Raw genomic sequence first — 576,716 nt, 5'->3', positions numbered from 1 at the left:
GCCAGAATAATATTCAGAGAGTCTAGAACTAAGGTAATAAAATTTCCAAGTAACATTTTAAAAACACAGAAAATTTCTCCACAATAGGAAGTAATATCAGTAAGTATATTGAAACCAATCCTTCTGTGATGACACTAAAAAGCTTAGAAAACTGACAAACCTAATTTTGCGCATTTGGCTGGAATCCGAATCATAAAATCTTCAGGTTCCAGCCCTGCCTTTCCCTATTAAATTGTAAGACCATTTGTACACTACTGATACTATGAATCTGTGGCCACTATTTTCAAAGATTTGAAGCAACTGAAAAAACAGTAAGAAAATTAGCCACTTTTTGTTCTCCATGGCTAAAGCCAAACTAATAACGCACATGCACACATATGATAGAATACTTGCATTATGGACCTCTACTTTTCGGTATTTTCAAAGACAAACTGCGCTGTAGGTGACTTTGCTTCATCCTTTATTCTAAATGTCCTGAACAAGTGGTTAAGTGCACTTTTTAAACCTTCTACCAGAAGGCAGTTTCCACTGCCATTTTAACCCATTAACCTGCCTGCAAGAACAAATAATCTTTCCAAGCTAACCACAGCAGTTATAGAAAGACATCCACAAAGATTTCAAAGATCACTCTGTAAGCAGTTCAATTTAAAAGCTATTGTATTACAATACCAGCTCACTGCACAATGCAATAGTGTACGGTAAAACCTGAAAAACATCAATTTTATTTAAATTTGTCAAAGGCACAATCAGAAGACATCTAAACAAACTGTATACAAATAGCAAATCTGATCCAATATTCTGCATCTGGACTCAATATGCATTAAAACTGAAGTGTGAATTAAGTAGGGGTGGCAGGGCAAGTGCAGTTAACTTGTGAAACGGCAGGCGTTCAGTTAGGCACTTGGGCAAGAAGTACATGAAGCCCTACTTCAGGATCACTCAGCAGTCTTTACAAAATAACATCTTTCAACTCTCCTTTTATAATATAAAATCCTCACCTATCCCATTCAAGATAATATGAAACCCTGTTAGAACAATCCTCAGGTAGTATAAATTTCATTCTGGAAGAATAAAACTGTATTTTATCTATTTCTCCTTGCATTTACCGTAGATTTTTCCTTCACATATTTATTTAGTTGCCATATTTTTTGCACATATAGGTAGGTATATGTTTTTAAATTTCTTTGTAAATTGGCCTTTTTGAATTTTATAATGTCCCATTTTATCCTTAATTAATTTTAAATCTCACATTCTTGTTGATATTCACTTAATTGTCTCTTTCCCTACTTTCCTATTTGCAATGTTTATACAGTGTTTTAACTATAAATGGCCTTTATCTGGCTTTCGTTTTTCATTCCAAAGTCTGTCTTCTAATGAGAGAATGCAGTCCATTCATATTTAGAGTAGGATATATTTGATTTTTACTCTTCCATCTTACTTCTTGATTTTAACTCTTCCATTTTAATTTTTAAACATTTATTATTTACTTTACATTTAGGTTTTCTTTTTTTTTCCTTTTGTGAATTTGGAATTTCCACCATACTTCGTATTCTACTAATGGTTATCTTCTATCTGACAAAAACAGAAAAATAAGCTTTGCTCTAAGATCTGTAAGGAAGTATGTACTTGGCTAATATTCCATCAACTGTTGTAGAGAAAGGTGATGCATTCAAAAATTTTCCTGAACCCCACACGGGGACATAATCAAATACAACAAATTCTTTTCCCAAGAAAGCCTGTTGCTTGCTTGATCCAGGTCTCATGTATAGTCACAGGTTTCGTGTATAAGCCACTGCATTCCCCCGAAAGCCCTAACACTCCTTTGCCTTGCCTCTCCCCTTCTAACAAGACCAGAACAAGACTAATAGCACAAGACTCAACTAACTCTGCACAAGATAACTGGAATACAGAATTCCACGTTCCTATCTCTTTCTCATAACCTGACACACATTTCTCCGCCATTATTTATAAGCAAAAAATTAACTATTTCCCCTACCAAAACCCACTGCTTTCAAAACCCTAAGATAATCTATTTTCACCTTGAAAAGTGAAAGGGAAGTTGCTCAGTAGTGTCCGACTCTTCGCGACTCATGGACTGTAGCCTCCTAGGCTCCGCCGTCCATGGGACTTTCCAGGCAAGAATACTGGAGTGGGTTGCCATTTCCTTCTCCAGATCTTCCCGACCCAAGGATTGAACTCAGGTCTCCCACATTGTAGGCAGATGCTTTACCGTCTAAGCCACCAGGGAAGTCCTTACTACTTTTTAAACACATGAGACTACTAAAATAATCTCACCTCCCTCTACTCTCTTCCTCCCATGACACCGTCAAAACACTTTTATTCTGAACTAATCACACCCTACCCCTAAATTTTCTAAGATTGCTCAATATTTTTAGTATCACATTAGAATTTCCTTTATATTATGGCCCTTCTTTTTCAAGAGTTCTCATTTAGTCTATTTTTATACATTTAATTATGTGTATAAATATATACATGTATTTGTATAAATACTTCTGTTCTTTGATTGCCCTGATTTAGGGTTTCCAGCTTTGGCTCATTAGTTCTTACTTAGAAAAGTGGTTCTTACTAAGCGATGTAACACTTGTCTAAAAGGGATCTAAACACCTGTAGGAGTATTTGTGATTGTTACAAGGACTAAAATACTACTGAAATCTGATGTCTGGTTACACAGAGATGTTGGATATCTATCTCAGTAGACATGAGGAAAAAGTTTTACCCTCCTACTTCCTATCAGTAGATCACTGACAGAAAATGTCAAACACTTGTTCCACATATGGGCAAACAGACCAATTTAATGCCTAATTTGTCAACAATTTGGGTGAATCAAAAGGAAACAATAACAAAGTCCTGGCCAGGTCAGTGAGTGGACAAGTGAATTGGATACAAAAAAGAGAGACTAGAAAAGGAAGACAAATACAGAATAATGTACTGGTTAAGAAAGCAGACCTACTAACTATATGACCTTAATCATGTTATCTAACCTATCTTTGCCTCAGTTTCCTTTTTTAAAAACTATTTTACTAAAAATTTTTTATTGTAACATTTTATATTTTTCTTTTGCCGTTTTGGATTTTCATAAACAACTTTTACTGAAATGAATTAAGTTGCTCTATGTTGCTCTATATTTGTAAGAAAAGTTTAATAATCCTGCTTCCATTTTCTTTTATGTAAAATAGAATAGAGCCTACTTTCCAGAGTTGTAATAATTTAAAACTAATGATTTATATTTTTAGGGTGCTTAGAATAGTGCCTGACATATGATTAACACTACAGGAGTTATGTTAAATAAATGACCAAAACAGAAAGAGCAACAGGATGCTTCTTGAATTCAACAGCCATGATCATAATAAAAGTTTACACTAAGCACTATTCTCAGTGTTTCATTTATGTTGACTCATTTATTCCTCACAACAGATCTATAAAGTCATTAGTACATGTGCTTCAATTTTACAGAAAAGAAAACTGGAGCAAGGAGAAGTCAAGTATTGCTTAAGATCACAAAGCTAGTAAACGGCAGAGACTAAATCTGAACCCAAGTCATGTGATTTTCAAATCCAGTCTCTTAATCTCTCATACACAGTCTTTGTAAGAAGTCCTGACTTTGATTATTAACCAACAATAAGAGCAGATATGAAGAAAAAGAACTATGATAAGAATATAACAAAAGATCTTTCCTTTCCTCTTACTTATTCATTCATTCACCCATCCATTCCAGTTTGGATTCAGAGATTCTTACCCTGTTCTATAGGCTACAATCCTTTTACCAACATTTATTTTGTTGCTCAAATTAGCCAATGGGAACTCTTTTAAATTCTGACATCTCTACCATTCCGTGAGCAGAGCCATGTTTTTATGGCCCAACAAGATGTTCTTTCCGTGGCCCAGGTCTAAAATCAGCCATTTCTCTAAGGAGTCCTGGTTTCTTTAAATGCTAAATGGAATTTAAAAACCAAAGTCTTCCCAAAGGGGGGATGTGGTACTACTTTGTACAATATGCATGAACCTTGAAAACATTCTAAAGTGAAAAAAGCCAGACACAAAAGGCCATGTATCACATGATTCCAACTGTATGAAATGTTCAGAAAAAGCAAATTCACAGAGACAGAAAGTACATTAGTGGTTGTTAGGGGCTGAAGTACGGGGAGGATCAGGAACCTTGGCTTAGGGACTTGATTTTAGGGATGATGAAAAGGTTCTGGAATTGCACAACCTGGTGAATACACCAAAAGTCACTGATTCAAGATTTAAAAGGGTGACTTTTATGCTATGAAATTATATCTCAATTGAAACAAAAGAAAACAAACAGGATCTGGGCACTAGGTGTGCTGTCACTGGGGTTATCATCGCACAGAGGTCCTCTTAAAGGCCACATTAAGAAACATATCTTTGTATACTCATGAATGCATTCATATGTACATACAAATGTGTGCAGACACACACATACCTGCACATATGTACTCCAACACACCTAGCTCTCTACATAAAAACAAATGCAGTTCACACTGACATGTCCAATTCCAATCCAATGTGCAATATTTATTGTAACCTTTCCCTCTTTCAGATTTGTGATTTCCTTCCACAACAGGGCAGAATCTCAGAACAAGAATCCAGACTGTGCAGCTCTCTTATTCATTATACTTCAGTAAGTCTATTTATTTTAACAAAACCATAATTTACTAAATACAATTCAGTTCAACTGGTACTGAAAGCAAAGACCTCTTAACTGGTACTCACAGTGATACTATCCAAGAGTTTGGCCATATGTTTGATAATTTCACCATGTTGTATGGGTTGCATTTGCAGCAATTTCTTAATAACAACCACACTTTCAGCAACAACTATTTCTGGGGGAAAAAAAAATCAGATTATTCGTATTTAAATATGAATTTCAATTCAATTCAAACTCAATTCAAACATAGCATTCTTAGTAAAATGTAAATGTAATTTAGCAAAACATTCTACATTTCTTAAATGATTAGGCAAAAACTAAAACAAGAGAGAATATTCACAACCCGGATCCCTTTCCTGCCAGATCTCCCTGGCAGTGCTAGCACTTCTCCATTGAAGGTTTCAGTTCCTGAGAGTGGCTCTCTCCTTCGGGGTCTGATAACTGCTCCCAATCCTCAAGCCCTTTCCCTTTAGTTCTAGATATGGCAAAGGCTTCCCATCTCTGCCAGCCGGCTAGCCCCAGGGTATTACAGTACATCTTGTTGGTCTCCCTTAATCCCACCCACAATTAATAAACAGTTCCTTCATTAAACTCTTTTCAATCATCTCTTTAAAGTGCACCATCCGTTTCTTGCCAGGGCCTTAACTAAAACAGTAACTGGTACTAGGAGTGGCTCCAGAAAGCAGACCCTCAAATTGGGATTCTGAGATTACATTATTATAGACTAATTAGTGGTCCAGAGTTATGTCTTTGGTGGCACCAGCAGTGAAACACAATAAACCAGTCAGAGCACCTGGCTTTATGGGATGAATCTTATATAAACAATTACTAATGTTACCAACACCAAAGAAAGACACCAACACTGCCTTTCCTTATTATTCTGGCTTTTTTTTTATCAGCTGGGATTCATGGATATTAGAGATTCCCTGGTATACACTATAAAGGTTTATTTTAATATTATCCTGAAAATATGCCATGACTTGGGTTCTGTTACTCATTTTCTCTGAAATATATTTTCTTATCTGCTGCTGCTGCTAAGTCGCTTCAGTCATGTCTGACTCTGTGCGACCCCATAGACAGCAGTGCACCAGGCTCCCCCATCCCTGGGATTCTCGAGGCAAGAACACTGGAGTGGGTTGCTATTTCCTTCTCCAATGCATGAAAATGAAAAGTGAAAGTGAAGTCAATCAGTCATGTCCAACTCTTAGCGACCCCATGGACTGCAGCCTACAGGCTCCTCTGTCCTGTGATTTTCCAGGCAAGAGTACCAGAGTGGGTTGTCACTGCCTTCTCCGATTTTCTTATCTAGCTCCCTTTAAAAATACAAGCAAAATTTTCTATCATTCTAATTATTATTACAGTATGTATTTCATATTATACATATATTTCTTCATGGGAATGATATACTATTACTTCATAAGGTTTTAGTTTGCTGCCGTTGTTGTTTAGTTGCTAAGTCATGTCTGACTCTTTTGCGACCCCATGGACTGTAGCCTGCCAGGCTCCTCTGTCCATGGGACTTCCCAGGCAAGAATACTGGAGTGGGTTGCCATTTCCTTCTCCAGAGATCTAATCTGATTTCCTGCATTGGCAGGCAGGTTCCTTACCACTGAGCCACCAGGGAAGCCCAGTGTTTTAGTTTAAGAAATGATGTATTTCTTTTAATTGTCATAATAACTTATGGTAGGCACCTTATTATCATCATTTTAAAGATGAAGAAAAGATGCACTGGAGAATTCAAACTCAGAACCAGAATCTACCATTTTATCTCTAATGTTCTATGTGACTATGAGCAGGTGTTGCTTTTATGAAGACCACCTCTTGGAGCTATGAGGAAAACAGACAAATCAGAAAGACACTCTGCCCTCATCAAACTTACCCTCTGCTAGGAAACATTAACTGGTTATGTAAGAAATTACTATGCGAAGTAATGGCTTTGAAGAATCAATAGTATAAAAATCTTTATAAAATATATTATTGCAAAATTAGTCCAGGTTTTTTTGTTGTTGTTAAGTTGTATATTTTTAATTATTCACATGTACAGGCAAGGTTGACTAACCCTGACTATAGTTGAAATAAAATTTGGCATTATTTACCCTTTGGTGCCACCTTATTTTCCGATCGTTATTGTTATGGATCACCACAAACTTGGTGGCTGATAGCAACATGAGCTTATCATTTTACACTTCTGAAGCCAGAATTTAACGTAAGTCTTATGAAGCTAAAACCAAGGTGTCAACAGGGCTAAGTTCTCTGTGGAGGTTCTAAGGGGAAATACACTCTTTGTCTTTTCCAAATTTTAGAGGCTGCCCACATTCCTTGGTTCAAGCCCCTTTCCAGCAAAGACATCATTCTAATCTCTGCTTCTGACATTTGGTTACATTAGGTCCCAGATTATTGGATGAAAAATCTCTCCATCTCAAGAATCTTAATCACACCTGTAAAGTTCCTTTTGCCACATTACATAACATATTCACACGTTCCAGGCATCAGGACCTGAGCATCTCGCGGGGTGGTGGTGGTGGTGGGGTGCTATTTACCTAATCTGGGTGCCTCCCATTCCCTTTGGGTAATTCCACCCTACTTTTCCTTTATGCTACGTCCTGGCTTTCAAGGACCTCAGCACTCCACTACAAATACAAAATGAACTTGTGTTCTGGGCCTTTCCAAGCTTTCTCCTTGTCCTCAACAGAACTTAACTGTACTGACTCTAAGAATTACAGCCTACTATTTAAAAAAAAGAATTATTTTAGTAAGAACACTTAACAGGGGATTTACCATCTAACCAATTTTTAAGCATATGATACACTACTGTTGCCTACAGGTACAGTGTTACACAGATCTCCAGAGCTTACTCACCTTGCTAAGTAAAACGTGATGCTCACTGATTAGTAGCTGCCCACTTTCCTTTTCTTCCAGCCCCTGGCAAGTACTTTTCTACTCTTGAATTATATGAATTTGATTATTCTAATACCTCATACAAGTAGAAACATTCAGTATATATCTTTCTGTGACTGGTTTATTTCACTTAAGGTTCTCAAGATTAGTACAGCCTACTATTATCTTCATTTTACAAATGAGGAATCTGAAGCACAAAGAGATCAGGTAATTTATTCAAGACAACATTAGCATTCAAACATAGGTAGTCTAGTTCTGCATGAGAGCAGATAGCTAGCAGCTGAGTAAGTGTTCAATAGATAGGAAGACTATAGTACACTTGTTTTATATTATTGTGTCCCTCTGTTAGAATACGAGCTCCTTAAAGGCAGGAACTTTTTATAGGCTGGTGAATACCTTATTCATCTATTCTACATTTACTAAATACCTCAACTGATTCAAATTTTCAACAAATGCTTATTACATTATATGAACAAAATTTTAAAATAGTCTTTTGCTCTAATTCTTTCAGTTTACAGTAGATGGTAAAAAAGTTTTTCAGACCAGCAAATTTTGTGAAAGAAAATCAACCGGGAGTTATATTATTCTAAGTCAACTGAAAATGCAGATTTCTCCCTAAGGTCTTTAAGAAATCTGTTTATCAGTGAATCTTTTTTTTTTTTTCCACAGTATTTGTTGTTTATTTATTGAGAGACTATTTCTCACCCCAGATAGTCATAGTTTCATAGTTCAGGAACACAGGAAAGTGACAAACTTCCATGGAACTCAACCCAAGAAATTCTTTATAATCCAAATCACTTTGCACTCTGAAAAATACCAGCCTTCCTCATCTCCTCAAAATCTTTCATGGAATCATAATTTCTGTAGAAATCTGCATATGCCTTCTTTCTTCGTTCAGCCACAGCAAACTTATAGAAGGCTGCAAACCCCAGGGAGACCATGAGTGCTCCAACAATATGAAATCGTAGACGTTTGGCCAGGAGGCCATGCATCTGAGGTTTTGCCAAAGCAGTGGACATAGTAGTTTTTCTTCTCGACGGGAAGGTTAAGGAACCATTTTAAGATCACGCAGTCAGGACTAACACCCCGGCGGGACCCCAGCAGGTCCTCCGAGCCCTCGGCAAGCACCACCTGCGCGGGGTGGGAAGGCCGTGTGTGCGCGGGAGGGCTCAGTGAATCTTAAGATAGTGATAATGGGCTATTTTAGGACAACCTTCAAGTCTGCCTAGAAGTCCTGTCCCTGACAAGAAGGAAGAAGTCAACAGCAACAACAAAAAATCCCCAAGCCCCTACAGGTCCAAGAAGAATATATTAAATATATGTAAAAACAATGTAGCCTCAATGCTGTCCCTTAAGTTGCAAGATACAGTATCTAAAGAGATGATGAGGTATTCACAATATAAAATCAAAGAGGCAGAGCTCCTTAGAGGTCCCAAAGGTCTTACAGATTTTAAAGAATCCGAGGCCTCATTCATAGCACTTATTCCTAAAAGCAGACTTTTCAACAGAAAGACAAAGAGGCTCTGTTATAACAACTGGCCATTATAAATAAAAATTTTATTGGTTTCTTTCTTGTTACTGAGCCAGATTTCCAAACTACAGAAGTGCAGCACATACAATAGTTGAAGAACTGGGCTAATGATAACTATGCAATCAGAATCTGAAAAATACAATTTAAGTTTCTTAATATTCACAGCAGAAAAAAAAGTCCATGGTTATAAACAGAGTTTTGATTCACCAAAAACAAAAGTCTAAACATTAAAATATCAGTTTAAATTAGTAGATCTACCTTTAAGAATGATTATAAATTAGTCTCCTCCATTGTCTAATTATAAAATGATCTAGTCTTCCCCTAGAAGTACTACAAGGGTACAGAATATTCATCTTTTTTAAATGAAGTGAATAAAAAATATTTTTTTAGCAATCAATGTGCTAGAAAGCTGAAGTAGAAACATCTGCTTTAATATCCAGCTTGAAAATTTCACATGAGAAAAAATGAGTAAAAATACAAAACTGAAAAACCCTGAATACATTTTATATTTGAAAGAACTAGCCAGTGTTCTGATTTGTGTGCTTTTTATATGCAATCAAAGTGAAGTGTGTCTTGTTTGATCAAATAGGAAGTCATTATTACAGACATAGGAAAATGAAGGCATATTTTTAAACTCACAATTTAAAGTGTGACAGAAATAGACAAAAAGAAGATGCTATTATTAAAAGTAGAAATAGATAAAATGAATGACATTTAGCATCCTATCCTCTGTAATTACCTTCTACAGTCAGTGTTTTAAAAAAATCTATTTCCTTGATAATTTTTTTTTGCCACTTATTTGGAGTTACAATACTACACACAGAAAAATGTTCTCTCCATTATAATATCTTGAATTGACAGGTTAACAGTTATAATTTTATGTTGATTATAAAGATCACTCTTATTGGGGGACAAATTTTGTTTCAGAAAGTTTTTTTTCATTAGAAGTACTTACAACAATGTTACAGCTTTCAAAAGCGATCTACATGTGCGAAAAGATAATTAGGAGTGATATTTGTAGTAAAAAGCTATTTTTCAAATAAAATATAAAAAATAATCAATTTTGCTATCTTTCACCTTATGGCTGCTATGTCATACATGCCTGTGTCTAGATATGACATAATATTTAGAATTCCACAAAAAATTTCAATAATTTTACACAGAAAATTATGTTTCCTAAAAAGAAACCCTTGTTTTAATCTTTTTAATTAAATAAATGAATACTCCTAAAGGTGAGAGTGGAATTCTTTTTTTTTTCTCCAAAAGGTTTCATTTATTTTAAAGCCATATCATAGAAATAACTGATATTTTTCCCATAGAAAGAATGAACTCTAGGCTGTGCATTTTACTGGATATTACCTATCCAGTTCTACATGATGTTTATAGACACTGACTGGCTTAAAATTATGAAGGTGTTCCAAATTGATGACTTTTACATTTAATTAATCTTGACTATAAAATTATTAAGTTAACTTCTGGGGAAAAAACCTTGAAATTACAAGTTTAACATACTTTTTTGATCTAGCCTTTTTAACGACGCATGTTGTAAAGTCATTTGCCTGCTTTTAGCACCCTCTGCAGGTGAACCAATATTATACATGCCTTATAATGCCATTAAAAACCAGTAAAATGGAACCTTTGTGGAAAGGGTGAAATGCAGGTGATTAAACTGTGAAGAAATAAAATAAACAGATTACATTTTCTTAGTTCTGTTCAGGCAAGAAAATTCTATTTGTAAGTTAATTATCTAATTTACTAAAACAACAACAAAAACCCTGTGTGTGTGTATATGTGTATCTCAAAGATAAAATGTTACTCTTCATTGTAATCATGGACATACAGAAAAAACTCAAAGGCAATACTAAAAAATTACAATTTGTAGATCATGCCAAGAATATTCAAACGATAAATTATTTGCCAGTGAAATGAAACTGCCAACTCACCATCCCTGTTGGACAGCAGACACACCAGGCCGTTGAGGCATGTGTCAGAGACTTCTGTGATGCTGGTTGCACATCTGCCTATCGTTTGAATAGTGGCTGCTGCAAACTGTTTATCCTGGCTTTTCACATAGGTCTAAAAAACATTGTCTCAATTAGTTTATACACTGGTACTATCAAGCGAAGAAAAATATCCCTATAATATGAAGCTTTGTCAGAATCAAATTCTAGAATACATAATCTTCTCATCTGTAGGCACAACAGGCAGTCCAACTTTTGACTTAATTCAGTTCTGTTTTTTTACTTAAAGGATGTGACTGCAGTACAGGCACATTTTCAAGTCAGGTTCATTCACCTGTGGCCACAGTAGCTGGTAACTCCAAAACAGATAGTGGGGGAGCAGTCACCCAAAGACAGCAATTAGTTTAAGTGCAAGGCTGAAAGAAATGACGAGACCTCTCTTTTTGGAGGTTTCAGTTCATTTAACCGGCAGCATCTATGAATCTATGAAAAAGGGTTGCCTTTTCAGAGATACTAAACCTAAAAACTGGGAGAAGTGGAGAAAAGGGAGCAATATGCTACTGATAAACATTTTACTTTAAAAAGGTTATATGAATGGTGGTAAAACTACAATAGCCACAGTGAGCAGCATTTTAATAAAGACTTTATAATCTCCAATAAAATAAAACATCACACTTTTGAGAAAGATTTTCTTGAAAAAAAAGTTTTAAAAATACAATGTAAACCACATATTTATACAAACTTTAGAAATTAAGCACTTATTTACTACAGGCCTAAAAAATTTTCATTTTGGTTATTATTTTTCTAATTCAAAAACTAAGCTTTTACTGTGTAGAGACAGAAAGAGATGCACTTTTAATAAATATGCACATTTATGTACAAAACTATAAATGGATTTAAAATCTCATTTTCAAGTGGAATTAAAAAAAAAAGATTCCCAAACTCAAATGACAAACACATAACGTAGAATTAACACCTTGTTCATCTAACATGCAAAAAAGGATATGCATTTAAATGGTGCCTAAATGACAAATGGAGGAGAAAATCCAAAAACTATCTAAAAGACACGTGAAACTGGTGAAAATGGTACCCAAAACACGATTAAATGTTGAAGAAATAAACAAATGTCTTAGTTCCCTGTAGGAAAAATCAACTGTTATTTAAAATCATTTCCCAGTTGATTACCTAATTTCCTCAATCACAAAAAACGAGTCCTTTGAAAAGTTCTCTATTATTTAAAAAAGTTATAAAGAAACTGTAACATCTATGGACATAACACATAAACACAGAAATAAAGTACATGTATAGACAGTGATAAAAACAGATGCATAAAGAAAGAATATATTTAAAAGTCTGACTAAAGAATGGACCTTATTAAATATCCTAATATTAAATGAAATGACTGGATCACCAATATTCTGAAATAGGTAAACAATGCCATAAAATTATCTGAGACTCACTCCCTACAACTCCAGTAACCTGACAGACGCAGAAAGTAGAAAGCGAAAGGACATCCAAACAGATTACACAGATTATACATGACAACAGGATAAGGGAAAACTGCAAACAGAGACAAAAACTTACAAATAAATAAGCAAATCTATAAAAATGAATTACAAGTCACATTTAAGCAATATTCTATAGCCATAGATTACTAGCTAAGAACTTGAGATACTGTATTTTCTACCATGCAAATATAAAATGAGCATATATCCTAATTTTATAAGAACTTTTTCTAAAAAAGTATATAACACAAAAGTATAGTAATCCAGTTACAAAATTATAAAGCATGAATATATTTACTACTCCTGTTAACAGAATAAAATCACATAGTCAAAAAGAAATACAATGTCTATATAGCTAAAAAGAAATTTAGGACAGGCGTAAAGAATGATTATAGCAACAAAATAACTTTAATCTATAAAAGCTGTGTGTGTGTGCTCAATTGCTCAGTCCTGTCCTACTCTTTGGGACCCTATACCCTTAAAAGCTACCATCTATCACACAACCTAAGCAAGAATACTGGAGTGGGTTGCCATGCCCTCCCTCCTCCAGGGGATTTTCCCAACCTAGGGATCGAACCCGTGTCTCCTGCACTGGCAGGCTGGAGTCTTTACCACTGAGCCACCTGGGAAGCCACCTATAAAAGCTGGGGGTAGACAAAAATTCTGGGAATACTGTGTGGCATGTGGTATACTTTAGCTAAGAAAAAACTGCTGATGAAATGTAAAACGCATAATATTGATATAAGGTTTTCTATTACTGTGCTCTACCACTAAGTCTTCAGGACTAACTCTTTCCTCATAAAGAGCCTAGGAAGCATGAGGCAGTTTTTTTATGTTTTTGGAGCATGTCTATCTGGGAAGCATCTCATCCATCCACATATAGGATTTGAAAAATACAACAAAACATTAACAATTACACAAACATGAGGAGGGCAATTTTAAACCAATTTTTTTGAGCTATACATGAAGCTAGTGGACAATGTCTAAACTAGAACCAGACAATCCAATAGGGGCAACCAAGTAAGAAATGAAGTCATTTTCATGAGTACAGAGTGTAACATGAACTATTGATGATGACGACAAAGAGTTATAAACCAGCCTCTCAAATTCTACAATATGAAAATATGAAAGGGACTACATTTTATTTCCCTTAAATTTAAAATTTGTAGATGTTTATTATTGAAAATTTATAAATTAGTTGTCAACCTTCTTCCGAATTATACAGTTTTATTTATACAATTACACATATCTAAATTGAGAAAGACACATATCTAACTTTAAACTGAACAGATGTTTTAGAAGTTATTGCATAATTAGCATTGTACACAAACCTGAAATTCTCGAAGGAGAGTTGATATGTTGGCTTCATTTGCCAAGTTTGTCAAAATTTCAAGCTAAGGTAGAAAAAGAGAAAGTAAACGTTTTTTGATGGTATGGAGACAGCAACATGGAAACTTACAATACCATATGTAAAGCAGACAGCCAACGAGAACTTTCCGTTTGACCAGGGAACTCACACAGGGGCCCTGTGACAACCTAGAGGGGTGGGCGGGGCGGGAGACGGGAGGGAGGCTCAGGACGGAGGGGACATGGGTGTACCCATGGCTGATTCTTGCTGACGCTTGACAGAAAACAGCAGAATTCTGTAACGCAAATATCCTTCAAATAAAAATTAAAAAAAAAAAAGAAAACAAGTAAAGAAAGTGAATTTAATAAAGGTTAGCCATTTAATAGAATTTCTATTTTTAAAAAAATGCCTCACTATTACAAATGTGAGACACTATGCCTTTCAGCTGAACTTTGTCTCCCTACATCTACAAACAGAATAATTACATAGTGCTTAAAAAAATAATTACAAAAAAGAGAATTCTACGCCTGCGTTAATTGTTTGCTCCAACTTTACAATTTATTATCTAATTAACCTGAACAACTTAAGGCAGTTTTCTTTTTCTTTTAATAATAAAGTTAGAAAACAACTTGCCCTCCATGTAATACCTCTATATTCCAGATACCAATTAATTCTTTTGATTAGTTTTCCTCCATCCTACCAAACCAAATATTTAGACATTTTAATTCTTTCTTTTGGATTCAGTTAAAAAGAATGTGCAATTAAAAGTTCATCTCCAACAGGCTTGCTAAAAAATTTCAGTATGTACTCATAAAAAAATGTTCAATTTATCTGAAGGAAAGCTTCAAAAAGGAAAACAGGAACGCAGAATAGATGCGACAAACAGAAAACTAAAATAAAAGATGTAGACATAAACAAATTCATATCAATAATTACATTAAAGGCAAATGATCTAAACACTCTAATTAAAAGGCACAGATTGTATGAGTTCTCCTATATATTCTGGATACTAGTCAATTTTTAGATTATGTACTATAAATATTGTCTCCTAGATTATGAACTAACTTTTCATTTTATTTTGATGAAAACATCTTACTTTGTTGTACTATTTTAAAAAGTAATTCTTAACATATAGAAAAGGTAAAAAGCAGTTTTTATCTGAGCCATTTGCTTCCAGAGTTACCAAAATGATATCACATCATCCCAAACACATCTGTACGTATTTTCTGCAAATAAGGACATTGTCCCACAGGTCACAACACAACCAAGAAAACCAGGAAATCAACATTGATACATCAAACCTATATTTTAATCACTTACATTTAAGTTTCACTAATTATCTCAATAATGTATATTAAAAAAAGATCCAGTTCCATATCATACATTATATTTAGCTGTTTAGTCTCCTTCAGTCTAAAAGTTTCTCAACCTTTCTTTTGACCATCATGACCTGGACGATTTTGCTAACTGCAAACCAATTATTCTGTAAATTTATTCTACAATTTGGGTGTGTCTTAGATTTTTTTTATTAAACTTAAGTTTCCATGTGATTAACCAATCATTTCAATATTTGTTGAACAGTCTACTATTGAATAGCTCTCACTGGTTTATAATGTCTCCCCTCATATATGATACATTTTGATATGCACAGATCTGTTTCCATGCTTCATGCTATTATCACATATTCCAAGTATCACACTGTTTTCATCATTATAACTTTATATTCATAACTACACTCTATACTGTAGTTATCATTCCCTGAATACAACTCCTACTCTAATACCATCTTTTCCATCAGTCTTTTCTAAAAATACCACAAAATTAGCTGCATCTTTCTCTTTTACCACCACACTCAATTCACATCTATAAATCCCTTAAAACAAAGTGCTGAAATCATCTATTTACATGTCTGTCTCTTTCACTTACTGTGAGTTATTCAAGGTATAGGCAGCATGTCTTTGTCTTATTAAAATGTAGTACAGTAATTAGTATATAATAATGTAGTTTTAAAAGCATAAAGAGAATCCCCCAATGTATTATTAAAAAAAAAATAGATCTCCATTTTGCAATGCTAAACTAAAAGTTACAGCAATAGTGTCAAAGTAATTATGCATTGAAGTCTGAAAAATAAGAGCATTCATACCTTCAGTATCTTGATCATAGTTGGATCAGTTGACCTAACGTAAAAACTCTTCAGATAAGGTTCAAACATACCCTAGATTACAAAAATAAACATATAAAATACATTTATGGTACTAGTGTATTCATTTCTCTCTTAAATTTTGTGTTCACAACATACATACCTTTCTTTGAATTGACATAGTTGCTATATTCTGTAGGACAATATATTGCACTTCCCTAGAAATTAAAGTAGAATTTTGACTAGGTATATTTTCCAACAAAATGTATCCTAAAGTAAACAGTATATTAAAGAAAAAAAATCAGCAGTAAGCTTCACATTGAAAGGAACTCTTAAATATAATACTGAAAATTTTCTAGTAAATCTTAAGATATTTATGTCTTTTAAAAATACATTTTCCCTACAGGCTATAACATTAGATTTGATTCATCACATGGAAGAGTTAAAACAAATGTTGTAATACTGTATTCCAAAGAGGCAAAGCCAATACTGTACATGCTCTGAACACATGCAAAGAAGGTGTTCTTAGGGTTAACAGGACAAACATAACCGCAGTTAATACAAATTCTTGACTGGAGGGCTCATCATGTGGGCTCATCATGTGACTCAATTCTGTCCAAAGTGAAAGACAAGTTTCAAAAGAAAAAAAGCCATGTTATTTTAAGTCCAAATATCTAAGAAATGAATGTACAACCGAATCTGGTATAATGCTTCATGTGAAAGATGCATTCCAGATCCTTATTTGAACCAGCTCTGGACAACAGAACTTAATGAACTGACAAAGGGAAAGAATGACTACGCGAAAAGACAGAGGAACGCAAAGGAAATAGTATCTTACTAAGGAAGGGGAAAAGCCAACCTAGGGTGAAAGTCGTGGCACGAATCTCAGCTAAGAGCAAAAACCAATGTTTATCTTCCTCCTCTCAACTCATTAACACAAGTACTCAAAGGAGAAAAATTTAATTTAAAATAACTAATTACTGCAAAATATTCAGGGTAAGCTAAATAGCTTGAAACAACGGTATTTTTATATACAGAAAACAAAACAAATGACAAACATCTGATCTTAAACTTACAAAGGACATGTGACAGGAACTCAAGGTTTCCCGAATTGTTAACTTGAATTGCTGAATTAAAGAGAGGTAAAACTGAAAAGTACACTGCTACCTACCTACCTATCTCCAGAAAATAGCAAGATTATGCATTTCTTTAAAACAAGTAATATTAAGAATATAGCTTCCTCTTAAATAGAACTATTAAATATTGTAACTTTACAAAAAGCAGTCATTCTGTCATAAACTACATAATTCAGCATATGTATTGCTTTATATGAAGTCCTATATAATTACACTAGTCAATACAATAATATATTTAATGTTGTTTTTCAGTGACTCCAGATTTAATGTAAATCCCCCAAATTCTTACTGTCATGCCTAGAAATACCAAAAATACTTGGCTACTGTAATAGCATATACTATATTACAAAAAAAATACTTCCAATTTCTTTGGGCTTAAGGTAAAAAAAAAAAACCATAACTTCAATATTTAACATTAACTTTGAAATCAATAACCTACAGGCTTTTATAATAATCCCCTTAAGTATGAAATCTCAATTGACAAAATACAGTCAGATTCATGTGTTAAATGCCTAATAGACACATTTGATTTGTTCAAACATTACTACTGAAGTAATATAATACAAAAGAAAACACACATGTAAAATGATGTCATACCTATTGCTACGAAGTAAACGCACTAGTGATTTAGAAATAATGCCAGCTTCTGATTTTGGAGCTATATGCCAATACAGTTGAGCAACTGCCATAACCACCTAAAAGATAAAGCATGAAAACAGTAAGAACTATGAGCAGTTCCAAAAAAAAAAAAAGAACTATGAGCAGTTCCATACTACAGTTTCAAAGTATGTTCTAACACATTCTTTCCTTTAACTGCTACAAAATTCCCATGAACCAAGAGGAGTATGTTGTTACCCTGTGTAGCAGGTTGAATAGGGTCCCCCTAGGAAGTCATGCCTACCCTCAGAATGTGACCTTATTTGGAAATATAGTCTTTGAAGACGTTATTAAGGTAATGATCAGATGAGATCATACTTGATTATAGAGTGGGCCCTAAATCCAATTTGAGTGTCCTTATCAGAGACAGAAAAGGACACAGAGAAGAAGGCAATATGAAGATGAAGGCAGAAATTGCAGTGAGGCATGTAAGTCAAGGAATGCCAAAAACTGCTGGCAATCTCCAGAAGCTAATTTCTCCCTGAGAGCTTCCAGGAGGAACCAACCCTGTCGACATCTTGACTTAAGACTTTTGGTCTCCTGAGATGTGAAAGAATAAATTTCTCTTTATTTTTAAATAAATATTTTTCTTTAATAAAAAATTAAAGAAATTTTTATTTCTTTAATCCACACAGTTTTTGGTAAACTGTTACGGCAGCTCTAGGAAAGCAGTACTGTACACCCTCAGAAAAAAAAAAAAAAGGTTCAATGAACTACCCAAGGTCTGCCAGCCAGTACATGGCAAAGCTTGACACACACCCCAAACCCCACAGTCTTCCTAGTATTGCTGCTGCTGGCGCTACCCTGAGACAGGGAATGAAACCAGACCCTTAAAGGTAACAGTAGTAGTAGGTTACAATTTAAAAAAAAAAAACCCAAATTCAGTGTATTTAAGTTCTAATTAAGGGAACTCTATTAAAACAATTCCTCTAAAAGAGCAGCATTTGAAATCCTGTTTTTCAAATGTAGAACCTTAAAAATAGTGTTTGGTTCAAAGCTATTATGGGGGTAGTCAGACTTTTGCTGTCATACAATATAACAAGACTGTGTTTCCCCACATGCCTCTACACTTAGATCCAGAGATCAAAACTCCAGACTTTCCACTTAGTGAAAGTATTCTGTTCGGCATGTGACAACTGCAAAGAGAGAGCTACAGAAATTAATCATCTTGTCTTTGGTTATGAAGATATATTAATATTACTCTACTTTTGCTTGGACCGTAGGTAACAAATATATAGCAGGACTTTTATGTGTGCCATAAAGAGTTTACAGTATTTGAGGGTGCTTAAAGCAAAAACAGTTTCTTCTAGAACAAAGAAACATTTTTTAAAACAAGAGTTAGAGGTTCCTCAACTTACTGCTCTATGGCGTTTTTGTGTACTTTTCTTTTTTGTAACAAGACTGATTTCCAGCTTTCAGACATGACTTGGGAAATTGAGAAGTTTAAGAATATCTAATTTCTTCACTTGTGATCTACAAATACACTTTAATTACAGAACAGCCTCTGCTGAATTTAAAATTTTAGTAAGAAAAAATTAATTACAGTCTACAAATAGGTGACAGTAATTTTTTAAAAATATTAAAGCACACAGATGGCTAGTAAGTATTATATGAAGAAAAGAAAACTGGCGCTTAATAAACTGAGCTTTCTATGTGTGTCAATGAGTTTAAGATTCTAGATTCTACTTAGTATGTCATTTGTTCTGATACATTAATTAGGGCACTCCCTAACCCAAAGGGGCTAAAGGATCTTCTTTTTCCCCAATATTTACAAATCGAAGAGTTTCAATCTCTCTTCAATACCCAAATTTGAATTTTATAGTCTAATTTGTAAAAGCCATGAGGGAAGCTCCCATAACTCCAAAACAACTGAAAATACACAACCTCATAGGCCTTCAACACTTACATTATGTATGTTTATAAGAAAGTACATCTTGTAATAACTTTTCTATTACTAACCATTCATATACTACCACCTTATCCAGACTGCCAGAACAGCCTCCCAACACTGCCTCCAGTATCAGTTATCTCCAATTCAATCTACACAGGACTGACAGATTCCTGAAACAAACTCTCAAAGTCTCTCTTGTAAGTTAAGAATGCTAAAAAAAAAAAAAAATCTATTCACAATCCTTCCAAAGTCAACCTTTACAAATATTTATTGTTGCTCAGTCACTAAGGCATGTCTGACTCTTTGCAACTCCATGTGCAGCACGCCAGGCTTCCCTATTCTTCACCATCTCCCAGAATTTGCTCAAACGCATGTCCACTGAGTCGGTAATGCTATCTAACCTCTGCCCTGCCCTTCTCCTCTTGCCCTCAATCTTTCCCAGCATCAGGGTCTTTTCCAGTGAGTTGGCTCTTCACATCAAGTGGTCAAAGTACTGGAGCATCAGCTTCGGGATCAGTCCTTCCAATGAACAGTCAGGGTTGATTTCCTTTAGGATTGACTGGTTTGATCTCCTTGCAGTCCAAGGGACTCTCAACAGTCTCTTCTAACACCACAGTTCAAAACCGTCGATTCTTCAGCACTCAGCCTTCTTTACTTATGCTCCAACTCTCACATCGGTACATGTCTACTGGAAAAACCATAGCTTTGACTAGATAGACCTTTGTCGGCAAAGTGGCGTCTCTGCTGTCTAGACGTGTCATTGCTTTTCTTCCATGCAGCAAGCGTCTTTTCATTTCATGGCTGCAGTCACTATCTACAGTGATTTTGGTGCCTGAGAAAATAAAATCTGTCACTGTTTCCACTTTTTCCCCATCTATTTGCCATGAAGTGATGGGACCAGACTCCACAATCTTAGTCTTTTGAATGCTGAGTTTCAAGCCAGCTTTTTCACTCTCCTCTTTCACTTTCATCAAGAGGCTCTTAAGTTCCTCTTCACTTTCTGCCATTAAAATGGTATCATCTGCATATCTGAGATTGTTGACGCTTCTCTTGGCAATCTTGATTACACCTGTGATGTACTCTGCATATAAGTTAATAAGCAGGGGGACAGTATACAGCCTTGACGTACTCCTTTCCCAATCTGGAACCAGTCCTTTGTTCCATGTCCAATTCTAACTGTTGCTTCTTGACCTACAAACAGGTTTCTCAGGAAGCAGGTAAGGTAGTCTGGTATTTCCACGTCTTTGAGAATTTTCCACAGTTTGTTGTGATCCACACAGTCAAAGGCTTTAGTGTAGTCAACAAAGCAGATGTTTTTTTTGGAATTCCTTTGCTTTTTCTATGACCCAATGGATTTTGACAATTTGATCTCTGGTTCCTCTGCCTTTTCTAAATCCAGCTGCACCAAATAAGCAGGATACTAAAACATAGTGGAACAAAAAATAAACTACCTCTAGTTGGTATATAATCAAATAAGCAGGGAACCAAAGTCTACTGTTACAGTACAAACTACCTCTATTTGTTTCACTATTCAAAACATTTTTGATCAGTAAGTATTTGGACTATAAGCCAATTTCCAAGACAAAGTTAAATTAAAAATTAGTCAATTATGAAGTAATTTTAGTTGGCAAGTTACAGCTACTTAAGTAACATCAGGTCAAGCGAGGGCACGCTAAAATGCAAGCATATTTTACAATATTAATAAAAAAATATGTGTCATTATTGTGCATAGTTACTTAATCATGATTTAGAAGCTAAATACATAGTATAAGATAAAAACTTCTGCTAATTCCTAAGATACACATACAAAGCTCTAAGGACCAAATTCTCAAGCATCAGAAAACAAAGCAGTTCAAGGGAAACTCTCATTTTCAGTTTTAACTAGTTGCACAGAATGATTCATTAAGAATTTGTTTTTAATTAAAGTAAGTTTAAGAAAACATTTAATTTGAATTCATCAAAACTTACGTTAACTTTCAGTTAACTGGAAACACAAGGTATAGTAAAGAAAATAACCAGACAAACCCAGAGAACATTCTTCAAGACTTGAGAGGTTTATAAGACATAACAATCAGATGTAATGCAGTGTAACTGGTATAGGTGAACCAGTTATAAAAGAATTTAGGGTAAACTGGTATTTCATGAGATGAAATTTTACTGAAGTAGAAACAGGGAACTGACTAGAAAAAATATGTTACAAAATATTATGTGTACCATGACTTTTACCTTGGTTTAAAATGTATTATGTACAGACATATACACATATGAAAGAGGGACATTTATACAGAAAATAAAGATGTGGGGAAAACTGCATTAAGATATTATAACTGATATGTGATGGAAATATAATGTTATATTAGTTGTGCTAGTTTGTATTTTCTAATTTTCTACTGTATTCTTTTAAAATATTTTAAAATATAAAGAGTTATTTAAAATAAAGATATAAAACAAAACAAAAACTTAGGACCCAAGTAAGGACGATTTTTAATTATTCCTACCAGCTAAAATTTACTATGTATGTATGAGGCGTCATGCTAGGTGTTTCTAACTATACATTAGTCTTTTCAAAACTTTTACTAGATAGATACAAATATAATGAGCAGAGGATGAGATGGTTAGATAGAATCACTGATTCAACAGACATGAATTTGAGCAAACTCCAGAAGACAGTGAAGGACAGGGAAGCCTGGAATGCTGCAGTCCACGGGGCCGCAGAGTTGGACATGACTTAGTGACTAAACAACAACCACCTTATTAAGTACTCACAACAATAATCTCATAATAGAGAAATACATACAGTCTTCCAATCAACTGTAAAACATCTTGGGCTCATATCTCAGGAATCCAATTACAAAATCAAAAAGAAAATGAAGAACAGGAGGCACACAGCTACCAAACCAAGTAACCTATAAAAACCTGATTTTTAGTATACAAACAAATAAATAAATGCTCCATTAGTACACTCAAAATTACTTATTGAACTTGCATACTTTTAAGCACTGTTTTTAAAAAGCTGTGAATTTTTTCTTGTAATGGTTTTTACATACCGCTGCATTCCTGCTCTGAAGCAAAGGCTTTGTATTCCGAATTAAAAGTCTATGGTCTGGATCCATAGTATATGGCCTCTTCCTTTTGTCAGCCTTTTCCTTCTGTTCCTCATCAGAATCATAGAAATCCTTTTCATTGTCCTCTAGACCATCACCCTACAGGAAGGAAATCCAATTCCAAGATTAGTTCAGACCTGGAACCACCCAAATACTACACAAAGAAAACTTTTTAAAAAACATCTACAATAATGATAATATTTTACGAATACTACTGTGGAGGCAGTTTGAAACTAGGTTACTTACATGGAAGAAAGGCCTTGCTTTTTCTTGTATTTTATGGCACAGTAAGTGTTCTTTAGTGCAATAGATAATACTTTTATATTATATAGCAAATCTCACATTAAATTACCACAGAAATACCCACAGCCGTCTAAAGGGAAAACCTGACCATTAAACTCTAACAAAGCCTATGATATGAGACTACCCAAAGCTGAAAACTGTTTCCATAAATTATCAGTCACTCTGTAACCGGATCAAAGGGTCAGAGGAAAGAAGAAAATTGTTTGAACTGCAACACACATAAAAGAAATCATTAATAAAGTTTGACAGGTTAAAAATTGGTAATTAAGAAGGTCCCTGTGTTGTCAAGAAAGACTCAGTTTGAGATTTATGAATATCCCTGAGACTTGTACTTTTTATTTATTTGAATTCTTTATTATCTCTGTCAGTAAAATTAGCCTATAGGTGCATGCGTTTGTCCATGCAGTCGCTCTGATTGTTTCCAACCTGCCAGGCTCTCTGTCCATGGGATTTTCCAAGCAAGATTACTGGAGTAGGTTGTCATTTCCTCCTCCAGGGGACCTTTCCAACCTAGGAATCGAACCCGTGTCTCCTGCATTGGCAAGATTCTTTACCAGAGTCACTTGGGAATCCCAGCCTACAGGTAAGGAGTCCTAAAAATAAACAACAACAACAAACACACAGAGGCAGTAATATTTAAGTGGATCCAGTGCAATTACTAGGGCTTCCCATGCGGTCCCAGTGGTAAAGAACCCATCTGCCAATGCAGGAGATACAAGACACACAGGTTTGATCCCTGGGTCGGGAAGATCCCCTGGAGGAGGGCATGGCAACTCACTCCAGTACTCTCGCCTGGAGAATTCCACGGACAGAGGAGCCTGGCGGGCTGCAGTCCATGGGGTCGCACAGAGTCAGACATGGCTGAAGCAACCTAACATACACAGTGCAGTTACTATTTAGAGGTAATTTCTGTTACCAAGTACCTGAAACCTGTTTTCCACTTCCGAAAAGATGGAATAGATATACTTTTTCCTATTCTTCTCACTAAGAACAACTAGAAACCCAAGACATTATATATAAAACAATTTAAGAAAAGAAAGGCAGAGAGAAGAAAGGCTGGATACGGACACCTCAGGACCCAAAGAATGATGCAACAGTGAGTTCCTTGGATTTTCATTTTCCTCATATATCAAAGACTGGGTGGAAGAGAAGTGAATTAGTAAGAAAATCCAGTAAGTACAGATTAAATAAATCCCCCAAAAGCCTGCTCCTTTGTAGCCAAAGAACCAAGAAAGAGAAAGTCGAGCAAGACAGAAAACTTTTTAAGAAAATAACTGCTCTAGTGCAGTCAACTCTAGAGAAAAAACCACAACCCTAGCCTAATCCCACAAGCAAAGAATGACAGGGAGAGCCTAGATTTCCACTCCTCCCCTCAGCCTCCCACTGGGGCGCTATCAGAAAAGGCCAAGATAGAACTGAGATTTTATTCCCCGCCAGGAGGTAACACAGTGTGGGGAGCATGGACATCCAAGTCTGCTGACCAATATGGAGGTGACTCTATCCCTGGCTCCCCTATGCTGGGCGCAGAGGATGCTGAGTGGAAGCTCCACGCAGGACTTGCAGCAGCACCGGCCAGTGGTAACAAGGACACTCCACTCGGTGGTGTCAGTGGAAGACACATCTGGAACAGTCATGAGACACCTCCATCCCTCCCGGCCAGAAAGCTATCAGGGGAGTAACAGTGCGGAGCCAGAGCCCATATTCACCCACGGTAACAATGAGCAGTCCCCCCGAGGTGTCCATGGACGCTGAGGGGGGAACCTGGACTTTTAACGCGACCTGGCAGTAATGAGATGGCAGCACCCCACCTTTCTTTGCTGGAATAGTCTCAAACAAACCCAGCTAAAACTTAAAATTTGAATAAGATCCACAATCTCATAATATCCAAAATGTCCAGGTTTCAACAAAAAAAATCATTCAGCATTTCAAGAGCCAAGCAGGGAAAGCAGATTCCCTGGTTAGGGAACTAAGATCCCACATGCTGCGTGATGTGGCCAAAATAATAATAATAATACAAATGGCCACAAACATGAAAAGATACCCAGTTTCACCAATAAAGAAACAAAATGAAATAATATTAAAAAAAAAAAAAGAAGAGGCAGAAAAAACAATTTATTCACTAGCCAAAAATGCATGCAACTACACTTGAAACTTACTCCTTGGAAGAAAAGCTATGACAAATCTCGACAGCATATTAAAAAGCAGAGATATCATTTTGCTGACAAAGGTCTGTATAATCAAAGCTATGGTTTTTCCAGCAGTCATGTACAGGTGTGAGAGTTGAATCATAAAGAAGGGTGAGTGCTGAAGATTTGATGCTTTTGAACTGTGGTGCTGGAGAAGACTCTTTGAGAGTCCCTTGGACTGTAAGGAGATCCAACCAGTCAATCCTAAAGGAAATCAGTCCTGAATATTCATTGGAAGGACTGATGCTTAAGCTGAAACTCCAACACTTTGGCCACCTGATGCAAAGAACTGACTCATTGGAAAAGACCCTGATGCTGGGAAAAGATTGAAGGCGGGAGGCAAAGGGGATGCAGGACGAGATGGTTGGATAGCATCATCGACTCAATGGACATGAGTTTGAGCAAACTGTGGGAGACAGTGAAGGCAGGGAACCTTGGTGTGCTTCAGTCCGTAGGGTTGCAAAGAGTCGGACAACTACTGAGAACTCTACAACAACAACACATGAAACAAGGGGCTAGTATCTAGCATATATAGACCACTCCTAAAACACAACAGTAAAAAACCAATTCAGTTTAAAAAAGGACAAAAGATATCCTTACAGACTGAATTATGTCTCCCCTAAAATTCATATGCTGAAGCCTCAAGGTGACCATATGCTTAAGCAGGGACTTTTAAATCAGATTGTATCAATGGTATTCTATGCCAAAGCAACTGGTATTCTTATTAGAACAGAGAAAGGCATATTAGAATACAGCAAGAGCACAGCCATCTGTAAGCCAAGGACAGGTGGCTTGGGAGAAACCAAACCTGCTAACACCTTGATCTTCGACTTCTAGCCTCTTGGAAAAACTGTGAGAAAACAATGAGAAATAAATTTCTTTTTATTTAACCAGTCTGTGGTATTTTGTTATAGCCCTAGCAAATTAATACAGACAATTACCTAAGAAGATATCCAAAGGGCAAACAAAGCACAGGAAGCAAAACAAATTAAAACCACTGCAAATCACTTTTGTTATGGCATACATATCAGAATTGCTTTCATCTAAAATTAAATTTAAAAGTACTGACACCACCAAATGACAGTAAGGACAGTGAGGAAATGGGTCATTCATATGCTGGTAGTGAATGTAAAATGTTACAGTCACTTTGGCAGGTTGGCACTATCTTACAGAACTGAACCTATATTTACCATACAACCCAGAAATTACATTCTTGGGCATTCATCATGGGGAAATACACATTAATTCTCACAAAGACTTGTACATCATAGCAGTTTTATCCCTATTAGCCAAAATGGAAACAACACAGATGTCCTTCAATGGATGAATGGTTAAATAATTGGTTAAGCAAATGGTTAAACACCTCTGCTATGGAATACCACCCAGAAATAAAAAGAAACAAACTACTGATACACACAATTCTGATTAATGTCCAGAGAAGTATACTGAACTTGAGTGAGAAAAAGTAATCCTAAAAGGTTAATATTGTATGATTCCATTTACACAGCATTCCTGAAATGACAACATTACAGGCATGGAGAAAAAATCAGTGGCTACCAAGGGTTAAGGGGCAGCAGGGCTAGACAGAGGGAGGGAAGGAGTTTAGCTACAAAATGGTCACATGATGTGATGGAAACTTCTGAATCCTGAGCATCAACGTTAATACCCTGGTTGTAGTACCTTACTACAGTTTTGCAAGATGTTACCACTGGAGGAAAATGAATAAAGGTTACACCAGATCTCTCTATATGATTTCTTACAACTGCGTGTGAATCTACAATTATCTTAAAATAGAAGTTTAATTAAATAAAATTAAGGAGAAAAAAAATCAGCAAATCACTTAAAAGCAATTTGCATATATTTATCCATTGTTATAACAATAAAAGAAATTACCTAAATTGTTCAAGTTTAACATCACCTAATGAATTGTTTTCCTTGTAAGTGCTTTTAAGACACAATCTTTACTTATATATCACTGAAAACACTTTTCATCAAAAACATGACCTTTAGGTTTCTTATAAGTGAGAATAATATTATCTCAGTGTTTCTTAAATCGACAATAAAAAGATCTTAAGAAATTCTCCAAATAAAAGAAACTCACCAAGTTTATACTCTTTGAAAACAAAAGGCATTTTAAAAGTAATACCCATATTTAGACGTAAACTAGAAATTATAACATTATCTTCTTCAAATATACAATTCAAAATAAACCACTTGTCTAAGTGCTTTAAAAAAAGGACTATAACTGAGATAAACTTTTATATCAAGGCCAATACACAAATAACTTATTCTTTAAGCCTAAGCACTCACGTACAATCTTCAGTGTATATTAATCAAACAAATGTTCAAAATCAACCTAAAATTGATATGATGAAACTGCTGTATTTATCATATTCATCATCAATATGAAACACAGCACTATAACTAACAAATAAAATCCTCAAAAGTACATAAAGCTGCCTTTTAAAAAGTTTATTCATTCATTTCATTTTCCTTCACTATTAACTTTATTAAAGCCCAACTATGGACTGAGCGACCTGACTTTCACTTTTCACTTTCATGCATTGGAGAAGGACATGGCAACCCACTCCAGTGTTCTTGCCTGGAGAATCCCAGGGACGGGAGAGCCTGGTGGGCTGCCGTCTCTGGGGTCGCACAGAGTTGGACACGACTGAAGCGACTTAGCAGCAGCAGCATGCTATTTTAATAAATGATATTTGTATTGCTTATTTTAGTGTACAAGAATTTAGGATTATGGCAGTAATTTTAGTAAAAATATTATTAAAGAATATTTTTCTTTCATTAGTATCTTTCCCACATACAAAGATCTTACAAAGCTATTATGTAAAACTTCTATAAATTAATGCTTCATACGTTTTATTAAAGATCTGTAAACTAATTCTCTCTTAACATTTAACATTAGATAAATTAGTGTAATTTACTAAAATGAAAGGGATTCTTTGAAATAGTACAGTTCCAACAACAGGATTATTGGATAACAAACACAAAGAACATGTTGCTTAATACCTAAAATAGTTACTGATATGAACTATTATTTCAAAGTATATTCCCTTCAAAAGAAACTTTCTCTTACACTTTCTGTGAAATTTCAACTTAGTTTTATTGCTATGAGAACATCATGGCATAGCTTTTTAGATGTCTGCTAATGACTAACTATGTATTTTTACCAACAGCATAATTCTAAGTTTGAACTAAAAGGAAAGAAAAATTTAAGAACTGATTAGGTTAATGAAATGAAAGAGATGAGGCTTCCTCACAGGATTGGTGCCAATCTGCAATAACTTAATATCTGAATCTCTCTCACTGCGAGCTGTTTTCTCAGGTTTTCAACCTATGAGTACAGACATGAGCCAAAACAGAACGGAAGAGAGATGCATACAATCAAAATGGGTAATATTAGGTCATGGCAGCTCAGTATCAGGGCTTCCTCTATGGTCGTGTTAATTTCTTGACCTCTCCTTGTCTTCATTTCCTCATTTATAAAATGAAATAAAAGCAGTATCTATATCACGGGTGGGTGTGTGGGTGTGGGTGTGTGTGTACACACGTGTGTGAGCTCCATTGTGTCCAACCATTTGCAATACCAGGGACTACATCCCACCAGGCTCCTGTATCCATGGAGTTTTCTAGGGAAGAATACTGGAGTGGGTTGTCATTTCCTTATCCAGGGCATCTGCCTGACCCAGGGATCGAACCCCAGTCTCTTGTCTCCGGCAATGGCAGGCAGATTCTTTAACACTGGCGCCACCTAGGTAGCCCAAATAATATTATGAAAGTGTTCATGAAGATTGATTTGTTTAGTCAAAGTATATAACCACTTAGTGTCCAGTGAATATTAAACACTCAAATAGTAGCAATTAACACTGCTTTCACTATTAAAATTTTTTCTAGAAATTATTACCTCACTTTAAATCAAATATCCCCAGATGCCAAATATGAAGAAAAGTTTCCCCTAAAACCCTAACCCTAAAATTATCCCTCAGAAAAGAAACTGCCTCATATTTGAGATTTACAAGTATATCATGAGGCTTTTGTACAGGTGCTTCATTTTGAACCAAAATGTACTGTTCAGGGAACTCATTACACTAAAACAACTTTAATCAATGCTAGTTCCAGTTGCTTAAAAGAAGTCACAAACCCCAGGGACAAAATGTCATTAAAAATAAGACTTAAAAGATTACTTTCTAAAAACAGGTAATATAGGATCACAGAGTTCTGCTTCTAATAATAGGCAATTTGGAATAACCCTTATAGTGAGCTAGGAAAGAAAAATGAAACACACTTGTTTCAAGGCACTGAAAAGCTAAAAGAACAGTGATGAATTATGCAGGCAAGACCCAGAAGTAGTGGTAAACCTAGAAATCTAACAGCTGAACACCTGCAGTTGTTTCTCCACCCAAAGCGTGAGTTGTTACATACATGACAAAAATCTGAAAGGCCTAAAGAGCTTTTAGCAGATTCACAAAAATTACAGAAGCAAAAGCTGGTGATCAGGATCCAGCAAAAAGCAAGATCCCTAACTCTCCTTAGTTTCTGGTTTTAAGTCCTGGAAGCCTATATCCTAGGGAGTTAAGGTCATAAAATTGAAGCTCATATTTTAATCATGTCAATCTAGAATTGAAGTGAATGAATGAAGTCAGATTGCTGATACCCTGATCAAGTAATAATCCACAAACAAACCAAAACTAATCATCCAGAGCTTCAAAACCAGTTCAACATTTTTCAGAAAGTAAAGAAAGAGGGCAGAAAAAGGGGAAGAAAAGGGGTCGCAAACAGTAGGACATGACTGCGCGACTTTCACCTGTATTATTATTTTTAAACTAATTCTTTTTGGCCATACTGGAAGATATGTGGCATCTTAGTTCCCTGACTAGGGATCGACTAGTGCTCCCTGCATTGGAAGCGCAGTGTCTTAACCAGCGGACCACCAGGAAAGTCTCTCAACCCCGTATTATTTTTACAGAAAAGTCAGATTCACTTTTTTACATAACTTTGATATAAAGTGCTATAATTGCAGCAACCACCAGGACAGAAAAGACTCAGGAAGATTTATGCTCTCTTAGAGAAAACAGCCCAGATAATCAAAGACAGTAAGTGACGACTCATACTTTGTATCTTAGATAACTTAGAACAACTCCAAAATAATCATTCTTAATTAACATTTTAAATGTATGGTGGAAAGAATTTTATTTTCACCTTGTCCAGAAACATTTTCTGTTGCTGTTTGGTTAAACGAGTAAGGTAAACAAGATACAATCAAAAGGATGCTTAGTCTGCTTAAAAGTAAATATAGATAAAGTAAGTTTCAAAGATGCTGAAATCTATAGAAAGAAACTTCCATTTGCTCAACTTAGTATACTAATTGTACATCATATATGAAAAAAGCATATGAACTAACTTTAATATGTTATTTGTATGTTATTTAATGTCATGTGTATTTGAAAAAAATATTTTAGAAATACTTTGTTTCTAATGGAATTGCTTAATTTTTTTAAACAGTTTAAAAAATACCTTCTACTGTATTTTATCTATTTTTATCTAGATATTAACATTATGCAGTTTCAATTTATGGGCTTCCCAGGTGGTGCTAGAGGTAAAGAACCCAACTGCCAATGCAGGAGATATAAGAGATGTGGGTTCGATCCCTGGGCCGGGAAGATCCCTTGGAGGAGGGCACGTCAACCCACTTCAGAATTCTTGCCTGGAGAATACCAAGGACAGAGGAGACTGGCAGGCCACAGTCCACAGGGTCACAAAGGGTCGGACACAACTGAAGCAACTTAGCATGCATGCACACACGAAGTTTCAATTCATATAAAACATCTATAAATTTAGAACTAAGTAGAAAGGCCTTCCCTACAAAGCTGAAATAGCAGTTATTAGGGATTATGTATTAGTAATAACAGTCTTTAGGTATTATGCTAAGTTCTCATTCAGAGTATACTATGCATATAATCTTAATCATATTATCTCCTGATTCTCGGATAAAATAAGGTACAATTTAGAAAGAAAAAATATTAAGTTGTATCCTTCATTCACTATCAAAGGGCAGGAAAACAGAAAATTGTTTTAGAAGTGCTTGCATCAAAAAGTTTTTAAAAATCAATTATTATATATTGTTTGTATTGAGGCTAGAGAAATGAGGTATTATCACCCATGGGGACTTTAATGGGTATTAATTAAAACATTTTATATAGTGGCTTATGTTGGTAATTTTTCTAAACCTCATGATCATTTAAATAATTTCCCCTTTTACCACAATAAATTACTATTACAGAGAGAACCATTTAACAGAAATCTGATGTAAAAAAACAGTAATGAACCTGTAAAACCTGCTCATTTGCACCTTGAAACACAGCTGGTTAAAACTAAGGCAGTTAAAATAAATCTAGATCATTTTGGCAACAAAATAATGATGTTATCAGTTCATAACCTGAAGAATAAAATAAATATCTATGAATCCATACTTAGGAAAATAAATGACTAATAAATAAATAAATGGGAGAGAAAAGTCAAGTCTTCCTTACAGAAGGATTTCTAACAATAATTATGCTAATAGTGAATGAGTACTTCAGGCTTAAAATACACTTCCATGCCAGTATCCACATTCTTGGAATATCCATATTCCGAGATGATGTGCATTTCAAACAACCTATACAGAAGTAAAGATGGTTCCCTATGGAAAAGTATTAAATGACTCAAAAAGGAACTCTGGTAATAATAAGGACACAAATATATAAAATCAATTATATACAATAGACAACCTTCTCCATCTTTCTAAAAAAGTACACACTCAAGCTGAACCAAAAAAAAAGTTAAATCCCTTACTTGGAAAATGGAGACAGCTTTGTAGTTTCTTTAAAGTAAAGACAGTGTTTTAGAAATACATTCTGAATAGATATGGGTGAAATTATATAATATCTTGAATTGTATATAAAATTTGGGAAAGAAGTGGGAAGAGGCTTGAGTTAAAGTGAGAGTAGTCATGAGCTGATGAATGCTGCAGCTAAGTGAGGTATACGTGAGGATTCATTAGACTGTTAGCCCTATCTTTGTGCATGCTTAAGTTTTTCAATAACTTAACATTTATACAGTAAGTCTGACTCAAGATCAAACTATAAAGCTACAGTAATCAAAACCGAGACACTGTGGTACTAATGAAAGAACAGACAAAGAGATTAGTGGAACAGAACAGGGAATTTCAAAACAGGCCTGCATGAATATATAGTTAACTGACTTGTGACAAAGGAGCAAAGGTAACACAGTAGGAAAGAAGTAGTCTTTTCAACAAATGGTACTGAACATCAGCATGCAAAAATAATCAATCCAGACACAGACTTACAGCACTTATAAAAATTCACTCAAAAAGGATGAGAGACAAATGAGGAACAGCAAGCCGTAACATTCAGGAATGTAACACAGGAGAAAATCTAGATGACCGTGGTATAGTGATGACTTTTAGGTAACACCACCAGAGGCATAATCCACGAAAGAAATAACTGATGGACTGAATTTCATTAAAATGAAAAATGTCTACTCTGTAAAAGCTGTCAAGACAAGTCACAGACCTGGAAAAATATTTGGAAAAGATATATCTGATAAAAGGCTGTTATCCAAAATATACAAACTCAACAATGAGAACGCAAACAACTCAATTAAAAAATGGGCCAAGGATCTGAACAGGTAACTCACCAAAAAAGATACATAGTTTCGGGAAGATATATAGATTCGGAAAGATCTGTTGGAAAAGGGATAGGCTACCCAATTCAGTATTCTTGGGCTTCCCTTGTGGCTCAGCTGGTAAAGAATTTGCCTGCAATGTGGGAGACTTGAGTTCAACCTCTGTGTCGGGAAGATGCCCTGGAGAAGGGAAAGGCTACCCACTCCAGTATTCTGGCCTGGAGAATTCCATGGACTATAGTCCATAGGGTTGCAAAGAGTCAGACACAACTGAGCGACTTTCAGTTTTCACTTTCAAGCTTACGAAAAGATGTTCAACATTACATTACATGTAATTAGGGAAATGCAAATTAAAACGACATACTAGTGCACACTTGTTAGAATGGCCAAAATCCAGGATACTGACAACACTAAAAGTTGGCAAGAATGTAAAGCAAAAGAAATTCTCATTCACTGCTAGTGGGAACACAAAACAGTACCACCACTATTAAAGAAAATTTGGCAGCTTCTTACAAAATTATATATAATGTTATCAAATGGTTGAGTAATCAGGGGCTTTCCCTGGTATCTCAGATGGTAAAGAATATGCCTGCAATGTGGGAGACCTGGGTTCGATCCCCGGGTTGGGAAGATTCCCTGGAGGAGGGCATGGCAACCCACTCCACCATTTTTGCCTGGAGAATCCCCATGGACAGAGGCGCCTGGCAAGCTACAGACCAGGGGGCGGCAGAGTTAGACAGGACTGAGCAACTAAGCACATACACATATGAGTAATCAGAGTCCTTGGTTTATGCCAAAACAAGCTGACACAAAATCTGCACAGCTTTACTTGTAACTGCCAATTTACAGAGGCAAACAAGATATCCTTCAGCAGGTGAATGGATGAATAAACTCCAGGACATCTAGATAATGGAATATTATTTGGTCCTAAAAAGAAATGAGCTAACAGAGACATGAAAAGACATAGAGCACCCTTAAACACATATTACTATTCAAGGAAGTCAATCCAGAAAGGCTACATAGTGGATGATTCTACCCAAATGATACTCTGACAAAGGAAAACTATGGAGACAATTAAAAAAAAAAAAAGTGATCGCCAGGATTTATAGCAGAAAGAGGAATAAATAACAAGAATACAGAGGGTTTTTAGAACAGTGAAATTATTTTGTAAAATATCACAATGGTGGGGTCAGGTCATTATACATTTGTCAAAACCAACAGAAGGGACAACATGAGCAAGACTTAATGTAAATGGTGGACTTCAGGTGATAATAATGTATTAACATACGTTCATCAATTGCAATAAATGTATTACTGTGGTGAAAAATGTCAAGAGGCAGGTAGGGAGGGCATAGGGAGTATAAAGGAACTCTTTGCATTTTTCACCCTATTTTGCTATGAACCTAATACTGGTTTAAAAATAAATTTAAAAACAAATCTTTTAAAAAGAATCAATGAGTTTAATATATCTTAACTTATTTCATATGAAAGTAGGTCTCCCTTCACTCATATGTACTGACCACCCCAAATGCTAATATAAAAATCAAAATAAAATTAACTTTTCATCATGCTCTAGAACATTCACTTTCAGTAAGAGAAATGATGTTACATTAAATACAAGCTTTATGAAGTCCAAAAAAACTACCTTTTATTTCATAAAGCATATTTCTGGAAAGGCACAGTTTATAAACATTATCATTTATCCTGCCATCTCTTTCTTTAATTACCATGGTGTTGGCAGTAGTCAAGAGAGAGACACTGAGTGTACCTACCTGTCTTATGAATTCCAAGCAGCCTGCAGGGCACTAGCACCAACTTAAGATCTGAACCAGAACAATACAATGTCTGCACTCTACTGTGGACACAGACTACTACACAGTCCTTAAAAGCTACAGGGGAATACATCAGGGCATTGTCATGCCATGAGATACTCATAATAGCAAGCCTGAGCTACTTTAACAAAATACCATAGGCTGGGTGGCTTAAACAACAGACATTTAATTTTCAGTTTTGGAGGCTGGTAAGTCCAAGACTGAGGTGTTGGCTGACTTGGTTTCTGGTGAGAATCCACTTCCTCGATGGCAGCTGGTTGCCTTCTCACTATGTCTTCACACAGGCAGAGAAAGAAAGGCGGCACGCTCTCCAGTGTCTCTTCTTAGAAGGGCACTATTCCCACGATGAGAACCCCACACTCACAACGTGGCTGAAATCTAATTCCCTCCCAAAGTCCTCACCGCCAAATGCATCACACCGGGAGTTAAGGATTTCAACATGTGGATTTTGAAGCACGTGAACACTCCATCCACAGGTACCACAGTGGTATACTGGAGGGGCGTCATGCTCACAATGGGGCAGAGTTCCCTGATGAGACCAGAGTGAGCAGGTGACTGGCAGCATCATAAACGCTTCTTTAAACTATTCAGTATCAATGGTACACATTTGCTTTCTTTTGTAAGTCATGTTTAATACATTTTTTATATTTTTCTCAAAAAAGAAGTAGTCTCTTTCCCCTCAAATAAGGTCTATAAAAAACAACAGAAAATATATATACTGGTTTCAAATATTTTTTCCTTCCTTGAGGTAACTGCTATGCTCTTCACTTCACATGTTTTTCTACCACAGCCCAGTGACCACTACACCGCAGGTGGAAGCATGGGTGTGCGGATCATCAAACACTGAATACCCCCCAACACATCACCATTATAGAAACTCCTGTGCCCAGTAACTTTGAATTGAGTCACTATGAAAATCCAGAGCACTCAACTGCCCACCACATTCCTCCTTTTTCATGACGACATGTTCAGCTCTAGTATTTAAAGAGATACGTTTTCAAATGTAGTGGTTTCCATATCTTGTTACTGAAAAATCTAAAGAATCTACATAAGGCATTTTCCTATGTTACTCTGCAGTAAAATGTACTCATGACACAAGCTGATGCTCAATCTGAGTTCTAAGACATGAGAAAGAGTGGCCCCAGTCATTTGAAAACTAACCAATCTCAATCTCATGACCAGATAAAGAAGATAAATAAGTTTTTTGTGCAGAATGCATTTTAGAGTGGATCTCACTCAATCATAAACTACAAAATAAAATTAAACCCAACTTAGGTAAAATTAATCATGACTCCTCACATATTCACTCCCATGTACGCGTGTTTAGTCGGTAAGTCCTAAGTCATATCCAACTCTTTGTGACCCCACGGACTACAGGCCACCAGGTTCCTCTGTCCATGGGATTTTCCAGGCAAGAAAACTGTAGTGGGTTTCCATTTCTTCCTCTAGGTGATCTTCCCAACTCAGGGATCAAACCTGCATCTCCTGTGTTTCCTGCATTGGCAGGCAAATTCTTTACCACTGAGCTACCTGAGCCCAGATAGACAGATGGATGTATACGTATGTATACATCACTGATTATCATTTATCTTCAACCAAAACAACCTCTTGCAGTATCTTTTTACAATACAGTTCTCCTATGTATGAATTTTTCAACTTAGTTCATCTGAAAATGTCTCATTCCATCTTTATTTTTGAAGAATGCTTTTGTTCTATATAGAAATCTTTGTTGATAGATTTTTCTCTCAACAATGTAAAGATATTCCATTGTCTTTTAGACTCCATTCTTTCTTATCAGCAGTCAGTCATAATAATTGTTTCTCTGTATATAACGCATTGTTTAATCTCCATCTGCTTTCAAGGTTTTCTCTTTTCCTTTTGATTTCAGAAGTTTGACTATGATGTACAAAGGTATAACTTTTTATTTATTTTGCCTGGGAATTTGATGTGTTTCCTGGATGTGTACACTCGTTTTTTTCACCCTTAAACATGAAATTTTTTTCGCTTTTATTTCTTCAGGTATTATTTCTATCCCATTCACTCTTTCCTCCTACTTGGGGATTTTAATTACAAAGATTTCATTCCATATTGTTCACACGGCCCTGAGACTATTCACTTTTCTTCATTTGTTTTTCTCTTGGTTCTTGAGAATGAATAATTTCTGTTAATCTATCTTCAGATTTCTTAACATTTTTACAGCCTTTTCCTGGCTGTTATATCTATCTAGCTTCTTTTTCATTTAGCCGCACCAGAATTTCCATTTATTTCTTTCTTATAGGGTCTTTACCCTGTTAAGATTGCTCATTTGTTCACTCAATATAACTATGTTGCTTTTTAATATTTTTGCTATGTGTGTGTGTGTGTCTATATATATATATAAAATAAATGTAGTAACTGCATTATTTGTCTGGTAACGGTCTTTTCTTGATGATTATGTTTCTGTTGCCTACTTTTTCTCTTGTGCATTAGCTATATTTTTGTTTCTCATGTCTGCTGACTTTTTCAAATTGATTCTGAATATTACCAACCACATGCTATAAATTGTTCCTCACGTTGCATTCCTCTGACATGTACTGATATTTGTTATAGCAGGAATTTTACTGGTTTCAAACTCCAAACTCTGTCTATCCTAATGTAGCCAGCAAGTGAAATCTATTTAGTTTTTTTTTTTAATCATCCAGTTGCTTTTTTTTTGCTAGACCCATTGGAGTCTTTCTCACACATGTAGAGTTGGTCAGTCAATGATTTGGATGGTGTTTACATGTATTTCCAAGGGTGCACCCTCCTGTGGTTCCCACACCTTTCTGGAATTTTCTCCAAACCTTTCAGGTATTCTGCCCACCTTGAAGTCTGTTCTCTAATACCTACGTAAGTAAGACTGTGACTTTTCCATTATTATATGGGATTGGGAAGTGCTCTCAGGCAAATCATGCAAACTCACAACCTGAAATTTCAGTCCTTCCCATGTAAAGTCCATTCTAGTTTTGCCTACTTTTGATAATCTGACAGTGCCTTTAGCTGCTGGTTTTCAAAATAATTTCCCAGAGAGTTAATCTGATCAAGGTATTCCATCAGCAGAAATTAAAACCATTAAGTCCATGAAGTTACATCTCAGCCTCAGGTCAGATGTCTTCATACTTTTTCTATTAAAGTAAATGTTTCTCATACACCCCTCCACACCCCACTTTTCTCATATTTTTGATTACTTCACACTGGCCAGAACTGTGTTGTATGCCCATTCCTAAACCCATCACCTACAAAGGGAACGTACTTAACATTAACTAGATTAGCTTGCGCTGGGAAGCAACATGGCTTCTGCAAAGACACAGTGCTAAATCCCTGCAGAAAATCTGTCTGCAAGAAAGATCTTTTTGAATAGGGGTGTCTGCTGGAGACAATCAACAGCATCTGCCACATCCTCCCATCCAAGTAATAACCAGGCCCGACCCTGCTTAGCTTCCGAGATCAGACGAGACCGGGCACGTTCAGGGTGGCATGGCCATAGACTGCCACATTCTCTATACCATCTAGACAACGATGCACTAGCAGAATCTGTCTGACATAACCATTTTGGAACTCTGTAGTCTGCTGAAGGCTTGCAATTTCCAGGAGAGCTGCAGTAATTTTAAGATATATATCAGAAATTTAAAGTTTGTATGTTAAGTGTTAGTTGCTCAGTTGTGTCCAACTCTTTGCGACCTCTTGGACTGTAGCCTGCCGGGCTCCTCTGTCCATGGGATTTCCCAGGCAAGAATACCAGAGTGGGTAGCCATTCCCTTCTCTATGGAATCTTCTCAGTTGAGGAATCAAACCCACGTCTTCTGCACTGAAAGCACACTATCAGCTGAGCCACCAGGGGATATCAGCAAAATAAAAAATAGAATAGAATAAAATGGACTGTTTAAAATTACCACATTATTAGATTACATAAAACCATAATTTTCTATGAGATGAATATGGAGAACTATTAAGCAGCAAAATCACAAAACTGAAAATTAAATAACAGGATTGTTAGAAGATAAATTCAATATTAATCAAGGCTATTCCTTTATGTAGAGTAATAAGACTAACACAGAGAAAATAAATAAGACTAACACAGAAAAATTAAAAAACATAGGAGACAAATGGGGTATAGGGTCAAGAAAAAACGATGATATAAATATCCATGACAGAATGTCAAGGAGAAAAGCACAGTGGAAAAAAGACAGACATCAGAGAAGGGCAGAAGAATGATTCACATTTCTTAACATTTCAAGCTTTGCATCTCTCTTCCTAAAATTCATTTATTAATAGTACACGTTCCAAGTCATAAAATACTTTTAATACTGTGAACATTTTGGAGCTCCGAGGTAAATATGGTGAGAGAAAGACAGAAAATAGACTTTTCCCAAATATAAATAATATGAGGGAAAAAAATTAGAACTAGAAAAAAATCAGTCAGTAGAAAGAAACAAGAAGAAGGTCACAATCTACTGGCATAAATTTTCTAAAAAGTTGTTTAAAAAGACAAGACCCTACAAAAACATAATCTTCACATCGTGAGACTGCATTAACAATCCTTGCCTCCCAATCTGGACAGAAGAAAACTGAGGGGTTATTCTTATCTTTTCATCCTACTGGGGGTGAGGTAAGCTCATGAGGGAGGTTCGTAGTGGAAGTAAGTGGTAAGGAGAAGGCGGGAAAGTAAACAGTAAACCCGGCACTCTCTGAAAAGAACTAACACTCTGGGGCAACACTGTCCAGTAGAAACTTCTGTGATAAAGGAAACATTTTATATTACACTACGGAATACAGTAGGCACCAGCCTCACATGACTACTGAACACTTTATGTGAGGCCAGTGCAACTGAGGACGTGATTTTCAATTTCAGTCAAACAGCCACATATAGCTAGTAGTGACTCTACTGGACAGCAGAATTCTTGGGTTAAACAATAAATAAACAAGAACAACTTACAAGTCAAGAGCATTTCTTCAAAGGAATATACTAGGTGGTATCAATGATAGTATAAGTCATTTAAGAAAGTTCTAAAGTACGTGCTCAAGTTTCCTAAAAATGACATTAATCTCTGTTGAGACTGAATTTACTATCTCACAAGTTATTCCTTTCCCAAAATGCCCTAAGGCTATGAAAACAAAAAAGAATAAGGCAAATCCTTTATGCTAGAGTAATAAACACACAGTAAAATAACCCACAATCAGACTGAACCTGAGAGGAAGAAACAAATGGTCTTTGGATATGGTGGGACAGAATGAAGAAGTCACACTATAGCAGAATGAACAAGATGTCTGTACCAGCACTTCCCAAGTAGCTGCAACAGGAAAAGAGCATAATTACTGTGCAATACATTCATGGCCCAAAAGGAAAAAAGTGCAAAAGACAAATTATTCGGTAAAAAACTTCTCCATATATCAAAAGGAATTCTCTAGCAAGTTAGTAAGAATGTGAACTCAAAAAAAAACAAAAAAAACCCTCACATAGTCAAATCACAGAATAAAGGAAAGAGTGAAACCTGAGTAAACTTAAAAATGAAAGCAATATCATTACCAAATTAAGTAAAAATTATAAGTAACAGACTTTCAGGTCACTGAAAATCAAATTACTAACACGCACACAAAAGACTGGAGATATATGAATGCAATAAGAAGGCAAACATTACACAGCAGACAAAAGATTATAAAACAGAAAAATCTGTATTCCTCAAGCATATAATTCACATGGAGTAGGAAAAGAAGTTTGACAATCAAATTAAAAAACTGAAACATAAAAAGACAATTCCCTAAAATATAGGAAGAAGTGAATATACAGAACATATAGAATGATCCACACCGAAGATGCAACCATGCTAATCCTCTAAATATTTTAAGAAAAAATAAACAAGCAAAAAACCATCTTTTTGAGGATTCAGACAAACAAAAACAATCAAGTTACCTGCAGAAAAACCTGTGACTACAGAGCTCTCAGAACGTGTGACCCAACAGTATTACATCTGGCTGAGAAGTCAAGTGTAAAAGTAGCAAGACATTTCAAACATAGAAGACCTAAGAGAAGACTGACCCAAGAGTCCAGTCAAAATATCAAGCACAATATTGTGACAGCAATACTGCAAAATCCTGAAATTTTCTCTCTCATCTACCCATTCTTAAGAAGGTACTGGAGGATGTGCTCCATTCAGGAAGACCAAAAAAGAAGAGAGTACAGACAGGAAGGCCTAAGAAATAAAGGATTTAACACAGAAGAGAGAAGAAATTAAGTTCCAGAACAACAGCTGTGTAGCAAGCCCAGAAAGCAATCAGATTAGAACAGGAGGGTACAGAACCTCCAGGACAACGTCTCCTGGAAGAGTATGAAGTTATTGGGACACTGGATATACGACCACAGTACTGACTAGAATGTGTTCAGCTATATGTAACAGAAATACTAAGTTACCCATATGGAAAACGTGGCTTCATCTTCATGCCTGCCAAATGGTGCTGTACCTGTAATCATCGTACATACATTCCAAGAAGAAACAATGAACAAAAGGCAAAGGGCAAAATAAATGCATCAAGGAAGTCTGCCAGGGAAACAATGGCTTTCCTAGAATCTCAGCCAGAATATCTCCACAACTATTTCAATTTCTACAACTGGTTCATACAGCCATTTCTTGACTCCAACGGAGTATGAGGAAGTTGGTTATTTTTAACCAAATATGTTGCTACTCTGAACAAAAATCAGGATTCTTTTATTTAAAAAGTGAAGCTGGAGACTTGATATTTGGTAGTCAACTAGCAGAATCTCAACAACTGCATATGAAATAATATTTGGAGACAATTTAATTTTCTGATGGAGAATGTGGTGTGCTTTGTAATAGTGACATGATAAACTAGGCAATTTCAATTCCAAAGAAGGGCGCGCCAAAGAACATTCAAACTACCAGAAATTGCGCTCATTTTGCATGCTAGCACCATATATATATAGTGTGTTTTATACACACACACACACATATATGTATTATATGTAAAGATATATTATAGATATTATGTGTGTACACACGTGTGTATATGTGCATATACATACACATATGTATGTACACATATATGTATATACACACACATATGTATATACACATAATATCTATAATATATCTTTACATATAATATATATATCTAGTGCTATATAACACCATATAGATATAGTACTTAGAAATGGAGAAAGTTAAATGCACACAAATATGAAAAGGCCTAAAAGAATTTGAAGTAGCTGATCCAGGCATGGGAAAAAGTGGGATAGGAAAATGTTTCTTATAAACCTTGCAGTATTCTTTTAACCATACACATGTTACTTGAATAAAATTTTAAATGTTTCTTTAGAAAAGAAACTATGTAAGTTTAAAAAACCCAAACAAAAATAAACTATAAACAACAAGAAAAAAATAATCTTTAAGATAAATGCTCCATAACCAATGAAGGGAGCAGAGACAGAGACCTCATTTTAATATCAGCACGTGGTCCATAGTTTCCCATTAAATTGCACACTGAACCTTTCCTTCCTCAATAGTTGTCTGAAAGAGTGAGCAAAAAACTTTTAAATGTGCATTGTAAAGCACGGATTCTACCCCAAGTCTTCAAGCTTTTGTTTTTTAAAAAATCCACAGGACACCAAGTAAGATTCAAAAACAGCCCACTAGTACGACAAAATACAAAATTTATTTTGTAAAGAAAGTTTAAAGCATAATCTCTAACACTCAGGTCCTCTAAAACAGGACCTAGATGTGGAGTTTTGAATCTTTTCCCCACTACCTTTATACTTGCAGAAAACTGCTAATCAAGAAGTATGTACATGAACTTTGTGTTCTGATGAGTTCTTATTTTATAGCTACCCTTGAAAAATGTAAGAAACTTATCTTAAAAATACTTTAAACAAAACTGTAAACTTGGAACTTTCTTACACCTATATAAGGTTTTACAATTGCAGTACAGATAAAATGGGGTGAAGAAAAGTAAAATTATCACTTTGAATTTCAAAATGGAATATGCATTTCCACCAGAATTTATTATCTGGAATCATATATTAAAAAGTAACTGTGAACAACAGAATTTTAAGTTCTAAACTAGTGAAGTAAAATATTTTTATAATTATTGCAAAGCCATCATCATCTCCTAGAGAAAGTTCAACGTTAAATTCATAAAATTAAAGACATTCCTATCAGGCCCAGTGACATGAGTTCCACTTCAGTCTATAACTGAACATTATTAAATCACTCTTAAAATTTACTTGGTGCTTTATAACATTTATTTTAAAAAATCTATTACTTCTACAAAAGCAACTTTAGTCTTAAGAGACTTACATCATTTATACTTCCAGTATTCTCCTACAATAAGCTTGAATGATACAAAGAAAACATTTAAGTAATTTTATATCCTTGACAATTATACAAAGTTGACCTAGAATAAAAAAAAAAGCAGCCACTTGGACTGCAAGAGTAAAGTAAATTTAAGAAAATAAAAATGCAAATATGCATTTTAGGAGTCCCTTGAATTTATTAACCTAAAAGGTTTAATTTCCATTTTCCTGCATCAGCTGTATTTATAAAATGTCGTGCCCTATAAATATGCTGTTATTTTCTATAGTCAAGCACCCTCTTAACAAATCTTCTCATTAATATGTAAATTTAAAGTCAATCGGTCTTCTTCCTGACAGCCCCATGAATTCCTAGTGCACTGTATAATCGGCTTTGACTTGGCATCCACTATTTATCATCAAAGATGTCAGTTAGAAAAATTATGGAAAATGCACTGCAATTGATATGACTGCAATCTACTTTGTCAACACTTAATTGTTCCGCAAATCATACATTTACATATAAACAGCCTAAATACTGATCTATAATGATGCAAATAAACTAAATTAAAAATCGCTTCTGCCCCTGAAGAAGCTTGTTTGTATATGATGTGTTCATTTGAGGACTTACTGACAAAGCATGTACATTAGTCCATCTCAGAAAGTACTTTTAATTTTCAATTCCTTTAAAAAAAATAATTTTTTTTTGCTACCCTTGAAGCATATGAACATAAACAAATAAAGAATTCAATGAGAAACATAATTTTTCTCTTTGAAAAGCAAATTTAATCATGGCCGTTAGCTAATCGTAATGTTTGCACACTAAGGATTGGGGAGGAGGCTTCAAAATTAGCTTTGACTAGAATAGGGCTTCCCTGGTGGCTTAGACAGTAAAGAATCCGCCTCCAATTCAGGAGACCTGGATTCGATGACTCGGTCAGGAAGATCCCCTGGAGAACGAACGGCAACCGACTTCAGAGTTCTGGCTTGGAGAATTCTATGGACAGAGGAGCCTGGTGGGTTACAGTTCATGGACTTTCAAACAGTCAGAAACTTATTAAAGCGAGCAAAAAATATATATTTTAATTTAAAAGTCATGAGCGAATATATATAAAGGAATGAACTATGAGAAGACTGATTTTTATTTCACCATGTGCTCAATTGCTTCTATAATTTTAAAAAATACATATGATTATAGTTAGCTACACCCTTCCAAATGTTCTGTTTAAGTGGTTTTCTTTCTTTCCATATCTTAAGCCAAGGAGCCTTTCTCAAAGGAAGTCACACACATAGCTGCCTATGAAAGGCAAGCAAACGTGAAGCTGCTCCACTCGGAATGGTGGCAAGATTCCCAGGAGTAGCACTGCCCACCCTCCCCGACGACCCCCATGGTTGCTCCCGAAGCAGTGCTAGCTTCCTGAGGACAGAGCTGCATGGCTGGCAACTACAGAATCTGTCTTCTAACCTACTGAATTTAGAATAACGCCAACATCAGACTGCAAAGAAGTGGCAAGGAAATGAAGTAGTCCAATTCCAGTGCACCCATAACAACGATCAGACTTCTTCATCTCATGTTTGTAAAAATTAATGTTCACAGAGTAACACATGAAAAGACAGAGAACGCACTACAGTATCAATTTTTAAAATAATCTGTCAAAAGAGTAAATATATATGGCAGTGTAGATTTTAACTGTTGGGCTTTGTAAATAGCTTTAACAACTAATTTTACCTAAAATAAAATAAAATTCAAGGAATAGAGACACAGACAATTACAAAAACAGATATTTGAAAACCTATTTTTAGAAGGTAAGAAAAATACATTTTTTAAACTCTAGATTCTACATAATGATAAAGCATGGATCACTTGCATACAGTTACTGAAAATGATTTGATGATGACAGGAAAGTAAAATTTTAAAAATTTAAATAGTGTCAATATCTAGATAAGGTGAAACAACCTATAATCTTATACAACAGGAAAAAAAATATGAATAGCATTCTGGAAAGTGACTGGCTGAAATCAGACAGACAGCTGTAGCTATTAGCCACAAAAAATTTCTCTTCCAAGTTACCACTGACAGGAAAGGGTCAAGACACTTGCTGCAGGGACATGTTGCTTAATCCAGCACATCTGCCTTCAAAATTTTAGTTTGTTCAAAGCTAAAATTTCATCAATCTAAGAGCTCTATGTGGCATTAGATGTTTACATATGAATAGTTTAAAATCTCCTTTGAATTTTAAGTAGAATAACCCAATCACCTTTAAATATCAAAATTAAGGTGAAGTCAATATTACAAATAGCCTTTTGGTTAAAGATATGTTTTTTAAAATTTTAAATACTTTTTTAACATACTTAGTAAATGTCGTAAATGTTTTAAATACTTAGTAAATGCAGAAAACACTGATAAATACTTTAAACATTTAAACTTCTTAAATATCTGAAAGCTGGATACATCACCTGAAGCAAGAATTATAAACATTTTTCCCTTTTATATGTCTTTCTCTCACTGCAATATTATTTCTAATTAACAAAAGCAATTAGTACTGAACATTCGATCAAAGCCTATTCATAAGCTTGTATAAAAACCACTATGACATAATTGGGTGGTATCTGGTCTTTTACTTTCCATTCTGTTTTTATTTTTTATTTTTTTTTTTCCATTCTGTTTTTAAAATCTATAATACTGCTTTTTATTTTTTTAATTTTTTTTTTTTAATTTTTTTAAATCTATAATACTGTTTTTTAAAAAGACAGAGAAATATCATTAAGTACAGAATGAATGCAAGTGCTATTTTATAATATTTAGTGATTTCTTTAAACAAAGTTTACCCTTAAATCTTACATATACACTTAGAGATCTCCAATGCAAACTATGTAACAAGGCTTTCTAACTTGTTCATGTAATGAAAAAAGTAAGGTATGCTGCTAAAGTTCATCAGCACAAAGGAAACAACTTCACTGTAAGGTATACGTAATTATTAACTTTACTAACGTTCTACCAGCTTAAGTGAAAAAAAGTAAAACAAACATTCTAGAAACATAAAACTAGGAAAAAGTAGTTGAGTTCAAAAACGATTTACCTGTAAAGGTGCAAAATCATCTTTGGTATAAATTCACATATGTTAGAATCACATTATCTACTTTTACAAGTGAGTACAACAGTTGGGAATCAAAGGTGTGAAACTAACGAATAACCAAAAAAATCCATGATTTAGCAATGTCACTGCCAACACTTTATCGAGCTGCTGTTCCCAACAAGGGCCTCTTGCCAGGCCTCATACCAAAAGTTTATTCACTATGCCATTAAACATGCATCAATCAGTGCCAAAACAATGAACAATTATCCATGCATTTATACTGGTTTTCTGCTTTCCAAAAGAACATGAAAAAAATTAGTCCTCCTTAAACATGCAGATTTTTATATTTTCCTACTCTTACATCTTTGCACACATTTTAGAAACCTCATCCATTTTCTTAGTATACTGTGTAAGTAAAAGATTATTCAACACTTACCTCTTTCCAAGGACTGACAAACTGTGTACGAGCATATCGAGTTAGCATGTGGATTATGACAACCTGTCCCCATTCTTCTACATCAACTAGTAAATTACATAGTTTGCGGTAATTCTTGTGAATGAGATCTATTCTATCCGGGCAAACTTCTTCAAAAGCCATGACAACACTGCCAGCCACCAGCTAGAAAAGAAAGAAATAGTAACTCATTAAAAAATGTTTTCCTCCCATCAAAGATTCTACTCGGGCATTACAGAGATGCAATCTGTGTTATGGCAATCAGTATTTAAAGTGTTCAGTCATTTGACTAATAAAATATTCATGTTTGAATAACAAATTTTGAAGAGTCACTGCCTGAAAGAATAATATTGATAGCTGAAACAAATCTGAAAAGCTAACACTTCGAATCAGAAGTATTAGTATTAGAAATTATATTTCTTATTTCATCAGGTTAAATTTCAATGGACTGCTCATACATGGATTAGACATATTAATTATGGGCAGTTTTCATTTTTAAACCTTACCAAAACTCTAAAGATTCATTACTCAGTACAATAACAAAGACCATATCATGTCAGTTTAAAATGAGAATGACAATTTCACCATGTTGTTCAGTTACTAAGTCATGTCTGACTCTTTCCAACCCCATGGACTGCATGCAGCATGCCGGGCTTCCCTGTCCTTCACTGTCTCCAGGAGTTTGCTCTGATTCATGTCCATTGAGTCAGAGCTGCTATCTACAATGAATCTATCTTAAAATGTATGTTCAACTCATAAATGTCTCTAGAACAGAAACACTTTCAAATCTTACACATTTTAACCAACCTGTTAATTTCTATCAACATAATTTATTTCCAAGAAAATACTGGCTACAATTTTAAAACATTATTATTATTTATATAATAATGTATTTAAGTTGAAATAAGATAGTACCAATAAAAGGAAGCTTTTCTCCAAGACCAGTTAATGAAACATAAATGCTGTTTTGGAATTGTCATGCTCTTGCAAAGTGATGAAATTAAGATTTCTTTAGTATAAAGATACAAGCTAAGCAGAATATATAATAGACAAATACTTCTATATATGTACCACTAATATGTCTAGAGTTAGCCAACAATATAATATGGTTTTGAAAAAATAAATTAATATCATATTCTTTCTGAACACTAGGGATCTTCACTTTAGTATCTAAAAAAATTTCCCCAATGTCTTAAAATAAACAATTAAATAGAAATAAAACTTACTGAAATGGTACTTTTTGAAAAATATTAGATACAGTGATATTCATATTTTTATTGTTTGTCCCTCTACTTGGCTGACATTTAGTTTATTAATATGCAACCAACAATACAATTGAAAGAAAACAGCTCAGAATATAGACTTGCTATTATGCTAAACAAGTTTCCAGTCCTGTGGGGATTTTATGAATTACCAATCAGTATAAACGTGAAGCTGCATTTATTGACTCCAGCCCTGCCCAAGTACTGGTGCCTGCTGGTCCCAGCATGTATGCACCTCAATCGAAAAAGCAAAGAATTGATTATTTGTGTGAACTAAATAAAAATGCATTATACGTATAATTTTCTATTTGCTACTGATATGGGAAGGAAGTTATGTTTGTGTTTTCAACTCCACATTTTTGTCGTCTGTACAAATCACTCTTCAGCAATAATATTTCTAAAAGATGAGAACTATTATCATTTAAAAATCTCTCAATACAACTAAGTTTATGACATCAAACTACAAAATAACATGGTATTTGTGAAACATTTATATTTACATATATTTTATATATGTCAATCATATTAATTAAGCTATATTTTTTTAACTGGTTAGGGTTTTAAAGTACAAAAATGAGTAATATCACTTAGAATAAAGTAATATATGAAACCGAAATGGGAATTCAACAAAGTTTGAATTTAAGGACTACTATGTAAAATCAAGTTATTTTGGCTAAACCTAGAGATTATTTTTTTCAATTATGTTTAGACACCAAACAATTAAATGGAAAATCAGCTCCCACATAGTACTAAATTTATCAAAACAAGACCTACAGGTATAAAATAGTTCTAAGGAATTAACAAACTTGAAAATTGAAAAAAAAAATTGTTTAAGTTCAGGTAAAGTTTATGGAAACACAAAAGTAACTAGGAAAAATATTAAAAACTCATCTTTTTTCTGATGATTTTAGATATTTCATTCATCATATGGTTTTAACAGTTGACCCCAGCCTAAACACTGCCAGAAGAATTGATAATTCTGGTATAGTAAATGTTCAATATTCTATAAAAACTTACAGAATTAAAATAAAATGATCTACTGAGATTTAAAAACCAAAAATATTGGTTTCCCAAAAACAGACAGTTAATTTCCATCTCACTGTGTCAATAGTAGCTTTTTATATAAGGGGAAAAATAAATCACTCCAACAAAACTAGCAATGAGCTCATCAAATTCAAATGCAGTTTTCCATTTATGTATTTTTTATATTAAAGCAATAAACATGGTTCATTTATCTTCCCTTGGTTGCCACGTTTTTCTGTGCTGTTGCTATGAACTTCAGCCATTAGCTGTGCTCCAAGGTAAACTACATGAACCATCAACAAAAGTGACACTCCATCTATGGAGTTCATATTTTCTCCAGATTATCTATGCTAGTTGACAAGCTGGTAATGAAAAAAATCACACTAAGCAAATGGTTCCTCTAATAACAATAAATTTTCTATAAAATTATGAAGGGTACAAAACGTTTCCTTGCATCTATTTTGTCATGAATTCTAATTAACGCTGGAAAAACCTGAGAGTGCTGGGTCATCACAAGAAGTGCATCAAGGTTTGATTGATAATATGGTATAAGTTGGCCAGTGCTGCCAAGATTTTCTTCTCTTAAATTAATGGCCATCCAACCTGCCCTAATCATACAGCCCAAATGATATTCCCCTTCTTATTTCAATTTTCTTGAGGCATGGAAAATGGGAAAGATCAGTCATTTATCTTCTAATAGCTGGATAATAGATCTATCACAATAAAACATGTGCACAAACTCAGAGGTGTGTTTTTGCGCACAACATTGAAGCTTTTACCAACATTAAATCAATAACTTATAAAATGGTGTCTTACCCCCACAGCTTAGCTATGAACTACCAATATATTCATTAAACATCATTTTGTAGCTAAATTAAGGAGAAGAAACTTTGTCACCAAAAAAATATAAATAAACAACTCAAATTTTCAGTAGGCACTGATCTAATTTGTTTTCCTAAGAAGCCATTTTCTATTAGAAAGTTAAATGCTACAAAAGGATTTCTTTAAAATTAACCTGAAAGGAAAAGGAAATAAATACCACTTTGCTTTTGAGGTGTTCTAAATAAAAGAAAGAAGGTTCACTACAAAGCTTAAATTGCTCAATAAATATAAATTTCTACATTTTAAAGAAAAATGAGAAAGTGTTATAAATTTTTAAAAGGAATTTACACATCCGAACATTTGGTAAGGTTTTCAGTAAAGAAAAGAAGTGTTCAGGATATGTTAAACAGAGAAAATATGATGAAACTGGTAAATCTAGGAAAATACAATAAAGAAATTATATTAAAAAATATAACAGTTGACTGTATGATCAAGTATAAATAAAAAAGTTCCCTTAACTGCACTGACATGGTAAGCTCTTATTACATCTTTTAAAATTTACAGACACAGACCCCATGGACTTAGCCTACCGGGCTCCTCCGTCCATAGGATTTTCCAGGCAAGGGTGCTGGAGTGGGTTGCCATTTCCTTCTCCAGGGGATCTTCCTGACCCAGGGATCAAACCTGGGTCTTCTGTGTTGCAGGCAGACACTTTACCATCTGAGCAACCAGGGAAGCCCAACAGATACCTTTAGACAATAGTTATCTAAGTAATTCTAAATGTTTTTTTGGGGAAAGGACTTTTCATATGACAAATACATGTATTTCTCTAGTAAAAGGGAAAAACAATTCTATTTTAATAGGCTTTTTATTTCTACCTTTTCTTAAAATCAGAATGACACAACTAATTTTGAAAAAATCAATTTCAAGAAAATCTTCCTTTAGACTAAAAGAAGCAACAGAAGGTAGATCTCAAAATCAACAGAAATTAAATAAAGTTCTTAAACATATTAACACCTTTCAAAATTATATTTATCAGCAGCAACAGCAATGTCATCCTCATTATCATCATGATCCCAAACAGCTCCTGCTGACAGCAAATAAACTCCTTTTAAAATGTGGAAATAAAATAAATTTGGATCATTTAATGAGGAAATTTTAAACAAAAATGATTTAGGTTTTTTATTTTAAATATTAACGCTAACACTATTAACTAGTGGGGAATAAATATAGCTATATCACTTCAATATATTCTATCTGGCAAGAAAAAGTAATAATAAAGATAAGATCCATAAATATCTATATAGATATCATAACGTTTTCAATCTTTTTACATCAAATTATAAGCATACAAATGAAAAAATAATCAGAAAACATTCACAAAATATAAATACTTAAATACTGGGGAGACAACTTAAATACTGGATAGAAAGTTAATGCTACCTGGGGAAACGTGAATCTCTCAACGCAAAGTCAGAGAAAGCAAAAAGATTAAAATCAAAGCTCTAGACAACACTAAAAATACTTTGCAATGTCCAAACTTTAATTACATGTGAGTAGAAAATTAAGTTCTAAAATCAGAGGTATCTGTCATGTATGCACCACACACCTTACAAAGATCTACGATAGTATGAAGTACCTGCCCAGAAGAGAAGCAGACGAGAGTCAGATATGGGCGTAAGAGAGAACTGAAAGCAACAGCGGAGAGAAAGAAAGGCGCCTACTACAAAAAGATTCCTGGTAGCTAAGAGCAGAAGATGAAAATCAAAACAATTGATGAAAATTATCCACAAAAAAAATCCATGATGAAGCAAACAAATAGCTGTCACACAACACTTCAAAATGAATTAACTTGCCAGAAAGAAGCATTTCAAGATCACATAAATGAAGTGAAACTGAAAATCATAAAACAGAAATGAACAAAAGACAACAGGAAGAAACAGAAGTTGATTGAAACCAGAAAAGAAATAACCAGACTTCTTGATTAAACTGCAAAATGCCCCTGGCAGAAAAGAGCTGAATAAAAATTTAGGAAGGGGCATTTAAGAAAAGTACAAAAAGAACCAAGAGAAAGAAAGCGAGATAAAGAAGTAAAGGCAGCAAAGAAGATCCAACTTAGAGAAAACTGAAATCTCTGAAGAAAAGGTAAGAGTTGAACAGAATTAATATTTAAAACTTAATCTTAACAACCACAACACTACTTTGCCAGAAATAACATAAACTCTAAATCTATACTGTAACAAGCCTCACTGGGTACCAGGAAAAAACTGACCTTGACATACCAGACAAAACTAAAAGAGAAAATCCTCAGAGTCAGCATCTCGCTTAATGCACACACATTACAGGGATTTCCTTTAAACTGAAACAAGGCAAGGATGCTTACCATCTCCGCCACTACTGAGCCCTGTACTAAAGTTATACACCAATATAATTAATTATGACAAGAAAAATTAGAGTCACAGGTATCAGAAAAGAGAAAGTAAAGTTATCTCTATTTGCAAATGATATGATTTGTTTTCTGGAATGAAACAATGACGGTTGAAAGATAAAACTAAATCAAACAATAAAAGAATTCAGCAAAGAAGCAAAATATAAAATCACCATACAGAAAATCAATAGCTTTCTTCTATACCAATATAACAAGTTCAACCATACAATGTTAATGCAATTTCGATTTATAACAGCATTCAAAGAAGTAAGGCTAATGATAAACATAATTCTAAACCAACATTTAACTCAATTAGTAGTCCCCATCTCACTACTCTTCACAGAGTATACTCCAGCAATTCTGAAACAATACTTTATCTACATTCCAGGACTGAGTAAGTGAATGTGTAGTGGATAATGTAAGTCACATTTCTTAATGTTGGAAAAGGAAGTTACAAATATTGACATGAAAAGGTAGGACACTGGAAAACTGTGTGCTTCTGCTCTGGAATTAGAGAATTCAGGATAAACTACTCCTGTTTCATATGGATAGAAAATAGACATAGGTTCTTTTCTAATTTTTTAAGAATAAACATATCCTATATATACTTTAGGACAGGTAGTACCTCACAAATGACAAGACCGTCAAAGCTCCCCAAGGACCTATCTACCTCTGAACAGAGCATGACACACACCATTTGGGAAGTAAAATACTGAAAATAATAGTAAATACCTAATTACCTTCACCAAGAATATAGCCAATTAATTCTCACAATTATTCAACAAATATTAAATACCTACTATTAACAAGTACAATACTTTTTCTATTGTATTTTGGAAATGAGTGGTCAGAACCCAAGAGCAGACATTATAAATTTACAAAGAAAGTGTATTCTTTATACCCCTTTTTGAGTCATTTGTTTCTTATTATTCTCCTTTCATGGTGTCAGGCACTGTGCTGAGGATTTTATATACAATAACTTTCTCAACACAAACAAAAACTTTATAGATTGCAAATTATAAGGTCTAAAAATTTGGAAGCTGAAATTTATGAAGGCTTAATACTGAGCTATTGCTCAGTCACTTAAGTCGTGTCCAGCTCTTTTGGGACTTCATGGACTGCAGTCTGCCAGGCTCCTCTATCCATGAGACTGCCCAGGCAACAATACTGCACTGGGTTGTTATTCCTTCTCCAGGGAGAAGGGGATGCTCTCTGCTCCTCTAGGGGAACTTCCCGACCCAGGGATCAAACCGCCTCTCCCGCACTGCAGGTGGGTTCATTACCTCTAAGCCACCAGGGAAACCCCTAACACATAGCTAATAGGTGGTAAAACTTCAGGCTCAAATACAATTCTGTTTAATTCCAAAGAATGCAGTTGTTACCTGTGACATGCTACATCTTGTTTGAGAAGACAGGCACATATTATATACAGAGATTTCATTTCTAGGCCAAGAAACTAATTTCTTTAGCTTATTATGTAGCAGAAATCATGGCAAACTACCTTAAAACAAATGATCTCTTTCTTACAGATCTTAGTATTCTTCACAGTACTTGGCAAACGTCTTCAAGACAGAAGAAACTAAATGTTTTTTTATTATTACTGAAATCAAGTTATCCACAATATCAATAATATTGATTTCGTATTTGGGTCTAGAAGGATATAACAAGTATGCCATACAAAAGACAAAAAGGAATCAAATTTATTTTCTCTGTCTTCATTACACCAACCACTACAGAAGAAATAAAGATTCCTGCTACATTATTGACTAAAAGAAATCTGCTGTCTAGTCTCCAGTACAGTCTCAGGTAAATACAGTATTTTCAAAAATACATAGTGAAAAAGATCACTAAAAGAGCTATCATACACATCATATACACTGGATATTAAAAAAAAGTAGTGAAGGGGGAATAACAAACAAAAAAAGACATGAGACACAGAAAAACATAATGGCAGCTATAAATCAACTATATTATAGTAAGAATTAATATCAATGGATTAAACCATCTAATCAAAAAGCATATGTAGTCAGACCAGAGTAAATATCAAGATCCAACTTTACATAAACCTCAGGAGACACACATTAGATTAAAAAATACCAACAGGTTGAGAGTAAAAAGAAGGAAAAAGATATATCACATAAACAGCAATTGTAAGAAAGTTGTACTTAAACAGGACAAAGTAGAATTTAAAAACTGTTACGAGAGATTGAGACATTTTATAATGCCAAAAGGAAGGTAAAAACAATTATAAGTACACTCTGTTTATTTAACTTATTTGCCAAGTACATCATGAGAAAAGCTGGGCTGGAGGAAGCACAAGTTGGAATCAAGATTGCCGGGAGAAATATCAATAACCTTAGATATGCAGATGACACCACCCTTATGGCAGAAAGTGAAGAAGAACTAAAGCGCCTCTTGATGAAAGTGAAAGAGGAGAGTGAAAAAGTTGGCTTAAAGCTCAACAAAGAAAACTAAGATCATGGCATCCGGTCCCATCACCTCATGGGAAATAGATGGGGAAACAGTGGAAACAGTGGCTGACTTTATTTTTGGGGGCTCCAAAATCACTGCAGATGGTGATTGCAGCCATGAAATGAAAAGACGCTTACTCCTTGGAAGGAAGGTTATGACCAACCTAGACAGCATGTTAAAAAGCAGAGACATTACTTTGCCAACAAAGGTTCTTCTAGTCAAGGCTATAGTTTTTCCAGTGGTCATGTATGGATGTGAGAGTTGGACTGTGAAGAAAGCTGAGTGCTGAAAAATTGATGCTTTTGAACTGTGGTGTTGGAGAAGACTCTTGAGAGTCCCTTGGACTGCAAGGAGATTCAACCAGTCTATCCTAAAGGAGATCAGTCCTGGGTGTTCATTGGAAGGACTGATGCTGAAGCTGAAACTTCAATACTTTGGCCACCTGATGCGAAGAGCTGACTCACTTGAAAAGACCCTGACGCTGGGAAAGATTAGGGGCAGGAGGAGAAGGGGACGACAGAGGATGAGATGGTTGGATGGCATCACCGACTCAATGGACATGGGTTTGGGTGGACTCCAGCAGTTGGTGGTAGACAGGGAGGCTTGGCGTGCTGTGATTCATGGGGTCACAAAGAGTCAGACACGACTGAGCGACTGAACTGAACTGATGCACCAAATATCAGAGCTCCCAAATATATAAAGTAAGAGGGACAAAACTGACAGCTCTATAGTTAACAGCAGACTTCAATATTCCACTTTTAATGAGACACAAGAAGGAAGGTAAACAAAGAACAAAAGACTTGAACAATACTATAAACCAATTAGACCCAAAAGACATCTACAGAACACGCCACCCAAAAGCCAGCAGAATATACATTCCTCTCAAATACACACTGAGCATTCTCCAGGACAGACTGTATACTAAGCCATATATTAACAGCTATTGTCTGGCTTCGCTGGTGGCTCAGATGGTAAAGAATCTGCCTGCAATGCAGGAGACTTGGGTTCAATCCCTGGGTCGGGAAGATCCCCTGGAGAAGGTCATGGCAACCCACTCCAGTATTCTTGCCTGGAGAACTCCATGAGCAGAGGAGCCTGGCAGGCTCCAGTCCACGGGGTCACAAAGAGTCAGGCATGACCAAGCGACTGAGCACAATACAAGGCTGCTCCTGCTGCTGCTGCTAAGTCGCTTCAGTCGTGTCCAACTCTGTGCGACCCCACAGACGGCAGCCCACCAGGCTCCCCCGTCCTTGGGATTCTCCAGGCAAGAACATTGGAGTAGGTTGCCATTTCCTTCTCCAATGCGTGAAAGTGAAGTCGCTCAGTCGTGCCCGACTGTTAGTGACGAGGCTGGTGGTTGCTATATTGGCTTCTATAAACAGATATGCATGCACCTGGGTGATATCTTCCTAAAATGAGCTGGAATCCTTTTTTTGAATAGTTTTAAGCCATACAGGTGGGTGTAGAGGACTCCATCAAAGATACCATTACACCAACTCCTCCAGAGGTCTACTCATAGATCCCATGCATCGCCATTATTTCTAGATCTCATTATCATATACATAAAGAATAGGAGTGGAATAGGAAGGAGGAAGAGACATGCACATTCCCCAAAGATGGGGAATTTGCTCAGTAAGATCATTCTAACGAGCCAATAAAACAGTGTTATACATATGAAAACATTTTAGTATCTAAGAAAAAAAAATAACATTTATAATACTAAAACGCACTCCTCTATTTTTCATTATCTCTTTAATACTGAATACATTTTAAAACAATTATTTGCTTTCAACTGATTCGGCCTTTAAAAATCCTAGTAAATCATTGTTTAAAATAAAAAAAAGTTGGCCTCAAAAGCAGTCAACAAGTTAGCCACAGGTTAAAGAAAGAATAGTCTTTCCCCAACTTGCTCTTCTTCAGACTCTCATGAAGAAATATGTAACAAACTAAAATTCTAAATGGAACTTTTCTCTTTACCTGGACATTTTTATTTTTCAAGATTTTAATGAGCTCCATTAATATTTATATAATTTCAAAATCTATTTGTTGTTCTGTTGCTAAGTCATGTCTGCCTCTTTGCAACCCCATGGACTACAGCATACCAGGCTTCCCTGTCCTCCACCATCTCCCAGAGCGTGCTCAGATTCATGCCCACTGAGTCAGTGATGCTATCTAACCATCTCATCCTCTGCCGCCCTCTTCTCCTTTAGCCCTCAATCTTTCCCAGCATCAGGGTCTTTTCCAATGAGTTGGCTCTTTGCATCAGGTGGTCCAAGTATCAGAGCTTCAGTTTTAGCATTAGTTCTTTCAATGAATACTCAACATTGATTTTCTTTAGTATTGATTGGTTTGATCTCCATGCAGTCCAGAGGACTCTCAAGAGTTCTCCAGCCCCACAGTTTCAAAGCATCAATTCTCTGGCACTCAGCCTTTTTTATGGTCCAACTCTCACATCTATAAGGACTACTGGAAAAAAAACATAGCTTTGACAACACAAACTTTTGTTGGCAAAGTGATTTTTCTGCTTTTTAATACATTATCTAGGTTTGCCATAGCTTTCCTTCCAAGGAGCAAGCGCCTTTTTATTCTATAATAATTATTATATCATATATATGATAGTAAAATAATATTATGTAAATAAAGCACAATTTTATTGGACATGAAAAGATATTACTTACTGTGCTTTTATCCTTCAGAAGTTTTTCAATTATTTCAATTAACATTTCTTTCTGCTCTGGATCAAGGCTAAAATATAAAAAGAAAAAAATTTACATTAATTTTTTTCCTTTATTTCTAACTTTAAATGAGGCTAATCATTTCAAGAATATGAAAAATTTCTTAAGTTGGGGGGAGAAAAAGACTATAGATAGAAATAAACAGAAAACAAATTTAAAGTGGAATAAGTTGATTTTCCCTATTCTATCTAAAGTTGCTCATATTAATTAAACCCAGATATCAAAACCATTAAGAAAATAGTTAAAGAACAAAACCACTTCTTAATGAAGTTGAAAACCTTAAGAAAGTAATTAGTTAAACCACAAAATCTTTTTTTAACTAGGGGAAAACAACAAAATAGGAATCATTTTTGACCATGGATACCTAACTGTCAAAAAGAAATACATGGAAATTTCCAAATAAGAATTTTGTATCATTCTAGTTTACTGATGGGAGACATGCATAATAAAACCCACCATCTAAAACCAAAAAATATAAACAAAGGCTCACATATGTATAGAAATGACACATGCATCTTAATACCAGCTTTACACACCGAAATATTGATAATTTCTTCCTAGCACAGAACTCAATGGTTCATTTACTGAGAAACTAAATGGGTCTACAAAGAGAAGTAAGACAATCTAGTACAAATAATCCCAAACATAATCATAAGTCACAATGGTGATATGGATAAGGGATTATGGGGATAAAGAACACTGATGGAGGCAGGAAGGTTGCGGAGGGTTTCTTTTGGGATGTGATATCTCAGATGAATCTTAACTTGACTTTAGAGCTGGAAAAGTAGGAAATATTCTATGTAGAGACTAAAAAAGGAACAAGAGATGATTAATGATAAGAAACATTTTATGGAGAGGACTAATAGGCAGTACTGAGCTACAAGACTGTAAATTCAAGACAGAGAGAGGTAACATGGAGCCCAGCGATGGGCCTTTGAACTGTCATAGTGAGCTTTGATCTTATTTTGTAAGTTAATAAACAGAAAGGATAAAAACTACGAAGCATGAGGTGACTTTGACAATTAGGAAAGAGTTTCACTTTTCATAAACATTATATAAGTTTATTATTGATCATTATAATTATCTGATTTATAATTACCTTGGAGGAGGGCATGGCAACCCACTCCAGTATTCTAGCCAGGAGAATCCTATGGACAGAGGAGCTTGGTGGGCTACAGTCCATAGGGTCACAAAGAGTCTCACTACTGAAGTGACTAAGCACATAATTATCAGAACACTCAAACCTTTAAATTCTTTCAAATTCCAGCTCCATTCTCCCTTCTCTAATCTTCCCCAACTAACCCCATTTCTATTTTACTTTAAGAAACCCTATATGACAGTCTCTGAGCTCTACCCTGTCAAAGGCACTGTCATTGTGCCTTTGTATATACATATTCATTATATAGCAATACCTTACTCAATTATAGATTGCTTTAATTATTTGGCATATGTTTGATTTTTTTCCCTCAAAATGTGATACTACATCCTCTAATGTTTTCATACATCTTATGCATATAGCACCACACCAAAAACACAAAATGATTTTGATAAAAGCTTGTGAAATAAATGGTAACCGAAAATAATACCAAATTATGAAAGATAATAATTCTTTAAGCAATATATTTTATACAGAGATCAAGGTACCATATATATGTGCATATATATCTATCAATATATATAAGTATACCATATACAATAAATATATCACATAAATATAGTATGGTGCTATATTTAAAAATCAGTATTTAAACAGTATTTAATAAAACAGCTCTGGAAAAGAAGAAAGCAAGGAAAGAAATAGCAGGACCAAAGATGGATGAAGGGGTAACATGAAGGGGTAACAAAGTGAGCTGAGAAGATAACAAGCTTTAGACTCTACCCTACAATAAATAAGAGGAAAACAACCTTAATTTTCTAATAACATACATGTATGTGTAATGAGACTGTATAAATGATAATTCAATATCTGATTATTTTTAAGTTATAAAATCCATAAAATATCACTGTCCCTAACAGGCTCACAAGTATAAACCCTGCAAAGGCTCTCAAAATAACCAAAATAAAACAGAAGATGCATAAAGAATGTTTGTGGGCAAGGGGAAAGAAACATGGTCACTGAGTTTACTTACTTAGTTTAAGGTCAGACTACTATATGAGTGAATAAAATATGCCTCCATGGGTTTTAACATTCCATGCAATATTAGGGATCTTTGGTGTTGTTTATAAAGTACCAACCTGTACAGTTTTTGTATTGCATGGGCTGCATTCTTCCTAACGTATGGTGATAAATCAGCAGACGCTTCCTTAATGGCAAGCATCATAATAGGTACAATAATTGGCACTCTAATACTTGACAGAACTCTCAAAGCACTTGCACGAATTAGTTGATTTGGGTCCTAAAAACAGTACAAAAATATTCATCAAAATTTCAAGTTTGCAATATTTCAAACACATCATTATGACACAGTTAACAGGTGCTTATAGGATATAACACAATGATAGCCCCCCCCCCCAAAAAAAGGTAATTTAAAATAAATAACCAGTATATGGAAATGGCTAAGGAAAAAGAGAAACAAAATGTTTCTTTCTCTGAATAATGTTTTAACAAGCAAAGTAATGTTTATAATTCTACTTGATCATATATTACCAAACATGGGGGGTTTTTAAGAGTTTCATAATAATAAAATGCTGCAGGTCGTTAATTTTATCTTTAAAAAAAATTCATGCCCCCTCTTTGTATACTTTCAACAAGTTAGTGTAATGATGAAGAATTCTTTGATGCACAATAATGATTACATTGAACTTAAAGGAACCTACAAGGCAAAGCCCAGTTGATTATATAAATTATTTTCCAAGGGTACTGAATAGGCACAGTGAGAGGCCTTTTAACTCTTTCAAACATGGCTGCACCATGGAGAGGATTATTGCACTTCTTTAAACGACACACCGTCAGCTGTGCAGAAATGCTGCGGCTATCTGCCTGCTCACTCTGTCGTTTACCTTCAGAGCTCGCTGGAAAGTGCTGATGGACAAGAGGGCCAGATCCTGCTGCTCTTCAGCATATCGCACCAGGTAAACATACACTAACTTCTTGATCTGTGCAAAAGAAAAAACCATTTAATCCTAGCCAGAGTGAAAACTAAGCATTCAATATTGTCTATACAAAAATCCATTCTCAACTTTCCTGAACTAAGTAACGGAACCTGCTCATAGCCTACGCTATAAAATAAAGATAATATAAGATAATCAATAGAAACAGAAAAAGTTTGTGAAGTAAGGATTTTACTAATCTAATCTGTAACAGCAACATCCTATCAAGGTGTCCTTCCTCTTGAAGGGAAAAAAAGTTCCTGAGCAAAACTCATACAAGAGTATTAAACCATTAACTAAACTGCAAAAGTATTTTCAAAATGAGGCATACAAATAATATATGGAACTTGGGTTCTGTCCACTAACCAACTACACGGTATGGAAATTTACATTTCCTCATCTGTCAAAAGGTGCTGAAATGCAACTCTGATTCTATGATAAGATTCAGATTCCAACAGACCTTACATGATATTTTCAGATCCAAAAGAATGTGTGACAACAGCATCAATTTAATGTAATAAAAATTCCAGACAGATGGAAGTGTGTTCTGAAAACTGTTTTCAAAGGGAATTAAATCACTAAATTTATAACAAAATTATGATGAGACGAAAAATTAACCGAAAATTGAAATCTGAGTTGAAATTCATCAACTGCTTCCTTACGACACTGCTTTCAGCTTGTCTCTCCCTTTTCAAATATCTTCAGATACCACTGCCTGATTAATTTTCTGATATATTTCCATAGTACATATCTAAAGGTCTATGGAATGTTCAAAGAGCATGGGAAAGAAGGGGAAGTAGCTAGAAACAGCTGGAATCGATGCTGAAAAGGACAACAGTGCTATATTGGGCCATATTTTACATCATAGGAACCAACGTGGATTTCTTCAGGGACAACTGCCAGGGCTTGCCTGGTGGCTCAGATGGTAAAGAACCCACCTGCAACGCGGGAGACCTGAGTTTGATCCCTGGGTTGGGAAGATCCCCTGGAGGAGGGCATGGCACCCCACTCCAGTACTCTTGCCTGGAAAATCCCATGGACAGAGGAGCCTGGTGGGCTGCAGTCCATGGGGTCGCTAAGGGTCGGACACGACTGAGCAACTTCACTTTCACTTTTCACTTTCATGCACTGGAGAAGGAAATGGCAGCCCGCTCCAGCGTTCTTGCCTGGAGAATTCCAAGGACGGCGGAGCCTGGCGGGCCGTACAGTCCATGGGTTCACAGCAGGACATGACTGAGCAACCAAGCGCAGCACAGCCATAGCCTTCTTCCCTTACGCGTCAGCTGCTCTTGACACAGACAGCAGTGTCCTGAGTTCCTCCACCATCCTGCTTGTTCCCTTCTGAATTCACCCCAATTTGTCTATATTCTGTTCAGCGTGGCACTCCAAGCTACAAATGAAGTCTAAGCAAGACAAACTAGCTAAGAGTTTGTTCCAGATGAGGTGCTTCTACTGAGACAACTAATTCTTGATTAAAACCATATACTTTTTCCAAATGTACTACTGACTAAATCAATCCACACTTGAATAATTGTCCTAGTGAGGTCTTTTAAAAGGACAGTACCTTACACATGCCTACAGAAATTTTCAACTTAAATTCAATACATCATGGCACCTTCCTCAGATAATTTTAGTTCTATAATCTATAATCCAACCTATTTTGCTGTTCTTCACAATTTCAGGAACAAGAGTGAAAACTTAACAAACATACTTTCTACAACTTTATCATTACTAATAAAAATGCTAAACACACCATTTCAAGATAATATCAATTTGTCTGTAGTATATTGACAGGGTTATAGGTGAAATTAACAAAAAATATTTCCAGTTACTCTTCATTGTTGAATAGACCCACAAAATCTTAAAAACTAAACCTAATATATAATACAGCCCATAGCGTATGTACAACCTACTCAATACAGCCCATAATCTTCCCTTTCCAGTCAACCAGAAACAATCCTCAAATATAACTTGATTTTCTGTCTCAATCTCCACTTAGTTTATCATTCTTTTTTCTCTCAAGTTCTACTAATCAAAATGTTCCATAAAAATCAAACATTAAACAATAAAATTCCCACTAGGAGGGGAACAGTAAAACAAATTACAGTATATCCATATAACATTGTATTATGTGGCCATTATATATAATTAAGTGAATCGATATTTGACATTGAAAATATGTCCTTATAAAAATTTTTGAGGATGCAAAACAGCATGCATTTTATGATCTCACTTCCGTATTAATAGAAAATAAACACACATATGCCGCATTTTATCAGTCTTAGGGTGCACCATCAATTTGTAAGATGCACCATAATTTCATGGACCACAAGAAAGGTACAAAAACCTCTGCCAATTTTAAGTCATCCTCAATTGTAAAGATAAGTCCTGACTGCATAAACTTTAAAATAGAAAACACATGTCCTAGACTGGACATAACATGGTAATAATAGCAAATAGTTATATACTTAACTATGTGTCAGGCACAGTTCTAAATGTTTTATTTAGATTAATTAATTTTATATTCACAACTCAATGAATAGATATTATCATTTCTACTTTACAGGTGAAGAAACTGAAGCAGAGAGAGGTTGAATAACTTGAGCAATATGGAAATCTATTAAATGAAGAGTCAAGACTCAAATCAGTTAAGCATAAAAGTTAAAAAAAATATACAGCAAATGTTAACAGTAACTATGGTTGGGTAACGGTATTAACCAGTGACCTTCAGTCATTACATCTTTCTATGTTAATTTTTTTACAATGAAAATTAAGTTTATACTAGTAAAATAATAAAGACATTTTCATTTCAGGGGTGAATCTCATCTTTCCAGACAACCTCCAACCCAAAAATAATAGTACTTTCTCTGATTTTAAAAGTATTTGAAGTTTTCATTATAAACAATCAGAAACAAAGTATTTTTAAGTTCCCACACTCCTCTAAGATGGTTTTTTCTATAACATTGGCAACGCGTAGCCACCAAAACTATTTTAAATGAGTTCAACAGACAAAAACTCAGCTAAATCAACAAGATTTTGCAAGTCAACCAAACTGTGACAGCCCCTTGCTTCTGAACGCTAGCCAATCAGGAACAAATTCACTCCAAAAAAAACCACCCTGGCGTGTCAATCAGTCAAAAGCATATCTCACCCAAGTGCCCACTCATCCATAGATGATACCAACCCTCAGGCCCCTTCAAGTCCATGAAAGCTTCAAATGATCATTGAATCAAGTGATCTCACATAAGAATGCAAAAATGGGTTCCAAAATTAAGTGATACTAGTATATAAGATGGTAACCAAATGATCCAAATATACCCAATGCTTTAGATTATATTTAAATGGATATAAAAATCTTTAAATTCTTAAATCCCAGTTTAAGAAGCACTTATCATTTTCTCCCCAACCAGATCTTAAAGTTCCTAAGATTACAATAGCACCAAAAAGGAGCCAACATTTGCTGGTTGACTGATCTGCACCTATTTAAACATATCAAATCAACACAAGATTTTAAATAAGATATTTTTTGAATCCACCTTGGAATGAACGTGAGGTTATTTAGTAAAGGCACCATTCCTTACTCATCTGTATACTCACATAGCCTGGCACACAGTAAGAGCCCAATAATAATCAGCTGAATGAAACATCACAGCCCAATAAGAGGCGGGGCGGGGCGGGGGGGGGGGTGTAGATTGCTATATCTAACTTAGCACCAACAGTTATAATTCATGAAACAGATGTTTAAAAGGACATCAACACACTTGTTAGAAAACAACAGGTATTAAGAAGATTGCCTCCAAAGTCTTTAACTTGTGGGTTTTTTGAAGAAAATTAATCATTTAAAATACTCTCTCTCTTCACCAATTACATTCAGGTCTCAGTCTACAGTTCTCAGGGGAGTGTGGAAACCAGAATGGGTTGGGTCCACACCCACCTCCTCATCTTCTTGGGATTTATTTCTCAGCATCATCTTTATTTTCCTAACTGTAAGCCAGCTCTTAAAGCTGAATTATGAACTCCAAAATATATCTAGTACATATACTGGCAACACCAAAACGTTCAAACCACAGCTGAGCTAGCAGGCGTTGCTGTAATTACTCACCATTGGAGAAGGATTTTTATGACTGTTATAGCAAAAAGCATAACAATATTAAATCACAGAAGGTTGCAAAACACTAAATTTGTTCAAGTTCTGTTCTAAGAATCAATCAATATTGACCACAAGAGGCCTATGCAGTGACTGGCTGCAGGTGTGCAGAGAGCGCCTACTTTCCCTGAAACCATTCTGTGACCAGAAATGGGAGGACTTAACGCTTCGTGACTACACCATTCTCTGATCAGTTACTTTCATTCAATGTTAGAATACTCCTTGCTGTAAAGCTAATCACAGCAGAGCCCCAGTAGGCTGGGAGAACACAGACAGATCTGTTTAATTAGCTTATCAATACCAGTGCATCAAACTTCATGAGTTATTGACTACACCTTTGATTATTTTTGTACTATAACCACTGATTGCTTACTAGGTCACTTTTGGTATCATTTGACATCGAATGGCAGATGACGTACAGCTCAACTGTGTGTCTAAGGCAGCATGTACTTGTAAAAATGAAATTTTGTACTTGATAGCAATGAAACATCCATTTTCTGAACATAAATTTTAAGCAGCTTAGGTCAGTTTTTCCACAACATTAGAGGATTAAGCCTGTTTCCAAAAACTAACAGTATTTTAAGAGCAAAACAAACCTAGAACAAACAGATCAATACAGTAGTCCCCCTCTACCTGTGGGGGATATGTTCCAAGACCCCCAGTAGATGCCTGAAACTACAGATAGTACTAAATTCCATATATACTATGTTTTTTCCTACATACACATACTTATAATAAAGCTTAATTTATAAATTAGGCACAGTATGAGGCTAACAATAACTAATAATAAAGGGAACAGCCGTAACAATACACTATAATAAAAGTTGTGTGAATCTGATCCCTCTCACTTACTGGCCTGAACCTACCCTTCTCCTTTCTGTGGTGATGGGAGATGATGAAATATGTATGTGTAAGATGAAGTCAGGTGAATGAAGCTGTCATTGTGATACAGGGTTAGGCTGCTACTGACCTTCTGATGTTACATCAGAAAGAGGATCACCCAGCACAAAATGTTGATGGTTAGATGTCAGGAGCAGACGTCATCAATGGTTGGGGATCCCAGAGAGAATGGCACAAAATTTCATCACACTATGTGTTATAGTGAGCAATTTAAAACTTATGAACTATTTCTAGAATTTTCCATTTAATATGTTTGGACTGCAGTTAACTGAAATCATGGAAAGTGAAACCATGGGGGAGAGGGAGACTACTGTAATTATATTTACAGGGACATTTCTGTTACAAATATTAGACAGCATGTCAGAATCTGATTGTAAAGGATAAAAATGAATAGAAAAGTTCTACTATTGATAATTGAACATTACAAATAGCTTTGAATAAACAACAGTACAGAATTCTCTATTTAAAACAAGAATACTGGAAGTCCAGAAGGAACTAGTTACAGCATAACTTATTACCAATATCTAAGGACTTGGTCATTTCTAGCCATATCTAAAACATAAAAATTTATATACCCAAATAGGCAGAAGACCTAAACAGACATGTCTCCAAAGAAGACATACAGATGGTCAACAGGCACACGAAAGAGTGTTCAACATCGCTAAATATTAGAGAAATGAAAATGAAAACTACAATGAGGTATCACCTCACTCTGGTCAGAATCAGTTCAGTTCACTCGCTCAGTCGTGTCCGACTCTTTGCGACCCCATGAATCGCAGCACGCCAGGCCTCCCTGTCCATCACCAACTCCCAGAGTTTACTCAAACTCATGTCCATCGAGTCAGTGATGCCATCCAGCCATCTCATCCTCTGTCCTCCCCTTCTCCTCCTGCCCCCAATCCCTCCCAGCATCAGGGTCTTTTCCAATGAGTCAACTCTTCACATGAGGTGGCCAAAGTACTGGAGTTTCAGCTTCAGCATTAGTCCTTCCAATGAACACCCAGGACTGATCTCCTTTAGGATGGATTGGTTGGATCTCCTTGCAGTCCAAGAGACTCTCAAGACTCTTCTCCAGCACCACAGTTCAAAAGCATCAATTTTTCAGCACTCAGCTTTCCTTATAGTCCAACTCTCACATCCATACATGACCACTGGAAAAACCATAGCCTTGACTAGACGTACCTTTGTTGGTCAGAAGAGCCATCATTTAAAAAAAAAAAAATCTACAAATAACAAGTGCTGGAAAGTGTATGGAGGAAAGGGAACCCTCTTACATTGCTGGTGGGAATGTAAATTGGTGCAACCACTATGGAAAACAGTAAAAAGGTTCCTCAAAACACTAAAAAAACAGTTGCCATATTACCCAGAAATCACACTCCTGGGCCTATACCCTGACAAAACTGTAATTTGAAAAGATACACGCATCCCTATGTTTTCAGTAGCACTATTCCCAGTAGCCAAAACATGTAAACAACCTAAATGGCCATCAACAAACGAATGAACAAACAAGACGTGGTACAATGGAATATTATACAATGGAATATTCAGTTCAGTTCAGTTCAGTCACTCAGCCGTGTCCGACTCTTTGTGACCCCATGTACTGCAGCACTCCAGGCCTCCCTGTCCTTCACTGTCTCCAGAGTGTGCTCAGATTCATGTCCACTGAGCCAGTGATGCTCTCTAACCATCTCATCCTCTGCCGCCCTCTTCTTTTGACTTCAATCTTTCCCAGCATCAGGGTCTTCTCCAATGAGTCGGCTCTGTGCATCAGGTGGCCAAAGTTTTGGAGCTTCAGCTTCAGCATCAGTCCTTCCAATGAATATTCAGGGTTGATTTACTTTAGGATTGACTGGTTTGATCTTCTTCCTGTCCAAGGGACTCTCAAGAGTCTTCTCCAGCACCACAGTTCAAAAACATCAATTATTTGGCACTCCATCTTCCTTATGGTCAAACTCTCACATCCATACATAACTACCGGATAAACAATAGCTATGACTACATGGACCTTTGTCAGCAAAGTGATGTCTCTGCTTTTTAATATGCTGTCTAGGTTTATCATAGCTTTTTCTTCCAAGGAGCAAGCGTCTTTTGATTTTGTCCCTGCATTCACCATCCACAGTAATTCTGGAGCCCAAGAAAATAAAATCTGTCACTGCTTCCACAATGGAATACTACTCCTTAAGTATGAGATAATACTTAAGAATGAGATAATACCATTTACTGATTCAATGGACATGAACTCTGAGTGAACTCCAGCAGATGGTGAAGGACAGGGAGGCCTGACTTGCTGTAGTTCATGGACTTGCAGAGAGTAGGACACAACTTAGCAACGGAACAATGGTAACAATAGCACTTACAGCAACATGGATGGACCTGGCAATCATCACACTAAGTACGTCAGAAAAAGACAAATATCATACAGTATCACTTACATGTGGAATCTAAAGTGTGACACAAATGAACTTATCCATGGAACAGAGACTCACAGACACAGAGAACGGACCTGTGGTTGCCAAGGGGGCGAGGGGGCTGGGGAAAGGATCAGAGACACAACCTGTCATACAGAATGGATAAATAACAGGGTCCTGCTGTAGAGCATAGAGAACTGCATTCAGCATCCTGTGAAAAACCACAATGGAGAAGAGTATGAAATAGAATGCATATATATAACTGAATCATTTTGCTGTGTAGTAGAAACTGATACAACAGTGTAAATCAACTCTCCTTCAATACAATAAAGTTAAAACAAGTTTATACCAATGTCATATACCTCCCAAAGGACAGATGATGAGAAAACACCAGATGATGAGAAAAGGTCAAAGGAACTGAAGAAAAAGGAGGAAGGATTCAAACAGGAAGGATGGCTTTAAAAGGGGAATGACCTAAAACGGTTTCTGAAGCCAAGCTACCTGGCTTTGGATTCTGACTGCCACACACGAGTATGTGACCTTGCTCACATAACCTAACCTCACTGCTACTTTGTCCTCATAATAAAAATATGGAAAATGAAAGAACCAACTTCACAGGGTTATTTGTGAGGATAAAATGACTTGTTATAAGTAAGGCACTAAAACAAGCTTTACCCACGGCTCACTAATTTTCTAAGTGAAATCTTGATTTTTTTCCCCCAGCTACTTGAACTTTCTTATATCAGAGATCATAAAACTAATGTACATATCAAATTAGGAGCTCAGACAGCTCAGATGGCATTGTCATACCACAAAGACAGTTTAACTGAATTACCAATTCAGAATTATACATCATAACAAGCTCATAAATAGTACTTAATAAGTATCTACTAAAGTAATCATAAGTAAACTTTGCAAATACTGTAAGATTACATGCTCAGTCTAGATTTATCCCATTAATTAGAATCTGAGAAAGAACAGTTAACAACTTAAGTCCAATATTAATTTATCCTAGTTCTTAAGTTGGCAACAAGTATACAAGTGTTTTGATTTTAATTTACTCGTTAGTCAAGTTCATTTTATGATGTCTATTCATTTGCACACAAAATTCATCTGAAATATGTATTGTACTTAATATAAAATGAAATTACTTCAAAATGTATCTAAAAAGTAGATTTTAAATTTTCATAGAATCTTTAAAATTCTATAATATAAATTATTCTATTAAAAAATTTAAGATGGCAGGAAAACACTTTATATACTGAAATGTATACTCTAGAAATTGTGTAACATATACTTCACCATGCTTTTCCAGATTTTGAACATGCAAATGCAAATTATTTAAACTATTAGTATTTCTTACATGAGAGATACAATAATGCCAATCTATTGCATAGGGTTCAAATAATAACTAAGAGTCTACATCATATCAACATTGTGTTTGCATAACACAAATGAAATGTGACCTGGCTGATCTGTCTGTTTCACTTAAACAAAAAATTCTAATCATCATTCTCAGGTCATGAGTATTTTATGCACTCTATTTTTCTTGTACCAAATGCAATCTTTTCATTAGAAAATGCCTTGTTTTCTAAACTAGAAGTAATTAACTTTCCTTATATTATAGGGTTTTAAAAATATTTCCAGATTATGATATAATGCTATAACTTAGAAATAATAACTGAGAGATCTTATTTACCTCCCTACCTTACCCACACAGAAAATCAGGGGGAAAAAAATGAAACAAAAGTTTTCATATGTTGGACACCAGGCAGTACATTACTGTGAACACTGAGAAAGAGGAAAAAAATTAATGGAGCAACTCAAACAAAATCCGGAAGACTCACTGTGCTGATGAGACAGTGATCAAAGTTCACACAGGCCAAGGGTGCCTGAGTTTGCAAAGCAGGACACCAAAGCGGAGGGAACTTTAGAGAGAGAGAAAGAATGCACTCTGGAGAGGAACATCATCAAACTGTGGGCTAGCATGATCTTGCACATAAGATGAAACTACCTGAAGCCAGACCAGAGAAACACAGGGAAGAAGCAGGCAGAACAGACACCAAAGATCACAAAAACCAAGGAAAAGCTCATGTTCTCACCAACCAGAGAGAAAATATCTCATAAATACACGTATGAGTGAGCAGAATCCTAAGGTACCGCTTCAGTAGTGGGGTTACATTAGTCTAGACTACAGGTGTTTCTGTATCTCCTAGTAAACATTCAAAGTATGCTCTGACAAGTATCCTTCAATCAAAAATTTAAAAATACAAAAAAAAGAAGAAAAAAAAAGAAAGGATAAGGTGGTAAGAAATTCGTATTTAGTGGACTAGCTTGGAGATCTGATACAGCTACTGACTGTTTCTCAGAGTTTCTAAGCACTTAAAATAAAACAGTATAAAATATCCAAAACAAGTATGCTTTGAAAGAATCAAATGATCCACATAAACTTAACTGTGCATCACAAGAAAACTCAACACAACTTAAACAAAAATCAGGACAGTATGAATCATAACAGTGAGAAAAATCAGTCTCCGGAGAAAGACTTAAAATGACAGAAATGATAGAACTAGCAGAGGGATGTTGCAACTATTACAGATATGCTCCATACGTCCAACAAGGTAGACAAAAATGTGAATATGCTGAAGAGAAAAGTGGAGGATATAAAAATGATCTCATTAAACATGTAGAAATGAAAATATACAGTAGCTGGCAAGATAACTATACGACAGGGGAGTCACAATAGCTAGACACTACGAAAGGAAAGACGGGTTAACCTGAGCGTTTCTCAAGTGCAGTACAGGGAGAAGAGACTGAAAAAGTGACCTGAGCAACAATATCAATTAGTGTACTGTATGTCTGCTTAAAACCCCAGAAGGAACGAAGACAGAAAAGACATATTTTTGAAAAACTAATGTCTGAAATGTTTATAAATTTTAAGAAAATTATAAACCCACATGAGTAAGAAGCTCAACAAAACCCAAGCAGAATAAGCATGAAGAAAAATATGTCAAGGTATACAATAAAACTGAAAACCAGTGATAAAGGAAAAAGTCTCAAAATCAACAGAGGAAAGAAATGATAGGTTATGCAGAGAGAGATAAGAATGACAAGACATTTGTCATAAGAAGCCGTGTAGGTCAGAAAACAATGAAATATGTTTTAAATATTAAAAGAAAAAGACAGTAAAGAACATAGGAATATACATTTTACTCAGCAAAAATGTTTTCAAATTGTATACAAAGAAAGAGAAAGACTTTTTTAAACAAAAGCTGAGAAAATTCATCACCAGCAAAACAAGAAACATTAAAGAAATTCCTCTAGTCATTCAGGGAAAAAAATTCAGTCTTTCATGGACTTACATGAAGGAATCAAAAGGGACATGAATGGTAAACACTAAAGGACAAATAAAAGACTTTGGGGGGTGATGGGAAGGGGAGCTCATTTTTAAATCTCTTTAATAGATATGTGGACTTGTGGTAATTTTGGAATAAAACCCCAGTAGCACAATCTCCCACACACACTTAAAAAACCTAGACATAATACAAAAAGCTCTAAAGTCCCTGGCAATGAAGCAGAAACAAACAGATTCTTCTGGTACAGACAGCAGGTGCAAAGATGGCCACTCCCATGGCCTTCTGCTGAGGCTGTGTGAACAGCAAATGAAGTGCAGTTAGAGGCACTGATGGACCAACCAGTCTCTCTGACAGAACCCAAAAGGGAACACAGCAACCCATGGCCACTGAAGGAAACGGGAATGCCATAAAGGACAGCTGGAGATGGGCTCTTCAAGCAGTCTCTGTCCACATCTCTGACTAACTTCTCAACCATGCAAGCTCAGAACAGACTCAAAGTAGCTCAGCAAAAGACAAAAAATATGAGATTAAGTTGCTGCCTGTGCAACAGAATTTGCAACCTGAATTTAGGCAAAATAACTGCCATCTAAAACAAAAACATCACCTACAGAATATAAAAGGATGCAGAATCTACATAATTTAATATTCATTATGTAAAAAGAAACCAACCAAATTATCCAACATATGAAAAAGTAAAAAAACAGAACATATGCACACAAGAAAAGGAAATCAACAAATACAAGCCTGAAGAAATAAGGATACTGGAACTAGCAGACAAGGATTTTAGAGCTGGTATTACACTTATTCTTAAGAAAAAGAAAATGTGTTCTCCATTAATATAGGATATAGGAAATCTCAGCAAGGAAACAAAGGATACAAAGGGACAAACTGAAATTCTAAAATGAAAAAATAGTTTTAATACTTTTAATATCTTAATTTCTAAAGTAAAAATGAATGTACTTAATTAAATGGAGTGAACAGAAGAATGAGTCAGCAAACTCAAAAATAGATGAGTAAGAATTATATAATATAAAGAATAAGTAAAAAATCTAAAAAAACCAACAAAGTTTCATACATTCGCAGATAAAAATTAAACAGCATAACATATACGCAATTTCAATACCAGAAAGAGAAAAAAGAAAAGGGCAAGTATTACCTGAAGAAATAATCACCCCAAAATTTCCACTTTTGATCAAAGATAGGAACTTACAGGACTAATATGCTCAACACACACCAAACCAAATGAACACGAATAAGATCACACCAAGGTACAGTATAGTCAGATTACTCAAAGCCAAAGATAAAGAGTAAAACATGAAAGCATCAAGTGAAAAATTACAAATTATATAGGAAGATCAATGATCCAGTCATCAGAAACTTTACATAAGAAATATGGATGGCAAAAGAATCTTCAAAGCATCTTTAAGTGTTGAAACAAAAAGAAACTATTAACCCAGAAGTCTACAACCAGTGAAACAATTTTTTAGTAATGGAGGCAAAATGCAAACATTTTCAGATAAAAGTAAAAGAATTCATTGCTAGCAGACCTCCACTACAGAAAAAGCTAACAGAAACTCTTTAGACAGAAATCTGAATCCTTAGAACTCAAAGAGAACACTGGATATGATAAATATCTGAATAAATGATAAATACTTTTTTCTGTTTTTTCTTTTAATTCCTTTATATCACATAAGTATTTAAAGGAAAAACTGCACTGTCTTATGATGTTTTTAACTTATATAAATCTGGTAAGTTAATAATTAAAACATAAAAGACAATACAGATATGAATATATACAGTTGCAAGATTTCTATACTTTATGTGAAGGAGTGCAACATTAAACATAACTGGACTGTGAAAAGTTGAGTGGATACAAGCAACACTAAGGAAAAAAAAAATACAAAGTACGGGTTAAAAATAAAAACAAGAAAAATTTAAGTGTGATTTCTTCCATTAAAAAAGAGGAAAAGAAGAAGAGAGGAACAAAAAAACAAAGGAAACCAAAAAAAAAAGAAATGGTATAATAGTACACTCAAATTCAGCAACATCAATAAATACATCAAGTGTTAACAAAATAAACACTCCAATTACAAAGCAGAGATGGAGCTCCCCTGGTGGACCTGCCAGTGCAGGGGACACGGTTCAATCTCTGGTCTGGGAAGACTCCACATGCCGCAGGGCAACTAAACCTGTGCACCGCATCTGTAACACTGAAGCCCGTGCGCCCTACAGCCCGTGCTCTGCACCAAGAAAAGCCACTGCAACGAGAAGCCCACACACCTCAACTAGAGAGCAGCCCATCTAACACAACCAGAGAAAGCCCACACACAGCAGCAAAGAACAGCCAAAAATAAATAAATTAATGAATTTTTTTAAAAAACAGAAAAAACCCCACACCATTTGCTCAGATCAATCTCTAATTCTCTTCATTGAACTTTTCAATCCTACTCATCTTTCTCAACAGTTTCTACATGGGCTCATTTCTATTTTTCTTCACACTCTATCAGAAGTCATTAATTAGTCCATCTCATATTAGTCCATCTGACCTAATATTAATTACCTTGGCCTCAAAGTTCTGTGAATCTCTCAACTTCAAATTCCAGGTACAGTTATACAGAGAGACCAATAATTGAAGGTTCCCACTACATCCTGCCTTCTGCTCACCTCCTGCTACACTGAGAAAGGGTCTTCAGAACTAAGATGCTCCAGGAGAAGCACTAGATTTGGAGTCCTAACACCTGGATTCAGTCTCTGCCCCGATAGTGTAGAAAGGTAGGCCTGTTTCACTGGACATACAGTATTTTAAAATCAAGTCCCAAGAGCAAAACTTCAACAAAACTGGCTTCTAAGAATACTTAGAGAGTTACCATCCTTAACCAAGGTGAAGTAATCTCAATTTTACTTTTCACATTCTCCAGCAAAATTCCAAGCTAAGATTATGTCTACTTTGAATTCAATTCCACCTATTAAGATTATGGATATTTTATTTGTATCAAAAATCAAGTGACACTTAAGTATCTTATGTTGTATTTCAAAGTAACTGAAAAGTATATGATTCTATCACACCAAAAGGAATCATGAAAATTATGAATCAAAACAGTACCTCAATATTTTTACTGGCCACATTCTTCACAACAGCAGGAAACAGTTCAGAAGCATTTTTCCCTTTTGCAATCATCTGAGGAATAAAAGTAGAATATGAGAGCTCAAACTTTTAAAAAATTAGTCATTTGAAAACAAAACATAAATTCTACATACATATAATATTTAGAAGATAAACTACAGAAACAAGTAAGCTATAGAATTAACAAGCTTAACTCTTTTTAAATCATCTTACTTAGCCCAACTATCTGCAGCAAAGAACAATCTCTTGTGAATCGATATAAATACACAAATACACAGACATATTAGGGAAGAAACACAGTAATTTAAGACATACAATATTTATAATAGATTTCTATGGCTAATGGCATTATAAACATTTTCAAATATTTGTACTCTTTATTTAACAAGTTCTTACATTAAAGATGTAATACATTTGCAGTGGGGTGGGGATGGAGAATAAATGTTATTCTAAACAAACTACAGTCATTCCCTCTCCCCTGTTTTGTTTTTTTTTTTAGATTCCCCTACTTCTCCAACGTTTTTCTTCCCAGCTCCCTTCACAAGGTCCTCTTCCTCTCCTCACAAAAGTTAGCTGCACCACCATATTTTCCAAGAGAAAAAACAAGATTTAATTCACTCTCCTGTGTTAACTTCTAATTTTTTAGAAAGATCTTTATTATATACCATATCTAAGAAACTATCTTAAAAAGATATAAGGTGTTTAGTTTTATAAATTTACAAAAACATTTTACAAATACTATGTGACATTTTAAATAATAATAATCTCAGTTAATAATAATCGCTCAGAAGATTTTCTACATGACAGCTTTAGAAAACTCTGATAAAAGCTAATCTTTATTTTCTATTTCTTTACCTGTGAAATTTTTTGTTTTGTGAAACCTTCTGAGGATTAAAGAAGGTTCATAAAGTGGTACAGCTAAACTATTTTTATGTGATTTTTACAATTTTCTCATCTATAAAATGAGCAGAGAGGGATTCATGTTCTCTAGGGTCCCTTCTTTCAGTCAATCAATAATTACCTAAGTCAGATATCCTGTGTTACGATACCCTATCCCAAGGCTTCCCCAACTTTAGTCTACAGAATGCTATTCAAAAAGATGTTACTACATGAAGGAGAAAAGAAACCCTAGAGTCAAATTCATTCAACAAATATTCACCAAGAGGACACGACATACCAGGAACTACCCCAGGCCTTGGGGATAAAACCATGAACAATACAAAGTCTTTACCCGCTGGATTGTTCATGCGTGCTCAGTCGCGTCTGTCTCTGTGCGACCCCATGGACTGTAGCCCCCAGGCTCCTCTGTCCATGGGACTTTGCAGGCAAGAGTACTGGAGTGGGGAGCCATTTCCTCTTCCAGGGGATCTCCCTGATCCAGGGATCGACCCTGCATCTCCTGCATGGCAGGAGGATTCTTTACCTCTCAGTCAGCAGGGAAGCCCCTTACCCATCTGAGCTTACCTCTAATGGGGGCGGGGGACAAAAAACAATGTGAGGATAATGACTACTATGGAGAAACTTAAAGCACTGCAGGAGAAATGGGAAGTGCTAGGGTTAGGAGTGGGAATTGTTCTTTTATGTTTTGGTTGGTTTTTGCATGGTATATATTTTTCCATCTTTATATTATCTTTATCTTTACATTAAAAGTGGATTTTTCCTAGAGACCACATAGTTGCTTCTTGACATTTTCATCCAATATGATGCTCTCTTTTACTTAGTGACATTAGATCAGTTACATTTAATATATTTACTGATGCAGTTAGATTCAGCTCTATCACTTTATTAATCAGTTTCCTTATTCCCTGTGCTTTTTTTGTTCTGACTGCCATTACTCTCATGATTTAGAAATTTTTTTAGTATTCAATAACTTATATTTTTATATTGACTATTCAGCTATAATTTTTTGTGTAATTTTTATTGGTTCTTCTTCTAGAAATTATCAGATAATTACAAAGATGCACAAACACAGTTTACAGATACATAGATAAGTAAGTCAAGATATGTCAAACCTTCTACGGTCATTTTAGAGTTTGTATTTTACAAGTTATTAGGTTATATGAGTTCTTTACATATTCTGCAAAGTCTACATCAGATATGATTAAAAATATTTTCTCCAGTGGGTTGCCCTCTCATGTGGCTGATGGTGTCATCTGATGCACAAAGTTTTACATTTTGATATAGTCTAAATTATCAATTTTTTCCTTTTTTTGCTCACCTTTTGATGGCATATTCAAGAATCCTCCAACAAATCTACCCTATTGAGGTCTTTGACCCATTTTTTAACTTATTCTATATATGGTATTCAGTAAGGGGTCTAAATTCACTCTCTTGCATGTGGGTTTTCAGTTTCCAAACACTATCTGGGGAAATTCTACCCCCACTGAATGGTCTTGCACCCTTGTTGAAAATAATGTGGCCACATACGTGAAGTTTTTCTTTTAAGGCACTCTCTATATGTGTGTGTATATATATAAATATACACACATTTTTATGTATGTCTGTCTTTAAGCTGGTACCACACATTTTTTAAACAATATATTTTATTTAACCTTATATATCCAAAATATTAGAATTTCTTTAAAAATGTTTCACTGACTTCCAGCTCCCATGTTTTTGATGAGATATATGGAGTTGTTCAAATTGCTGTTCCCTTGTATGCAATGTATTTTTTTTCCCAAGTACTTTCTAAACTTTTTCTTTATTGTTTTCTAGTTTAACTGCTATATGTTTATGAATGATTTTCATTCAGTTTTATCCTGTTTGGGGTTCAAGGAGTTTCTTTCATTTACAAACTTAAGTCATACATCAAGTTTGGGGAGTTTTCAACAAGTACGTCTTCCAATTATTTTTCCTGCCCTAAAAAAATGTTAGCTGGACATATATGTTAGATGTTTTGATAACATCCAACAAGACCCCAAGCTTTTGTTCCCTTCTTTTTAATCTCTATTTAACAAATTGACTAGTTTCTAGTGATTTCAACTTCTGACATATCGATTCTGCTATTCAATCCAAGACATTTTTGATTCCAGATATGACACTATATACGTCAGAAATTTCAACAAATTACACGATGTAATTAACTTGAGATATTTTGGAAAACAACTATTTACCTATTTACCTAGGGAATAAGTAAACACAGGCTATCCCTTTTCCTAGAGTAACTTATGGGAGGAGAAGGGGATGACAGAGGATGAGATGGTTGGATGGTATTACCGACTCCATGGACATGAGTTTGAGTAAGCTCCAGGAGTTGGTGATGGACAGGGAAGCCTGGAGTGCTGCAGTCCATGGGGTCACAAAGAATCAGACACGACTGAGCAAGTGAACTGAACTGAGAGTAACTTACCATCCAATCATTAAGTGGCTTTAATATTACTCACTACTGAGGTATAAAACAAGAGAAATATTTAGGTATTTACCCATCTTTTTGTTATTGATTTCTTTTTATTTAAAAAATTCCAGATTTATTGAGATACTGATACAACTAAGATCAAGGTGTACAATGTGATGATTTGACTCAAGTATACACTGCAAACTGATACCACAGTAAGGTTAGTTAGCACATCAATCCCCATAAAAAAATTACATATTTTTTTGTGGTGATAGATCTACTCTCTTAACAACTTTCAACTTCTATAAATGAGAGTATTCAGGAGCTTGCCTTTTTATATAGTATGTTACAGTTCACAAAAAACAGCACTTTTTGTTTTTGTTTTGTTTTTACTTCTTACATTTTCTTTCTTACACTTTAACTAAAAAGGACAATAACAGGATCAAAACATCATTTAAAAGCCTCTCAGACTCTATGGTAGGCAGCTTCAGACAGTTTCCAGTCATCCCTACCCACAGTATACACACTCTCATTAACTACTCTTATTGAATACGGGCTAGACCTAGTGACTTTTTAAAAAAAAAAACTTTTTATTTTACATTGGAGTACAGCTGATTAACAATGTGGTGACAGTCTCAGGTGGACAGCAAAGGGACTCAGCCACACATGTATCCACTCTTGCCCACACTCCCCTCCCATCCAGGCTGCCATATAGCACTGAGCAGAGCTCCCTGGGCTATGCATAGGACCTTGTTGGTTATTCATTGTAAACACAGCAATGTTGGTACCACACACTTTGATTACTGCAGCTCTGCAGTAAGTTTTGAAATCAGAAAGTGTGAGACTTCTAAACTTTGTTTTTCTTCAAGACTGTTTTGGCCAAGGACTTCCCTGGTGGTCCAGTGGTTAAGAATCCGCTGTGCAGTGAAGGGGACATGAGTTCATCCCTGGCCAGGGAATTAAGGTGCCACATACTGAGAAGCAACTAAACTGCAAACCACAAAAGAGAGTCCATGTGTCGCAATGGAAGATCCCACATGACATAACTAAGACCCAATGCAGTCAAATAAATATGTGTGTGTGTGCACAGACTTTTTTTTTTTTCCAAAACACATTCCTGGGATTTTGATACGAACTGCACTGAATATGTAGATAACTTTGGGAATACTGGTATCTCAATAAGTCTTCCAATCAATGAACATGGGATATCTTTCCATTTATTTGTGTCTTAATTTCTTTTAGCAACATTTTAGTTCTCAAGGTACAAATATTTAGTTTCCTTGGATAAGTCTATTACTAAGTATTTTATTCATTTTGATACTACCATATATAGACTGCCTTCATAATTTCTTTTTAGGACTGGTGATTGTTACCATATGGAAACACAACTAATTTTTATGTGTTAATTTTCTATCCTGCAACTTTGCTGAATTTGCTTATTAGTTCTAAAAGATTTTTTGTGGAATCTTTAGGTTTTCTAAATATAAAATCATGTTGTCTACAAACAAAGATAATTTTGCTTCTTTTCCAATTTGGATATCTTTTATTTCTTTTTCATGCCTAATTGTTATGGTTAAAACTTCCATTACTACCTTGAACGGAAGTGGGGAAAGCAGGCATCCTTGTTTTGTTCCTGATCTTAGAGGGAAAGCTTTCAGTCTTTTACCACTGAGTATGAAGTTAGCTGTGAATTTTTCTTTAAAACACTTATTTAAAAGGTAGTTTTTTTATTCCTAGTCTGTTGAGTGATTTATCATGAAAGGGTGCTGAATTCTGTCAAGTGCTTTTTCTGTATCAATTAAAATAATCTTTTTTTTTCCCCCTTTGTTCTGTTAAAGTCCAAACAAATACCATGTAACATGTATGGCTAAAAAATAATTTATATCAATAACTCTGATTAGAAATTTTAAGAATTTTATCCATCAAAAGGTTCAGATTTGCTCATTATCCCAAAAAGACAAGCAAACTAATCTGAGAAAGACCTTTAACATCCAACACTTACTAAAAGAAAATACATCAAAGATTTCGATACACTGAAATATTCCATTCCTTCAAGGACTTGGAATAACCAACTCATCAGTATTTTAGCTAAAAAACTTATTACAAGCTCACTACATGAAGCAATACATTTCAAATTCTTAGTTCACATTTCATCAAACCAAGATAAAATATGAATATGTGCTTTAAACATTAGACATACATTTTTCAGAAATATCAAGAAAAATAACATATGTATGTTTTTCAACTTGAGTCCTGCAGTGTAATAAGTGACCACAAGATTTTGAAGTAGGTAGCTTTTCTTCCCAAAGCATGCTTTGGCATACGTGAGACTTTATTCAACATATGAACCACTGGAAACATTTCCCCACGATTCTAAATAAGCCTCAGGTATTACCAAAGAAAGATAATAAAATGAACTGAGACTATCATTATGGTTTCTCACTGGTAGATCCTGCTCACGAGATTCTCTGTTGAACTGCAGGGCTACCGACTGTGAAAGATAGTCAGCTGTGCACTGCCAGCATTTTGATACATATTAGAAAGTAATGTAAAACAAATACATAACATTTAAAATTTTGGCAAATTAAAATTTAGAAATGTTCAAAGGTTTTTAACTATAAAGCTAAGGTCTTAAAACTACCCTGTATACAATTATATGAGGTGATAAAACCCCATATTCAGGGCTCATGAAATCCAAATTATGTAGAGAAATGTAAATATTGAAAACTACATTTTAAAAAATAAAGAAATTTTGAAGCCAATATAATACTCTACTAATTGGTCTCTAGCAAACTACTTCCACCCAACAGATATTTTGAAATGATGCATAAATGTGCATGCATGAACATAACATTTTAAAATAATTTTTAAAGCTTCCACATAGAAACATGGTGCTTATTAGAAATCATACTAAAAACTGGACAAAAGTAAACAAATGATTGTTATAATACACGATGGAAAAAATTTCAATAAAAACAATTACTAGTTATATAATAAAAGAAAAAATTAGTAACCAATAATTGCTACTTTAAGAGTAAAATACAAGGGGAAATATTTGACAGAGCTACTGCACTATGGCTTTGATTTTCTATTTTCTTCTCCAAAAGTTAAGTTAGAAAAGATCTGTGGTGATGAACAATTTCTCCTGAAAGGAAGCTAGGCGAATTAGTTTTGGAAGCACTTCTTGAATCAGACCAACCCATGCTCTTATTGAAGTTTTAAGTTTCTGTTAGTTTGATATTAAAACAAAATTAAAAGATGTCTTAGTTTTCCCCATAGAATTTTAATATGTCAAAAGCCATATTGTCCAAATGTGTTTCTTAAGCTAGGACGCACCACGACGACGACTACTACTACTACTACCAGTGTTTTAAATCCGGACAGGGAGTTTCTACTATGAACATATAAGAATAATTACTATTCTTTTTAAGGGCTTTTTTCTTTTAACCAAACACTCAGGAAATATTTTAATTTCACGGTTAAAGAACGGCAATAGGTAATGCCTGTCATTTTCTTGTTTTCTAATAACTAAGAGGAGATAACTTACTTTATTTGTTGTTAGTCATTCAGTTGTGTCTGACTCTGTGACCCCATGGACTATAACTCGCCAGGCTCCTGTGTTCAGTAATTCTCCAAGCAAGAATACTAGAGTGAGTGAAAAGTGAAAGTGAAGTCGCTTAGTCGTGTCCGACTCTTCGCAACCCCATGGACTGCAGCCTACCAGGCTCCTCTCTCCATGGGATTCTCCAGGCAAGAGTACTGGAGTGGGTTGCCATTTCCTTCTCCAGGGGATCTTCCTGACCCAGGGATTGAACCCAGGTCTCCTGCATTGCGGGCAGACGCTTTAACCTCTGAGCCACAAGGGAAGTCCTTTTATTTGTTTTAGCAAATTCCTAAATGAAAACTGGGCAAATACCATATCTGGCCAGTTGCAACCTACTACCTTGACCTTCATTCCCAGGGTTTCTTTGTTGCTATAACTCTTGATTAAGTGGCCTTGGGTTCACTTTGTAATTTTCTTAGTCATCAGCAAATTCACTTGTATGACATTACTGCCAAATGAGAACAGTTAAATTACTGTAAATGAACATGGATCATCAAAAAAGTGAGAGCTCCAGAAAAACATCTACTTCTGCTTTAGTGAGTATGCCAAGCCTTTGAATGTGGATCACAACAAACTGTGTTAAATTCTTCAAGAGATGGAAATACCAGACCACCTAACCTGTCTCCTGATAAATCTGTATGCAGGTCAAGAAGCAACAGTTAGAAATGGACATGGAACAGACTGCCAAATACGGAAAGCAGTACATCAAGGTTGTGTATTGTCACCCTGCTTATTTAACTTACATGCAGAGTACATCATGAGGAATGCTGGGCTGGATGAAGCACAAGCTAGAATCAAGACTGCCAGGAGAAATATCAATAATCTCAGATATGCAGAGAGTTCCAGAAAGAAAACTACTTCTGCTTTATATCTACTTCTGACACCAGACTTATGGCAGAAAGCAAATAAGAACTAAAGAGTCTCTTGATGAAAGTGAGAGAGGGAGTAAAAATGTTGGCTTAAAGCTCAACATTCAGAAAACTAAGATCGTGGCATCTGGTCTCATCACTTCATGGCAAACAGATATGGAAACAGTGACAGACTAATTCTGGGGGCTCCAAAATCATTGCAGATAGTGACTGCAGCCATGAAATTAAAAGACGTTTGCTCCTTGGAAAAAAAGTTATGACCAACCTAGACAGCATATTAAAAAGCAGAGACATTACTTTGCCAACAAAGGTCCATCTAGTCAAAGCTTTGGTTTTTCCAGTAGTCATGAATGGATGTGAGAGTTGGACCATAAAGAAAGCTGAGCACCAAAGAATTGATGCTTTTGAACTGTGGTGTCGGAGAAGACTCTTGAGAGTCCCTTGGACTGCAAGGAGACCCAACCAGTCCATCCTAAAGGAAATCAGTCCTGGGTGTTCATTGGAAGGACTGATGTTGAAACTGAAACTTCAATATTTTGGCCACCTGATGCGAAGAGCTGACTCATTTGAAAAGACCCTGATGCTGGAAAGACTGAAGGCAGGAGGAGAAGGGGATGACAGAGGATGAGATGGTTGGATGGCATCACTGACTCAATGGAGATGAGTTTGAGTAAGCTCCGGGAGTTGGTGACAAACAAGGAAGCCTGGCGTGCTGCAGTCCATGGGATTGCAAAGAGTTGAGCACAACTGAGCAAATGAACTGAACTGAACTGAAGTGAATGTGATGTGGGGTTGTGCCATGAAGAAAACCTTATATTTATAGACATTTAATTATGTTCATTGAATTTATCTTATTAAATATCATTACAATTTTAAAAAACTGAAATAACAGTATTTAATAGCATTCAAAGACACAAAATATTTGGAATAACTATTAGCAAAAAAAAAAAGAACTTAAAATTTTACACTAAAAACTATACTATAGTGTTGAAAGAAATTGAAAAGAACAGAAACAAGAGAGAGAATTGTGATCATGGGTCGTAAGACAAAATGATGTCAAAAGTCAACTGATCTATAGACTTAATGCAGTCGTGTCTGACTCTATGCCGTCTCACAGACCGTACAGTCCATGGATTCTCTAGGCCAGAATACTGGAGCAGGTGGCCTTTCCCTTCTTCAGGGGATTTTCCCAACCCAGGGATTGAACCCAGGTCTTCTGCGTTCCAGGCAGATTTTTTACCAGCTGAGCTACTAGGAAAGCCCAGATTTAATCAATTCCATTATAAACCCCAGTGAGCTTTTTTTTGGTAGAAACTGACAACCTTTCAAAATTTACATGGAAATGCAAAGGATACAGCATAAACAAAGTTTTGTTTTCTTTAAAGGAAGACTTACGAGACTTTATTTTAAAGCTACAGAAATCAAGGGTGAGGTATTGGTAAACTGAGGGCCACAAAGACCCACGAATCAGAAGAGTTCAGAAGTGGGTCCACAAACACACAGTAAACTGATTTTCAGTTGAGGCTGAAATTTGGTTGGGAAAGGATAGCTTTTTAATAACAAACAGTGGAGTATTTAATAAAAATAGAGGAAAATTAGATATACATGTGTTAAAAAACATTCGCCTCTTATCTCACATAATACATAAGAAATAATGCAAACTGGATCTCAGACTTATACACAGAGGCTAAAAATGAGAGGTGAAATCTTTGCAATAATGGAGCAGGCCAAGATGGTGTAAATTAGAACTCATGCTCTGAATCTAATAAAAAACCTCAACACAAGACAAAATGAAAACTATAATACAACTTCACTTAAATATATAGATATATATTTACTTGAATTCCTTGAAGTTACTTGAAGAGTAAAATATTGCAAATATTTCCATTAAAATCAGAAACAATATAGTGTTGTCTTCTACCAGGCCTACTACTCAACATGATAGTGTAACTAAATCCAAGCAAAGAGAGAAGAAAACAAGAGATAAAAATATTTGAAAATAAAATATAAATCTGTTATAACTTCTGGATAATGCAATTAACTATCCAAAAATCAAGCAAAGAAACCAAAAAACTACCAGATTTAAGAAGTTTGCTGAGAAGGTCAAATACAAGAACAGAAAAGTCATTTGTTCTTCTATACACTAGTAATAACTAATTTTGAAAATATAAATAAAAGGACCATTCATAATGGCAAGCAAAACTGAAAAGTACACAGGAATGAATCTAGCAAGGAATGTTGAAGATTCCTTATGATTAAAAACTATAAAATATGAATATAATGCTACTGAAAGACAGGAAAAGAGTGGAGGTGGAAATATACAAATTCCGTATTACCTTAATCAAAATCCAAAAACAATTTTTAATAGAACTTAACAATTTAATGCTAACGTATACCTGGAAGGTGAAACTTTCACTTTTTATATCTCAATATTATTTGAAAATCTACAAATACATATTTGTGTCACTTGTATAATAATTTTTTCCAGATCTATGGAGATATAATTGATGTAGAATACTATGTAAATTAAAGGTGCCAACAGGTACATGAAAAAGATGTTGTTCAACATTAGTCATTATCAAGGAAATGTACATCAAATCTACAATGAGGTTATCACCTCAAACCTCTTAGAACTGCTATGAACAAAAAGACAGGACATAACAAGTGTTCGTGAGGATGTGGATAAAGGGAAACAGTGCACTGATGGTAAATTGGTAATGTAGATATACCTTACATCTTTCTTATATATATATACACACACACATATATGTGTGCGTCTGTGTTGTATATAAAATGGGATATTATTCAGCCATGAGAAAGGAAGAAATTCTGACATTTTTAACAATATGGATAAATCCTGAGGATCTTATACAAAGTGAAGGAATAATTTTTAATTAATAATAATTTTCCTATAGTTTAATGATCAAGTTCCAAATTTACATTTATACAAACTTCCTAATGAGAGAAAGTCTGTAACTACCAGACCACTACCATAGCTATATTTACACTTCTTTATGATGTCTATTTACATGTAAATTACATTTATAACACTCAAGTAGTCTAGATTGTGAGAATATCCATTTTTATTTCTTTATAAGTTTGAAAGAGGAATAAAGAAAAAACTACCAAATATCTCATTTCCATATTTAGGAATTTCAATAGCATCCTCAGAGAGTGAAATAATTTACCTTAGTGGGATGTAAAACCAAAATTCAGTGAAACAATTAGGAGTACTGCCTGCTTTATATGGCACTGCAGGACTGTATCCTGCAGGTCTGCAAGCGGAAACCAATGTAAAGCCATCTTGACAACTGGATCTGTAACTTACAAGAATTTTATAAAAAACATTTAATATTCCCTTATTACTGTCAGAAATATACAGGTAGGAAAATGAAAAATGATAAAATTAACGTTTATTTAATATACTGTACCTTAAAACATTAGAATCATTGAGAATCAACTGATCAGGAGTAGTTTGAATGGACCTGCCTTATTCTCATCATTTGAAGTATCAAGCAAGCATCTTTAGGGCTTCCCACATAGCCCTAGTGGTAAAGAACCCGCCCTTCAATGAAAGAGACATAAGAGACTTGGATTCAATCCCTGGGTTGGGAAAATTCCCTGGAGGAGGGCATGGCAACCCACTCCAGTATTCTTGCCTGGAGGATGCCATGGTCAGAGGAGCCTGGTGGGCTACAGTCCATGGGGTTGCAAAGAGTTGGACACAGCTGAAGTGACTGAGCATGCATGCATGCATGCAAGCATCTTGTATATTCCTTGATAAATTAATTCTAAGTTTGGATCAGCTTCCAAGATTGTATCCTTTGTACTTCTAATGTTGTGACTTATCTCCTAGAGCTCCTCCAATGTGAAGATTTTGGCATCATCACTTCCTCTGGCATATCTTGAGCCTTTTCATCACAACCATTTTCCTCATTTATGTTGAAAAGCCTACCTGTCTGACGTACCTCTAGCTACATGTTTGTGCATGCTCAGTCATCTCTGATTCTTTGCAATCCTATGGACTCTAACAGTCCACCAGGCTCCTCTGTCCATGGGATTTCCCAGACAGGATTTAGAGTCTCTCAAAAAGTGGCGGCATCAACATTCCCACAGTCAGCAATTTCTCCATAACTCCAGTACATTCTTTCTGAATTTCATTTCTAGTGTTACCACTTTTCATTTCCTCCTGCATTTTTATCTTTGTTGATCAAATTCTGTTTTTAATCATCCATTTTCATAAAATGTCAAGTGGGCTTCTCACTGGTAAACGAGGGATCACTACTTCATGCTTTGCAGTCTGTACATGAGCTAAGTAACACACACAGTGACCAACTGCTAAAAATAACTTTGAAAGAAGTGACATGACATACACATATTTGTTATATATATAGTGAGTTGAGGACTGAAGAGTTAAGTGATGAAACTTGTACAGTATGCAAGTAACTAAGTCGATATACCATGATAACTGAAATATAAACCTACTGTGAGGAGACTGGTACTGTTTAACTAAACTGTGGAGACTGAAATTCAAATGCCAAAGCCATGTAAAGCAAAGAACTACCTCTCCGTAAACGCTGCTATTTATATGGTATGACACTGCGTGAGTGCTCAGTCTCAGTCACGCCCAACTGTTTGTGGCCCCACAGGCTGATGCCTGCCAAGTTCCTCTGTCCACGGGATTTTTCAGGCAAGAATACTGGAGTGGGTTGCCATTACCAATTTCAGGGGATTTTCCTTACCCAAGGACCAAACCTGTGTCTCCTGTGTCTTCTGCATTGCAGGTGGATTCTTTACCTGCCAAGCCACTAGGGAAGCCTTGGTTTAACATAAACAAATGAAAAATTTACCAAAAAATCTTCAACATTTGCCTTCATTACCAAATGACATAAATCTAAATAAAAGAATCAAGCAAGTTCTACAGGTATAATTAGTCTTTGACTTTGACACATTGGGTTTTCACAACAGCAAACTTTTGAACACAGTAAATTCATATCTATAATCATCTTTCATAAATGGGATTTGGATTTTAGAATGGAGATCTCAAACTCTCATATAGTGGCCCTGCTGGAAAACAGTACTGTTTCAGTTGTGTTTAAATCCTTCTACAGTAGAGTTAATTTGTGCACTTACATGAATTTACTACATTTTGACCTGATACAAAAAGTTCTGGAAAACAAAATCAGCAATGGTGGTGAAAAAAAGCAAAGTAGTAGTAAGAAAGACAAGGTCTGACAAATTTAATTCCACTGAGACAAGCAGACTCTTTAGTATCAGAGAGTCACTGAATTAAGCCAGTTTTTTTCACTGTCAATATAAACAATCCAAAAAAAAAAAAAAAAATAGAGCAAGACCCACACAAATTGCAAATATTTTTAAACCTAATATATAATCAGAAATTGCATTATATTTTTAATTCTGACAGTAGAAGCCTTCAAATAATAATATATTAGACCACTGTCTGAATTTTGCATTACAATAGAAAAGTACAGGATGTTTTTATATCTATTAATATTCATTAGAAGTTCTATGCTGATAAACTGAATAAACCATTTGTATTGGTAGAAAAGAAATTTGAAGGTCAGAAGAAAGCATGCTCACAATTTTTAGGTCATAGAAGGACCAAAAAAATATCCTTTAGCACATTAGTATCCCTCTTTGTAGGAAGTCAAAATATTGTGGTATATAATCTTATTTTCTCTTCAAACTGATTAGCACTCTCTATTTGACAAAAGAAATACTTGAGAAACAGAAGAGACAGAATTAGAACTCAAGTTTCTGAATTTTGTCACTTCATTACTTCTTCCAAAACATTTTAGACAGGGAATTTTAAGTTAATAATAAAGGGTAGATGGGAATGCTTGATTTGGTATTTAACATATTCTATAACATATATTTTTAGCATATCACTACTTGTCATTTATTCAAAAGTCAAAATGATCTAATTACTTTACCTACCCCAACAATCCGTTTCATAGCATCCAATTTAGCAGAATCTTTGTTGCTCTCTAACATTTGCTTTAGATCTTCATTTCTACACAGAAAAAAGAAAAATTGCATATTTAGACTTTATATTACATAGGCATTAAAACATGTAATTTTAATAGCATGCTGTACATAGTTACCAAATTATTTTCTTATTTATAGTTAAATACATGTTTCTCTTCTAACCCTACAAAATAATATCAAAGTGGTTAAATGGAATAGAACACCACCCTAACAAAAACATCTACAAGTTAAGTACAAATAAAAGTAGGAAAATCAGAACAAGACTCAAGAAGTTATGTCAATGTCAACATCTTGGTTGTGATATTGTACTATAGTTAATCATTGAAGGAAACTGGATAAAGGGTACACAGACTCTGCATTACTTTTTATACTTGTGTATGAATCTACAATTATTTCAAAATCAAAAGTTTAATTATAAAAAAGTTATGTAACAATTACAACAGATTTATAGATGACACACCAATTTTTTTAAATTGGTCAAAAAACCTGAACAGGCATTTCACACACAAAAAAAGATGAGGAATACTGTTAAATACCTAAGGTCATTAACTATCAACAATGCAAATTTAATGAGAAACTATTACACATCCATGAGAACAAATGAAATTAACACAATGACAATAACAAATGTTGCCAAGGCTATAGAGCAACTAGAACTCTGATACACTACTGGTAGGAACATAAAAGAGTACAATCACTTTGGAAAAAATTGGGAGTTCCTTCCAAATTTAAACATAAACCTACTATGTGATCCAGTCATTCCACTTTCAGAGAAAGAAAAACGTAATTCTACAGAATAACTTAGAGAATATACATAGCAGCTTTATCGATAGCAAAAAACCAGAAACAATCTAAATGTCCATCAGCAAAATGGGATTTAGCCATACACTGGAATATTACTCAGGAAGGGAAAAGAACCAACCACTGATACATGCAATAATATGGATGAAGTCTCAAAATTATTATGTGACTGAAAGACACCAGACACAAAAGACCATAATTGAATTAATTTAAAGTTCTAGAAAATGCAATCTGTAGGGACAGAACCAAGGTAGTGGAATCATAGGTAGAAGAAGTGGACAAAGGGACATTAGAAATTTCTTCCATAAGAAGATGGAAATGTTGTCTATCTTAATTGTGATAGTGATTTCACAGGTGTATACATCTGTCAAAAACTCATCTAATTATAATCCAAAGTTGGGTAATTCGGTGTATGAGAATTATACCTCCATTAAAATGATATTAAAAAGTTTTTGTAGTGTTTTATTCACATGTGTGAATAAGACAGAAATACTCCAAAAGATTAAAAGAGATTTAATCTGTTTCTGAGAAATACATTATTAAGGATCTGATAGCCACTATTATATATACTCTGAAATTAAGAGTATCACATTTAAGTCTCAAGCTTACTCAAGAATTTAAATCACTGAACCTTATTTTAGGACAGCATTGAAAAATCCTCTTAAATGACTATAAAGATTATAGATTACAAACTATAACTAACCACTTTGTACTCATTATCAGTTTATGATTAGCAACTTTTAATAGTTTCTACAACAAACTCTCCAGAAAACAGATTTTAAAAATTTACTTCACATAGCTTCATGCAGTATGGTTCAAGGTGCTCACATGCATGTGCGCACCCAAACAAAGTATCAGAAGCTCTCTGATCTCAGCTTAAGCTTAAAAGTAGGTGAGAAGAGCTTCCTTAACTACTCTAAATAGACAGCCTTGACAAAAGTACTTTACTTTTTACATTTCACAAATTTAGGCCTAATATAGGCAGTAAACACTTATCAAGAACAAATGATCGATCATGTGTTATTATGGGCTGAGTTGTGTCCCTTCCAAAATTCCTATGTTAAAATCCTAATCCTCAATACCACAGAATATGAGTGTATTTGAAGAATCATTAAAGAGGTTAATTAAATTAAAATAGGTCAACATGGGTGGGCCCTCATCCAATATGAGTGATTTTTCATAAGAAGAGCAGGTTAGGACTGATTCACAACGACCAAAAGATGACCATGTGAGGGGACAGCAAGCAGGTGGCCATCCGCAAGCCAGGGAGAGCGGCTCCAGAGGAAACCAAATCTGCCAAAACTCTGATCTGCAGCTTCCAGCCGCCAGGATCCGAGGAAATAAATTTTTTATTAGGCCACTGAGTCTGTAGTATTTTGTTATGGCAGTCCTAGCAACCTAATATTGGAGTTAAATGTTACAAACTGTTACTGCAGGAAAAATAAATAAAGGCAATGAGATTTATTATGAAAAAGTTACTCTTCCTTTCCAAGCAGCTCATAAAATTAAATACAATGATGACCACTAGCAAGACACAATAAATAATCACAATAACTACTTTTCTCTAATTAAAAATATAGCTAGAAAACATACAAATAGTAAGACAGCAACATATAAGAACTACATCTGAGGATATATAACTACCAAATATAAAATACTCCAATTGCTCACTCCAATGAATTCAGAATTCCTTCTTAAAACTCCCTGTTCTTTCACACTGCACTGTTAACTGAAAAGGAACAAAAATTCCTTTTGTTGACATTTTTTGTGGCAGGAACCACAAATAAGGTTTTTTTCCCCTACTTTTTGCTATTTTCCTATTTTACCTACTGACCATGTAGGCTTTTATATTAAAAAAAAAAAAAAAACACCTAAAAGAAACCTTTAAAAACTTTTTGGAAATAGAACTTGAAAAAAGGTAAAGTAATTAGATAAGTAAACAGAAAGAAAATGTGACCACACATGTACATGTCAAAAAAAAAAAATTCATTTTCTTATGTCTGATCCCTTTTTTCCCCCCAAGAGTATACTACCAATCTTCTCTACAAGTGTTATCTGCAGAGAAAAGTGAGCAATGAAGAATAATGAAGTGTCAATTTTCAGGACATTCCAACCTCCAAATCCAGGTGTAATCTTATTCACAGCCTAATGAAAACTTGGTTTGTTCCTAATGCTACAGTTCCCTTCCCAAACACCTTCATGTCCTGACCCGTTCTCTTAAACTAAAAATAAGAGAACAGGAATCCTACATTAAAGTCAAAGGTTTTGCTCTTCATGGTTAACAGAAAAGATGGTCTTCAATAACAAATATAAGTATCTTCAGTGTTATCATGGGTAGAAAGCTAATAACTTTGAGGTTCTGAGAAAAGAAACAAGAAAACTTCTAGGCACTGCTTCAACCTGATGTAATATTCAACTTCTCAGATATGTCATAAAGACCTATTGAAAATTCTGAAATAAATTACATATCTCTACCCAAATTGCTCTTTGCTTGTCACCAAAACAGTAAAGATGTGGGAAAGTTAATACCATAACACCTCGTTTAACTCTCAAAATATGTTCACTTGTATTGAGCCATTTTAGGTCTACCTCCTTCATTACACAAATTCAAATATGGTCAATTAACATGTATTACTATATTAATCTTAAGAATTTAGAAATTAGTTTTATAATTTTGAAAAATCTAAATAAGGAACAAAAAGAAATTCTTTGTGTGAAACATCAAGAGTTGATTCAAAACAATACTGAATTAGTAACATTTTCATTGATTCTACCAAAAACCAATCCAAATATTGCTTTTTTAATTTACCTAGTTCTTAATTTATCTACTTACCTGTAGCTTTTCAGCTTTTGAGTATTAAAATACAACTTTATTTTTACATAAGTGACATCTTGTGGTGTTAAGTGGTATAACTTTTCCTTTCATGTTCAAAATAAGCTTGTTCTTACTTTTCAGAACCCAAGAAAAATAAATAACTGGAAAGTTAAAGAAAATCTTACTGTTACCAAGAAGTCACTTTTACTTCAGCACTGTGTAAAGCAGCAACTATTCAAAAAGCAAAGTTTTAACAGTTACCCTTTCAGAACTTAAGAAGCAGTAAAGCTTTTACATTGTATAAATAACCTCTTTTTTAAAAATCTGCAGTCCATAACTCATTAAAACCTCCTACTCCTTCGCAAGACTGTGTAGATCAAGGGGAAACACACGGCAGCGCTGAGCACTGTCTCACTGCTTCTCCAAGTGTGATCTGAGAAGACTGGCCCAAGGACCACTCCCAGCGCACAAAGTCTTGCCACTAATCCATAGGAGACAGAAACTGAGAGCAAATACTTTGGCACTTCAACAGTGTAGTTTTATATTTTTGAATCTAACAGAAAACTAGGGCTAGCATTTTGCATGCTTTTTCCAGCAATTCATTTTTTATTGTATTTTACAGAAGTATCTATCCATGACGGATTGGAAATTTAAAAGAAGAAAAGGGCCCTTCACCAGTTTGAGAGCACTGTACTACACAATGACTTCCTTTTCTCTCAAAAGAATTACCAAAATTTGGGTACTATAGAAAGTAACACTTGAATTTTAAATCCTGGAATGACAGATTGGGAAAAGTGATGAATAGTGATTTCCAATCGGCAGTAAAGTACATCCTCAAAAAGGACGCATCAAAAATCTTTGAGGAGGAGAGGACTGAAACATTCTCAAGCCCCACCAAAAAATTTTAAATCATGGGCACCTCTTCATGCTTTGACAACTACTCAAATGAAAGATGCTTCCACCCCAAAAGGTCTACTGTATAAACCAATGCTGCCGCTCAATCGCGCAAGTGTGTCCGGCTCTTGGTGACTCCAGGCTCCTCTGTCCATGGGACTCTCCAGGCAAGAACACTGGAGTGGGCTGGCAATTCCTTCTCCAGTGTACATGAAGAGGTATGTAGAAAAAAAAGGCTGGGAACAAGAGTCAAAATTTACTTTTTTCTAGCACCGTGCAGCATTAAGGTTCTGCACTTCATAACGAGTTTCCGTGCACAAGGTGAAACCTCAGTAACTTTGCCTTGGATGACACTCAAAACTTTATGTAGTTTTGGGCACAAAGTATTAATTAATAAACACAAAAGTGAGTAAAACCAGAAATTCCAACAGCCAATCATCCATTTATTAACTCTCTAAAGGGAGAAACCAAAAATTATCCAAGTAGATATGAACTTTTTCTACTATACTCTCACAAAACTAAAAAAGAATAGTCTACAATTGCTATCACAACATCCTCAGTCCCTGGTCATCTTCGTTTTCTCTTTGCTCTTCTATAAAAATGTCTTTCAGAAAAGCAACAAATAACCTCCTTATTTAAAAATCCAATGCAGAAATCTCATTAATACTTTTAGATTATTTGATATTTGATATAACTGACTACTTCTCTTCTATCTCTGAATTCCTTCTTCCCTTAGATTTTGTAATTCTCCATCTCATCTGGTTCTAATTTGCATTTGTGACATACCAATGAACAAAAATGATGAAAATCCCTGCCCTTGTAGAGTTATCATTTTAACAAGTAAAAGAGACAACAAACATAATAAAAGAATAAGTTTTAAAATCACAAGATGATATGAGGGAAAAACAGAGCAAAGGGAGGGGGAATGCAGAAGGGAAAGGAGGAGGTAATTTTAAGTAGGGTGGTCAGCACAGGCTGAGTAAGGAAACATCTGAACAAACATTTGCAAGTGAGGGAGTCAGTCACGCCAGCACTGGAGGGGAGGGACAGAGTCTCTAGGCAGAGCAGATGAAGGAAGGTAAATAATACTAGAGACTCTGGTGTCCACCCTGAATGAAGTAAGGAACCATAGGAGGGTGATGAATAGAGAAGTCATAGTCTAACACACAGACAGAAGCATTCTGGCTGTTGTGTTTAGAATACACTGTAGGGACTTCCAGATGTGCCCACGGTGCTCTTCTTGTAAGACACTAAACCTACCACAGAAAACGACTATAAAACCTGGAAAAAACAAATAAGGAAACTTTCTCAAGTCATCCAGGCAGAACTTAAGGGGCCAAGATCATGGAAGGAATGGAGGCACATAAAGTGGGCTTTTATTCACATCAGCTTTTGTCCCGACTGCATTTCTCAAATCGCTATCTGGGAGAATAGAATCCAAGGATAAAAATGACAGTTTTAAAAGACTAAAGAGACAAACGTTAATGTTTGTGGCTACCGAAGGAAATGGAACTTAAAGGGTGAAACTACAGAGTAGGGAACAAGTGAAAAGGTACACAAAAATCTGTGTACAAACTCCCTTCAAGTAGTTGACTACGTTTTCACAGAGTAAGAATGTGGGAAATCCAGTAGAAAACAACAGTGGCTGGGAGGTTAAATATAAACACCTGAGCAGAGATTTCAGCAACCACACACTGCAGGGAACAGAAGCTGGAAACCAAGTCTCCCAAGGAGATGTGGTGGTCTGGTTCCTCAGTCATGTCTGACTCTCTTGCAATCCCATGAACTGTATGGCCCACCAGGCTCCTCTGTCCATGGAATTTCCCAGGCAAAAATACTGGAATGGGGTGCCATTTCCTTCTCTAGGGAGGTGTTGGTAAATACCCTGGCCTTTCCGTTAAGACCACAGGAGGGGCACAATTGAAAAGTAAGGATACTTCTTAAGAGTAGAAGAAAAATTGAAATAGATAAAACCTTTAAAAGCCTAAAACTGAACTTAAACAAGACCAAAGTGCTCCGCTAACACTGTACTATCAGAAAGAAAAACAAAACAAAACACACAGTCCTCTTTGGAAGACATCATTCAGAGACTCATCTACGTTCCTGATTACCTAGCAGCTGATCAAAACTTAAGAGACACACTAAAAGCAGGAACAAATGACAGGAGAGAGAGAGTGAGGGTGGGAGGAAAGAGGGAAGGAGAGAAGGGAGAGAAAGGACAAAAAGGAACAGAAAGAGATCCAGGGTACTCACAAACTAGAGTTATCAAATAGGGACTTTTAAACAACTACAATTAACATGGCCAGGAAAATACAGGAAAAGATGGACAAAAGAGACAAAACAATAGAGAATGTCAATAATGTAGTAAAATCTATACAAAATAATCAAATGAACATTCAGAAATTAAAAGTGTAGTTTATGAAATGAAGAACTCCCTAGATAGGTTTAAGAGCAGACTGGAAATAGCAGAAGATAGGACTACTGAAAGCAAAGGCAGGTCAAGAGAAAATACACAATCTGAAGCACCAAGAAATACAAGAATGGAAAACATTGAATAGCACATCAGAGACATGTATAATATAATCAGAATATCTAACATACCTAAAAAGAGGCAGAAGAGACAAGTGAAGTGAAATGAAAGTCACTCAGTCGTGTCCGACTCCTTGTGACCCCATGGACTATCCAGTCCATGGATTTCTCCAGGCCAGAACACTGGAGTGGGCAGCCTTTCCCTTCTCCAAGGGATCTTCCCAACCCAGGGATCGAACCCAGGTGTCCCTCATTGCAGGCAGATTCTTTACCAGCTGAGCCACCAGGGAAGCCCAAGAATACTAAAGTGGGTGACCTATCCTTTCTCCAGCAGATCTTCCAGACCCAGGAATCGAACTGAGGTCTCCTGCATTGCATGCAGATTCTTTATCAACTGAGCTATGAGGGAAGCCCCAAAAAGAATGGGACAAGAGCAAATTTCAAAAGCTAATGGCTAAGAATTTTTCTAAACTGATGAAAAGTGTAAACTTACTATATATTTTAAAATCTTTAAAAAACAGGAAAAACATAAAGAAAGCCACACACACAGAGACAGACACACAGACACACAGACACCACGAGGTCTAGAAGAGTCAAACAGCTAAAAATCAAAAGATAATGAGAAAAACTTTAATGTATGCAAAAAAAAAGACATTTCCTTAAGAAAAGGGTCAACAAAACTTTTCAATAAAGGGTCAAATATTTTAGGCATTACATGCCATACCATCTCTGATGACTGTAAAGTAAGATCAGCTAATACAATACATACATAAATGGGCTGGCTGTGTTCTAATAAAACTTTATACATATGAGGATTTCTGGATGGCACAGTGGTAAAGAATCCACTTGCTAATGCAGGAGACCCAAGAGACATGGGTTTGATCCCTGGGTTGGGAAGATCTCCTGAAGCAGGAAATGGCAACCCATTCCTGTATTCTTGCCTGGAAAATTCCACAGACAGAGGAGTCTGGCAGGCTATAGTCCATGTGTTTACATAGAATTATATACTACTAAGCAACTGAGCATGCATGCACGAATGCGCAGGCCATAGTCTATTAATCCTTAATCCAATAATACCAACAGCCAACTTTTCAAAAGAATTTACAGAGGTCAGAAGAAAATCAAATGACATCTTTAAAAAGCTGAAAGAAAAAAGGCCAACAAACAACAAACCCACTGAAAGAAAATACGCTTCAAAGCTGATGGTGAAAAAAAGTGATTTTCAGACCAATAACTGCTGAGGATCTGCTGCCAGGATATAAAAGGATATCATTTCAAAAGGAAGACAACTCTAAATTTACATGAGATTTATTCTAAATTTATACCTTTCATCTACAAAGGAAAACTTCCATCTATAAAGCAGAACTAATAGAAGAAAAAGACATATATCCACGAGCATGACTGGCACTTTTAACACACCTCTTAGAACAAGCAGATAAAAAAATTCAATAAAGATGTAGAAAATATGAACACAAATAACCAGCTTAACCTGACATGCATAGAACAGTATATCCAACTGCAGAAAAACATTCTTTTCAAGTGCACATGGAACATTACTTATCAAAATAAAATTATATGCTGGATAAGATCTTAACAGATTTCAAAGGTCTAAAATCATTTAGGGTACATGGAATCTAACTAAAAACCCATAACAGAAAAAAAAACTAGAAAATGCTCAGATGTTGGGCAAGATAAGCAACACACTTTAAATAACCTACGGGTCAAAGAAAAAATCATCAGGGATATTAGAAAATATTCTGAACTGACCAACAAAATTACAACATCTCACAACTCATGATATATAGTAAAAGCAGCACTTATAAGTAAATTTATATTTCTAATTGGAAGGACTGATGCAGAAGCTGAAACTCCAATACTTTGGCCACCTGATGTGAAGAACTGACTCACTGGAAAAGACCCTGACGCCGGGAAAGATTGAAGGCAGGAGGAGAAGGGGACAACAGAGGATGAGATGCTTGGATGGCATCACCGACTCGATGGACACGAGTTTGAGAAAGCTCCGGGAGTTGGTGCTGGACAGGGAGGCCCGGTGTGCTGCAGCCCATGGGGTCACAGAGTCAGACACAACTGAGCAACCGAACTGAACTGAAATGCAATATAAAAGAAGAAAGATTGAACATCAATATTCTAGGCTTCCATTTCAGGAAACTAGAAGAATAATAGCAAATTAAACTCAAAGAACAAGTAAAGAAATAAAGTATAAGGGGAGAATTCAATACAACAGAAAGAAACTACAATAGATAAAAATCAACAAAACTAAAGGATGGTATCTTTCACAAAAGTTAAGAAAACTTAATGAGATCATTGTAAAGCATTTACCACTGGGCCTAGAACATTCATTTATTTGGTATATACTAGGTTTCAGGAACTATTCTAAGTACTGGACTTACATTCTAAGTGAGAATGCAGGTGAGGGGGAATGACAGAAATGACAGAAGCGGGAGGGAGGGAGGGAGGGAAGGAGAGAGGGAAAGGGAAGGGAAAAATAAATATAAACAGAATAAGTACTATTCGAATAATTAAAATAAGGTAATACAATTAAAGTAAGACTGGGCAATCACAAAAGATCTCTATAGGTAGAAGTGATCAGTTAAGCTGAGATCTCAGAAGACAAGGAGCCAACCATAGGAATTTTGCAAAGATACATGGCAGGAACAAACACAGATGATAAAGACCAAAAGAAGGTCTACAAAGGGTCTGTAAATGTACACAATGGTTGTTTCCTCAAGTACACTAAAAACACAATACAAACGAGTTGAAAGAATAAATGAACATAAGCTATATATTAACCATGTTCCTCAGAGGAATACAGGAAAACTCTAAGCTTTCACTGGATTCTCAAAATGGTCCACGACCCCAGTAAAAGTTAAAAACTACGCATACATCTTCCATGTATACATTCTACGTGTGCATGTTTTAAAAACCATGATGTCATATATATACCAAAAAGTCTCCATATTTGCCAAACCCGTTACCAAAGTCCTCAGCTACTATTCTGTTGGCAGGCAGCAGGAAATAGATTTTAGTTTTGCTCAGGATATAAGGAATACTTTCTAGAATGCGACTACTCATCCTTAAAGTTTTAAAAGGAAATATCACATAGCTACTTAGGAACAAGCTAAAATTCTTTTTTCTGTTTAACAGCACCATAAACCAAAGTTGCCACTTTCGATAAAAGATTAAGAAGACTCATGGAGTCTCAAAAGTCATTTAAATTTGATAAATATAAACACAGAAAGTTTTAAAATTTTTGCACTAAGAATAAGTGCCATAAACTTAAGTCAAAAAACAAATAAAATGAATTTGGAATTTAACTCAGAGCTAATTTCCTTAGAATACAAAAGACCCTTAACTAATCAACAAGAGCTGATCCAACAGGGAAATGGACAAAGGACATATAAGGTATTTCATTGAGAAAATAAACCAATAAATATGAGGGAGAAGATGTAATGCACTAACAATTATAAAGATTCAGTGTAGTAACATTTTAAAATGTTACTATATATTATCATTTGGTAATATTATACATATATATGATCATTTGGTTTACAAATTTTTTTCTAGAAGGATACACAAGAACTTTTCCATTGTGATTATCTCAGGGGGGTACAAGAATGGGGAAGTGATGCATTTTCTCTATTACTAACATGCCTTACATTGATAACATATGATTAACTTATTTAGTCACCTAAAAGCATTTTCTAGAACTTAAAACATTATTTATTTATTTTAGTATCAGAGTCTCTAGGAAGCATGCAGAGTTCTTCACTATTCAATTAATAAGGAAGCCGAAGCTCAGAGAATGTAAGGATAACATGCAAGTAAAAAATTACACATGTAAGAAATTCTAAACATAATTTTCAAGTATACCAACACAGAATTAGGGAACAGCAGAGCAAAGAATTAAACCTGAGTCTTGTTTTGAAATCCAACATTCTTCCCATTTACCACGTTACTATGAACTTCTAAAGTTGAGTATATTAAGAAAACATTTCAGGAATTATAGAATAAGTATAAAATCCATAACCTATGGTGCCACAATACTTCCCTAATTTTTATAATCGACCACAAGAAAACTGTTGCATTCTTTTTTCTCTTGAATTCAAAGTTTTGTGAAAAGAAAGCTGATCACTGGAACCATAATAAACACTAACTATTCTCAGCAGTAGACTAAAGCACCTGTGATACACTTCTGTCTAAGTCAAAATAAATTTTATTTTCACTGACACTACTTTGACTATATTTGGTTAACATTATCTCATGTAGATTCATCAGCTCAAAATTAATCAGTATTACAGAATAGTGTATTCCATCCAAACAATTCATCTTTGTTGGCTCACATGCCCCACTGACACTGGCATGCCACTGGAATAATGGGCATGGTGCCACAGGAGCAGATGGGCATAAACACAGACATGCCAAAGAGGCAGTGTGTGCATCAAGTATGGGTATTAGTATTAGATTTTCCTCCAAGAAATCCATAAACTACAGTAAAATAAATATAAGTTTTCTACTATGTTCATAAGATATGCCAACTCAAAGCCAGATTAATTTTTAAATCCTTAAAAAGAAAAAAATCAACTTTCCAAGGCCACAGAAGGCAAGTTTTCCATCTGATGAGTTTGGATTAGCCTTCTGTTTAGGGAATTGAGGAAACCAATATTCAATCTCTACCTTAGATAAGCTTTGTCCCTGAAGCACTTGAAAATCTCAGTAAAAAATTCAGTTTTGAAAAAATCACTTGGCACTGTTACAAAACGAAACAGTTCTGTGATCTGTTGAACAACAATGTGAGTATACTTAACACTAACGGACTGTATACTTAAAAATGGTTAAGATGGTAAATTTTATGTTATATATTTTTTAATCACAATTTTTAAAAAAGTCACACAGCCCTGTCAAGTTTCCTGATGAAGGCCATGTAGGCCTAGAAACCAAAAAAAATCCTACAATTTCCTATATGACAGGAAAAAAAATCTGAAAATGTAAAGCACTGAGCTTTACACGTTTATTTTAAATTCTGCATTCTGTTGAAAAAACTATTGTAATTTTCAAAAGATTAAATTATTTCCACATATATTTTTAAATTTTTGAAACATAAAACATATGATATTGACCAAATAATACTGAAATTTTTTATAATTTTTACCATATTAATGAAAAGTTTTAAAATACTAAAAATGCTAAAAAAAAAAAAAGGCGGGTGGGAATCATTTGTAATCACTATTATCCAAAATCATTTGTTAAGCACTATATAAGGTACCAAGAAAGATGGCTCTGTGTGTTTGTGTCTGTGTGTTTGTGTGTGTAAACAAAATCTATCTCTGACTTCCAGGAACTTAACTACATTTTCTTTTTAAAGAAATGTTCAAGGATCCAATCACCTTGGGAAATCCAATCTGTCAGACAGGCAGAAAATTTAAGAACTGTGTATTTTTAACTTTACTTACTATTTTTTGAGATTTTTTTTTTATGTGGACCATTTTAAAAGTTTTTATTGTATTTGTTACAATAGTATATGTCCTATGTTTTGGTTTTTTGGCCACGAGTCATGTGGGATCATAACTCCCTGACCTGGGATCGCGCTTGCACCCCCTGCACTGGAAGGTGAAGTCTTAACCACCAGACTGCCAGGGAAGTCTCCAATTTACTTTTAACTGGCCACAGCGTTCCTATCATCTTATGGCTCCCAAACTTCTGTCTCTAGCCTACCTCTTCCCTAAGCTGGACTCGTGTATCCAACTGTCTACTTAGCATCTCCACCCGGATGCCTAATAGGTGTCTCACACTGAACGTGCTCAAGCTCCTGAACATCTCCCCTCTTTAAAAAGTTCCTCTATATACAGTCATCTTCATTTCAGTTGATACCAGTCCCAAACTTCCAGCTGTTTAGGCAAAAAGCTTGTGTCCATCCTTGATATCTTTTTCTCTCACACACCACCATTCAAACCATCAGCAAATCTCACTGAATCTACTTTCAAAATATATGCAGAATCCAATCACTGCTCCCCTCTACCACCAATTGGACTGAGGCGTCACCTTATCTTGCCAGGGTTACTGTAGGGTCTCCTTGCTGGTCTCCCTGCCTCAGATCTGCAGTCTATTCCTAGTTCAGGAGACAAAGCAATATATTAAAAACATAAGTTGGGTCATCTCACTCTTCAGTTCAAAACCCTCCAATGGCTTCTTTCTCACACAGAGTAAAATCCAAGTCCTTACAAGGATGGACAAAAAGCCCTACACAATCTGGTCCTTACCTCTCTGCTCTCATCTACTACTCCCTTCTCTGCCTTCATTCACTCTGTGCAGACATACTGGCCTCTTTGCTACGCTCTCAGATCAGAAATTCTTCTGCCTCAGAGCCTGAGCACACACAATTCCTCTGACTGAAGACTTCTTTCTCCCCAGACTTCTGCAAGTCACTCCCTCACCTACTTCAGGTATTTGCAAGCATCTTTTCTTCACCCCGCTATTTCAAACTCAACCCAACCTCCATCTTAATTCTCTATCCTCTTTCCCTGCCTTATTTTTCTCTCTAGAGCTCCCTGTTATCAAATGACTGACCATATATTGACTTATTTTATTGCTTATCTTCTTCAGATTGGAATACACTCCATGAAAGCAGGCATTTTGTCCACTGATTGATTAATCCCCAGCATTAAGAAGAGTACCAAGCAAAAGAAGGCACTCATATTTGTTAAATCCATAAGTTACTTCTATATTTTTAGGTTATAGAAAGAAACATTAGAAATGAATAAGGTCAATAAAAAATAAATAAATAAAAGAAAAAAAAAAGAAATGAATAAGGTCTCAAGTATCCTGCAGACCATAACCTCTTTGAAAATACAAATACATCTGGCACACAGTAGTCACTTAATAATGACTGACTGACTTCTAAATGCCCATTCTGCTCAAAACCTTCCAATGGCTTCTCTTCACACTCAAGAGTAAAATCCAAAGTCCTTACAGGGCCCTACACAATCTGGCCCCCAACCTTCAACTCTCCCCCCTACCCTTCCGCCCCCATAGTACTAAATTTCCCCCTTATTCTTTATGACTACATCCTTAACCAAGGCTTTAAGAAATTTTAGGTAACCTACTCCTAGAGTAAAGCTCTGCCAACCCATGATCTTGGGACCAGCATTTTTCATAAGCCTCTCGCTTATCCAGCTGGCATGCCACCTCACTCAGCTGCCAGATTAAAGACACTGGCCTTCTAATTAGGTCAGTCCCTATCAGCAATACAAGTAATCAGCCCATCAATAAGCAGACATTGACTATAAATTGTTCACTTTTGTAGATCTATGAACTCTTTCCAGCTGACATGTTAAATAAGTCTTCCCTAAGTACATAAACCAAAGAATGTTATTCATAATAATGTGAAATATAGGAAAATCATTTCCTTCTTGATTATTCTACTTTGGGCTCTTCACTTTAAATTTTGAATTTGGACTGCAGGCAATTTGTTTTCGTCGGTAGTTCATTTATATTCACAATTGCAATACTGTCAAATTATTTCACTATAAAACATTTGTCATTCCATGAGCATTTGTAACTTTTCTGCAGTAAAAAAGAACATTTCAACCCACCATCTGTCTGATCTTTTCGGTTTTCCTCATTCAGTTCTAGCAATGTTACCTCAAATTCTAAATATTTTTAGAAATAATATATCACATCCTGGGATTTAGTAGTAAGGCTTGATTTTAAATATTCTAGATTTTCTCCTTGGATTTCACAAAATCAGTGATCTTAAAATAACATACCTATGTTTTCTGGTTGAATAGTTAAGATAAACTGTAAAAGTCAGAACTGAACCTGCTCCAAGAAGAAATGCAAGCTAAGCAAATAAAATAGAACACTGTTATAATCTGTTGCAAAGCAGGGCTCTGCAGTATTTCATCACTTTTTTTGTTCAATGTGGTAAACTTTTATTTGATTTGAAGAACATTTCAAGAATTAAATTATAGGAATCCTACTGCACCACTAAAAGTGACAATCCTTAACCTGAATAGCTGGCCCTTTGTAGAACTAACAGTCTTACTTACATGAAGACAAAAACAACTAATTCATCTACCTAGGAATGTACTGCAGATATCATTGTATAGCTTCTTCTTTTGTTAACAGCCACCTTAGAACACATGACATTTACTTAGTAAAAGAGCAATAAAAACACTGAAATTGGGAGTCTCCTAGTGGTCCAGTAGTTAAGACTCGCTGCTTTCACTGTCGTGGCCAGGATTCAATCCCTGGGCAGGGAGCTAGTATTCCACAAGCCACGCATTGTGGCCAAAATATAATAAAGCCCTGAAACTGCCTTATATTTCATATGTTCCTTGTAAATAAAAACATTAGGGCCCAATTTACATATACAGCATGGCAACTATGCTGTTAACATTGCCATAACTAGATTAAGTGGCCACAAATTCCAACAAGTTAAGCAGAATTAACAAGATGAGCAGTTACCAAAACTGGAGTTATCAAACTCGAAGGAATTAAATCTTCAGAAATCGAAGATGATGACAAGGACAAAAATATGCTATGGAAATCATTAGTGGAGTATATTTTCATACCAGCAACACCAAATTCCTAAACACAAGAGAAAGGAATTCACAATGAAGAGCCCGTGCCTCTTCATAATATGCTAACAACTCAGAGCTCCAACATTTTCAGCATCTCAAACTAAAATGTTTGACATTTCAAAATTCCAGCATGTCCACTTTCTTCAGTAAATCACTGTTTACAAAAATAAAGGCTTATAGACACACGTATATGTACGGCTGAGTCCCTTTGCTGTTCCCCTGAAATTATCACAACACTGTTTGTTAATCCACTATCAAAGTGAGAGTGGCTCAGCGTGTCCAATTCTTTGTGACCCCATGGACTATACAGTCCATGGAATGCTCCAGGCTAGAATACTGGAGTGGGAGCCTTTCCCTTCTCCAGGGGATCTTCCCAACCCCGGGATCGAACCTAGGTCTCCTGCATTGCAGGCGGATTCTTTACCAGCTGAGCCACAAGGGAAGCCCAAGAATACTGGAGTGGGTAGCTTCTCCCTTCTCCAGGGGATCTTCCCAACCCAGGAATCGAACCCAGGTCTCCCGCATTGCAGGCAGATTCTTTACCAGCTGAGCCACAAGGGAAGCCCAAGAATACTGGAGTGGGTAGCCTATCCCTGCTCCAGCAGATCTTCCCGACCCAGGAATTGAACTGGGATCTCCTGAATTGCAGGCGGATTCTTTACCAACTGAGCTATCAGGGAAGCCCTGTTAATCGACTATACCCTAATACAAAATAAAGACCAAAAAAAAACAAAACTCAAGTTCACATTAAAATGCACTATTCATTCTGGAAAAAAATAAATAAAGGCTTATAATAAGTCATTTTTTGTTAGGTATATCACACTGAAATCTTGAGAATTATTACACAATTTGTACTATTCGTATTAGTTCACATTAGCCTTATCTCACCAAATAAAAATAAGATAAAAATCTTATCAGCTGAAAACACAGAAGAATTAATTATACTTACAGTATAACCCCACATTTGAAAATAAAAATGCTATCTGAAGAATGGTATAGACTTCAAAACCTTGATTATAAAATTCATTCAATACCTACATGACAATTCTAAGTCAATTAAACCTAACCACAACAAAACCTCAAGCAATGACATAAAGAAAATGGCTGTTTGGGGCCTTCACGGTGATGCAATAATACATTAACAGGGATAGGAGGTTAGGTTTTTCCTTCTGTTATAAGGTCCACAGAATCTGGTCATGTTTATTTTTTAACTACACTGGCTGAAGTGACAGTAAATATTAGTAGAATCTGAATCATTCAATGATCAGTCATTAAGTAAAAGATCTAAAATATTTATTATGCAAAATTATGAGCCAAACACTTTGCTAGGCATCTTCACATAAACTACACTATCTAATTAATGGATTCCCTGGTGGCTCAGATGGTCAAGAGTCTGCCTGCAATGCGGGAGACAGGAGTTCGATCCCTGGGTCTGGAACATCCCCTGGAGAAGGAAATGGCAACCCACTCCAGTATTCTTGCCTGGAAAATCCCATGGCTGGAGGAGCCTGGTGGGCTACAGTTCATGGGGTCGCAAAGAGTCAGGAATCAGACATGACTGAGCACGCATGCCATGCACGCATACCACTCTTAGTAACATACATACAAAATCTCACATGCTCCAGGTTCCAAGGCAGAAGCAGTATTCTGAGAGGAACCTAGGTCAGACCAAGTTGCTGATCTTGGAAAGACTCCCAAAGAGGCAAGAGGCAACTGGGAAGTATCCTGGAGACACAAACGCTGGTGGCAGCCACTTGGGGGAGCTCATTTCACAAGGATACGGGTGCTGGCAAGTGTCATTCAGGAATTCTCTTCTAGTTTACTAGTGTCAAGACCCAGCCCACCCACCAGCCCACAGGCACCAGTCCTGGAACACTCTAGACCAAAGAGCAGCTGAGGGTACCCAGTCCTGCCCACCAACAGGCCAGCTGCCAGAGGACCCCGAGCCCTCAGCTACCCCAGGACCCGCCCTGTCTACCAGAAGACTTAGGATGCAGCCCACCCACCAAGGCGTGAGCAAGAGCCCCGGGTCCAGCAGCCCGTCGATCCCCCCCTCCCCACCTGCCAGCAGGCCAGCACCATCCTGGGCCCAGCCCCATCCACCCAGAGGAGGGGACCAGACCTGGGACAAACAAGGCCCCACAGCCAGCTGGTAGGACCTGCCCACTCACCAGCAGTCTGGCACCAGCTCCATGACCCCCTGGGCCTGGTCCCCCTACCTAGAGGCCGACACCAACCAAGAGTCTAAGGTACAATAAAGTTTAAGGTACAATAAAGACAGTCTCTTCGACAAGCTAGGTGTACAAGTTGAGGTTAGAACATTACCTCACAGCATATATAAAAACAAATTCAAAATGGATTGAAGATCTGAAACCCTAAAACGTCTAGAAAAAGACAGAGGCGGAATATTGACAAAAATCATGACTATTTTTTTTGGACCTGTCTCCTAAGACAAAAGAGAAAAAAGCAAAAATAAATAAGTGGATCTAATTAAAAGTGTTTGCACAGCAAAGGAAACGATCAACAAAGGAAAGAGACAATCTATGGAATGGGAGAAAATATCCACAACTGATATTAGTGACAAGGGATTAATGTCCAAAATATATAAACAGCTCATACAAGTCAGTATGAGAAAAACCAAACAACTCAATACAAAATGGCAAAGATGTGGGAAAAAAGGGACTATTGTACACTGTTGATGGCACTGTAAATTGCCGCAGCCATAAGGGTATGGAGGTTCCTCAAAAACTTGAAAGCAGCTATCATATGATTTAGCGATTCCACTCCTGGGTATTTATTCAAAGAAAACAAAAACAGTAATTTGAAAAGATATATGCACCAGAAGTTCACTGCGGCATTATTTAAATAGCCAAGGTACGAAAACAATCTAAGTGTCCACTGACAGGTGAATGACCAAAGAATACATGGTGTATATATATACAGACAACACACAAAACTCAGTGGGATATTACTCACCCATAAAAAAGAATGAAATCTTGCCATTTTCTACAACATGTAATGACCAAAGGGTATCATGCTAAGGGCAACAAGTCAGACAGGGAAAGATATACATGGAATCGAGAAAACCAAATGAACAAACATAACTAAACAGAAGTAGAATCACAGATACAAAGAACAAACAGATGATTTTGGGGAAAGAGGGTATCGGTGTACAAAATTCAGTTACAAAATAAATGAATCATGGGTAATGAAATGTACAGTCTGGAGAATACAGTCAATAAATATGAAGTATCTTTGTATGGCAAGAGACACCAGCTAGACTTATCACAGTGATCATTTAGAAATGTATAGAAATATTGAACTACTGTGCTATGTACCAAGAACTAACGTAGCGTGTGACAGGTCAATTACTCACCAAAAACAAACACACAAACTTACAGAAAAAGAGATCAGATTTGTGGTTACCAGAAGTAGGGAGATTGGGGAGTGGGGGAATTGGATAAAGACAGTCAAAAGGTACAGACTTCCAGTTTTAAGTACTTTATCTCACAACTGGGAATGTGCTATACAACATGATAATATAACACTGCTATATGTTATAAGTGAAAATTGTTAAGTAAATCCTGAGTTCCCATCACAAGGGAAAAAATTACTTTCTATTTCTTTAATGTTACATTTACAGGAGATGATGGATGTTCATTAAATTTACTGTGGTAATAATTTCATGGTGTATATAAGCCAAATCATTATGTTGTATACCTTAAACTCATGCAGTGCTGTATATCAATTATATCTCAACAAAACTGGAAGAAATACAAAAACAAAAATATACAAACTAGTGTGTTACTATCAACAAGGCATTGACATCTGGGGCTGCAAAAGGAAAATAAAACAAAGTCAGCAGTGGCTGGAGAGCTCTCTAAAACAGAGCCGGGAGGCCGCTGATGAAGTGTGACTTAAGGACAACAGCCCAGATGGAATCTGAACTTCGACCACTTACTATCTTAACGGAGGTATCCAGAATATGTGCCCAATGTTCCAGAAACTCAGAATATTTATCCAACCTTTACTCTAAAGTAACTCGTGACAGTCTATTCATTAAGAGCAAATACTTCCTTGCATCGTGGTCCACCATGAAAGTGAAGTCACTCAGTTGTGTCTGACTCTTTGTGACTCTTTGGACTACAGCCTGCCAGGATCCTCTGTCCATGGGATTTTCCAGGCAAGAATACTGGAGTGGGTTGCCATTTCCTTCTCCGGGAGATCTTCCCAACCCAGGGATTGAACCCAGGTCTCCTGCACTATAGGCAGACGCTTTACCATCTTGCCACCAGAGAAGTCTTGGTCAACCATAGTTCTTGCCAGATAACAACGACCTTGTGGCTTTCATCTTTATAAGACCCTGAACTGTTTTTTTTTTTTTAATTTTTTTTATTAGTTGGAAGACCCTGAACTCTTTTCCACTGTACAATCTTGAGCTACAATTCTTAAGATCCCAAATAAATTATTTTATTTGTAGCCCTCTGCATTTTCTTGGTCGATAAGACTGGTTCATCTTTACTTTCAATAAAGTTAACTCGAGAACATCCCTATAAAAAGGTTACTCTCATTCAGATACATGTCTATATGCCCCTTGAAAGTGAGAAAAAGCAGCGTGGATTGAGCTAGATGTGTTGTCTGTCGTGTGCCCAGTCACTCAGCCATATCCAACTCTTTGCGGCCCTTAGGATTGTACCCTACCATAATGTACACACACCAGAGACCCACGTAAAATTCCTAGTGGCCTCCACTGAGAAACACTGATATTAAAGGTTAAAGAGTTATAAGTAATGTAATTTTCATGGATAATACAAAGCTGACAATGAATAAAATTTAAGTTAAAAAAGGAAGCTAGGCTTTATCATTTGCAATGCAAAAACACTGACATTGATTACATCAGACTACACGATATAGTAAGACAACAGAAAAGCATGCAGTCCTTTGGGGCTAAATCAGCTCTGCAAATCAAACAAATGAAAAGACCACCCCAATTTCAGCAAGGACTGAAAAAATGCTACCTTGGTTACCTTTTAATTGTTAAATCCAATGGCCACTTTTCAGCCTTCATTCCATCTGCCTTCTCTCAGCAACTCCTAACATAGTTAACCACGTCCTTGCTCCTCTCAGCTTGCTTTTTTTTTTAAACTTTCCTCTGGTTTCCTAGCCCTCTGAGCACTGTCTCCTTCCCTAGTTGTTCATTCATTCACACCTTAAATGTTGATGCTCCCTACAGTTTTGTCTAAACTGCCTCTTCTCCTAAAAAGAAAAGTTCTCCCTGGGCGATTTCATCCATTCCCATACTTTAATTACTACCCACAATTCTAAATGCTGATGCTTGAATCTATATTTCATCTAAACGTGCATTTTCTTTTGCAACTCTCCTGGTTTCTATTTACTTTGCCTGAAGAACTCCCCCTGTTCTCCACCTGGCAAAAGTCTTCTTAGGCTTTATGACCTAATACATTACCACCTCAGTGAAGCTTTCAACAACTTTTCCAAATAGTGTTAGTTACTATTCTAGTTCAGAAGTCATTTCAACTATACCATCTTGTGAAAAACTCACAAAATAGGCAAGTATTATCATACTCTCCCTAGAAATAAAGGCACTAAAGTTTGAAGAGATCAAGAAACTTGAACAAAGAAGCGTTACTACAAGCAGAAAACATCAACTTAAATCCAGGTCTTTTCACTCTAGGTTCAATACTTTCTATTACACTGTGATGTTCTCAAAAAAAAAAAAAAAGAGAGAGAGATTCAGAAACTTAGTAGTTTTACCATTGTTAAGAAAAACTAATTAGTAATTTCTATAAATTAATTTATAATTAAATGCTTAATCCAAAAATAAATTATTAATAATTACTATTTTAAATTATACACACACACCCAAACTGGTTAAAATAAGCGTTTAAGACAAAAGAAAACACCTCATACCAAGCAGAACAGCCATCATAAAAAAGAAAACTACAAATAATAAATGCTGGAGAGAATGTGGAGAAAAGGGGACTCTACTGCACTGCTGGAGGGAATGTAAACTGGTATAGCCACTATGGAGAACAGTATGGACTCCTTAACAAACCAGGAATAAAACTACCATATGACCCAGCAATCCCACTAGTGGGCATATACCCTGAGAAAACCACAATTCTAAAAGGCACACATACCCCAATGTTCACTGCAGCACTATTTACCATAGCCACGACATAGAAGCAACCTAGACGTCAATATAAAAGGTGTGTGTGTGGTGGGGGGGAGGTGTATTTTATATATATATATATATATATATATATATATATATATATATATGAATATTATTCAGCCATAAAAAGAAACAAATATGAGTCAGTTGTAGTGAGGTGGATGAACCTAGAATCTGTTATACTGAATGAAATAAGTCAAAAAGAGAAAAACAATTATCATACATTAACACCTAGTGGCTCAGTTGGTAAAGAATCTGCCTGCAATGCAGGAGACCCGGGTTCAATCCCTGGATCAGGAAGATCCCCTGGAGAAAGGAATGGCAACCCACTCCAGTATTCTTGCCTCGAGAGAATCCCATGGACAGAGGAGCCTGGCAGACTTGCAAAGAGTCGGATGTGACTGAGTGACTAACACCTGCACTTTTCTTTCAACACATATATATGGAATCTAGGAAAACAGTGAACCTATTTACAGAGAAGACATGGAGACACAGAGGTGGAGAACAGACTTCTGGACACTGCGGAAAGAGAGGCTAGGAGAAACTGAGAAAGTAGCATTGACATATATATATATACTATCATGTGTAAAATAGGTCAACTATCAGGAAGCTGCTATACAACACAGGGAGCCCCGCCTGGTGCTCTGTGATGACCTAGAGGGACAGAACTGGGGGTTGGGGGACGCTCCAGAGGGAGGGACTGTATATATACACACACATAATTACGACTGATTCGTGCTGACGTGTGGCAGAGACCACCTCAAAACTGCAAAGCAATTATCCTCTAGTAAAAACATCACCACTGCAGACACTATGGTAAAGACTGGTTCAGGAGATTCACACACAGCGGCTAAGTACAGGGGATGGTGAATCTAATGAAGAGCAGAACACCTGTATGATCTCAAAGTGTCCCCCCACAGGTAACTAGAAAAAAAACCCTATAACTGGGAAAATTAACATCATAAAGACGGGCATCCTATGCCTCCTGACACAAAAGTCTACGAAGGTAGTACTGCAGCCTGGGATATTTAACATGAATCAAAATGTGAGGAAACACCAGCAAAGGCAAACTGATTAACGTGCTATAAAGTAACTGGCTTGTGTTCTTGAAAAATATCAAGGCAGTGAAAGACAAAGGCAAAGTAACTATTCCAAATTAAAGGAGATTAAAGAGATACGAGAACTAAGTAAAATACATAATCCTGGACTGGATTCTACACTAGAGAAAAAAAATGCTAAAAAAATAAAATTATTTATTGGGACAAATGACAACACAGGATTATAGACTGTAAATTATACTAATGATAAACTTCCTAACTGTAACAGTGCTGCAGTTGTGAATGAGAATATCCTTGTTCTTAAAAAATACACGCTAAGGTATGAGGATAAAGGGACATGGTGTATACAACCTATTCTCCAAAGGGTCAGAAGAGATAATAATACGAATGTGTGTATGTCTGCGTGTGGATGGAGAAAGAAAGAGAAATAAAGCAATGTAGTAATTTTTTAAAAACTGAGCCTGCATCAAGAGTAGTTCTCTGTATTACTCTTGCAACTTTTTTGCAAACTCAAAATCATTCAAAGTAAATCATCAAAAAGGAGACCAGAGGGTGTGGGAGAAATGGGTGAAGCAAGTCCAAGGCACAAAGTTCCAGTTATAAAATAAATAAGTCAGGGGGATATAATGTTAACTACAGTTAATAATACTGTACTGCATATTTGAAAGTTGCTAAAAGTGAATCTTTAAAGTCCTCATCCGAGGCGGTGGGGGGGGGGGGGGGAGGGACGACCCAAACTGTAAGTACGGTGATAGATGTTAACCAGACTTGCTGTGGTAATAATTTCTCAATATATAAAAAACCTACTGAACATTATGGTGTATACCTGAAATTAACATGTCGATGTCAAATATACTTAGATTAAAAAAAAAAATCACAGTACAGGATCAGGGTAAACTTGAAGTTTTTTACATAAGTTTTGTCATTTGGGTTTTTTTAAAAAGGCAAGAAATATCACATGTTTATAAATCAGAAAATAAAAGAGAGGTTAAGTGACCACTTCCAAACTCAGGTCCCTGTTTCTGTACAACCCCATTGGTTTGCAATTCAATGGCCAAAATGTTTCTAATTCCTGAAAGCCTCAAGGTCAAACACTGTCTACGACTACTAAAGTTTTAAACTTTCAATGATTTGTATGCATTCTCTAATAAGGTACAATTATTTCCTTCTCCAGGGGATGTTCCCCACCCAGGAATCAAACCCGGGTCTCCTGCATTGCAGGCAGATTCTTTACCAACTGCAATACAAGGGAAGACCACGGTACAATAAACTTCCTCAAGTGCTACTTCGTCTAAATGCTCAAGAGAATGGGCTCTGAGATGAAATTGTCTGAGTTCAAATTCAGGCAGGGCAGTGTTCTAGTTCGGCTATTTTAGGCAAATTAACCATTTGTGCACCAATTTCCTCATCTGCAAAGTGGAATCAAAGAAGTATTTTTGGGTTCCTCCTATATCCTCTGGGGCACCTGAAAGTCACAGAACAGTTTCCCGTAAGTCACACTCACTCAGACAGTTGTCAGGAGGACCAAATGAGATAATCAATGTAAAGTAGTGTGCACAAGTACTCAAAGTCAGCTATTTTTATTTCAACTCCAACATGCTCAGTCACCTCAGTAACACTGGTCACAGTCAAACCCACACATTTTTTTCAAAATCAGACCCAAATCTGACAAAATAGGAAACGAAAGGCTCTAAGAGGAAAACATCTTAGAAGTTCACAATCCATAAAAGTAAATCAATTGTAAGCATATCACATGCAAAACAGACTCTACAGACTTAAACATTAATTTAACAGTTGAAATATCTGCTAATAGAACAGTAGAGCTGCAACAGATTTCTTGTTGGAATAATTCATCATCTAAATGCACAGAAGGAAAAATGAAAAATTATTGAAGTTACATTACTTATAAACTTTGCTAACCTAAGAATAAGGAAATAAACAAAAAACTCTGTTCCGCACACTCCATACAGATTTCAGTTAGCTTAATGCAGTCAAAATGTAATCTCAACTTCAACTACTAGCAATTTCCAGAATGCCTTTTTAAATAAATTTAATTTAATTTTAATCAAATAAATTATTTAAGTTCAGCATAAATCTAGTGTCAGCCTATTATGTTCAGTGAGTACTGAGAGATTTTCTGATAAAATTGAGATTGAAAGAGCAATAAAAAAATGCTATGTTCTCTAGAAAAAAAATAAGAAAAAATGTAAAAATGATTACAAAAAAATGCAAAGTTACCAGATTTCTGTAAGTTTAAAACCACTCCCTCTCCCCCACCACAAAAAAAAAACAACAAAAACATCAATGAGTGGGGTGTTTTCTTTCCCTTTTTCAGTGGTACTTAAAATACTCGTAATAAAAAGAAAAACCACGTATACATTGTTTAGTGTTCATTTTTAAAATCCACATTATTTGCAAAATTTTACCACTTGCCCACACTCTAAATATTCTCTCCTCATATGCTTATTACTGTGTTTCCGAGCTTTGTTTTTTGGTTTGGGGGTTGTCTTTTACCTTTGGTGGGGGGGTTTTGTTTTTTCTTTTTTGGTCTGTTATGCAAAAGACACTTTCCGGAAACGCTGGTGTCTGAATAAACCAGCTTGTTCATTCATAAAGCGCCTAAAACACCACCTTGCTTCTACACTTAAGGGTCACAGAACAGGTTCCCGTAACACACAATCTAATTTTCCCTCTCAGCTCCCCAAACGCGAATCCTTCCACCCTAGCGAGAGAATTTCTCCAGGTGTCATCAAGCAAACGTTAAACTAGCTTGAAGTGTTTGTTCAAAACTCAGACTCCTGGGCCCCAGACCAACTCAATCGCGGTCCTTGGGGGGTGGCACCTAAGCGGTCTCAAAGGTTCTTTTTCACTAAAGTCTGAAAACTCCTAGAGATCCCCTCCACACACTCAACCCAAACTCCCAACAACTCCCACCACTGCCAAGCGCTCCCGCGGCAGGAAAGGCCCGCTCCGCTCCCGGACGGTCTCAGGGCGACCCCGCCCCTGTCCCGGGAGCCCCCAGCCCCTCAGTCCCGTCCCCACCCCAAACCTCTCTCCTCACTTCTTCATATCGCTGCTAAAGAGGCCGAAGGCGCCGGAGGGGGAAATGGTTGAGGTCGCCTCCTGACCCAGCTCCGTCGCCTCCCCTCCTCCCGACTGCTCATTGTAAGCGAAGCTGTTGCTGGACATCGCTGCGGGGTCGCCGGCTGTCGAGCGGGTCCGGCCCGGGGTTCTCTCTGACGGGCTCCGGTCCCAGCGACTGGAAACAAAACTAGTTCTCGTGCAGAGGGGCGCGCGCAGGCGCTTCCGGACTCGTCACCGCTCCCACAGCCGACCCGGCGGGCCACCCCCTGCGCATGCCCAGTGTGCGGGCGGCCAGAGCCCACCCCCCGGCCACTCCCGGGCCGGACTGGAGTTCCCGCCTCCGGGCTTTTGAGGTCGCCGAGCGGATTGAACCCAGCCTCTGCGCTGGGCACGCCCTCAGCGTGCTAGGGACTAAGCTCTTTTTAGAGTTTTCTTTTTTTTTTTTTGGAGACAGGTACCCACGTATCCATTTTGAGCCCTTAGGAGATCCCCCGGGCCCGGACACCTCTTTTTTGGATTTATGTTGTAAACCAGAAGCTTTCAGATTTCTCCTGAAACACCGTTTAACACACCAGGTCAACTTTGCTAAACTTACCAGGATTGCTTTTCTTGTTTAGGCTGGTTTCTAAAGCTTTCGCTCCAGCCTGCTTAGTCTTGCTGTTACATCTGCCCCAGGCAGTCTTTATGCAGAGCTCTGCGTTTTAAGGAAATTTCTAAAACCCTGTCTTTCTGGGATCTGCCACCGCCAAGATGGGATCATTGTAGCTTCAAAGGAAAATCCTGGGGTCATTGGTTCCGAGGAGCTAAAGGAGGCGTGCTTCCTACTGGCGTCTGGCTACCAAAAGTAGAATAAAAGAAAATAGAGCTGTCCCAAACACCAGAAGTAGCTCATTATCTGGGCACCTCTTTTTGTTCTTCTTGTGGTAGCACTTACTAAAGTCTAAAGAGGAGTCAAGGAAGAAAGTTGCCTGGCTCCAGAGTAGCTCTTGAGAAACTTTCTTTTCAGGAGTAACTTGCCCCAGCCTGATATTTCAGGTGGATTTCAGAGCATACTGCGCGCTATTTCCACTGCTTCCCTTTTAGTCAGGCTCCGAAACCTAGAAACTGTAAGGGGACTAGTGAAACACAGGGTTTCCCTGGTAGTTTAGAAGGTAAAGAATCCCCTTGCAACGCAGGAGACCTGGGTTCCATCCCTGGGTGCAGAAGTTCGCCTGGAGAAGGGAATGTCTATGTGCACTCCAGTATTCTTGCCTAGAAAATTCCATAGACAGAAGAGCCTGGTGGGCTACAGTCCATGAGGTCGCAAAGAGTCAAACAACTAGAACACACTGAAACAGCCCAGAAGGCCAGTGCGTGGGGCGGGTCTGAAGTGTACAAGGATCAGAATGTGGTCTTCACGTCCTCTAATGGCCACACTGAAAACAATAATCAGATATCACTACATATCTTCCCCAGGGCTCAGCAGTAAAGCCTACAAGGCAGGAAACACAGGTTCAATCCCTGGGCGGGGAAGATCACCCTGGAGAAGGAAAGAGCAACCCATTCCAATATTCTTGCCTGGAAAATCCCATGGACAGAGGAGCCTGGCGGGCTACAGGCCTTGGGATCTCAAAAAAGAGTAGGACAATCCACTGACTAAACAACACCACATACCTACTACTACTAAAATCCCCCAAATCCACAACACTAACAACACCAAATGCTGGCGGGGATATAGAGCCCAAGAAACTCTCATTTATTGCTGATGGGAATGCAAAATGGTACAGCTGCTTTGGAAGATAGTTTGGCAGTTTCTTACAAAATTAAACATACTTTTATCATATAATCCACCAATTGTGCTCCTTGGTATTTATCCAAAGGAGTTGAAAACATGTCCATGAAAAAACATGCACATGCACAGATGTGTTTAGCATCTGTATTAATAATCACCAAAATGGAAAGCAATCAGGATGTATCTCCAGAGAGTGAATGTGTAACTAAAATGTGGCACATCCAGACAGTGGAATATTATTCAGCACTAAAAAGAGAGAAGCTATCGAGCCATGAAAAGACGTGGAGGAATCTTAAATGCACATTACTAAGTGAAAGAGGGCCTTCCCAGGTGGCTCAGTGGTGAAGAATCTGCCTGTCAATACAAGAAGTTGCTGGAGATACAGGTTCAATCCCTGGATCGAGAAGATCCCCTGGAGAAAGAAATGACAACCTACTCCAGTATTCTTGCCTGGGAAAACCTATAGACAGAGGAGCCTGGCGGGCTACAATCCATAGACTACGAAGAGCTGGACATGACTTACCAACTGAGCATGTATGCCAGTGAAAGAAGTCAATCTGAAAAGCTTACATATTCTGTGATTCCAACTATATGGCATCTGGAAAACGCCAAACTATAAGACAGTAAAAGCATCAGTGGGTGCCAGGGATTCATTTGGGGAGAGGAGAGATGAATAGGCAGAGAAAAGAGGATTTTTAGGGCATTGAGAATACACTGTATACCATGATGATGAATACGTATCAGAATACATTTCTCTAAACCCATAGAATGAATGACACCTTAGAATAGAATGAATAACATAGAATAGAATAACATCATAGAATGAATGAACCTTAACTGACACCATGAACTTTGGGTGATAATGATGGGTCAGGAAAGGTTCATCAGTTGTAACAAATGACCACGCTAATGAAGATGCGATAAGGAGGAGGCAGTGCATGTATAAGGGCAGGACACATACTTTCCTCTCAATTTTGCTGTGAACCTAAAACTTCTAAGAAATAAAGTTTTAACAAAAAATAAGAGTTTATTTTTAAAAAGAAAAGCCACACTGTTACATTGGAAACAAGCATGACTGCAATTCTAGGTCCTCTAATGGAGAGAGAAGAATGCCCTCCATACTTCATATTCTGATCAAAACTTGGCAGGTTTTTTATTCATGTTTGAATACCCCTCCAGGGATGAGACAATGAAGCACTTAAAATGCGTTGTTGTCAATAATGATGATATTGATCGATCTATGGAATTTAATCTATAGCTGATTATTAATGATGATGATGGTGGTGATGATGATATATGCTTAATAGATGGCTTAGGGCTTCCCTGGTGGTTCCGTGGTAGAGAATCCGCCCGCCAATACAGGAAACACGGGTTCAGTCTCTAATCTGGATAGATCCCACATGCTGCAGAGAAACCAAGCCCGTGGGCCATAACCACCCTGGGCTCTAGAGCCTGGGAGTCACAGCTACTGAGCCGCATGCCACAGCGACTGAAGCCTGCGCACTCTGGAGGACCCTGCTCCACAACAAGAGAAACCACTGAAATAAGAAACCCATGCACTGCAACTAGAAAATGGTCCCCATCTACCACAACTAGAGAAAAGCCTGTGCAGCAACAAAGAGCCAGCACAGCCAAAAATAAATAAATAAATAAAATTATTTTTTAAAACTAAATGGCTTAATATGTACCAGGCATATAAATATTAGTTCATTTAATAGTAAAAGAAGCTAAGCGTTCACTTCACTTATCTGTGAAATGGGGACATTGATACACACATACCCTAGAGAATCTTTGGCATATATTTCTTGGCATAGAATGTCTTGGTTGTACATTATATATACCTTTGCTGAATATCCTAAATTGTTCTCCAATATAATTTTACTGAAGCTATCCTTGGTAGCTCAGACTGTAAAGAATCTGCCTGCAATGCAGGAGACCCAGGTTCAATCCCTGGGTTGGGAAGATTCCCTGGAGAAGGGAATGGAAGCCCACTCTAGTATTCTTGACTGGGAAATCCCATGGACAGACCATGGGGTCACAAAGAGTCGGACACGACTGAGCAACTAACATATAAGTTTAACAGTTTACATTCCCACAGCAATGCATGAGAGATCTTTCCTCACATTTTCACTAACACTTTGTTTTCTTAAAAGTTTTCATCATCATCAATATGATAGGCATGAATATTGTTTTATTATACTTCATTTTCATTTTCACATTCATAATGAATCTGAGTACCTTTTAAAATTATTGTTCCATTTGCATTTTGTTTTCTGAGAACTGCACATGAACATACTTATTTGATTTTACATTGAGTAGTCTGCTTTTCTTATACATTTTAAGTTCTTTATTCTTGAGTCTGTTATGTTTAATTCACTGCTTGATTTTATTTGGTAATATTTTAATTTTTTCATGCAGACTACTATAGGAAATTGAGCTACAATTTTTTTACATTGTCCTTAAATAGTGTGAGTATTATGATTATATATTCCTCAAAATACTTGTTGGGTAATTTTTCTCTGGATTCTTATGTATAGGATGCAAAATAAATACTCCTTGGAAAAACAGATGAAACTTTATCACTGAAAAGATACTAGAGAATTGACAAGAGAAGACTTGAATTCCTTTACGCCTTAAGATTATAAGACTGTTACAGAAGTATTCTTACAGAAATGTACAAAAATACATAAAAATAGTAACTACATAGGTTGAAGTCAAGCTCTCACATTCATTCAGAATTCAAGAATCTTACATATAGTTCGGATGTTTTCTGACAGGAGAAAGGTCATGCTTCTAACCAGAAGAAACTTCAGCTCTAATAGAACCAAATTATTCTTTGATCTCTGTTACCAAGCCCAAACCAATTTTTTCTGTCTCCTATTGACATATATAGAATCTCAGGATCATTGTTAAACATGCTGTTTTTTCAAAATTTTTTTTTTCCTAACATTTTGATCAAATCTTTATTGAATTTTCCAATTTCAGTTTCTGTTCATTTGAACCCCCATGATAACAGGTGTTAAATTTGGTATATACATATTTTTCAACTTATTTTCTAAGCATAGAAAAACTAATTATACATGTGTATATTTTACCAAATGTCAGTTAAAGCTGTATTATCACTCTGCATCTTTTTTTTTTTTTTTTTTAGTCTATTGTGGAAATCTTTCAGTGCCAATTTATATGGCTGACTCATTTTTAAAACATATATGTAATCTTTCATTCTATGGATACACTTTTAATTATTTAGTCAGTAGCTTATACAATAATATTGCCCATATGTGTGTTTGTACACTAGCATCAGTTTTTCCATTAAGTAAGATCCCAGAAGTCCAATAGCTAGGTCCAGTGATGTACACACTTAAAAATTTTGATAGTGCCAAATTTATAAGCCAAAAGGAGGATTCCAATTATCTCTTCTACAAATATTCCTCTGTTTCATCATACCCCTTCCAGCAATGAATACTGTAAATCTTTTTAACATTTGTTAATCTCACTGGCAAAGTATAAATAATAAGATCCTCATTATTGTTTAAATTTTAATCTCATTTGTTTTAATTGTTGTTCTTCAGTCGCTAAGTCATGTCTGACTCTGCGAGACTCAGCTCTCCTCCACCATGTCCTGAAGTTTTACTCAAATTCATGTCCATTGAGTTGGTGATGTCCGTATAATAACGCATTGTCCAAATTTCAAACTTTTAAGACTTTATGAACTAGTCATAATTTTACTGAAAGAGCACATATAAACCAGGCCTTTCCCAGGGAAGCAAGACTCCAAATGTGATGGAGTTAAAGCATACATTAAATGAATTTTTTTCTTTTAATTATGCAGAGTTGACGTTTGCTTATTTTCAAATGAGTTATAGGTCTTTTTTATTTGTAGGCACATTTATATAGTAAATGTTAACCTTTTCTCTTTATTTTCTGGAAGAATGTAAGCTATAAAACATCATTCAAAAAGTAGTAGGAAACATGAATAGACTAAATAATTACAGAAGAAAATTTTAAAAGTTGTCAAAAATCTACCACTAGAAAGACACTAAACCAATATAGTTCTATTAGGCCTAAAACGATTTCCAATTTCTGTTACGTTAAACTATCACTGAGTTTTTAAAAAGAAAAAGACAAAGCACTTCCAAATTCATTTTGTAAGACTAGTATTATTAATATCAAAACCTAATTTTTTAATACCAAATAAGGAGATGTACAGACTTTCTAAGTAATATGCTAAACTAATATTAAAGAAAAACAAAACTACCCAGTAGGTTTTATGTATAATAAAAGAACCTTAAACATTAAAAAACTGATTATACTTAGTATATGCAGTATATATATTAATAGATATTAGAAATGGATTTAATAATACTGAATCAGTTTTTCTGACAAAGAAATGCTTGATAGCCCAGGAAATGGAAAGTAGTGTTACCATTATTGTGCATATACAGTAGTCCCCATTTGTCCAGTTTTGCTTTCCATGGTTTCAGTTACTTGCAGTCAACCACAATTCAAAAGTATTAAATGAAGAATTCCAGAAATAAACAGTCATACATTGTAAATTGCATACTAGTCTGAGTGACATGATGAAATCTTGTGCTGTCCCATTCTGCTTTGTCCAGGACATGAATTATCTGTTTGTCCAGCATGTCCACGCTATATACACTACCTGCTCATTGGTCGCTTAGTAGCAATCCTGGTTATCAGTATCACAGGGCTTGTTTTTAAGGAAACCTTATTGTCCTTAATAATGGATACACAGTACAAGAGTAATGTTTCTGGCAATTTGAATATTCTCTTACTGTTCCTAAATTAAATGTTATCATTATTATGTATGCATAGAAAAAAACATAATATAGATAGGGTTTAGTACTACTCATGGTTTTAGGCATCCACTGGGTTGTTTTTTTTTTTAACATATCCATGGTGGATAAGGGAGTGCGTACTAAGTCACTTCAGTTGTGACCAACTCTTTGCAACCCTATTGACTGTAGCCCACCAGGGTCCTCTGTCCATGGGATTCTTCAGGCAAGAATACTGGAGTGGGTTGCCATGCCCTCCTCCAGGGCATCCTCCCGACCCAGGGATGGAACCATCATCTCTTACATCTCCTGCATTGACAGGAGGGTTCTTTACCACCAGCGCCATCTGGGAAGCCCAGATAAGGGAGTACTACTACATAAATGTTGTATGTACAGATTATGCTAAAATATTTCCATAAACATACAGAGTACAACACATTATTACTTAATAGTGAAACACAAAAGTATTCCAACTACAGTCAGAAAAAGAATAGATATACCTAGTAACAGCATTACCATTTAATACTATCAATTCTAGCTAATACAATAAGAAAGATAAAGAAAAAATAAATCATGGAAAAGAAAAATTATAATACTTATAGATAATATGATTATCTTGCTGGAAAATCTAAGAGAAAAGTAATAGACCTTTATGTTGATTCAGCAGAGTGGCCAGATTCAAAATCCAATAGCAGTCCTACACACCAATTATCCACTTATAAAATGTAGTTTTAAAAGACCCTATTCCACAGTAGCAACAAATAAGCCTTAGAAGTTTACAAGACATAAGTGAAAAAAAACTATAACATTTTACCAAAGGGTGGACAGTGGGGAAAACACCTGAGAAGAGAGTCTATGTCTCTGGATAGGAAAGTGGATCTATAATATTTAACACAATTACCATCAAAATTCAAACTTCTTTACTAGACAAGCTAAATCTAGAGTTTAAGTGGAAGAATAAACGCAGCTTGAAGAAAGAAACTGGAGGTGAGGGTTAGGAGGAATACAGCATGATGAAGGAATTACCCTTCTACTCCCATAAATGTACTATAAAATTGTTGCAATTTAAAAGTTTGGTAGTGTCTCAAGAATCAATAGACTGATTGATAGAATAGAAATAGGCTAACTCTGAGTGAGTATTGACATTATGATAAAGGTAACATTTCAGAACACTTATGAAATAATGTATCATTCAATAAATGGTACTGGGACAATTAATTAGTTAGCTAGAGGGTGAAAAATTAAGTTAGATTTCTGTATTCATTTCTGATGACTGCTGTAACAAATTACCACAAATCTAGCAGCTTAAACCAACATAAGTTTAATCTCTTGCAGTTCTGGAGCTTAGAAGATTGAAGTCAAGGTAGCAGTAGTAGAGTTAGTTGCTCAGTCGTGTCCGGCTCTTTGCAATCCCATGGACTGTAGTCCTTGTGATTTCATGGACTGTAGCCCGCCAGGCTCCTCTGTCCATGGGACTTTCCAACCGAGAATACTGGAGTGGGTTACCATTTCCTCCTCCAGGGGATCTTCCCAACCCAGGGATCGAATGCATTTCTCTTACATCTCCTGCTTTGGCAGGCAGGTTCTTTACCACTAGTGCCATCAGAAGTGAAGGGATACATTCTAAAGTATGGGCAGGGCCACTCCTCCCAGAGCTCCAGGGATAAGACCTAAGACCTTCCTTGCCTTTTCTAGCAGCTAGATTGCATTCCTTTCATTCCTTGGCTCTTGGCCCCTTCTTTAATCTTCAAGGCCAGAAGCATAACATCTTCAAAACTCTCTGCCCTGACAAACTCCCTCGGCCTGACTCCAGCATGGACATTTGTGATTATATTCGGTTGGCCGAAAATTCGTTCAAGTTATATTGGTTCAAGTTTTTCCATAACAACTTATAGAAAACCCAAACGACCTTTTAGCCAACCTAATGTTTAGGACCTACCTAGGTAATTTACCGGCTTCCCTGGTGGCTCAGTGGTAAAGAATCCACCTGCCAACGCAGGAGACATGGGTTCAATCCTTGGGTCAGGAAGATCCCCTGGAGAAGAAATGGCTATTCTAGCATCGTTGCCTGGGAAATCCCATGGAAATAGGATCCTGGAGGGTTACAGTCCATGGGGTTGCAAAAGAGTCAGACATGATTTAGCAACTAAATTAGATGAGGCTAATCTCTTCACATCAAAAACTTTAATAATCATGTCTGCAAAGTCATTATTGCTTTGTAAGGTAACATTCCTAGTTTCTAGAAATTAGGATTTGAATATATTTAGGGGTTATCACTCACCCTACCACAATCTCTGACTCACACGATCTAAAAATAAATTCCAGATTGCTGAAAAATAAACCACAAAACTTGAGCAAATTTTAGGAAAATATTTTCAGGATTGAAGATGGTTAAGAATTGGGGTAAAAAAGACTCTTGGTATAAATCTAGACTAGAAACAGTAGGTAAATTTACATAAATAGTTTTAGCAGCCTTTACAGTTAGAAAGTGACTCTTTTCTGGTTTTTAGCAGAATTTACATTTTACAGGGTTAGTGAAGACTCAAATTTCACAAGCATTTTTCTAAATGCTCCCACTTCAAAAAATATTTAAATTTGAATTATGAAGGAAACAATAATTTGTTCTCTAATAGCAAAGATTTTTCCACTTGTTGAGCTCTTTAGAAATTTCAGAATCCTGGAGAAGGAAATGGCAACCCACTCAAGTATTGTTGCCTGGGAAATCCCATGGACAGAGGAGCCTGGTGGGCTACAGACCTTGGGGTCTCAAGAGTTGGACACAACTTAGTGAATGAACAACAACAACAACAAAATAAATACCTGAGTAATAGCATTTTGAATACTGCACAGCCCTGTTATTCTCAATCAGCCTGTTACCACTAGCGTCCAAAAATAGCTTTGTGATTATGCTATTTATCCATTGCCTTCCATGGTTTCTTTTACTTTGCCCTAAACCAGTTCCAAGATGGTAATCTGAAATGCCACTCCAATATCAGAAAAAAGAGGTTAGATGGGAATATATTTCCTGTGGTTTTAGAGTGCAAAGGGTCATCCTACTCTCTGGTCAGTGTACATGTCTGTGGTGTGTAATAAAAATTAAAATGAACTTGCAAAAAAAAAAATGCAAGATCCAAATCAGCTCCATGTGCTTCCTGTGGTCCTGCATGATCCTCACTCATATCTAAAGACTTCATTGGGAGCCCGTCCCCCTAGTTTACTGTACTCCAGACAGTCTGGTGTTTTGTCTCTTGATCCAGCATGTTCGTTCTGACCCGGGAGACCTTACTAACTCAGTGAAATAAAGAACATTGTTTCACTGGGTCTTCAAAAGCCTGATTCCGTCAGCTTTATTCAGGCTTCATTCTATTCAGCTGTTCGCTCGAATATCACCCAAGCAGAGGTCTTCCCTGTCCACCCATCCTAACAGTGCTCTTGCTTCCTATTCTCACTCCCATTAGTAACAGAACTGTTTGGGACAGCTGAGTCTTTTAGTTATCTGTGTCTCTCTCTGCAACACAAACCCCTCTGAAGGCTTTGCATTGAGTTAAAGAGGACAATTTTTCCAATAGAGTACAAAGTTTCTTTTGCCATGTGAATATGAGATATAATGCCCTCCTATTTAAAGACACCCCATGATCAATTATTTGGAAACATGAAGAATCCTTCTGTAATTGAATTTATGCAGTCCTCTAATGTACCAAGCATTTGGGGATTTTCACATTTCAGGTTTTCTAAAATGGTACACACTTGTAAATTTATGCTTTGAAAATGCCATGACTTAATTATTATATTTTATAATGAAATTGCTCTGGAAAATGAAATGTGATAAGCCTGACTCTAGACAATGACTAATATTTATTTGAAATGATGTTAGAAGACTAGAGAGAAACTATTATCACTAAATATCACAAGGGGAACCTTTAGGCCTCTTATCATTCTCTTATTTAAGAATCTCAGAGGGGGGAAAAAAAAAAAGAATCTCAGAGGGACTTAATCTCAGAGGCAAATAGTTAAGTTATACAAAATGATTTTGTTGTTGCGTTTTTCCTCCTATTCTTAATATATTGAGTGTTTTTATTTAGTCCTACGTTTTGAAAGAAGTTTAGATACCTAGAGCATGTGCTCAGCAAAGTGAAGCTCTGTTGAGTAAAAATCTAGTGAAAACCTCTTCCTAATTTCCTTTCTCTGAGGTTTACTTCCAAAGTCAGTGAATGTAGCTTTCCATTTTGCCTCCCTCTTATGGCAAAAAGAACAATTAACCAGATCCGGGTTTGAACCCTGACTCCGTCACCAGCTAGCTGTACAAAGTCAGGCAAGTTCTTGATCTTTCTCAAACCCAAAGTTCCTAAAAAGTATTATCTCTTTTCCTCATTTAAAAATTAAAAAAAAAAATTTTTTTAAGGAAAAGAAAATACTTTCAGAATACTGCTCCTCCAGGTATAAATAAACTTTCTAACTTCTTTGTTAACAAAATCTCTGGGCTTGTTCCTAAATGTTGAAATTATAGAATCAGCTCCCTTAGACATCTTCTTAAACTCCTTAAAGTGTGAAAGCTCTGAAGTTTTTATATGCAGAGAGCAATCTGAATGTTTTACTAATGTAGGCAATATATACATATGGAACTTGCCTTGCATATGGCAAGTGCTGGAGACCATGTTTGGCCCAAAACTGAGGAAAAGCCAAGCCTTCTCCTCAAAGACATCTTAATAAGAAGAAATAACCCTCTACATGAATATGTGTAATACTACAGCACGAGGTGGTCGTGGTGAAAATATGTGATATACTAAAAAAGGATGAATATATTCAAATTACTGCAGTATGTTAAGAAGATTAATTTTTACTTTATTAGTTATATTAAATCATTCAAAACCATTCATTCACACCCCATTGTAATAGTTCTACTGTTTTACTATAAGCCAGACACTCTCTGGGCTTCCCTGTTGGCTAGGCAGTAAAGAATCCACCTGCTAATGCAGGAGACGTGGGTTCAATCCCTCGGTTGGGAAGATCCCTTGGAGAAGGAAATGGCAACCCACTCCAGTATTCTTGCCTGGGAAATCCCATGGACAGAGGAGCCTGGTGGGCTACAGTTCATGGGGCCACAAAAGAGTTAGACACGCCTTAGCAACTAAACAGCAACAATGACAGACATTCTTCTAAGTGCTTGGCATTTATTAACTCATTTGATCCTCACACAGTCCTGCGACACAGTTATCGTTCAGTTCAGTTCAGCTCAGTCGCTCAGTCTGACTGTTTGAGACCCCATGGACTGCAGCATGCCAGGCCTCCCTGTCCATCACCAACTCCTGGAGCTTGTTCAAACTCATGTCCATCATGTCGGTGATGCCATCCAACCATCTCATCCTCTGTCGTCCCCTTCTCCTCCTGCCCTCGATCTTCCCCAGCATCAGGGTCTTTTTCAATGAGTCAGTTCTTCACATCAGGTGGCCAGAGTATTGGAGTTTCAGCTTCAACATCAGTCCTTCCAAGGAATATTCAGGACTGACTTCTTTTAGGATTGACTGGTTGGATCTCCTTGCTGTCCAAGGAACTCTCAAGAGTCTTCTCCAACACCACAGTTCAAAAGCATCAATTCTTCAGCACTCAGCTTTCTTTATAGTCCACCTCTCACATCCATATGTGACTCTTGGAAAAACCATAGCTACCATTAGCATCCTCATTTCATAGGTGAAAAAACTGAGGAACTAGGCTTAAGAAATTTGTCCAAGTTTGCACAACTAATAAATAGCAGAGCCGATCTTTGAACATAGACCAGACTTCAGGTCCACAATTTTTTCCCTATTATACTATCTCTTCAGATACTTAATAATATATCTTGGAAATGTATCAGTGTTTATAAAACTTACTTGTTCTTTTTTTCCAACTCCATAGTATTCCATTTATGGCTATATCATACTTAATTAAATCAGCCCCTAATATTGAACATTGATTTGCTCCTAAATTTTTAGCATTGTAAATTATGCATCCATAAATTTGATGGTAATATATTTTGTAGTGTAGTATATTGCTACCTATTATTCTCTGAAAGGCAAGTCCATGACTGTTACAGTCAAGGTATACTTGACTGCCTAAATTGGCACTACCCCCATTATTGCATCAACTCTCATAGGTAAAAGGTAAATTTACTAATGAGAGGTAGAAACAATTTGGAGAAAGTGGTAAAAGAAATCACATAGAAGGCACTAACATTTGTGCTAGACTTTAAGATGTGGAAAAGCTAATTTATGTGGGTAAAGCAGGTATGTATAGACTTCACAGCAATGAAACAGTAAGAGACATTTTTCACAGACATTAGGATAATAGAGCAGTATTGTACCATAAGTGACTGTAAAAGTTTGAAAACTTAAAATTGAACAATATTAGCCTTGCAGTTAATAGTTAAAAGAAATCATAAAGCAGGTCCTACAAGAGTCAGAAATAAATCTTCACAGTACCATAAAAAATTTCCTAAACCACTGATGTAGCACACTACTGCCTTCAAACGTGCCTATACGGCTGGAGCAGATACTGCCACAACAGTTGGTATAACCACAGATGGAATGATTGTAATAGAAGTGCAAAAGCAAAAGAGAATAAAGCAAAACCAAATGGCCTTAAACTGGATGGTAAATCATTCAATTTTAAATCTTGTAGTTCAGAATTCAAACCAAGGGCCCATGTTTGAGTGAAACTAATGGAAAATTTACTAGAAGTCATTCAAAAGGCACTGAAAAAGAACACTATTTATAATGGAAAAATACCTCAAATCACTTTAAAGTTCAATGTTAGCAGAACAGTTAGGGAAATCATGGCGCCACAACTTGAATACTATTTTCTTAATCAGCACTTTTTGTTGTGGTTGTTGCAAGTGAAAGAATCCCTGTCAAACCATCTTAGCAAAAGAATGAAAAAAAAAAGGGGGAGATTGGCGGGGGAGAGATTTATTGACAAGGATTCACTGCCCTTAGATGTGAATGAATATAGAGACTCAAATGATACCATCAGGATTTTCTCTCCCATCTTTCAACCCTGCTTTCTGTGTTGGCTTTATTCTCTTGAACTGCAGATAAGCTGATGACATAGCTGCAGGCAGCTTCCATTACAAAACTGTTACAAAGTCACAGTTTTGGTAACCCAGATGAAATAGAGTCTTCTAGCAAATTCCCAGGAAAGGGCTTTGACTGGCCCAGTTTGGGTGAGATGCCTGACACTGAGACTGACCATGTGGCTTTGGAAAAGAATTGTTATGACTGGTCAAGCTTGAGTCACTTGTGCCTGGGGAAAGGACCCTAGAATCAAATGACGAGACTAAAGGAGATGCAATTCCTCAGCAGACAAAGGGGTGCTGTTGCTGGAAGAGGGAGCAGGGTAGATAAAAACAACAGATGTCTGTGGCATACAGCAACAGTGAAAATACTTACTACAAATCAAGTGGAAAAAATAGAATAAACATTGCATCTATGCTATGATTACAACTCCATAACATTTTGGACTCATATTGACCTGTAGTAAAAGCAGAGTTGATAAATAAAACAAGAACCGCTGCCAAAGTAAGAAGCACTTGGCAATAGTTCTCAATCAGGGATAATTTTATCCCCACAACCCCATCCCCCAAACCCTCGAATATTGGACGTTTTTGATTGTCACAAAGAAAGGAGAGCTACTCGCCCCAACGGATAGACCCCAGGGATGCTGCTAAATATCTTACAGTGCGCTGGACAGTGCTCCGTCACAAAGAAACACCCGGCCCAAAATGTCAATGGGGCTGCTATTGAGAAAATCTGCCAGAAGTGTAACAAAAGTGAATTGGGTTTTTGTTTGTTTGTTTTTTATTTGACTGAGCCAAGTCTTAACTGTGGTATGTGGGATCCTCACTGAGGCATGGGGGATCTACTTCCCTGACCAGGGATGGAACCTGGGCTCCCTGCAGGGAGGGGAGCAGGAATCTTAGCCTCTAGACCACCAGGAAAGTCCCAGAAGTGATTTGGTTTTTTTAGTTTGTTTTTTAAAAAAAGATCTGTTGTTGTTTGCTCGATAGAAGAATGGAAAAAGAGGAAAGGAAGAATTAGAAAAGAAAGGAGATAAAAGGGATGGAAGATAATGGCAGAGAAGATGAGAGAATCAGGGACATGAGGATATTGGAAATCAAGACATCTTATTTCTAGTTCCACTTCCACAATTAACTGGTGGTATAACCTTGACAAATTACAGACTTTTTGAGATTCACTTCCTTTACTGCTAAATAAGGAATTTAGCTACTTAATTTGCCTCTGAGTTTCTTCCAGCTCAAATATTCTAACATTATCTTTAATAGTTAAGCAGATTCAGGGAAATCTTAATGATCTATGCGCTCATGGCTAGTTTTAAATCCCAGCATTCCTTGTTATTACAGAAACATTATAGGATTTCTCCTTTTTATCAACATTTCTGATATAAAATAAGTCAAGTTGCCAAGCTAAAGAAGTTAGGCCCAGTAGTTAGGCTTCTTCTCAGGCACTGGCAAGAGAAAAAGTAACATGTGGTCCATTTATCTTTACTCTTTTCTCCAAAATTATTTTTATTAAGACAGAAGACATAGACCTGTACACTTAAAAAATTCTGTTATGCGTATCGAAAGGCAGGAGAACTACTTTAGGATAAAAAATATTAGAGACGTGAAAACCAAATGCAAAGTGCAAAACACCATTGGATCCTGCATTCAAAAAGCAACCACAGAAGAAATATCTTGTGGACAATTAGTGGAATGAAGATATGGACTCTGTTCACTAGATGATGTTATTGAACTAATGTCACCCTTTTAGGTATCTTAACAGTATTTTGGATAGGGGGGATAAAGTCCTACTTTTTCCCAGAGATGTATGCTGAAACACCTATGGGTAAAATGTCATGATATCTGCAACTTATTTTTCAAGTGGACTGGGTGAAAAAAGTCTTTTCAAAAGTATGTTTGTATCTGGACTAATGTTTGAATATTGAATGAGCCTAGCATCCTTGGTTGATTATGATATATAATGGTTTTTATGCATTGCTAAATTCTGTTTGTATATTTTTCAACAAGGCTTTTGTATTAACATTCATGAAGGTCTTTTCTCAATGTTGATTTATTTGGCTATGGCGGGTCTTAGTTGCAGCAGGTGGGATCTAGTTCCTTGACCGGGAATTGAACCCAATTCCCTGAGCTGGGAGTGCAGAGTCTTGCTGCATGTCAAGTATCTCTCAATAAAACGGAAGGAAAAAATAAAAATAAAAACTTTTTCTTAAAAAACAGTATATATGTATCAAGAGAAAAATGTGACAAAATGTAAATATTTGGTGAACTAGGTGAAGAGTACTTATGTATATTCATTGTTTTCTTCTTTCAACTTTCCTATGAAAGCAAAAAGAATAAAGAGAAAGCACAGATATCTAGGATGTCAAGGTTGTAAAAGTTCTTAAAGTTATATACAACCTCTTCAAAATGCCTAATTGAGGATAGACTACAGCGTGAATTGGAAAGCCTCCGTGACCTGCTTCACCCACAGAAACTCCCGCTCTGTGTGACTGTTATGTTGGGAGAGACATCCACCAATACCACTGATAAAGGAAATGGATCATTAACCTACAATTAAATGTGATCACAAAGGAAATTTGACAATCATGTAGGGCCTGATTACCCAGCAAACGAAATAAACCAGAAAGATACACTTAGAACATTTTTCCAGGAAATATACTTACCCAATTATCCCCATTACTTATTTCCATATGTCCAATTTGCAAAGGAAAAAAATTCTGTTGCCTCACCTTTCTCAAACTCATGTTGAAAATCAGTGTAAAACATCTCATGATACTAAAAACTTTTCTTTATATTAACATGTGATGATTACTACTGTGTTCTGTATTAGAAAACTTGATCTCTTTTGACACATGATGTCTATTTCATGGAAATGTTAAGTAAGTTTTCATACAGGAAGCTGTTTTAATCAGGCAGAGAGTGCACTGCAATTTCAGCATTATTTGTTGGCTAGGTTCTTTAAGATGGAGAAGGAAGTGGCAACCCACTCCAGTGTTCTTGCCTGGAGAATCCCAGGGATGAGGGAGCCTGGCGGGCTGCCGTCTATGGGGTCGCACAGAGTCGGACATGACTGAAGGGACTTAGCAGCAGCAGCAGGTTCTTTAAGAAGAGAGGGAGGTGAGACTACGGTTTACTGTTGCAAGTATGCCATTGTATTCAATGATAAAGGATTTCTTTCAAGTCGCAGACTTGGAAAGCCCCTCCCTTAGCTCAGCAGCTGGAGTAAGAAGGCGCTGCAAGCCACAGTCACACAGCTAATTAGTTGCAGAGATGGGAATTGAACTGTTTTTCCAAGTCACCCAAATAAAATGCTCAGAGGTTTAGTATTCTAGCTTCTTGTGATCAATGGACTTCATTCTCTCTGAAAATAAAAACAAAACAAAAACAAAAGTTAACTAGCGACATCTGCAGTATCTTTCAAAACAAATTTTTATATCTCAGCAAAGGTAGGAGGTAGAATTTATCTTAAGATAACTTTAAGGTGGGAGTCCAATATTACCCATATGTCTCCCTGATGAATGACTATTGGTCTAAAATACTTTATATAATAAATCATAGGATTAAACAAATTGTTCTGGGCCAACTTTAACCAACCTAAACAGCTCCATTTAGGCTATAAATTTCTCAAGGGCAGGGACCACATCTTATATATCTTGGTGTCTCTGTCTACCTAGCAGAGTGCCCTACAGATTCAGTAAATGCTGTTAGTGATCATGCTTGCAATGAAAATAAAGAAACATGTAAATCCATGGCTGATTCATATCAATGTATGACAAACCCACTGGAAAAAAAAAAAATAATAAAGAAAAAAAAAAAGAAAGAAAATAAAGAAACATGCTAAATCTATCAACCCAGCAGAATTTTTGGATGATAATGAAGTTCTTAACCATCATTTGCTATTGCTTTGGTAAGATTCTATTGTGTGAAGAGTTTAGCAAAGGTTATAAAATTTAATTAACTCAGAGAGAGTGAAGAATACTTGAGAAGATTTTATTTTCCCTTCATAATTGCAATCGATATAATAAAATTGTCCTCAAGCAGTCATTCCTGTCACATTAGCATATACAGTTACTTTGAAGTCCCAGCTGATATATTCTCCCATTGTTTCATGTTTCTTGACTGTTGAGGTTAATAGAAAGGGCCCACATTCATTAGAATAAAATTGCACTAAAAATATAATCTGACCCAATTAGTAAAAGAAGCTCTTGTCGGAGATAAGTGGCAATTCCAGTTGTAGGCAGCAGAGGTAGTTGTTTTCACAGAAAACACGAGATACTAATTGCTCACACTTAAGTTTCTCTTCTAATTATAATTTCAAATATTAAAATCTTATAGTTATTGATCTTAAGCCTTATAATTCCCCCTCTCTCTCCTTTTGCCCTTTCTTTAGAAAGTATGTTTTGCTCTAGGTCAACACTATCAATTCTTTTTTGTTTACTCAGTGTTTAACTTTCTAATTGGGTCCTCAATTACTCTGACAAGCATAAATATCCCAGGGTGGACACTACTGTAATTATATCACTATTATAAAATGACTGTTTCCTGTTGCTCCTGTAAGAAGATTTTAAATCAAATTTAACAAATATTTACTAAATAATCATGATGTACATGGGAAGGTGGCATAGGAAAAATAAAAATGAACAGATGTCTCCTCTAGTATAAGAGGTTTAAAGCAAGAGCCTGGGGATAATGAACACAAGACATTCACGTCTGGAAACCATCTGATTTCAGATCCTCTCATGTTACCGTCTTAGGGCTGTCGAGTCCTGAGATGAGACTCTACTGTCAATATTTAAAAGGACAAGACTAAATCCCTGTTGACTTATTTGGTTCCTTCTTTCTTCCTAACTAATGTTGCTGCCAGAGCAATTAGTTTTATGTACTGCACGATGAGTGGAACTCTGGGTGAGTTATTTAATTACTCTCATCTTCAATATCTCCAACAGTAAAATGAGGATAATCACACCAACTTTAGTGGATCATTGAAGTGATCAAGTGAGGTATGGAATGTGAAAGTACCCATGCAGTGCCTGTCACCTATAGGTGCTCAATAAATATTAGTTCTTTTTCTCCTTTTGAGTGTCTCCCAGCAGCACACCTACCCAGTTGGAATATCTAAGCATTCTGGACCACAGGGAAGTATGTGTAAGATAAATGATAATACTAGGCTGATGCCAGTGATAATTCCAGATGCTGCTATTAAGATTTTGACTTTAAGCTTCTTTACTGAATAATTTTTTTCTAATTAATTGTTTTCTTTTCCCTCTGCGGCCCTTACTCCTCAACCCCTATTACCACACCAAGACTCCCAACCACCCAAGGCTCATTTCTCACTGAGTACCCTGCTTCCATAAAGTTCACTTGTTAAAAAAATTTGGAGCTATAAACCCAGAAAAGTACACAAATGTTGATAAAAGAATAATTTAGATGATACTTTGAGAGTAAAGACAGAAATAGGATGAATAGCAATTTAACATATTTCGTTTTTCTGACATGTGGAAAATTGGGCAAATTCGTAAGAGAGAACAAGTAAATTTGATCATTTTAAGTATGGTAAAAATCATTTTAAGACACTGCCAAAGAATCAAGAGATGGTGATAATGCCCTGTTCTACTAGGTTGTATTTGTTTTTATTATATTCATGATGAACTGTAGCATTTTTACTGCATTCAGGTAGATATGAGTATGTGCTATCTTCACATGTTTGAAACCCCAGTCAAATCAGTAAGAAAAACCCATTGTTTTAACCTCTTTTAATAGAGGAGACAAATAAATAATTCAGCCAAAAACTGGTGTCTGTTTCACTGACCATGCATTCACTTAAAAACAAAAGGAGAAAAACCCCTGATACATACAACATGAGATCTATATTGGGCTGTACTGGAGAAAACTTAGTTTTGTCTTGATTAAAGTAAATGAATTGCAGAAAATTGAGGTAGCAAGTGCTAACATAACTATGACATTTGGTAATATGTTTATGAAAAACATATTCTCAGATGTATTTTTATTCAGTGAATTTTTTCCTAACAAGATAATATTTTACAGTAAAAATGTATGACTCCATTTTATTTTTTTCTGCTGAACTCAAAGGAAAACAATTAAACCTATCAATTACTAGAGTTCAGCAATACTAAAATAGCTAAACAGCTGCAGTGATATTGATTAATTAGTCATGAAAATGTAATTTGATGATTTAACATTATTTAGTAAAGGGCTTAATTTTCTATCTAAAAATTATCTCCAATGAGAAAGTCTTTCTCCAAATAATTTTGTATTTTGCTGTGTAGTAGCAAAATATTACTTGAAATGGCTGGAGGCAAAAGTGGAATAACTCGCTGAACCCAGAAGTCATAACATTTCAATATAATCTAATGAGTAGAGTGAATCAGTAATGCAGAATCATTGTCGACTATCTCTGCTCCTCTCCCTGGCACCACAGTGAAGCACTGAGATTGGAATATTGAGCATTTCAGGCAAGAGCCAAAGTAATTTAAATTTTTATTGCTACATTTAGTCCTCGGCTTTAAACAAACCTAAAGAGAAGAACCCTCAAAAAAGTAATTTACTGAATCACGGTATCAATCAAATCATGAAAAATTAAATGGCAGTATTTGGCTTTCCTTGGGTTCTTTCTGTGTTGCTAAGACATTAGACGGGTCTGAATGACAAGCACTATTTTGTTGCCTTGACAAGGCTGAGAATAGGCGCATGGAGGCTGAGGTTATCTCCTTTTTTTGTAAGTAAGATGCCTTTACTGCACGTTCCTCTTGCTTTAATTGCCCATGGAATGATTAACATTGGTTCCAAACTCCCCGTCCGCAAGCAAATCAATTCGGTGAGGCTCTGGTAAACTTGCTAGGCAGCTTAGGCCAATGACCATCAAAAATTCTGATTCCTTGGAGAAGCCATTGAAGAATAAAGATTTAGGTCATCAGAGTAACGCACCACACACACACACACACACACACTCATCTTGCAACAGTGGTTTTTAAACATAGCATAACCTTTTTTTTTTCAATTGAAAACTTAAAAAAAATTATTTAAAGGAACTAGGTATGTTTGGTCTACAGGAGATAAGGCATTGGGTGACGTAATAACTGTATGCCTCTAAACAATTTAAAAGGCTTCCAGGAAGAAAAAGGATTAAGCTTTTTCTGCATGACTACAGTAGAGAATTCAGATTAGTGTGTGCAAGTTTGAGAGTGGAAGAGACCTATCTGATAGATACAGTTTTCTGGTTGTCATAGCAGGACTGGCTTGTCTTGATAAAGAGTGAATGTCCTGGCACTTGAAGTCAGTGGTCATGGGCCAGGGATGAGGGAGGTGGAAAGATGGGAGGGGGTAAGCATGTAAAGATGATTTCAAGCATTGGAAAGACAGTTAGACCCTATAACATTCGAGTCTACTCTAGTTTGGAAAACCTAAGAGTAATTCTTACTTTAATAAAAATAACCACGCTAGTCATCACTGTCTCAGAAGAGAAAATTAAATCTGGCTTATGATAAGTTAAAATCCAATGAAAATACCGAAATTTTGTCATTACTTTAACTTTCACTTTTTCTTCTGTCCGCTTTCATTTTCAGAAATGAATTCATATGAAGCAAATCTATAAAGGAGAGCGGTAGAGGTGAAAATATCACGGAAAAGAAAAGTCATTTGACTGGTAAACTCATTGAGTTGAGACGAGTGTGAAAACTCATTATGACCTGAATTTATCACACATCTCAGTTTTTCCTCCTTTTTAAACTTCCTAATAGAAAAAGTTGAATTCACATTATTGGCAACTCTGCTATTTGCCCTCACTTCCATCCAAAAAATTAGAAATCCCCCCTTTCCCACATTTATTTTAATCTAAAGTGTTGTGATCCCTCAAGATTTACTTTATGGCTTCTCAAAAGACCAAATCTTAGAAATTTCACTCTTAAACCTATGGGGAATATGTCCATTTCTACTTTATTTGGGCAGGTGAATTGAGAGGGAATGGGGTTTGATTTAACACCTGTTAAATTCTGCAGTCCACGTATCAAAGGTGTTGCAGAAAAAGTAAATACTATAACACAGCTCTATTTAATTTCACATTTGAAAACAATATAACTGACCATTGCATTCCTTGTATATTAACGAAACTGAAAAATACATTTATAATCTCATGAACTTTTATCAGTGACATATTTTTTCTTTCTCCGATACATCTTGCTAACTAACAGCAGGAAAAAAATCTTTTTTTAAAATTACTAAATCTCTAACAAATCACAGGTAAAATGACAGTGATTCATTGAGCCCCTCTTTTGTGTCAGGTGTTTTATAAACATTATTTTCTGTCATTAACTGCTTTTTATTTACAGATGAGAGATCGGATGCTTAGGGAATTTTAGTTTCCAAGGTCACATAACCAGTAAGCTGTTGGGCCTGGATTCAAAGTGTGACTTCTGTTACCCCATCCAGCACTCTTGCCAACTATGCTACCCTCCCTATAAAGCTTGTGGCAGGAAGCCACAAATCCTACCAAATATCCATTCTCTCCCTCTCCCTTACTGGAAAAGAACTTGCTTCTGGATTGGTCATTTGGAGACACCCCAAATGGTGACTCTCATCACTGCATGTTCTACAAAATTTCTTTTAAAAGTCTATTTTGAGTAGATAATATGTTCTGGTTTAAAACTGAAAGCAATATTAAAAGGTATACATGCTAAGTTGCTTCAGTCGTGTCCGATTTTTGTGACCCTGTGGACTGTAGCCCGCCGGGCTCCTCTGTCCGTGGGGTTCTCCAGGCAAAAATACAGGAGTGGGTTGCCATTCCCTTCTCCAGGAGATCTCCCTGACCCAGGGATCGAACTCGCGTCTCCTGAGGCTCCTGCATTGCAGGCAGATTTTTTTACTGCTGAGCCACTAGGGAAGTCATTAAAAAGTGTATTAGAAGTAATGCACTCACTCCTTGCCCTTAATTCTCTCAGGTTTTTGTGCACCTTTTCAAAGTTCCTTTATGTTTGCCTTACACCAAAGCTAAAGCTAGACTAGCATAAACTCTTTGGAACCATGTTTTATTCAAGTTAACATGTCTTAAAAATCCTTCCATGTTAGAGCATAGAGACTGTTCTCTTATTTTTAAAAATGCACAGCATTCTGCTGTGTCGATGTGACTTGGTTTGTTTAACCAGTCCTCTATCCATGAGCACATTGGTTGTTCCAACATGTTTTTGCTATTACAAATAACACTGTAAGAAGTAACCACTGAGGGAGGTGGGAGGGGGGATCGGGATGGGGAATACGTGTAAATCTATGGCTGATTCATATCAGTGTATGACAAAACCCACTGAAAAAAAAAATAAAGGAAATCAGTTCTGAAAAAAAAAAATTAAAAAAAAAAAAAAAGAAGTAACCATTTAGCTAAACATAAGAGAAGACATGTGATCTAGCAATTCTACTCCCAGGCATACACTCAATACTATGCATTCACATGAAAACTTGTACTTAAATGTTAAGAGCGACATTATTCATAACAGTAAAAAACTGGAAACAACCCAAATATCATCAATGATGAATGGATAAACAAAATGTGGCATACCCATATAATGGAATACTGTTCAGCCATAAAAATAATATTATAACATGGATGAATCTTGCAAACATTATGCTAAATCAAAGAAGCCAGACATAAAAGGCCACATATTGTATGATTCCATTTCTGTGAAATGTCCAGAGTAGGAAAACCCGTAAAGACAGGAAGTGCGTTAGTGATTGCTGGGGGCTGCGGGTCGGGGAATGGAAAGTGGCTGCTAATGGCGCAAGGATATTTTAGGACCAATGAGAATGTTCTGGAAATAGACAATGGCACTGATTGTGTAAATTTGGGAATATACTAGAAATCGCTGAATTATACATTTTAAAATAGTGAATTTTGGGGTATGTGAACTATATTTCAATTTGAAATGTAACTTTGCACTTATCATTTTATATGAGTGTAGGTTTTCCTGTAGGATAAAGTCCCAGAAGTAGAATTGGTGGGTCAAATGTCATATGCACTTTTGATTTGTAATTTTCATAGGTGTTGCTGAATTTTTCTCCCAGTGTGTATATGACAGTTTATTCTCTCATCATCGTGACAGTTTATTCCCCATAGCCTTGCCAATGGAATACATTGTCAAATATTTAGAGTTTTATCACTCTAATAGATTATTTATTTATCTTATTTTATTAATTTTTGGTAATTATTTATTTAATTATTTTTGGTTGTCCTGGGTCTTTGCTGCTGCTTGGGGGCTTTCTCTAATTGAAGTGAGTAGGGGCTACTCTTCGTTGCAGTTCTTGGGCTTCTCACTGTGGTGGCGTCTCTTGTGAAGCACAGGCTCTAGGTGTGTGGATGAAATAGTTGTGGTTCCTAGGCTCGGGAGCGTGGGCTCAGTAGTTGTGGAGCACAGGTTTAATTGCTCTGCAGCACGTGGAATCTTCCTGCACCAGGGATCGAACCTGTGTCCCCTGCACTAGCAGGAGGATTCTTATCCACTGTACCACCAGGGAAGTCCTGATAGATTTTTTAAAACAGTATCTTGGTGTAGTTTTTGTTTGCTACCCTCAATTATAAGTGAAGATGAGTTGTTGTTGGAGTTGTTTTTTTTTTTTTCCTGTTTCTTACAAAACAGATTAAATTCATTGAAAATGCTTGCTTGTACCAAGCAGTGTTTTGCTACGTAGGAATCTGTAATTTCTATGGCAGGAAAAAGTTTGCTCTGTTTCCAACCCTCTCAATCAACCCCAGTTTCAGTTCTACCCTACAGTTCAGTAGGGTAGATGCTCTGGTAACAAATTAAATTTTTGTTGTGATGATGCTCTGGCAACAAATTTGTGATGATGCTCTGGCAACAAATTAAACCTCTACAGAAAATGAACCAACTCCAATAAAAGGAAAATAAAAGCTGAATTTATAACCTTGCAATATGAACTATTGAAAACCAAACAAAAGGCTGCAGCCTTTCCAAACTACTGATTATACAAAAAATTTTTGAGTCCTGATATCTGATTTTTCCCAAGGTTAAATAAATGAATTGTAGCTCTTCTAACTAGAAAAATAAACATACAAACACTGTTCATTCCTTAAATACATTTATTTATATAGTTCTTCCATCACTGAAGACTCAATCTTCTCTGTAGTAACTTGCATTGCAAAATGTGCCCATTTTCTGGGTAGAAAAACAGGTTCTGATGAGAATTCCCTTATTAAGGCCAATGGCAAGTTTGCATGCCAGTAAAGTATAACCTGGGCTTCCCTGAGAGCTCAGTTGGTAAAAAAAAAAATCTGCCTGTAATACGGGAGCCCCAGTTCGATTCCTAGGTTGGAAAGATCTGCTGGAGAAGGGATAGGCTACCCACTCCAGTATTCTTGGGCTTCCCTTGTGGCTCAGCTGGTAAAGACTCTACCTGCAATGCAGGAGACCTAGGTTCAATCCCTGGGTTGGGAAGATCCCTGGAAAAGGGAATGGCACAGCACTGTTTATAATAGCCAGGACATGGAAGCAACCTAGATGCCCATCAGCAGACGAATGGATAAGGAAGCTGTGGTACATATACACCGTGGAATATTACTCAGCTGTTAAAAAGAATTCATTTGAATCAGTTCTAATGAGATGGATGAAACTGGAGCCCATTATACAGAGTGAAGTAAGCCAGAAAGATAAAGACCATTACAGCATACTAACACACATATATATGGAATTTAGAAAGATGGTAATGATAACCCTATATGCAAAACAGAAAAAGAGACACAGAAGTACAGAACAGACTTTTGAACTCTGTGGGAGAAGGCGAGGGTGGGATGTTTCGAGAGAACAGCATCAAAACATGTATATCATCTATGGTGAAACAGATCACCAGCCCAGATTGGATGCAGGAGACAAGTGCTCGGGCCTGGTGCACTGGGAAGACCCAGAGGAATCGGGTGGAGAGGGAGGTGGGAGGGGGGATCGGGATGGGGAATACATGTGACTCCATGGCTGATTCATGTCAATGTATGACAAAACCCACAATATTGTAAGGTAATTGGCCTCCAACTAATAAAGATAAATGAAAAATAAATAAATAAAAATAAATAAAAAAATAAAATTCATTATTAAAAAATAAAAAGGTGGGGGGGAATGGCTACCCATGCCAGTATTCTGGCCTGGACAGTTCTACAGACTGTATAGTCCATGGAGTCCCAAAGAGTCCCTCACAACTGAGCGACTTTGAAGAAAAAGAGTATCAATTTTCAGTAGCTTACTTTAGAATCTATAATTTCAAAACAAATACTTTTAATGTAATCTTAAATGCTATTAGTAAATTCATTTCTAAGCAAATATGTAATTTAAAAGTTATTTCATACCCAGTGTTCCCCTAGGTAGCATTTTTCCCTAACCAGATCTGATGTTGTAAAGTCTCTGAGTCTTGGGATGCTTGTTAAAGATTGAAGAGACAATGAAAGCCGGAGCTGGAATAGCAGTGGGAGGTAACATTTATGGAGCACTTCCTATGTGTCAAACTTAAAGTTCTAGGAACTTTAAGTATGTTAACTGATTTAATTGTCACAGCAGCCTAAGAGATATGGGTTTTAATTATTTCCCCTTCTTACAGATGGAGAAATCATAGCACCTGGCGGTTAAGCAACTTTCTAAAGCTCACCCTGCTAGTAACCCTGTTGATTCCCGTCTAGAATGTCTGATTCTCTTGCACCTGCTGTAATCTCTGTGCTGGGCTATACTCAGTCACTCAGTCTTGTCTGACTCTTTGTGGCCCCACAGACTGCAGCCCGCCAGGTTCCTCTGTCCTTGGGATTCTCCAGGCAAGAATACTGGAGTGGGTTGCCATTTCCTCCTCCAGGGGATCTTCCCAACCCAGGGATTGAACTCACATCTTCTGCATTGGCAGGCAGATTCTTTACCACTGAGCCACTTCTATATTATTTTAAACCTCCAGGGCAACCTGTTGGATCAAGACAACCATTTTAGAAGCAAACCGTATGAGGCCCAGAGAGGTGAAATGCCTTGCACTTGAACTCCAACCCTTTATTCTTGGTACAATACCCATAAGAGAGTGAGACAATAATCTCTCTGTCAAATCTTACATGGATTATAAATTAACCCAGCCTGGCTGAGTTCAGAGAAATGACAGTATAATTAGTTTAGGAAGCTGTATATATAAGCTTGGCAAATTTAGCAAATAAAAATACAGACATGGGATTAAAATTGAATTTCAGATCATAAATGAACAACTTTTTAGTACATTTCATGCAATATTTGTGACATATTTATATGAAAAGGTTATTCATTGTTTATCTGAAATTCAAATTTAATGGGACAACCTGTATTTTATCTAGCACCCTAACACATAAAGTAAAGTGTTAATTGTGTGTTTTGGAGAGCTTTTACTTCTTACTCTATCAAATTCTATATCATTTGATTTATTTACAACTACCTATCATTTACATTTATTTACAACTACCTATTTATCTACAACTACTCTTTTAAATTCTATATAATTTGATATATTTACCAACTATAATTTATTTATTTACAACTACCTTTCCCCAAACACCAAGCAGACCTCAGCTTACAGCCAGCGCTGAACCGGTCTTAGCCGAGGGTAATAGGATGACTGTGATTTATTGGATTTGCTCTAGGTTAGGAAATACTTTGGCCACATTCTTGAAGAGGTGATTCATTGGCAAAGATCCTAACGCTGGGAAAGATTGAAGGCAAAAGGAGAAGGGGGCAGCAGAAAATGAGATGTTCAGATAACATCACTGACTCAATGAACATGAATTTGAGCAAACTGCAGGAGATAGTGGAGGACAGAGGAGCCTGGTATGCTCAGTTTACGGGGTTGCAAAGATTCGGACATGACTTAGGGACTGGACAAGGAAACACTTTGAAAGATATATTCGATTAAGTTAATAATAGTAAATATTGTTTAAGCTAATAGTTATTACATGCCACATGCTTTTGTAAGAGCTCTAGATAAATTAGCTTACTTAATTCTCAAAATAAACCTGGGAGGTAGGTAATATTATTATATCAATTTTATAGGAGACAAAACTTAAATAGCAGTGGGATTAAGTAATTTTCCCCAAATAATTTATAATCTATTAGGTGTTGTGCTGTCAAACATGATACCCATGAGACACATGTGGTCATTTAAGCTACAGCTAATTAAAGTTTTAAAAATTCAGCTCCACAGCTGCATTAGCAATATTACATGATAAAGGCCACATATGGCCTGTGGCTACCATATTCAATGGTTCCATCGTGACAGATGGGACCAGCTTCATGGCCTTGCACAGGGCCCCAAGCTTCGAAGGGCCCATGTTTGGTTTAAAGCTTTGCTGTTGCTGTTTTGAAATTCTTTTTTTTTTTTTTTTGTTTTGAAATTCTTAATAATTTTAAAGCACAGTGAAAGTCGCACACTAGTGTCCAACTCTTTGTGAGGTCAACTCTTCTCCAGGTCAGAGTACTGGTGTGGGTAGCCTTTCCCTTCTCCAGAGGATCTTCCCAACCCAGAGATCAAACCCAGGTCTCCCGCATCGCAGGTGGATTCTTTACCAGCTGAGCCACAAGGGAAGCCCAAGAATACTGGAGTGGGTAGCCTATCGCTTCTCCAGTGGATCTTCCTGAGCCAGGAATTGAACAGGTATATCCTGCCTTGCAGGCAGATTCTTTACCAACTTGGTTATCAGGGGAGCCCTTCTAAAGCAAAGGGCCCTACATTTTCATTTTCCAGTGCGAAATTATGAAGCAAGTCCTAATGGCAGAACATTGCATTAGACAACACTGGTTTGCATTGAAGAAGTAAAGAGAAAAAAAAAAAAAAAAGAAGTAAAGAGGACTTCCCTGATGGCACAGTAGATAAGAATCTGCCTGCCAATGCAGGGGCCATGGGTTTAATCCCTGATCCGGGAGGATTCCACATGCCGCAGCACAACTAAGCCCATGCACCATCACTGCTTAGCCTGTGCTCTGGAGCCCACACACCGCAACTACTGCAGTCTGTACGCCTAGAGCCTGTGCTGCCCAGCAAGACACGCCATGTAAAGCATGGAAGAGTAGAACCCGCCCACTGGAGCCAGAGAACGCGCTTGTGCAGCAACAAAGACCCAGTGGCCAGGAGAATAACGTAAATAACCAAAAAATTTAAGAAAAAAGAAGTAAAGAAGACAGCCTATAACTAGAATAGCCCTTGTTGAAGAAGGGAGACTAGAGCTGCTCATTGTTGCCATGCCAAGAGTTAGTCTCTCCAGCCTGGAGTAAAAACTCTTTTTCCCATCTCCTTTTGCCCCAAAGGGACAATCAGATAAGACTCTTCCCAGGGGATTTGTATTCACACACAGTAGCGTTGGGTCCTGTGCCCCCTTCAGAACTGCCTAGAGCTGACCGGCTGCCCGCATTCCTCTCGATCCTATGTCTGTCCTGGAACTGACCCTACAGGAAATTTCCCAAAGGTAATTCCTAAAAAAAATAAAATAAAAAGAATCTAAATTCAAGATCAGTGAACAAGCTTTCAAGAGAAATGATTCTCGTGTGGACACAAATATCATTTGAATCCTGTCTTCCCAGTGCCTGAATACTCCTGAATAAATTGCCAAGATGAGAGGCCAGGCCATACCTAGATTCTCAGTTGCCCCATAAACCGCAGTAACCCAAACCCATAACGCAGGCTGACTTATCTCGCCTACAACACCCAACCTTAACAGTTCAGATTCTGTGCCTGTGTTTGCCTGTATTCTATGCCTATATTTAGTATTGAATAGCGTACTAAATAAACTTGCCCCATCATGGTGACAAGAGCTTTTAGAGAAGCAGGGAGTAATAGAGAGAGCGTACCAGCAAATAAAGATCTTTCTGAGGTGGTTTCTTTGAGGTTTAGCGGTTAGGAAACCATCGTTTGTCAAAGAGAACATTAGGATTTCTAGATGTAAATCATTGGTTATTTTATTTCCAGGGGTATTGAGAAATGAATAATGAAATTAGCAAAAGTCACGCCCCTGGGAGGAAAACTTTAGGACAACAATTAACCAGATTATAATGCAAATCAAGTGGTGATTAGCTCCATTAGTTAAACTAATTGAGTGAGCAATAAATACTTTAAGAAAATAAAACTTCAGATGTTCAATAGTAAGCTATTTTTATCACAATTTCGGAATAGCTCTGAGAACGTATAAGTGTAATTTAGAGGATTTGTTGTTGTTTAGTCACTCAGTCATGTCTGACTCTTTGCGACCCCATGGGCAGTCACCCACCAGTGGACTACAGTCCAGGAACTCTCCAGGCAAGAATACTGGAGTGGGTTGCCATTTCCTTCTCCAGGGGATCTTCCCCACCCAGGGATTGAACCCGCGTCTCTTGCATTGCAGGCAGATTCTTTACCGCTGAGCCACCAGGGAAGGCCAGTTTAGAGGAGGTGTGCTCAGTCGCTCAGTTGTGTCCGACCCTTTGTAGGCTCCGTCGACTGTAGTTGGAATCACACCACATGCAGCCCTTTCAAATTGGTTTCTTTCACTTAGTGATATGCATTTAAGGTTCCTCCATTTCTTTTGATGACTTGAAAGCGCATTTCTTTTTAGTGCTGAATAATTTCCCATTGTCTAGATGTCTGTTTTCTTATTACTGAGTTCAAGTGTTCTTTGTGGTTTGACTGTGACTGACATGCATATATATAGTTTTTTAGGCATTTATCCAGCTTGGTATTCTCTGAGGTTTTCAGATGTGTGGTTTGTTGTCTGGTATTAATTTGGGGGAAATTCTCAGTCCTTATTGCTTCTAATATTTCTTCTACCTCTTTCTTCTTCTCCTTCTGGTGTTCTTGTTAAGTGTGAGTTACGTCTTCTGTCCCACAGTCCTTAGATGTTCTCTTCTACTTTTTCAGTCTCTTGTCTGCTTTTCAGTTTTGGAGGTTTCTGTTGAAGATATCCTCAAACTCAGAGATTCTTTCCTCAACCATGTCCAGTCTACAAATAAACTCATCAAAGGCAGTCTTCATTTCTTGTTGCAGTGTTTTTCATCTTTAACAATTCTGTTTGGTTCTTTCTTAGGAGTTTCATTTCTCTGCTTACTTTGCTAATCTGTTCTTACATGTTAAAATCAAGGACTCTTAACGTACAGTTTTTCTAAATTCCTGTTCTAATATCCCCAACATACTTGCCATGTCTCACTGTGATGTTTGTTCTAATGTCTTTAAATTGTGTTTGTTGCCTTTTGATTTGCCTTGAATTTTTTTTTTTCCCTGATAACTGAGCCTGACGTGTAAGGAGGCCTTTAGTGATGTGGTGGTGAAATGCAGGAGAGGAGGAGCGCTCTGTATTCCTATGATTGTGTGTGTGCTCACTAGCTTCAGTTGTGTCGGACTCTTTGCGACCCTGTAAACTGTAGCCCACCAGGCTACTCTGCCCATGGAATTCTCCAGGCAAGAATACTGGAGTGGTAATCATTCCCTTTTCCAGGAGATCCTCCTGATCCTGGGATCGAACCTGCATTCCTTATGTCTCCTGCATTGGCAGGAGCGTTCTTTATCACTAGCCTCAACTGGGAAGCTCAGTCTTTTATTAAGCAGATATCTCTGGACTGTGAGCTTCACAAGTGTTTCTCAGTTTTTTTCTTCCCTTTTAAATGGAACAAAATGGTGAAAGTGGGTTGGTGTTGGTGATATCCCTTTTTCCAGGTCAGTTGGGCTCTGATGATATCATCAGGTTTTTGTTGTTCAGTGATATGACTCTTTGTGACCCCATTAGGATAGGCTCTAGTTAGTTTCTCCTGAAGACAGACCTTGTCAAGAACAGAGTGCTCTGGCTTTACAAACTGATTCCTTTCCCTCTCCTCTGCCAAAAGCACAAGGGTATTTTCCTCTGATAATCATTGTGAGAATCTACCCGATCGAACTCTTAGAGGCAAAAGTATGGAGGCTCCCCAATGCCTGGGTCATCCTGGAGTTTTTAACTCTCAGACGTCCTCTTTGTGTCTTCAGCAATTTGTCAGTTAAATTCAGATTTTCCTACACTGGCACTGTTCATGGAGTTCTCAAGGCAAGAATACCGAATACTGAAAGAGGAACTCCCCAGGTCAGTAGGTGCCCAATTGCTACTGGAGATCAGTGGAGAAATAACTCCAGAAAGAATGAAGAGACAGATCCAAAGCAAAAACAACACCCAGTTGTGGATGTGACTGGTGACGGAAGTAAAGTCCAAAAGAAAAATATTGCATAGGAACCTGGAATGTTAGGTCCATGAATCAAGGCAAATTGGAAGTGGTCAAAGAGGAGATGGCAAGAGTGAACATCGACATTTTCGGAATCAGTGAACAAAAATGGACTGGAATGGGTGAATGTAACTCAGATGACCATTGTATCTACTACTGTGGGCAAGAATCCCCTAGAATAAATGGAGTAGCCATCACAGTCAACAAAAGAATCTGAAATGCAGTACTTGGATGCAATCTCAAAAATGACAGAATGATCTCTGTTGGTTTCCAAGGCAAGCCATTCAATATCCCAGTAATCCAAGTCTATGCCTCAACCAGTAATGCTGAAGAAGCTGAAGTTGAACGGTTCTATGAAGACCTACAAGACCTTCTAGAACTAACACCCAAAAAAGATGTCCTTTTCATTATGGGGGACTGGAATGCAAAAGTAGGAAGGCAAGAAATACCTGGAGTAATTGGCAAATTTGACCTTAGAGTACAGAATGAAACAGGGCAAAGGTTAGCAGAGTTTTGCCAAGAGAACGCATTGGTCATAGCAAAAACCTTCTTCCAATAACACAAGAGAAGACTCTACACATGAACATCACCAGATGGTCAATACCGAAATCAGATTGATTATATTCTTTACAGACAAAGATGGAGAATCTCTATACAGTCAGCAAAAACAAGACTGGGAGCTGACTGTGCCTCAGATCATGAACTTCATATTGACAATTTCAGGCTTAAATTGAAGAAAGTAGAGAAAACCACTAGACCATCCAGTTATGACCTAAATCAGATCTCTTACGATTATACAGTGGAAGTGAGAAATAGATTCAAGGGATTAGATCTGATAGACAGAGTGCCTGAAGACCTATGGACACTGTAGTCCAAGCTGTCTACTGAGTGTTCGTGACATTGTACAGGAGGCAGGGATCAAGACCATCCCAAGAAAAAGAAACACAAAAAGGCAAATGGTTGTCTGAGGAGGCCTTACAAACAGCTGAGAAAAGAAGAGAAGTGAAAGGCAAAGGAGAAAAGGAAAGATATTCCCATCTGAACGCAGAGTTCCAAAGAATAGCAAGGAGAGATAAGAAAGCCTTCCTCAGTGATCAGTGCAAAGAAATAGAGGAAAACAACAGAATGGGAAAGACCAGAGCTCTCTTCAAGAAAATTAGAGATACCAAAGGAACATTTCAAGCAAAGTGAAAGTGCAGTCGCTCAGTCATGTCCGACTCTTTGCGACCCCATTGACGGTAGCCTACCAGGCTCCATGGTCCATGGGATTTTCCAGGCAAGAATACTGGAATGGGCTGCCATTTCCTTCTCCAGGGGATCTATCCCAACCCAGGGATCGAACCTGGGTCTCCTGCATTGCAGACAGATGCTTTACCGTCTGAGCCACTAGGGAAGCCCTAGTGCAAAGATGGGCATAATAAAGGATAGAAATAGTATGGACCTAACAGAAAGCAGAAGATATTAAGAAGAGGTGGCAAGGACACACAGAAGAACTTCATGACCCAGATAGTCATGATGGTGTGATCACTCACCTGGAGCCAGACATCCCGGAATGTGAAGTTAAGCAGGCCTTAGGAAGCATTACTATGAACAAAGCTAGCGGAGGTGATGGCATTCCAGTTGAGCCATTTGAAATCCTAAAAGATGATGCTGTGAAAGTGCTGCACTCAACATGCCAGCAAATTTGGAAAACTCAGCAGTGGCCACAGGACTGGAAAAGATCAGTTTTCATTCAAATCCCAAAGAAAGTCAATGCCAAAGAATGTTCAAACTATTGCACAATTGTACTCATCTCATGCACTAGCAAAGTAATGCTCAAAATTTTCCAAGCTAGGCTTCAACAATACGTGAACTGTGAACTTCCAGATGTTCAAGTTGGATTTAGAAAAGGCAGAGGAACCAGAGATCAAATTGCCAACATCCATTGGATCATTGAAAAAGCAAGAGAGTTCCAGAAAAACATCTACTTCTGCTTTACTGACTACGCTAAAGCCTTTGACTGTGTGGATCACAACAAACCGTGGAAAACTCTTCAAGAGATGGGAATACCAGACCAGCTTACCTGCCTCCTGAGAAATCCGTATGCAGGTCAAGAAGCAAGTTAGAACTGGAGGTGGAGCAACAGACTGGTTCCAAATCGGGTAAGGAGTACATCAAGGCTGTATATTGTCACCCTGTTATTTAACTTCTGTGCAGAATACATCATGTGAAATGCAGGCTGGAGGAAACACAAGCTGGAATCAAGATTACTGGGAGAAATATCAACAACCTCAGATAAACAAATGACACCACCTTTATGGCAGAAAGTGAAGACCTAAAGAGCCTCTTGATGAAAGTGAAAGAGGAAAGTGAAAAAGTTGGCTTAAAACTCAATATTCGGAAAACTAAGATCATGGCATCCAGTGCCATCACTTCATGGCAAATAGATGGGGAAACAATGGAAACGGTGACAGACTTTATTTTTGGGGGCTCCAAAATCACTGCAGATGGTGACTGCAGCCATAAAACTAAAGGACACTTGCTCTTTGGAAGAAAAGCTGTGACAAACCTTGACAACATATTAAAAAGCAGAGACATTACTTTGCCAACAAAGGTCCATCTAATCAAAGCTATGGTTTTACCAGTAGTCATGTATATGTGAGAGTTGGACCATAAAGAAAGCTGAGCGCCGTAGAATTGATGCTTTTGAACTGTAGTGTGGGAGAAGACTTGGGAGTCCCTTGGATTGCAAGGAGATCCAACCAGTCCATCCTAAAGGAAATCAGTCCTGAATAATCATTGGAAGGACTGATACTGAAGCTAAAGCTCCAATAGTTTGGCCACCTGATGCAAAGAACTGACTCATTGGAAAAGACTCTGATGCTGGGAAAGATTGAAGGTGGGAGGAGAAGGGGACAACAGAGGATGAGATGGTTGGATGGCATCACTGACTCGATGGACATGAGTATGGTAAGCTCCGGGAGTTAGCGAATGGACAGGGAAGCCTGGCATGCTGTAGTCCATGGAGTCACAGAGTTGGACATGACTGAGAGACTGAACTGAACTGAACTGACGCTGGCACTGGTTCCCCTGGCAGTTTCTGCTTATGAGTCTCTACTCTGGTAAGCCGCCACTTGCTGTATTTTCTGTCTGTCTCGCCAATCTTGGGGCCTCTGATGTTCTCTGTGTCCTGTTCTTTCACAGATCCAAAGAGGACTGTGGAGTTTTCAGCCAGTTCAGATTTTTCATTTGTTCTTAGGATGGAGCAGCAACTTCCAAGCTCCTTTCATACAGGGCTGGTAACCAGAAGTAGAATATTTAAAATCTTATAGTATTGATTGTCAAATAAGGGAAAAACTTATTTTTTAAAAATTTCAGAGACTTCCTGGGTGGTTCAGGGTGGGACTCCTGAGTTTCCACTGCAGAGGGTGCAGATTGGATCCCTGGTAGGGGAACAAATATTCTGCATGCTAGGTGGTGCAGGCAAAAAATAAAGTTTTCACTTTCCCAACTTTAGTGAGATTAAATGTTTTTAAAATATATTCCTTTGAACTTAATCTTAAAAGATGAATGAGTGTCCAGCAGAGGGCAAAGTGTGAGCAAAGGCATACATCTATTAATTGCACAGTATCAGGGTGTTTCAGAGGGGCTGACATTGCTTCCTATAGGGGATCAGACCATGACTTCAAAAAAAAACGAGGCGTAGAGAAGGTTAGCTATTTGAACTTCAACCTATTACACAATGGAGAGCTACTGAAGTGCCGTCGGCAGAGCTGCGAAGGGCCATAGCTTTCAGCTGTGAGAAGAATGGAAGGAAGTGAAATCAGAGAGACTGAGAGCAAAGCTGGGCGAACTAGAGCGGCTCCGGAGAGAGCAGCGTGTGGGGCTGGAGGTGGAGGGCAGGACGGGCAGACCGGAGGCACTGAGTCTGCAGAGGGCCAAGGAGCAGGAGCCATGGTTCCATCTGGACGGCATCTGTGAGGACGGGGAGCGGGGAGGCCAACACCAGAGCCAGTTTTCCATCGACAGTATTGATGTCAGTGATTTTCCAGGAAACGTCTGCTGTAGCAAAAAAAAAAAAGTTACAGAGTGGTTCCATTTAAACTAGTTCAGTATAATTTCAGTATAGTTTTCTACAAAGATGAATAATTAAAAGAAAATCAGAAAAAAAAAAATGTGCACCCTTACTTAAGAGAGGGAGAAGAAACTGGTTGAGAAGAGTCAGGAATAAATGAGTCTACAAGGAAAGAAAAAATGGAAGAATAAGAGAAAACCTTTTTTTTTTTAAAGGAAGAGGGAAAGAAAAAGTAAAAGGTGGGTGGAAGAGGATATGAAAGAAAAAACTAAGCTGGTTAATTTTTTATATTTTTTACATTTCCTTTTATATTCATTAACATTATGTCTTGAAAATAATATATTGAAAATTTAGACCATTAATTCATGGAAGAGAGTAGGTTCTGAACCACATTAGATACAAATCTCAAAGTGATGGTGCCACTAACCTCCACCCCCAACCCACCCCTGCATTGTTGAGTTCTCTTTGAGAACCATAATATCACCAGGCAGCACTCTCTTTACCTCCTGATGTTATTTAGCCAAAAAAAAGTCTCTATCTCTAGTTTATACAGTGGAGTCCTGAGGCATGAAAAATTTGCTTGTATATGTTATTAGTTAGATATTTGATTCTGTTATTTACTACCAGTCATTTATTTGATTGCTGGGGTATTTTTCATAGGAGTTCTGAAATCCCTTGACATTTCAATTGCCTTTATCCTGGACTGAGGTTGCACTCCTCAGAGTCTATTTCTTAGATACAACAATTATTGCTGCTCTATCTTTATATCTGTATATGCCAGTTTTTACATGAATAGTGATTTATTTTGGAATCAGTGACACTTTTTAAATGTATGTCTGTAAAAACCATCTTTGATTGAAGAATTCTGTGTCAAAACATAATGCTTTGCTATTACCATCGTCATAAAAGTGCCATGGAATAAGTAAAGCATTAACAGAGAAGGAATGTATAATAGCAATGTTGGTTATTCCTGTCATTTTGATTGATTAATTTAATTTTTGGAAAATATATAGAAGCAATGGTATGGCCTGAATGTTTGTGTCCTCGCCCAAAATTCATATGTTGAAATCCTGATGCTTGAGCGAGGTGTTAGGAGGTAGGGCCTTTGGGTGATGTTTAAACCATGATAGCGTAGATTCCAAGAAGAGGATTAGTATCTGTGCAACTAGAGATTACCATACTAAGTGAACCAAATCGGAAAGATAAAGACAAATATCACATGTTATTACTTATATGTAGAATCTAAAATATGACACAAATGAACCTGTCTACAAACGACTCACAAACATAGAGAACAGATTTATGGTCGCCAAAGCAGAGTGGGTTGCGGGTGGGGTGGAGTGGGAGTTTGGGGTTAGTGGATGTAAGCAGATGTTAGCTATCATGTATGGAATGGATAAATAGCAAGGTCCTACTGTACAGCCCAGGGAACTGTGTTCAGTATCCTGTGACAAACCATAATGGAAAAGAATACTTTTTTAAAACGGAGAGAGTGTGTGTGTGTGTGTGTGTATATATATATATATATATATATATATATGTACATATATATATAACTGAACTACTTTGCTATACAGCAGAAATTAACATAACATTGTAAATCAATTACACTTCAGTTAAAAAAAAAGGAATAAGATTAGTGCCCTTATAAAAGAGACACCGGAGAGATCCCTAGCTTCTTTCACCAAGTGAGGACCCGGCCAGAAGATGTTGGTTATGAACCAGAAAGAGTGTTCCTATCAGAAGGTGACCATGCTAATGCCTTGATCTTGGACTTGCTAGAGCCCAGGACTGCAAAAAATAAGTATCTGTTGTTTATAAGCTACCAATCTGTGGTGTCCTGTGATAGCAGCCCAAATGGGTTGAGACAAGCACAAAGACAAAATAATAATCCTCCATATTCCTGCCTTCCAGAACTAAACATTATCATATTGACATTTTTCTCACATTTTAAAAGAAAAGTTAGTTTATCTTCACACTTACTGTAGGAATTCACGTAACAGTATTGCACAGAGATTAAAGTTCAAAATCACTCATATTAAACTTAATTTTAACTTATTAAACTTAATCTAACTCAAATCTAACAGAAGAAAAAGAGAAATTGAAGGAATTGTTGAACTTCCAATAAATATTTCTCTACCACAAGATATATTATTTTCTGTGCTGTGGTATGAGTAGTCGCTCAGTCGTGTCCAACTCTTTGTGACCCCGTGATCTGTAGCCCGTCAGGCTCCTCTGTCCATGGGGATTCTCCAGGCAAGAATACTGGAGTGGGTTGCCATGCCCTCCTCCAGGGATATGATTTTCTAAAGGATTCTAAATATTCTAAAATACTTAGAATAGATTCAGTGTGCTTTAAGAAAGAAAAACAGATACACATTTCAATTGGATGGATCTTCAATGACTCTCTGCTCTGAAAGATGAGAACATTTTCAAGCTCCCATTCATCTCTGTCCTGCCCCAGTTCAAGACATTTGCCTTCTATCATATAACCATAATTCTCAGCTTTGAGCAGGCACAGCCAGTGTACTGAAAAAATCCTTTATATATACCTCTGCCATTCTCAAGCAGCTATCCCAGAAAACTCTGTCCCCCGCAATGCCAACTCCCAACCAAGACCTTCCACCACGACCCCATGTCAGCAGCTCTGAATGTCCTTCCCCGCCTCCATCTCTCTAGTAGGCCTGAAAGAAAGTTAAGTGGAAAAATGCCTAGAGAATGAACAGCTCCAGAATTCTATTTAGCTTGTGGAGGGAAAGGAGCTGTGGACACTCGTACTTTAATGAGTTTAACACTCTGTGATTTAAAAGTTTTTTGATGTATAGTTGATTTACAGCGCTGTTGTTTCTGCTGCATAGCTGTGTGATTCAGTTATATATGTGAATACAGTCTTTTAAGTATTCTTTTCCATTATGGTTTATCACAGGATATTGAATATGGCTCCCTGTGCAACAGAGTAGGACCTTGTTGCTCATCCATTCAATATATAATAGTTTCGTATCTGCTAATTCCAAACTCTAATCCTTCCCTCCCCCACCCCTACCTCCCTTGGAAAGCACAAGTCTGTTCTCTATGTCTGGAAGTCTGTTTCTGTTTTACAGATGAGGTCATTTGTGTCTCTATGACTATTTGTAACACCGATTTCTCTGGAACGACAGGTGTGAACCGTTGAACTCAGATAATACAACTGGCTTCTGAGAACTTCCTGAGGGAGTGAGGGCAGGAGGGCCAGGGAGAATAGGGTCAAAAGGCAAAGAGTGAGGGGAAGAGTACCCTATCTCCAGGGTTAGCAAGCCTGGCAGAGGGGCTGCACCTCCATCTCAGAGGAGAGCGGCCAGTCTCAGCTCCAGAAAGCTCAGCATTTAGAGCTAAACATCTGGCTTGACAGCAGGGAACATTCTGTTAATGGCAGTTCAGAGGAATTGCTATGTTTGCAGCTGCTTCTTCCTGATAAAATAATTGTTGTTTCGAATAAGAAATTATTACGTAGAATTGGAATCAAATGAAAAGTGCTGTCTTATCACAGCTTGATTTAGTGGTATATAAATAGGTTTTGGAAAGGGAAGGTATAACATTAAAAAGTGAGAGCATTATAAATGGTAAATAAGCACTTTCATAAACAGCAAAAGGGAACAATGCCAGGGAAATGTGACATGTGACTGAAGAGACACAGATCATATGTCAAATTGATGACTACACACATTTTCTAACCCCTTTTCACGGAATACACATGCCCTTAAGATTGATATTTGGTAATCTGTTTGCCCAGAATAAAAGCTCAGTTGTTTCTAGAAGACACAAGAAAGCTGGTAGGAATAGCTTTGTATATGGCTTTAGCATATTCAACGGTCTTGTGTCAATGGTCAAGCTGTAACTGGCTTGCAATAACTATTAGTTGAAGAAAATTAATAAATGAATGGTGCATCTATTTTTTGCTTGTTTCCACAAAGAACAATTGAGGGAGTACAGAATGATTTAGGCCCTAAGGTAAGAAGGGAGCCCTGGAGACCTAAAAAGAAGAGCAGTTAAATGAAAGAAACAGAGGCTGGGAAAGAGATTTCAGAACACGCTGCATGCCCTGAGTTTCTCTTCCAGTTAAACATGGCCCTGGTAAAGAGCCTAAGTGGGCTATACATTGAAAATTCATAGGTCCTGTGTTAAAGAGCAGAACAGGGAAGGGCTTGGTAAATACGGAGCAGCAAGAATCTCAGAACCTGGGGAGTTCAGACATGGAGTCTGGGTGAACTGTAACCTGTTTCCGGGTACTGATGGGAAGGAGCAGAGAACTCTCCCTAGGGTTCCTTATCAGGGAAGCAGAGAGGTCCTCACCCTGTGTCTTCCCCTTGGCCCATCCCAAAGAGGATCTGAAAGAAGTCACCAGAAGGTCTTGCTCACTCAGTTGCATCTTTTATTTGTGCTGTTCACATTTCCTTTTGGCTTTTTTTGCTTGTTAGCTTTTATTGAAGTACAGTTGATGTACAATACTATCTAAGTTACAGGTGTACAATATTGTGATTTGCCATTTTAGATGTTATACTCCATTTATAGTTATTATAAAATATTGGCTACATTCTTCGTGTTGTACAACATCCCTGTAGCTTATTTGAAACCTAATAGTTTGCACCTCTTAACCTTCTACCCTATATTGTTCCTCCCCATTCATTTTGATTTTTGGCAAAATTTATGACAGATCATATCACAGTCCACTGATTTCCTTTTGTTCTTTCTATTTCCAAACCCAATCTTCTCAGACTTGGCCCTGAGACACCTAAAACCCCTTTCATGCTTTTAGCTTCTGATCAGTGTAGCTTCAAAATAGTATACACTCCTTGTTTCATTTGTTAATAATCCTATTTTGCCCTGTTCTCTCCATATTGTTTTGGGCTTCTTGAGATTTCCTTTTTCTCCTCAGTGCCAGTTAGTGGAATCCTAGGTGTTGCCTTTAAAAACCTGGAGGCATTTGTAACTGCTCCCTGTTTCTGTAGCTGAAGAGAAGAGCAGATAATATCTTGCCTGTAAAATCATCCTTTTAGAAGTTATTTCCATCAAAATAATATTTTCTCTCTTAGAGGTCCAGATAGTTAATATTTGAAGTTTCCAGGTCACATGGTCATTGTTGTGACTACTCAATTCTGCTGGTGAAAACAGCCAAATGAATGGGTGTAACTGTGTTCCAATAAAACTTTATTTACAAAAACAGGAAGATGGACTGGGCAGTGGTTTTCCGACTTCCTTAGCTGCCAATTCCTGTTAGATATCTGGAGTCAAGATTGTTTCTATGGCCTGTGAAAGCAGTCCTTAATAGGTTATAAACTAGTTGTCTTATTAATAATGTGTTGCCTAGTAATAAATACTTAAATTGACATCCCTGGTTTCAAGAAGACATAAATGCTTGTGCATTTTCTTTGTTGAACAGAGGATTTAGGGCCTTCTCTCTTTTTTCTCATGCACCAATGTAAAACAAAACGACTCTATCATAAGAAAGGTTCTCTAGGAGCAAATAGTGAGGCAGAACTTTGGAAGCAATTTGTTTTACTAGGTGCAATATTTGTGAAAAGCAGGAAAGGACACAAGACAGGAGAGAGAGAGTAGAACTGCATTACACAGGTCCAAAAACTTCATCCAACCTGGGAGGGAACTCTGGGAGACGAGGACCCCAGATGGTGAAGATTTTATATTCCCTACTTCAGTCAGTCATCACATGCAGGCTGCCCTAGGAAGCCGGGGGCTTCTGGGTAAGCAGCCCGCAGGAAAAGCTCCTGGCTGGAGGCCACCTGCTAGTTATACTCCTCACTGCCAGGTAAAAAGTCCTTTCCTGACGGGCGATCTGGACAGAGAATCTTCATATCTGCCATAGTCGAGAGTGTATCTCATATAAGTTAACACCAGTAATGGAATAAGAACAGCTGTAGAGCTATTGAGCATGTCAGTTTCATCCTTTTTATTCTGTTTCCACTTTTCATATGTAGAAATATCTCTTAGGGGAGGGGAAAAAAGACTGTGGGACACTGATACCATGATATCATGATAAAGAAACATCTGAGAATCTTTTTCTTTTCTCCTCTATTTCTGCATTTACCTCCCCTCTAGTGATCATTCATCTTCTATTCTGCTTTCTTCCATTCTACCTCTTACCTTCTGGTTTCTGCATCTTCCATTCACTAACTCCTTATTCTACACAAGGTCATTAAATAGCTTCATATACAAGCGATACCTAGAGTTTGTGATGGAGGAAAATTTTACAAACTGCATTCAATTTTATTTTCTTGTTTCTGTTGTTGTTCAATTGCTAAGTCATGTCTGACTCTGTGACCCCATGGACTGCAGCATGCCAGGCTGCTATGAACATTCATGTACAAGTTTTTGCATGCATATATGTTTTCAATAATCATGCTTATATACCTATGAGTGAAATTGCTGGCTTTTATAGTTAACTCCAGGTTTAGTCCTTTGAAGAACTGCCAAAATTTTTTCTAAGGAAGCTGTACCATTTTACAGTCCCACCAGCAAGATGTGAAGGTTCCAATTTCTCCACATCCTCATCATTACTGATAAAATCACTGCAGATGGTGACTGCAGCCATGAAATTAAAAGATGCTTGCTCCTTGGAAGGAAAGTTATGACCAACCTAGATAGCATATTAAAAAGCAGAGACATTACTTGGCCAACAAAGGTCTGTCTAGTCAAGGCTATGGTTTTTCCATTGGTCATGTATGGATGTGAGAGTTGGACTGTGAAGAAAGCTGAGTGCGAAAATATTGATGCTTTTGAACTGTGGTGCTGGAGAAGACTCTTGAGAGTCCCTTGGACTGCAAGGAGATCCAACCAGTCCATCCTAAAGGAGATCAGTCCTGGGTGTTCATTGGAAGGACTGATGCTGAAGCTGAAACTCCAACACTTTGGCCACCTGATGCGAAGAGTTGACTCATTGGAAAAGACCCTGATGCTGGGAGGGATTGGGGGCAGGAGGAGAAGGGGGTGACAGAGGATGAGATGGCTGAATGGCATCACCGACTCGATGGACATGAGTTTGAGTAGGCTCTGTTAGTTGGTGATGGACAGGGAGGCCAGGCGTGCTGTGATTCATGGGGTCGCAAAGAGTCGGACACGACTGAGCGACAGAACTAACTAACTAACTAACTAACTTTAAATTATAGCCATTCTAGTGGGTCTGGAGTGGGATCTCATTGTGGTTTTGATTTGCATTTCCCTAATGACTAAAGAGCCAAGGCTATGGTTTTTCCAGTAGTCATGTATTGATGTGAGAGTTGGACTATTAAGAAAGCTGAGTGCTGAAGAATTGATGCTTTTGAACTGTGGTGTTGGAGGAGACTCTTGAGGGTCCCTTGGACTGCAAGGAGATCCAACCAGTCAATCCTAAAGGAAATCGGTCTTGGGTGTTCATTGGAAGGACTGATGCTGAAGCTGAAACTCCAACACTTTGGCCACCTGATGCGAAGAGCTGACTCATTTGAAAAGACCCTGATGTTGGAAAGATTGAAGGCAGGAGGAGAAAGGGATGACAGAGTTTAAGATGGTTAGATGGCATCACTGACTCAATGGATATGAGTTTGGGTAAACTCCAGGAGTTGGTGATGGACAGGGAGGCCTGGCATGCTGTGGTTCATGGGGTCGCAAAGAGTCAGACACAATTGAGCGACTGAACTGAACTGAACTGAATGACTAAAGATGAGCATCATTTCATGTCTTCGTCTTACTGTTTCTCTTACTATATCTTTTTTTGAGTTACTTTCTTAGTGTTTGCCCAGGAAATTACAATTAGTATACTAACTTGCACCAATTAAGTTTAGATCAATAGCAACTTAATTTTAGTAATATACAAAAACTTTGCTTCAGTATAGCTCCTTTATGCTGTTATTGTTTTACATATATGTGTGTGTATACATATTTATACATTACAAGCCTATGAATACAATTTTATAATTATTGCTTTATGCAACTGTCTTTTAATAAAGGATAGAAAAAGAGCTATAAACAAAAACAATATATATAATCTTTAATATTTACTTATGTAATAACTATTATTAGTGCTCTTGATTTTTTGGAGTAAATTTGTGTTACCATCCAGTGTCCTTGGGCTTCTCAGGTGGTGTAGTGGTAAAGGATCTGCCTGCCAATGCAGGAGATGCAGGTTCGATCCCTGGGTTGGGAAGATCCCCCGGAGGAGGAAATGGCAACCTACTCCAGGATTCTTTGCTTGGAAAATTCCATGGACAGAAGAGCCCAGTGGGCTACAGTCCATGGAGCAGCAAAGAGTCAGACACTACTGAGCACACACACACACACACACACACACACACACACACACGCCTGTCAGTATCCTTTCATTTCAGCATACATCCCCCTGTAGTTTCATTTGTAGGGCAGGTTTGCTAATAAGAAATTTGCTATTTTGCATTTTTTTAATTGGCAATGTTTGAACTTCTCTTTATTTTTAAATTTCTCCTTGGATATGGAATTCTTGGTTGACAATTTTTCTTTCAGCACTTAAACCGTTATTCTGCTGCCTTCTGGCCTCCATAGTTTCTGATGAGAAGTCAGCTATAAATTTTATTGTGTATCCCTTGTACTTGTGAGTCATTTTTCTCTTGCTGTTTTCAGGATTCTCTCTTTGTCTTTTGACAGTTTGCCTATGATGTATCTAGGTTTAGATCTCTTTTAATTTATCCTACATGGAATCCATTGCACATCTTGGAAGTGTGGATTAATGCTTTCATTACATTTGGGTTGTTTTTGGCTGTTATTTCATTCTCTCTACCTCTTCTTTCTTCTCCTTCTGAGACTTTCCTTACGCATATGGTGGTATGCTTTATGAAGTGCTAAAGATCTTTTATGATCTGTTCATTTTTCTTTTAATAAAGTAGGACCTACTTACAAAATTATATTAGTTTCAAGCGTACAACACAGTGATTCAATATTTTTATATATTACAAAATGATCACCATGATAAGTCTAGTTACCATCTGTTATCATACAAAGTTATAAAAATATTATTGATTATATTTGCTGTTGGCATACATTAGTTCTTCCAATGCATGTGCAAGGGATATCTAGGAAACTACAGATCATTTGGATATTAATGATAATGACAATAATACACTTGAAACACATCAGAGTGGTTCATACATTTAGAGGCCACTTTGTAGATATAAATGCCTTTATCATTAAAAGTTTTTCTAAAGATAAATAGGCATTCATCCCAAGAATCTAGGAAAAAGTTGAAAGGTAAATGTAAAAAATAGAATTAATAAAAAACATAGACAGTGAATTAGAAAAAAGAAAAACAATACGTAAACTCTTTACAAAAATCATATGTTTTTGGTCTTTAAGCTTGTTCTTTATAAACACTAGTAAAATAGACATATTTTGGTAAAAGTCACTCTTTCGTAGATAAACTAGGCCATGTCTAGAGCTTTACATAGGCCACACTACTATAATAGCTCTCCTAACATAATAATGCTTATACTTCACAACATTTCTGTTTCATTCACACACATGTTGTTGGAATAAGCCATACAATATCAATACCTGTATTTTCATCCATCTCTATGGTGGAGGTATGTTCATGAACATTTCTATGGCAGAATAAATTATTAATAGATAATACATTGTTAGAAAAGAAGTACTGTTTGAAATCAAAGAACATATACATGTTTTTCACTATAACTGGGGTTTCTGGGCTTTGGACTCTGTATAACTAAGTGATCTTATGGACAACTAAACCATCAGAGAATTCAGCCAGTCAAACCTGAGCCAGAGTATAATCACATACCAGTGTGAGTGGTGCCTTAGGGAAATTGTTGAAACTGGAAAACCATTTGTGATAGTGGTGAGCAGCCTCTACATTCTTGAACACTGGAATTTGTCCTTGAACCTGGAACCTCTCTCTTCTTTGTCCTGGTTGTGGCTACTTTGATGAATTTTTAAAATAACTTTACTGTAGACAAGTGCCTAGCCATGTTCTTAAGCACACTGAATCAAATGCAGATATTTCTGATTTTAGATACTAATTTTTAGTTAGCAATCTAAATTGCGTTATGTCTTTCTAGGATGAGGCTACTACAGAGTTAAGGGGGAAACTCTTTCTACTCATTCAAAAAGAATTGTTTCTGAGAGATGAGCGCCTTTTTATTCAATATTTCCTCACAGGAAATCATGAGACTAGGACCACGCCAGAGGGGATGCATAGATCTAATTTCTTTCTTTCTGCGTACTGAAAGACTATGAAGTGAAACTGCACTGGATTGTTGCAGCTTGCCGTGAACTGAATAATCAATGTCTCACAGGAGGTACCATTTACAGCTGAATGAGTCAGAGTTTGGGATCCATACTGTAAACTTCTGTACTTGTTTACTTTGCATAGTTTATGGGACCCACAGGATCTGAGGTGAGGGTGGGGATATCTCTCCTGAAGAAAATGGTGGAACCATTGCTAGCTTCCTAGAGAAAAATAGTCTTGGATTAGGGAAGGGAGGACTTTATCCTCTCCCCTTGTTGGTGGCATTTTGGGATGTGACTCTGGTTAAGAAGGACATGATAGAAATAAATGACTGTAGAAGATAAGATGGCATTGGCTACTTGTTGTTGGGAAGGTCCCCTGGAGAAGGAAATAGCAACCCACTCCAGTATTCTTGCCTGGAAAATCCCATGGACGGAGGAGCCTGGTGGGCTATACCCCACTGGGTCGCAAAAAGTTGGACCCAACTGAGCGACTAACACACACGTGTTAGTCAAACCCAGGGAATCGGTTGCCATTCCCTTCTCCAGGGAAACTTGTTTCATGCTAAGGGCTAAAGAGAGAAATGGCTCAGGGGGCACTCAGTGCAAAGCAATGACTGATTGACTCCAGCACTAATATCAAAATTTCCATTTTATAATTTTTCTTTTGTATGTTCTGAGTCTCCTTTATTATTTTTCAACCTTCACCAAAATTTCAAGTGATACGGTTCAAGTTATTCATGTTGTGAGATATTAGGAACAAGCCTGTGTTCACTATTGAAACAGGTGGAGAAATGTATCTTCCCCCATGGTGTCCTCTTCTCTGAAGTCAGCTTGGTGGTAGTTGTCAGAAAATTGAATGGACCTCTTGGCTGGGTAGAGGGTATTTGTCATACACCAGACAAGAGCTGAGTGCAAATGGACACTATATTGCCAATGTGAGACATCTTCCCTGCCAAAATTCCAAAAGGATGAAATTGGTCAGTGTTGGGAGATATTTTGACATCATACAGATGAGACTGATTATCTAGCCAGTAGACATTTTAGTTATAGTAGGTACATCTCGTAGAGTCAGTCAAGCCAGTAGGATATCTCGGCAATTAAATCGTACTAGTTTGGTACTAAATACTAACCACAGAAAATTCAATGAAAAACTGATTTTTGTTGCTGTTGTGGTTCAGTCACTAAGTTGTGTCCAACTCTTTATGACCCCATGGACTTTGGCACCCCAGTCTCCTCTGTCCTCTACTATCTCCCGGAGTTTGTAGAGGACAAATTCATGTCCATTGAATTGGTGATGCTATCTAACCATTTCATCCTCTGCCACCCCCTTCTCCTTTTGCCTTCAGTCTTTCCCAGCATCAGGGTCTTTTCCAATTATTCATGGTTAATTATTAATAATAAAATAATGAGTTTATTACCTTTTCAAAAATGTCTAATATTGAGAAAGAATATGACAAGAACAGATAGTTGAATTATGCTAAAGGAAGTGAAAGTCACTGTGACTCTTTGCAACTTCTATAGGCCAGAATACTGGAATGGGTGGCCTTTCCCTTATCCAGGGGATCTTCCCAGCCCAGCGATTAACCCAGGTCTCCTGCATTACAGGCAAATTCTTTACCAGCTGAGCCACAAGGGAAGCCCAAGAATATTGGAGTGGGTACCTATGCCTTCTCCAGGGGATCTTCCTGACCCAGGAATTGAACCCAGGTCCCCTGCATTGCAGGCAGATTCTTTACCAAATGAGCTCTCAGGGAAGCCCCATGCCAAAAGAAAACCACATTTAAAAATGAATGTGGCCTGTTTCCCATAGGATTTTTTTCCCTTTAATCTCCTTGACTAGAATGAAGGGACATGTTGACCAAGGCATGTAGACAAATGTTTGTATGTTACAAACAGATGTTGTTTGGCATCTCTTTGTTTATGGAACAAAGGTACAAATTCTTCCTGTTTCCCAGGAAAATTCTAGAACAGTGAAGACTGTTACTAATCCAGTGTTTTCTGTGCTTTATTTTTTTGCACGTCAGGATTCCTATTGTGCTCTTCTAAACACATGCTGAGGGGATTATTTCCTTACTACAATAGCACTGTGGGAAACTTAGTTTGATTTACAAAGCATTATAATTCTTCAAAAGCACAAACATTAGAAAATTCTAATTGGAGATGGGCAGGAAAGAGGGAAACACACATACTGAGATATATATATACATATATATATGATTTTGTTTTCAGCATGAGATCTGTCACAAAAATGTTGCAGTTTAGTTACTCTGGTATATATAAAATATCTAGCAAATTTTGACAACTACAGATTTTACTTTGCTTGGTAGAAGATTGTACTTGTTTGGACACAATTATACATTATACATAGAGAAGGATACGGCAACCCACTCCAGGACTCTTGCCTGGAGAATCCCACGGACAGGGAGACCTGGTGGGATGCAGTGCATGGGGTTACGGGGAGTCGGACACGACTGAGTGACTTCACACACACACATACATTATACATGCCTTACAGCAAAACACATGTGCAGAACTTATGTTGTACAGATATTTTAATGGGGGTTGGCAAACCCGAGGGCCAAGATCAGTCACACCCATTTGTTTACATATTACCTACATGCCTCGAGTTACCCAACTGTAAAGTCTCCTGTCCCCTGGAGTGATGACTCATTAACCTCCCAGCACTGATGTCTGACAATATGCAGGGGATACTGCCCGGGAAGATTGCTTGCGTTTTGGTGTCCAGAGTTTTATTGGAACTTTATTCCATAGGCATAATTGATTGATTTCTTGCTTCTGTGGTTGAACTCAGTCACCAGGTCAATGGATACTGTGTGACTCAAATCACATGGCTGATCTCTCTGATATGGCCAGCTTGCACCCTAAACAAAGACAGTCCTATTGGTTATGACATAGGTCACTTTCCAGAAGCCTTTTTGTATCTACTGATAAAAAATTAACTAAAAATTTAAAATGAATGTCAGTATCAATGTCTGGTCCTAAGATATTCACAGGCAAATAATACTGTTAAGAAAAAGGATGACACATAGGGAGTCTCCTTGCTAAGACTGATTTAAACCTCTGAGGCAAAACCATTGTTTTGCTTCACACAGAGCAGAGTGATTAAGTTTTGGGAAAGAGTAGGTAGTAGGGACTTCCCATGCCATCAATAAACGTTGATTGAGGGCCTCCTTTCAACAAGGTAACTGCAAGGCACACATGTTCTCCAGTTTTTCACATATTTGTTCCAGACTGTTCAGGGGGGGGAAAAAGCGATTTTCAAACTAAGGCAGAGAATTATTTTATTCAAAACAGTTCATTCTAGATCTGTAAAGTAAGTTTTTCAAATCTAGGCCCTGTGAAGATTTGGGATTTTTTACACACTTAACTAAAGCTAAAAATAAGTCATGTTCTTTCTCCTGAACCTATTTTCAAGTTAGTAACATAACGGATAGTTACTGAATAAATAGAAAGTAAAGTAAAGGAAGAAATGGTCCATGTCTCATCTATCTTTCAATTTTAGGTTTTAAAAATAAAGTTGTGTCTCTACACTTTATATTCAATAATATCTCACTTTCTCCCATTCATTATTATACTTGTTTTTTCACATTATTTTTTCACACATTTAAAGAAAACATTTTGATGGTTATATAATAGTCCTTGAAAGGATTTAACATTGTTGATTTAACCATTTGACTTTAGTTTTATATGCATGCCTGCTAAATCACTTCATTTCTATGTTCTAAAATAATATTTTTATTTCTTGGTGGGATAATGAACAGTAACATCACTTCAAATTTCTTTTTTCTGAAATCTATGCAAGCAGATAGGGTAATTCAGAACCTTTCTTCTAATAGATACCAATTGTTTATATAATTAAACATATGTATTTACATATGAGGGCTTCCCATGTGGTGCTAGCGGTAAAGAACTCGCCTCCCAGTGCAGGAGACATAAGAGACACAGGTTCAATCCCTGGGTCAGGAAAATCCCCTGGAGGAGAGCATGGCAACCTACTCCAGTATTCTTGCCTGGAGAATCCCAGGGACAGGGGAGCCTGGCAGGCTACAGTCCTTGGAGTTGCAAAGAGTCAGACACAACTGAAGTGACTTAACACACACACATTTACATATGAATTAAATTTAATAATCAAGTGAAGTAAGCTTTCTTGCTTAAATTTTTCTTTACTTTGACAATTACTAAGAAATATTTAATACTATGTCTTATTTGTATGTTTAACCAAAGTGAGTTTCCAGAAGATTTCCACATAAGGAAAAAAAAATCAAAGCTGTCTAGTAAGGAGTGATGGTCTTGGGCAGTGTGGTTTGGCCCGAGGTTAGTAGTCACAGGGATAGAGGATGGGAAGATCTCCTTAATGATTCTGCCACCCAGAAGTCAGAAAGTGTGGTTTTAATCTCAGCTCTGCCTCCTAGCTGATGGCCTGAAGGCTTCCACCCTCTCGTTTTGATGTTACTACTTTTCTCTGTAGTTCATTCCATCCCTCTGCTTCCGCTTAGAAGGATGTGATGTTGCCCTCGTGTTGCTCAGCCTGATCCCTTCTCTCCATCCCTCCAATATTGGCAAGGTTCTTGGTTCTGAAGTGAGCTTCTTTCTTCCCTCCTGTGACACAGAGCTATCGCTTCTCAGTATCTTGCTGCATTTCTAGTGACAATAGCTCTTTATTTAGTCTCCTCTCCATTACAGATTTTCTTTCCCTAGGAATCGGGCATGCGTTTCTGAGGGCTGCATGGGAAGGCAGTCAAGTGCTGTATGTCCTGCTGAGTCCAGATTTGTCCTCCTTCCCAGACCTCAGCCGTGGGTTCTCCCATCCCCTCCTCTGGGCAGAACACTTTCCCCACCAAGTACATTGCCTGTCAGAGGATAAAGGAAGACTTTCTGCTCCCCAGTGGGCTCAGGGCCTCAGGCCCAGAGGCTGGCTGTCAACATCTCCCACTGTTCTCCTGATGTTCCTTCAGTCCTTTTAAAGCTGTGCTCTGGTGAGCCCATCTACAGACCACCCTGACATGTTGAGACCTGTCTGAGTTCTCAACTTCTCAACTCGAGCTAATGCTCTGGGACCCTCACTCCACTGGTTTAGAAATTAATGGACTTGATTACAATCTCACATCATTAAATCTCCATTGAGTTTACCTTTCAAATTCATTTGTGTACCAAACTACAGTTTAATCAGGAAACTGGTCTAATACCCTTGTGAAAACGTGATTAATTTCTTTGGAATCTTGCCTAACCGAGTAGATGTTTTCTGTTCTTATTTTATGATCACTCTTTTTCCTGTTGCCCTTTACAGTGAAAAGTAGGTAACAAAGCAGGCAATAGGAAGGGAAATAATTTTTTAAAAATTTTATCTAGAAATTTCATTGTTCTTAAAAAAATCTCTTTATAAATTTTCCCTACAGCTTTTATGTACTATGATAAAATGTAGCAAAGCTACTTATGGCAAAGCTTCAGAAGGTATGGTAAAAACTGTTATTAACAAGGCAAGTGATAGATACAAAGAGATCAGAAAAGCTGTTAGGTGAGTGCCAACCTCAAGTGAACGAGATTTCTTTTTTAACCTTATTTATACATCTATCCATCCAATCATTTAGATTTCAGATTATACCAGATACTGTTCCGGGTATCAAGGCTGTGAATGATCAAGACATGGTGTGTGCCCCAGAGGGATATATAATCTAAAAAAAGACAAAGGTGTGTCAAGAGATCTTATAGAGATGGTTGATGCCCAGGTCATATTCCTTTGGCCACCTCTGACTTGAGCTGTGGAAGACAGTAACCAAGTATGTTAAAGGCTCCTCACTACTGGTGTCCACTAAGTTTCTCAGTTTTAAGCTACTTGAATGCATATGGGGTGTGTGTATGTGTGTGTTGAATGCCCCACAGAAAATCCCAACCAATTCCCACTGGGATTCAGCCCCAGTTACCCACAGTTGTAAACTGCTTAATAATTCTTCCTTTACTGACTTTCTCTCTTTGTCGGTCTCATTCTTCCTCTCTCTCAATCTGGCTTCCTGGGAATACCACCTAAATAGACTAGGTGTACTCAAGCTCCTTGTCACTTTCACCACAGATCCCAATTTTGATAGAAACCAATTCTGGTAGTACCAATACAAAGTAATATTTTTGTTACTGTCCAGTTGCTAAGTCATGTGTGATTCTTTGAGATCCCATGGACTGCAGCATGCCAGGCTTCTGTGTCCTTCATCATCTCCTGGAGTTTGCTCAAACTCATGTCCATTGAGTCAGTAATATTGAGTTGGCCAAAAAGCTCATTGGGTTTTTCTTTAGCATCTTAAAGCATTTAATATCTGTAGATGATGAAGATATACACAGAGTTCTCTTGTCCTACAGAGGATGGAATAATTAATATCCTGGGTAGAAGTTTCCAAGAAAGACTATTGCAGGAGCCAAGGAAAGGGAGAAATTAGAAATTGATAGTTAAAAGATAAGTATCTCCAATGTCTTTATTTATTTATTTATTTTTTTATTTTTATTTTTCCCAATGTCTTTAACTAGAGCTCAATACGAGATAGCTCTGGGATGACATAACAGAGGTACTTTGCATATCTCCTGTTATGTGCATGACTTATACTTGTCTGAGCCTTTTTGGGCTTTCTAGAGGAGTGAATGATGAGAAGTCGGAGCTAATACTCAGCTCTCAGACTAAGAAGATTTCAGAACTAAAAATAGGAAGAGTTCTATGCTTTGACCTTTGAAACCAACCCTGGATCACGGAGGATACTTCAAGGTAGGGGAAGGTCAAGATACCCCAGGCTTGGTCCAGAGATAATAGTTGTGGTCATGGATAAAAGGGCAGTTTGCTTGCAACACTGTGTGTGGCTTTCTTTTTTTTTTATTTTGTGTGTGTGGCTTTCTATTGTCTTGTAACCAAGCTCCTAGGAGAAAGTATGCCAGGTTCCATGAGAGAAGGACTATGAAAATTTAAAGAGAGGGTCAGAAGAAAAAGCCGTGATTTGTCAAATCATTGTAAAAAGAAAAACAAAACTCTAAGATTATGAGAGATTTCCTGTGGAAGGCCCATTCCCCAGGAAAACCCAGTGCTTTGACTAAGGGGTCTGGAGAATATTAGAGGCCTGTGTTAATGGGAGGAACAACATTAACTGCTGTATTTTCTCAGCTCTAGAGGCTAAAACCATGCCAAGAGGCAGGCAGAGCATCAAGATTCCTGAGGCCACAAATGGGAGACGCCAGCCATGGCAGGTGGCCCATCAACTGGGCAGATGAAGGACGTTATACAGTGGGGGTTGGGTGAAAAGCGCAGGTTCTCAGACTCAGACACTATGACTATGGTTATCTATATCCCTGCCGTTGTTTCCCCCCTGGTCATCTGGTATTTGGATACTGGAAAGCATGTGAGTTACAAAAGCCTGCTTAATGAGCCAACAAGATTATGCCACTTCTTCAAAAAAAATAAAAAACCAACACGGACTTCTGCATTTGGGCAATACAATAAAGCTTAATGCAGCGTGTGAGGACAAACAAGACAAACTCCCTGTAGGAAGCCTCTAGTTCTCAACATAATTCTTCAAATCACTTTCAGATCCACTCACCTCTCTGAGTTTCCATTTTCTCATTTGCAAAATGGAAATAATAGCACTTACCTCCCAAAGACATGTTGCATATGAGAAAATGTCTATTCAGCTTCCAGTGTCTCAGTGCCTGACATAGACCAGGCATTTAAAAAATTTTAGCTGTCTCTACCCTCTCTTCTCATGAGACAAGGAAGAAAATAGCCATTTCAAATAAATCTGATTTCTTGAAATTCTCAGCATTAGATATAAGGAGAACCTGAAAGCAACTTTTCTTGCCTTAAAGGCCTAATAATCAGATTGGGGTATTTCTTTCAGGAGGTCAGAAAATGTGTTAGATTGCTCTGATTATTTCCTCTTTTAAGAGTCTCCTGAAAATTTATGCTTAATGTGCAATCTAAGAATTATAAACTGTCCTTACTTGGAAGACTTTTATGTAATTGCATAGACTTTAGGTCATATCAAGTACGATTATACAATTCATGGTTCTTGGAAAAAAAATCAGTTTTCGGAAAAATGTACCTAGATAAAAGTACTAGTGTTCTTTCTGTCTGTTCACACAAGAACAAATCAAATGTCCAAAGAAGTCACAGGACTGTAATACTTCTTTTACTATTTTACTATATTTATATGTTACTATATACATTACTATATATTATTATACATAAGTATATATTGCTATATATTTCTTGAGAAACTTGTATGCAGGTCAGGAAGCAACAGTTAGAACTGGACATGGAAAAACAGACTGGTTCTAAATAGGGAAAGGAGTATGTCAAGGCTGTATATTGTCACCCTGCTTATTTAACTTATATGCAGAGTACATCATGAGAAACACTGGGCTGGATGAAGCACAAGCTGGAATCAAGATTGCTGGGAGAAATATCAATAACCTCAGATATGCAGCTGACACCACCCTTATGGCAGAAAGCAAAGAGGAACTAAAAAGCCTCTTGATGAAAGTGAAAGAGGAGAGTGAAAAGTTGGCTTAAATCTCAGCATTCAGAAAACTAAGATCATGGCATCTGATCCCATCACTTCATGGGAAATAGATGGGGAAACAGTGGCTGACTTTATTTTTTTGGGCTCCAAAATCACTGCAGATAGTGATTGCAGCCATGAAATTAAAAGACGCTTACCCCTTGGAAGGAAAGTTATGACCAACCTAGATAGCATATTAAAAAGCAGAGACATTACTTTGCCAACAAAGGTCCGTCTACTCAAGGCTATGGTTTTTCCAGTAGTCATGTATGGATGTGAGAGTTGGACTGTGAAGAAAGCTGAGTGCTGAAAAATTGATGCTTTTGAACTGTGGTGTTGGAGAAGACTCTTGAGAGTCCCTTGGACTGCAAGGAGATCCAACCAGTCCATCCTAAAGGAGATCAGTCCTGGGTGTTCATTGGAAGGCTGATGCTGAAGCTGAAACTCCAATACTCTGGCCACCTCATGAGAAGTGTTGACTCATTGGAAAAGACCCTGATGCTGGGAGGGATTGGGGGCAGGAGGAGAAGGGGACGACAGAGGATGAGATGGCTGAATGGCATCACCGACTCGATGGACATGAGTTTGAGTAAACTCTGGGAGTTGGTAATGTACAGCGAGGCCTGGCGTGCTGCGATTCCTGGGGTCGCAAAGAGTTGGACATGACTGAGCGACTGAACTGAACTGAACTGATATATTGCTATACATGCATATATTTTACTATTACTATATAATTTACTATATATATTATAGTATACACTATATAGCATATAATTTACTATATAATTTATGTATTTCACTATAAGACTATTTTTCTTTTTAAAAATAGTATTTTAAACATGATTATTGGTAAATGCATCCTTACTATTTAGTTATACAAATATGTGCTCTTTGGGCTTCCCAGATGGTACTAACAGTAAAGATCCTGCCTGCCAATGCAGGAGATGCAAGAGGTATGGGTTTGATCTGTGGTTGGGGAAGATCCCCTGGAGTAGGAAATGGCAACCCACTCCAATTTTCTTGTCTGGAGACTCCCATGGACAGAGGAACCTGGTGGGCTTCTGTTTATAGGGTTGTGAAGAGTCAGACATGAATGCGCACAGGTGCACACACACACATACATTTTGTGTGTTACATAATGTATACATATATGCAATACTGTCTTTCTGTCTTGCAAAATGAGGATAATTTTCACCATACTGTTCTTATTCGGACTATTTTAGCTAATAAGATGAGCACCACAGTTAGTTCTTGCATCTCATTGGTCCATACCATTTGAAATGATTCCACAGTCTTTCTATGAAGTCATTGTTTAGAAATCAGATTTTCAGTCCAGAAGACTTTATCACAGTAGCTGCACAATTCTGTTTGTATTGACTATTAAAATGCTTACTCTTAATTTTACATTTGGACTTACTCTGACCAAAGATATTAAGTGGCAATCTCCTTTATAAACTAAGACATTTTAGCTTATCTCTTTATCACAATTATCTCTTGAGTATCTTCTTTGAACAAGATGCTGTGCTTGGCTCTGTAAATAATATAAAGACAGAATTTCTCCCTGCATTCAGAAGCTCACATCATGGAGAGAGACAGATATATTCATCTGATCCAAATATCAATAGCTACCATATGTGCTGGGCATGTATCAATACTAACTTTATACCCATGGTATATTGGTATATTGTGAGTTCTGAAATAGAGATACAGAATTGTTTAGATACTATGGGAAGGTAGAAACAAGTCTGGATTAGGGATCACCAGTAAGGATTTGTTTAGGGCATGTTATTTGAAATTGACCATGAAGGATTGGTTGGACTTTGACAGGTGAGAACTGAGTGGGAAATGGACATTCTTGGTACCCAGGACTGTATGTGCATGTAGTCATAGGTAAATGGAGACTCAAAACATACATTTATTTTTGCTGAGTTTATTGTGTTCCCATACTGTACAATACTTTATGCAATAAATCATAAGAGAATGCCACTATGATATAATTATCTGAAGGATACTCAGACCATTCAGCCTCTTGAATCACATGGGAAAAGGTGATGAGAGAGAGCTGGTTGGGATGAATTTAGCTTAGGTGGTGAGCTTAGAAGGCTGTAAGCTGGAAAATGGGTGGTGGTGTGAATGAATACACCTATGGGTCTCATGAGGCTATCATCAAGGTGTCATTGAGGCTGAATCCCTTTTTGAACACTCTCAGGAAGAATCGTCTCCTTGCTCACTAAGGTTGTTGACAGAATTTATCCTCCTGGTTTTAGGATGGATATCTCCATTTACTTGGCTGTTAGCTGAGAGCTGTCCCCAGCTCCTAGAGGCCACTCACATGCCTTGGCTCATGACCTCCTTTCTCCATCTGCAAAACCGACAATTTCTCTGCTTTCCTTTTCCACTTTTAAGGACTCATGTGATTCCACTGGGTCTACCTGCATAATGCAGTATAATCTCCCCATCTCAAGTCCTTAACCTTAATTGTATTTGTAAAGTCTCTTTTGCCATGGAAAGTGACATATTCACAAGTACCAATGAGTAGAATGTTAACATCTTTGAGGGACTATCAGGCCTACCACACAGCGCCTTCAACTCCTTTGATACCTTCTTGAAGTATAGCTGGTGGCTGAACAGAGGCCACATATGCTCCTGTGGGTGCGTGGTTGGTATCAGTAGCAGGGGACACGGCAGCACAGCTGGAGACTGAGTCTTCTGCAAGAGATGATGGGTTTCAGTTTTAACCCATTTGTGAACCCATAGTCCAGTGAAACTTTTGAGGTTGGAAATACAAATTTCCAACTTGTCTTCTCAATACTCACCAGCTGTCAGTACAGGAAACACGGAATTCAGACTAAGCCCTTGCCCAGAGGATTCACAGGTTAAATGTGTCAGGCTGAGGGAGAAGCAGTATGATGATGGAGTATGAAAGAAACTAAAAGAATGGACAGAAATTAAAAGAATGCTGATTAGCAGAATGTTGTATGTGTGCTCAGTCATGTCCGATGCTTTGCAACCCTATGGACTACAGCCCACCAGGCTCCTTTGTCTACGGGATTTCCCAGGCAAGAATACTGGAGTGGGTTTCCATTTCCTTCTCCAGGGGACGTTCCAGACCCAGGGACTGAACCCGCATCTCCTGTCTCCTGCACCAGCAGGCAGATTCTTTACCATTGAGCCCCTGGGAAGCCCTCTAATAGAATGTTAGAGCTGTTTAAAGGACACGAGGGACTTTTCTGGTAGTCCACTGGTTGACTCTGTGCTTCCAACGCTGGGGGCACAGGTTTGGGGGGGGGCGGAAAAGGACCTGAGATATCATTTAGCCCTGTTCTGGGTCTTCTAGGTTTACAAAGTTTCTTGGGAATAGACCCTACCCTTACAACTTGTTCACTGCTTTATCCCCACTATCTAATACAATATTCACCACTCAGTAGTTGCTCAGTAAGTACTTGTTGACTAGCATGGAAACTCAGGTCAGAGAGGTGAACTGATATGATCAAGGTCACAGAGCTGATTTATGCCAGAGCAACTAGTCTGACTCTTCATTTGCTCGATCAGGTGGGGCAGTGGTATAAAGAATCTTCTTGCAGTGCAGGAGGCGCAAGAGAGGTGGATTCGATCCCGGGGCTGGGAAGATCCCCTGGAGAAGGAAATGGCAACCCAGTATTCTTGCCTGGAGAATTCTATGGGCAGAGAAGCCTGGTGGGGCCCCAGTGTCAAACACAACTGAGCGTGTGTAAGCACCTGTCCATCCTTCCTAGAAAATGAACTACTCCAACAAATAAAGCCTCCTGTATGCTTTCTCTCTACCTTGCACATAGCATTCTTCTTCCTCCATGAGACAGTACCAACTAAATCTATCTATTTAATGTCTGAAATGTGATTTGATAGATTTGACCTCTGTTTCTAGTTCCTCCATTCACTTCCTTTGTAACTGAGGCAAATGACTTAAATGTTCAAACTGAGTTTCTTCTTCGGTCGTGAGAGGGGCTAAAGGTTCTTTCAGTTCTCATAGCCTGTGATTCTAAATTTCATGAAAGGTACTAACACACTCACCTGTGGACCATATGTCTGAATATCCTTTGTCCTTGAAGTATGGTCGTTATATCACCTCTAACAGAATCACCTGGGGTCCTTTATACTGATTTTGTAACTGTTGTAAAGAATAAATAGATGTATACTTGTTGATTTGGAGGTATTTCCATTAAGCTATGTTTCCCAGCACTTTTCACCTTTATAGTAATGGTACATATAAAAAGAGATAAATATTTATGTGGTGTACTGGGGTAAGAAACCATAGGTTGTCTCTTTGTCAATGCCCATCTCACTGAAAAACTACTATTGAGTGAGAAAAACAATTTGCAAAAAAAAAAATCCTTTTTTTCAAGACAATAGCAAAATTCTGTATGCTATGTATAAGCATATCTGCATGAGCATGTATTATGTTTGCATATGATTATGTGAGTTACATTATGTGCTTGTAGATATTCAGTATTATAAGAATAGAGAGGAAGGAAAACAAAAAAGAAAAAAAATTTAAGAAGGTTAAAAACATTAGTGAGTATGCTATGAACTCATTTAGGTATTTATGTAAAAGAATATAGCCATATGTAAAGGCACTTAAAAATAGAAAAAATACGTAAGAGTGGGATGAATGGAAAAAGTAGCATCGACATATATACACTGCCATGTGTAAAACGGCTGCCGAGAAGTTGCTATATAACACAGGGAGGCCCAGTCTGGTGCTCTGTGATGACTGAGAGGGGTAGCATAGGTGGAAGGGAGGGAAGGTTAAGAGGGAGGTGCTGTGCTGTTTTTAGTCACTCAGTTGTGTCTGACTCTTTGCAAACCGATCAACTGTAGCCCACCAGGCTCCTCTGGCCATGGGGATTCTCCAGGCAAGAATACTGGCCTAGGTTACCATGCCCTCCTCCAGGGGCTCTTCCCAACCCGGGGATGGAACCCAGATGTCCCGCATTGCAGGCAGATTCTTTACAGTCTGAGCCACCAGGGAAGCCCAAGAGGGAGGTGATATATGTATAACTATGGCTGATTTGCATTGTTGTAAGGCAGAAAGCAATGCAACACTGTAGAGCAATTTTCCCTACAGTTAAATTTTTAAAAAAATGCAAATCCATGGCCCCTATTGTAAAGCCAATCTCAGGGGTAGGTGATACAGGGAGGTGGGGGTCTGCATCATTAACAAATATTCCAAGTGATTCTGTAACAACGAAATCTGTCAAATTTTGCATTAAGTGCTAATATCATTAGGTGTGAACACAGCATAGTTGGAAATTTCCATCCAGAAATGCAGACTCAGCTGATCTCTGTTGTCTGGGAACATAGTAGATGCATAATAAACAGCTGCTGATTATCTGAGTCAATTGAAGGACAGGTGAAGGGAGTGAGGGCCAGCGTGGTGAAAGAAGTCAATCCATGCTCAGGCATGAGGAGGAAAAATATTTAAGAAAGATGGACTGGGCCCCCTTAGCATTTTCAAACATTCAACAGTATTTGTTAGGCACTAAATACCTGCAGGCAACTTTTCTCTATCTTATTTCAAATAAGTCTTAAATAACCCTTTACAAACTCAAGAGAGGTGAAGTGTGTAGCACAAGTAGTATTAAAATTGGGGTTTGAACTCCACACATGTTTTGAGCACTCAGCTATAAACTAGACTCCTGGGAGCTGCTGAAGATAGGGGTGCAAGTGCATTAGATTTTTGCCATGATCATTCTGGTCTGTCGCCACTTAACAGTTGACAGTCCGAGTCTGCTACCTAGAAGCTTGTCATATATCACAACCTGGATCCCACCAGAGAGAGATGACAGCAAATGCGTTTTTGGTTTATTGTCACTAGCCAGTATTTTTCACAGTGGGGAGAAACCATTTCCTAGGTGACTTTGAACAGTGCAGGAAGACCAAGAAAACCAACTCTAGTTCCTTTCAAGTGAAAATAATTCTGGCTTTTGCTAGCTTTGTCTGCTAAGTGTTTTGCTGTTAAGAGCAAAAGGAAGGTGAGAAGGGAATAATGCAGAGATGCCCTTTCATTAAGTTCAGGGGTGAGACAACACATGAATACAAACAAATTTCATATCATACTAATTTTTGGTAATCTTTGGCGTTGGGTGCGTGCGTGCTAAGCCGCTCCAGACCCGGTGGACTCTAGCCCACCAGGCTCCTCTGTCCATGGGATTCTTCAGGTAAGAATACTGGAGCGGGTTGCCATGCCCTTCTCCACTGGTGTTGGGTGGTGACTAGGAAATCAGAGGTGTATATTTTGCCCCCAAAGGCCTGAATGAAAATAAAGACAGCATCTGTTTGTCATCTAGTAGATGATTACTTGAAGGCCTTGATCTCTGGACCTGTGCCACCCCGCGATCATTTCCGGAGACGTAGCCATTTTGCAGATTCTGGAGGATGGTAGAAAGGGCCAGACCCTGGTATTGACTCGTTCTCAAACCTCCGCGGAGCCAGTCCAGATCGGTGGCATCGAGTCTGGTCTCCGTGACTTGGCAGCGACCCAGGGGCGGAAAAACCGGAAGGCTGGGATTCCCAGGTGGGGTCAAGGGTGTGCGAAATTCCTCAGCGACGACTGGGCGCCTCGGGGAGTCGTCTTTGGAGACAGGTTCCCCGCTCCTCTGTGCCCATGAAGTAGCCACTCCTTCCCGAGGTGTGTAGCCTGCGTCCCAGCTGCCTTCCCGTCCTGGAGACGTGGGTTCAGTGTATCTTTTTCTTAACCCGCAAAGCGCGATCTCTCCCCTAAATTACGCTCGGCCTCAGGGGGCCGATTTTAAACCAGTAATACAACCATGTCCAGAGAGACGCCCCGCTCATTCAAACGCCGAGCATCAGTAGGGCGCTTGGCCGGGAGCACCTTGGCTCGCGGCCTCCCCCGCCTCTCGTTCCTTCTCGGTCGCGGCGAAAGCCCGGATCGCGGGACGCCGCCGCGAGGACCGGGGCCGCGAACGCGGCGCGGCGCCGGCGGCCCGCCGCACCGGGCATGCTCAGTGGCGCGGCCTGCCGGGCGGCCTCGCGAGCCGCCCCCGGATCTGCGCGGCGGCGGCGGCGGCGGCGGCGACGTGAGCGCGCAGGGGGCGGTGGCCTCGCCCCGTCTCTCTCACGGCGCCTGGGTCGGGTGGGTGACGCCGAGCGCGAGATGTCGGACTTCGACAGTAACCCGTTTGCCGACCCGGACCTCAACAACCCTTTCAAGGTGAGCGTCGTCCCCAGCATCTCCCGCCGCCGTGACGCGTCGTTGTTTGTGTAAACCGACAAGTTTCCTTCGCGCCCACGGCGCCCGCTACTCAGACCCTGAGACCGAGGCGCGGGGCCGATGCGGCCCCCGTGTCACTCGTGTGGGGGTCAGAGTGGGACCTCCTGAGCTCCCCATGCGGCCGGGCTACCCCCGTCCCCGACCGGAGAGGGTCGTGCCCTGGCCCGGGAGTGGGGGCTCCCGAGGCTGCGGGGTTCCCGGCCCGCCTCCCGGGAGCAGGGCGGGCGAGTGCCCGGAGCAGGTGGACTCGTCACCTGCGAGGCCGGCGCGGCCGGGCCGGGCCGGACCGAGCCGGGCCGAGGGCCACCACGCCGCGGCAGAAGGGGGCTCGCCCTCCGGCGGGGTTGTCATGGGGACCCGCGGCGGCGGCTGCGGGGAGCTGCCGTGGGGTGATGGCCGCGATGTGAAGGAGAGGTGAGGGCGCCGAGTACATTGTGATTTTAAAAAGGGTTTTGTTTTTATTTTATGAACTTGTGTTGCGCCCGGATACCGCACGCGGCGCTGCCATTCCTACTCCCCACCGTTTGCCTGAGGTTGGAGGTACTGATGGCAAAGCCTAAGTTCCATATAAATAAACACACCTGGAAAACAATAGTGCACGTGGACGAGCGTCTTCCTTTCCAAGCGCTCTTAGTAAGGTAAACGCGGTATTTCCCAAGCTCCTGGGGCGTCAGCTGTTCTCTGGGCTCTGAGAGGATAGCCTTTCCACCGTGAGCTGCTTTCCTTCTTGGAGTCTGCCTTGTAGATTTCCAGCTTCCGAAGGGCTTGGCTTAGAAACGGGTAAAGGAAGGCGGCTACGACGTTCATTATCTGCGCCAAAATGAATGCAATGGCAAAGGAACTATCTTTCTAAAAAGTACCACTCCAGGTTTCTCAGTGATCGCATTTGTTTAGCACGTGTAGTTTATTTCTGACTATTGCTTGAAGTTGGTTCTTTAATTTCCCCTGCATATGTATCAGTACAATAGCAACAATTTGTGGTCGCACAAGGATCGCTTTTCTGGCTTGTTGAGTTTACATCTTTTCTTTTTACTCGTGGTTTTATTAATAATTCTAGAAAAGGAGAAACACCCCTTCCCTGTTGATCGCCTGATAATTTCATGGAGGATTTATCTTAAGTAAATGATTCTGGTTGTCACCGACAGTTTGACTCACCCTGTAGAAATGTAGAATGGACTCAGTCAGCTATTCTTTGCCTTTAATATCACCTAAGAAAAATACACCTGGCCTGAAACTTTCAGGTTTTAGAGATAATATGGTTGTACTTTGAGGAGAATTTTTTTTCCCCCTAGAAATTAGTATTTAGTATTCCATCATTCCATGTTGTGGAAAATTAGGTTATTGTTTAATCATAGGCATTCTGAAGCGACATCTCATAACTTGCTAGATGGGTGTTATTTTAGAATATTTTGAGGTATAACACAGAGAACCTGTCAGCTCTTCCTAATTCAAACAATTCATTGATGCTATTTATTTAGCATCTGACCGTTTTGCTATTTTCTATTATACCGTACCATTTCCTGGCTTTTATTAGGTAGCTAGTTCTCTTGTTAGGGCAAGACAATGTTGCCTTTTTAGCCCGGACTGCTTTTTTTAAATTACTAGTTTTAATTGGACTATAGTTGCTTTACAGTGTCATGTTTCTGCTGTCCAGCGGAGTAAATCAGCTCTATGCATACATATATTCTTTTTTCTATTTCCTTCTCATTTAGGTCACCACAGGGCAGTGAGTACAGACTGCTTTTTCATCACATATAGTGTTTCCATAACACTTTCCTCTTCTGCAGTACTTAAGGTTGCTGTAGTAATTCTAAATCCAAAAGTAGCTTTAAATACTCATTCATTGTGGCATAAAATTATAAACCATTCTTGTTCTTTATAAGTGGATGCATTCAAAGGACAGTGATTATTTAGGTTCATAAAATTCTTCAAAGATAGATCAATTCAGGCCTAAAGAGGACTTGGTTGTACACCTTTACCTATTTTCGGTGACTGTTTTATCATTGTGTACCTGACCTTTTATCTTTCCATTTAAGTTCAGCTGCCTTTTTCTTCTCACAGTAAAAGTTTACATTTATAGCATATTCTTTTTTCTTGCTACTATTGGTTTCCTTTCATGTAAATGTTGATTTTTGAAATAGCATTTGTGGTCATCTCTACTTAAATATAAAACATTCCCAGATTCGTCTTTGTGTTAACCTTATCATCAACTTTCCTTACAAACCTGTTCTTATTTTCAATATTTGAAATATTTTAGTATTCAAAAATAAAGTTCATGTTTGAAAAATAGATGTATTTCACATTTGTCAGCCATCCTAATTTCTTCTTGATTTAAAACTACTTGATTTCCACTGCTAAATTGCTAACTTGCCCATTGTCTTACATCCAGGTGTAGGTAGTGCGGAATTGGCATTAGAATTTAGATCACCTGATTCTTGCTCTGTTGCTGATGGCACTGTATAATCTTGCCTGTTTGCATTTCTGGCATCAAAATTCTTGTGTGTGTTTGGTGCTGGAACTTGAGGGTCTCATATTATATTTAAAAGCTTTGGCTCGAGAGTTTAAAACAAAAACACTGCGTTTAATTCTGGCTTTGTCTCTGACAGGCCAGCTGCAAAACCTTGGAAAGTTTTCTATATCTTAGTTTACTATTATGTAGAATATAGTAATAGTACCTTCTTTATAGGATTGTTAATCGGATTAGGTGAATATACATTTAGTGTGTTATAACTACTCAAAGCAAGGTGGCTTTAATTAATAATAATTAGTATTAATAGTAATTCAAGGAACTATATAGTTAACCATTTTATTTTTGCTTATTAATTTCATGAAATTCATATTCCCTTTGAGTCTTCTAGAGTGGTATTAGAAGCTGTTTAGTGGGTCATGACTGAGGAATCAAGGCCAAAAATAAGTGGTTTGCTTTTGTTTGTTCTACTAGATCAGACGCAGGTTGTCTGAAGTCTAGTGCTTTGTCACTACACGTGCTTCCTCCCCCCCCCCCAAAAAAAATCTCTGTATTAAAATTGAGCAACTGTCCACTTTATTTTAACCTCAAAAATTAATTCTACTCTATTGAAATAATCTATTTAAAACGGCCTATAATTCAGTGTTCTTATTTAAGTTGTCTTTTTAGTTTCAGTAATACCAGTGATATCCTAAGAGTTTATTTGAAGTCGAAAATCGAAAACCTTGTCTTAAAAAGAGGTCCATAATTCAAGGATGTTACCCATTTTGTTTTCATTTACAGCAAGTGGATAGCACTCTTATCCATTTAAAATATTAAGACGGGAGATTGGATAGCACTAGGAAAGGACTTTAAGGAATTTTTCTGTGGTAGTCTAACTTTGGAAACTTTTATCTTTCAGCATTAATCTGGAACATATTGGTAGTAATTTATGGTTTATGGTATTTTATGTTCATGTCAACTGCATGAGTTCCCACTGTTTTCCTCAGGTCGGTATTTTGAAAATGCTTCCACTGAACTGCTGATTATATTTCATCAAATAAAGATGCATCATTATTTTATTTACCTTTCTCAGTTATCTCTGGAGAAGGCAATGGCACCCCACTCCAGTACTCTTGCCTGGAAAATCCCATGGATGGAGGAGCCTGGTGGGCTGCAGTCCATGGGGTTGCTAAGAGTCGGACATGATCAAGTGACTTCACTTTCACTTTTCACTTTCATGCATTGGAGAAGGAAATGGCAACCCACTCCAGTGTTCTTGCCTGGAGAATCCCAGGGACGGCGGAGCCTGGTGGGCTGCCGTCTGTGGGGTCGCACAGGGTCGGACACGACTGAAGCGACTTAGCAGCAGCAGAAGTTATTTATTGCTGTGTAACAAATATTCAGTACATGCAGAATCCTCGGATTTGGAGGCCGACTGCATAACACTAGTTTATATAAGGGACTTGAGCATCTGTGGTTTGGTATCCAAAGGGGCTCCTGAAACCAATCTCTGCTTATACACTAACGGATGATTGCCTGTAATCCCAAAATGTAGTGGCTTAAAACAACATTTATTCAGTATTTTGTTATTTGATTTAGATTTAGCTGGGCAGTTTGTTTTTAAATGTTATTGTCTAGAGTCACTCATGTGCCTTCAGTTATCCAGCAGCTTGACCAGGGTGGGGTAGTATAAGATGTCCTGGCGGTTACCTGGGGCTATCTGTGGGCACAAAATAGGTTCTCTTTCATGTGGCCTCTCCTAGGAGTAGTCTGGACTTTTTTCATGGTAGCAGCAGTGTTTCAAGAGGAAAAGAGTGAAAGCCACAAGGCTTCTTGAGTCATTTCACTTCTGCTACTATTCTGTTAGTTGAAACAAGCCACAAAACAGTCCAGATTAAAAAAAGGAGTTGGGAGGATGAGACTTGACTTCTTGACGGAAGGAACTGTGCCCCTCTTGGTACAGACCTGGGAAATGAAAAGATAAACTTAGTGTAAAATGGTGAGACATGTACAGGATAACATCAGTAGAACTCCCACCATGTGGAGGAGGAGTGGGAGGCACATCGCAGTCACTGGTAAGATGTGTGTGCATGCTCAGTCATGTCTGACTCTCTGTGACCCCATGGACTGTAGCCTGCCAGGCTCCTCTGTCCACGGGATTTCCCAGGCAAGAAAACTGGAGTGGATTGCCATTGCCTTCTCCAGGTGATCTTCCCGATCAGGGATCGAACCAGCGTCTCCTGCATTAGCAGGCAGATTCTTTACCACTGAACCACCTTCGAAGCTCACTGGTGTGAATAACAAGTATGAAATCGAGCTAGGCTCATTAGTTGGGGTCCCCTGTTTTGGGGGTAATGCATGTTCTTTGATTAGGGCCCATTTCTGTTACCTTGGAAACATTTCCTAATCTTTCATCTTCTGCTTTTGGCTCTACCTTTTAAGAAGCCTTTCTTTTCCATAAATTATCCATTTGTGACTGAGTAGAATTTTTCAATCTGCTTCCTTCTCATTGACAATTAGGAGTCCAAAAAAACTCTCTTCAATTTGAAATTGTTTCTTTTAGTCCAGACTGGTACAACTCTCTCCACAATTTGTTCATCTTGTTGTTGTTCAGTTGCTCAGTTGTGTCCAACTCTTTGCGACCCCATGGACTGCAACATGCCATGCCTCCGTGTCCTTCACCGTCTTCTGGGGCCTGATCAAACTAATGTCCATTGAGTCGGTGATGCCATCCAACCATCTCATTCTCTGTTGTTCCCTTCTCCTCCTGCCTTCACTTTTTCCCAGCATCAGGGTCTTTTGTAATGAGTTGGCCCTTTGCATCAGGTGGCCGAAAATATTGGATCTTCAGCTTCATCATCAGTCCTTCTGATGAATATTCAGGATTGATTTCCATTAGAATGGACTGGTTTGATCTCCTTGTAGTCCAAGGGACTCTCAAGAGTGTTCCACAGTTCAAAGAGTGCACCACAGTTCAAAAGAATCAATTCTTCAGTGCTCTGCCTTCTTTATGGTTCAACTCTCACATCCATACATGACTACTGAAAAAATCATAACTTTGACTATATGGACCTTTGTTGGCAAAGTAATGTACCTGCTTTTTAATATGCTGGCAAGATTTGTCATAGCCTTTCTTCAAGGAGCAAGCGTCTTTTAATTTCATGGCTGCAGTCACTAACTGAAGTGATTTTGGGGCCCAAGAAAATAAAATCTGTCTCTGTTTCCATTGTTTGCTCATCTATTTGCCATGAAGTGATGGGACTGGATGCCATGATCTTAGTTTTTTGACTGTTGAGTTTTAAGTCAGCTTTTTCACTCTCCCCTTTCACTTCCATCAAGAGGCTCTTTAGTTCCTCTTTGCTTTCTGCCATAAGGGTGGTGTCATCTGCATATCTGACGTTATTGATATTTCTTCCAGCAATCTTGATTCCAGCTTGTGCTTCATCCAGTAGAGCATTTTTCATGATGTACTCTGCATATAAATTAAATAAGCAGGGTGACAATATACAGCCTTGACGTACTCCTTTCCCAATTTGGAACCAGTTAGTTGTTCCATGTCCGATTTTAGCTGTTGCTTCTTGACCTGCATACAGATTTCTCAGGAGGCAGGTAAGGTGGTCTGGTATTCCTATCTCTTGAAGAATTTTCCACAGTTTGTTGTGATCCACACAGTCAAAGTATAAGTCAGTGAAGCAGAATTAGATGTTTTTCTGGAATTCTCTTGCTTTTTCGATGATCCTGTGGATGTTGGCAATTTGATCTCTGGTTCCCCTGCCTTTTCTAAATCCAGCTTGAAAATCTGGAAGTTCTTGGTTCATGTACTGTTGAAGTCTGGCATGGAGAATTTTGAGCATTACTTTGCTAGTGTGTGAAATGAGTGCAATTGTGTGGTAGTTTGAACATTCTTTGACACTACCTTTCTTTGGGATTGGAATGAAAACTGACCTTTTTCAGTCCTGTGGCCACTGCTGAATTTTCCAGATTTGCTGGCATATTGAGTGCAGCACTTTCACAGCATCATCTTTGAGGATATGAAATAGCTCAGTTGGAATTCTATCACCTCCACTAGCTTTGTTGGTAGTAATGCTTCCTAAGGCCCCCTTAACTTCACACTCCAGGATGTCTGGCTCTAGGTGAGTGATCACACCATTGTGGTTATCTGGGTCATGAAGATCTTTTTTATATAGTTCTTCTGTGTATTCTTGTCACGTCTTCTTTTTTTCTTGTTCTTGTCACCTCTTCTTAATGTCTTCTGCTTCTGTTAGGTCCCTACTGTTTCTGTCCTTTATTGTGCACATATTTACATGAAATGTTCCCTTGGTATCTCTAATTTTCTTGAAGAGATTGCTTGTCTTTCCCATTCTATTATTTTCCTTTATTTCTTTGTATTGTTGACTTAGGAAGGCTTTCTTATCTCTCCTTGCTGTTCTTTGGAACTCTGCATTCAGATAGGTATATCTTTCCTTTTCTCCTTTGCCTCTAACTTCTTTTCTCAACCATTTGTAAGTCCTCCTCAGACAACCAGTTTGCCTTTTTCATTTGTTTTTCTTGGGAATGGTTTTGATCACTGTCTGCTGTACAGTTTTACCAACCTTTGTCCATAGTTCTTCAGGCACTCTGTCTATCAGATCTAATCTCTTATTCATCTTACACAGATTCAAACTATCCTTTAAAACACATCCATAATTCTTTCTGAGACAGTCTTATTTATTTAGGGTAGATTGTCAGGGTGCTATGGATCAACACTCTAAAGATATGTAGAAACCTTTTGTCTAGATTGAGTGTCTCCTACGGCCAGTGAAAGCTTTCAGGGTGCTAGGTGGGTGGGGTATCTCTCACAATAACGAAATGACAAAACTAGTGTTTGAATATGTTTTGTAATATTTTGGTCCTTGGTTTTAACAACAGTTGTAACAGAAAATGTGTTTGTGAGAATTTTAAAATATAAACTGTTCTTTTGCTGATGTTGCCTCCCACCAAAAGGTCTTTTGGAGCGTATTTAATATTTTAGTAGTGTTGAATGAAGATCCAGGAAGTTTACTGGATGTTTTCTTAATATGAATCACAGTGTTAGGTGGTTCTTGAAAAATATATATTGGATTAATGAAGTTAGTTACCAGTTCTTAAAAGTGAGTCTACAATGTCCTGTTTTTGTCCATCCAATGAGCATTGCCTTCAGTTTCAAGTACATATTTAAAGAGTGGTTTGAGCAAGATAGGTTGTGCCCAGAAAGAAGTCAGAATGACCATGCGTCTGGAATCAAGTCCTCGGAAGAATAATGTAAGTTTGTTCAGTGGGTTTAGTCTCCAGAAGGCTAAAGGGAAGTTTGAGATACATAGATACTTGAAGGGTTCTTAGTTGGTTGAGAAAATAAATTTGTTCTTGCTTCAGAAAAAAGGCCAAATGACAGAGTTTATGTGAAAATAGATTTAGTCCTAAACTAAAGATGTAAAAAAAAAAATATATATATATATATATTTTAAAATAGTCTGACAATGCTGTTTAGGTATGGAGTTCCTCAGCACTTGAAGGAATTCATGCAGAATTTGAATGACTTATCACAGCTGCTAAGGCAGAGATTTTTGTTTCAAGTTTTTTTTTTCCCCTTACTTTAAAATTCTCTTACATTTTTATACACTTATGGACCATTTGTGAATGCATAAATTCTCTCATGTTTTAATAGATCAGATATCAGAATTGAGTCTGGTCATCTCAGAGAAGAGGGTTTATGTTCTAGGATCCTATTATGCTCTGTATCCCAGCATCTACTTAGGGAGCAGCCTGAAGTGACTGCTTCCCCACAGGCGGTCATCTCCTGTATTGTGTGATGCTTGCCGTGCTGGCCGTAGCTGACTGATCTTATCAAAGGTACCTGGCTCAATGGAAGCAGGTCTTTGGGCTGATGAGGAACAGATAAGAGCTCTTGGTCCAAAGCTTTTGCCCCAGCAAGAGCAGTGATAGTTAACTGAACTTTGTCTCCAGGAACATGAACTGAGAGCACAGAGAAAGTTACAGCAAAAAAGTAGTGGGGATAACTGTGGAGAGACATGAGGAGAGAGCCAAATCATCTTAGTCATGAAGCGCCGGAGTAGGGATCATATGACCAGGGCTTCTGGGGTAATTTTCTAGAACCCCAGTCCTTATTAGAGCTGCTCTTGAACTACAAAAGATATTGTCATGTTTTGAAGAATTCCAGCCTTTGTGAAACATGGAATCTTTCTTTCTTTGTATGCAGAGTCCGTTTCTTTCAACCAGAATTGCTTACAGGTAAATGCAAATTAACATCTTCTAAACAAAATCATGATTGAATCAAGCCTGTATCTAGACTGAATACAGATATAAATGATAGAATACAGGTTGTCATGATACAGTTAAAGTTGTAGTTAGTTTTTGGTGGTAATGAAAATTCAAACACTATGGGGTGTTTTTAAATCACAAGGAGGAAATTTCCCAATGTTTCATAGGTGTGGAATGTAAAAGACAATGTGGAGGTTGGTTGGAATTGACTTTGTACCAAATCCCCTTCCCTGTGCAAGAAATGCCACAAGAAGTCCTTGTAAACGTGTGCAGAGAGCAATCCAATAACCTCCTCTCTGGCATTTGGCTTTGGGTGCTTGTAAGAATTAGTAATGCCAGTTCATCAGTTGATGGATATTTGAGTTGTTTCTACCTTTTGAGTTTTATGAATAATGCTGCTCTAAACACCCGTGTACAAGTTTTTGTTTGAACATTTGCTTTAATTTTCTTGGGTGTATACCTGAGAGTAGAATCGCTGAGGCTTGTGGTAACTATGTTGAATCATTTGAGGAATAGCCAGACAGTTTTTCAAAGTGGCTGCACCATTCCGTATATATTCCTGCCTGCAGTGTATGAGGGTTCCACATTCTCTACATCCTAATCAACACTTGTTACCTGTTAATAATTCTAGTCATCCTAGTGAATGTGAAGTATCTCATTTTGGTGGTTTTTTTTTTTTTCTTTTTGGTTTTGACTTGCATATTGTCATATGATGTTGAATTTATTTTTATGTGCTTATTGGCCATTTGTATATCATCTTTGGAGAAATGTCTATTCATATCCTTTGCCTCTTTTAAAATTTGGTTGTCTTTCATTGAATTGTAAGAGACTTTAAAAAAATATGTTCTGGATTTAAGATCTTTATGCAGATAAAGGATTTACAAGTGTTTTCTCCCATTTTATTGGTTACTTTTTTACTTTCTTGTTAATGTTCTTTGAAGCACAAAAGTTCTAAATTCTGATTAAGTCCAAATTATCTATATTTAGATTCTGTGTTTTGATATTTTATCTAAGAGTCCTTTGCCAGACCTCAGGTTGTGAACATTTATCCCAGTTTTCTTCAGGAAGTTTTATAGTTTTAGCTCTTATGTTTAGCTTTATGATTAATTTTGCATTAATTTTTGTGTAGGGTGTGAAGTAAGGTGCAACTTCATTGTTTTGAATATGGATATCCAGTTGTTCCAACACCATTTGTTGAACAGACTGTTCTTTCCCCTTTGAATGATCTTGGCACCCTTGTTGTAAAACTTTATTCTTAATCTATGTTTTTGCAAAAGAAATGAAGAATTTTTGTTAAAAAGCCCTTCATATTTCATGTAAAATGGTTCCCAAGAACCTGCTGAAGTCCCTAGACTGTGTGTGTGTGTGTGTGTGTGTGTGTATACAAGCTTGCTAATCTTCCCAAATCCATAGAGCTAGTGTAGCAACTGTTTCTAATCTCTGCTTGTTTCAAAACTTTAAAAAAGTGTAATAATGAGTTTTACACTTGCTTTTAGAATGTAATTATGAATACATCAATATTACCAACTTGATATTTTTTTTTTCTTTATAAGAGTCTTCTATTTATTTTACAGAGTATAAATGAATTATTGAAATTTTTTTATATCAGCAAAGCTGTTAGAACCTCTTAAAAGAAGAAAACAAGGAACAAGTGTAAATTATAAACGTGTTGTGCATTTTGAGTATTGCTGAGATCAAACACTGACTTTTGGTGAGATCAAACTAGGAAGAAAGGATTTGTGATAGGTATACATTGATAATTTTAACTTGATTGTTAATAGAAGAAAAATAAATTAGACATTTGAATGCAACGATTTAGTATATGTAGCTGTTAGAGTTTTGCTTATCAAACAGAACAGTGCATATAATATGAACAGTATATACTCAACAAGTAATGGATGTTTCTTCTCAGTTCAAGAGAAATGAGCAAAGGTAGAGTTGTGTATGTGCTGTTGGCAGTCGTTTCTGCGAGAATCCTCCAGTGGTGGTTAGAATTCTCATCCAGTCATGTGGGGTATATGTGGGAGGTGGAGGTGATAGGAAAAGAGGAGCAAGAATATGGGCCAGTCATGGCTGGGGCTAGCATACTAGCGTAAATTTACTAGTGGAATTTTACTATTTTCCCAAAGTGGTTTATGCTTGTTTTAACTTGATTTAGCCAGTCTTGTGGTTTTATTTATGGCCTACCATGCCTAATTTTTGGCATCTCAAGTAGTCATAAATTTTAGTGAATTGCTCACAAGTAAGTGGCATATTATAAAACTGTAATTAATGTATTCCCTAAACTTCAAAGAAGTGTTACATGCTTTTTCTACTTGATTTAAAAAAAAAAAATGTATGGGGGACTTCCCTGCTGGCCCAGTGGTTAAGACTCTGAGCTCCCAATGCAGGGGGCCCAGGTTCAATCCCTGGTCAGGGAACTAGATCCCACATGCTGCAACTAAGACCTGGTGCAGCCAAATAAATGAATAAATTAAAAAAAAAAATGTATGGAAATGTTTATATTTGAATCTCAGGGGAGCTTAACCACCATTTAGAGTTGAGTTCATAAGAAAGTGTTCCGTGAGCTATATGTATTGCAACAAACATTTACGTGTCTTACCGCAGTGCTGGGGGCTTAGAGGAAGGAGTTAGTGAAATCTACAGAGGTGGTCCAGGGGAGTAGGTAAAAGCGTGGCGTTGGAGCCAGGAGCCTGATTTGCTTGTCCACCTCCCGGCTAGGTGACCTTACGCAAATTGCTTCATTTTTCTGCTTTCCATATTTATTTGATTTTTTTTTTTTACACTTCTTGTGGTTATAGGAGTTTAGCTTTTGAATTAAGACAAAGATAAGAAGCTCTTAAAATAACAGATAAAGGAAATAAATAATGGTGCAAGTTTCCCTTTGGTTGCAACATGTGATTATTTATTCTTCTCCTTTATTTTATCCCTAAATTGCCTATATTTTCTAAGGCAGACTCTAATTTTTATTAACTTTTAAACTTTTGGTATTAACAGAAATAGCAACAAAAACAAAACATAGAAATTACTGGTTGTCTTACAAAGCATGGGGATTTTAGAAGCTATTATATATCACAACTTGAGCTGAGGATAATAATGAGAGTTCATTTTATTTTTATGACAGATTACCTTGTGGTGCAAACTTTGTTTAAATGGTGAAAAGTTGTAAACTTGGTTGTTTAATGTTTATTTTTAAAAAGGATATCTAATGTTCTTTTTATTATATTTGAGGCTAAATAGTTTTTAAAGTTGTGATTATGATTACATTTGAAGTCATGGGAAGCTGGCAGGATGAATCCCTGGTGTCACAGTTGGAATGCCGAATGCTTTCTCCCTGTGGATATATTGTAGATTTGGATTTGCTGGTTGAAGAGCTTAACCACTAAGTTAGCAAGAGTAGGTTATTTATTTAGCCAGAACTTGTTTCTTTTTTTTTTTTTTAACTTGCCTTCTTAATGGTTTTTTAATTTTTTATTTTTTTTCATTTATTTTTATTAGTTGGAGGCTAATTACTTTACAATATTGTAGTGGTTTTTGCCATACATTGACATGAATCAGCCATGGGTTTACATGTGTTCCCCATCCCGATCCCCCCTCCCACCTCCCTCCCCACCCGATCCCTTTGGGTCTTCCCAGTGCACCAGCCCTGAGCACTTGTCTCATTCATCCAACCTGGGCTGGTGATCTGTTTTACCCTTGATAGTATACTTGTTTCAGTGCTATTCTCTCTGAACATCCCACCCTCGCCTTCTCCCACAGAGTCCTAAAGTCTGTTCTGTACATCTGTGTCTCTTTTTCTGTTTTCCATATAGGGTTATCGTTACCATCTTTTTAAATTCCATATATATGTGTTAGTATACTGTATTGGTCTTTATCTTTCTGGCTTACTTCACTCTGTATAATGGGCTCCAGGACTTGTTTCTTAAGAAAATGTTCCTTATGACATATATTTGAGGTGGAAAGGCTACATTTGAAAGTTGACTGCCTATGTGTGTGTGCTCAGTCGCTAAGTCATGTCTGACTCTTTGTGACCCCATGAATCCCATGGACTGTAGCCCACCAGGCTCCTCTGTCCATGGGAATCTCCAGGCAAGAATACTGGAGTGGGTTGCCATTTCCTTCTCAATGACTGCCTGTAATATGACCAAACTACTAAGACATTTAAAAATTTGTTCATGGGTATTTGCTGGCCACATTTAGTGGTAATTGTTTTGCTATTTCAGTGTTTAATATGAATGACAGAAAACTCATTAATCTTGGTGCAGAACCAGTATATATGACAAAACAAATTTTTTGGTGCAAAAATCTCTTGAGAGTTTATTGAAAATAAGGGATGTCATCCCATCCTTAGGATATCAGTTCAGTGACTCATTCATTGGTGGTCATTTGAGCCCACCAGTCAGTTAAACAAATATGAACAAATATTTCCCTGGTTTTTTTTTTTTCCACTGCTTAAAATATCTTTTTATTGTTATTTCCCTGTTTTTTTGCCATCATCCTTTTTCTTTTTATGTCTGTATACTTCAGTGCATTTTTGATGGGCATCTAGCTCTTTTAGCTACCCAGTTTCTCAAATTTCAGAAGAAATTTTCATGACTCCATATAGTGGGATGCTAAAATAAAGTATCCAGTTTGTAAGTATGCAAACTCTGGTATCATTGTAGTCTCTGAGAGCCAGATCTCCTGCCCAGTCTCTTTTTTACTTCTTTCCTAATGAGTGTTTCTCTGTTTAATAAGGGCACTGAGTGATTTGGTATTTAGATTTTGAAGACGTGGATTTTTTTAAAAGGCTTGTTTCTTATTTATGACTGTGCTGGGTCTTCTTTGCCATGCGTGCTTTCTCTGGTGGCAGTGGTCTGGGGCTTCTCTTCGTTGTGGAGCATGGCCTCTTATTTCAGCGGCTCCTCTCGTTGCAGAGAATGGGCTCTAGGACGTAGTTGCAGTGTGTGGACTCAGCAGTTGTGCAGGGCTTGGGTGCCCCGCAGCATGTGGGATCTTCCCGGACCGGGGATTGAACCCAAGTCCCCTGCATTGCGAGGTGGATTTTTAACCATTAGACCACCAGGAAGGCCCTGCATATGGATTTATAGCTGGTTGGCAAGATTTCTTCCAAGAAATGTTACAACTGATTATCTTCTTAAAAAGCAACTCTGAGATATAATTAATGTATCATACCATTAACCAATTTAATGGGTACAGTTTAGTGATTTTTATTATATTTACAGTTGTGTGTCAATACTGTCAATTTTAGGACATTTTCATCACTCTGAAAAGAAATCTCATGACCTTTAGCAGTTATTACCCATTTCCCTCCCAAATTCTCCAGCACTAGGCAGCCACTAATAGTCTCTCTGGACATTACATATAAATGGAATTGTAAAAAATGTAGTCTTTTATGACTGGCAGTACCATGTGTTTAAGTTTCATTCATATTGTAGCATGTATCAGAACTTCATTTCTTTTTATTGTCAAATTATAGTTCCATTGCATGGATATACTACATTTTATTTGTACATTCATCAGTTGATATAAGTTTGGGTTGTTTCCACTTTTGGCTGGTAGGAATCATGCTGCTGTGAAAAATTGTACAAGTTTTTATGTGGACACATGGATATGTGTTCTGAAGAATAGCAAGGAGAGATAAGAAAGCCTTCCTAAGTCAACAGTGCAAAGAAATAGAGGAAAGCAATAGAATGAGAAAGACAAATGATCTCTTCAAGAAAATTAGAGATACCAAGGGAACATTTCATTCAGAGATGGGCACAATAAAGGACAGAAATGGTATGGACCTAACAGAAGCAGAGATATTAAGAAGAGGTGATAAGAATACACAGAAGAACTATACAAAAAAGATCTTCATGACCCAGATAACCACAGTGGTGTGGTCACTCACCTAGAGCCAGACGTCCTGGAGTGTGAAGTCAAATGGGCGTTAGGAAGCATCCCTGTGAACAAAGCTGGAATAGATGGAATTCCAGTTGAGCTATTTCAAATCCTCAAAGATGGGGCTGTGAAAATGCTGCACTCAATATGCCAGCAAATTTGGAAAACTCAGCAGTGGCCACAGGACTGGAAAAGGTCAGTTTTCATTCCAATCCCAAAGAAAGATAATGTCAAAGAATGTTCAAACGACTGCACTATTGCACTCATTTCACACACTAGCAAAGTAATGCTCAAAATTCTCCAAGTTAGGCTTCAATAGTATGTGAACTGAGAAACTTGCAGACATTCAAGCTGGATTTAGAAAAGGCAGAGGAACCAGAGATCAAATTGCCAACATCCACTGGATCATAGAAAAAGTAAGAGAATTCCAGAAAAACATCTGCTTCATTGACTACGCTACAGCCTTTGACTGGGTGGATTACAACAAACTGTGGAAAATTCTGAAAGAGATGGGAATACCAGACCAGCTTACCTGCTTCCTGAGAAATCTCTATGCAGGATAGGAAACAACAGTTAGAACTGGACATGGAATAACAGACTGGTTCCAAATCGGGAAAGGAGTACGGCAAGGCTGTATATTGTCATCCTGCTTATTTAACTTACATGCAAAGTACATCATGCGAAATGCCGGGCTGGATGAAGCACAAGCTGGAATCAAGATTGCTGGGAGAAATATCAATAATCTCAGATATGCAGATGACACCTCTCTTATGGCAGAAAGCAAAGAGGAACTAGCCAGTCTCTTGATGAAAGTGAAAGAGGAGAGTGAAAAAGCTGACTTAAAACTCAACATTCAAAAAATTAAGATCATGGCATCCAGTCCCATCACTTCATGGCAAATAGATGGGGAAACAATGGAAATAGTGACAGACTTTATTTCCTTGGGCTCCAAAATCACTTCAGATGGTTGACTGTAGCCATGACATTAAAAGATAACTGTTCCTTGGAAGAAAAGTTATGACCAACCTAGACAGCATATTAAAAAGCAGAGATGTTACTTTGCCAACAAAGGTCCATGTAGTCAAAGCTATGGTTTTCAGGTAGTCATGTATGGATGTGAGAGTTGGACTTTTTGTGACATAATTGAATTTTCCCAAATGAATGAAAGTGAAATTTTGGTCATTCTTGAATAAATTATAATGACTAGATCAGCACTGTTCAGTGGGAATATTATTTGTGCCACATGTGTAATTTAAAATTTTGTAGAAGGTGTATGAAAAGAAATCTGGTGAAATTAATTTTAGTAATACATTTTATTTAACTTCATATGTACAAAATCTCTTTCAACATATAATCGACCTAACAGTTGTTAATGATATTTTACATTGTTTTGTGCTTCAAAATCAGAAACATGATGTGTTTTATACTTTGAGCACATTTCAGTTTGGATTAGATACATTTCAAGAGTTACATGTGGCTAGTGGCCACTACATTATATGACATAGGTCTAGGTAGATAAAATAGAATATCACAACAGCAGTGGGTTTTAGCTGTGTGTGATAGAAGAATGTCAGTAGTTACCGCTGGTTTAAAGCTTGTCTTCATGCTCTAGCAGTCACTTATGTGGATGGTGAGAATATACCCATCTTTGCAATCTCTATCCCCTGATGATTTCACCAGTTGTTCATTTTTCATTCCTAAAGACTGGTAAGTTTTCATAGGCCTAAAATATGCCCTTAGATGATTGAGACAATAAACCAAATTTAGTATACATTTGTTCTCTTCACATTCATCAAATCTGTAGGTGTGACATGAACAAGTTTGTATTTTGAGAAGCTCCTCTTGGTTCATTGTGAAGAATAGATTGGGGAAGGTGTCACACGGCAGAGAAACAGTGGGAAGGCTAGTGCAGTTTACACTGAAAATATAGCCCCTGATGGGAGGGTGTGTGGGTGGGAGATGAGAAGTGCATAGAAAGAAGGGGGCTTATAGTACTAGCTTGAGGTTGATTGAAGGAATGGTTTTGAATTTCTTTGCTTGTGTGCATTTTAAAGATAATTGAGACTTAAAGTGTAGGTGTGAGGCGTCCTGTTGAGAAGATGAACATATGAGAGAAAGGGATAACTGATAGGGTAATCCAGAGAAAAGATGGGAAGAGATGAAACTTGTATATAAAGAGGTTTTTTTTTTTTTTTTTTGCATAGGTTTTGTTAAGTTGCCTTAAACTTCACAACTGTGGGAAATATCTATCACTAAGAAAATCAAAGGATAAATTAAAGACTAGAGTTGTATCCTCCTCCATCTCCTTAAAATTAGAAGGGAGAGAAAAGGTGAAATTAGAATTAAATTAAGGAGTGATAGAGAGCTGACTTTTGATTGCCAAGGGGGTGCGGGTTGGGAGAGGGATGGCGTGGGGGGTTGGGGTTAGCTGATGTAAGCTGTTACATTTGTTGTTTGGTTGCTGAGTTGTGTCCAGCTCTTTATGACTCTGTGGGTTGCAGCACAGCCAGGCTCCCTGTCCTTCAGTATCTGCCAGAGTTTGCTCAAATTCACGTCTGTTGAGTCGGTGATGCTATCTAACCATCTCATCCTCTGCCACCCCTTCTCGTTTTGCCTCCAGTCTTTTCCAGCATTGGGGTCTTTTCTGTTAAATATGGAATGGATGAACGACAAGGTTCTACTGTATAGCGCTGGGAACTAAATCCTATGTTAAACCATAGTGGAAAAGAATATATATATGTGTGTGTGTAACTAGATCACTTTGCTGTACAGAAGTTGACAAAACATTGTAAATGAACTTCAATTAAAAAAAAGTGATTTAGCAGCAGTTTGGATCAGTAAGTATGTTTCAGACCAGAATGTATACTTGGCACCAGTAAATGGTAATACTTATTAAAATCTTTCTCACCCAGAAGATTTTATTTAAATATAAAATCTTAATGAAAGTAAACTGTTTTTATGTAAAGTTTTAATAGAACACAAAATGGTCAAGAGCATTGGTTCCACTTGTGCTGGTTTTAAGGCATGGAGATATGCTCAGGTTACCTCAGGTGATGGAGGTTTTTTGTTTGGATTTTGGGGAGGGAAGGAAGCCCAACGCGCTCAGTCTCTGCTGTTGGGATGAAACTGTTTCTGGGAGCTCATGTGGTGTTTCCTCAGTCCACAGTCCCTGCCCTTTACCTCCCTCCTGCCAAGCTGTGGAAACCGTTTTCACACGAAATCAATAGTTAAAAGACACATAAGAATTGGGCTTCACTGATTTGAGTGAAGGGTAGGGGTTTTTTCCCTCTTCTGCTCCTCTGACGTATCCTTCTTTTCTCTTCTTCCTGTGGTCTCCCTGGGGGTCTGTAGGAATGTGTGAAAACTTCTCTAACACCAGTCACTCCTCATCAGCTAGAAGAACAGCAACTCTGTTGGCCATATTTTTGCTTGAGTAACTCATTGGCAGCTCTGGTAAATGCCATTCCTCATAGGTGCTGAACCTACTGCCCCCTTTCCTGGTCACCTTCTTATGACTTCGCTTCTGTCTGTGTGTACACTGTGACTGGTGTCAGCTTCTGCTGCTCTTTACAGTACCGTCTCTGTGTCTCATTCAAGTGCCTCAGCAAACAAGCCCGAACTGAATGGAGTAGTTAGTGTCCAATGCAGAATCACCTTTGTAGGGGTCTGCCAGGCTCCCTCACGTCCAGTCCTAAACATGGCTGCCACTGGCACAGAGGCCAGTTCCTCACCCTTTGGCACGCCGCTGGCTGTCGGGGCACATGACGCGATCACTGGGTGGAGGGCTCCGGTCGCCGCTTTCCTTGGAAGGGGGCTGTGGATGTTTTTTGGCCTGTTCATTACATAGGATGCTCTATACTTTCTTGATACCTCAGTTAATAAAAAATGGACGGCTTTTTTGTTTGACTCTTTTCTTTTTGGTAATAATGATAACAGCCTAAAAGCTGTCATTCAAGTGTTGTCCACGTGCAGGAACTGTATCAGTCATTTTACAGTAGTTCATGAACTATGTGATACATCTTACTGATGAAAAAACGGAGTCACATTGAAATATGAAGTGCCTTGTTCAGTGTTTACATCTTTTCACTAGTAGGGTGGGGTAGGGTAGGGTTAAATACAGGCAGTTAGCTTTCCAAACAATGAAGACTTAAAGTCTATAGCATAACATTTCAGAGCTTCAACTGACCAGGGCGATCATATATCATATTTGTCCTATTTTACATATGAGACAAGAGTTTAGGTGACTTGCTTAAGGTTGCAGAGGCTAGTCATTTCCAGTGAGCTGAGTTTCCAATTCCTAGATGAGTCCTCTTTCTGCTTTTGAACAAGTACCGAAGATACAGAGACTTTTGAGTGTTAATCAGGAAACCCAAACCTATTAAGAGTTAGCAGATATACTAAGTAAATACATAATGTATGTTCTCCAGAATCATCCATGGAGTCTTTTGCGTTTTTAGACTATTATTTAGCTTGAGGATGACATATATACTGAGAAGACACTGAGGTTGATTATTTACAAGAAATGTTTATTGAAGAAATTATTGCCATTATTTTTGGTCACACCCTGTGGCATGTGGGATCTTACTTCCACAACCAGGGATTGAAGCTGTACCCCCTGTGGTGAAAGTGTGGAGTCTTACCACCAGGGAGGTCCAAAGAAACTGTTACTGAGTTGATGTCCCTATGTCTAGCTGAAGGTGAAAGTACTTGCTTGTCAGGTTTTAATCTTCCTGTGAGGTTATATGTGGCAGTGATTGAGAAGGTCCAACATGAAGCATGATGGAGGAAATCAGTTGAAATTCAGTGAAGGTACACTACCCCGTCAGTTCAGTCACTCAGTTGTGTCCGACTCTTTGCGACCCCATGGACTGTAGCACGCCAGGCTTCCCTGTCCATCACCAACTAACAGAGCCTACTCAAACTCATGTCTATCACGTCGGTGATGCCATCGAACCATCTCATCCTCTGCCATCCCCTTCTTCCGCCTTCAGTCTTTCCCAGCATCAGGGTCTTTTCAAATGAGTCAGTTCTTTGCATCAGGTGGCCAATGCATTAGAGCTTCAGCTTCAGCATCAGTCCTTCCAATGAATATTCAGGACTGATTTCCTTTAGGATGGACTGGTTGGATCTCCTTGCAGTCCAAGGGACTCAAGAGTCTTCTCCAACACCACAGTTCAAAAGCATCAATTCTTTGGTGCTCAGCTTTCTTTATAATCCAACTCTCACATCCATACATGACTACTGGAAAAACCATAGCTTTGACTAGACAGACCTTTGTTGGCAAAGTAATGTCTCTACTTCCTAATATGCTGTCTAGGTTGGTCATAGCTTGTCTTCCAAGGAGCAAGTGTCTTTTAATTTAATGGCTGCAATCACCATCTGCAGTGATTTTGGAGCCCCCAGAAATAAAGTCTGTCACTGCTTCCATTGTTTCCCCATCTATTTGCCATGAAGTGACGGATTGGATGCCATGATCTTAGTTTCCTGAATGTTGAATTTTAAGCCAACTTTTTACTGTCCTCTTTCACTTTCATCAAGAGGCTCTTTAGCACGACCCCAGAGGGTTTGGTAAATAAACTTGGTTTAAGATATAAAAAAGTATAATGTAAAATATTTATTTATTCTCTTCTTAAAAAAATTTATTTTTGTAATGCATCTTGGTTTTTAATGAAACATGACCATGACGTTAAGTTGCTTACTAAAGGGCTAGCAGAATAGCCCTGATTTGACTAAATGGTGTAACTTTATTGATAATCAGAGCCAAAAAGGATATTTAACATCTAAAGAATGTCTTGCTTCTTGAAAGTTAGTAAAATACAGAAATCTAGTATATTCCTCTAAGTAAGTAAAATGAGACTAGCTCAGAATGTTTTCCTTGGTACAAGTGCAAATTCTCAGCCACCGTTCCAGACCTGACGGTACGCTGGAATGGGGCTCAGCGGTTTGGATTTTGATAAGCCTTCCAAATGATTCCAGTGCTTGCTGAGTGTGAGAACCACTGTTATAGAAGCAACCAGCTTACCAGTTGAAACAGTTTAATTTTGATTGTGTTGAAGAGGAAGCAAGATATTTTCCTTTTTAAGTTTTGGAATTGATAAACAACCACTCAACCAATGTCTTCTCTTGATAAAGTTATGGTTGTGGTAAACTATTTTTAGTATATCTGATGGAAAGAGTATATATAGGCATTGGGAAGTCCTGACTTCATGTTTTATTTCGGACGTATGCTAATTAACCTTGAGGAAGTTTCTTTTTTAAGGCCATAGCTTTTTTTTTCCTGAAAAACAGAACAATATGGTCCATCAGGGAGGATCACAGCAAGGATTGGAAATAATGTAAATAAGTGCTCAATACTTAATAGGCATTGAAAAATAATTCATTATTAATTAAATCATCAACTTTGCTGATTTTCTCTCAGTTTAGAGACTGTAGCTTCCTCAGCACTGTTTGCATTTATTAAAAACTAATTTGAAATGTTGATTATGTTATAAGTCAGAGATATCAGTTCTTTATCTTCCTAAATCACTCTTGGTATATCCTATAGTCTAGTGCTTGGTCACCTAATACTACGTTGAGGTAGATTCTAGATCAACTAGAATTTGAGACAGTGATTTTGGCAAGCTGCCAGTTAACTTTCATCCTGGATTAACCTCAAATCTGGAAGGAAAAAAGGTCATTTTAATTATTGTAGTCAAAGGTAGAAAATTGAAGAATGATTTCATTCTGGGCCTTTTTAAAATAAAGTTACACTTTATGTGGGATTAAAAAATTTTAATGTGAACTTGAATTTTAGGACACTTGATAATTGGTTATACATATTTGTTGAATGAAAGCTAGAACTCATTGTACTTAAGTAGCATTGAGAAAATGACATTGATGGCATGAATGTTGGCTAAGCAGGATTCATCTTTCTGGGACTATTTTGCCTCCCCTCTATTTCTTTTCTTTTTTTAAAAAAATTATTCCATTTCTTATTCCACATTTTCATTTTTCTTTACCATTATGGGCTTCCCTGGTGGCTCAGTGGTGAAGAATCCACCTGCCAAAGCAGGAGTTGCAGGTTTGATCCCTGGGTTGGGAAGAATCCCTGCAGAGGGAAATGACAACCCGATTCAGTATTCTTTGGGGTTTCCCTGGTGCTCAGACAGGTAAAGAATCTGCCTGCAATGCAGGAGACCAAGGTTCAATCCCTGGGTCAGGAAGATCCCCTGGGGAAGGGGATGGCAACCCACTCCAATGTTCTTGCCTGAGGAATTCCATGGACAGAGGAGCCTGGTGGGCTGTAGTCCATGGGGTTGCAAAGAGTCAGACATGACTGAGTGACTAACCCTTTCACTTTCAGTATATTTGCTTAATATTTGCATGTCTTCTTTTCCAAATTGTCTTCTATTATTTTTAAAAATTTAAATACAGATAATTATTTTTTAGCCTATTAATAATATTGTGATAGTTTCAGGTGGACAGCAAAGGGATTCAGCCATACAAATACACATATCCATTCTCCATTTCCCCCCAAACTCCCCTCCCATCCAAGCTGCCACATGGCATTGAGCAGAGTTCCTTGTGCTATACAGTAGGTCTTTGTTGATTATCTATATTTAATATAGCACTGTGTACGTTCCCATCCTAAACTCTCTATCCATTCTTCCCATCTCCCCCCACCCCGGCAACCATAAGGTGGTTTTCTAAGTCTGTGAGTCTCTTTCTGTTTTGTAAACAAACTCATTTGTATCATGTTTTTTTAGATTCTCATATAAGAGATATCATGCAATGTTTCTCCTTTTCTGTTTGGTTTTCATCGCCCAGTATGACAGTCTCTACGTCCATCCATGTTGCTGCAAATGTCATTATTTCATACTTTTATTTGGCTGAGTAATATTGCATCGTATATATGCACCACTTCTTTATCCATTCCTCTGTTGATAGACATTTGTGTTGCTTCCATATCTTGACTGTTGTAAACAGTGCTGTGATGAACATTGGGGTGCGTGTATGCTTTTGGAAACCATATTTTTCTCTGAATATATGCCCAGGAGTGGAATTACAGTGTCATATGGTTGCTCTATTTTTAGTCTTTTAAGGACCCTCCAGATTGTTCTACGTAGTGGCTGTCCCAATTTACATTCCCACCAAGAGTGTGGGAGGGTTCCCTTCTCTCCACACCCTCTCTAGCATTTGTTGCTTTTGGATTTTTTGTTGACAGCCATTTTGACTGGTGTGACGTGATATCTCATTGTAGTTTTGATTTGAATTTCTTTAACAATTAGCAATGTTGAACATTTTTCATGTGCCTCCTGGCCATCCATATGCCTTCTTTGGAGAAATGTCTGTTTAGGTCTTCTGCCCATTTTTTAATTTGGGTTGTTGATTTTAATGATGTAGAGCTTCATGAATTGTTAGTGAATTTTGTGACCTTGTCAGTCACATCATTTGCAAATATTTTCTCCCAGTCTGTGGGTTTTCTTTTTGTTTATTGTTTCCTTTGCTTTGCAAAAGCATTTGGGTTTAAGTAGGTCCCATTTATATATTTTTGTTTTTATGTCCATTATTCTGGGAGATGGATTGCAAAAGATATTGCTGTGATTTATATCAGAAAGTGTTTTTCTCTAGGAGTTTTATAGTGTCTGGTCTCATATTTAGATCTTCAATCCATTTTGAGCTTATTTTTGTGTATAATGTTACAGAAGGATCTAATTTCATTGTTTAAGATGTAAACTGTCCAGTTTTCCCAGCACCGTTTGTTGAAGAGACTGTCTTTCCAGCATTGTCTAGTCTTGCCTCCTTTGTCATAAGTTGGTTGACTGTAGGTGCATGGTTTTATTTCTGGACTTTCTATTTTACTCCATTGATTTGTATTTTTATTTTTGTGAGTTTTATACTGTTTTGATGACTATAGCTTTGTAATATAGTCTGAAGCCAGGGAGCCTGATTACTCCAGCTCTGTTTTTCTTTCTCAAGATTGCTTTGGCTATTTGGGGTCTTTGCATCTCCATACAAATTTTAAGATTTTTTATTCTAGTTCTGTGAAAAATGCCATTGGTAATTTGATAGGAATTGCATTGAATCTGTAGATTGCCTTGGATAGTATTGTCCTTTTGGCAGTTTTGATTCTTCCAGTCCAAGAACATCTTTCCATCTACTTGTGTCGTCTTCAGCTTCTTTCATCTGTCTTATAATTTTCAGAGTACAGGTCTTTTGTCTCTTTAGGTAGGCTTATTCCTAGATATTTTATTGTTTTTGATGTGATGGTAAATGGAATTGTTTCTTGAATTTTTCTTTCTGATCTTTCATTGTTAGTGTATAGAAATGCAGCAGATTTATTTGTGTTAATTTTGTAACCTGCAGTGTTACCAAATTGATTGATGAGCTCTAGTAGTTTTATGGTAGCATCTTATTGGATCTTCTATGTATAGTATCATATCATTTGCAAACAGTGAGAATTTGACTTCTTTTCCAATTTGGATTCACTGTATTTCTTTTTCTTCTCTGATTACTGTAGCTAGGACTTCCAAAACTATGTTGAATAAAAGTGGCAAGAGAGAACATCTATGTCTTGTTCCTGATCTTAGAGGAACTGCTTTCAGCTTCTCACCATTAAGAATGATGTTAGCTATAGATTGGATATATATGGCCTTTATTATGTTGAGTTATGTTCCCTCTATGCCCACTTTCTGAAGAGTTTTTTTTTTATTTGTCATAATTGGGTGCTGAATTTTGTCAAAAGCTTTTTCTGTGTCTGTTGAAATAAGTATGTTTCTTATTCATTTTATGGTTCATGTTCCTCAATTTGTTACTGTGGTTGTATCACATGGATTTGCAAATATTGAGAAATCCTTGCTTCCCTGGGATAAACTCCACTTGATCGTGGTGTATGTTTCTTTTAATGTATTGTTGGATTCAGATTGCTAGTATTGAGAATTTTTGCATCTATGTTCATCAGTGATATTGGCCAGTAATTTTCTTTTTCTTTTGTGATATCTTCGTCTGTTTCTGGTATCAGGGTGATGATGGTGGCCTCATAGAATGAGTTGGAGAGTATTCCTTTCTCTGCAATTTTTTGGTCTAATATTTTAAGATTATTTCTTGTTCAGGATGTAGTTATTTTATTTATATTTTGGCTGCACTGGATCTTTGTTGCTGTGTGTGGGCTTTCTCTAGTTGTGGAGATCTTCTTATGAGTGAGATTAAACATTTTTTTACTTTTTGAGTTAACTTCATTTGTAAATTTTTCTTAGGAAGTATTTCTTGGTTATTACTGCTGCTGCAATCCCAGATACTTATTGTAGATTTTTTCCCCTAGAGCTGGTGATAATCACTCAAGAAAACAGTGTTACTTTGCATGTATAATTAAATTTAAAAAGACCTATTTACTGATTTCTTGTATTCAAAGATGTCACAATCTAATTTGGGGGAAAAAGACTTGCATGAAGCTCATCATGGTTCAGTGAAATAAATGCTAATGGAGGTAAATACCAAGTTCTGTGGGAACATTGAGATTGGGATGGAGTGACTGGGTTATCAGGCAGGAATCAGGAAGATTACTGGTTAGCATATGAGGTAGTCTTCGGGCTGAGTCTTCAAGGAAGAGGAGGAGATTGCCAGGCTGACTCTGCCTGGAAGAGTATTACTGCCTGAGGAAGCAATGCTGAGGAAGCACATGGTATCTGAGGACTCAGGTCTCCTGGTTTTGTGGTGGATGGTGGTGGGCTGGGCGTCATGTCTGCAGCTGGACCATCCAGATTCACTAGGTCTCCACGTTTTGACCCTGGACCCACTTCTAAATTTTATGCACAACAATGTCAACTTGATAAAAAATTTTATCAAAATATTCATGTTTCTTTTTTTTCTTAATTTTCCCCCCAAAGCATGCATCCACTCTTGATAATCTTTCTAGTCATTTTTTAATAAACTTGGGAGGGAAACCCTGAGAAGTAGAGTGATTTCATTCCCTCCTTCCCATTTTATTGTGGAGCAAACTTAAAGCCTTTATTTTTCGTCTGTGCTGTACTTTTAATTTATCTTTACCACTTGCTTATTGCCAAGTGTGAGGCTTTTTATGTAGTAGCTTGTTTTGTTTGGCTAAGGGAGAAGGGTTGGTGAGGTGAGGATGGTTATAGAGTTGAGAAAGCTGGAAGGTAGGCAGGGGCTAGTTCAGATAGTCAGAAGCTTTGTGTCTTGTTTTGAGGAAGCTGTATTTTATAGTTGAGAGTTTCTAAAAATCTGAAATGGATAAAGGGGCAGAGGGGAGGGATTGGAGGGGGGGAATGAGAAGATCAGCTTTATATTTTTGGCTTTGTTAAGGAAGACGGATTAGAGAAGGGACAGTGTAGACAAGGGAGCAGTGGTCCCCAGCAGCAGCATCACCTGGGAATTTGTTAGAACTGCAGATTCTCAGGTCCCACCCCAGACCTGTTGAATCAGAACCTCTGGGAGTAGGGTGCAGCAGTGTGTGTTTTATTTGATTCTGATGAATGTGAAAGTGTGTGACTAATGTGATGTAAAGGCTGATGAGGCTGTACATTATGGTTTGCATATCCCTTTCATATTAGTTATGTAGTTGATTTTGTTGAGATGTTCATTATGTTAGTATCTTACGTTTTACAATCAAGAGAAATAGAATAACTAGGATTTTGTGATTCAGTTATTTATATGAAAGCCTAATATTAAGATTTGAAAAGCTGGGATAATGTGGTGATAATACTTGGAAAAGGGAGACAGTCTAGGATCATGTGGAACAATATAAACTACAGTCATAGAGAAACACTTTGTAGAATAAAACAAGCAAGAGAGGCTTGATCTTGAATACTCTAGATGTTGCCTGTATGTGACACTGATTTGTACGGTGGTACTTAAATATGCAGTAGGGAAAACTGAAGATATTATTTTCAAGAAAAGGGGGACATGAACTCTTCGAGCAGCCCAAAGGAAAGGATGGATTGACTCAAGATTTGCTAAGATGCAGTTGGTTCCACACAACTGTTAAGAGGTGGTCTATTTTCATTCTTTAAATAATAGCTAGCCGCTGATTTGCATCTAACCTAGTTTTCATTTCTTTTTCTTTGAGGGTGTGAGGGCTGTGGGTTTAAATTTCAACTTTGTGGAAATGGGACTGAGTAAATCTGATAATCTTCTTTATTTTCCTCTGTTAGCTGGGTGACCAAACGTACAGATAAAGCAGATGCTTTGTAAATATAAATATATCTTAAAGGATAAGTAACCTTTTTTTCTCCTTTGAATTTTATTCCAGGATCCATCAGTTACACAAGTGACAAGAAATGTCCCACCAGGACTTGATGAATACAATCCATTCTCAGATTCTAGAACAGTAAGATTATTCTTAATTGGACTACTTTTAAATATTAAGTTGGAAATTAAATGGGATTTATATCTCAGTTATGTTTTCTTTTAAGTTGATTATTAAAATTATATCAAACAAGCTGTTAGTGTTTTATTTAGAATTTAGCAAGTTCTTTTTTAAAAAAAGAAGGACTATTCCAAGTAATTGAAAATACCATAATGGTTCTACAGATTGCTAATATCCCCTCTAATATGTTAATATTACTACAGTTTTTTAAATGGGGGATTTTTTGCTATACATGTTGTTTTCATGGTGATACAGGGTGATGTTTTCTTATAAAGAGATGTTTGTACAGAACTGTACCATTAATATTTGTATGATTGTCATCTGAATTAGGTGATTCTCAATAAGACTAGCCTTCTCCTCTGGTAGACTAGAATCTCTGGAACTTTAACTGGCCTAGAAACATAATCTCAAAATGTAGTCTTGGTTTATAAAATGAAGGAGTATGGAAAAAACCCTTTGGACAGGGTTCTCTACCTTGAATGCATGTTAGAATCAGCTGGGCAACTTCATTACAGTGTCTGAAAGAAAGAAAGTGCTCAGTTATAGTATCTGACTCTTTGCAACTCCATGGACTGTAGCCCACCAGGCTCCTCAGTTCATGGAATTTTCTGGGCAAGAGTACTGGAGTGGATTGCCATTTCCTTCTCCATATTACAGTGTCTGTTAGGGCCCTAATCCCTCATAAGGCAGTTTTTTGTTTTTCTTTTCATCCTTTAGATAATTTTATTGTGAGCCAGTTTTGAGGACTACTGAAGATAGGTTGAGAATTCTCTCTCAAAAATTCTCTGGCGAATAATTTTGTCTCCTGTATTTAAGCCTTTAGCTTAAATATCATACTCATGAGGCCCTTAGTTTTAAACGTTGTTAGCTCCTGAAATTTTAGTCATCCTGTTAAAAATATTTAAGTTCTTCAGTTCCGTGCTTGCATTTACTTGTCAGCATAAGGATCCTTACTTGATCATCTCTTCCTGAAAATCATATTTTTCATAATCTAGAAAATAATTCTGGAAGATCATATAGGGTTTTGCTTGGAAATATCTTCATGGTGTATTAACTTTTTAGTTTGAAGAAGAACTTTGTGCAAGATAAAAGCCCTAAAATAAGGGTGAACTTTTAAATTTCACTTTATTTCAAAGTCCTCATTTATTTTAACAGCCTCTGTTTTTGTGTAGCAACTGCAACCCAGGCTGAGATGACTAAGTTTTCACTGAGCATGTCAGTTTCACATTGAACCCTGTGAAATGACCAATAAGTTGACCAGTGTTGACATGTAAAGATAGCAGTGTCGTATGGCACAACCTTATAGAAAACTGTTTAAAAGTACGCGATTGTAACTTGGTAGGAGTTGAAAGGAAGAAAAAGAGCCTGGTGTATTTTATTCCACTATATGTAATTCTTCTAACATGATTTCTGGAGGGTAGAGATTTGAATGACTGTTAAAATTTGCTGGTGATGAGAGAGATTTTTATATAATTTTTGGGAAGATTTTACTAGCAAAAAATATGTTTAACCTTTTTACAGTCGCAGTTTTAGATGATTATTTGTGGTAATGTTAATAGTAGTGTTCTTCAACAAGTTGTCTACTTTGTACCATGTGCTTTTACAAACTATATTATCGAATTCTAATGACAACATTGAACATGGATATTTTCTGTTCCCTTTCACTATTGATAAAGAAAAGAAACTGAAACACAAGTCATCTAGCTAGTAAGTGGCAGAACTGGTTTACATAACTCACCATTTTTTTTTTTGTAAAGCTTTTGCTTTTTCCATTTTGCTAGTGCTGTCTTTAGAGACAGATGCCTAAGAAATAGCAGGTACAGTCTTGGTCATGGAAATTTTCTCACCTAATTGGGATTTAAAAAAATTACACAAAGAAGATACATCCAGGAAAAAAAATGTAAATTGTAGTTTTAAATGTTTGAGACTTTACAATCAAGGAAAGATTTTCTGAAAGAATAGCTAGGCAATAATGAACAGCCAGCTTACAATGAAACTTCTCTTAGATTTGGTGAGCAATGATACAGTGTCAGAACCAGGAAAATCACTGATGTAAGAGCATTGATGCACTTTGCATTGAACTTTTTACATTGTGGAAAACATGGGTGAAGTAATTTAAAATTTCAGAATTCTTTTGTTTCATAATGTATGATTTTAGAAATTTGTTTCCCTTCCCTTTCTGCAGCTGTGACTATTTTCTAAGACAGAGCAGGTGTACTTGGATAATTGATTTAAGTGATATCTTAGAACTCCAAATACTATTTTAGTGGATTGTTGTTATCCATATTTGTCATAGAAAAATATTTTGAAAGTGAAGCAATCTTCTAGATTGTTGCATAAGGGTGTGGTGAACTACTTGAGGTCAAGTAGGAAGATCCTTTAGCAGAATAGTATATGCTTTGTTGAGACTTTAGAAAGTTACTGTCTGTCCTATTTTTCTTTTTAGGTTTCCTTTTATATTTAGTTTTCTGTTTGAATGGAAACTGTAAGGAAAGTAACAAATATTTAAATAATTTTAATAATTTGTATATTAATTCATGCTATACTATAAATTCAGAGAAAGGAGTCCTCATAAAAGACCATGTAGTTTTTAGTCTGAGGGTTGGCAGTATACTGTAAATGTGGTAGTCTGAATTGAGATATACTATGAAGTGGAGGGTAGTCTTTGGTTATGAAATAATTTTTTTTGTTTGAACTCAAAATGCAGTTTACTTCTGGTATTATGTTGAGCATAATGGGTAGGTTCCCTGGCTTACCCTCTAAAACTTAGTATATGAATTACTAGAAAAATTAGCTCATCCTTGAGAATTGTTACATATTTAGGGGGAATGTTTTCCTTTTAAATTAGGCAACAGTTTAAAATGCCTGTTGCAACTTGATTCTCAACTAGCTTCAGCCATTGGTGATGGCATTCATGGCTTCAGACAGGATTTTTTTCTGGCCAAGTGTTGAAGCATAGGGGTATGGAGACAGCCCTATCTGTGTGTATGGAGGAAGTGTGGTACTGTTGATAAAATCCTTAGTGAGGTTTCTCACGGCCTCGTTTATTGTCATACTGTTTTCCTTCAGGAATAGGCCGTTTGGTTTCTTTCCTGTTCTGCTAGTTGTTGGTATTTATGATTTCTGTCACATAAAGCAGCAAGATCTGCAGAAGAACCAAGAGAAGAAAATTCCAAGTACTGGCATGCTCAGGTGGTCATTTCTGACCATAAAGGACATAGATAATTGATTTATGTAAGTAGGAACTGCCTCTGACTAAGTTAATTCGGGACATGGAGTAGACTGAGAATCATAAGACCTGGATTCTAATCTAGTCCCTGCCTTTAATTAGTTGCTACCTTTAGGAAGCCATCTAACCTCTTCGGGCATTTTTAAAATTTATTTTTAATTGGATGATAATTGCTTTACAGTGTTGTGTTCGTTTCTGCCATACATCTACATGGCTCGGCCATAGATATCCACGTGTCCCCTCCCTCCTGTGCCTCGAACCTCCCTCCTGCCTCCCACCAGATCCCACCGCTCTCGCTTGTCACAGAGCACCAGGCTGAGCTCCCTGCTCTATACACAACTTCCCTTTAGCTATCTGTGCTTTTTTTTCCCAAATGTGTAACAGTGGAACTAGAGAGGAAGATTTGCGTTAAATAATTTCTAATGTCAACTTTTTTTCCGATAATGGATTAAAATTTTAGCTCCAGGAACTGACTGGATAGTACATAGTAGTTTACCTATTTTTAATGCTGCAAAAGCAATTTCTGTACTGTAATAACTTTTAATTTTCTTTTGGGATACATTTCTATAACATTTTTTTTCTTTCTCCTTTGCTTCTTGTCTTTCTTGGAGCTCATAATCTGTCCCTTCTGGAACCTTCTTTGTTTCTAGTCTCATTTAATGATAACTATTGCCTTCTAGTGTCATTGGCTGGAAGCACCTGAGTCGTCTTTGTCTCAAAGAGCTTCTTATCCTACATCTAATCAGTAGCCATATCCTGTCATTTATACCTCCGGGAGAGATTATGTGTCTTTCCTTTTCATTGCTACTAAACTGCCCTAATTCAGGTACTCATGTGAGATAATACAGTGCTTGTCTACTTACCTGTCTCTAGTTTCTCTTCTTCAAATCTTTTTTTTTTTGGCTGTGACTAGAATTATTTAAGGCCGAGTTCAAATTAGGTCTTCACTCCTTAGAAATGTGTACATTGATTATGTATTGCCTACATAGTAGTATGCCATGTCGGGGCCTCCATTATATGACTTCAGACTATCTTTTTTTGGGCTTCCCTGGTAGCTCAGTCAGTGAAGACTCTACCTGTCATGCGGGAGACCCAGGTTTGATCCCTGGGTTGGGAAGATCCCCTGGAGAATGGAACGGTTACCCACTCCTGTATTCTTCCCTGGAGGATTACATGGACAGAGGAGCCTGGCAGGCTGCAGTTCATGGGGTTAAGAATAATGAATGCCAAGTACATTTTTTTGCTTCCCTGGTAGCTCAGCTGGTAAAGAATCTGCTTATAATGCAGGAGACCCTGGTTCAATTCCTAGGTTGGGAAGATTCCCTGGAGAAGGGATAGGCTACCAATTCCAGTATTCTTGGGCTTCCCTGGTGGCTCAGATGGTAAAGAATCTGCCTGCAATGTGGGAGATCTGGGTTTGATCCCTGGGTTGTGAAGAAGAGGAGGGCATGGCAACCCACTCCAGTATTCTTGCCTGGAGAATTCCCATGGACAGAGGAGCCTGGTGGTCTGCAGTCCATGGGATCTCAAAGAGTTCGAAACCACTGGAGCGACTAAGCACAGTATCTTTAAAAAAAATTTTTTTTATTACTTTATTTTTTAGAGCAGTTTTAGGTTTATAGAAAAATTGAGCAGAAAGTAGAAAGTCTCATCAGACTTCTCCCCTTGACTTTCTTTTTAATCTTATCTTGTAATGTGTTGTTTGCTCCAGCTAAAGTCATCTACTTTCTAACTCACAACCCCATTGAGTCTACCTCCCCTAGACCTAATACTGGTCATTGAATGGAGTAAAGAGATACTGTGTGGTCATAAGCCTGGCTCCCCTAGACAATCCTCACCTCCTTTAATGGGTCAAGATGAATCTCTCATAGTAGATATATTCATATTCTACTGCTATGTAACAAATTACTACAGACTTAGCAGCTTGAAAAAGCACAATTATTATTTTATCGTTTCTATAGGTCAGGAGTTTGGACACAGCTTAACTGGATCATTTGTTCAGGGTTTCACAAGGTTGTGATCAAGGTGTTGTCTGGGCTGCATTCTCATCCAAAGGCGTGACGGGAAAGATCGTTTCCAAGCTCATTCAGGTTGTTGGCAGAATTAATACCCTTGTTGTTATATGACTAGGGGCCCCGGCTTTTGGCTGGCTGTCAGCTGGAGACCACCCTCAGGTCATTGGTGCTGTCCACAGTTCCTAGAAGCTGCATGATTTCTTGCCACAGGGGCTTCCCCATCACGGCCACTCATTTCAGAGAGTCTGCAGAGTTTCTCACACTGTTGTACTAAGATAGAGTACCTCTGTTATATAATGTAATCAAGGGAATGATGTCCTGTCATTGTTACCATATTCTGTTGACTAGAAGCATATCACAGGTCATGCATACACTCAAGGAGAGGGTGTTATATTAAGACATGAACACGAGGGGAGAATCATGAGGTTCATCTTAGCTTTTATATGCCACACTGGGGCTAAGATGGCACATTAGGGTTAAGACTGTATTACTTCATATCTCTTCATGCCCATTTAGAAGGAGCCTCCATAACACTTATCCCTCCCTGCCACTTGACTACTGTTTATCAGGACCAATCGCACTATGTCCTTGATTCCCATTTATGTCATTCTCTATAGGAGGCCCTAGACTCTTCCTTATTTCTTGGATTGTAATCCTCATGATGCTTTGCACATTACTGATTCTGAACCCTTAGGTTTCCTTAATTCCTGAAACTTTCCTTGTGCTCTCTGGAAGTCAGAGTCCAATTTCACCCAAATCCCCTATATCTTTATGTTTTTCTCTGAATGTTTTATCCTTTGCCCTAGTCTTTCTATGAGGACACTGCTTCTGCTGTAACCTTCTCAAAAACTATCTGCTTTTTCTCTCACTATTCTCAGACAACTGGCATAAAATTTGGGTATATGTTGTCTTGATTTCTAGTTGCTACTTCTAGAAAGTCTTCTTCCTTTCTGTCAAAAACTTTGCATGTGATCATTTGAATCTCATGTCATCAGATTATAATTGGGTCCCAGGACTTGTTGTGGGTGTCATCTACTGAACCCTGAATTATTGCCTCTTATTTCTCTCTCTCTCTTTTTCTTCATTTTCTTAAGTTTCCTTCTTGGTTCATTATTATTCTTTCTAATGCTGTTTGTATTTTGTAATTTTTAAAATTTTTTATTTTTAATTGATGGATAATTGCTTTACAATATTGTGTTGGTTTCTGCCATACATCAACGTGAATTAGTCATAGGTATGCATATGTCCCCTCCCTTTGGGACCTGCCTCCCGCCTCCCACCCATCTCACCCCTCTGCGTTGTCACAGAGCACTGGCTTGAGCTCCCTAGTCATACACCAGATTCCCACTGGCTGTCTGTTTTACCTATGGTAGTGTATATGTTTCCATGCTACTCTCTCCATTTGTCCCACCCTCTCTTTCCCCAACTCTGTGTTTGAAAGTCTGTTTTCTGTGTCTCCATTGCTACCCTGCAGATAGGTGCATCCAGCTTATTAGAACTGACTCAGATGTGTTCCTTTTTTACGGCTCAGTAATATTCCATTGTCTATATGTACCACAGCTTCTTTATCCATTCATCTGTTGATGGGCCGTTAGGTTGCTTCCATGTCCTTGCTCTTGTAAATAGTGCTGCAGTGAACATTGGGATAATGTGACTTTTTCAGTTACGGTTTTCTCAGGGTGTATGCCCAGTAGTGGGATTGTTGGGTTATATGGTAGTTTTATTTCTAGTTTATTAAGAATCTCCATACTGTCCTCCATAGTGGTTTACATTTACTTACATTTTACATTCAATTTGCATTCCCACAAGCAGTGCAAGAGAGTTCTCTCTTTTCCACACCCTCTCCCAGCATTTATTGTTTGTAGATTTTTTGATAATGGCTATTCTAAGCAGTGTGAGATGATATCTCATTGTAGTTTTGATTTGCATTTCTCTAATCCTGGGCAATTTTGAACATCTTTTCATGTGTTTATTAGCCATCTGTATGTCTTCTTTGGAGAAATGTATGCTTAGATCTTCTGTCCACTCATTAATTGAGTTTTTTTTTTTTTTATATTGAGCTGCCTAAGCTGCTTGTGTATTTTGGAGATTAATTTTTTGTCAGTTGTTTCATTTGCTATTATTTTCTCCCATTCTCAGGATTGTCTTTTCACCTTGTTTATACTTTCCTTTGCTGTGTAAAAACTTTAAGGTTTAATTAGGTCCCACTTGTTTTGTTTTTTTTCCCATTAGTCTTGGAGGTGGTTCATAGAGGATCTTGCTGTGATTTATGTCATAGAATGTTCTGCTTATGTTTTCCTCTAAGAGTTTTTTAGTTTCTGATTTTACACTTATTTTTGAGCTTATCTTTTTGTATGGTGTTATGAAGTGTTCTAATTTCTTTCTTTTACATATAGCTGTCCAGTTTTACCAGCACTACTTATTGAAGAGACTGTCTTTTCTCCATTGTATATTCTTGCCTCCTGTGTCAAGGATAAGGTGCCCGTTGGTGTGTGGGTTTATCTCAGGGCTTTCTATGTTGTTGCATTGGTGTATATTTCTGTTTTTGTGCCTGTACTGTACTGTCTTGATGACTGTAGCTTTGTAGTGTATTCTGAAGTCAGGAAGGTGGATTCCTTCAGCTCCATTCTGCTTTCTCAAGATTGCTTCGGTTATTCAGAGTCTCTTGTCTTTCCATATAAATTGTGAAATTTTTTGTTCTAGTTCTGTGACAGATGTCATTGGTAATTTGATAGGGATTATATTGAGTCTGTAGATTGCTTTTGGTAGTCTAGTAATTTTCACTATATTGATCCTTCCAACCCAGGAACACAGAATAAACTCTCTATCTGTTTATGTCATCTTTGATTTCTTTCATTAGTGTCCTATAGTTTTCTGTATACAGTTCGTTTGTCTCCTTAGGTAGGTTTACTCCTAGGTATTTTATTCTTTTTGTTGCAGTGGCAAAAGGGATTAATTCCTTAATTTCTCTTTATGATTTTTGTTTGTTATAGAAATGTGATTTCTATATATTCTATATAAAAGTGATTTCTGTGTATTGATTTTGTTGATATTTATCATGCAAATCATTTACTAAATTTACTGATTATCTCTAGTAATTTTCTGATAGTATATTTAGGGTTTTCTATGTATCATAGAAAAACAAAAATTTATTTATTTATTTTGCCAGATCTTCCAGAAACGTTTTAATAAAAATTGGCCATTTCCAAGAATACCCACTGCATGCCCACCAGTAAAAGGGAACCATAACAAAACAGAAAATTTACCATATGGCTATGATTAAAAAAAAAAAAAAACTAGCACACACTCAAGCACACCATCAAAGTCCAATATTAATGTCACATTCTTTCTTATGGGCTATGATTAGGATTCTGAATAGACACTGAAATAAAACTTAATACAAATGCTGAACTATTCAGGTCAAAGGACTCTACAGAAGCATCTGTACTCAAAGGCATTCCAGTTTGAGACTCAATTTCAGGATAAGGCATAACAAATGAACCCAAGACATACAGGGTAAAAAAGGAAGTCATAATTCCCAACATATTCTGAACCTGACAGAACAAATCTAGGGGTCTTTCTTTTATTATTTTCTTGAAACAATTGCCAAGACTGGAATCAAAGATAAATAGAAGGCACAACAGTTTTGCTCTGGTTTTGTGTTACTTAGATTTGGAAATTTTTTTTGTTCTTTTTTCTTTTTTTACAAATACAAATTAAACATGAAAAAAACTCTACTTTCAAAAAAAATCTAACAGTTCAAGAAAAGCTTATCAGTTACATTCTAGACATTTAAACCTATCTCACAATTTAAATTCCAATGTCAAAAACAGTAGATTTTGAAACTGTTTTGTAATCATATTTTAAAAGAAAACTCTACTAACACCTTTTATTCAGTTTTTAACCACATCAATGAGAATCAAAATTGTCAATTTTTCCAATGGCAATTTCTCCACACCAGAAGATAGTCATGACTCTCAAAGAAGAAAACAATTTGGATTTCTCTGGTCTTCAAAATGTTTATCAAATCCTGTAATTCTCACAGGCTTTTGAAACACATAGAAAGTAAGTAAGAAATAGTCCAATGAATGAAACATACCAAATGTCAGTAAGAAGCAAGACACATTCCTTTAGGGAAACTGTTAAAAAAAAAATCCAGTCTGTATATGCAAATAAAGCAAAGAAATTCAGTCAGTCTTTTTTTTCTTCTTTAAAAATCCATTTTTCCTAAAATATCATTCCACAAAATTGGAAGTGAAGGACTAAAAGGTGGGAGGCAGGGGAGAGAAGGAGCACACACCATTAACACAAAAAGTAAAATTGTACAAACTTAAGCAGTTTATAATAGACTAGGATCATATTCCAAGATACCAAGGTTGGTTGAAGAAATTCATCATTCTGTGGGAGCTAGTTTGTACTGCTGCCTGAAGACTGGTGAAGAGCAATTCACTGCCTTGGAGCAGTGCACCTGCCCACTCCAAATCCTGGTTTCTGCACCATGCCTCCACGGGGTGGGCCTCTCATACCACCACCCAGCCCACCTCGAGGACCTCCAGGTCTGTCCCCTTCACGGGCGGCTCGAGTCTTCTTTTCTTCCACATTCAGACGGACCTCTCCTCTGAACATGATGGGCCTGTTGCTAAGCACCTTCTGAACAGCCTCAGAATCATCAAACACAACGAACCCAAAATTGGGTAATTTCCCACCACTGTTAATACGCAGTTCCACCACATTCCCATAATTTTGAAAAAAGTGAGGACTTGGTGTGGAAGTGGTGCAGCTGCTTGGATTCCTGTGACTCTGGCAGCACCAGGTATGCATGGGAGCTGGTGCCCACAGGTGCAGGACATATGGAGCTTGTTGTTGTTCATTTGCTCAGTTGTGTCTGGCTCTTTGCAACCTCATGGACTTTAGCATGCCAGGCTTTCCTATCAATCACCATCTCCCAGAGTTTGCTCAGACTTAATGTTCATCGAGTTGGTGATGCCGTCCAACCATCTTGGCCTCTGTTGTCCCCTTCTCCTCCTGCCTTCAATATTTCCTAGCATCAGGGTCTTTTCCAGTGAGTTGGCTCTTCACATCAGGTGGCCAAAGTATTGGAGCTTCAACTTCAGCATCAGTTTTTCTAGTGGATATTCAGGGTTAATTTCCTTTAGGATTGACTGATTTGGTTTCTTGCAGCCCAAGGGACTCTCAAGAGTCTTCTTCAGTACCGCAGTTTGAAAGCATCAATTCTTCAGCATTCAGCCTTCTTATGGTCCAGCTCTCACATCCATACATGACCATTGGAAAAACCATAGCTTTGACTATACGGGCTTTTGTTCTCAAAGTAATGTCTCTGCTTTTTAATGCGCTGTCTAGGTTTGTTTATAGGGGGATGGAACCCACACCCCCTGCTTTGCAATTAGAGTGTTAACCACTGGACAGCCAGGGAAGTCCCTCTTCATTATCTTGATAGTGTTCTTTGACACATAGAAGTTTTAAATTTTGATGTCAAATTTGTCTATTTTCCATTTCGTTGCTTCTGTTTTTGTTGTCATGTATAAGAAGCCATTGCCTAACTGAAGGTCATGAAGGTTTACTCTGAGATTTCTTCTAAGAGCTGTATAGTTTTAGTGCTTAGATTTAGGTTTATGATCCATTTTGAATTAATTTTCATGGATGGTATGAGGTAGAGCTCCAGCTTCTTTCTTTTGCATGTCACTCTCCACTTGTTCTGGCACCGTTTGTTGAAAAGTCTTTTCTTCCCCATTGGATTATTTTGACCCTCTTGATGAAAATCAATTGATTGTCAATATAAGGGCATATTTGGGGACTTTAAATTCAATTTAATTTTCTGTGTCTATCCTTATGCGGGTCTCATACTATCTTGATTGCTGTAACTTTGTAACAAGACTTTACCTTGATCTCCTTTCCCTTTCTAGTCTAATTTTCACATCTCTGTTCCTGAAGAACTTTCTCTGCTCCCATTTGCTGCAGAACTCCTCTAAAAAGTTGTCTGCTTTTTTTTTTTTCCACCCTGCAAGCCTATCTCCTAAGAATATTTCAGTAAGGCTTTTGCTCCCTGCACTCCACCAAAACACATTTGTCAAGGTAGCCAGTGACTTCCACGTTGCTAAATCCGGTGGTGAATTTTCAACCTTACTGCCCATCTATCAACAGCTCTGACAACTGATCATTGCCTCATTCTTAGTAAACTTTCTTCCTGTGGCTTTCAGAGCACTTGTTTTTCATTCTCTGTCTGCTTTGCTAATCTCTCCTTTCCCTGTTCCTTCACCCCCAGTATTGAAGTGTGCCAGGAGATAGACTGCTTCTCTTCTATTTGATCGTTCAGATGGTTATTTCGTCAAATCTTATAGCTTTAAATACCATCTTTGTGTTGATGACTCCCAAATTTACATCTCTAGCACAGACCTCTGTTCTGAACCTCACAGTCATGTATTCAGCTGCGTACTAGATACATCTGTCGTGGCTGTCTTAGAAATTGCAAATTCAACTTATCCAGTACTGAACTGAGTCCCCTCACTGGAAACCTGCTCATTTTCAATCTTTCTTATTTCTATCCTGTTAGTTACTTAGGTGAATACCTTGGTGGTATTTCATTATTTCCATTTCCTTACACATCACATTTCTGCCCAGGAATCCTGTTGGCTCTCTTTTACAGATACATACAGATCTGATGCCTGGTTTCCATAGCCACTACTTCACTTGAGCTGCCATCTTCCCTTGCCTGGATTGCTACAATGGTGGTTTCTTGACTACTCTCCCTCCTTCCACCTTTAATCTATTTCTAGTTCAGTAGCCAGTGTGATCCCTTGGGGAAAAGTTGATCATTTCAGACTCCTGCTTAGAGTTCTTCACTAGCTTTTGATTTTCTTCAAAGTAAAACCAAATATCCTTAATATAGTGTTTAATCTAGTCTGTAATATCTCTCACTCCTATCTCCTCACTCCTTCCCTATGTATTCTTTCCCAGCACATTGGCCTTCTTTAGTCATTCTCCTGACTTTGTATTGGCTGTTCATTCTGCCTTAAATGGTCTTCCCCCAGATATCTGCAGAGTTGACTTCTTCACTTCCGGAAAGTCTTTGCTTGAATATTGGCTTCCCCAGCCACCTTTGTAAAATCATTCCTACTCAACTTTTCATGACCTCTTTATCCTATTCATTTTTTGCTGTTTTGTAAAATTTACTGCCTCCTAAAATACTCTATATATGAACCAGATAACCACGGTGGTGTGATCACACACCTAGAGCCAGACATCCTGGAATGTGAAGTCAAGTGGGCCTTAGGAAACATCACTATGAACAAAGCTAGTGGAGGTGATGGAATTCCAGTTGAGCTATTTCAGATCCTCAAAGATGATGCTCTGAAAGTGTTGCACTCAATATGCCCACAAACCTGGAAAACTCAGCAGTGGCCACAGGACTGGAAAAGGTCAGTTTTCATTCCAATCCCAAAGAAAGGAAATGCCAACGAATGCTCAAACTATTGCACAATTGCATTCATCTCACATGCTAGCCAAGTAATGGTCAAAATTCTCCAAGCCAGGCTTCAGCAATATGTGATCTGTGAACTTCCAGATGTTCAAGCTGATTTTAGAAAAGGCAGAGGAACCAGAGATCAAATTGCCAACATCTGCTGGATCATCAAAAAAGCAAGAGAGTTCCAGAAAAACATCTATTTCTGCTTTATTGACTGTGCCAGAGCCTTTTACTGTGTGGATCACAACAAACTGTGGAAAATTCTTGAAGAGATGGGAATACCAGACCATCTGACCTGCCTCCTGAGAAATCTGTATGCAGGTCAGGAAGCAACAGTTAGAACTAGACATGGAACAACAGACTGGTTCCAAATAGGAAAAGGAGTACGTCAAGGCTGTATATTTTCACCCTGCTTATTTAACTTCTATGCAGAGTTCATCATGAGAAACGCTGGTCTGGAGGAAGCACAAGCTGGAATCAAGATTGCTGGGAGAAATATCAATAACCTCAGATATGCAGATGACACCACCCTTATGGCAGAACATGAAGAAGAACTAAAGAGCCTCTTGATGAAAGTGAAAGGGGAGAGTGAAAAAGTTGGCTTAAATCTCAATATTCAGAAAACTAAGATCATGGCATCAGTCCCATCACTTCATGGCAAATAGATGGGGAAACAGTGCAAACAGTGGCTGACTATTTTTTGGGGCTCCAAAATCATGGCAGATGGTGATTGCAGCCATGAGATTCAAAGATGCTTACTCCTTGGAAGGAAAGTTATGACCAACCTAGATAGCATATTAAAAAGCAGAGACATTACTTTGTCAACAAAGGTCCGTCTACTCAAGGCTATGGATTTTCCAGTAGTCATGTATGGATGTGAGAGTTGGACTATAAAGAAAGCTGAGCGCCGAAGAATGATGCTTTTGAACTGTGGTGTTGCGGAAGACTCTTGAGAGTCCCTTGGACTGCAAGGAGATCCAACCAGTCCATCCTAAAGGAGATCAGTCCTGGGTGTTCATTGGAAGGACTGATTCTGAAGCTGAAACTCCAATACTTTGGGCACCTGATGCAAAGAGCTGACTCACTGTAAAAGACCCTGATGCTGGGAAAGATTGAGGGCAGGAGGAGAAGGGGAGGTCAGAGGATAAGATGGTTGGCTGGGATCATCAACTGAATGGACTTGAGTTTGGGTAAACTCCAGGAGTTGGTGGTGGATAGGGAGGCCTGGCGTGCTGGGGTTCATAGGGTTCCAAAGAGTCGGACATGACTGAGCGACTGAACTGAACTGAAAATACTCTATCTCTATAATGTATTTAATTGTATGTATACATATTTATATGTATTGTTTATCTTTCATTGCTAGAGTGTAAGTTCCTGATGGTAGGGATGTTTGCCTGTTGTGTTCATTAATGTCTCCCAAGTGTTTATAATTATTTGTGGCACATTGTAATTGATCAATGAATGTTTGATGAATGAATGAATATGTCTCACCACACCTCTCTTCCTTTATGTGCCTTTCTCTCTTTGAAAGCTCTCATTCTTGTATATCCCTTCTTTTCTCCTATTATAATATCACCTCCCTCAGTTACTCTAATCTTTAAAAGCCTTGTTTTATTTATTTATTTATTTTTGTATTTAAATATATTTTATAGACCATTACTTTCTTTTTTTTTTTCATTTATTAGTTGGAGGCTAATTGCTTCACAACATTGCAGTGGGTTTTGTCATACATTGAAATGAATCAGCCATGGAGTTACATGTATTCCCCATCCCGATCCCCCCTCCCACCTCCCTCTCCACCCGATTCCTCTGGGTCTTCCCAGTGCACCAGGCCCGAGCACTTGTCTCATGCATCCCACCTGGGCTAAAAGCCTTGTTTTAAAATGTTCATATGTTGTGATAAAATGATTTCTGCTTATTCTGATTGTGACATTGGTATGTTTAATTTTCACCTCCCTTAATAACAAGGAAATCTGTGTTGGGCATAGCCTCAGTCAGTTCTTTCTGCTCAATCAGAGACTGATAAAGTCAGTGGAGGCTGCTCAGTTTTAGGTTTCTTTTGGCATTCTTTCCATTAGGTGAAAGAATAGACAGTGGTTTACAGAACCGGTAAACTTTGTTCCCTCAGAGAGGAGTCCTCAAATTTCAGGGTGTATAAGAATCATTCTGGAGAGCTCACCTTAAATGTGAGCACCTTGAAAACACAAACCCCATCTCTGCAACCCCTGAGTTTTTTAATCAAGATATCTCTAGTGGGGCCTAGAGTTTGCATTTTCAGTAAGCACTGGGGATTTCTGATGCAGAAGATCTATGAACGTGTAAAGAAACATTGCTTTAGATCTGAGTATACTTAGAAATGTTATTGGCTCACGGATGGAAGAGAAAGAGCCGGAAAAAGCAAGGAGAAATTTTCTTGAGTAAATGTTCAAACACTGGAAAGAAACCAAGAAAATGAGCATTATTTGTTTTATGCATTGATAAGGACAGCTTGTAGACCTCCAATGCCTTAAAGGGATCTTATATACTCATTTATTTAATAATGAAACACCTTTGGAATTTCTGATGCAAAGAGCTCACTGTATAACAGAAAAGTCTCTCCACAATTGTATTTCTGTGATCATCATAATGTTCTTAATTCTATTGACTGAAAATATGTCTTCCTATAATTTTTATTTGCTGGTCCTGGTTGTGTTCTCCAAAGCCACATGAATAGGCAAATGTAGTTGTGTAATTTGTGTTAAAATACAAAATAAGAACCATATAAATTATAAGAGAATTATAACTTTTACAAAGATGTAAGAAATGTAGTTTATTCTTAACATGTGGAATTTCATCCTTCATGGGAGAAGGGTATATGGCCTTGCTCTGGCCAGAGCGCTGCACCCAACATCACTCTCCTATTCTCCTGACTTCTCTAAAGTTTTTTCTTTCTCTCCGTCTTTGGACCTACTGCACTTTTCTCAATACTTCAGGTTTTCCTAGAGGCTTGCTGCAGCAGTGATACAGTTTCAGGATAGTCAGGAGAAGAGGCTAGCATGTCCAGGTGCACTAGAGTATTTTTTTTTTTTTCTATAGATAGGTTGACTTTCCTTCTGTATCTTCAGTTTTTTTTGTTTTTTGTTTTTGTATCTTCCGTTTTGATGAGTGCAAAAGGAAGATGATGTGCTCAGAAGTGTCCAGTGAGGCAGAAAGATGCTACTTTCTGCATCTCAAATATTCCTTCTGGTACTAGTTTTCCTGTTCCTAAAAATAGGAGTTTGTTTAGTGAGGGTCTATTGGTAGTGTCAGGTTGGTTTATTTCTCTCCTTTGGTTCTTGTCTCATTGCAACAAAAATTTGGAAGGACAGACTAAAAGGTTTTAAAACAACAGACAAGTTACAGCTCAGTTAGCTCAAAGCAGACAGATCTTTTATTAAACAGACACTGCCAAGACATGGAAGGAGGCATTTGGCTTCCCTTTTTTCATACTTCCTGCCTCCTTTTGGTTGTGCTCTGTGCAAAATAGGACTTGTATGCACCACCAATCAAGAAAGGGAATGCAAATGGGCATGCACTCAAGGCCGATTGACAGTTCCAAGTTATATAACAATAGGCTGTGTTGTGCATGTCTTCTTCTAATTCAGTCTGTTATAAGCAGATGTATATATGTATAGAATATTTATGAACCTTAACAGGCTCCTAGTTGCCTAAGGTCACTTAGGGAAGCCACATGTGGTTAGTTTGTATCCACTGTGTGCTGTCCTGGGCAGAGTCTGGGTTTAGAGATCAGCTTGCCCCCTTTTCTGCTAGGCCATCCCTCATTCTCATGCCAAACTTCCTACATAACAGTAGAAGGTCTTTTAATATTTCTAACTATTTGTTATTTCACCTTGGTTCTCAAAAGCTAATTTCAGTGGATTTAGAGGTTGACATTGACAGTTCCTTTCTCTCATCAATTTGGCACCTTCTCCCTAGGCTGTTGAGAAATAGCTCAGTCTTACTGGAATTCCTTTGTGCAGGTATTGTGTCTTTCTTGCCTTTTTTCCCCTCCTTCTTCCAGGTTTATTGAGATACAATTGACATATGGCTTCCCTGGTGGCTCAGTCGATAAAGAGTCTGCCTGCAATGCGAGAGACCCGAGTTCAGTCCCAGGGTGGGAAGATCCCTTGGAGGAGGAAATGGCAACCCACTCCAGTGTTCTTGCCTGGAGAATCCCATGGACAGAGGAGCCTGGTGGGCTACATTCCATGGGATCACAAAGACTTGGACACGACTGCGTGACTGTTTGTTTCGTTTTGACATATGACCCTGTACAGCATAATTTGACTTATAGGAGTTCCCTGGTGGCCCAGTGGTTAGGACTCTGCACTTCCAACGCAGGGTTCGGTCCCTAGTTGGGGAACTAAGATCCTGCATGTGGTGCGGCCAAAAAAAAAAAAGAAAAAAAGATATATCATGCAGTGATTAACGCATCAAATTTAGTAAGCATTCATCTCATATAGATACCAAATGAAAGAAATAGAAAAAAAATTTTTTTTCCTTATGATGAGAAGTCTTGGGATTTACTCTCCTAACGACTTTCAGCTATAGCCTGTAGCAGTGTTAATTATGTTTATCATGTTGTACATAACATCCCTTGAACTTATAACTGGAAGTTTGTACCTTTAAACTACTTTTATCTAGTTCCTCACCACTCCCCATTACTGGCAACCACAAATCTGATCTCTTTTTCTATGAGTTTGTCTGTTTTTGAAATATAATGGACCTACACTACTTTAGTTCCTGTTATACAGTGTAATGGTTCAGTGTTAAATGTTCACCACAGTAGGTCTAGTTAACATCTGTCACCACACGAAGTTATTGCATAGTTCTTGACTGACTGCCCCACCCTCTACGTTTTATACCCTGGCCCCTATTCTTTGTACCTGGAAGGCCATGCCTGTTAGTCTCCCTGACCTGTTTCTGTCTTCCCCCCTCCTCTCCTGTTCCTCATGTTTATGAGTGTTTCGATTTTATTCTGTGTGTTCATTTGTTTTGTTCCTGAGATCCCACATGCAGGTGAGCGCACACAGTATTCATCTTTCTCTGCTGACTTGTTTCACTTAGCACGACAGCCTGTCCATGTCACAGATGGCAAGATTCATTCCTTTTTATGACCGAGTAATAGTCCGTGGTTTTTATGTACCACGTCTTCTTTATCCATTCATCTGTTGATGTTTCTGGGCCTCATGGTGAACTTGTCTGTGTCCCATGGCAGCTGGGCCTGAGGGGGCCCTAGGGCAGCTGGCCGGCAGGTCCAGGTGCTGACACTGATCAGCCGGAGAGAGGATTCTAAAATGGAGCCTGTCAGCACCAGTGTCCTCGTGATAGGATGATGCAGTGGGCTCCCCCAGATGGCTGCCACCAGCATCTGTATCCCCAGAGTGAGTCCCAGTTGCCTCTCCTTTTGATAGCTTGTGGTGCACGATGTTGGATTCGTGATCTCTGAAGAAGATTTAGCCTCGGGACCAGGGACCAGGCTTGAATCCTCAGAGCTCTTGTGTGGTAGAAGTTTTATTACAGTGAGAAAGGACAGAGAAACTTCTGACTTAGACATCAGAATGGGGACAGAGAATGCCCCCACTCCAGTCTTTATCACGGCCTTGTATACTTTTACCAGAGCCACTCCCACAACATGCATCTTAAATTAACAAGATTAGAACTAGCAATAGAGAGGTCTTACCAGACCCACTCCCACAACATACTGTCTTAAGATAAGATTAGTCAGAAGGTTCTTGTTAAGAAGGAGAAACATGTCTTTGAACAAGATACATTGTTGTTACACAGTCATTGGTACAGAGCTTAAGGGAAAACATACCCTTGCAAGATGAGTTGTTTTGTTGTAATCATTAGCTCTGGGCTTAAAGAAAAGTAACAAAGCATTTTAGAGAAAAAAAGTTTGTCTTTTTCTCCTCCTCAAGAGCCCCAGAGCCATTTCTCCTTCTCAGGGGCCCCGGACTTCCTATCAACCAGCCTAAGAATTAACTGTCTGCTTTCAGATTACTGCTTCTGCCCTGGGTCTTGGAGCAGGTGACATTTTGTGCGAGTCCTGTGAGAGAGGAGTCTCTGCTGCAGCCCTCTGCCTCTCCTGCAGTCAGCCCTGCTGGCCCCTAACGTTCTTGGGGCTTGTCCTCCCAGTGCAGGACCCCCGAGGTGTGGCACCAGAAGTGGGGCTTGGTCACCTCACTCCTTGGGAAGAGGCTCTGCAGTTGTGCTTGTCCTGTCTGTGGGTTGCCTACACAGGGCTGTGGGTCTTGACTATACCACAACTCCGCCCCTTCTCCATGTTTTCTTGTGATTCCATCTTTGTGTCTCTAGCTGCAGAAGATCTTCTCTGCTAGCCTTCAGGGCATTTCTTAAAGAGCTGGTTTGTAAATAGTTGTCATTTTGGTGATGCTCATAGGAGGAGGTGAGCTGAAGATTTCCTCCTCTCATCTTGGTCACACCCCCTTTCTTTTTGTGGTTTTAAGGTCTCTTGGGATTTGCTCTTGGGCTCTAGTGTGTCTTGCTCCTAACTTTTAAGAAATCGGGTGTAGGATTTGGAGTCTGGAGTCCAGGCATTAGTGTCCTCACGTTTCCTTTGAACACTAATCCTCTCTCATTCTCTCTGTTTGCTTCCAGTGGACCTCTCCATCACACCTTCCCACTCTCTTCTTATTTCTCCTAATGTCTCACATTTTCCTTTTTTCCCATCTTTCTGCTACATTCTGTGCAGTTTCTTTAGACCCAGTTCCATTTCCCTAATTATCACTTCAGCTTTGTCTACTCTGCTGTTTCATTTTTGTCTATCAAACTTATAATTCTAATTATTATAGTTTTCATTTCTGTAAGTTCCATTTGTGTTATTCCAGTATTTCTGGTCTTTTTAGTTTGTGGATCTGTGGATCTTTGCTTATGATGACTTGCTTCCTTCTGTATTTAAATCAGGAGTCAAAGTTACTTGGAGGTTGAGCTGTGAAAATTCTTTGAAGCTTAGTTCTACAGTATGTTCCTCTACTTTCGCCAGATACTTGCAACCTGGGTTATCTTGAAATGAAAATTTCAACTTGGAATATTTTGTCTGTAGTGTGAAGCCTGGCCCCAAGTCTTCAGTGTGGTAGGTTTAGGATTACTAGTTCTTGAGGAAAATTTTTATTTTTATTTTTTCCTTTCCTGTCCAGAGTCAAGGGCAAGAGAGGCAAGTATTCATACTGTTTCTTTTTGTGAAGCTGCTCTTTTGCTTATCCACTGAGAATGTTGGTTTTTTAGGAGTCCTGGCTTTATGCAGTGATCTCAGATTGATTTTTACCTTGTATGGACTCCCAAGCTTTGCCTCTAGTTTATTGAATTCTGGTGATTTTGTTGATGAGATGACATCAAGGCTCTTCTTTGTTTGGATTCACAGCTTTACTTACTTTCTGGCCTCTCAGGATTTCCTGTTAGCTTAGTCATGTATTTACAATATTATTTAAGTGAAATTTGATTCAGAATTTTTGTTGTTCCTGTTCAGTCACTCAGTCGTGTCCAGCTCTCTGCAACCGCATGGACTGCAGCACGCCAGTCTTCCCTGTCCTTCGCTATCTCCTGAAGTTGGCTCAGATTCATGTCCATTGAGTTGATGATACCATCCAAGCATCTCATTTCTGTCACCCCCTTCCCTTGGTCTCAGTCTTTCCCAGCTTCAGGGTCTTTTCCAATTAGTCGGTTCTTCACATCAGGTGGCCAAATTATTGGAGCTTCAGCTTTAGTATCAGTCCTTCATCAGTTGAATATTCAGGGTTGATTTCCTTTAAGATTGACTGGTTTGATGTCCTTGCAGCCCAAGAAACTCCCACATCTTCTCCAGCACCACAATGGTGCTCAGTTTTCTTTATGGTCCAGCTTTCACATCTGTACATCACTACTGGAAAAACCGTAGTTTTGACTATATAGATGTTTGTTGGCAAAATGATCAATCTGCTTTTTAATATGCTGTCTAGGTTTGTCATAGCTTTTCTTCCAAGGAGCAAGCATCTTTTAATTTCATGGCTGTGATCACCATCCTCAGTGATTTTAGAGCCCTGTTTCCATTTTTTTCCCCATCTGTTTGCCATGAAGTGATAGGACTGGATGCCATCTTAGTTTTTGGAATGTTGAGGTTTTTTTTAAAAAATTTATTTTAGTTGGAGGCTAATTACTTTACAATATTGTGGTTGTTTTTGCCATACATTCACATGAATCAGCTGTGGGTGTATATGTGTTCCCCATCCTGACCCGCCCTCCCACCTCCCTCCCCATCCATCCCTCAAGGTCAACCCAGTGCACCAGCCCTGAGCACCCTGCCTCATGCATTGAACCTGGACTGGTGATCTGTTTCACATATGATAATATACATGTTTCAGTGCTATTCTCTCAAATCATCCCACCCTCACCTTCTCCCACAGAGTCCGAAAGTCTGTTCTTTATATCTGTGTCTCTTTTGCTGTCTCACATATAGGGTCATCGTTACCATCTTTCTAAATTCCATATATATGTGTCAATATACTGTATTGGTATTTTTCTTTCTGACTTAATTTGCTCTGTATAATAGGCTTCAGTTTCATTCACCTCATTAGAACTGATTCAAATGCATTCTTTTTAATAGCTGAGTAATATTCCATTGTGTATATGTACCACAGCTTTCTTATCCATTCATCTGCTGATGGACATCTAAGTTGCTTCCATGTCCTGGCTATTGTAAACAGTGCTGCGATGACATTGGAGTACACGTGTCTCTTTCAATTCTGGTATCCTCGGTGTGTATGCCTAGGAGTGGTATTGCTGGGTCATATGGCAGTTCTATTTCCAGTTTTTTAAGGAATCTCCACACTGTTCTCCATAGTGACTGTACTAGTTTGCATTCCCACCAACAGTGTAAGAGGGTTCCCTTTTCTCTACACCCTCTCCTGCATTTATTGCTTGTAGACTTTTGGATAGCAGCCATCCTGACTGGCGTGTAACGGTACCTTGTTGTGGTTTTGATTTGCATTTCTCTTGATAGTGAGTGATGTTGAGCATCTTTTCATGTGTTTGTTAGCCATCTGTATGTCTTCTTTGGAGAAATGTCTAGTTCTTTGGCCCATTTTTTGATTGGGCCACTTGTTTTTCTGTAATTGAGCTGCAGGAGTTGCTTGTATGTTTTTGAGATTAAATCTTGGTCAGTTGCTTCGTTTGCTATTATTTTCTCCCATTCTGAAGGCTGTCTTTTCACCTTGATTATAGTTTCCTTTGTTGTGCAAAAGCTTTTAAGTTTAATTAGGTCCCATTTATTTTTGCTTTTATTTCCATTACTCTGGGAGGTAGGTCATAGAGGACCCTGCTGTGATTTACGTCAGAGAGTGTTTTGCCTATGTTTTCCTCTAGGAGTTTTATAGTATAGTTTCTCGTCTTACATTTAGATCTTTAATCCATTTTGAGTTTATTTTTGTGTATGGTGTTAGAAAGTGTTCTAGTTTCATTCTTTTACAAGTGGTTGGCCAGTTTTCCCAGCACCACTTGTTAAAGAGGTTGTCTTTTCTCCATTGTATATTCTTGCCTCCTTTGTCAAGGATAAGGTGTCCATAGGTGCGTGAATTTATCTCTGAGCTTTCTATTCTGTTCCATTGATCTATATTTCTGTCTTTGTGCCAGTACCATACTGTCTTGATGACTGTTGCTTTGTAGTATAGCTGGAATTTTGAGTTTTAAGCCAGGTTTTTCACTCTCCTCTTTCACCTTCATCAAGAGGCTTTTTAGTTCCTCTTTGCTTTCTGTCATAAGGGTGTTGTTATCTGCATATATGAGGTTATTGATATTTCTTCTAGGAATCTTGATTCCAGCTTGTGATTCATTCAGCCTGGCATTTCTCATGATGTACTCTGCATATAAGTTAAGCAAGCAGGGTGGCAATATGCAGTCCTGATGCACTCCTTTCTCAATTTTGAACAGTATTTTTAGGTAGTGCAAATCAGAGGTGTCTCTACAAATGTGTGATCTGCTGTGTTGCTGTAAATGAAAGTGTTGAGTGGATTGTTTTATTTTTCTTTTTATTCGTATGTGCAGATGTGAAAAGTTGGAAAAGAATGTGGAGCCATTATCAGAGCATGTTGTTAATAATGACAAGGGCTATACTCGGCTTGAGGTGGCTAATCATGCATATTGTGGCTGATGGAAATACTGGTTCCAGAGCTGGGCAGAGATTTAGCTAGCATTGACAAATTTGAAGAAATTATTGGGATACTAACTATCATGTTAATGTCAGTGTTATTAGAGATTTGTGCTTCTCCACCATTTCTCATCATTGCTGTAACCTCAGCAACTATTACCTCAGATATATAAAATACTAGCTCTAAACTAGCCTTCATTCTTACCTACTAATTCATTATACTTAATACTTCATTTGTTACTTAAAGCAGTAAAGAATTTGTACTGTAGTTTCATGAGATATCACCTCACACCTGTCAGAATGGCACTCGTCAAAAAGTCTACAAACAATAAATGCTGGAGAGGATGTGGAGAAAAGGGAACACTCTTGCATTGCTGGTGGGAATGTAAATAGATACAGCCACTATGGAAGACGGTATGGAGATTCCTTAAGAAACTGGGAATAAAACCACCATATGACTCAGCAATTCCACTCCTAGGCATATACCCTGAGGAAACCAAAATTGAAAGAGACACATGTATCCCATTGCTCATTGCAGCACTATTTACAATGGCTAGAACATGGAAGCAACCTATATGTCCATTGACAAATGAATGGATGAAGAAATTGTGATATATATACACAATGGAATATTACTCAGCCATAAAAGGGACACATTTGAGTCAGTTCTAATGAGGTGGATGAACCTAGAACCTATTATACAGAGTGAAGTGAGTCAGAAAGAGAAAGATAAAGAGCGTATTCTAATGCATATATATGGAATCTAGAAAAATGGCACTGAAGAATTTATTTACAGGGCCGCAATGGAGAAACAGACACAGAGAATAGACTTATGGACATGGGGAGAGGGGAGGAGAGGATGAGATGTATGGAAAGAGTAACGTGGAAGCTTACATTACCATATGTGAAATAGACAGCCAACGGGAATTTGCTGTATGGCTCAGGAAAGTCAAACAGGGGCTCTGCATCAACCTGGGAGAGTGGGGTGGGGAGGAGATGGGAGGGAGGTTTGAAAGGGAGGGGACATGTGTGTACCTGTGGCTGATTCATGTTGAGGTTTGACAGAAAACAGCAACATTCTGTAAAGCAATTATTCTTCAATAAAAAATAAATTTTAAAAAAGAATTTATACTGTAGTTTCACCAGGGTGAATTCTTGAATTATTTCTTGTGTGATTTTTCTGAATTGTACTGCAAAACTAACTTTGCCAGGCATTTTACTTGGTCACTGTTTTGTTCTTGATACTCATTAAACCAAGAGGGTGATACTTCAGGGGTCTGATTTTCCAGTTGGAGAACAGTTAGGATTGATCAGGGTCAGTTTTTCTGCCTATTAATATGAAATATTGGAGTCAGGGAATAGGCAATTGGAATAGAGAGTACAGTTCTTTTGACAATAAAAATTATAATGGAGATAAAAAATTACAAGAAAAAATCTTTAAATCCCACTAGCCAGAAATAATCACTGTTAACATACTGATGCATTTTAAAATAAGAAATTGAGATTATATACAGTTTTGTTTTATAACTTCTGTGTAGAAGCTTTTCTCATTTCATTTTTCTTTCAGAATTTTTAAATAGCTTCATAATATACTCTCCTATGAATGGATCATAATTTATCAATTTATCTGTATTTTATCTATTATTGGACATTTGGGTATATTTCTGACTTCTTTGCTTTTATAAATAATGCTGTAGGGAACATTTTGACATACACATATTTGTGCATATCTTGTGTTATTTCTGTATGCTGTTTTTCAGGAGTAGCTGTTTATGGGTCATAGGATATAAATACTTCAGTGGCTCTTAAACATAATGTCAAATTGTCTCCAGGATTATTTTATGAGCTATTTTATATTCCCAATATCAGTGTGTGAGAAATATCCATTTTATCACATCTTTTCCAAAACATTTTGATAGTCTTATGGTAATGATCGTGTGAAAAATGTTAGGTGAAATTTGCATTTCTTTGATTACTGATGAGGTTGACGTTTTGAATATATTTATTTTCTCTTTGTATTTCTTTTCTGTAAGCTGCCTGGTTAAGGGTTTTTAAAATGCATTTCCCCCCATAACATGGTCTTCTATTTCTTACTGATTTGTACATAATGAAAAATATAAACTAATTGTCTATATTTGTTTATTATTTAGAACTTGTCTTAAACTCATCTGTGAAATGCTTTATATCATCGGAGCTCTAAATTTTTATGTTGTCAGGTGTATTTTCTTTTCATTGTGATTTCTCATGAATCTTTACCCTATGGCTTTTCTCCAGGCCAAGATCAGGTAGTCATCTATATTCTATGTACTTGTACTATTTCTAGTACCTTTATAGTTTCTTTTTTTCCTTTTTTCATTGAACTTTAATCCATTTGGAATTTATTCTGGTAGGATATGGATCTGATTTTTTTTCTTCCAAACATTTAAATAATGATCCTAGCACCATTTATCAGTATCTTTTCTTTTCCCAATGATTTGAAAAGCTTCTCGATCATATGCTTTAATTTTTATAACATCACTGTGTATACACTGTAATTACAAAGTTTGGTACTTCAGGCTTTACATTTTCCTATCTCATAGTTTTGGAATGGTATGTCATTGTTTTTATATTTCTTGATTACTAGTGAGGTTAAACCGTTGGTTCATAGTTTTATTGGCCATTCCTGTTTTCTTTTCTTTGTATTGTCTGTTTGTCTGTTTTGCCTATTTTTCTGTTAGTAGTTTGTATCTTTATGGATTTGTAGCAGTTCTTCTGGTATTCTGAGCAGCAGGTTTTTTTGGTGAAGTCTGTTGTAACCAGTTTTTCCCAGTTTGTGATTGACTTTTCACCTTGTTACTGTATTTCAGTATAGTTGAATTTTATTAATATTAACTTTATGGTTTATGTATTTGCTAACCTTATTCTTTGTCTAAAAGCTGAAGAATTGATGCTTTTGAACTGTGGTGTTGGAGAAGACTCTTGAGAGTCCCTTGGACTGCAAGGGTAATCAAACCAGTTAATCCTAAAGGAACTCAGTCCTGAATGTTCATTGGAAGGACTGATGCTGAAACTCCAATACTTTGGCCACTGATTTGAAGAGCCAATTCGTTAGAAAAGACCTGATGTGAAAGATTGGAGGCAGGAGGAGAAGGGGATGACAGAGAACGAGATGGTTGGATGGCATCACTGGCTCAATGGACATGAGTTTGAGCAAGCTCTGGGAGATAGTGAAGGACAAGGAAGCCTGGCGTGCTGCAGTCCACGGGGTTGCAAAGAGTTGGACATGATTGAGCTACTGAACAACTACCACCTTAATTTATAAATACTTACTGATCATTTACTGTGTTCCAGGCTGCTTTACTCACTTTCAATACATCATAGACAGGATACACCAAGATTTCTATAGCTTAAATATTTGAGAAGCTCTTATGTGCTTTGAATTCATGAAAATATTCAGGTATATTTTTTTGCTTGTTGTTGTTCATTTGCTAAGTCTTGTCTGACTCTTTGTGACCCCATGGACTGCAGCATTCCAGGATTCCTTGTCCCTTACCATCTCCCAGAGCTTGCCCAAGTTCATGTCGATTGTATTGGTGATGCCATCCAACCATCTCAACCTTTGTTGTCCCCTTCTCCTTCTGCCCTCAGTCTTCTCCAGCATCAGGGTCTTTTCCAGTGAGTCGGCTGTTCGCATCAGGTGGCCAAAGTATTAGAGCTTCAGCTTCAGCATCAGTCCTTCCAATGAGTATTCAGGGTTGATTACCTTTAGGATTTACTGGTTGGATCTCCTTGCAGTCCAAGGGACTCTCAAGAGTCTTCTTCAGCACCACAGTTCAAAAGCATCAGTTCTTTGGCTCTCTGCCTTCTTTATGGTACAGCTCTCACAACTATATGTGACTACTGGAAAGACCATATAGCCTTGACTATACGGACCTTTGTTGGAAAAGTGATGTCTTTAACACAGTGTTCAGCTTTTCATAGCTTTCCTGCCAAGAAGCAATTGTCTTCTAATTTCATGGCAGTCACCATCTGCAGTGCTTTTAGAACCCAAGAAGAGGAAATCTGTCACTGCTTCCACCTTTTCCCCTTCTGTTTTCCATGAAGTCAAGGGACCGGATGCCATGATCTTAGTTTTTTTAATATTGAGTTTTAAGCCAGCCTTTTCACTCTCCTCCCTCTATCTCATTGAGAGGTTCTTTAGTTCCTCTTCACTTTCTCCCATTAGAGTGGTATCATCTGCATGTCTGAGGTTGTTGGTATTTCTCCCGGCAGTCTTGATTCCAGCTTGGAACTCATCTGTCCTGGCACTTCTTATGATATGCTTTGCCTGTAAGTTCAATAAGCAGGGTGACCATAAGCAACCTTGTTGTACTCCTTTCTCAATCCTGAACCAGTCAGTTGTTCCATACAGGGTTCTAACTGTTTCATCTTGACCCAAATGCAGGTTTATCAGAAGACAGGTAAGATGGCCTGGTATTCCCATCTCTCTTAACTACAGTTTGTTATGATCCACATATTAAAAGGCTTTAGCGAAGTCAATGAAACAGAGGTAGATGTTTTTCTGGAATTCCCTTGCTTTGTCTGTGATCCAGCAAATGTTGGCAATTTGATCTGTTTCCTCTGCCTTTTCAATGCCCAGCTTGGACGTCTGGAAGTTCTCGGTTCAAATAATGCTGAAGCCCAGCGTGCAGAATTTTGAGCATAACCTTACTAGTGTGGGACATGGGTGCAGTTGTCCTGTGGTTTGAACAGTCTTTCATACTGCCCTTCTTGGGAACTGGGATGAGGATTGACCTTTTTCAGTCCTGTGGCCACTGCTAGGTGTTCCAAATTTGCTGGCACTTTGGATATTGAGTGTAGCACTTGAATGTATCATCTTTTAAAATTTTAAATAGCTCTGCTGGAATTCCATCGCAGCCTCCACTAACTTTATTGACAGCAGTGCTTCCTAAGGCCCACTTGACTTCATTAATGTCTGGCTCTGGGTAAGTGACCACACCAGTGTTGTTATCTGGGTCATTAAGATATTTTTTGTACTGTTCTTCTGTGTATTCTTTCCATCTCTTGATCTCTTCTGTTAGGTCTTTACCGTTTCTGTCCTTTATTATGTCCATCTTTGAATGAAATGTTCCTTTGATATTTCCAGTTTTCTTGAAGAGATCTTTGGTCTTTTTCCCTTCTGTGGTTTTCATCTATTTCTTTGCATTGTTTATTGAAGAAGGCCTTCTTGTCTGTCCTTGCTATTCTCTGGAACTTAGTTGGGTCTACCTTTACCTTTCTGCCTTGCTTTTCACTTCTCTCTTCAGCTATTTGTAAAGCCTCCTCAGACAACAATTTTGCCTTCTTGCTTTTGTTTTTCTTTGGGATGGTTTTGTTCACTGCCTCCTGTACAATATTACGGATCTCTGTCCATAGTTCTTCAGGCATTCTGTTTATGAGATCTAGTCCCTTGAATCTCTCTGTCACCTCTACTGTATATTCATAGGGGATTTGATTTAAGTTGTGCCTGGCTGGCCTTGTGGCTTTCCCCACTCTCTTTAAGCCTGAATTTTGCCATGAGAAGCTGATGGTCTGAGCCGCAGTCAGCTCCAGCCCTGTTTTTGCTGTCTGTAGAACAGCTTCTCCATCTTTGGCTACAAAGAACGTAGTCAGTCTGATTTTGGTGTTAACCATTTGATGATGTTCATATGTAAAGGCATTTCTTTTTTTTAAAATTTTATTTATTTATTTATTTATTATTATTATTATTTTTTTTTTCCAGTGGGTTTTGTCATACATTGATATGAATCAGCCATGGATTTACATGTATTCCCAATCCCGATCCCCACTCCCACCTCCCTCTCCACCCGATTCCTCTGGGTTTTCCCAGTGCACCAGGTCGGAGCACTTGTCTCATGCATCCCACCTGGGCTGGTGATCTGTTTCACCATAGATAGTATACATGCTGTTCTTGTGAAATATCCCACCCTCACATTCTCCCACAAAGTTCAAAAGTCTGTTCTGTATTTCTGTGTCTCTTTTTCTGTTTTGCATATAGGGTTATCGTTATCACCTTTCTAAATTCCATATATATGTGTTAGTATGCTGTAATGTTCTTTATCTTTCTGGCTTACTTCACTCTGTATAATGGGCTCCAGCTTCATCCATCTCATTAGGACTGGTTCAAATGAATTCTTTTTAATGGCTGAGTAATATTCCATGGTGTATATGTACCACAGCACAGCAAGATCCTCTATGACCCACCTCCCAGAATATTGGAAATAAAAGCAAAACTAAACAAATGGGACCTAATGAAACTTAAAAGCTTTTGCACTACAAAGGAAACTATAAGTAAGGTAAAAAGACAGCCCTCAGATTGGGAGAAAATAATAGCAAATGAAGAAACAGACAAAGGATTAATCTCAAAAATATACAAGCAACTCCTACAGCTCAATTCCAGAAAAATAAATGACCCAATCAAAAAATGGGCCAAAGAACTAAACAGACATTTCTCCAAAGAAGACTTACAGATGGCTAACAAACACATGAAAAGATGCTCAACATCACTCATTATTAGAGAAATGCAAATCAAAACCACAATGAGGTACCATTACACGCCAGTCAGGATGGCTGCTATCCAAAAGTCTACAAGCAATAAATGCTGGAGAGGGTGTGGAGAAAAGGGAACCCTCTTACACTGTTGGTGGGAATGCAAACTAGTACAGCCACTATGGAAAACAGTGTGGAGATTCCTTAAAAAACTGGAAATAGAACTGCCATATGTAAAGGCGTTTCTTTTGTTGAAAAAGGGTGTTTGCTATGACCAGTGCATTCTCTTGGCAGAATTCTGTTAGCTTTTGTGCTGCTTCATTTTGTACCCCAAGGCCAAACTTGCCTGTTACTCCAGGTATCTTTTGACTTCCTGCTTTGGCATTCCAGTCCCCTGTAATGAAAAGGACATATTTTTCTTTTGGTGTTAGCTCTAGGAGGTCTTTGAGGTCTTCATAGAACTGATCAACTTCAGCTTCTTCAGCATCAGTGGTTGGGGCATAGGCTTGAATTACTGTGATATTGAATGGTTTGCCTTGGAAATGAACCGAGATCATTCTGTTGTTTTTGAGACTGCATCCAAGTACTGCATTTCGAACTCTTATTGACTGTGATGGCTACTCCATTTCTTCTAAGGGATTCTTGCCCACAGTAGTAGATATAATGGTCATCTGATTTAAATTCACCCATTCCCATCCATTTTGGATCACTGATTCCTAGGATGTCAATGTTTACTCTTGCCATCTCCTGCTTGACCATGTCCAGTTTGCTTTTATTCTTGGACCTAACATTCCACGTTCCTATGCAACACTGGATTTTACTTTCATCACCAGACACATCTGCAGCTGACCATCATCTTCACTTTGGCCCAGCTGCTTCATTCTGGAGCTGTTAGTAGTTGTCCTCCCCTCTTACCCAGTAGCATATTGGACACATTCCGACCTGGGGGATTCATTTTTCGGTGTCACATCTTTTTGCCTTTTATACAGCTCATCGGGTTCTCATGGCAAGTATACTGGGGTGGTTTGCCATTCCCTCAAAGTGTTTAAATTTTGTTTTTTCACCTTTATGTAATTGATCCACATGGAATTTATTTTTGTATGTGATTGTTGTTCAGTTGCTCAGTCATGTCTGACTCTTGGTGACCCCATGGACTGCAGCATGCCAGACTTCCCTGTCTTTCACCATCTCGCAGAGCTTGCTCAAACTCATGACCATTGACTCACTGATGCCATCCAACCATCTTGTCCTCTGTCATCCCCTTCTCCTCATGCCTTCAGTTTTTCCCAGTATCAGGGTCTTTTCTAATGAGTCGGCTCTTCTCATCAGGTGGCCAGAGTATTGGAGCTTCAGCATCAGTCCTTCCAATGAATATTCAGGATTGATTTCCTTTAGGACTGACTGGTTTGATCTCCTTGCAGTCCAAGGGACTCTCAAGAGTCTTCTCCAACACCACAGTTCAAAAGCATCAGTTCTTCCGTGCTCAGCCTTCTTCATGGTCCAACTCTCACATCCTTACCTGACTGTGGAAAAAATCATGGCTTTGACTAGATGAACCTTTGTCAGCAAAGTCTCTGCTTTTTATGTATTTGTATGTGATATCAAGTAGGAAATCTAGTTTAATTATTCCATCTGGTTATCTCAGCTTCAGTTATTGACTAATACATTATTTCTGCACTGTTTTGTGGTATGACTTCTATTAGGTATCAAATTTTACAGGGTTTATCTCTGTTTCCCTGCTGTATATTGGTGTTTTCTATATCTTTGGCATCTGTACCACACTGTTTATTACCATATTGAGTCTTTTTCTTAAAAAAAAATTATTATTTTTGTTGCACTGACTCTTCATTGCTGCTCATGGACTTTCTCTAGTTGGCGAGTGGCAGCTGTTCTGGATTTTCATTTTGGAGGCTCTTTTGTTGAGGAGCCCAGGCTCTAGGGCACACAGGCTTCAGTGGTTACGGTGCACAGGCTTAGTTGCCATGTGACATGTGGGATCCTCCTGGACCTGGAATTGAGCCCGTGTCCCTCAAAACAGCAGGAGGATTCTCAGCCATTGGATTACCAGGGATGTCTCTACGTTAAGTTTTTTTAAAACATTTATTTATTTTTAATTGAAGGATAGTTGCTTTATAAGATTGTGTTGGTTTCTGCTGTACATCAACATGAATCAGCCACAGGTACACATATTTGAACCTCCCTCTCAGCTCCCACCCCATCCCACCCTCTAGATTGTCACAGAGCACTGGTTTGAGTTCCCTGAACATACAGCAAATTCTCAGTGGCCGTCTATTTTACATATGGTAGTGTATATGTTTTCATGATACTCTTCATTCGTCCCACTCCCTCCTTCCACCCTGCCCCCTGCCCGTGTCCACAAGTCTGTTCTCTGTGTCTGCATCTCCATTGCTGCCGTACAAATGAGTTCATCAGCACCATCTTTCTAGATTCCATATATATGCATTAATATATGATGTTTGTTTTTTTGACTTACTTCACTCTGTATAATAGGCTCTAGGTTCATCCACCTCATTAGAACTGACTCAGATGCATTCCTTCTTTTGGTTGAATAGTAGTCCTTTGTATATCTGTTCCACAGCTTCCTTATCCATTCATCTGTGGTGGACATCGGATTGCTTCCATGTCCTAGCTGTTGTGAATAGTGTTGTTGTAAACATTGGGATACATGTGTCTTTGTCAGTTATGGGTTTCTCAGGATATGTGCCTGGTAGTAGGATTGTTGGGTCATATGGTAGTTTTAGTCTTACTTTTTTTAAGGACTCTCCATAGTGGCTGTATCAGTTACATTCCCACAAGTGCAAGAGGGTTCCCTTTTCTCCACATGCTCTCCAGCATTTATTGTTCATAGATTTTTTTTTTTTTTTGATGATGGCCATTCTGACTGATGTGAGGTGATATCGCATTGTAGTTTTGATTTGCATTTCACTAATGATGAGTGATTTGAGCATCTTTTCATGTGTTTATTAGCCATCTGTTTGTCTTCTCTGGAGAAATGTTTGTTTAGGTCTTCTGCCCACTTTTCCATTGGGCTGTTTGTTTCTGGTATTGAGCTGCATGAGCCTCTTGTATATTTTGGAGATCAATCCTTTGTCAATTATTTCATTTGCTATTATTTTCTTCCATTCTGAGGGTTGTCTTTTCACTTTGTTTGTAGTTTCCTTTCCCATGCAAAAACTTTCAAGTTGAATTAGGTCTCGCTTGTTAATTTTTTTTTCCATTATGTAGTAATTTTTCCATTGCATAGTAGAGGATCTTGCTGTGATTTATGTCATAGAGTGTTCTGCCTATGTTTTCCTCTAAGAGTTTATAGTTTGTGGTCTTAGATTTAAATCTTTAATCCATTTTGAGTTTGTCTGTGTATGTTGTTAGGAAATAGTCTAATTTCATTCTTTTACACATAGCTGACCAATTTTCCCAGTACTAATTATTGAAGAAACGGTCTCCTTGCCTCTTTTGTCAAGAATAAGGTGCCCATAAGTGTGTGGGTTTATCTTTGGGCTTTCTATCTTGTTGCATAGGTGTATATTTCTGTTTTTTGTGCCTGTACTATACTGTCTTGATGACTGTAGCTTTGTAGTATAGTCTAAAGTCAGGAAGATTGATTCCTCCAGCTCCATTCTTCTTTCTCAAGATTGCTTTGGCTATTCGGGGGTCTCTTGTGTTTCCATACAAACTGTGAAGTTTTTTGTTCTAGCTCTGTGAAAAATGCCATTGTTAATTTGATAGCAATTGCATTGAGTTTGTAGATTGCTTTTGGTAGTCTGTTCATTTTCACAATATTGATTCTTCCAACCCAGGAACATGGAATATCTCTCCATCTGTTTATGTTGTCTTTGATTTCTTTCATCAGTGTCTTACCATTTTTTTGTATACAGCTCTTTTGTCTCCTTAAGTAGGTTTATTCCCAAGTACTTTGTTCTTTTTGTTGCAATGATAAATGGGATGGACTCCTTAATTTTTGATGCTTTGAAACTGTGGTGCTGAAGAAGACTCTTGAGAGTCCCTTGGACAGCAAGGAGATTAAACCAGTCATTCCTAAAGGAAACCAACACTGAAGCTCATTGGAAGGACTGATGCTGACCCTGAAGCTCCAAGGAATACTTTGGTTATGTCATGTGAAGAGCCAACTCATTGGAAAAGACCCTAATGCTGGGAAAGACTGAGTGCTGGAGGAGAATGGGGCTACAGAGGATGACATAGGTGGATGGCATCATTGACTCAATGAACATGAGTTTGAGCAAACCTTGGGGGTAGTGAAGGCATGCTGTTCTTGATGGGGTTGCAAAGAGTCAGATACAACTTAGCATCTGAACAACAACAGCTGCATACGGGTCATCCACAGGAGTTTGCCCCTGTGGCTGCCCTGGAGGACTTGGGTCTGCCCTGGTAAGTACCAGGTATGGAGGTGGCCCGACTGCTTGGATAGCAGGGACCCTATTAGTGCCAAGTACAGAGGGCATCTGGCAGCCACAGGCCCAGGAGATGTGGGACTCTTAGGACTTTTTCTAGCCTCTGGAGACTCTGGCCCAGTAAGGGTTGAGCATGGAGGCGGCACAGCTGCTTGGATTGTGGAGAGTCTGGCAGTGCCAAGTGTGTGGGGACACCAGCAGACCTAGGTGCAGGAACTATGGCACTAGTAGAGTCTTTTTCTAGCCTCTGGTGTTCAGAGGTCCTTCTCTATTGCTTACTGCGTCAGGCACTTGAAGGGCCACCCTCTCTGGGGTCTTTATTGGTCAGCTGCTTGTGCTGGAATATGGGGAGAGAGAAGCTATAGTGATGGCTTCACCCCCTGTGCATGACTCAGAAGTATTGCCTTGACTCTATCATTGCCTAACTTTCTTCCAAAGGCATTCACCACAGCAGTCTTCTCCCTCATGTCCCCTTGGGCCATGTCCTTGCAATCAACAGTAGACTTTGCCCTGAGATTGCTCTCTAACCCATAAGCTCCTGCTCTCAGCCACCGTGCATCCCAGGGGACTTCTGTCCCTTTCCAGGGTATGTAGGGCTGTGGCGCGGATTGGCTTTGTGGATCTCACTCGCTTCAGACTGTCACAGGATAGCTGCTGTACTCCCCAACGGCCTCAAATTCTACCCCTCTGTCCCAAGCAGTTGCTCCAATGTGTCAATCTCACCCCTGCTCCAGTTCCCCCACCCCTTGGGTGTAGGTCCAGTCCTGCTCACTCTCCTCTTTTTCCCTACCTTCCTTCATTCTACTGAGTTTTGCTTGGATTTAAATTCCTTTCTGGTAGTCAGGGGCTCCTGCCAGCTCTCAGCTGGTGTTCTGCAAGATCTTTTGTATCTGAATGTGTTTTCTTGATGCATCTATGGAGAAAGATGTACTCCATGTCCACCTATCCTGCTGCTATCTTGTCTCCTCTCTATATTAAGTCTTGCTATTGTAGGTTTGCCTACCTTCATCATCTTCAGAATTGTTTGACCTATTCTTAGCTCTTGACATTTCCGTAGGAATTTTAGAGTCAGATGTACTCCATTTATATCTTTGGTTGTGTCTGGCTTCCTTTTCAGGGCTGCTGTTTGCTGTGTCAGAGTAAAATCAAGCTGCATGGGTAGTGTCTTTGAGTTTAATAGTTCTTCTGATTATTGAACTTCTTTCTGCAGCTGCTTGCTGGTATGTTTTCTTTTCTTTTTTTTTCTTCTTCTCTTTCTCTTTCTTCTTGTCCTCTTTTTCTTGTGGCTATTTTAAAGAATATCTACAGTTGTTTTTTGACTGAAGAAAAAGTAGTATAGTGAGAAGAGAAGGCAAATAATAGAGAATGTATAAAGCAAAAGGTACAAATCTCTTTGATAGGTTGCTGGGACATTCTAGATATTTTTCTGGACATATATAACTGTGTGTTCAAAAAATTAGACATATACAACCGTTTTCATAAAAGAAAAAATTTAGTCATATGCAAGCTGGTCTGCAGTTGGTTTTATTTCATTTAGTATTTAAAGGGCGTCCTGTAGAGCTAACGCATTCCTTTTGATGACTGCATTGTATGTACATATAGTAATTTAACCAATTCCCTACTTGTAGACATCTACCTACTTTTTGAAGTTGCAGCTACTTTCACATACTGTTGATCCTCATTGGCAGAGTGGAGCTGTGCAGTTTGTTTTCCATCTCCCTAATGTCTTCCCTTTTATTCTTTTCAAGAAGTATTACTGGTGTCCTGCCAAGACTGTTCCTATTTACTTTTTAGGGTCACTGGCACATAACTTTGTTAGATGGAAAGAGTGGACAGTTAACCTAGTGAACCGCTAACCTTGGTATAAATTCTTCAGTTTGGTGCTATCTGTATTTTACTAAAAAGACATACTTGCAGGTTTTTTTGTTTTCACTTTGTTTTTAATGAACAGTGTTCTGGAGGAGAGTGCCAATGGTGTAGTGCTGGAAGTAGCAGCCGAACTGAAGAGTTAAGAAATGAACAAGTTTGAGAAAATGGAGATGAAACTCTTTAAGTAGAGCTCACTGCAACACACTTGGTTATGAGAAGTTAGGAGAGGAAGTGAGGCAGTTCTTGGCATTTTGGTTTTTATTGATATACTTTTTGAAAGAAGTTGAAGTTAGGTTTCTATGTTATGTAATTTGCTCTTTTCTTAATCTTCCTAGCCTCCACCAGGTAATGTGAAAATGCCTAACGTACCCAGTACACAGCCAGCAATAATGAAACCAACAGAGGAACATCCAGCTTATACACAGATTGCAAAGGTTAGTTCATGTTACATGTGTAGATTCATATGGAAAATTGCAATATCAATAACATTTGCTTTCAGAGCAAACTACTTCTTTATATAGTATTCCTTATTACTTAATTTTATTGGAGTATAGTTGATTTATCCTTCTTGTTTAATTTTTAACTCACTTTTGAAGCTGGGTTAGTAGTTTCTCAGCCCTATAAAACTCATACCTCATTTTCAAAGTATTGATTTGCTTTGCTCCACTATTAGCAGTTATTGAATTCCTGTCATCTTGGTGTATAACTTGTGTAGTGAAATTTTTATTGCTTTTGGTCTCACTTTTTAATACACAATTCTATTATAGTAACAATGATAAGATCAGATAGATATTATTGGAAGAGAGTTAGGATGGCTAAGCAAAGTATATTGGTAGGAAATAGAAGGTGGCAAAAAATACCAAGAAAAAAGGAGATGAATAAGACGCCTGGTATTACATAAAGGCAGATGGAGTTATAAACCTGAATTTCTTAACCATATCTTTCTTTTACCTTATTATCTTGTAAAATGTAAGGTATTATACAGTATTCTTGCACTGGGAACCTTAGGTACCATTTAATCCAATTCGTAAGAGCTAATTCAATTGCCCTTTTCTCCATTTGTCTCTTTTCCTCAACTGTTCTCGTCTCTGTCCCTCATTCTAATTTAGCCACGGTTCCCCTTAATTTCATTTTCCCAATTACCTTAGGATTTTAACTATTCTTACTGAGAGAATTTTTTCTTGTCCTAGTGGGCCCAACATTCCTATTGAGGCTTTTCATAACCAGAAGGCCAAAATGGGCCAAATAGTTCCATAATATTCTCTGAAACTGTAATCTTCAGTGAATTCCTATACTGTGGAATAGTAGTTGAATTAAGTTTCTAGCGTAGTAGAGAAGTAGGAGTATAGTAGAAGCAGGAATATTACTGTACTTTCTACTTCTGACAACCTGTTCCCTTATTTTCTGTGTAGGAACATGCCTTGGCCCAAGCTGAACTTCTTAAGCGCCAGGAAGAATTAGAAAGAAAAGCAGCAGAGTTAGATCGTCGAGAACGAGAAATGCAAAACCTCAGTCAACATGGTAGTATCCAAAGATGTTTGAAATAAAAATAACTTAACCTCTTAAAACAGGCCAGCACCAGCTCTAGGTCATTAGGTTTATAGATAAAACTCGACCCTGTTATTCTATCAAGGAGATCAGACATGGCAGATTTCCTGCTTGATAACTCTGTAGTTCTCTGATCTTGGCTGATTTGCAGTGTTTTAATAGATTAGAACAGTGTTTGACTCTTCACAAGTGAATGAAAATATGGTTTTACTTTATTGTAAATCAGGAGCCTTTCATTCTGCACTTGGACCTTCAGCTGGGTCTGCTGAAGCTTTGTGAGTACATGGGAGTATACCCTATGTTTGACTGCATTTAGCTGTTAACTTCTGGTTTATTCAGACCAATTTCAAGTTAATCTGCCCCTATCCTCACAAGTATATCTATATGTGTCAAACCAAGTTTAAAAAAATAACACCTATGGTAACTCTAGGAAGCCTGGGTATTTTGATGGTGCCAAATAAGTAACTTCCTGGTGGTTCAGTGGTAAAGAATCCGTGGGCCAATGCAGGAGATGTGGATTTGATTCCTGGGTCAGGAAGATCCCCTGGAGAAGAAAATGGCAACCCACTCCAGTATTATTGCCTGGAAAATCCCATGGACCAGAGGAGCCTGGTGGGCTACAGTTCATCAGGTCTCAAATGAGTCAGACACAACTTAGCAGACACAACAACAGCAAAGAAATAAGTAAGAGGTGAATTAACTGTTTGATGTGAAATCCATTCAGGCTGTGACTGCCAAAGATCATTCAGTTCAAAGGAATAGCTTAGGGAGAGATGGAAATTCTCTGGATACGAAGGGATGAGAGAGCTAGGCAAAGTACTGTGAATGTGTCTGGATAGTTAAATGTTAGGAGAGTGGTGATATACTACCTGTTTTTTCTTTATCTTAGAATATATAAGTCTAGGGCCTCATGTCATATCTCTTTGCCTTTTCATACTAAAAAAGCTATGACAATTAAAAAGCAGAGACATTACTTTGCCAACAAAGGTCTGTCTAGTCAAAGCTATGGTTTTTCCAGTAGTCGTGCATGGATGTGAGAGTTGGACTATAAAGAAGGCTGAGCACCGAAGAATTGATGCTTTTAAACTGTGGAGACTCTTGAGAATCCCTTGGACTGCAAGGAGATCCAACCAGTTAATCCTAAAGAAATCAACCCTGAATATTCCTTGGAAGGACTGATGCTAACGCTCGAAACACCTGATGTGAAGAGCTGTCTCTTTAGAAAAGACCCTGATGCTGGGAAAGATGGAAGGCAGCAGAAGGGGATGACAGAGGACGAGATGGTTGGATGGCATCACTGACTCAATGGACATGAGTTTGAGCAAGGTCTGGGAGATGGCGAAGGACAGTGAAGCCTGGCATGCCACAGCCCATGGAGTTGCAGAGTTGGACATGACTGAGCGACTGATCAACAACAAGGGCGTCATGAGGACACATTTATCCTGGGCCATTTCTCGCTTGCAGCATCAGAGACAGCATCTGTGAAAGGAGGAACTAAAAGTTTAATTGAGATCAGTGTTTCTGAAATTCATGTAACAAAAATCTGTCCTGTTCCCTTAACTTTGACTAATACAAATTGCTTCTATGAGAGATGTTTTAGTAAATGAAATAGTAATGAAGTGTGAGAAGTTAAGGGACTTGCTGTATGTTATACATTTAAGTACTTTTCATGTGTCAACTCATTTCATCCTCAGTACAGTTATGGGAAGGGTGGTAAGTTGTTCTCACTTTACAAGTGTAGAAGCAGTGTCTTCAGGAAGGTGAATAATTTGTTCAAGGTCTCCTAGACAGTGGATGTGTAGCTGCTTCTAGTTTCAGAGCCTCTGTTCTTTACTACTGTTCTCAGCTTCTCAAGTAGTATGAGACTTGTATGAGAGAGGTGTGAACTATATAAAGTTTGAAAGGAGTGATGAAACAGTGGAGACATGTTGGGAAGAATCAGAAATAGAGGATGCTTTTTTCCCACTATGAAAATTTTCCTGATCTGTGAAAAACATGATGATGTGAAAGTGCTGCACTCAAATATGCCAGCAAATTTGGAAAACTGAGCAGTGGCTATAAGACTGGAAAAGGTCAGTTTTCATTCCAATCCCAAAGAAAGGCAATGCCAAAGAATGTTCAATTGCACTCATCTCATAAGCTAGTAAAGTAATGCTCAAAATTCTCTAAGCCAGGCTTTAGCAATACATGAACTGTGAACTTCCAGATGTTCAAGCTGGTTTTAGAAAAGGCAGAGGAACCAGAGATCAAATTGCCTACATCTGCTGGATCATCGAAAAAGCAAGTTAGTTAAGTCGCTCAGTCGTGTCCGACTCTTTGCCACCCCGTGGACTGTAGCCCACCAGACTCCTCCACCCATGGGATTCTCCAGGCAAGAAAAAGCAAGAGAGTTCCAGAAAAACATCTATTTCTGCTTTATTGACTATGCCAAAGCCTTTGACTGTGTGGATCACAATAAACTGTGGAAAATTCTGAAAGAGATGGGAATACCAGACCATCTGACCTGTCTCTTGAGAAACCTCTATGCAGGTCAGGAAGCAACAGTTAGAACTAGACATGGAACAACAGACTGGTTCCAAATAGGAAAAGGAGTATGTCAAGGCTGTACATTGTCACCCTGCTTATTTAACTTAGCAGAGTACATCATGAGAAATGCTGGGCTGGATGAAGCACAAGCTGGAATCAAGATTGCTGGGAGAACCTCAGATACGCAGATGACACCACCCTTATGGCAGAAAGTGAAGAGGAACTAAAGAGCCTCTTGATGAAGGTGAAAGAGGAGAATGAAAAAGTTGGCTTAAAGCTCAGCATTCAGAAAACTAAGATCATGGCATCTGGTCCCATCACTTCATGGGAAATAGATGGGAAAACAGTGGAAAGTGTCAGACTATTTTTTTGGGCTCCAAAATCACTGCAGATGGTGATTGCAGTCATGAAATTAAAAGATGCTTACTCCTTGGAAGGAAAGTTATGACCAACCTAGGCAGCATATTAAAAAGCAGAGACATTACTTTGCCAACAAAGGTCCATCTAGTCAAGGCTATGGATTTTCCAGTAGTCATGTATGGATGCGAGAGTTAGACTGTGAAGAAAGCTGAGCGCCGAAGAATTGATGCTTTTGAACTGTGGTGTTGAAGACTCTCGGGAGTCCCTTGGACTGCAAGGAGATCCAACCAGTCCATCCTAAAGGAGATCAGTCCTGGGTGTTCATTGGGAGGACTGATGCTGAATCTGAAACTCCAGTACTTTGGCCACATCATGAGAAGAGTTGACTCATTGGAAAAGACCCTGATGCTGGGAAGTATTGGAGGCAGGAGGAGAAGGGGACGACAGAGGATGAGATGACTGGATGGCATCACCAACTCGATGGACATTGGTTTGGGTAGACTCCGGGAGGTGGTGATGGACAGGGAGGCCTGGTGTGCTGTGATTCTTGGGGTCGCAAAGAGTCATACACGACTGAGCGACTGAGCTATGAAAAAGTATGTAAAGTCTAATTTATGAAAGTGTGGGATATGATATGTAAAATGAGAAAGCAGAAGAAAACTCAAAAGTTTAAAAGCAGATTTTGCCTCTCTGTGGGTTAGGAATTATATTTAAAGATCGTAGATACTGAGGAGGAAATGGTAGAGACTTAAAATCTGCATGGGTTTCATGTGAGAGCCAGAGTCTTGGGACTTTGAAATAAATCTCTTTTTAGGGAAGAGCCACAGCATATGTCCCTATGCCCTTTTTTTCTTTTCTTGTTTCAACTTACATAAGTGGTATGACACTGGAAAACTATTTTACCATCTAATTGATATTCTGGAAAAAATTTTAAAAATAGAAAGCTTGGTTTTCAGAGTTGTAGGAATGTAGATTTTACAGTGTTATATTTTTAAACTCCTACTAAAAGAATAGATAATATTCTTTATTATGAAACAAATAATTACATGCAAAAAGAATAGCAATATTTGTACTTATATTTGTACTTATATAAATAACTTCTTTTTTTTTTTTATTTGCAGGCAGAAAAAACAATTGGCCACCTCTTCCTGACAATTTCCCTGTGGGCCCTTGTTTTTATCAGGATTTTTCTGTAGATATCCCTGTAGAATTCCAAAAAACAGTAAAGATTATGTACTACTTATGGATGTGTGAGTATAGAATAAATATAAATTATATATTTGTTTGAAAGTGTTTATATTTTATTGTCAAAAATCTATTAAAAAACTCACATATTAAGGTAACATCATTAATTGGTCCTTTCCTATAGATACTTTAAATTTGAGTGACACATACATTTAGTTACTTCAAAATTGTGCACTGTGTGGTGGTCTAAGTTCTTATCTGAGGAAGGTCTGTATACTGAGAACTGGCATTCTTTTGAGGAAGGGACTTCCCTATCATATGGTGGAATTTTGCAATGATCCTTTTTCTCTGAAAAATCTTATCTAGGTAATAATCCTTTAAAATAATTATTCATAGTATTTTATGCAAATGAAAGCTGTAAAGCATTGTGACTGTCTTATAAAAGGGCATAAAATTTTGAAATATTATAAATTATTTCACTTTGAGCACTGTTTACTGTTCACTTTCAGGTGGAGAGGAACACTTTTATTATTGAAAGTGCTGAATTAATACAGGATATTTCATTAAATAGCACATTAGGACATACATTTTAGGCTGTGATGTTCACAATACTTTGGATATAATTACAGCACATGGAATATTAAAACTAAATGTCAAGCTGTTACCAGTTTTTGTATGTACACAGAATCCCCACTTACTGTTTGCTTTTTTTTCCAAACGGCAGTCTCAGCCCCATTTAACCTCACTGAGTTGGTAGGAGAGGTAGCTGTCGTGGCTTCTTGCCTGCACCACTGCTGAGTTAATGAATGCGTTGTGGAGTCCATTCTTGTTGAAGAACATCTGTGTGTTCTTCCTGTGTGATTAAGGAGCCTCTCCCCCCTCCCCAAAAAAAGGAGCCTCTCTCCATCAAATACATGAGATCATTGTCTTAAAAATCTTTCAACAGCATTGCGAGGTTGCTTTGGAATGTGAGAAGTGATTCCTTATGGATAGTACATGTTTAACTCTTATTTTTAGTTTGAGATTATGTTATCAATCTGACTTCTTTGGTTCATCCTGAGTGTCAGTAGTATTGCATATTTTTATTAAAGGTTTTGATTCCCCATGGCTGATTCATGTCAAGGTATGACAAAACCCACTGAAATGTTGTGAAGTAATTAGCCTCCAACTAATAAAAAAAAAAAAAGGTTTTGATTCCATATCTGTCCATACTAACAACTCTTATTTAATCAATATATCATTAAATAAATGCAAATTAAAATAATTGGGCTTCCTTGGTGGCTCAGATGGTAAAGAATCCGTTTGCAATGTGGGAGACCTGGGCTTGATCCCTGGGTTGGGAAGGTCTCCTGGAGGAGGGCATGGCAACCCACTCCAGTATTCTGGCCTGGAGAATATTATCACACTCTAATAATATAGTGTGAAAGTTATCACACTGTAATAATAATTCTAACAAGAGATAACATTTATCCAGGATTTACTTTGTGTGAAGCACAGAGCTAATCACTGTATATATATTACATTATTAAATCTTAACCACACTATGAAGCAGGTACTATATTATCTAGCTTTATAGTTTGAGAAACTAAAGCTTAGAGAATCTGAGCTAACTTGTTCAAGATTACTCAGCAAGTAAGGTTGGAGTTGGATGGCTTGATTCTAGATCCCAGAGTTTAGATTTCCATGTTATGCCACCTACAAGATACCAAAATAAAGAAGTAATTTACATTTTAAACTCAAATATGATGAAGATATGCTTTCAGTGGTACTTTTCTTGAGGCAAGTAATCTCTATAAAGGAACTGAAGCAATTAGAAATACCAATATGAAATGAATCTCAACATCTTTTTGACTATACTCTTGAATTTAAAGAAGGAAAGAAAAAGAAAATTTAAAAATATCAGCTACATTAAAGACCATTTATTGAAGAAGATAATATACTGTCCTAAAATTATTTATTTTAGGTATCTATATTGTAATGCAGGACTTAGCAAGAAGAATATTCCAATGATGGTTGCAAATTTAGGTCCACTAATACCAGATTTGAGTGCTTAATAAAGCAAATTGAAATTTTATAAGAAGGAGGATCATTCAACTTGAGAATCATATAAACAAAATGGCCTATAATTTTAAGTATTTTACCCACAATCGGAATCCATCAAGTGGACTGAAGTTGGATTGAAATTATCAACATAGAATTGCGCATTTCACTTTACCTAGACCTTCTGTTTTTTTGGTCTCTGTGTATGAGGACTGATTGTTTAGTAAGTAAACCTACATATTTTACTCTTCATTGGGATACAAGTGAATGACTTACTGATCATAGTTGCTGGTTACTATGAAAACATATAGAAAAAATTTTAATAGATTACACAAAATTTAATTGATATTTTAATCTATTCTTGAAAGAATTTTTGTGAGCTTTAAAATACATATACCTGTATATTCTGTCTCTTTTTCTTAAACAGATTAGGGGATAAACCTTAAATAGTTACTTCTTTAGAGGTTGAAATTTGACTTAATGTTCTGAACATTTATTATGGTTTTAGGCAGTTGGATTCCATTTACTATTACAGAATAATATCATACAATATCTCAAATTCTGTTTTTAAGCCCTTAACAGAACTACTTTTATTTTGAGGCCAAGGATTTTGAGTAAATTTATTATATGCTAGCTTTCATGACTTAGGAATCCTAGTGGGAATAAGTAAGAGTCTTTCCTGTGTGGTAGAATGGGATGGGATTTTAAAGCTGCAAGGCCTTGTGCCCTTCTCTAGTTGAAAACCTGAAATGCACCGAGTTTGCTTAGCTCAGTGTATGTCACTCGAACCCACGTATTTTCATTCTTCCTCTGGGGCTTGCTCTCCTTTCCTAGCATTTGTGTATTTATCTGGTTGTTAGATAAAGGCAGATTTAGAGGCACCCTGGAATGTGTTTATATCTTACTTCATTAACTATCAATTTTTTGATTAATAATTTAAAGAAATTTTAAAGTTTTTTTTAATGTTTGTTGAAAATGTATTTTTAAAATTTATACTCTCTAGGTTTTCCACTTGTTTTTAATGTAGTAGTTTGTTGACATTTTTACTGTACTGATAATTTACATTAAACAGTACTTTAACTTTTGAAATGATTTATTTCTTATAACAAATTCAGCCTGTGAATAAATTTTTTAAAAAATCCTTTAAAAAAGTTACTAATTATAATGGGTCAGTGTTCTTTAGGATAATAGTGTTCTTAGATGTTACTCAGATTTTTGGATTTTGGTCCGCAGGCAAAGTAATTATTAGATCATAGGAAGAGTTTGCCAAGATCTAGTTGCATTAACAAAAAGAAAAATCTGCTAAAGTAGGTAAAGTGCATCATGGTAAACTTTACTTTTTTTTAAATAAATGTAATTCCCTACCAAAACACTGTTTTTAATGCCAGGACTTTTAAAAACGGGCAACTTTCTGAAAATGAGTTAATAATCCTTATAGCTTGACTGTTTAGTCATTGGAAGTTTCTGCAGTTTTAGTAGTTTCAGTCCAGTCATTCTGATTAATTTTATTGCTTAAAAATGTTACAATGGGATTGCACGGGGCACTTCTCTAGTATTCTCTTGTGTAATTAATTTATGTTGGGAGGAGCCTGCAGCCCTGTTCTATGAAAATTATAGTTCTAAGTGTAGGATCTTTTCCCTCTCAAGTCCTGGTTCTTTTCCTGGAAGCCACTACTTTTCTGCTTGGGCCTTGGATCAAGAGACACATCACATGTTTCCTTCTTAGGGAGGAAGCCGTTAAGGTTCTGCTTCTTTGGTTTAACTGTGTAACTGCCCATTAGGAGAGGGCCAAAAGAATTTTTGCCAAACAGTGCATGTATTAGAACTCCTTTTCCTGTGAATACTCTGTTTTCAAATCAAACATGTAAAAAACAGCAGTGTTTTGAAAAATACTAAATGGAAATGGGCTAGACTGTATGTGCTTTTAAGGAAGTGTTTTTTTGATTATAATTTCTGTTGAATGAGCACATACATTGAGCGTAAATATTTCTTTTCTGTTTTGTTTTTTAATTCCACAGTCCATGCTGTAACACTGTTTCTAAATATCTTCGGATGCTTGGCTTGGTTTTGTGTTGATCCTCCAAGAGGCGTTGATTTTGGATTGAGTATCCTGTGGTTCTTACTTTTTACTCCTTGTTCATTTGTCTGTTGGTACAGACCACTTTACGGAGCTTTCAGGTAAAATGTGTGTACTTTAAAATATGCTCTTTAAACCTGTGAAGTAAATAATTTGTAGTACACCTTAAAGGTAAAGGTGACATATGTTCATGTTTTAAGCTTTTTATTATTATACAGTATACCTTCAGAAAAGTCTGTATGTAACATCTCTGTTTATTAAGTCCATCTCTAACTTGCTGTATATTCATTCGACCTTGTAACTAACAATATCCCATTCTTTTCTCCCACTTGAGAAAAAAGACCAAACATGAAAATGAATGTGGGGAAAAATGAGAACAAACTTAAGTCTTAATATTTGTAAAAGATTCTTTTCCATAAGAACATTTTACTCCTATTTTCGCCTTCAAAAAAAAAAAGTCAAAAGTGGTGATTAATCCTAATTTTTTAAATGGATCTGGGTCACCTAGCTAAGGTAAATATACATGTAATATTTAAAGTGAGTTGCTTCACCTAGCAACTTGGTAATTATTTTCTGTGTAAATTTATTTTTGGTTTTTCAAAAGGCAATGACATTTTAAAACCATTTAGACTGTAAGATTAAGTATACTATTTTGCATGATGTATTTTAATGAATGGTTTAGGATAAACATTTCCTAAATGCGTGTCCTGTGAGATATTACTAAGTGCTGTAGAAAAAGTGCTCATTAGCTTCAGTTTGGGAAGTTAAATGGGATAATAAAACTAAACAAGTCTCTTCATTTCCAAATCTCTTAGGTTTTGTTAAGAGCTTCGTGTGATTTGTGGTATAACTGTGAAACCATGTGTCGGCATGTGGAGTGTCTTGTTGGGTTATTACTTTAGAAAACAAACACTGGGAAATGCTGATTTAGAGGCTAGCCTTAGATGAGTCCATGCATTCAGTTGTTGATCAGCTTTCTTTTATTTGAGTAAACTCATTTATGAATGACAAACCTTTTTCAGCTCTCATGCACGTGGAGCTTGTATTGTGCAGCCGATGTATTAGAGAAATTAGAGGGCCACATTCAGTTGTTTAACTTCTCATTTTCCTTTTCAACCAAAAATGTCTTTGATTATCCAGAATGTGTATTACCGTCCCACCCCCCCCCCCCCCCCCCCCCCCCGCCTCTACTCCTCCCAGTCTTGCCAAATGGGATCAGAAATGAAAACATAGAAACCGAAAATGAAAAGGAAGGAAATGGGGAAGATTAGGGAGTTTGGAGAGAAAAGTGTCGTTCAACAGAAAACTAAATTGGTTAGAAATTGAATGAAGGGAAAAAAATATGTGGGGGGAAGGAAGGAAGGAAGGAAGAAATCTTTGGATCTAGTGGAAAATGACAGGTTGGTTGTCAAGGAATGAGAGAGGCTCCCTATAAGATGTAGGTTGGAGAGGAATAAAAGGGTCCCAGCATGAACAGAAGAGTTCCTGCTGCTCTTTTCCTTGTTAACCTTTTCATGTGTTGTTGAATTTGGTTTGCTAATGTTTTATTGGTTTTTGCCTCTGTTCACTAGGAACAGTGGCCATTAATTTTCCTTTTTTGTAGTGCACTTATCTGGCGTTGGTATCAGGGTAATGCTGGCCTCATAAAATGAGTTTGGAAGTGTTCCCTCCTCTTCTGTGTTTTGGAAGAGTTTGAGAAAGATTGTTATTAATTCTTCTTTAAATGTTTGGTGATTTTACCAATGAGGCCATGAGGTCCTGGACTTTTGTTTTGGGGAAGTTTTTGATTACTAATTCACTCTCCTTACTAGTAAACGATATGTTCAGATTTTCTATTTCCTTATGATTCATACTTGGCAGGTTGTATGTTTCCAGGAATTTATCCAAGTATAAAATCATGTATTCTTAGTTTCAGTAGTTTCTTTCACTTTTGCCATGTGTACTAGAAGTTTTTTAAAGATTTCATTCTCTTACGAAATTTTGTTAACGTCTCTGTGTGCATACTTCAGTATCTAGAATGCTCTGTGAACCTGTTTTGTATTGTTCATATTTTCTCTTTGTTTTTAATCATATAGTGCAGCTATTGGTATACTTAACATGACTTGACTGAATCTGGTTGTGGTGAATAAACAATTGTGGAGGCTTCTGATGTTGGCCAGTTGTTTCAGAAGAAGTTCACGTTTGCCCTGCTTGTCAGAGGATAAGTCAGGGGCTGAGCTGAGCTATAGTCTATTAAGCCTGACATTAAAGAGGTTTGCAAAAAATATAAAGTAATGCTACTCTTTTTGCTTCTTCCACTCCTCCAGTTTTCATGAAAGTGTTATTTTATTGTAAGAAATTTATCTAAAAATTAGTTAAATGTTTTAACTATTTCTCAATTTTAGTTTCTCATTTGGTAAAGCAAGAGCTACAACCCACATAATCAAAAGTTCCTTGTGATGCTCAGTAATAAAGAAGTGCTGAGGCCAAAAGCTTGAGAATTGTCGTTCTAATCCTTTTCCCATTGGGGAACACTGCGGGAAAGCCTGTTCTGCTTTCAGAGGCTCTTCTATCTTTCTAGCGTCTGTATTTGGTACATGCCTTGAGAGAAGAGTTGGCTGCATGTTTGGGCCAGTATTATGCCTCTCACTTCTCATTACTCAACATGTGAATCTGCTAAAAGCCCTGTTGGTTTGTCTCTTCCCTCACAGCAGCGATCTGTGCAGGCAGAATCTGAATTTTCAGCTTATTGTCTTGTATTCAGCAAAAATGAATTGAAGCTATAGAATGTCAGCTTACATTTCTGTAGTTCTCTTCCACTCCAGAACCATGGACGCTATTCCTGGATGTTTCAGGAGCTCTTCAGTGGATTTAAGCAGATTTTTTCCCCATTTTATCCTGCTATTCTAGTTGCTCTTCTTGGAGATACACACACTAGCCTTTTCTCTCATATTTGGAACCATAAAACTAAAATTAATTTGTTTGGTTCTAAGAATTTACATCTTTGTTTACATTGCTAATCTGTTCTTGCATACTGTCTAGTTTATCCATTAGAACCCATAGCATATTACGTTCCTGATGGTAATTCCAACATCCTAATCTTATCTGACTGTGATTCTGATGCTTGCTGTATATTTTCAAGCTGTGTGTTTTTGCATTTTTGTTATGTCTTGTGATTTTTACTTGATTGCTGGACATAGTGTACTAGGTAAAAGGAACTGCTGCAAATAGGCCTTTAGTAATGTGATGGTAAGGTAGCGGAGAGGGGAAGCATTCTGTGGACTTACGAGTAGATCTCAGTCTCTTGTTTAATAGTTAACCAGTGCCTCTGGACTGTGAACCGCACCAGTTGCTTCTCAGTCCTTCCCTCTCCTCAGGTGGGACAGGGTGTCATAGAGTGGGCTGGAATTGGGTATTTTCGGTTTCCCCGTATAGGATCTCTGAAAATTTTCCCTGTAGCTCAAATGGTAAAGAATCTACCTGCAATGCAGGAGACCCAGGTTCAGTCCCTGGGTTGGGAAGATCCCCTGGAGAAGGGAATGGCCACCCACTCCAGTGTTCTTGCCTGGAGAATCTCATGGACAGAGGAGCCTGGTGGGCTAGAGTCGGTGGGGTCGCAGAGAGTCAGACACGACTGAGCCACTAACACTGCCACTACACTATGTAGGTCAGGCTGCCGTAAGACTAACCTCCAGAGTGAGCTGGGTTCTGGTTTCTCCTGAGACCATACCTTGATAAGAACAGAGTGCTGTAGGCAGGGGTCCCCAACCTCTGGGCTCTAATGCCTGATGATCTGAGGTGGAGCTGATGTAATAATAATAGAGATAAAATGCACAGTAAATGTAATGCACTTGAATCCCAAAACTCCTCCCCGCTCCCACCCGCCCTGCGATCCGTGGAAAACTTGTCTTCCACGAAACTGGGCCCTGGTGCCAGAAAGGCTGGGGGCCGCTGCTCTTGTGTTCCCAGAAGATTCCTTTCCCCGTCTCCTTCCCGAAGCACAAAGGGGTTTTCTCTAAAGAGATCACCCAGAGCCAGGGTGAGCTGTTGCTGGAAAAACTCACAAATGTGTGGACTCCCTGAATGACTAGGTCTCCCTGGAGTTTTAACTCTGAGTTGTCCACTCCGAGCCTCCAGCATTTTGTCAGTTACAGTTCAGATATTCCTACCCTGGCAGTGGTTGCTGCAGAGGTTTCTGCTTATGGGTTTCTGCTCTAATAACTTTTGATTCTCTGTATCCATCTATCTGTCTTTCGAGTTTGGGGTTGCAGTTTGCCCTCTGGCTTCTCTTCTCTTTCAGATTTAAGAAGAGTTGTTGATTTTTCAGTTTGTCCAGCTTTTTACTTGTAGTTAGGATGATATACTACTTCTAAGCTTCTTCCAGGTATACTTTTTAAAAGCAAGCTACCTCTGGGCAATAGACAGTATTTTTTTGGTCCTATTCCTTTATAACATAATATCTGTGGCAATTTCATACCTTTTATGTTAGAATATTTTGCTAATTGAAATTAGAAATTAAATATAATTGAAATATAAAATCATTTTAGCATCCTGAAAAATGTTATATTAGTGTATGAGCCAGGAAGTCAATTTAATTTTTTCTATAGAAATATACTTGATATTTGATTTTAAGTGTAAAAACATATTCAAGTCCTAGTCCATTTTCATGTTGTTTAGTCTTCCAAGTGAGTTTAATGTAGGTTAAAATACTGCCTTTTGTAATTAACTTTTTTATCCTGTTTGTATAACCAGAAAAAGAGAATTTTTCTTTTTTTATTCCAAAGTGAAGTATCAAATTACATTAATCCCAAGGGAAGATAATATTCTTTCTATACCTGCAAGAAGAAACTACTGTTTAGTCTCCTTTATGTGTATATGAATATATAGTGCTTACAGTCTGCAAGTCTTGTTTAGTACTTCATATTGTTTAATATTTATAATCTCTCCAGTGGATCATGAGTTGCTGAGATTTTCACCCAGGCCTTTGGCCTGGAAATTTAGGGCCCTTGTGCTCTTCTCTGCTGTATTATATTTACATTATTATTTAATTTGCAGAAGTCTGGCTAACTCAGTGATCTCCATTCAGTGGCCTAATTAATTTTAGATTATAGCTGCACCTTGGACAACATAGGTTTGAACTGCTTGAGTCCACTTACATGTGGATTTTTTTCAGTGAATGCTACTGTAGTACTGCTTGGTCCATAGTTGGTTGGACCTGCTCATTGGAACGCTGGATACAAGGGCCTGACTGTAAAGTTATACGCAGATTGGTTAGAGGTCAGTGCCTTTAACCCTTTGTTCAAAGGTCAGCTACATTTACTGGCAGTTTTTATTTCTTGGTTAGTTCTTTAGCCAAAGTAGTTAAGAGCTTACTATTTGTTACAAAGTTCTGTACCAGTTGAGTGTTGAGAATGAGAAGGAAAATGGCTTGTTTATTTTTATATGGCTTATTTTTTTTTTATATGGCTTATTTTATAATAGTTTTTATAGTGTGATGAAAGAACCCTTGGTATTCTCTTTTCAGAGAGTTTAAGGTTCTCCCTTTTCTAACTATATATCTGTGTGAAGCTGATTTTCTTAATTTTCAACTATAATAACATATGATAGATTGAAGACAGACCTGATATGAAAATCTATATAGAATATAGCATTGTTAAGGATTTAAAAACTCTGAAACTAATACCTCCTTCTGTATGCCCTTGAAAGAATATATATTCTGTTTTGATTGGGTGAAATGTTCTGTAAATATCAGTGTGGTCAAAATGTTGATAGAGTTGTTCAGATCTTCTGTATTCATTCTGATATTTTGCCTGCTTGTTTTGTCAATGCATGGGAATTGACAAAATGTTGAAATTTTCAACTTTAATTATGAATTTTTCTCTGTTTTAGTTCTATCTTTCATGTAGTTGGACAGTGTTGTTAAGTAGATATATATTTATATGTTTTCTTTGTGCTTTGAATTCTTTATCATTATGTAGTGTCCCTCATTATCCCTGGTAATAATCCTTTTTTTGTCATCTATTTTATCTGATATCACTACAACTGTTCTAGCTTTCTTTTAATTTATATTTGCATATTATATCTTTTTTATTTACTTTTAACCTATAAATATTTTCATATTTATAGTAGCCTTTTTCTTTTTTTTTGTGGACTGCCTTTATTTGAGTCTTGCATCTACATTGGCAGTCTATATTAATGATGTATTTCTTAGGTTCTCTTTTATTCTAATGCCTTTACATCATCTGCATCATCAGGAATTTCATGTATTACTTGATTCTGGTAGTAATGAAGTTACCAATCTGTGCCAAAAATTTTCAAGATTTTATCAGAAGCCAGATGTCACTTCTGTAAGTAGAATCTGTGAGCAAAACTGTTTGCACTGCAGTATTGTGTAATAGAGGTACCAGCAACTAACATTTAGATCATTTCCCATGTGCCTGTACATCCCCTGCTTAGCACTTACAGGTATTATTTCATCCATATAAAAGTAAATTCCATTGTTATTCCTATTTTGCAAATAGAAAATCTCAGATTTAGGTCTAAATTTTCCTTGAAGTTACATAATTTTAGCTGTGAGAGTCTGGATTCAAACTCAATCCTATTTCTAAAGCTACATGCTCTTAATGACTACTCTTGAGTTACTAAAGGTAAAACGTTTAGTACTTTAGTTAAGTTGTACCCATTTATTGTAGTTAAATGAATTGCTCTTCCTTTAAAAATAATGAAATACTTTGTCTTCCCTGTTTTGCCAAATTGTAGTTGTAATTAATACCTCTGATATTGATATGTAATTTGAAATAAGCTGTATAAAGTTCATATAAATCTGTGTGCTGAGATTTTTAATAATTTAGGGAGAAACATTTTCTCTGAAAGTTGTACTATACTTGGCAGTGTGTTATTTGAAGACATTAAGCAAAAACAAGTGGCTTATTTGAGATTGTTTTCCAGTAGGCTTTGATGTGGAAGAGTCAGGATGGCAGGCAGTAGGAAGCTTCTTTGATTTAGTTATTTAGTCTGATGAAGAATTGGGTTACTTAGTTGGATTTATTATGAATAAATATTCAAAATACCACAAATACTTTGTTGTAAACTTAGGCCGATTACAATTGAGAACTACTTAGTTTAAATCAATTGATCATGTTTTTCTAACTATAGTTCTACTCATTCTTTGGCTTAAAATGGCTGTGTACAAGCTGGGTTGTTTAAACAGTCTGCTTCCTAACCTCTTTCTATGAACAAGACCCATCGCCTTTGGTTTTGGATAATGTTGTTGTTGTTCAGTTGCCAAGCTGTATCCCACTCTTTGTGACCCCATGGACTCCTCAGCATGCCAGGCTTCCTTTTCCCTCACCATCTCTTGGAGTTTGCCCAAGTTCATGTCCTTTGAATCAGTGATGCCATCCAACCATCTCATTCTCTCTCACCCTCTTTTTCTTCTGCCTTCACTTTTACCCAGCATCAGGGTCTTTTCAGTAAGTCAGCTGTTTGCATCAGGTAGCCAAAGTTTTGGAGTTTCAGGGTCAGCATCAGTCCTTCCAATGAGTATTCAGAGTTGATTTCCTTTAAGATTGACTGGTTTGATCTCCTTGCTGTCCAGGGGACTCTCAAGAGTCTTCTCCAGCACCACAGTTCGAGAACATCAATTCTTTGGTGCTCAGCCTTCTTTATGGTCCAGCTCTCACATCCTTACATGACTACTGGAAAGACCATTCAGTTCAGTTCAGTCACTCAGTCATGTCCGACTCTTTGTGACTCCATGGACTGCAGCATGCCAGGCCTCCCTTTCCATCGCCAACTCCCAGAGTTTACTCAAACTCATGTCCATTGAGTTGGTGATGCCATCCAGCCATCTCATCCTCTGTCGTCTCCTTCTCCTCCTGCCTTCCATCTTTCCCAGCATCAGGGTCTTTTCAAATGAGTCAGTTCTTTGCATCAGGTGGCCAAAGTGTTGGAGTTTCAGCTTTAGCATCAGTCCTTCCAATGATATTGAGGACTGATTTCCTTTAGGATGGACTGGTTGGATCTCCTTGCAGTCCAAGGGACTCTCAAGAGTCTTCTCCAACACCACAGTTCAAAAGCATCAATTCTTTAGCACTCAGCTTTCTTTATAGTCCAACTCTCACATCCCTGCATGACTACTGGAAAGACCATAGCCTGACTAAATGGACCTTTGTCAGCAAAGTGAGTCTTTGCTTCTTAACACACTGTTTAGGTTTTTCATAGCTTCCCTGCCAAGAAGTAGTTGTCTTCTAATTTCATGGCTGCAGTCACCATCTGCAGTGCTTTTAGAGCCAAAGAAGAGGAAATCTGTCACTGCTTCCACCTTTCCCCCTTCTATTTTGCATGAAGTGATGGGACTGGATGCCATGATCTAGTTTTTTTAATACTGAGTTTTAAGCTGGCTTTTTCACTCTCCTCCTTCACCCTCATCAAGAGGCTCTTTAGTTCTTCTTAGCTTTCTGCGATTAGAGTGGTATCATCTGTGTATCTGAGGTTGTTGACATTTCTCCCAGCAGTATTGATTCCAGCTTGTAATTCATCCATTCTGGCATTTCACATGATGTGCTCTGCATATAAGTTAAATATACAGGATGACAATAAACAGCCGTGTCATACTCCTTTCTCAATCCTGAACTATTGTTGTCCTATACAAGGTTCTGTCTGTTGCGTCTTGACCCGCATGCAGGTTTCTCAGGAGACAGGTTGGATGGTCTTGTATTCCCATCTCTTTAAGAGTTTTCCAGTTTATGATCCACACAGTCAAAGGCTTTAGCACTGTCAATGAAACAGAGGTAAATGTTTTTCTGGAATTCCCTTGCTTTCTCTATGATCCAGCAATGCTGTTACACATCATGTATACCTGCAATGGTGTTTTTTCCTCCTGGACCTTTTTAAAAAAAAATTATTATTTTTATAATTTATTTATTTTTTAATTGAAGGATAATTGCTTTACAGAATTTTGTTTTCTGTCAAACATCAGCACGAATCAGCCATAGATGTACATGTGTGCCCTCCCTTTTGAACCTCCCTCTCATCTCTCTCACCATCCCACCCTGTTGGTTGTTACAGAGCTCCTGTTTGAGTTCCCTGAGACATACAGCAAATTCCCATTGGCTATCTATTTTACGTATGGCAGTGTAAGTTTCCCTTTTCCTGTCTCCATACATCTCACCCTCACCTCCCTTCTCCTCCCCATGTCCCTAAGTCTGTTCTCTATGACTGTTTCTCCATTGCTGCCTTGCAGATAAGTTCATCAGTACTATCTTTCTAGATTCCATATTTATGCTTTAGCATATGATATTTATCTTTTTCTTTCTGACTTACTTCACTCTGTATAATAGGCTCTAGATTCATCCACCTCATTAGAACTGACTCAGAGGTGTTCCTTTTTATGGCTGAGTAATACTCCATTGTGTATATGTACCACAACTTCTTTATCCATTCATCTGTCAGTGGACATCTAGGTTGCTTCCATGTTCTAGCTGTTGTAAATAGTGCTGTGATGAACTTTGGTGTACTTGTGTCTTTTTCAATTTTGGTTTCCTCAGGGTATATGCCTAGGAGTGGGATTGCTGAATCATATGGTTTTATTCCTAGTTTTTTTTTTTTTAAACGTTTTATTTCCTTCATGCCTCTTTTTTTTTTTTTCCCATTTATTTTTATTAGTTGGAGGCTAATTACTTTACAATATTGTAGTGGGTTTTGTCATACATTGACATGAATCAGCCATGGAATTACATGTACTCCCCATCCCGATCCCCCCTCCCACCTCCCTCTCTACCCAATCCCTCTGTCTTCCCAGTACACCAGGCCCGAGCACTTGTCTCATGCATCCAACCTGGGCTGGTGACCTGTTTCACCGTAGATAATACACATGTTTCGATGCTGTTCTCTCAGAACATCCCACCCTCGCCTTCTCCCACAGAGTCCAAAAGTCTGTTCTGTACATCTGTGTCTCTTTTTCTGTTTTGCATATAGGGTTATCATTACCATCTTTCTAAATTCCATATATATGTGTTAGTATGCTGTAATGGTCTTTACCTTTCTGGCTTACTTCAGTCTGTATAATAGGCTCCAGTTTCATCCATCTCATTAGAACTGATTCAAATGAATTCTTTTTAATGGCTGAGTGATATTCCATGGTGTATATGTACCACAGCTTCCTTATCCATTCGTCTGCTGATGGGCATCTAGGTTGCTTCCATGTCCTGGCAATTATAAACAGTGCTGCGATGAACATTGAGGTGCACGTGTCTCTTTCAGATCTGGTTTGCTTGGTGTGTATGCCCAGAAGTGGGATTGCTGGGTCATATGGCAGTTCTATTTCCAGTTTTTTAAGAAATCTCCACACTGTTCTCCATAGCGGCTGTGCTAGTTTGCATTCCCACCAACAGTGTAAGAGGGTTCCCTTTTGTCCACACCTTCTCCAGCATTTATTGCTTGTAGACTTTTGGATAGCAGCCATCCTGACTGGCGTGTAATGGTACCTCATTGTGGTTTTGATTTGCATTTCTCTAATAATGAGTGATGTTGAGCATCTTTTCATGTGTTTGTTAGCCATCTGTATGGCTTCTTTGGAGAAATGTCTGTTTAGTTCTTTGGCCCATTTTTTGATTGGGTCATTTATTTTTCTGGAATTGAGCTGTAGGAGTTGCTTGTATATTTTTGAGATTAATCCTTTGTCTGTTGCTTTGTTTGCTATTATTTTCTCCCAATCTGAGGGCTGCCTTTTCACCTTGCTTATAGTTTCCTTTGTTGTGCAAAAGCTTTTAAATTTCATTAGGTCCCATTTGTTTATTTTTGCTTTTATTTCCAATATTCTGGGAGGTGGGTCATAGAGGATCCTGCTGTGATTCATGTCGGAGAGGGTTTTGCCTATGTTCTCCTCTAGGAGTTTTATAGTTTCTGGTCTTACATTTAGATCTTTAATCCATTTTGAGTTTATTTTTGTGTATGGTGTTAGAAAGTGTTCTAGTTTCATTCTTTTACAAGTGGTTGACCAGTTTTCCCAGCACTAGTTAAAGAGGTTGTCTTTTTTCCATTGTATATCCTTGCCTCCTTTGTCGAAGATGAGGTGTCCATAGGTTCGTGGATTTATCTCTGGGCTTTCTATTCTGTTTCATTGATCTATATTTCTGTCTTTGTGCCAGTACCATACTGTCTTGATGACTGTGGCTTTGTAGTAGAGCCTGAAGTCAGGCAGGTTGATTCCTCCAGTTCCATTCTTCTTTCTCAAGACTACTTTGGCTATTCAAGGTTTTTTGTATTTCCATACAAATTGAGAAATTATTTGTTCTAGTTCTGTGAAAAATACTGTTGGTAGCTTGATAGGGATTTCATTGAATCTATAGATTGCTTTGGGTAGAATAGCCATTTTGACAATATTGATTCTTCCAATCCATGAACACGGTGTGTTTCTCCATCTGTTTGTGTCCTCTTTGATTTCTTTCATGAGTGTTTTATAGTTTTCTATGTATAGGTCTTTTGTTTCTTTAGGTAGATATACTCCTAAGTATTTTATTCTTTTTGTTGCAATGGTGAATGGTATTGTTTCCTTAATTTCTCTTTCTGTTTTCTCATTGTTAGTGTATAGGAATGCAAGGGATTTCTGTGTGTTAATTTTATATCCTGCAACTTTACTATATTCGTTGATTAGCTCTAGTAATTTTCTGGTAGAGTCTTTAGGGTTTTCTATGTAGAGGATCATGTCATCTGCAAACAGTGAGAGTTTCACTTCTTCTTTTCCTATCTGGATTCCTTTTACTTCTTTTTCTGCTCTGATTGCTGTGGCCAAAACTTCCAACACTATGTTGAATAGTAGTGGTGAGAGTGGGCACCCTTGTCTTGTTCCTGATTTCAGGGGAAATGCTTTCAATTTTTCACCATTGAGGGTGATGCTTGCTGTGGGTTTGTCATATATAGCTTCTATTATGTTGAGGTATGTTCCTTCTATTCCTGCTTTCTGGAGAGTTTTAATCATAAATGGGTGTTGAATTTTGTCAAAGGCTTTCTCTGCATCTATTGAGATAATCATATGGTTTTTATCTTTCAATTTGTTAATGTGGTGCTGCATTACATTGATTGATTTGCAGATATTAAAGAATCCTTGCATTCCTGGGATAAAGCCCACTTGGTCATGGTGTACGATTTTTTTTAATATGTTGTTGGATTCTGTTTGCTAGAATTTTGTTAAGGATTTTTGCATCTATGTTCTTCAGTGATACTGGTCTGTAGTTTTCTTGTTTTGTGGCATCTTTGTCTGGTTTTGGAATTAGGGTGATGGTGGCCTCATAGAATGAGTTTGGAAGTTTACCACCTTCTGCAATTTTCTGGAAGAGTTTGAGTAAGATAGGTGTTAGCTCTTCTCTAAATTTTTGGTAGAATTCAGCTGTTAAGCCATCTTGTCCTGGGCTTTTGTTTGCTGGAAGATTTCTGATTACAGTTTCGATTTCCTTGCTTGTGATGGGTCTGTTAAGATCTTCTATTTCTTCCTGGTTCAGTTTTGGAAAGTTATACTTTTCTAAGAATTTGTCCATTTCTTCCAAGTTGTCCATTTTATTGGCATAGAGCTGCTGGTAGTAGTCTCTTATGATCCTTTGTATTTCAGTGTTGTCTGTCGTGATCCCTCCATTTTCATTTCTAATTTTGTTAATTTGGTTCTTCTGTCTTTGTTTCTTAATGAGTCTTGCTAATGGTTTGTCAATTTTGTTTATTTTTTCAAAAAACCAGCTTTTAGCTTTGTTGATTTTTGCTATGGTCTCTTTAGTTTCTTTTGCATTTATTTCTGCCCTAATTTTTAAGATTTCTTTCCTTCTACTAACCCTGGGGTTCTTCATTTCTTCCTTTTCTAGTTGCTTTAGGTGTAGGGTTAGGTTATTTATTTGACTTTTTTCTTGTTTCTTGAGGTAAGCTTGTAATGCTATGAACCTTCCCCTTAGCACTGCTTTTACAGTGTCCCATAGGTTTTGGGTTGTTGTGTTTTCATTTTCATTCATTTCTGTGCATATTTTGATTTCTTTTTTGATTTCTTCTATGATTTGTTGGTTATTCAGAAGCGTGTTATTTAGCCTCCATATATTTGAATTTTTTTTTTTTTTTTATGTTTGAATTTTTAACAATTTTTTTCCTGTAATTGAGATCTAATCTTACTGCACTGTGGTCAGAAAAGATGACTGGAATGATTTCAATTTTTTTGAATTTTCCAAGACCAGATTTATGGCCCAGGATGTGATCTATTATGGAGAAGGTTCTGTGTGCACTTGAGAAAAAGGTGAAGTTGATTGTTCTGGGGTGAAATGTCCTATAGATATCAATTAGGTCTAGCTGGTCCATTGTGTCATTTAAAGTTTGTGTTTCCTTGGTGATTTTCTGTTTAGTTGATCTATCCATAGTTGTGAGTGGGGTATTAAAGTCTCCCACTATTATTATGTTGCTGTTAATTTCCTCTTTCATACTTGTTAGCGTTTGCCTTACATATTGTGGCGCTTCTATGTTGGGTGCATACATATTTATAATTGTTATATCTTCTTCTTGGATTGATCCTTTGGTCAGTATGTAGTGTCCTTCTTTGTCTCTTTTCACAGCCTTTATTTGAAAGTCTATTTTATCTGATATGAGTATTGCGACTCCTGCTTTCTTTTGTTCTCCGTTTGCGTGAAATATTTTTTTCCAGCCCTTCACTTTTAGTCTGTATGTGTCTCTTGTTTTGAGATGGGTCTCTTGTAGACAGCATATATAGGGGTCTTGTTTTTGTATCCATTCAGCCAGTCTTTGTCTTTTGTTTGGGGCATTCAACCTATTTACATTTAAGGTAATTATTGCTAGGTATGGTCCCGTTGCCATTTACTTTGTTGTTTTGGGTTCACGTTTATACAACCTTTCTGTGTTTCCTGTCTAGAGAAGATACTTTAGCATTAGAGCTGGTTTGGTGGTGCTGAATTCTCTGAGCTTTTGCTTGTCTGTAAAGCTTTTGAGTTCTCCTTCATATCTGAATGAGATCCTTGCTGGATACAGTAATCTAGGTTGTAGGTTATTCTCTTCCATTACTTTAAGTATGTCCTGCCATTCCCTTCTGGCCTGGAGGGTTTCTATTGATAGATCAGCTGTTATCCTTATGGGAATCCCTTTGTGTGTTATTTGTTGTTTCTCCCTTGCTGCTTTTAATATTTGTTCTTTGTGTTTGATCTTTGTTAATTTGATTAATATGTGTCTTGGGGTGTTTTGCCTTGGGTTTATCCTGTTTGGAACTCTCTGGGTTTCTTGGACTTGGGTGGCTATTTCCTTCCCCATTTTAGGGAAGTTTTCAGCTATTATCTCCTTGAGTATTTTCTCATGGCCTTTCTTTTTGTCTTCTTCTTCTGGGACTCCTATGATTCGAATGTTGGGGCGTTTCACATTGTCCCAGAGGTTGTCCTCATTTCTTTTGATTCTTTTTTCTTTTTTCCTCTCTACTTCATTTATTTCCATCATTTTATCTTCTACCTCACTTATCCTATCTTCTGTCTCTGTTATTCTACTATTGGTTCCCTCCAGAGTGTTTTTGATCTCATTTATTGCATTATTCATTTTTAATTGACTCTTTTATTTCTTCTAGGTCTTTATTAAACATTTCTTGCATCTTCTCAATCTTTGTCTCCAGGCTATTTATCTGTAACTCCATTTTGTTTTCAAGATTTTGGATCATTTTTATTATCATTATTCTAAATTCTTTTTCAGGTAGATTCCCTATCTCCTCCTCTTTTGTTTGACTTGGTGGGCATTTTTCATGTTCCTTTACCTGTTGGGTATTTCTCTGCCTTTTCAGCTTGTTTAGATTGCTGTGTCTGGAGTGGGCTTTCTGTATTCTGGTGGTCTGTGGTTCCTTTTTATTGTGGAGGTTTCTCCCAGTGGGTGGGGTTGGACGATTGGCTTGTCAAGGTTTCCTGGTTAGGGAAGCTTGTGTCAGTGTTCTGGTGCATGGAACTAGATTTCTTCTCTCTGGAGTGCAATGGAGTGTCCAGTAATGAGTTTTGAGATGGGTCTATGTGTTAGGTGTGACTTTGGGCAGCCTGTATGTTGGCGTTCAGGGCTATGTTCCTGCGTTGCTGGAGAATTTGCGTGGTGTGTCTTGCTCTGAAACTTACTGGCTCTTGGGTGGTGGTTGGTTTCAGTGTAGGTATGGAGGCTTTTGGACGGTCTCTTATTACTTAATGTTCCCTGTAGTCAGGAGTTTTCTGGTGTTCTCAGGTTTTGGGCTTAAGTCTCCTGCCTCTGGATTTCAGTTTTATTCTTCCAGTAGTCTCAAGACTTCTTCAACTATACAGCACTGACAATAAAACTTCTAGGTTAATGGTGAAAAGATTCTCCCCTGTGAGGGAAACCCAGAGAGGTTCACAGAGTTACATGAAGAAGAGGAGAGGGAGGAGGGAGATAGAGATGAGCAGGAGGAGAAAAAGGGGGACTCAAGAGGAGAGAGACAGATCTACGAGTGTTGTCTGTTGTCTGTTCCCAGAGTGTTCTCCGTAGCCCAGACACCCACAGAGATTCACAGAATTGGATTGGGAAGAGAAGGGGAAAGGAGGAAACAGAGGTGTTCTGAGGTAGAAAACGGAGAGTCAAAATTGGGAGAGAGTAATCAACACACTCCTGAATAAAAATGGGAACTGAATATTGGATTCTTAAATGTCCAAAATTTATATCACATACTGAAAAACAAAGATTAAAAATCTAGAGTAGAGGTTATACTCTTAAAAATACAATATTAAGAACAAAAAGAAAAAATTTTAGAAATATATATGAAGTTTGGTTTAAAAATAGGGCTTCTCTTTTTTTTTTTGCAAGGTTATAGTGAAATGAAAATGAAAATTAAGGAGTAGTAGAGGAGTAATAGAGAACTTTAAAAGGAAATAAGAGAAAAAGAAAAAAGAAAAAATTTTTTTCCTAATTAAAAAAATTGTAAAAATCTATGAAAATGAAAGTTAAGGAGTAATGGGGGAGTAATAGGGAATTTTAAAAGAAAATAAAAGAGAAAAAATAAAAAAAGAAAAAAATTTTTTTAATTAAAAAAAAAAAAATATATCTAGGAATTTCTCTGGAGCTGTTGCAGTCAGTTTGGGTTCCGTTCAGTTTCAGACAGCTCCTCGTTCCAGCTTACACTTCTCGATATCTACAGGCCCCTTCTGGTGTAGTCGGTGTTATCTACAGGGATTTTAATCTGTTGCACCCGTCTCTTCTGAAGCTGTTCCCTTTGTTTATTTGGCTTCTGTTTGCCGGTCTCTTCAGTGCCTAATTTCTGCCCTGACACAGGCGGGCGGAGGTGGTCTCTTGTTCAGGTTGCTAGTTCCGACGCGCTGCCGGGAGGGGCTGGTGCTGCTTTCCCCGTCTATGCTGCTCAGGCTCCCGGCTGCTCTATATGGAGCGTGCCCTGCACTGCGCGTGGTTCCAGCCCTCCGGTGTTCCACAAAAGTGCGGACTCGGCTGCGCCTGCGTTTTGTGCCTTCCCCGGCCCAAGCAGCTCAGGCAGCCAGGAGCTTGACGGGCACACTCTTCCCGGTCTGGCGCGCCTTCTCCCCTCCTCCGTCCCAGCCTCAGTTTCCGCCCGCGCCAGTCGGGTGCGTGCGCCTTCTCCCCTCCGCGTCCCCAGCCCCAGTCCCTGCCTGCGCCGGTCGGGTGCGTGCGCCCTGTGTCTAGCCGCGACCCTCCCGGCGGATGTCGACCATCCAGAATCTCAGGAAGTCTTTGGTTAGAAACTGGAGGCCTGTTTGCAGTGGGGTAGGGGATGCCGCCTCTGGGGCCGAGTTTGCCCCTTTGCCCTCCCCCCTGCCTCCCGCCTCCCGCCTCCGGCGGGGCTGGGCCGGTCTGCAGCTGGCTAGCTCCTCTGGACTTGCTCGGTCCCTTTGTTCTGTGAATGGCCGGCAGTGTGTTCGGGCTGGTTAATTTCCTCTCTCTCTTTTGCTGTCCCACAGTTTAAGTTGGTAACTCACAAAAGCTCCCTCCGATTGCCCTCAGGGCACTCAGGCCTGCTCTTCTCCGTTCCGCCCCCATTTGCTGGTGGCTGATGCAGGTGTCTGGGGTACTTTTCCGCTGGGAGTTGCTTTTAGGCATGTAATATGTGGGTTTTATTTATTTTTCCCCTCCCAGTTAGGTTGCCCTCCGAGATTTAAAAACTTCCCCCAGACCCGCCAGTGCGAGGGTTTCCTGGTGTTCGGAAACTTCCTCTATTAAGACTCCCTTCCCTGGACGCATCTCCGTCCCTAGCTCTTTTGTCTCTCTTTTTATCTTTTATATTTTGTCCTACCTCCTTTCGAAGACAATGGGCTACTTTTCTGGGCGCCTGATGACCTCAGCTAGCGATCAGAAGTTGTTTTGTGAAGTTTGCTCTGCATTCAGTTGTTCTTTCCATGAATTTGTAGGGGAGAAAGTGGTCTCCCCCTCCTACTCCTCCGCCATCTTGGCTCCTCCCTCTATTCCTAGTTTTTAAAGAAATCTCCATACTGTCTTCCATAGTGGCTATATCAATTTGCATTCCCACCAGTAGTGCAAGAGCGTTCCCTTTTCTCCACACCCTCTCCAGCATTTATTGTTTGTAGACTTTTTGATGATGGCCATTCTGACTGGTGTGAGGTGATATCTCATTGTAGTTTTGATTTGCATTTCTCTAGTAATGAGTGATGTTGAGTATCTTTTCATGTGTTCGTTAGCCATCTGTATGTCTTCTTTGGAGAAATGTCTGTTTAGTCCTTCTGCCCATTTTTTGATTGGGCTGTTTGTTTTCCTGATATTGAGCTGTGTGAGCTGCTTATATATTCTGGAGATTAATGCTTTGTCCATTGTTTCATTTGCTATTATGTTCTCCCATTCTGAGGGTTGTCTTTTCACCTTGTTATAGGTTCCTTTGGCAACCCACTCCAGTGTTCTTGCCTGGAGAATCCCATGGATGGAGGAGCCTGGTGGGCTACAGTCCATGGGGTCACAAAGAGTTGGACACGACTGAGCAACTTTTTTAAAGTTTTTTTAAAGTTTTTAAGTAGGTCCCATTTGTTTACTCCCGTTTGTGTTTCCACTACTCTAGGAGGTGTGTCATAGAGGATCTTGCTTTGATATATGTCATCAAGTGTTCTGCCTATGTTTTCCTCTAAGAGTTTTATAGTTTCTGGTCTTACATTTAGGTCTTTAATCCATTTTGAGTTTATCTTTGTGTATGGTGTTAGCATTCTAATTTCATTCTTTTACATGTAGGTGTCCAGTTTTCCCTGCACCACTTATTGAAGAGGCTCTCTTTTCCTCATTGTATATTCAAAAATATACAATACAATTCAAAAATATACAATATATTCAAAAATATACAATATACAATATTCAAAAATAAGGTACCCATAGGTGCATGGGTTTATTTCTGGGCTTTCTATCTTGTTCCATTGGTCTGTACTTCTGTTTCTGTGCCAGAACCATACTGTCTGGATGACCGTAGCTTTGTAGTATAACCTGAAGTCAGGAAGGCTGATTCCTCCAGCTCCATTCTTCTTTCTCAAGACTGCTTTGGCTATTCAGGATCTTTTGTGTTTCCATATGAATTGTGAGATTTTTTGTTCTAGTTCTGTGAAAAATGCCATTGGTAATTTCATAGGGATTACATTGAATCTGTAGATTGCATTTGGTAGTATAGTCATTTTCACAATTTTGAATCTTCCTACCCAGGAACATGATATGTATCTGTATCTGTTTATGTCATGTTTGATTTCTTTCATCAGTGTCTTATAATTTTCTGTATACAGTTCTTTTGTCTCTTCAGATAGGTTTATTTTAGATATTTTGTTCTTTTTGTTGCAATGGTGAATGGGATGATTCCTTAATTTCTCTATTTTTTCATTGTTAGTATATAGGAATGCAAGTCATTTCTGTGTATTGATTTTTTATCCTGTGACTTTGCTAAATTCACTGATTAGCTCTAGTAATTTTCTGATAGTATCTTTAGGGTTTTCTATGTATAGTATCATGTCATCGCAAACAGTGAGAGCTTTACATCTTCTTTTCTGATCTGGATTCCTTTTATTTCTTTTCTTCTCTGATTGCTGTAGCTAGGACTTCAAAAACTATGTTGAATAATAGTGGTGAGAGTGGATCTCCTGGACCCTTACTGATTCTGGCTGTGGTATAGCCTTGCCCTTGAGGTGGCCAGAGGAGTCGGGGAGTGGAGTGGCAGAAGTGGTTATCTGGCCCTGTAAGAGCTTCACAGTTTTACCAGGCTTTTAAAGCAGTTTGGATGAACTTGAAATTCATGTGATTGTTATATCATTTAAGCTTACACTTTAGAGAATGTTCTACTATTCAGTATATGGGAAATTATCTATACTTAATGTGCTTTTTGCTCCATAACTACCTCAGTTTTTTTTTTTGCATACAAGTCTTTAATAAATTTTAGGCTTTTGGCAGGGAATTGCAACTGGTATTGTAAAATTGTTTTCACAGGGAAGTCAGATTCACTTTTTTAATATTGTTTTGAAGAGAGGAAGTATATTTTAAGTAACTCTTTGTATAGTTAAAAACAGAGCAACTGTTTGAAAACTGGAATTTGACTGATTTTACATTTGTAATAATTTGGATAGATTAGAGGAAGATTTGTGCACTCTTGGAAGTTAAAGTCTAGATAGTTCAGTATGTGCTGGTATGTGGAATTTATAGCTTAGAGAAATTTGTAGTGTTTTTAAAATAATCATTTATATTAGTGTGGTAAGTGTATATGAGATTAATTTTACCGTCTTATTGTCCAGAAACAGAAAGATGGGTTGATCAAATGAAGCAAACAAAGTCTGTTAAAAAATATGTTTAGCTTCCTTAAATAGTAAAAGTAGAAAAAAATGAGAAACTCTGAGGTTTCTGTTTCATCAATTTAGTATACTAGCTGTGCATCTTTCTACTTTTACTATTTAAGGAGGCTAAACATATTTCTCTATAGACTTTGTCTGCCTCATTTGATCAACCAACTTTTTTCTTTCTGGACAAGAAGACAGTAAAATTCATTTCATAGCTGTGCTTTTATATGAACTAATTATACATGTAGGAGCTTCCGTGGTGGCTCAGCGGTGAAGACTCCACCTGCAGTGCAGGAGACGCAGGTTCAATCCCTCGGTCGGTAGTATCCCCTGGAGGAGGGAATCCAACCGACCCCACTACTCTTGCTTGGGAAATCCCATGAACAGAGAAGCCTGGCGGGCTACAGTTCATGGGGTCGTAAAAAGGGTTGGACAGGATTAGTGACTAAACAGCGACAACAACAGCTGTACATACAAAGGAGGAAGATGAACCAGTCTTTACATTCCTTCATTACTATTTGAGAGCAATATTTTAGAAATACTTTCCTTTTATTAGGACAGCTTAATTTTTGTATTTTTTAAAATTTATTTTTAATTGAAGGATAACTGCTTTAGAGTTTTGTGTTAGTTTCTGCCGTACATCAACATGAATCAGCCACAGGTATACATATGTCCCCTCCCTCTTGAATCTCCTTCCCTCCTCCCACCCTGTCCCACCCCTCTAAGTTGTCACAGAGTACAGGTTTGAGCTCCTGCATCATAACAGCAAATTCCTGCTGGCTATCTATTTTACGTATGGTCCTGTATATGTCCCTGTGTTACTCTCGCCATTTGTCCCACCCTCTCCTTCCCCCTGCTGTGTCCACAAGCCTGTTCTCTCTGTCTGTGTCTCCACTGTTGCCCTGCAGATAGGTTCATCAGTACCATCTTTCTGGATTTAATGTGTATGTGCATTAAAATATGATACTTGTTTTTCTGACTTCACTTGTATGATAGGCACTAGGTTCATCCACCTCATTAGAACTGACTCAGATGCATTCCTTTTATGGCTGAGCAATATTCCATTGTATAAATATGCCACAGCTTCTCTATCCATTCTTTTGTCAGTGGACATCAGGTTGCTTCTGTGTCTTTGCTGTTGTAAGTAGTGCTGTGTTTTACATTGGGATACATATGTCTTTTCTGGTTAGTGGTTTCCTCAGGGTATATGCCCAGGAGTAGGATTGTTGCGTCATATGGTGGTTTTATTCCTAGTTTTTTAAGGAATCTCCATACTGCCCGCCATAGTGGCTGTATCAATTTACATTCCCACCAGTGGTGCAAGAGGGTTCCCTTTTCTCCATGCCCTCTTCAGAATTTATTGTTTGTAGATTTTTTTGATGATGGCCATTTTTGACTGGTGTGAGGTGATTCTTCAGTGTAGTTTTGATTAGCGTTTCTCTAACACTGGACAATGTTGAACATCTTTTTGTGTGCTTATTAGCCATCTGTATTTCTTTGGAGAAATGTCTGTTTGGGTCTTCTGCCCATTTTTTGATTGGGCTGTTTGTTTTCCTGATGTGATCTGTATGAGCTGCTTATATATTCTGGAGATTAATCCTTTGCCAGTTGTTTTGTTTGCTATTGTTTTCTCCCACTCTGAGGGTTGTCTTTTAATCTTGTTTATAGTTTGCTTTGCTGTGTGAAACTTTTCGCTTAATTAAGTCACATTTGTTTATTTTTATTTCAAAGAGGATCTTGTTGTGATGCATGTCAAAGAGTGTACTTCCTTTATTTTCCTCTAAGAGAGCTTTATAGTTTCTGGCCTTACATTTAAGTCTTTAATCCATTTTGAGTTTATTTTTGTGTATGATGTTAGGAAGTGCTCTCGTTTCATTCTTTCACATGTAGCTTTTTCACAGTTTTCCCAGCACCCCCTATTGAAGAGGCTATAAGAAGCTTACTTTTTAAGACATATTCTGTACCTTGTAATAGATTTCTTAGACGTTTTGTTAGGTAGATTCAGTTTCTAGAATTTATCTGTGAGTTTGGAACCTGGAAAGATCCCTGTTAGGTAACTGAAATAGCTGTTGTGATGCCTTTAGACATTATTCTATTTATGAAACTCTCTTCAGAGTATATGTTACATATACTCTGGTTTCTTGGTATACAGGTAATAAAGCAAAAACATTAATAAGAAAAAAGAACATATATATGTATGAGCCATGCTCATATTAATATAAACAAATGACTGTTAAATAAATGAGCAGAAGGGACAAATCTTCCCTAATGAAGACTTCCAAAAATGTGTTTTGGGGTTGGAATAGTCACTGGGATGAGCAGAAATGGAGTAAACTTTGGACAGTTGAAAATCTTGCCGAAGAATCAAATTCAACAGTATGTTTAAAGATACTGTGTCACAATCAAGTGAGTGTAGCTTATTTTAGGAATTCAAGATTGGTTTAAGATTAGAAAATTAGTTATTGTAATTCACCATATGATCATCTTAGTTGATGCAAAAGAAACATTTGACAGAATCCAAAAACCTTCACTTTCATGATAAAAACACTCAAAGTTGGAATAAAAGGTAACTTTCTCAACTTGATAAAGGGCATCTATGAAAAACTGTAACATTTAACATCATACTTAATGGTGAAGGACTAAAAGCTTTCTGTTTAAGATCCAAGAACAAGATAAAGATGTTTATTCTCACCACTTATTTTAAACTTTGTAGTAGAGGTTCTCACCAGTATAAACAGGTCAGAAAGCCAAGTAAGAAGCCTCACATTAGAAAGGAAGGAGTAAAACTGGCTTTTCCCCACAGATTACATAGTCATCTATGTAGAAAATATAAATGGAGACATACATCTTGTTAATGGGTTGGAAGACTCAATGTTATATGATATGAATTCTCTCCAAATGGATCTATAGACGCAATGTAATCCCTATAAAAATCCCTTTAGGTTGTTTTATGGAAATGAACTAGGTGATTCTAAAAGATATATAGAAATGTAATAGCCTAGAATAGCCAAAACAACTTTGAGGAAAGACAGCAAAATTGGAAGATTAACATACCTAATTTAAAGACATACTAGAAAACTTAAGCAGTCAAAATGGTGTGATACTGATACTGACATAAAGGTTGACAAATAGAATGAGGAGACAGAGTTCAGAAATAAACCCACCCACATATAGATAAGTAATTTTTTTTTTAGAAGGGTACAAAGGTAATGTAGTGCAGAAAGAATAATCTTTTTAAGAAATGATGCTGGAAAAAACCTCGAATAGCCAAAGTAATCTTGAGAAAGAAGAATGGAACTGGAGGAATCAACCTGCCTGACTTCAGGCTCTACTACAAAGCCACAGTCATCAAGACAGTATGGTACTGGCACAAAGACAGAAATATAGATCAATGAAACAGAATAGAAAGCCCAGAGATAAATCCACGAACCTATGGACACCTCATCTTCGACAAAGGAGGCAAGGATATACAATGGAAAAAAGACAACCTCTTTAACTAGTGCTGGGAAAACTGGTCAACCACTTGTAAAAGAATGAAACTAGAACACTTTCTAACACCATACACAAAAATAAACTCAAAATGGATTAAAGATCTAAATGTAAGACCAGAAACTATAAAACTCCTAGAGGAGAACATAGGCAAAACCCTCTCTGACATGAATCACAGCAGGATCCTCTATGACCCACCTCCCAGAATATTGGAAATAAAAGCAAAAATAAACAAATGGGACCTAATGAAATTTAAAAGCTTTTGCACAACAAAGGAAACTATAAGCAAGGTGAAAAGACAGCCCTCAGACTGGGAGAAAATAATAGCAAACGAAGCAACAAAGGATTAATTTCAAAAATATATAAGCAACTCCTGCAGCTCAATTCCAGAAAAATAAATGACCCAATAAAAAAATGGGCCAAAGAACTAAACAGACATTTCTCCAAAGAAGACATACAGATGGCTAACAAACACATGAAAAGATGCTCAACATCACTCATCATCAGAGAAATGCAAATCAAAACCACAATGAGGTACCATTACACGCCAGTCAGGATGGCTGCTATCCAAAAGTCTACAAGCAACAAATGTGGGAGAGGGTGTGGAGAAAAGGGAACCCTCTTACACTGTTGGTGGGAATGCAAACTAGCACAGCCGCTATGGAGAACAGTGTGGAGATTTCTTAAAAAACTGGAAATAGAACTGCCATATGACCCAGCAATCCCACTTCTGGGCATACACACCGAGGAAACCAGATCTGAAAGAGACACATGCACCCCAGTGTTCATCGCAGCACTGTTTATAATAGCCAGGACATGGAAGCAACCTAGATGCCCATCAGCAGACGAATGGATAAGGAAGCTGTGGTACATATACACTATGGAATATTACTCAGCCGTTAAAAAGAATTCATTTGAATCAGTTCTAATGAGATGGATGAAACTGGAGCCTATTATACAGACTGAAGTAAGCCAGAAAGGTAAAGGCCATTACAGCATACTAACACATATATATGGAATTTAGAAAGATGGTAATGATAACCCAGTATGCAAAACTAAGAGACACAGATGTACAGAACAGACTTTTGGACTCTGTGGGAGAAGGCGAGGGTGGGATGTTTCGAGAGAACAGCATCGAAACTTGTGTAGTATCTATGGTGAAACAGGTCACCAGCCCAGGTTGGATGCATGAGACAAGAGCTCGGGCCTGGTGCACTGGGAAGACCCAGAGGAATCGGGTGGAGAGGGAGGTGGGAGGGGGGATCGGGATGGGGAATACATGTAATTCCATGGCTGATTCATGTCAATATATGACAAAACCCACTACAATATTGTAAAGTAATTAGCCTCCAACTAATAAAAATAAATGAAAAGAAAAAACGATACTGGAAATAATTGCATTTATATGTTCAATAAAAGAGCTTAAATCCATCCCTCGTATCTTAAAACTTAACCAAAAAAGGGGACATAAACTTAAATGTTAAACCAATAAATATAAAACTTCTTGAGAAAACAAGAAAAAAGTCTTTGTATCTTGTCTTTGGCACAGATTTCTTAGATAAAACAATAAAATCAAGGTTCATATAAAGGCCAATTGATAAATTTGAGTCCATAAAAAGACAAAACTTTGTTCTTTAAAAAACATTCTTAAGAGAATAAAAAGATAAGCCACAATATGGGAGAAAATTCTGCAAAGCATTTATCTGATAAAAAGACCTATATATTCAAACTCAGAAAACTCAACAGTAAGGGGAAAAAGCACATTAAAACCTTGGAAAAATATTTTGATAGTTCACCACAGGAGATGTATGGATGACAAAAATGTGGATAAAAATGTGCTCAACAGTAGTTATTAGGGAAATGCAAATTTAAATTGAGTTACCGCTATACAACTCTTAGAATGGCTAAAATTTAAGGAATTGATTTTGTCAAGTCTTAATGAGATGTGGAGGTACTGGAATTCTCATATACTGCCATTGAGAATATGAAGTAGAACAACTCCTTTGGAAAACAATTTTACAGTTTCTTTAAAAATTAAACTTATATCTAACATGGGTTCTAGCCATTCCACTTCTTGGTAATTATTTACCAGGAGAAAAATAAATGGATGTTCATATGTGTATATATACATGAATGTACATGGCAGCTTTATTTGTAGAAGGAGAAACCATAAACAACCTAACTGTCCATCAACAGATGAATGAACAGGTAAACTGTAGCATACTATGCAATGCAATACTACTCAGCAGTGAAGAGGAATGGACTTTTGTTACATGGCAACAACATGAGTGAACTGGAAAATAACTGCTGAATGAAAGCAGGCAGACAAGGAAAAAATATATACTGTATGATCCCATTTAAATAAAACTCTTAAAATATGTAACTATTGTGACAGAAAGCAGTGGGTGGGGAGGGAGGAATTAACCAGGTACACAAAATTTTTGACTGTGTTCACTATTTTGATTAGAAAAGTTTCATGGTTATATACTTAAGTCAAACCTTTCAGAATTGTATATTTTAAATACTTTCAGTTTATTATATATTAATCATAATTCAGTGAAGCTATTTAATAAAAAATAAAAGGAAAGCAAAGTAACTTTTCTTTTGCCAAGATGTTTTGTGGTGCAGTTGGAAATCAGTGAGAGTAATAATAATAACATTGTCTAAGCATTTGGATAGACAGTTCAGGTAGTTGTCACTGATATTTTTAAAAATATTTTTAAATTTTGTATGTCAGTCTACATGTGAATGTAAAAGTATTGATAAAAATGATGACATTTCACTTTCTTTTTCTCCCTACTCCCCCTCTTTCCCCCTTTCTTTTTAAAAACAGGAGTGACAGTTCATTCAGATTCTTTGTATTCTTTTTCGTCTATATTTGTCAGTTTGCTGTACATGTCCTCCAGGCTGCAGGATTTCATAATTGGGGTAACTGGTAAGTAATTTACCTTAATTACTCTAGTTATAATCTCTTCTTCTAATATCTTAATATGATTTTTGAATTCCTAAAAAATATTTGACATAGAAAAACCAGATTGGCAAAAGTAAACAAATATTAAAAAAGGCAATTAAAAAATTTCCTAAGGACTAACCTTTGAAGGAATTTAAGAAAAGAGTACTTGTTATGTGTAAAGTGCTATTTTAGGTACGTAAACATGTAGACACATAACTGCAAACACACATGCACATGTCTGAAAAGTAGAGTCACTGCATGCTTGTTAAGGATCTATCTTTAAACAATAGAATCATTCTTAATATGGCAAAAGGCTCACTCAGTGGGGTACCCTCGGGAACTGAGACTATTTAGACCCTGGTTAGAAGGTAATAGATTTTATATCTCTCCTCAGATACTCTAGAGCAAACGTTCTTTGAGTGAAGTGGTACATAGAAGAATACATATTTATAAAATCACCCCTCTCTGTCTTGTAACTGTTGCATACAGTTGAATTTTTGTAAGGTAAAAGCATATACAAAGCAACTTTGCTGCATTATGTATGTAAACAAAACTGATCATGTAACTAGAGTGTATTTGAAGACGTGAATGTAGTATGTGACTGCTGAATTAGAGCAGACACTGAAAGTGATAGCTTTGCAGGTCTAACGAGCACATGTACATGCATACAATTTATTAGGGTATTTTAAATCAGTTCTAGGAAAAAGTAGTGTTTGTTATCATTTAAAAATTTTAGTCTTTAGCATTTGACAGAAAGGAGATGTTTTAAATATTTAATTAAAAAAATACACTGTTTATGTTAACAGTACTTTCTTATTTATAATGAAGCCAAAATAATTTCTTTTGCTTTTTAGTACAGACTTAGGAAAAAGTGTTAAAACTAAGCATAGAAGCATGTGAGGTGACTAAATAGCACAGGAATCTGCTAGTGAGGGTGCATACAAGGTGACCTGTTATAAGCTAGATCTCATGTAATTCAGCAGACTTTAAAAAATCAAGCTGTTTATTCTGAGATAATTGTTGAGTCACAGACTTGATAAGAAGTAATGAGAGCAACCTAGATGCCCATCAGCAGATGAATGGATAAGGAGGCTGTGGTACATATACACCATGGAATATTACTCAGCCGTTAAAAAGAATTCATTTGAACCAGTCCTAATGAGATGGATGAAACTGGAGCCCCTTATACAGAGTGAAGTAAGCCAGAAAGATAAAGAACATTACAGCATACTAACACATATATATGGAATTTAGAAAGATGGTAATGATAACCCTATATGCAAAACAGAAAAAGAGACACAGAAATACAGAACAGACTTTTGAACTCTGTGGGAGAATGTGAGGGTGGGATATTTCAAAAGAACAGCATGTATACTATCTATGGTGAAACAGATCACCAGCCCAGGTGGGATGCATGAGACAAGTGCTCCGGCCTGGTGCACTGGGAAGACCCAGAGGAATCGGGTGGAGAGGGAGGTGGGAGGGGGGATCGGGATGGGGAATACGTGTAAATCTATGGCTGATTCATATCAATGTATGACAAAACCCACTGAAATGTTGTGAAGTAATTAGCCTCCAACTAATAAAAAAAAAAAAAAAAGAAGTAATGAGAGATCCCCAAGTATCCTTTGTTTAGTTTTCCCCAGTGGTAACATACTGTAAAACTATGGTATAGTATCAAAATCAAGATCTTGACATTGATACAGTAAAGACAAGATACTTTCATCACCAAAAGATCCTTTATTCTGCTGTTTATTGCCATACTCACTTCCGTCCTTAACCCTAGCAGTTCTGATCTGCTTGTCCCCTCAGTTATGTTATATAAATGGAGTCATACAGTCCGTAGCCTTTAGCTTTTTTCACTAAACATGATACTCTGGAGATTCACCCCGGTCGTCGTGTCTGTGAGTAGTTATCCCTCTTCATTGCTGAGCAGCTTATGGTGTGGATAGACCACAGTTTGTTTAACCACTCACCAGTTGAAGGACCTCGGGTTGTTCCCAGTTTGGGGCTATTCTGCTATAAACATTCATGAACAAGTTTTTGTGTGAACATAAATTTTCATTTTTCTGTGATAAGCACCCAAGAAGAGTGTAATTGCTGGTTCATATGGAAGTTGCATGTTTTTTATTTTTATTTATTTATTTTAAAATGATTTCCCCCCACCTGGGGCTGTCCTCTAACAAGGGATTGAACCCGTCAGAGTGCAGAGTCCTAACCACTGGACTGCCAGGGAGTTCCCTGTTTGGTGTTTTTAAAAAACTATTTTCCAGACAGTGTTCACCAGAAAAGCTGCACCATTTTACAGTTCCAACAACAGTGTATGAGTGCTTCAGCTCCACATCTTCACCAGACTCTGGTGTTGTCACTGATTTTTTTTTCAAGCCATTCTGATGGCTGTGTAGTGATGTCACACTGTGGTTTTAGTATTTACTTCTCTAATGTTCTAAGGTGTTTTATCTTTTTTTGTGCTTGTTTGCCATCTTTATATCCTCTTGGTGAACTGTCTCTTCATGTCTTTGTCCACTTTCTAATGGAAGTTTTTTTAATTTTAAAGATTTACTTTTAAGGTTGAGATATGAAGGTTCTTTATATATTTTGGATACTAGCTCTTTGTTGAATATGTGGTTCTCAAATATTTTCTTATATAATTAAACAAAATTTAAAATAAACTTTAAAAAAATAATACTGAACTCATAGGTTTAAAAAATGTAAAATCTTGTGTTCATATTTAAGGCTCTGGATTTTGGTGCTTAGGTTTGAATTCAGACTGTGCTGTTTTTATTAGCTGTGTGACCTTGGGCAAGTCATTGAATAATCTTGGAGACTCAGTTTCTCATCTGTGAAATAGGGATTAAATATAACATATATCATAGGGGGCTATTGTGAGAATTAAATGAGTTAGTGCATACAAAAAACTAAAATGTTGCCTGGCTCATAAGTGCTGAATATATGTTAGTTATTATGTGATTGTTTTTAAAATTGTGTGTGAACTTATTTGCCTAATTATGCTTTTTAAAAATTTCATAGTGGTTGGATTTCATCCCTTACTGGTCTCAACAAAAGTATTCCTGTTGGAATCATGATGATAATTATAGCAGCACTTTTCACAGCATCAGCAGTCATCTCACTAGTTATGTTTAAAAAGGTAAGTGAAATTTTGTGTCTTTAAATTTTTTTAGTGAACCTGATATTCAGTTCTCATTTTCCGATCTTGTTGATTTAGTATAACCTCAAGTCATTTTATTGTTGTTCTTATGCAAGTTTGCTCTCTGAAGATTACTTTTCACAATTAAAAGCTCTGTATAGAATGGGCTTCCCTGGTGGTCCAGTGGTTAAGACTCTGTGCTCCCAGTGCAGGGGGCATGGGTTCAATCCCTGGCTGAGGAAGATCCTATATGCTGAATGGTGAGGCCAAAAAAAAAAAGGTTATGCATAGATAAATTTTAGAAAATTGTGTCACATTTTAAACTTCCTGTAAAAAAGGAGTATTTTAAAATTTTATTAACTGAAGCCTTCTTTTATTGAAGAATCAACCTCATTCTTAAAACTTGTTATCCTTCTGTATATTCTGATTTCTTTTTTTGAATATGGCATAGTAGCTCAATTAATAAATAGAAGTAACCATTCTGTGTGTAGTGCATACGTTTTATTTGTATTTAAAATTTGAAAACACTAAATTATTTTATCTAAGAGTATAAAGTGAGCTGGTAACAGATTCAGGCTGTAATACAGATTGAATTTTGGTTTTAGTAAAAATCCCAATTAGCTATACAGTTGGCCTTCTATATCCACAGGTTCCACATCCTCTAATTTGAGTACTGTGAATTGAAAATAATAGAGAAAAAAATTCCAGGAAGTTCCAAAAAGCAAAACTTGAGTTTGCTCCACATCGTCAACTATTTAGAAACTACCTAATTGATTTAATAACTATTTACATTGTATTATATTGTATAAGTAATCTAGAGATGATTTCGAGTATACATACAGGGAGGATGTGCATAGGTTATATGCAAATGCTGCCCCACTTCATATAGGAGACTCGAGAACATCCTCAGATTTTGGTACCCTTGGGTGTGAGGGTAAGGGGTATCATGGAACCAATACCCTACAAATACTGAAGGATGACTGTTTCTTCCTATAGAATTCCCATGGCTGTTTTCATTGCCTTTAAAAATGATTACATAGGGTAGGGGAAAAAATAAATATTTTTATTTTATATGAAGTTTTACTGTGTTTTAGGTATGTAATTCAGTTCAGTTCAGTCGCTTAGTCGTGTACGACTCTCTGCGACCCCATGGACTGCAGCTCGCCAGGCTTCCGTGTCAGTCACGAACTCCTGGAGTTCGCTCAAACTCATGTCCATTGAGTCGGTGATGCCATCCAACCATATCATCCTCTGTCATCCCCTTCTCCTCCTACCTTCCATCTTTCCCAGCGTGAGGGTCTTTTCCAGTGAGTCAGTTCTTCACATCAGGTGGCCAAAGTATTGGAGTTTCAGCTTTAGCATCAGTCCTTCCAATGAATATTCAGGACTGATTTCTGTTAGGATGGACTGGTTGGATCTCCTTGCTGTATTATTATATTATCTAATACATTAGATATATACTAATGTATATTTTAATTTTTTATTGGTGTATAGTTGCTTTGCAGTGTGTGTTAGTTTCTGGTGTACAGCGACGTGAATCAGCTCTGTGTATACATAGATCCCCTCACTCCTGGACCTTCCTCCCACCCCTCTAGGTCATCACAGAGTGCCAGGCTGAGCTCCCTGTGCGATACACCAGCTTCCCACTAGCTATGTGTTTTACACCTGGTAGTGTATGCATGTCAATCCCAGTTTCCCAATTTGTCCCACCCTCCCCTTCCCTCGCTGTGTCCACATGTCCCTTCTCTATGTCTGCATCTCTGTTCCCACCCTGGAAATTGGCTCATCTGTACCATTTTCCTAGATTCCACATGTTCTAACATGATATAGAAACCTTGTGAATGACACCTATGTTTTAAAATGATACTTTTTGATGTGTCTCACATTAAAATAACATTTTTTCCCTTTAATTTGCTGTCTAGTAATTTGGAATATGTACAAGGATTGCATAGAAATAACTGTAGCTTATATTTAGGAAAACTGCATTCTTGAAATATTTGGCTTGTATGTTTTCCTTTAATCCTTCTCAAAACTGTGAAACTTAGGCTATATTCTTCCTGTCCATATTTTCCTACATTTTTTCTCTCTTAAAAGCTTTTACTTCCTTTTAGACATACATATGCATAACTATTGAAACTGTTTTCTGAAGTTACTCATTCCATTTTCCTCCTCCTTGGACTCGGAAGCCTTCTGTGTTGCAGGTGGCCTTCTTCCTCAGCCTTCTTAATGATGTCCTGATTCTCCTGCCTCTGAGACTAGTCTTCCTCCTTCATTTCTTTCTTCAGCTCACAGTAAAAGTCATCTTCAGTGCGCTCAGTTCCCTGCTCTGTGCTTTTGCTGTGCAGTCTTTTTTCCCTTGGGGATTTCAGCCTTCCACATCGTTTCAGGCTCTTCCCCACCTGAATGGATTAGAATCTTGGAGTTGAAAGACAGTACTTTACCCAGCCGTTTAGTGGCATCTTCAGGTGACTATTGACCTGCTCTGGTTGATTGGTGTCATTGTCTCACAGTTCAGTTCAGTTCAGTCACTCAGTTGTGTCCCACTCTTTGCGACCCCATGAATCGTAGCACGCGAGGCCTCCCTGTCCATCACCAACTCCCGGAGTTTCCTCAAACTCATGTCCATCAAGTCGGTGATGCCATCCAGCCATCTCATCTTCTGTCGTCCCCTTCTCCTCCTGCCCCCAATCCCTCCCAGCATCAGGGTCTTTTCCAATGAGTCAGCTCTTCACATCAGGTGGCCAAAGTACTGGAGTTTCAGCTTCAACATCAGTCCTTCCAATGAACACCCAGGACTGATCTCCTTTAGGATGGACTGGTTGGATCTCCTTGCAATCCAAGGGACTCTCAGGAGTCTTCTCCAACACCACAGTTCAAAAGCATCAATTTTTTGGTGCTCAGCTTTCTTCACAGTCCAACTCTCACATCCGTACATGACCACTGGAAAAGTCATAGCCTTGACTAGATGGACCTTTGTTGGCAAAGTATTGTCTCTGCTTTTTAATATGCTGTCTAGGTTGGTCATAGCTTTCCTTCCAAGGAGTAGGAGTCTTTTCATTTCATGGCTGCAGTCACCATCTGAGGTGATTTTGGAGCCCCCCAAAATAAAGTCTGACACTTTTTCCACTGTTTCCCCATCTATTTCCTATGAAGTGATGGGACTGGATGCCATGATCTTAGTTTTCTGAATGTTGAGCTTTAAGCCAACTTTTTCGCTCTCCTCTTTCACTTTCATCAAGAGGCTCTTTAGTTCTTCACTTTCTGCCACAAGGGTGGTGTCGTCTGCATTTCTGAGGTTATTGATATTTCTCCTGGCAATCTTGATTCCAGCTTATGCTTCTTCCAGCCCAGCGTTTCTCATGATGTACTCTGCATATAAGTTAAATAAGCAGGGTGACAATGTACAGCCTTGATGTACTACTTTTCTGCTCATTATACTTACCATGTTGTACATTACATCTCTAGTACTTACATATGTTATAAGTTGAAATTGGTACCTTTTGAAGGGGGAATTGAATCATCCAGTTCCCCTTCGCCTCCCCCCCCCCCCCCCAACCCGTGTAACCTCAAATTTGGTATCTTTTTCTATGAGTGAGTTTGTTTTTGAAGTATACTTGTCCTGCAACACTGTGTTCGTTTCTGGTGCACAACATGGTGATATCCAGTATTTCTGTATGTGTCAAAATGATCACTGCAAGAAGTCTACCATCTGTCATGATACAAAGCAGTATATTATTGACTGCATTCCCCACACTGTATCTTTTAAAAGAAAAAAGTCCTTTGAGGGGGTCTGTGGCCATAGTTTATAACCACTAGGGGTCAGGCTTTTCATAAGCAGTTAATGCCCTCTAAAAGTTATCTATGCACAGTTTTGGCTCTAGAAGAGTTAATTTCTTTTTATTAGGCTATTCTGTGTCTCCAGCATCAGCTGAACCATGATCTGTGGTATATTTTCATTTCATTGACAATGAATACAATTTTGATAACTTTTGTTGGCATTCTGAAGTCTCACATAATTTGGAGTTAGCTAATCACTGGTGTCTCAAGTGCCAAATATGAGCACTGTGGTATCTTTGTTTTCCCTTAGTGTCATCTTTTAATCTAATATAAAATAATTGAAATGCAAGAATATCTTCTCTTGTACCTCTTTATAGATAAGGGAACAGTTTCTTTTAGGTTATTCCCAAGCAGTATTTTTTTATAGGCTCATGTTTTTAGAGTAGACTAGTCAAAGAATTAAATACTAGTTATGGGTCAGATAACAAATGGATGAGTCATAGGAGATTGTATATTAAGGGAATACAAAATTTCCCCTGTCCTTTAATTGATAGAAAAGCTAGAATAACTTAGTGTGGAAGAGATAAATACATAAAACATAATTTGTATTTCCTTTGGGCCCTAGTTTTGAATGGTTATTTCTTCAATTGTTAATATACCTCATCCATGTTAATAAAATGATTGTTAATAATGACTTTTTGAACTTCAAAAGAATTTTAGAAAAGGTTATTTTCATTTCTTTAAAAAATAAATTTTTTAAAGCATTTAATTTTTTTCTATACAAAAATGTCTGTTTTGCAAGTACTCTTTTATTTTCTGTTTTTTATTGTTACTAAGTTGTGCCAGCTCTTTGCGACCCCATTGACTGCAGCACACCAGTCTCCTCTGTCCTCCACTATCTCCTGGAGTATGCTCAAATTCATGTCCATTGAGTCAGTGGTGTGATCTAACCATCTCATCCTCTGCCACCCCCTTTTCCTTCTGCCTTCAGCTTTTCCCAGCATCAGGGTCTTTTTCAATGAGTCAGCTCTGCATCAGGTGGCTGAAGTATCAGAGCTTTAGCTTCAGCATCCGTCCTTCCAATGAATATTCAGGGTTGATTTCCTTTACGGTTGACTGGTTTGATCTCCTTTTAGTCCAAGGGAATCTCAAGAGCCTTCTCCAGCAACACAGTTTGAAAGCATCAATTCTCCGGTGCCCAGCCTTCTTTATGGTCGAACTCACATCTGTATCTGACTACTGAAAAAACCATAGCTTTGACTATAGGGACCTTTGTCAGCAAAGAGGTGTTTCTGCTTTCTAATAAGCTGTCTAGGTTTGCCATAGCAGTCACCATCTGCAGTGATTTTAGAGTCCAAGAAAATAAAATCTGTCACTGCTTCCACTTTCCCCCCCGTCTGTTTGCCACGAAGTGTTGGTTCTGGATGCCATGATCTTAGTTTTTTGAATGTTAAGTTTCAAGCCAGGTTTTTCACTTGCCTCTTTTCACTATCATCAAGAGGCTCTTTTGTTCCTCTTCACTTTCTGCCATTAGAGTGGTAATATCTGCATATCCGAGGTTGTTGATATTTCTCCCGGCAACCTTGATTTTATCTTATGAATCGTCTAGCCTTGTATTTTGCATGATGTACTGTGCATATATGAGCACTGAAGAACTGATGCTTTGAACTGTGGTGTTGGAGAAGGCTCTCGAGAGTCCCTTGGACTGCAAGGAGATCCAACCAGTCCATCCTAAAGGAGATCAGTCCTGAATATTCATTGGAAAGTATGATGCTGAAGCTGAAGCTCCAATACTTTGGTCACCTGACGCAAAGAATTGACTCATTGGAAAAGACCCTGATGCTGGGAAAGATTGAAGGGAGGAGGAGAAGGGGACGACAAAGGATGAGTTGGCTGGGTGGCATCACCGACTTGATGGACATGAGTTTGAGCAAGCTCCGGGGACTGGTGATGGACAGGGAAACCATGGGGTTGCAAAGAGTCAGACACGACTGAGCAACTGAACTTAACTCTGCATATAAGTTAAATGAACAGGGTGAAATATATATCTTTGTGATATTCCTTTCCCAGTTTGGAACCATGACCTGTTCTAACTGTTGCTTCTTGAGCCACTTACAGGTTTCTCAGGAGACAAGGTGGTCTGGTATTCCCATTTCTTAAAGAATTTTCCAGTTTATTGTGACCCACACACTCAAAGGCTTTAGTGTTGTCAATAACGTAGAAGTAGATGTTTTTCTGGAATTCTCTTGCTTTTTCTATGATCCAACGAATGTTGGCAACTTGATCTTTGGGTCCTCTGCTTTTTCTAAATCCAGCTTGAACATCTGGAAGTTCTCAATTCACATTCTGCTGAAGCCTAGCTTGAAGGATTTTGAAGGATTTTGAGCATGACCTTGCTAGCATGTGAAATGAGAGCAACTGTATGGTAGTTTATACATTCTCTGGCATTGCCCTTCTTTGGGATTGGAATGAAAACTGACCATTTCCAGTCCTGTGGCCACTGCTGAGTTTTCCAAATTTACTGGCATATTGAGTGCAGCACTTTCACAGCATCGTCTTTTAGGATTTGAAATAGCTCAACTGGAATTCCATTACCTCCACCAGCTTTGTTCGTGGTAATGCTTCCTAAGGCCCTCTTGACTTCGCATTCCAGGATGTCTGGCTCTAGGTGAGTGACCACACCACTGTGATTATCTGTGTCAATAAGACCTTTTTTGTACGGTTTTGTACAGTTCTTTTGTGTATTCTTGCCACCCCTTCTTATTCTCTTCTGCTTCTGTTAGGTCCTTACTCTTTCTGCCCTTTATTGTGCCATCCTTGCATGAAATATTCCCTTGATATTGCCAGTTTTCTTATCTTATAAGACTTATATCACTATAAACTTCACTCTTCAAAACTTCTTTTGCTGCTTCCTATAAATTTTGAATCATAGTGGTTTCCTATTTCTTCAAGTGTTTTTTTAATTTCCTCTTTGATTTCTTTGGTGACCCATTGTTTGTTTAGGAGCATATTATTTAGTCTCCATGTGTTTGTGATTTTTTGCATTTTATCCTTGTAGTTCTAGTCTTACAGCATTGTGGTCAGAAAAGATGCTTGATATGATTCCAGCTTTCTTAAGTTTATTGTGACTTGCTTTATAGCCTAACATGTGAACTATCCTGGGGAATGTTCCTAGTGCATTTGAAAAGAATGTAATTCTGCTACTTTGGATAGAATCCTTTCTATATTTATTAACTTCATTTGGTCTATTGTGTTAAGGCCAGTGTTACCTTACTGATTTTCTGTCCATTGCTGTTAAGTAGGGTGTTAAAGTTTGCTCCTAGTATTGGGTTGATGTCAAATTTCTCTTTATGTGTGTTAGTGCTATATGTACTTTTGCATATTTAGGCTCCTGTGTTGGGTGCATATATATTTACAACTGTTATATCTGTTTTTGGATTGAACTCTTGATCATTATGTAATGTCCTTTTTTGTCTTTTGTTACTGTTTGTTTTAACATCTGTTCTGTCTGATACAAGTATTGCTCCTCCATCTTTTCCACTTTTCTTTGCAGGGAATACCTTTATCCATCTCCTCACTTTCAGTCCATGTGTGTTACTTTAGGTCTAAAGTGAATCTCTTGTAGACGGAATATATATGAGTCTTACTTTTTATTCAGTCAGCTGCTCTGTCTTTCGATTGGACCATTTAGTCTATTTATGTTTAAAATAATTACTGATAGGTGTGTTCTTATTGGCATTGTGTTCATTGTTTTTCTGAATAATTTTTGTAGTTTACTTTTATTTCTTTCCTTTGCTCTCTTCCTTTGTGATTTGACGACTCTCTTTAGTTTATGTTTGAATTCCTTTCTCTCTTGCATGTGTGTATCAATTACACACTTGGTTTGTTGTTACTATGAAGTTTGTATATAGCAATCTATGTAAGTTTGAACACATTTTAACAACTCTGAAATTTTACTCTCCCAGTCCATCACATTTACATCATATTTTACATCTTCTTTCGTGTATTCCTTAGCTAATGATTGTGGATATAGATAATTTTTCTGCTTTTGTCTTTTAAGCTTTACTGGCTGTGTAAGTGGTTAATTTACTACCTTTATGCTTGTCTTTGCCAGTGAGATTTTTCCTTTTGTAATTTTCATATTTCTAGTAGTGGCCTTTTCTGCTTTGACAAGTCTCTAACATTTCTTATAAATTTGGTTTTGTGGTGTTGCATTCTTTTAGCTTTTGCGTGCCTGTAAGACTTTTGGTCTCTCCTTCAAACGGGGAGGAGAACCTTGGGGAGCAGTCCTCGTTGCATGTTTGTCCCATTCATCACTGTAAATATGTTGTGCTACTCCCTACAGCCTGTAGTTTCTCTTAAAAGTAAGTTGATGGCCATGAGGGAGTTTCCTTGTGTGTAACTTGTTTCTTTTCCCTTGCTGCTTTTAGTACTCTGTTTTATCTTGACTTTTGCTATTTTAATTGCAGTGTGTCTTCCTAGTCCTCTTTAGGTTGGTCCTCTTTGGGGCTCTCTGTACTTCCTTGACCTAGATGTCTGTTTCCTTCCCCAGAGAAGGGAAGTTTTCAGCTATTATGTCTTCACATAAGTTCTCTGCCCCCTTTTTCTTTTTTCCTTCTGTGAAAGGGACCTCTATGAAGTGAATGTTAGTACGTTTGGTGTTGATTTCAAGGTCTTTTAACTGTCCTCATTTTTTAAAATTCTTTTTTTTTTTTCTGTTCAGTTTGAGTGATTCCACTGCTCTCTCTTCATGTTCTCTGATTTGCTACCCTTATCATCTAACCTACTATTGAGTCCTTGTAGTGTAGTTTTCATTTCAGTTACTGTGTCTCCAGCTCTGCTTGATTATCTTTGTATTTTCTAACCCTTTGTTAATCTTATCACTGCCCTGCATTCTTTATTATGATCATTACCTTAAATTATTTTTTGTGCAGATTGCCTTTCTCCACTTTACTTACTTCTTCCTTTGCGGTTTTATGATATTGTTGAAACGTATTCCTCCATTACCTCATTTTGGCTAATGTACTGTCTTCGTTTCTCTGTATTTGGTAGGTTTGTTACATTTCCTGATCTTAGAGAGGTGGTGCTATGAGGAACCATCCTACATGTCCCAGCAGTGCAGTCCCCTCTGACCACCAGAGCTATATGATCTGGGGTTGCCCTCTGTGTAGGTGGGCCCAGCAGTTGTATACCGGCTGCTGTGGGCGGTCTGGTAGACGTGCCGGCCCCAGGCTGGTTGGTGCTCTGCCTTGCCTTGTGTGGACACTGTCAGCCACTGGTGGGCCAGGCTGTGTCCCGTGGTGGCTGATTACAAAGCCCCGAGGGTCCCGGGGCTCATGCTGGCCCTCTGTTGGGTAGGTTGTGCGTCATGGTGGCTGGTTTGTATGCTGGGTGTCCGAGATCCCATGGCCTTCTGGTGGGTGGGGCCGGTTTCTGACATAACTGTTTGCCAGGTGCATCGTATTTGGAAGCTGGTGTTGGCCCTCTTTTGGGTAGGATTGGGGCCCAAGGAGTCCCAGGCCTGGTGACTGCCCTTTGCTGCATGAGTCTGAGTCTTGGGGCTGCTGCCGGCCCCCTGGTGAATGTAGGTGGGTCCTAGGTCTTTGATTGCAGAACAAGGGCATCCGAAGCCTAGAGCCAGCCTGTTTGTGGATGGGGCCAGATACAGGGGGTCTCAGAGCTAGCGGTGTGTCAGTGGAGGATGGACTCAAGTTCTGGGGTCTTTGACTGCATGGCTGTGGAGATCTGGGGATTGATGTCAACCAGTGGTTTGCAGGGCTGGGTCCTGAGTTAGCTGGGGGCTCAGAGGAGTCTATGGCTTCTGGCCTGGTGTTGCCTTAGGCTGTGTCCACCTTTTAGAAGCTTGGCCTGAGATGCCCTCGTTCTGGTGCTGACAGGTTGTGGGTGGGGTCAGGTCCCAGCCCTGATAAGCAAGAAGGAGGATTCCAAACTGGCATTTCCTATTACCAGTGTCCTTGTGGTGGCACAAGTTCCCCAAATTGGCTGCCACCAGAATCTGTGTCCCCAAGGTGAGTTCTAGTTGCCTCCTGTGTCTCCAGGAGGCTCTCCAAGTGGGTCCCACCCAGGCTTTTGTCAAATTACTGCTTCTGCCTTGGGTCTCAAACCAGGTGGCATTTTGTGTGAGCCCTTTAAGAGCGAAGTCTCTTTGCTGGGAGAGCTATCAACAACCTCAGATACGCAGATGATACTACTCTAAAGGCAGAAAGTGAATGGGAACTAAAGAGCCTCTTAATGAGGATGATAGAGGAGAGTGAAAAGGCTGGCTTAAAATTCAACATTCAGAAAACTAAGATCATGGCATCCAGTCCCATCACTTCATGGCAAATAGAAGGGGGAAAAGTGAAAGGTGTAACAGATTTTGTTTTCTTAAACTCCCAAATCACTGCAGATGGTGACTTCAGCTGTGAAATTTAGACGCTTACTCCTTCGAAGAAAATCTATGACCAACCTAGACAGCTTATTAAAAAGCAGAGACATTACTTTGCTGACAAAGGTCCGTTTAGTCAAAGTTTTTCCAGTAGTCATGTATACATGTGAGAGTTGGGCCATAAAGAAGGCTACGCACCGAAGAATTGATGCTTTCAAATTGTGGTGCTGGAGAAGACTCTTGAGAGTCCCTTGGACAGCCAGGAGAGGAAACCAATCAATCCTAAAGGAAATCAACCCTGCATATTCATTGGAATGACTGATCCTGAAGCTGAAGCTCCAGTACCTTGGCCACCTGATGCAAAGAGCTGACTCATTTGAAAAGACCCTGATGCTTGGAAAGATTGAAGGCAAAAGAAGAAGGGAGTGGCAGAGGATGAGATAGTTAGATAACATCAGTGATTTGGTGGACCTGAATTTGAGCAAATTCCAGAAGATAGGATAGTGAAGGACAGGGAAGTCTGGTGTGCTGCAGTCCATGGGGGTGCAAAGAGTCGGACACGACTTAATGACTGAAAACAACAACAACAACTCTGTTTCCTCCAGCCCTCTGGCCCTTCAGAAAGCACGGCTTACTGGCCCCCAAAGCCACATGTTCTGGGGGCTTACCTTCCCTGTTCAGGAACCCAGTGTGGGACTTGACCACCTCACTTCTCAGGGAGAATCTCTGTGATTCTAATTATCCTCCCATTTACAGGTCACCCACCCAGGGTTTTAGGTCTTGACCGTATTGCATCTGTGCCTCTATTACCCATCTTCATTTGCTTCCTTCTTTATATCTTTAGTTTTAGTAGATCTTTTCTGCTAGTCTTCAGGTATTTCTCATTAATAGTTGGTCTGTAAGTAGCTCTAAGTTGGGTTCGCCTGTGGGAGAAGACGAGCTCAGCATTTTCCTTCTCTGCCACCTAAGAAGATAGTTTCTTGACATGGTGTTCCAGAAGCTTTAATGGAAATAATACATGTGGATTGTTTTGTTTAAATAAAGTACTATGATTTTTAAAATTTGCACAGTATATAATAGTTTGTGTGTCATTCAACCACATTGTACACTAAGATATTTTTGAAGATAAATGAAGGATGCAGAATTCTTTCTGGAGTTGTGTCTCACATGCTGGACTTCCCAGGCGGCACTAGTGGTAAAGAACACACCTGCCAATGCAGGAGACGTAAGAGACACGAGTTTGATCCCTGGGTCGGGAAGATCCCCTGGAGGAGGGCATGGCAACCCACTCCAGAGAATCCCATGAACAGAGAGAGGAGCTTGGCAGGCTACAGTCCATAGGGTCAAAAAGAGTCGGACACGACTGAAGTGACTTAGCATGAATGTGACACTTTGGCAGACATTTTAAAGTTTATTTTGAGTTTTACTAGTCTACCATGTTCTCCTTTGATCCTCAGGAAAACTCTGAGAGATAGGAAGTATTCTTTGTTGTAATAGAAGTAAACTTGAGGTTTTGAGTGGTGTCCAGCCCTGTAGAAAGAAGTGGAATCAGTAGATATAAAATCTAGTGTCTTTTCTGTGGTACTCCTAGGACTAAATATGTAGGTTAGTGCAGTTCTCAAGCAGGAGAAATAGCAAGTATTTCAGGTGTTCAGTTTTTGTTTTTAATTACATTGCCTTATCTTAAAACTGTATTCCTGATTTCTTAAGGAGTATATTATTAATAGGTATCACTGAACCATAACAGGGAAATGGTAAGCTTTTTGAGATGTTGAACCGTGTAAGTAGCCCATCACCTTGATGGGACACTGAAATGAAGAATCACTGCTTTCACATGGATATCGTGGACTTAATGCAGTGCTTGAGCATTGTGCACTGATACATAGGTACTGCTTTCCCTCTAGGTGGCTCTCTGGGTCTGTACAGATAGAGATCATTGAGACATGTGTTATTCCTACCTCTGTTTTCCCTCTCTGCTCTGTGGGGCTTTAGTTACATTTTAAGTAATTAAACCATAAAGTCCACTAGGATATAATATCAGCCGCTCAATTTAATATAAATTTGAAAAAGGAATAAACAAGTTAGAGCAAATGTTTGTTAATTACATGCCCATAAATTGAGGGGGGGTGGGCAAGGGAAAGTGGAAAGACAGATAAGTAAAAAAGGTTTATTAGATTTCTGTAATACATTTAATTTATAGTATGTAATTATATGTACTCATGAGATAAATTTCTTGAACATAGGTGTAGTAATTTAGCTGTACATTTATTTTTTATAAAAAAACTTGGTTTGGAAAGGAATAAAAATAGTGCCATATTTATGATACTGCCTTGGTACTAAAAGAATTTTAAGATTCAACCATGTAGGTATTTGTCAGTGCTTTTTATCCCTGACCTTTTAGTAATTTGATCCATAGTAATATGGCATTTGCTTCCACTACTGTATCAGAAGAACTGGGGGCTTTTACCCCTTTATTCTCCTAACAGCTCTTCATTCCCTGACTGCTTTCTTCCCTTGGCATCTGTGAAAAGATCCCTGGTTTTTCTCATTCCTCTGTTAATCATTTCTTCTTGTTATGAGTATGTCTTAAATATAGGTGCCTTAACAGGCTTTGGTACTTGATTTTCTTTTGTTTCTGCTTTATGTGTTCTCATCATGCACAGTTAGATGATGTCAGAGTTGTGGGTACCATTTATGTGCCATTGGTTTCCAAGTCCCTGTCTCCAGTCCATTTCTGTCTAGCTTCCAACCAACTTTTCACCTGTCTGCCATGGCAGTCTTATGGTAGGTATTCAATAAACATTTGTGCAATGGATGAATGCTTAGAACTCAGTGTCTGCTCCCCCTACTAAAACAACCTATCCTCTCTATTCTGTTGAAATGATTTCTCAGTATCTAAGCTTAACTTGAAAGTATTTGACTCCTTCTTTCCCTCACTCTGCACTTATCCACAATTACCAGTTCCTGTGTATTTGAGCTTGGAGAAGGGGCTGACTTGGGTGCATTGCCCCCATCCTCCAAACCTGCTTTGATGACATTCTAGTCAGGCTTCTAATTTAGGTCTTAATTACAAGGCATTGTAATTACAAGTTCACTTTTCTGTCTCATCTTTCTTCCCCCCAACTTTGTAGGCATGTCATAAATAAATATTTGTCTTAATATGTTGTTATTTCCTTTCTCAAATTTGTATTAGATTGAGTGGCTGATGTTATGAATTGATGTGCTTCATAGTTTATGCATCTTAGAAAGAGATGCTAATAGAGTATTTTTGAACCCTGCTTGTAAGAATGTAAGATTTGAGTGATGAATCAGTATGGACAGATAGTTCTCAGTATTTCTTCTTAAATCCTTTAAGACCTGACTATACACAAAATGTTAAATAGTGTACAGAGTGAATAGCAGAAGTATCTTTAAGGATATACACATTGCGTGGTACATTAAATGATAAAATGATACAATTTGATATATAGGGTCAGTGGTGTATATGTAGCCAACATAGAAATAGGTAAGGTATTATTTTCTTGGCATTGTCTAGGGTAGTAAGTTAATGTATTTAAGTCAGAATGTCTCTTGTTATATTTTTTGTTGTTCAGTTGCTCAGTCCTATCTGACTCTTTGTGACCTCATGGACCGCAGCATGCCAGACTTCCTTGTCCTTCCCTATCTCCTGGAGTTAGCTCAAACTCATGTCCATTGAGTCAGTGATGCCGTCCAACCATCTCATCCTCTGTTGTCCCCTTCTCCTCCCACCTTCAGTCTTTCCCAGCATCAGGGTCTTTTTCAGTGAGTCAGTTCTTTGCATCATGTGGCCAAAGTATTGAAGCTTCAGCTTCAGCATTAGTCTTTCCAGTGAATATTCAGGACTGATCTCCTTTAGGATGGACTGGTTGGATCTCCTTGCTGTCCAGGGGACTCTCAAGAGTCTTCTCCAACACCACAGTTCAAAAGCATCAATTCTTCTGTGCTTAGCCTTCTTTATGGTCCAACTTGCACATATGTACATGACTACTGGAAAAACCATAGCTTTGACTGTATATACCTTTGCTGGAGAAGTAATGTCTCTGCTTTTTATCTAGGTTTGTCTTAACTTTGCTTCCAAGGAGCAAGCATCTTTGAATTTTATGACTACAGTCACAGTCCACAGGGATTTTGGAGCCCAAGAAAGTATAGTCTGTCACTGTTTCCATTGTTTCCCCATCTATTTGCCATGAAGTGATGGAACTGGATGCCATGATCTTAGTTTTTTGAATGTTGAATTTTAAGCCAGCATTTTCACTCTCCTCTTTCATTCTCATTAAGAGACTCTTTAGTTCCTCTTCAGTTTCTGCCATAAGAGTGGTGTCATCCGCATGTCTGAGGTTATTGATATTTCTCCTGACAATCTTGATTTCAGCTTGTGATTCATCCAGCCCGGCATTTTGCATGATGTACTCTGCATATAAGTTAAATAAATGGGCTTACAATATACAGCCTTGACACACTTATTTCCTAATTTTGAACCAGTCTGTTGTTCCATGTTTGGTTTTAACTGTTGCTTCTTGATCTGCATTTAGTTTTCTCAGGAGGCAGGTAAGGTCATCTGGTATTCCAATCTCTCAAAGAATTTTTCACAGTTTGTTGCATTCCATACAGTCAAAGGCTTTACTGTAGTCAATAAAGCAGAAGTAGATGTTTTTCTGGAATTCTCTTGCTTTTTCTATTATCCAACAAATGTTGGCAATTTGATCTCTGGTTCCTCTGCCTTTTCTAAATCCAGCTTGTACATCTGGAAGTTTTCAGTTCATGTACTGTTGAAGCCTAACTTGAAGGATTGATTAGTTTTCTGTGATTGTGGTTTTCAGTCTGTCTGCCCTCTGATGGAGAAGGATCAGAGGCTTATGGAAGCTTCCTGATGGGAGTGACTGACTGAGAGGGAAACTGGGTCTTGTTCTGATGGGTGGGGCCATGCTCAATAAATCTTTAATCAGTTTTCTGTTGAAGGGAGGGGCTGTGTTCCTTCCCTGTTACTTGACCTGAGGCCAAACTATGGTGGAGGTAATGAAGATAACCTCCTTCAAAAGGCCCCAGGCACACACTGCTACCCTCAGTGCCGCCAACCCCGCAGCAGGCCACCACCAACCCACGCCTCTGCCGGAGACTCCTGGACCCTCACGGGAAAGTCTGGGTCAGTCTCTCGTGGGGTCACTGCTCCTTCCTCCTGGGTCCTGGTGCACACAGGGTTGTGTTTGTGCCCTCCAAGAGTCTGTTTCCCCAGTTCTCTGTAAATTCCGGTGGCTCCATGGTGGGTTAATGGCGACCTTCTCCAAGAGGGCTTATGCCATACCCAGGTCTACTGCACCCAGAGCCCCTGCCCCCGCAGCAGTCCGCTGCTAACTTATACCTCCTCAGGAGACACCCAGACACAGTTCTGTCTCAGTCTCTGTGGGGTCTCTGGGTCCTGGTGCACACAAGGTATGTTTGAGCCTTCTGAGCCTTCAGCCTCTGGCGAGTATGGGGTTTGGTTCTAAATGCAATTTCATAGCAGACAGACTGAAAAACACAGTCATGGAAAACTAACCAGTCTGATCACATGGACAACAGCCTTGTCTAACTCAATGAAACTATGAGCCATGCCATTTAGGGCCACCCAAGATGGACAGGTCATGGTGGAGAGTTCTGACAAAACGTGGTCCACTGGAGAAGGGAATGGCAAACCACTTCAGTATTCTTGCCTTCAGAACCCCATGAACAGTATAAAAAGGCAAAAAGATAGGATACTTAAAGGTGAACTCCACAGGTTGGTAGGTGCCCAATATGCAACTGGAGATCAGTGGAGAAATCACTCCAAAAAGAATGAAGAGACAGAGCCAAAGCAAAAACAACACAACCCAGTTGTGGATGTGTGGTGATGGAAGTAAAGTCCAGTGCTGTGAAGAGCAATATCGCATAGGCACCTGGAATGTTAGGTCCATGAATCAAGGCAAATTGGAAGTGGTCAAACAGGAGATGGCAAGAGTGAACGTAGACATTTTAGGAATCAGCAAACTAAAGTGGACTGGAATGGGTAAATTTAACTCAGATGACCAGTATATTTACTACTGTGGGCAAGAATCCCTTAGAAGAAGTGGAGAAACCATCATAGTCAACAAAAGAGTCTGAAATGCAGTACTTGGATGCGGTCTCAAAAATGACAGAATGATCTCGATTCGTTTCCAAGGCAAACCATTCAGATTCAAAGTAATCCAAGTCTATGCCCCGACCAGTAATGCCGAAGAAGCTGAAGTTGAACGGTTCTATGAAGATCTACAAGATCTTCTAGAACTAACACCCCAAAAAGATGTCCTTTTCATTATAGGGGACTGGAATGCAAAAGTAGGAAGTCAAGAAATGCCTGGAGTAATTGGCAAATTTGGCCTTAGAGTACAGAAGGAAACAGGGCAGAGGCTAGCAGAGTTTTGCCAAGATCACAGTGATCATAACAAATACCCTGTTCCAACAACACAAGAGAAGACTCTACACGTGGACATCACCAGATGGTTAATACCAAAATCAGATTGATTATTATTCTTTGCAGCCAAAGATGGAGAAGCTCTATACAGTGAGCAGAAACAATCCGGGAGCTGACTTGGCTCAGATCATGAACTCCTTATTGTCAAAATTAGACTTAAATTGAAGAAAGTAGGGAAAACCACTAGACCATTCAGGTATGACCTAAATAAAATCCCTTACAACTTTACAGTGAATTGATAAATAGATTCAAGGGATTAGATCTGATAGTCAGAGCGCCTGAAGAACTATGGACAGAAGTTTGTGACATTGTTCAGGAGGCAGTGATCAAGACCATTCCCAAGAAAAAGAAATGTAAAAAGGCAAATGGTTGTCTGAGGAGGCCTTACAAATAGCTGTGAAAAGAAGAGAAGCGAAAGGCAAAGGAGAAAAAGAAAGATATACCACATTGAATGCAGAGTTCCAAAGAACAGCAAGGAGATATAAGAAAGCCTTCCTCAGTGATCAGTGTGAAGAAATAGAGGAAAACAACAGAATGGGAAAGACTAGAGATCTCTTCAAGAAAATTAGAGATACCAAGGGAACTTTTCATGCAAAGATGGGCACAATAAAGGACAGAAATGATACTAACAAAAGCAGAAGATATTAAGAAGAGGTGGAAAGAATACACAGAAGAACTATATGAAAAAGATCTTAATGACCCAGATAACCATGATGGTGTGATCACTGACCTAGAGCCAGACATCTTGGAATGTGAAGTCAGGTGGGCCTGAGGAAGCATTACTACGAACTAAGCTAGTGGAGGTGACAGAATTCCAGTTGAGCTATTTCAAATCCTAAAAGATGATGCTGTGAAGGTGTTGCACTCAAGATGCCAGTAAATTTGGAAAACTCAGCAGTGGCCACAGGACTGGAAAAGGTCAGTTTTCATTCCAGTCCCTAAGAAAGGCAGTCCCAAAGAATGCTCAAATGATGAGTGCACAATTGCACTCTTCTCACACGCTAGCAAAGTAATGCTCAAAATTCTCCAAGCCAGGCTTCAACAGTTCATGAACCATGAACTTCCAGATGTTCAAGCTGGATTTAGAAAAGGCAGAGGAACCAGAGATCAAATTGCCAGCATCTGTTGGATCACTGAAAAAGCTAGAATTCCAGAAAAACATCTACTTCTCCTTTATAACTATGCCAAAGCCTTTGACCGTGTGGATCACAACAAACTGTGGAAAACTCTTCAGGAGATGGGAATACCGGACCACCTGAGGTGCCTCCTGTGAAATCTGTATGCTGGTCAGGAAGCAACAGTTAGAACTGGACATGGAACAACAGACTGGTTCCAAATCTGGAAAGGAGTACGTCAAGTCTGTATATTGTCATCCTGCTTATTTAGCTTATATGCAGAATATATTATGAGAAATACCAGACTGGATGAAGCACAAGCTGGAATCAAGATTGCTGGGAGAAATATCAATAACCTTAGATATGCAGATGACACTACCCTTATGGCAGGAAGAGAGGAACTAAAGAGCCTCTTGATGAAAGTGAAAGAGGAGAGCGAGAAAGCTGGCTTAAATCTCAACATTCAGAAAACTAAGATCATGGCACCTGGTCCCATCACTTTATGGCAAATAGATGGGGAAACAGTGAAAACAGTGAGAGACTTTATTTTTTGGGGCTCCAAACTCACTGCAGATGGTGACTGCAGCCATGAAATTAAAAGATCCTTGCTCCTTGCAAGAAAAGTTATGACCAACCTTGACAGCTTATTAAAAAGCAGAGATGGTGTGATCACTCTGCTTTTTGCCAACAAAGGTCTGTCTAGTCAAAGCTGTGATTTTTCCAGTAGTCATATATGGAAGTGAGAGTTGGACTATAAAGAAAGTTGAGTGCCGAAGAATTGAGGCTTTTGAACTGTGGTGTTGGAGAAGACTCTTGAGAGTCCCTTGGACAGCAAGGAGATCCGACCAGTCCATCCTAAAGGAGATCAGTCCTGAATATTCATCGGAAGAACTGATGCTGAAGCTGAAACTCCAATATTTTGGCCACGTGATGCGAAGAACTGACTCATTGGAAAAGACCCTGATGCTGGGAAGGATTGAAGGCGGGAGGAGAATGAGATGACAGAGGATGAAATGGTTGAATGGTATCACTGACTCAGTGGACATGAGTTTGAGTAAACTCTGGGAGTTGGTGATGGACAGGGAGGCCTGGTATGCTGCAGTCCGTGGGGTTGCAAAGAGTCGGACACGACTGAGCAACTGAACTGAACTTGAAGGATTTTGAACATGACCTTACTAGCATGTGAAATGAGTGCAATGGTGCAGTAGTTTGAACATTCTTTGACATTGCCCTTCTTTGGTATTGAAATAAAAACTGACCTTTTCCAGTCTTGTGGCCACTGCTGAGTTTTCCAAATTTACTGGCATCTTGAGTGCAACACCTTCACAGCATCATCTTTTAGGATTTGAAATAGCTCAACTGGAATTCTGTCACCTCCACTAGCTTAGTTCGTAGTAATGCTTCCTCAGGCCCACCTGACTTCACATTCCAAGATGTCTGGCTCTAGGTCAGTGATCACACCATCATGGTTATCTGGGTCATTAAGATCTTTTTCATATAGTTCTTCTGTGTATTCTTTCCACCTCTTCTTAATATCTTCTGCTTTTGTTAGTATCATTTCTGTCCTTTATTGTGCCCATCTTTGCATGAAAAGTTCCCTTGGTATCTCTAATTTTCTTGAAGAGATCTCTAGTCTTTCCCATTCTGTTGTTTTCCTCTATTTCTTCACACTGATCACTGAGGAAGGCTTTCTTATCTCTCCTTGCTGTTCTTTGGAACTTTGCATTCGGAAGTGTATACCTTTCCTTTTGTCTTTTGCGTTTCGCTTCTCTTCTTTTCATAGCTGTTTGTAAGGCCTTCTCAGACAACCACTTGCCTTTTTAATTTCTTTTTCTTGGGGATGGTTTTCATCATTGCCTGCCGTACAATGTTACGAACCTCCATCTATAGTTCTTCAGGTACTCTATCAGATCTAATCCCTTGAATCTATTTGCTATTTCTACTGTATATCCTAAGGGATTTGTTATGTTTAAACCAGTCGTTGTAAGGCTGTAAATATCTTAACTTGGTACAGTGGAAAGCATAGCTTTTTGCTTTTGGTTAAGCTGCTTTTTAAATTATTCTTGGTTTGGCATAGGCATAATTATCTCTTCTGCATTGCAGATGAAAAGGAAAAGTCTGTTTTAAGAAAATATTTATATGCAGTGTTGTGTTCCAGTGTGGGGGCTGATGTCCTTGATCTTAGGAATCCTGCCTGCCTCACATCTAGTCTTTGTATCTCTGAGTCATGTTGAGACTAGCTGGAGAGCTGTTGATAATGAACATGTAAGATTACCACTCATCTTCTCCCACTTTTCTGTGCCTCCCTAGGTACATGGACTGTATCGCACAACAGGTGCTAGTTTTGAGAAGGCCCAACAAGAGTTTGCAACAGGTGTGATGTCCAACAAAACTGTCCAGACTGCAGCCGCAAATGCAGCTTCTACTGCAGCAAGCAGTGCAGCTCAGAATGCGTTCAAGGGTAACCAAATTTAGAGAGTCTTCCGACAATGCACTGTTACCTTTTGATTGTACCTTTTTCTCTAGTTACTATATTCTATAAAATTTTTTTTTCCCAAACACACAGTACACACAGCACGTATATTTCCTAATATCTTGTGCATGGGCTAAAACCAGAAAAACTTCCTCGTCTTATTATTTACCTGACAGTTTCTCAATAGTTCAGTGCCCCTTGCAGAAAAAATAGTACATACAAAGTAAATATTCTCCATGTTTTTTGGGGGATGAATATTCAGCGGATGATTTCAGTGGTGCCACACTGACATTAACATGGCACTTACTGAAAAATGCACTTAGTACTTGCTGCAGTCCTCCTTTCAAGAATCTTAGACATAAAAATTACACATTTGAGCAGGAAAGCAATGCTTCATTCCTTTTCCTTATTTATATTGAAAGAAATAGGACATCAGAGACTTAGGGACTTTTAAATTGGCTTGCTTTTTAGCAATTTCAGTCACCAGTGAAGAGCCTGTGTGCATTTCAAAGCAGATAATGTAAATTTTATCTTTTTATTTTCTTTTTTTAGAGTAGTTGATATTTTGATAATCAATCTCTGATCTTGCATGGATACCATGTTTCTTAAAAGAATTAGTATTTTGGGTTATGCACTGCTTATGGTTGTAGGATTGGGGAGTTGTTTATAGAATCATAGAAATGATTTTCTGTAATACTTTCTTTTAAATAAAAATGTACTGGGATGTAATATGAGGATATAATATAATATGCAGTGCATTATCCAAAAAAAAGTAGATAATTGGTGGAATAGGATGTAGTGATGATAATACCTTTTTGTTTTTAATTTTCAGTATTCATGCCATAGTAAAATATTACTGTTTGGAAACTTTGGTATATTCGTGTGGCTACTCTTTTTAATTGAACTGAGATTGTGTTTGGCAGCTCTCTTTTGGGGTATGCTTGTGTAATTTTTAACAGAGGTGTTAAAGTCTAGCCTAACTCCATGTCCTAAAAGAACATAACAGTATTTAAGATATTTTTCTTTTAGCCTCTCATGTCCAGTTGGAATTAAAAATAAAAAGACCCTGGTACTTCACTATACTTGAATCCCTAATGCACCTCAGTCTTTGAATTTTTGAGACTCACTGAACACACTAAAATCTGTAGCAATAGAAAAAATAAAACATTTAACTTGAACCAAGTGAGAAAATACAGATATAATTGAATGCATTAATTACGGACATAATCATGTTAAATTGTTACCATGCAGCACAGGACTTCATTCTTATAGTATACTTGGATTGAAACTTTGAATCATTTTAAATAACTGATTAAATGCCTCAAAGACACTTGTAAAGTCATGATACTGTTGTTTTGGAAGTCGTTAGCAAACCTCAGATTGCAGAATAATGAGTATGTTTTATTCAATTTGATTTTAAGGAAGGGTAGTCTGTTGGATTATATTAATTGATACTTAAAAATCAGTTGGGTGTAAATGGTTAAATCATTTTTATTCTTCCTCCCAAATTTGGAGTTAAAATGAGTTTCATCCTAGGGGTAGGATGGTAAATTCTCCTATTTATGAAAGAAGCTTTGTGTGATGCTAGATATAACTCAGATTCATCCAGATGGTGTTTACGTTGATTTATTTGGGACTTTGTTGAAGTAATATACTTGGAAGATATTTCTTTTATTCTGATGAAAATAGGATTCAGAGTATGAATTTAAAGCTGTTTTTATGAATATTTCTGATCAGTGATAATCTCTACCTACTTTCTCAACCAAATAAGCCCATTCAAGTTTTTTAGAGCCTATAATCTTACTGAAAAATGTTTCATCAGTATGCTTTGTTGAGTGTGGATTTTACAAATATTCAAAACATTAACCACAAAATACAACAAAAGCACTTATGTCTGTCATTATCTTTCAAGTTCCTTTTGTTTCTCCTTAAACTACAGATGAAAACTTTATCATAGAGACTTTTGAAGAATACTGAGATATCAGTACTTTTCTTCAAGAATTATGAATGCTTCTCTCTGTTCTGTAGAAATCCTCTATTGCTAAGTAGCAAAGAATAATTACAACCAACAGTACCTTTTTTTGTTTGGATGGCAGAAGTGTTGTTTTAAATTCCAGTTATTTGGGTTAATACAAGCTTAATAAAGAGAAAAATGTTTTTTAAAAACATAAATGTGCATTAAAATGATGGCATTGCTTAACAGTTTGATAAAGTAGAGGGGTTTTTAATTCTTATAATCTCTATTCTCTTAACAATTATTAGTAAATAGTCACATTTGCACTCAGTAAAAGATTGGCATTTGTTAGTGTTTTATATTTAATATTAGCATTACCCAGTATCACAATCATGAAATGGTCTTCACATTGTAAGGAACCACGTCAGTTTTCAGTTTGTAGTATTGTTTTGGCTATTTTATTTCAAACAAAAGTTTGAACACTGGAAAATCATTGCTCAGTGGTTTTTAATTTGGAACTTGGATTATTTATCTAAGGATGTTTGTATATTTTGTCAACGAGTAATATTGCGCTGCCATTATGGTGATTGTCATGGTTCTATATAAATGCCCTCCATCTGTCCCTCTAATGTTGCATGTTTTCAGTGGTTTGGAAGTTTTGTATATTTATTGTATTAACACAGAGTGTCATAAAATAAAATGCTGTTTACTGGATGTTTGTTTGTGTAATTTTAAATACTGTATTAGTACTTCAGAGGCAGTAATTATACAGAGGGTCAATGTATATAGAAATACCACATTTGATTTTTAAAAACGACATGACAGTTTTTCTGTTGCTTTAGACTTTTGTAGGTAGTGGAACATGAGATTCACTAGTTAAATAGTTTGACTGCTTTAAGGTCAAAATACACAGACTAGAAGCTAAATTCAAAAACAGAAAACCTGTTTTGTGGTCCAGACCTTGCTTGTGGGTTAACATGGATGCCTCTATACTAGTGTTGTATCGATTCGATTGAACCTGTTTTCTGTTTCCTAACCTCACTACCTGCTGCTGTTTTATGTACTGATGAAAGTACCAGTTTGTGTATTGCTAGATTTTTCATTTGGTTATCTAAAGAGGACATAAAAAACATAGTCTAAAAAAGTGCTCATGGTGAATCTTATTTGAGAAATTCATGTTAAATTAAAATAGGAACAGCATTTTGAGTTTTCTGGGTGTTAACCTAAAAGTGACTTTGGATTTTCATTGGATATAGGCCTTTTGTAAATCATGTTGATATAATGTATGGTTTGCATTTTAGAGGGAGTTTATGTTTAATTATATTTTAGTTGTTTCTGTAAATCATTTGTAGTACATAATGCTTTTTATAGTTATTGCTTTATCTTTTTCTGAAAACACTGCATTAGCACCTAATTTTGCATTTTTATTGGTAAAAATCTACATTAACTGTTTACATACAGAATCTGTTACATTTTTTGTGCAATTTTCCCTTATTAGAATTACTGTGCTGTCACTCACCATTTCACTGTATCTTCTTCCATTTTTTCCTTAAGTTAAATGTTTAAAGGAATTTACTGATTCCTTGTGATTAAGAATTTTATAGGTGAAATAAAAGCGGTTAATGTAAAAATAATTGAGGATATTTAAAAATCTGTACTTTGATAGATTTTTCAAGTACCATAGTATAAATTTATTTAGAATAGAATTGTATGTTTTAAAACACTAGAATTGTTTCTAATTCTTGTTTATTAAACTAAAAGGTTGTAACTCAGTGGTTAAATATGGAAAGTGAAATATTTCTACTAGAGTTTTAGGGTACATTTTATACAACAGTATGCTTTTTGTAAGGATGGGTATTTTTAAACTTTAAGATTTATCACAGTCTATAGAAAGGTAGAAAGGAATCTGTAGAAAATTTCCAAGCCAGCCAGATGTTGCCACTAATCTATCCTAGATGAATACAGTAGATATCCTTGATTAGAAGCAAAATAGGGGAAGGCTCCCCTCTCGTGTTCTTACCCTTCTTGTGGGCTTCATATTTACAGTTTAACTGTGGTTTTGATAAGACAAAGCCTTCAACTTAGAGAATTTTCATCACCACTGTTTATGTTTTCAAATGGCAAGGGACATAGGAGCCAGCATGTAACAGTGCAGTGAGTGTTAAATTTCAAGATTATCCAGTAATAAAGCTTGATTTATTTTTCAGCTCATAACTTTCTGGAGTTGGCATGGCTGATGGTGTAGTTAAAATTCTTCTGCCACTGAAACCCATTTTATCTTTACTGGAGAGAGAAAGTCATTAATCCTCTTCTGCCTTATAGTGTTTCATATGTTGACTGTTACCTTCTGTACATTTAAACAGTTGAATTTGTAGAACCATAGCATGCACATTTTATTTAACTCTTTGTTTTATAGTACTTAGCTTTAATCTTAGAATTCCTGTCCTAGAATTCCTGCAGAACTCTAAAAATTTTGTGGGCCAGTAATTCTCGAGATAAATCATGGTCATGAGATGTTGTTACCATGACAGTTTATAATATTATTCAGGTGTTTGAGAGCTAGGAAGAAAATGCCCTGAATAACTTTTTTTTCTGGTGGTTACAGAAGTTCCTACAACATTATTGTCTCCTATACAAAAACTGAGCCCACTGGGCATACGCCTCCCTCCAACTGATGTTTTTCTAGTATGAAGGAAATAGGTATCTGTTGGAGGACTACTGAGAATATGGAAAATAAGTGAGAAAAACAATATGTAATTTTTATCATCTAGAGATACCACTGTTAATGTTTATTGTATTTTTTCCATTCTTTTTGTATACATACATATTTTATACAGTTAAGGGATATAAATAATGGGAATTTTTGTCCTGTTTTTCCCTCACTTGGTATTATATCATAATGACCTGCTAGTTAAGCTTTTAAAATTAACTTATTTATAAAATTAAGATTACATTTCATATGAATTTAAAAAAATATTTACAGCAAAAGGAGTTACAGTGGCTCATGATTTTATACCCACAAATAGCTACTGTTAATATTTGGTTCATTTCTTTCCGTTAATTTTCTAGGAAGACCACTTTTCTCTCTAATATTAAGAACTCTACAGCCTTGTAATTGGTCTCTTAAGGATGTCTGTCTAGCTCTCACAAACCCCGTTTCTTTGGACCCCTGAAGACCACAGTGGCACTGGATGTCACCTGGCCATAGTGGACTCATACATGGCTCATTAAATTTTTACTCTGAAAGTAGATTTGTCTAGAATTATACTGTTTCAGAGTTGGGCCATGTGGATAACCATATTCTGCCAAGACTTCAAAAGAGTAACTAGAAAACTGACGTGTGATGGAAGTGGAGAATAAAGCAGACATGCAAAAGAGGTAGGGTGAGGGACACAGCCAAGGTCTTCCCAGCTTTCTGTTGCCTCTGTGAGGCCTGACTGCGCACCCCTATTCTGCTGGCTGGGTATTACATTCTCCAAGTAATACTCTTATCCTTTTCTCCCTGAGCTATCTTGAGTCGATTTCCTATGACTTTTTTACTAGAGAATTTTAACTTACACGATGGTTTGTAATCTTTTTTTCCAATTCTGATATAAATATGTTGAATTTTTCGTATGATGAATTACTTCTGTAACAGCGGCTGTATAGATACCTTTATATGTATGTGTCACATGTTATCTTTCAAATCCTGTTACTCTTTTAGGTTCTGAATTTCAGTTTTTTTTTTTAATTATAAATAACTTACCAAGGAATATATTATTGCTAAATTGGGGACCCAAGCTTGTGTTCTTGCCTTAGGACAATATGCTTGGTCAAAGCTAAGTGTAGATTTTTATGATCTTTGATGTGCATTGCCAAATTGCTCTCCAGAAAATTGTATCAATTTATGCCTCCATCTCCGTCTTCATTTACACTGTGCCATGATTGGATGTTCCTTTTCTAAGAAGGCTTTTCCATCAATAGGATTTAACAAATAATTGGAAGGTTTTCTGAGCATTCTGGTTTCCCACAGATGATGGGCTCAGCTGATACTCCTTGTTTATAAATAGGAGTGATCATGTATCTTGTATCTACAGAGGAATCTTCCACTTGCTGAAAGCCCTAAGCCAAAGATGACTAGGACAGGATGGAAAAAAATTGCTGGCCAAGGTAGCCAAGCCATTGAGCCTCTCTAGGTAAAAACTAGATTGGGTTTAACAACAGGTCATGTTTATTCTTCACAATTTTTAGGACAACACTTCGTTTTTAAGATCGACTCTAAATGATATTAGTCTGCACAGAAGATTCTTTTAACTTTTTTCTAAAAACAACATACTACTGGGGACTTTCTATATATCAGAAACTATCCTAAATGCTTCACATAAGTCGGTTACTTAACCCTCACACCAAGCCTATGCTGGAATTTCTGTTTCTGGGCCCTGTTTTATAGAGGAATAGGAAACTACCCCAGTCACTCAGTGAGTGGTGGTGGTGGGCAGGGGAGAGGCAGCCAGGCGCAGGGCCCCTGACTCTTGCCAAGCGTGGGGTTGCTTCCATCACCCAGTGCCACCTTTTTCCAGTTTTCTCTTTTCCATTTTCCACATTTCCAGTAATTCATATCCATCCTTTAGGGACAATGGACTCTAGAAAACAATTCAGTAATCAAGAAAAAAAGTACAGCGTGTATTTTTGAAAATCTCCAGACCAAGGCCTACCTCCACAACATGTGGGTAAGTACCTGCTGCCTGCTTTTCACAGCGGTGCTGACTTCTTCAGTGGTCTTTGGCATTTGTGTGTGTGTGTGTGTGTGTGTTTGGAGAAACTTAGGTTGAAAACAAATCCTTATTTAATTGTCATATTAGCTATGAAGAAAATAGGCCCCTTATGTAATCATAATGGCTGCTTATTCTGGATGAGAGATTATTTATAATTTTTTTTATGGAAGCATAGTTGAAAAGTACAATTTTGTGTTTATGCTATGCAGCAAAGTGACTCAGTTATACACATATATACATTTAAAAAAAATACTCCTTTTCCATATGGTTTATCCCAGGATATTGAATATAGTTGCCTGTGCTATATACAATAGAACCCTGTTGTTCAGAGATTGTTATAATAAAACTATCATTTTTTACCACTGTCATATACTTGGTGAATTTTTAATGCTGTTCTCAGGATTGAGCAAATTGAGATATATGTTGTCATCTTGGAAAGTATGAAAAATTACCAGGTTTTTCTCTGAAAGGGAGCAGTGTTTTCATCAGTTGTCATCTTATGATGTGGCTTTTTTGGAGTTAAATTTGGAAGTTATTCTGAGAGTTTAGTATGCAGATGTTGGTGTCTCCTTGGGGTTTGTATTTGTTTTCTCACTCTGTTATGGGGAGAAGGAAACTACAGCTGTTGGAGAATGTAGTCTTTGGTGTCAAACCTGTATTTGAACTTTGGCTTTGCCACTTACCAGCTTTTTCATGTGGGATAAACTGCTTAACCTCAGTTAAGTTACTTGGGTGACAGTTAATACATCTATAAAATGAGGATATTAGTTTCTACTCATAGGGTTTTGATGAATAAGTGAATTGAAAAGAAGTGCTTAGCATAGTACCTGCCCATGAAACATGTATAAAGGTTAAAAATGCTTACTGCTGTCCATGTTGAAGAGTCCCAAGTCTCTGTCACCCCGCTGGTCTTCTCTCCACCGTGTATTTCTAGCTGCACATGGGACTTCACGTTGGCGGCCTGGGCTGAAACTTCATGCCTTCAGTCTCAGTCCCTGCTGGGTTCCTGATCTAGGTGAAGGCACCGCTTTCTGCCCAGGGCCCAAACCATCTTAGACTTGCCCCCCCAATCCCCAGACTGCTTCTGATCAGTCCCCAAGCTGTCCCTTCTTTCTCCCTAACGTCTCTTCGTCTCATTGTCTTCACCATCTCCTGCCTTCATTCGGGCCTCCTTGTCTTAAGGATAGTTTAGTGGTTTCTCCCAAACATATGCCCTTGGTGGACTGCTTGTACAGATACTAGATTTTTCAGGATATTTGACTATAAAAAGTCAAAGAGCTACAAGTTATTTGATTGATTTTTCTTTTCCATGTGGTTTTACTACTTCCTCTTATTCATTTATGCTTTTATTTACATCCTGTGTATCTAAGCAAAGTGAGCAGGTCGTGTCTTAAAGACTTATCTTGCAGAACTCTCCAGGGTGAGGAGGAAGCTGCAGTGAAGAAGATAGCAGGAGCACCCGCAGATGGCCACAATTGTGTGACTAGGCAACCGATGGGGTCCTGAAATGAAGACAGTTACTGGCTGCTTTAGAGAGGAGGCTAGAAATCTGCTTTGAGGCTCTTACCCTTTAGTGTTTGGGAGTAAAAGAAAGGTACTGAATGATTGGAAACTACTGAAATAACTCCCTTAAAGGAAATGTCCAGGATAGGTGTCAAGACTGTTACTATGTTAAGCCGAGATTTCTAAGGAGAGCTAGGAGTGAGTTGAATGCAGTGTGTTCTGGGAAGATCAAGCTGGTAGCAAAAGTAAGTAAAAGCTCGGTGTGAGATGTGAAGCACAGGGTGGGCTGCCCAGCCGTGTGCGGAAATTTAAAGTCAGGGTCCTTTCTCTTGTGGACTGACTTTTGAGAAAGATGTAATAACAGCTGAGAAAGCAACTGAAAATGTCCAGTTTCACTTGGATTATTTAGATTGTAATTTGTTTGGAAAAAACTTGCCTTTATTGATTTGGGTAATTTTGTCAGCTTTTAATGTTGATTCCTATTAGAAATCTGGCACATGTCAGGAATGTTAAAATGTCTCAAATGCTTAGATGCCAAAGCATACAGTAGTGTCAGCTGTCACAGGCCCTAGATCAAGAAAATAAAGCTATTTTTGTATGTTCTAAGTTCTTCACGTGATATGGAGCATTGAATAAGAGTTTATGAAAAGGGTTGTTCGTGTCTTAGTTTATAAAGTGGAGTTCTGTTTCTAGATGAAGCTTTTTATGGGCAGGATTACCTTCAGGAAATGTGGATGTGTATTGCTCCATGATTGGCTTTTAATTGTGGTATTCTTGTTGGAAGAGGAGAACGTGCCCTTCAGTTGACTTTTCCCTTGTTGTACACATTTCTTTACATTATATTCATAATACTTTGAAGTATTTCCATATTTCTTCAAAACTTAGATAACTGTATAGCATATGAGAGGGTTTTTATTTTTATTTTTTCCTATTTATAATTACATCATTGCTTCTCAGGGGAAGAAATATATACTTCAAGTTAAAGCTAACCTCAGGTAGGTGTATATATATTAGTGAATGGCAGAGTTAAAACACTTGAATATCTTATCACCAGTATTACATATGTTAATGTTAGAAATTTGGTAGATATTTTCTTGATCAGATTATACACATTATTGAAATAATGAGACTTGAAAGAATCAGAATAAGTTTGCAACATCTGGTTTAATTCATATCTGGGGAGGGTAGGGAGCATGTGGTGAAAATACATATGCACAGGAACCTAATCAATGCTAGACAAATAATGCATTAGTTTACAATAGGATGACCAGAAATTCGAAGGCTCTGATTGAGTCCGTCAGCGGTAATACAGTTTTACATTTGGCTCAAGTGGTTGTTGAATAATATCAAGTGGTGCCAAGTTCCTCCAGAGCACCTCATGACCCCCCAGCCTTGGAAGGCGTTTCACCACAGTCTCAGAAGAAATCCCAGTCGTGCCTTTCTTGTGCTGCCCCGGTGCAAACGCAGGCCTGGGGTTTCCAGGGGCCACATGTTATTGCACAGGGAGGTCTGTTCTAGGCAGACCCTCGTGGCTGAGGAGGTGTGAGACTGGCCCTTAAATAGTGGTCTAGCATTAACGTGGTCTATCAAAGCAGGTTAAGAAAGAGCTCCTTAGTGATTATGTACCAGCTACTAGTTATCACACTAACAGAAAAGGCAACATGGCAGCTTCACATTTCACATGAAAGACTAGCATTAACTGGGCCTGGCTTGCTGGCTTAACTTTTCACATAAATCTAGTGATTATTTTAATTTAGACCCAGGGAAAGATGATTTCATACCAGTCTTTTCTTCACATAGGTCTGTGTAGCATTAGAATTGTTCTGGGTTAATGACTAGGCCATGAAGGCAAAATGTTTTAACTCTCCTTTGCCAAAACAGAAACAGTCTCTGTTCTGATTCCTGTCCAGTTCCCCAAAAAACAGAACATACATACACCTTTGTTATTGCACATCTCTCACACAGACTCGTGTATGTATAATATATATATTTTTTAAATATGCTACACACATTAAAAAAAAGGACTATGGCACTTTACAGAATACATGCTTAACAAAGATCATTACACCACAGATGTTTGATAAGTATACAAAAACCCTTACACAATTCATGTAAATTGTTGAATTAGCACACAGGTTTAAAGAATCCACAGAATCCAAAGCAAACGTTTCTGCCTTCTTGGAGTTCATTGAGGAAGCCCAGCCCCATCACAAAACTTGAAGCACAAATGCAGGCAAAAAATAAATAAGACTTTTTCTGGTAGTAGTGATGGTCCAGGTATATTAGATTTTTAGACTGAGGCAATTATGTGATTGATAGAAATTTATTAGAAAAATAGATGTAGGTCAACGATTGTCTAATTGTTTTCAATCTGTTTCTTTCTAACACAGTCCTCCCATTCAGTGGTTTTTAAACAGCCATGCAGTTTTCATCTAGGCTAGCATGATTTTTATATTCCATTTATCCTAACTGAAGCCTGGCTAAATGGACTTGCAGGTTCAAAAGGCCCACGTTTATCTTTTTACTCTTTCTCTGCTAGAGAGATTTCATCTGTGCTCTGCCTGACAAATCAGTGTTTTAAGTAGTTTTTAATGGTTTGGGGTTTTGTGTGTGTGCACATGTACCTTTTCTGGTCTTCTGTGACATTCAGACTGATGAAGTAAACACTGTCAAGTGACTTTCTTCTGACCAAGAGAGGGCACATTTTCACTTATGACTTGTTATTAGAGTGATCTAGGGATGTACCTCCACCCCGCCTTAGTGGAAAAGCAGTCGGGCAGTAAAGATGATGGACATGCTCAGAGGCTCCTCCAGGCTTATGACTTGTCTGGGAGGAGAGTGAGAGTGTAAAATCAGAGTTATAACATAGGTTCTCTATGTTGTATAGAAGGAAAAGTGAATCTTGTGATAAATTTAAGAAAAAAATGTGTATTTTTAATCAAAATTATTTGCCTGGTGGAGGGAACTTTATTTTTTTTATTAATGAAAATAATTTCCTAGTGTTAAAAAGGGATAAGTATGACGGCATCAGGACTTGTGCGTCCCTATCCGGCAGGGACAGGAGCCCTGTTCGGTGGCCACCATCACCTACACAGGTCTTGTTTCCCGAGTCCGGATGGCAGGCTGCCGTGAGCACACATATTTACCCCTTTGCTTTTTTGAAAAGAGTCACAGATGTACACTTTACTTATTCTCAGTTTTGGTCTAAGAATGGTGAACTCATTAAAGGCTGGTTCCCCCCCAACCCCATACCTCTCTTGCCCTTTAGGTCATAATCTGTGAGATAAAATGGTTTCTGGCATAGGCCAATGGCCAGACTGGAATAAAACTTTAGTTCTCCATCCCATCTATGTATTAATACAAAGCAATTACTTATTCTGCAGCAAGGCATGGTTTTCAGACTCACATAGCTTTAAGATGATTAACTCAGGGCAGGGTTGTAAGATCTGAATCCAGGATTCTTATATGCCTGGTGGTGCTTAGCACACAATACCTTGCCCAAACAAGGTTCATTAGTTATTTGTTAAATTTTTCAAAACAAAGCAAGCCCTCAAGTAAGCAGATTCGTAAGCCTAAAGAGACCCATACTTTTAATCCTTCCAGAAATTTGGTGGATCCATCCCATTTGTTTAAGTTGTAAGGAAGTGTTGCTGTAGCATCCTGTAATTCTGAAGTTCAGGGTAATATCAGACTAGGTTCCTTTTGGTCCCTTTGATCATTCCAGGGTAAGGTTGAAGTGATGGCTAATAACATTTTCCTGAATCAGTTATTGGTGACTTACAGAAACTAGATTAAAAGCCCCTGGATCCTTTTTAATAGTGGTGTTTCATTCTTTCTGTAAACAGTTGTAGGCAGGTGCTAGGAGCTTGGTTGCTCTCATTTTTGCATGAACCTTCTACTCTATGCTTTCCTGAGAATGAAGCCTTTGCTGTAAACTCACTGGGTAGAGCAGTTTAATGTTACTTGAGTCTGCGTCCAGGACCAACAGCAGCAGCTAGAGAAACGTAGCTCCTGTGCCCAGCTCCTTGTCATCTGCTGCCGCTGGGGGCGGGAACACGGCCGGGTGCTGCCTGGTTCCCGCACAGCGGGGAAAGGTCTCCCCGCAAGGGCTGAGATTCGGGCACGCTCTCTGAGTGAGCCACAGCAGCCTGGAGACCTGGGTCCCTGGAAGGAGGAGACAGGTTTCCTCCGGCAGTCGAAACGCAGGTCTAGCCCTCAGGGAACAACAAGGGATTTCTGGTGGCAGAGGAGACTGGGCCAGTACTGGTGCTACGCCTGGGAAGTGGAGTGACTCTGTCTCTACTAATAGGATTCTGTCTGTGCCTTTATTCTCATGGTGGGACAGGTCCTCATCCTTTCTCTCCTCAAATTTCTAGACTCTCAGAGTGACAGTTCAGTGGACCCACCTGACTCTGGAGTTCAGCCTAGAGTAAGTCCCACAGTAGAATTCCACACTGTCCCTGCTCAGGTCAGCTAAGTGAGAGGCAGTGTCTTGGTGTCCCCGGGAAATGTGCGGTCTTCACTGTGGACCCCAGAGGAGACAGTGTGAAAGAACGCGAGGAAATGAAGGACCCCTACACCAACCTCACCCTGAGGCAGAGATGCACGCAGCCTAAAACCGCCTGCAGCTCCGGCCTGTGGTCTCGTCTGTTACCAGAGAACCTGTTGCTTTCATGGTTCAGGTCATCATCCTTCATTGAGCCTTGGGGGGAGATGGGGTCCAACAGAACGAAACTCCACGTCAGGGCTTGTGTGCTGTTTTCTCGTTCCATCTCTTACGATGTGCACCGTGACCCTCACGTGCAGTGCTCGGCGTGGCTGGACGCGGCCTGCCGTCAGTCCTGGGAGGCTGTGGAATGTGGCTTCGGTAGGTAAAGGCTAGTGCTTCACTTGACCCAAGTGACGGAACCAGAAGTGAAGTGTTTCACAAGGTTACGGCGAGCAAGAAGACGGCGCTGATGTCTCTTCCAAGCTAAAGGAGGCAGATGAGGTTTTTCCCCTCTTCGATTTCTTCCTGTACTTTGTCACTGGAGGTGGCGATCTCCGCTTGGGCGGAGAAGACAGCACAGATGAAGGTGAGCACCGTGCCCCCGATGGCGGTATAGAAGGCCCAGCCCAGTGAGCAGTCTCCGGGTTTGTAGGCCGACGCGTAGTGTCCGCAGTAGCCTATGGCCTTCTGACAGCCCCAGCCAGCGGGGTAGAGTATCAAGCCCAGGATGAGGAAGAGGCCTGCAGGGCAGAAGAGAGAACAGATGAAGACCCAGTGGCGAGTGAGTGTGTGATGTTGTGTTTGATGCGCCTGCTCTGGGCTGTGGGATCCGGGGTGCAGTAGCGGAACGATACTGAGTCTGCTTCCAGGACCAGACTCAGAGCGTGTCAGTACTGTTCTGTGCAACCACCCTGGCCTGATCCAGACAGTCTCTTTATTAGGAATACTTTTAGCCTCGGGGCTTCCTTTGTGGCTCAGCTGGTAAAGAATCCACCCTCAAGGCGGGAGACCTGGGTTCGATCCCTGGGTTGGGAAGATCCCCAGGAGAAGGGAACGGCTACCCACTCCAGTGTTCTGGCCTGGAGAATTCCATGGACTGTGCAGTCCATGGGGTCGCAAAGAGAGTCAGACACGACTGAGTGACTTTCACTTTAGCCTTGTATGTACATGTCAGAATGTGAACCCACTAGTAATTTCTCTTCTGGGAAAGCGGGTGACTCTCTTACTGCTTCCTCCCCTTCCTTACTGTCTTGCAGTAAGGCAGAGGTTGGCAGACTTAAGGTCAAGCGGGGCCTTGTTTTTATAAGTAAAGATTTACTGGCACACAGCTATGCCTATTCATTTATGGACTGCCCATGGCAGTGCAGAACAGCACAGTGAGGGAGGTGGTGCAGGGCCTGCGGCCTGCAAAAATCTAAAATATTTACTATCTGGCTTTTGGCAGAAGTTTGCCAACCCCTGCTCTAAGAGAATTCACAGAGAACAAGAGTTAAATGCAAGAGACCAGATCTTAACTTGGGTGTCATGCTTTAAAGATAAGCCCACGAGGGGTCAGTTTGCTGGCATTCACCAGCAACCAACCTCATACCTAGGACAGTGATTTCTATATTTACATAGACACTCTGAAACCACATGCAAACTTCATGAGAATTTTTTGTCTGACTGCTTTTAAGTAAGTGCAGCTTTGAGTAGACACTAAGTAGCCCTGTTTCCATTCTGCTGATCCCACCACACCGACACACGAAAGGTCCACTATTTTTCTATTCCTGCAGCTTTACTGCTCGCTGTGTAATCAAGGGTTACCTTTGCGGCCAGCCCGGGCGGTGAGGCAGGGCGCTTTGCCTGCTTCCCCCTCACACAGCAGAAGCTTCTTATAAGGAAGTCCAGATCCCAAGATGACAAAGAAAACTGAGGGACCCCAAATCTTACCCAACAAAACTTTCTTGGTAGAAAGGATGCTGTAAGAAGATGATGGCTTTATTCTGTTGGGTTGGCCAAAAAGCTCATTCATGTTTTCCCATTCAATGGTATGAAAACCCAAACGAACTTTTTGGCCAATGCTATACACAGCAAGAAAAGACAGTTTTCTTTGAAAAATGCTATCTATATAACCAAGGTTATTAATTCATAGACAAAAAGACCTGTGTTTTAGATACACTGGAATAGCAGTTCTATCCTCCTAATTTAAGCTTGACTTTTAATTCTCTTTCCCTACCTTTACTGACCTGGAGAAGGAAATGGCAACCCATTCCAGTATGCCTGCCTGGAGAACCCCATGGACACAGGAACCTGGTGGGCTACAGTCCATGGGGTCGCAAAAGAGTTGGACGCAACTGAGCAACTAACTTAATAATCAGGGGAAAGGCCAGGCTACAAAATAGTACCCTTGAAAGAATAAACGACTCTCCATCTGAACAGTCATAGTCAGCTGGGGGGATCTAGGATGACTGAGCTAATTCTTTTGTATCTTTAAGGCCTGTGATAAATCCTGATTAATCCCCACCTTGTTCCCTAGGAAACCTCACCCCAGGCACATGGAAGCTGGGAGGTCTCCTCCCTGAGGTCCTGAGTTACTGCCTTGGGGACAGGAGTCCCCCCTCACTGGGACCTGTCTCAGGATGCAGAGGCATGCAACCTGGGGGCAAGGGAGCATTACCTCCTCTTTCTTTTAAAAGGCCAGAGTGTGTGAATTGTGGCTCCAGTTATTAATTGTACACATCATTTCTATTATGTGGCTTAAGTCCAGTTAGTAAACGAATGCATGTTAACATGATTGGGGCTAGGGTGACAAGGATTTGCCGTCACCTAGCAGAAGGAAATGGCAACCCGCTCCAGTATTCCTGCCTGGAGAGTCCCATGGACAGAGGAGCCTGGTGGGCTACAGCCCACCGGGTCACAGTGAGTCGGACACGACTGGGCAACTTCACTCTTACTTAGCAGCTCCGATACCCTGTGCCGGGCTCTGGCTTGTCGTCGTTCAGTTGCTCAGTTGTGTCCGGCTCTCTGTAGGATGCACAAAGCCATGTGGCGATTGCAGATCCTTCTGGGAAGTTTTAAAATAAATAATTCTTCTTCTAATATCATTGGACCCTTTTTTCTCAGCACAGTCAGGAGCATTTACCCCTGCACTTCTCCTGAGCTGTTGCCTTACTGGTAGCTCAGGTGAGGTTCCTCAAGTGCTTCAGGCCTGCTTAAAATCCTGTGGTTGCTATTGGCCAGTCGATCTGTGAACAGCAGGGAGACTGTCAAAAGGGTGCCATGCTTAAGAGTCTTTTGAAAGCCTCAGCTTGATTATAAGCCCACAGGGCCGTCCCCACAGGTGGGTGACAGGAGGTGGCTCTGGTCCATTTGTGAGCCCCCAGTGCACATGACATGAGTCCGCAGCCGGGCGGCCTGGTGGGGATTCTGCTCCTTGCACACGGCAGAGCCGAACCGAGCATGGTCAGTGCCGTGAACGCACACAACTGAGTGCGAGAGAAAACTGCCAGCCTTCCGGTGCGCGGGAAGAGACGTTTGTCACCTCGCTAGGCATTTCGAAAAGCCTCCTCCACCAGAGGAATTCCAGAAAGCTTCGTGACGCAGGTGGTCACACAGGCTCCTCACTTCCCGCGGTCCTGACTCCCCACTACTCCTGGGGCACCGGTCCCCAGGCGCTTACAAGCGTCCCCTAGTCACAACCCTCATCCCAGCAGGTTCCTTTTGCCTCCGAGTAAAGTTCTTGAGAAGCCCATAAAGGCTCCCCAGCCCTAAGGCCCTCTGTGTGTGGCGCGCTCGCCCCTGCTCTCTGCTCCAGCCTCATGCTCCTCTCAGATGAGGCCTGCTTGTCTTCAGGTCCCACCTACTCCCAGTTTCAACCGCCTCCCTTCCCCTGACTTGCTACCCCTGTTTCCTGCTTCAGTATTTTTCCTTAGCATTTCTTAGTAACAATCTATTACCTTGAGTCATATGAAACTATTTGTCCATTTTTTTTAACCTACAAAAATGGTGGTTTCATGTGGCTCAACCTGATATTTCACTTATTTTGACTGTTAATCCATCTCCGTTCTAAACTAAGCTCCACAAAGGCAGGGATTTCTGTACATCTGATTTACTACTAGAAAGCCAGTGTTCAGAACAGTGCCTGGCACAGGGTCGACTCTTAATAAAACATTACTAATGTCAGGGCAGCTTGTTCTGCAATAGAGTTTTTCTGAACCACAGTGCTCTGGAGGAGAAAGAGTAATGTAACCCTGGCAGATGGCAGTCAACAAGAATGAACCACCCCGGCAGCAAAAGAGATGCAGACTCTTGGTTGGTTGGCTTCCCCTGTCACACTGCCCGTCTGAGGCCTGTGAACCCCAGGGGCTAGAGGCAGACATGTGTCTCAGAGTCCAAACAGGCTTGATGACACCAGCTGCGGGGACAGAATGGGCACATCGGACCACTGGCAAGAGAACGCAGGGAGACACGCACCAAGTCTGCGGCAGATGTGGCGGGCTCCCCGTTCCTCGGTTTGGAGTGCCCCAGGGACCACCAGCGATGTGTGGCTGGACTGAGTTTCACAGAAGAGCCACGCCAGACACTGGTCTCTCTCCCTTGGAAGTATTAAAAAGCAGCAGCCCCTGCAGTGAGGCCAGCCCGTCTCTGGGGCCTTTCCGTCTCCTTGTTTTTTACTGCGTCACACCTTCAGGTGTGTGCCTGTGTTTGGAGGGTGACAAAGAAAACGGGACTAGGCCAGTGGGCATCTGCTTTTCTTCTGACGGGCCTCTCTTCCTGGGGCCTGGCTGAGCTGCAACAGGCCCAGCTGGGAGGAGGAGGAAAGGCATAGAGGATGATGCTGGACAACTGCTCAAGACAACCGCCACGGCTACAGGAAACCTAGCAGTTCAGAGAGCTGGGAACCCCCGCAGCAGCTTCACTCAATGGGATGGTACCCAAGTAGGTACGACTCTCCCCAGCCTTAAGAGAGACCCTCCCCCTTGCAGCCCGTCTTTTCTCTCACTAACAGCCTGTCAGTTCCTTGTACCAAGAAGACTAGAAAGTGCCAGCATATGCTCACATGGGGTCACTGGGGTGTGATTCAGCCTCATCTGGGGAAGAAAGACATTAACGGAGGTGATGGTCAGTCACTTGGACTACACCTTACAGATGCTGCCCCAGCCCAGGTAAGAGACAGCCCTGACAGTTTAGTGAAGCCCACCATAAGATGCTGGCTGCCATGGGTACCAGCAGTCACAATGCATCATCCACCGTGTCCCTGTGCCGTTTTAGTGGTAGTTTCCCTGGCCTGGAAGGAGCTTTCAGACTCAACCTGGATCCCCAGCCGTTCTAGCCTGCTCCAGAGAAATTTTTAAGAGTCTGTGGGCAACATATACACATGGCTCTGGTTTAACTCAAATAATTAGACTTCATGAGCTCTAAAAGGGAGAGGGTAGGAGCTGGGTCTCCTGGCTGAGTTTCCAGTGCCTAAAACAAAGAAGGTGCTAAAAAAGAAAATAAATGAAACACGCTGGGAAAAGTAAAGCCATAGTCTTCCTGATCAACAGTCAGCACTGACTATGATTAGACCAGCCACAAAATTATACATCTTAGGGAATTTTCTTGCTGCTGCCCTGAAATCAAATAATATGTTATCAAATATAAGTTTTAATCAAATCTCTTAGGTTGGGGTGGGAAACCTCCATAATCCTGCCAAGCCCCCAATTTTGGAAAGACCAGGAGCTGCTGAATACAATAATGTGTTACTCGGTCTGAAAACGGCCACCTCCAGCTTTAAGAGCAGGGGATGCTGTTGGAACGGGGGAGCCGAGTCTGCACCGCCGCTCACAGCCCGTGAGGGAGGCGTGGGGAAGGAGGCGTGGGGAAGGCTGTGCGGTGACCTCCCAGTCTCCCTGCTGTGTCAGTGCCAGCCCTCCTGCGGCGGTCACGGGACCACCACCCCCTGTCACTACCTGCTGGCCGAGGGGACGGACTCCAGGCGGCCTGCCTTTTGTGGGTCACGCACTGCCTGTCCAGAAGGAGGCCCTTCTCCCTGGCCTGACAAGGGAGAACTAGCACTAACGCACTTGCTTATTGTACAGAATAGCACGTGCGTCTTTGGCCATCATATTCCTGTTTCCTCCTCAGACAGGCTTCCAGACTAAATAGTAAAGACTGACTGGACCTCAGTTCACAAAGAAAAATTTCTAAGGACAGGAAGGAAAGACGGCCATCTGTTATTGCTGCTGGCAGTCTGTGGAGAAGCCCCCAGGAAAGGATGCCCACTCAGCCACCACTAGGTCATAACACGCTCATTCTAAACCTCTGAAATATCCTAGAATCTCTGGAGAGCTCACAGCAGACAGGGACTAGCAGACATAGCATCATTCAATAGATTTGGGCTCCAACTAGGTCATCCTGGGGAGTGCCCACTCCCCAAACAAGGGGTGTCTGACCCCTTGGGCACTCATCCACCTGGAAATACCCGCCACCCCACATCCTGGCTCACACGTTATCTGTGTGACATCTGTCACCACTTCCTGCCAGAATGTTATTCTCTGTTCCCACTGCCCCGTGTACACCCCTCTTCAGCTCTTCCGTGTGTTACTTTTGTGTATTTATTCAACTCAATTTACTGAGCTGCAGGCTTTATTCTCAGCCTTGGGACGGAGCAATACCCTAGCAGGACTCTGAGCCCCTTGAGGGTAGAAAGGCTGGCTCCTTCTGGATTTCTGCCACAATTTTATCTCCGCATTTACCATAAACCTCTGATGGGTGTGTCACAGTTAACCTTGGGTAACAGAGGTCAAGAGTTCAACTTATTTCTGGCTTTCAAACAGCCACTGACTCATTTAAGAACCTAGCAGGAAACCATCTAACTATCATTCATTTCCCATTCAACACAGCTCAAAAAAAAAAAAAGAAAAACTCTACCTGGTGATTTTTATCCCTACCAGGTCTACCCTGTGACTCAAACTGAATGCCAGTCTGTTGAGCGAGCTTCTCTCACTGGGCACATTGCCAGGAGGCAGCCCCTGCCCCTTCACCTCGTGCCCAGGTGGGCATCTATAACAAGAAGCAAGACGAATCAGACAGGAGAATGACTGACTCCCGGCGCCCCAGCCCCATTCTGGGACCCAGCTCAGAGAGCATTCCGGGCTTACTGGGGGTGACAGCTTCGGTCCACAAGTTCTGACAACACTGGATTAAAGGAAAACCAAGGTGGGAAGCCTGCTGACTCTCTCTTCTCTGTATCCTCTCCTGTTCCTCCTCACCTTCCCAGTCTCTGTCCTCTACATTGTCCTTGTTGATCACACTCGACCCACAGCTTTAGGTACTGCCTCAAGGCTGACATCTCCTGAATCCTGATCTTAATTTTAGCTCCGGAGTTGCATATCCGACTGCCCGCTTGATCTGCACTTGGATGTCTAACAAGGTACTTGAAAACTATATCCAAACCTAACTCTTGATTCCTACTCCCCACTTCAAAACCCGGTCTTTGTCCCGTGGGCTTCATCTCATAAATGGGAGTCCAGTTCTAGAGCTGCTCAGGTCAAAAACCTTAGAACCCTCTCTGACACCTGCCCGCCTCCTCAAGGCCACTTTCCTCCACTGGCAGAGCCTACTGGCCTGCCTTCTAGCTGTTCCTTGGCCAGGAGAGTGCTGCTTCTTGACTGCCCCTATGGCTAACTCCTGCGTCTCCTTAAAGGTCTTGGGGTGAATCTCTTCTCACTGACTCCTGCCCTGAGACCCTATTTAACACTGCCGTTTACCCCCGCCTCCATCACCCCAGCACACCCAGCCTCTCTTGCCCTGGCTTTTTGTTCATTCCTGCCATAGCACCCATCACTTTTTAACATACTATATAATTATTTGGTTTGTTGTCTGTCGCCACCAGCTTGAATGTAAAGCCCATGAGGACAGAGAACTTTGTGCAGTTTATTCTTTCTGTGTCCCAATTGCCTGGAGCAATGTCTGACATGTAATAGGCATTCAGTAAATATTTGTTGGATGAATGAAAAGATAGAGTGCTGTGGTGTAGATTTGTTACATTTTAAAATGAAGCCATTTTAAGTTCTTGCCAATTTTTTAAAATGGTTTCAGGAAAAGCTTCATTCAATAACATGAATCCTAGGGGTTGGCAATTCTGGCTAACAGCACACCAGCCACATTTACTAATGAAACACGTGCAGGGACCAAATCATGAGACTGGCCTTTGACGTGACTGCAAGTGCTGAAAATCTCCTTTCTGGCTACAAAAAATAGATCTCTATTGGGAGATCACATTTTAAAAAAAGCAGTAAGTCAATTAAGTGTGATAAGTCTTCAGTAATCTAGAGATCATTTAGCCTCAAAACTCTGAAACTGTTTCCAACCATGCCTGGCTGCAGCCTCGATGCCTGTAAAGATACACTGAGGCTGACTGGGCACTGCCCAGGTGCCAGCAGGAAGCAGAGGAGCAGTGCAGGGGTGAACCTGGAGAAGTTCAGCAAGACGGCAGGTGGCGGTGGGGGACAAGGGGAGACGAGGAGGGAGGTGGACCGCGCAGCTTGCAGAAGCAGTAAGGCACATGTCCGGCGGCACGAGCCCGGAGAGTGGAGGGACCAACAGAAAGTGCTGGCGCTGAAGGCAGGAAGGCAGAGCTGCTGACGGCCCAGGGAACACCCTCTCTGGCCCTGAGGGCAGAGTCACAGAGCAACCTCGATGGGGCGGGGGGGGGGGGGGTAGTTGGGGAAGGGAGAAGAGATGGTTCCCTGCTCCTGAGAGGAATAAGATGTGCTTACGTAACTCTAAGTCTGGGACCATCACGGGGTCCAGCAGTTGATGTAGAGTGACACACCACAGCCTGAGGCCTGCTAGTTAACACTTAACATTGGTCTGTACACTTCCCTCTCCTTTCTGTCTAAAGCTTCATTTTCTCCAAGCTCATCTTTCATGCTGAGAGCTGGAAGTCGTTTTGGCAGTCCCTAATAGCTATTTGAAAGTCACCCACTGTTGTTAGGTAGGGATCTTTTCACTTTCATAACACCCCAAGGCACACTCAGGTACTAAGATTGTGCTTGGAGGAAGGCACTCTGTCAGACCATCCGGTTCCCCACCTAACAAGTCTGCCATCTAGCTCTTCTCTTCCCAGACATGACCGCGTGTAACGGCCTGCTCCTCGTGTGCAGGGACTCTGCAGACACCTTGTAGTCATGTCTCCACAGTCGCCAACGCAAGGCTGAACTAGGTCCCTTAACACTCTGTTTTAAGAGAGGCAGCTCAATTTCGTGGGTAAAATGTTTAAATAAAAACAAGTAAATGGTTAACCAACTACCTGGACAATGAAAGTAAAAAACGGGAATCTTTCTGTGACATAACACGCATTTGTCCCATAAAAGAAGAGCCCTGGTTCCAAGGTCCCTTAGATGCCTCTGAGTACAGACTCTGGCTCAGATGAGCTCCCGCTGGGTTATAAACCGGACAGCAGGGAGGAGCCTATTCTGTTCCCGGGCTTCTGCCTCCACGCCCACTTCAAGCACACACCCAGTGCCTGTGACACGGCCCCTTCACATACTGTGTTGCTGACCAACTTCACATGTCATTTGTGATTCCCATTTCCTTTTTAGTCTTCTCATATTTGGAAGAACCTTTTGGAAAGATCCACTATGGTAAAAATGGTAGATTCCAAACAAAGATGACATGGAGTTTAAGCTATAAACACCCTCCCTCTATTTTCTGCATTTGCAACTAATACTTTAAAGGTGGAGGTTTATACAGCTGATTAGAACCCTTTAATGATCTGAATGATAACTGTTACAGTAACTATGAAAGAAAGTGAAGTGAAAGTGAAGTCGCTTGGTCATGTCCGACTCTTTGCGACCCCATGGACTATAGCCCGCCAGGCTTCTCTGTCTATGGGATTTTCAGGTAAGGATACTGGGGTGGGTTGCCATTTCCTTCTCCAGGGGATCTTCCTGAGCCAGGGGTTGAACCCGGGTCTCCCGCATTGCAGGCAGAGGCTTTACCCTCTGAACCACTAGGGAAGCTGTGCAACTCTGTTACCACCATGGTGACTATGGCAGCAGTTAATACTCACTGACCCCTACCCAGCGCCAGCACCAGCTGAGCCCTTTACATACAGCTCCTTTAGTCCTTGAGGGAATCTTCTGAGGTTGGTACTGTTAATCTCATCATTAGACAGATGAGGACACCAAGGCGCTGAGGGATGAAGTAAGGGTACACTGCTAATCGATGGTGGAGCTGGGACTCAGATCCAGGCGGCAATGCTCCACGGTCCACTCCAGAGCCATCACCCTGGGCTGCTGCTTGACTGTGAACCAAAGACTAGTTTCCAAAACAAAAGCGTCTGTCCAGCTGAGGAGGGGAGGTTGCTGAATCCTCCAAAGCCGGCTTGCTTACACCTATGAGACATTCAGGAGCACATGACAAGCGGCTGTCAAGTGGAAACACCAGAGGCCTGCTGTCCAGGGATGACGGGGACGGGAAGGCTCGCCTACTGTCAGGCAGGCTGACCTGACAACCCTGCAGCAAGACGGCAACCAGATAAAGGGTGTCCATCCCCTCCTTGTCTCACACTGCAGTCTCAGTGTCGTCAGCCTGCTACTGCAGTATAGGTGCCCCTTGGAACAGCTGTCACTGGCCAAAAAAAACCAGAAAGAAAACCTGTCAAAAGGTCGAAGCAGCACAGTGTTCGCTATGATGCCCTCTCCTGCAGAATCTGTGTGAGCAGAAAACTGGAAATAAAGCACAAAACCCATCAGACAAGAGGCAGAAAATTTAAGCTGCATAACCGTAAGCTGTATAACCTGTTTACATTTCAATCTTTGCTCTTAGAGTCTGTGTGCTCGGGAGCCATCTGAAACTGCACATCCACCTAGAATACTAATGCCATCCACAAAATGATCCACAAAAAACCATATCCTATGAACCTCCCAGGAGAGACACTTATAGAGCTGATTAGACAAAGTTGAGCACCAAGAGCATGCTCAGACAGCCTCCAAATTACATCCTTGCTCGTGCAGGCTGGGCCATGGTTTAACCATCTCCCCTCCTCCAAGTAGCCCTTCTTAATCACGAACAGAGCTGAGGAGCCCATCTTGACCCCCTAACCCTGAACCCTCGCACACTACCTATTCGCAGCAGGTTCAGTTAGTCCTGTGTTAACAAGAGACTGGCTTTGTCCCCGTGTCTGCATCCAGGAAGTGCTGCTCTCAGTCTAACGCATCAGGCTCTCAGGAAATCTTGCTTACGATAACTACAGACACCAGGTCGGGGGCCCCCCAGGCTCTTCCACCCAAGGAGAACTCAGGTCCTTGCCGCCCAAGCCCCAACACTCAGTTAGCAACGCTACCCCGGCCTGCATGACTTCTGCAGGTGCCCGGACACTGTCCTCCGCACCAAAATGCCCCTTAGCCATTCAGAGCCAGGGCTGTCCAAGCAGCATTCACACACCAGTGTAATACAACAAAGTGTTAGTCATCCCACAAATCAAGGGCTTCTGCCCATGAATGCCCCCTTGGGTGAATCTCTACTTTTGAAATCACGTTGCCCACTAAGGTCTTTCAATTTTTCAATGACAATTTATTCTGTAAAGCCCAAACAGAACTTGGTTTTAGTGACAGCCAGCTCTGAAATGATTCTTACTGGTTCTTTGGATGATGACTGCATTAATTACTATTTCTGCTCTAGCTGTCTAGGAGGGCAGAGTCCATGTTAGGATTGAGCCTTAGCAGCATTCACCACAACCTTTTCTCTTTCAAAATCCCAAGAAACTCATAGTTTCTAGCACAGGTTAGTGAACACAGAACAGACTCTGTTTTTGTCAGTGAACAACAGTTATCGAGCATCTAGTGTGTATGCAGCAGGCGGCATTCCTTGCTCATATTCTAGAAGAGTGGTTCCCACACTTTAGGACTTTAGACCGTAACACAGGAGCCATAAAACTTACTGGGAGTCAATATTTCTTCTGTTGCTAACACAAGGACACTAAAAATACCATTATCTCCTCTCATCATCATTTCATGAAAAAGGGTATTTTAACAAAAAAGGGTAAAGGAGGCAACCTAAGAATAAAGGACAGGTCTTTAAGTTGAACACATACAGCACTATGAAATCTTACAACACTGTCCTTAGTTTCCTCGTTTTTGTTGATGACTAGTAGAAACTAAAAACTGTCACTTGCCATCTGCCTCTACAAGGATGAAGTCACTAGCCACTGCAGCTGCTGACCTTCAGCACCCTCTGACAAGAGCTCAGGGTGGAGACTGGGAATGAAGCCCTCTGTGATATTTTCAGGAGATTTTATGGGCCCCAATTCTTGTATCTCTTCTTATCTAGAAAAGCAGTAAATTCATTAACAGAGAAATCTGCTCCTCATGACTAGCAGTAACCTTCACCAGGCTAGCAGCAAACTTGTGCAAAAATGTGTGCTGGCCCGCATATCCCACTTCACCAAAATCACTAATGCTGACCTCCCCCCACTGCTGTGGAGCAGCTCCTCAGAGCTGTCTGAGGTGCTGTCTCCCAGGCTGTAGTCCTCATTTTACCACAAATAAACTTAACTCACAGCTCTCACATTGTGCAGTTTTTTTTTTAATTGACAAAACCTTAGCAGAGTGGACCGGCATTTGTTCTAAGGCAGTGAGAGGCTGCTGGGGCGTGTGTGTGTGTGTGTAGATGTGTGTGTTTGAGAGAGAGAGAGGCAGATCTGAGTTAGGATGGGGACACGTCTCTGAAAAGCCCACTTGTTGACTGTACAAATAAAAAGGTAGAAGAGTAAAGAGGCTCTGAATTCCATCTCTTTGGAATGCTGAATCTAAACCTGTTTTCACTGCATCTCATTTTAAAGTTTCAAGGGTTTATGGATAAACTAGACTGGACCCAACTTTGACATTTAAAAACTCTGCTCTGAAGGCCAGATCAGAAATGAGAGGTCAGAAGGTTCACTGGTAATGAAAAGGGTTTTCAGCTGATAACCACAGTGTCTTAGAGCAGATGATACCTACATGTTATTTTAGTATATGATCAATAACATTAGAGGCTTTTAACCAACAAGATTTTCTGATGGGAAAGAGAGAACAAGTGAAGGATCGGGTGTCAGTAGTTTTTTACATAAAGCTTCTGTCAATGCTTACACCATCTCCCTGGAGGAGTCTAGTAGGGCACTTGTTTTCTACTAAAAACACTTCTGTGGAATTATAATTGGCAAGAAAAATACTCTTCTAGGGTGGGGGGTGGAGAAGATGACACAGCAATAAAGAGAATTCTTTGGAAGACAATCAGAGCATAGTTGTCATAAAAAGACCTTGCAGCCAAGCCCCCCAGAGGAAGTTTCTTTCTATAATTACTCAAAATTAATGACTATCAATTAAGAGTTGTCAGACGCCCCTAGAATATGTGGTGAAACAATCCATGAGAAAGATGCAGTTTCTCCCACACTGAAGCCTCCCTAAGCCTTCCTCAGCAATGATTCATGCTTATATGCAAATTACCTCATTGGTAGTTTCTAAAGCCTTAACTCTTACTGTTAAAATGCAGCCCAGCAAAGTAATTTAGTGAGATTATTCCTTCCCATGAGTTAGTGATAATATTTTACTTTGCATTCCAAATGAGAAGGTGTTTCCTAAACTGTGTCTATGCAACTGGAAGAACTTAATAAAATATTTCTTGATAAATTATTCATCCAACATGTAGGATTAGAAAGAGCTACTATTTGACTATAACCAAAATACACTTATAACTTAAAATAAGCTGCCGCAAAAAATAAAATACAGTTTATAGCAAAATACAAGAGACTGTAAGAATGTAGTTATTGAGCTCTGAAATTTTCAGGGCAGTAAGTAAATTTCTTGTCTACTAAAGATTTTGGGGATCCAGATAATGTTAAGTAATTCCTGCAACAAAGCAGGTGCCATCTTTTCAACACTAGGGCCCTGATGTTGGCTTCTAAACTCTGAACACATAGCCACTAAGTATTTTGGTTTGAAGTTTTTAATATTGATTTTGTTTTCTCAATATGTGTAGTTTAGGTTTCATCTGTACTAGGGGCTATCTTAAAAAAAAGAGAGAGATTGTGGATTGTAGGCCAATTAGTAAAACCACTGGGAAGCCTCTATACAACATCCGAACTCATAACTGTGCTGTGCTTGAGCACACAGAAGTCTTCAGAGGAGATGCAGGTTACTTCTGAAGTGACATCAAAACTTAGACCACCACCACTGTGGCATCAAGCTTTTAGAAAAGTCCCTGAACCACTTGTGTAAATACTGAGTCATACTTAAGTGATGATTTGTTACTGGAACACAGATCATCCATGGCTCACAAGATTATTTGTCTACAATTAAGTGGTTACCATAGCAAAATACTTCATTTGCGTATCAACTGCATGTTCTATCTGAATTTTAAGAGAGTTTGCGATTTTCTTCTAGAGTTTCCAACCGATTCTTCAAATTAATATGTTTGGTCCACTTGCTCTTAGGCAGTAGTTTTTCCTCTAATGATACAGCTGAACTCTTTTGTTCCCTTTATATGTGATGACACTTTTTGTTTGCTTTTCTAGGGTACAAGCTTCTGAAGCAGTGACTCTCTAATATGGCTTGGGAGCAAAGAAACTCAAGAAATTGTAGACCTGAGTCTAGAGGTCTTTGTATTTAGTGGGCATTTAATAAAAGAGCCTTGAATTGAAATTTAATTCTGGCCTTTTGACATTTTAACATTTCCTCAAGGTGGATGAATCGTTACATGTGGTCCTATTAAAGTGACTCAGATATAGAAGGGTTAGACCCCACTTCTGGTGGAGGCATTCTGACTGGAGAGCTAGCAATTCAGAGCCTCCTTTTGACAGCCAGATCTTCTGGGGCCTCTTCTAAGGAGGAGAAGCAGGGGATGCTCCCTTGACTTCCCTCATGCCTTTTCTGTGAAGGTGTCTTGAAGTCAGGCAATCAAGGTCACACTACCTTCTCGGAGAAAAGCGGGTGAAAAGGGGCTCTGAGAGAGTCAGGAATCTCTTCCCCTCCTCCCCATGCTTCCCAAGCCCTTGTTCTTCTCTCTCCTCGCAAGTGACTGACTTGGTGACTGGGCGTGAGCAGGTAGGGCAGGGCATATGTCAGAATGGATGCTGCCATCAGGTTGAGTCCTGGTTATCGTCCTGATGCTATGGTTAGCTCTCACCCTGTGAAAAACCGCAGTGAGAATGCCAAGCCCCACACGGCAATCACGGCGCATCTCACATGACAACCCCGACCTCCTCACGCGGGCCGGACCACACCAAAGCCACTCTCCAGTCAGCACAGACAAAACACTCTGCTTGTCTTCTAAGATTCTTCTTTCACCCCTTTCCCATCTTTTCTCATGTTGTCCTCCTTCCCCTCAGTCATGGCTCACCTCCAAGGAAACTGAACCGGCGCGGCCGGCCCGGAGCTCCCACGGAGGGAGCGATGCCCGCGTGCACGCCCCACAGCCAGCCAGCCAGCCGGACGGGTGGGCAGCTTGCTGGGGCCGTCCTGCTGGGCTGAAATGGGTGCAGACAGAGGGCTACAGGGACGGGAAAGCGGGAGAGCCGACAAGACACGAGGAGCACAGAGCCTGTGGGGGAAACCGAAGCCCGCAGGCAGCCAGGCCGGCAGCTCCCGCGGAGTCTCGCCTTGTGGCCACCCCGGGGGACGGCCCAGGCTGGGGCCAGCGGGCCCGCTCCTGAGCTCACTCTCGTGGCTCCGTCCCAAACCTGGGTCACTGGGGATTCCATGGGCTGCTAAGAGGGCCCTACGTGTATTTCCAAACCCACACTGCTTGATGCGGTCATGGAAAACTTGGATCTTTGCATTCTACACTTTTGCTGTGGACCACATCCAGGTCACAGCCTAAGGAAGGCAGCTGGCGAAAACGACCCTGCTGGCCGATTCCCCAGCTTTTGTAATGAATCCCAGAGGGCTATGAACTGACGTGTGCTGGTGGCTCTGCCAAGTTCCAGGCGAGCCCTCACCCAGTGAAGACCAAGCAGCCTATGGTTTATCCTGCAAGTGGAGCCTGAGAAGCCTCCTGCAACCAGGACTCAATGGCCAGAAGCTACCTCCAGAAAGGAAAGGATGGAGGAGAATGTACGTGTCAGGGGAAGAGGAGTGAGAGGAGGAAGTTCTGTGTTGTCCTATCAACTCAGCCTCCAGAAACCGGCCCGAGGACACCCGAGGCACGTGAGGGTCCCAGGGCTGCCCTGAAGATCAGTCCCCATACAGGCAGGCTATGAAGGGAGACGATGCGGTCACACTGGGTTTCAACAGAACAAGGCCAATTCTAAACACACCCCTATTTCTTAGAATGCAGCAGTTGTTAAGGAACACAAAAAAACATGCTAAAAACCTGCCAAGAAAGCATAAATACTTTTATAATCATCATGTAGCCACCACTTACTATTTACCATGTGCCAAACACCGTGCTTAAGAGCCCTTCTCACATATTATCTCATTTAATCCTCAAAACAACCCTGAGATAGGTCCTCCTATTAAACCCATTTTCCAAGTGAGAAAACTGGCCAACGTTTCACAGACACTTCACGGTGAGGTCAGGGCTGATCCAGGGCCAGGTGAGGCTTGAGCTCCACCTGCTGCGGACAGAAAGCTCTGAACAGCCAGGGCATTTGTGCGTGAGCGTTTTGGAAGTGTCGGCTGGGTGCCACCACGAGGTGAGGCCGTAAGGGCAAATCCTGCCATCTGGATTCGCTTAACAGTCAATAGCTTTTTTTTTTTTTTTTTTTAAGTAACAGATTTTGAGATTTTTCAGTGAGGTATATTCTTTTACACCCAACTTCTAAAATCAAAATACTAAGATTTTGATGACTTGTGTTATACTATGAACAGTGACAGCTATACAAGCCTGTGGCCTTTAAGATTAGACATAGTACATGAGACAAGTGCTCGGGCCTGGTGCACTGGGAAGACCCAGAGGAATCGGGTGGAGAGGGAGGTGGGAGGGGGGATCGGGATGGGGAATACATGTAACTCCATGGCTGATTCATGTCAATGTATGACAAAACCCACTTCAATATTGTAAAGTAATTAGCCTCCAACTAATAAAAATACATGAAAAAAAAAAAGATTAGGCATAGTAAAGGAATATATTGTTCTTGTTCAGTCGCTCAGTCATGTCTGACTCTTTGTGACCCCATGGACTGCAGCACGCTAGGCTTCCCTGTCCTTCACTATCTCTTGGAGCTTGCTCAAACTTATGTCCATTGAGTTGCTGATGCCATCCAACCATCTCATCCTCTGTCGTTCCCTTTCTCCTCCTGCCTTCAATCCTTCCCAGCATCAGGGTCTTTTCCAAAGAGTCAGCTCTTTGCATCAGGTGGCCAAAGTATTGGAGCTTCAGCATCAGTCCTCCCACTGAGGACTGACTGGTTTGATCTCCCAATATATGATAGCTTGTAATTTTTCACCCAGTTATATTTTACAAAAAAAAATGTCCTTTTTGCCAAAATGCAAGTTGTGAGAACAAACACAGTCTGAGGATATTTCTAGAGAATCCTTTGGTTGCTCTAGAATCCTTGAGAGGTTGCTCAGCCTCCTCTCTCACCATTGGTTTCAATGTTGAATAGATGCCGGGTTGAGAGAGGGCGTGGAGGGAGAGGCGAGACTGATGCTCACAGCTGCAGCAAGTCCTTAGCTGAGGCTGGGGCCTGTCCAGATTCCCTTACAGACTGGCCAAGAGGGCAGAAAGCCAGTGGTCTGCTCTGGACACTCGGGGGCAAACTCTCTGCGCCACAGACTCAAGGGCCACATGTCCCATTGACGCTGGCTTGCACTGCCTGGTGGGGCCCTGTTATCAGAGGAGAAAGAGCCCACTGGAAATCTAACAGATGTGGCCCCCGCCCACCATGAGGGAGCTGTCTGACCAGAAAACGTTCGGTTCATCTTTCCCTTGATTTCTTCTCAGAGGGGTGCTGCTGGGCTGGGCGGTGAAGAGAAACCCCTTTTCGTAGCCTTAGATCAGTGGTCCCTAGAGAGGCAGGACCTAACTGTACAGGAATCTTTGCTTTCGGTCAATTTTTAGTAATTTCAGGCATTCTGAGATTACATATGTGTGCATGGGGAAGATGAGTGAAAGAAATGAGGAGCAAGCTTTTAGAAAATCAAGACTTCTGGAGACAGGTGACCAATAGACCAGTATCTTGGGTTGGTACTCCCTTCTCCCCAGCCCTTCTTCCTAGAGGCCTGGTACGGAGAGAAAGAGAAACGTCAAGAATAACTCATTGGAGTGTATGAATAATACCTAAAATATGTACTCATCTCTGTGCCAAAATGAACACTCTTGCCATTTATGTGAAATAGCAAACAAGAGCACCAAAAGACTTGGTGGACTAATCCACATTCTTAGAGACTAAAGTTCACTGGAATAACACCTTATTAAAAACTATGGGTAAACAGTCTTTGAGACCGAAGGATATCTATAATCTGCAAAGTGATTGCAAAAGACTGATTGTGATGGTACGTCCCAAGATGTCCCATCCTACTATAAATGGCTATCCCTTGGCTGAAAGGCACTGTTTCTCAGGATGAAAAACATTCCTAGGGATGACAAACCAGAAGTCTTATCTGCATACCAGCATATTGATAAAACTCATAATGAAGTCATGAAATCACAGGAGATGAGCAAATACATCATAGTCATGGCAAACTGAGCAGAAATAACTGCTCTCTGGTCAACCAGGGCTCTTCAACAGGACTAATAATTTGTGTAAATTGGCTTCCCTTCATCTACATGTTTATTTTGACTTTTCAAAAAGCTTTGGTAGCACTTTGGTAACACTCCTCAGCAAAAGTTTTAAGACACACACACACACACACACACACACACACACACACACACACACACACACACACACACACACTCGTGCACCCCTGAGGCACTGTGTGCCTCGGGGAATAAAGTAGGGACTTTTCTCTGAGAAGAAAAAGATAATCCAGTATGGAAACCTAGCTTACTGAACATTTTTGGAGGTGAAAGGCCAAGCCGAAGGGGATGAGTGTCAGATTTGAGGAGTCAATCAAAAGAAGGACAATGAGTTTCACAGAAGCAAAGCTCTAAGATCAGATCATATTTTCCAATCTCTTGATCTTTAAGAAGAGGAATGCCAACATCCAGAGAACTGGGTGCATTTATCTCGAGTGAAAGTGCAAGTCAGTAGCAAAGCTGAAAATCAGAATCCTGGCCTCCCAAATTCCCTGAGTGCCTTAGTGCCTGGGTCTCTCATGGTACGCCTGGTCCTGGCAGAGAAAGAGATGGGGGTCCTGAGATCGTCATGAGTGTACCCCCCACACAGAAGCAGCAGGAGTGTGGCGCAGGTCCTCTGTCATTCCTTCGGGCCCACTACCCTCTCCCCAACACGCACACATGGGGCCCCCTAAGGTCTGAGCAAGGAAAACACCTTATCAGCTGGGTTTGGGAAAGAACTGTTGTTGGACCTGTGTGTTTGGAAGCCGGCCCTGCTGAGCTCAAGAGCTCGCCATAAAGCAGGGGAGAGCTGCTTCATTCGGGGTCTGCTGCTTCACAGGCCTCGCGCCAGGCTCAGAGCTTATCTTCACCGTCCGCAGCCCGGCTCACAGCTGCGGGATGTGCCCTTCAATGACAGGTGGGGGTGGCCTGCTGTCTCTCTCGTCAGAGTTCAGATTAAGAAATACTTTGGTTGCAGTTGTTTAAGAAGTGGATTTTCCCCTTGAGAATCAAAGCAAGAGTCTATTTCTCTGCTTCCTGAGGATGTCTGCAAACTCTGCTGTGTGGGGGTGTGTGTGTATCTGCCACCCAGAACAAGTCCCTTGAGTGTGGACAGACTGATAACCCTCTTGGTTCCAGATCCACTGTTTAACCCCACATGGCACAGCCTGTGAAAATGCTGGTGGAAGTCTTCTTGGCGCTCACAGCCTCCCCTCTGGGATCTCTGTAAGGCGCTCATACTTCTCTTTCCACCCACTACTAACAAGCTCATTAGTGAGAAACTCCCAGAAAGTGGGAGAGTTAGTTTGTAATTTCTGATCCGAGTGCACAGAACATTCTGTCAGGCTCCAGGAGACAGTCAGTTTAAACCAGAATAGTTATTAAACACAGCAGCGGGATACTCATTCCCTCCCAGCCCCGCGTCCTCCCCGCCCAAAGCTGAAGTCATCCCGCAGCGGGGATGGGGCGGTGGGGGCGGGGTGGGCGGCAGCAGCCGGCTCACTGCCTGGGAACGGCGGCCCCTCCCTTACAGTGGTCCCAGGACACAGTTCACTGCAGGGGGCCTCCTCACCGCAATTCCTCCCTGGACGCCCGAGGGCGGAAAGCATGCTTTTAATTTAGTGGGAAAAGCAAAAAGTAGGAGCTCATTTGTTTGCCGAGCTTATTGCCTTCTTGCGCGCAGAATGGCTGATCAGGAAAGCCAAGCCCCGTGGCAGCTTTCTCAAACAAAACCCAGCAACTTAGAACCCGGGGCTACAGGCTAAGAAGATGAGCAGGGGAGAGCGGAGAACAGCCTTGCCTTTGCTTCAGGGGACTAGGGAAAAGCCTAGCCCGGAGAGAAGAGCGCTCCTAAAGACGCACACGCAGCGAAGGAGTGGGCCGTGGGCGTGCCGCGCACACGCAGCGGCACGCACGTGGCTCCGGGCCCCCTCCCCTCCGCGCACGCTTACCTGCGATGCCTTGCAGCAGCCCACAGACGTTGAAGATGCTTTTCTTCATGATGCTCTGCACACACATGGTGAAGACAGACACCAGGGCCACAGTGCACAGAATGAAGATGCCCACGGCTAAGAAGATAGCGGTGGCCTGCCAGAAGCCGCTGGCGATCTCGCCGAAGCTCTCAGCGTAGGGCCCGCACAGCGTCTCGCGCGGGAGGTGCTGCACGCCGGGGTTCCGGATGCAGCGGGCGTAGATGCCCAGCGTGGGGTGGTAGGGCTCCGGGGGGCCCGCGCCCTGCTCGCCCGGCTCGGCGCTGCCGCGGGGCTTGGCTTTCCCGATCAGCCAGTCTGCGCTCATGAAGGCGATGAGCTCGGCGAACGCCACCACAATACTCAGGAGGGTCCAGAGCATCGAGCGACAGGTGACAATGACATGACACATATTGATGCTGAAGGCGGAGGGAGTCGGGAGTCCAAGGGGTCGGCAAGCGCCGCGAGCTGGGCGGCGCAGCGGGAAAGGCGCGGGAAGGCGGCTCAGGCGGGGGCTCCCTCGTCCCGGCGTCGTCGGGCAGCGCGCTCCGGGGCTGTCATGCTGCCATGTCGCAGCTCCGCGGCCGCAGCCTCACCTGCGGAGAGACGAGAGGAGGGCGGTGAGCGGCGCCGGCCCCGCCCCGCCCCGGCCGCCCGCCCACTGGCGGGTCGGGACCCCGGTGCGCGCCCGCGCCCTGGCGAGCCCCGCGCCGCGCCAACACGCCGCCCCCTCCGCGAGCTGGCCGGTTTCTTTGTTTCCAGGGCGCTCCCAGAAGCGTCTGTGGTGCCCCTTATCTCTAAGCTGCACTGCTCACCCCCCGGGTCATCCTGCGCGCCGGGCTCCGGCCCGGCTGTGCGCTCTTGGGACACAGCTCCTGCTCCGTTACATCTTTCTAGAAAAAGTCCAGCTGCACAGGCTGCATTCGGACAGATCAAGACAGGCTGCTAGGGTACTGTGTCCACGGACGAGCCGCGATTTACAAGTTTGCAGGACTTGGTACCAGATGAGCTAAGTCTGCCAAATTTGTATCAAAAGCTTTTGTTTCTTAGCAGCTTTTGCAACTCCCAATTTTACTGTCTGGGAATCAACGTACCAGCAGAGACACAAGAGAAAATGTTTGCTTCAGAGGTAATGGAGAATTTAAAAGGAAAATAATGCCATGATAAATAATAAAACTTTGCCACCCAAACTTATTTTTCATGCATTTCTCACCGGGTGATTTTTAGACAAAATAAGCTACAGAAGTTAAAATGCGAAGAAGGAGGAGGAAAAAAAAAACCTCCAAGAACTGTTGACTTACTTGTGGGAATTATTCGAAACAGGGGCATTAATGACCGCTGACTAAGTAGGGGACGTGTTGACAACAGAGCCCTGCATCCTTGAACTGTCCCGATCCATCACAGGGCCTCTGCCTGAGCTTCGGTTCACACCAGGTCTGAAACTCAACACGCCCATTGTTTCTGGTCTCACAAGGCCTCATTCTGTTCCCAAGGACAAACGGCTGGCTTCATTACCAGAGGGCCCTGCTCTAACGGCCCAAACCTCCTTCAGGGAGGCCTGAACCCTGAAATGGGCCACAGGGCTCCTCACAGCCCCGTCTTCCTGCCTCTCCCTGTGCCCTCCCTCCCCCGAGGTCAGGAAAATCCCACAGCTCGCAATGGACGTCGGGCGCATGGCTCTGTTCTGAGTGATTACTTATTAACCCAGGTCACATCAACTCCCTAAGAACTGCAGGGAGCCTGGTGGCATGTGGGCCATGGCTGAGCAGGGAGTTATGCGGGAGGGAGGAAGTGGGAGAAGGGAGTGGGTGTCAAAGCTTCAGCACCATGCTGGCTCACAGTCTAGTAAGCGGTGATGACTTATAAAACAGTGGGTTTAACACTTACACAAGATGATGTTTTGAGAAATTAGCTAGTGCAAAGCTAGGAACAGAGGAACTTAACTGGCGTACATACGCATATGTGCGTGTGTGTGCGTGTGTGTGTGTATGTGTGTGTGTGTGTAGCACTGGGGAAGGGAGAGATGGTGTGTTGCACCGCAAAGGTTCCCGGACACACAGCACCTAGCTTCTCGGAGCCTTAGCTGTCAGCTCCCTCATGGACCACGTGGAGAAAGAGAGGGGCCCCTGCCTCACGACACTGTTGTAAGAATTAAGCAAGAAGCCGTGAAAGCGCCTGGCACAGTAAGTGCTCAGTAAACACCAACTCCTTTGCCTCAACAGTTTTTCCCCAACAGGGCTGAGACTGGTCAGACAATGGTTTAGCCAGTGAAAGTGCTCAGTGGTAACTGAAGCTTGGCCCTAACACATAGAGGAGGATCAAGCCCAGGCTATTTAGAGATGGATGAGGTCACTCCTGGTGTCCAAGCTTCCCTGGTGGGCTTTGAGGGTGAGGTCCTGGGTCTTACTTCCTGTTTCCCTACTGCTTAACACAGCTGACAAACTCAGCTGGGGAAAATAAATTAGCATGAGGCCAGAAGTATAATTGATTCTCTCTCAGTCATTCTTACCCTCTCACCCCGTATTACCAAATAGAAATGGCTTTTGAGTAAGAAGTTACCAATGCGAAAGAGCTCTGGAGGAGGTCTGTGTATAATGAAAGTGATCATTTCAAAAGAGAACAAGAAAACAAGCTAGGATGACTCCCACGAGGAACCCCCGCTTCATCCGAACAGTTCCCACCCACCAGGCTTACAAACACTTCTAATTCTCAGGTGGAGAGTCTGCTTGTTAGAAAAAGAAGCTCTATCCAACCTTCCCACTTGGTTCTCTGGTCTGCACAGTCATGTCCAACCCTTTTGCGACCCCATGGACTGTAGCCCCTTGTGGGATTCTCCAGGCAAGGATACTGGAGGGGTTGCTATGCTCTCCTCCAGGGGATCCTCCAGAGATCCTCCAGGGATCCAACCCACATCTCTTGTGTCTCCCGCATCGGCAGGCGGGTTCTTTACCACTAGAACCACCTGGGAAGCTCCCCATTTGATTAGAAAGCCAGTTTACCGGTGCCCCCAGTTGCTGTCAATCCCTGCCCTTCTACTGTTCAGCGGCACTTTTTCAATGTGAATATAAAACCTTTACATATTTGTCCTCTTGCAGAACCTCAGGCTCTGCTACAGCCTCTCAAGTGACTGGGATCTTAATGAAGACGCCAAATGTACAATGTCCTGCTCAACAAGCTCAGCTTCGAGCCAGGGGTGGGATTAGGCTGCGACTTCTAAAGAGAAAGGATGTGAAACTTCAGAAGGGAAGAAGGCGCATTTAGGCTTAGCACGGTTCTTAGCAATGGTTCTTGCCAAATTTAAGGCAGAATTATTCAAGGACCCCTGTGTGTAAAATCAGAAAATTCAGTTCCCTGTCCATCTGTGCTAAAACAAGTCCCCCCTCCACTACACCAGATCATTGTAGCCAAACCAGAGTGGCTGGAATGAGACCTTCACTTTTCTGTTTGGAAAAGGGAGATAAGATGCTTTGGTCTCCTCAGCAAGTCTGCTAATGACTACTTTAGAGGAATAGCCATGATATGCAAGGCTGACAAAAACTGGCTTTCCTGAGGATCCAAGAAAAGTCCTTGGGTCAGGGAAAGGCAGCAAGGGGCTTCTCCAGCGCTCTGCACTCTGTAAAACGCGCCAGCGGGGAAAGTGTGCCCTGAGATAAGAGCCACTTCAAAGGGAACAAGATCCGGGGTACAGATCTCGTTAACCCGGGATTCGGCACAGAGCTCCTTCGCAGCCCTCCCTGCTGTTCACTGCGATTCCCACTCCTCCAAAGATCACATAACAAGACCAGACCCTTGCTGAGCTTCCATGTAAACATCTTCTCTCTACCGGCCACTAAACACATGTGCCCTCCAGGATGCTTGGCTTTACTACCACATCCCTGGTGTTTGTGGATAATGTGGACAGCCCTCTGACTTTCAGAAAATTATGCTAGTCCACAGAGGAAAGCCTCTTAGCAAGGGATAAACAAAAAACAAACAAACAAAAAAACAACAACCCTAAACAAATGAGACTTTGGCAGAAACCTAGAGTAATATACCACAGTCAGAATACAGAACCAAGATAAGTGACGAGTGGGTGGTCCATGGGCGTCAGCACACCCCTCCACAGATCCCTACTATTTAAAAGAAGGGGGTGGTGTTAGCAGAGCTGAACGGGGTCCTTTCCTTGGCAGTTTCCTGCTGTCAGTGAGAAGGGACGAGAGTGCATTCGGGTGGAACTGCCCTAAGAGATTACAGTCTGGAAGCTGGGGAGCAAAGCCACAGCCTCTGGAAAGGCGGGGCAGGCCGAGGGGCCTTGCGTCAATGCTGCCTCGGTGGGGCGCTGGGAGCGGAGCTGCCTGGCATGCCCACCTCTCCACCCTCACGCCAGCAGCGGTGCCCGAGAAGGCGGCCATGCAAACCACGGTTTGGAGAACAGCATGGCCTCACTTACCTGGGTGCTGTGTTTCAACTTCATTAAGACAACCCTGCCAGCACAGACAGAAGGTGAAGAAAATGGACAGTGAGCACTGGGGACTGAATGCTGGCTTGCACGCTGCCCTGTTGGTTCCATCCACAGCCCACACACTCACACACAAACAGTTTTTCCCTGGACCGTTTGAAAATGAGTTACAGATGTCTTGACGCTTCACCCCTAAACACTTCTGCCTATACCTCCTAAAAGTGAGGACATTCTCCTACATAACCACAATAAAATTAACACACCCAAGAAAACTGACAATAATTTCCTTATATCCTAAAGCCTGGTCCACACTCAAATTTCACTACCCTGCCCCAATTTTTATAGCTGTTTTCATAAAACCATGACTCAACAGAGGCTCATGCATTGCTTTTAATTATGTTTTTAATCTTTTTTAGTCAGAAAATAGTCAGTCCTTCCGTCCCTAACCTACCTTGCTCTGCCTTTATTTTTTCCCCTTGACACTGACTTATTTGAAGATACCAGGCCAGTTGTCTTTCAGGTTACCCAGCAATCTGATTTGTCTATTTCCTCATGATGCCATTTAAACGTGTCCTCTATCCTTTATCATAGAGAAAATGGAAATTAAATCTAAAGGCTCGTTTAGATTCAGCTTAAACATTTTTGGTAAGAATCCTTCATAGGTGATGCTGTGTAATTCCCACTGGATCACATTTGGGAGGAATATGACTGAGGCTACACCTCAGAATCAGAGGAACTTGACACATACATCTATGTATACACATGTGTAAGTGTTATACGTGTGTGTACAGAAAGAGACAAAAAAAGATCAGTCTGTATGGTCCTCTCCAGTCCTAATAAAATCATATTTTGGTGAGGAAGTGAGCAGAAAGCTGCTCTGGGTAGGACTCTCCTTTGTTGTTGTTTATGGCTGGGCCGGGTCTCCGATGCTGCTTTCTCTAGCTGCGGTGGGCGGGCTTCTCATCGCAGTGGTTCGTCTTGTTGCAGAGCACAGGCTCTAGGGCCCAGGCTTCAGTAGTTGAGGCTCACAGGCTCATTAGTTGTGCCTTACGGGCTCTAGGGCCCAGGCTTCAGTAGCTGTGGTGCATGGGCTTAGCTGCTCTGAGGCGGGTGGAATCTTCTCGGACCAGGGGTCGAGCTGTGGCCCCTGGGTTGGCAGGTGGCTTCTTAGCCCCCTGCCCACCAAGGAAGTCCAGAACTCTAGTTTCTCTTCTTTTTTTTTGGAGTTTTGAATATTCATCACTTTGGTTTTTTAAAATTTTAATTGGAGGATGATTGTTTTAAAACATTATGCTGGTTTCTGCCATATAACAACATGAGTCAGCCATAAGTGTGCACATGTCCCCGCTCTCTTGAACCTTCCTCACACCCCCACCCCATTCCACTCCTTTAGGTTTCAGGACCCTCTTTTTTAAAGAGCTCCTGGGACGGTGTGTGGGGGGAGGTGGGTCTGGTGTCACAGTTAAGAAGCTCTGTTTTGAGGGATGCCACCCTGGAAGCTAAACAAATTCCTTACCAAAGGAACTTTACACAGTATCTGTGGTTCAGTAAGTACTAAAAAATATGAACTCCTGTGATTAATAATAAATTTACTACACTGACCCATGTGGCCCAAATAATCGATACCCTTCGGAGCAGGCTGCATTTTACTCCCACATCACTGGTAGTTTCCTGGCCAATGTCCACGTTCATTATTACCACCTCCCTCAGATATACAAGTCCCACAGAGGCTCAGCACCGTGGCCTCCCGCCCAGTGTCTTCTGGAAGGATAAGAGGATTAGGAAAGTAGAATTTATGTGCTGCTGCCTTCCAAAAGTTAGAAAGACCCTCTAGAGCGCTGATTCAAGCAGTGTGGTCCCTGGGCCCCCCCAGCTCCTAGAGGGGGATATGGGCCACCTGTTTCAAAGAGCACAAGTTCTCAGCTCCCACACACTGAACCAAACTTTCTGGAGGGGCTGCCAGAACTGCGTCTCTAACAAGCCCCCAGGAGATTCTTTACACAGTGAATTCTGAGTCAGTCAGCCGGAAGAGGGTCTCAGACTCAGTGAGGTCCGCCCGCACGAGAGGCTGCGTGGTGCTGGGTCGGGGGTGCGGGTGGGTCAGATGGGGATGGGGCAGGGCTGCTGGGGCTTAGAGGAGGGTGAGGATGTGTGTGGCCCAGCGCATCAGCAGAGCCAGACGCGTCCCCGCACAGCTCATGAAGCCACACAAGGGCAGGAACGAGCGATTCTGCAGGGCAGCCAGCTGTCCCCCCGACCTTGCTCCCATGCTGTCCAGGAACCCTCCTATGGCAAGGGGCCCCCATCCACCAGCACCTCCTCTTCAGAGCACAAAGCAGAGTGAGACCCGGTGGGACAGTCCATGTGTGAATAGTTCACACATGCAGGTGTGAGCCCTGCATGGACTTTTTTTTTTAAAAATCAGTTACCGAAGGAAGTCTGCAAACTCTCACTTGCCCTGGTTACCCCCCTAAAATACACTGACTATGGAAATGCAGACACCTTGACTCTATTGAAGAAGAGGGTCCAAATACCCTAGAAATTACAGTTTCTTAAGTTACGGTCTCAATAGGCTCAGACCTCCTCCTGGCTGCCAACACGCTTTCCTCAGGGATAACTAGCCCCCACATCCCACCTCTGACTCTGTGGGCAATCTCTCAATTGGGGGCAACTGTGCCCTCCCTGCCTTGCAGGGAGCATCTGGCAATGTCTAGAGACATCGTTGGTTATCACAACTTGGGGCGGGGAGGCGTGCTACGGGTGTCTAGTGGGCAGAGGTCAAGGCGGCCAATATCACAGGCCGCTCCCGACACAGCAAGTCGGTGGCGTGGGTGGCGAGAGCCCACGCTGGGCGCTTCCTGCAGTTTTCATATGTCTAGGTGCAACTTCAGAACAGAGCTCTAAACCCTCATATTTTAGAAACACCTGCTCTAAAGAGTAAGTCAAGCTCTATCATCTGGACGGACATGCATAGCATTCACTAAATTAAGTACACCTTCACTTGTTTTTCTGAAATTTGTTAAAGGTCCAAGCTAATCTGCATCAGGCTGTCCAAGATGTCAGGCTGATCTGTCCAAGATGTCAGGCTGAAAGGACATGGACTCCAACTGGCCAGCATCGACAGAATCTTGACCCTGCCTCTCGTGGGGTCCTGGGAGTTTCTCTGGACCACACATGGAAGTCAGTTTTTGTTTTCAGTAATCTCTCCAAATGGCAAAATGGGGCTTCTTGAAACTTCCCTTGGCCACACGGCTTTTATTTCTCTCGAATTCTCCTCCTCCAGACTTGGGCTGGCCACTCAGGACGTGCTCAGGTGGCCGTGGCCGCTGCAAATGTCAGGGAATCCCAAGGAACTTACCAAGTAGACCTAAGTAATCTTAGGCATTCCAGGTCTTACTGACCCCAGCTCAGCTCCCCTCTGAAGGGTGGTTCTCTCTCCTGCTGAACCCAGCGGTGGTTTCAGCTGCCTGGTGCCCCACCCCGGCCCCCCGGAGAAGCAGAGGCTCCACGCTCCAGAACACCTCAGCAAGCCTCTTTTTGTCTGGGTCTGGAGCACTTGGTGAGGAGTTGCTCACTGTCAAGTTTGTTTTTTAATTCCCCAGTCCTGGTTAGTCAGATATTTCTTCCTTGATGCCCACTTCAACTCCTCTGTACCCAGTCAATCTGCTTTCTGAGCACGCATTTCTGGAGGAGTCATTTTTATACTCAGTCCCGAGGCATCAGCAACCAAGGTCAACAGGTCCACCTTCTAAATGATCCATTCTTTAAGATTTTTCAGGCCCACTTACACATTTCATAACCTTTTTTTCTTTCTACAAATGTCATCATCTAAAAACCTCTAGGAGGTTGAGGAAACAATTCGGAAAATGTCACCGTCTTCCTTTACATCTCTTTCTGTTTCTGCCCAACAGGAGTGACTGGAGAACCAACTTCCACAGCAGACACTAGGGTGTGATTCAGTCAAGATCCCATTAGCCAGGGGCTTACACCCTGCACTCACTGTGGGATGTCAAAGGCTTCAGGTTTAAGTGGAATCAGAACTTGAGCTTCAGGAGCTGCCTTTCAATGTCTCTGTTATATATATGTTTAAACAGAAAGTGTTTTTCATATTCATAATGAATTCTGGAAAAATATAAGCCCCTAAGTGGGCCTCACCAGCATTTTCAGGGTCAATAAGAAAGCACAGAGTTTTGGGACTTCCCTGGTGGTCTAGTGGTTAAGAACCCACCTTTCAATGCAGGGGATGGAGGTTCGATCCCTGATCAGGGAACTAAGATCCCACGTGCTGCAGGGCAACTAAGCCCGTGTGCCACAATTACTGAAGCTGGTGTGTTGTGACCACTGAAGCCTGCACACTCGAGAGCTCACGCTCTGCAACAAGAGAAGCCGGCACACTGCACCTAGGGAGCAGTCCCCACATGCTGCAACCAGAGAAAGCCTGCATGCTGCAATGGAGACTCCACTGCCCCATTTTTTTAATTTAAATACAAAAATAAAAGAAAGCAGAGAGTTTTAATGGACAAAGCAACAAAGGGTGAAAACCAAAAAGCTTATAAGAACTTACATATAAAATCAAGATACTTGGTGCTTCATGAACTCCCTGGTGTCAATAGAGGACACCAATAGAGAGGAGATTGCCATGTCCTCTGCTTCAGTGACCCAACCCTGAGAATCAATAACCCTTAGAGGAAGGGCTTCTGGCTCATCTAAGTGACAGCTGGGCAGTGCCCCCAGCATCAGGGAGTTTGGATGTTCATTCTGCCAGCAACTGCAGGCTTTCCCGTCCCCTCAGCACAGAGGCAGAAAGAATCGCTGCTTGTTCACAAGACACACGGCCATCAGCCAGGTTCCCTTCCAGCAGCTTAAGAAAACCCAAACACGATCAGTGAAGAGGATTATGCCGTCCGTTACTTCTGAGCCTCTCACACAAACCCATGAAACATCAAGTAAACTCAAGAATCAAGTAGAAGAAGAGTCGTCTCCTGACTGGAAGCTTCTGGGAAAGCTCTTGTGAAAGGATGTATTATTCTTTCAAATATCGTGTCCCTTCTTGGAGGAAGATGATACTTCCCGACCCCACTGACATGAGACCAGATCATGGGACTCGTTCAGCCAATTCAGCCTGGGTAGAAGTGACACATGCCACTTCTGGGCAGAAGAGCTTGGGGGGTGGGGTGCTTTGTTGTCCAGCTCACTTCTCTCTCCCATGAAATATGAAAAATCCCAGAGGAGACCTCTCTGACAGCCTGAGTCCCTGTTGAAGCAGCGGCACAGCTGACCCTTGACGGACAAGTGGTGTGGGTAAAAAAACAAAAACAAAAAAACACTCAAACCTCCGTGGTTGCCAATGCTGAGACTTTAAGGTCACACACAACCCAACTCCCTCCGAGGGCCGAGCTCCTGGCAGAGCCAGGACCCGTCCATTCTGTCTTTGGTGTCATGATACATTCAACTCCACCATCCTCTATGATAGCCACGGGAAAGAAGTTTGCAGCTGGACAACAATAAGTCCCCTAGTGACCTACACTGTGTGTGTGTGAGTCACTCGGTCGTGTCTGACTCTGCGACCCCATGGACTGGAGCCCGCCAGGCTCCTCTGTCCATGGGATTCTCCAGACAAGAATACTGGAGTGGGTTGTCATGCCCTCCTCCAGGGGATCTTCCTGGCCCAGGGATCCAACCTGCACCTCCTGCATTGGCAGGCGGATTCCTTACCACTGAGGCACCAGGGAAGCCCCACTAAAGACTGGCAACTATCTCAGAAGCATTCACTGTACAATTCAACAAGGTAGACTGCTTCAGTAAAAAGTTTACTTTCTTCATATACTTATCTTACGGTTAATGCGTGGAAGTACCAAGAAAGAAGAAAAAACCCCTTCTGAGCAAATCAGGACAATGAGAAGTGACCCTGAGCGCCGCAGCTGCAAGAACCACTTTCCACATCAGGCGCTTCTCCGAGCCTCTTACCAGAGTCCTGACTCACTCACGCTGCCTCCCTTTCCTTCTCTGCTCCTATTTCTTCCACCCTGCGGTGGCTCCAGTCAGCCGCCAGCTAGGACGGCAGCTCGGAGGTGTGCCTCTAACAAGCACAAGAAGAGAGCTCTGAGCTCCGCCTGCAGGCGGCTTGGCCAGGCCGGCAGCTCAGGAGACACCTCCAGGGCCCGCTGGTAGCTGGTGTCAGCCCAGGACAGAGGTCTTTCCTGGGAATGGAGCGCAGTGGGCCGGAGTGAGGTATCCATGAACTGAGGGGGCAAGAGACCAGAGCAGAGCAGTGGGGATGACCGACGCCCTGGGCCTCTGGCTGGGATCAGGAAGGAATGGCGGCCGGGCAGGCAGCGAGTGAAAAGCTCAGCCCACGGGGCGCGAGGCAGAAGGAGCGGCTCGCAGGCAGAGAAGTGGCCTTGACCACACTTTTAACTGCTTTCAGGCCATCTCCATCATGAGAACCCAAATAGTCCCTCTAGGAATACAGTTGTTCCAGAGATGGAGGAAAAGACTGTGGAGCATTAGGGTTAAAAAACTGGTAGCTTCTATGAGGAGGGTGAACATCAGCTAACGGTGAGAACACCCGTCCCTTTAAAAATACAGTTGTTTTAAGTTAGGTATCACCTCTTTTTGAGCCATGTCTGTATATGTAGAGATACACACACACATACATATGTGGTATCATCTTACAAGCTCAATAACTAGTAGTAGACAAAAATGTTAATCTGGAAATAGTCACAGGTGGTTAAAGAATGGCAGAAATGGTTTTCTTTCCTTGCATCTCCACTGGCCCTGAAAACCTGACCCGAAAGTGCTACTGACAGAAGCAAGGGCGGTGGTTAATGTTCAAGCTGGGCCTTAGTGCCAGGGTTCCAGCAGCCGTTAAGGAGGTGATGGGAGCCTCATCCCGGCGTGGCCCGGGGACAGCCCAGCTGCATGACCCACAGGCGGGGCTGCCAGCCCAAAGCCCAAAGCCCAGGAACTTCTCAGAGGGCGCAGGGCAGAAGCAGCTCACAACGGCAGCGACCTTCACCCAGAAGCCCATCAAAACCAACACCGCCAACCTTGCAGCTGTCATTGGGTTTATTGGCAAAGCTCTCAGCAGAATGACACATTTCTAATTACCCAATGAAGGATATTATCAGTGAACTGGGCCTAATCATGTAAAATAACCTGTATCCTTAAAAACCAAGATCTAATTTGGGATTTACCCAGGGACTAAGACAATGCTAGCCACTACTTGCCTTAAAAACAAACAGAAACAAATCTTTTATATTCTCACTGAGGTCACTTCTGTTTCTAACCAACATTGTTAATGAAGTTTAGAAAGTTTCTGAGTGACTTAGAGTCAAAGTCTATTGTAGGCTATGTTGATATTTCTAAGAATATCACTGAAATGTTCAAACTCACTGTTTTTATTATTTCACTCACACTGATGCTGGCTTTTCACAACCAAAGGTACAACCTGCAGCATTAAGGTCTAAACTGCCCCGTGAGTCCATAACACACCCTTCTGGAAAGACAGCAAGCTCATAGAAGGATATGGAAATAGCCTAAGGCTTTATGTGTTAAATGCATCTGCAATAAAAAAAAAAAAAAAAAAAAAAAACACAAGTGGATATTCACAAACGTGGCTCTTTACTTATGTTTCAAAAATCTCCCCTCTCTAGTGCCTTACTTCTTTCAAACGTTTAAGACCCATGAAATACTGTGTGATGAGGAATGCACACATACACATTCACACACATTTGTAAGGTCAGATTTTTTTAACATTTAAAAGGTCAGCAAGATAGATTTGTACATTGCATCCACACCCAGTTCATCCCACACTGTCCGTCTCAGTGATTTCACAGCCAGAGATCAAGCCACACAGCATTTTTCAACTTCCCCTGAGAATGTCAAATTCAAAACTGGAGACCAGTTTAAGCGTCCTTCATTTATTAACTAGAGGAATTCCCCAGACATTTAGGATTCAGACGGTGTTTTGGAAACAGATGAGCTTAAGTGTAGCTCCCAAAGGGATGCAACACTTCGAGAAAAAGCAAGTTCAACATCCTCTACATTCAGAACCACCCTCAAAGGCAGGCAGGACCTTGGCCGGCATAACTGAACTGGCCTGAGGCCACAGGAACGTGCCAGGCGGGAGGCGGCGGCCCAGTGAGCTCTGCTCAAAGCGGCCCAGATGAAGTCAGTGCAGATCAAAGTTCAAGCTGGTCACAGAAAACCCCGTTCTGCCAGTCTGAACCCTTGTCCTTGTTCATGAGATGCAGTACTCTTTCTGGGAACAGGGACTTATTGTCACAGCTTCTAACAGCAGTGCAGCCTCATAAACAGAGATGAACTCAGAAGAAGAGAGAACAGGTCAGAGGACCAAGCCACTTCGGAACAAAAATGAAACTACTGGAGAGGCTGGGAACACAAAGGGCTTTAGCTTCATTTCCCAGAGACACCCCGATCCCTTGTTCCCAGATGCTCACCTGGAAGGGCTGCTAAGGAAGGTGGGCAGAGAGGAAGCCGGTCCCGGATGATGCACGTGGCCAGAGCCCTGGACTCCGGAGGTTGCCAGGGGCTCCTGCCCCAGCCTCCCCGGAGTGCCAGGCTGGAGTGGGTGCCTCCGCTTTGAACCCACGTGGCTCAGAAACAGAAAGGTGCTTGGCAAGGGAGTGCCAGGCAATCAGAGGAGGGAAAAAGAAGCCCGTGTTCTGGTTAGGTAAGAAAAAGGAGCACCCCTGGGTGCTGACACATACTTCTCTGGCGTGTTTGGAGCTAACAGGCTTCCTCACAGCAAACGTTTCCCACGGCTCTGATGACCTCTGGCCTTGTGAGCAGATACCCACACGGGGCAGAGAAAGTCCCTTTCTCCGCGTCCCACGTGCACGCGCAGGGTGGCTGACCACTCTGGGTCCTGGCAGAAAATGCGGGCAGGACTTCGGGGGAGGTCTCTCAGGCTCACGAACAGGATGAGTGTGGACTCAACAGTCACTCTCCCAAGACTGCTACCAAACCCACTGCCCCACCCTTCCAGCCAATGAGCTCATCCAGAAAGGCACCTCGGGGAGCGCTCCCGTCTGGAGCCAGACTGTCTGGACTTGAATCCCCGTTCTAGCACTTGCTAGGCGGTGACCTTGGGCCCAGAGGTGGCGCTGTACCTCAGTTCCTGGGTCTGCAAACAGAGGGTACTAACAGAACCTACCACATAGGCTTGTTGTGAAGGTCAACTCAGTCAGTCATAAGCTTAAAATGTGCTTGGCAAAAGCAAAGTACGCCAGGCAGGTGGAGTAGAATCCCTGGAGCGGGACCCAGCCTCCCCACCCGCAAACCCCACATCAGCATGGCCACCTATGAAGTCACGCCTTTCCCCATTTAGATCTTCTAGGGCCCACCTGGCCTGGGGTAAGTAGTTTCACCATCAAACACCGATTTTCTCCCTGTAAGAAGAGTTTTATAGCATAAAGGATACAAATGGATACAAAAAGGATACAGAAGATCTATTTCAATAATATCACCCTGCCTGTACCTGTAGCTCTGTGTCTTTCAGCAATGAAGTGTGGGTGTTCAAAGGATCTACCTCAAAGGGTATTATAAGGATTAAAAATACATGCATGTAAAGCCAGGTATAATTTTAAATATTCAATAGGTGGTAGGAATTATTACTATTATCATATTTGCTCAACATTTATTTTTCTGCTCTCGGAGGGCTGTCTCCACACAGTCACACACAAAAGTCACCTTTTAATATCAATGACTGTAGACTGAAGCTTGTCAAATGGTAAAGTCATACGTGGGGACAAAAACACTAGACAGGAAGCAGGGGACCACGGACTCTGGTCTAGGCTCTTGGCTAATGGTGTGTGACCACACTCGGCATCCTTAGCTGCTCTAGCTTCAGAGATTCAGGTACAGAGGTGGGGAGGGGTGGTGGTGAGGGTCTGTAGATGATCATGGTCACTGTCAGTTCCCAGAGTTCTAGACAAGTAAAATGATGGGTTATAAAGAATTTCATAGCCATATGCCAAAGGACATGATAGAACACAAAGCTGTGGTCACTGTGTAAAGTGTTTATATTTTGGCTTCTTATTTATTGCAAGAAGGGTGCCAACTGATTAACAAATGCATCTGAGAACAAGTTCTCCAGTCGGAGATGCCAACAACATGAGAGAGTCCTTTATAAGTGCTTTGGTTTCAGGCAGGAGTCAAGTCATATCCCTTTTATTTCAAAACATAAACCGTATGAAACTGTCCAATAAAATTAATGTTCGCTGCTGTTTATTCTCTGTTCCTGGGTGAATTATTAAAGTCAAGCAGTGCAATTCTCTCATCGGTTATAAATGGCCCCAGAAGGCTGATTTGCATCCATCCAGGGGCACTTACTTCTGGTAAGTATTCTTATTAATGATCTAATAAAATGTCTTGTTTTGTTACGATCATTTGAAATGATTCAAATGATATTTAAAAATTCAGCACTCCAACCCAACAGCCTGGAGATGAAGCTGCTGAGCTGACATTAATTTAAAGTGATTTTCAATTTTACTTGGTACTGTCAATGAGATCATGGATGGATTAAATTTTCTTTTTTAAATTTTGGTCTCAGTGCTGTCAAAGGCAATGTCTTACCAAGACTTGGTAAAACTGGTCTGATTACAATGATAACTGCAGATAGTAAAGGCTGGGGTGGGAGGTTCTGGTAAGAAATTATTTGGCGGTCAACCACACACATCCTAAATTGCAGAGGTAGACTGTGAGAATAAAGCTATGTCAACAAGAATAACACTCATAAACATGTCCAGTTTCACTCCTCCTAACTTCCTGACCTTTCTTCCAAACTGCCCTTTAGCGGAGGTGGCCATTCCCAAAAGCGAGCGCTGAGCTCCATGGATTTGGCCTCTGTGATAAGTGCAGGGAGAAAAGCGCAGCCTGTCTAAGGCCACTCTGTGTAGGTGGGTGATGAGCTGATGACTGAAGTGTACACGCTCAGACACACCACCCACCCCATCACCCTAACCCACCTGCCAAGAAGCCAAGGGCCCAGAGGCTTCAAAGAACAGAAGCAATGAATGGCTGAGGTACTCGGTGAAACTGCACCCAGCACTGCAAAAATAGCTCTTATTTTTCCCAGGTCCCAGAATATTTGATTTCTGGATTTTTCCTCTGTTCTTATCTCATTACACCCCACCCTTTTTTAAAAATAATGCTCATTAAACATCTGCTGAAACGAAAGCACTTAAAAAGGAGTCGCATGTTGTGGGCTTCCCAAACTGGAGAACTCGTGTTACTGTACATTGTTGATCATGGTGATGAGCGACTGCTAACTTTTATTGAACGAAGCACTGAAGCTGCTAAAGAGGTAAGACCAGGCAGGTGCCCTTGTCCAAGATCTGACAGCCCAAGGTGTGCAGGGAGCACGCAGGGAAAGGAGGGCGGGAGGGTGGGCCGGGAAGAGACACAAAGATACTCCTACTGGCCTCATGGAAATGTCATTAAAGTTGGAATCAGGAAACACAGAGACATTAAGAAAGACCAAGGCCAAGAGGAATGGGACTGCAGAGAAGAGTGCTCTAGTGGGTGGGGCAGCACCAGATCAAGGAGAACCCTGAGGAAACCGCGATAAGGCTTTTATCAGGACTATAATAACTGCAAAGTAAATCCATCATTAGTTCAGAAGGGAGGGTCACAGTTGGGGTGGAGAAAGGCTAGAATTTTTCTGCTTCTGTTGGATAACCCTGGATGCTGGCATTAAAAACTCTTCTTAAAAGAAAACTAAAGGGCTAGATCATGCTGATACTGCTTATGTCCTGAGCGAAACAGAAGCATGCTGATGAGCCTCAATTTTTTTTTTTTTTTTTGGTATATTTAAGTAGAAATGATGGCTGAAAGGGTGAATGCTTGTTAATCCAGGCATATCTGCTAGCTATTTAGTACGATGAATTTTAAACAGAAGAATGAAAATTAACTTTATGCTCTAACAGCCCCCTTACCCATTCAAATTCACTTTATAACTTACAGGGTTATTCATAAACTTTTATAATGATTTCAAGGAACTAGGATGACTGTTAAGTGAGTGTGGCTTTCTGATCCAAATTCGATCAAGAAAGAAACCCCTAGGACACATGGAGTTTTGGCGGTTTTAAGAGATAAACATGTCAGAGATAAACACTGACATCAAGCCAGGACGGTTTTAGGAGGCTAGTGGGGTGATACCCGCGTGTCTGCTTTGCCCCTTGCCACTTCCAGAGCATGATATTCTCTGATGCATTAAAAAAGACAAAAAAGAAAAACCCACTGTTGATGGAAGTCTTTACCACTCAGAGAAATAGTCTGTACTGCATAGAGTAAATATGTATCAATTTGGCTCAGGAAAAAATTAAATGACCACACCAGAGGAAGAATCTGCCTGTACAAAGTGTGGTCCCAAAAGGAATTTGCAACCTGTTTTTTCAAGCTGTCCCCTCCCACTAAATTCTCTCTCCACTCCTGACCACATCGGACCTTTTTAGGAGAGGGAGGAAGGGGCTCCAACGGATGTGGTTAAGAAGTGTGACTGATCCTCATTGATGTGAGGCAGAGACCACAACATTGCCAAGCAACTGTCCTCCAGTTAAAACAAAAGACAAGTTTTTCATCTTAAGTAAGACATTCGGTGTCTATCGGTACCCTAACTGCCTCAGCAGAAAGAAGGCAAAGGTGAAGTAGCCTGGCTGGCCGTGTTCGTTTCTTAGAAACCGCATGCTCTCATGTCTGAAAGACAGACACCATTCACATACCAATGACAGTGGCTTCTGAAGTGTGTCCATGTGCCTGGTTTGGGACCAGTGCTCGGACACCAAAATGATGGCTCTCCAGCCTCAGAGGGGTCCCAGGCCAGCAGGGCAACAGGGAAGTCGGCAGGTGGGCCCAGCACAGAGCCCTTGGTGCCAGTGAAGCAGCAAAGAGGGGCCCCTTGTTCTGCCTGGAGGGGAGAAGGCCACGGGGGCAAGTGCCAGGCACAGGGCCGGCCAGGGTCAAGGTCGTCCCTTGAAGCCAAAGCCGGGGGTGGGGGTGGGGAGGACGGGCAGGAACGCGGCAGGAGGAGGGACTGGATGAGTCTCGCCTGGGATTCTGCACTCTGTGCTGTCCGCTACAAGGAGGGGCCCCTACAGTGTTTTCAGCCAAAAACGTAACAAAATCTGGCTTGCATTTTAGAGAACTCATCTTTAGGACCTCTGTGAGGAAGAAATGTTCACATACTGGGTATGGGGAAGTCATTCTGGCTTATCCATGATTTCACATAAATTCTATGCTAACTAAAACAGCCTGCTGGTGGCCTGTCAAACACACATCGTGCATCTGCTTTAATTATTAAAGAAAAGGATCCCACGACCAAAAGAAAAGCATGTCCTGTTAAAAATAAAGATGAAATGCCTCTCTTCCTAGGACACCAGTGCTGGTTCTCCGTCAATGATAAGACTCCCTTTCCAGGTGCCAAGGCCATACTGACTTGCTGTGTACATGATGACCTGTTCTTTTTTTTTTTTTTTTAAAAAAACCTTGAAGGATTGCATCTCTGAGTTGTTTGATGTTCTTTGCTATGAAAAGTTATGACCCTGTGCTGAAAACCATGCTTCTCTGGGGCAGCTCCTTAGTTATCTGAGCAACTGCGGGGCTGTTATCCTCAGTGTGGCTCAAGTAAAACTCGTCCCCATTTCTTTTTTTTTTTTTTCTTTTTTAAAATTTTTTTTTCCCCCATTTCTATTATAGGCGACTTACGGATGATTTCCGTGGACACCTGTGAGGCGCAGGCTAGTAAAGGCAGGGATAAGCCCGCACCAAGCGTGCCCACGTGCCCCTTGCACGCGTGCACCCAGACCTGCACACAGGCTCAGTGGAAGCCAAGGATCCACAGGTCTGTGCAATGGGGGCCACTGCCCCTCACCCCATCGAGTGGACTGCAGCCAGCGATTGGAAGGGGCACACCTGCAGAGCCAGGACGGCCAGCGGGAAGCCCTGGCAGGGATCCAAGCAAGAAGAGAAAGGCCCCAGAACTACTGCAGCGGAGGGGGTGGTTTTGAGAAATGTTTAAAAAGACAGTAATACTCGAGAGTCTAACTGGCCCTGGAGGTTGTTGGGAAGAGGAATCAAGGAGCACTCCCAGATATCTGTACAACTACTCAAACATTTTGATTCCCTGGAGCCAGAATATGGCAGGAGGGCATGCTGGGCAAGATCACAAGTCTAGTCTGGGTAGAGGAGAACGAGTGGTCTCTGCGGACCTCATCAGGACATGAGCAGGCACTGGGGCACCTGGGGAAGCAAGGATGTCAGGGGTACGGATGAGACCTCCTGGCGGACGGTGTGGGGGAAGGAGACGGGAGGACCAGGGTGTATCCTGGGGACATGAGAAAACTGCCAACGGGATGGAGGGCCAGTCCAAGGGAGAAGAACGAGGTGACCATGTGTCCCGGAGGGCAAGGTGGACGGAACCGGTCATGGGTGGCCGTCATCTGCAGGGACCAACACCCAAAGGGGTGTTCACGACCCAGGAAGCAAACACACAAACTAGAAAAGAGGTGAAGAGACAGCTGAGCGGGCTCTGGTCCCTTTCACTGTGGTCTGAGATACACTTCAAAATGCCGTGCACTGCATTTTAGCTAGATCCTCAATTTCCTGGCCCTAAGCATTTACTAAAAAAAAGTCCCAAGGAGTACCTTATCTGAGGAGTCATTACAATAAATAGGCAGTTAGCACAAGGTCAAGATGAGGAAGAATGGGAACAATATAGTACTTCGAGGCTGCTGGGGGCGTGCAGAGGGGAGCTAGGGGAAGGAAACGGGCGGACAATGCACAGATGTGGACTTTTTCTCTGCCAGGAGTATCAGACAAACAGGAAGACCTTAAACTTCTCCAACTGGGAACTCTCGGATTTGCCTGCTGAGCAGAGGGGCCAAGCACGTGACTGGAACACAGAGGAGACAGGAGGCCGTGATTGAGGCTGGGAGGACCGCTCCATACGGAAGGTGCAGGCAGCCCGCGGACCCTGCCTCACCAGCCGGTGCCCTCCCTGCCTGCTCTGTGGGGCTTTGTGCATGTGGCCTGTGGGACCACAGGAGCCTCACCCATTCCTGAGACCCAAACGAGGCAACCCACTCCAGTATTCTTGCCTGGAGAATCCCACAGTCAGAGGAGCCTGGCCGACTACAGTCCACGGGGTTGCAAAGGGTCGGACAGGACTGAGTAACTGAGTACCCACGCATTAACCTCTTCCCGCTATATGCCAGTAGCATCCTCCCGGTTGGAACAATATAAACTGTCTTTAGACACTAACATATGCCCTGGAAGACAATTCGGTCCTGGAAGGTGGTTAAGGCATAGGATCTAGACTGAGATGAGATTCAAGTCCTGGCAAATGGCACATACTAGCAGCATGATGCTGGGCAAATAACCAACTTCCCTGTGCCTCAATTTCTCCAGCTGCAAAATGCAGACAATACTACTGTCAACTACAAATTGGCACTTGCCCTGGGTGCTTGCTTGCCATCCACCTCCACAAGGATTAAATCGTGCTGCTGTAGCAGCTGACCTCAACACCCCCTGAAGGAGTTCAGGGTGGAGAGCAGAAATGAGGCATCTGTGCTCTGGGAAAACTGGCAGGACAGGTCTTCAGAGAGTTGCATATTCTCAGGAGCTGATTTTATGAGCCCAATTTTTGTATCTCCTCGTATCTAGACAAGCACTAAAATCCTTCATGGTGACGACTGTTTCTTGTGACTAACAGAAGCTTCACAAGACTGGTAGAAACTCCTAAAAATAAATGTGCTTGATTGCATGTACTCCTCTCACTTTACCAAAGTCATGTATATACGGACCTTTCCCTCTGCCTCTTTGGAGCAGTCTCTCAGCTATCTGAGGTGCTGTCTCCCAGACTGCAGTCCTCATTTTGCCCCAAATAAAATTTAACTTGAAACTTTCACATTGTGCATTTTTTAAAAGTTGACGCTATCTACTTCATAAGATTGATATGAAGATTAAATGGGAAAATAAATGTTAAATACTCGGCACAGAGCCTGATACACAGTAAACTTTTGGGAAATGGCATCAATGAAATTGTTAACAACTAGAGTTGAAAAAAACCCAAAAACGAGAGTTGTACTCCCTTGATCTTGGAAGACAAAACTGAGCAGGTCATTTGACAATCGGGTAAGAACAAATGGCCCACATGGCTCACATCTAAACAGTCTTTCCAAGGGCACTTAGGGCTAGAACGTTAGGAACACAACCACCATGATACTAACCTTGATGGAAATCCAGTTGCTTGAATCCCTGTGGGGACGAAAAGGGGGTAGGTATCAAGGGAAAATAAAAGAAATGAAAAATAGCTACAGAGCAAAAGGAAACATCCTGACACAAAGAGGGAGAGGTAAAAATTCACACTTTAAAACCCAACTCAGGCCACTGAACCTAGGGGGGTGGGGTTCCCAAGGTAAGAGCTGGTGAGCACCTACATAGTGACAGCTGGTCACTGGGAGGGGAGAGAGGGCCCTAAGTTGAAGCAGCAAGGAAAAGTAACAGGAGCAGATGCTGAAGAAGTGGGGAGAGGCGAGCCCTGGAGCCTTGCTCTCTGCCGGGCGCTGTTGTCCAGCTCATTCTGGAGACACCCCCGAGCCTGCTGAGAAAGGCTGCAGCGCCCCAGGGCTGCCCCGAGGCCCCTGCCTTTGAGAGCAGGGATTAGGAGCTTCAGACCAGGACGTCTCCCACCAACTGAGCCCTGGGCCCCGTGGTGGGACGGGCAGACCTCACACTGCAGGGCGGGGACAGCAGCCCCCCCGCTCAGCCCCAGCCCCTGCCTCCCCGCTGCAGCCAGGAACAGACCCTTGCCTCTCCAACCCAGCTCGTGTCATCAGCGCTTCCCACGCGGCCTGGGTTTGATGGAACAGTCAGAACACAAACACAGTGACTCAATCAGCGTTCAAACCGTCTTGGGTTTGGAAATCGCCAGTGACTGTATCCGGTAGCTGCAGCCTGAAATAATCTGTTTCCAATGGTCATCTGACTCACAGAGAAGGCAGCACGAAACTGGATCTATCTCCTAATTAGCCACTCCAAAATACCACCAAGCCTTTGTGAGATAGAGCCTGGAAATATTTAGTGAAACACCCTCTTCACTGTCTTTTTCTGACCATGATTTACTTATAACTCAAGAACATGCTGTTGCCTATTATTATGTCATTCAAGTGCACCATATTTCTCTTTGCTCATTAAAGTAAAATAAATAACCCAGAATAGTAGTAGGCTTGTGCCCAGCGTTGAAGGCTGCACACATTAACATGAAACCACGCACCCACACATCTATAATCTTCTGATCCCAAGTCTTGTCCACCCAAAAACCCCACGGAGGCAAGTGATTTCTACCCCTAACACTACTGTGTTGTTGCTGGTTGAAAGCACGCTGAGAACCAAATGAGCAAAGCAAAACAAGCGTCCATTCTTTCCTGAAGGAAGGTCACACAGCGGCCTGCATTTGACCCCAACATCAAACCAAAGACATCATAGGGCATTTACATTCCAGGGAAATTTTTACACGATAAAAACTCCCACAGCATAGCTTAGAAAGTAAAGTATTTGACATAAATGAAGCTCCCAACAGGTAGTAGGGGTTAGACACTGGAAAAACAGCCAACAAAGAGTTGACTTAAAATACCCTCAATCATTTTGAGAAACTCCAGAAAGTTGACTCTAAACTCACTTTGTCAGAATTAATTTGGGAAACATTTAGTCCTGCTTGAGGGAGAACTGGGCTTCCCCAGCCAACATTTGGACAAGTTTCCAGAGCTCGTTCCTGTCAGTGAGTAACTGTGTTTCTCTCCCGGTCAGGCTGGGAGGACGAATGTGGGGCCAAACACCTTGGAGACAGAAAAACAAACGGACTCAGTTACTATGTTTTTAACTCAATTCTGTCGGGAAATCAGGATGCAAGATGCTCAAGATCCAGCTTCAGGGAAGGTCTTAATGCTGAGGAGATTTTTCAAAAGTTCAAATGAGAAGTCCAGGAGAGCTCAGCCATGAGGAAGGCTGATAAACGGCAACATGACTGTCTGACTGCCTTCCAGGAGGTATAGTCCACTCTCGGTGCTGAGGACAATTTTTAATTCAAAAAGGACCAAAATTTGGATCAGCTTCCCATCACATGATTTTTACCTGACCCTTTTTGTGTTCCCAAATTTGATACAAAAAGTCCTCTGCCTAAAAATCAGTAAAGATGGCCAGCCTCACTGTACTAGTAGAGCTGAGGAATGAAGGATTTTAGATTTTACTTCAGTCACATAGAAAGGAAAGAAGAAAGGTGGTAAAATTTTTGAATTTCATTATTGTAACAGTTTTTAGTCTCATCAAAAGAGAAACTGACCAAAGTCATTCAACTGGAAAAATCATCTATACCACTCCACCTACCACCCCCTCTCCCTGCCAGCTTTATTTATTCAGATCCATGATGTTGGTTGAACTGCGTGGAAGAGAATGTGAAGTGTCACCAATATTTCCCATCCCAAGTCCTGAAGACAGGAAGCATGGATAGGAACTGCAACACCCAATATCATCAATCTCTGCTTTCCATTTCTCTTGTTTTTCAGTTCTGATAAGCCTCTTTATTTTTTGAACCTGACAGCTGCCAGGACCTTTTATGATTACCACTGATCTCTGAAACACTACCATCTGTCTACAGTTGGCTGGCTCAGTGTAACTGTGCTCCCAGAAACAGAGAATCCTGACATGTTTAACCCCACACATTTTTTCATGTAGGCATTTAGCCTCAGAACTGTATCTGGTGTGGCTCTCTGAGTACAAAATAGATACAATGGTCCTAACTCAACCGTTTGCATGCTCCCTACTTTATGCTCTCACCGTCCTTTACCACATTCTTTGCAACTCACTGCCGTGTTTGTGTATTTGGTGCAGAACATGTTCAGGCAGCAGTAACTCAAAGTCATGGTGCCATTCATGGGCTTTATAAAGCAGCAGTTGCTGGGCTAATCAAGGACCATGCATGCATTGCAGCTCAACTTCCTCCCTCAGCTTTTAGGTAAGCACTAGGATCCTGCTTCAAGGAAGGGGAAACTGAGGCATGGGCCATTTAATTGAATCAATAAATACAGAGCATCCCCTCCAAGATCCAAGACACAGTGTCCACATTCAAAAGAGCTAATAAATACAACCAAGATACTTCTAAATTAACCAGTCTAATGCTAACAAACTTTGAAAAACTGTGTTTTAGAAATTCATTCTTTGACTGGACACAGACAACCAAATGTTAATTGGCAGAGTCCTGTCAAAGACAACCCCTTCATACCTTAAAATGAACAGTTTGCCTTTGCCAACACCTGGAATCCTACAGCAGGTGTCTTCTTAAGAACTGAAAAGTACTTTTCCTGATGTCTTCATTTCACTGTCATAGCATTCCTGTGAAAGGTTGAAAAGAACTGACAAAGTACTTTCCCTGAAGCGTGAAGCCACAGAGCGCCTCTGAAAAGTGTTTTACAGTCTGCGGGCAACAGGGCTTAGTGTAGGATGGAGCCAGGCCATGCAGCAAGGCTGGCGTGGGGCTGGGTGATAAAATGCTCACAGCTTTAAAAACAGAAAGCATTACACAAGGAGGCAGATGAAAGGATTTGTGAAACAAATTGCCGAATTTTCGCAATACTACAGTCTCAAGAAGGGAAATCATCTGACAGACTGAATCACAAATTTCTGCAATGCAAGAATTTATAAGAGCATCAGGGTATGAATCATAGCCACAAAATGTTTTTTTAATATCCCTGTAAAAATCAGTCCTGTGAATGCAGCAACACTTCCAAAAGCACTTGTCTGTTTTAGGTACTGATTCATTTAACAATTTGCAAAAATAATTTTTAAAAATCTACCTGAAGTTTCTGGAAACTAGAAGAAGAAAGGGGGAAAGAAATAAAGTAGTCTCAACCCCCATACAGTAGATTGTTTGCATGCCATTTTGTCTATAGCAGAAGCATTACCAAAAAGGGAGATTTTCACGGTATTTTTCCTGACTATATCACATTAAGCCATAAGATCCACTTATGCACCAGCCCAGGTTGGATGCATCAAACAAGTGCTCAGGGCTGGTGAACTGGGAAGACCCAGAGGGAGGGGATGGGGAGGGAGGTGGGAGGGGGGATCGGGATGGGGAACACATGTAAATCCATGGCTGATTCATGTCAATGTATGGCAAAAACCACTACAATATTGTAAAGTAATTAGCCTCCAACTAATAAAAATGAAAAAAAAATCCACTTATGGCTTTTATTTTTATTAGACATTTTATTTTTGATATAATTATTCAAGGGCACTTCAATTCATAACTAAATACCATCAGCAGAACTCTTCTAAAACTACAAATGATTTTGTCATGAAATTTAAAATGAGTTTCTCTGAAATTCTAGATGATTGTTCAAAATTATTTTTAAAATTCTAAACTAATAATCAAATTACAGTTTACACTTCAACAACACAGGAGGTTTTCCTCTGCACAGTCAGAAAATCCAAGTATAACTTGTAGCTGAACTTCCATGACCTCAGTTCCTCTGTATCCAGGGTTCCACATCGTGGAGTCAACTTACTGCCAATTGTAACATTTATTATTGGAAAAATATCCCTAAGTAGACCAGCACGGTTCAACCTTGTGTTGTGCAAGAATCAACTGTTCATCGTTAGGATTTTAAAACAGCAAATTAATTATTTTTAGTTTCAAAACACATATGACCTTAGGCTAGTAGTAGCAGTTTAGTGTTAGTCACTCAGTTGTGTCCAACTCTTGGCGATCCCATGGACTGTAGCCCACCAGGCTCCTCTGTACATAGGATTTTCCAGGCCAGAATACTGGAGTGGGTTGCCATTTCTTCCTCCAGGGTATCTTCCCCACCCGAGGATCGAACCCAGCTCTCCCACATTGCAGATGGATTCTTTACCAGCTGAGCCACAAGGGAGGCTACTCTTTTCCAATACTCCTTGTAGAAGGCATAAAATCAACATGAAATCAACTTGAACCAGATTCATTCATTCTGAGAGGTGTGACCACACACGCAGTGAGGAGCTGGACAGTTCTCCCCTGACGTGATGTCTTCATTAATTTCTCTCCCAGTGAGTGCCCATCCTTTATGAGGTCATTTTTGCCACCTGGACCCCAAAGTGACCCCTCTGATCACACACACTCATTCTTAGTCACCAAAGGCATCTATACTCATCTGAGAATTCTACCTATGTATATACAGGAGCTGCTATAAGTCTACTCCCAAAAGACTGGGGTTGTTTGTGAGCAGTTCTTCGGTTGTACGAACATCACTCCCTGTTGCCCTGCCTGCCAACAGTGCTCCCCCAACCTGAGTTTACTCGCCCAGTCAGCAGTGGGTAAGGAGGTAAGGATATGGGTGAGCAATGGGATCTCTCCTTGGCAAGGACTGGTTCCTACCCAGTATCCTCTTCTTCTTCACTAAGAAAACCACTGGCTGGGACTGGGGTGAGGAGAGTAAGGCACTTGCCTTGAGCACAAAATTAAAGGGGATGCCAAAAAAACTCATTAATCTTGATGAATATTTTAATAAGCAATAATGTAAAACATTGTATGGATGTGAGAGTTGGACCATAAAGAAGGCTGAGAGCCAAAGAATTGATGTTTGTGAACTGAGGTGTTGGAGAAGACTCTTGAGAGTCCCTCGGACTGCAAAGAGGTCAAACCAGTCCATCCTAAAGGAAATCAATCCTGAATATTCATTGGAAGGGCTGAAGCTGAAGCTCCAATACTTTGGCCACTTGATGCGAAGAGCCAACTCATTAGAAAAGACCCTGATACTGGGAAAGATTGAAGGCAGGAGGAGAAGGGGATGACAGAAGATGAGAGGGTTGGATGACATCACCGATTCAATGGACATGAGTTTGAGCACACTCTGGGAGTTGGTGACAGACAGGGAGGCCTGGCGTGCTGCAGTCCATGGGGTCACAACGAGTTGGTCACAAAGAGTGACTGAACAGCAACAAATGAAAAAGCATAAAAATTTTAAATAAAGATTGGATCAACACAACCAATTTTTTCTTTTGCCTCAGGCTCTAATATGGTACTGTAACATTGCATTAAGACATCATTTACCTCGATTACTGAGGTTTTTGGTACTTCCTTGCCACTGACAGAGAGTGCTTAATTTGCCTCACCTCATTCCTGACCCTGAAAGAAACACTATGGGGTGGGGTGGGAGTTGGCAATGTGCCTAATTAAAAAAATTCACATTTCTCAGCCTCTTTTGCAGATGGAATGGCCAATGAGATTTAAGTGGACAAAATGGGGAACATTTTCTGGAAAAGATACTAAAAAGGATCTGGCTCTCTTATCAAAAACATTTTTAACCCCCCTCCCAAAAAGTATTAAAAAAAAATTTGTGTTAATAGTGAGATTGTGTTAATAGTGAGAATCCTTTCACAATGAAAAATATATATGAAATCACACTGCAACCTTAAATATATTATTAGAACTTCACTTGTTAATTATACCTAAAAAAAAAAAACAAAAACCTGAAGAAACCAAAACCAAAAAAAACCTGAAAAAAAACAAAGGGCCTGACTCAGCTTTGGCACAGGTTCTTCTCCGGCCGGGGAACGTGACCAGAAAGGCTCTGATGGGAACTTCAAGAATGAACAGTGCTGCGCTAGAGAAAGCAGAGCAGAAGGTCAGAAGGAGCCTGGGTCCCAGAGAGCATTATGAAGCTAACATCTGATGGCTTAGCAGGTAAAGAATCCTCCTGCAACGCAGGAGACAGAGAAGTGGGTTTAATCCCTGGGTTGGGAAGATTCCCTGGAGGAGGAAATGGCAACCTAACTCCAGTCTTCTTGCCTGGAGCATCCCATGGACAGAGGAGCCTGGTTATAGTTCAGTGGGTCGCAAAAGACTCAGACACAACTGGACACAGAGCGCGCACACACACACACAACATCTGACCCACCTATCTCAGGACCTGCTTATTAACCAAAAACAACAAAGCTCTTAGATTAAAGCATGCAGTGCGTCTCAGCTAACTGACGAATGCAGTTCTCAACCCTTGAACAACACAGGGGTGAATCTGTGTCAACTTAAAGTCAGCCCTTTGTATCATGGTCCCTCCACATCTGAGGAGTCAACCTACTGGGGACTCTGCAATACTATAGTATTTACTACTGAAAAATATCCACACCCAGTTCAAGTGGACCCACGCAGTTCAAGCCCATGTTGTTACAAGTTCAATTACATTAGGAATACATAGAAAAAATAAAAAAAAACCTAAACAAAACAACTAAACCCAATGAGAAAACCAGTTAGATGAAGTTTTTTGGGGAGGTACCACCACCACCTCAGTCAGATCTCTCTCTTTGCATCTTTTTAACCAAAACACCAGAGTTTCCATCCGAATGAGTCAGTTTACTATGATGAGGTCCATTTCAGTGGTTTTCCAAGTAATTACAGAGGCAAAAATTCAGTGAAAGACGTGGACTAGCAGTATTTCCCCTGACAGTGAGTGAGCAGGACGGCAGCACACTTGCTTGTTGCGTGCTGACGAGCAGACACGCTGAGCTAGGCCAAGGGTGCCAAATGAGCTCTGCTTCGGTGTAGACCCAGTGCTGTGTAGACTGGGCCACATCTCAGCTGACTTCAGAGGCTCATCACCTGTTCTCTCCTTCATGAGGCCATATACACCCTTACCAGTGGTCCAGGAGACAAATTCTGTGCTTCCTTGGATGTTCAGGCATTCACCAGTCAACTGCAGGGAAAATTAACTTAGGTCTAACTCAGTGCAGTTCATCCTTTCAGAAACCAAGGTTTGAGAAGACTTCTTTCACATTCCCCCACAAGAGGCACATTTGTAAGTGAAGATACCCTGGGGCGCACTGACCATTAATTGGCTTCCCTGGTGGCTCAGTGGTAAAGAATTCTCCTGCCAATGCAAGAGATGCAGGTTCGATTCCTGGGTTGGGAAGGTCCCCTGGAGAAGGAAATGGCAAGCTGCCCAGTATCCTTGCCTGAAAAGCGTCATGGACAGAGGAGCCTGGCAAGCTATAGTCCACGGGGTCGCAGAGAGTCGAACATGACTGAGTGATTGGACACACACATTCACACTGACCATTAAATCTTAACTACTGAATCATTTTTAAACACATGAAGCTTTGTCCCATTAGGTACAACAGTAATTCAAACCAAATGAACAAAGTATTGGCCTATGACATTCCTTAGAAGACATGTGAAAAATGTACATGAGAATAAATCAGAATGAACAATACAAGTATTAGTTTGTAAATGTACTGTTAACATTATGAGAGGGTGGGAGCTGGGAGGTGTGGGATACCCTGGGAAAGGTAAGTAAAAGTGTTAACTTTTCAATCTCCTCCAACAAAGGAAATAAGAGGAAAAAGCCCACTCCAGCTGGAAAGATGTCAGTGCTTAAACTAAAGGCTCGTATTCCAAGGTCAGAGCCCCCTTTTCAGCAGAAGAAAAGAAAAAAAAAAAAAACAGCATCATTTACATTTCTCTCTGCTTGTATGGGTTGTTAAGTAATAAGCCATGTGCCAAAACCCTAATCTGCAGGATCAGCTCTGAAAAGAGGAAAAGAACTCTGCCAAGCATTTATCAACACCTTAAATTGTTTCTTTTCATTCCCAGGACTAAGGCTGTTTTATTAAATTTTTTAAGCCCCAGGTCCACCATTCCCTTCCAAACCTGCAGTCACTGCCTTAGATTTTAAGCCATTGTTCTAAGAAAGAAAGAGAGGGGAAAAAAAGGCCAAAGAGGCTCTTAGAGCAAGAAAAGCGTGGAGGCCGCGAGACGGGCGCAGCCTGGCGGGGGTGCAGGCCCCACGGCTCCCACTGTGAGCCTTGGTGGGGCTGCTCCTCACCAGCCTCCGTGTGGGGGAGCAGTACCCCAGATGGCATCCTAGGAGGCAGGAGCTGGGCGGCTGCAGCCGAACCACCGCCTGATGCTGGATGCTGCTGCAGGGAGAGGAGGGGCAGGATGAGGACGCTGGCCAGTCTGCCCCAGAGGGTCCCGGTGGGGCCTCTCCAGGAACCAGAGCCCCGTCGTTAGGTTACCCTGCAGACCCTCCTGGAGGGAAAGCAGAGAGGCTCTCTGGGGGTCAGAGGCTGGGAGAACAGACTAGGGCAGCTGCCCGGGTCTGGACCCAGCAGCTTGCCCGGGGACCCGGCCAGATGGGCGAGTGAGCAGATCCAGATGGGCACGCTGGAGCACTGGACTGTGAGTCCAGGAATCTGCTCCTCTTCCAGCACCTGTCCCTGGTCAGGTGTGTCCCTGGGTGGGTCCTCTGTTCTTCCAGGGCCTCCATGGCGCCTCCATAAGTGAGGCGGTGATGAAGGAGCTCTTGGGGGGGGACTCTGGCGGCTGCAGGGCCCATGACTCAGTGATTCCCCGTCCCACTCCTCACCCATCCCCCCGGTACTGACTCACACACGGTGTGACTGCTAGCTGTTCTTTCCCGGCCATCCTTCAGACTCAAAGAAAAATAGGAACACAAAGGCAGAGCCAGATGTAGGGTCTGTCTTCTCTACTTCCCATGTTACTAAAACGGGTGCAGATCTGGAGGGCCTAAGCTTGGGCCCCAGGGCCCCCTCTGCCCAAGTAGGCCTTGGCCATGCCCCTCCACTCCAGCAAAACTCACCGTTTCTGCCAACCCGTGACAGGCGAGGTAGGGGCTGAGACGAGGTGCAGGGAGTTCACGGAAGGAAACACTGCCAAAATCACACAGCCGCCTCAACTGAAGCTTTTCAAATCTCAGAATTTTATTTTTCACCCTGTACTGTAAGTTCATGGCAAAAACTTAAAAGCTTTCATGGCATTTTGTTTCAGGTTGAACAAGAGTGCTGGAATGTAGGAAGAAAAGTCATCAACTTCATAGGAGTGAAAGGGAAAGAAAAACAACACATTTTCTAGTGCCCCCCCCCCCCCGCCCCCCGTCTCATTACATGATAGTTCTTCACATCCCACAAAGGGAAACGAGGCTTCTTCTGAGTCCTGGGACATGGCACAGAGTCAGACATAAAAGAATGGGGTCCCAGAGAAGGCAGTTCTGCCAAGGAATCACAGAGACGGTCCTGAGCTGGAGCGGGACCCTTGGCGCCCACATGCACGGAGCCTGGCCTCCCACTTAACTCACACCCTGAGCACATCACAGTGTGGGGAACTGAGGTGAAGATGACCCTCAGAAAGCCCGCTCTGCACCCGTCTGGTGCTGAGACCCCCTTCCCACCTCAGTCCTTGCTCCTGCGAGTCTCATGTTCCCAAAAGCATGGACGGGACTGTATATAGCAGCTGGCAGGACTGGTGGGGAAGGGTGGAGACGCACAAAGGCCTGGGGTCCCCACCAGAGCTGCCCAGAGCCACGGGAAGCTGATGGGGTCAGGACAGGAAATCCACGCACAGAGCTCGTGCCCATTCACCCCGCTGCCAGCTCACAGCCCCGCCTGCCCAGGCCGTCCAGCCTGGGGCCCCCACGCAGGAAGCAGGGAGGCTGAGCCCTCGCTCCCCTGCCCAGCCTGGCTGGGGGTGTCTGTGGGTCACCACAGACACATCGTGGCTACTGCCCCCTGGACTCCATTCCCAGGGGCAGGCAGCTATCGGCTCCTCCGGTGGGCCTGATCACAGCAGTTCCCCAAGACAACGGGCTCTGGATCCTGACACAGAGAGATAACCATCTCTGGAACACAATCAGGATCAAAGCTGGAGCCCTGCAGTCTCAGAGTTGTAATAATCAGACAGACGGTTGATACCCTGGGGAGGGACTTCAGCATCCTCCCACGAGGGAAGTGGGAGTGGATCAAAAGACCCATGAAGAGGGCTGGGCTTCCTTCTATGAAAGTCACCCCGTCACGGCTTCCATAGCCAGACTTTGCTACAGTTTGTGAGGAGCCCATGCCAACAACAGACTCATGTCATAGCCTGAAAACAGGCAAGGGGAGCAAACTGGATCACTTGAAGACTGAGAAGATATGGGACCAACACACCCAGGGTTTGGGGAAGGATGCTACTTATTATTCAGGCACAAGTTGGCTACGGTCTTGCTAACAGATAGTGCTGCCACTTCCAGACACAACCAACCAGCAGGTCACGCTCATTCTCCGAGAGATGGGATAGGGACCCCAGCCTCTCAAGGAATGGCTCTGTTCCCCTGCACAGGGCAAGTGACCTACATTCTCATCAAAGTTTTTAAATGATCAAAATGACTTTCATCTCCCAGATCTAATGCCTGAGCTCTTTTTTGGCTCTTAAAAATGTTGCTAAAATCTGCTCCATTATTTCAGAAGAGCCTCAGTTATACATCAACTATCACAGGCTGCATTTTACTGAATTGTTACATAGACAATAGAGTCTGCCTAACCATATGCATTTCAACCAGCAAAATTATAATACACAACACTCAATTTTGCTGTTACTCTAAAGTGTCACCACCATCACCAGGCAAGGAAAACATCTCAGTATGATGAGAAACAGCTGTCAAAGCACTTGCCATTTTTTTTTTTTAGCTCAGGCCAAACACAAGATGATACAAATGGCGTGGGGTAACGCGCCTGCCTGGTGCCTTCGCCCTGCCTCGGAGCCCTGAAGTCCACGGTGGACTTGAACCCTCTGCCCCTCAAAGTGTGCTCCCCGGACCAGCATCCTCGGCAGCCCCTGGGAGCGTGTGAGACCTAAGGAATCTCAGACCCCAGCCAGAAGCCTTGAATCAGAATCCACATTAACATTCACAGGCACGTAAAGTCCAAGCAGCACTGGCCCAGCCCTCTCCCCTCCCACTCTCCCATCCTACATGCACATACACTTTGGCTTCAGATCTGAGATCGGCCTCCACTCCCTGGAGGCCCCTGAAGCTTTCTCCAGGGGCCCTGTTGTCATGGCAACCCCATTCTGGCTGGCATTCCACCCACCTGGCTGCACCTTGGCCCTCTCGGCCTCCTTGGCTGACCTGTCTGGGATGGCTAGAAATGTGCATGGCATTTTGCCCCCCAAACATGTTTATTCATGAGGAAAAAGATCTATTTTTAGGTGTCAACTGCCAGCCCATCCTGGCTCACCCAGACCCTCTCCTCCCACTTGCCCAATTAGAAAGAGCATCTTGTTTCCTGGCATGCAACTCCAAGGGCAGTGAACACAGGCAGGGGACCTGAGGAGGGCTCCAAGAGCAGCTCTAAGTGAATGGAAACAAGATGATTTCTGCTCAAAGCAATTTCCTCGGCACCCACCCTTTCCTCCCACCATGGACCCCATGCTGAAGGGACGCCAAGGCCATGTGGAAGTAACAGAACACCAACATATGCAAGACATAGCTTTTATCCTCAGAATACAGCACAAGGAAGGGAGGGCCAATCAGTTAAGTCTCTTTTTATCCCACCCAAGTTGAAAGTCTGATAGTCTTATCCCAGTTTCCCAGAAGACAGAGAGATGAATCCAAGTTCTTATATGGAGGAGAGTGTGTATAAGTAAGGAAGGGTGTAAAATTCAAAAGCTGACCAAGCTGTGTTCTCAAATTCTGCCTTTTTAGGGGAACCCTGGAAATGACCAGAAACATACAACTGACTTTATCACCTTGCTGTACTACAGAGACGGAAAATGTGTCAAGTCATTTCCCTTTCCTTTGCTCATAGTAGAAGGCATTAATTTATCACAGCTCCTTTGCCCACTAAGCCTAGAATCTTTCTCAACAGACACCCCTCACCCCCACCCCTGAACTCCTGGGCCAGGATGCACACGTGAACAGGGCCCTAGGGACTTGCACACACACTGAAGGGTGAGGAACACTGGTGCAAGGTGGGCCTGATGTGAGATGTGCTTGCTACTCCTGATCTTCTGACTTGGGGTCCCCCACCTCCACACCGCCACGTCTATTCCTATTCTTTCAGAGAGCTCAAAAACTGGAGGCTTACATACAACAGCTGATCCATTAAACTTTTAAAAATTAGCAGCAAACATTCCAAATTGAAAGACAATGTAAAAATTCAAATTTTTGGCTTTTCTTTAAGGGGGAAAAGATGAGTACACTGACTTACATTTCCACATGGCAACTGATCACTGGCATTGGGTAGTGGCTGTTCTCCTTAGACAGGGCACAGATTCTCCAGTTTCCCCCAGTCTCTACCAGTCCGTATTGCCTCACGCTACAGCAGCCTGCTTCACTCCTTCAGCTGCCTACCCGCCGTTGTGGCTACACCACAGAGACTGTGTTTCCAAAATCAACAAGAACCACTGCCCATGGCACCCACCTTCACATTCAACTCTTTGCACTAATTCTGAAGGTAAGCCGCCGCACCTGCATTGGCAGTTCGCCCTTTTCCATATTTCCCTTTCTTCATATGATCCCTGTGTGGACACAGTTTCCCCTTCTCCATAGGCCTGGGCGGAGGGGCATGTGCAGCGTGAGCTGCCTCTTCACATGGTCCCTGTTGAAGATCCAGAGACTGCTGAGGTCTGCGACCACACGCCACGAATCCTGTGTTGTTGGGAGCCCGGCACCATCTCACCAGGAGACACAATCCTGTCTGCAACCTCGTCCGAAGGCTAGCTCTGCCATCCAGCGGCAGTGTGATGACCCTAGGCAAGCCACTCTCTCCCCCGAGCTGAGAAGCACTTAGCTCAGCACTGCACTGAGTTATTGTGGGAAGTTACCATTTGTATGCACAAGGCTTCCTACAGGACGCCGCATACCCAAGCACTTAATAAAAGTGGCTATTCTTATTCATTATACACAGTTGGTGCTCAAGAAAGATTTGCTGACCCATCACCACTCAGCAGTAAAGAACCCGCCTGCAGCGCAGGAGACTCGCAGGAGACAGGAGACTTGGGTTCCAGCCCTGGGTTGGGAAGATCCCCTGAAGTAAGAAATGGCAACCCACTCCAGTATTCTTCTCTGAGAAATCCCATGGACAGAGGAGCCCGGCAGGCTGCAGCACCTGGGGTCGCAGAGAGTCGGGCACAGCTGAGCGACTAAACACCACCGCCTCCGCCTCTGACCATCCCACTCCCCAGAGAAAGGTCAGCTTTTGCACCCTCTGCACGGACAGCTCGGGGAGGAAATGAGGGGCTGCAGCCCTGGGGGTGGCGTTGGGTCAGGCGGCCCCCAGGGGCAGAGGGTGTGGGCCTGTGGGATGGAGCCCCCAAACCACGCAGCCACGCCCGGCACTTTCCGCAGCCCCACTCACAGCTTCTACACAAACTGGCCAAACATTTTGCTTTTTAAAAAAGTTATTAGCATTTCCATATGTCTGTCTTTGAAGTTAATAAGGTATATTTTAAAATTCCATTCCAACCCACACAAAGCTCTCCCTTCTCTGATCTCACACTGCACTTGGTGAGGACCACACAGTTCAGTATTTAAGGCTCTCTCCATGTTTCATATAGAAAAACTCTAGGTGGCCTCGAAAGGTGATTAGCACACTGTGTGGCAAACAGAAGGTGCTTTTAAAAGTACATATACCTACACATATACCCATACACAACAATTCCCTTGTTTCAGGAAAAACAGACCTTTCTCGGCATTTGTTTTGCACCAGCAAAGTGCTAAGCACACAGCAGACATGATACACACACCATGCCCATCCGGAGCCATCCCCCTGTGTGCTGAGAGACATGTTTCATGTTAACTGAAATATGAAAGGGAACCCATCCAGTTTTCTTCGGTAATGTTTGAGCCATACACTGTAAAATAAATGGAAAGAGACTGAATTGGGTCATGGTCTTGTTTGTTTCCTTAAAAAGGGACTGGTGATGATCTCTTGAGTTTGCAACATTTTGTCTGCCAACGCAGCAAAACTGATGGAAGAAACATGTGTCTTTCCAAAAGCAACGCAAGCTCCCATGCAAGTTCCTCTTTTCAGTTCTAAAATATCAGTCACAACAGGCCAAAGACCTTGGCCTCAGCCATTCTTTTCAGGAACCACAGTGGCCTCCGTCTCACAGCCTGAAGGAGGCAGAGGGCCTGGTGGTCACCAGTGGGAACTGGCTGGGAAGAGAACCACCCTGGCCATTTTTAGTCTCCTTAGGATGGGGAGGAAACAGAGGTGCCTGGGATCATTCCTGGCACCTGTGGTCATGGCACTTATTCAAACATCCACTGCTGCTGCTGCTGCTACATGACCAGCCTTGACTCATAAGTGGCACATTAAAGCAGCTACCAAATTCACTGTTTTAACCACAGCCCTTGACAACAAGCTCCTCCTCCATGGGGCAGACGGTGGTCTTTTTGAAGCGGCTCTCTGGGACTGATTCGGAATAGTCTGCTTGTCTGAACAAACCACGCAGGCCTGGAAGGCAGCCGCTACCTTGCTATGGGGACCAGGGAGGATGTCCCACACTGTTGGCCTTCAGTAACAAAGAAAACCCAAGGAGTGTGACTTCCCTGTGTCTCTGGTGAGGGAACCACGGAAGCCTTTCTGAGCCCAGCCTGAGGTGACCATGAGGGAAAATGGCCTGAATGCTAGCATTAAAAACAAAGGGACATGGATGGACCCAGAGACTGTCACAGAGAGTGAAGTAAGTCAGACAGAGAAAAACAAACACGGTATCAGTTCAGTTCAGTCACTCAGTTTTGTGTCCGACTCTGAGACTGCATGGACTGCAGCATGCCAGGCTTCCCTGTCCATCACCAACTCCTGGAGGTTGCTCAAACTCATGTCCATCGAGTCAGTGATGCCATCCAACTGTCGTCCCCTTCTCTTTCTGCCTTCCATCTTTCCCAGCATCAGGGTCTTCTCCACTGAGTCAATTCTTTGCATCAGGTGGCCAAAGGACTGGAGCTTCAGTTTAAGCATCGAGTCCTTCCAATGAATATTCAGGACTGATTTCCTTTAGAATTGACTGGTTTGATCTCCTTGTAGATCAAACATGGTATCGTAATGCACACATGCAGAATCTAGCAAAATTGTATAGGTGAACCTGCATGCAAAGCAGAGACACGGACGTAGAGAATAAACAGGGAAACCAAGGGAAGAAAGGACGGGTGGGGTAAATCGGGAGCTTGGAATTGACATATACACATTACTACGTATTAAGTGGATAACTAATGAGAAGCTACTGTATACACAGGGGGAAGAAAAGAAGGTACAATCTGTTTGTAGGACATGTACTGAGTTAGCATTAAAAATGCATTACAATATACATTAGGTGCAGACAGATATTGTTTGAGTCCATTTACAGGAGGTACCTAGAATAAAATTCACGGAGACAGAAGGTAAACAGTAGGTGCCAGGGGTGGGGGAGGGAGAGTGCGGAACTTAGTGTCCAGTGGGGACAGAGTTTCTGCTTAGGAAGATAAAAAACCCCAGGAGATGGACGATGGTGAGAGCTGCATGACAGTGTGAATGCGCTCAGTGCCACTGAGATGTACCGGCAGACACGGCGAGAATACCATGTTGTATATTATTAACTTTTACCAAATTAAAAAAACATTAAAGAAGAAAAAAGAACAAAGGAACAGAAAATCCCTGGCCTCCCACTGAGAGGAAGTGTGTCTCTTGATTAACTGCTTGAGGTATCGCCAGGGAGTCTGGGCTCCCAGGTCCCAGCCATCCACCACCCCCACTTCTCCAGGGAGTCGCGGCCCCCACCTCCCGGCCATCCACCACCCCCACTTCTCCAGGGAGTCGCGGCCCCCACCTCCCAGCCATCCACCACCCCCACTTCTCCAGGGAGTCGCGGCCCCCACCTCCCAGCCATCCACCACCCCCACTTCTCCAGGGAGTCGCAGCCCCCACCTCCCAGCCATCCACCACCCCCACTTCTCCAGGGAGTCGCGGCCCCCACCTCCCGGCCATCCACCACCCCCACTTCAGCCCAGATCAGTCCCGGTGGCGGTGGTTCACAGGACAGCCTCTAAATCAGCTGCTTTGAAAGAAGTCATCTAAAGGGACTTCTCCACTGGCCAGCAGTGAAGGTGGGAGACAGAAAACTTTGGGGGAACTAGAGAAAGGGGAGCGAGCACCTCTCAAGTATTTATTGATGGCAAACTATGAACGCTCTGACCAGAGGCCCAAGGCTGTTTTCTTTGACATTTCCCACTCCTCCCGAATGGCCCCTGAGTGCAGGCCTGAGACGCAAGAGCCACTAGCGGAGGTTCCAGATGCCCCACAGACAAGCCCCCTTTACCGCCGTGTGGAGAACTCTCTGTCGCGCTCACGGCTGGGCCAGTCACAAAGTCCCTGGGAAAGGAGGCAGGGGTCCTGTCCATAAACTCCCGCAGGGTCACCAGCCTAGCACCTGATAAATCAGTTACTAAAACAGGTCCTGGCCTTCTGGGGACTGGGGATCGAGTAACACTCAAAAGGGGGAAAAACATAAAAAGTAAACCCGTGCTGCAAACCCCAGAGAAAAGATAACTTACAGTTCAGACGTGCATGGCAGGAAAATGGAAATAATTAAAGAGAGCTGCTAAGTACATGCAAACTTCCTGAAGTGAGGGCAGTCACTGCCTTGTGTCCACCGAGCCGACCGATGGCAAGAACTAACTGGAACCACCAAGCTTAAGTTTAACTTAAGAAAACAGAAAAATAGCAGCTCCCCCGCATTAAAAACTGTATTTCTGTAGAAGAAACGACATTAGAATGCTCTGAGTTTGAATTATGACAAAGGTCCACTTTAGGAGGCAAGCCATTTGTAATTCTAGAATCCTTAAGTTACAGAAATTTAATAGCTGTGAACTTGGATGTTAAAAAAAAAAAAAACAACCCATTGTAGTTAGGCTTTTGTCCAACTACCTCCATATCCTTTGGAAATAAATCCTCCAGCATTGTGTGATGGCTCTGACTGGCCGTCAGGGAAAGAAAAGCTAACAATCTCGTCGGGGCCTCACGTTAACCCAGAGCACACTTCCTCCAGCATGGTCCCTTGAGAGGCTTGGGTTTCTGAATGGGGAACACACACACCCACTTTTTCCGAGCTGCCGACCCCCTGGCCCTCGTCCCTTTGTGGAGTGTGCAGTCTACTGGCAGAGGCCACTTGTAAATTGTAAACTGTTTTCCGGGACCTTCCAGGAATCGCCCCTTGGGGCGGGGTTCCCGCCTGCGCCCCCTGGGTGCTGTCGCCTCCTGACCCCGTCATCTCCGAGCATCCCCCTCCCAGCTGTGGTTCAAGGTCCACCTCGAACGCCCTCTCCTCCAGAAAGCCTTTCTCTTTAGGCCTGACTGGAGTCCTCTGGACGCACTGCGCTTTCCAGGGCAGGCTGGTTGAAGAGCAGTTTTTCTCCCTTACTGGACCGTCCGCACATGAGTTCTGCGTCCTCACCTGACTCGGCGTCACACCCCACGGGCCGCGCACGCAGGGTCTGCTCAGCCCACGCCCGAGCGCCGCCCCGCAGCGCTGTCCCACCTGCAGGCGGGCGGGCAGGCGCCGGGACCCTGGTCTCCAGTCCTCCCGCCCGCGCGCTGCGGGCATCCCACCCGTCTCGCTGCCCCTCTGAGAAAGCAGAGTGTGGCGGGATGGCCCTGCCCTCGGCCCTGTCCACGAGAGACTCTCCCGGCCTCCAGGCCTGGCCTCCTGGGCGCGGGGGGACAGGCTGGGAGCGGGTGCAGCTCTTTCTGCAGCCCTACCCTGGCCTTGCGATGCGGCAGGGAGGCTACCCAGAGCGAGCCCTTCCTCAGCCGTCAGGTCACCTCGGGGCCTCACAGATGGAAGAGGGGGCGGCAGGGAGAGCTGCTCGTGACAACCAGGGCAAGACGCAGGAGGACGCGGCACGCCCCGGCCTGGTCGTCGGAGAACGGAGGGTGGAGGAGGTGACTCTGCAGGTGGACTTTGTAGCCGGAGGAGGCCCAGGCCATGGGAGGGGTGGGTGGCGAGTCCTCCCATCCCTGGTGGTCCTGAGGGGCTGACACCACTGCCCACTGACCTGGGAGCCGGCAGGGCCTGAGGAGGGGGGCTTCGGAAAATCACTGACCACCCACCAGCACCAGGGGAGACATGAGGAGGCGACACCTGACTTGCCAAAGAAGGGTCTCCGGGTCCTCAGCCCTGCCCAGTTCCCTGGGTGCACGGTTTCCTTTATGCCCAGACCCCAGGCTGTGAGAGGCTGCAGACCGTGACCTCCAGGAAGGCAGGGACCGCGCGCGTCTCCCCTGCTCACCAGTCCATCCGTGCACGGCATTTGGCACACACAGCTCGAATCTCATAACCACCTGTCGGATGACTCCTCAGCGGGCAAAACAGAACTCAGCTCTTTGGTTAGGAATCATCGGAAGCTGCATGTCGTGAACACAACTCACAGAGTAAATCAGTGCCTCCAGTCCACGGTTTATACAGAGCGGACAGAGGAGACAAAGAAAATCTCTAAATCAGAATCAACAGACATTTCCTGACAGTTAACTCAGGAAAATCTCAGTTGTGATTTCTGTCAATGGGATGAATACATATGTAGTAGTCCCTCTTATCCATGCTTTCATTTTCTGTGGTTTGCTACCCAAAGTCAACCAAGGACTGAAAATATTAGACGAAAAATTGCAGAAATAAACAGCTCACAAGCTTTAAATTCCGCGCCTGGGTAGCATGACGAAATCTGGCAAAGTCCTCCTCCATCCCTCCCGGGACATACACATTGTCGTGTCCAGCCTGTCCCGCGCATCGGTCACTTAGTGGCCTTGCTGTGACCGTCAGACGTATCTCAGTGCTTGTTCTCCAGTCACCCTCCTATTACTAAACTGTGGCCCCAAAGGGAAGAACAGGGATTCTGCCAATTCGGACCCACCAAAGAAAAGCTGGGAAAGACTTCTGTAAGTGAAAAGATGAAAGTTCTCAACGAGAAAAAAATTCATATGCTGGGATTGCTAATATTAAGTAAGAATGAACCTTCTATTCACGCAATCATGAAGGAAAAAGAAGTTTGTGCTAGTTTTGCTGCCGCGCCTCAAAGTGCAGAAGTTGTAGACACAGTGCGTGATGAGTGCTGAGTTAGGATGGAAAAATCATTAACTCTGTACCAGAAGGTATTCTGACCGAAAGAAACCATGTTCACATAACTTTTATTACAGTGTATTATTAATAAGTGCTCTATTTTATTATTAATTATTGCTGTTAATCTCTTACCATGCCTAATTTGTGAATTAAACTTTATCATGCATGTTTGTGTGTAGGAAAAACATAGGACACATCAGGCCTGGTACAACCCAAGGTTTCAGGCATCCACAGGCAGTCTTGGAATGTGTCCCCCGTGCATAAGGGGGCTACTGCATTTGTTTGAATCTTCAAGTCACTGATTGTGTAGAAGCAGCGAGGATCCACAGCTCTGCTGACTACAGCAGTTTTAAAACTGCTCGTGTGGGTGAGGTCAGGCCACCTTGGTGGCGATGTAGGGCCAAGGGCAGAAAAAGCATGCCAGGAAGTCCTGGGCCATTTTCTTGCAAACATGCACATGCACACACCCCAGAACATACACACACACACCCAGAACACAAGAACAGCAAACTGAAGTGGCTGTTTCAGCCAACGTTAAATTTCATCTCCGTCTGCTTTTTAGTAACCTGGTCAGACTCTAAGCTTTTTTCTCTTGTCTTCCCTTTCCTAAAAGAAAACATTCCCTAACCAAAATATGGAATTCATCTGCATTGTAATCCCAAGTGGAGCACAGACTCATTTCCTCTTGATCTGTGTTTCAATTACTCCCACTCACTCTCGTTTCTCATGGACAATGACTGGAAACACTCCCCAGTAGGAATTTCAACCGCCCTCTTTGAGACAGATGTTTTGGAAACCACTGACAAGCTGCCCGTCACTGTGAGGGACTCTCACAACCACTCAGGTCCAAGCTGTGCAGGCTTCCCCACGCCCAGCTCTACCACCATCTGCAAGACCTTAGGTTCTGTTAGATCAGCCAGATACCTGTTCTGTAGCAATTTTTTCTCCACATCCCCTTTAACCAACACATTCCCCATCAGGAGGCCACATCTGAGGCCCTATTTCAGCAAAGACATCCTCATCTGCTTGGGACTTCTCAGGTGTGTCTCTGTAACGATCCAGTACAGCAAATCTTTCGATGAAAAAATTTCAGAAAGTGCATGAGGCACTTGGGAAAGAAAAACGAACTTGTGTGAGCCACTAGGACCTGTTCATAAATTTCTGCTAGGCAAATGGGGCCCTGGTGGCTTGAGAGAGTTATTGCTCAATACTTCCTAGCACCCACACAAGTTCATGTTTCTCCCGAAGGGGGGACGCCTCACTGGCTCTATGAGAGAAACGCAGTACAAGCTTCAGTCTTGTTCTGGTGTGATGCATGGAGGCCGAGTGTGCAAGCCACCTGGATGTGCTGTGAAATAGTTTCTCAAACAGTTCCAGCTTTCCCAAATGCACCTATAAAAATAAAACTAAATGCCTGTTAAATTCACTCTTTAGGGGACCTACCTTGCTCCAACAGAGTCAATGGATGGGAGAGAAGTTTCAGCAGAACCTAGCCCTCTCACTGGAAACATCTGGTTACTGGGAGGAATAAGGAATAGGTTTGTGCACGTTTGGAAGGTCACCAAGTAAGAGAACATACGCTCCCTAAGTCTATCCTTACCCAGCCTTTGCTAAGGCCACGATACAGAAGAGGAACTGGAGAAGCCGCACTGCCATTCGAGAAAAACATCCAACATTTAAGAACTTAAAACTTGTGCAAAAGCTTCCCATCTGCCTTAGCAACGCTACCTGCTGCTGTGGCTGCAAGAATTCTAATTTCTCCTGCATCAGTAAAACTGTGGGTGACTGTGAGCCATCAAATTCAGGCACACACACACACACTTCCAGGCCTGCACATGCCTGCTTAGTTTAGTACACACAGGGAAGGTTAGACCTTTGGCTCCTTTTCTCTACCTTCTTTTATTTTTCCCAGTGAGGATGATGTATATGCAATACCACATGTCAACTTTATATGAAGCAAACTTGGACAGGGTTGATCATGAAGTTGTATAGTAACTATGACAAGAAAGACATTTTTTGAACTAGGTTTCCTTAGGTACTCTACTTAGCAAAACCATTCGGGTGGAAAACCCACACAAACATAAAAATTTAAAAAGCGACTAACAGAAACAATGAAGCAGAACACTGAAGGACATAAACTCTAGCCAAAGGGACCTGTCCCCAGCTCCATCACTTTATCAGCTATGTGACCTTGGGCAAATGATTCGGTCTCCAAGCCTCAGTTTACCCATATGTGAAATGGGGAGAATAGAACTTACATGTATTAGCACCAACATGTATCCAAGGCACAGCGCTCAGCCAGCAGAAAGCTCTCAGTAAAGGTAGCTTTTATCACATGACTCTTACAAAGCTTCTGCCCTGGACTCACTGGGGTTTACTGAAGAATGACACACCCTGGCAGAGTCACCTGCACTGATGCCTAGACTTGGCCTCATGTTCCCCTTGCCATTTAGAGGTCAGAGTCTGCACGCTCTGTTTATACTAAGTTTCCTGGTGACATAGTAGTTACCCAGAAACATGTATTTGTTTAGTTCTTTGCTTTCTCGCTGCTTCCAAATGTCTGTGGATTGATCTACGCAGATACCAGAAATGTAATCATTACTTGCTTGGCTAAAGAGGCTTCTCTCTGTGTTTGTTTTTACTAGAAGTCAGTCCTCTGAACCTGCGGTTTGCAAACTTTCTTCTGAGCACAGAACACGATTTATCAAATGGAATCTGACAAGCAACCCTAGTTCTGTGTATGAGACAGGTCAAAGCAGAGCATGCTGATTAAAAAGTAAGAGGCTGACAAGGGCCACCTTGCTCCCATCACGACCATTACCTCCAGGGAGCCCCTAAAATGCTCCCAGAAACTGCTGCACTCTGGCACATGCTCAGAAAAACTCGGATCTAAATCGTTCTGGCAACTCAGTCCTCACGGCCCTCAAACGCCACATGGACTGACCTTGAAGAATCTCAAGGCGGAGCTCCAGCTTTTCTCCTCCCAGCCTTATCAGTGACAGCAAAGTCAGAGACCCACACAACCACGATCCTTCGCTTACCCACCATCCCTAATGCGGCAACGGTCTGCGAGGCACATGGGTCTGATTTTCTGGTTTTACTGACTTAGACCTGAGACACATCAATCCCTGAAGGAAAGGCACTAGGACCTCCACGTTCACACAGAAACCAGGGTACTGGCTTCCGGGGGAGCCAAGTTCCACTTGGAGTTTTTTGTACCCATTAGGCCGTGACGGGCTTCCCTGGTGGCTCAGATGGTAAAGAATCTGCCTGCAATGCAGCAGACCCGGGTTCGGTCCTTGGGTCGGGAAGATCTCCTGGAGGAGGGCATGGCAACCCACTCCAGTATTCTTGCCTGGAGGATCCCACGAACAGAGGAGCCTGGAGGGCTACAGTCCATGGGGTCGCAAAGAGTCAGACACGACTGAACGACTAACCACACACACAGGGCATGACATGTAAACCAGGGTCAATCTAACAAAACAAAACTCCACAGAACTATCAGTGAAAATGACATGGCCAAGGTGGAATATAAACTCCTCACAGTGCCTGTGAATTCCCAGCACAATGCTCACACATATGACATGTAACGGGGACAAGAGATGAGACAGAGTCTGAGCAGGGGATGAGAATACTGAAGCTGCTGGAGAAAGTCACGGCTTTAGGAACTCAAGACTGGGAGGCAGTCCCCCCGCCTCCCCCTCCGCTGCACGGCTGCTCAGCGGAAGCCAGCGGACACGTAACTGTGGGAAGGCAGGGGGGAGAGGGGACTAGGCCAGGGTGGTCCGAGGGGGGCCGCCGGAGGGATGAGGCTGCAGCCAACCAACGAGAGGTCCCAGCCAATCGTGAGGCATGACCTTCCTTCACCGAAGAAGCCGGCCCTTCTCCCCAGGGAGAGGCTGCAAGACTCCCAGCCTGAGTCACTCGGAAACAGATTTTACAAAGCGCTGCGGAGTTTCCCGGGGAGCCATCTGGCCATGACGAAGGAAGAGGCTTCTCCAGCTCCAGCCTCCCGTGGTTCTCGCGTCCTTCTGCTTCTCCCCAGCTCACTGCGGCCAGCATGGCTTTGGAGTGACTGTCACGATCCTCCAGCTTGAGCATCTTCAGATGGACATGGCTCTGCCTGAGGCCTCCTGCTGCAATGTGTGAGGCCTGCAGCCCCAGATCACCCTGTCCACGGCTCAACCTGGCCTTGGGGTGCTGGGAGGACGGTGGGGATGATGGCCCAGGACTGGGCGCCGTCAGGCCACGGCAGGCGGCAGCACCCAGGCCGCATCCACTTCCACACCTTACCAGGGCCTGCCAAAAACGGGCCCCTTCGACATCTGCTAATCACATTTGCTCCACGGAGCCAGGAATAATTACACCCGCTCTATGACGGGAACGCTGGCAAGGTCTCACATCCCCGCAGCTGGTCGGCGGGTGGAGCAGATGTCTGCTGGCATCTAATCACTAAGCTGGGAGAACCAGCCCTCGGTGACCCCGGTCACCTTCAGAGCGAGCTGTCGGCCCAGCCGTCGGCAGAGCGTTGGTGGGCGGGCTCCACCGGCCCCCTCAGCCCCTCTGGCCTTCCTGAGGCCGTGCCTTCTCTGATTAGGGGCCGTTTCCTGGAGCCGTGACTCACATGCCACACACATTAGGTTCTTGTTAACTGTTCACGTGACTCGGGTTTCTGGAAAATCCCTGTCCAGAAATTTAGTTTTAAGCCGTAAAAGTTTCATAGGAAGTATCTGATTAGATAAACAACCGTTCTTTTTCGGTCTTATTTCAAAGTTTTTGTTGTGTGCTACTGCTTATGCTGGTGTGTCTGTTGACCGTGGGAGTGTAACAAAGCGCCTCAAAACTCAGTGGCTTAAAACAACAGTGACGTAACACTTCTCACGACTCCGTGAGCTGCCGAGGCTCACTCACGCGCTGTTCTCAGTCGGGTCAGCTGTTCCAAAGGTCTCAGAGGCTTCAGTCAGACAGCTGGCAGGCAATGGGGCACCTCAGCTCTCCCCTCACTGGCCTCTTATCCTCTTGCAGGTCAGACCGGCTTCCTCATGTGGACGTTTCAGGGCGAAGCCCCAAGAGGGCACACGTGAGGCGGCAGGACTTCTAGAGATCTGGACTCTGGAACTCACACCCCACTTGGGCTGCGTCTGTCACCCCTGGCAAGTCAGAGGCCACCTCAGACTCAAGGGGTAGGGAAACGGCTCCAGTTCTGGATGCGAGAGCTAGAAAAATCTGAGCCCATCTATCGCACGTCAGCATCTCCCGCACCGTGTCAGAGTGATGAGTTCTGGAGATGGTCTGCAAGTGATTTTAGATCAGAGGGGCCCCAGGACAAATGCTGAATGCTGTGAGCCACCCTTAAGATGTCACAGTACCCATTAACCCGGTAAAGTCTCTGAGAAGTCCCACAATAAGAATAAATCTTGCTTAACTTTGACTGATGATGAACAAACACATTTATAGAAGCAAAGGAACCTAGAACACCATTTTGGAAAGTGTGGTCACGAATCTTGGATTTGGGGAACGATTTTAGTTGAGCACAACTAGCCTTTTCAAAAAAATTTTCTTTATTTACTTGACCGTGCTGGGTCTTCACTGCTGCGCGGGCTCTCTCTCGTCACAGAATGTGGACCTCTCACTGCAGCGGCTCCTTCCGGAGACGAGCACAGGCTCCGGGAGCTGCAGCTCAAGGGCTCGGTACCCGTGGCTCGCGGGCTCTGGAGGACAGGCTCAGTAATGTGGCACACAGACCCCGCTGCTCCACGGCACAAGGGATCTTCCCGGCTCAGGGATCGAACCCATGCAGGGAAGCCCAACACGCTCTGTCTTGATGTCTTTTGAAACATCCCAGAAATGGCGTGTGTCCAAAATACTCTCTAATGTATGGAAGGGGCATGTACTACCTCAAGCCCTGAGTTGAAGTCATAAAACTAAAGGTCACCACAGTTATCTTTCAGGTCATTAACCATGGAGAAACTTCTACTCAAAATCATTTTGATTAACCCTAAACAGTTTTTCTCGAAGTTGATGCACAAAGGTTTGGGGTCTTTACCTTCAGATATAATATTTTTGAGCATTGACAAAAGCCCTGATTTCTACAGAATGGATGTTGGGGTTCATGCTGCTTAACTTTCACAACCCTAAAACTCAGTGAAAACAGCATAACCAATATTCTTCCACAACAAACTAATGAACCACTCAAGAACTACTCTACTTATCTATGGCCCCTGATCTGTACCCTCCCATACAATTTTCTGCTCAGGCAGAAAGAAAAGCTCATCCATCCTCAAAACTTGGCAGCTTTCGGTTGTTATGGTATGGAAACAATGAATTTAACGCTGGTCATTAGACTATGATGATCTCAACAGTGGGTGAGATTTATACAGACAAGGCCAGGGCGAATCAAGATTTAGGGCTGTTAGGTTGACAGCACTTACCAGATTGGAAATGACAAGAGCAATCCCCCCAGATTCAATGACTGGACCCCCATCCCAGTCCCTGCACAAAGAGAAGCGTGCCAGGGCACAGGGAAGGCATGCTGCAAACTGGATGCTACGTACAAGACTGAACACACATCCTATTTACTTTTGTTTTTCTCTTGTGCTGGGGATATTGATGGACAAGGGGTAGAGAGAAGGATTTGTGTGTCTGGCTGCTAGATCCATTTCTTACATTTGATTATTCTAACATTCATTCACTAAAGGACAATGATTCACCCCAAGATACACAGCAGCCGGGAGCCAATTTACTAAATCAGACTCAAGAGGTCCTAACATTTCTCTCTTTGGCATCAGACACTTTTAGGTCTTCATCTTATGCTATGAAATCATCAGGGAAACATCTCCTGGAAGCCTGAAGGCAGTTTCAAAGGATGGAATAAAAGTGAATCTACAGAGGAATGGGGAATTCCATGGGAAAAAACATTCCATGAATGATAAAAGAGGAAGCAGAAATTCCTAAGGGAAAAAGAATCATGAGTACACTGATCAGTTTAAGAAATAAACAAGGTGACTGTTTAGGGGAATTCTATAGAAAAGCCACTTACAGAGCCTTTTTGAGAGTGGCTGAACTACATGTAATTTTTAACTTGAGCAGCCAGAGGCCAGACAGTCTAGAATTGGTGGGATGGTTATTCAGTAGACTTTCCCTGAGGCTTCTAGTGAGGTGTTTGGGAATCACTTTCAGCTCCTGCTCCTAATTCACCCTGAGAAATGTCCCCAGAGCCTGGACACCACATTGAGTTCTTTTCCCCTCAACCAGATAGCTACTCCATTGGAAATGAGACAAAAATGACAATAATTGGATTAAACTGTTAAATATGAGAGGGACAACCTGAGGCCAACTTACTGTTTTGTTTCTTTCCTCAATCCACATACTAAAGGATTCTAAGAGCAAGTGCGTCCCTCGAGCATACCCCAAAGCACCAACATGCTAATGCCTGTGAGATAACCTGTATAGAAAAGGGAAGAAATGAGGAGAAAAATAAGCACCACTAATTCCATATACTGCTAAGTATAGCTAGATGTTTAGAACACAGAAATGTGGAACACTTGGGGCTGGATGGACTGATAGAGAAGACATGGCAAAGAAAGGATAAACAGTATATTTTATGCATAATATTGACCGCCTGCATGAAGCATGTCAATTTCCCCTTCAACAAGGCATTCACAGGCCTTACAAGGATCACTAACCAGCCACTTAGCACAAAATGTAGGTTTCACTGCCAGAAGGCTGCACTGATGGCATTTTGACCCTCGCATAGGTTCTATAAGTTCCATCCATCATCCTGCACCTAAGTTGCTTCCACAACAGCAGGATGTTTGACGGGAACATGGGCATGAGCCAACAGAAATGGTGTGACTGTGTGGGGGACACCTGTTGATACTGGTGAGGGGAAGGATGCTCACAGGCCTACTTCTGCCTGCCTGCACGTCACTCACACCAACCACTCCCGGCTGCCTGACCACGTTCTGCACCGTCAGGCTCCGTGCCTTTGCCCTCACTGGTCTCCACCTGGGCTGTAATCCTCCTCCTACATCCCTGGGTGAAACTGAGTCATCTTTAAGTCCAACATCACGGCTCTGGGAGGCCTTCCTAAGCAGCAGGATTAGTGCTCTTTCTTTTATCCCCAGAATAATCAGTATATCACAGCGGCAGCTACTCCTCTGCTGGTTTCATGGCTGCACTGGTGGGGGGTGGGGGGGTGGTCTTTCAGGGCAGGAATACTCTGTTACTCCACCATCAGAAAACAGGTCTAAATAATCAGGTACCTCAAGATCTTGTGCCTTCATCCCCTAGATGACATCAACAGAACAGCCAAGAGGACGCTAGGATATATGTTCCATGTGAAGATGTATCATCAAGACTGTTGTAGAAAAGAACAGACAAACCCGTAGCAGAGAAGCATTCTTTTTAAGGTCCACTAAGCGCTGGATTCCACCTTTTTTTCTTCCCCAGGAATTTCCCCAAGTAATGAAGGTGGCCTCGTTCACACTTGGCTGGCTACAGATTTCCGTCAGATTTTTGTTTTCTTCCAGATCTGAGTGCATGGAAAAAATACCGTAATTTCCTTGTGGGCCTAACTATAATTCTGTGGGCTGATTAGCAGTGAGGAAACCACGACCCTCTGAGGAGCCTGGACAATCCATCTGTTCCATCTGTTCCCGTAATGGCTTATCGCAACCTTTGTGACTAAGGCATGACGTGTTATGTTAGGAACAACATCTAGATACCTCTCAGACATTCCCTCCACATCTTCCCTTCCCCATTTCAAAAACAGTTGCTAATTTCCAGTATTTTTAAAATCCACCCTGACATGGATCAGGCACTGACATGACTTAAGTACTTTCTACTAACAGTCTCCGCCTGTGCTTCTCTGACCACCTCAAGCGACCTCGTCCACCCATGAAACAATGTTGCCCAATAATAACCTGGAATTTTACTTTGCTGAGTTGTTCTAACAACAACAAAAAGAAGGTTAAAGCGGCACACGCTGCTGGTGCCCTAGTCGTGCCCGCCTCAGCCCCCTCTCCCACACATGCACACGGCAAGGACTCTGGACCTTCGCCTGATGGTTTTCCTCTGACCCCTGCAAGAAACGGACCTCAACTCTGGCCTCGGAGCAGCTCTCAAGGACACATGTGGGCGGGAGGAGACATATCCCAGTGTCCCGGCCCCTCAGATGGGATGTTTCTGAAGACTGCTTCTTAGAATTCACCAGGGATTGAGCAACCTGCTCAAGAGCACCCTCTTCTAGGCTTTCTTCTCCCCACCTCACGTGCCTAGTCCCCCAAAAATGCTTTTCAGGATAAGCTCCCAGGTAGCCTACTTGCGTTTAAATCTTTGTCACAGGATCTGTACTGGGGGAACCAGATCTAAGGAAAGTACCAACAAGGAAGTAACCTGATATCGATAAGGGAAGGCAGAACCCCGAGACATCCCATATTCATGTACAGTCAATATTCATAGTAAATAAAATATCATCACGGCATATTCGTGCTGAAGAATCTTTCCGTGTCTTGGTCATAAGGAGCCTGACAGCCTCAGGAAGCAAATGGAGCTGTCTTAAATCTTGGGGAATTAGTGTATCATATGTGTTCAAAAGATTGGATTTCAGTGGTTGTTTCCAGATTCCATGGTATTAAGTTTCCTTTTATTCTTCCCAGCACCATATTTTCAATAAGCCCTGAAAAAGAAACTACCCCTGGGTAAGGATATTTTGCTATTGTAACAGTCTTTCAATCTTTGGGAGATAACTCACCATTATTTTCATTCCCCAAAATATTAATTTTACTCCCTCAAAGAATCTTATTAAAATAACTGCATTTCTTGCCTGGGAGGTGAAGTTGAAAAGCTAGCTAAAAAGGATAATTCCAATATTACAGGAAAATAATACACATGGAATATGGAAATAATTAAGAACCAAAGAAAAAATGTCAAACCCTCAAGTCAAAAACACTTTAATTAGAGAATAATGCCCAGGGCCACTTACTTGACTAATATGTGTTAGACATTATTCAAGGTGTAGTTTGCTTTAAGCCAAGCAGGTAGGTGAAGAACTCACATTCCTATAAAAGATAAATTAATGGAGGACAATTTGCTTCACACAAGGAATAAATATTCCATTACAATGCTATGCCCTGAAAAACATCAATTTTATTTTTTAAAAAACCTGACTTACTTATTTTTAAAGACTGTCTCTAACTGAGAAAGCATATATCATTCATTCACAGCATGAAATCTCATCTAGGGCAGGGTGAGAGGGATGCAGAAGAAGGATAGGGAGGAGGCAGCAGCAATTAGAACCTCACGTAACCCATGGAGTGTTGTCAGGGAAAAGCAGGGTCTCAAGATGCTCCCCAGGTATCTGGCATGGAGGAGGCAGTGGGGGTCTCTGTACCCGAAGAGAGAATCCAGGAACAGGGCCAGCCAGGGGAAGGGAACAGGTCTACTTGGGGCCACACTGCATCAGAAGCGCCAGGGAAGCAGCAGGGTTCCTAAAATGGTCCTGATGCAGGAAAGGGAGAGAGATGCAGATGGAGAGGATGAACCTGTGGACGCAGTGGGGGAAGGACAGGGTAGGATGACTTGACCGTAGCATGGACATATACAGGAGCTTCTTCCCTGATAGCTCAGTGGGTAGAGAATCTGCCTGCAATGCAGGAGACGACCCCGGTTCGATTCCTGGGTCGGGAAGAGCCGCTGAAGAAAGGATAGGCTACCCACTCCAGTATTCGTGGGCTTCCCTTGTGGCTCAGCTGGTAAAGAATCTGCCCGCAATGCGGGAGACCTGGGTTCAATCCCTGGGTTGGGAAGATCCCCTGGAGAAGGGAAAGGCTACCCACTCCAGTATTCTGGCCTGGGGACGCAAATAGTCAGACACGACTGAGTGATTTTCAGTGGAAATATAGAGACTATTCTGTATAAAACAGACAGCTAATCGGAACCTGCTGTCTAACACAGGGAGCTTGGCCTGGTGCTCTGCGATGACCTAGAAGGGTAGGGTAGGATAGGAGAGGGTGGGAGGAGGCTCCAAGGGTGGTGGGTATATGCATACTTGTAGCTGATTCATACTGTTGTACGACAGAAACTTACACAGAATTGTAAAGCAATTATCCTTCAATTGAAAAAGGAAACACATACCGGGGGGAGACCCCCCACAGGCAGGAGGCTACAAGGGTCTGCAGCCTGAAAGAGGGGTTTAGACTGGGGAGGTGTGGCCTGTGGACTGTGGCTAAAGGCAGGGAGCAGGCTAGAGAATTTGGAGACTGCAGGAAGATGCAGGAAGATGCAGGGTCAAAGACCGCCTGCAAACAATACTAAGAGGCAAGCAAGACAAGTCAGTCAAACACCCTGAGAAGAAACATGAGCAGAAAAGGAGCAGGTAAGCATCACTTCAAGGGGTCAATGAACACTTCATTATGAGCCAACATACTGTGTACTTATTATTCCTCTGTCAACAAGTATTATACCAGGCCTGCCTGGACAGGGTGCAGTGTGACGGCCACAAGGTCTGGGGGGTGGGGGGGACAAGGGCTCAGTAGGTAGAGCTGACTGTCCAGATGCCGACTGTCGCAACTGACAAGCCACGTCACGACCCCCGAGTGTACTCTCTTCGACACTGCCACGCCTGATTTTCCCTCAAATATGGCCAATTTGGCATGCAATTAACAGGCTTCCCTGGTGTCTCAGAGGGGGAAGAGTCTACCTGCAATGCAAGAGACCTGGGTTTGATCCCTGGGTTGGGAAGATCCCCTGGAGAAGGGAATGGCTACTCATTCCAGTATTCTGGCCTGGGAAATCCCATGGGCAGAGAAACCTGGCGGGCTACAGTCCACGGGATCTCAGAGGTGGGCACGACTTAAGCAGCTAACACTAACTATGAGTGAGAAGACACTAGGCTCAAAGTTACACATTCCAATATATCCTTCTAGGAAAATGGAAAAAAATGACAAATGTCCCAACTGTCATAAATGACAACTTAACCTGAAAAGGACCATAAACGAACAGTCACAAAAGCGAAAAAAATGACTCTTCTACTTACAAAAAACAATCAATTTTATTGGTAGTAAAAACAGTAAAAATTTGAAATGAAATGCCATTCTCACTTCCCAAAGCGGCAACATTTAAAGATCTGATCATCTCTAGGGTGTGCCAAGGCAATTACTTTCTTATAATGCCAATGAGAGCCCAACTTTCCTGGATAGATTTTAAAAACTGAACTTATATCGCTAAAAGGATATTCAAAGTTTATATTTAACACCTTAAAAAAACAGAAAACACCTTGATTGTCAAAAACAAAAGATTAAAGTGATTTAAATATATACCGTAAGACAGGATATTCAACCATTGAAATTTTAGACAAACTTTTTATGATATAGGGAAATGCTCATAATATTAAACAAAAAAGCAACTGAATATAAAGTTGTGTGCAGAATAAGTGCTCAGTTATGTGAAGAAAAGAATGCGCAAAAAGAAAACTTGGCCATTACACTGGCAATGGTGACACCCAAAGGAACTGGCTTTTTTCCCTTCTTGCTTATACTTTTCTGTATGAATGTGGATTATTCTGATAATCAGGAGAAAAACACATATAAACATTCTCTGGCAATTCTAATCCAGCCACAAGTACATAAAATGACTGAGTCCCTTGGCTGTCCAACTGAAACTATTACTATCCCAATAAATAGTGTTAATTGGCTATACTCCAATATGAAATACAAAGTTTTCCTTTTTTTGAAAAAAAGAGTTAGGTATATTAAGGCTATTGCTTGGCTTCAAGAGTATACCAGTGTTCCAAGGCGCAAGAAGGACTGAGGTGTGACCTTTAAGCAAATAAAAAACCATCTTTGCTTTGAGATGTGCAAATGATATAGATATATTAATACAAGCATAAAACACAGACTATCAGAGCAGCTAGGTAAAAATGTAACTCTTGGTGTTTTGCCCAAGTGACTTTCTCTGTACCAAGTACCAAGTGTTAGTTGCTTGTGTCTGACTCTGTGAGACCCCATGGACTATACAGTCCATGGAGTTCTCCAGGCCACCATACTGGAGTGGGCAGCTGTTCCCTTCACCGGGGAACCTACCCAACCCAGGGGTCGAGCACAGGTCTCCCGCATTGCAGGCGGATTCTTTGCCAACTGAGCCGCCAGGGAAGCCCTGTTGGGTGCTCAGTTGTGTTCACCTCTTTGCAACCCCATGGACTGTAGCCTGCCAGGCTCCTCTGTCCAGATTTCCCAGGCGAGAATACTGGAGTGGGTTTGCTTCTCCAGAGGATCGAACCTACATCTCTTACATCTCCTGCACTGGCAGACAGATTCTTTACAACTGAGCCACTGGCGAAGCCCGATGTGGGGTATAAGCGGCCACTGAATGGGCTGCGCTGACCTTGAACAGTGACGAGGAGTCCATGACCGCAGTTGGTCACCACACCAGTGGTCTGCGTCTTTCCAATCCACAGTCACTCCATGAATAGTAGGAGAAAAGTGGACTGAACGTCAGCTGCATAAGAAATGTAGCTTGAGAAAGAAGGACAGAGAAGTGAGGCACTGCACCAACAAGAGAGAAGTCCGCTCTTCCAGATTAGCCACATAGAATTCCAAAGCAGATTTGCAGCCATATTGGTCTTCATGACCTGTGAGTTGACGACAGGAAGTGCCCATTTCCTAACACAACTTGGCTGTGATATAGTATAATTTGGACCCAAATCAGGTACATTTCCAAGTCCACCTGAGGTTGCCAATTAAGACTTTTTCACAGGCTGCCCTGGGCTGGTAACATGACTTACAGAGACCGGGGGCCAGTCCCGCCTTTACGGATTGCCTGTTCCCCCGGCCCTATGATATCTGGTGAGATGCTGTCTGCGGCTCAGGAGATGCTGGTGTCTGTAAGGACAGGTCCACTGGATGACTAGCGGTCCCCCACAGCACGCGAGCACAAGAGAGAGAAAAGAGTGTTTGTGCTGTTGTTACTGAATCAATCCAAAATGGAACATAGATTAAATCGATATTTAATTCAGAAGAAGTCAGCTTCCACGAGAAAATCATGACAAAATTTCAGAGAGTGGAGGGGGTGTTTATGGGAGCAGCATCTTGGAACTTCAAAGCTGTTTTACTGCCTTCTTTAGTGGGAAGAATGGATTGCTGTGGCTTAACATGGGAAATTATAAAAATAAATAAATAAAATGCATGTGGCTACTATTTACCTGTATTAACAAGCTGCATATAAAAGCACAAATAGAGTTTTACAGCACAATTTTACAGTGACAGATACTTCTGCACGATCCCAGTGTATGTTCATTCACCTGAGGTCAGTTCATCTCCTTCCTTTGAAGGAACAATTTAAAGAGTGGATCATTAAAGTAGAAAAGCTTTCTGCATGAGGATGGGATATTTCTTCTTGGATAGAACAGACAAGAGAGATACCAGTTGGAACCAAAACAACTTGCGAGAGGATTTGCAAATAGCCTTTTTCATAGACTTAGACATTTGAGTACAACAAAACTACATGTTTATATTGTATGACCAAGTTCCATTCCTGTCTGCCTGAAACTATCACATTATTAACCAACTATACTCCAGTATAAAATAAAAAGTTAAAAAAAAACTGTATGTTTACTAACATGAGACCGGATTGTCCTTGTGGACCAGTTCCATCAGATGGAGAACCAGAATTCCCCGTAGAATAATCCATCAGACAAAGAACCAGAATTCACAGGAAGATGGCCACATCGGCACGGAGAAGAGCTCCTTTCCACATACAGAAGCATGGATTCTTCCTTTTAACCTCTGGCTTCACCTCCTCCCCCCAGTGCAGATGAACCTCCTACTTCTCAGAAGAACTGGAGCCACCCTGTGGGAATTGTCTTAACATCTATTCTGTGTAAATACTTCCGTCCTACCAGTGGCAGCTCCACCCTCTGCCTCAGAGCTGCCCAGTCTCTGCCCAGAGCTAATCCCATTCCCCTTCCCTTCACCCCCGAAACCCTGCAGACTGTGCTTCATCACTCAGCTACAGCTACGCGTTGGCTTAGCTGCTCCTCAGCATGTGAGATCTTAGTTCTCCCATCAGGGATCCAACCTCTGTCCCTGCATTGCAAGGGGGATTCTTAACCAGTGGGCCAGCAAGGAAGTCCCTCATGGTGCCTTCTCAATGTTCAACTTCACCTCTCTGCTTAAAAGAACCTTCCTGGCTCCCCAAGTCATACATGGGTTATATTCAGATGGTTACTAAACTGATCACGGTGAACATTTCATAATGTAATTAAAACGCGGTCCATTATGTTGTTTACAGGAAACTAACAAGATACTGCACCTCAACTTTTTTTCAGTTAAAAAAAAAAAGAGAGAACAGTAAAAGTCAAACAACAAAGTGGGTGAATCTGGTTTGATTCTCACCACTGGTATCTCCGAGTTCATGGTGTCCCACACTCTGGTCAGGACTTGCCATTATCAGACTTAAAATGTTTTGCTTGTCAGGCAGAAGTGAGTTTGTATCTCACGGAGGGGTTTGTATTCTCATTACTCATAAGGTTGAGCAGATTTTCATTTTACGGGTTCCTCGTGGTTCCTCTTCATGAAGTGCCTGTTCAAGTATTTCACCACCCTTCTCTACCCCTGGATTTTTGTTTCATTTGTCAGTCTATCCTCCTTATTAATTCACAGGCATTCCTCACATATTCTCCTTTGTAAATTTATGAGTGTTTTAAATAGTTTATCTTTTCACTCTCTATATAGCCTTTTGACAAAGTTCAGAATTTTTAATGTAATCAAGTTGTTGTTTCCTATGTGATTTATGCTCTCTCAGTTTCTTGAGTAAGGATTATTCCCTACTTTGTGTAATGAGGATATTATTAAACAAACATATTTAAAAACACAGGTCATACTCCCAGAAGTCCTTTATAGATTAGAAGCTATACTTAAACCCACAATTATGCCTCCATTTCACCAACATTTACTGTGCATGTAACATGTGTCAGGCACTGTGCTGGGCCATCTATAATGTACTGAAGTAGAGCTGTCTTCAGAGAATGTTCCAGAACCAGCACTACAGTCTAACCATCATTCATCCTCCACCCATCCCACAGACGCTCACCCAGCACCTGGCACGCATCAGACATTGTACCCAGCACAGAGCGTATAATAAAAGACTCAGACTAGCCCTCGGGAGGTTCCCGGTCTACCCGGGGAAGCCGCTTTTCGTGGAAAGGGAAGAATTCTTTCCTGCTGGGAAGAAGGCTCAGGACTCTCCTTCAGACACACACACTGTCTGCAGCCAGACTTCTTACCAGAAAAAAAGACAATCTGTCAACATGTGAGTAACAGAAGCAGAGAAAGCTCTGCACTCCGTTTAAGTCTTCCATGCATTTAATTACTTTGATTTGCTTTTGTTAAATCTTGCAAACCAGTGCCTATTTATACTTTATCACTTCCTATTCAGAAAGCATATATTTTGTCCCATCTACCCTCAGTAGAAAGAGAAGGCTTAACATAACCTCTCTCACTAAGTCTTCTCCTTGCAAGCTGCTGGCAGAAATGAATTCTCTTGATATATTCTAATAATGGAATTCAAAAACCTCAATGTCATAACAGTTAAATTCTGCAAGGAAAAGCTACGTTTCTTTAGCTGAAGATTCTTCATGAAATTTGACAATGGTTCCTATCTAATATATAAATATCAATCCTGCTTAATTCTTGGAGAGAGTTTACAGTACTGGACAGTAAACTCTCATTCACTTCTTCAGTCTGGCAAAGTATGAGGACAGCAAGGCACTCGTCATATTTATTAACCAAAGGGGTGCGGGTATCACAGATCAAGTAGATACAACGGAAAGATTTTAACAAGGAAAGTGGCTGGTGTCGTTGGCCCCGACTCCACAGGGACACGATCAGAGAAGTTAGGAAACCCCAGTACTGTCATTGTGACACAGCCAGACTGAAACCCGGACCAGTGCGGTTCTGAATCTAACACCCCCCACCCCCACCTCTTAGAATACACTCCAGTGTCACCAAGGGCATAAACGTGAGACAGAATACTGACCACTCTAATTGGAACATCTTCTCATGTTTCATGCAAAACTAGTACCACTAAACTTCAAGCCGGCACTTATTCCCTTTCTATTTCTGGTAGTACAGTACCGGTACAGTTAACAGTTTCTAATATAGTTCCTGGTTAAATATTTGTTAAAACTATCTAACATTTGTGTTAGAAATGCTTTTCTTTCTTTCTTTCAAATTCCTATGTATGTTTATTACCTTACTGAATAAGTGAGAAAAATGGCTTTTAGAAATGTCTTAAACTGGTACAGGAATAAAATTAAACATTCAGGTCTAGATATGTCCAGTAAGTTAGACAATCAGTTTATCTGCTTGTTTAGAATATATCAGGGCTTCCCAGGGGGCTCAGTGGTAAAGAATCTGCCTGCCAAGCAGGAGACTCAGGTTCCATCCATGGATCAGAAAGATCCCCTGGAGAAGGAAATGGATACCCACTCCAGTATTCTTGCCTAGAGAATCCCACGGACAGAGGAGCCTGGTGGGCTACAGTCCACGGGGTCGCAAAGAGCTGGACACGACTGAGCAACTAAACAACAACAACAGTAAGAAGAGAGTGCTATTCGCTATAGGTGGTTAAAAGTCATAGATTTCTCCCGGATGACAGCTCCTAAACTATCTCCTGGGGCACGGCAAAACGTGACCCATTTGGGGAACAAGGTATCAGCATCATATGGCAGAGCCAACGATCATCAAAGAAGGAGAATATTTAGCTGAAAAACAGTGTTTGGGTTCATATTCTAGTGGGTGGCTGTGACTGTCTCCCTACCTCATTTCATAAGAAGGCGGAGGGGAAAGACCACAGCCAAGATGTCTAAACAGAGCCTCAGTTTGTATCACGTAAGGTACAGATAACACATCTGCTAGGTGTCTTTTTTTTCTTTCCAATTTTAAGTATTTTAAAAAAAATTCCTCTAAGCTTGTTACTTGGTAGACTATAAACAAAACCTTAGAAGAAGAAGAAGAAGAACACTTTCATAATCTGCAGTCTATTGGAAAACCTTGTACTTCACTTAATAAATGAGAAATTATCCAATTCTTTCAAGGATCATCTAGAACAGCATTGTCCAATGGAATTATGAGCTTGTAGTACATTATTTTGAAATTTTAGGTGCAACATTAAAAAATAAATAAATCAATTGCAATAATGTTAACTCAAGATATACAAAATATTATCATTTCTATATTGAATCAATATAAAAAGTATTAAAATACTGACATATTTTTTCTAACACTTCAAAATGTATATTTTGCACTTACAGTACATCTTAACTCAGGCACTAAATTTTCCTCAGAAGCACTTAATCTAGATTTACAAAATTCACAGTTGAAAAGCAGACACCCAAGTTGTTCCCACAAATACATAAATGCTTACCAGTAATTGAATATCAGTTCTAAATTGTAAAAGACCTAAAATGAAATAAAATGAAAAATTCAGTGCCTGAGTCACACTAGCCATACTTCAAATTGTTCAACAGCCAGATGCAGTCACTATATTGGACAATACAGATCTAGAGCTTTCACTTTTGCTTATCTTGTCAATTCTAGTAAGAATTCCTCCAGACGAGGAAAGGTCTGTTTACTTGTGAAGAAAATCCAGGGAGACCAAATTGCAATGCTCCCCCTTTCTAAATGAGTGAGTATCACATGGCAGGATATAGTCACTCTCAGTTTATTTATGACAAAGATGATCTTCCCTGATCTAGACTAACATAACATGATAGAAAAGGCAGTTCAAGATGTTGAGGTTCAAACTGGAGACATTTTAAAACCATGGATATTCTTTTGAGCTGGCCTCTCTGCCTCCCTTCTAAAAGGATCTGGACAGATTTATTGGCATATTTCTTGAGATTCACTAGATACTCGTTCCGTATGCCCTGCTCTACACACAATCATATAATCTCACAGCAGTCCTATGAGATGGGGAGAGAGCTGGAGAGGGTGTTAACGATTTATTTAAGGTCAGATACCTAATGATAAAGTGCAGATCTGGGATTCAAGCTCAGAAATTCTGACTAGATTAAAAAAAAAAAAATGCCTGCCTTTAGAAACGCCCTAATTCCAACCATACCCGATGTTCCTACTTCTCAAAGGCTCCGCATAATCGTCCTGGGGTAGGCAGGGCAGAACAGAGTGAGAATCAGCTTTCACTTCACCAGTGAGGCACGGGAGCTGTCTGGCTGAGCTGATCTCCCCACCCTCCATCCAAGACATCCGGTATCAGGAGCCAGGCACGGGGAACTTGCCGTCTACTGTGTACCCACACACATTGCCATCTTTGCTGCGTTCAATCTTCCAAACCACTTTGGAAGGAAGTCATATCCACACTTGAAGAGATCAGAGTTCCATCAGGTAAGGAAGCCTGTCTTCAGTCACATGGCCAGCAAGCACCACAGTTGGAATTCTAGGCCAGACCTGTGTCTAGCTGAGGTAAAGTCTCAGCCTAAGACCTCCTGATGTCAAGGCTCTCCCCAAACCACAAAGACTCTCTCTGCTTCAGAGAAACCTTCCACCAAGCTGATATAACATGAGTGATTATATGTAACAGAAGGCAGGATCAGATTTCTTTGTAATTCAGATGCTGTTAATCAGAGTGGTTGTTCTTATGTCCCTGATTTGGTAATGTTTTATATATTTATACAGGATGAATCTACAATTCAAAAAAGAAAGAGAGAGATACACAGCAGGTTGTATATATTTATACAGGATGAATCTACAATTCAAAAAAGAAAGAGAGAGATACACAGCAGGTTGGTTTTATCTGGTTAAATCTGCAGAGACAGGGATTTCAAGGGCACACACAACTTAGCTGTTGAAGGCACTGGCAGGATGGAACTGGCTCTTCCCCGGAGCTGAGCTGGACAGGCCAGCCTGGCGCTGATCCAGGGACAACTCACAGAGCGGCATTAAATCATCACTGGAGTACCTCGGAAACACGGGGCCACTTAAGTTGGGGGTACACTCGACTCCTTACATAACGGGCAAAATGGCAACCAGACCTGTTTTCACTCAAGGAGACAGTGCCTCTGAGTGGAAAGAAACACTCCTCAGCAGCACAGGCCTGTCTCTGTTGAGAATATTCCCCTCGTAGAGCCAAATGAGGAAAAGCAGGCCCCACACCAACCCCATGTCGCCCGGCTGGCAGGCCTCTGCAAACCTGGATCTGAGCAGTGCATGGCAGACTGTTATCATCACCCAACTTTTAAACAGGTTTCTGAACACCTGCTCAGAACATCACAGGTAATAAATCCCTTATTTTCAACATGCAGGGAGAGGTATGTATTTTTCATTAGTAGTCTTTGTAAATAGACAGTTTCTCCCACCCCCACTAAATAAATACAGAGCAGATATTTAAAGATTATCAGATTGATAAAATGCCAACAGGACACCCACCTGTCTTGGCTCAGCCCTGGCTTTCCCATGAGCAGGAACTTTTCTCAAATAATTCCATAACTCATCAGAGCTTACAGTTTCCATTAAAGAAACAAAGAACCAGAAAAACAAGCCAAGCTTCCCCAGCTAACCCAACCAGCAGTCCTTAAAACAGTTTTAAGAACATTTGAGAAATCAGTCCTTCATGGTATTAACAGCAATTTCTCCTTCTCCAGAATCTAGAAAACTAAAAAGATAACCTTTCCACAAATGAGGTGATATCTGTGAAAATACCTCGCAAATCCCCTGCACACAGAGGACCGTCCTGGGCAGGGTGTCAGTCAGGCCCGAATACATCCCAAGCACTGGCTCCTTGGCCTGGGCCCCACCCAGAAGTTCAGAACAAGAGCAAGGACCCTAGAGCAGCAGTCTGCAACCTTCTTGGCACCAGGGACCGGTTTCACAGAAGACAATTTTTCCATGGACCGGGGTGGGGGTGGGAATAGTTTCAGGATGATTCAAGTGCATTACATTTACTGTGCATTTTATTTCTATTATTATGACATCAGCTCCACCTCAGATCATCGGGCATTAGATCCTAGAGGTCAGGGACCTGCCCTGTAGGCGAGGTTGAATAGGCCTCTGCCCTCTGAGAACCAGACTCGAGCAAGGTCTTTGAGGATGGTTATTATTCCACTGCCTTGATTTCCTTGAATGCATATTGGTTACTCAGCCTCAGTATTGTTACTAATATTCTCTCAAAATGATGTTTATAAATTAAAATCTATAGAGTTAATCATAAATCACTTATTGTTAGTCAACTGTTTTCAACTTTTATTTAAGCAAATCTTCTACCTGAGCTGTCTTCAAGTGATACAATTGGGTAATTTGAACTAGCCATCTCATCTTCCCCTTTCAGAGAGAAATGATAACAAAGGGCGAATGGTCCACAGAGAAGCTCAAAAAGAAAGACAACTTAAAGCCAGCTTTGCCCATTATAAAGAGCCCTGAGACTTGTTTATAAATGGTGACAGAACAAACCACGTCAGATTGAAGTAAGGAATTTACAGCATTAAGCTTAATAGCATTTATGAAACTTTACAGGGTCCTTTACAACATTTACATATGTTCATCAAAGTGGTGTATCTAGAAAAAAACAAAAATTAAAAAAAACTAGTGCTTATCATTCAGGGTCCAAAAGTTTGAAACACTGTACCTCTTTCAAGAAGTAAGTTGCTACCCACATGGAAAGGGCATCTGATTTCATTGACTCACCTATGATATCTGTAGGAATGCTGAGAAGTCTCAATGAGCAACTTCAGAAAAATGCCACCTGGAGAAACAAATTGAACAAAGAAATTACTTTTTTTTTTTAAACACAAAAGGAAGACTTACCATGCAATTTTATATCTCATTAAAATATGTGATGTTTCAAATATCGGTCCCCAGGATGCATATAAAGTTTGGCTTGTATTACAAAGGAGCCACCCCTTCCTAAGAACTCTGATGCACTAACACAAGATCCAAACCACTGAAGAACTAGAAAAACCAAGAGGACAGTGAGGAAGGTCCATGAACACGCACTTTACGGCATCTGTTGAGGGTACTTTATAAACAAACATAAGAGGTCCAAATAATCCAGAAATGAATCATAGACACAGAAAATTATAAATGAGGGCTCTATCCTGGCATCACTTTATATCCTTTTCACTTACTCTGCTAACTTCTTTTAAAGCTAAATTCACTAGGATGTCAATGACTGGAGAAATGGAAAAATGGTCATTAAAACTCTAACACAGTAAATAGAAGAAGAATTTTTAATGATTAGTTTATCTCAAAATCAAGTATTCCTTTTGGTGTTCTCAAAGTCTTTTAGGTAAACTTAGAAAATTATAAGCCCATTAAAACAATCATAAAATAGACCAAAATGTCTTTCAGCATTGCTTTGAAATATTAAACATAAATGAAACAAATTTCTAATATAAAATGTCACAGTTGCCATTTGTTGGGAATGCATTGTACACCCAGGACTGTGTGGCACCAGATTATAACCTTTGCAGACAGGGAGCATGTCCATTAACATATGAAAGAAGCAGAGAAATTTCCCCAGTATCATAGAGAAGCAGGGTTTCCAAATCATGCTCTTTTCACTCTGCCATGTGTTCCCTTGAAAGTACCCCTTTCTCTCTATGTAGTCTATTCATCACCTCCCCAAACAGAAATCTGACACACCTTAATGTAAAAGCCTGGAAAAGAAACTGACTAGCAGATAAAATTAACCTGTACTTTATGTATGTTTAAAAATGTTTAGCCTAATCATGCCGTGTAGGACTGTAACATAATACAGTCCATGAGTAGAAGCTTATATCCAGATAACTAGGTTAACATATGCAGCATCAACACTAACCCAGACTGGACCTGAGGTTGCAAAGCCAGAATGGGACTCAAAGGCTCCTCAGTCTAAAGAAATCACTTTAGTTCAGTTATAAACTTGAAGATACTTAATAATACTCATTGGGTTTCAGTTAAGAAAAATACACACATAAAAGAATTTTGAACTCATAAGGTCTTTTGTTATACAATAGCTTAGGGGAGTTATGATTTCTTTAAAAGGTTCTTTATAAGTTAGTTACTAGTTAAATTCCAAGCATTTCCCACAGTTTAACTTTACCCCTTCAGGGAACATCATGGGAGGTCATGATCAGTATTTTTATCTGGAAATAGCTTCTGTGAAATAAGCCACTAGGATTATTATGAATGGGTCTTTTGGAAATGAAGTTCTTGATCAATGTTTCATTATCTCTAAAAGCAAAATGGGTTACAAAAATACTTGAATTAGGACACTTTCAAATCAAAGATGACATTTAAAAATCTCTTTTGTTACTATAACACAAGCAAAGCTCTGGCCAGTTAAGACAGAACTCTGGAGACCCTAACAATAACAGAGAAGGCAGAGTTGAATCTTGAGCACGCGTGTTCAGTCGTGTCTGACTCTTTGTGACACCATGGAAGGTAGCCCACCAGGCTCCTCTGTCCATGGGGATTCTCCAGGCAAGAATACTGGACTGGGTTGCCATGCCCTCCTCAAGGCGCTCTTCCCCACCCAGAGATCGAACCTGAGTCTCTTAAGTCTCCTGCATTGGTAGGAGGGTTCTTTACTACTAGTGCCCCTGGAAAAACCATCCTGATCCCCACTTAAAGTTTTCCAAACTCACACTGCAAAGAAAAAACACCTCCGGTAATACATCAGTTCAGTTCAGTTGCTCAGTCGTGTCCAACTCTTTGCGATCCCATGGACTGCAGCACACCAGGCCTCCCTGTCCATCACCAACTCCCAGAGTTTACTCAAACTCATGTCCATCTAGTCGGTGATGCCATCCAACCATCTCGTCCTCTGTCGTCCCCTTCTCCTCCCGCCTTCAATCTTTCCCAGCATCAGGGCTTTTTCAGTAATACATAAATTTGGCCTGAGGTCCAGAGAAGTAAGATATTTGGGAGTAAGCTTTCAGTATCATGATAAAGCTTTTCTGACAACCAAGTCACATCTTGTGAAATTACCAAAGTGATCAGAAAGATAAATGATGCCACGTTACTAGATTCGCTTGGCAAATAAGATGTTAGAGTTTATTTTTATTTTTTGATGTTATTTAAAAAAATACAGTAGACTAAAAAATGTTATATCACAGAGCCCTCAAAAGTTCATAAAAAATATTTAATGTGTTAGACATTAGCTGTCAGGCACCGCTCTATTGTACTTCATGAAAATTAACTCATTTATTTCTCACAAAAACTCTAAAGTAGGTACTAACCAATGCTCTTTTAAAAGATGAAGCAGACAAAGAGAAGTTTAAAGAATTTTCCAAGAGTTACATGGTGTATAAGAAGTGAATATTTGAATCCACATACATTATCATATCTAACAGCTATATAATATAGTCAGGGTAGAAAATTTTAGTCCCATTTTAAACCTGAGGGAAACTAATTCTGAAGAGTAATGAATGACTGACTTCCTCAAAGTCACACTGCTCACCAGTAAGTCCACTTGTAGATTAATAGTCCACTGAGCTATTTAAATTATTCCTAGCCCAATAAATGCAGGTATTATTTCTTCTAGCAATAATTCTAAAAAAAAAAAAAAAATGAAACCACTATATTTTTGCACATTAAGGAGTTAAAAGTTCTTGCTTCCCATTCATCCCCATTTGGTCCCCTGCCCTTTGGTTCCACTTCCGGAGATCAGGGGGAGAAACAATAGCCGCCTTCAGAGCTGGAGCCAGCACCCACGTGACAGGCCCCAGCTCTTATTTATTGAATTGAATTGCCAAAAACAGGAAGCTGAGTTTAAGACCCCTTCTCAGTTATAAATTTCTACAACTTGACACATGCACTGATTTGAATTGTTTCGTGTTACTCTGTAAAACTAGAACCAAGAAGTGTAAATTATCTCGGAAGTTAGGAGGCTGGGTTTCAGCTTAACTGAAGAAAGAATGTCATCAGAAACAGCTGTCCCACAGAGGTCCAGGCTGCCCCTGGGTGGGTGAAGAGGCAGCTGCTTGTGAGCACAGACACCTGTAGAAGGGAAAGCCTCAATAACTGTCCTTAGCAGAAAGAGGCATTTCATGGAAAAACCCATCCTTGGCGGGAATGGGGGCTCCCAGAGCAGAGCACCGTGTAAGTTACAGGACACTCTGCAATTCATTTCTCACTTGATTCACAGTAGAAGAAGAAGGTAGCTGGAGCTGGGGTGGGAGCAGACCTTATTTATTGTTCCCGCTTTACAGAGTAGGAATCTGAACAACTTAAGTTGAATCACACAGTAAATGCTAGAATCTGGGCTCCAACCTAGGGCCTGTGACTCCCAAGTCCAGTGTATTTCCAACCAAGAAACATTGCAACAACCAAGACACGATGCTTTTAAACCATCATACTCAATTTATCAAGGACAGGGGCGATGATGGCCCCCAATGATGTGAAGCATGGAGGTGAATACCAAAGGAGATGAGCTGAAAGCAAAACGTGCTAAGACCCCTACTATTTCACAAAGCATCCCTTCTAGCTCACTAAAGAAGTCCTCTGTATTTTTGGTAGACACACTCCTCTAAGGCTCTGCTTCCATGTGTCAGCTAAAGGAATTGTCCAAATCCTACTTTACTGTGCTATGTTGACATAACACATGCTTGGGGAACTCGGTTCACAGTTTGAGGGAAGTTGCTGGCAGCATATTAAGCACAAAGAGCCGTGTCCGGTTTCTGCATTCAAAGTACAAACTGTCACTCAAAGACTAGGCTGATAGTTTAAAAAAGTCAATGAAATGGACTGACTATTCTGACAACAGGTCTGAGATAACCTCACACTTGGGTCTGACAACAGGAATCTAACAGAAATGGGTCAGCCATTGAAGGACTGCTGAACTTACAAGGTTTTCCAAGAAAGATGTAAGAGTGTCAAATTTCATAACCTGTCTACCAAGTAGAGAGGGTGGCAGATTGCCAAAGGCTGGACTGTGTTAAATCATGTGAAATGCTGGGAACCTGAACCTCTGCAATGCCTGCCCCATCACTCAGCCACACAGGGAATGACTGAAGTTCAAGTTTTCAAAGACCTCACAGACTATAAGCCAAATGTTCATCACAGAAGCTTCCTTTTACTCCTAAGGAAAGAGAAATGACTGAATTCAAAAATCTTGACATCAACATGAAGCTCTTAAAGGGTAAGGTTTAAAATATCTGGGTACCACAGACTAGCCTACCAATGAGCTGGCAACCAGTCAGGCTCAATTAGACTGTCTCTGAACACAACAGGTTTGTGCACCCAATCTGCTATTGCTACGCACACAGAGCCAGACTATGTCCATTCACGTAACTGTCGGTCATTCCCCAGCATTATAGATCTACCAGACCAGGGGCTCCTTGTGAAGAAAATTAACTCTAGCTTGCTAGGATTTTATCTCCCACACTGAGCATAGCAGAAGGCGCAGGGCACATTTCAGGAATGTTTACTGTGTAAACCAATGGATGATTGCATTAGGAAGACGTCCCATAGATCATCAGAAAAAGCAGGATACGGAGAAGACAGAACACTGGGTTTACAGGATGGAGAAGATGATCAAGCAGAGGTGACAGCAGGATTCCAGAATGAGGAGAAATCCCCAGAGGCACCAGAGGACATAGAGGACATGGAAGGAACACGGGGCGATGGCCACATGGGCCTCACAGGGGAGTCCTCAAGTGGGCACATTTTCAACATACCAGTTGTCTACATCGCAGCGCTATTTACCATAGCTAGGACAAGGAAGCAGCCTAGAGGTCCATCGACAGATGAATGGATAAAGAAGTCGTGGTACATGTACACAATGGAATATTACTCATCCATTAAAAGGAATGCATTTGACTCAGTTCTAACAAGGTGGATGAACTTAGAGCTTACTATACAGAGTGAGGTAAGAAAGAGAAAGACAAATATCATATATTAATGCATATATATGGAGATATATATATATATATTCCAGGACTGACATATATATATATATATATATATATATATATATATTTGCAGGGCAGCAATGGATACGCAGATATAGAGTGCAGACATGTGGACACAGGAAGGGGAGAGAGTGGGATGAGCTGAGAGAGCAGCACTGAAGCACATATACCACCATATGTAAAATTAGATAGCCAGTGGAAATTTGCTGCATGACGCAGGGAGCTCAATCTGGAGCTCTGTGACAACCTAGAGGGGTGGGATGGGGTGGGAGATGGGAGAGAGGTTCAAGAGGGAGGGGACATAAATGCGCCTACGGCTGATCTGGGCAATGTATGGTAGAAAGCAACACGATATTGTAAAGCAATTATCCTCCAATTAAACACACAAAAAATCAATGTCTGGACCAACCTCCATGAATGTCTTCTGTCCTGGAATATCCTTATAAAACAGGTGGTGGAGGAGTGTGTGCATACTTAAAGTGTTCTTTAATTCTGAGAAACTTTCCTCTGAGTGACAACTACTCTTAATATTCTTGTTTATTTTTTAAACTTGAATATAGGTATATGAACATTTTGCAAAAGAGAAGCAGTTGTGAATATCGTCAGGCACTGGCGATGAGCAAACCTCATCAAGTACCCCAACAATCACTTGTTCAAGAACAGATCACTTCAGACTGGCAGATCCAGGTCATCACAGGTGGGCAGGTGAGCACTGCACGCCCAGGGCACACGCCCGGCCAAAAGGCAGCCCCACGACGAACTTGGGCTATAAATGCTGACGAGCCCTTTCTGTTTGACATTTCTTAGCAGCCTGTATTCCAAATCTGGGCATAAGCCTTAAGTAATAACAGACTAGTGTTCTGAAAAATGGATGCCAAGATTTAAACTCAAAATAAAGAAAGTCTACTCATTCAAAAGCTTTCCAAAGAGGGTAACATGGACTCACACAGGCCAAGGTGTATGTACAGCAAGTAAAGACACCTCTCCAAGGCTGGCCATCCATGATAAACTCTGTGAAGTCCAGGAGTGAGCTTGTTTAACCTGAGGAATGCTTCTTGAAGATCCTCACACGGCATCGCCATCACAGAAGTGAAGCTCATTGAGGGGTAGGGCTGTTACACCATCAGAACAGGCCAGCTCACCATTCTGGAAATGCCTTTCCTTTAAAGGATTTGCGATTGCCCAAAAACACAGGAAAGAAATCAGAGAAAAGGAGACTCTGTCTCTAAGCAAGACAGCTCTACTAATAGGATAGTTTGTTTTTGAAAGCCCAGCTTAAATACTTACCCTTTCCATTATCCTACATGTGCATGGAAGCATTTACCTGTCCATTATTTTATCCACTCTCCACCCAGAAATACTGGGCACCTGGGAGGGGGCACCTGCCAGGTACTGAGGAACCCAAAACAAGGCTTTATTTTCTACTTTCCAGGAAAGGACTCCTCTCCTGTGCTGTGAGCAACCGTCTGCCTAGATGCCCTGGCGCTGCACCCCCAAGACCCTGCAGGAAGGGCTGGTGCGCCCCCAAGACCCTGACCGCAGGCAGGGCTGTGAACTGCGGCTTACACCACAATGTACGTGGGTCACTGCTGAAGCTTCCGTCTTCAGGATCAAAGGCTTTGAGCTTTGCTAAATCTTGGACCTTAGTGAGCAGGTAACAGGAGTTTGGTGGCGCAGAGACAATGAAAAGGATCTTCCTTTGCACCACAGACAGGGTCACCAGGGCACGAGTGAGGATACCCTCTGCATGAAGGCTGGAGGACAAAGTCACTTCAAACATTAACTGTATGAAAACCGTACGACACAGCTTTCATCACTTTCAGGGACAAACATTTCGAGAAATTTGTAAAAATCCATATAACAACAAAGCAAAGGGTACATGAACCTTTGATAAAATATTCTTAGGACGCTTATGATGGCACTAAATCTCACATAGTAATATATAGTATAGCTTATCAATAAAAGTCAATCCTAACACTGCTCGGCAGAGGAATTGTGTAACTAGGCTTGCTTACTACAACCACCAGCCCACAAGGAAGAAGGAAGCGCAGCAGCCGCGCTCCAGGGAAAGACAGAAGGAGGCCGCTGAGGACCTGACACTTGTCAACCTGCTCTGCTTACCCGGGCAGGCGAGCCTGCGCGCCACAAAGAAACACAAAGATTTGGTATTAAAGAATAAAAACAATTATATACAACAGAATTCTTGTCATGGGATCACTGTACAAAGTCTTCCAAACAAAACTTAAAGTGGGAGGTGGTGGAAACCTGCCCTGACAAATTAGAGAAAAGGAAGGCAAACACGGTAAAACCAAAATAATGCCAAAGCTGCATATGGAAGATGCCAGATCTTTCCAGCAGGGTCCCCCCTGCACATTCGTCCCACTCCCAGTGAGTGTCCAGAACTAGGTGACCCCAGAGCCCATGTCCCTTCACTTACGAGAGCCACAACCTGTCTTTCCTCCCAGACAGCTTCACCCTGGGTCAGAAGCAAAGGTCAGCCCCGCCTCCCCTCCCCGAGCTTCCAGGCATCACCAGGTCCCTTCCTGGGGGCACAGCACAGCAGAGTTTATTCTTAAAACACATAATGACTGATCTTCCAGTGAAGATGTCAGAGGCTTCTGCAATAGCCTCAGATAAGGAATCCTTGCTGAAGCTGTCTTTAAAAATCAGAAAAGGACACGGGATGAGGGGGATGTGGGGAAGGAACATTCTTGGTGTGGGGTTGAGGGTTGGGGTTACCTGGGAAAGGGATAAACTGGGAAACCCAACAGTCTTTCTCCCTTTTGTTCTCTCCCAAGGACAGCATTCATGGTCAGATTAATGAATTTATCCTCTTAGAACACACACTATTTCCAGGTCACCTGTCTTAAGTTTGCTGACCACTCCCCATCACAAGTCACTGTGCTGTGCTCCCCTTCTTGGTGGGCTGGTTTGACCCCAAATCTGATGCCATGTCTTCCGAATCAGTCCCTGTTTATCTCTATATGCCCCCAACTCCATACGTGGAACTCCGCTCAAGACCGCCCTCAAGTGTCATCTTCTGCGAGACCAACTCTAAACATACTCTTGCCTTTGCCTTCTTCCCATCTGCTCCTTCTCAGAGTCCATGCAGACTTCTGGGCATGACTCTGCCACACCCAGCGCACTGGGCAATAATTATTTCCTTATCTGATTCCCAGGTCCAAGTACATCCATCGGCTGGCTAACAGTTACAAGCTATGGCTTGGGCAACATTAAATAAACGGTCATGACTCAGTCCTTGAGTAGTAAGAATTAACGGAGGGTGAGTCAGGCCTGTCTCCAGATCACAGACATTCATACGGCTTATCCCCTCACTTCATTCAAGTCTCTGTGCAAATGCCACCTCCTTCCCTGAGCGTGCTAGGTGAAGGGTACAATACACATCCTCGTGGTCTCCAGAATCCTCACCCTGTTGTGTTTTTCTCCAGATCTCTCACCACTGCCTGATGACCACCCATACAAAAGGATGAATGGGTAGATACAGACATGTCTAGATATATAGGTATCGTTGTTCAGTCACCCAGTCGTGTCCAACCCCTTGCGACCCCGTGGACTGAAGTACACCAGGTCTCTCTGGCCCTCACCATCTTCTGAAGTTTGCCCAAGTTCATGTCCGTTATTGATGATGCCATCCAGCCATCTCATCCTTTGGTTGCCCTCTTCTTCTGCCCACAATCTTTCCCAGCATGAGGGACTTTTCCAATGAGTCATCTGTTCACATCAGATGACCAAAATACTGGATTTTGAGCTTCATTGTCAGTCCTTCCAATGAGTATTCAGGGTTGATTTCCCTTAAGATTGACTGGTTTGATCTCCTTGCTGTCCAAGGGACTTTCAGGAGTCTTCTCCAGCACCACAGTTCAAAGGCATCAATTCTTTGGTCCTCTGCCTTCTTTATGGCCCAGCTCTCACAACTGTACGTGACCAGTGGGAAGACCGCTGCCTTGACTATACAGACCTTTGTCGGCAGAGAAATGTCTCTGATTCTTAAAACACTGTCTAGGTTTGTCATAGATTTCCTGCCAAGAAGCAATTGTCTTCTGGTTTCATGGCTGCAATCACCATCCACAGTGAGTTTACAGCCCAAGAAGAGGAAATCTGTCACTACTTCCACATTTTCCCCCTCTATTTGCCATGAAGTAATGGGGCTGGTCGGACTATTTTGGGGGGCTCCAAAATCACTGCAGATGGTGATTGCAGCCATGAAATTGAAAGACGCTTACTCCTTGGAAGGAAAGTTATGACCAACCTAGACAGCACATTAAAAAGCAGAGACATCACTTTGCCAACAAAGGTCCATCTGGTCAAGGCTATGGTTTCTCCAGTGGTCATGTATGGATTTAAGACTTGGACTGTGAAGAAAGCTGAGCGCCGAAAAATTGATGCTTTTGAACTATGGTGTTGGAGAAGAGTCTTGAGAGTCCCTTGGACTGCAAGGAGATCCAACCAGTCCATCCTAAAGGAAATCAGTCCTGGGTGTTCATTGGAAGGACTGATGCTGAAGCTGAAACTCCAATACTTTGGCCACCTCATGCGAAGAGTTGACTCACTGGAAAAGACCCTGATGCTGGGAGGGATTGGGGGCAGGAGGAGAAGGGGACGGCAGAGGATGAGATGGCTGGATGGCATCACCGACTCGATGGGCATGAGTTTGAGTGGACTCCAGGAATTGGTGATGGACAGGGAGGCCTGGCGTGCTGCGATTCATGGGGTTAAAAAGAGTCGGACTCAACTGAACTGAACTGAACCTTACAGGGATGCATACTAAAGGAGTGACTGCAAGTGAAATAGCTGGTCTGCCTCCTCCAGGCTTAGACAAATTACTCTAGACAGAAAGTGCTCAAAAAATGCTTTGCAATATACAAACAACTTGTCAGACTAAGACCGAGACTCCTTAGTGCCACCCTCCTCTCAAAGCACTGGTTCAAGAATCGCATGTTTACAGGAGGCTCTTTTCCTTGTGTAGCATTCTGCGTTACTCCAGTCTAATCAGTCTGATTAAGAGATACTCCAGCATTGGAGTATATCTCACCCACCGTGTGAAATAATGCTGTATTATTATGTGTTATTATCCAACGGTGGAAAGCAGGCAGTCAGGAACACAGTTACTCAGAATGCCGCATACAAGGAAAAAGCTCATTCCTACCAGGATGGGGAACATGAGCATCTAACGTGCCGTAAGCACCACTATTACAGATTTGAACGTAAATTCACCGGGAGAAAAACTTCCTGGAACAGACTAAAAAGTAGTGACAAATGTGGCATTGGAGCCAAACTCAGAAGATGAGTCAAGTGGAAAGGTCCGATTTCAGGACAGGAAAAAAAAAAAGAAAAATCACTGGTTTGGTTTAGGTGGTTTGCTTTTAAGTTTGTGACTAACTGTTGCTTAACTAAAAATAACCATCCAGGGTCAGTGATGGGGAAACAGAAATCACCAGGAGTGCTCCACTCAGAAGAGTTAGTCAAGGAGGTGAGGGAAGGCCCAACACCGACACACACCCGCTGAAGCAACGGGGTGACGCGCCTGCCCCAGGGGCGGCTGCAGAGGGGCCTTCGGCACGGGGCCTGGGTCGTCGCTGGCGGGGCGGAGGAGAAAGGAGAATGGCCAGGACTTCAGTGTCTCTGCCTTATCTTTTTTTTTCAGTGTTAAAATTCCACTGAGAATTTTGTTTGTTGAAAGCACTCACTATTAAAACAAACACTTTGGAAGCCACTGGCCTGAAGCAAATTAATTCTGGGGATAAAAACCGACAGATGTCTTAAAATTCTAACTTTTATACCCATTTTCACCACTGGCTCAAGAGCAGGACCATTTACTGTGAGGATTGGTTGGTGCAGAGATTAAGGGCTACGTAAGGTTTATGCTTCTGTAATTTTTACAAAAATGAACATGTCTCTTCTCAAAAAAGTGTTAGAGATACTTCAGCTCAGAGGACTTGTTTTTTCTATCTTTCATAGAAAACAAATGACAGTTGAAGCTAACGGCTTCCCTGGGCAAAGATGAAATCCTACGTAGGCTTCATACATGACTGTGTTTATGCTAAAAAAAACAAGAGAAACTGTTCCGTGTTTAATTAGTAGTAAAATCTATTTATACAGAACCATTCTCTGGGGGAACTGTGAGCACTGGAATCATATTTTTAAAAACAACTTTCACAAGATTCCTGTACGCTATTCTTTTACAGATGAAAACCACGTGTTTTCCATTTTAATTACAAAGTGGTGTTTCAATGAAGAAATGAGAACAGCTACAGAGAACAATGGGCTTCAAGGGGTTAAAATACAAACAGATCTCTTCTCTAATGCCAGCCCTTCTCCCAATTCCCAAAAGAGGAGGAGGCCGGCATTCACAAGAACTATAGAGCATTATTTCAGTAATCTCTACTGTAACTTAGCCTTGAAAGTTCTGTCTTCAAACTGGAAAGACCCACAGTCAGAATTCACTGACACCCTGGCTCACAAAGAGTATTTTAGATTTTCCTCAAGGCTGTTCAAGATGGAGACTTGTCTGCTCCCCAATCCCCATCCCCTATCCCACAAGATAAGACACCAGGCCCTCCCTGACCAGGGCCTGCCTGCAAGCTGAGTTCAGATATCCTTCCAGGCTCTCTGACTCTCCCTGTGACCCCTAGCACACATGTGAGGAGCAGCTGGCCAGTGTTAAAAGTACAGTCTGGCTCCAGAGCCCTGCCCAGTTAACTGGCCCTCTGAGCGACTGACTGAACCCTGACCTTGGCCTCACCATCCCCATTCTCTAACCAAACGTGCTAACTGGCTGCAGATTTTTTAACTAGGCCTCAGTGCATTTTCTAACACACACACACACACACACACACAGTGACAGGACAGAATTTTCTCTGGTGAGGGAACATCATTTTATTTGCCAGTAGCCCAGTGTGCATGCATCTGTGCTTAGTCACAGTTGTGTCTGACTCTTTGCGGCCCCGTGGCCCGTAGCCCGGAGGGCCCCTCTGCCCATGGGATTTCCCAGGCAAGAACACTGGAGTGGGTCACCATTTCCCCTTCTAGGGGATCCTCCAGATGCAGGAATTGAACCTGCATCTCCTGCATTTGCAGGCGGATTCTTAACCACTGAGTCACCTGGGAAGCTCTAACAGCCAAGGACTTACCAGCAAATTCGACTGCAGTCAGCGGTTAAACAGCAACCCCCAACTGGTTCAAACCCCGCCCCCTGCTCCCACTCCTGTGTGTCAGAGGGTGCCTCACTGAAATCTCCAGAAAACACTCTCTTCAGAGACATTTCTTCTGCCGCATGACTTCCGGTTCCCGTGCTCTCGTTTACAGGAGCCCTTCACGCTAACACAGGACAATTCTTCCGTGAGCCAGGTCTCCCGTTCCCGGTGTCTGCATCCCTCAGTCACTGAACTTCTCACTGCCTCAGAGCTCTGTGTACACTTCAGAACTGCTGACTGTGAGGAGGGAAGAAAGACCCTCAGGGATGCTCTGATACAAAGCCATTATTTTTTCACACAGGGAACTTAAGTCCAGGGAAGTGAGGTGAGGAAAAGATGTCTGGGTGGCAAAGCTGGGGGACAGCAAACTGCATGCTCTCTCCTCATCGTGTGTTCATGCCACGGGATTAAAAATCGGGTTCCTCAGGCCCTCGGGTGCCCAGCTGTGCCTCAGGCGCCGGGAGATGGGAGGAGGCTGAGGGGAGACCCCAAGAACAGCTGTATTTTCTCTGCTTCATATATTAAAGTTAAACACAAGATTTCATTTGAAAGAAAGGGTTTCACTGTAAATAAACAAACATCTTGAAAACCACTGCATGGCAGAGCCAACTTCAAATAAATGGAAAGTTAAAAGAGAGAAACAACTGAAAACATAGGGTCTTACTTTAATGGATGTGTTCTTTTCAAAATGGAACAAGAAAACAGCACTGAAACCAAATGTTATAACTTAGCGTTCTCTCCTTTATTTTTGCCTATCCAAGAAAATAAGACAAACAAAAAAGCCAAAGAGAAGAAAAACAAAAGGGAAGGTAGTATATTTTCATTTCTAGGTCCCTAGGAATGTACTACATCCATGCTACACTGACTGGACAATTTCAAGAAACAGGGTCACACAGGACATTAGCCTACCTAAAACTGTTAAGATAAATCTTCACTAAAAAGAACGGAAGAAAGGTTTTCACAAGTTACTGGTATACACACACACACACAATCCTCCCAATTTTACCTTTTGTTTTCCTGTCTGCTCAGCACCTTTAATGGCTTGTAACTTCTTCCATTTTTAAAGAGACTAATTCTTTTTTTACAGATGCTCACAAGCCAATGAAGTGTCTCTTTAAGGTGAGTAGGTGGGAGGGAGGCTGGTTCGTCACCATGTGGTAGGCTAGCGCTGGATGCAGTCTGCGGAAAGCAGAGGGCCCCGGGGACACTGGGAATTCATCAAGTCATCAAGAACTACGTTCACTGTGATTTGGCATGCCACAAAACAACTTTCTGACTTTCTCATTTTTGTCATTACAGACTCACAGTGGAGCTAGATGATTGAAAAATCTTGTTTCAGACTATCTTCTTAACTTTGTAAAGTTAACAGCTTCCAGTGATATTGAACCAACCAACCTCTTCTCATTTTATAGACTGTTAAAAGCCAGCAAGCTTGATCATTTAGTAAAGCAACAGTTCCTCACAGGAAGTGCCCTCAAGCTAAATGCTGCTCCTTGGGGAGTTTGTTAATATGCTCAGTCAAGCCAGCTCTGTCCAAGCCAAGTGACCTCCCAGTGCCATCCTCTGAAAAGATCGAATGTCATCTTCTAAAAGGACTTCCTCCTTCCTCCCTCCTACTCACTCCCAAATTTCCACAAGCAACATTAGCATTACAACATAAATGAGAGACACAGTCATTTCAGGGCATGGAAAAGTCAACACATTTTTAAAAAGCCAGAAGATAATGGAACAGAAGGATAAACTGGAAGACTGGAACTGACACATACACACTACTATATAATAAAATAGACAACTGCTAAGAACCTGCTCTTATAGCACACGGAACTCTACTCAATACTCTATAATGGCCTTTACAGGAAAAGACTCCAAAAGAAAAAAGAGAGCAGATATACATACATGCATAACTGAGTCACTATCCTGTACGCCTGAAACTAACACAACGTTGTTAAATCAACTGTATTACAATTAAAATTTTTTTAAATAAGTTTTTAAAAAGATAATGGAACAAAGTACTGATTTTCCTTATGTCCTAAGGATATATGAATATTAACATGAGTTGTTTTATGAACTTGGAACTCAGCGAAGTGTCATCTTGGTTAGCCCCCAAACAGACTTATTCAAGTGAGCTAACTTTCATGCTCTGCTTTTGAAGATCTCTGGGACAGAAATTCCACAATCTCCACTGGTAATCTGACTTGTGGTTTAATTTCCTTCAGAGTCAAAGGGGACTGTTGCTTTCAACTTTATAAAAAAAGTTAAGCAAGAGCTTAGCTCTTGTTAAAGATGTCATCTGAACCCTGAAACTAGTAACTGGAACAACACAAAAGTGAACCACGAAGAACTATGCTATAGGCTAAACCACACTCATTGGACGTGTGCCTGAGTTACAAGAATGGTTTTGTTCTTTGTTGTTTTGTTGTTCTCTTTGCCCAGATGACACTATATGCACCATGGGTGTCTGCATTCATGACTCAGATTCACAAGTTTAATTCATTTAGTGCAAGGCTTCTGACATCATTACTCTCCATCTCAGCACGCTTTCTCTTAGCTATATGTCCTATAACAAGGCAAAACTAGCACCCGATCCATTGATAACATACATGAATACTGTGCGGGCTCTGGAAAGAAACTCATGTGCAATGAAGAGGTCTCTCCTATTCACTCTGGAAAATCATTCCCAGGCCTTCCACACTTTTCAAATGAGAAGAAATTTGGGGTTTTGGTGTCCTTTTCCTTTTCTGTTTTTCTAAATGTCCCCTAAGCAATGTCATACTCAGGTTTCCCAAATTTCCTAATTATTTTAAATTCCACTGAGCTACACTCCTTGAAACAAGTCCTCTTGAGATTTTGCCCTTGGCCTCCTGGAATTTTTCAATGAAACTCGAAAGAGATGTTTACCTGACCTCAAATGCTATCCTAATGAAAGCTCTGTTTTTAATTCCTTGAACTTTTCTGTCTTTTCTTGTTGTGCCCTCTGGGAAAGAAAGACAAGTAGAGTTGTTGGCTTGACCTCAACTGGCAAACACCAAGATAATCCAGTTCTAATAGTCTCTCAAGAACTTGGACAGCATCACAAAGACATTAATTATGTTCCTCCTCTGGCATGGTCGTTTGCACTTCACCTTTTTACAGGATCAATGTAAAGATAGGAATGCTAGCACATAACCTTTGTGACAAAGACAAGACATCAATTACAGAAAGAATAAAAGGAATATCACGGAGTTTTTCAAAAGCAATGAGAGAGTAGTAAAAATCTATGACCTAAGGGGCAGAAAGGAGGAGCAAGACCTCCTTTTTTTTTTTCTCTTTTGCCAACTAGTCCAAATGAGGCTGAGTTCAGACTCTCTCGAGCAGGGTTTGGAATTGATCGCCCACAACCAGGGTATAGTTGATAATTCCAATTTCTTGTAAGAAAGAAGATTCCTGGTATGGAGCTTTTGGCAGCTCCATTTCCAATAGAAACATTTATGCCCATTTGGGAATGGCTTGAGCCATATATATTTCAGAGGCTTCTTCCTCCACCTGGGGTATCTTCTTCCACTAAGAGATGAAGGGGTGATATGAACAGCTTCACTTCATTGTCAGTTTCCTCTGGGAACCACCTTCCAGGAATCATTTAGTACAAGGCTTCCGACACCATTACTCTGGGTTTCCTGTATCATGCTTTTTCTTAGTTACAGGTCCTCTAACAAGGCAAAATTATCATGAGATCCATCAATAACATACATGAACACTGTGAGGGCTCAGAGAGTCCAGGTCCAGCTCTCTGCTATCTAGATGCTATGATTTGGGAGAGTGCTTACTCCTGAAAGCTGTGTTTTGAGCAGACTGTTCTGAGAAGGTACACTTGGTATAATACTAAAGATTAACTCAAACCTCAGTACCAAAGTGTAATTTATTTCCTCCACCTTTTTGCATCTGAGTCACTCAGATGGTAAAGAATCTGCCCGCAAAGCAAGAGACCTGGGTTTGATCCCTGGGTCGGGAAGATCCCCTGGAGAAGGGAATGGCTACCCACCCCAGTATCCTTGTCTGAAAAATTCCATGGATAGAGAAGCCTGGCAGGCTACAGTCCATGACGTTGCAAAGAGTTGGACACAATTGAGTTAATAATGCTAAAAAAAAAAAAAAAAGATGAAAACTGGCCTCAAACAAAGCAAAAAGGCTTATGAAGGGTCCCAACTTCAGTGATTTTGCCATTTTTATACTCTCTGGCCATTTCCCTGTACCATGGGTCAAAACAGAGAAACTACTAGAGCCACAGTTGGAATAATTTCAGATTTCAGGACTGAGCCAAGTTGAAATGCCTACCATAATGCGTAATTTATACTGGCTAACTGAGTGGATTGACTGATTTGTAGGATTCCTAAAAAATTGCTCTTGGAATCTCATTTAACACTTTATTCATGTTCCAGCTTAGCATATCTAACCAAGGACTGTGACAGAGATCTTCAGGTGAAGTAAAAGATCAGGCAAGTCCCTGAAGCTTCCTCATCTGTAATAATCAGAAGGAAGATGCTGGTTGAGATACCCACTCCATTACCAATAACAGGAAACGAGAAGGCAAATAACTCAATGGTTTTCAACTTTTTTGTTCATCTTTATCCAGCTCAACTCAAACTGGCTACTTCTTTATCCCTGGGTCACCTTGCATGAACAGAAGCCCTACAATTAAAAATAAGGAAACTTATTTTGTCCCCATTCCATTCAAATTTTCATTTATTCAGTCATATCAATGGCTTAGTTTTTCATTCTTTTTTTTCTGAAAGGAATGACAGTTTTAAAAATGGCTTTTCTTTTAGATGATAAATAAGAGATCTTTAGTCTTAGTTTATGTTGAAATGATCCAGCCCAAGTGATTCTGAACCCTTGGCAAGCAGTTAAGAAGGGTGACTTTGAAAGGAGAGATGACATTTTAAGCTCAAGGAGATTTCAGTTGGGGAGGGGCAGAGCTGATCAGTTTAGGATTTTCATAAGATTTAGATTAATACTGAAAAAGTAGGAATAGAGCCTCCTATATTCTTTCCGTTTCCCATACGTAAATGAGAAAGACAAGACAACCAGGATGAAAAATGTCTTGAGAAAGGTAGAAAGAACAGCAGCATTTGTCAGGAAGTACTTCTCGTTGACAATGCAGATGAGGGAAGGAGTGTGACCTCAGCTTCTAGTCCTCCTGTGGGCCTGTCTCTACCTGTTCCTAGGAAAAGAGACAAGATGATAATGTGTTCACTCCCGGCTAAGAGACACACGGGGATATACAGCATTTGGTCCTGCTTGGGACAAAAGTTTTCCATAAATCTTTCAAGGATGAATTAAAAGCTAAGCTCTGGACAGAGACTACAAGTACCACTGGCCTTAGAAAGGCATGAGGTTGAGCAAGAACCAGAGGCCCAGCTGTCTCCGCGGTTTGATGAGGTAGAAGAATCTTCAGAGTTTGAACTTGGGGGTATGTGGAATGAATAGGAAACGGACGATGAAAGAGGTTCTAAAGCTGTTACCCCTGGAGACTAGCTCCCAGGAAACTACTGTGGGGGTGTGTAGCATCAGAGGGTCAGGAGTAAATAAGCGTTCAGCGTAGAAACATTCCAAGCATGCATCAAGGGAGTCAGAATCTTCCAGAATGCAAACCTCAAGCGCACTGAGGACCTTGGCAGTAACACGAACCTCCTGCTCCTCATCGCGGACGAACTGAGCCCTTGCATTCACCTCCCTGGATCACTTACAACAATCACACTGAGGCAGGCTATTGACTCCATGTTACAGGTGGGGCCTGAGGTCAGACCCTTCTCACACGACCTCCCGGTGTCAGAGCTTCAAGTGGACGGGATGGCAAGACCATTTTTATCCGATGCTGTACCTCTCTAAAAGACCTAAGGAGGAGGAAGTGCATCAGCTCTGGAGTGTAGACTCCTGGGTCTAAGTACCAGCTTCACTATTTGCAGTGTGGGGACAGAATTACCACGTGTGGTCAAAAGCTGTCCTTTCAGTCTCCTTTCCCTGGGGCAAGTGACTCAAACCTCTAAGAGCTCTGCTATTCCTAACACGGCTCATCAACATGCCACCTCACTGGGCAGTTGTGAGGATTAAGTGAGACGGTTTCGTAACAATGAAGCAGTAGGCAAGCACTGGTGGTGGTTATTCCACGTTACCCGCTTGAGTCTCAGGTTGCCTCATTTGCAGAAGAGGGCTACCCCATCTGGTTTTGCAGAAGCCCTGAGCGTACAGAGGAACCGCAGTGTCTGATCGCAGGAACTACAGCCCAGGGCAGGGAGCCTTCCCAGAGCTCGTGTGCTTCCAGCTCCTCAGCCTGCTCCTGCTTCCTCTCGGTCACCACAAAACAGTGAGACACTGGGGCAGCCGAGTCTGCGAAGAGACTCCCACTTGGCGTGTGTAAGTGTTCCCGGAGTGAGCCTGTGCAAGGCCCCCCTCCTCCCCGGCTCCTCTCCCCAACAGAGCAGGCACACACATTCAGTAAAGCAATGGCAGAAATGTCCAGATTTTATAGGAAGAAAAAAAAAAAACCAAGTTGATTCCTTAAATTCTATTCCACCACTCAATTTAGGGTTCTCCACTTATTAATCTAGGATAGACTATGTTTTCTAGCAATTATTATTTGAAAAGTTCTAGAAAAGGGTGTTTCAATATAACAAGAATGAGAATATCCTTTTTATGTACTAAGACTTAGAATATTCTTTTTAATTGTTTTTGTTGCCTAATGAACACTTCAAATTTTTTAACTCAGTAAGCTTACCTCTTTATTGGAGATAAGGAGCAACCTAGTGGCTTTTGCTTCAAAAAGAACAACTGCTAGTTTATTATAATTACACCTTCTTTTGATCTTGAACTTCATTATTAATAATAAAATAAAGGTGTTTCTGACAGTCATTAAAGTCCTTGCCATTTGAACTGTGGAAAAGAAGTATTAAACAAGGCAAGGCTGAATACTTCGAACTTCACTAACAATGGGACAATGTCTGTTGCACAGCCAATTTAAGTTGGCCATAGAGACTCATGGCAGAAAGTGAGGAGGAGCTGAGGAGCCTCCTGATGAAAGCGAAAGAGGAGAGCAAAACAGCTGGCTTAAAACTCAACATTCAGAAAACGAATATCATGGCATCTGGTCCCATCACTTCATGGCAAATAGATGGGGCAACAATGGAAACAGTGATAGACTTTCTTTCTTGGGCTCCAAAATTACTGCAGATGGTAACTGCAGCCATGCAATTAAAAGATGCTTGCCTCTTGGAAGAAAAGCTATGACCAACCTAGACAGCATATTAAAAAGCAGAGACATTACTTTGCCAACAAAGGTCCGTCTAGTGAAAGCTATGTGTTTTCCAGTAGTCATGTTATGGATGTGAGAGTTGGACCATAAAGAAAGCTGAGCACCAAAGAATTGACGCTTTTGAACTATGGTGTTGGAGAAGACTCTTGAGAGTCCCTTGGACTGAAAGGAGATCCAACCAGTCCATCCTAAAGGAGATCAGTCCTGGGTGTTCATTGGAGGGACTGATGCTGAAGCTGAAACTCCAAATACTTTGGCCACCTGATGTGAAGAACTGACTCATTAGAAAAGACCCTGATGCTGGGAAAGACTGAAGGCAGGAGGAGAAGGGGACGACAGAGGATGAGATGGCTGGATGGCATCACTGACCCAATGGACATCAGGCTCCGGGAGTTTGTGATGGATAGGAAAGCCTGGCATGCTGCAGTCCATGGGGTCGCAAAGAGTTGGACATGACTGGGCGACTGAACTGAACTGATAGAGACTCGGGTGGCACTAGTGGTAAAGAATCCACCTGCCAATCTGTAGGTTTGATCCCTGGGTTGGGAAGATCCCCTGGAGTGGGAAATGGCTCCCCACTCCAGTATCCTTGCCTGGGAAATTCCATGGGCAGAGAAGCCTGGCAGGCTACAGTCCTTGGAGTTGCAAAGAGTTGGACACGACTGAGCACATAGAGACTCACACTTTCCACAGTCTATCTGCTGGCATGGTTGATGCCTATTGACAAAGAAGTCACATGGAGTCTTCTTATTAAACAGGACAATGGGATGACAATGTTAGGTGTGGTGAGCTAGCTGTTATGGAAGAGTTCTCCCACTGGTAAGGGCCCGGGGGCCGAGGCTAAGCGACACAACAGGAAAAGACCACCAGAAAATGCTGACACCTCTGGTCTCAGCATCCCACACCTCCTGGTCGCAGGGACTCGGGCCTGAATCCTGAACACTCCAGGTCCACATGTAAGCCATTATGAGTAACTGCACTCGAAATTTAATGCCACATCTGCTCTTCTGCAGCCTTTGGAAGTCTTACGAATTTCTCTGACAACTCTTTGCAAAGGCCATAATCACAGGCATCTGAAACTGGATCTCCAGCTACAGGGTAGAACACCACATAATTCCAAAAGGCTCCTGGCCCAACCATATTTGGTTTCTTGTCTCTCTTGCTTTCTTTAAAATTGCGCTGAGCCTTCAATTTGCAGACAGCGTGATTAGCATGGGAAGAAGGCGGCCCGTACCATCCTCACCGCATAAGGCCCCTTATCATCTCCCTTCTGGTTGCAGCAGGAGGCAACCGGGGCTCACAGCAAGTGCTCACAGCAACCTGCTCCAGGGCTGCTCCTCCACAACAGCTTTGGAATCCAGGAGGCGGCCTGAGGAGGCACCCCAGCCAGGGGACTTCTCAGAAGACAGATTGCACCGGTCCTTCCCAACCCTTCCACTTGGCTTGCTCAGAAGCGGTGCAGTTCTGAGGCTGACGTGCCCTTTCTGATCATGCTGGCCACTGACGATGTGACAGTGACATGTGACACTTTGAACAACGCATGCAACCTCCCTGAGTCTGTTCCGTATTTGAAACATTTAACAGCGTTCACTTATTAAAAGGATTTCTGCACTGATCTTCCTTCATCCTGTAAACACAAGATTATCAAGTAGGAAGCGTTCTTGCACCAATTCAGCCACAGACGGATTCAGTAACACTGAGCAAGTCACCTCCCATCACTCTTCTAACCCCACTTCTAGCCATCTCCTATTTTTCCTTAAGAGAAACAAACATGACAAGGTACGCAGAAGTGTGCCTTAAAGGATGAGGTGCTGTTATTAGCATCTCATTGTCCTCTTGGGAGGAGAAGGCAATGGCCTTCCACTCCAGTACTCTTGCCTGGAAAATCCCATGGACGGAGGAGCCTGGTGGGCTACAGCGACTTCACTTTCACTTTTCACTTTTATGCATTGGAGAAGGAAATGGCAACCCACTCCAGTGTTCTTGCCTGGAGAGTCCCAGGGATGGGGTCTCACAGAGTCGGACATGATTGAAATAACTTAGCAGTAGCAGCAGTCCTCTTGGGAAGCTCTGTTCTGACAGTTAAGAGCTCTGGAGCCAGGCTGGCAGGGTTAATTCAAGTTATGGAACTGCTCTCACCTCACTTTTCTCATCTGTAAAGTGGGAATGAAGCAGCCCCTAATGCTGAATTACTTAATTAGATGGGGAAATGTAAAGAAAGCACTTAGTCCAGAAACAGTAAATGGTGCCTAAGCTGAGTCACTCTCGTTATCCTGTCATTAGCCTTGCCTTCTTTCTTGATTTCATCAGGCACCTTTCAAAATATAATACCTTTTTTAAGGTATTCAATTTTGGTGCGCTAAGGGAAGAGGAGGGACTAATAATGATCATTACATAGGCCACCTCACTTCATGCCCTGAACCAACACACAGCGCATATTTCAGTATCTCTTTTCATCTTTGGTCCAGAAAGGTCAAGTGGCCATTAGGTGGCAACCAGGATGCAGTCAGGCCCGAGGGGCCCTGAGTATGCTTTCCATTGCACTGTTTCTATGTGGATACAAAGTGGGAGTGTAATAAAGGTTTCCCTAAAAGATGATCAAGTCACCTAATTCATACGGGCAGTGCGGTTCAAAGGCTATAGTGAAAAACAGCATCCGATTTGGACTTCAGCAGGCAAGGCCCAGCTCAGCGGACACCTCCTCTTGGCCTGCCTCCCAGCCCCTCCTTGACTGCAGGGAGTGGTGAGCGCCGAGCAGAGGCCTCCGGGGCACACTCCGCCCAGCCTGTGTGGACTCGGTGGTAGCACCCCTGCTGGTTCCTGCCTGTCTTCTCCAAGAGACCGTATACTGGATCACCTCACGTGCCCAAGGCCCCAGCTGAAACCCAGCCTGGGGCAGGACACAAAGTTGTCAGCTGAATGGGTGCATGAATCCTGGCCATCTGTGTAGCCCCTGTCATACCAAAGACGTGTTTATTTGACAATCATGAGAAGTTAAAAGGGTCCAGAATTAAACCCGGCCCATGCAGGGTATCATGGTGGAATATAACCTGTGTAGTTTGCAAGATCACACCTCACAAAGAGCACTTCATAATTCTATGTGGTTAGAAATACAGCTAACCAAAATATATTTATAGAGTGATCAAATTTGACTTGTCGTGTCTGCTATGAAATGCTCTTGCAGTGCTATATTAGGTTGGTGCAAAAGTAATCTGCAGTTTTGCATTGTTGAAGTTTGCCATTTAATATTGGAATATATTCTTAAATAAATATGGTTATGTTATACATCATTTTAAAGCTCATTTCTTGCTTTATGTTTTTTGCTAATGACTTATCACTTGCTATTTATTTTATATGTATTTTAGACTATGGAAACAATGCTAGGCAAAAAGCAAATTTGAGTGATTTTCTTATTGGAGTTCAAAATAGGTTGTAAAGCAGCAGAGACAACTTGCAACATCAACACCACCTTTGGCCCAGGAACTGCTAATGAATGTACAGTGCAGTGGTGGTTCAAGAAGTTTTGCACAGGAGATGAGAGCCTTGAAGATGCGTGTAATGGCCGGCCATCGGAAGTTGACAACAACCAAGAGCCATCATCGAAGCTGATTCTCTTACAACTACACAAGAAGTTGCCAAAAAACTCAGTGTTGACTATGATGGTCATTCAGGCTTTGAAGCAAATTAGAAAGATGAAAAAGTTTGATAAGTGGGTGCCTCATGAACTGACCAAAAATCAAAAAAATCATCGTTTTGAAGTGTTGTCTTCTCTTACTAGATGCAACAACAGCGAACCATTTCTTGACTGGATTATGACATGGGACAAAAACAGGATTTTATACAATAACCAGCTCAGTGGTTGAACCAAGAAACTCCAAAGCATTTCTCAAAGCCAAACTTGCACCAAAAAAAGGTCACAGTCACTGTTTGGTCATCTGCTGCTGGTCTGATCCATGAAAGCTTTCTGAATCCCAGTGAAACCATTACATCTTAGAAGTATGCTCAGCAAATTGATGAGATACACAGAGAAGGGAATGGCTACCCACTCTAATATTCCTGCCTGGGGAATTCTATGGACAGAGGAGTCTGGCGGGCTACAGTCCACGGGGTCGCAAAGAGCAGATACAACTGAGCAACTTCTACTCATCCTTTCACAGAAAACGGCAACGCCTGCAGCCAGCAGTGGTCAACAGAAAGGGGCCGATTTTTCTCCACAACCCCTAACCACATGTCACACAACCGGTGCTTCAAAAATTGAATGAATTGGGCTATGAAGTTTTGTCTCATCTGCCATATTCACCTGACCTCTTGCCAACCGACTACTGCTTCTTCAAGCATCTCAAGAACTTTTTGAAGGGAAAACTCTTCTGCAACCAGCAGGAGGCAGAAAATGCTTTCCAAAATTTCACTGAATCCTGAAACACGAATTTTTAAGCTATAGGAATGAACTTATTTCTCGTTGGCAAAAATGTGTTGATTGTAATCGTTCTTATTTTGATTTAAAAAGATGTGTTTCAGCCTATCTATAAGGCTGAACTGATTTAGAAGGCTGAATTTAAATTGATTTAAAATTTAAAATTCAGCGTCCGAAACCACAATTACATTTGCACCAACCTAAGACAAATGCACAAACTTCACACAGATGGTGTATTATACCTAGTACCACATTGTTTTTGGCAGGGGGCAGAAGGATAGTCCAGGAAGACCCAGTCAATGATAACAAAACATTGGGCAATACTTTTAAAGGTATGTTGTAATGAAAGGTTATCTTTGGATCATCATGTTTCCTTTTGACAAGTACCTGTCAAGAGAGCAAATACAAACTTACATAAAGGTATTAACTGATTATATAAGTAAAACAAAATCCAAGTTCTTTCTAATGTACTTAGCCCCTCAATTTACTGTGCCTCTTGATTTTCATTTTTACTAACTATATAGAGTTCATTTTTCCCTTCTCACTTTATACATTTTTACAACTATGAATACTGCAAGCAAACTTTCTATCAAAGAAAGTTTCGAGTGTGTTATTTTTTCTTCTCCAGTCTTCAATCGGGTCTTCCTCCAGAAAGACTGAGAATCACAGGGACAGACAACTGCTTCTTGACATTTAAATGAAGCATTGCTGGACAATTGCTTTTTAAACATCTATAATGCTTACCCTTGGATTTAATAAAGATCAATATACTTCTGTCAAAAAAAAAAATACATGAAATAAGTTTATACTTCACAAAACATTCAAATAAAACTGAGAAATAGTTATATCCATGTTGGAACACTGAGTCTTACCAAAATTATGAAGAATGTAAGGTCATGATAATCCCAGAAAAATTTCATACAAATGAAGAATGCAGATTCTGCCTTATGTTGTCACAGGTTCATAGCCAAGAAGGCTTCCTAGTCTTTTTAGCCTTTGATCTATTTTAGGATCTCTGACCCTTTATTCCTGGGAGTTAATGATGTTTCTGAGTACTAGTAAAAACTAAGCAATTATGTCTCGATGCCAACCTAGTGACACATTTAATGTGCTGGCTTGTGGTGGAAGAGGGAAATCTCACTGACTTTTTCATAAAGGGGATTCCCTGCTGGCTCAGCACTAAGAATCCGCCTGCCAAAGCAGGTGACGTGGGTTTGATCCCTGGGTCAGGAAGGTCCCCTTGAAAAGGAAATGGCAATCCACTCCAGTATTCTTGCCTGGGAAATTCCATGAACAGAGGAGCTTTGCAGGCTACAGTCCATGGGATCAGAAAGAGTCAGACACAACTTAGCAACTCAACAACAATTTTTCAAAACAACCACCTCATATGCAGCCCCTGTCCATAAAGAGACTCTGCAGAAGTCAGACATCCACACTTGGTATGTATGTCCAAGTTCTTCGTGGAAGGGAATTCAGATGAGGACATAAACCCCAAATGACCACTCTGTCTGTTCCCACGACCAAGCAACAGACAAAATGCAAGGAACAAGAGGAAGCAGTTGACCTACAAGGGCCTGAACATTTTTCCCTCTGCAGCTTTTGAAACAGTTTACAGTTTCTTTATCTTTATTAGGACATTTTCCTCATCAAATTAATGACTCACTAAACAAAAGGCTTACTAAAATGTTTACAGTTAGGAAAAAAACTATCTGTTAACTCTTCAGCAGAAAAGACAAGTCATAATTCGTCATTGCTTTTCAATGAAATCAACTGGGAAAGGCAAAGCTGAAGAGCTGGGATAGAAACACAGGATGACGACTTGCAATTCAAAGGAAATTCTGAGACCAATGCAAAGAAAATGCCTGCAAATCCTTTTGGCCCTATAATCCTTCCCATCATCATCTCCACCCCCTCACCTATACAGAGCTCTTTCTGACAAGTGTCAAACACAGACATTCTTTTGGAATAATTGGTATTGTTAAAACCAAGTCCTTTGGAAGGTAAATGAAGGGCGTATAAGGTAGTGAAGACTTGGTCTTGTGAGTATATAAAGGAACAAATAGTGGAGGTGAGAAATAGATTCAAGGGATTAGATCTGGTAGACAGAGTCCTCAAGAACTATGGATGGAGGTTCCTAACACTGTATAGGAGGTGGTGACCAAAACTGTCCCCAAGAAAAAGAAATCCAAGAAGGGAGGGTGGTTGTGTGAGGCCTTACAAATAGCTGAGAAAAGAAGAGAAGCCAAAGGCAAAGGAGAAAGAAAAAAATATACCCAACTGAATGCAAAATTTCAAAGAATAAGCAAGGAGAGATAAGGAAGCCTTCTTAAGGGATCAATGCAAAAAAAAGAGGAAAACAACAGAATGGGAAAGACTAGAGATCTCTTCAAGAAAATTAGAGATAGCAAGGGAACATTTCATGCAAAGATGGGCACAAAAAGGACAGAAATGGCCAGGATCTAACAGAAGCAGACAATATTAAGAAGAGGTGGCAAGAATACACAGAAGAACTATACAAAAAAGGTCTTAATGACTCGGATAACCACGATGGTGTGATCACTCACCTTGAGCCAGTCATCCCGGAGTATGAAGTCAAGTGGGCTTCAGGAAGCATTAGCATGAACAAAGCTATTGGAGGTGATGGAATTCCAGCTGAGCAGGTATTTAAAATCCTAAAAGATGATGCATTTAAAGTGTTGCACTCAATATGCCAGCAAATTTGGAAAACTCAGCTGTGGCCACAGGACTGGAAAAGCTCAGTTTTCATCAATCCCAAAGAAGGACAATGCCAAAGAATGTTCAAACTACCATACAATTGTGCTAATTTCACATGCTAGCAAAGTAATGGTCAAAATCCTTCAACCTAGGCTTCAACGGTACATGAACCGAGAACTTCCAGATGTACAAGCTGGATTTAGAAAAGTCAGAGGAACCAGAGATCAAATTGCCAACATCCACTGGATCACAGAGAAAGCAAGGGAATTCAAGAAAAATGTACTTCTGCTTAATTGACTATACTGAAGTCTTTGACTGTGTGGATCACAGCAAACTGTGGAAAATACTTAAGAGAGGGGATTCCAGACCACCTTACTCGTCTCCGAAGAAACCTGTACGCAGGTCAAGAAGTAACAGTTAGAACCAGACATGGAACAATGGACTGGTTGAAAATTGAGAAAGGAGTATGTCAAGGCTGTATATTATCACCCTGCTTATTTAACTGCTATGCAGAATTCATCATGCAAAGTGCCAGGCTGGATGAAACCGAACCTGGAATCAAGACTGCCAGGAGAAATATCAACAACCTCAGACATGCAGATGACACCACTCTTACGGCAGAAAGTGAAGAAGAACTAAAGAACCTCTCAATGAAGCTGAAAGAAGAGAGTGAAAAAGGTGGCTTAAAACTCAGCATTCAAAAAACTAAGATTATGGCATCTGGCCCCATCACTTTATGGCAAATAGATGGGGGAAAAGTGAAAACAGTGAAATAAATAAAAATACTTTATTTTCTTGGGCTCTAAAACACCACAGACAGTGACTGCAGCCACGAAATTAAGACACTTGCTCCTTAGAAGAAAAGCTATGACAAACCTAGACAGCATATTAAAAAGCAGAGACATCACTTTGCCAACAAAGGTCTGTCTAGTCATAGCTATTGTTTTTCAAATAGTCACGTACTCATGTGAGAACTGGATGATAAAGGAGGCTGAATGCTGAAGAATTTTTAATTTTGAACTGTGGTGCTGGAGAAGACTCTTGAGCGTCCCTTGGACAGTAAGGAGATCAAACCAGTCAATCCTAAAGGAAGTCAACTCTGAATACTTGGAAAAGAAAATATAAAGGTAATCAACACTGGAAGGACTGAAGCTGAAGCTCCAAAACTGACTATCTGATGTGAAGAGTTGACTCACTGGAAAAGACACTGATGCTGGGAAAGACTGAGGGAAGGAGGAGAAGAGGGTAACAGAGGATGAGATCGTTGGATGACCATCAACTTAACGGGCATGAGCTTGAGCAAACTCGGGGAGATAATGAAGGACAGGGAAATCTGGTGTGCTGCAGTCCATAGGGTCACAAAGAGGTCACGACTTAGTGATTGAATAACAACAACAAAGGAACAAAAGGGAAGCTGGTTAGTTGAAGCAACTAAAGACAAAAATTTGGCATAGTTTAGCATATGCATGCAAAAAAAAAAAAAATAGGCATGACATCAGTTCAGTTCAGTTGCTCAGTCGTGTCCGACTCTTTGTGACCCCATGGACTGCAGCAGGCCAGGCTGCCCTGTTCATCACCAACTCCTGGAGCTTGCTCAAACTCACATCCATGCAGTCGGTGATGCCATCCAACCATCCTCTGTTGTCCCCTTCTCCTCCTGCTTTCAATCTTTCCCAGCATCAGGGTCTTTTCCAATGAGTCAGTTCTTTGCATCAGGTGGCCAAAGTTCTGGAGTTTCAGCTTCAGCATCAGTCCTTCCAATGAATATTCAGGACTGATTTCCTTCAGGATGGACTGGTTGGATCTCCTTGCAGCCCAAGGGACTCTCACGAGTCTTCTCCAACACCACAGTTCAAAAGCATCAATTCTGCAGCACTCAGCTCAGCCTTCAATGCTCAGTGCTCAGCTTTCAGGGTCCAGCTCTCACATCCATATAGGACCACTGGAAACGACATTACATTCATAAATTTTCTGTGCTTCTACCTGGGTACACATAACTGGCACAAACATGATGGCTGATGGAGTTGAGACTGACTCCTATCTGAATTTAAGACTGAGAGCGAGCAGAGGGGGTGTTGGGAAGGATGTGCCAAGTACTCCATCTGGAAAGTTTTTCTGCAAAGAAATGGTTCCCTTCAAACAATTTCCATTTGGTGATCGTTTCAATGGTCAAGAACATATATTAATGAATTAGCAAATAGTACAAGGTTGGTTTGTTTGTTTTAACATGCAATACAGACCTATAGTTAGAGGCCAAAGGGAAGATGCTGGTGTGGTGGTAGCATTCCAGCCAGGGAACTCTGGAAGAAACCAGAAGAACCAGAGATGGTGAAGCATTCGGTCCCAGTAGTTCAAGAAGGATGGGGTGCACCTCCAGCACGGAGGAGGAGGCTGAACACCTCACGTGGCAGAAGGAAGCCTCCACAAGCTGCAGCCAGTTGTGTGCAGGGGAGTCCTCTCACTAAAAGAGACACGATAATTCTGTAAAGGAAGAGCTAACCTGGGTCTCTCCTGGCTTATAGTTCTCCAAGTAAATGGCATAAATTCTCTGCTCTGGGGGGGAGTCATTTCCCCCCCTTTTTCTCTACCAAAGTTTCACAGTTGTGTGGCAAAGAGACTCCTTCCTCTCTTTCTTAACATCTTTCACTTCTTCCCTTCTAATTTCATCTACATTAAATCCTCAACTTCATGAAAAATCCAAGTACACAGAAACACACACTGAGCCGAATTACTCCTGACAACTGGGGGGCTATTCTTTCTGAATTTCAAAAAAGATTCAAAGCTGCATAAACAGAGGTTCCTTTACACAATCAGTCAGAACAGAATCTACTTCTGGGTCCTCGCTGTTCATCAGAACAAGAACCAATATTCACAGCAAGATTAATTGCAATAGCCAAAAGGTGCAGGCAACCCAACAGTCCACTGAAAGATGGATGAATAAATAAAATGTGGTCCATACACACAACACACACAATGGAATATTGTTCAGCCTTAAAGAGGAGGGAAATTCTGACATATGCTACAACATGGATGAACTATGGGGACATGAACCGTGAATTTCCAGATGTTCAAGCTGGATTTAGAAGAGCCAGAGGAACCAGATCAAATTGCCAACATCCATTGGATCATCAAAAAAGCAAGAGAATACCAGAAAAACATCTACTTCTGCTTTATTGACTAGGCCAAAGCCTTTGACTGTGTGGATCACAACAAACTGTGGAAAATTCTTGAAGAGATGGGAATACCAGACCACCCGACCTGCCTCCTGAGAAATCTGTATGCAGGTCAAGAAGCAACAGTTAGAACTGGACATGGAACAACAGACTGGTTCCAAATCAGGAAAGGAGTACGTCAAGGCTGTATATTGTCACCGCCGTTATTTAAGTTACACGAAGAGTACATCATGAGAAACGCTGGGCTGGATGAAGCACAAGCTGGAGTCAAGATTGCCAGGAGAAATATCAATAACCTCAGATATGCAGATGACACCACCCTTATGGCAGAAAGTGAAGAAGAATTAAAGAGCCTCTTGATGAAAGTGAGAGGAGAGTGAAAAAGGTGGCTTAAAACTCAACATTCAGAAAACTAAGATTATGGTATCTGGTCCCATCACTTCATGGCAAATAGAAGGGGAAATAATGGAAACGGTGAGGAACTATTTTTGGGGGCTCCAAAATCACTGCAGACGGTGACTGCGGCCATGAAATTAAAAGACGCTTGCTCCTTGGAAGAAAAGCTATGACAAACCTAGACAGCATATTAAAAAGCAGAGACATTACTTTGCCAACAAAGGTCTAGTCAACACTATGGTTTTTACAGTAGTCATGTATGTATGTGAGAGTTGGACTATAAAGAAAGCTAAATGCTGAAGAATTGATTCTTTTGAACTGCGGTGTTTGAGAAGACTCTTAGGAGTCCCTTGGACTGCAGGAAGATCCAACCAGTCAATCCTAAAGGAAATCAGTACTGAATATTCATTGGAAGGACTGATGCTGAAGCTAAAAGTCCAATTACTTTGGCCAAAGTAAGTTCCGGGAGTTGGTGATGGACAGGGAAACCTGGCACGCTGCAGTCCACGGGGTCGCAAAGAGTTGGACACAACTGAGCGACTGAACTGAACTGATGAGGACATTATAAAGTGAAATAAGCAAGTCTCAAAGGGACACCATAAGATTCCTCTTATACAAGGTCTCTAGAGTAGTCCAATCACAGAGACAGAAAGCAGAAGGGTGGTTGGCTTGGGCTGGGAAAACAAGGAATGGGGGCGGGCCCTCCTGTTTAAGGGTACAGGGTATCAGTTTCACAAGATGAAGGAGTTCTGGAGATTGGTGGTGATGACTATTGAACCAAAAAAAAAAAAAAAAAAAACAACAACAACCATGAATGGACGTGATGCCACTGAACTATGCACTTAAAAATGTTAAGGTGGTTAATTTTATGTTACATTTTTTATTTATTTTTTTACCACAATTAAAAGCAAAACAAACACCAACACAACCAGGTTTCCACAGCTGGTTTTGGCATTTGCGGCATAACCTTGCATCACTGAAGGTTTCTGGCTGGGAGGGTGATTCCTCAGAAGGGCCAGGTCCCCACCAGCCTCTGGCAGTTACGTGGGGCTGAAGGAGCTGCCCAAGGAGCTGGGCCACTGCTCCTCCCAGGGAGTCCCTTCCCAGAAACCAGTTTCTGCAGCAGGAATGCCTGACTCACTTCCCTTCCTCGTGGAAATCAGAAGAGAAATGTTTCACTGCCCTGAACAGGGTGGGTGATAAGATCTCAGGTTCCCTGAATAAGGGAGGGGAAGAGCTGAAGTCAAGAGCCCAAGGCCCTAGGGTCCCTGGTGATGTGACCCTACCTGGTAGCGTCCTGGCTGAGGAAGACGGGGCCTGGGGACTTGAAGGACACATGTCGCCTCCCCCAGCTGCCTCCCCCTCCACCTCGAGGCCCCATAACAACAGCACTTTCATGATTAAATGCTATAAAAATTTGCTCTATCAGGTTCTCCCAGACTTGGTCCTCACCTCACGGAGGTCATAGCTTATGACACACCACTGTGTCCACACGAGCTGAAACGTCCAGATGACAGGCTGGGACACTCAGCGTTTGACGCGCCACGATGTGCTGAGAACACGTGTGGTGGAGGCTGAGGACACACACATTTCAGGGGAGAACAGGCAACCGAGCCAGGGACCAGACAGACCAAGGATGAGAGGAAGAACGTGGGAGCAACACATGGTCCAGGGGGTCAAGGCTGGTCCAGGAGGTCAAGGCCGGACTGGAGTCGAGGAGGCGTCCATCAGCAACTGGCCATTCACGACCCTCCCTGCTCTGAAGCAGTCTCATGAACTGACCCAAGGCCCCATGTTTGATGAGGCAAGAAGAGAGAGACGGAAATGATCTCTCATTCTAACGGAACCTCAGGATAATATACAAGAAGAGCAAACACTCTCATGCTGCTTACTATGAGCTGTTAACACTTTATAGATATTAATTTATTTGAGGCTCAGAACCACAGGCACTGTCTAGCCACTGAAGGAGACAGGAAGACATAAAAAGGCTAAGGAGCTTGCCAAGATTTAAGAGCTAGAGAGCATGAGACTCAGGCACTGTCCTTGCTCTTAACCATTATGCTATCCTGCTCCTCTGCAAGAAGACAAGGAGAGAGGCTGGTGGGCGGTCAACACGAAGGGGTGTGGTAGCTCCGCCCCCTTTCTTTAAGGGGAGAAGCAATGGAGCTTTTGGTTAAGACACACTCCCAGCCACATCAGTGTGGTTGAAATGTTAACTCTTACAGTTCTTACTTACTAGCATGTGGCCTTGGGCATAATTCAGATCTCTGAGAAGAAGCTATTTACTGTACCTATAATTTATGCTGTCTAGTGTATCTGTGAGGATTAAATGAAGCTCCTGGCATATACCCAATAGATAGAAGCTATTATTTGACCAGCTGAAGGCTCTCAAAACAAGCATCTGACACACAGTCACCAACTAATAAATTAATCAAAATAGTGTAACAAAGTAATAAAGGCTATAAGTCTACAATGGGGTGCAATAGTGAGTTCATAGCCACAGTGCTACAAATCTTCAGTGGCTCCTATACCACACTGTCTGGGGGAGAGATTTGATCATTTCTCTGAAGTGTTCCCCTGGGACAGTTAAAAACCAAGACAAGCAAAAGAGACAAATTTATAAGTTAGCAGAATGTTTTATTTAAAAACATAATGCAAGGGTTGAAGATAACTTTTAAAGCCACACTTTACAAAAGTCTTAGTTTGATTCTGACATCCCACAATTACTAAATCACCTATAGAAAATGGACAGCCTCCAATAACCAAAGAAAGAAGGTAATTGCACATCGCATCCCAAAGTGCAGAGAGAAACCATCTGATGAGGTTAACCTCTGCAACCGGAATGAGCGCTGTGCTCCCCCTTAGAATGGAGCCTGATCACAGGCACCTGGCTGGCCTATCCTCAGAGTGAATGGCTTTTTCTCAGTCACCAGATAGCCACCTTTGTACCCAGCACGTTCTGAACTCACAATCAGGAATGCAAGCATAGGACTTCACTGGTGGTCCAGTGGTTAAGAATCTGCCTGCAGCTTCAGGGGACAAGAGTCTGACCCCCGGTCCAGAAGGATTCCACGTGCCCCTGGGCAGCTAAGCCCGCGTGCCGCAGTCACTGAAGTCCATGCACCTCGAGCCTGGGAGCCACGACGAGAAGCCCTGCAACCAGGAAAACGCCCGCGTGCAGCAACAAAGACTCGGCACAGCCAAAAATAAAAATAAAGGAATAAAAGTATTTTTTTAAAAAGAATGTAACCACAGCCGGCAGTGCCACCAACACACTCACTGACGGACAGCTGCCAGGACCACTTCAAACCGGGATCTAAGGTAAAACAACAAGCCAGACAAGTCCCGAGGGGACACCCCACCCCTGGTCAGGACGCAGGGATTCTCCTTCCTGGAGACAGGCCTTATTTTTACAACGGGCTTTTCTGTTTTCCTTGCAGGCTGCTTCAACTGTAAGAACACAAACCAAACATCTGAAATAATGAGTCACCTACTGGCTTGAATCCGAAGCACCAGGTCAAATGCAGTTGAAGCCACGTCAGTGCCTGAAGCAAGTCGAGTGCGGCGAGTGGACAGATTTCTGCCGTCTGGAATCTGCACACTCTTTCCATCGTGATGGATGATGTCTCAGTAATGAGAGGCATGCCGAGCAGTCCTGGCCGTTCAGGATGGCATCAGGACAATCTATGGCATTCCTTCTCTCTGAAATTGCCTCTCTTGCCTTAGAGGAGATTCCAGACAACGGAAAAGAAACTCAAAATCAAATAACATTTTTTCCTTAAAAGCACCTCTGGGAAAGGGTAGTCTGAAGGAAAGGTGGGTTTAAAATACCAGTCATGGTATTAATTAGTAGCACTCTGGATTTGTGAATTTAAGTTAAATTTATTCTTAATTATATTAGATAATAAATGTGAAACACTCCTTTATCACCCTTTTTTTTTTTTTTTTTAAAGTGGCATTCTCAATTCTCCAGCTATTCTGGGATGAAGAAACAGGTCATGAGTATTATAATAAATTACAAGCAACTTCACATGACATCCAAATTATACACTGCTTTTCCTTCACTATCATTATAACGTCTACATTTAAAGGCATTTGAAGTTGAATTGAAAAGATGCGCAGCTACAAGATTACTTCCCAAGAGAGAAGGCTGGCCTTCCAGGACTCACAGGCCAGCTTAAGATAACCTGTGTCTGTGCATTAGATGCCCAGTATGTCCAACTCTTTGTGACCCCATGGACCGTAGTGCACCAGACTCCTTTGTCCATGGGATTCTCCAGGCAAGAATACTGGAGTGGTTGCCAGGCCCTCCTCCAGGGGATCTTCCCAACCCAGGGATTGAACCCAGGTCTCCCGCATTGCAGGCAGATTCTTTACCATCTGAGCCATCAGGCAAGCCCTAGCTGGCATCATCTCACAGGAGGTGAGAAGCACTCAGAAAACGACCTCTCAGATTTAAACGCTGCTGAGTAACAGAGTGAGGCATGCAGGCACCAAGGAATGAGTGATTAACATTTGAATGAAGTAATCCTGGAAATGAAAAGTTTGAAGACTCTTTTTCCTGAGTTTCACAGTGCCAGGTTTTCCTTTACACATGAGTTGGTCTCATCTCTTCTAAAATATACCAGAAATGTAACCAAGAGAAACACAGTAAAATCACTGATCTTCCTTGGGCAATCCTTGACAGTCTTACCTAATCACACCAATTCTGCCTAGGGGAGAAGGTGTCACTCAGTACATAAAAATGTCCAGCATGGCCATGTCTCAACTGTCCAGGAGTCAGGCCCTCAGAGCCTGACTCTTCAGACCTCAGCTAGGAATCCAAAGGATAAAGAGCCTCTGGGCAGGAAAACACTAAGCTGGTCAACAAACCATATTTGGATGCTCAAGTGAAGTGAGGTGAAGTGAAGTGAAAGTGGCTCAGTCGTGTCTGACTCTTTGTGACCCCATGGACTATACAGTCCATGGAATTCTCCAGGCCAGAATACAGGAGTGAGTAGCCCTTCCCTTCTCCAGGGGATCTTCCCAACCCAGGGATCGAACCCAGGTCTCCCATATTGCAGGCAGACTCTTTACCAGCTAAGCCACCAGGGAAGCCCATATTCGGAGACTGCTAGGATATAATTTATAAATTAAGCATCCAGAAAAGACAAAGACCTCTTTTTCTGACAGGGCGGATAGTTTCTTCTGCTCAAGTTTCTGCCTTCTTCCTATTAAAACACAAAAATTGACTCCAAGTTGTCCATACTCCACAGTCTGTAAAACTCATATGAAATCAAAATTCAAACATTTAAAAGGAAACTCAATTTGTAAGTACTGAAATAAATAAATCACAAGGTATTATTTAACATACTAAACATGATAACTGAGCAAAACAAACTCCCAAGCCTGGTTCTCAGAATTACCGGTGGGACTTGGAAAACGCCCAAATGCTCCTGCAGCACCCTGGAAATAAGGCGGGCCTGCAGTGGAGACGGAGACGCCCTTCCATGCGTGGCTTTTCACTCCGTGAGTAACCTTGGGTACCTCACATCTCTCCCCTGTGCTTCCTCAATTCTGAAATGGAAGCACTTTTGCTTCCAAATTATAATCTAATTCTCTTCCAGCCCAAAAGATGTAATATTTTTCAATTTTCTCCCAAACTCAAGAGTTTTCCCCACTTTATGAAATGTACATCTCTTGGGGTGGGACAGAAGTGTTAGTTGCTCAGTCGTGTCTGACTCTTTGTGACTCCACGGGCTGTAGCCCACCAGGCTCCTCTGTCCATGGGATTCTCCAGGCAAGAGTACTGGAGTGGGTTGCCATGTCCTTCTTCAGAGGATCTTCCCGACCCAGGGATGGATCCCGGGTCTCCTGCATTGGCAGGCGGATTCTTTACCATCTGAGCCACCAGGGAAGGAAGGAAGGATAGAGACAAATGCACCAAGTGTATATCTCAGGGGATATAGGTGACTGATCCAACAGGATGAAAGGATGCGTGTGGGAGAGTGAGGAACTGGCAAGGGAGACAAGGAAAGCTGAGGACCGGAGTCTTGGAAAGTCACAAAACTCTTAGACCCAATCTTTGCTCCCCCTTCCCCCTCTTTGGAGGGATGGAACAAAAGAAGTCGGGAAGGAGAGAGAGCTGAAGTAGTGGACAAAAAATAAGTTCAACATGTCCTACGAACTTCTGTCAAAGGTGCATTATGCTCTGTTGTAGGCATAAGAAGGGGTTTAAGTGAAAAGCAAAACGGTCCCTGAACTTAAGGGGTTTGTAATAGAATTCTGTGGTTACCAAATATCATGTGCATCAGTATCGCCAGGCAAGCTTGTTGAAACTATAGATACCTGGGTTCTACCCACTCATCCCAAACATACTGATTCAGAATTTCTAGGAGGCAAAGTCTCAAAATGTTTTTGTTGCTCACCAAAAATGGACAACAAAACACAATGGAAAGCAACTTTTGGATAAGGCAGTTAAATACACAGGCTCTTTCACGCAACTCCAACTTAGTTCTAGAGAACAAACACAGGTTAAAATCAGGTTTCCCACAGTATGTCCCAAGGTGCCCTGGTGAGCCAGAGTGAATTCACTGGAGGGTGGAGGGGTATTTCAATTTTTCAAAGAAAACACAGTAAGATGTTGGACACTGTAGAAATGACCAGCTCAAGTTAATTTACAGATTGTACTGTATTCCTTTTGATGATATTCAATCTTTGTGAAATTGGCTTTTTTTTTTTTTTAACAATTGCTTTGCTTTGATATCAAGTATATCTGAAAATCAGTGGGCATAAAAAATGAGAGTAGGAGTGTCCATTTAATTCCAAGGTTTAGTGCCCAATGGGTGATACATCCCACTAATGAATAACGGTGGGTATTTAAGAAAGAATAAATTTTAAAAATTTATGAAGAGAAAAATATATGTTTTTTCTGATTTATATGTATTATTTTCTTAAATGGCAACTAAGTTGTTAGGATATAAATACTTACTAGGTTGTTTGTACTTATCCACTAAATAAACAAAACTGCTAGGTATTTCTTTTGAAAACATTAATAAGACACTTGCGGCGCCATGAGGAGAGACAATTTGGGAACTTCTGGGTGAAGGCAGCCTCACAATGCTCACAATGAGTTTATTTTCACAGCACAACAATTTAATCACTTGATCAAAACAGATCTATCTAATGTCGCGTTCTGGTAGAGAAAGATTTCTAGTGGAGTTCCACTAGAATAGTGCTCTCCTGAGTACTCTCAAGTGAGAACAAAAGATAGTCATGAATGTCTATCCACCATTTAACCAGTAATCTCATGAGGTATTTTATATTTCAAATAATATTTCAAAGTAAAACAAAAAAAAAATCTTATTTTCATGGTTAGCATAATTACATTTGTGCAAAGCCCTCAAACATGAAAAAATCTCTTTTATTTCACAAAATTGGAACATACAGTCATTTCAGTAACAAGCTTGTTACATAATCCAAGTCCAGTTATCCCCAGTTTTTCAAGCAACAGGTCACAGGAAATGCCACACTGGAATGGTTGGTTCGTCTGTTAGCCTGGCATCCTCATCTGTGGCTCTTTTCTGACACGGCCATGCTCTTGTCCTCCCCCAAGGGTTACAGATACAGTTTTATTTTCTCAACTGCTTTGAGAAATTGATTTTATTTGAAACTTCCATGATTCCTACAGATAAAAAAAGTGAAAGTGAAGTCGCTCAGCCATGTCTGACTCTTTGTGACCCCATGGATTGCAGCCTACGATGCTCCTCCATCCATGAAATTTTCCAGGCAAGAGTACTGGAGTGGGCTGCCATTTCCTTCTCCAGGGGATCTTCCCGACCCAGAGACCGAACCTGGGTCTCCGAATTGCAAGCAGACAATTCTACCGTCTGGTAAGCTACCAGGGTCACCAGGGAAGCTAAAAAACTTCCCAAGATTAAATGTTAAGGAAAAACCCTCTTCATAGCAGGGAGAACTTAAGAAGAAGCCATAGGTCTACACACAGGCTCTGCCTGCCAACCCAACAGTTAACTAAATAAGAAACATCAAGGCTTACTGCCCAGCTCTGGCATCTTGACTGCGTGTTAGCTGGCACAGGAAATGAGATGTCTTTCTGCATGTGTGACCACCTCAGCCTTTCTAATGCTTCTTACTCCTTAAACGTGGGATTTTTCAAATTGTCTCCCAAATTATTGGCAGTTTCTGGAGTTCTATTTAGAAAATGCCTGAAATGACAGAATTTTTGAAGTGACTACTCAAAAGTCAAATCTCTGCCTAAAAGAAAACTTTAAGTGACCAAGCAAATCTTAATAGTGACTTTAAGCAATCAATTAGATTAATAATGAACAAGCAATATACTCGTCAGAAAGAGATGCTTCCTAGGGAAACAGAGGAGATAAAAAATACAGGCAGCTTTTTCCACATGTGAAAATTATTCTGAAAGACTGAAGTTGAAAGCATTGCACTTACTAAATTTCCAAAGAGTTTGGAAAACTTCAAGGTGAGGTTTTTCACTTAAAAGTGATCCTTTCAAATAAAATTAGATATATTCTTGTCAAGTAAGCAAACTAGATACTAACTGTAACAGAAGCACTGTTATTTCACGTTTTTCTCCCAATATACGATCACATCCAAGTTCAGAGTAAGAGTTCATCAGGAAGCTCTTCAGTTTGGGGTGATGGGTTAGGAAAAGAGAAGCTAAAATTATAACCAAAGTCAACCAGTAACTTCTCTGAGTTTCAAAAATCAAACCATAAAGCTTTCATAGAGAGAGATGACTAATGAACGCAAGCAGACAATACACTTACTCCCTCGGAGAGCAATTACTAACAAAATACTAGGAACTTGGTAACTAAAGTCAATGTTCTGAGGAAATACTTCCCACAATGGAATATAAACTTAGCAGATGGCCAGGACCACATTCTATTTTGGCCAGTGTCTGAACTTAAATTAGCTATTAAAAAAAGAAGAAAAAATTAACTGAAACTCACCAGACACTAAAAAGTAAAAGGGAATCCCAGCGAAATCTGCTGAACACTTGACCAGCATGTTTGCCATCTGCCTGACCCCGAAGGCCTGGAGGGCACTCATGTCTGAGAGATCAAGAAACAGCAGCAGGGAAGCCTCGGAGGAAAAACTGTGAAAACACAATTAAGTAGAACGGCTCCTACCATTTGGTCTGGTGATGAAAGGAGAGGCGAGGTGTCAGTGAGGATGATAGATATTCGGACCCTTGACTTCTTTGTGAGGGTGAGGTAACAACAAATGCCTTCTCTTGAGCGGGTGATTTGTTTTACCCTGAGATGTCCTAGGCTGGGACGATTCTATCATGGCTACAAAACCACCACTGAGAAGGCAGATCCCACAGCACACGGTCCCGAGAGTGCAGAGTCGGGGATCGCTCACTGAATTCCTCCGCTCAGGTCTGTATAGGAATTAAGACTCACCGTGAAGGGCCCTAGAGAGGGAGGCAGAACCCCAATAGAAGGGTGTTAATTCCTTAAGAACCGGCAGAGAGTGGCTTCCCTGGTGGCTCAGTGGTAAAAAATCTGCCTGCCAATGCAGGAGCGGTGGGTTCGACCCCTGGTCTGGGAAGATCCCATATGCCAAGAAGCAACTAGGCCTGTGCACCACGTCTATTGAGCCTGTGTTCCAGAGCCTGGGAACCATGACTGCTGGAGCCTGGAAAACTTCTGTGTGCCCTAGAGCCTGTGCTCAGCGACAAGAGAAGCCACTGCAATGAGAAGCCCATGCACCGCAACTAGAGAAAAACCCACGCAGCAACAAAGACCCAGCATGGCCAAAAAAAACTGAAAAAAAACCAACAGAGAATGACTAAATCTAATGAGAGTATCCCCATCTCTGCAGCAAACATACACCACCGAAGAATTCAACAGGATTGTTGTTGTTGAGTCCCTAAGTCGTGTCTGACTCTCTGCAACCCCTCGGACTGCAGTGCGCCAGGCTTCCCTGTCCTTCACCATCTTCTGGAGGTTGCTCAAACTCACGGCCATTGAGTCAGGGACGCCATCCAACCATCTCATTCTCTGTATTAGAAGAAAACAATACAAAAGCCTTCCGACCCCTCACACATATTCCTCAGGGCTAGGACCAACCCAGGATGAAATCCCCCGGTTGGCTGCGCTCTCCTCATGGCACTTGCTAACTTGCTGGAGAAAGAAGAGAAGCCGTCATGGAGAAGGGGACAGAGGTCACTTTCCCAGCCTTTCAGCCTCCTCATGCTAAAGCCGTTTTCCTCAGAGCTCCTGTTTCTCCATCGGGGGAAACGCAGGTGTGGAGAGGCACACATCCCTAGTTAAACACCTCTGAGCGAATCTAAATGTTGAGGCTGGACCCTCAGTATGAAGGAGGAAATGGGTGGGGAGGTTTAACCCTCCTCAAACCAAAAAGCTGAAAACTGCTTCTGAAGAATTTATTTATGCAGAAAACACATTAGTTTAGACTCCTCCCCTCAAAACATTAATGAAATAAGGTACCATATTTAAAAGACATGCCACTGAAATCCAGAAAAGGAAGGCGTATCTGATATGCAGAAAGACAGACAAATCATTGATCCAAAAATACACCCATGGTTGGAGGGGATGTTGAAGGCAATGAACAAGGGAAATGGGGGGGGGTGTGATAAATTAAGGCCCAAATGACACTGACACTTGTTAAAATTAGGTGGTTTTAAGGTATAAAGAATCCTATCAATGTCATAAGACAGAGAAAGGTGCAACGTTTTCTTACAACTTAAAATTCTTATCTGCAAGCTTCTCTAAAGACATTTTATTCAAGCTAAGAAAATACAGGATTAAAAGGAACTCAGCCTTCTCAAATTCCCCATTTTTTTCACCAAACAACAAAGAATGGTACCAAAAAAGAGTGGTTAAAAAGTTGGCTACATAGAGATGTTGATACTCCTATTAGATTTAGTCCTGTGGGGGAGTCAAAGCCACAAAGACTGTTCACCGCCCGTGTTCATTCATGCACAAACCTGAGAATGGGTCTCACCGTAAGGACTTAGCCCAGGTGGCTGACCTGGAGTTTGGTGAACACCTCCAAGAAGAATCCGAGAGCCCAAGGACTCGGGGACCAACCTGCCCATGCTCCATCAGCCCCACCCCAGGGGTCTGCTGCCCCAGGCCCATGGTCAGACACACCACAGCGGCTCTCACTCGCTGAGCCCTGGGATGAGCCAGACCTCTGCCAGCGAGTCACTTCACAGCACATCACTTCATCTAAACCTCACCACCACCCACAAGGAGGCGGGTGTTAATACACGCATCTTATGGAATGGAAACCCGAGGCTCAGAGGGTGAGATAACAGGTGAACCCACAGCTGGTTAAGCCCACAGCCTGTGCTAATTCATCTGTCAGTCGGCAGCAGGCAAAGTCTCCATTTAGAGATCTGAAAACTCTCCTCTTACTGATACGAAGGTTTCAAACCTCAGAGACAACTCCTTTCACTCCAGTCATCTTTTTCTTTCTCGTTACATCTCCTCAGAGGGTGCTTGAAGCAAATGAGAAGCAGCAAGAGAGAGCTACACGAGTCCACACCCTTCACCATGAGGCACTTCTTTTGGGGAAATATCCCTAAGAACAGACTCCAATGGGAAAGGCAATCTGCTTAAAAATGTTTGCAGCAGAGTTATTTATGCCAGCCTCAAACTGAAAAGAACTCCAATGTCCTAATATGGGCTGGTGGAGCAGACTATGACACACAAAAGGATGAAATACGGTTGAACCCTGAACAACTAGGGTTTGAATTGCATGGGTCCACTTGCATGTGGATGTTTTTCAGTAGTAAATACCACAGTACTACATGATCCCTGATAGGTTGAATCTGCAGATATGGAGGAACCAGAGGGCCGACAATCAACCCTACTCAAATTCCCAATTGCATGGAGGACTGATGCCCCTACCTCCCTCATTGTTCAAGGGTCAGTTTCTTATGTGGGCTATTCCAAGTGAGCTGAATGTGGTCCATGCATCTATACAGAATGTCATTACAGTAATGCTACATATTTAAAATACAATAGTACCTGCTCATTACTTCCAACCACAGAATAATCTCACATGAATAGAAAGTGCTCACTGTAGAAAGTCAAAGCAGAGACCAATAATAGATTGCTATGTGATCAAAGAAACCTGTACTCACGCCAACATCACATGTACACTCTGACCAATAAAATTAATTTTTAAATCTGTTTTATAAAAATAAATCTCTGCTCTGTGGCTTCTTGAAGGTTGGCTTCATAATAAGGCCAACAGGATCCCTGGGGAGAGTCATGAGGAATGAGGTTCTACATTAGTGCTGCTCAGGACACATTCCTTGAATCCTTTTTGTTTATTCTATTCCCTGCACTTATGAACTCCCTAAATCCCTCTACTTAAACCATAGCACTAAGCCACTAGGATTAAAGACACGGTGAATTTTCTCAAGAATGTACTTAACTTTACATCTGATCAATGTGTTTACAGTTTCATACACTAGTAATTTGCTGAACAAACCTGTACAAAATAATGCCTCTGAAAACTCATCTCTTAAAATGTCTTATCAGAAAATGTGATGGGAGGTTCCATTATCTTTGGGGTAAGAAAAGCCTTTCCAGCTCCACTGCAGACTTTGCCTATGTTCATAGGCTTCTGCAGCCAGGTGACAGACGCATTGGTTTGCCTAGGGTTTAAATTATGTTTTAAACATTATTAGAGAGAGGAGTTTAATGAAAAGTGTTTCATTGAACTGTTGATTAGCTGACAAAATGAGACATTCTACAGGACATCCAGGCAATTGATGCAACTTCAAAAGCGGGTGGCCATTAGGAGCGAGACATGCACTGATCTATCACTCGGTATCCAAACAGGATGACATCTATCTGGGAAACAGATGGCACCAACCTGGGCGTCAGCCATTGTGGGAACCTGTTTTATGGACCACTTCTCTACGTCGCTAGCTGTCAATCATTCCTTCCACCATCCTTCAAAGTACTCACCAGGATTTGCAGGATCTTTTATGTCACCATTATCACCACCATGACCGTAATACCATGTAAACTGAAAAGAATTCAAATGGGTCATTTTATGACATATCTGGCTTCTACAATGGGCAAATTCACTAGAAAAGGCAACCATTGTGCTCCTTTTTTTTTTTCCCTTTTTTTTTTTTGGTGCTCCTTTTTTAAAGCATCAATTAAATCAATTTCAAGACTTTCTCCTTTGATCTGTCATAAATTTCACCCAGGAATCAAGATGCAACAACCTGCAGATGGGTTATCTTTAATCAGCTCTACAATTTAGAATTCCTCAGAACTTCAAATAATCCAAGATCAATCATTTCTACGTAGTATTGTCAGTGGACAATATTAATTACCTTACATTTACGGTCTGGTTTGAGGCCCTTCCAAAGCTTTCACATTTGCTATATAACCCTCACCATCACCACATAAAGAGAAATTTCTCTAGTTAATGACATTCAAGAACACATTTCACAAAATTACCATCTTCAGTATGAGCTCTCATGAAAGAGGGGAAAAAAACATAAACAGCAAAAAGTCATCAGCAAAAATCTGTCTTAAAATGCATGACTCCATTTAACTCAACAGGTATTTACCAAGTGTCCACAATGCCCTAGGCAACAAGCTCTCAAGTTGGCTTCTTTAGCAGAAAAAGAAAAAATTTTTTGACAAAACCAAAAATTTAACAACCTTAAGTATATCTCTAAACACTGAAAATCAACCAACAACAACAGAAACAGTTTCAAAGAAGAATACCTAGTCTATGAAAACCAAAAGTACAAATAGCACCAACTGAAAGATTTTATTGCACATTTACTTGCTTTACACCGAAGTGACCGGCTGGTTTCAGATGCACATTCCTAGAAGAGGCATTGACTTTTTCCCACCACTAGGGACTAGGCCATGAATTACCGCACAGAGCTACTTCATGCGCAAGACAGACATTTATTAAATAGCAATGAAGTAGTAATTAGCAAATGGTTCCCCAATGGATCAAAGACTCGGTAATTAACTACCACTTACTGCACCAAGAATGTGAGTTATTAAACAGCACTAGAGGAACGGCTCGGTAGTACCTTGGTGTCCTGAAAGATTCATTTTCATACAACTCACCACGAGCAGGCTTAGACACCAGGGCAATCCAGCTGCTTGCTGGAAAACAATCTGAGCTGTCACAGAGTAATCAATTTCAGCCCAGACCCCTGTCATTTAGTTAGATGGACGAGCAAGCACTTTATACGGTGTGCCTCACTGCAAGTTCCCTGCATCCTGATCTGCCTGGCAGCCTGAGGACTGGGTATGTAAAGACAGCAGCCGCACTGAGTCTATCACAGACCCACAGCTTATATAAACCTACTCCAAAGCTGCTGGGCATCTCCTTCCATAGGTCCATATCTTGCCACTCTGATGATAAGGACCGTTAAAAATAAGTGATCATCTAATTACAAACTTGCCATATTTGCTCCAATGATCTTCTCCAAAATGTCTTTTTTGTACATCCAAGTTTCTCCCTTCCTCTGCTTTCCCACCTCTCATTCCCACTTTATTCTAGACTAGCCTCTTCACTAGCCATCCCTGCCTTCCAGTTAGTGATTCCAGTCTTTTATATCAAAATTCAACGTGAAAAGTCTAGCTCCTTTGAAAGGCTTTACCTAATGAGGAGACAAGACATTAAGGAAAAAACTCTCTCAAACTACTTTAAAACTCATCCCTTCAAATTCCAAATAAGGAGCCAACCAAACAAAGTTGGTGTTGTTTTTCCCCTTAAGCTAAAGGTGCCTACACCTTGGTATTGCAATAATCTCAACGGCCAAAGTCTGTGGTTTGTGGACCTGTGTAAGGCCCAGATGAAGGGAGCACGTAATGAACTTCAAATGTTAAATCACTCCGGGCAGTAAAAGAACATACACCAAAAAGGCTTTTTAAGAAGATACATGATATCCCTATCATTAGACAAACTCAAGAAAGTGTAAAAGAAAGATAAGCAATTAATCAGTGAACTGGTAAGAAGTTTCAGGTGACACCAGGGGATGGACAAATGAGATCAAGGAGATAAAGTTCAAAGAGGCAGAGCAACAGGTCATGAATCACATGAATCTGGGAAAATTCTCACAGGCGGAAAGGAAGGGAGAAAGCATTCTAGAAGAAACCAGAGCCAATCATGAGTGCAGTGCTTCCTTAGCAGAAATGCTAGAATACTCATCTGAAGATTATACCTCCAAATAAGGACTCAAGAGTTCTTTTTTAAAATCCCTACCAAATTACAAAATAATATTTATTATTTCTATTGTCAGTCCTTTTTGGCAAAACTTTGGCAGTAACATGAAAATATGGAGCATGACAGGTTGTCCAAAATAAAGACTGGAAAAGGGCACTGTTTTAACTGCATAACCTCCAATGTAGAGACTATTTAATACACAAGCCAAAGACATAACTGCATACTAAAATAATGTGAGGGAAAATGTACACTGGATATTCATTTTTGGTTTCTAACCACTGAGGCTACAAAATTAATCAGTTTTCATCATACAAATCTCTCCTTAAATGGTTATCCCAAATAAATTTGCCAAGAAAAAAAAAGCAGCTAAAAAGTTTGGGAAATGATATAGTCATTTAATAAAATACATTAATGTACAACATTAAAGTCAGCAAGGACTTTCCTTCATTATGGGATAATAAAGGATGGTTCAACCTTTCTGACGGTAGTCAATCAACTCACATGAAAACCCCAAATCCTCTGACTCAGTAGTTTTAATCCATTTACCCTATGAGACAGAGAAGGACAGTATAAGGATGCTTAATGGAGTACTATTCATAACAGGGAAAACATTCCATCTATAAGAGACTTAAATAAACCAGAGCACATTCATTACACGGAATATTCTCCAGATATTAAAAAGAAGGTGCCTAAATTTATTGACGTGGCAAGACTACCACAATTTATTGTGAAGCAAAGAATGAAACAATGCCTTATGATTTCATATGCCTGAGGTTGTATGTATCTATGTGTAACAATCAGAAAAAATACGGGCAATAATTATCTTGAGAAGGTAAGTACTTGGCATGGTTTGCCCTTTTCCTATGCTTTTATGTACTGTTTGAACTTTCTGCATTAAGCTTAAAAAAAGAAAAAAAAGAATCTTTTCTCCTAGAGAGGGTGACAGTCATCCTATTTTACAGGATGAAATTCACTGCCACACATCAGAAGTTCCTGAATGGATGGACACAGCCTGACCTGCAGGCACGGGCGCGTCTCCCTGACTTAGCAGCTGCAGCACTACTGGGGTCTTCATCCCAGACTGGCCTGGACCCCAGACTGAGCAGACCGACCACCGGTCAGCCCCACCCACGTGCACCAGACCCGCCTCCTGGGCAGCACACGCCCACCTTCCTGTCCCAGTTCAGGAAATGCCAGCCGGGTTCTCTGCACTCAGCATGCGCCCTGTCCAAGCAGGGGACGGCGCTAAAATAAAGCTTTACCAAGAGGTAACAGAAGAAGAGAGCAGAGAGGAGGCAGTCTAAGCACACCCACCAAACACAGTTAGCCCTTGAACAACACAGGAGTCTGAACGGCATGGGTTCAGTTACACACAGATTTTTTTTCAATGAACATACTGGAAACTTTTTTGGAGGTTTGAGACAATTTAAAAAACTCACAGATGAATGATGTAGCCTACAAATATCAAGAAAATTCAGAAAAAGTAAAGTAGGTCATGAATGCATATTAAGTGAATTCTAGTCTATACTTACATAGGTATACGATGAGTAATATTTAATATAAAACTAATAATGTGTTTATTTTCTTACCAATTTATAACTTTGCTTTCAAAGAATTATATTACAGTACAGCATGACTCTCTTGTAATTAGAGAAACTGCATATCAGCCTATCATCGCAGATGTTTTTAAGTAACAATGCTTCCAATACTATATTGTGAATATGAATGTAATACTGTATGCCATAAAAGCTGTATAAAGATTCACTCATTAGTGTATAGGCTAGGCTAGCATGAAGCCATCATATTGATGATTACACTAGGCTGCCATAAAGCCATCACATTGCTGCCTCATGTATCACCACAAGGAATTTGGACTTCATCCTGTGTGTAGTAGGAAAGGGCTGGAAGATTCTAAGCCGGGAATGAATACACTCTAAGGTTCACTTTTTACAATCCTAACAGCCGCTGTGTGCATCACGGATCATGTGGGAGCTCAAACTTTGAGGTTTACAAAAATCTGTTGTTCACAAAGAGAAGCCTTTTTCTAATTCCATTCTCCCCACACGTGGTACAGACAAACCCTTACACACACACACACACACACACACACACACACACAATAGGTGCTTAATTCTTTAAAATCCCGCAGTACGAAAGAACAACACATTTTATATTTTGCTGTCTTTCCTGACAAAAGGCAAAAGAGAACAGCAAGAAAAAACATATTCTTTTAAAATAATGGACACTGCACACTGCTTTTCACTAGACATTCTGTTACAAACTAATGCAAAGTTGGCGGTTCGTTGACATGGAGCATTTCCAACTATCTACTTACAATTCAAACTTTTATACTTTGAAAACATTTCCTCTTAAACAGATTTTTTTAAAACCAGTTGAATATAGTTATGGAAATATAAAAATCACCCCAGTCTTTTGCACAGGAGGCTCTTTAGAAATTAAGAATCGGAAAATAGTCACTAAAGCAAATGAGGAGAGGGAGATCTGCATCTTTTGGGATTGGAATGCCACTGGAGATCCATTCCTCCAAAACTCTGAAAGTATGACCACTATTTATCCAGAGCCTTCTGGTAAGCAGTTAAAGTGCTTTACAAATATCATCCTCATAATAACCCCATAATGAGAGGAGAGTTTGCTATAAAAGTTCATTGGGCATGAAAACTTGGCTCAGTTATTCAACAGCTTGATCCAAAAGCAATTATTAAAATTAATTTTTAACAGCAACAAAAATAATTTGGCTGAAAGAGTAAACTAATAAGCAGTCAGCTACCTACCCATGGTACATTTCCCCGACACAAAGGCTGCCATTTCATTCCTTGCCCCAGGACCCAGAATTACTTCTATGAAACCAGCTCCTGTAATGATGGCTCAGAGGCCCGGTGCCAGGGGCTGAATCAAAAGCACTGGACTCCATTTTATAGCAGCACTTGGTCCTCTATCTACACTACCCTCAAGTCTGGCACCAAACGAGCTGGGGAGACAGTGGTTTCCTAATGAATTAGACTAAGCAAAGAGCCATCCTTTACGATGCTCCGATGGCCCACTAATTGCTCGAGGACAGACAGACGCATCCCAGCTCCTCCTCCCCAGTGAGCTCCACCACATGCACGCCTGGCAATCCTCAGGTCCTCTGGGCAGATGGATGGGGTGGACCAGAAGGATGGGGTGGTCAGTGGACAGGCAGCTGTGCACGGAAGCTGATGCATTTGCTGTGCAAAGAATGCCATGCTCACTGGCTCTTCTCCAGGTTCTTCAGAGGAACAAGGCCAAGTTCCTGGAATCGACAACTTAGAGGTCATGCCTCCTTTGCCAGCCTTCTCCCTCCCCCTTGTGGACTATTTCTTTCTTTGTGCTCAGACGCTCAGTTGTGTCCAACTCTTTGCAACCCCATGCACTATGGTCAGCCGGGCTCCTCTGTCCATGGGATTTCTCAGGCAAGAATACTGCAGAGGGTTGCCATTTCCCTCTTCAGGGGATCTTCCTGACCCAAGGATCGAACCTGAGTCTCTTACGTCTCCTGCATTGGTAGGTGGGTTCTTTACCACTAGCATCATCTGGGAAGCCACATTTCTCTCTCTAGCCATGGGTAAGTTTCACCAACGGAAAATGAATTCAAAATAAAGGCTGTTGATTCCATATGACAGTGAGAAGCCTGGAACAGACACTGGGTTTTCCTGGGAATGAATTCCAGGATTTTCCCATGTATCCTAGGAGTGGAAGTGATGAGACAATGAGATCTTCCCAGCCTTTTCACAGTATCATGTGATGAGAATAGAATTTATATCCCTTCTTTTCACCTACAGGTTGTGTTATTTACACAGGCTACTTAGACTCGCTGAGCTTCTATTGCCTCATCTATAAAATGGGTCTAATACTCCATAGGGAAGTTGTAGCATCTGGCACAAAACAGATGTTAATCATTACTGTCTTCTGTTTACATAAAATCAACCTTCTCCTATCTTGAGTAATTTCCATTTGTCTTTGCTTGCTGGTTATTCTCAGATTTCAAATTTTAAAATCCATTTGAAACTGGACTATCTGTGTCTATTTCCTACTAAGAGAAAGACCAAAGTAGTGATTTTAAATAGGATTTGGATCAAGCAGAGATGTGGTCCAAAACCCAGTTCTCCTACCTATTGGTTGTACAGTCTTGGGAAAGTTGTCAAACTTTTTGGGCATGGAACTGTCTGGGGTGAGGAGAAACTGTTAGGCATAAGAAGTTTCTAGGAAGCTTGTGGGGGAGAATTGTCAAACCTGTGATTCAGTTTCACCAGGTACAAAATGGGGCTAAATATCACATGCACTAAATATCACAGTTAAAGGGTTACTGGGGAAATAATTGGGAGGAGTCAGCAGCTATCTTTGCAAGAGAGGCCTGGGGTCAGTACCCTCCCCAGAGCCTATGAAGCAAATGCCACTTAATAATAACATCTTCTTTCTTGGGTGGCCAGAGAGCACTCTACAATAGCTGAAAAACAGAACTTAGCAACAATGCTTGCTGACTGATGATTGGGGTGCTAATGATATGTTAGAAACATGAGTGGATGACGGGGTTTAGCTCTACGTTTTAAAGCCCTTCATGGGTAAAGAGGCCTGAACAATCCTGGCCTGAACCTTGTCTCATCTCCCTCCCTCAAGGCCGTGGGCCGATCGGCCTGATGTGCTGGCGCCATTTCTAGCTGGACCCCCAAGGAAGCAGCCCCAATAGACAAATGCTGTCCTTTAGGACAGCTCTACCCATCTTTGTGCTCAGCTGGTAAAGAAGCCGCCTGCAATGCAGGAGACCCCGGTTCGATTCCTGGGTCAGGAAGATCCGCTGGAGAAGGGATAGGCTACTCACTCTAGTATTCCTGGGCTTCCGTTGTGGCTCAGCTGGTAAAGAATCCACCTGCAATGCAGGAGACCTGGGTTCGATCCCTGGGTTGGGAAGATCCCCTGGAGAAGGGAAAGGCTACCCGCTCCAGTATTCTGGCCTAAAGAATTCCAGGGACTGTATAGTCCATGGGGTCCCAAAGAGTCGGACACGACTGAGAGACTTTCACAGCCACCCATCTTCTCTGGCTAGGGTTCTCACCTCCAATAGGTATCAGGAGGGTGGGAAAGTCAAGAAAGCTCATTATTACACACCCATACTCTGAACATCTGAGGCTCTGGGTAAACCCACTTATTTCAAGAAGAAAGAGAGTACTTTCTAGTGCCACCTCTAGAATTAGAAAAGCAATCCTAAATCTAGTACAAGTTCTTCTCATGGTATCTGGCATACAAATTTTGTTTCTATTGTAAGACTCTACCCATTTCATTAAAAGTCTTCAAGAAATACTATTAAATCATTTTGTTATATTTGAACTTAAAATTGTGGTAAAATTCACATCAGTTCTGCAAATATAATTATGTGAACACCCATACAGCTCATATTTAGAAAAAGGAAACAAGAGACTAAAAGATTTAAGAATAGGGGGAAGGCCTTGAGATGATTTAGAATGGTTTTCTATCAGAAAGAAGTAACTTGTCGTTGTTGTTCAGTTGCTAAGTCATGTCTGACTATTTGCAACCTCATGGACTACAGCACACCAGGCTTCCCCGTCCTTCACTGTCTCCTGGAGTTTGCTCAAACTCATGTCCATCGAATCAGTGATGCCATCCAACCATCTCATCCTCTGTTGCCCCCTTCTCCTCTTGCCCTCAATCTTTCCCAGCATCAGGGTCTTTTCCAATGAGTTGGCTCTTCGCATCAGGTAGCCAAGTATTGGAGCTTCAGCTTCAGCATCAATCCTTCTAATGAATATTCAGGGTTGATTTCCTTTACGATTAACTGTTTTGATCTCTTTGCAGTCCACAGGACTCTCAAGAGTCTTTAGCACCACAATTTGAAAGCATCAATTCTTCGGTGCTCAGCCTTCTTTATGGCCCAACTCTTACATCTGTACCTGACTATAGAAAAAACCATAGCTTTGACTATACAGACCTTTGTTGGTGAAGTGATATCTCTGCTTTTTAATATGCTGTCTAGGTTTGTCATAGCTTTTCTTCCAAGGAGCAGCATCTTTTAATTTTGTGGCTGCAATCACTGTCCAGAGTGATTTTGGAGCCCAAGAAAATAAAATCTGTCACTGTTTTCAATTTTCTTCATCTATTTGCCATGAAGTGATGGGACTGGATGCCATGATCTTCATGTTTTGAATGCTGAGTTTTAAGAAGTAACTATTGAATACTTAAAATATGCTAAGTATTGTTCTAACCTGTTTGATTGTCCCAAAAACCTAAGAAGTATTATTAACCCCTAATTACAGATGAGGGGATTGAAGCAGAGACTTTAATTAATGTCTCAAAGATCACCCAGCTGGGAAACATTAGAGCTGGTTAACTTCCCAAAGATCACCCAGCTGGGAAATGTTAGAGCCAGTTAACTTCCCAAAGACCATCCAGCTGGTAAATGTTAGAGCTAGTTTCAAATCTAGGCAGTTTGGTTCCAAAGCCTTGCCTTTTAACCACTCAAACCCCACTAGCTTATTTTATCTTAGCTAGTCAGTTAATAAATCAAGGTTCAAGATTCTTTCTCTACCATAAACTGTGGATGAGCCTTTGACTTGCATGCACAATGCGGGCAGTATTAATCAACATTTCTGGAGGGATTCCAGCAATAGATATATAGGGTTCCTGGTCCCTGCTTCCTAAAAGTAGGGATCTTAAAATCCCCATTCCAGATCCAAACACCCCTGGTATGTAGAGAGGGCGGGGAGAGCATTCAGGTTTGACTCACTCGAGAACCATTACAGTAAACAGAAAAGCACATCAAGAAAATTTAAACCAAAAAATACCTGTCAGAAAGCAAAGGCAGAAGAAGAAAGGAAGGAGAGACAAGAAGACTACATGCACCAGACTTCCTCCCTTTCCTGCCTCGATGCTGCACTGTTACCCTGGCCGTTAGACTAAAACCAATCCAAATGTTTGAAAAGTCATCAGGACTCAGCGGCTAATAGAACACTGTTTTCTAAAAACAAATCCATATACGGTAGGCATTCTTAATCTGTTCTTCCATAAACTCTAAACACAAGATTTCAAATTAACTTAAGACCTGCCAGACAATCTCCAATCAACAGAAGTCCTTTCCTTTGTTCATCCTTATGCAAAAAAACTCAGATTGTCCCAAAATAAAAAAATCCAATTTGGATTCAAAACCTGGTGCTACACTTAATAAGAACCTATATTCTGACACATAGGGAACCACTCACTTGGTTCCCAAAATGCAAATAACCGAGAAGTCGTAACGATGGATAAGCAAGAAATAGAACCAGCAAACTCCTTCCTCAGCCTGCCCCCTCTTCTCTGCCACTCTGTGGGGGGACACGCCAGCAACACCACCTGAAGGTAGCTCCCCTAGATGACGACAGAGAGCACTCCCCTTGGTGAAGCTGGTGTCGGGATGTGGGTTCCCAGGACCAACAGACACACGCTGTCCTCCAGCCTCTCACCTCTCCGCCTCTCCTGTCCTCCTCCTCCGTGCTTCCCTCCATTCCTCTCGCCCCCACCTGCCATTCCCTTGGCAAATGCCAATCTCCCTTCTCAGGTTTTCTTTGCAGCCAGCCTGACTACGGGTTGGTTCTCGGGATATTTTGCATAAAAATCACAAAGCCAGGAGGGGATGGTGGCAAGACTTCCCAGGTAGTCACCTCCAGGTAGAGTCTTCACTGCTGAGCCACAGGGGAGCCCAATTTAATTTTTTAGGGGTCATTTAAACAACTTTGATGGTGTCTCACATTTTGTGTACCAGGAATCTGGGAAAGGAGCTGCTGATGTGATGCTTCTGTTCCACAGGGCAACGGGGTCCTTAGGCAGCAGCGGATGGATGTGCTAGTCTGGGGGGTCCAATATGGCTTCATTCACACATCGATGGGGGTGGCTGGAAGGCTGGGTTTAGCTGGGACTGTCCCCTGGGGCGCCTGCCATTCTGCACAGGGCAGACCCCTTACACACCAGCTCAGGACTTGAACAGCAGTGTTCCCACCAACAAGGCAGAACTTGTATAAAAAAGTAATTCAAAGATTCTGACAAAGGTGGTTTGCAGTGAGCCTCAACATATCCTTTCAGAACTGCCTGTTTTGAGATGTTGAGCCTGAGAAAAGGGAACCAGGATGACTGCTTTTCAGAAAATTGGTCAAAAACAGCAGGGAAACAGTCCAGTGACACTATCCAGATGCAATCGACAGACTTGGGGTTAGAAATTGGCCACGAGCCCCACTATTACCAAGAAATAGTGTCAGTTCTGAACTGACAAGGCAGGATTTCTTTAAAAGGACCAATCGCTTTTCTTTATAAGGTTTTGGCCTTCAGATACCTCTAGGAGATTTCAGTGAGGTCGCTCTCCCTTGAGACGTAATCCCTAATGCTGTAAACTCAGTTTCTCCAAGTTACGCTTTGCAATTTACACTCATTAGGGCTCACTTTTTATTTCCTTTTAACCCAGTCATACCCAGTAAGGCAAGATGATTCATCAGAAGATCTGGAACCCAGATCACTTCGGTAACAAGAGAGAAAAGAATCTCTAACACTCGCACTGCAAGGCATTGGTTGTCAGCCAAAAGGATCTTGCCTTTGCCCACTTCCTGTCCCCAGCTCACAGAAGACAAGGGGCCGTGTCTGGAGATGCTTTGGATCTTTACAACCAGGGGAAGTGAGTTCTGATAGCCTCTAGTCAGCAGAGACCAGGGGTGGTGCTAAACAGCCTGCAACACACAGGACAGCCTCACAGCCAAGAAATGATTCAGCACAAAGGTGCCCGTGGCAGCAAGGCTGAGAAATCCTGCTATATGTAAAGCAGCAACCCCCAATCTTTTCGGCATGAGGGACCAATTTCGTGGAAGACAATTTTTCCCATGGACTGGCGGTGGGCAGGGGTGACGGTCTGGGGATGACTCAAGTGCACTGCATTTATCGTGCAGTTCATCTCTATCATTATTAAATCAGCTCCACCTCAGATCATCAGGCCTTAGATCCCGGAGGTTGGGGACCGCTGCTCTAAAGCCCCGATCTAACAGAGCAGACTGTTAGCAGCTCCACAGCATTTTCATTGTCACTTCTCTCTCCCCTATTTTTGCACTGTGCATGGAAAGCTGACTTTCTATGAGCTAAATGCACAGATGCCATGCTCCACCGGAAAGTGTCATTTTAAGGAAAGAGTTCTCTTCAAAGTCGGAAAATCATACTTCTCATCTTGAAATCATTCTTTCACTTAATTTTTAAGAGTCACTTTCAATTTAGATGACCCAGTTACATCAGCAATCCTACAGACAAACCAACCAAAAAACAAACTTTAAATGAATCAGAACCAAAGGGCTCCCATATGCTCTGGTCTTTTGTTTCTGAAAATAATGAGCTGAAATGTTTATGCATGGGTACAAGCAAACCCCCAGTTATAGATTAACAGCCGCCCTTTGAGGACAGCCTCTCCCATCTGCCATCTCCCAGCAGGGGAACAATAGCGGCAGTGACACAGACACGGCCTAATCTGACCAAACACAGCCGGGCCTCGGCCAGCTGTCCCTAAGCCAACACAGATGCCTGCCTGCCTGCCTGCCCGGCCCACAGCCCGGACCGACTCTCTTCCCTGCAGGAACATTCGCACGTGCCCTGCTGTTTGGGGGAGGCCTACCTTGGTTCATACTTACAAAGCAAGAGCTGTCAGCTTACCAGGGAGAGAACACTATCTATAAATGCTGATGCTCACCTTTGGGGAACTTCTGATCGTCATTTTTATTGGGTCTCTTCCACCACAAATTTGTAAGGCTAGTAGTTCTTGTTTCTAACATTAATTGCTATTTTCCTCTTGAAACAAGGTTCCAGTGACACCTATCCAGGGCATGAAAAACCACAATTCCCTCAGTGAAATAAATTACATCGCTGGGTTGGTGCACACTGGGGTGTGAGCCAGGCCTGTTAATGGCCTGTGACGTGTTACCCTTCTCCCAGGACAAACATAAACACTTTTTATAAACTTCTGCATTCTGGAACCCCCTTTCCAATGAAGATTTCCCCTCCTGGAGGGAGATCCTTAGCTGTCCCACACATTGCCACTGAGCAAGGGCCTCACGCCCGAGGAACACACACCCAATAACAAATCTGACCACAGGACTAACTTAACTTTTAAACGACTATTAATTTTACCTCATGTCAAAATACTCTAGAACTCCTTTGATCCTTAAAGCAAAGGAGGCCCTGGGAGAGGCCAGTTTACAGAAGCAGGACAAGCAAGACAAGGAGCGCCAGGAAGCTCAGAGGTGAGAAGAAAAGGCCTTAAAACGCCAGCTACACAAGTGCTTTGAGCACCAACACAGGAGGCCAACCATCTGGGAGAAACTTCCAGAGTTTAAAGTCAAACTTGTTCCTGTTGTATTAGCAACAGTGGCGATAACCGCTGCTTACTGGGTTCCAGATCTGCCTACAGAAAGCTACCTCCTTTATTATCATAACAATTCTACCCAGGGAGTATATGATTATCTCCATTTCACAGATAAGCAAACTAAGGCCTGGAGAGATCAGTAACTCCTGGGGTCATGGATCCTGGCTGTGGGAGGTGGGGTCTGGAGCCCAGGCCTGCCTGCCTCTAGGCTGATTCCGCCCCACCAAGGGTCCTGTCCAAACACAGAGCCCGTTCCTCCTGGGGCTCAGAAGGGCTGTCTCCCAAGCACTCCATTCCTCCAAAGAGTCTGATATATAGTTCTCCTGTGCTTGTTAACTGGCAAAAATCCTCAAACGGGCTGCACACTCACCAAACAATATCTAATCCTGTGTGTTTAATCATTAACATGTTTAGGCGACAGAAAATGCATGCCCTTGTGATTCAAGGTGAGCCGGGCTGCTTGTTGGGTACAACTGGGATCCAGAAAGGACCCAAAGACATGGACCCAGGCATCCCTGGAACCCAGCCCAACTTCAGGAAGTACCCAGTCCTCTTGTGAAGACCCTATGGCTGAGGCCTCATAAACAGGGGCTAATGAAACTGCAGTGATGATCAGGATTTAATCTTGGTTCTGAGGAAGCAGCAAGGCAGAGGAGGAAATAACCTATAGAAAATCAGAGGTATACATGGAAGAGGGCATCAGAGGATGAGATGGCTGGTTGGCATCACCAATGCAATGAACATAAACTTGGGCAAACTCCAGGAGATGGTGAGGGACAGGGAGGCCTGGCTTGCTGCAGTCCACGGGGCCACAAAGAATCAAACATGACTAGGAGACTGAACACACATGGAAGAGAGAGAAACGAGCCCATGAAAGACCTATCTGATTTGTGTTACAGAAACATAAGCAAGATGCTTACAAAAGAACTACAAACTTTGATTCTTACACCCTTACTCCCTATAAAACTGCACTTAACATGATTTATACCTTAGTTGGGGAGTGACTAATGAATGTATACATACTATGGTTTCATTTTACAATAAGAACATCACAAATATGAATCAATCTTCTAACTTATTAAATGTTTACAGCAAGCTGGAACCCTATGAATACAGAATTCCATCACATTTCAGCATTTAATTTTGTAAACATGAACACTACTATATAAACTTCCATTAATCCTTTTCTTGTCATTGTGGTTACAGATCCCCATAGAACTGCTTACTAAGAAAAAGGAAAAAAGAAAGATAAAGAGAACTACTGAATTGAAACAATGTCACATGCAATAAAATAATAAATAAACAAAAAGTACACCTTCACCAATAGGCAATACCAAAACACCTTTCTACAAAAAGGTTTGCTTTCTAAATTACCCTTCATAAAAGCTCAAGGCTCATAGCCAGGAAGTCATGCACTCTCATCTCATTCCTCCCTGCAGAAGATAATCAAACTTCCCCACATGTAACTGAATTCAAGAAACCAGATGTCCCAAACACACTGTTTTTATCAACCTATATGTGTTCTTAAAAATTGAATTTGTTTTTAATTTGCATGGTTTTTCACATAGAATGTTTCAGGTTCGAGTGTAATATTTACTGTTCACTGCCAAAGCGCTATGCTAACATTGGACAACACAGGACAAGATCACAAAGAACCATGTCAGTGCCAAGGAACAGCCTCCAGGAGAAGTTCAAACACTAGGTCATGACAGCACTACCATAAAATCACTTCCTCAAGCCTGACTTTCACCAAAAAACAAAGTAATGATTGATGCCACTGTGCAAGATTATCTGCTCTTTTTACTCAAGACCACATAACTTATCCAGTCGTCATCATTCTTCTTGGGGCCATGGAGACCCAGTCAGACCCACCTCTGGCCTGCCGAATGCGCGCCAGCTTTAGATCAATAAGCCCTATGATCTATAATACAGAGCAGAAGCTGATTACTCAGCAGATTTTTCCTGTAGGCATCAATCAGGGTTAGACTACAGCTTGTCTTCTGACCCACCAGGAGACTGGATGTCTGCTGCCCACTTCCTAAACAGAAGCAAAGAGGTGTCACATGAAGCCAGCATTCATACCCGTCTCACGAGCCTGTGAAGGAACTTTTGGGTGAAACAGGTTTTCAGAGGGAGCTGTGCTCTCTCCCTCTGAGGCAGCAAAGAAATTCCACAAGGAACTGGTCAGGTGCCAAGGGTTTCAGAGGAAGCACACTTGCCCCTGGTATTAAAGTCACATGAGGAAGCTAAGAGGTCAATTTAAAAAGATGTAAACACACCCAGCCAAACCGGGAGGCTTTGTCAGAAGGTGTGGATGAAACTTACCAAGCAGTGAACAACAGCATCACTCCAGTGTTTGTGAATTCAAACAAAATATCTTGACCTTAAAAATTCTCTTTGGCAGCTTTTTATCTTCAATTAATCTCCTATAACCAAAACACTGCAGATGGTGACTGCAGCCAGGAATTTAAAAGACACTTGCTCCTTGAAAGGAAAACTGTGACAAACCAAGACAAAATATTAAAAAGCAGAAACATCACTTGGCCAACAAAGGTGCATATAGACAAAGCTATGGTTTTTCCAGTAGTCATGTATGGGTGTGAGAGTTGGGCCACAAAGAAGGCTGAGTGTTGAAGAATTGATGCTTTTGAACAGTGGAGCTGGAGAAGACTCTTGAGAGTCCCTTGGACAGCAAGGAGATCAAACCAGCCAATTCTAAAGGAAATCAACACTGAATATTCTTTGGAAGGACTGATGTTGAAGCTCCAATACTTTGGCCAACAGATGCGAAGAGACCCTGGAAAGGATCCTGACGCTGGAAAAGACTGAGGGCAGGAGGAGAAGGTGGTGGCAGAAGGGGAGATGGTTAGGCAGCATCACCAATTCAATGGATATGAGTTTGAGCAAACTCTGGGAGATGCTGAAGGACAGGGGAGCCCAGCATGCTACAGTCCGTGGGATTGCAAAGAGTTGGACACGACTTAGTGACTGATCAACAATAAACTATTCTAAATTTTAAAATTCGCTTGCAATGGTAACTGTGTGACTTAACTGGGATGTTAGACAAGGGAGATGAATCATGATGCTTTGAATTACAAGCCTAAAAGCGGCTGCGTGCTTGCCACCGTGGGTCTCTAGGCACGTGACACCGCACAACTTGGTTTACTTGGCTGGGGCCACTGGACGGCAGGGCTGCAATTTTCAAACTAAGGCTGGGAGTGGTGGACAGCCTGACTTACTGGCCAGCGGTGTCAGTCAGCGTGGAGGACAGTCCTTCTCCTACGGCTGCAGCGCTTGAAAGTATCTGGACCTTCCGTTCACATGCATAGTGCCACGTATACAGACAGACAGACAGACACACACACACACAACCACAAAAGGAGAGTGGGCTCTGGCCATTGGGCGCTGTTCTTGGGTAGAGGGGCGATTTCAAGCCCAACTTCCACCACTGTTCTGACTCTGCCAGGGAGGCAGAGCGATTGGGGCCACGCCCTCTACAGGGCACCTCACCCAGGCGACCACGTGGCATCCTGCCTCCCAGCCACCCGAGCCTAAGAAAGCCTGTCTTCCCCTCAGCTGCACTGCCGATTGTAAGGAATCAGTTTAATCTAGCTACGTCTCACTTTTCTAATCTACATGTAATCTCAAGAAAGTCTCAACTACGTACAAGCTACTCGACACCATTTTTTACAGACCTCTCAGCCTATAAACGTATCTCAAGGAGCACTAGACTAGGAGTTGGGAGTCGCAGCTTCACGTGTATCATTCACTCAAGTGCACGTGAAGCACCTAATACATGCTGGGGATCAAAGCTACGAAGCTGTCCAACAAGACGCACAGGGACAGAGGTTTAGCCAAGTCATTCAGCGTCTTGAGCTGAAATTAAAAGGCTTGAACAAGAAGCTCTTTCAAGTCCCTCTCTGCTCCCCTATTCTCCACTCTCTCCTTTGGTGCCAAGAGGGGACCGAAGCATTCTGGAATGTTCTGCTTCCCCGAACAGATGCTATTTTTACTCCATATTCATATAGCTCAGGCTGCAGACGTGTGACTTCTCTGCACTCTGCCAAGCATAAATGGCGCGTTTTCATCCCAGAGTTGAGAAGCCTAAGCACAGCCCTAATCTAGAAGACCCATGGGCAGACGTGGCTCAGGCTCCTTGGCACAGGGGCGATTAAGGCCGCGTTCCTTCTACGTGGAGGAAATCTGGTTCCTTGAGATCAAAACGACAGAAAAACAGGAGCAGGACTGCCAAGGCTTCTTCACGTGTTGCCTGGGTTTATTTCTTCTTCATCAACTCATATCATTTCTGACACTGCACTTCAACTTCCTGGACACGGCCAGAGAGAAAGGATTTTAAGAGACACTGAAGTCTGGCCAACTTCTGATTAGCCACAGTAATGAAAGAAAGGAAGAGCACGTGGCCAAAGAAAGGGGGCTCCTGCCTCCGAGGACTGCGGCGCAAAGATAATCTGTATAGGATACGGGGAAGCATTAGGGAAACAAGTGGAAACCTTCCGTCCCCACCCCCTCCACCCCCCGAATTCCCCTCAGATAACATTTCAGGAACACACTGGCTGGAGTTCCCAAGGGCACCGCATCCAGAAAGGGAGGCATCTACAGTCTCCACGATCAACTTGCAAATATCAGCTCTTCAATCAACGGGGGGATAGATTTTTATAGCAATTAAACAATCTGAGGCTGTGTGGTTAAAGGTACTTACTAGCGGTTAAGGTTTTTATTAGCACATCTTTTCTTTTTAGAAGTTTTCTTTTTATTCCAAGCTAAGTTCAGTACTAAGCAGAAATGTCTACAGTAGAGAAGGGGAAGCTGGAGACCGGAAAGTGAGCGGATTGGAGATAGTGTGAGTGTAAACTGCTGTGCCGTTCTTAGTCGCTCAGTCCTGCCTGACTCTCTGCGACCCCGCGGACTGCAGCCCGCCAGGCTCTTCTGTCCATGAGGATTCTCCAGGCCAGAATACTGGAGCGCGTTGACCATTCTCTTCTCCAGGGGATCTTCCCAACCCAGGGATAGAACCTAGGTGGATTCTTTACCATCCAAGCCACCAGGCAAGTCCAAGAATACTGGAGTGAGTAGCCTATCCCTTCTCCAGGGGAACTTCCCAACCCAGGAATCAAACCGAGGTGCCCTGCATTGCAGGCAGATTCTTTACCAGCTGAGCTACCTGGGGAGAAGCCCTCAGAAAAGGCTGTGCCCCAGAAATAAATTAGCCCGAATCAGTGATGCTAACAATGGGTGTCGTGGCCTCTCTGATCACACGCACAGGCTCTCCAAATGTTACTGCACACTTTACTTAGGACTGTTTCACACAAAAAGCCTTCCCATCCCACCCCCTCCAGCATCCCTGCCCTGCCCACCTGTGCTCACCCTCAGAAAGAAGCCAGGCTGCCTTGGGGAACGGTGCCTGCTGGTGGCTGATGCAGAGAACAATCTACTGATCCTCACACTTTTCTCTCCCCTCTGTTGGAATCAAAGTTGCATAATTCATCCCCAGCTCCTCCGTTTCTTCTCATTACTGTCAGGGAGGGCTTAATCTGAACATCCGAGGTCCAGGGCTAGAATCCCAGATCCTGCACTTCCCTGCCAGAGATGGAGGTAAATCACACATCCCCTCCCTGCCGCGCTCCTATCTCTGGAAACATGGACAGAAATCCCTGCCTGCCCAGCAAGGCCTTTACGAAGCAGCAGAAATGCAAGGACGCCATGAACAGAATTTGTTGCTGTTCAGTCACTCAGTCGTGTCCAACTCTTTGCGCCCCCATGGACTGCAGCATGCCAGGCTTCCCTGACCCTTACCATCTCCTGGAGTTTGTCCAAGCTTATGTCCATCGAGTCGGTGATGCTATCCAACCATCTCATCCTCTGTCGTCCCCTTCTCCTCAGTCCTTCCCAGCATCAGGGTCTTTCCCAGTGACTTGGCAGCTCACATCAGCTGGCCAGCGTACTGGAGCCTCAGCCTGTGGGGCCCATCAAACAGAAGGCACACCCTGCTCTGCTGCCCGCCCCCCAGCACCTGAGCACGGCTCGGCTCACGGGGACCCCAGCACTGTCGTGCTCCAAAGCAGTGGCCTCGACAACAGATAACTGACGAGCCTTCCTCAGAGTTAAAGATACCATCCCAGCTCTGAACAAGCTCTCTTGCTGGGCAGATGTCTGTATTTTCAGTGTGAATACCACACACCTCAGTGATGGGTCAAGTGTCCACTGGGCCCTGTATCGCTGAAGTCAGTAACACTCACTTGCAGCAGGAAACACTGCTCCTGATCACGGTGCCCTAAACGGTCACTGGGCTTCCCCAAGGCCCCCGGTGCTATGGAGATTGGGCTCTGGGTTTACCAGGAGGGGACTGGCCAGCCCCTGTGAGGCTCAACTCCATCCCCAAGTGCCATTGCCCCGTGATAAAGATCTCAAAGGGGCTAATGAAATTATCTCCTCTGCCTTTTATCCCTCAGTAACAACCACAAAATTAGATAAAAATGACCCCCTGCTCCTCTAATTTAAGGCCTATTTTATTACCTTCAACCCTGATTCTCTCTCTTTCAAACGGATATGAGACCCTGAAGACCCCACCGGGCAACGGGATTAGTAATTGAGCTTCCTCCTCCCAGCCAGTTCTCCAGAGGGCGCGTCTGCTCCCCCGTCCGGTGGGGTCACAATCAGTTCAATCTTCATGCTTCAGAGACATCCCCTTTGAAGAGGATCAAATGTTTCCCCAACCCTGCATGGTGCTCCACTCAAAGGGGCAGCAGCCGCTTCTCACTAGACCAGGAAGGGCAACCTGGCCAGAAAGGGTAAAATGAGGGAGGTCAGTGCAGTTAATGGTCCACCAGGCTCAAAGGCAGGCCCACTCAAACAAGCGCTGTGGGAGGGCCGATCGCCCCCATAAAATGCGAAGTGCACTTTGAACCCAGGAACAAGGAGGATGAGAACGGTTTCCACCGGCCTGCTGGGACTCGTGGCGCTCTGGCTGTTTGTTTTCTTTTTCAGATTGTAGCCATAAAGGGCAGAAGCACTTCTCTGCAGCAACCCCAGGCAGGCAGATAAAACACAGGCAAGGTGAGCAGCAGGGCTTGCCCACCTGGCAAGAAAGGAGAGGAAAAGCAGCACCCATGTCTCTGGTGTAAAGGGAGCCAATCAAGGCTTCCTTTAGCTTTGAAGAAGGAAGCTGAGAGAAGAAAATTCTGAAAGCCTCGGAAACCACTCCATCTAAAACCGCTCTGTAGCAGGGGTCCCCAACCTCCGGGATCTAATGCCTGATGATCTGCGATGGAGCGGATGTAAGAAGAGAGATAAAGCGCACAGTAAATATAACGTGCCTGTATCATCCTGAAACCCGCCCCACCCCCAGCCCCCAGCCCATGGAGAAAGTGTCCTCTGTGAAACTGGTCCCTGCGGCCAAAAAAGCTGGGGACTGCTGCAGCGAAGAAGAATCATTTAAAATGCTGAGAACTTTTTCACTCTCTTTTGCCTATCTGGAAAAGTTACTTTTATTACCCAGTTATGTGAAAGCTTTGTTTGTGGTGATGTTTCCTAAGGCCCACTTGACTTTGCATTCCAGGATATCTGGCTCCAGGTGAGTGATCCCTGCAACATGGTCATCTGGGTCATGAAGATCTTTTTTGTATAGTTCTGTGTATTCTTGCCACCTCTTCTTAATATCTTCTGCTTCTGTTAGGTCCATACCATCTCTGCCTTTATTGTGCCCATCTTTGCATGAAATCTTCCCTTGGTATCTCTAATTTTCTTGAAAAGATCTCTAGTCTTTCCCATTCTATTGTTTTCCTCTGTTTCTTTGCACTGATCACTGAGGAAGGCTTTCTTATCTCTCCTTGCTATTCTTTGGAAGTTTGGAAAAGGTCAGTTTTCATTCCAACCCCAAAGAAAGGCAATGCCAAAGAATGCTCAAACTACCACACAATTGTACTCATCTCACACTCTGGCAAAGTAATGCTCAAAATTCTCTAAGCCAGGCTTCAACAGTACATGAACCATGAACTTCCAGATGTCCAAGCTGGATTTAGAAAAGGCAGAGGAACCAGAGATCAAATTGCCAACATCCACTGGATCATCGAGAAAGTAAGAGAGTTCCAGAAAAAAACATCTACTTCTGCTTTATTGACTATGCCAAAGCCTTTGCCTGTGTGGATCACAACAAACTGTGGAGAAATTCTGAAAGAGATGGGAATACCAGACCACCTGACCTGCCTCCTGAGAAACCTATATGCAGGTCAGGAAGCAACAGTTAGAACTGGACATGGAACAACAGACTGGTTCCAAATCAGGAAAAGGAGTACATCAAGGCTGTATTTTGTCACCCTGCTTATTTAACTTATATGCAGAGTACATCATGAGAAACGCTAGGCTGGAAGAAGCATAAGCTGGAATCAAGATTGCCAGGAGAAATATCAATGCCTTCAGATATGCAGATGACACCATCCTTATGGCAGAAAGCAAAGAACTAAAGAGCCTCTTGATGAAAGTGAAAGAGGAGAGTGAAAAAGCTGGCTGAAAACTCAACATTCAGAAAACTAAGATCATGGCATCCAGTCCCATCACTTCATGGCAAATAGATGGGGAAACAATGGAAACAGTGACAGACTTTATTTTTTGGGGCTCCAAAATCACTGCAGATAGTGACTGCAGCCATGAAATTAAAAGATGCTCGCTCCTTGGAAGAAAAGCTATGACCGACCTAGACAGCATATTAAAAAGCAGAGACATTACTTTACCAACAAAAGTCCGTCTACATAAGGCTATGGTTTTTCCAGTAGTCATGTATGGATGTGAGAGTTGAACTATAAAGAAAGCTGAGCACAGAAGAATTGATGCTTTCAAACTGTAGTATTGGAGAAGATGCTTGAGAATCCCTTGAATAGCAAGATGATCCAACCAGTCCATCCTAAAGGAAATCAGACCTGAATATTCACTGGAAGGACTGATGTTGAATCTGAAACTCCAATACTTTGGCCACGTTATGCAAAGAACTGACTTACTAGTAAAGACCCTGATGCTGGGAAAGATTGAAGGTGGGAGGAGAAGGGGATGACCAAGGATGAGATGGTTGGATGGCATCACTGATTCAACAGACATGAGTTTGAGCAAGCTTTGGGAGCTGGAGATCGACAGGAAGCCTGGTGTGCTACAATCCACGGGGTCGCAAAGAGTCGGACTCGACTAACTGACTGAACTGAACTGATGGGAAGGCCTCCTTCCAACTCAGATCCATAGTTGTAAAAAGTCTCTAAGAAAGAGAAAGCAGTCATTTCACAACTGAGGAGGACATGAGAGTGATCGAAACATCATCTCCAGCCCTTTTAAAACCCAGGTTTCCTGGGAAACACGTATTATAAGTTTCCTTTCACATCAGTAACAGAACTCCCATGGTAGATAAAACGGGTCACCAACTCGCAGCTGACAAGCCACCTGATCACAGTAAGAAGTGGTTCCCAAATTATGCAGCGATTATATACTTTGAGTGGGAAAAAACCAAACTCTTTCCCAGAGATGTCAAAACTTGGCTGTAGATTTATAATGAAACTTAAAAGTAATCTTAGAGATTTTTGCTGCTTAAGAAAAAGATAAGAAAGGCTCACCTGAAGCTCCAGGCTTCACCTGGAAACACCAGACACCCAAGGGAGGACGTGCCGTTGTGTGAGTGGGTCTGTCAGCAGCAGCCTGGGTTCACACTTACTTCAGCAATAAAGGAACTCCCTGGTCACAGGTAACAGCAGTGGAGTCCGGGGCCAGCGGATCAGTTGCTGTGTCCGCTACTTGCCTTTGCTCTGACTGCTCCCAAATGTCTGCTCTGGATACAAGGGGCGCACTCTGGACAGTGTCTTTGGATCAAGGCCAAGCTCTAAGACAGCTATAGCAAGCACACAAGCACGCACGTGTCTGATACAGAACTGCTCCTGCTGCTGGGGCACGAGCAGTCCTCAGCAAAACTTGACCAACAGTAAACATTGAACTGAAAGAAACATAAAGTTCAGACACTCTAAGGAAATTGAGGCACTCGATCACTTCTTGGACTTTCAAATTACGATGATGTGGAGTTGTCAAGATTCAGTGAGAGGGACTTCTCTGGTGGTCCAGCGGTTAAGACCCTGCGTGTCCACTGCAGGGCGGCACGGGGTCAACCCCTGGCTGGGGAACTAGGATCCCACATGCGACACAGCCCCCACCCCCCAAGAAAAAGATTCAATGAGAGAGCTCTGTGAAGCATGTCTGAACACACACCAGCGTGTGGAAGGGGACCAGCTCAGTAATCTGACGACTTGACCCGCCTCACTTGTGTTTCTAGCCAAATTAGAATTGTTACCGGAAAACAGGGAGCACTCTGAGAATCAGAGACCTCCATGAAACTCAGTGCGTGGCTATTAATGTAAATTGACAAGCACTCCCCATGCGTTTGGCAGCATGAAGCCCAGACACACACACCACCTTGCACTCAGCTTCTGCAGGGATAGTGCAACGCAAAACAGTTGATAATATCTCAAATTCGAGAACCTACTAAAAAGCTAACACTCACTCACATTTTAACACTTGGCTTTTATTTTTAACATCTCGGCTTTTAAATTGTAATTATTTTCTTCACTTATCTTTCAAGTTGCGATAGACAAGCTGGAGTCCATGGAGATGAGAGATCCTTGGGCAAAGCTGAACCCCTCCCTCTATTCAAGCCCTAGGAACCTCGAAGATGAACAGATTCAGGTGAGAGTCAAATTCCCTGCACTGCTTTGCCTTTCGCTCATCTCTTCCGCAGGCAGCTGCATATGGATGGGTCTCAGCACAAGGGAGGAGAACAGTGGTGTGGTCACTGCTTTTCTACATGGGACTAGCTGGCCCGCACCTCTCCTAGGCTGTGGAAAGCACACACAGGAACCAGAAGACAACTGCTTTCTCTTTGTGTTCATGCTGTACACACCCAGACAAAGCAACTGCAAAGACTGGACAACGAGCAGTGTTCATGCAACGGCAGGATAAGAAGGCAGGAGCCAACGCTTGAGACATGCGTGAAAGTGGTCTTTGGTCAGATTTAAGTTCCCCCTGCCCCAGCTCCACCCTCGCTTCTCTGAACCCAGCCGCTGGTCAGTTCCTGAAAGGACCCAGGCCCCATTCCGGCTCCAGATGCAAGTGAACCACTGCCCGGCGGGCTGTGACTCCCAACCAACATGATGAAGCAAAATCCCCTCCCGGCAATCGGTGTCTCTCTCAAAGGTCCCAGCGTACTAAGGGGGATGTGGAAATGCAGGATTTAAAACTTTTTATCAAAATTATTTAAACTGTGCTTTAGAAATATTTTTATTTCCTCTGAGTTGTAAACTGGTCAAATCTACTGTTTGCTCCATTACTGCCCATAAAGTCAGTTACACGTTCAGTCCCGAGGCTGCCCAGGGCTCCCAGGGGCTGATGGACAGGACGGGTGTCTCTTCCCGGGCAGCCGAGGGGGTTGGTGGCTCAGGGCCCCAGCCTGTCAGCTAACATCTTACTGACACAAAAACACCTGACTTCTTATCCTTTTCAACGGGGGTAAGAATCTAAACTCCCGCCGACTTAACATATTATGACAAATTCTCAATTACCCGTGGTAATGTGAGCAAACAGCCGTGTAATGAATCCAAAAAGGCACTCTACACCTCAGTTCACTGGCTTAGGAATACAGTATCATTTTTGGTGCTGGTGCCTCAGGTTTGTTTACTGGGGCAATTTTTTCTTCTCAGACAAACACTCACTCATTCACCGGAAGTCTGTTCCAGGCCAGGAACCACGGGAAATGGTAGCAAGAAGAACTCACAGACCAGAGGAAAAGATGTGTTCAAACAAGCAAAGCAGAGCTCCCCACAGGCTCATGCTGTGGGTTGTGTGAGGGAGGCCGCGAGGCGTTCGCTGGAAACGACTGTGCCCCGAATACCCTCTCCTTCAGACAGTTCGTAATAACAAGCGGAATGTGGGCTGAGTTTTAAGCGAGGAAAAGGAATTCTAAACCACCAACTCAAATGGAGAGGAGAAGGGTGCCCAGCAAAGAGTACTGGGTGGCCAGCAACACCCAGGAGAAAGTCAGGCAGGCCAGTAAACATCGTCACCGGATAACTCAATGCGGCAGGTGACCACTTCATACCTTTCTTAGAGGAGCTGCTTTAAATATTTAAGGGTTTTCTTTTTAATGCGTGGGGTGGTTATCAGAGTGCATGGCATGGCTCAAGTTTTCCCGCAGGCAGCCTGAAAAATGAAACAACCCCTTACCTGTATGGGGAGGAATGAGGATACGGGTGTGATGAGAGTGGTCCCTGATGAGATGTAAAACCACAGGCCAGCTGTGAACTCAAGCGCGCTTCCCAGGTTCCCTGGAAAACAAGAGAGGGTCTTTCTGTTACCTCAGAGTAGCCAGTCCTTGAACAGTCTCAGGAAAGACCCACAGACCCTGCCTAAGGCTCCTTGGTCTCAGAGCAGAAAACCTGACCAATGTCACTCGGCCAAGGGGCTGGGTCAGAGAAGTGGGTGAGAAGCCTGGTGTTTAACTCAGCGGGAGGGTAACGGTCAGCCAGGCGCTAACCCACTCGTGTCTGTTTCCTCCACTGCCAGGGCTATCTCACAGAAAGATCTAGAAGGTCTTCAGCGCCTGGGCACCATGCCAAGCCTGGAGTCTCATGAATGACAGGTTTCCTGCCCTCAGGGAGCTGACAGGCCACAGAGACAGGGAAGTAAATGGACAGTAATCAGGACCTTGATGCAGCTGAGAGGAGCTGAAGTGAGGAAAATAGGAGGTGACGTGGAGCCTTTGCAGAGGCAGCTGCTGAACCCAGAGAGGTCAGAGGGCACTCCCCAGAGCAGGAGATGGCTAAGCTGGGGTCTGATAAGCAAGAGCTGACCAGGCTGCAGCATGCCAGGCAGAGCAAACAGCAGAAGCAGCGCCCAGGAAGCAGGAGAACCTGGTGAGTTCACAGGCACAAGGAGGATTTCAGAGCCCAAGAGGGAGGTGGAGGTCATTTTAGGAGAGTTTGGACTTGCTCTTAAGGCCAATGGGCAGCCCATGAAGGGTCTCCTGTAGGAGAGTGGCATGGTCCAGAAAGCCTTCTGCAACATCAGAGAGAAGAAACTGGAGGGAGGCAAGGAATGCCACATCCCTGGTCTGCTGCGGAGCCGACTAGGAGAGAAGGCCTCGGGGTAGGAGGACAGGGCTAGGGCTCCCTCCATGAACCACTGCTTCCGAGTTATAGCCGCCTCCAGCATTAGGTGACTCCACCCCGGCAGGCGCCCGGCCAGGCGCAGGCTGCCTGTCCCAACACACCCTCCAGGAATGGAAGAACGCCTGGTGTCACAGTGGTTCTTGAATGTGCCCTTAGACTAGTGGCTCCGGTATCACCTGGGGACATGTCGGAAAAGCCAACTCTCAGCCGACCCCAGGCCTAGAGACTCCGCATCTCAGGGAGCAGGGCCCAGTCCCTGAGGGTTAACCAGGCTCCAGGTGATTCTGACGCTCTGCCCAAGGCAGCAAGCACTAAGAGGGGGACAGTGCCAGTGCCGGGGGCCAGAGCCCAGGGCACAGAGCTGGCCCGGCCTGGTACCTCACAGCACCACCAAGGGCAAGGCCTTGTGCATGTCCTTGTGCAGGGCTGGTGATGTCCATTTATGCTTAAAGGGAAATACACAAGCGGGTTTTACTGATGCTTAGAACTGTTCCTAACCCTGTGGACCACGGGGAGGAGTGCACAGGCCCACCTCCCGGTGGGAACACGGTGTTTTGGGGAGAATTCCATTTCCCTAAGAAATGCCCCACCCTCTCCTGCTGCCCTTGTTTGCTTCAGGCAAAGGAAACTCCAGCTACAAGTTTCTCCTCCAGCCTCCAGACACAGAATCTGATCACTCCAGAAAAGCAACAGTGAAGCCATCCAGAAAGCTCCCATGGTTTTATTGAAGGGTTGAGTTTCTTTCTGGAGTATGGAACAAACTCTGTGGTTACAGAGCTCCCAGGCCCAGAAGCCATAATGTAATTCGAGGCTGAAAAGGGATCCATTCGTTGCCTTTCTCTTTGAATATCTATCTTCTCTGTAAGAAAGAAAAAAATTAACCCCACCCCACCAAAAAAAAAAAAAAAGTTTCTGTAAAGAGCAAGCAGATCTTACATGCTTCCTTATGTTTCTATAGCCCTTACTTTTCTTCATAAAAGGCCAAAAAATGGGGTTCAAGACATAAAACAATGTTCATGCCTACCCAGACTATGGCGATGTGCTGCCCACTTCAGTTACACTCAGCTGCTGGGGAGGGGGGCCTCTGGCCAAGGCCACAGACAGCGGGCTAAGCCTCAGGGCCTTGTAACAGGTCAAGGAATCCAGTGTGGCCCAGGGGCCAGTGAAGACCCCACACGCCCAGCACACAAGGAACGCTGCAGAAGTCCCCACTGCCTTCCCTGGGGACTGCACCCCACATCTGCACACTCCAGCTCTCCAGGTTCACTTGGAGAGCAGAAATCTTCCTGCCCCACTGAGGGCTGTTTCCCATCAGTTTGGAGGAGGGCTTGACTCTTCAGAGACCCCACGCCACCTGGAACGTGCTTTAGGGTATAGTCTTTCTCTTTCTCTCTCTCTCATATCTGCAAACAGTATTTACAGCTCCTGGCTGGCTGAAAGAAACACTGAACTCAGCCCTTCTGAAGCTTGTCTGAGTGGTTCAGATTTTCAGAACAGCGTGGAGAGGGCGGGGAGAGGCAACCTCCTCACTTGCCCCTGCCCACCAGGTGCCCACACCTGGCAGGACCTTTTACACCTCCCACGGGCCTATTCATTCTGTCCTCTACATGCTGCCAGCCACGCTGAAGACAGCGGCTGTTTCACCATCTCCCCACCAAGACTGTAAAGCTCTGTAAGTAGCCAATTAAGTGCACATTAAATAAATGACTAAAGACGTGAACACACAGACTCACTAGAATAAGACTCTCAGACCTGGATTCATCCCCTCACCTCCTCTTGACCAAACAAGTGAAATGACCTTCCCAAGGCCACAGAGCAACTAGCAGCTGCACACGGTTCCCGGGGCTCTCTCACCCCCACAGGCTGTGCTCCCATCTTTCCTGGGTACCTGTAAACCACCATCCCTTGCAGACCAAGGCATTTTGTTTGTGATAGGAAAAACTTCGTTTTTGTGTCTTTTTGAGATTCTGCCCAAGAACACAGAGGACCATCTTGTGAATCCTAAAATTGAGGGCACTACACCCAAACTGGGGACATGAACAGGACTCCAGCGGAAGCAGGGTCAGGAAACGGCTGTGGGTGGGGGAGCGGGTCTGTCTTCGTAAATGTTCCCAGAATTCTGGTCCCTGGGATGTAACAACACTTGTAGTGTTGGTCAAGCAGTGTGGCAGAAAGACTCTCCCCACCATCTCCACACTGTTCTGAAGAATCTGAACCACTCAGACAAGTTTCAGCTGGGCACCAGAAGGGCTGGGTTCACAGTTTCTTTTAGCCAGCCAGGAGCTGTAAAGATTGTTTGCAGATATGAGAGACAGAGATTATACCGTAAAGCACTTTCCAGGTGGCATGGGGTCTCTGAAGAGTCAAGCCCTCCTCAAAACTGACTGGGAAACGGCCCTGGGAGGAGCAGGCAGGTTTCTGCTGCTGGCCAAGTTCTCCTGATAAGCAGGTACAGGGCCTGGATCTTTCCTGAACCTCTCTCTCAAAATTTAATAGACTGGGGGAAAATGCAACAAAATCTCAAGCTCGATTGCAGTGTTTAATCATAACTTTCCTGTCTGGATCATCTGGTTCTCATTACAACTGGTCAGGAATGTGAAATGGCCACGTTAGATAGAAAGGAGGGTGCCAGGTGCAGAGACAGTGAAGCCCCTACTATACCCAGAGTAAGTGAGAATGACCTCCGCCGAGCGCCCTCCCAGGAATCCGGGGCTCCTCCGGACACCTGAGCTGCTCTGCAGGGCGCCTCCAGCCGCCCTGATGGCCCTGCCCCACTCACACAGTGCCCACAGTTCAGCCCATCAGTCCACTCTCTTCACACCCTTGTCTTCACTGGCATTTTATCAAACTATTCCTGTTAAGGGCTTCCCTGGTGGCTCAGCTGGTAAAGACTCTGCCTGCAGTGTGGGAGACCCAGGTTCGATTCCTGAGTCAGGAAGAGCCCCTGGAGGAGGGAACAGCTACCCACTCCAGTATTCTGGCCTGGAGAATTCCAAGGGGTTGCAAAGAGTTGGACACAACTGAGCGACTTTCAATTCACATCACTTCCTGTTAAGGCCTAAGTAATCAATGTAGTACCTGTTCGATGGATGCTTACATGTTGAATAGGATGTTTAAAGAGACCCTATTCCTCCTATTCCTTTGGTTTAAAGGAACCAAATTCCTCTAATGGTAAAATTCTAGGTATGACAGTAAGTGAACTCCAGCTTTTGGATATAGAGCCCCTTCCACACTCCTCCAATCCCATCACAGTGACCATTTCCCACTTCATGTGTTTCAAAAGCTGACCCTGCCCCTACGGTGGAGGTAAGACAGACCCTGCTTTGGTAGAAATGGAGGTTAACATTGACACAATAATGTGCAAAGTCCAACTCCTCAGTCTGTCAGTTCACCTGGGTCAGAACCAAACTCTGTGGAGGATGACGGACCCTACTCCATTCATTTCTGGTCAGCGCTTACTTAGGAAGGGAATACACTATCTCCAGAGTCTGAACCCAAGCAGGGGAGAGTGTGGGAGAAGTCAGCCTCGGGACATTCCTTTCTCTGTAGAAGCCCAAAGTGCATATCCCAGTATCTCCAAGAATGTCCCAAAGCATTTAATAATCAGTGTCTGTAACACCTTCCTAAAAATAACGGCTTCAGAACTGACTCTTACACCGTTGACAAAGGACTCTCTGACTTGGTCTCATCCAAGATTAGAAAGAGCCTTGCTGTAAGAATGAAAACATGTGTCAAGATAAAAACTGAAGTGGGTCCAATGGGACAAAAGCCAGCCCTTCACAACCAAGTATGTGAGAGGCCAAGAAAAGAACAGGTAAGGGAGGCCCTCAGACATGGCTGATAACACAGGCTCAGACAGACAGGCTTCCAAATTGATGTTCCTCAACACTGGGATTTCAAGAACCTGCCCAATTATAAAAACCATCTAGAGAGTCTGTTTAAAAAATTCAGATTCCCAGGACCCGTACCAAACCAACCAACTCAAAGCTCCAGGGTGGGGTCTGAAACACTTTCAGGGAGTACTCAGCGGAGTATCACAAGAAACATTCCACAGCAAACAATATGTAACTTTTTACAACACTGTAGTCATATAAAGTCAAAGTGATAAGGTCTGTGAGAAAAGGCAGGCTTAATTGGAGGAAGTTAGAGCCTTCTTAGTTAAAATTATGGAACATAATCATCAAGTAATGAGGAAATCAATTTAATTAAAATGTAGCAAAAACAAAACCTCTCCCTTTAGCTTATTCCACCTGGAAGACCATCCCCGACCTCCCCCTCCACCCTGAGGGGGGAAGGCAATCCCCGCACAGCTGCTCGGGGCTGTTGGAGACCCCGCTGGCAGTGACAGGGCTGAGGGTCCTGTGTGCAGTCCCAGTAAAGAGGCAGACATCAGGCTCTCAGTCAGGACCCACCGTGCCCTCCTGCCCTCGCCTTCAGAGGGCTCAGCCTCCTGCTGAGCGCGCCGCAGCCTTCGTCGTGGTCCAGCCTCACGTGAGGCCTTGCTCCCCCAAACCTGCTCCGCAGAGCCAGCAGCACGGAATCCCGGGCCCCACCGGCACCTGCTTACTCAGAATCTGCGACTTAATAAAGATTCCAGGCTCCTCCTGTGTCCATTCAGGTCTGAGAAGCCCTGCTTTAAGCCTGTAGAGGGCCTCCATGGGGACTCTCACCCACCTGGGGAATACCCAGCTCGCCAGCCCACCCACTTGGGCTCCAGCCCTTAAGAGGCCTTCTTCCCTCATGAGCCTTACTCAAGTCTTCTCAGACCCGCTTTGTCTCAGGGCCAGATCACTCACTGTCAGCAGAGCCCAGTGACAGCTGACAACCCAAAGGCCAACCTTAAGCAGGTGGTAAGTACTGACCATCTCCTACGTCCTCATCTGGCTCCTCCATCTGTCTGCCTCCCTGGAGAGACAGGACTACGGACCCCATGACCCAAGCCAGTAGAGACCAGCTAAAGTCAAACAAAACGGTGGAACACGGGCTCTCGGTCCCAGCACGATGTTAATGAGGCTGAGGTCACAAGCAGATTAGCTTCCTCTGTATCTTGGCACGGACTCCAGCCCTCTGCCCTCGGGCCGCCTACAAAGGCTGCCGCGCCCCTGGTTACTAAGAGGAGAAGGACTAGGAGAGGCTGAACAGAGCAGGGGCAGAAAAGGACGCAAAGACCTTAGACAGCTGGGGAGCAGAATGAATTGAGGAACGACACTCAGCTCAGAGGGGTGGCTGACGTGACAGATGACCCGTGAGAGCTCAGAACCATTGAGCAGGCTGAACAATACACTTCGGGATGAGAAAGCTGAAAGCTGACAAGAAGAAACAGGAAGTCCTATGGTCAAGATTTTAAAAATCAAATACCCGAATGGAAGCTAGGGGAAATCTAACTTAATGACAGTTCTTATTTTAAAAGGTTTAAATTGTTTTAAAAAAATGCAAGTGTTGGGGACTTCCCTGGTGTCCAGTGGCTAAGACTCCACGTTTCCAATGCAGGAGGCCCAGGTTTGATCCCCAGTCAGGGAGCGTGGGCTCTCTTGGTCCCACCGACATGCTGCAGCGAAGACCCAATGCAGCTCAATAAATACAAGATTGGTTCTTTTCAATGCAAGTTTTGTTGACTACTGTAGTAGCTAAGAAAGCTTACATACTTAGGGCCCATAGATCAAGGGGAGCAGTGGTCCCTGTGCATCATAGCGACCGGACGATCCTCAACTGACCGCCGGCCACCTGTCCACACAGGTGTATACACAACCTGTCACACTTCTTCACGGCTGCCACCTCGTGGGTTCTTACTTCTCAACGAGGTTGGCCTCTGTACCTGACTACCGCTCTTTATGGCTTCGGCTTATAGTTTAAACGTCCCTCATATCAGCAGATCCAAGCACAAACTGGGAAAAGCACATTTTTTTAAAAAAAATAAGACAACCTAAGCAACCTGTTTATCAAAAGGATTTGACTCCAAAAAGACCTACAGTTACCTGTGTAAGCAGGCACACCAGAGTACATATTACAGCGTGGATCTGTGCAGAATCAGTAATTAGGTCGGTAAATTACGAGCTTCCAGTACAGAAAAGCCCTGAAAATGGCTACTGTGTGGAAGAGCAAATGACAGAGTAAATATCTGTTTAGACATACTGCCCTATGTAGAATCGTCTTCTAGGAATGGTGTGATGGTTTCATTGCTCAGTAAGTGTCCAACTCTTGCAACCCCATGGACTGTAGCCCGCCAGGCTCCTCTGTCTGTGGGATTCTCCAGGCAAGAATACTGGAGTGGGTTACCATTCCCTTCTCCAGGGGATCCTCCCGACCCAGGGATCGAACCCAGGTCTCCTGCACTGCACGTGGTCTCTTAAACTGCCAGCAGATTCTTTACTGACTGAGCCACCAGGGAAGCCCCAGGAATACACAGGTAGCTGTTTAAAATAAAATAAAAAAAAAACGGATGTGATTTTAGATTGTTTCTCAAGTTGTGAGCAGTGTTTTCACACCAACAACTGTTTTGTTCTGATTTTTTTAGGTAGCACGCTATTTTTTAAAAATCTGAAAAACAGAAAAATAAAGAAAAGAGCGGTGTCTATTTCATACACAAATGGTAGTCATTTATACACACAAAAACACTGCTTACTGGGAAGTTTGTAGCTGCCAGATTGGCCAGCATATTCTTTCTAGTTCCAGAAAATGTGATTCCTAGGGCTGAGAAAAAAAAGTTATAAAATTTTCAAAGGTAAATTTGTCTGGAGTAATAAAGTGCATGGTGCCTGGCTTACCTGAAGATTAAGAGAGACTACTGTCTATGCAGTTATGGGCATCTTTAAACAACTGGCTAACTGCCTCCAAACTGGAAAACGACATGTGAAATTCAGCCCAACAGCAGCCCACCTCGGGAGAAAGGAAGCTTGAACTTCAGGTGCCCTTGACAACACAGCGCGGTGTGGAAACAAAATGCTGAACAACAGAATCAGCAGAGGAAGGACAATCCCTTTAATTTTCCGGGAATGTGAGGAGGTGGATGCTGGAGGGGTATTTAAGATCTCACTGCTGGCTGGAGTTCTGCTAAACAACTGAAAACAAGAAAAAACAAAAAACAAAAAGACACCAAAACTCACACATCAGTGTAGTATATTTATGCACATACATAGGTAGATATTTAAGTCGGTACATATCGATCAGACACATTTAGGTAGAGAAGTGAAATGCCTCTCAGATCACACTTCACAGTGTTTATGAAATAGACAAAGGGAACCAATGGGAAGGAGTGGGTTCTTCCCTACTGCTGGGAGGAAGGTGCCCCATTCTGGCTCTGGGTCACAGAACTCAGTCCTGGTTCCGTTCCTCCACAACTATATTTACAGCAAATAGGAATTTCAAGTTTTCTTAAAGACACAGACTGGCTTTACCATGGACGTAGCACAGATGTAAGGAGGTATGCAGTGCTGTGGCCAAAACTGCCGATATGGTGTTTTGTGCAAAGAACAAAAAAAAATACCAACAACTGTTTTGTTCTGTTTTTTTTTTTTTTAAGGTAGCATGCTATTTTTAAAAAATCTGAAAAATAGAAAAGTAAATAGTCATCTGTAACTCCATGAGTCCAAAATAATCGGAATTTTAGCCCACCTCCTTCAGAATGACATCAGTCACCAGGATGACGACGATTAATAATCCCACGGACTGTGCCCTAAATCCACAACAGTAAGAGGAGTAACAGATAAACACAAACCAAACAGCATGCCTGCCCTGTAACAGGTCTTCACTGGGGCCTACTTTGCACATGTATGTTTATTACACAGATGAAATGAAATTCAAATTAACAGACCCTTGAGGGCCATATTGTGTAATGTGCTAAGTCATGTCCAGCTGTTGGTGACCCCGTAGACTGTAGCCCACCAGGCTCCTTTATGGAATATTCCAGGCAAGAATATTGGACTGGGTTGCTATTTCCTACTCCAGAGGATCTTTCCAACCCAGGGATCGAACCCACATCTCTTGAGTCTCCTGCATTGGCAGGCAGGTTCTTTACCACTAGAGCCACGTAGGTAGCCCTTAGGGCCACGTGGTAACTTCAAAATACAAGGCAGATAAGCCTTGTCCCAGGCAGACATGGAAACAATAGCTCTCCAAGTATTCAATACAAGTTCTCAAGGTGCCTACAGACTCGGTTCCCAGAGAAACCCTTCTCCTGGCAGATGACCAGTCCCACGGCGGTGGGAAGAGTGTGTTCCAGACTCTCTTTTATTTTTAAATTTTTTAATTGAAGGATAATTGCTTTACAGAATCTTGTGGTTATCTGTCATACATCAATAAGAATCAGCCATAGTTACACCCATGTCCCTTGCCTCCTGAACCTCCCTCCCATCTGCCTCCCCACCTCACCCTTCCAGTCTGTCACAGAGCCCCTGTCTGAGTTCCCTGCCGACACTCTCTTCTTAAGAAGGACACAAATCCCATCCCAGGGGCTCCACCCTCATGACCTCATCTAAACCAAATTACCTTCCCAAGATGCTGCTTCCAAAGACCATCGCCATGGGGGTCAGGGTTTGTACCGAGGAATTCTGGGAAGAACATGGTCTATCTGGAACATGTGGGTGTCCTGGGGATGGCAGGTGATCAAATGTATCCGTTGTACATCCTAGCTACTAAATATGTTCAGAGTCTTCCTATGTACATTCCTACAGACTATCTCAGTTCAGAACAACACAAACAGATCTCACCGAGTCGGCAAAATAATACCAGAAAGAGTCCGGTCATTGAAGGCCAAAGTTAGGGGCTTGACTAGCCCCTGTTAGGCTAATTGAAAGGATGAAAGAGAGAAATTCAGTTACAAGGACACAGATTACTGTCACCCTGAACACTATTCAGTAAACCTCAAGAGGCCAGTCAACCACTGACCACTACTGTAAAAATAACTCTGCCTTTCATCTCCACTTCCAGACTTCTCTTCCCCACCTGTGGATCCAATGCTCTGGTGGGCATCTCTCCCCAGAAGGCTTTGGAGTCAATGAGCTCATTCCTCCTCGCCATCTCCCTGAACTGAGGCTCGCGATAGCTGCTCACCTCAATGAAAGGCGCCATGTCCCATTCCAGTCACCCTGGGCTCCCCCTTACTAAGAGCCCAGCCCTTAGTGAGGAAGTGTGGTCCATCTCTCCAGGCCTCTCCCACTTTCCCTCACCAAGTCCCACCAGCTCACCTGCTATTCCCAGCCCTGGCCTCTGGCCATCAAGCCCACCTCGAGTTCCTTCTAAAGCACAGTCTGATCACATCAATCACCTGCTTCAACAGGTCAGTTCACCTGCTCATTCCCCATCTTCCACACAGCTTTCAAGATGAAGTTCAGACTCCTCAGCTCAGCACCCAAGATCCAGCGCCCACCGGGACTTCTCTACACAACTCTGCCTCTAGCCCAAACAACTACTCTCGGCGTCCTGATGACCTTATACCATTTCAAGCCTTCAGACTCCAGACATACGCATTCTTATTGCACCAGGTATTACTGCAACCTTAAAAGTAATGGAAAAACAAGCAACCTTGAAGGTACCTGAGGGACCAACTATCCACTCTTCCTTTTACTCTTGGCCCTGCCTCCTATCAGCTTCCCAGGTGGAGCTAGCGGTAAAGAACCCGCCTGCCAATAGAGTCAACTACTTAAGCACCAGAGCAGGTTCCTCCTGAACACAATCTGGGTTTTATAAGCTGATGATCAGATCTGACCTTTGATTCCTTCTTTGCTTTTCTAAGGCTGTGAAGTCTCACTTCTGGGTAAAGCCTCTACTTGTTCTCCTGGCATATTGGCTGGTGATTCTACTCACATAGGTCACATACTTTAATATAAAGCACATACTTTACTATAAAGAAACAGGCCCCCTTTTCTCCCTTCTCCCTGTAGAGGACTCATAAGACCAGCTGCCTGCAGCCGCCATCCCAGCCAGATCACCTCCCTCCGAGCTGGCTGGCCTGTGGAAGGGTAGCACGCCCAGCACACTGCTGGCCCAGCACAAGCGCTCTGAAACAAAACGAGAGCTTCTCTAGCTTCCAGAGCTCCTTCCCACAGAGTCTTCTTCTCCAACCGGCCTGAGTGCTCAGTGAGTGCAGAGGTCTGCTCTTGGTTTCTGTTACCAGACGTCAGGACACAGCCTGGCCCACCAGAGGTTACCTGGTATCTGCCGAATGACTGGATAAAAGAACGGATGAATGAGCAAACAGGCATGCCCTACCCCCCAACATTAGAAAAGCAATATGCAGCATAGCTCCCCAGCTCCAAAAACTACTGTTTTGCTAAGAATGTCTTTTGTTCATTTGGCAACTAGGTACAACCTTAGGAAGACCTGGGCAATGGACTATTAACCCCAAAACATACTTTGAAGGTGCTTTTTGGAATACATTCTTGAGATCAGGTATTTGTTTACTATTTGTATCTTTCTAAGAGCAATGAACATTGAGTAAAACATTGCTTTAGAATTCCCAAGAGAGACACCAAGTTCACTTTTTTCCTCAAATAAAATGTCTATATTTGCTTCGGTGGGACCTGAGAAGGTGCCCTTGCAAGGGGGCAGTGAGGCTGAAGCTGCAGGCCACAGCTGTCTCAGGCCCGCAGAGCCACATGGAACCTATGCTACTCATTCCTCACAACTGGAGTCCCAGAAAAGGCTGCCCTGAGGGGCCAAGAGAATGCAGCCTACAAGTTCCAGAAAGATCAAACTTGTCCGGCAGTGGGCTGCTGGGGGCACAGGGGCTGCCTCAACTGAGGCCAGCCATCAGCCATCCTGGTAACCCGGCTCCGTGAAGGGCACTGCTTTTTCCCAGGCATTTGAAGGACTAGACAAACACCATTAACATTTTCTGAGCACTTACTCAATGTGATGCACCACCCTAAATTCTATATAAAAGTACATAATCAGCTAAACTTCAAGGTGATTCTTTGAACTTGATCATCACCATTTCACAGACACAGAAACCAACGCTGAGAGAAATCAAATAACTTGTCCGGGGTTCCGGTAGTAACTGACACCTCTGGGAACCCAATAGTTCCAATCTGTATCTCCTATATTTTGGTCTCCTATTTTGTCAATTCTTTTCAATAAAGAAGTTGTGTTTGTGAGTGTGTGTGTGTGTGTGTGTGTGTGAGTTGTTTCAGTCATGTCCGACTCTTTGCAACCCTATGGACTGTAGCCCGCCAGGCTGCTCAATCCATGGGGATTCTCCAGGCAATAACACTGGAGTGGTTGCCACTTCCTCCTTCAGGGTATCTTCCCCACCCAGGGATTGAACCTGTGTCTCTTATGTCTCCTGCATTGGCAAGCCTGTTCTTTATCACTAGCACCACCTGGGAAGCCCAATAAAGAAGTTGAGAAGCAGTATATGTTGTGCATTAAAAAGGGGTAGTTTTCTATATATTATCTATCTTCTCCTGCCTTGGACTTTTCCTCCCTGCCCTTCCTAAACACTGCCTGCAGTAAAGTCTCTGCAATCAGTCAATCCGCACATCTGAGGCCCATCCCTGTGCATAAATAGCCATGTGCATAAATAGTGCCTTTTTCCAGAAGGCACTTGTTTTGTTCTAATCCACAGAGATTCGTTTTTTCTTCCTAAAGACAAATTACTGGTTCGTGTATCATGACACAAATTATATTAGATTCAAGAATGTTCATTTGCAGTGTAATTATTCTTCCTAATTGGACTGAACTGAAGATAAACGATTTCCCCTCCCCACTCCCATCCTGCAACACATATTGTCTTTTTCCCTGGAGTAAAATGTTTGCTGCACCCTTTGCAAACACACCACAACAATCCACATGATCTGCCCTCTGTATGACCACTCAGGAAAAATATTATTGTAACACTGGGTTTTATCTGGTATTACCTCAAACTCTTCCAACATTATTTTCTCAGAATCAGATCTCTGACAAAGATTAATAACAAGTCTATCACAGTATGATAGCAAAAAGAAATGAGAATCTTGGCTTTTCTTTCTTTTCCGTATCTTTAAAACATTTCATCTCCCTACTCACCAGCATGTGTTTCCTATATTTGCAAGGGAGAAGTCGTTTTTTTAAAGAGGACCAGTAGCAAAGAGTCAGGAATACCCGGGAAAGAGCAATACCAAGGTAATTAGCATCCGTCATCGCTCAAACCTGGCGCGGGTGGAGCGCTCAGGCGAATAGGTGAAGCAAAAGCAACGTGGGGACGAGAAACGTCTCTCGCAATTCAACTCGATTACTCGGGTTTAACTCCCAGCGGCCGGCTCTCACACACCCCGCCCCCACTACCTCTGCCCGCTCCGGCTCCGACACAGACTTGTCTATAGAGGCCGCTTTGCGATTTCAGACTGAAGGTCTACTTTCATATGTGGGTCACTGATGGCAATCTAGATGCACGCACAGGACCACAGTATCCGCAAAATACAGGAAATGGACCGGGTGGCGGGTGAGGATGGGGGTGGGGGGTGAGACTTCGGCTTTCCTCTCAGTTACTCCCATTGAGGAAACCAGCTGAAGGATTCTCATAAAACTCATGAACCTCCTGAAACAAGGGAAAAGGTGACTAGGATGGAAGAAAACGCTCTCTCCCTTGAGTTCAAAGAACCTAGACCGCTGAATGAAGGGGGGGGGGGGGGGGGGAGCGGATCGCGCACACACACAACTTCGTGCCTGAAAACATCCAGAGACCCGTAAGATTCCCCCCCCCCGCCCCGGTCCTCGACCCCATCCCGGAGCTCAACCCAGCCCGCCCAGATGTGGTCTTCCCCCTCCACGCCCACCTCCCCCCTCCTCCAGCCCGCACCCCCGATCCCAGCGCTGCCCACAAAAATGCAGCCCAGATCTGAGCAGCAGCTGACGTCTGGGGCCGGCTTGACCCACACCCCGCAGGCCAGGCCCGCGCGGACGACCCCCGGCCGGGCGGCCCCGGGCGCCAAGTCCGGAGTCAGCTGCACCCGGGACCCGCGCGCCGCCCGAAGCACGCCTGCGGCGGCGAGAAACCTGGGCTCGCGCCGACTTCCCGGCAAATCGTCTTTCCAGGCACAACTTTTTTCCACTTCTGCGGCGGGCGGTCGCGGCTGCCAGAGCCGAAGCGGCGTTCCCTCCTTCCCCAGCGTCCGGCACCCGTCCCGCCAGCACCTCCCCGGCCCCGGTCCGCCCTCCGCGCGGGCTCGGTGGGCGCCGCGCCGGGTGCCCCGCGCGGGCCGAGGCTGAGCGCGGGCCCGGCCGCTCCGACTCACCCGGTGCCGGCTCGGCGTCCCCGGCTCCGAGCCTCGGCTCCCCGTTACGCCTCCCCGCAGCCACCTCTCGGTCTCTCCGGCCCCGCCGGGCGCGCGGGGAGGAAGGAGGAGGAGGAGGGCGGAGGGAGGAGGCGGGAGGAGGGGGCGCGGGCGGGAGGGAGAGGGTCCCGGGCGCGGGAGGCGGCGGCGGCGAGGCGAGAGCGCCGACCTCGGCCGCCGCGGGGCTAGCAGGCTGGGAGGGGACGGAGGGGCGGGGGCGGAGAGAGGAGGAGGCCGCCGAGCCTCCCTGCCCAGGGCCCGGCCCCGCGTCGCCGCCCAGTCACCCTCGCCGCCGAGCCCTGCTCCCGGCCGGCGTCCGGGGAGGGGTCGGGCCCGGGGCTCTCCCGGCGTGGGGCGGGGCGGACGGCCGAGGCCCGGCCTCCGGGGCGGAGTGTCCCGCGGGGCCCCGGGGGGTGTGGGCGCAAGGGGATCCCCGCGAGGAGGAGCGGAGGCCCCGGGGTCTGGGAGCCGGTCCCTGCGCCCGTCGGGCGGCGGCGGCGGCGCCTCCCCGAGTCCGGCGAGGGTCCCCCGAGCTGGGCCCGGGGAGCTCCCGGCGCGGTTTCGGAAAACCGTCTCCAGGAGTTGGGAGAGCGCGCTCCGCCCGGCCGGGGGAGGCGGGGAACCGCGGAGTCGGAGTCGGGGGTGAGAGGGCGGGCCTGGGGCTCCCGGAGCTGTTCCTCAGGTGGGAAGGTTGTCCGTGCGCTGATCCCGAAGTATCCAAAGTCGGAGGGTGGGGTGGGGGTGCCTGGACCCCCATCCTCGCCTTCCCCTCCTGGAGTCAAAGCTCCGCGCGTAAATTTCCTTGCCCTGTGAGTTTCTAAGACAGGAAACTCAGTGCAAACAGCCACAAAGAATATATGTAAATTGGTTGCTTGAGATCCTGAAACATCCTCCCCTGAACTTAACATACGGTTTCGGAGTGAATTTCGAAGGCCTTTCATCTAATAGTCTGGAAGGGCATCCTTGTCCATAGAGGGGACTCACTAACTGACGTCCCCAAAGTGGGAGCAAAGAGCCCAGGGTTAAATGGTCAGAAATTAAGGTGACAAGATGCCTTGTGATTTTGACGTTGGCACGGAGCATTTAGCCAGGCAAACCCTTCTTGTCTTTTCTTCCTGTCAACTCCTCAGCCTCTTACCTGAGTCATTGGTACCCACTAGTCGCCTAAACTCAGACCCTAGAAGTCAATTCGGGGCCTCTCTCCTCCATGGCCAATAGCTGCTCCCATTGATTCTTCACCTTTAATGTCCTTTCCAAGCCCACAGGCACCTTCCTCATTCTTGCAGTTTGAGGACTTCATAGCTTCAGTGGTCTCCTCCCTAGTTCCCTGCTCTGGCCTCCTTTGTCCTGGCATCCATATGCACACATCTAGCTACAGGTTAATGGTTCTAGAACACTGCTTTGGGCTTCCCAGGTGGCCCTAGAATCTGCCTGCCAATACAGGAGGCACAAAAGTCGCAGGTTTGATCCCTGGGTTGGAAAGATTTGCTGGTGGAGGGCCTGGCAACCCCCTCCAGTATTCTTGCCTGGAGAATCCCCATGGACAGAGGAGCCTGTGCAACCCTACGGTCCACGGGGTCACACAGAGCCGGACATTACTGAGCACACAGCACATTTGGGCAGGCTACTTCCTGGTGTAGAAGCTCTAGGGAGCACTTTGCCACAGAAAATTTTGAATTACTTAAAAACGTTCCATTCAAACCATCCATCAATCCACTCCTTGGAGCCTCGCACTCTAACAAGCAAGGAGATCCTCCCTAACAATGCCCCCAGGTTCCATACTGTATGGAAGGTGGGAGTTGCTGATGCTCTTGCCAGAACTGGAATGCTGTCTTTCATCTTCTCCCAAAGCCAAATCCCACTTATCTTTGTTGACAATGAAGTGTGTAGTACCACATTTCTTCTATAAAATATGTGTGTTCTTCCCATTTTTGAAACTAAATATAACAAGGCTTATGAGGAAAATAGGATTAGAAACAAACAACTCAGAAGCTATATAATGTTGTAACCAGAGCTCTAACAAAAAGAGTAACCCATTCCACACACACACACACAAAATACCAGCAGAACTCAAGAGCCATGATTCATTCCTAATAAATGTTAGAGTAAACATAAATATAGAACTTTGTAAAACAATGGAGGTAACTAATGAAGAGAGTTATTTGAGGCTGCTGAGTTAGGAAGACAAGCACAAGATATGCAAATAAGAGGTGAATTCACCCTCCCAAGTTAGAGCCCATGGTCAAACCAATTCAAAGGAAAGAACAGAGCAAATGAGCACAGGGCATAGCGCTGTGTCCTCCACAAGTGGAATTCTGCTGTGTTTTCTTTGTAGCTGCTCTTACTTGACAGTGCAAAATACTAAGGTGCTGGCAACAATTGTATATGAACCAACATGACCACCCCATTGTACCAACATCCTTTTCCTACTTACCAGTTAGGAATGAGTTAATTTCTATTACATATGCTTTCATTATAAAAACGTGCTGGTAATGGAATAGACTGTACTGTACTTAATTATATGCTTAGGAGATAGATTCTACTTCATTCCACACATCTGTTGAGCACTTACTGTATGCTGTTGAGCACTTACTGTATGCCAGTGACTGTTGCATGCACTGTGAATGCATCGATGAACAAAGAAAACCACAAAAATATTTACTCTCATGGATGGTGAGTACTTGAACATGACATCACAGGATGACCTGTATTTATTGAGTTGTATTATGTCTCATATGTATGTACTTCAACTGATGCCTCATGTACATTTTAGTCTCTTTGAGGGCTAGAGTTGAGCCTCAAATCTTTGTATCTTTCATGGGGTCTCATGCAGTAAATATCTACTAGAACATGTAAATAAGGGAGTTTATGCCTGTTTTATACCTTGTGTTGTTGAATTCACAGGAAAACCACCTGGGAAATCTAAAAGATTTTCTCAGAACCGTGTTTGTTGCTGTTTGGACTAAAATCAAAGCAAGTATCCATAGATAGGATCATTTGGATGTGAAAAGTAAATAAACTATCTTTAGTAGGAAGCAAGAAAGTAGGAATGGGCAAGGGAGGGAAAAGAGAAGGAGAGAGAGACAAAAAGGTGCAGTTCAAGAAGAAAGTGCCTACTAAGTTCTCTGGAAAGGCAGGGCTGGAGAAAGAACAATAGCAGGAACTAGGTTATTGTGAATACTGCTGCTATCATGTGCTTCAGCCAAATGTTCAAGAAATATTTAATGGGAGATGAGTGAGCAGGAAATTGTAAGAAATTAAAGAATATCTACAATGTTTGGTCACATGACAAAGAGACCTTGGGAGAAAATAATTATGAGCCACTAGGTCATAATGTAAAATTACAGTTGGTGCTGGCTGAATTGTTGTGATTCTGAACTTACTTGCCTGTGCAGATCATGTCTCCAAACATTTTACCTGACCCTGGTGGCCCAGACAGTAAAGAATCTGCCTGCAATACAGGAGACCTGGGTTCGATCCCTGGGTCGTGAAGATCCCCTGGAGAATGGAATGGCTACCCACTCCAGTGTTCTTAGCTGGAGAATCCCATGGACAGAGGAGCCTGGTAGACTGCTATCCCTGGGGTCACAAAGAGTTGGACATGACTGAGTGATTAACACTTTCATTTTTTCAGTGTAACTTGCATCCACAAAGCTAGATATTTTTCATGTGTGAACACTTCATGTCCTATTTTGTATATGAATCTGCTTGGAATGTAAATAAAATATGTATTTATGATAGATATATTGGCTATATTTTCATGGTTGTCAGCACACTGAATACTGATTAAGTTCATCAATTCATCTCCATAAAAATCCACCCCTCAAAACCACCCCCATTAAAAGAGCTTGCTATTTCCTAAAATAGCATATAGTAGTGATCATAGGATTTCAGTGCAAAACAAAGTTGGAAATTCGTGTCATTTGAAGATCACATTAAAAATGAAACCATATAAGCTGAGAATCTTCAAGGAAACTAGGAAACTTGGAGTTTACCCACATAGGATCCAATGAAAAATTAATCTCTTTAAAATTTTGTCTTTTTACTCCATAGATCTAATTATACAAAGAAGCCACCTGAAAATCTAAGAATCCATTTTCCTTGACAAGTACATATTGATAAAAGGCAATTCTGAGGATCTCTACTAATTTAAAAGGGCTCTGTCAATTAAAATTAGTGCTGTCTGATCTACATCAGACAGAAGCCATCTTTTGGGCCATAGGGATGACTTAGAGCCAAAATCTCCAATGGACTTAGTAATGTCATATTTCAATTTCTGCTTGCAACTAGCAGTTAAGTCAAGGACAAAAATTAAGCCTGTAAATACAAGAGAAAATTCCCTATTTTTTACTGAGATCCCATTATCAAGGTGCTAGACTATTTGTTGAATGAGGATAGCAAAATGTCTCCAACTGAGAACAAATATTACAAATGCAGATGAACATACTGGGTTTCCCAGTGGGACCAAGTTAGACAGAAAGGGCCACTGGGCTCCTGAGAAAATCTTAATGAACAGTAGAAAAGACTTCCTTTTCTCTCACAGATCTATTAAGGACACTGTCCACACTCAAGCCAAGGAGAAACATGGCCCTGAAAATACACCACAGTGAAGTCATGAGAGAAACAGATACACAGAACTTTGGGCCTTTGCTTTCTTCTGGTAAAAACCGAGAGCTACCAGCCAGTTTTATCTTCCAGCCACAGTATCTACTTCCAGGCCTTCCTTTCTTCTATAAATGAAGCAATAGTTTTAATTTGCCACTGACTTCTGCTAACATAACAGCCGAAATTTCTGCCTCTAGTTCCATAACTAGACTCCACGTGACTCTGGCAAAACTTAACCTAAAAAGGTGCTTCGTTTATTTCCTCCAATTATGTCGTCACTTTGATAAATAAATGCATCTGGCCCTCATCCAATTGAGCTTACCCCTGATGTGAGGTGGAAATTTCCATATGGAAATTTGAGAACGTTTTATTGCAATGGTACTTAATAAATTGCATGCAAATCCTGCAACCTTCTTAGCTGCTCAATAACACGGTGACCAGCAAATTCAATTCACTGAAACTTTATTCACTCTGAATCTTCACCTGCAGACATTTTCCTGGATTACAAACCTTTCTCAGAAGAGGAACAAAATACAAAGAAGCTTGGAGGATAAAACCACCCTGAAAAAGCATGCGGTAGCCCTTTCTAACAATGCTGGGCATCTGGTGGCTGACTTGTACTTTCAGAAGCTTTATGTTTTTTATTATGAATTATGCGTTGCTCTCAAAACCTCTTGGAGGTAAGGTTTTACTGTTACCATCACTAGTACCTACAATAAAATTTGGAAAATATCCATCATGATTTAATAATTATGCTAGAGTGAGAATTTTAAGAAACGACTGCTGTTTCTCTGCATTGTGAAGAGAATGCTTGTGCCTAATATAACCCAGACCAAAAGAGCCAATCTCCCATCTGAAAACATGGTCTATAAGGAAGTTTTTTTCTTTTACTTTCTCTTAAAATTCTCTTTCTGGAAACAAGGAGTATAAACACGTGTACCTGTAGAACTAGCCAATCGTTGGGCACTTTATTTTCACACAGTGCTAGAGTTAGAATATATATTATTTTCTACTGATAATAAAAATATTTAGTATTATGGTTTCTAACATGTATTCTGGAGTAACTTATTAAAAGCAACAGAAGAAGGTCAGACATCCTCTTACCAGGGTCCTGGTTTACCACTGTTGTTTAGTCACTAAGTTGTATCCGACTCTTTTGGGACCCCATGGGCTGTAGCCCACGAGGCACCTCTGTCCATGGGATTTCCCAGGCAAGAATACTGGGGTGGGTTGCCATTTCCTTTACCAGGGGATCTTCCCGACCCGGGTTTTGAACCTGCATCTCCTGCATTGGCAGGCAGTTTCTTTACCACTGAGCCACCAGGGAAGCTGCCCCTGATTTACCATAGTTGAGCATTAAATTTAGCTCTGGGCTTCCCAGAGTCAAGACAGGAATGAATGACGTACAATGAATAATATAGTTCTCGTGGTCTGGTAAAAGCATCACAGTTGTTCTTAAGTTTAGGCAAGCTTTTTCCTGGCACTGACTTCTAAGAGGAATTGAGTCATGGGAATCTTATGTAAGTGACACTGAACTAGCTAAACATCTAAGTGCAGCATCTTCAGTGAGAGCAAGCTGTAGACTCTTGCCCTGCAGAGCAGAGAGGGCAAGAAGTTATCAAGACATGTCAGAGTTGGCGAGACTGCGTTTCTGTTACCGCCAAAACTGCATTATCTAAACTTAACTTCTACTGAGACTCTGGGATCCAGAGGATACTCCTTGTGCTTAAGAAAAAACAAAGAAAGATAGAAAGGAGCCTCTATCAACTGAATTATACAAAAAATAATGCCATTTCTTTGTTGACTTCACAAATATTTCTCAATTCTTTTGCTTCTATTATTTCATACAGAACTCATTTGACAACTGTGACCTGTGTTCATTTCAGAACAACCTTGGGAAGGTTTTCAATGAAAACAAGAATTAAGGACAAGTCTAATCCACCCACACAGCTGAGATTAGTTCTAACTTTTCTTCCAATAGGATGGCATTGTGCTTTGCTAATCATGCAAAATAACGTTCAACACTTTTGAGGTCACATAAATGAGAATAAATTAAAGCAAACCACAAAGCTAATTTTTATAGTCAAAGAGTGATTTCTTTAAATATCCTGTGAAATTTAGCTGTTAGACAATTGTCTCAAAATAGCTACAAGTACTCCTTTAATTTCCTAGAGTGTCAAGAGAAAAATGTTTGATATTAATGAGTTCAAGTCCCTCCACTGCCTTTAGATGCAGCTTTATGTTCACTAACTGTATGGTAAGAAAAGCTGCTTGTGATGAAAAGACCATGGGTTTGAAGTCTGTGTACAAATTCCACTTCTTCCACTGGTTACTAAATTATTTTAAGCAAGTTACTAAACCTCTTCAAAGTTCGGTTTCCTTGCCTTTAAATTAGTATGATACTTTCTATTGCATGAGGTTATTACAACTATTACATGATTGGTATCACAATGTAATGTAAGGTGTTTACTATAATGCCTAACTCATAATAGCCCCTCTGTCCATAGAATTCTCCAGGCGAGAATACTGGAGTGGGTGGCCATTCCCTTCTGTAGGGGATCTTCCAACCCAGGGGTTGAACCTGGCTCTCCTGCATTGCAGGCAGATTCTTTACCATCTGAGTCATCAGGGAAGCCCCATAATCGTGCTCAGTAGATGTTTATTTCCTCCTCTGACATTGATTTTCCTGCAAAAAGAATCTTCTCCCAGTTCAGACCACTCTTCCCGACTTGTAAGTATATAGCTTTCCTAGTTTGCTTTTTAAAACTAATATGAGGATGTCCCTGGTGCTACAGTGGATAAGAATCCACCTGCCAATACAGAGGACGTGGGTTCTGTCCCTGGTCCAGGAAGATTCCACATGCCATGGAGCAACTAAGTCCACATGCCACAGCTACTGACCTGGGCACCTTGTTAAGAGGAGGAGAAGGCTCATTCTCAGGGCAATGAGACGTGTGCGCACCCAAACAAAAAGTGGCCCCCACTCACCACAACTAGAGAAAGGCCTTGCACAGCAACAAAGAACCAGCACAACCAAAAATAAATTCACTAAAAAAATAAATGAGGTCTTAAGAATAAATAAAAACGATGTCAAAATCAAAGCATCATAATGTTGCCATAAGGACAGACGTACAGGCCATGGAGTAAAGTGGAAAGTTCAGCAATACAGAGTGAACTGATTTTCAACAAAGTATGGAGGCATTTTCATAGGGAAAGAATAGTCTTTTCTACAAACAGTGCTGGGACAACTGGATATCCACATACAAAACAATGCATATGAACCCCTACCTCACACCATACCAAACGTTAGCTCAAAATGGATCATACATCTAAATGTAAGAGCTAAAACTATAAAACTCCCAGAAGAACACATAGGAGTAAACCTTCATGACCTTGGGTTAGGTAATAACTTCTAAGATATGACACCAACATAACAAGTAACAAAAGAGAAAAATACATAAGTTGTACTTCATAAAAACTAAAACCTTTTGTGTGAAGGAAGACATCAAGAAAGTAAAAAAGAAACAAGCATAAAATGGGTTAAAATTTTTGCAAAACATGTATCTGACACCAGATGAGTATCCAGAGTACATAAAGAAATGCTTACAAGTCAATAATAATAGAAATAAAATAAAAATGGGCAAAGAATCTAAATAGATATTTCTGTGAAGAATATATACAAGTGACCGATAAGCACCCAGAAAGATGCTGCGTATCATTAGCAATCAGAAAGATGCCGGTGAAAACCACTCCACACCTGCCAGGATGGCAGACAAAGGAGACCAGTGATAACCCGTGTTGGTTAGGAAATGCAGGGACCGGAACTTTCAGACACTGCTGGGGAGACGGGCCGCTGTGCCCAGTGTGATGCAGCCACGTTGAGATGCAGTTTGATAGTTTCTCAAAAGGCAGAACATAGAACCATCTGGCCCAGAAATTTCCCTCTTGCTATATACCCAGGAGAAATAAAAACACGTCTACATAAAAGACATGTGTACAAATGTTCAAGCAGTATTATGCATGATAGCCAAAAGGTGGAAACCCAAACATCCATCAGCTGATGAATGGACCAAGAAAAGTGATGCCACGGAGCCCAGCCGCACTGCAAACAGGCGAGAAGAGGGGAGGGTGTCATAGACGATCTTCTGGTGCTTGTGACCTTGTTTTCACTATGAGTAGGAGGTTCATGGGGGAAAGGTAGAAGGCAGTCCACTCGGACAAAGGATACTGCCTGCCCAAATGCTCTGAAGTACCAGAGAGTGCATGACTGAGGGTTTTCAGGGAGGAAAAGTGAGGGGTGAGAAGTTGCCTGGGGGAAGAGGGTGGGTGGCAGTGGGATCACTAACGTCCTAGGAGGCATATTAAGAAGTTCAACCTGAGGTGCCCAGGAAGCCACTGCAGATTTTAAATCCCAGGAATGCTGGGATCTTGGTTAGAAAGTTTGCTGTGACTTCTATGTGAGGAGATGGATTGAATGAGAGCTAGACCAAGAATGGGGAGACTCATCTTTCAGGAGAAGAGGTGAAAACCTACATCTGACACGGCAGTGGGCTTGCAGCACCAGCTGGGTGGTCAGTGAAGGAAAAGAAGTCAAGGAAGGCCTCCAGGTTTTCAGGCTAGGGGATGCATGGCAGGTTGGGCAGCCACAGAGGCAGCAAACCCAAATTATAGTGGAGGCATGGTATATGTGACATACCTTTCCTATGAGTGGGAGAGCACAGATGATGCTAGAGCTCCCCTCCTGAAACTTGAATGACCCACGTCAACACCTTCCTTTTTGCCAACAGGTGCTGAAGCTGAGCTCTGCTCTTCCTTCCTTGATAATCAAGCCAGGAATAAGCCTTCAGGCACTAGAGGAAACCAGTTTCTGTCTCAATAACATTACATAGTGCTGATAAATCTTGGCGTACTGCATGCTTTCCAGCCAAATAAAAAATGTCAACTAACAGGCTGTGGGAAAGACTCTCCCAGGGGATTTTATGATCCAGGGTTTGAGAGAAGCTGGGAAACTCTCTCTAGAAGTTTATCCAGGTTGGGTGAAATCAAATACCATCATCATTTATTATAGGGACATGTGAAATCTACTAGTGGTCTAAATCAGTATTCCTGATGGGCGTCATCTCATAAGCTCATTCAACAACTTAATAACAAATAAAAAGAAAATTTCCCATCTTCCAAGTCGCTCTTCTGCAGGTATACAAAATACTACTTTAGAAACCTTCCTAATTTTGTGAACCAAACAAGGCTCTCAAATCCTAATGGAATTATTGATTCTCAAGTCAAAATAAAGTTTCAGTGCAAGTCTTAATGCATTTATTGATTGCTGATGGGATCAAAATTAACATGAAAAAATAATCGATAAGTATATTCTAAAAATAAAGTTACATTGGACATCATCTCTGTGTCTTCTAATGTGGGATTTTATCTGCCAGTGCAAAGTTTCCTTAGAAACCTGAACTTTCTTTGACCTGATAGAAACTAGCGACTTCAGCACAGAAGAACAATATGATATGCCTGTTCAAAAATAAACAATTATTTAAAGTGCATTTCAACCTCGGAGACCTCAAAAGCAAAAGCAAGTGCCATGTTTACTGATAGCACAAAAGGAATGCAGGAGAAATATTTCAAACTTAGAAAACAAATTGTTAAATCTTTCTTATTCTTTGTTTGAAACTGGCTATGGTCCAGAAGTATAGCTTCTCTTTCTCTCAGCTCAGAACACCTCCCAAAGCGTTCAAGCTCACAACATTGTAAGGAAAGGAAATCTGCCAATGCCTGCAGGTAGCAATGCCAGCAGCTTGCTAACATTTTAATTTAAGAGATTGTGTGTTTACTGTGTTCTTCAAGGAACTGACTCGTGAAATCAACTTGAGTTCTCTATTGTAAAAGAAAGCCATTTAGTAATGCTTGCTTATATATGCATACATTGAATTCTAATGAACTCAATGTTTTATTATATATTTTTAAACCTCAAATCTCACAAAATTTTATGAAAAGTGTTAACAATAGTTTACAGCATTTTACTAAGTGCAAAATGTAGCTGTGATGGTTCGGTTACTATCTTGAGCCATTTCAGATAGTAGTATAATGGGAGAACCAAACATTGGTCTCTTATTTCACAATTTATTGTAGAAGTCTTAAGCAGGACCACAATTTAATTATAGACCATTTTGCAAATAAAGTAACCTAACCAAACATTGTATGTGAGAATGGGATTGTGAGGAAATGTGTTTTTTTTTTTTTTTTAATGTGGACCATTTTAAAAGTATTGAATTTGTTGCAATATTCTTTCTGTTCTATGCTTGGTTTTCGGGCTGTGATGCATGTAGGATCTTAGCTTTCCAACCAGAGATTGAACCTGAACCCTCTGCGCTGGAAGGCAAAGTCCTAACCACTTGGCTGCTGGGGATGTATCAGGGGAAATGCTTTTAAAAGATCCATTTCTAGTTTTCATTTTATTTACATCTTGAAAGAACTTACGTTAGACTGTATTCCCCATTGAGACAAACTCATGATAAAATGATCCGCTGAGTGGGAAGTTACAGAAGAGATCAAGTGTCTTCTGACCTAAATCTTACCCTTCAATGTCTCATGACCAATTTCCAGTAACTTCTCAGAGCAGAAGGGTGAGCTGGACCCATATTTCACATCATATAAAACAATGAACTCAAAACAGATCAAGGACCTAAGTATAAGAGTTAAAACTATAAAATTCTTAGAAGAAAACATGGGAGTAAATCTTTCAGAGCTTGGTTTGCAATGGCTTCTTAGATATGCAGCCAAAAGAAACAAAATAGATAAGTTACATTTCATCAAAAAGGAACACTTCTATGCTTAAGGGTCTACTACCCAGAAACTTAAAGAGTTCTTATAGCTCAACAGCAAAACAACAACCCACCCAATTAAAAATGGGTGAAGGACCCGAACAGACATTTCTCCCAAGAAGATAGACAAACGGTCAGGAAGCACCTAAACGGATGCTCAAACTCATTAACCACTCATTCATGTGGAAATGTTAGTCCTTCAGTCATGTCCCACTTTTTGCAACCCCATGGACCACAGGACGCACTGGGCTTCTCTGTCCACGGAATTCTTCAGGTAAGAATACTGGAGTGGGTTGCTAGTACCTCCTCCAGGGGATCTCGCTGACTCAGGGATCAAACCCGGGTCTCCCGCATTGCAGGCATTTACCATTTGAGCCACCAGGGAAGCCCCTCATTAATCATTAGGAAAACGTAAATCAAAACCGCAGTGAGACAGCACTTCATACCCACCAGGATGACTGCAATAAAAAAACAAAGGGGAAATGCGTGTTGGTGAAGACTTAGAGAACAGAAACTGTCAGGCATTGCTGATGGGAGTGTAAATGTGATGCAGCTGCTGTGGAAAACAGTTTGGCAGTTTCTCGAAAAGTTAAACGTGGGGTTAAGACGGACCAGGCAATTCCATTCCTATATTAAGAGCCATCAGTTTATCTTGAAAAAGTTAAAAAATAGAAAGGTGAGACTGAAAGGTGGTAAGGTTTTTTTTCTTTGTAGGCATGTGATACTGATTGAATTTTGACGTGAATAATATGTGCAAGATTATTAATGATTAGTGATGGAGTTGTTCACCTTTAAGGACTATTGTGTGCTGAGTGACGGGGAGAGATGTACTTTTACTTTACAAACATGAAAATCCCTTGCATAGGCCAGAAATTTGTCTGGGTGATAGGAGTGGGATGCAGAAAGGAGATGGTAGAAAGTGAACCTTTCTACCTACCAACCTTTCTACAACAGAAACCTCTGCCCACTTTGAAAGTTTGCCAAGTCAGGCTGGGTTAAGGCTGTTTTCCCAGGACCCAGCAGTGGTGGAGGGATACTTCACAGCCCCGCCAGCCTGCACCAGCCTGCAGACTTCTCAGGACAGGGCCCAGCCACCTGGGTCATTGAGCCAGTGGCATAGCAGGTGCTGAAAAATCCTCTAAACTATTTGGAATGACAACAACATAGATCAGTAGAAAGATTTTTCTTTCCTGTTGCTTGACTTAAAAAATTAACAATTCTTTTTTGAAAAAAACCATAAGTTCATTTATTTCATTGCCTTTATGCATTTTTCTATATCATTGAGATCATCCTTAGATATAATTAGACCATGGAGATAATCTTATCGTTTTCTTTTTTCCCTTGACACCACCCTCTATGCATTTCCTCTTGATAGTAAAAATTCTGTCTGCTCCAATTCTAAATCCCTTCCTCAAAGTAAGGCCTGTTGGTGATCAACCCAGAGTGCACGTTCCACTGGAGACTCCTCATGGATTTCCTACATCTCTGTTAAGACCCTATGTATTTCAATAACCATTTTAAAAACCACCTCAGTTTCCTATCACACCACATGTCCTGCATTGCTGGTACATAGAACCTTCCACCGCCAGCCTGAGGAGGCATAGGCAGGACAAGCAGAGGAAGGAAGACCCAGGCCCGCCGGCAGTGAGGCGCCTGGACCACTCAGCCACATTCAAACCCAGCCATGCCACTGTAAAGCTGTGACCTCAGACAAGTTATTTAATCTCTTTGTACTTCAATTTCCTCCTAAGTGAAAAGAGGAGATTGATAATAATAGCTCCTACCTTGTAGGTTTGTTGTGAAGTGATACATGTCCAGGCCTTATAACAAGGTTTGGCTGGTTATAAACACTGGATACATTTTAGCTAGTATTATAGTTCATCTGAACCAGACAGCTTTGGGCTGGAAGCCCCCACTTTCTTCCTGTTCCCAAATATCAGCGGGCATGTGAAGAGCCGACTCACTAGAAGAGACCCTGATGCTGGAAAAGATTGAAGGCAGGAGGAGAAGGGGAAAACAAAGGATGTGATGGTTGGATGGCCATCACTGACTCAACAGACATGAGTTTGAGCAGGCTCCAGGAGATGGTGAAGGACAGGGAAGACAGGCGTGCTGCAGCCCATGGGGTCGCAGAGAGTCGTACACGACTGAGCGACTAAACAGCAACGAATCTGGTTTAGCCTCTCAGAGCTTGAGTTTTTCACCCTCTAGAGTTGGTCTTAAAACACCCATCTGCCAGGGTTGCTGTGAGGATGGACATTTAAATGAGCTCAATGCAGAGCAGCTTCAGGACCACTCCCAGCAGGCGCACTGGACGTGCTGGGCTGTCTCCTTTCAGAAGCCGCTGCCCCAACACCGCAGAGCAAGGGTTCAGGGAACTGAGAGGAAAAGATTGGAGATGGAAGCTTTTCAGGGCAGGAAGGGAGGCACAGATGCCGGTATCTGGGTGACTTCCTTCTGGATGGCTGAGTGGAGGGGCCTCAGGGACCCTCAGTGCCCTGAGACCCACCCGTGGAGACGAGAGGGACCCTTGGGCCCGGAGACTGAGTTTTCTTAATTTGTTTCTAAGCAAATGTTCTGGCTGGTGGACTTCTCCTGCTGTGGTAGGATGGGAACATCTCAATGAATGTGTTATCGGAAAGATCCAGTTTCTTTGTTTAAAAAGTATCTATCACGTGTGGAATCGCAGGAAGGGAAGGGTCGGTGATGAAACAGGCACCCCAGGCCGTTCTTGAACAGATTTCTTTGCAGAGTTTTCTTTGGGTAACTCTCCGAAGGCTCCTGCCTGGCTGGCCTCCCTGGGGCAAGTCAACAGGGTGGAGGACAGCCGCTGGAGAAGAGCGGGTTCCCAGCAGACAGGACACCCGAGCAGCGGGCCCTCTTTGCTTCTTTTACTGCAGCATGTAGGCTCGGCCATTTTTAAAGTGCCCAGCTACTCTGGGAATTAGGAAAAGGAATGAAGGAATCAATTAATGTGTGAGTCTGGTACTTCAAGTATCTCATGAATGGTTAAAACATGACTCAAGAAGTTTATCTGTCTCTCTGAGGCGGGCCTGCTTCCCCCCCTAAACCCAGGATCCTCCTCCAACTCCATCTTGAAACAGCTCATCTTCTGTATTGCTCCTTCCTTCCAGCCCCCTATCCAAGTCTGCAATCTCTCTTTTAAGATCTTTAAACCCTCCCTGGAGACTCAACTTGTTGTCAGAGCTGCTCCAAGTCTTTGCTCAAAACCCTCCAACTCCCACATTTAGCAGGAGTTAACATAAATCTTTAAGCTAAAGTGTCCAAATGGAAAAAAAATAAAAACAAAAAAATAAAGTGTCCAGAGATAAGAAAGCAGGCCACAAACAGATGGAACCAGCTGGGACCAAGATGGTGACAAACATGACCTCCAACAGACCCTGAGCCTCATTATACCTTGATTTTACTATATTAGCATATTAATGACACCACTGGCAGCCATGGTGGTGGTAGTGTTGGTGAAAGTCTCTCAGTCGTGTCCGACTCTTTGCGACCCCATGGACTATACAGTCCATGGAATTCTCCAGGCCAGAATACTGGAGTGGGTAGCCTTTCCCTTCTCCAGGGGATCTTCCCAACCAAGGGATTGAACCCAGGTCTCCCACATTGCAGGCGGATTCTTTACCAGCTGAGCCACAAGGGAAGCCCAAGATTACTGGAGTGGGTAGCCTATCCCTTCTCCAGCAGATCTTCCTGATCCAGAAATCAAACCAGGGTCTCCTGCATTGCAGGCGGATTCTTTACCAGTCGAGCCATGAGGGAAGCCCCTGGCAGCCATGACTGGACTTTAAGGACCAAATAAAGGATAAAAAGGGGGTGGCACCCCACTCCTTTGGAAAAAGCTCTGCCTCTTCCCCATATCCATCACCGTCATGGACCTCACTCCTTCCTCTGTCTTTACTCTCTAAAGACTCCTCTCACCAGGCGGCTGAGAAGTTGATCTGTGATCTTAGTTCCCAGCTCTCCCTGCTTTGGCCAATGAATAAATCTTATTGCTCTGTCCATCTCAGCTTCAGTTTCATTACTGATTGTTTGAACCCCAGTGGAAAGTAAACCCTTCCCTGCCGAGGCAGAGAACCTCAGCTGGGCTAGAGCCTGAGCAGGGTCATAGGACTTAATTCAGTAACAAAATTTTTTGCATGGGCCGGAGGGCAGCCTCTCTTCAGTTGGAAGCTGTCTCCCCAAACCTCAAAAATGCAGTTCCTTTGGGACTTTGCATGGACTTTCACTCCACCTCACCCCACTTCTGAGGACCCCACTCTGGGCTCACCTGGCCTGAACTGAGTTCATGCTTTCATGCAGCTTGCCTTTGTTTGTGGAGAACATAAGCTGTTAGAAAATTCCCTGTTGCTCCCACACCCTGCCTTGGATCCCCAGCATTCATTTTCTTCCAACACATGCTCCGTATGTATTTATGGTCACACATGGCCGTCAGCCTGTAGCAAACAATTGGGAACTATTTACAGAGATGACTGTGGCGAGACGCTGTGCTGGTATTACCAAGCAAGGGTGCATGAGCCTGCAGCACATAAAGCCAAGCTCAGTGAGTGTCTGCAGCAAAATAAGAGTTTATTTGCAGGGTGTCAAGCAAGGAGAACTGACGGCTCATGCTCAAAAGAACTGAACTCCCTGGTAGCTTTTAGGCAAGGGTGTCTAAATATGGGGTTAGGGGAGAGGATCAAAGGATGTGTTATCAGCTTTGAGCCTTCTTCTGACTGGTTGGTAGTGAGGTAGTGTTGCTGAGTCCAAGCTCATGCCATAGGACAGGCCAATAAATTGAGAGATGAGGTGTTGGGGCAAGGAACTGCAACTTTATTTGGAAAGCCAGCAGATTGGAAAGATGGTAGACTAATGTTCCAAAGAACCATCTTGCCCAAGTTAGAATTCAGGCTTCTTTTATACTAAAAGCAGAGGGGGTAGGGCTGGATGTGGCAGACTTCTTGGTGCAGGAATTCTTGGTTCTTGTAGCTGTCCACATAGCTCCGTAAGCCTCCAACAAGACAAATGGTATTCTCTGTTCTGCAACTTTTTGTCTCTACATGAATGGGAGTGTCATACCTTTAAAGGCCAGAGCCTTGAGAATAGGTTATTATGTATATTTCAGGCTGTAGGCAACATTCTTTACAAAGGTGCAGACCAAGCATGATTAAGGTTCATGCAAGAGATCACAGGGGTTAGAGGGAGAGGGCTAGATCCAACATGGAGTCAGGTTTGTTCTTCTCTGTTACAGGAACAGGGAGGTGTTTTCGGAATCTCAACTTTCTGGTTCCAGCCCCTCTGGGATCTACGTGCTTATGGTCAGCATGCAGTCCCCATCCTGCACTTGGGTGGGGTCCTAGTTTCTACCGAACAATTCTAAGATTGTTATCTATATTCCTTCAGGAGGAACTAGGAGTCCTACGACTCTAGTGTTCTAATCATTAACTGCCTGAGTCTGCTCTGTGGAACTGGGGGAAGGCTTAGGAGATGAAAGTCTTTCTTTCCCCTACAAACAAGAAATGGGGGGCACGGGGGGCCTGTGTATCCAGTGAGTCCCCAGAGGGTCCTGCTTAGTTTCAGTCCATTCTTTCTTTGATATTCCTCAATCCTGAGGGACATGAAAGGGAATAAAATTTCAAATAGAGAGATCAATCATAAACTCAGTAATGCAACTTGAATTTTAGGGGACTCAGTTTCATTAGCGGCCTGAGAATAGAAGGTTGTAAGACTTGGTTTCATGGTCTACAAGCTTCTGAGCTAACTTAGGGTCATGTGAGGCTATAGGTGCTAGATACCATCTAATGAACTCATACTGGCAAGCAAGAAGGACTTTCTTCCCTGGTATAGTCAGGGAAGTCTTCTCAGAAGAGGTGGGATTTGAACTGAGTATTAATGAATTAGGCAGGCTAGTGGTTCTCAATACATTTTAAAGAAATATATGTGCTGGACTTTACCCTCAAAGTGGGGATCTACTTGGTGAATTCTTCTTTTTTTTTTTTTTAAAGTTTCACAAGGGACTGAGTAGGATGATCAGTGTTGAGAATTGTTGGGTATGCCAGGCAGAGAGAAGACAGAAGTCATTTTGGATGGAGGAAGCAGCTTTAACCAAAGAGGAAAACACATAGCTTTTATTCTGGGAAGGACAGGTAAGAAAAAATGTAGACTGATTTTCTGTGTATATTAGTGCTTGAAAGATAGCCTAGAAGTTCATGCTATTGGGGTGGGGGGGATGTCATTGATGGTTTTGAGGAAGGGAGAAGTTCTAAGCAATATAAAAGTGTTTCTACAGCATACACTTGCTCTGCCTAGAATTGACAGAATTAGACTTGGAAGAGGTATGTTACTTTCCTGGGTCCACAAGTGTTAGTTCCAGTCTCTTTCGCAAATTGCAGGTGAAGCTAAAACTAAATGTCATGTCGAATCCTGCCCCAGAATGATTGGCAGTGATGACACCCATTGTTTTGATCCCACGTCCTCTAAAAGACATTCACAAAAATGAGCCTGATGTTGTTATGTTTCCCCAAATTGCAACTGTCTGATCATGTCTAGGGAGAGGTAGTGAATTTTTATGGAAGTACAAGTAAAGGTGCTGGAAGAGAAAGAAAGAAGGGACCAATGTAAGAGATACCGCAAAGGAAGAAACATAGGACTCATTGTCAAATTGAATTGGGAAGCAGGCAACCAGGATAGTATGTAAGGAATTCTCAAGAAAAACAAGGGGTTTTTTATTTCCAGAGAAGCTGCCTTCAAAAACCTGAAGAGTCTCACAAGGTAAAAGCACTAGGCTTGTTGTATGTATTGATAAGCTTCCTCAAGAGGTAATGGGATGTGAATGTATAAACACATTGTGGAAACCAAGACATAACATTGTAGGGTTCCAGGTACTGGGCTTCCATCATGGCTCAGTGGTAAAGAATCCGCCTGCCAATGCAGGAGTTGCAGGTTTGATCCCTGGGTTGGGACAATCCCCTGGAGAAGGAAATGGCAATCCACTCCAGCATTCTTACCTGGGAAATCCCATGGACAGAAGAGCCTGGCAGGCTACAGTCCATGAGGTCTCAAAAGAGTGGGACACAACTTAGCAACTAAACAACAAGAAAATTCCAGGTAGCATTAAGTGCTTAAACATGGAGTCAGCCGTTACCTTTGCAAAAGGAAGGCCATTAATAACAGGACTGCAACAACAGCCCTGCCTATAATCATTATACCTTTTGTTTACACAAGGTGAGGAATTAAACTTCTTTTGAATACTACATAAAACCTAGCGTAATTTGTAGCTGTAGAAGTTCTGATGAAAAATACATTACTTAAGGTTTCTTACCTCCTTTAACCTAGTGGCACAAATGCATTATCTTAAAGAAAATGCATGTTATACTTCCAGAACATCAGCTTTCCCACCTTAAAATGAAAAGTCTCTTTTTAAAGTGCTGTCCACTATTATTCAGGATATAGCTTAATGCTCTATTATCTCTGGAGTCAAGGAAACCCCCTTGCGACAAGTGAGATGCTTGATGATATCCATGAGCTCTGCAAGAACTCCTGACAAATAAGTCCTTCAAGAGATAAATAGTATAATAGAAAAACAGAAGAAGGCAGCTTAATAGCTACTCTAAAAATATATAGAGAGTTCCCTTTAGAAGGATGCTGAGCAAAAGGTCTTCACTTGCTGTTGAGAATAAGAAAAAAATAATCTTAAATTTAACAGTTATGTCCAGAATGACCCTCAGGAAGATGTAATAAAATGTTTTCTAAGTAAATTTCTGACAAATGCCATCTTTTCTGGGGCTGGTGTAACACTGGGCCTCTAGCAGTTTCAGCTCAGCTTTCTTACCAGTTTCTCTTTGTGGCCCACGTGCTGGGCTGTAAGCATCATGAGGTCAGTGCGTTGTTGTCACAGATTCTGTGACTGTCATCACCACATCCCCGGGATCGCGCACAGTGCCTGGTTCAGCGTAGGCTCGCGCTGAGCCACTGATCAAAGGAAAAAACAGATTCGATTAGTACTGCCTGAGAGTATTACATAACTTACTTTTTATTTAAGAAAGTAAAGAAGTAGCCCGAAAGAAAACCACCGGCACCACCAATCTGCCCACATAATATGCAGTTTGGCAGGTAAAGAGGAACCTTGGATCACAATGAAGAGGCATGAGAATGGAAATGCAATAGACTTGGAAAAGGACCACAAATGTTCAGGCAGCTATTGAGTTCAGCCAGCACAAGATTAGAGCAATAAATTGAATATATTTATTACTTAAATGAACAACAAATGGAAATCTGAGATAAGCTGACATTCAAACTCACTTAGACTTTGTACTTACAGAATGAACGCTTTGCAAATGGCCTCGGGGTTACAGTTCTTTTGAACTTTTCACATTATTATTCTAATACATGGTGGGTCTGAAATACCACAATAGTTTGATGATTATGACAGAAAAGCAAGCAAAGTGGATACACAGGAAGGGAGAGTTACTTCTTTCTTCCTGACTGCACTTTACAGAAGACCAGCTTTTTTTTTTTTTAATGGAAAAAAAAATCTAAAAAGAAATTTTCCAAAAAGCAAAAAGAAGGTTGATAGAAAAAAAAAAAAAAGCAGAAGTGAAAAAATAATACAAAACTTGGAAGAAGCAGAAGAAAAAAGATTAAGGACTAGCAAAGGAAAAGAGAGCATGAGTATGAATAAAGACTCTAAGGCCTTAGAAGTAAAAGAGGAGGAGCCTTGAAGTTCTATCTTCAAAAGTAGTGAAAACAACTTCAGAGCAAGTCTTTGGGAAATCTTAGACTAGAAAGAGAACCCACATATATAAGCCTTATAAGTACAGCTTGGCGTATTGTATTTACATTGGGACAGCAACACAGATTTCCTATGAATCATTCTTTCTTGAGAAATATTATCTCTAAGTAGGCACAACTCAATTATGAATATGACTTAGAAAGCTGTGCGTGTCATAGCTGACTCTCACAGCCCCACCTCCATCGGAATCCTTCCCACCAACTCCAGAGGGTGGACAAATGAAGTGGCACAGACGCCAGGCTTGAGTAATAACCTTTCCTCTGTTCCTTGGTCACCACTACCTTTGTCTCCTCAGTTTTAATCACGGACATGAGTCCTTTTTCACCTCCATTTTCTACCATTCATGGGATGTTGGTTTTTTACCTCAGGCAATTTATTTTTCATAAACTGAACAAATATAATAAGGCACCGGCATCACTAGTCTCTAAAGAACTTAAACCAGCCGAAAAATTCCATCCAGAATATCCAAAACATCTCTATTGGTTTATTGTTGCATGCTCAGCATTTACCATAAATGAGCGCTATTTCTTTTTCTGTTTTCTTCTGTCTTGTTTAAACATAGGTGTGTTGCTTTCTAATCCTCCTCCTTCCCATAATGTTTCAGCTACCTTTTGAATGACAGAGCCTTTCTTAGAGTGGACCTTGGCCTGGTGACCATGGAAATGGAAACACACAGGGCCTGGTAAAATGGCGGGCTAGGGTCGAGGCCGCCCATCTGCCTCTCTGCTGTGACGTGCGCTGGCGCCTCAAGCCTACACACCATGGCTTCCTCCTTCCTGTTTCCAGGGCAGACTCTTCCTCCACGTCTCCGTCCCAATTCTCGACAATCCAGATGGCAAAGCCCTGTGATGCCTTTACTTCTCTAAGGTGAGAAGGTTTGAACTGTGGCCCTCCATCTCTGCCCACACAGCTGAGAATGGTGCTGGGGGCGGGGGAGGCACGTTCTATCCTGGGCAGCCGTGAATGGGGAGGAAGCGGCTGGCCTCTCTTCTATGACACAATTCGTTACTGCCTCCCACTCGATTATGGTCCATATGAATAAAGAGAAAACTTCAGTTTCTTTTTGCTGTTAGCCTTAACAATGAATGCAATCATCTACCAAAGCAGTTATCAAACAGATTCTGTGAAAATTAATATCTGATTTTCCTGCCTTTGGTTACTCATTAAAAAAAAGGAAAAAAAAAGAGCTCTGGGAACACCTATGGGGTTAATCGTTTCAGGTTCACACAGAGCAAAAGATCTTGGTAAAGACAGAACAAAGTCCAGTGTGCAATGACTTCAAGGCGTCACCACTTAGAAGGGGACCCTGGAAAATATCCGAAACGGTGAGGTTTGCGTATCCCTCTTTGGGACTTCTCTCTCTCTTCCTTGCAAGTTGTTATACTGACCTCCATCTGCACAGTTCCTTGCAATTGACCAACATTTTGACATGGCTTATCTCACTTCATGCTCACAGACACCCTGAGAAGGTCAGCAATACCACTGTCAATCCCATTTTACAATGGAAGAAACTAGGCTCATTCAGCTGATATTATAGACCACGTGCCACGTGCAGTGAAGATACACTGATGAACAGACACAGTTCCTACCTTCAGGGAGGCTGGTAGAGAGCAGTGATCTCAAACAGGAAGTGACAACATGGCCCTAGACTGTGAGGGCTCAAAGTAGGGTCAGTGACCAGAAAGAGGTTCTGCAAGAGCTGATACCTGACTTTTATAGGATCAGGTTGGTCCTAGCCCCAATGCATTCTTATTCAACCTCTTCAAGAGGAGATCTAGCAACTCAAATGGATTTTCAATAGTGAGATTTCAGAACTTAGAACCAAGCCAAAAGAGATACTTTGAACAGGCAATGTGTGTGGAAGTTTGGACTCAGAGGTCTCATCTTGCAGTCACCAGATTAGATGTGCCTCCTTCCAGGGATCAAGACCAGCCTCCAGGACACTTCTGAGTAGGCCTGTCTGGAAACTGTAGCCTCCTCCGCAGAGGCAGAGCATAGGGTAACTCTTCTTGACTTCTGTCTTCAATGGGGAAATATACATATAGATCACATATACCCATGTGCCCTTTCAGAGGTGACAGCCAGGAAAATGATGTCAAAATTGTTCAACCACCAAGATGCAATCTAATAAACCCAAGCCAAGAAGTATATTACTATCGATTGTTTGTGATCCGAGGTTCTATCCAGAACGACATTTCCTGCTTCATCTATCTCCCTGGAAAAGAGGCAGAGTCTAAGGATTCCACTTGTCCCCCGAGACAGTCATGCAGAGGCGGCTAATCCCCTCAAGGCGGTAAACGAAATCTCCAGAATTTTTGTCCCCAGACGCTAGTCCAGTATCTCCAAGGATAGTCATTACCACCATGGCACACCTTTGTTTTTTCCCTCAGTTGGATGCAATAGAAAATTTAAGTTATTTTGAGGAAAAATAAAACACCACGTTCAGCCACACTAACCCCCTCCCCCATTTAAAACCATCTGGGATAGCAAAATGCGTGAGATAAGTGTAAAATAATTTTCAAAGATGCTATTCCTAGAAATAGTACAGAAGTGCTTCCTCATGTGGCCTGCATGGTGGCCAGGGGTCTGCAGGCTGTCCTGGATCCAGGCCTAGGAAGTGACTCAGACATGGCAAAGAAGCCACGTTGTTGAAGAGTATCCCAGGGCTGGATCGGGGAATGGCACGGATTCCATGATGATATAAATTCTGCTCTTGTGCACATATTGTTTTGCAAAATCCAGGCATGAGATCATTTGGCCTGAATGTTTTCCCTGAGGGTTTCTCACAGACAAACACAGTTATCTGAATTGAGTTAGACTAGGGGAAAGGCATTTTGGAAATTATCTGATTGTGCATGTAGACATTAAACATTTCTCATTCAGGGCAAAAACCAAAGGTTTTCTAAAGGCCCCATGAAAGAGAAACCCACAGATTCTCTAACCATTTCTTTTTCTACTACCTGACGGAAAAGAACTAAACTACTCTCTCCAAAGGGCGGGCAATACAGCAATACAGCTGTTCTTTCAGCTGTATTTATTAGATTTGGTGGGTAGATATTTCTGTTTGTTTTATTTTTGTTGTTGTTAGTTTGTTTTTAGACTATTCAGGAGAACAAAAGCCCCTAAGACTGCTCATAGTTTTAAGTGGAATTTTCTATCACAATTGAGAGATCATGAATACTGCTAGTCTTAGACCAGCTGCGCTGCCTCTCTGCAGAAGAGAGTGGTTTTCCGAGCACATCACACCTCCGCAGGGCTTCTGACCACCTGCATCAGAATCACCCTGGGGGAGCCCAGTTAAACGGAAGACTCCTGGACTCTAGCCTAGAGAGCCTCATCCATTAGGTCTGGGGCTGAACCCAGGAACCTACAGATGGTTCTGATGTCTGCCATGCTTCGGATCCACAGGACATTTTTTTTTCTTTTAAAATTTTATTTTCAGGTTTTAAAAAATTGAAGTATAGTTTATTTACAATGTTATGTTAATTATTGCTGGACAGCAAAGTTATACATATGTTAATGTCTATATTCTTAATATTCTTTTTCATTATGGTTTATCATAGAATATTGAATATTGTTCTCTGTTCTATACAGTAGCAAAAAACCTCTGACTGCCAAAGAAAGTGGTCATTTTCTCTCTTTCCCAATCCTTTGATTCCGCTCAGAAAAAAAATTTTTTAATGTACTATCTTTCTAAAGCTAAAATGTTAGCACTCATCAGAAAGGTAGGGGATATTCTGCCCTATTAACAGTGTGAAACACCGAAAGACAAGAAAGACTCTGAATTCTAATTGGTTTTAAATTTCTTGAGTGAAAAGAGAGGAACAGGTGTCCTAAAGCAGACCTGCAGGACGCAGAGGTAAGGAGACCGTGTCCAACGAGGGGGAGGCCTGTAAAGGAGGCCAAGGAGGCAGGCTTTATCTTTTCTTTCATCTGCATAATGTTCAGTCAGCTTCTCCAATGAAGAGACTTACTTATGAAGGACAGATTCAGACAGACTCAAAAACTGAGTATTCTTCATTAGGGAGGAAGATGCAAGCACATTTTACAAAATTCTGAAAGAATGGATAGGGCAGGAATATGTACCTCGAAATTCAGAACACTGGAAATGGGGAATATTCACTCCAGTGTGAAAAAAAATATTTTAGGTTTATATAAAAGAGTACTGAAGAGCACAACTGCTAGTAAACTTAAGATACTTCCTATTCCAAGGAACACTCAAGGTTGGGAGTAGGATATAAATTTAGGAAATATTAAAGAATTTGTATGGGCTTCCCTCGTAGCTCAGTTGGTAAAGAATCCGCCTGCAATGCAGGAGACCCCGGTTTGATTCCTGGGTCAGGAAGATCCACTGGAGAAGGGGTAGGCTACCTCCTCCAGTATTCTTGGGCTTCCCTTATGTCTCAGCTGGTAAAGAATCTGCCTGCAATGTTGAAGATCTGGGAAGATCCCGTGGAGAAGGGAAAGGCTACCCACTCCATTATTCTGACCTGGAGAATTCCATGGACTACAGTCCATGGGGTCCCAAAAAGTAGGACATGACTGAGTGACTTTCACAGAGAAATTTATGGATTACAGACCTATTTAGGTTATTAAGGAACCTAGTGACATTTGAGATGCATGTCCCAATTTTGAAGTTGATTTCCTTGGAGAACACTTGAGGTATTCCTGCAGTTCTCTTGTGGTCACAGGTCAAAATGTGGTATTTCTAGAGTTTTCATGTCCTGAGTTCCTTGGGTTATATATCTACTATTTGGCAGTAGCCAAATAACAGTAACTGATTTTCAATTCTATTTCTCCTGCTTACTAGCTGTAGAATGCTGGATAAGTTATTTTATTTATACTTTTCTGGGCCTTGGTTTCCTCATCCATAAAATTAAAACATATATATATATATATATATATATATATATATATATATACACACACACACAGTCATGTTCACAAACATGATCATATTTCATTGTCATGATAATTCTAAGTATTCTTGAGGTAGATAGGTACACAGTGAAGGCTTCTCAATGGTAACATTTCAGGCTGACTTCTGAGTAAACCATGTGTTCTATATCTAACCACACAATAGCAGAATATCCACATCAGAATGTCCACACTACAACTATATGGGGGATAAAATCGATGAATATATTTATCCATTAACAAATTAAAAGTACAACATCACTTATTTCTGAGCTTTAAAAATAACTTATGATAAATGTTTTGACTTTCGTTAAAAAAAAAAAAAAGCACCTTATTGAATGAAAAACGCTTTGTGCATTTGAGAGTCCCCATCTACTAGAGAAGGCTGAGGGGCAGCTGTGTCAAAGGCTCCTTCCTCTCTTCCTGTTGCAGAGATGAGGGGCAATTGGACTTCTTCTGCAGGACAGGTAGCACCAAACCCTGAGATCTGGATCCTGAGAGAAAAACCAGGACTTAGATGCTTAGGTTGACTGCCTGGCGGTGCTCAGGATGGCACAATTATGGATGGCACAATTACTTCTTTTCTATTCTGAATACATGTTATCTCTCTGTTCCCAAATGCAACTTTGTACTTTATATTTTGTTCCTCACATGGTTCCAATGGAAAATTAAATAATTTATATTTCTATGAAAACTTTTCTGACTGTAGAAAATGCCATTGTGTCAATAGCTTTTTTTCAGGCAATTAATAGTATCCCAAAAAAGATTTCAAGTGGCATGTTCAAACTCATGTGTCATCTTGAGTAAGCAACTGAAAGCAGATGTTTGGATGCATACATAGACAGACCATTCTCCTGCAGCCACTAAAAGACCACACTGAATTCAGCTCATTAGCCTACTGTATGGTGAAAGGTGTCAGCTGTAGGCTGTTCTTTTTTCTTCAGAGGTACTTGAGTGCTAGCTTAGGACCTACATGGCAGTTTGATCTTCTTGATACCAATTTATCACAAGTTTCACTACAAGAGCATTTTTGTTGCAATTTCCCCCCCAAATAACAGTTTTTTTTTCCCCAGTGTAACATTGGAAAAAAGAAACATTTTTAAAGGACACCATTCTCTATTTCTAACTGAATCATGTCTTATGAAAGTTTTCTTCTAAAACATCACTGGTGGCAAATATTTCTTTGACAACACTTTCTAATGTTCAGTTTTCCCTTTGATCTCCACATCAAACTCATGATAGGCAGGGCAAGAATTATTATCCCCGTTTTGAAGACTAGGAAACTGAAGTCAGAAAGTTTTGACAGGACATAAAAAGGTTTGTTCATTTTTCATTTCAGGAAAATACCTTCTTTCAATGACAAAACATCTGTTTTGGCTTCCTATGCTTTTCTTGAATTCTAAGTTATTACCCAAAGGAAACTCCAAAGAAGTCAATCCATAGTCCATGTTCTCACATAGTTAAACCTGGCTGCAACAAATACTATTTCAAAGAAGATATGAATGTAATGAGAGTAAACAGTATTGTTTTTTATGTACCAGGTTCTATATTAAGTACATCGTGTGTTTTCTCTCGTTTAATCCTCCAACATGCCTAAGCAGAGAGGAACTATTTTTGTTTCTATTTTATAAATGAGGGAGATTGAGTGACTTTTCTATAGTTAGAGGAATAATATTGTTGAATCCAGTAACCAACCCCTTTCAGTCTGATTCCAGGTTCAGTGCTCTTAAGCAGTGCTTTCTACAAAGCTTATTCTTTGTCTCTGCTGATGAAACAAAAGAAAGGTGTTTGTAGATCTGTCTGCAGTGAATTGTTGTAAATCATGTCTATATCATGTCTTTGTCAAAAAAAAAATTAGTACTTCATTGCAGTTGCAAATGCAAAATAGTACAGCCATTGAAAAATAGTTCATTAATTTCTGTAAAGGTAAGAAAGAAAGAAAGTGAAGTCGCTCAGTCGTGTCCAACTCTTTGGGACCCCATGGACTATAGACCGCAAGGCTCCTCTGTCCATGGGATTCTCCAGGCAAGAATACTGGAGTGGGTTGCCATTTCCTTCTCCAGGGGATCTTCCCAACCCAAGGATTGAACCTGAGTCTCCCGCATTGCAGGCAGATGCTTTATCCTCTGAGCCACCAACCTACACTTAACATATGATGCTACAATCTCACTCCTGGCTATTTACCCAAAAGACATGAAAACACATGTCTGTACCAAGACCTAAGTAGGAATACTCACAGCAGCATTATTCATAATAGCCCCAAACTGGAAACAAGCTAAATGTCTATTAAGTGGCAAATGGATAAACTGTGGTCTATCCATACAATGGAACAGCAACAGAAAGGAAAACCTATCGATAGATACAGTAGGATTTGATGAATCTTGAAAGCATCATGCTAAATAAAAGAAGCCAGACACAGAAAACCACATTCCATATGACTCTATTTACATGGAATTCTAGAAACAAAATTATACCAACAGAAAATAAATCAGTTGTTGCCAGGAGCCAGGGGTGGCAGAGGGAACTGGCTAAAGAGGAATTCAAGGGAGGAGTCGTGTGTACTGTTCCTTGGTCAAGAAAGGCCATTTCAATCGAATATCTCATGGTCTGCAAGGAGTTTCTGTAGTGCCACTAAGAACTTATGCAGGTCAACCAATCGATGTCGATGTGACAGTAACTGGCTCTGGTCCTGGAGGATATGTTGCTGCTATTAAAGCTGCCCAGTTAGGCTTCAAGACAGTCTGTGTTGAGAAAAATGAAACACTCGGTGGAACATGCTTAAATGTTGGTTGTATCCCTTCTAAGGCTTTATTGAATAACTCTCACTTTTACCATTTGGCCCATGGAAAAGATTTTGCATATAGGGGAATTGAAATGTCTGAAATTCGTTTCAATTTAGAGAAGATGATGGAACAGAAGAGTAATGCAGTAAAAGCTTTAATGGGTGGAACTGCCCACTTATTCAAACAGAATAAGGTTGTTCATGTAAATGGATATGGAAAGATAACTGGGAAAACTCAGCTCACTGCCACGAAAGCCGATGGCAGCACTCAAGTTATCGATACAAAGAACACTCTATAGCCACAGGTTCAGAAGTCACTCCTTTTCCTGGAATTACGATTGATGAAGACACAGTAGTGTCATCTACAGGTGCTTTGTCTTTAAAAAAAGTTCCAGAAAAATTGGTTGTCATTGGTGCAGGACTAATAGGTGTAGAATTGGGCTCAGTTTGGCAAAGGCTTGGTGCAGAAGTGACAGAAGTTGAATTTTTGGGTCATGTTGGTGGTGTTGGAATTGATATGGAAATATCTAAAAACTTTCAACGTATCCTTCAAAAACAAGGATTTAAATTTAAATTAAACACAAAAGTTACTGGTGCTACTAAGAAATCAGATGGAAAAACTGATGTTTCTATTGAGGCTGCTTCTGGTGGTAAAGCTGAAGTTATCATTTGTGATGTACTGCTGGTTTGCATCGGCCGATGACCCTTTACTCAGAATTTGGGACTAGAAGAGCTTGGAGTTGAGCTGGATCCTAGAGGTAGAATTCCAGTGAATACCAGATTCCAAACTAAAATTCTAAATATCTATGCAATCGGTGATGTCGTTGCTGGTCCAATGCTGGCTCACAAAGCTGAGGATAAAGGCATTATCTGTGCTGAAGGGATGGCTGGTGGCGATGTATACGTTGACTGCAACTGTGTAACATCGGTGATTTACACACACCCTGAAGTTGCTGGGGTTGGCAAATCAGAAGAGCAGTTGAAAGAAGATGGTATTGAATACAAAGTTGGGAAATTCCCCTTTGCTGCTAACAGCAGAGCTAAGACAAACGCTGACACAGATGGCATGGTGAAGACTGTCAGGCAGAAATCAACAGAGTATTGGGAGCACATATTCTAGGACCAGGTGCTGGTGAAATGATAAATGAAGCTGCACTTGCCCTGGAATACGGAGCAGCCTGTGAAGATATAGCTAGAGTCTGTCATGCACATCCAACCTTATCAGAAGCTTTTAGAGAAGCAAACTTGGCTGTATCATTTGGCAAATCAATCAACTTTTAGATTAGAAGATTATATTTTTCTGAAATTTCCTGGGGACTTTTGTAGAGGTCACATTTCTGAACAGGAAAAGCTCACAGCTGCAAAAATTTCTAGGACTGAATTATGAAACTTTTGGAAGGTATTTAATAGGTTTGGACAGAATTGAATAATCTCTTATCTATATTTTAAATAAATTTAACATTGTTTCACTGCATTAATATCTGCAGAAAAAAGCTACTTATAGTAGCTTCCTGGAAAATTTTCTTTAACCCATATTTTCATGCTGTTTATGAAGGGTTCAACGTCACTGAGTTTATGTTAAGTAGCTTTTATCTCTGATACAGGATTTACTTACATGGATGCAGCTGGAGTATGATATGTGAACAGCTCTGTTTGAACCAAGGTGATCAGGTTATTTGAAACTTGGTTTTCACATTGGAAACAGTCATTAGAATAAGTTGGAAACATGTATAAACTGATGTAAATAAAAAATGATGATCTCAATTATTTTAATCCCCAATGTCTTGGTGGTTAGAGGTAAAATTTGTGTTTAGATTTTTAAGGTTCTGTTGAGGTCTAAAGTATAGTTATACAGTTAACCAAAGTAAGGCAGTATATATACAAAAATCAAGTATCAGATGGAGAAGCAATGTATTACAGTGTAAAATGAAGACACGGAAATAAATATGTCTTAAATATTAAAAAAAAAAAAAGAGGAGTTCAAGGGAACGCTTGAGGTAATGGAAATATCCTGCATCTTGATTCTTCTAGTGGTTGCGTGAGTTTATACATTCATCAAAATCCATCCAATGTTCTACTTTAAAGGGGTGAGTTTCATTGTGTGCAAATTATACCTCAGTTAGTTTGATGTCAAAACAAATCTAGTATTAAAAACAGGCCTGGGTCTCTACTCCTGGTGCTTTCCAAAAGTATTTGTTACTGGTTGTTGTCACAGCAAGGTTATTACAGCTCTTTTGTTCTCTCATAAAGCAATATGATGGTTTAGTCGCTAAGTCACGTCTGACTCTTGTGACCCCATATACTGTAGCCCACCAAGTTCCTCCGTCCATGGGATTTCCCAGGCAAGAATACTGGAGTGGGTTGCCATTTTCTTCTCCAGGGGATTTTCTCTACTCAGGGATCAAACTAGTGTCTCTTGTATCTCCTGCACCACAGGCAGATTCTTTACCACTGAGCCAGCAGGGAAGCCCCCATTAAGCAACAATGACCTTTCAGTCCCCCTTGCCCCTTCAGAAGAACACCACAGCTCCCTTCATTTCTTCTCTTCCCAAGCAGTCTACCACCCCTCTCAGGGAAGAGCCTTCCTGAGGTTCAAGTCCGAAGGCCATCTGCTGCAGAATTCACGCTGACTCTGGGGAGACCAGGCTTCCCAGGTGGCACTAGTCATAAAGAACTCACCTGCCAATGCAGGAGACAGGAGAGATGTGGATTTGATCCCTGAGTTGGGATGACCCCCTGGAGAAGGAAATGTCAACCCACTCCAATATTCTTGCCTAGAGAATCCCATGGTCAGGGGAGCCTGGTGGGCTACAGCCCACAGGGTCACAAGGAGTCAGACCCGACTGAAGCGACTTAGCATGCATGGTGGGGATATCAGTTTTTGTTCTATTCAGGCCTTCAGCCGATTGGGTGAGGCCTACCCATGTTACTGAGAGCACTCTGTTTTACTGAAAGTCAACTGATCCAAATGTTAATCTCATCCCCAAACACTCACACAGAAACATCCAGAATAATGTTGGACCAAATATCTGGGCATGGTGGCTCAGCCACTTTGACACATAAAATTAACCCTCATAATTTTCTTTCAACTCTTTTTCTTCCCCAAATTTTAAAGACAAGGAATGGAATTTTAGGCAGTGAGCTCCTCAGAACAGTGTTTTCCAAACTTGGTAATGATGAGGATCCCTTAGAAAGACCTATTAAAACTGCAGATCCTTCCCTTGCAGATTCTGACTCAGGAGGTCTGGGGTGATGTCCAGAACTCTGTAGTTTAAATAAGCTCCCCAGGGACTTATGATCAGGCAAATATGGGCAACAGCATCATAAAACAAACCTACTTTGCAACCAAGGAATCAGGCTATCTGGTGGAATTTATATAGGCATGGGTTCAATGTCAGTTTATAATCTGAAGTTACTTTAGAATGCACAACAAAACCATTTAAGAACCCCTTTATTAAGCAATTAATACTGCTCCAGACTCATCTGGGTCTCCTCCCAAGGGAATCCCACTATGATTGGTGCAACTTCAGAGGGTGATGTGTTAGATATTTCCAGCTAATACAGAGGGGCTTCCTAGGTGGCACTGTGGCAAAGAATCCAGCTGCCAATGCAGGAGATACAAGAGATGCAGTTTCAATCCCTGGATCGGGAAGATCCCTTGGAGGAGTAAATGGCAACCCATTCCAGTATTCTTGCCTGGGAAATTCCATGGACAGAGGAGCCTGGTGGGCCATAGTCTAGGGGATCACAGAGTCAGACACAACGAAGCACATATGCATGCAGCATTTATAGGTGCATCATGGCCCTTTATAACCATCAGTTTAGGGAAGAGTCATCGCTGTTTTCTGTGTAGCAACTTTTTCCAACTACACATTAAAGAGATCCAACTTAACGCCTTCTTATGAGGCTATAGTCCTTCGGCATCACAAATAGGAAAAGAACTCAAAAACTCAAGGGAGAAATACATTTAATACCTTTAAAACAGATATTGCTCTTTCTTATACTCATCATCATCTTCTTCCTTTTTTTTTTTTTTTAGAGAAAGGTTTAGTCTAGAGTAGAAAGGACATCAGACACTTATCTTGAAATATCTGATGAGTGCTCATGTGGAAGAGAGGTTAGGTTTTTCCCTCTGCACTCCCAAGGGACAGAAATAGCCCCAGTGGGTGAAAGCTATGTGAGAGTGGGTATTTGAGGCTTGACAAAAGGAAGAACCAGTAGGGAAAATGAGGAGTTGCAACCAGAGACTACTGTTCTGCTGGCCTTGGCACTCATTAGATCACTGTGGGATCTTAGGCCAACAGTTAATCTGAGTTTTCTGAATTGCAAAATGGGAACGATAACACTTCCAGGGCTATGGTGAGGATTAAATGAGATATTTATAAAGCTCATGGCAGAGAACTAGGCTCATAATTGGTGCTCAATAAGGGGTAGATAACAAAAGTCAGAACAGTTAGAACTGTGAAAGGTTTGTCTAAAGGAAGGGTCGATTTTCATCACCAGAAGAGTTCAAGCACAGTCTCCACCCTGCTTTAACAGGTTGACGGGGATGGTGGGGTGTGAGGGGTTCTAAACCTTGTACGAGCGGTTGGATTGGACAATTTTTCATGTCCTTTTCACCCTGAGCAACTTTATGTCTCTTAGAAGAGGTAGATAATACAGTTTTATGCTTGCAAATAATCATTCTTTTCCTTTTGTGGAAACATTTACTCTCTCTAGGCAGCCAACCCTTGGCCTTTGGGTTTAAAAGTCTGGGGACTTACGATGTGAATTTCTACCAGGAAGTTGTGATATTACAGTGTTCAGTCCTATTCCACCCATTCCGCCCTTAATACCAAAGCTTGAAAATGAATCACAAACGAAGTCATGGCAGAGTACATTCCAAAAGAGCAGGGGAAATGACTGGAGCAAAGTTGTGCCTGACATGCACACTGCTTGAAGCACACTGTGTAAATTCCGGACGATCAAGGAAACAACTTTATCAGTCATGGGACACTGGGACGGGGTGTCATAAAGGTGCACAAACGTCTGCAAGAATTGGAATAAAGTTAAAGGGGAATTACTGTGGTCTTCCTGCAAGCCCACTGGAAACTCATGTCAGGGGTGTTCAATTAAACATGGTACATTAAATACACACGTTTTTCTGTCTTCTGTCTGAAAAAGCCCTAGTGAAGATATATTTAGCAAATATGTGTGTGTGTGTGTGTATATATATATATATATTCCAAATTAAAGAAGATGACAGCCACTTAAAGGCATAAACATTTTGGGAGAAGTGGACATAGAAGGGACTGACACAGCAGAGCGGAGAAAGCTGAAGTGTAAGAAGGTGCCGGCAGAGAGGGGCGCAGCGAGGAACAGGCCCGTTCACACCACAGCGCCCTGGAAAGCCTCCGGAACTGGCGCGTGAGGTGTTACGGAAGGTCAATTAGGAATGGAAATGACCTAAAGAGAATCTGTAGCCCGTCCTTTCCCCTCCACCACCCAGTGGGCAACCACCTCTTACCCCCACCCTCTGGTTTAGAAGCTAGACATTTATTCTCTGGAAAATGTAAACATAAGAAGTCCCCCATTCTGGGAGACTGGCATATCTTAGATCTTAGGGGAGGATGGGAGGGAGATGTATTATTGGAAACAGAGGCTGAAGAAAAATCGGGGTCCCGGGACTTCCCCGGTAGTCCAATGGCTAAAACTCCAAGCTCCTGATTCAGAGGGCCTGGGTTCCATCCCTACCCAGGGAACTAGCTCCCACATGCCACCACTAGGAGATCCTGCCTGCCACAACCAGCTTGCCACCTGTGTCTCCCCAGAGTGGGGAGACACAGGTAACAAGCCCCGCCTTTGTACCTTCCAATGAGCTCTACAGAATCTCACTCTTACACTTGATCAGAAAACTAAAGATCATCAGGTAAGTGAGGCAAACCTTCAACGTGAAAGACAACAAAATATACACAGGGGTGGGGCGGGGGGAGAAAGGAACTTAGAGGAAATTGAGATAGTACCAAGAATTTTAAAAGAAACAAAACAAAACTCCTAACATCCTCAGAGAAATGGGAGATGTTGTGTCTATGAAACAGGAACTGGAAGTTATAAAGGAATGGTCAGAGAATTTTTTTTTAAAAAAGACCTTTGAAAATAAAAGCCATGACATCTGTAATTAAAAATTCAATGGACAAATTGGAAGATAAAATCTCTTTTGGAGAATTGATGAAAAAAGGCAAAAGATAGGTAGTAAGAGAGAAAAGATTTTTAAAAAAGGATAAATTCAGAAAGCTCTACCTATGACTAAGAGATGCTTGAGGAAAAGAGAAGAGGAAAAAATAAGCCAAGAAAATTATTTAATAGATAGTTTTAAAATTTTTTTCAGTGTGTGATGGCATTATTCTCCAGATTCAACATGCCCATTATGTGCTCAACCTAATGAATAAAAAAAGTTCACCAAGTCACATCATTTTAAGTTACAATGGGAATTACACTGGGAATAAAAATTCTAAAATTTCCAGAGAGAGAAAAAAAATTGGTAAAAAAGTGAGAATACGAGGAGTGGGAAACAGAAGGGCATCAGATTTATCAACAGCAACATCAGAATCTAGAGGTCAATAGAACAGTTATCATCTTACATTTACTTCAGAATTATCAGCCAAAGGGATGTGGAATTCTGTACCTAACCAAATTATCGAGTACAAGGGTAGGATAATGACATTTTAAACATTCTAATTTTCAAAAACTTTACATTCTAAGTGTTCTGAGGAACAACAAGAGTGTTCTCCAACAAAATGAGTGAGGGAGTGAAGTAAGAAAGAGGAAGATATGGGATTCAGAAAACAGGATCAGTGCAGACCTGGAAAAGTGCTGCTCAGACTCTCTTCAGGAAATGACTTATTGCTCAACTGAAAGGAGGGTGGTTTGCTGACAGCCTCTCTCTGATAGCCTTTGGGTTACGCTTCAGCTTTGAGCCAAGGTCACGTTCTTCTTGCATTGGCCCCTGGTCACTGACTGAGCAAGACGGTAACAGCAGGACCTCTCCCTTTCTGCTATCACGGGGCCTCTCAAGGGGTCGCTCCTCGTGGCTCATGGACTCCTTGTTGGGTCTGCAGCACCACGTGACCGCTCTCCTGTCCAGCCCCACTCTTCCCCTCCTTGTGTGGGTATTACTCCTCAATAAACCACTTAACTCGGTCTTAGTCTCCTCCTCAAAGAATACAGCTGGTCCAGGGCCTAACATAAGAGAGCAGTAAAGGGCAGTCCTAGAATAATGGTTGTTAAGCAGGCCTAGAGAGCAACCAGCCCACATTAGGGGAGAAACCCTTCAGGCTCCCAAAAGGTAATCTTCAGATTAAAAACAAAAATCTGATTAAACAACCTGTCTTTACCATGAGGAAAACTGTTTTAAGAGGGATTTATGACAGTTTTGTGGGAGAGTCTAGAAAGATTCAGAGAAGTATTTACAAGACTAAGAAAAAGGAAAGGCAAATAACTACAGATAAGACAAAAATTATAAAAGAGAAGAAATATAATTACCTAATACAACATAGCTTGGCTGAGAACGTAAAAATATAAAAACTAAATGTCTCCATCAACAGATGAATGGATAAAGGAGATATGGTACAATGAAATACAATGAAATACTACTCATCCATAAAAAGGAACAAAATTGGATCATCTGTAGTGGCGTGAGTGGAACTAGAGTCTGTCATACAGAGTAAAGTAAGTCAGAAAGAGAAAAAGAAATACATTAAATGCATATATATGGAATCTAGAAAGATGGTACTGATGAACCTATTTTCAGGGAAGGAATAGAGACACAGACATAGAAAATGAACTTGTGGGCACAACAGGGGAAGAAGAGGGTGGGATGAGTTGAGAGAGGAGCATTGACACATATATACTACCACGTATAAAAAAGATAGCTGGTGGGATGCCGCTGTATAGTACCGGGAGCTCAGCTGGGTGCTCTGTGATGACTCAGAAGGGTGGGATGTGAGAAGGGGAGGCTCCCCTCAAGAGGGAGGGGAGATATATATATATATATAAATACACACACACATACACACACACGCACACACACGTACACACACACACATATCCACACATACACATATACACGCACATATGCACACACACATATACACATACACATACACACACACACATATACACACACACACACATATACACACACACACACATATATCCACACACACACATACACACACATATGCACACACATATACACATACACACACATATATACACACATACACATATATACACACACATACACACACATATATACACACACACATACACACACACACACATATATACACACATATGCACACACATATACACATACACACACATATATACACACATACACATATATACACACACATACACACACACACATATACACACACACATACACACACACACATATATACACACACACACATATATACACACACATACACACACACATATATACACACACACATACACACACACACATATATACACACACACACATATATACACACACATACACACACACATATATACACACACACATACACACACACACACATATATACACACACACATACACACACATATATACACACACACATACACACACACACACATATATACACACATACACATATATACACACACATACACACACACATATATACACACACACATACACACACACACATATATACACACACATACACACACACATATATACACACACACATACACACACACACACATATACACACACACACATATATACACACACATACACACACACATATATACACACACACATACACACACACACACATATATACACACACACATACACACACACACATATATACACACACACATACACACACACACACATATATACACACATACACATATATACACACACATACACACACACATATATACACACACACATACACACACACATACACACACACACATATATACACACATAGCTGATTACTTTGCTGTACAACAGAAACTAATACATTGTAAAGCAATTATACTCCAATTTTTAAAAAATTTACAAACTAAATGTCAATTATATTAAAAAAATTTTTTATAATGTATTGGGGGAGGGGAAGGAGGGATGGTAGTGAAAGAAAGTTCAATCCCCATTCTACCATTGATTAGAAAATCAACAGATAATGTGGGCATGTCTAAAACTGACATGCCTATGAGAGCAGTGTACGTATGACAAATATCAGGAAAAACCACTGAAAGAATTCAAAATTGTCACCTCTGGGAAATGGGACTGGAGTGGAAAGTGGGGGAGTGCTGTTTTATTTTACAAATCTTGGGATACAATTTAACTTTGTGCATGTAGGCCAAAAAATGAATTTACAAAAAGAAAGAAGATTCGGAGGCAGGAAGTTGAAACCGCATCAATAGGCGTTGTTCCCAGCAGGAATCTACAGAAATAACTGAGGGAAGAATGGCAGGAGGAATATTGCAGCCTGAAGTTTCCCTGGTCCCAGGACTCATCCCCTAGATGTGTGATGGTTGCAAGCTCTCCTCCTCCAAGAGTCTGATTCTTTATAAGCTGAGAGCCTGTGACCAGAAAGTCCTTCCTCCATTAATTACCTCCTAGTTTATCAAAGTTGAAATTCCCTGGCGTATTCATGGATGTTATTGATCCTGGCTGGAATTTTTATGTATAGCAAGAAAAGAGAAAAAAAAATTATTGACCTGCTGGATAGGAAAAATGAGAATGTGATAATAAAAGTGGAGGAAATACAACTCAGTGAGCTACTTTTGTCAGAAAATACTTTTAACCTGCTCCCCAGTGGTCAGTGTGATAAAGGGTACTGAGGCAGGCTGGGACAGAGATTTAAAAGCAGGTTACAGGAGGAAATTCCTTTGTGTTTGTTCCCCTTACTGGTGAATAGATTGTCCTAGGGAGATTGGGGGTGGGGGGTGCTTGCTCAAGATAAGGCATGATGAAGGGAGCCAGAGAGAGGTTATGTAAAAACAGCAGAGAGACGGAGAAACACATGAAGGGCATCTTATATGATGGCTCTCAGAAGAAAGAGCTCACATAGGGAGGAGGGGTGCTCAGCGGTGACGTGGTGTGGATGCTCTGATTTGGAACTCACCCTGGTCTGAAGGGTGATTTGGGGAAGACCCCAGTGGCTCCGTGGTAAAGAATTGCCTGCAATGCAGGAGTCACACGAGATGTACGTTCGATTGCTGGGGTCAGGAAGATCCCCTGGAGAAGGAAATGGCAACCCACTCCAGTATTCTTGCCTGGAGAATCCCATGGATGGAGGAGCCTGGTGGGCTACAGTCCACAGGGTCACAAAGAGTTGGACATGACTGAAGTGACTTCACACACACACAGCAAAGGAGATATTAGCAAAAAAGTTAGGTTTTGAGCTGAGTTTTTGGGGGAAGGCGTAAAATTAATGGTGACTTTTTACTTTTTTCTTTTGAAAATATTCAAATTTCTTTTACCTTTAGTAAGTTTTTATGAATTTAATTATAAGTTCACAGGAAGTCGCAAAGATAGAATAAAAGAGGTTCCATGTCTCTGTCACCTGGTTTCTCTCAATGGCTACATCTTGGGTAATTATAGTAGCAGAATCATGAAAATTACATTAATACAATGCATATAAATATATGTGTGTGTGTGTGTGTGTATCCTCTGGAGGAGGGCATGACAATGCCTTCCAATATTCTTGCCTGGAGAATCCCAGGGATAAAGGAGCCTGGTGGGCTACAGTTGATGGGGTCACAAAGAGTCAGACATGACTGAGGCGACTTAGCACACACACACACACTCATATACATATACAGTTTCATTCCACTGTAACATATGCATGGATTTATGAGGCCATCATAACAATCGAGATACTGAATATTCCACTACTACAAAGATCTCCCTGTGGCTACTCACCTCTTCTCTTCTTCCTACTCTGTTACAGTCTCATTACCCGTCTCTCCCCACCATTCCTAACCTCTTGCAACCACTATATGTTCTCTACAATTTTGTCATTTTGAGAATATAAATAGATTCTTATGATAGGTGATGTTTTAAAAAACTTTTTACTCTGTGTTGGGCTATAGCCGATTAACAGTGTTGTGATGGTTTCAGGTGGACGGCACAGGGACTCAGCCATACATATACATACATCCATTCTCCCCCAGACAACCCTTCCATCCAGGCTGCCACAATATGTGACATTTTATGGTTGGATTTTTTTTCACTCATCACAATAGCTCTGAGGTCCATCCAAGTCTTCGTATTTATCAATAGTTAAACACAATAGTATGTTTAACCAGTAACCTATTGAAGGGCATTTGATTGTTACCAATTTTTTGGAGTATGAAATGGCAATTTTAGCTATTTCCAATGAAGCAACTATGATCATTGTGTCCAGAATTTATGTGGACACAAATTTTCATTTCTCTGGGATAAATTTCCAGGATCACCATTGCTGGGTTGTATAATAAGAGAGTATTTAGTTTTCTATGAAATTGCCATACTATTTTCCAGAGTGGCTGTACTATTTTACACTCCCACTAGTAATGGGAATCACTAAAATCCAATATCTTCACCTCCTTGCCAGTAATTGGTATAGGTTTCTTTCTTTTTTTGAAAGATCAGAAGCTTCTTACTACCTTCCGTTTTTCCTCCTTAAATAAATTCAATATTCTACATAGGTATGTGTACACACACACACACACACACACATACACACGCATATACGTTCAAAACATAACAACAGGGCAAACATCTGTTAGCACACTATCCACTTTAAAAACTAGAGCATTACTGTATCCAATTTCACTCCTTTGCCTTCCCCACCAAGAGAGTAATCATACTCCTGACAGTATATACCAGTTCTCTGGGGGAAGAGCTCTAATTTACAGTACTTGTTCATTTCTGGGATGTAAATACTCCCACATGACTGATTTCGAGATGCCAAGCTGAAGTAACTGAGTGTGGAGCTAGGAAGAGATGGACAGAATCAGCTCTTACCAGACTGGACAATCCTGTCCCAGCACCACTTTCCTGAATTTAGTATTAATATTTATCATTCTAGGAAGAAACTATACACACATATGTAATATATAATATGTATATATTATATAATCAGTTCAGTTCAGTCTCTCAGTCATATCTGACTCTTTGCGACCCCATGAATCGTAGCACGCCAGGCCTCCCTGTCCATCACCAGCTCCCAGAATTTACTCAGCCTCATGCCCATCGAGTCGGTGATGCCATCCAGCCATCTCATCCTCTGTCGTCCCCTTCTCCTCCTGCCCCCAATCCCTCCCAGCATCAGGGTCTTTTCCAATGAGTCAACTCTTCACATGAGGTGGCCAAAGTACTGGAGTTTCAGCTTCAGCATCAGTCCTTCCAATGAACACCATAGTGGTAGGCTAAATAATGAACCCCCAAGATATCCTAATCTTGTGATTGTCATCTTATATGGTAAAGACTTTCCCAGTGTGGTTAAATTAAGGATCTTGAGATGGGGAGATCAGCTGGGATTATCCAGGTTGGCCCTGGATACAATCACAAGTGTCCTGATAGAATGAAGGCAGAGAGAGCTTTGACTGGAGGAGAGGAGAAAGCAGTGTGACCTTGGAGGCAGACACTGGAGTGATGTGGCTAAGGGATACTGGCAGCCACAAGAAGCTGGGGAAGCAAGGGACCATATCTTCCCTAGGGCCATCAGAGGAAGCACAGCCCTGCTGACACCTTGATTTTAGACCAGAGAGACTGATTTCAGACTTCTGGCCTCCAGGACTGTGAGAAAATGACAATCGGTTATTGTAAGCCATCGAGTTTGTGGTCATTGTTACAACAGCCAGAGGAAATGAATACACACACAAAACGTTTTACACATATGTACTAGGCTGAGCGCCAAAGAACTGATGCTTTTGAACTGTGGTGCTGGAGAAGACTCTGGAGAGTCCCTTGGACAGCAAGGAGAGCAAACCAGTCAGTCTTAAAGGAAATCAATCCTGACTGATGCTGAAACTCCAATACTTTGGCCATCTGATGCAAAGAGCCAACTCATTGGAAAAGACCCTGATGCTGGGAAAGACTGAAGGCAGGAGGAGAAGGCTGAGATGCTTGGATGGCATCACCAACTCAATGGACATGAGTTTGAGCAAATTCTGGGAGACAGTGAAGGACAGGGAAGACTGGCGTGCTGCACTTCATGGGGTTACAAAGGGTCAGACATGATTTAGCAACTGAATAACAACAACGAGTAAAATATCTAGCTCATTTTAGTTAGATTTTATTTTTATAAATTTGCTATATACATGTAGGTTCTAGGAATTATATTTTATTTACTCAACATTGTTTCTATGACTCACCTATTTTATTGCATAGCTGTAATTCATTTATTTTCATTGCTGGGTAATATTCCATTATGTCTTGCCCCATTCTCAGTAGTATTCTGTTAGATATCTTTTATCAGATTAAAGATGACTGTTTTTTTTCCCTGAACTGAATTCATACCCAAGCTGTCACATTGCCTGTGTTTTTTTATTCCAAATATTGGGTGAGGCAACATTGTGGAAGATAACAGGTTGGAATGAAGGCTAGGAGGTTATGAAATTCCAGTTACTCCACCAAGAGTAAATGTGAGTGAGTCATTTCATCAAGAGCGAGGACGAGCTGGGTAAGGAAAACTGAGGTGTGGTGTAAGCAGGGTCTCTCCTTGGCCGCCTGCAGATGCGCTCAACCAGGGGAGAAAGGATGGCTGTTCTGCTCCCCACCCTGGCCCACCCGCACCCCACATACTACTGTAAGGAGTGGGATGTGAGGAGTCAGGGCTGGGCTGGTAGAGGAGTGGACAGGTGAGGCTTGAAAGCTGACCCGACATACAGTGGCTCACCAATGTGAAGATGACCCATCACATGAAAATCAGGAATAAGATGACCTCAAAAAGACTTCTGAATTCTAGATAGACACAGGACCCCTGCTTCCATGAATATCCGGGAAGACCCAAGGCATGAAAGAACCAAGGATGACTCAGCCTGGGATGAAACTGGTGAGTGTTAATGAGCCATTTTTTCGTTCTCCCTTCAAAGGTTTGTCCTGGACAAGTCCTGCTTGACTGGCAGGTGAATCAGTTCATAAACCAGCGAGCCATCATCCCAGCTGTAACTATACAGCCACCCATTTCTTTACCATCACCACATCTGTGAGCTCTTTCTTCAGTCGTCATTAAAATGATCCCTTGCATGAGAACCATAGCATTTACTGATGATTTCAGGGGGACAAATTTTGCACAACAGCCCAAGCAACTGAAAAATCCACTTTTTCAAATTAAGGAAAAAAATCTGTGTTTTCAGATTAATGTCCTCACAGGTTTTCAGCCAGGAATTGCTGAATCACAGGGCAGGTGCATTTCTTATTTTGAAACAACTCCCTTTACCTTGGAGCTTTACCATATGGTAGCCCACGAATCCCTAAGCACTTTATATGAGGCACTCAGCTCTTTACCTCTCCAGAGGCAGAGCCCCTGATGGGGACAGAACCCTTGGCTGGGCAGGTCAGCCAGGCAGGATCCACATATGCCAGCGTCAGGCACACCAGCTCCTGGGCCAAGGCTTCCTCCTGGTCACCCTTACAGCACCATCTCTGGCACTGGCGAGCTGGCTGAGCTCATCTCTCACCATCGTCCTTGCTGTATATTCAGAGGCAACTTTCAACTGTTTAATATTTAGTCCTCCAGTCTGAGGATGACTTAAATTTTTTCCTTCACTCTTTTCCACTGCTTGCCTTTTGGCCATTAATTTCTCATGTGCTGCATGCAAGAGACTGGGTGAAAATCTGGGGGATGATTTATGACAAAGAAAAGTGTCATTGTTGTTTAGTCACGAAGTTGTGTGTCCATGTCCTTTGTGATCCCAGGGACTGTAGCCCACCGAGTTCTTCTGTCCATGCAATTTCCCAGGCAAGAATACTGGAGTGGGTTGCCATTCCTTTCTCCAGGTGATCTTCCTGACCCAGGGATCAAACCCACATCTCCTGCATTGGCAGGTGGATTCTTCACCACTGAGCCACCTGAGAGGCCGTAAAAGAAAGGTAATCTTCATCATTTAGATTATTCTTAGCCCTTATCATTTAGGAACCATCTAGAAGGGTCTGTATGATACAACCTCCTACTTGTGAGTTATTCATTAGCCTTTTCCTCCAGAGTCTGGTGAGGAATTCCCACTAGCTAGAGTGCATTGAGGTTATATTCTCCTGCTTCCCCATCCAAAATTCTCTCTCCTTTACAGTGTATCCTATTTTTTTAGAGATGAAATTGAAGACACATTTGCCATCAGTGGTTCAGTAGGACATTCAACAGGGTCCTCCTGGTTCTTGTCATGAATGGACAGATGGTAACTCTCGAGGTGTTTGCCAAAACCTGTCAGCAGTCTTTATTTCCATAATCAAGTACTAACACAAAAAACTCACTTGCAAGGCAATGTCTAATGCCTTTAGTAGCAACACTAAGATTGGCTGTGTCACCGAAAGCTCCCAACGTTTGTAGATCTACTCAAAGTCAATGACTCTCTTTGCAAAGCCCAAAGGCAAACACCAAACCATCCAAAATCAATAGAGAAGAGTGATAGACAAGGAAATAGAACTGGGTAGCACCAAGGAGAAAGAAATAACAAAGCCAAAGGTTATGGGGTGATTGCTTTCTAATTTGTCTTTATAAAAAGGAAAAAGAATCAGATGAAAAATTGGCAAGTCACAGAGTGAAAATGTCAGAAACATTTTATATTCTAAGTCTTTGCCACACACTGTCTTGCACAATGTGAGGGGAAGTGAGGTTGAAATTGAGAATATTTTTGCAAGTCTGAGCCAGCCAGGAAGCCAGGGGAAAATGCTCTTAAATTTGGGAAAATTACAGGCCTGCTATTTGACATTAGTTGGAGAAAAACATCAAACCTCAGAACTCATTCTGAGAACTTCAACCAGAGAAGTACTTCAAGTGCTGTGTTTGATCCTGGGAGGTGAATCCCTCCAGGACTTGGTAGAGGCCTTTAGGGAGGCCCCTGCCAGAGGGGGATGGGTAAAGGGGGCTCACATTTTTGCTAAACAGTCTTCTAAATGTGCACAAGAACAATAGCATAGAGACCCTGACTCGGGACTGGGCCTGGAAAGAATATATGAGCTGGCTGGAGCCCTGAGGCCTGGGTCCAGCATCACAGTAAAATTAACAATAAATAGGCTCATTATTTTGAAAAAGCAAAGTGGTGAAGACATAAGCTTTATCTGATAATAAAACATGTTATCAAAATATAATAAGCAAAACTGTGTGGTACTGACATATGAATAGTCATAAAGTTCAATAAAACAGTCTTGAAAGTCCACAAATAGACTCAAATACAAACAGAGATTCAGTGGAAGGGACTCAGTTGGCATTTCAAATCAGGAAAGAAAACTGGCTCACTTTAAAAAAGATGTTGAAATAACTGGGTAGTCACCCAAACAAAGACAAAATAAATTCTAGATAAAACGAAAGGCTTAAAAGAACCATACAATTACTAGAAGAAATATAGATGGCTTTTAGTTTTATAATATAGGAGTACAGAAGGCCTAAATATGACACAAGGCTTTGAAACCATAAAAAACAAGATTGGCAGGTTTGACTACATGAGAAGAAACAATTTTCATGGTGAATCCTCTGCATAAGCAAAGTTTAAAAAATTAAAAACAAAATACAGGGGAAAATGCAATTAAAATTACAAGCACAGGGTAAAATCCTCTAATATATAAAAGCTCTTACAAATCAGTAAGAAAATGACTGATAGCTCAGGCTCACTTGTATTTGTATTATAAGAAAGGCAAACTAAAACTATAATAAAATACTATTTTCACTTAGATTGGCAAAGATAAAAAAATTGATAAGGGCTCTGGAAAAGCAGGCACTCTCTTATTGTTGGTGGTAATGTAGATTTGTTCAAGTTTCTAAAAGTCCATTGGAAAGCACTATTCAAATTATATATAACTGAACCAGAAATTTCACTCTTTGGGCCTTAATATACAGCTATTCTTGCACATATGTGGAATAAAATATGTTCAAGGATATTATTTATAGCATTGTTTATAATAGGAAAAAACTGAAAGCCTTACTGTCTATCAATGAGGGGCAGGTGAAATAAATTTTTTTTTCTTTTTTTTTAATAAATTTTATTGTACTCAGTTAAGGGAAAACAATGTAGGCATTGAAAGAATAAGGGAACTCCTGATATACCAGTATGGAAGAGTGTCTAAGATTTTTAAATGAAAAATAATCAAGGTGCAAAGTATTCTGTGTGTATGTATAAACTATATTCACATATACACTTATAATTCCATAATTTATTTTTAGAAGGCAAACAAGAGATTGGTAACAGTGGGTTGGGGTGGGAATGAAGACTTATCTTTCACTGTATGCCCTTTTGTACCTTTGACATTTGTACCATGAACATGAATTACCTATTCAAAAATATTTAATTTTGAAATCACGCTGTTTTGAATGACATACGATTTGAATGTCATGACCATGCACTGAAAGAGTAAATGTTAAGATAGTTAACTCTTCTCAAAATTAAGACGTTTGAGAACATACAAACAAAATATCCGTTTCTTTCTATTCAGAACATGACTGTATGATTTTGTTAGTTGAACTAGAAGAATAAACAAGTGAAATAATTTTTTTTTTAAAGAAGAGACAGTATGTTACAATAGTTAAAAGCATAGTCTTTGGAATCCTACAGGCCTGGGTCTAAATCCTAGCTCTGTCACTTACTAGTTTGTTATTCTGATTAAGGGCCAAATTTCCCTGAACCTCTCACAAAACTTCATAAAACCTACTTCATATGAGTATCGGGAGGATTAAGTGCTATAATCCAAGTGAAGGTCTTAGTCCTACATCTGGATCATAGCAAGTACTCAGAAACCATCTTAGAAAGAATCAAGAATGTTATCACCTATTGAAACACAATCATAACAGTTAAATCAGTATGACTTTGGATGAGGAACACACAGATTCAGAGATTTGGTAACTTAGCAAGAGGTTCCAGTATTTTTAAGAGTTTAGTGAAAACTGTAAGACGTTCCATGAATTACTGGGGCAGGGAAGTATTTGTCAAGATAGACTAGTGAGATCTTGGGCGGATATAAATCAATTCAGATTCTCACCTCATACCATTTATAAAATAAATTTCAGATGAACTAAAGTGTTACTTTTTCAAACTTTTATTTTGAAAAATACTATAGACTCATGGGAGGCTGTGAAATTAGTAGAGTCCTGAGTAGAAGCTTTTCACCCAGCTTCTCCCAATGATTCTCCCTATGACATCATCCGTAGCTGTACTATAAGACCAGGAAACTGATAATGAATAGCTTAACCCCAACCAGTAACACTGAAGAAGCTGAAGTTGAATGGTTCTATGAAGACCTACAAGACCTTTTAGAACTAATACCCAAAAAAGATGTCCTTTTCATTATAGGGGACTGGAATGCAAAAGTAGAAAGTCAGGAAATACCTGGAGTAACAGGCAAATTTGGCCTTAGAGTACAAAAATGAAGCAGGGCAAAGGCTTATAGAGTTTTGCCAAGAGAAAGCACTGGTCATAGCAAACACCCTCTTCCAACAACACAAGAGAAGACTCTACACATGGACATCACCAGATGGTCAACACCAAAATCAGATTGATTATATTCTTTGCATCCAAAGATGGAGAAGCTGTATACAGTCAGCAAAAACAAGACCAGGCACTGACTGTGGCTCACATCATGAACTCCTTATTGCAAAATTCAGATTTAAATTGAAGAAAGTAGGGAAAACCACTAGACCATTCATATATGACCTAAATCAAACCCCTTATGATTATACAGTGGAAGTGAGAAATAGATTTAAGGGATTAGATCTGATAGACAGAGTGCCTGATGAACTATGGATGGAGGTTCATGACATAGTACAGGAGACAGGGATTAAGACCATCCCCATGGAAAGAAACACAAAAAGGTAAAATGGCTGTCTGGGGAGGCCTTACAAATAGCTGTGAAAAGAAGAGAAGCCAAAAGCAAAAGAGAAAAGGAAATATATTCCTATCTGAATGCAGAGTTCCAAAGAATAGCAAGGAGAGATAAAGCCTTCCTCAGATATCAGTGCAAAGAAATAGAGGAAAACAACAGAATGGGAAAGACTAGAGATCTCTTCAAGAAAATTAAAGATACCAAGGGAACATTTCACGCAAAGATGGGCTCAATAAAGGACAGAAATGGTATGGACCTAACAGAAGCAGGAGATATTAAGAAGCGGTGGCAAGAAGGACTGTACAAAAAAGATCTTCATGACCCAGATAATCACAATGATGTGATCACTCACCTAGAGCCAGACATCCTGGAACGCGAAGTCAAGTGGGCCTTAGGAAGCATCCCTACGAACAAAGCTGGTGGAGGTGATGGAATTCCAGTTGAGCTATTTCAAATCCTGAAAGATGATGCTGTGAAAGTGCTGCACTCAATACGCCAGCAAATTTGGAAAACTCAGCAGTGGCCACAGGACTGAAAAGGTCAGTTTTCATTCCGATCCCAAAGAAGGCAATGCCAAAGAATGCTCAAACTACCGCACAATTGCACTCATCTCACACACTAGTAAAGTAATGCTCAAAATTCTCCAAGCCAGGCTTCAGCGATACGTGAACTGTGACCTTCCAGATGTTCAAGCTGGTTTTAGGAAAGGCAGAGGAACCAGAGATCAAATTGCCAACATCCGCTGGACCATCGAAAAAGCAAGAGAGTTCCAGAAAAACATCTACTTCTGCTTTATTGACTATGCCAAAGCCTTTGATTGTGTGGATCACAATAAACTGTGGAAAATTCTCAAAAAGAGATGGGAATACCAGACCATCTGACCTGTCTCTTGAGAAACCTGTATGCAGGTCAGGAAGCAACAGTTAGAACTGGACATGGAACAACAGACTGGTTCCAAACAGGAAAAGGAGTGCATCAAGACTGTATATTGTCACCCTGCTTATTTAACTTATACGCAGAGTACATCATGAGAAACGCTGGGCTGGAAGAAGCACAAGCTGGAATCAAGATTGCCGGGAGAAATATCAATAACTTCAGATATGCAGATGACACCACCCTTATGGCAGAAAGTGAGGAGGAACTAAAAAGCCTCTTGATGAAAGTAAAGGAGGAGAGTGAAAAAGTTGGCTTAAAGCTCAACATTCAGAAAACTAAGATCATGGCATCTGGTCCCATCACTTCATGGGAAATAGATGGGGAAACAGTGGAAACAGTGTCAGACTTTATTTTTGGGGGCTCCAAAATCACTGCAGATGGTGATTGCAGCCATGAAATTAAAAGACACTTACTCCTTGGAAGGAAAGTTATATAGATAGCATATTTAAAAGCAGAGACATTACTTTGGCAACAAAGGTCCGTATAATCAAGGCTATGGTTTTTCCAGTAGTCATGTATGAATGTGAGAGTTGGATGGTGAAGAAAGCTGAGTGCTGAAGAATTGATGCTTTTGAACTGTGGTGTTGGAGAAGACTCTTGAGAGTCCCTTGGACTGCAAGGAGATCCAACTAGTCCATCCGAAAGGAGATCAGTCCTGGGTGTTCACTGGAAGGACTGATGCTGAAACTCCAGTACTTTGGCCACCTCGTGTGAAGAAATGACTCATTGGAAAAGACCCTGATGCCGGGAGGGATTGGGGGCAGGAGGAGAAGGGGACGACAGAGGATGAGATGGCTGGATGGCATCACCGACTCGATGGACATGGGTTTGGGTAGACTACAGGAGTTGGTGATGGACAGGGAGGCCTGGCGTGCTGCGATTCATGGGGTCGCAAAGAGTCGGACACTACTGAGGGACTGAACTGAACTGAAACCAGACTACGGGCCATCCTTAGTTTCTACCATTTTTTTAAACTTGCCTTTGTGTGTGTGTTTCTATGCATTATTATCCCATGAATAGAATTATGTAAGCACCACCACAGACAAGGCACAGAATTGCTGTCCCATCACAAAATAACTCCTTCACATTAACTCTTTATGTTCTCACTCATTCACAACCATTCTACTCATCCAGGCTTCTCAAGACCCTTTACTCCCTGCCTACCACCATCCCTGTCTCCTGACAAGTACTAATCTGTTCCCTGTCTTAGAGTGTTGTCATTTCAGAAATGTTATACAGGGTTAGGATTACACAAGCAACCTCCTGGGATTGTCCCTTCCCCTGAGAATGATGCCTCTGAGGATCATCTGGTTGCGGGCATGAGTAGTTTATTGCTTTCTATGGCTGAGTAGTATTTATTCTGTTGCGTGGATATACCTCAGTTTGTCCACCTACTCACGAATTGAATGACACTTGGGCTGCTTTCAGTATTTCATTATTATGAATAAAGTTGTTGTGAACACTTGCATATAGGTTTTTGTGTAAATATAATTTTTTATTTCTCTGGATTAAAGCCCAAGAATGCAATTGCCGGGTTGTATGTTTAGTTATATAAGAAATGAACAACCTGTTTTCCAGAGGTCCCATACCATTTTACATTCCCACCAGTAGCCCATGAGAGGTCCAGTCTCTCCACAACCTCTGTAGCATGTGGTATTATTCCAGGTTTTAAGTAACTGGTTTTATACATGTGCAGGAAGTTATATGGTTTTACAATATCAAAACTTTGGGGAGAAGAAAAAGACTAGAAGAAAAAAAAATGGTTGAAATTTTCTAATTTCTGGTGGAGAATGATTTTCTAAAATCAACAGGTTTGAACAGATAAAAGCTTAAAATTTCCAATGCCCTGAAACATCACTAACAACAACAACAACAAAAATTAGAGGAAATTGGCCATGAAAAGCGATTGAGCACACACAACCATGAAACGTCAATCCTACATTACCTAGACCCCTAAGCCAGGCTCGCTTAAACCTACCCTGTTCCAGGACCCCAAGTCCAGCTTGTCTTACAGAGATTTCAATAGATGGAAACATCTTAAATTCCTAATACACACTGCAAAAGGCTCTCTAGGAATGTTTTATCAGTGTTGATCCTACTAGTAATGTATAAGTGTGACTATGAAAATGGTTGAAGCTATTTTTTAAAAACCAACTCTGGATCTTCAAAGTAAGTGAACAAAAAATAGAAAGAAAAAAAGTCTCAAGCAGAATAGCAATTTTAAAATAAGACAAAAAATGGAAACTTCATCAAAAATATTCAAATTACCCAAAAGGATATTCTTCTCGAAATATTAAAGACATTACAATTGAATGTCATACATTATTTAATAGGAATGGGATGAGGTGAACATGTTATACATCGTATTCTTTTATTGGCTTTCTCTCCTTCCTAGTTTTATTCCCCTGGTTCCTCACTCCTACTCCTTGGGATCACTCCCAAGAAAGCCAGCTGACACTGGCTTAGACTCTGCTTTTAGGAGAGCTATGGCTAAGAGAGTTGGGAGCAGTGGTCCTAAAAAGCAGGCTCTCTAGATGGGATTTTGGACTGTGTCAGGGATAACCCCTCACACTTGGTCACATTGTGGTCACTAAGACTTACCTGTATAGGTATAAGTAAAAGGTCAAACACAGGGTTCTATGGCAGTTATAACACTTGACTGGAATCAGGTAATGGGAATGGAAAGATTAGGGGTCTGGCCTGATTTTAACTTCCTGGAGCCTCAAAAACAAACAAACAAACAAACAAGTGATTCAGATTAGCCAACTATCAACTAAAGGTATGATATAAAAACCGGAAGATCTCCAGAAGTTGCTGGGTAGAGTGTGCACAAAACTGGCCCCAGAATAGTTATAAGAGGAGCAGACCTGCAAAGGAAATTAATTCACAGCTTCAATAAATCTCTTCTGTCATATAAGGGTGAAAACAAAGGTAAGACGCTGAGACTTGGTTTGGGGAGATTTGGACGGATGGGCCTGAGAAGCAGGGGTCTGAGACCTACACTCCTCTGAAGCCCGCCTGCTGCAGAGGAGCACCAACATGCGCGTGGTGTCTGTGTGCCTCAAGATTACCCTCCTCCTTTCATTGTCTCCAAACAATAACAAACATGAGGTCCCAGCATAGTTTGAGTTGAGACACACAGCTCCTTCTCCAGGAGTAAAAATCTCACACACCAAAGACACTGCAGGACCCAGTTATTAGCGAGCAGTAGGAACCAAGGATCACACGAAGGGTCGATCTTAAAGGGATCAGATGGGGTTGGAGGGAGGAGGTAGAATTGGTAGCAAGGGCAGAATGTGAGGCTGGAGGGGAGAATTTATGGACATAGGAGCCCTGTCCCATGACTGAACACCTGCGAAAGGATAACCAGGACTGATCCTAATATAGGGCTGGGATAGCTCCTTGAAGTTTGGATCCAAAAATGGCCACAGGAAATGAGGCGGAAATGTTTGAATTTCCTTGGCATTGTGCTGATGAAGAGGTCAAAAAGTTCGGATTTGTGGGAATGTTAGAATAGATTTATTGTGTAAGACCATAGGAACCACCAGTGTATTCTATTCCTCAGGAAGGCTGAGGGAATGTTCCCTTCGCTAAGCAATAAAGGGTACAGATGAGGGAAACACTGACATCCTAGGGAAGTTTGGTGGGGGGTGTCCTTGGGACGGACCAGGCTCGACAGGAGGAGATGCCATCATAGAAATGAGCTCCCTCGTGTCAGTGGAAATGACAGAATCCTGACATGACAGACGGGATGGTGGCAGATGACCATCAGAGCAAAGGAGGCAGAATTGCCATCGTGGGCATCAAGACCAAGGCAGCAGTCAGGGTGCTCTGGCCAGCGGGGAGGGCTCCATAGCCATGGTTGGCAGATCATGGTGGTCCTAGGGGCAAGGGACATGAACAGCCTGTTAGGATGCTACTTGACTTGTTAAGGATCGTGAGGTGTCTAAGTGTTGCCCTAATTACAAACTCACAAGGTAGCTTGCCATAGTTTCCTAGATGCTGGCAGAAGAATCCTGAGTCAAAGAATTTAATGGGTCATAGCACTGCAAGCAGCATGAGCTTCACATGCACAGTGGTACCTCTAGACCCCCACCCCTAAATCCCACAGGGGCAATGCTGAGGGAAACAGGAGAATGTTGTAAATACTGTGGTTTATGTGATAACTGAGAGATCCTGGGCTAGGGGAGCTTGAACATTTTATCAGAGGCAATAAAGAGATCTGCCTGGCTTTTGCTCTAGAGGAAAACATCTGCCCTCTGTCCCCCTGCTCCACAGGAGCTCTTCTGTCTTCCAAGGCTCTGTGCTCTAGAAACATACTTGGAAATACAACTAGGAATAAATGGCAGTTAGCGGCCTTGCCTCACAAGACACATGAAGAAATGAGACAGATCCATGGAGAAGTATCTCCCAACCCTCATCTAAAAAGCCAAAACAGACAAGGAAAAAAACCAACTTTATAGTAACTATTTCTTATTAACATGCTAAGAAAGTGATGTTTATCCAGATCATTCATGGGGTCAAAGATTTGACCGTGTGGACTGTAACTCAGCACCATGTTGGTTTGCTATTGTGGGAGTTTTTCTTCTCTATGGAGTGAATCATAGTTGAGACCAGTTGAGACCAGGGTGGTGGTAGGATTTGAAACCCTCCCTACATCCAGAACCCTTTGCCATGTTACTTTGTGGCCCCTCTCCCTAAAGAGGCAATGTGTTTCCCTACTCCTTGAATCTGGGCTTGAGTGGGGGACTGATTTTGCTGGTAGGACGATAGCAACACCTCATAAACAGAAGATAGAGTGGCTTGCATGATTTCACTCCTTCCCTTGTGCTCCTCCCCCAGGCCATGAGAACATGCCTGGGCCAGCCTGCTGGACTGAGTCACCTCAACCACCCAGCCAAAGCCAGCCAACTCTTAGAGGTGTGAGGCACCCCTGCAGAGCTGGCTGACTGACCATTCCAGACAGCCAAGCAAAACACTGGTTATCCTTATGTGTCACAGAGATTTGTGGTTATTCATTATGCAGAAATATTGTGGTAAGAGATAAGCAATATTGTGAGGTCAACATATGAGGATGAAAATGGCTTTTAACAAGAGGAAGACATGATAACTCTATGGAGTCTTTTGCTCTTCCTATCATTGCATAGTTGGAGTCTGGTTAGAAGTGAGAACTGGAATATTTCCTGCCATGTCAATAAGCAAGGATGTCACTGTCATCAGTGGCTTCAGCCCTCCAACGTGAGCTGGTGAGGTCTGAAGAAACTCAGGAAGGAAAGAGCACCTGCCAACTAACTGCCGTCCGGCTGCAGCCACTCCCTACGGTGAGTCCCGAGGACACACAGGACATGAAAACACGAGACACTGGCCCCAGATAGCTGAGGTGCGTATCAAAGGAATGATTTTAGTGAGCTCAGGCTCCCATACCTTCCCACACGTGAAAAAATGCCAAATTCCTTAACTTGAGATATCTGGTTTTCTTTAATTTACTATATACAATCTTTTGACATTCAGACTACCTTCCCTTTGTGCAAAACTTCTATATAACCTGGCTCCCCACCTCGCCTTCCTGGAGCAGTTCTTTCAGGGTTACTTGAGATGCTGCCTCTGGGCCTTGAAGTCCTAAGTATTTCCACTGGTAAAAAACATGACTCTCAACTTTTAGGTTGCATGTATTTTTTCAGGTGACAGTAAAAATACTGGTGGTGGGCTTTAACAATAATAACAACACGTGCTAACCCCATGTGTCAAACCTAAGAGGACTAGACTGGAACAGCACCATATCTGACCTACCACCTGGAATATGACTGCACTGATAGGAAGGGGCTGGCTTGTGTGAAGCCAGGAAGACAGGGAACCAAAAAAGCAAGACAATGCCACCTTTATTCAGGGCCATTCTAGGAGAACCTGGTGGAGGGTGGGCATTCCAGGGTCACGTGCATCTGAAGACTTGAGTGAGACCCCCTCAGGGGGCTGGTCATGAACCCATGACTTTCTTTCCTCCCGCATGATGAAGAATGCACACTCTTTCCTTGGTTTTGCTGCTCTGGCCATGTGGGTGACTGCCTCGTCTGGTTCTTCCTGACCCAGAAACTTGACACTCTGGGGCCAGGCCTGCTGGGTTTGTCCTGGCTCCTCTCCAGCCCTCCCTGCTGAGATTCTGCCTCATCAGGCAGCTTCCAGTGGTTAACTGCGCCTCCAGGACCCCACCCCCCAATCCCGGAAGAGATCCCCTGCTTGGAGACAAGAGTTTGCTGGCATTGTGAGCAGTTATTCCATAGAGACAGCTTTAGAAAGGGAACATTTGATACAGTATAGAGTTTAAAAATTCAGCAGGGGACAGAAAACTTTGAGTCCCTGCAGGCCTGCTGTGATCTGGGACAAGCATCACACTTAAGCAGAAGCAGGTTAGGACCCCTCCAGACCCTCGTGGACACTGAAGGGATTTGCAGAAGTCTGAATTTTCTATAAATATTATTTGTATGAAAAGGAGCTCCAAACAATAGTCTGTCTGGTATGTTAGTCACTCAGTCATGTCCAATTCTGTGGCCCCATGGGCCATAGCCTGCCAAGCTCCTCTGTCCTTGAATTTTCGAGGCAAGAATACTGGAGTGGGTTGCCACGCCTTCCCTTCTCCAGGGAATCTTCCTGACCCAGGGATCGAAACCAGGTCTCCTGCATTGCAGGCAGATTCTTTACCATCTGAGCCACCAGGAAAGCCCCAGGAAGTCTGTTTTGTAGCCATAATTATGGGAACTCAGTCCTTGGTTTTTAATCTACACAGCCTGGAGACTTTGAAGAGGGTAACTTTTCCTCTGCTAGAACCAAGACCGCTTCAGACTCAAAGGCAGCCCTGCTGGAGCCCTGAGGCTGGGGCAGCCCTCTCTATTGGCAGCACCTAGTCTGTCCCCCACCCTAGCTGGGCGCTTTCTCACACTCTCTAGCAGAGCTGTGGCAGCTCCGCAGACTCTAGCTTTTAAGTCCCTGTCATGGCTCCTCTTGAATCCCACTCAAAGCTCTTTGGCAAAGCTCAGGAGCTGCCCACACTGTCATGAGTTCAGCTGGGGCCTGCCCCGTGCATAAACAGGAAATCTTTCGGTTCCAAAAGGCACCTTCTTCAAGCAGTAAAGGCTCTTAACAAGCTTTGCAATAAAAGACCTTGAACCAGAAAAGTAAACTTTGGCAGAGGGGAGACTGCATTAATAGAGTTGACCAGTCATTAGTACTAACTCTCTAACTTTAAGGATTTGCACAAATGACGTGGACAGGAAAAATAAAAGCAGGTCTTTCAAAGAGGTGCAGAGCATCACAATTCACTAAGTGTAGCCCACAAGTAGGAAACACCAAGTAAGTATTAAAGGGAATGAAAGAGGAAAAAATAATCGCACTAAAACTCCTGAAGGAAATGAAAATATAAAAGGAAAAGTGAACAAAAGCAAACAAAAGAAAAATAAGGCCATCTCACCCGGGGAGGAGAAAGATTTTAATGCAGACCAAATGGGTCCTGGGAGTAGGTGGTTTTCCAGGGTCAACACCCAATAAACAGCTGCAGGAAAAAATGGTGAACAGGACACTGGAGTGAACAGGAAGACGATACAATGTGATAGGAAGTGCTGTGATTGCTATAGAAGGTTCGCATTAAAATCTCATTTAGATTCACTGTTTTATTATCTTGCGGGGGCGGGGGGGGGGGGAACTGATATGCTTCCAGCCTTTCTCCCCTGTAAAGAATTCATCAATTGCCCCTTTAAATAGTCACATTGGGACTTCCCTTGTGGTCAAGTGGAGTCTAAGCCACTCCCTGCTTCCAATGCATGGGGTCTGGGTTCCAGCCCTCATCTGGGAACTAGATCCCACATGCCACAACTAAGAACCTAGCACAGTCAAGTACATAAATAAATAGAAATATTAAAGTTAAAAAAAAATTTTAAAAGTCACATCTGTCACATTTAAAAGGAACCACATAAAAGGAAAAAGATACCTGTAGAGAAACAAATACCTTCACAATTTTGAAACATGGGGTTACATTCTCTCCAATGCTCAATTTTCAACTTGATAATAAATTAGAAACTTCAGGAAGAATATTCACTCCTTTGCTGTTGTTGTTTAGTTGCTAAGTCTTTTCTGATTCTTTTTTGAGTCCATGGACTATAGCCTGAGAGGCTTCTCTGTCCATGGGATTTCCCAGACAAAAATACTGGAGTGGGTTGCCATTCTCTTCTCCAGGGGATTTTCCTGACCCAGGGATAAAACCTGCATCTGCTGGATTGGCAGGTGGATTCTTTACCACTGAGCCACCAATTTACCAATGAAAATGCCATTCATTTATCAATGAAAGGGAAGCCCATTCATTCCTTTCAGTTCAGTTCAGTTGCTCAGTTGTGTCTGACTCTTGGCAACCCCACAAACTGCAGCATGCCAGGCTTCCCTGTCCATCATCAACTCCTGGATCTTATTCAAACTCATGTCCATCGAATCAGTGATGCCATCCAACCATCTCATCCTCTTTCATCCCCTTCTCCTTCCACCTTCAATCTTTCCCAGCATCAGGGTCTTTTCAAATGAGATCGTTCTTCGCATCAGGTGGCCAAAGTATTGGAGTTTCAGCTTCAACATCAGTCCTTCCAATGAATATTCAGGACTGATTACCTTTAGGACGGACTGGTTGGATCTCCTGGCAGTCCAAGGGACTCTCAAGAGTTTTCTCCAACACCACAGTTCAAAAGCATCAATTCTTTGGTGCTCAGCTTTCTTTACAGTCCAACTCTCACATCCATACATGACTACTGGAAAAACCATAGCTTTGACTAGATGGACCTTTGTTGGCAAGGCAATGTCTCTGCTTTTTAATATGCTGTCTAGGTTGGTCATTTCTTTTCTTTTCTTTTCTTTTTTTTAAGGTGTGAGGCTCATGCCAGCTAAGATTTTATTTAAGAAAAAAAATGTAACTGAAAATAAAAGTCACTCAAAATGAATGAGAGTTTCAAAAAACCCTATAATTCTTCAATGGCAGCTCTTGCACCCACCGCTCAAGCCAGTTCTAACCCAACCAAGATGCTGGAAGGCAGAGCACACAGTGGTGCCCATCAGGCCAGTGAGGGTGACGAAGCTCAGGGCTCCCCCCTGCCGCTTTCTGGGTTCTCCTGTGTAATAGCCGTAAGCATAAAGGACTCATCCAACAATCCAGGCCAAGCCCAAGCCAGAAACTACACACGGGTGATAAACACCTCTGACAGCTAGAAAAAATAAGAAGGGAGGGTACACTTCTAATGTGTTCTGGTGAGCTCTCTGAAAGCAGTTGAAGATGTGCCCGTTTTCAGGGCCAGTGCTGTACATGGTAGGATACTCCACTTTGTACTTCTTGTGGGCCTTGGAAACACTGATGGCTAGATGAGCCACTGTCAAGAAGCTGGCAGCACCAGTTAGAATCACGAAACCATATTCCTTAGAGAGGATGGCCATCCTGACTCTGGATCACCTTTGCTCGCCTGGTCGGTCATAACTTTTCTTCCAAGGAGCAAGCATCTTTTAATTTCATGGCTGCAATCACCATCTGCAGTGATTTTAGAGCCCCAAAATATAAAGTCTGTCACTGTTTCCATTGTTTCCCATCTATTTGCCAACTGAAGTGATGGGACCAGATGCCATGATCTTAGTTTTCTGAATGTTGAGTTTTAAGCCAACTTTTTCACTCTCCTCTTTCACTTTCATCAAGAGGCTCTTTAGTTCTTTGCTTTCTGCCGTAAGGGTGATGTCATTGGCATATCTGAGGTTATTGGTATTTCTCCTGGCAATCTTGATTCCAGCTGGTGCTTCATCCAGCCCAGCACTTCTCATGATGTACTCTCCGTAGAAGTTAAATGATCACCCTATCAGTTGTGCTACCAACTGATAGTGCAGTTGGTAAAGAATTCATTCCTTTAGGTCACAGTTATAACAGCAGTTACTCTTATTGTTTCACACACATTGGAAAGAAAGAGCTAATTTTAGCAACACAACAACATGGAGAGAAGTGTTTATGTGGTGTACCCTAAGCACTCTTCTCTCTGCTTTATGTGTACTAATTCTATCAGTCCTAACACCAACTGTATGAGGTAGCTGCTCTTATTATTTCCTCTTTACATTTGTGGAAAACCAAAGCGCAGAGAGATTAACTGACTTTCTCAGGGTCACACAACTAGTAAGGAATGAAGCTAGGATCTGAAGCCAGTCTGATTTCAGATTGTTTTAGACACCAACTTGTGCTTCTAGCAAGAAGATCCCCCAAACACACAGCAGAATTTGTGTCTAACAGAGAATTGACTTTAAATGAACATGTGGGTGAACTACTACATCACAAGCTAGAATACAACATGGGTTCATTTCAAGTTAATTTTGGAGGATCCCAAATGTGTCTTTCCAAAGCCAAAAAAGTCAGCCTTTCCACGTTTTGTTTTCCCTAAACTCATCTTCCTCCTGAGGTGAGAGGGATCCCTCATGCATATTATGTTTTCTTCTATAAGGAAATCAATCCTGAAGGACTTGATGCTTGAAATCATTTGAAGGACTGATGCTGAAGCTCCAATACTTTGGCCACCAGGTGTGAAGGGCCGACTCATTGGAAAAGACCTTGGAGCTGGGAAACTTTGAGGGCAGGAGGAGAAGGGGGAGGCAGAGGATGTGATGGTTAGATAGCATCACTGACTCAATGGACATGAGTTTGAACAAATTCCGGGAGATAGTGAAGGACAGGGAAGCCCGGCGTGCTGCAGGGCATGGGGGTCCCAAAGAGACATGACTTAGTGGCTGAAGAACAACACACAAAAAAACAGGAGTCACTTCAACATGTCCCATTTAAATTAGTTACCTCCATGGCAACTGTGAAGAGGTCCTCATTATATAGACTAAATTAGAGTTGGAGAAGAGAGAAAAAAGTGATTCAGAAAATCACAATTCTTGAGCAATAATTTAAACCTTTTCAGTCTTCCTCGCTCTACTCGGTTTTGAAATATTTAGTTCAGTTAAGCTAAAGAGCATCTTCCAGACCAAAGACCATTGATGAACTGCCAATGAGTCAGGTTTTCTTCTAATCTCTTTGGTCTGAACTTCTCAATGCCTCTGGTTTCCAAGGTGACCCCATTCCATCCCAGGACCCATCTGGAAACCTGCATCTCAAGTGGGCCAGCCTTAAGACTGGCTTATTGTGACCGTTTTCACCCTGTAACCTTAATCCCAGTAGTGGAATAGAAAACAGCATGTTTGTGTGACTACCATCACATTAGAAAGGAACAAAATCCGATGACCACCACCAAACCATCAGAATTAGGAAAAACGGAATTCACAGTTTTGAAAGCATTAGGATGCTTACTAGGAAACCCATGCATTAAATAACCAGTTGCAAAATATAGAGTTACTATTTCCTTAAATCCTGTAACTATAACCCAAGTTCTCCAGACAGTCATTTTCACATGTGTGAATGTTTTTGATCAGTTTTGTAAATCTCTTAAAAATTTGAAAAGCAATTTTAGTTGAATGTGATTATGTGTAAAGAAGCAGTGCTTAACTGCTCTAGAAATTTTGCCCTAATGTCTTGGTCACCAGCCTTCTCCAAGAGACCCTCTTCAATCTTTTAGGAGAAATAGATTTTTATTGGTGGTTATTTTTATGTTTTCAAACTGGGCTTCCCTGGTGGCTCAGATGGTAAAGAATCTCCCCACAATGCAGGAGACCTGTGTTCAATCCCTGGGTAGGGAAGACCCCCTGGAGAAGGAAATGGCAACCCACCCCAGTATTCTTGCCTGGGAAATCCCATGGACAGAGGGGCCTGGTGGGCTATAGTCTCTGGTGTTGCAAAGAGTCAGCCATGACTAACTGGTTAACACGTTTATTTTCAAACTGTGCAGATGCCAGTGAAGATTTTCTGGCTGCTTGGTTGAAGAAAGTCACTAACGTCTTTTAAAGTATCTTTATGGACCTGGTGCTAGGTGTTTTATGTCATATGCATGGAGAGAGTAAGGGCTAATACCAACAAATTACACAGAAATAATTTTACTAATTGTACTAATTTACTAACGTACAATTTTACTAATTTACTAAGGCATATTTGCTAATCAACAGAATTTTATGAATGTTATTTATTATGTAATCTAAAGGACCTTTGTTCTATAGTGAAAAGGAGAAGATAAGTCAATCACTATGGAAAATGTTTCTACATGATTTTTTGAATAAAATTTTATTCTATTAGTATGGTTTATATATATTTTTTGTAGAGAACATTAAAAATAATTAAAAATATAGAGAAAACATTAAAAATCATCCCACCTCTAGAGAAAAAAAAATCACCATTTTGTCTTACTCTTTTTCTGTGCACACAAACACCTGTGTATTTTAAAAATCTGTTTTGGAACCCAGAGCTCTTCAATAATCAAGCCTTGGTGATGGGTAAAATTGGTCACCTCAATCTTACTCCTCTCCTTGGGGGAATTCATTCTTAATAGGATCTTCATAGTCTCATTTGAACAGACTGAGGGTGGAGACACCCCAGCAGTTTCCAGAAAAGCCCAGGCATTTCTGCATATTAGCTTGGTCTCAGCATGGGCCTGGAGAAGGAGATGGCAACCCATTCCAGTGCTCTTGCCTGGAGAATCCTGTAGACAGAGGAGCCTGGTGGGCTGCCGTCTATGGGGTCGCACAGAGTCGGACACGGCTGAAGCGATTTAGCAGCAGCGGCGGCAGCAGTATGGGCCATCCTCCCACACCTTTGTCCCTTTATATTGTGTGAAGAATACCAGCAACATGGCAGCTGCCTTCAAACGGGAGAAGGTGATCATGGGGGAAATAGCATGGTGGTTCTGCAAAGTTCTAGGGGACAAAGCTGGGACTGATGGGAAGAATAGTCTTCCATGAGGAGGAGTCCTCCGCCACTGGCCATATTCACTTGTTGGGATGGATGTGGGTTGGAGGGTAGAGGCAGAGACAGTTGATGACTCTGTCCTTGCCGTAAGGTTCTGAGACTATTTCTCTCCAGGACTGGCCTTACATTCGTACACTAGGATTTGTGAGTTCTTGAACTTTCTTCCTCCACATCAACATCTGTAGCCACAGGACCCAGAACAGTGTTGACCACACAGTAGATGCTCAGTAAATGTTTGTCAGAATGAATGAATGAATGAACAAACCTGGCTTTGGTGACTGCTCCTTGGCCCTCCACTTCTAGAGACTATGGAATTGGAGCAGAATTTGGCGGGAAGGATGGAGAACAGGCTTTAGTGGGAAGCCTTCTCAGCTCACAGAATTATCCATTTTCTGCTATTTCTTGGGAGGACGCTTGGTCTCCATACAGTGGTATGTAGAAAGGATCTGGAAACAGCCAGTTTGGGCTTTTTCATCTACTAAACAAAACAAACCCAAACACTGGACTTGATGGATGGAGTCCCCGAGTGGTTGATTTCACTCAGTCCTTTAAACAATGGAATAAAACCACTGGCCTCCTGCAGGCTGGCTCTTGGTGGGGGGCAAGGGAGGAGTGGTGGGCTGGAATGGGGAGATAAGTGTTAAAGGATGAAAAAGGCAAAGAATACTTTAAGCAACTAACAACTCTTTCCAGAGAGCAAATGCCACGTACAACCCTGACTTAAAATATAGAGTCCTAAAAGTAAGTATTACTATTGCTCTATTTTTGTGGCTTAAGGAAACCATATAATTTTAAACTTTGGTATTAAATGACATTTTAGGAGTTTATAATATTTTATGACCTGCTTAAATGAATATAAATAGCAATTCCATAAGTGGAGACCAATGTGCATATAGTAGATTTGAAGTCATAGCTTCAAAAGATTATATCAGTTCAGTTCAGTCACTCAGTTGTGTCTGATTCTTTGCGACCCCATGAATCGCAGCATGCCAGGCCTCCCTGTCCATCACCAACTCCCAGAGTTTACTCAAACTCATGTCCATTGAGTCGGTGATGCCATCCAGCCATCTCATCCTCTGTCATCCCCTTCTCTTCCAGCCCCCAATCCCTCCCAGCATCAGGGTCTTTTCCAATGAGTCAACTCTTTGCATGAGGTGGCCAAAGTACTGGAGTTTCAGCATCAGTCCTTCCAATGAACACTCAGGACTGATTTCCTTTAGAATGGACTGAATTAATTCTATGCTTGAGAACAGGAGGTAAAACCTACCAGCTAGGAGTTAAAAGTGTCTTTTTTTTTTTTTTTCTTTGTCATGTGCAAGTAGGTCGTGCCTGGGAATCTCACCAGAGCTGAGGTCAGCTAAGGTTTTAGTTTGGAAGAACGGTAAGAGGTGGTGGTGTTTCTCAGAAAGGTGGCTCAGAGGTGAACCAGGTAACTAGAAATACCTTGCCCCACCCGACACAAGAATGAGAAACATCAACCATGGATCCTGCTTTGTTCACACCAGTGTCGTTTATGGAAATTAAACACTGGTGGACACATTCTTGGGGTGTCTAGGGGGCACATTGTATCTGGTGGTATTTTTGTCTGTAGAACCTGTTTAGGTGGGACATTGTTGGTCATTTACATTGGACAAATAGAAAGTTTTTGTGCTACTTGAGAAAGAAAATATGCTCAGAGTTCATTTCTGGAACTGACAAAGTCCGCAACGTGTACTTTGGCCTCAGACCAGTCTGACAAGTGAGTTAAAACCAAGGGTACTCACAACCCACAACTAGTTATACAGAGATAACATTTTCTAGATGAAAATGTCAATTCCCAGGGTTTATTGACCAGGGAAATGATAAGGTCACACCCGTCTGCAAAATACCCAGGAGCCAGTGCAACAATTTTGAATCTGGTTAGGGAATAGCCCAAAGCTGGCCTGGTGGGAGGAATAGAAATTGCCTGGCTGTAGCCCCAGGGACGCTCAGTGCCTTATCTCTGTCAGACAGGCACTCTGTCAGAGCCTTATCTCTTATCTCAGAAGCCTGAGACTTCAGTACTCTTCCCAACTCCTTCCCTGGCTTCCAGAACTAAGTCAATGGTCACTCCTGTACACATTCTTCTCTTCCCAGTAACTGAACCCACCCCTACCAGACTGTGCCCACCAGCCTCCGGAGTTTTCCAAGCTCGGGAACCAAAAAGAAAGGCAAAATCTCTTCATTGTGATCGTTCCAAGGCTGATCAGCTCAGAGGCCCCCTTCAATTCAGTGAGTTCTGCAGAAGCTTACCTCTCTGTGCTAACAAGACTACAATATACTAGCCCTCACCTCAACTCTCCACTCTTACCTGGACTAAACTCTTCTTTTCATCCCCCCAAAGAAAGCTCACTCCACAGATTTCTGAGAGGCCATTCTTTTACTGGAGATTTGCCAGGGTGTGGGGTAGGAGTCAGGTTGGGGGTGGGGGGGGCGGTGTGGAGGCAGAGTGTTTACATCACCCACACAGAATTCCACTTCCCTGAGATGTATCTCTTTCCTGCCAAATCTCCCCGCTTCCTTGTAAGCTCCCTCAGCATCAGCATGCTAACCTTCCCCCTCACCCTAAACTCCCCATCCCAACCCCCCACACCCTGGCTCATCCCAAGGCAAGAGCATCCCGCAGAGGCAAGGCAACCTTGGGGTCCAGAAACAAGATCTCCTCCAGTCACCAGGAGCCTTCCTGCTGGAGGATTTTAAATACCTGATCATGTTTATTTTACTTTTTCCCCTGTAACCTAACCAACTCATCTGGGCAGCCTGCAGAGGGCCTTCCTCAAGGTCCCTTTGCCAAGCCCATGTCTTTGGTCTCTGATGGCAGCATCTCTTTATGCTACGTGATTCCTGGAATGAGTCCACAAATAGATGCCCACTGACCCAAGTTACCGCAGCCCTTCAAATTCTGATTCAAAGTTTTTGGTGCCCGCCACACAGGGTCAAGCTGGTGAGCACACATGTATGTGTGGAGTCTCATGTTTAGAAGGGTCCTGGCTTGGCCCAGTGCTCGGCTCTCGTCGTCATGACGTCCTTAACGAGTGTGAACCACAGGCCTACATTTCAATTTGTGCTGGGCCCTGAAAATTTTGTGAAGCCAGTTCTGCCCACACATGACCCTCCTGGAAGTTCTCCCCCCCTTCAAAGTGGTTTCTCCACAGCGCCCCCTACAAGCCTTAACCTTTGGGTCCCTCTGCCTGGCCCACCCTGGCCTCCACTCATCGCGGGGTGCTGGGCCTGAAAAGGGCATTCACCCAGCTGGACTGGGTGGGGTGCTTCCTTTTCTCTGATGAAACCACAGAAAACGGGGTCCCTGGGGAAGCAGTGGCAGGGAGAAAGCAGGGAGGACTGAGGCTGGGCGAAGACCCTCTGCAAAATTATTCACCCCACCCCACAGTGATTGCTGAGATTCCTCCAGGAGAGAGAATTCCTTCTTGATCGAGCCCTGTCTAACCGCTTTAAGAATACAAATATTCCTGAGAAGGTCACCACCCCTACGTTATTGCCTTCTACCATGCTGTGAACAGGCTCGCAAGCTCTGCTGTAAGCTGATCCGGGGGGAGGTCTGGGCGCAGGGGAAAATTTGGAGAGAGAGAGAGGATCCTCTTGAATCTGGAGAGTGATTCACAGAGGAGACATCTAAGGTGTGCAGAGCGAGCCAGGGCCCCGGGAGTCAGAGGAGCGGGAAACAAGGGAGCGGGGAAACTGGGAGTGCTTCTTCTGTTTCATCATGTTCACAGACCCTGAGTTTTTCTGCTCAACCTCTCTTGATGAAAGGTCTATATAGTTTCCTGTTTCTGCGCAAGCCCCCCCCCCCACCCCTCCCGCCCCGCCATTCCCTTTCTTAGCCAATAACAAATTACCACAAGCTGGGTGGCTTAAAACAAAAGAACCGTATTCTGTCACAGTTCTGCCCAGCAGGAGTCTGAATCAAGGTGTCAGCAGCGCTGCCCTGAGGGAGAACCCAGTTCATGCCTGTCTTCTAGCTTTTGGTCACTGCCTAGAAGTCTCTAGCATTTTTTGGTTTATAAACACACACTGTTTTCTCCTCTGTGTCTCTCTGTGTTAAATCCTTCTCTCCCTTCTCTTACCAGGACACCAGTTGTTGGATTTAGGGTCCATTCTAAATGCAGGATGATGTCATCCTGTTGTTTAGTCGCTTAGTTGTGTCTGAGTCTTTGCGACACCTTAACCCACCAGGCTCCCCTGTCCATGGAATTCTCCAAGCAAGAATACTGGTGTGGGTTGCATTTCCTTCTCCAGGGGGATGCCATCCTGAGAAACTTAAAATACATCTGCAATGACCCTATTTCCAGTATTCAATAGTACTGAATGAAATACTTCAAAATTGCTAAGATACTAAATCTCCAAAGTTCGCATCACAAAAAAGAAATGATAATTATATAATGTGATAGAGATATGAGCTGAAGCTACGGTGGTAATCACATTGCCGTATATAAATGCATCAAATCAACACGTTTTACACCTTACACTTACACAATGTTATATGTCAAGTATATCTCAATTAAAAAAAAAACTTAGAAAATGATCTTACTTTTTCAAATTAAGTCACATACACAGATACAGAGGCAATTCAATATACAACAGGGTTTTCAGATCTTCAGTTTGTTTGCTTTTTATTTATACTTTTCTTGAACTTTTGAGCTTTGTTTTTTTTTCCCTCATGATAGAAATCCTGAAATCCTGAGACCCATTATTAAATAATAATAGCAAAACCTCTGCAAATCCAAGGCATTTTACAAGTGTGTACTGCAAGAGACTCTGCAGGATCTCCCAGTATCCCAGGAGAACAAGGAAGGAACAATAGCAAAGTGCCTTTGATCCCTTAAGTAGGAAAGTTGCAATAAGAGCCAAATTCTATGCTTTTAATGTTGTTGTACATTAGTCAGAACACAGAAATGTGAGTGTTTACAACCCTGAAAGTGAAATGGAAAAGTAACAAAAATGCACTTCTAAGACATTTTCATTAGATGCGTTGGTTTGTTGAAAAATACGGAAAAGCCTAATACAATATTTGTGAATAAAACCTCTAAAGACTGAATTCCATACACTACCCCTTCACCATGCTTTCAGGAACAATTTGCTTTTTGGCAAACTATACCCAAACAGTAACACAGACAAGCAATCAGAAAAGTTGCATGATTCCTAATCATTAAGAGATTCAGTTACCCTGAGAGTTGGCACACTAAAATTCTCTAGAGGAAAATGATCTTATAAAAGGTTAGCATTTTTCTTTTCCTCATTAGTCTTTACCACACTGGGTCATTCCTCTCTAAGTATCATCATGGCTTAGAGTAAGGCCACAGGCTATTCTGCAGATTTGAGATTGAAATTGTCTCTCTGAGTGCCAGTTTTTATTTTCTGTTTTTTCCCCTAAGATGGCAAGTTACCTACCATTTCCTTCTTTTATGTGCAGAAAAATCCCAAATATCTCAGCCTAATCACACTTCATGGAGGGTAATATTGCCATGCAATTAAGAAATTGTTTTCACAGAAAAATAGACTAGAAAGAATAGCCTAGATAATTAGGAAGACAATAAATAAGGGGAAGTAGTCCTACTAAGTGTTAAAATACATTATGTGGCTACAAAATTTAAAACGGTGCAGGACCATCACATAAAGACCCACACTAACAAGCGGGACAGAAGGAGGAGACTTGCAGAGTTCACGAGCATGACATGACGCCGGCAACGTTTCCAGCCCACTAGACGGCCATTGGAAAACAGGACATTCTAATCCATACTTCACACATTAAAGTAAAATTAATATTAAATGCATCAAAAGTAAAAATGCAGAAACCAAGTCAAGCCAAACACACAGAGCAGGAGAAAACATGGGAAGGAACACTCACAATTTCAGAGTGAGAAGAATTTCCAAATATGACAAAAAAGCCAGACGGTTAAAAGTGAAATTTAATTAAATACACATAAAAAATTTTTTTTTCATGGAAAAGTCACCAATGTAAGTTGACGCAACCACTATGAAAACAGTGTGGATGATGTTCAAAAAACTACAAATAGAGTTGCTGCATGATCCAGCAATCCCTCTCCTGGGCATATATCTGGGCACAACTGTATTTCAAAAAGATACATGCACCCCTATGTGCAAAGCAACACTATTCACAATGGCCAAGACATGGAAACAATGTAAATGTCCATTGACAGATGCTTCCGGAAGAAGTCTGGCTACCTTGAGAAAGACTATGTAGAGAGACCCCAAAAGGATGGAGACACATGAGAGGTCTCCACGATTCCATCACCTGGGGGCTCATTTCTCCTCAGTCCCACACCAGAGGCTTGACTGAGGAAGTCTTCAAGATGACCCCAGCTCCCAACTGAATGCAACTGTCTAAGAGATCCCAAACCAGGACAACCCAGCCAAGTCACACATCATCCAGACCCGCAGAAACAGAGAAGGATAAGAAGTGATTACTGATGTTGGAAGCCACTCAGTTTGGGGGTGATTTGTCACAGGAATAGTACAGAGTTACGGATAACTAAGATAGGCACTCTTATCTTGTGGGTGGTAGATTGAATTGGCACATCCTCCTCAGAGATAAGCAGTTTACTCAGTTCAGTTCAGTTCAGCCGCTCAGTCATGTCCGACTCTTTGCGGCCCCATGAATCGCAGCACGCCAGGCCTCCCTGTCCATCACCAACTCCTGGAGTTTACTCAAATCCACGTTCATCGAGTCGGTGATGCCATCCAACCATCTCATCCTCTGTCGTCCCCTTCTCCTCCTGCCCCCAATCCCTCCCAGCATCAGGGTCTTTTCCAATGAGTCAACTCTTTGAGGTGGCCAAAGTACTGGAGTTTCAGCTTCAGCATCAGTCCTTCCAATGAATATTCAGGACTGATCTCCTTTAGGATGGACTGGTTGGATCTCCTTGCAGTCCAAGGGACTCTCAAGAGTCTTCTCCAACACCACAGTTCAAAAGCATCAATTCTTTGGTGCTCAGCTTTCTTTATAGTCCAACTCTCACATCCATACATGACCACCGGAAAAACAATAGCCTTGACCAGACAGACCGCTTTTGGCAAAGTAATGTCTCTGCTTTTTAATGTGCTATATAGGTTGGTCATAACTTTCCTTCCAAGGAGTAAGCGTCTTCTAATTTCATGGCTGCAATCACCATCTTCAGTGATTTTGGAGCCCCCAAAAATAAAGTCTGACCACTGTTTCCACTGTCTCCCCATCTATTTCCCATGAAGTGATGGGGCCAGATGCCATGATCTTAGTTTTCTGAATGTTGAGCTTTAAGCCAACTTTTTCACTCTCCTCTTTCACTTTCATCAAGAAGTTTTTTAGTTCTTTTTCACTTTCTGCCATAAGTAGTTTACTACTAATGCCTAATTAAAATCAATACATACACAGGTCCTTGGACCAAACACTCTACTTTTAGAAGTTCCTTGGTGAATATATTCACACATATGCAAAGCGATATATATACAATATATTTATCACAGTATTGTTTAAATAATATTGGAAGCAAGCTAAAAGAACACCAATAAGGGCATGTTTAAGTGAATTATAACATTTAATGGAATACTGTTCAGTCAGTAAAGAATGAGGGTATTTTTTATATGATGACATTAAAAAAAAAATCTCTAATGTAATTTCTAAGCAAAGCAACAAAAAAGATACCAGACAGTATGTAGAGCACAGTAGCAATTGTGAAAGAGGAGGAAGAAAAGACTATCTCTGTTCATAACTGAATGAATATGTGAGATCATCTCCACAGATTACACAGGGCAACTTTACATCCATTACTTGGAGAAAAGAATGGATGGCTGATGGACAGGTGGGGGCAGGGGTGGGATATGGAGATTTACTGTATAGGCTTCAATGTCTCACTACCTAATCAGAAATAAGTAAATAAAATGAACTTGAAAACTTTTTCTTTCAGTTGTTTTGCTTGAACTTAACATTGTCCAGACCTTTAGATATTAGAGCTGGATCTTCAAAGTGAGGCGTGTGTGGTCCTGAGGATCATGAAGATTTTCTTCTAGGGTATATATTCACAGGTTAGGAGGTTGGTATAAGTTTCCAGATATAGAATGAATATAAGTGCTCATGCCTAAAATTCATTTGTCTGGGAAAGTACCTTGCTGGATAGGTTCTACTTTCTCAGTTCTTTTCTCCCAACCCTGTTCTTACTTGACAAAAGTTACTCTTACCTTTTCTGCATTTTATCCTGGGTGCTACCCCAGAGAGGAAAGACCCCTGGGAGACCAAACAAAAGAACAATTTGAAATATCAGAGTTGGTTTTGAGAAAGTGAATACAGGTTAGGAAATAAATCCTTTTGCAAGTCTGATTTCTTGCAAAAATTATTTTCCAAGTATCTGCTTTCAAAATAATTGAAAGATGACCTATAGGGTTGTTAGCTGATAGAACATTAAAAATTATTTTTAATAATGGTCACAGGGTTATTTTTTACATATAACTCAGGACTTCAAATCAAAGAGTGATATTGCTGTAAGGAAAATCCTCCCAGTGCCATCTGCTTTTATATAAATAATGTTCCTCAGCACGTCTTAAAAAAAGGGGGGGGGGATAAACTTGATTTGATAAATTATACTAAATGATAAATAACTTGCTCAAAAACTAAGGCAGCTCTATCCATCTTACCAAGAGAAACATTTCCAATAAAATTTTACTTACATGTTTAATGATTTCAGTTGGTCAAAACAGTTGTAGTGATAACTCCATCTAGAGTTTATTTACTGTTTTTACCCTTTGAAATTTACAATCACAGGAAATTTTTAAAATTTCATTGTGTTCACATACTTTTGTTGCATCAAAGAATGATAGCGTGATTTTTTAAAAAACTTTCAAACATACAGATAAATTATATCAAGGGTAAAATTCTTTTGGGGAAACAGAATAAAATGAGTGAATTCTAAGATAGCTCAGAGATAAAGAATTCACCTGCAATGCAGGAGACGTGGGTTCAGTCCTTGGGTTGGGAAGATCCCCTGGAGAAGGGAATAGCAAATCATTCCAGTGTTCTTGCCTGGGTAATCCCATGGACAGAGGAGCCTGGTGGCCTACTGTCCACCGGGGTTGCAAAGAGTCAAACACGACATAGTGACTAAACAACAACAAACAGACTAAAATGAGTTCCAATTGAAACGGGAACAATGTAAAATTTCCATGTATTAAATAATAATTTTTTGAGGTAAACAAGATGATACAGAACAGACTTTTGAACTCTGTGGGAGAAGGTGAGGGTGGGATGTTTCGAAAGAACAGCATGTATATTATCTATGGTGAAACAGATCACCAGCCCAGGTGGGATGCATGAGACAAGTGCTCGGGCCTGGTGCACTGGGAAGACCCAGAGGAATCGGGTGGAGAGGGAGGTGGGAGGGGGGATCGGGATGGGGAATACGTGTAAATCTATGGCTGATTCATATCAATGTATGACAAAACCCACTGAAAAAATAAATAAATAAATAAATAAATAAAATGAAAAAAAAAATGATATGGGTATAAAATGGCTGTGGTATTTGGATACATTTTAAAGAATGATGAAACAAGGTCTTTATTAATAAAATGTCCATATTCTTCATGTGTTGGAAATTACATCTTGTGTTAAATATTTTTGTTATTGTTCAGTTGCTCGGTGATGTCCAACCCTTGGCAACCCCATGAACTACATACAGCACATCAGGCTTCCCTGTCCTTCACTAACTCCTGGAGTTGGCTCAAATTCATGTCAGTCAGTGATGCCATCCAACCATCTCAGCCTCTGTCGCCCCCTTCTCCTTCTGCCCTCAATCTTTCCCAGCATCAGAGTCTTTTTTCAGTGAGTCAGTTCTTCACATCAGGTGGCCAAAGTATTGGAGTTTCAGCTTCAGTATCAGTTTTTCCAATGAATATTCAGGGTTGATTTCCTCTAGGATTGACTGGTTTGATCTTCTTGCAGTCCAAGGGACTCTCAAGAGTCTTCTCCAACACCACAGTTCAAAAGCATCAATTCTTTGGTGCTCAGCCTTCTTTACTGTCCAGCTCTCACATGTATACATGACTACTGGGAAAACCATAGCTTTGACTAGATGGACCTTTGTCAGAAAAGTGATATCTCTGCTTTTCAATACACTGTCTAGGCTTGTCATTGATTTCCTTCCAAGGAGTAAGCATCTTTTAATTTCATGGCTGCAGTCACTCTCTGCAGTGATTTTGGAGCCCAAGAAAATAAAGTCTGTCACTGTTTCCATTTTTTCCCCATCTATTTGCCATGAAGTGATGGGACCAGATGCCATGATCTTAGTTTCTTGAATGTTGAGTTTTAAGCCAACTTTTTCACTCTCACATTTTATATTAATGTAAAACTGCTTAAGGAAGAAAGTTCTTCAAATTCTTTAAGCAATATACAAATATTTTGAACTATTGCCTTAGGGACCATCTGGTTTAATCCTCTTTACTTTGCAGATGAAAAGTTTGCCCATCAGAGTGAAAATAATTCTCATGGTCACCAAGTGACAAATGGGACCTGACCCTGGTCTCCTGCCTTTTGGTCCAGGCAACCAAATCTAACCCAAGCAACCTGCCTGGTAAGGGTGAGTCCTCTGTGGTCCTCAGCAGGAACACCTGCGTGGTAAGGAGCAAAAGGAATCAGCCAGGATGCTGGTGTTGTTCACGCCAACAACCCCTCAGGAATGGAAATAAAATTGAAGCAATAAAAATACTGTCTTCCTGCATCCTCATGGGATGCGCATAACATTTTGATGCTCTCGTAAAACCATCCTTCATTGTCTTTTGCATCTTTTTACCTCTAATTTCTAGGAATCTCTTGCTTTTAGTTTACTTATGAGACACCTCTCCTGAGAGCCAGCCTCATCCCTGGTATGATGCCAGCAAATGCTGGCCTGGCACCAGTGCTTGAGGGATGGGGCTGCAGGGTAGACAAGGGTTGGCACCTTCTAAGCTTGGCTTTTTAGCTCTGCCCTTCCTCTTTCCTCACCCTAGACTTGCCTTCAGGCTTCGCTCAAATTCATTCAGCTACAGGTAGGGTTACCATGTAATTTGTTTTCCAAGCTAGCACACATTTAAAAGAAGGATCAATATATTGATAATTATGCCAGAAAAACAGGTAGAAACCAGGATCATCCTAGGATATATGGTTACCTTAGCTATAGGTATTCTAGGGAGGCAGGAAGGAAGAAGAAAACTGCTAAAAATGTTGGAAGAGGTGTGGGGAGTGTTAAAGCAGTAGGTCAGTGGGGGCAATCTGGCCTGGAATTGGTAATAAGACCCAAATGAGGGGGAAAATGTCCAGAGAGTCAATGTTGTGTCAATTTTGTTTAATATTCTGGGGAAATTCAACAGTACTTATGGTCAAAATCAACAACTATGCATTGGATGTAATTTGGGGAGTCCAGAAAACCCAGAATCCTCCCTCTCTCTGCCTTACTGATGACTTCTGCAATACCTGCATGAGGGTGTGCATGCTAAGATGCATCAGTCGGGTCTGACCCTCTGCTACCCTATGAACAGTAGTCCGCCAGGCTCCTTCATCCATGGGATTCTCCAGGCAAGAATACTGGAGTGGGTTGCCATGCCCTCCTCCAGGGAATCTTCCCAACCCAGGGCTCGAATCCACATCTCTTGCGTCTCCTGCATTGGCAAGTGGGTTCTTTACCACTTAACCACCTGGGAAGCCTCTCTGCAGTACCTGATATTCCCCAAATTAAATTTATTGCTTAGGCTTTCTGGAAACCAGTGCATTTTATTTAAGTTCTATCATTTGGAGGGATATCATAAATGAATCCCTCTTTGCCTTACAGAGAAGAATCATGAGAACATGGGTCACAGGACAGGTCAGTTTTGCTTTGTTTTTGCCTTTTAAGCTTTTATTTATTATCTCCTTCATGCATTAGAACAAATTCCAAATCAAGAATATTTAAAGAAATTTTACAGAGCAACAATAAAAGCTAAACAACCCACTGGGGAAGAAAAAAAAACACTAAGCAAAATATTTGAACAGAAACTTTACAAAAGAAGATATATAAATACTCAAATCACTACTCATCAGGGAAAGACAGGAACTTTTTGACATGGGGACTGGAAGTGACATAGTAAATATGAAAATAGAATGGACGGCGCTGAACCAAGAAAGATAGGCGGTGAAGGCCACAGCCTCTAGGGCGGGTGTTGGGTGTAGCACATACACACAGGCGACTCCGTTTCATCCTTCCTACAGCCCTGTAGGCGGGCACAGACTTTTCTGCTTTACCTAAGATATAGCACCCAGATAACCTGTTATTCCTCTGAAATTTTTTGAAAGGATCATTACAGGTGACAGATTGTGCCAGGAATCAAAAGAATAACCCCATGTATTCATGCAGTTCTCCATGTTGACATGATTTGATATGAGTCAGTTCATCTAGACTTGATAAGAGCTTCATGAAATGGACTGGCCAGGTATCATTATGATCCTGTTATGAAGAGCACAGCTGAGGCCAGAACTCCAGGTGTCCTAACTTTGGGTTTAGTGATTCGGTGCTTTTCACATAGAATACAGACTTCTAGGCAGTTTATGACAGATCAATCCTGATAAATTTCCTCGGCCTCATGTGGAGGATAAAAGGAGAGGAGCAAAAGGCAAAGAAGAAAAGGAAAAATAGACCCATTTGAATGCAGAGTTCCAAAGAATAGCAAGGAGAGATAAATCAATGCAAAGAAATAGAGGAAAAAAATAGAATGGGAAAGACTAGAGATCTCTTCAAGAATATTAGAGACACCAAGGGAACATTTCATGCAAAGATGGGCACAATTAAGGACAGAAATGGTATGGACCTAACAGAAGCAGAAGATATTAAGAAGAGGTGGCAAGAGTGTTCGCTTCGGCAGCACATATACTAAAATTGGAACGATACAGAGAAGATTAGCATGGCCCCTGCGCAAGGCTGACACGCAAATTTGTGAAGTTTTCTGCATTTTTACACTTTCTAACACCATACACAAAAATAAACTCAAAATGGATTGAAGATCTAAATGTAAGACCAGAAACTATAAAACTCCTAGAGGAAAACATAGGCAAAACACTCTCTGACATAAAATCATAGCAGAATCCTCTACGACCCACTTCCCAGAATATTGGAAATAAAAGCAAAACTAAACAAATGGGACCTAATGAAACTTAAAAGCTTTTGCACAACAAAGGAAACTATAAGCAAGGTGAAAAGACAGCCCTCAGATTGGGAGAAAATAATAGCAAATGAAGCAACAGACAAAGGATTAATCTCCAAAATATACAAGCAACTCCTGAAGCTCAATTCCAGAAAAATAAATGACCCAATCAAAAAATGGGCCAAAGAACTAAACAGACATTTCTCCAAAGAAGACATACAGATGGCTAATAAATACATGAAAAGATGCTCAACATCACTCATCATCAGAGAAATGCAAATCTGAACCACAGTGAGGTACCATCTCATGCTGGTCAGGATGGCTGCTATCCAAAAGTCTACAAGCAATAAATGCTGGAGAGGGTGTGGAGAAAAGGGAACCCTCTTACACTGTTGGTGGGAATGCAAACTAGTACAGCCGCTATGGAGAACAGTGTGGAGATTCCTTAAAAAACTGGAAATAGAACTGCCATATGATCCAGCAATCCCACTCCTGGGCATACACACCGAGGAAACCAGATCTGAAAGAGACACGTGCACCCCAATGTTCATCGCAGCACTGTTTATAATAGCCAGGACATGGAAGCAACCTAGATGCCCATCAGCAGATGAATGGATAAGGAAGCTGTGGTACATATACACCATGGAATATTACTCAGCTATTAAAAAGAATTCATTTGAATCAGTTCTAATGAGATGGATGAAACTGGAGCCCATTATGCAGAGTGAAGTAAGCCAGAAAGATAAAGAACATTACAGTATACTAACACATATATATGGAATTTAGAAAGATGGTAATGATAACCCTATATGCAAAACAGAAAAAGAGACCCAGATGTACAGAACAGACTTTTGGACTCTGTGGGAGAAGGCGAGGGTGGGATGTTTCAAGAGAACAACATCGAAACATGTATATTATCTAGGGTGAAACAGATCACCAGCCCAGGTGGGATGCATGAGACAAGTGCTCGGGCCTGGTGCACTGGGAAGACCCAGAGGAATCGGGTAGAGAGGGAGGTGGGAGCGGGGATCAGGATGGGGAATACATGTAAATCCATGGCTAATTCATGTCAATGTATGACAAAAACCACTACAATATTGTAAAGTAATTAGCCTCCAACTAATAAAAGTAAATGAAAAAAAAAAAATGCTTGCTCCTTGGCAGAAAAGTTATGACCAACCTAGATAGCATATTAAAAAGCAGAGACATTACTTTGCCAACAAAGGTCCGTCTAGTCAAAGCTATGGTTTCTCCAATAGTCATATATGGATGTGAGAGTTGAACTATAGAGAAAGCTGAGCACCGAAGAATTGATGCTTTTGATCTGTGGTATTGGAGAAGACTCTTGAGAGTCCCTTGGACTGCAAGGAGATCTAACCAGTTAATCTTAAGGGAAATCAGTTCTGAATATTCATTGGAAGGACTGATGCTGAAGCTGAAACTCCAATACTTTGGACACCTGATGCAAAGAATGATCTCATTTGAAAAGACCCTGATGCTGGGAAAGATTGAAGGCAGGAGGAGAAAGGGATGACAGAGGATGAGATGGTATCACTGACTCAATGGACATGAGTTTGAGTGAACTCTGGGAGTTGGTGATGGGCAGGGAAGCCTGGCGTGCTGCAGTCCATGGGGTTGCAAGAAGTCAGACACAACTGAGTGACTGAACTGAACTGATTGGATCCATATTCATATTGAGAAAATATTCACTCACAATTAGATTCACATACAACCTTTACAAAGATCTCCAGATCCCTAAAAACCCAATATCTGCCCATCTTTCCAACACTTCTTTATTTTTTTCCTGTTGTCTCATCCTACTGGATGGAGCCTCCTTTCTGGGCCTAGACTATTTCAAATCCTTTTTCAGAGGTTGTTCCCTCTGCCTGGACCTCTTTCTCCCCAGATCTTTGTATGACTGGTGCAATCTCATGCCTCAGGCCACCATTGATTTCCTTAGGCTCTCCTCTACCCTCTTATCTAAAGTGGCCTCTCTGGACACTCTCTTTCATATCCCCCTGCTTATTTATTTTGATAACACAGTACACCCTGCAATTCTTTTGCTTATCTGTTAAGTACTGTTATCATATTTTGTCTATTAGAACATAAGTCCCATTAGGCAAGGACAAAGTCTGACTTTTTACTGCTTTGTTCCCAAAGCTGGTACATGGGAAGTACTCAATAAATGTTGTTTTATGAATAAAATGAATAGGCAACTTTGGGATTCGTTGATCTCAGTATGTGGCCAGCTAGTATTTCCAGTATGGATGGTTATGTTCTAATTCCAATAATAGTTCTTTCAGGAAGTTACAGTCAGTTACTCACCTGCCTAACTAGAGGTACCTACTATGATGGAAAGAAACCATCATCTGCTTGGAAGGCTCTTCTAATCTATCAATGCATACCTCAGTAAAGGGAGTATCAAGATCTCATTGGGCAAACTTGTCATCCAAATCTTTCAATCTGCACATTGCCTGTGTGTGTGGGTACACAAAGAGTCAGTCGTGTCTGACTCTTTGTGGCCCCATGGATTGTGGCCCGCAAGACTCCTCTGTCCATGGGATTTCCCAGGCAAGAATACTGGAGTGGGTCACCGTTTCCTTCTCAGGGGATCTTCCCAACCCAGGGATTGAATCCATGTCTCCTCCATTGGCAGATGGATTCTTTACCACTGAGCAACCTAGGAAGCCCCTAAACTGCTTAATTTTTTAAAAAGTAAACCCCAAATGCTCTAATCCAATTATAATGGTGCAGTTATGAGGAAGCATAGTGTATAAGATTATTTAATTGGAAAGTACATCAAGCAAAAATCGTTCTCCAATCTGTTTTGACAAGATACTGAGCTTAGGGATTATTCAGTCCCAAGAAATTCTAGCAGCTCCAGCACATATTAATCTCAATGGTTTCACTGGACTCTGGCCATCTCAGACCTTAGATACCACTGCCTGTTTTAAATTTTTTAAATTCCACTTTTATGGCTCTTGTGACCGTGATGCCAGTTCCTTTAAAGTGAGGATTCCCTCGGGTTCTGGCATAAGAAAGCCATCAGAGGGAAAGGAGGTACATACTCTATGGGGAGAAGGAGAAATCTCGGAAATATAGGATTTTAAAAAATTTGAAGTTTGAGTTTTTTTTAAGGATCAAAACATTTTCAGACTTTCCCTAAAAGAACAGAGGCCGGAGAGACTTTCCTGGTGGTCCAGGGGTTAAGAGTCCACCTTCCAGCACAGGGGATGTGGGTTCAAGCCTTGGTCCGGGAACGAAGATTCCAACCACAGAGCTTGAGCATAGCAACCAGAAGGCCACACGTGTCGCAACAAAGACCCAACACAGCCAAATTAAAAAAAAAAAATAGAGGCCAAACCAAAACTTATGTAAGTCTACATTCACATACTATTACTCTGTGAGATATATTTTAAAAAGTTTAAAAATCAGAGTGGAAGACTGAAGGTGGAGACAGACTTCTTATATCCATTTACTTCACACCATAAGAAACAAATTGGAAATTCCCAAATTGTGACTGTAATTTTGGCAGTCTTCTTCCTAGATTCTAACACAAGAGAAAGAATTTTTATACTCTAATGTTGGTGTAGATATGGAATAAATCCACCCTGGAACTGAGATATACATTTTTAACCTTGGTGATGTAATGACAGGATAGCGTTAAGTAGATTCCATAGTCTCTTTATTTTTTTAATTGCTGACATTCCAGTAATGATAGACTGGCCAATTTAAACCCGTACACCCACTGAGGAAGATTAGAAGAGCAGAACAAAAATTTTTAAGTGTCTGCTTGGAGGCATCTGAGAGGAATCAGGACAGCAAAGAATTCCCTGGCTAGAGGAGAGAGGCCAAGGAATGACCGAGCACATGGAGATGGTTTTCCCTGGGGACTTTTGCCACTCTGAAGGGACTGGCTGAAAGGCTGAAGGTCACTTTTGACAGTCATATTGGACTAAGGGGCCCAACCTAATGCTCACCAAGGGGACCTCTGGTGAATTCTAAATTAAGATCCCAAAGGGAACACTCTAGGAATAAGGGTGAGCTGGAGTCAGAAATGCCTTACAAGGAATGGAGCTCCGCTTCAGATGAGCTCATCTCTGAAAATGATTGAGGTAAAACCAGTTGGTGATATCCCTCTATAGAGGAAAGTATCACCCCAGACCTAAAGTATATTTCACAGACAATGTGGTAAATACAACATTGGGCACCTAATTATAAAAAAAGAAAAGCCGTGGGCGGCAGGCTCGGTGGAGAGTGGACGCATATATGTGTGTGGCTGACCCCCTCCGCTGTTCACCGGAAACTATCACAACATTGTCTATTAATCAGCTGTACCCCAATACGGGATAAAAAGTTTAAAAAAAGGCCTAATAAATGACGAGACAACATGAAACAAACAAAATCAGAAACAACAAACCAAAGAAACAGACCCACAGGAGCCTCAGATATGGGCATCATCAGCCTCATATAACGGTTCACCGAGTTCAGAGAGACTAATGAATAGGCCAGTGATTTTTGTCAAGAGCTGTAAACTCTAAGAAAGAACCAAGTGGAAATCTTAAAATGGAAAAAGTTAGCAACTGAAGTTAAGAACTCTATAGATGGATTGAACAAAGGCTTTGACACAGATGAAGAGAAAATCAGTGAAGTGGGAGATAGGTCAGAGCAAATAATGCAGAATGAACTGTGAAGAGTTAAATTAATGGACAATACACAGGCAGTGGTAAATAAAAGATATAATAAGAAGATATCACAAATTGAGAGAGAGAAAATGATGTAATGCTTGAAGAAAATAATGTGAAATTTTCAAAACTGATGACAGATAATAAGCCATATATTAAATCTTACTGATCTCAAACAGATTATTTTTTAAAGAAAGAAAACCACACCTAGTTACATTATAGTAAGACTTGTAAAACAAGATAAGAATCTTAAACTGATCCTGATTATAATACAGGCAACACTCAAGGTACAACAATGAGACAGACAAGTGAGTGTAAGAGAAGCAATACAAAGTTATGCAAAACAGGAGACAATGGGACGTTTATCTTTAAAGTGCTGCCATTTGTGACATGGATGAAGCTTGAGGGCATCGTACTGAGTGCAACAATACCGACAGGGAAAGGCAGATATTGCATGATCTCGATTATATATGGAATCAAAAAATACAAAAATAAAATACCTAACACAGAAAAAGGGGTCAAATTTGTGGTTGGTTGAGTGGAGGGAGGAATTGGAGGATGGTGGTCAAAAAGGATAAACTTTCACTTTTAAGATATGTAAGTATTAGGGATGCTATGTACAACTTAACTATAGTTAGCACTGCTGTATCATATATAGAAAGGTTGTTGAGAGATGAAGTGCTAAGAGTTCTCATCACAGAGAGGAATTTCTTTCCTTTTACGTATCTATATTAGATGATGGATGTAACTAAACCTCTTGCAATCATTTCACAAAATATGTAAATCAGACCATCATGCCAAACACCTTAAACTTACACAGTGCTGTATGTCAATTTCTTCTCAATAAAACTTGGGGAAAAATTCAGAATAAAAACAAAGAAAGAAGAGAGAGAAAAAGAATGTAGACCAAATAAGAGTAACAATAAATTACTTAGTAAAATAACAAACCCCGATATAGCAGTAACTGTGTATAATGCAATGAGACAATTAATAGTCAAATATCCTTAAACTTTTATTTTAAAAAACTATGTTTATAAGAATCATCTATATAAATCCAGAAATGTTGTAAGGAAAAGGTGAATTAAGAAATATAATGTAAATATCAATGAAAAGAAAGTAGGTATAGCTTTATTAATATCAGATATAAATGGATATAGTATGGATAAATGGATATAGTTCACTATGGATACTATGGATATAGTAAACTATATCCATAAAGGGAGATACAATAATAATACAATGTACATTTTGTTAGAAAGATATAACAACCCTAAATTTGTATTCACCTTAAGACTATGACCTAAATATAAAGCAAAAATTGACAGAACTAAATAGGACTGGTCAAAAATATTATTTTACTGGAAGTTTTAAAAGCATACTTCGTAACTGAAAGAACAAGCAGACAAAAATCAGTAAGAACACAAAAGCCTGCAGCAACTTGATTAAGAAATAATCTAATAAACAACACGGAGTAGTCAACAACTACAGGGTACATCCTCTCTTCAAGCATATATGGAGGTGATCAATCATATATTGTCAAAAAGCAAGTCTCAAATTTTTAAGGACTGAAGTCATATAGCATATGTTCTCTGACAATATTGTAGCTGAAATCAGCAACAAAAATACACTGTAAAACCTCCATATATGTGGAAATTTACAAATATGCCTCTAAATAATCCCTGTATCCAGAAAGAAATCACAATAAAAATCAGAAAATATTTTGGACTGCAAGAAATGGATGAAAATGTCATGTATATTAAAGTAGGGGGAAATTTCTTGATTTTAAAGTGTTGGGCATTGTCTATCGACTTTCTATTATAGAGGAGTTAAATTTACTTCTAAAATCTTATGTTCCCCTCCCCACTCCCAATATATCCTTTCTTTCTACTCCCATCTTCCCAAATAGTTATAGCATACTTTGTTTAAATTAATATTTACTATTCATATTATTTTGGCTAAATATTTTTCACATAATGTTAATGAATAGGTGTTGCCTTCAAAGCAAACCAGTCTTTACCTGTTATCTCCCCAACTGACTTTCTCATACCTTTTCCATCTTCAAACCTCCTGCTAGCCACCAACATCCCCTAACAGTTAAGTGGTTACAAGTCTCCACAATCCAGACTGCCAGGGCAGAAGCCTCCCTGATGGCAACACAAGATGGAAAAGAGATGTCGCTGCAATATTGCAAGATGGTTAAGAGCAAAGCTCAGGAATGCACAAATGAAATAGTGCTAAAGAAAAAAAAAATTAAAAGAAATCAGTGCTTTCAAAGTGGATGGGAATAGCTGTTTCTTTTTGGGCTGCAGAGTGCAGAGCAAAAGAGATTGGGAGCTGAGCATTCTAAATGATTTTGTAACCGGAGAAAAGTAAAAGTTCAAAACTGTCTTGTTTTCCTTATTTTCAATTTGAAGAAATACAAAAGAAAAAGAAAGAGGGAAGGAAGAAAAGAGAAAAGACAGGAAAGTAAAGTAGGAAAGGGAAGCAGCAGTTCCTAGGAGACAAATCCATCGCTTAAGGAATGTTCCCCAGGATGCAAGCATGTGCTTATGAATGTGAGCAGGTGGCTTTCTTTCTTCTGGGACCCCCTAGGAGAAGTCCTTTTTTTGCACCAAGTGCAGGGGGTCATATATAAAGAAAAGAAAGAAAGAATCCTGTCTGCCAGAGCAGCTGGGGAGGCAGAAAGCCACTGGATTCATTAAGAACCCTTGAGCAGGATAAACATGTTTTGGGTGTCCTGAGATCCTGGTTAGAAGCCAAAATGCATTTTCCAACAGAAGCAGTGGAAATCTATAGCATTATGAAGAACATGGGGTAAATTCATGAAGAAGAGAACACAGATATCATCTATAAAAACAGGAGTTAGGGTTTTATTTTTCTCCTGTTTAAATGTGCAGATTCTTATGGAAGGGCTGAAAAACTGAATGACCATTCATTTTTTTCATTATTTAAACAGGTATTTATAGAATGGGCTTCCCTGATAGCTCAGTTGGTAAATAATCCGTCTACAATGCAGGAGACCCTGGTTCGATTCCTGGGTCAGGAAGATCTGCTGGAGAAGAGATAGGCTACCCACTCCAGTATTCCTGGGCTTCACCTGTGGCTCAGTTGGTAAAGAATCTGCCTGCAATGTGGGAGACCTGGGTTTGATCCCTGGGTTGGGAAGATGCCCTGGAGAAGGGAAAGGCTACCCACTCCAGTATTCTGGCCTGGAGAACTCCATGGACTGTGTATAGTCCATGGGGTTGCAAAGAATTGGACATGACTGAGTGACTTTCACTTTCACTACTGAAGACTTAGTGTTGAGCTAAAGCCAGAATTTTCTCAAAATGAACTTGGTTGGAGTCTATCAGAGGACACAGATATAGAAAGGCAACAAAAACAGTGCAATAAGGTGAAATTGGGTGGATTCAGGTGCTACAAGGGTGGATGGATGGGATGGTTTTGGAGTGATTGTCATCTGTAATGACGTCTACAACTTAAGGAGCTTTGGTCCTGTAACTATGGGAAAATGTTAAGTCCAAGCTTCTAAAAGAGCTAACTAGGATACAAACTTAACATTGTTGCTGTTTAATCACTTAGTCCTGTCTGACTCTTTTGAGACCCCCATGGACTATATAATAGCTCACCAGCCTCCTCTGTCCATGGAATTTTCCAGGCAAGAATACTGGAGTGGGTTGCCATTTCCTTCTTCAGGGGATCTTCCTGACCCAGGAATCAAATCCACATCTCCTGCATTGGCATGCAAATTCTTTCCCACTGAACCACCTGGGAAGCCCATCAATTTAACACTGCTTCTATACTACTTGTCAATACAGAGAAATAAGTCAACCATACGCATTTTTGCTAAGACTTCTGATTTTTACCAGTTATCTTGACACTCAAACTATTTTTATTTCTTTGCTTTCTACATTGCCATCTAAAAAGGTCCCAATGCACACATCTGCTTTGCTCTACTTCTGATCCATTATGCAGTGTTGCCTCAAAATATGACTTGGGAATTCAAGAAGAGTTGATGGTGGGAAGGCTGGGAACTGCTTTTTCAAACTTGCTTTCAGAAAACGCCATCCAAAGGGAACTAGCCAAGTCCAGCTTTTGATCAAATTTTAATGATCATACTGATACAAACCACTTTCAGTTCCTGATCTATTTCCCAGGATCTTTCCTGCAATTAATCACCAGCTGAATGGATTCTGGGGCTTCAGGCCAAAGTGGAAATGCTCTGAGGCTTGCAAGCGTCTCCACAGTTTGTGCAGGGACATTACAGAGCACTTTTATTAGTTCTGACTCACCCTGGGCTGTCTCCACAGCCTGAAGTTGGCTGCTTGTTACTTTTGTTTTCTCCAGTTTCTATGGATACTACCCAAAGGGGCTTTGGAAGCTTCTAGTATGGGCTTCCTCTGTCTTTTGGTACTTCCCTTGAAAATCCGAGGTGGCGTCCATCTGGCTATTAGAGTTCAGATGACATGGCATTCTTGGGGTCCCCTCCCCCAGGGTGGCACTTGTTCCCTTCAGTGATAGGGAAGGTGACATCGTGGTGACCTGAACACCGTGGCTGCCTCTAGAAGCAGCCCTTAGACTTGGGATTTGAACCTTGGAAAAGACCCTGGTGCTGGGAAAGACTGAAGGCAGGAGGAGAAGGGGATGACAGAGGATGAGATGGTTGGATGACATCACCACCTCAAAGGACAAGAATTTGAGCAAACTCTGGGAGATAGATGAGTCTAGCATGCTGCAGTCCTTGGGGTCACAGAGAGTCAGACACGACTTAGCGACTGAACAACAAGGAACCAGGCAATTAACTGACTTCTCTGTAGGTTGGCTGGACAAGTGAAGTGAAGCAGAAAACTGAGGTAATTTTCTGGGAGTGTCAGCCTAGAAATAAATAAAAATAAGCAACCTAGCTTCAACTTTTTGGACCTTTCAGTAAAAGAATTTCAGCCCAAATGACCAGGAGAATTGCCTCCACTTCACGCTGTACGTGTGATGGCTTCAGGCAATCCATCCTCCCACCCCATCCCCACCAGACATATCGACCCTGCAGGCATTTTTATAAGCTTGCTCGATGGAAGCAGCACTTCTTGGTTCCCCCATCTTCCGTTATAGTCCAGTAAGGGAGATAATCACTCCCACTTTTTTTCTTTTGCAAGCAATGCTTGTACTTGGTCACAGCTGGAAACTTTAACAAGCAGGGTGGAAGAAGTCAGGCCCTAGTCCCAGCTGATGGTGAAACTGTGCAATTAATGACTCCTAAAGATGCTCAAGGTTGCTAAGAAACCAGGTAATGTTTGTGGGTGAGCTAAGTGCAGGTGGGCTGTCCTAAGCGAGACCCAATTCCTCCCGGGGTCTGGGCAGTTCCGGGGGTGGGTAAAGGGCAGGGGAGAGTTTTGTTTCCTTGGCAGCCCATCTGCTGAGGTCATGAACAAGCCCTGCTCTGGCCTCCCTGCCCTCCTCGCCCTGTGGGTGGTCTCTCATACATCCAGCTACGCAACACAGCCCACCCCCTGCTTATGGCCTCTGCCAGAGCATTTATTAGGGACTCTGTCTCCTTGGAAGACTAAACAGTTAGGACTTTATAATTAAAGACTTCATTAGTTTCCTACTGCAAATTTCCATGGCTAATGGGACGGAGGCTTGCATTATTTATGACATCAGAAGGCGTACTGTCAATCAATCTTAGCCATCCTCTTATAGCCAGGTGCCCACCACATCCCCTCTTCCCCACAAGTCTGCAAGCAGAAGAGGAGTAGCCAGAGCCCAAGTTAACAAAAGAGATTCCCAGGATCTCCATACTGGCTTGCATGAATTCATAATTTGGCTAAAACTAGGCTGGGAAATGTAACAAGTCTAACATCCATTTATCATTAATTGTCTGCTTGTCTGAGTTCATTCCGTAAGTAAATGGGGCCTTCCAGCAGACAAGGCTGGACTTTCTCCATGGCTGCTTTTTCAAGATTGTCACAAGGGAGTATTTTAGAAGGTCTTCAGGGCAGACGAATGGAGGCCCTTAAAGAGAAGGGTTTGAGTGACGTGCTGAGAGCTGCCAAGGGAACCTGGCAGAATATAATCTTGAGAAGAGAAATAGTTTTCCTAGAAAGAGCCATGCTGTAGCCTAGTTTGAGGAAAAACTTTCTTTCCTAATTTTCTACTGCATGAGAATTAACAGTACTAAACAGCTCATATTTGGTACGACCCTGTGTTCTGGAATATTCTAAACACCTTAAATGCAATTATTTACTCCTTGTGCAGCAGCTCTCCTCTGAAATCTGTTTTTCCCCTCTTGGCTGGCGAGTGTTGTAGCTGGAACATGGCTGTCCAGCCGGTGACTACATTTCCCAGCCTCCCTTGAGCCAGGTGGGCTCACATGCCTAAGCCTTCGCTAATGGACCCTGAGCAAGAGTTAACCTCACTCAACTGGAGCTGCCTCCTCCATGCTCTTCTCCCCTTTCCTGTTGGTGAAGTTGATGCAGATTGTAATGGTCTTAAAATCCACCAGTTGCTATCAGACCTGGTGCCTAAGCCACCCACCAACCCAAGCACCTGCCCTCGATGATCTCATAGCAGAGAAATAAACCCCTTATTCCTTAACAGACCACATTATAAGGATCCTTGTTGGAAAACTTATATTAGAAAGCCTAGCAAGCTTTTCAACTACTCTCCAAAGCTTTTTCTTTTAAAATTAACTCCATTTTACTGATGATAATACTGCAGTTCAAAGAAGTTAGTCATACTGTTAATAATTAGCAACACTGGTATTCAAACCCAGGTTTTCTGATAATCTCTAATGATAGGGGTCAGAATAGTGGTTCCTTTGGGTAGAGTGGATCAGCTGGGAAGGTCATGAGGGAGACTGCAGGCCCCCCTTTATTTTGTAGGAGAAAGGTGCTTAGATTAGTAATTACTTTAACATTCAGACAACATTTTATCACTATACAAAACACTTTCACACAATTAACTCATTTAAACTTCATAAATACCTTGTATATTGTACAGATGTTAAGACTGAGATCTGGACAAGCTAGATATCTTGAACATAGTTAATAAGAATCAGCTCTAGGCTTCAAACACAGGTTGTCACTCTGAATCCTGTACCAGCTTCATTATATGCATGCTGAAGCAACTCTTTCAGGTGTAAATTACAAAAAGCAACTCATACTAGCCTAAGCAACAAGCAAATACCCCTTGCCCCACCATACACCCACTCCTCCATCTGTCTGTCCATGTAAGTAAGGTAGGCTGGGTGCTGGGCAGCAGAACTGGGCAAAGTAGCAAGAGGTCATCAGAGTTCTTGTTCTCTCACCGTGTCCATTGTCTTCCTCCACACAACTGGAGGAAAATGAGGCCAAAGGCAGCTCTAACCTAGAAAAAACTTCTCCTTTTCCCATTGGAAAAACTGAGTTCTTGCCTACTGCTTTAATATAATGTATCAGGAAAACCCCTGATTGGCCCAGCTTGGGTCTGTTGCCTTTTCCATGGACCAATCATTGAGTCCAGAGAGATGGGGTGAGACATTGTGATTGGCAGTCCCGCGACAACCACATGGAATGGTAGCAGGACAGGAACAACTGTCTGTAGGAAGTGGAGGAAGGTGGATGCTGAAATCATTTATGTTAAGGGACGTTGGACACACAAAAACAGATCTGTTATGCAGTGTCTGCATTACAGAAAGGATTCAGCGGAAATCTGGCAGCAGCATCCTTTAGTTTGGGAAACACTGTGTATGTATATATTATGTCTCTTGGTCTTACCATAGACATCCTTTTGGGCATCATGGTCCAAAATGTTGCACTCTATAATGTGCCTATCCATTCAAAACCCTCTCGAGTACTTAGCAGTTCTCCCCCTTTTTAAATTTATTTTGTTATTGAAGGATAATTGGTTTACAGAGTTGTGTTGTTTTCTGGGCAGTTCCCTTTTAATTAAAGCCCCCTGCATATGTGCTCACAGTTCTGTCCCAGGAAGACAGAAGACCCTGATTTAAGAGAAGGGAGAGTAAAGCAATTGCACACAGGCGTGGGGATCTCTGTGGAGATGGGGAAGAAGGGTTGCATAAAACCCTTGGTTTTCTGTCTCTAGGGTTTGTTTGTTATTTCTGTCTGAGCATCAAAATTTATTTTCACCACAGTCCCTTGTGTGAAAGGAAGACTTTAACAAAATGTCAGGCCTGCTGTTCTGTCTGCTCCTCAGGTGTGCACAGGTTTTCGACTGCTCTCAGCCAAGCACGTGGTTACCCTGTGGGGCCAACTGCAGGACCACAGACATGAGGGTCACGGTGTCCCCGGCCAGGAAAGCAAGCAGTCAGAGCTGCCTGGCCTGGCAGAGACTGTCACCTCTCTAATCTGGCATGTGACCTTTCTAGCAACTTGTAACCCAGTTCTAAGATTCTAGACATGTCTGTTCCATGCTTTGCATTAAGTTTAAAATTTTATACTAGGGAAAATTAAACCCATGGTCAGTCAGTTCAGTCACTCAGTCATGTCCAACTCTCTGCAACCCCATGGACTGTGGTATGCCAGGCTTCCCTGTCCCTCACCAACTCCTGGAGCTTACTCAAACTCATGTCCATGGAGTCAATGATGCCATCCAACCATCTCATCCTCTCTCGTCCCCTTCTCCTGCCTTCAATTTTTCCCAGCATCAGGGTCTTTTCCAATGAATCAGTTCTTCGAATCAGGTAGCCAAAGCACTGGTAGAACATAGATTTTACACTGAGCTTGTATACACACACACACACAGACAATATAACCAAAAGTGTTTCTTGAGAACTACTGATGGATAAAGATGATGTGTGTATGTGTATATATGCACACATACATACAATGGAATACTACTCAATCATAAAAAAGTATGAAATAATGCCATTTGGAGCAACATGGATGAACTCAGAGATTATCATACTAAGGAAAGTAAATCAGAAAGAGAAAGACAAATATTGATACCATATGAGATATATGTGGAATCTAAAAAATGACACAGATGAACTTACCTACAAGAAAAAACAGACCTATATACATAAAGAGCAGACTTGTGGTTGCCAAGGGGGAAAGTGGCAGGAATTAGCAGATGCAAACTGTTAGTGTAGAATGGATGTCCAACAAGGTCCTAGTGTATTACAGGAATTATATTCAGTATCTTGTAATGATCTATAATAGAAAAGAATCTGAATATATATATGGGTTTGTGTCTTCAGTTGCTTTCAACTCTTTGCAACTCTTTGGACTATAACCCACCAGGATCCTCTGTACTTGGGAATTTTCAGGCAAGAATACTGGAATGGGTTGCCATTTCTTTCCCCAGGGGATCTTCCTGATGCAAGGATCAAACTTGCGTCTCCTGCATTGCAGGCAGATTCTTTATGAGTCCTTGGGGAAAGATATATATATATATATGCAGGCTTTGAGATCCAACCAGTCAACCCTAAAATCAGTCCTGAATATTCATTGGAAGGACTGATGCTAAAGCTGAAACTCCAATACTTTGGCCACCTGATGCAAAGAACTGACTCATTGGAAAAGACCCTGATGCTGGGGAAGATTGAAGGTGGGAGTAGAAGGGGACAATGGAGGGTGAGATGGTTGGATGGCATCACCGACGCGATGGAAATGAGTTTGAGTAAGCTCTGGGAGTTGGTGATGGACAGGGAAGCCTGGAGTGCTGCCATCCATGGGGTCGCAAGGAGTTGGACATGACTGAGCAATTGAACTAAGCTGAACTGAAGGCTTTGAATACTTTGCTGTATACCAGAAATTAACACAACATTGTAAATCAACTATACTTCAATACAAAAAATAAAAAAAGAAAAATGCCTAACATTTACCCCACCCTGTGTATTGTACTCTGATATATTCTATTTAATTCTATTTCATTTTTTTAAAATTGCTGAATATATTGATTTCATAACAGGTCACAACCTACATATGGTTCAAAGAGTACAGAGTCCAAACCCTCTATGATCTGCCTGATTGTGTCATCAAGTAAAACTATGAACACCTTCTACAGAAAGGTTCCAAAGCCCTTTGTTTCAGGACTCTGGCCCAGGAGAGCATGAACTGGTCTAGACTGGGTGCCAAGGCAGGTTCTGGGCTCAGATGTCATCATCCAACTCTCGCATGACACATCTCAGAGTTGGAAGGGACGCTTTCTCAGCTGTGTAAATTCTCTCCCCGGCGTGTCAGCGCAGGTGACCCAGGGCACCCAGCCTCTGCTCTGCCTTCAGCAGCCAGGAGCTCGCTGCCTGCTGCTGCAGCTGACTGCCTTACTGCAAAGATCTCTGACGTTTCCAGTACGAATGACCTAGCGGCAACCATGTGCGCTCCCCCTGGTCCTGCCCTCAGAAGCCAGGTGCATCCAGTCCCTTTTCTACACCACGCGGTAAACCCCTTTGGAAGCCAACACCCACGACTGTCCTGAGTCCCCGTCACCAGCTCCTTCACCCCTGTGGGGTGGGGTTTCCAGCTCTCTTGCCACCATCCGGCCTGTTGTTTTTGGACACATACTTGTTTGCCAACGTTCTTCTGGAAGTGTGGCTCCCTGAACAAGGAATTGAGTGCTAGATGAGTATAGGCGTGTGTATGTGTGTGTGTACAAAATCCTATTTTAAGAAATCAGGGGACGTTCTTGGTGGTCCAGTGGCTAAGACTCTGTGCTCCCAATGCAGGGGGCCTGGGTTCGATCCCCGGTCAGGAAAATAGATCCCACATGCTGCAGCTAAGACCTGGTGCAGTCAAATTAAAAAAAAAGAAAAGAAAGAAAGAGAGAGAAATCAGATGGTGTGTCAGAGCTTTTGATCCCGATATTGTAAACCCTTGTCCTACCTGCATGATATTTGGTCAGCCCCACTCCGTTTTGGTTGATTTCCTCTTTTTTGTTTTAAAAAGGATATTGTTGAATGGGTACAGAGTTCCAGTTTGGGATGATGAACAAATTCTGTAAATGAGTAATGGTGATGATTGAAGAACATTGTGAATGTACTTGATGCGACTGAACTGCGCATGTTAAAATGGCCAGAATGATGACTTTTACATCACGCATATTTTACCACAATTTAAAAAAAAAACAGAGAGGGTTAGATGATCTAAGATTCCTTTGAACGGTTCCACAGCCTTTACAATCTGATGCCACATTACTTCGACTTCGAAGGCCCCAAGGGCCAGGCTTAGACCTGACCTTTCCTTGGAGAATGGTGGGAAGATGCTGACAGAGATTCTCAGGCCAGGATGAGGGAGGCTGGTATTCAGCCCCAAGTGCACAACTCCTCACCTGCATCATCCTAAAACTGAGTAGTCTAGTGAAGTCTAAATACATTCCCTGAGAAGTCAGAACACTAACGGTGGCTGGAATCCTGGGCTCGGAGTCCCTGGAGGGCATTAAAGCCCAGCAATGCTCCCCTGACAGCCTGACCTCTGGGTTATCTGAGGAGTAGCTCAGAGAAGACCCAGAGGCTCAGCCCCGAGACATTCCTTTCTTGCTCCCTGGCCCTGGTTTTTAAAACCTTCTCTCCATCTGTCTACTCCAGGGTGGTGGGGGTGCTCAGAGAGTTGTCGGCATGAAAGTGGGAGAGCCAGCTATGGGCTTGGATTCCTTTTCTCCAGTTTTGGGAAACAGCCTCACATCTTCCATTTAAAAGACAGAGGGAAGGGGGAAGCGAGGACAGAAACCCCAAACAAGCGGAATCTGAGAAAGACAACCGTATGTTGTATGACCCAAGCGCCCTCGCCTTGGTGTTCCTGCCTCCCCAGGGCTACACGGGGATTCCCAGACCCCCCGAGAAGCAGCACCCAGGTCTGAGAGCCAGGCACTACCCCTAGCTTGACATCATGCAAGGCTTCATACCTCAATCGCGAGATCCTTGGGGTCTTTGAAGTGAGAACGCCCAGAGAGCCAAAATCTGTAGCAAGGATCCGATTCAGGGAGTGTTGTCATATTTCATCTTTTCAACAAAGAGCTGGAAGCAACTCCACGAGGACAATGGCATAGAATGAGATGGTGCTCATTCAATGTGGTTCTGCTCCTGTCTCGTGAAGTGACAGCTGAGAAGACCCGGCCACTCACCCAGGCGGACAAAAAGCCCAAGGAAAGAGTCAAGACTGAACACGAGGATGGCATTAACCTGGACGCGGCAGGTTCTGTGATACAGTTTAAGGTCACGAGGCATTTTTATACCGCCTGGTGGAAGCCGGTGGGCAACACCAGGTTTTATCAGGGAGACACACCAGATTCTGATTTGATGAGCAGTCAGTGAAACAGACAAACCTGCACAGGTGGAGATGGAGGGTGAAGATGCAATTAAGGTGTCTACTAAGAAGAAAACGTTGGGCTTCTCTGTGGCTCAGTGGTAAAGAACCCACCTGCCAAGGCAGGAGACACTGGTTCGACCCCCTATCCGGGAGGATCCCACATGTGGTGGAGCAACCAAGCCCATGGGCCAGAATTATTGAGCCTGAACTCCGGAGCCTGGAAGCCACAACTGCAGAGCCTATATGCCACAACTACCAAATCGCATGCGTCCCCGTGCCCGTGCTCCGCAATGAGAAGTCGCTGTAGTGAGCAGCCCGGGCGCTAGAGACAAGCTCGAGCAGCAAGACCCAGCACAGCCGAAAATAAAAAATAATAATAAAAGGAACCTGCTACTTGACTCCAGAACTTTGTTCCTACAGGCCAAGAGTGTGTTCACAGCTAGAAAACCACAATCTGTTTCCACCATATCCTGGCCATAGAACAATTTCCTCTATTTTATTTTCCTTTCCCTATTCTTTTACCGTACATCCAGGAATGGCATATGTGCACAAACATGCTGTATTTTAAAAAAACTAAATAGCCAATGGTATGTTCTGATCAATTTCAAGCAGAGATGGGATGGGGGAAACTTCCTAGTTCTGTGGAAATTCTCCCTTTGCGTTAGTAGCATGCTTCTTCAGCTCTTATCTTTATATTCCAGTAAGTTATTTTGCTGTTTCACTGTTTAACAAAAAACGAAATGAAAATCCTTGCATAGTTTGTTCAATTGTGGAGCTTTAGTGCTTTTCATTTGTTGTTGTAAAACCACGGGCAATTTGATAACAGTTTTGTTTGTAGCTGTCATATGTGGGACAATCTGTCCTTAAGTGGAGATAATTACTCTAAAAGGAATGCATTCTATATAGTTTTCAAGCCAAGCAACTTGTTGTTTAAATCAATTTCTTGCTTAAAGTGAGGGGGGAGGAAAAGTGAGAGAGATGAAGCCAGAATAAAATTCCCAGGTGGCAGTCTGGGTGTCTATTAATTAAAGGACAATTAAAGAATAAAACTATCTGAAACCCATTAGAGGGGGAGGCAGGGCTAGCATGGGGCATTTCCCCCACTTTCCCCAAGCATCAGATGCTTTCCTCCCAACAGAAGACACCATAGCAGCCATCCACATCTGGGGCTCAAGTGTGGGCATTCGTCATAGCTTTGAGCTCTGGAGGCAGTCAGACCTGGGTTCAAATCCTGACCCTGATACTTATCAGCTATGTAACTCTTGACAAGCATCTCATGCTTTCTGAGCTTTTGCTGTCCCATCTATGAAGTGAGGAGGATGGTACTTCATAGGTGGTTGTGAGTGCAAATGAAATAGTACACATAAAGTGCTTAGTGAGCAGTGAGGACTCAATAAACCTCCATCATTATATCCTGTGGTCTTCCCAGCCTGAAGCTGAGAGGACATCTTTGCTCTCTTCAATGGCCAGAGCTACATGGATTTTTCTCCCCAATGTCTTATTACAAAAAATTTCAAACATATAGAAAAGTTGCAAATTGTACAGTGAACACCCATATACCTATCAGGTATACTCCACAATTAGCATTTTGCTAGAAATATGTTACCAAATACTTTTAAAAAATGCTATCTACCCATCAATTCATCTGCTTTAAAAAATGCATTCTGAAGTCAGTTGCCGACATCAGTACTTTTCACACAGTTCTGTGTCTCCTTAATGAAATTTCCCCACAGCAAGGAGCCCAACTAAAGCTTCCACATGCCAACCTGAAACACTGCCCTGCATGTAGGTGCCAAATGCACGTGTATGACTGACTCAGATGGAGTAAAGTAAGGATATTACATCTACTAGAAATGTAATTGATGTGTGAGCCCAAACAAAATGAGCTTTAGTCTTTTAAACATGTTTTAAACTACATATCACGAGTAGAAATGTTTATGCCCCACTTGGTCTTTATTTTGTAGAGGAAATGGCCATCAAATATAACACAAGAGAAACTGTAAATAAAAATGTGGTTCTGTTAACTGTGTTGTTAAGGGAGGGCTGGCTGCCTGAGCTACCACAGCCATCTACCTTGGATTATTAGCATCATAATTTTGGAGAAGAAAACCTTGCTGTCCCAGAATCTACTCCAAAGTGTTAACCCAGCCTTGATGTCCACTCCAAGGCTGAAGACCAGGGAAACAGCATTTCAGTCCAGGGCACATCAAAAGGCTTTCTGGTGCAAGGTTTCTTCCAATGCCCAGACCCATCCTCCAAAAAAGGGGCACTGATTTCTAATGAACTGTGTGAAGGAAGAAAGTCCAGTTCCACCCAGATCTTCTCCATTCACTTGCTTCCAATTCATTCACAGGAAATCCAGGTTGAGATGTCTCAAATAAATGTTCTTTGATACTATAAATGCCTTCATTTGGGGGCAAAGGCTTTGCTGACTCGGCTGGTTTACATTTTTTCAGCTTGAGTTGACAAAAAGGAGAAGCTGACTTTTACCAAGCCTTCTCTCTGCCCACTGTGAGATCAAGCGTTAGCCAGAAGCCAAATAATCACTCTGACAACACGACTGTGTCCTTCGTTGTTCTTGTTGTCGACTGCTCAGTCATGTCCGACTCTATGCGACCCCATGGACTGTAGCCCACCAGGCTCCTCTGTCCATGGGATTCTCCAGGCAAGAATACCATGACCTCCTCCAGGGGATCTTCCTGACCCAGGGATCAAACCCACGTCTCTTGCTTGGCAGGCGGATTTTTTGTTTTGTTTTGTTTTGTTTTTTTTACCTAATGAGCCACCTGGGAAGCCCAACAGTGTTCTTACCCTGTGTGTTTTTCTTTTCTTCCAAAATGAAGGGGAAAAAAAAAAAAAAACCTATGGTCACGTGAAGTTTTCATGAGAGGAAAGAGCTTCTGACACCAAGCAGATGGGGCCTGGATGGCACTGGCTCTGCCCTGGAGCTGGGGAGGGTTTTCAGGGAGCAGAGAGAATCAGAGTGACATGCTTCAAGTGACATACTTGTCATGATGTGTGTGTATCAGGAGCTTAATAAATGTAAAATGAGCCTATGTGGGTTTTTAGTGCAAAAGTCAGGGGACAAAGGCACTTCTTCAGCCATACGGTAGCATTCAAAAGGACCTCTTTGGGGAGACTTCTACTTAAAAAAAAAGAGCAACTGAGGATCTCAACATTTTTGGAGAAATGTGTTTTGTTCGCTCTCTACCACAACCCACCGGTTGCACAAGGCCCGTGGTTCTGCTCAGGAGTTACAGACTACTACAGTTATTGGCTACTTTCCAGAGAGACTGGGCCTTTTCCAATGGAGGTACTGAGAGGTGGATCCTGAAACAGCCAAGAATAAGAGGGCCAGAGGGACTGTGTCTATCCTGCCTGGACCACGCCAAGGGTCAAGCCTGGAGGAGCTCAAGTCTGGGTCCAGTGCACTTAACATGGTGCCTGGAATGAGCACAAAAGACCACTAGGTTGGCTGCTGAAATGGATGGAAAGTAAAAGAAAGGGTAGGAGGTGATGGGGGAAGGCCAGGAAGATCTCCTGTACTGCTTGCCCTGGGTCGCCAGGTTGGTTTACCTAACCAGGTGTAACGTCCCAGCTTGGGTTTTATTGCTTGCCTTGTTAGTGCATGGTGAACCTGTTTGGTTTACATTAAACCACAGCACCCAGGCACCTTCACAACAAAGTGATTTTGCTTTCTGGAGCTTCCACATCAGGATTAGCAGTTTCACCTATGCTCTGGGGCCAAAAGGATCTGCCTCTTGAATGTACAAATCAGAGCTACACTGTGTCAGATTTTCTAAACCTATGACTTTTAACCACACTGTTGATTCACAATGTCAAAAAGCCTCAATCTTCTTCTCGACTGGAAAGTTTAAAGATACTTGGCATAAAGTTGAATACTGAATCCACATTAAATCTTTCCATCTCAGCTGGAAGAGCTTCATTTTTAACAGTCAGAGTCCTGCTTGATAGACTGCATAAACTATGACCATAAAATAATAAACCTTCTTAACAAATGTATCAGAATGTGTAACCCAAATGTGGGATGCCTGGTGGCTCAGTGGTAAAAGAATCTGCCTGCAATACAAGAGACTCATGTTTGATCCCTGGGTTGGGAAGATCCCCTGGAGGAGGAAACGGCAAGGCACTCCAGTATTCTTGCCTGAGAAATTCCAGGCACAAAGGAGCCTGGCTGGTTATAGTCCAGGGGGCCACAAGAGAGTCAAATACAACTCAGTAACTAAATAACAACTATAACCCAAATACATGTCTGTATACTCCAATAAATGTGGGTCTTAAAAGTGGCTTTTTAGTCAAATGATGCCAGTATGGCTCAAAACATTTTCAAAATTTCTCTTTCAGAGTAGCCTTCAAAACACCGGCACAAAAGCAGATGGATGTCACCTGACTTGACAGCCACAGGGATGCTCTTCTGATCCAATGCAATTCTCGGGCTTTCATCTCCTTTGCGATTTTCACCTTGCTCCTCTCCCCTCTTTCCCATCATGAATATCTAGAGGATTGCAGAAATGGTTGAGGTGGTGCTGCCTGAGAATGGGACAAAGTCCAGAAGAAAGACTGTGGGTCTAACAACAGCTTGGAATCTGCGAGACGGATGGAGCATGGCTACTGCCTCAGGTTCTTTGAATACTGACAGGCTATAAGAAACTGAAGTGATAACTGACCAAGTGTCCTCAGTCTAACTCATTTCAAGTTAAGACCTCATCTCCTAACTCCCATTAAGTCAGGGAATATTCCTTGACTATAGCCAAGAGGTAGCACCATGCATCTAATACAGATCTGGATTTTGTCAAAGCTTTTTTTTTTTGCAACAGGTCAGAACACCAACCGCCTGGTGGTTCATCAACACACTGGTGCTGGTTGCCACTGAACGGCAAGAACTTTGTGGGCAGAGGCAAGGTAGAAAAGAACCCATTGTTGTTTGGATTCCCTCAATGGCAGCAGCTGTAAGAGGGCCAATGTTTGGGTTTCCCCACATTGTTGGATTAGTCTGAGCGAGTTCTCGCCATGTGGGAGGAGGCAGCACCACGCCAGAGCCAAGAGTAATAGAGCCTCTGGGGAGTGTACCGAGATTTGGAACCAACCAGAGGACGTGTTTGGTTTGTAGGGAGGATTAAATATTTTTACAAATATTTTGAAAGTATTAAGCACTTTCATTGATATGTTATTCAGCACCAGGAAAGCAAACAAACACCAGGCACCTCCAGTTATCATTTACCTATACCCACCCCATCTCCTCTGCCCTTTGCTCTTCCCCTGACTCAGTGAGAGACTGTCCCTGTTGTCATCTAAGAATAATTACCTGTTCTCTTCTAGATCCATCCCTCCCTGCTTCCTGAGTGCTTGTTTTATTAGTCATGACTCATTTCTTCACCTCTTCAAACTTTCCTTCCTTTCCCCATCATCATTCAAACGGGCTCTAAGATTTCCCAAAGGGAAAAACCCTCCTTCATGCCATTACCTTCCTACAGGTACTTGTCTCTCACACCAGTGCCTTTTCTTCATAGGCAGCCTTCAGGAAAGGGCTTCCCCTTCCCTCCAGTTCCTTACGTCTCATTCAGACCTGAGCTCAGGGCATTTGGGCTCCTGAAGCCATCACTGGCCTAGACCAGGTTTTGTCCCCATGGCCTGTGACCACCCCACACCACCAAATCCAATGGGTACTTTTCTGCTCTTCAATCCATCAACTTTCTAAACTCTTTCCCCTCAACTTCTATGGGAACACACCCTCCTGTTGTTTCATTCCCCCCCCCCACCATGTCCCATTTTTCTTCCTCTGTTCATTCCTCAAAACACTGGGGATCCCTCTTGGGATTTCTTTAACTCTTAGGAGGAAACTGTTTGGCCCATGGTTACATGACAGTCAAGGCCCTTTCTTGAGCCCCGCATTTTGGAGTTGGTGCATTCTTTCTCTTGGACTCCCCTTAAGGTTCTTATCTTTCTGGATATCTGGGTAATGCGTCAGCCAGGGGCCACCTGCTGCTGGGAAAACACACATCCTAAAGGTTCAGTTTCCATCAGCGATGCTCCAGGCACCAGAATAAACCTCTCTTTGTTTCCTTATCTTCTCTGCCGTGCCTTTTCTAGGGTTCACCTCGCCTCTCTCTGAAAGGGATAAGACAGAATGAAGATTTGCATCTGGGCTGATGAAGACAGGGGGGCACTCAGTCTGTTGGATCTAAACCTTAAAACTGCCTACCCGCGGTCCAGAGAGTCTGTGTGGCTGCATTAAGCCTAGGTCACAAGGGCTAGGGCTCCTCTTTTTGAGGTCGTGGGCTAAAGCCCTCAAACATTCATTCTGTGGGGGATTCCCTACCTGCCCCAGGGTCCTAGAAGAGGACTGAGGTGCTGAGGTCCTGGGGGCAGACATTCTCATGTGCACCCCAATCTGACCAACTTGTATCCACAGCCTTTTCTATACGCGCTTGTTCAGGGACATGCGATCCACCCACAGGCCTCCAAACTCCACTTTCGGTTGATGTTGCCAAATCACCACCTGTAATCCGCAGGCAGGGCTCATATTCACTCATGTGGGTGAAAAATGTTGCCTGCCGTATCAGTAAACAGATGGTGTTGCAGCCATCAGCTGCTTCGGTCACCCCCCAGCTGTGCACCCTTGGGGGATTCACCATGGAAAAAAGCAGGATATTGGCCTAGATGGTTACAGTGCATACCAAAGGAATGATTCAAAGAGCCCAGACTCTTGCATCTTCCCATATATTGAAAAGCGCTAAATTCATTTCCTTGGGATATTCAGTGTTTCTTTCATTATCAGTAAGTGTTTGATTCTGACTACCTTGTGTTTGAGTAAACTCCGGGAGTTTGTGGTGGGCAGGGAGGCCTGGCGTGCTGCGATTCATGGGGTCGCAAAGAGTTGGACATGACTGAGCGACTGAACTGAACTGAACCTCGTTTTTGGTGTGCTTGTTTGTAAAGTTCTATATATTTTGGCTCCTCCCTCATCTCTTTGGAGGAGTCCCTCAAAGCTATCTGAGAGGCTGCCTCCCAGGCTTAAGTTCTCAGAAAGTCTGCCTTACGCAATTCTCAATTTTTAGGTTGTACATTCTTTTTCTCAGTTGACACACGACCAGCAGAACTAAAAGTCAACTCCTCAACACTCCCCCATCCCCGCCTATCTCTCTCTCCACACGCCAGTCTCCTCCAGTTTTGCTGCTCAGCTCTTTCTTTTCCGTAAAACCAAGATGTCACCTCATAAAAAACCTTGCTTAGCCCCTAGGCCCGGGTTAGTGGCCCTCCTCTGTGTTCTTTCTCTGTACTTTCCCATTTGACATGCGTTGTAATCATTTGCTTTCTTTCCAGTTTTCCTGCTAGACTGTGTGTTATTTCAAGGCAAGGGTGCCGTCTTGGGTGTGAAATTCCAGGAGTAGAAAATTTTTGTGAAATAGAAAAACTTCCCTGATGCAAACTGGGATATTACCCTTCCTCAAACACATCATCAGTTTTTTTAGTGCATTTTTTTTTTTTTCCTCCTGAAATGAGCTCTGTCTGTGTCTACTGTCTTGTTTTTAGGTGGATCTCTCTAGGTGGATCTCAAAACTTCAGTCACTTTCAGATACCATAACAGTTCCAATTTAGGATCTTAAAAGCGCTGATATACACTCGAACTTGAGTCTCACCTACAACTTATCATTTCTTCTCTCCTTCTTTGGGCTTCCCTGATAGCTCAGTTGGTAAAGAATCTGCCTGTAATGCAGGAGACCCTGGTTTGATTCCTGGGTCGGGAAGATCCCCTGGAGAAGGGATAGGCTACCACTCCAGTATTCTTGGGCTTCCCTTGTGGTTCAGCTGGTAAAGAATCTGCCCGCAATGTGGGAGACCTGGGTTTGATCCCTGTGTTGGGACAAAAGGGAAAGTTTACCCACTCCGGTCTTCTGGCCTGGAGGATTCCATGGGGCTGCAGAGAACGACTGAGTGACTTTCACTTTCCCTCCCTCTGGCTTGGGTCTGACGTGGGGGTTAATACACTGCAGTCAGGAACTTCCCTCGTGGTCCACTGGTTGGGAGTCTGCCTGTCAACGCAGGGGTCAATGGTTCGACCCCTGGTCTGGGAAGTTCCACATGCCTCCGGACAACTGAGCCCATGTGCCGCAACAAGAGAAGCCACCACAATAAGAAGCCCTTGCACCCCAACACGGGAGTAGCCCCCACTCACCACAGCTAGAGAAAGCCTGCATGCAACAGTGAAGACCTCGTGCAGTCAAAAATAATCAATAAAAAATTTTAAAAAGACTCTGCAGGGGGGATGGGGGCATGGCTTGTTCCTTCACCCTTCTCCTCTCTTCCCCTTCTTCCTGCTTTGGGGTCCTCTAGGACTGAACAGATGAGGGAAAATGAGAGCAAAGGGACAGAGGTCATCATGTTTAACATGTGCACTGTGTGTGGCCTTTGCGTGAGGGTCTGGAGTCCCTTCATCCTCAGTCCAGCTCTCCCATAGGGCATATTAACGGGACTTCTGAGACAGCTTCTCCCACTGCCACTGTGGGGACATGCCACACTGCATTCTCCAGCTGATCCCTCAGTCTCTCTCTGCTCAATCCCCCACCCCCACCCCTTTCCCTGGACGGCAGCTCTCTAATTACTAAAGTAAGCATGGGATTCCTCTACTCTTAGCCTTTCAAATGGCAAAGATGCATCTTGCTATCCCTACAGCCGTGAAGCTGAGGGGATGACCCTGTCACCCAGCTCCAGCTAGCCTCCTGCTTTTCAGGCTTTATGCCCCAAACACCAGGAGACACAAGGCAAGCTCTCCCACGACCCTGAGCACCCTCCCCTCTGCTAGCAGTATTAATACTATGCAGGTTGATGCGTTTTCACCACTCAACAAGCTTCTCTGAAATGAAGAGGCAAGTTTGTCCCCCTTTCTTACAAAACACCCATAAACCTGAGGTCCCCTTGACTCCCCACTTTGCTTGATTTGGGTGGCTGGATCCCCTTCCCCATGGGGAGGGAAGGAAAAAGCACAGCTTGCTCCTCTGACAAAGAGCTCCTTAGGAACCTCTAGGCTTCTCTTCACAAGTCCTGCGGGGTATCCTTAGCACCTTTTTTAGATGTGGGGTTCTTATCACACATTGACTTCACCTTTGAAGCTCTAGCCAACACCTGAGACAACAGGAAAAGTTCAATTGCACATCCTGTTAGCTGTTGCCTCTGCTTAAAATATTCCTTTTTCTTCCTTTCTGCCTTCTGCTGCATATCACTGCTCTCACCGGCCTTATCTAAAATCTTGTCACAGTAAATAGTAAGGAAATGGGTTTGATTAGAACTTCATCTTTGAACAAAAACAAAAATTACAAAAGTGTTATCTATTTTATAAAATATACTTGTGTAATTGTGCACTAATTCTTAGACTAACCAAAAGAAGCAGTTGTGTTTCTTGGGCACTAACTGTTTGATAAAATTATATAACGCAGTACGTCTTCCTTCATTTTACATTCGACAGGAAGATAAAGAGGAATATTTTTGCAAAAATATTCCAGAGTTTCATCAGTTTCCTAGGGCCTTTCTCCCATCTTTGATATTCAAAACATCTTCTTTTGAAGAGGCTATGTCCGTATCCTTGTCACTTTTCCCTTCTCTGTTAAAGGGCTCCAGTTCTGCCAGCTCCTTTGTTAGTGGGTTTACCCTCCAACTTCATGAAAGTGCATTTGATCTGCATCTTATTTGGCA

The 576,716-nt window shown here is 41.1% G+C and overlaps 3 protein-coding genes, 2 non-coding genes and 1 pseudogene across 17 annotated transcripts in view; 3 read left to right on the top strand and 3 right to left on the bottom strand.

Annotated features, from left to right (window-relative positions):
- The window catches only part of AP3B1 (adaptor related protein complex 3 subunit beta 1), a 228,004-nt gene extending 113,441 nt beyond the window's left edge, over nucleotides 1-114,563 (bottom strand). Inside the window, exons 1-14 of one of the 2 annotated variants that reach the window (XM_043919981.1) lie at nucleotides 114,272-114,563; nucleotides 88,267-88,342; nucleotides 74,481-74,555; nucleotides 60,477-60,572; nucleotides 59,712-59,872; nucleotides 57,420-57,486; nucleotides 46,717-46,899; nucleotides 22,805-22,960; nucleotides 17,807-17,904; nucleotides 16,237-16,291; nucleotides 16,077-16,148; nucleotides 13,917-13,979; nucleotides 11,063-11,195; nucleotides 4,756-4,865 (exon numbers count right to left, since the gene is read on the bottom strand). In XM_043919981.1, the coding sequence (XP_043775916.1) occupies nucleotides 4,756-4,865; nucleotides 11,063-11,195; nucleotides 13,917-13,979; nucleotides 16,077-16,148; nucleotides 16,237-16,291; nucleotides 17,807-17,904; nucleotides 22,805-22,960; nucleotides 46,717-46,899; nucleotides 57,420-57,486; nucleotides 59,712-59,872; nucleotides 60,477-60,572; nucleotides 74,481-74,555; nucleotides 88,267-88,342; nucleotides 114,272-114,399 (1,473 nt within the window). In that variant the 5' untranslated portion in view covers nucleotides 114,400-114,563. The remainder of the gene's footprint in view (nucleotides 1-4,755; nucleotides 4,866-11,062; nucleotides 11,196-13,916; nucleotides 13,980-16,076; nucleotides 16,149-16,236; nucleotides 16,292-17,806; nucleotides 17,905-22,804; nucleotides 22,961-46,716; nucleotides 46,900-57,419; nucleotides 57,487-59,711; nucleotides 59,873-60,476; nucleotides 60,573-74,480; nucleotides 74,556-88,266; nucleotides 88,343-114,271) is intronic. The other variant, XM_043919980.1, reaches the window with a different exon arrangement.
- A 60,847-nt stretch (nucleotides 114,564-175,410) lies between these two features.
- SCAMP1 (secretory carrier membrane protein 1) lies at nucleotides 175,411-325,600 on the top strand. 5 transcript variants are annotated; one of them, XM_043919970.1, is made up of 11 exons: nucleotides 175,411-175,636; nucleotides 203,116-203,193; nucleotides 239,260-239,358; nucleotides 240,337-240,445; nucleotides 244,480-244,608; nucleotides 248,602-248,761; nucleotides 274,752-274,853; nucleotides 277,902-278,019; nucleotides 298,097-298,247; nucleotides 304,824-304,922; nucleotides 325,478-325,600. In XM_043919970.1, the coding sequence occupies exons 3-10, from the start codon at nucleotides 239,281-239,283 to the stop codon at nucleotides 304,883-304,885; spliced, it is 909 nt and encodes a 302-aa protein (XP_043775905.1). In that variant the 5' UTR covers nucleotides 175,411-175,636; nucleotides 203,116-203,193; nucleotides 239,260-239,280; the 3' UTR covers nucleotides 304,886-304,922; nucleotides 325,478-325,600. The 5 variants fall into 5 exon arrangements, with proteins under 5 accessions (XP_043775905.1, XP_043775904.1, XP_043775902.1 ...); XM_043919967.1 differs by lacking the exon at nucleotides 175,411-175,636 and adding an exon at nucleotides 175,994-176,179; XM_043919969.1 differs by lacking the exons at nucleotides 175,411-175,636; nucleotides 298,097-298,247 and adding an exon at nucleotides 175,993-176,179.
- Nucleotides 307,616-476,173, bottom strand: LHFPL2 (LHFPL tetraspan subfamily member 2). Of its 8 annotated transcripts, XM_043919972.1 has the most exons (5): nucleotides 461,932-462,005; nucleotides 393,640-393,697; nucleotides 390,368-390,402; nucleotides 331,575-332,188; nucleotides 307,616-311,699 (listed from the first exon to the last, which is right to left on the bottom strand). In XM_043919972.1, exons 4-5 carry the CDS (start codon nucleotides 332,002-332,004, stop codon nucleotides 311,443-311,445), a joined length of 687 nt encoding a protein of 228 aa, XP_043775907.1. In that variant the 5' UTR covers nucleotides 332,005-332,188; nucleotides 390,368-390,402; nucleotides 393,640-393,697; nucleotides 461,932-462,005; the 3' UTR covers nucleotides 307,616-311,442. The 8 variants fall into 8 exon arrangements, with proteins under 8 accessions (XP_043775907.1, XP_043775911.1, XP_043775908.1 ...); XM_043919976.1 differs by lacking the exons at nucleotides 390,368-390,402; nucleotides 461,932-462,005 and adding an exon at nucleotides 476,084-476,173; XM_043919973.1 differs by lacking the exons at nucleotides 390,368-390,402; nucleotides 461,932-462,005 and adding an exon at nucleotides 352,281-352,308.
- A 56,748-nt stretch (nucleotides 476,174-532,921) lies between these two features.
- LOC122705317 lies at nucleotides 532,922-533,511 on the bottom strand (annotated as a pseudogene).
- Nucleotides 533,512-549,789: 16,278 nt separating this feature from the next.
- LOC122705954 lies at nucleotides 549,790-549,896 on the top strand. Its single transcript, XR_006344224.1, has one exon. It is a non-coding gene; the product is annotated as a U6 spliceosomal RNA (small nuclear RNA).
- A 15,487-nt stretch (nucleotides 549,897-565,383) lies between these two features.
- Nucleotides 565,384-565,456, top strand: TRNAG-CCC. The gene has a single exon. It is a non-coding gene; the product is annotated as a tRNA-Gly (tRNA).
- The last annotated feature ends 11,260 nt before the right edge of the window (nucleotides 565,457-576,716 follow it).

Source organism: Cervus elaphus, chromosome 12 (assembly GCF_910594005.1).
Source record: "Cervus elaphus chromosome 12, mCerEla1.1, whole genome shotgun sequence".
Lineage (NCBI taxonomy): Eukaryota > Metazoa > Chordata > Mammalia > Artiodactyla > Cervidae > Cervus > Cervus elaphus.
Note: the sequence above shows the minus strand (reverse complement) of the source record. Positions and strands in the feature narration are given on the sequence as shown.

What these genes read in the sequence shown, in the direction of transcription:
- SCAMP1 (XM_043919967.1), top strand. Translation starts at nt 176,123, where the DNA reads ATGTCGGACTTCGACAGTAACCCGTTTGCCGACCCGGACCTCAACAAC. An exon ending in TTTCATAATTGGGGTAACTG is followed by an intron (nt 274,854 to 277,901) that starts GTAAGTAATTTA and finishes AAAATTTCATAG; the next exon opens with TGGTTGGATTTCATCCCTTA. An exon ending in CACTAGTTATGTTTAAAAAG is followed by an intron (nt 278,020 to 298,096) that starts GTAAGTGAAATT and finishes GTGCCTCCCTAG; the next exon opens with GTACATGGACTGTATCGCAC.
- LHFPL2 (XM_043919976.1), bottom strand. Translation starts at nt 332,004, where the DNA reads ATGTGTCATGTCATTGTCACCTGTCGCTCGATGCTCTGGACCCTCCTG. An exon ending in GCTGCTGCAAGGCATCGCAG is followed by an intron (nt 311,700 to 331,574) that starts GTAAGCGTGCGC and finishes TCTGCCCTGCAG; the next exon opens with GCCTCTTCCTCATCCTGGGC.